The sequence below is a fragment of the Emydura macquarii genome, unplaced genomic scaffold (assembly GCF_026122565.2).
Source record: "Emydura macquarii macquarii isolate MOO-44397 ecotype Brisbane River unplaced genomic scaffold, CSIRO-AGI_Emac_v2 contig_1348, whole genome shotgun sequence".
NCBI classification, from domain to species: domain Eukaryota; kingdom Metazoa; phylum Chordata; order Testudines; family Chelidae; genus Emydura; species Emydura macquarii.
Genome location: NW_027131485.1, coordinates 18,181,527 through 18,735,075, shown reverse-complemented (window position 1 = coordinate 18,735,075; position 553,549 = coordinate 18,181,527). Strand labels below are relative to the sequence as shown.

The following is a 553,549-nucleotide window of genomic DNA, read 5'->3' as shown; positions in this document are numbered from 1 at the left end:
TGTGGGTTTTACCTTTAACTGTTTTAATCCTGAATGAACAGTTCTCCAACATGGGACTCAGCTGCAGGAGCATGGGGTTTTGCCTGTTATGTGTCTGAGTTAATGACTGTAGAAGAAAGAGAGCCTGGAACACTGGGCCTGGTCAGTACTGGGTTTACAATGGCATCAGGCCCACACTCAGCATGGGCACCAGCATCTGGACCGTGGCCCTGCCTTACTTTGCCTGCTCTCTGCTATTACCAGAGAAATTTCTTGTTTCTACTTTGTATTTCTGGTCTCTATTCTGAATAAGCAAAAGTCACTCCACCCTGAAATGAATGCTGCAGATCCTGAGCATTCTCAGTAAGAATTTAGGATTTCTATAAAAAACAAATACCCTGACACAGCGTGTATGTAGTACTTGGCAGAATCGCAGCTCTGAGGTAAATGACAACAGTGAACATGTGAAAAACATGCCAGGGCATAGAACTGACAGCCAATAGCACAGTACTACTGAGCATGAGCAGTAAGTGGAGAGGTGACAGAAAGGTCAGTTAGTTGAGCATCTACCCATACTAGTCACAACTTGTTTTAAAGGTCAGAGCTGTCCATCAGAATTCTGAGGTAATGGTCAAAACTGAGCATGTGCTAGTGAGGTATATAAAGAGAGGGCCACCATATAGTATAAAAGGGCCAGCTGCCAGCAACAGTTTCAGAGTCCTGCATCTGAGAAGGAGAGAAGCATGTAAAAGAGATGGGAAGCCAGCAAGAGAAGTTAGAAAAACAGCTGCAGAGAGAGAGAGAGAAGAAAACAAGTGGAGAGGAGCAGAGCTGACTGCCCAGGAACTGAACAACAGCAGCTGTGATTTTTAAAAGGAAAACGTCAATGGACTTACAGCATAAGCTTAATCTTTTAATTATAATTTAGTGTAAGTATGGTGTAGGATAGTATATAGGGTTAGTATCTGTGTTTTTAGAAATGTGCACCGTTCTGCTATTAATTGCAACATATCTATGTAAACTTTAATGCACTTTAAGATCTGCTATTAGCAATTTGTTGCAAACTGGCCACTTGCAACAAATGGTTTTGCTTAAAATAATGCTCTTGTAGTTTAAGTGTTCTTTAACTTGCAATAAGGGATTTGTGCCTCAAGGATTTTGTGTCTTGTTTAAGACTTTTAGATCATATTGTAGTAGGAATTATTAGTTACATCACTAAAAGAACACTTTGCTTTTGAAAGAATACTGACTATGTTAATTAATTATTTGGAAGGTTATATCCATGTCCTTTAGTGTTTCCTGAACAACCCTGGGAACTTTCCCCTTGGGAAGAACAGACTAAGGGGAAATAGGCAAGTACTATAGCAGTATCCCAAAATTAATTTTTTGGGATAGCACAGCCTACACCTTGAGACCCCACCCCTGCTTGGCCTCTTCCTCCTGAGACCCCGCCTGCTGCTCATTTCTTTCTGCCTCCTCCCCCACTTGCTCCTCTCTGCCCCCGACCTCTCCTCCTGCTCACTGCTCACTCCTATCTGCCCCTTCCCTCTCCCCTCCACCCTGCTGTGCTTGCCCCCAGCCCTACCTCACTCTGGGGAACGACCCCTCTTCTTGCTGTGCTCTTGCCCCCGGCCCCTGCCTCACTTCGGACTGACCACTGCCCCACTGTGCTTGCCCCTGGCTCCTGCCTTGCTCTGGGGACCGACCCAGGAAGCCCCCTGCTAGCCCAGTTCTGGGCTCCCCTTCACACCTGCAGCCCCCTACCAGCCCAGCCCTTTCATTTTATTTCCGCACTGCAGTCATTTACAGTAAGATGTGTGGTGTTACAGTGTCAGTGGCATATGTGCATATGCATGCACTGCAATCTAGTGCAGGCATAGGTGAGGTGCAGAGCGGGAGACTAATAACATAGAACGAATGAACAAGTCCAAGTGATAAAGAAAATAATGATGAAAAAACATTTAAATGGTGCTCAAAAACAGAACTGTGAAGGAAAAGTTGAAGATCAGAATGCAAAACTGCATCGCATAAGCAGTTACTTCATTAACAACATTATAGCGACTCCCAGTGATGATACCGATACTACTAGTAATTGATGATATTAGTATGTCGGCAGGTCCAGCCTACATTGATCATGGCTCTGAAGGACATGCTGTTTCTTCTGATGAAATCCTTTCACCAAATAATGAACACAGTGATAACCTGTTGCTGCAAAACACACCAGCATGGTTACCTTCCTCTCATGCTGCCCTGTGGACTGCTAACACTTTTACCCAACAATATTGCATACACACAGGCCCCGATGTCTGCTGAAATGATGATGGAAAATATGCAATGTCATCATGACAACATAAGGATTGAACAAGGTAATAACTTTTTATGCTTTTTTTAATACGACTTGAGTCATTTTATGAGATCAGCGTTTTCCAGCAGAGTTTGACTTAGCTATTAATTTTGTGAAACAATGGAAATAAACAGATTTTTATTGTATCTAAATGTAAAAATGTACATTCTAGGTTGCTTGCTACTACACTATGAGCTGCTTACTGTCTTGATGCCCCACAAGTGTGCCTATATTCATCATAAATATTGGAAAGTATGCATTAATATTAAAATGTTTATTTTAGGAAACTGTGATACAGCCTTCAATCAAGTGTTCCCAAATGGTGAAACTGTTGAAAAGCCCTGGCTCATATACTCACCATCAACTGGCTGTGTCTTCTGTTTTGTGTGCAAATTGTTTTCTCCAAACACATCTGCACTAGCCAAGAAAGGACTTGATTCATGGGATCACATTGACAGACTTGGTGACCATGGAAGTTCTAGTGAGCACTGACAAGCTCTCACCACTTATATAATGCATTTATTGAAGACTCAAACCTTTGATAAGCATATATCAGATGGATATATTAAAAAAATAAATTACTGGACAGAAGGGTTCACGAGAATCGTATCAGCAATAAAATCTCTGACAACATGAGGTCTGGCACCGAGAGGGACTAATGAAACCTTTGGCAGTCTTAATAATGGTAATTTCCTTGGCTGCCTAGAGTTCTTAGCAGAATAATTTCCTTGGCTGCCTAGAGTTCTTGGCCTGCCACAACTGACAAATATGAGAATGCTGGTCATGGCAAAACATCATATTTATCATCAACAATCTGTGAAGAGTTCAAACTCATGGTTAACAAGGTAAAGCAGGACATTGTGGATGAGCTAAAATTGGCTAAGTACTTTTCCTTCAGTTTTGATTCCATGCCAGATATTAGCCATACTGATCAGCTGACATTTACTGTGCACTCCATGCAGACTAACTGTGGAATGCTTCTTGAATTTTGTTCCAGTTACATCACATACAGATCTTCACCTGTTTAATGTTATCACCTGTTAATGTTATAATGTTTACCTGTTTAATGTTGACTGAGCCAATCCTTGCCACAGAGCACTGTAGCATACCTGTAGCTCCTATGGGGTGCTAGAGTTGTGTCTTGAGGACAATAAGCCTGGCTGAGTGCCTTTGTCATTGAGTCGTGCTGGTGATCCGTCTTTCTGGTAGTATTATTGAGGTCTGCTGAACTGATTATCTGCACAGGTCTGGAACAGCATATGGAGAGAGCATACATGTACCTAACTGACAACGATTATTTGAGATTTCGAATAACCGGTTCAGTTGGAATTATTTAATCAAAGCTACTGTCAATCAAACATTGTCCCCACCCCTGACCTCTCAGGCCCTGCCCACCTGTCAGACTGACTTCACCCCTTGACTCCGCAGACCCTTACCCACCTGTCAGGTCGCCCCACCCCTCAGGCACCACACACCTGCCAGGCTGACTCTGCCCCTTGGCACCTCAGGCCCCACCCACCTGTCACCATAAGATCTACCTCTGGGGTAGGTCCAGTGTCAAGATGGACACTTCCAGTGTCAAGATGGACACTACTGGAAGCAAGAGAGTGGCAAATGATCCCCTCTACGAACTTCTCCCACTGCTCTCTACCAAATCCAGGTGGGTTTCACCCCTGTAAGACCATCCCAAGAGCAGATTTGACCAATTGGGAGCAGTTCCGAGGCAGAGTGACCCATCCAGAAATGGGTTGCGTAACGCCTCTAAGAACCCCTCTCACTACCCTCCACTGGTCAGGGTGGGTTTCAACCCCATAGGACCTCCCTAAGAGTGGTTTTGACCAATTGGGGGCAGGTTCTGAGGCACAGTGACTGCCCGGAAGAGGGTCATGTGATCCCTCTGAGACCCCTTCCCACTGTCCTCTACCAATTGGAGCAGGTTTCAGACCCACAGGACTGCCCTGAGGGAGAATTTGACCAAATAGAGTATGTGCAGAGGCAGAGTGACCCACCCAGAAGTGGGCCATGTGACCCCTCTAAGAACTCCCCCCACTGCCCTCTTACAATTGGAGTGGCTTTCAGCCCTCTTAGGCCATCCCAGAAGGGAAAAGTCTACCAATCGGAATAGGTATAACAAGTAGGTCTAGGCTGGAACCCCCCCAATCTCTGAAGCTCATTGGTTGGCCAGCTCACAACACTACCCCTAGAAGTCTCAGCACCACACAGAAGAGGCCATCTCATTTCAAGAATGCACGTTTCAGAAATCGTGGAAATGCTGAGAGGAAACATGGATCCCTTCACCACCCCAGAGAAAGCGTTACATCAGCAACAGTTCCAAAGAGGAGAGAGTGGCCGAGAGGAGCCCTTTGGCCTAGCTGTTGATGGATATGCCGGAACCTAACCCAGTGGCCTCTGGGAGGGTTTCATTAATCCATGCTGTGAAAGGTAGTATCATTTGGTAGGATGTTCTGAGAAAAAAAGTTATTAATATATAGCCCAGCATGGCAGGAAAATGGCTCATTCAAGGACCCCAGGTGGAAAGGAGTGTTGATGTTTGGGTCTTGGAACCACCAGTCACCAATTTAATCAGGGCCTATGTCATCCTAACTAATGTTAAGAAACAATTGGTGATAAATCCCACCTACTCCCTCAAAAAGGTAATCATAGATCTGAGCTTAGCAAATATTTCAGCACTAGAACCCCACTATGAGTGGTTTGTCCAGTCAATATCTGAAGCCTGAAAAACTGAATAGTTCTGCACAAGGTCCTCAAATCTGGCAAGGGATGGGTAAGCCAATCTGATGTGCCGAGTTTGGGATGCCAACAAGAAAATCATTTGCTTGGTCTTGGCTGAGAGCCTTGAGCTTTCATTGGATCACAGCTCTGGTGCAACAAGGACTCTTTGTGGGTATGGGTGGGGACTCTTCTTTGTGGATTATGTGAAGGGCCTCTTTTTGAAGAAGGAATTTTAGGGGGAGATTGCAAAATATCAAGGCCACAGCCAGTCATTGGAATATTGATTATCATGCTTATAGCCACAAGCATCTGTAGGGCCTTTGTAGCAGCCTTAGCGCCTATAGAGGAGGGGATTGAGTGACCACCAGAATTGAGCATGACCCTGCTGCCATCCTGTTGAACTTTCTCTTAAAACTACTGAAGTATGCAGCTTTAAAAAACAGGAACTCTAGATATATTTGACTATTGGTATGTAGAAATACAGCTGAACAACGAATGGCTTGAAATTGCTTGCTTAACAATTTTTTTGATTGACATGTTATTGTAGTACAAGGATAAAAAGGTCTGAGTTGAGTGGACTCTTCTGTGAACCCATCTTAAGATTCCCAGCAGTAGACAGAAGGCTGGCCATTGGAAACCTGTCACTGACCACTCAAAGACCACTCCAGCCCTTGGGTAAATATAGATTTGGGGTACTCTAACCTGTTGCATATGTGCTGGAGACTAAATAAAATAAAAGCTTTAAGTGAAAGCATTCCTGTTTGTACCAATAGAGAAGGCTAAAAAGACCAAACATTGGACACCGTCTTGGTAAAAAATATTCTGATTAACTTTATTAATTACAATGTAAACTCACTCACTGCACATTCACACCACAAATATACTGCTCCAGGAGTCCGAAGATAGGATGGAGTCCCGATGGCCAGTTGGCGTCCGATCCAGTCTCGAGGCATGGGGAGCCGGCACTGCATGCTTCTTTCAAGTTGAAACTCTGGCTGGATGTCAGACTCCAAAATACAGGTGTTTTGGCTTATCCTTTATAGCACATTCCATTGCTCATTCATCCTGCTGTTTTATTCACCTTTTAAGGCCTTTCCTTCTCATCTTCCCCATCTTGTTGTTTTGCTCACCTTTTAAGGCCTTAGCCCTTCATCCACAATTTCCAGCAAAAAGTCCCGAGCAGACCGCCATCACCTTTCATCAGTTGTTTTCACACAAAGGAATGTCTTGGGCAGGCCATTAATTCCAGCTTCTCAAATCATCACCATCGAATATACGCACGCATTTCTTTCAAGTTCACCTCATACATACTGGGCCTCAATGGCCCATACCATATTATACTGGATATAAATATATATGTTTTTAGGTACTAATGACCATATTTCTTATGAATCCCAGCACTTACAGGTGTTTGAAATTAGAGGTCTTCATGCCATAGGAGGAGTAACACAAAGGGACAGATTTTGAAATGAAGGTATTGGGATGGAAGTCAAAGTCCGTTATGTGGCTGATATAATCCAGGACGTGTGACTTCTCTGGTTTGGATGCATGCAGAGAATGAGTGAAGGGGACCTAGTGAAGATAAGCATGGCAGGAGAGGGTGATAGGAAAGAGACTCAAGGAAAGCTGAGGAAGCTATGAATGAATTGCATAAAAAAAGAAGGTAAGCAGGTGGACCTCACTGCTGCTTCAGGCAGATGAATATAGCAGAAGCTTGCACTCAACTCAACCCCAGTTGATGGGATTGGGTGTGGTGGTGCGGGGGAAGAATAAGAAGAAAAAGAGTGACAGTGACTCTTGTTTGGGAGCAAGGCACTTTGAAATCCTCAAATGAAAACTGATATAAATACTGCTAACATGAACATCTTGGGTCAATGATTAAATTGTAAGGTGCCCAAACAATATTTTTCTCTCTAAGATCTTTTTGTCCTGTTATTAGGACAACAACAACCCAGAAGAATGACAGAGGAGCATTCTACAGTTATAATTTCCTGATTCTTTACCTAGTGGGTCTGGTGGTAAATCGAGAATTAGATTTATTTTTTGCAAAAAAGCTTATAGTACGCACACATTTTGTATCAGAAATTTGAGTATTTAAAAATGATGGGGGGAAAGCATGACTCAAGCATATGCCAGGTTCCATTGGGGGTAGCATCAATGAAAAGCTAGGGTAAATTTTAAGTATCATGTCTTCTTCCCCTGCTCAGAGTAGGCTTTCATGAAATTACACTTAAATGTTGATAGCTGCAGAAGGCTGTTGTTAACAATGCCAGGAAATTTGTGCCAAAAATAGTACGATAGACAGGGCTTAACTAGACATTTACTGGGTTCAGTGTAGCTTCATGTATTTTGCCAGAGAAATTTTAGGGAGCCAGAATATAGTTTCTTCTCCATATGCAATTCAGCTCTCAAACTCATGTTTTTAATTGCTGCTAGCCTCTGTTACTCCAAACAAAGAACATGCACTTCGTTTTGTAGGAGATTTGAGAGACTACTTATATCTCTGCTACAGCTGAGCTATCTTAGCAGACATTCCAGACTATTTTAAATGAGAAACTTGTTTTCAAGGCATTAATGCAACTTAGTCATTATCTCAGTTGTTTCATATGGTTTCCTTCTGGACCCTGAGGTGATCATTATTCATTCATAGTGATTTACTACACTTCCGATTTTTTCAACTTGCTTAATCACTTCAGTCTTCAGTTTTAAGACAACGCTGATTTTCCATTAAGGTGCCTGAAAAGCAGGGGCTTCCCCCTTGTTTTCCACAGTGAACATTTAGCAAAAAAGCATTCAACTTCTTTAGCACTTTGCCACCCCCTTAAAGATGGCCTACAAATGAAAAGTGTGGACTTTGTTTTTGCTTTTTAATGGTGTGTAATAGAGACCGAAAGCCAATAATCCCTTTTTATTCGTTTACTTCAAAAAATCAGATCCTGTAAGGCTTGAAAGAGTAGGATGACTGGATAACTAGAAAATTGTCTTGTAACAGTGAAGAGTGAAAGCTGAGCAATTGAGATGTGAAGGCATTTTTATCTAAACTGTTTTAAAATAATTTTTTTTAGCATTATTTAACTTCAATGAGTGTTAGGGCGCGCAAGATTATTGTAACGTGAGATCAAGTTAGCATGGCAAGAGCTAGGCTCTACACAGTGACAGCAGACTTTTTAGCAAGAGTTAGGCCTCTCAAGAACCAGACTTGTCTGGAAAGCCCCTAAGGGATAAGAGGAACCAGCCCCAGGTCTGGAAATACCCTTGAGATGAATATAGAAGTCAACTGACCTTAGAGTCAACAATAAATTAGCCGCTTTAGCAAAAAAGTATTAGGTTCAGCAATAAAATTAGTAAGTTCAGCAAGAAAAGTGATAGTTTTAGCAATAAACAACTAATGTCACCTTATTGCAAAAAGTCCCTAGCCATTAACCAATAGATTAATGAAAAATAAGATTAAGGCCCAATCCCTAAATGGATTGAGATGTACATCATCTTTTGCCCGGTAGAGCCCATTGTTCAGAACAAGGAATAAGTGGTATAAAAGGAACCCCCAGACACCACCCTATTGAGACTCTCCGTGGAGCCATTAAGGCGCTATTGGATGCCTCGGATAGTTCGGTTCCTTAGTCGCCACTCGCTTTGCAGGGCGAACAATGGGTCTCTTCGCCTTTGTATGGGTAAGCTCCCTCTTCCTCGCTTAAGGTGCTTACGGGGTCCTTCTGCTGTGGGACATAACCCTGAGCCTTTACAGCCGGTTATCGCTATACAGCTATGCAATTGTGGTAGTAGGCACCATTTGTGCTTTCTTAATAGCGTGGTCTGCTGTACTTTGGCTCTCTAGCAAATATTATTCTTCCCCTTTCTCTTGATGCTGCTAATAAGGTCTTGAGATTTAACACTAGTATCGCTTATGGGCCTGCAGGTGGTCATCGCGGTGGGTGTGCTTCTGGCAGGCCTGCTCCTTGCTCTTTTGATTGCTAAATGCTGTTGTTATTCAGATACTGTGACAGGGTCATACCGCATGGCTATGAAAGGGTACTGGAAGGCATGTATATTAGCCCCAGGCTCCATAAAGCCCTCTTCCCTGGGTAACCCAGCTGGGGCTAATTCAAGACAATTGGGCCAATTAGGCCACCTGGAGCCTATCAAAGAAGCTGCCCCAGCAGTTAAAAGCCTCCATTTCAGGCAGGCGAAGGAGGCTGAAAGGGAGTTAACAGCCAGAGGAGAGAAAGCAGAGCAAAGCAACGCAGAGCAAAGAGAAGCAAAGCGGAGCGGAGAGGAGCTGCCCTGCCCTGCCCTGCCCTGCCACAGCTACAGCTGCAGGGCTTGGGACTATCACCCGCTGCTGCTACCACACCACGACAGAGAGGCTCCAGCTGGGGAAGGCTGAACAACCCTTCACGCCGGTACCAGGGAGCAGGCTACAAACCAGGGGGGCCACGGACAGGTGGCCCAGGGAGGGTAGTCGGTCTCAGGGACTAAGCAGGGTGAGACCACTCCTCACAGGGTCCCTGGGTTGGGGGCCCAGGGCAGAGGGCGGGACCAGGTCCCCCCCTTCACTCCTCTCCCAGCCGCACCACTGGCGTAGCTGGTGAAGCGCAGGATCCACAGGGCGGAACAGGCGCACCCTGCCACAATACGAACAATAATTGTAATTGTGGGCACTTTCCTTTGGTCTAGAATGGACTGTCCGGTCCTTCTCATAGTAGTATGTGTACTTTTCGGGATCTTTGCTGCTTGGGTAATAGTGTTTTGGCTTTTGTGAGATATTTGTGCAGATTTGTAATCCTTCTGCTTCAATGAGGAAGTTGATTTGTAATGTTGTCTTAAGTCTTGCTTTAATAAAAACTGTGCTTGGATATTTGTCTGGTTGTTTTCTCCCACCACTGAGATCTCTAATACGAACACTCCGCCCTAGCGGAATACAATGGCTAACTAAAGTTTTTGGATAAACAAAGAAATGGTGACAGTTTTGACATCTTCACTCATCTTTTCACTTAGGGTGTTAGTTCTCACAGTGTCCTCCAGAAAAAACTAGGAAACACCTGATTTTTCCAAGATAACACCAGAAAAAATATGTGCAGGACTTCTTTATACAAAGCAACATAAGGGTACTGTAACACTGTGTGGCTGTCCCTTTCCATCTGTCTCAGCAGGAGACAGTGTTGAAAATGGGGAATTAGCTGTCTCAGGACCCTAGTCCTCAGGCAGGGCAGAGCAAGTAGCAGTTTATGGGCCAGGCAGGGCAGGGCATATAAGCAGTCTGTGGCCCCAAGCCCTCAGGCAGGGCAGAGCAAATAAGCAGTCTATAACCCCAGGCCAGGGTGAGCACCCAACACAGTCTAGGGCTCCCAGGCAGGGGTGAGCAAGCAGGCTTCCTGACCTACAGTGGGGGTAGGAGTCGCCCCCAGGTAGGGGGATGTGGGACTGTTTGACTACACCGCATCTCAGCCCAGGGCCCTAACTGTGGCAGAACCTCCCACCATTGGGTCAGTGGGGTCCCATCCGAAGCACGTTTACTGAGAATCAGATCACAACACAGTCAGACTATCATCTGCTTTCCCTGGGCTACTTCCTACTCTTCATCATAGGGTACCTGGCTTTCAGTGTCACCACTGGTCTTCTAGAGGTAGATGGGCTAGTGGCAGCCCCAACAGTTCCTCGGTGTCTCAGGTGGCAGGCAGCTCCGGTAGCTTCTCCTCATTCTTGATGCTGTAGCACTTGGGCTCCAGCAGTGGCAGGGAGACATCCTTCTCCTCTGGCAGCTCTAGCCCAACTGAGCTGTTGGGCTGTCCCTTTATACTTCCTATCCCGGACCTCTGTTTCTGTCAGGGAGGGCGTGGCTGTTCTGGTTCCACCCACCAAGAGACAGGGAGGGTCCATCTGTCCATCTCAGAGGGAGGCCACACCCCCTCACTACAGATACAAACCCAATTTTTTTCAAAAAAATGTCACAGGCCACCTCTAATTACTGCCCCACATCCTTGGTAGATTGTAGTTTGGATTCTAGTCACAGGTGCAGCCTTTTTCCTTCTAATATATTTGAATGTATCACTTTATTTTTACTGTTAAAGCAGCAAAGGTAAGTGACATTTATCTGCAATAGTGTTCCAATCTGCTTGGTTACTCATTCACAACTTAAGTTTGAGACAGTTTTAGTCCATATAAATGTATGCATTTATCTCTTACACCTTTACTTCCCTCCCTCCCTCATAAACAAATTGTCTGCACATCAAATGCTGCTTCTTAGCCTCCAGGCTGATTCTGTGAGCTATTTTTTCTTCTACTTTAAAGCTCAGGGTCACTGCTGTTACTGCCCAGATTCTGGAGCCAGGGATTAAAATCCACAGCATTATACATAGACTTAGAGCCTTATCAGGCACATACCAAAGTTAGGAGTTTTGTTACTATGAAGCCAGACCATCCAGTCCTACTTGCATTCTTTGAATTAATCTTGCTTTAAGCCAGTACAGAGTTGGTTAATTAGACAAGTCTAGGAAGTCTTTTAAATTTGTGTATAAAAAGGTGGCTCAAAAATATGTAAACAGCTGGTTAAATAAACATTGAGAAAATGTCAACATAGAAAGCACGGAGTATCAGGAGCAGTGAAGTCAGGCTCTAACAGATTTCTAGAAACATGAATAGACATTTAGAGGAAGAAAGATGTAATAAATTAAGTCTGTGAATTCCTACATTGATTTATAGAGAATAGGGCCCAACTTCATTACGGTATTTAGGCTCCTAACTTCCAACAGAAGTTAGGAGCCTAAAAATACTTTTGTAAAGCTGGGACTAGATCTTTGCTAGGAAGGGAAACTTGGAGGCTCTTTTTATAGGTTGGGAATCAATATTAGACTAGATCAGAGATAGATTGATATCTTAAGCTTACCAGAGAGTAAACTGCTGAGAGAGAGGGGGATATATAAAAACCAAAAACAACAGGAATTTTGCTTGCTGATTCTTAAGAACCAGGGACCAGACTCACCCTAAATTGGTATTAGAGATACTTATAACAAAATCAAAATATCTAAGCAAGCTGTACTTTTAACCATCTTATTACTAGACCTGCAGAACAAAGCATGTGCCTAATTACTAATGTAACAGCCAGCTTTGGCTATCAAAGCTAATATAAAATCATAAGTGAAGAAAGCGCTCAGCAGTTGTCATGAACACTCCCATGTGTTATTCACAGTATTCTGCCCATTAGGAACTAATAGAACATTTACCTTTAAATTATGCATTCTTTGCTCAGGTTCCCGGAGAACTTCATGCTCTAACTTAATACCAGTTTTATTCTTGACATTTTGCTATGACAACAGTGTAATGTGCCTGTATTGGAAACAGAAACTCTGTTACTTGTTTGGACTATACTACTACTATTTTTTGTTTTTGTTTTCCCCATCTCCTCTGTGATGTATTTCTTTTAATTAAAAGCCCATGTCAGTTATTCAAGTTACAACTTACAAAACTTGTTTCTCCCTCATCATCACAATTTTAGTTTATGTATATTATAACCTAATCAACTAATGCCACTTTTATAGTATATTTATGTTTTACATAATGCACAATTAACCTGTAGAACTCACTATTGTTGCAGGGTCGATTGAAGAAAGATTGAGCCAGATGGAATGATAAGGAGTGTTTATTCGGTTACAGCCTCTAGACCACTCATTCCCCTTCGATGTGAGCCCTGAATTAACTACTCTACAACTTTTTATCTAAAATAATATGTAAATACACACATTTTTACAATGCCCCATGAAATCCCTATTTGGTGATATAAATGGTTATAAAATAAATATTAATGGATATAGGAGGCATATAATTATACCCGCCCCTGTTTATTATTTACCACTTAACCTGCATGGCATATGCATTTTCGCTGTGAATTTGGCTATCTTGACAGCAGGAATGATCATAAATTTCCTTAATGAACCAACTGCAAGGGAAGAACAAGGGGGAGATATCCTGAACTTTCTCTAACAGGCATGCTGTCTGAGAAAGAAGAGATAACACACTTTTTACCACCTTCTTTTGTCCAGATGGTGAGGGGAGGAATAGAAGGGGGGACATGGCCTGCCCATATTATAACCCCGTTACCATGGTACCTATTGGTCAGGTCATTTTGCCCTGCTTCAGCGTTTACTCCCCCCCTCCAACTCCAAGGCTAGGAAGCTGCTGTGTGATCAGCGCATGATTATTGCTTGTGTAGTACATGGCCTTTTTAGCCCAAGCCAGGGGTCCCCGCTATGGACAATTCGTGCCAAAGCCTGGGCCCAATTCCCAGCCCCCCAGGAATTTGCTGACCTCCTTTGTCCCCGCACCCACAACTATAGGATATTGAAAAAATATCTTAGCTTAATTTTTTAAATGAATCTACATTTATGAGGGAGCTTTTCAGAAGCACCAAGGGGAAAGTCAGTAGGAGTTGTGTTATGGCAAGTGTCACAGCAAGGTACTTATTCAATCTTCAATTTTTTTTCATAGCATGTGAGCAAATGTTTAGTCTTGGGATGGCATACTATATATTAGTTTTTGGTTATGCAAGCTTCTTGGTAGAGGAAATTGTATGAGCAAGAGAAGAGTTTGCTTTCTATACTGATCTCTGATGGGAGTTTATTCTTGGGATAGTTGCTTCCTCGGAACTGCACCGTGGTGTTGGGTTGAGATTCCTAATGGCAGTGGCGTACCAAGGAAGGGGACCACGGGGGCCATGTCCCCGGGTGCCGGCCTGGAGGGGCGCCAGCCGGGCCTCGGAGGAGGAGCCAGCTCTGCTGTTGCAGGCAGCCAGGGGCCACTGGGCTCTAACGTCCCCAGCGGATGCACCAACCTCAGCACAGGCCTGCTGTCAGCTAAGGGCACCCACTGCAGGGGGAGCAAGCATCCTCCTGGCCCCTCCGCTCCCATGCTGGGTGCAACGAGGGAGCTGTGGGCCAGGCAGTGAAAGGTGGGGCTCTGGGGCAGAGCACATCATGCCGCTGCCCGCATCCCCGCTGCCAGGCGGCCCACGGGCATTTGCCCCTGTCACTCCTGCTTCCTGCCACACCCACAGCGGTGAAAACATATCAATCAATTGTCATATCCTGCGGTTCAGGTGGATCACAATGGAATTTTCCTATAAACTTTGCCCTTCCATCACTATTATATAGTATGCACCCAAATGACATATTTATTAATTCTCTTCCACTCACCATTAAGCTTTATGAATATCAAATGTATTATGTAACTTATACAATACACATGCGTGAACTTTAATTTGGAATAACTTGTTTGTTGTCTTTGCTAATTTCATGTTGTTATTCTCTTTTCTGGTTGATTTATTACCACTGATTGCATATTCTTGTGCATATTTTGGGTGGATCACTTTGACCTGTTTCTCTGCATAGGTTTTCATTTTGGGACCTTCCAGTCAGTTTCCACTTGCCTTTTCTCCTACTTGCATTTGGCAGAACATATTATAGGTATATTATTCCTCAATTTAAGCAAAAATCCCTGTCTGTCCTACACAACTATTATCAACAAGTTTACTTAATAACAAGGTCATTTAAGGCAGCATTTCATTGTCAAGTAAACTAGGCCAAAGCCAGCCTTTACTGTTTAAACATATACATGAGACATGGCTATTTTAGCAATCATCAGAATTTCCCACCTTAAAACTTTCAATTTATTGAGGGCTTCCTGTGTTGATTCAGGGAGATGGGTTATATAATTTAGCATCTGTGCTCCTGTCTGTTTCAATTGTCAATCTCCTAACATACATCAAATTTAGGGTCATGGCTGACTGTTAACCATTATGGGGTTAATAAATTTAGGTACAGGTATAATTTCATCATTTCCAATTACAGTTTCAAATTCAGGGGTAAAATGACACTTGGACTGATCAATTGAAAACTCTTTCCTTCCATAATTATATATTTTTTGTTGTGCATAGAAATGTAAAAGTTATGTTGAAACCTTATATTTAAATCTGTGTATCAGCAACAAAGTGGGGAAGTCTGTATAAAGAGCAACATTTGATTGACTGCCTAATAGCTTTTGTTAAAAAGCTATTTCTGAATATTCAAAATACTATTTATAATGTTTTATACTTTTACTATTTTTGTGTGTGTGCATTAAATCTTTGTTTACTAAGAAACCATAAGGTGTTCTCTCTTTGACTGGAAAATATTAACACCTTGATTCAGGGTTATACATACAGTAGCCCTGAGGTTTAACTCAGTGCAACGCTTCTGAAGACAGAACTCTAGCATGTGCTGCAGCAAAGAGGTAAGCTGAGATGAGGGGAGTGAAGTAGAGTTTAAACATATTATTGCCTAAGCCTCCCCATATTCTGTTACTTAATAGTACTATAAGTGGACTTCATTGTCACTGGCTATGTTTACACAGCAAAGAAAAACTTGTGGCTGGCCTGTGCCAGCCCACTCAGAGTCACGGGGCTGATTCTTTGCTGTGTAGACTTCCAGGCTCAGGCTGGATTCCGGGCTCTAGAACCCAAATCTACACAGAAATGAAACAGCCTCAGATCCCAAGCCTGAGTCAGCTGGCATGGGTCAGCCATGGGTTTTGCTTTGCTGTGTAGATATACCCACTGTGGCAGTAGCTGCATTTTTTTCTAATGTATTCTTAGCTTAAGTGAGTTAAGAACACATCATTGTTTCCTAGTTAAGACAAGACCAGTAAGTAAACCAAGTAAATTAAAGCTTGATTTTTTTGTAGCTCTCGTCTTGTAATGACAGTTTGGCATAGATGAATCAAATTTTCTTGTTTTACAGCAAATTCTTATTCCTTCTGGTGTGATTTTCCTGACACCGAGGGTTTCAGGCCAAGATTGGAAGCAGTTTGTCATATGTTTACAGATGAAATGTTTAACATTGCCTGGGTCTAGTTAATAAATGTAATAACTAGTTAGGTGTTTAGTCAATTCAGATTTCATTAGCCTTGGGAAATTTTAAGCATTTATTGCTATAAATCAGGATTTCTGCATGTAGATGAAGTACAGATGGAACAGGAATTGTATAATAGCTTTCTGCTGTTTCTAGATATATAGGAATTGTATAATAGCTCTCTGCTGTTTCTAGATATATAGGAATTGTATAATAGCTCTCTGCTGTTTCTAGATATATTTGGACAAAAAATGTTGGTGTCTCAAAAATGTCAGACCTCCATTCCACCTAATCCCTCCTCTATTTTCCCCTCCCTTTCACATCCCCTCTTTTCCCTATTCATGTATATCTTCTCCTATTTTAATACTGTTATCCTCACCCTAACATATTATGTCTATGTAGTATTGTTTAGTCTTGCAGCTTTGACAAACTGTAAATTGCATAATTCTACTGGAGATCCCAAGAAGTATGCAGTACTTGGAAAGATATACAAGCTGTAAGTCATTTCCCTTTTTGTACTTTTCAGAGTCTGCTTCTTTATGAAAATCAATAAAAAATTAAACACCCACAAAGTAAGCTTGTATATTTTTATGGTGCTAGAGCAAAGCTTGAAAACATGAACCTTAAAATCTCAAATTTATTACTTTATTTTAAAAATCAGGAGATTTTAAAACAAATCGTCATTTTTTGGTGTCTAATTAAAATTTTTTTTAAGATTTGGGATTGGTGATACTACAAACTATCTGTATGAACAGTTTGGAAAGCAGAATAGCCTGGAAGATAAATTATGGAAGTTCCAGACTGCTTTATTTTTGTATACCAGCAAAGGGTGAAATCCTATTGCCATCTTTTGCAAGAATCACCAAACATTGATCCCATAGGTTGCTGTTTCTTCTATTCACGCTTGTTGATCATCTTGTTTTAACGACTAACAGAGGACTTCCAAAAAAACATAAACAAAATGTGTTAAATGGTTTTTTTTACCATAAATGGTGCATGGTTTCATTCTTTTTAAGTTTAACCTACAATACAAAGCTCACAATTTTTCTAGTTTTCAGTACAGTGGGTAGGCTGAGTCTAAGTCTGACTGTGTTATTCTAGCAATTGTGCCAGGCACATAATTAATTTAAAATATTAAGCCCCCTATTTATCAGTTAGATAATGAAGAGCTTTCCCCAGGTTAGTCAGATTTTAAGTATATTTAAATAAAATATTGATTAATTATCAAAGCTGTATAAGTGTCAGATTTTATAGGCATAACATGGAATTTTACAGATCTATTCAGTTGAATTGCTGTTTGATGCAAGTACTTAAATCAGCTACAAGAAAAAGAGGGATATTACAGCTCAGCTACACATCTACTATATGTGTAGTGTCCAATTCCTTGTGTTCCATATGTACTTTATTTCTGAGACTGTATAAACTAATTGTTGTATGTAAAATCTTTTCTGCTGTTAGAATAGATGCAGATAGCTAGATCCCTCTAATGGCTCCATCATGTGGTGCAGTTGCTGCATTGCCTCAGTACATTAATTTTCTTTAATGCATATTTATTCCTGGTTTAACAAGCCATTTAGAGAAGCACAGGTTAAAATAAATGCCACTCCACAAAAAGTAAAATCATAAACTAATGTTTTCTCTCCAATATTGAAAAATGGACTAAGAAAGCACATTTGGGGGCTAAAGAAGTTGCTAACAGTCAAGGATAAACTAATATAATTGTCTATGGCTTGAAGGTAAAAAGACTAAACGAGAACTTTCCAACTTAGTACTGGTGAAAGCAATTAGCATACTGAATAAAATTAAAACAAAGGTTCATCTGAATGAATGAACGAATTGGTAACTAAGTCTTATATCCCAGCTTTGATACTGAAATCAGGAATACTCAATTTTAAAAAGTTAGATTACTGTGGGGGATGGGAGCAGTACAATAATAAATGATGATTGTTTAGTCTTTATTGTTTTGATCAGTAAAGGCCATTTAAAAGTGTGTTGCAAATAATAGTTTAATCTGGTTTAAGACTGTGTTTTTAAAATCCTGTCCCTAAAATAAGGTTTTCAGGGGTACATTGCTCCAGTGTCAGTCATGGTCCAAAAAACACCTTCAGGGCTAAATAAAATACTCTAAAAATCTAAGAAACTTGCTATTTCCCTATACCGTCAAGCAATAGAGAACTGAACAAAATAATCTTAAAAGTCCTTAAAGCAGAGAGTAAGAGGAGAACCTGTCCTCTAGAGTGGGGAGAAAATAGCATTCTACTAGCCCACAGTTCAGTACGATGAAAATGGCTTATCCGGGCTGGTCTAAAAAAATCTGTGAACATGATATGATGGATTAGTATAAATCTGTATCAATCAGCAAATTCCATTCCATTTTGTGAATACCATTTAGATTGTAACCTGCACTGTGCCATTCTCTTTTGCACAGTAGTCTCCATCTTGGGCTGGGACACAGAGGTGTTAGAAGAAATCCTTACACCTAGCAGAGGGGCTAACAATGGGGAAAGCCATCAGGTGTCCTTAGTCTTGATGGGCCTCCATTTAAATTGGATCAACCCTAGAACAATAGGCTGCCATCCAGATGTGACATCCTGTGTCTGAAAACAACACCCCAAAATCCCATATTCACCAATGTATGATTGTGTGGTATTATTTTAAAAGTCTTCATCTGCTAAACATTAATATCTTGTTGGATTGTGTGTGCTATCATTGTATGTGAAGTTATGAAATATTGCTGAACATGCTACTAGGACATGTTGCAAGGTGGGAAACTCCCACAAACAATCTTATCAGGCATAACAATGGAGTGGCCAGACAGTTTTAATTGCTATCTCTCATCCACTCAGGAATAGATTCCACTAACAGGAATTGTTTACAGTGAAGGCTTCACTGTAGGAAGCACATTTGCAATGGGCTTGATTGACCAATAAAGACAACCCCACAGGTCACAAGCCTGATTGTTCTAGCAAGCTGAAACAGACTATAAAAGCAGGAAGCATATTCAGCCCTTGGCAGTGGCACAGTGAGTGATTCCTGGCCCCCCACATTGCGGAGTGGGCCGGACTGTCGGCCAGAGAGCTGGAGGGGAGGAAGGGGAGCAGCAGAGACAGAGAGCTACGCAGCCCAGGAATTAGCCATAACCCTCCTCCCCAGCCCTGGGGTGAGCCTGGGGGCAGGACTCCCATTCCCAGGCATGCAGACCATTCCCCTCCCTGGCCTGGCCCAGCGGGACTGATCAGCTCAAAGTGTTCAGCAGGGCTGGGCCAGGAGGATGGAAGCAGGAAACCCCAGCATGGGCGGGCTGGTCCCCTACTCCTAGGAGCTGCAGTAAGCAGCATTCCCTTGCTCCCCACCAAGCCGCAGACCCTCACCTCCCCACACCACTGCGCAGCCTGCCCCCCCCACCCAACGCCATCTCCTGCCACCCCCACCAGCCCCCAGCTCTGTGCAGCCCTTCGTGGAGCCCCTCATGCCCCATGCCCTGCAGACAACCCGTGCATCACCCCCGCCGCGTGCCCCTGCAGTACCCAGCCCCCATCCCAGGCTCCCTGCCACCCCCCGTCCCAGACCTCACATGCATCCTGCACCCCACCCTGTCAGCTCTGGGCCACTCTCTCCCAGCTCCTGCAGGGGGAGCCCCATGGACTCACCCACGGAGCTGTAGCCCAGGATCACCACCTTCCTGTAGTGCACCAGCAGCATCCCGTGCGGAGTCTGCAGACAGCTTAACCTGGGTCGGGGACAAGTCGGTAGTGGTGTGCTCTTGACTAAGAGTCACGCTCCCTCGCCAGAGGCAGCATGCACATGGAGCGGCAGTGTCACGTGTGTGTGTTTGTTATGCTTGTGTGTCACTTTCGGTCACATGTCATGAGAAGCTAGGCGGACACCACTTTTTCTGGTCACACAGCCTGGGCGTCACTTCCGGTCACATGACAGCTGTGTGTCACTACTTCCGGCCAAAATGATCACGCGTGTTTTCTGCTAATTTGATTGGCAGTGCTACTTTTCTAAGTTCTGCATCTTGGTAACCCAAAGCGTTGTCTGTAAGACAAAAAGACTCTGAAAGGGGGATGGAGAGTCCCAGGCAAAGAAGGCTGCCTCTGCCCAGCCTGTGTTTAAGAAAGTGCTTGTACCAGCTAACAAAGGTGAGACATTGCTCATTAGAATTCTGTTAGTGTGTAGAACTGAGACTGCAATCTTATGTTTATTTATTTTTTTTGTAAACTACTTTTAATCTCTTTACACTTGCCATTTATAATCACTTAAAATCTATTTTTCTGTAGTTAATAAACTTGAGATAAACATTAAACGGTGTGTTTTTTGAATGAAGTGCATAAGAAATTTTAGCTCTAATAACAAAAGATCTGAAAAGAAAAAGAAAAAATCTGAAAGGTTCTTGAAGTCATGAGGACACAGGAGGGAGCAGTTTTTATGTACTGGTGTTTGTTATTTTTGCCTAGATCTGTTTATATATGGAAGAGTTTTTTAGGAACACATTCTTACTTTTGCAGTCAGGAAGTCTTTGAAATCATGTTTTAAAAAATATCCAGCCATTGTCCTTGACACTGTAATGAGCTGTGCTGATTTCATCTAGCTCTAGTACAGTCTGAATTCTTGGTAAGAAAACATCTGTTTGGTTCAGCTCCTTACTTTTCAAGGGAAGAAAGGAAGCTTTTAAAGCTCTGTACCACTTGAAAAATACAATGAACTGCTAAAATATAGTGCTTTGTCTCTTTAAATGACTCTTCCCCCATCAAATAGCTTGCCTAGAACTATTGCTAGTTAATTGCTAATAGCATAAACGCGGCTGGGAGGTCAGATAGGAAGCAAGGATCAATCTGATTTTCTCACTGTCATTGAGCAAGCTTCAAGAAGTGTTAGTAGCATGCTGTGATATCTGGCTCTGAAATACCCACTGGTCTTTTTCAAGTACACTCTCCATACTTGTTATAAAAAGGTATGCGGGGTATGTCTACAGTGATAAAAGAGCTGCTGCTGGCCTGGGTCAGCTGAATTGGGCTTGCAGGCTTGGGCTGCGGGGGTAAAAAATCACTGCGTAAGCATGTGGGCTTAGGCTGGAGCCTGAGCTCTGGAACCCTCCAGCCTAAATACCTTAATAGATTTGGGCATAGTCCCTGAAGAGCTTAAAGACAAAAGAACTCCGTCCTTCAATTTAGATGACAGCTCCATCCTGGGTCAGTTTTCCTTCCGCAGCTGGAAGAAAATGGCTCGGAGCCAAACATCATGATGGACTTTCATTTCAGGGCTGCGATTCGGCTGCTTCTGCTTCCTCTCCCTTGCTTGGTAGGTTCTTCTCTCCCACTGTCAGTGGTTGTGGAGGCAAAGGTATGGAGAGTAGGAAGGGTGGGTGAGATTCTGTGGCCTGTGATACGCTGGAGGTCAGACTAGATGATCACAGTGTTCTCCTCTGGCCTTGAGGTCTATGAGATGACTGCATGTCAGTATGTAAAGTTTTAGCAGAGTTGCTAGTTGCATTTAACAAAAATGTAATGATATTGCAAGGCCACCTTAATGGAAACACATAAGGAGCAGAATTAAAGCTTTTTTCCATTATTCCATGCTTGAATTATTTATTTGCATGTGGTTGATGCACAAGAACAATTTCAACATCCTATTTACTGGCTTCATGTCAATACCCAAAACTGGCACTGGATGTAAAGTAAAGATACAGGGTGCTGTAGGCAACTCTGCCCTCTAGGTAGAGTGAAATCTTTCTCATGGCTATAAACATTTGGGTTTGTAACAATCCCTACATCAGTAACTAAGGTTATTAACAGTAAGTTAACAATATTAGTTAACTAATAACTAACCACTGCTGGAAAGCAGAGTGTATACACATTCATCTCAATCTTGAGATTTTTTTCTGAGCACCTGCATCTCCCATTAATTAGCTGTTCAGTATCTCTCAATATTTGGCCTATATGCACGTACTCTAGAGCCAAATCCAGAAATATCTAGTTTTAAATAATTGTTTCTTCACATAAGCTCCCATCGATTTGAGTGGAAAGAATAAAATCTTGGCAATAATCACTTTACTGTGATTAGCTAATTGCATAGTTAGGGCTATATAAAGAAAAATAAGCTTAATTATTTCAGAGTATAAGGATCCAGATCTTATTAGGACTCTTTCATCTAACAAAGGCATACTAACTTTTCCCACATTACTTAGATAGTATATAAAGTATATAAAGGCTACTTTGAAGCACTGTACACTGATCTTGCTACCCCTAATTAAGTAGTATGAACTCACCCCAGAGTCTTTGACAACATTTTCTACCCTTTCCCCACCGTTTTGCTATGTCAGAGGCACTTGATTGTTGTATTGCAACCCAGAGATGGCTGCATTTCAGTACTATTGGATGTACACATAGTTGAAATGCTTGGGGTCCTTCAAGCTGAATGGTGCTCTAAAAAAGTCAACCTAAGTTATTTGATTTATCTTTCTCTACATTATCCCTCTAAAACTTAAAGGGATATTGGGTTTAATATTGTCAAAGTGGTGTAGGCTGCCTGGGAAATCACCGTAGGTTTCTATGCACAGTGTTATTTATACAGAGCCACGTGTGGACTTGTTGCTTTGTTACCAAATAAGCAGTGTAAACTTAGATAAAAAGAGCTTTGCATGTGCAAGAGCCCCTAGAATCCGTAACTGGAGCCTCATTACATTAAAAGGAAGCATTTGTCTTTTCTATCTTTATTCCAGTGATCACAATGCTAAGTTCTCAGAACTGAGAAAACATTGTAATTTACATTGCCATTTAATAAGGTGAATAGATTCTGTGCCATTATGTAGCCCATTGCAGCAAGCAGAAGATGGAGCAGAAGATGGAGCTGAGGGTCTGAACTGGGAGTCAAAAGTCAGGAAGAAGCTGGGGACTGAAGCAGGAGCAGGCACATGCACAGGCTGGGACTGGAACAAGGCTAGAGACAGCAGAGGGACAGCTGTAAGCTAGAGATGTGTTGAGCAGCCACTAGATTGCTGCTGCTACTGAGCATAAGTATCAGCTTGCTCACTCCTCCAGCCAATCAGGTGGCACGGTCAGACAGCTTCTATCAGGTCCAGCTGTGCTTGGTAGATTGCCAGGAGACTAGCTCTAATGTGGCTTAGTGCCTTGACATTTGGATATGATGCTGTAATGGTGGAATGAACCATCCAATGTGTACAGAAGGGTCCCATTCAGAGCACCTTCCACCTTCCAAGATGATAGTCGTGGATGTAACCCTTCAGAGATGGGGTGCCCACATGGATGAGTTAACAGTACATGCCCTATATTGGTTGCAATGCAAACTATTTGCACGCCCTATATAGTTGAAGCATGCTATGAACATCCAGACCTGCTATGGCCATCCAGACCAGGTATTCCAATTTTTGAGTCTCTTTTCATGACACCTTGGATTATTGAGCTCCTCCTCAGGTGTATGACATTTAATTGTGCCTTTTTGTGACCTGAATTGTGTCTTTCTTGAATCTGGCAGAACAGTTACCATTTTAGTTCAGTTCTTTTATTTTTATAAGCTGCTAATTTTTTCTTTTGCTATATTTTTCTTGCTTTCTGTAGTGAGAATGTCAAACATGTCCTGCTCAAGAGTTTAAAAAGGCCACATTACATTTGCTTTGTGGTATTCAATACTTCTTGTCAATCTCTGATAGGTACAGAGAGGCTTCAACTATATAGGGCATGCAAATGCAAACTGTCCAATTTACTAACCTGTACTAAAGCTAAGAAATGCAAGAGGAATGTCAGAGTAATAACAAAAACATCAACTATAACCATTTTTTTTGCTACTCATGCTTTTTCTGCAAAGTCCATAGTTCATGGGGGAGGGAGGGAAGAGGAATGAGGGCACTGTGCAATTCAACAAATACATAGATGCTCATTTTAATTGCCAAAATATTTAACATTTCAGATATTGGTACTTCAGAACATTTTTTTAGAATTCATTTACATTATCATACCCATTAGCTATTGTGGAGAACATCTAAAGCTAATGTAGTTAATGTAATAATGTAATGTAATAGTAATAACAATAATAAATAATAATAGTAATATAGTAATTATATTAATAACGTAATTGTCAGTTGAATTAATTAAACATAATATAATAATTAATTTTGATAAATATTAATTATAATTGTAACTATTATCATATAATTATATATAATATAATATATTATAATATATATTATATATTAATTATATAATAGCTATTATTCTAATAATTATAATTAATATAATTAAACATTGAATTATTAAACATATAGGGCCAGATTTTCACTGGTCTAAATTATTGTAGCTTTGTTCAAGTCAATATAACTATGCTGATTTTCTAAATAATTAAAAATGCGAAGCTTCGACAATATTCTGCTTATTGATGTTAAAGAGTTGGCTGATAGTGGCTTTGCAGACTCTGTAAGCTACTTAAATTTGCTAATGAATTATTAAAAACACATGGTAAAAAGTCAACAGTGAATCTGACAGTGATGTCTTTGAAACATTCTGTTCTCATTAGTTATGAATGACCCCCTAATCTCCCTCCCTCCTTCCAATCATGTCACTTCATTACCATGACCAGTTTCCATGGAGCTGAGTGTATGGTTCTTTCATTTGCTTAGAACAGCATTCTCTTCTCTAAGCCAGCAGCACCACAGGGTCTTTCAGAGGATCACTGCACCAAAGAAACTGGAGCGCTGCTGCTTCCTTTTGCTATCCGTCAGGAATCTCATGGCCACTGACTTAAGTCAGTGCTGGTATTATGTAACTTCCTCCTTAGAAGGTGTCAGGTTTGTCAGTCCTCCCATCACTACTGCGCCTTCCATTTCTTCTCTATTTTAAAAAAGCACACACACTTCATTATTGTTTCCAGTGCTTGGCCGCAGGCGGGGCAACGTGAACAAGGTGTTGTGCTATGTCCTCACACCCTATAGTTTACATATCCTGCTGAATGGCTCTAGCTTTCGGAGAATAATCAGTGGCTCAGAAAGATTTGGGCTGAGGCTCAATAGTCACTTTGTTTGCAATGCATATCACAGTGAGGTCTAACAGGCTCTCCATAACATTTTATGTGGGTTAACAGAAGTAGCACATTTTCAGTCATTAAGGAAGTTTTGGCTCTTTCATGCAGGTAAGATTCCTCTGCAGTGACAGCTAAAATAAAAAGGGTTGTCAATTAATATGAATTTACCACAGCCCTGTTTCAAAAATATTACTCAGCACAGAGTAACCTAGTTGTTTATGTAAATTATGCAGTTGTCTCAAGCAAAATCTTTAAATAACATTTCCTTGATTCTACTAGACAACATATGATACCGACATACATGAACTTTCCATATCACTTTCCATTTTCCTTATAGTAATGCAGTCTTTGATGTCTCACTTTCTTTTGGAGAAATGTTATGTGAATCTCATCTGAGCGACAGATTAAATTAAATTCCCTTCTTCTTCTTCTGATACCTTGGCCACTCAGGTGAATAGAGTGCAGAGTGTGCCCATTGTCCCGGCCACAGCATCTTCTTCCAGTGAAACAAAGATTAGAATCCAAAGCTATGTATGCATTAGTCATTGTGTTGCCAGAGCTTCAAATAACTTCATTGGTGCTTAGTCACATTGCCTAATGAAGTTTCATAACAATGTTATGGCTCAAACCACTTCTTTTAAATATATTTCTGATATGTATTTATACTAGTATTACAGTAACACAAAAATATGACAGAACCTATGCACGCTCCTAAGGCACAATACTTCTGTTACGGGGGCGTGTTGGCAATATTATGTATACCACTGCCCTTCTTTCTGCACCTGAGGCACAGACCAGAGTTCTGTCTTTTCATGACATTTCAAATCGTATTACACAGTTAAAGCTCAGGGCTACAGTACATAAACCCCCGATAAGTAGTTGCTAACTCTGTCAACTTCAGAGAGTATCACACAGTTTCTTAGAAAAACAAGCATACAGTGCACACAGAGAGCATCACAAATAGCATAAAACATTATGTGGAATACTATGCATAACTTTTAAACCAAAGCTATTACAATAAATCTACTGCTGTTCCTTATACAGACTTCCCTACTTTGTTGCTATTACATATATTTAAATATAAAGTTTCAACATAATATTTGCACTTCTATACTTTAGCACACACAAATACTCAGATCTTTCAAGATGATTTCTAAGTCTTTACAGCGTGATCATAATATATAACATGTCAGCTGGACTCTTCAGCGCTTGAGGTGAAGGGCAGCATCTCAGTACCATAAAACACTACAGAACCCTGCTACCAGACTAACAGTATGAGCAAATCCACAGCTAGCTGCTTCCTGCCCTTGAGTTAATAGTGGACTGGTCTTCTCAGTTGCTAGTGAAACAGAAATCTATAGCCTGTTATCTAGAATGATACAGGTATTGGAACCGAGCCTTCCCAGAGCATATACCTCTTGCATAGACCAGCTGCTGAATCCAAGGACTGTCTTTAACTCCTTTAAAACTCCCCTCCCTCATTGTGCTTAGCCCAGCTCTTGGAGGGTGAATGGGTGTAAAGCCAGATTGCCAAAAAACTCACTGTAACTGCCCCAACCGACTTCTGGATGTTTCTGGGCCCCACTAGAAGAGTTGCTCTGCCCTGCACTCTGCACATGTGCAGGGGCAGTTTCCCAACAAATCCATGACTCCTCTCCATTTCTTGGCTCCTTTTCTTTGGATCAAACAAAGTCAAATGGTGCAGTATCAAACATGTGGGTTACACTTGCATTTAAGAGTCTGTGACCCAGGCCACTTTAATCCAAAGAGGCTGAATGCTCCTTCATGTAACCTCACTACCACTAAAATCAGGGGCTATAGGGCAGGGAACTGTTTGTCAGGACTTTCTGATTGTATTCAAATCCTGCCAATTATATTGTTACAATAGGCATGCTTCTTAATCTTTCTGTGCCTCAGATTACCCACATGTAAATTAATGATTGGGAAATCTGGTCATTTGGCGTTTATAAACATCTAGATGTTTTTCCCTTTAAATTTTGTGTTTATGATCTTTTGCATTTCAGAAAGCATTTCCCTTAATTTAACCACTGTTTTTCCCAAGGTTGACTAACTAGAAAACTGTTATCTCAAAAACAAGGCCGGAATTTTTAAAGGAGCCAAAGAGAATTAAGTGCCTTGAATAGGATTTTCTTAAGCACCTAAGTTGTTTAAAAGCAAAAGTTTCAGTGTCACTTAGGCACTCAACACCCTTGGGTGTTGGGCTCTTAAATTCATTAGGGCCCTTTGAAAATCTCAGCTGTTGAACTTTATTGAGGTCCTACAGAAATTACTTTAAACTCAGAGAATTTAATAAAAAATGACTATCTTTCTATCACTTGGACTATTCCATAGAAGGCATATAATTTTCTACTATGTAGTGATTTTCTATTAAGGATTCTAGAATGAGTCAGGAAGGAGAGTGAGTATAAAATCACCATGTCTCCAACTGGTTAAACCAAATGTAAAAATCAGGTAAACCCACTGTACTTAGATCACACAAGAGCAAAAGATGAGAGAACTGGGGCTGATTCTATATATTATATAGAGATCTCTAGGGTGGCTTATGAAATCCTGGGAGAAAATACTTCAGTTGTCAACAACAGCTGTTTCTTGGGCCCTGAAAACAGTGCTACTGAGTAAACAAAAGTCATAACAAAACAAGTGGTCACATTGTTTATCACAAATGCTGTAATAATTGGTGAAACTAGGTTTTGAAAAGTAAACATGCTATCAACATTAAAATGTGGGCAATGTCAATTACTATATACATTCATCAATATTAGCAGGCATAATTAAAAGAAAATCAATATCAATTCTATTGCCGTCCCTTTTTTTCCGATGCTACCAGCTGAGCTAGTTGTAATCTATGCAAAACACACAGAGAAAAAATACATCACACATATGTACACTCTAAAGACAGGTAATATTCATTTTTACTTTGTTAAATTGCATGAATTGTGAAAGCTTGTGAAAATTATAAAAAATTGACAAGCTCGAATACAGCACTGTGCATATAAATTACACTTATTTTGTGGAGCATATGCACAGTATTTTACCAATTATTCTGATTCTGCATAGAGTCATAATGAGGCTGGCCTCATTAAACCTATGAAATTTAAAGTTAGTCTTAAAGCAGTCAGTTCTGAAATAGCTAAACAAAATCCTTTAGTGATATGATCATTGAGATGTTCAATGATATGTTCAATGCGATGGTATTCCCAGAAAACTTGTTTGCAGCATGACACACCCGCAGACCATTTTTACTCAGAAGGAACAGTTATGGACAACAGTCACTTTATAGGGTTGATCCAATTCTTTATTTTTAATGAATACCAACATACAGATTTCAGGAAATTAAGTCAATCAAATAAAATATTCTGTTTACAACTTGCATTCTGTAATGCCAAACAAAAAACAAATATCAGGACATAAATTCAGTTTTAATGTTCCTTGCAAGATGCATGGCAAATGTTTTATATCCAGGAGAGTATGTTTATGATTGAAAAATTAAAGTGTGACACTAAGGGAAATATATGATTGAGCTTGAAGCCCTTGCTAAATAAGGAGAAACTCATACATGCTCTGTATAAAAACACTTTGTGACAAATCCTGCAGTTTGCAGTATTGTTATAGCCATGTTGGTCCCAGGATATCAGAGAAGCATGGAGGATAAGGTAATATTTTGTATTGGACCAACCTCTGTTAGTGAAAGAGACAAGCTTTCGAGCTACACAGAGCTCTTCTTCAGGTCTCCTGTGTAGCTCAAAAACTTGTTTCTTTCACCAAAAGATGTTGGTCCAATAATAGATATGACCTCACCCACATTGGCTCTCTAAGATCCTTCAGTACTTATTGAGGGCTGTTTCACCTGTCATTGAAGACAATGGAAGTTTTGCTTTGACTTTTGTCTGAGTAAAGACTATAGGATTGGGACCATGTCTCCATAGTTGAGTGTGTTAATTCTTAAAGGAAGGCAAATCAAAGATTTACCAAAGACTGCTAGAACTGCAGAAAACTATTCACACATCTTACCTACAATGCAAAAAAAAAAAAAAGAAAAGATTTTCACTTCAGACCTTTTAGGTGTGACCCAGGTTTTGGACCTTCGGTCTTGTATGAAATAACAAGATCCAGAAAGTAAACTTGAGCACACAGTGTCTCACTTTGCATAAGAATTACCATGTGTAGTGCCACCATATGTAGCATATTAAAAAGACACCTAGGTTTGCCCAGAAACCAGTGAGTCATATTTTTGCCTCTTTCAGCATGGTTCAGTAACCTGGCATCCCTACGTAAAGCTCACATAGTAAAGGTAGGAAGCTAAGAGGCAGTAATAAGATAAATCACATTTCTCAGGACTAAAACTAGTTGCTCTATTAAAAATATAGCCCTAGACATTTAGGTACTTTAATATTGCCACTGGACTGTGGTTGCTTGGTTTTGACACATCATCACAAAAGAAACTAGGATCAGTTTCTCCAATCCTGAATATCCCCTTGCAACCTCTGTGCAGTCAAACCTCTGGAATAACCATAAAATAAAGCATGGAGACAGCCTTGTCTCTCTCTTCTTGTAACGGCCAACTGAGAGCAGAAAAGTATAGTCATTCACATGGTGCTGTCCATTGCCTGCACAATGAGACCAGGCATCATGTCTTAACTTGAGGTTGTTGCTGGGAAGCTACTGTGGATGGTTCAAACATAAATCAGGCAGAAGAAATGTGAACAACTAGGAAATATCCTGCTACTTGTGGAAGCTCCTTCCTAATCCCAGGCAGATGGGTGGATAGTTTGTGCCCTGAGACCTAACACTTCATACTTCTTATTATAAAAATCTATTTTTATTCTGCTAATGTGGTGTTGTCCCAAATGGGTGCATGGATCACCTTTCACTGGATGTAAAGTCAGATGTGCTCAAATAGCTCTAGTCCTACTGTCCTCTCGTGGCTGCAGCTGATAGATGCTAAAAGCTTCTACACGATACATAGATATAATTGTCTGCCATTAGTTATTTCTAATATTGTAATCTATGTGTATATAGCAGCTTTTATCAATATATCTACATTCTATATTGTCTATTGATATATTGTTGATTTACATCTCTAATCATTTCTAGTTTTTTTCCTTGCCCCATTAACTATTTTTATCCATAGGCAGATGTGTCTGTAATCTTCAACTGATATATACAACTTTGGCTGAGGTGACGAACACAAGCATCCTAAAGTCTGGAAATTCAGAACATTCTGTGTTGACCAACTGATGTCTATGGAAGACATATTTTAATGGTTTGCATGGTGCTTATGTGAAAAGATGTTTTATGCTGTTTATCTGCATACAGAAATGTGGATCCAGAGAAAATAGGGAAACACGTAGTTCAGATTTTCTGGGAAAAATGGAGTAATTAATTAAACCGGTCTTTGTAAAGGGTGTTACACTGTGCGGATTATGAATGACCATTTATAATATTACTGATACCAATATTGCAGAATTGCAGTAAATATCATATAGGATATGCCATGCAAGGTACCGATGGAAAAGTCATGATTCGCTAAAATTGATAAGCACGTTTATATCAGTTTTGTATTATGAGTTCTAAATATGTCTGGTATATTTGTATTTCAAACTTGTGCTGTGTTTCTGGGTGACACCCCAGACAGGATGGCAGCAGCACTAAGCCTGCTTAATGGCCCATCAAGGGAACTCAAAGCTACAGTTAATCCAGTGAAAGGATTATGTAAGAACACGCCTATGGACAGGGGACGCTGAGGCTTTTCCACACCATGTGCTGTGTGGCTGTGTTTGGGACAAAGGAAGTACAAACCTCATGACAGAAACTGTAAAAATGCAGCGGCACCATCTCCATTTGGTCTTTATTCCTTCTTCCTGGATCAACTATTCTACATCAGAAGTTGTGAAACAAAGGACTGAGACCCATCCAAGTACTGGATGTTCACCAGAGGAACTGCACAAGCCTGCAAACTCCACAATTCTTCTGAGAATCTGATATATTTGGACTTTGAAGTCATTTGTATGTATCTAGTTGCTTTGATCATTTAACATCTTTCTTATTTGTTTCTTTCCTTTTATAATAAATCTTTAGTTTTAGTTAGTAAAGGATTGGCTGGCAGCATGGTATTTTGGGTTTTTTTTTTTCAATTTATATTGCTCGGGTAATGTGGCTGACCCTTTGGGGATCAGGAGAACATTTTCGTAAAAGGAATAGAGTATAAATAACGTATCTCTTTACTGGACCTAGTAGTTAATTAGGAGCCAGAGACTAAAATGCAATAAACAGGGTTGTGTATTTCTTGTAGCTTCTTGAAAATCAGTGTGGGAAATCAAGAACACTGACTGGCTGGGGAATCTAACTTCAGTGTTACTCATCAGTTCTGGGAGAATCTGGTCTCCTTTTGCAGCCTACCCTGACCTTGGCATTTTCAGATGGGCTACCCTAGACACATATGGGTCCCAAAGAATTTTGTGTTCACATTTCATACCTGCACCTATTCTGTGGCACTTAGTGTAAGAAACACAAAACATTTTCTAAGCAGACTTTGAAACAGGTAGAGAAAGCAAGAAGCAAATACTAGCTGCATTCTTCCTTTAGATCTAACAGAGAAATAGGTAATGTCATAGGTTTTGATTAGACAATTACACATCTTTTTGAGCTAACAAGGGATATAATGTCACCCAGAGACAACAGAATTATTTCCTGTGATCAAAGTGACTTTTCATGAGCAGGAGGCAGGAATTTTTCAACTTACAGTAAATTGCACATTTCAAACATATCACTTACATGACCCAGTTTTGGATAAAAAAATAGACACGTACTTCCTTTTTGTAATCGGAAGTGTCCAGGAGAGGTCTGGTCTAAAGGCATAACGGAGGGCCAGGAACACTTGGATTTTTAATTTTGCCTCTGATCCTGATTCACAGTGGTCATGGGCAGGTGATAACTTCTCTGCTTCAATATATCCTGTCTGAAAAAGGGTATAGCTAAACTTGCTACTGTAGAGGTGCCGTGAAGATTGTGTGAACAGCAATATAAAAATGTTAAATATTATCACATGTAGCTGCAGTATATGAATTGCATGGCAAAACTGGACTTCAGAAGTGTTTCTGCTTTATTCAACTAGTTCTAATCTATTTCAGCTCTGATATGACTTGTTGCTATTGGTAGAGTTGTACACCTCGTCACTAGGATGTTTGCTTGCTATTTACAAATGTTTGTGAATCCTGATAGCGTACCAAACTAAGAGCATATCATCTTGTGAAGTTTCATCCTTCCAGTCAAGAAGCAGAAATATCATTATGGTGTAACGGTTCCCAAGAAAAGTCAGTGAACAATTTCTGAACAATCCATAGTAGGTAAATTATAAAACTGTTCATTTAGTATTTAAAAATGCCAGCTAAATGTGATTGTTTCTTGAAGGATCTGTTGGCTCTTGTAGGATTTGTTACCCAATTCCAAGCCCAAAATTGAGTTAACTTTTGGGTTGCCTTACTCATCTGACAATCTGTCCTGGATTTCAGTATTTCTTGGAAGTTATCATCTACTTGCACACTACAGTCTGTATGCTCCTGCATGGCAGGTGTATTTCAAAAGCTATTAAATTGATCTGCTATTGAAGGATAACCCTGATATGTCTGAATAATTCATCATGAGTAGGGTAATTTGATTGTAAACCAGATCTAGAGCTTTTTATTAAAAAAACAAATTAAAACTGGCCTTTCTGAGCAAGCTATTTAACAAGACCCGGTTAGTTTGGTCAGCTCTGCTGCCAAGCAGAAACTAATGAGTCAGCTTGTTCAAATGAAATGTGTCATGTGATCCTACCACTTAATATAATTTGATTTGAGCGTATAATAAACCCTTAACACTTGAGAGAGTAACAGCTGCAAGTTTGTTAAAGTGGGCACCACCTCCTATGGAGAGAGGGGGATACTTAAGGATGATCCCACAAAAACGCTGATAACAAATATCTCATTTTTTATATATTGAAATGTTAGAACAAAATTTATTGCAGGGTCCCAGTACATTTATTCATGTACCTGGTGCAAGCTCTGTAAAATGGGTAATATGAGAGGGTCTGGCCCAATGACTTCAATGCAGAAGAGGTAAAAATGGTCTCAAGGTAGCATGCTATGTTTCTAGGGGAATTGTGTAGCTTTGCCTTGTGGATTGAGAGCATGCAGTGTTGTTAGTTAGGGAAACAATAGTCTACAGCTGGCAGGCAGGAAGAATAGACCCATTCAAAGTCTTCTCAGTCAAGCTTCAGGCTTGCCTCAGTCCAAGGATTAAGGGATGAGATGCCCTAAGAATGTGCTTGGATTTCATTACCCGGTGTATGTCGGTATCTTGCCCGAATGTAAGTAAGCTGTGGATGAGGAACTCAGTAGCTGGAAACAAACTACCTTTCATCTGGAGTATAAGCAAGGGTTTCACTCATTCATCTGTGTGATCTCTGCTACTTCTAAGGCTTCTGTAACTGCAGTATTTAAGTGCCATACACAATTTAGAATTCAAGTTAGCCTCATTTGATCTTTTTTCACATTTCCTTTATTTTAATCCCTGTCCTTCTTTCTTATTCTTGACTACTATTCCTATCACAAGCTGATCAGGGAAAGTTGTTACTTCCAGAGGAAGTGTTTGGGGGTGGTGGTGGGAGTGGAGACTGTGATTAGGTGTGTACCACACACAGGCCCTGAAGGGGTTAATGTGGGCCTGAGGGGGCCAAGTAGGGTACCTGGATGCATCTGGAGGGAGAGCCAGGCCTAACTGAACAAGAAGCCCAGCTGGTCCAGAGTAGACTGAATTATAAAGCCAGGAAGTTTGCAGCAGAAGGGGGCTGTAGGGAGAATGTCTGCAATCATTCTCTAGGAGCACAGAGGCAGGGAAGGAGAAAGCCCAAGAGAGAGAATTAGCCCTAGAGGAAGGGTCAACCTCAGAGGAGTTTTGAGGAAAGAAAGTCTGAGAGGGCAAAGCACAAAGAAGCCCAAGGAAACCATAGCAAATGGTAGGACTGTACAGACTGTGGCTACTTATTATAGGGTCCCTGAGCTAGAACCCAATGTAGAGTTCTGGGTTCCCCTACCTACCACTGGGAATGGCACAGGAGAGCTGGAGATGCCACCCAGAAGGCTGGTCTGGAGAGACTTCCTTACCCTGGAAGGGGAGGACTATATAAAGACCTGGCCAGAATGCTGAGTCATGAAGAGGGAGCATGAAGAGAGAGAGAGGGGTCACAGCTTGAGTAACCCACGAAAGAGATCTCAGACCTGGTGAAAGCTGATCCCCAGAGCAGCCACAAGGAGGCACCACCTGCAGTGAGTGAACCCTGTCACAGGTACCTTGCATTTTGATCTGAAAACAGACCAGGCTAGAGCACATGGTGGTCTCTGGTAAGGAATTCCACAGCTGGGATCATCCTGCTGAGAGGATCTCTGACATTCTAAGCCTAGGCTTCTCCATCCCTATGGAGTGCAGCTCTCATGTTGAATTGGATGGTCTCAGATAGGTTAGAACATAGCTATTAAGGATCTGGTAAATTACAGCCAGAATATAGAATTCCCTCTTGAAATGAACAAGGGAGTCATTGGGAGGTGTGGTATCTTCTCATTGTGCTTTGCTTGAGATGGGTTCCTGGATGCTGCATAAGTTGCAGCTTGTATAGCACTTTATTCATTCCCAAATAGCAACCTGCACTAGACCAACCCGGCAGCAATTAAGCATGTGGTGAGGTCTCATGGCCATCTGGAGGCTGTAGAAGGCAGTTTTTGCCACTGGTGGAATCTCTTCCCAAGAGTAAGGGTAAGCCTAGCAGATCGTCTTGGGTTTCATGCTGCCTTGACCATTGGAGCTCATATGTCTTTAACAGAGATACGGTATAAGAGTAATGGCACGTGCCTTAGTATATACTTAGTCTTTTCCAAACACTATCAGTTTTTTTTCCCCCCTGGATTTAAGTTTGAGCCAGCAGCTCTTCATCCATTATTATTTCCTCTGGGCACTGGCTATGAAGGAGACATAAAGCTGAATAATTGCATACTGGTGACAGTATAGGTATGGAGCTGTGTCTTGTTTTCTGTCGAAAGCCAAGAGAAGGTTTGCCAATAGGACCTTATGTATGATATCCTGGATTGAAGCCATATTTTGAAGGATGCTGGTAGAGGACAGGTACTGCAAGAGTTCAATTGCCACTACTTCTTCAATGTCTCTGCATAGCAAAGGGAGATTAAAAATAGTGATAATTAGCAAGTTCATTGGCATTAAGTGTAAACTTTTCACTGCATCTTTTGGTAAGAGGCAAATATCAGAGGGAATTTTCATGTTTTGTATAGTTAAGAAAACAAATTTGCTTTACACTTTTTGTGATTTAGAGAAATGTTATGGACATCCAGACCAGGTATTCCAGTTTTTAAATCTCTTTTCATGACACCTTGGATTATTGAGCTCCTCCTCAGGTGTATGACATTTAATTGTGCCTTTTTGTGACCTGAATTGTATCTTTGTTGAATCTGTTAGAAACAATTACCATTTTAGTTCAGTTCTTTTATTTTTATTAGCTGCTAATTTTTTTTTCTTTGCTATATTTTTCTTGCTTTCTGTAATGAGAATGTCAAACATGTCCTGCTGAGGAATTTAAAAAGGCCACATTACACGTGCATTGCAGGATGCAGTACCTCTTGTCCATCTCTAATAGATATAAAGAGGCTTCAACTCAGTGGGATAACTGTCAGGTATTGTAAAGGTTTAAAAATTATTATTGATGTAACTAAGGATATTGGAGCCTTGTTTCTTTTTGTAGACATTACCTTCCCCAATTAAACTGACAGATTGAAGGTAACCTTTCTGGGAACTTGAGTGAACTGAGATCATTATCAATTGTGCTGAGTCAAAGCAGGCTCTGTAAATGAGTTTAGCACCCTTCTGGTAGGGATAATTACTGTCTGCTCTCCACGCAACATTTTCTGTTGAATGCTCTTTCACATACCTTACACTCACATTTATTGACATTAAATTATAAAGTTGTTTTTTTAATCCTAGGTATTTTCCCCATGAAACTACTACTCCGGGAAGTGCTGGAATTTCAGCCTGGGAGACTAGAGTTCAATCAAAAAAATCACCCTGATTTATGAGCATGAGTCAATTGAATATCACCTTTGAAAATCCCGCCTGAGTGCTGTGTACAGGTTCACACCTACCCTGCTTAATTAATCAACCTTCTTTGGCTGTTTGGGTTTCTTTGCTGAGTTGGGGCTAGATTGAAAGGCGAGTGTCTCCCTGTACGGCAAGAGACTGGAGGCTAAGGCATTGTTAAACTACTAAGTATTGTTTAAATCTAACATAGCTGACTAAATGCAAACCTTAGGAAAGAGGCCGAATTGGATAAGTAGCTACTACATATGAGTATATTGTCTGACTCTTTCCATCTACCTCAGAACAATAGAACACAGGCAGCAGAACTGGAAAGTCCTGCTCAATATGTTTCTATCCTTTCTTGGAAACACCACCTCTAAGGATGAGGGGTGAGGAGATAAATTAGTCTCCATATCCAGTCAAGCCTTGATCTTTGTACTGAGTGCACCAGGAAGGTAGCATTTGGCATCATTTGTGACGATGGTTTTTGCAGTGTGGACACCTATACACAGAGGTCTAAATCTGGGACCCACCAAATCCATGTACATTGGTCACTTAAGAGGCTACAAATAAGAATAATTCCACTGTAGCGAATACTGACGTCTGAATTGTAATGTAGGTTTGCACAGGTCAGCATAAAGTTGGATTTTCTGAAAAAGTAGTTATGTGGGTGGGACCTATTTGATAATCCAGGTGAGCCTAAAGCTCAGCTACAGCAAAGTAATTTTTTCCTATATTGTAAACTACCATAATCTATGATAGTCCTGACTTGTGCCTTCTGTAGGAATATTGGGCGCTGGAACAGACTGTTCTGTTTGATACCAGAAATAGTCCTTAGATACCGTGCCTCACTATCCTACATTTTCTGCTCTGGAAGAGGCTACATGCAGGGAGAAGAAAGGTAAAGAAGCTGCATTTTTGACTGAAACAAAGGTGTCCACTGCAGGGTTAGACAAATCTCATCCCTTCTGCTCCTAAAACACCTGCCTTGATTATTGAGGTCTGACTGTTAATAAAGCGAGGATGAAAGGTTGCTAGCAGTCTTATGCTCCGGTCACACAACTAGAGTTATGTCTCCTCCTCCAAATTGTATAGGACACTAGATTCAGTTGAAAGAGGTTCAGGGAAAAGGGCTTCAAAGAGCCCTAAATGTTGGGAAAAGGAGAGTCAGAATCAGTGTGGCATGCCTCCTTTCCTTTGCAACTTGCAGATGTCCCCCCTGAGAACACTGCAGGTGGTATTTGGGATGTGCTGGGGCTAGAGGGGCAGACGAGTAGCAGCCAAACTACATGGTCTGGAAATCCATCAGGTGTAGAGGAAGTGGAAATTTCAGAGGGAGTGAATTCTGCTAGTTCTGAAGCATCTTCAGTGCGGGCAGTTGTGGTAGATTAATCAATAGCAGCATGACTCATGAGTGAGCTCTCAGGGAGAAGGGCTCTAAGTAGCACATGGGAGTGTTAGCCGGGGTACTATCAACTCAAAGCTCTTGGTAACCTTACTCTGTGCAAGGTGGCATCAGGGCATTTACATACGTCCGCAACAGGTGAGAAAAAAACCCCAACCCTCAATTACCGAAGTTCGGTGTGGCTCTTGAGTGGTACAGCGGCAGCTTTCTGATTGGTCAGTCTTCCAGCTGCCGTTGGGGGACCCCAAAACTTTCCAAAAAAAGATCTCCAAAGAGTCCACACCTCTCCCTCTCTGTTTATCCTTGTTAGTAGACAATAACATCTCAAGAAAAAAACTTGTTGGGCAAACAGTTTCAAAAGCTAATCAAAAGGTTTCCTCACTTATTAGTCAGATGTGTTTATGTAGAATTTGCATGTCTTGAGGCCCGGACAAACCTCTCCCAGAGGGCCTGCATCAATAAGCTTCTTGCTTTTCTCCTAAAAAACAGATCCCAGCATGTCCACCAACAACTTCATGGGAGGAGGGGGTGCAGAGTCAGATAAGGTTGAGAAAAAAGCTCCCCTCCTCTCCTGGCTTAGTCATGCTAAAGCTGCACAGGTCTGCAGAAAGGCCTGCTGATTTTGGCTGCTGTTTAGCAACAAGTATGATGATCAATATTACTCTATCAAGTGATCCTTGGCCCTTTTACCGGTCTATCAAAATCTCCCTGTACAGGGGAGGCTACATGTCTGCAGAGGCCCAAGATCTGCAGGAATATAATTCCTTTTTAGGTATGTTCTCAAGTTACAGATATCTTAAGAATGTAGCTGTGCCTTATCCATGTGCCTTGAATCTCTGGTGTTTCCACCCCCTCCCCCAGCACTACATTCTGCAGAAAGGAAGATAGTTCATAAGTATTTCACATATCTTACTAACCGTTCTAGTTCTGTCTTGAGTTCTACATTTCTTACCTCTTGTTCCCATTCACTTGAAGCATGAAACATGCCAACATCTTCAAAAGTGACTTATGATTTTTGAGTTCTTCAATTTGTAGATGCCAATCCTGAGATATGACAAAGGGATCTGATTTTCAGAAAGTACTGATCACTCAATTTTTGAAAATCAGTCCCCTTTAATGTATCTCAAGTTAAGCAACCAAAATCACTACTCACTCATGAAAATCTTGGGCATTTCTGAAGGTGATGAACAATTATCTGGTATTTAACATACTGCAGAGTTCTAGCAACAGAGATAGCTGAAAAATCTAGAGCAAAGTAGTCTTCCAAAGCTATTAAATACTACTACTTTGATAGTAATTCGTTTGATCTTTTATTAGTATAATCTGTTTGTTTGAACAGTTCTTGTATAGAAGGCTACTGCTGAAGATTGGTTCAGCTAAATTAGTGGCATGGGTATTAAAATTCCTGTTGTGCTCATGGGCCAATGAGAAACTGAATGTCTGCCAAATTCTTTGGCACATCTTAGTTTCTCAGAATTAACATGAAGCAATTCCTTTACAGGTCATCTTTAATTTTGCGCACAAAGATTGAGACTAAAGATGACAGGACTGATGGAGATTAAATAGACTGAAGCTGACTTCATAGAACAAGTGAGAAAATCAGCCTTGATATGCACATCAGCAGGTATTTCCATATTCCGTCTAGTACGAAAGAATAAAGAGCCATCACCCATACTCCAATGCATTGCAAACAGATAGAGCCTCTACAATGTGGTTTGGGGAGTCAGAAAGGGAGGAGATGATTTTGTTATTCAAGTCATCCCTTCAATTCTTGTCCATTTCCCTTTCTGGGCAAAGATAGGAGTGGGCAGCTGGCATGTTTCATATTCTGTGCTCATTACATGAGCAAAGAGGTACATGCAGGTGAACATAACATGTTGAGGGCTCAGTTTCTGACAATTTTTCTTCCATGTGCCTGTCATGGATTATTTCTTACCTTGCTAGGAGTTTGCAAACATTGCCATATGCCCTGATGGCTCCAGATATTCTATTCAGTTTTAATACAAACCACACCTTCAGATAAAATGACCACTGCAGCTTTTGATGGCAGTGGTGCATTTGTCGCACACCTACCTGTCTGAACCTCCTCAGCCTTTCAGCAATACTGTATTTGTACTGGAGTTTTTCCCTTTCCATGCAGATCGTGATACTGCCTAAGCCAAACTAGTTTACCAGAGCATCAGCTGCAGAATATGTCCTATGCTCCCTTTCTGGCTTGCTGAATTGTCAAAAATTCTGTGAACTACATATTAACCACAAAATAGGCTTCCCCACACACAAATATTGTGAAGGAATCTAACCCCCAAAATCTGTGCAGTTGGGACCCTCTAAATGGAGAAATGAATTGGCTGTCATGGTATGCACTTAGGCCTCCAAGGAGTGTTCTCTGTGGGGCTGGGGAAAGGAAGGACTGGAGGATTAGGAGGCTGTGCACGTTGACTTGCTAGTGGATGCAACTGTATATTTATGCAATTAAAAGTGCATAATTTTGCAAGTGTGCCATGTTATCTTTCTCCTGATCATACTAAATAGGAAATGCATTCTTATAGCATCTGATCAGCTGTGATATATATATAAGTCCATTGCTTTAATTGTTTAAATTATAACTCATTTGGGTGGGACACTTTTCAATTTCTAATATGCAGTTTACAATTCTCTTAAGATGCAACCTTTTGAAAAAAGTCAGTCTACAGTTAGGTATTTAACCTTTGAAAATCCCTTGGCTCCAGTGTACAATAGCAGAGCGAAGCATGTAAAGTAAGATCAGGTTAGAGAGAGGCCCATCAAACAACACCCAGTAACTTTAGGTCAGCTTTCAGAGTAGGGTGCCTAAATACAAATCCCTATTTAGGCCCGTTGATTTTAGAGGGAGGTGGAGGTGCTCAGAACCTCTGAAAAATCAGGTTACTTAAATAGTTTTAGTCTGGCTTCAGGTGCAGAACTTAGAAAGCTAAATCTTACTCTAATCCATTTACTGAATTATATGGAGGTTTGTGTTTTTTAAAAAAAAGCTCATGGTTAAATTTATGAAGCTAGGTAGGGATAAAAATACATATTTTAAAATCTCTTTAGTGAAAACACAAGCCATGCTTCTCAACAAAGTTTTGGAAATGACAAAAGGTCTTATTCAGTTTGTTACTTTCGGGCGGGCGGAAGGGGGAATTTCTCTAAACTTTGTAAATTTCATCAATGCTCCAATGTTGGTCAAATGTTAAGTTTTGCTATCCTGAATTTTGGAAAGTAAAACTTTGAATTTGTTCCTGCTAAGAACACCACTATTAATATTCTGACTGTGAATAGGATGATGATATGCTACATAATGTGACCTCATCCATGATGTGAGTCATGCACCACAGCTACTGTGAATGCCAGCGTGCAAAGGAGGTCAGAATCATTCCCTTTTATCTTAAAACATTGCTTATTCAACTCTGAAACTGAGAAGAAAGTATTTGTTTGCAGGCTGGAAAACAGGCGTCAAATGGATTTAAAAATGCTAAAGAAACCATTAAAAATAAACTTTCCATTATGCAGTCACAGTTCAAAATAAGCATTATTAGAAAATTCTTTGTATAATTAGTAATGACGAGTAAGTGCTAATTGAAACAGCTTATTTGTATATTTGATACACAGCAGCTTTCCTCTTATTATTCACTAAGTATGTCTAACTACTAATTCAGTTGTTTCAGTCCAGATCATGGACATCTGAAACAATGTTGTATCACAAAAGTGCCATAACCAGCCCTTCTCCAAGACCTTTGTACCAGTACATTTTGAAGGATACAGCTTTGAAGTTCACTACATTGCAATAAATCAATGGGGCAGTGAGTAAAAAGATTTGATTCACAGTGGAGATGGAGATACCAGTTTGTGAATATTTATTTAATGGGCGAAGATGCAGCAAGTTGGCCTGGGGACAATAGTTTTTGTTCCTCTCAAGCTTATGATCAGAATGTTCATGATTGAGCCTGATCTCATTGATGTGAATGGTAAAACTCCCACTGACTTGAAGGGTGCTAGGATTTGACCTTCTGTGCTTACTGGTGCAGTGCAAATGTGGAATGTATTCATGGAATGTATTCTGATTAGTTTTAAATGTAGTTGGTTTTAGGGGTTTTAGTTGCATGTTTAATTTTGCATGTAATTTGGACTGAAGGTCTAGGCAAGGTCAGTGGCAACTTCATTTTGGAGGGTCTGTGACAGGATGGTTTTGAAGGCAGCTTCCTATGATACCTGATTGAATGGAAAAACAAGCTTGTTAAGTCTAAAAGTTTCGGCTTGGGTCAATTAATTCTATCTATAACCCTCATAGATGTAGCTGGTGCTTTACAGATATAAAATAAGAGTGGGCTTCTACCCAGGGGAGTTCATAATGTATGCATGTAAGTAGCAAGAGTAGAGAACATCAAGAAGGGTGGGATAATAGGGGGAATAAATGGTGTGATAAAAGAAATGGAGAGGAAAAAGCACTTAAAGAATTGAATGTGATGTGACTGCTATGGACTCAGGAAACTTGGGTGATGACTCTTTTGTGTTGTCATGCTGTTGTCTCTTTTATAACCCTTTTAATCCAATAAAACTAGTATGTGGGGAGTAGTAGACGTGGAGAAAGCCTGAGATACTGACAGAATGCTAGCTGTGAGGTCTCAGATGTGGAGAACTGGAAAAGTAGAGGGTGATGAGATTAGGGAGGATGGGGTGGAGCAGAGTGAACAGCAGAGACCCATTTGATTAGTATAGTACTGTTAGTATTGAGTATAGTATTGTTAGTGACCTTAGTGAGAGAGACTGTTAGTGGAGGGAAGGAGTAGAAAGTGAGACTTAAGGGATGAACAGTGGAACTAAAACTGCAGGAGTCAAGACAGCATGAGGATTCTATGTATTTGTGGTGTTTTGGGCCATATAGGATCCAGGGGGGAGTGGCTCCTGGGAAAGATAGGTCAAACTCGGAGAGGAAAGAAGTCAAGGGAGGAGTATTTTTAGAAGATCAGTTATTTCAGTATGCTGGTGTGCTCAAGGGAGGAGATAATAGAGGGAATGAAGTCAGGAAGCAGAAGGGGATTCATTCAAGGAGGGCTGGCTGCTGGGTTGGAGGTAGGGAGGGTTACCTCAAAACCAGACAGACGTGAAAGAGAGAGAGTGGCAGAGGGGAGGAAAAGAAGAGAATGATGGAAAGGGCTTCTGACAAGTTGTGTCAACTCTCTTCTCATTGAGCAATAGATCAAGGCTATGTTTTGCCTAGCTTCCTCTTGGGTTCTGTTTCTGGGCAATATGGCTGTGTGGAATTAAGCAGCTGGAAGTTTCTTCTTTCATCCTGTTGGTATTTAGAGTAGTGTAAATGTCTCCCTCAATTTTGGGTGTCTGTGTTCAAAGGCCTCTATGCTTTTCTTTTAAATTCATATATTTTTACAGTAAATGAGGATGAATACCAAGGCAAAACAGAAAAGTATAGCAGTGAAAGGCTGAAGTCTAATTCAACTGATTGGTAGAGAAGACTGTAGAAGCGACTGCTATTGGATTGTCTTGTGTACACATCACAGATCATTTTGGTATTTTGTGTTGGTAGGCTCAACAGAAATGACAGAGCATGGAACCTTATCCTCTCACCCATGAAGTTCATTCCTCTAAGTTGTTATTGAGAAGGTGTGGAAGAATCCACCACAGTGACTCCCCGTGCTTTAATACCTTTTGTAGGTAAACGACTATAATCTTCAAGGCTTTCAGCTGGGGCCCTTTCAGCAGCGCTAATCTGCTTTTCAAAAAAGAAAATAAAAAAGAACTTATTAATAGAGGAAGCTCATGCATATTTAGAACACTAAGTAACAACTTAGTAGTGATTTTTTTTTTTTGGTAGTCCCAGAAATAGAATCGGCTGCATGCATCAAACAGCACCACCAAACTAAAGGCAGTGAAAGACAAATTCCCCTAGAGAGTTGTTTAATTCAAGAGGAGAGTAGTTTTCATTCAAGTATCTCAGGTGTTAGCTAATCACATTAAGACTGCAATAGAAAAATACGCATCATCTTGGCAGTGGCAAAGTGCTATTGTTTTATTCTGTTTCATCCTCATCCATTATAAATGGGATGAAAATAAAAGAAAACAGAAGTTTCTGTTGTCACCAAGAAGCAGGTGTCCCTGCTCAGTTATTTATAGAGCAGGAGAATTCATATAATGGAAATGGAGTGTAAATGGCCAGTTACTCAGCTGTCCTATCTGCTGGGTATTTGATTATATGGAAACTGACCTTATCAGATGCCAGGAACTGGGGTTCTGAATGAGCCAGTCCATGGATGTTTTTTGTTTCTGCAGTTCCATATACCTCAGAAATTGGTTATATGTCAATGATTATGGCTCTGAAACCAGAAAAAGTAAACAATAAAATTGGCTGTTTTGTCATAGGAACTATTCTGATTCCTGTTCCAGCAAGAAGTTTGGCCAGTATTGCTCCTACATGGTCTGAAATACTACAGTCTAGGTCACTGCAGTTAAGTGATCGGCAGACATTGCTAGTAAATTGGGCCCTTAGTGAAGGGACAACAGTGCCCTATTGGAGTTCTGCCACTGATGTCAGTAAGTGTCAGGCTGTAACCATAAGCCTGCCAAGACTCTTCCCCAATCACATTAATCTGAATGTGTGTCTCAGAATAGTTGCTGTCACTGAAAAGAAGTTAGCATCTCTGAATTCCAGCTTGGAAATCTCCTGTTCCTTAAGATCTAGGTCAGAAGCTGATTCAAACATAATAATTTATAATAATGAAACTAGGGCAAAACAAATTCAGTTTTCCAAGTATACGGGGAAAAAACCCTATAAACAAAATAACCAGCACACCTTGAGTCAAGATAACAATGGCGGGGTGGCTACCCCGCACCTGCCAGGAAGGGTTTAAGAGGGCAGGGGAACAGTAGCCAATGGGAAGGGGTTGCGGGATAAGCAATCAGTGCCCAGGAGACCAGTCTACAAGGGAGTAGCAAGTAGAACAGGGGCAATCACTCCCAGGAGCTCAGGGAGGGAAGGCTGGCTGGCTGGCTGCCTTGCAGGCTACAGGAAGACAGTACCCTGGACAGAGCAGTGGCTGACTGCTGGGACTCTGTGTGAGTCGGAGGCCCTGATACAAGGGCAGAAGAGATACTGGGGCTGTGGGGAAATGGCTCAGGGAAGTCTGTTAAGAAGTTGGGGGAAGAGGCAGTACAAGGTCGCTGCACAGGGTCCATGGGCTGGGGCCTGGAGAAGTGGGTGGGCCCGGGTCCCTGCCCACCTCCCCCAGACTGCCAATGGAGTGGTGGTGGACTGCAGTGGCCACACTGTGGGTCCTGACAGTGGTGAGAAGGACTACCAGGGAACCCTGAAGAAGAATGGTGGAGCACAGGTTGCGGATGGGGTAGCTGCTTGGGCTAATTCCCAGACCACCAGCAGGAGGCGCCAGTCTGGCGGTGAATGCTGTGTGTCCATCGTAATAACAAATTGCTAATCTCCACAGAGTGGAGCTGTGCTGACCCCCTCAAACAACTTTCTTTGGTAACCATTGTTGAGTTCTTTATTGTTTAGTCTTTCACTTTCAACTTGTGTGGAACAGTGACATCTAGAAATATTACTGCAGCTTCTGAAGAGCAGAAATGAATTTAGTAAAGAGAAGCTGTCTGACTTCCTTTAATGCACAGTCAAATATGGTATAAATAGTGAAAGTCTGCTCATTAGATTCAGATTTCCCACAATTTCTGCATTTAAAAGCAGTTTAAAAGACTCCTTCATGCATAGTCTCTACAATAACATTACACAATGCTGCTTTCTATTCCTCTTCTTCATGGGCTTTATCGGGATTGTCAGAACTTGCAGTTCTCAGTATTACAAAGTCACTATCTAAGACACCAATTTTCTTTTTTTCTTTTGGGTATGACGAAATACCACTTTCATGGGTTTTCATACTACTGTAGTACTTGTTGGCAACTGCTGATTTCTAATGGTGTCTGCGCTCTGCTGTCATAGGTCCTGAACACACACTCTTGCTCATCCCTCTTAAGTTCTGTAAGGCATCAAAAACACTTCTCCCCTAAAAGATGATTAAAAAAGACACCATGATTGCTCTGTGATTGTAATAACATTCCTTCCCTTCCTTCGGTTCTTGTGGATTGGACCTCCTCAAACTTATTTGAACCAATTTTAAATTAGGGCTTTTCTTAGTATTTCTAATTTTTAATACATCGTGTGAGGCAGCACATCAAATGCATAGGGATGAGGTAGGCAGAATGCGGGCTTTAGAAATAAATTTCCATGAGAGAAACTAAGCCAGGAATATGATTATTTTGTTTTATTTTGTGCTAGGTATCTCAAAGGGCATATAAAAAAGCAGGTTCCTTCTCCTAAAGAACTCTCAGTGTAAAGATAGGCTTATTAAGCAAGGGCATTAATGAATTCCAATTAATTGAATTAAAAGGCGTGTTACATGTTGTTACAGTTTGTCTGCTATGTCTGTGTCCTTTCCCACCACCACCTCCTGCCCCATCATAACCTCTTTCAGGTGCAAAGAGAGTATTCCAGCTAAAATCCACACGTCGTTCTCGCTGCTGTTTTCCCTGACTTTGGGCCAAACAATGTCAAATGATGCAGTATTAAAGCATTCAGGTTACAGTTACATTATTTATTTTTCAAACATTACAGGCAGGTTAGAGAGATGGGATATAGCTGTATGTAGCCTTAAAAGGAAAGAAATATATGTCTCAACTTCTGAACTTCTTAAACGTTTAAGAGCAAACTATTTGTTCTAGTGTGTGCCAAAATCCTCTCTGGGTTCAGGGGAACAGTAACATTGGAAAGGAGCAATCTCAGTTCTGCAGTTGACGCGAGGGAACATCGAATCATCAGGCACTTCAATGATAGAAAAGAGAAGGTGTGCTCATAGAGGGTTCTGACTGTCCGCATCAACATTTTCACTGGATCGTATGGAAGCCATGTAATATACTTTGCTTGTGGATACTTCACACGCTCACATGCTGTGACTACCTGCTTGAGGTGGTCTGTAAATGCTTTTCCCTGCCCCAAACATTCAGAGTCTGGGTACAGGCCTGTAAAAAGGGATCAATCCCATACTAGATATGCTCAGGCTAATTTCTTTCCTTTTTGTCATGTGTTTTGACTGCCTGCAAAGAGTTAAATGTGCTATTCTTAGCACTGTTCGTTTGCTTGCTTATTTTGTTCCTTCCTCTGATGCAATGCAGAGCTTGAACTGCAGTGCAATGTCAGTTTATATCAGATTACACCAGTAATTACTCCTAAATCAATCCTTTCCTTGGTTAGATGCATTCTACCTAATCAGAGATGCACTAACTTCACAGAGCAGAGATCATGTCACAACAACACTGTAATTTGACATGGACAGTATTTGAATAGCTTCTCAAGCAGTTTCTGTGTAAGACATTTAAATGTTGCTCTATACTGTATATCCTCAGCCCAGTTCTGAATGTACTCCCCATGTAGGCGCATACTAAAATAACTCACTTATGCTGGACATTAAGTCAGGATATTGATTTAATGCAGAATAGGCATTGTATTACAAAACAATGTAGCTGCTTAAAATCATCTGTCCTGCTTGCTGCTCTGTCCAGCTGATACTATACTTGCAAATAGTAGAATAGATTTAATCAAGTAGTGGAATCTCCCATACAGTGACTGGACTTGTTGTATGGGATCATATGCCCTGAATGCTGCTGTAGCTGGGACATGAGTTAAGACCCTCTTGGTATTTTGGTATAGAGAACTGTAGGGGAATTTCACTCTGACACAATAGGGGTTGTGAGGAACTGTCTCATCAGGAAACTGTTTCTCACATATCTAATTCTCTATCGATTGGAAATAACTAAAAGGACCCCTCTGTGTAGCCCATCTGGTATTCAATCTTGAAATTTGGGTTAATCATAATTCCAGTGGTAAACATGCATAGCTTCTGTTTTCATCTTGTACATTTACACTTCATATAAAACCAAGAACCTTTCAGTGCTGGTAAAGCACACAAAGGCACCACACTCTGACTTACAGCACTAATTTCTTGATAAGTAATTGCCATCCAAGACACAGTTTGAAGTTGCTTTTAGTCCCCATGGATCATCTGAAGTTCTTTGACATTTCAGACCAGTGTTCTGCCCCTCATTAGGGAGTGGATTATTTCCTGTGTTTCTTTTCTCAGAGGGAGGTCAAACACCAGGGATGCTGTTCAGCTTGATAAGAGGAGTCCTAGTGGAATATTACAATTGAGCCAGAACTTTAACTATTCAGAAACCTTGTGACTGTTGCAGACTGTTCAAGGGATCTGACATTTCAAATGAAGCATTTTTATTCAGTGACCTATTTAATGTTAAACATATTTGATGTGGTTTCACATACATAGACTAATAATCTACAAAGGCAAAACACACACTATATGTTTAGTTATGTGCTTCTCTTAGATGAAGATGTTGAGGGATTCTTTACAGTTCTCTCCAGTCACTGGCATACATCTCTATGTGACACATGGTAGTACAAGTTTACTTAGACAAACCATGCTGTGTCATGTTTATGATATAGGTGTGTTCATGGAATCTTGATCTTGGGATAAGTGAGTAGCTTGTAGATCCAGCTTACTTATTGCTTAATTTTAAATGTTAAGTTTAGATTGCTGTGGACCACAGTCTTTATTTCTAGAAGGCTGGAAAACTCAAACTAATATGTTCACACTCTACATAGTCTAATTCAGGGCAAATGTCATTCCTATCTCCAGTGTCTTTCCCATGATTCTTTCTTCCGAAAAATAAATAAAGGAAACATTTTTACTGATTTGTTGCTTGATCTTCTTCCCAAACTGTTTTTAATACATTACCCCCAAACTTAATAGGGGGTTTAAACTCTTCATACTGTACTGTCATTTAGGGCTATGACTTAATGTTCCCTCCTTTAGTAATACACTAACTTCTTTGAGCTATATGCAAAGATAAAGGTCAAACTTTCCAAAGACTCTGAAGTGAACTTAAAGGATCCAAGCATATTGTTTCTATGATTACAGATGTGCCATTGTACCTGTGAAGATATTAAGCCCAGCATTGCTCCCATTAGAAATTCAATGGCACAGGATTTGGCTGTAATCAGCTTGTATGTTGTCTGCTGCCAGCCTCCTTGTAAAGTTGCACTAGGATATTTTCTAGGGGTCTGTTTTTGTGACCCATTATTTCATTTAGGACACCCATACCTGATCAATTTTGGGTTTGGTTGTTTTTTTTTGGTGTTTCCCCTTGATGTATATCTCAATCAGTAGGGATTGGGCCTTAACACTTAGTTGCTATTAGTTTATTGGTGGTTAGTTGGGGACTTTCTGGAATAAGGTGACGTTAGTTGTTTATTTCAAAGAGAACTTAGCAATAGCCTCACTTCCCTTTTATTATTACTAAAATAGGAACCTTTTAGCTTATCAAGCATTAACAAATGTCTGTGGTCGTCTCAAGATGCTCCAGACCCCAAGGCACTTCCTCCTCCGGCCTAAGGTTGGACAGAGGGCAGCGTCTGGGCTCTGCTCCTGAGAGGTCTTAACTCTTGCTTTTCTGGCTGCAGAAGCTTAGCATTACTTTCAGGGCCTTGCTCTTGTCAAGCTATACTGATTTCGCGTTACAAAGTTTTGCGCACCCTAACACTCCACCCCTTGGCAAGGCAAGGCACTAAATAACCGTTTCCTCCTCATCGGCCTCATGTTCAATGGTAACATAGGCAACTACGGGGGAGACAGCAGCAGAGGGAGGAGCTGGAGCATCATGGGGCATGCGAGCACATGACTCATACAGACTAGCATTTTCGGGATCACAGCGCAAGCGCTCATAATAGCCAGATTTCATAAATCTTTCAAGCATTTTGCTTAAGCGAAACACGCGCACCATAATGCCCCTCAGCTTGCACCACAGAACGAATGTGATTAATGCCAGGAAAAACAAAGCCACTACCAGTACAACAAGTGGATGCATTATGATGTTGAGGAAGTGTGTAGCCCCGGGGGACCACCCTGTGAAAATGTCCCACCAGTTATGTAGAGCAGCCTGCTTAATGTCATTGGTGACCTGTACCACATCCTGGGCATTGATGGACATTCTGACCGCAACACGGTGAGTAGCATTGGCTGCTTGGCGGAAGAGGCGGTGTGCTTCCTCTCCCATTTTCCTCAACAACGTGGCTCGCGGCAGAATGATGGCAGGGGGTAGATCCAGACTCGTATAGGTCTGAGAGGAATGAAGCAACAATGTAAGATCATAACGTTGGGATGTAGTGTAGTCAAAAAAGGCAGTGATATTTTGAGCGCAGCTGACGCATGGTCCCTGCACCACGGTGCCATCATCCCAGGACCCTAGGCCTGTTGTTACTACACAGGCACTGCTGGGCCCATCCTGATAAACTTCGGTGCCATTTAGCACATAGCGATGCCAGATGCATTCGCTTGCTATGGGGTGCAAACAGGGGTTGGCCTCCCTCCCTTGTAACAAACACACATAGCCCTCCTTCCAATGTTCACAAGTGTTAGGCTTAACAGTGTAATTGTCCTGATCTATCCAAGAATGGGGAATCTGTGGGATCCAAAGGCTTTTGGCGATAAGCCGGGGGAGGACTATCAATGGGCACCAGGTATGGGTCAAACGGGGTTCGGTGTATTTAAGGTGAGCAGAACAAATTATGCCATCCCACCAAAATGAGATGGGCTGAAGCCACATTTGGCTGAAAATATGTAACTCCCCTTTCCACATTGTTGCATTTAATTGTTGCCACTGAGTGTAAAACATGTGATATTGTTGATTAGCCTCCAGTTGGGCTAAGATACAAGCCGTACGGTTATTAACAATGGCCTGTTGGTGTAGAGTAAGATAGGTGTGCCATAAGGACAGATTAGTCCATTGCCAATTCTGCTCCCAAGTTTCAATGTTGCGGAGCATGGTATTTGCCAACAAGGGTCCCCATCGTGCCAATGTGGTGAGGGCTTGACCACTAGAAAGGCCAACAGTGGACAATTTGTTCCGTAGTACTTCAATATCCCATTCATTCAGGGCTCCCACACCTACAGCCGTTCCTGCCCCAATGGCAGCATCCCCCAAGCCCCGCCTGTGAAGGCGAGGTCGTGACAGGGGCCAGAGGTGTTGTACATGTGGCCAGCAGGCGGGGAACAGTTGGGATATGTTAACGAGAGACATGTCAAAGGTTATGTGCATGTCATGTATGTGCCAAGGTTGGATGGCTCTGGTGCACCGTGGCAATTGTCGACAGTACATAGTGTAGATAGTAGTATTTAAGTGACTAGTATTTGAGTAACTTATCTGGCCAGAAGCGACACGGCCATGTGCCAGCAAGGCCTGGCGAGCGATGAGAACAGAGGCTGCCCACACTCCAGCAGAGGCGGTGTTATTTTTCGCAAACCAACGGAAGGCAGGACGAGTGCCCATCCTAAGAGTATACTGCATTGCGAGGGTGCAACCCAGGCGTAGTGTTCCTGCAATAACAGAAAAGGGTTCCCATTTCCACCAAGGGGAATGCAGATAGGGGTTTTCCCCTGGGTCAAATCCAGAGTGATTAGCAATTAGGGAGCACCCATTTGGCACTGGACCAGTACGAGGAGACAGGCCCAGCGGGACAGGACCCAGGCGCTCCACGGCTTGCAAATCATTATCCAGGCAACAGGCCCGGCAACATTCATACAAGGTAAAGGGCTGATACATTGTCCATTTATACTTAATATTCTTTCCCCCATTCCATACCACCAGCCCTTGTTCCCTTGTTTGTTTATACTGAATACATGAAGTATTTATTTCCTGAGTAGGGATAAGACACAGTCCAGTATTGTTTGAATCAGGCATCCAATTATAACCGACTTGTGCATTAGAATCGTTTACTGTGCCCCGAAGGGTGTGGCAATTCAGTGCAGTGTCTGGGGTGACCATCCATCCCTCACGGCATGGGTTCCATTGCTCCCAGGTGGTCAGGGCATCTGGGTTCACGAAGATAATCTAGTATTTGGTACATAAACAGGGTTAATTGCCCCCCGGACCAAAACAAGTGACGTGTCACCAGGACCAACAGTCAGGATTTCTCCAGGCTCTGGTGACTTTCCTGGGGTGTGTAACCACACAGCCTTGCCTGTGCTGCCAAACCCTCCCGTGCCCCTGGCTGTAACTTCTGTTGGTGGGTTCGGTCTCAGTGGCCTGTGGGAAGGCAGCTTTCTTACAGATTAGCTGCGCAACCCTATCCCCAGGTTCAAACACAAGAAGGTTAGGCCCATGGTTGTGCAAAAGGACTTTGACCTCACCCTGGTAGTCTGGGTCAATCACTCCCCCCATTACCTGCCCTCCTTTACATGCAATGCTCGAGTGGGCTGCTATGCGTCCATACGTACCACGGGGGAGCTTCCAGCCCAAACCCAGGGGAATACAACCTTGTGTCCCAGGTGGGATTTCTGCACATTCTGGTGTTCTCAAGTCCAGTCCCACACTTTCTTCAGTTGCTCGTAGCGGTAAGAATGCCCTAGGAGTCAGTTTCCAGACTCAAATAGTCGTGGGGGTTGCAGTTACGGCTGTGTTTATCATTCTTTCATAAGGGCTGGCCCCACCCAGAGGGCGGGTGTTTAGACTCAACAGGGCTTGATCGAGGACTCTGGTCCAGCCCTGTAGGGAGCCTGTTGGGGTAAGTTTCGAATTTGCTCTTTCAGGAGCCCATTATACCATTCGATAAGTCCAGCAGCTTGCGGGTGATACGGTATGTGGGTGGTCCACTGAATGCCAGCATCCTTGGCCCATTGCTGTACCGACTGGCCAACGAAGTGCATCCCTTGGTCGCTTTGAATTTCCTCAGGGATGCCGTATGCCAACACCAGGCGATTCAGGCTCTCAAGGGTGGCAGCTTGATCGGCACGACCTGTGAGATAGGCTTTGTACAAGTCCAGAGTAAGTATCAACAGCCGTGAGGGCATACTGCTTGCGGTCCTCCCTTGGGAGAGGGCCGATGAAGTCAATCTGCCACACGGTTCCTGGGCTCTCCTCCCTTCGAAGGTGTCCTCGGGGCTTAGAGGTCAATTTCCGGTCCCTTATTTTCAGACATAAGGAACATTGCTCCCCTATTTCCTTTGCAGCGTCTCGCGTCAAAGGTATGCCCCTATCATGTGCCCACTGAAGGGTTGCGTCCACCCCTCGGTGTCCGGCAGTTTCATGGGCCCATCAACCCAGTGCTAAAACTTCTGGGCTTACGGGGCGAACAGCCGCCAGCCGATCTGCCTGTTGATTATAAAGAGATGCCAGTCCGATGTTTTGGTGGGCATCCACATGTCCGATGGCAATCTGCTTAGTGGAGGCTAGGGCCCACAGTTCTTCCCACAGGGTTTCTCCATCCCATAGGGGCCGGCCATGGATTTTCCACTCCTTGGCCCACCATGCCGGGCTCCACAATGTCAGTCCTTTAAATACTGCCCAGCTGTCAGTATAGATGTGAATGGTGGGTCCGGGATCTTCCCGGCACACCATAGCTACAGCACGTAGCTCTGCTAGTTGGCTGGACCCTCCGGCCCCCTCCTCCCACAGTACCGTTTCCTTTTCTGGTTGAAAGGCCACTGCCCGCCACTGACGTTCACCATTTACATATTTGGCCGATCCGTCAGTGAACCAGGCCCTACCTTGTTCCGGTTGCATCAGGGTTTCGAAAGGCGGTGCCTCTATGAACGGACTGGGTGTTGGGGAGGCCACGTCTTCGGGAACTTCCGCAGGAGGATCATCTACCTGGATTGCTCCGATGAGTGCTAGTTCAGTGGCAGCAGGTTCATCGCTTTTCAGGTTAGCTCGTTTCTGCAGGTACCACTTCCACTTTGTCAAGGTTGGTGTCTGGGCTATGCCAGTTTTGCTTAAGGAGCTCTCATCCCGTATCCACCCCCCAATTGGCAATGGGGGATGAACGGTGACGGGCTGAGGACCCGCGAGGCACTCAGTTGCCAATAGAGCGTGGTAAACCGTGGCAAGAGCCTGTTCCAGGGGGTTATAGTGGTCTGCCGCACCCTGGAGCTTTTTCGTCCAGAAGCCAATGGGGCGGCGCTTGCCATCGGCCTTTTGCCATAAACCCCAGGATGCAACCCCATCATGAACGAGAACATCCAGGTTGAAGGGGTGGGATGGGAGTGGAGGGGCCAACACGGCGTGCTGCCGAACGGCCTCCTTTGCCGCCATAAGGGCAGTTTGTTGGGGCGGGCCCCAGGTGAAGTCCGCCTTTTTCTTAACTATCTGGTAAGTGGGGTGGAGGAGCAAGCCCAAGTGGGGGATAAAGTGTCGTCAGTAGCTGAGGAGGCCGGTGAAAACTTGGGCTGCCTTTTTACTAGTGGGGACAGCAGCATTTTGAAAAACATCAATTACCCGGTCAGGAATAGTCTTAAAGGGACCACACCACTGAATGCCCAGAAACTTAACAGTCCGCGCTGGGCCCTGGACCTTTTCAGGGTTTACAGCCCAGCCCCGGTTCTTCATACCTTCCATAACCGTATGCAGGGCATCCTGCACAAGGGAGTCGTCCTCCGCAATCAGCAGGATATCATCGATGTAGTGGAACAGGCGAACCTGCTCCGGGAGCGCGATGCCTTGCAGATCCCGAGCAACTGCACCGTGACACAACGTAGGACTGTGGACATATCCTTGCGGTAAGGTTTGGAACGTGTACTGGCGCGAGTCCCAGGTAAATGCAAACTGGTCCTGGGAGTCCGGGTGGATGGGGACCAAAAAGAAAGCATTAGCCAGGTCAATTACAGCGTGCCACGAGCCTGCAGCACGGGTTATCCCCTCAATAAGGGTAACAATGTCAGGGACGGCAGCAGCCAGGGGGGGTGCATGCTTATTTAAGACCCGGTAATCAACAGTCATACGCCATGAGCCATCCGGTTTACGGACTGGCCAGACCGGACTATTGTACGGGCTCGCAGCAGGGCGAATTATACCAACATCGAGCAGGGCCTGCACCGTCTCGCCAATTTCAGCGTGTCCGCCTGGCAGTCGGTACTGAGGCGTCATGACGGGCAAAGGCGGGGGGGGAGGGATAACCAAGGGCTCCCACTTGGTGCAACCCCGAAGGATTGGTTTTACAGCCCGCACAGCGGACGAACGGCCAAATATGAAGACACCCCAAGCGGTGTGGATCGTGCGACCCAAGAGGATATCCATTCCAAGGATATATTCATGGATGGGGGTAATGAGAACCGTGGCGCTAAAGGGTGGCCCTCCGCTGATAGCCAACCGCAAAGTTACCATAGCAGCGGTTACGCGGGAGCCCCCATACCCATCCACATCCACTCTGGGGCCCTTGAACCGAGCAGGGTTACCGTGTAACAGGGTGACTTCTGCACCGGTATCCACTAAAGCCAGAACCCGCTGTATATTACCCCCTTCCCAAAAGATAGATAGTGGCACATACGGGCGTAGGTCCCCCATGGTGCAGGCCCGAATTTTAGGGGGAGAGGGGGACCCACCAAGCCTTCAGGGTATGGGGGTGGGGGTCTTCCATTTGGTTGCCCACTGATCGACAGGGGAAACCCCCCCCACTGGCTCTTTTGGTTATCACGTTGGGGGGGGGCAGAAGGCGATGGGGGCTTATGTGATTTCCCATTTTTCCATTGCAACGCTTTATAGCGTTCCAGGAGCTCTTCAGTAGGGATTCCATCTATTTGGTCCTTGGGGATGCCTGCCCTAATTAAAGCCCAGAACATTTTGGTACAACTCACCCGATGTGTGACCTTACCGCCGGGTGGACGCTCCACCTGGCAGGCTCCCTTTGTGGTGCCTCCCCAATCTCCTATCTGATCCATTTGTCCCAGCATTTTGGAGGCTTCCCACACATTTCTGCCGATAGACCCCCCCAGGGTGGCGAGCATAGCGCCCTTCATTTCCTGAGGGGCATTTTTAATCAATTTACTGTGCATCGAAGCGGTGAAAGTCTCTTCCTCTGGGGCGTGAAATCGTCCCACAAAGATAGCAGCCACCACTGCCGCGCACCAGAGCTGGTCCATGGCCTCAGCTATTGTTCGCCATGGCTTCGCATAACCCGTGTCTGCCTCCTCAAGCATCCCACTATAGCTGTAAGTCTCTTGGATCGCCGTTTGGATCCACGAGGTGAGGGGCAAGAACATCTGAGCAGGGCCACTTGTTAACAGAGCGCGCTTTAAGCCCTGTCGTACTCCCGGGTTATGAGTTAAGGTAACTAATTGGTTCAACTCATAAGGTGTTACATTAGTTTGGAGCGCCCCCGAATCAAAGAGACGAACCAGCCAGGGAACCAGCCCCTTCCCTAGGCGCTGTTTAGAATTTTTAACCAGATCTATGATATCAATGGTGGTGAAGGTTTTTTCCACTCTACTCTTAATTTGGGCATCACCACCCTGCCCATCAGGGACTGTAACCATTTTATCCATCATAACTGGCCGAGCACTTGCCTCAGGTCCTAAGACCTCAGGATTATATGGCGGGGGTTGGGGATGAATCATGGAAGATCCAGGGGTACTAGCATCATCATCGGAAGCCACTTCCCAATCTGATTCATTGGACGATGAGCCCTCCAAGTCCCCCTTCCAGGTCACCGGGTCCCAATCCCCCGCCCATACAACAACCCGTACTCGACATGATTTTACCGGTCTCCGGCCATTCCTGCGTCTCCTGGTGTTGACTAGCCGGACCGCCAGGGCTGCGCACTTGTCTTCAAACTCCGCGGCACGCATTGCCGCCGATTCCATGACTTCGCGAGTGATTACCTGCGCGTCTCTAGCAGCAGCAAGATCTCGTTCACATTTAGCACGAAGCGCCTGTTCCTCCCGCCCCTCATCGTCCAGGACTCGGAGCGCTGTCAGGAAGATCCATCCCACCTCCCCTGCAGCCTTCTGCTCCGACCGCCCTCTATCTGCTAGCTTGAGTTCAGTCAACGCCTTTACCAACCCAATGGGCGTAACCTTCTCCTGTAACTCGGGCCACGCTACCGGCGCCACCAGCCGGTTCAGTGTAGCCGCAACGGTGGACCACAACCCTGTGGGACTCCACCCCGGGATGTGGCTACTATCGGTTCCCTTATCCTTTTTCCCAAAAGAGAAATGCATTTTGTCAGGCTGTGCCCCTCCTGATTACACTGAGATCCTGTTCGTGATGCCAATTGGCCGAGTGGTTAAGGCCTTGGATTCGAAATCCAATGGGGTTTCCCCCCACAGGTTCGTATCCTGTTCGTGACGCCAATTGTAGTGTTTGGTATTTTTATCTCGGTGGCGGGATGGAGCACACTGACAAAATGATTTTGAAAGTACTTATTTATTACATGAGGTAGCATAAGAAAGACAGAAGCGGAAGCCCTTCACCATACAGGAACAGGAGCTCCAGCACAAGTCTCAAGGTGAAAAGTACAATGAAGATACAATCAACCACAACTACTTTACAAGAAGTAGCATTCTTGTGGTTGATTGTATCTTCATTGTACTTTTCACCTCGAGACTTGTGCTGGAGCTCCTGTTCCTGTATGGTGAAGGGCTTCAGCTTCTGTCTTTCTTACGCTACCTCATGTAATAAATAAGTACTTTCGAAATCATTTTGTCAGTGTGCTCCATCCCGCCACCGAGATAAAAATACCGAACACTACACCCCTCCTTTCAGAGATGGAGATGCAGTGCTCTCTTCAAAGAATGGTACAGACATGGTGTCTATAAAGATCAGTTAAATCAAACAAAGTCCTAATGAAACTAAAGATTACAGGAGAGAACAGCTTGAAGGGTTTTTAGAATACATAGAAATGACCATGCTAGTTCCATGGAGGTGTCATTACTTCAGAGACAAAGAAAAACATCAGGGCATTCAGTGATCTTGAGTAGCACTATAGGATGTATGTATGTCTGCTTATATTGCATGTAACGCATGCCTATAAAGAACCATTTTTAGAAGCTAAATCATGACTATAATGTCTAAATGGCTAAGGCAAATGTACATGACATTTCAGCAGTACCTGGATTCTCTGCTGACTGATCCATTGCACAACAGGGCTCTTCTGATCTTGTTGTGGGTGAAACCATACAATTTCCATCACTTTAAGAGGATCACAACCTGAGTGGCTTGTCTTGAGCTTCTGTTTTGTGTTGAGATCCTGAAAGGACTTCAGTCTGTGATCAAAACTGTACAGCAGTACCCAGGGGAAAGTGTTTTCTTTGAGTGCTTTCTTATTCAGCTGTGTACTAATTGTTTGTTTGTGTGTACTGCATTGTCATATAAACCTCTTTGTATGTGATGTAGTCCAAACTGACCCAGAGTCACTGAGAAATTTCAGGAGACAAGCTAATGTGGGAATATTTTACGTATCAAAGCAGCAGTTCCACAAAAATTCATGAGCTTTAATGACAAATCTTGTTTCATATAAACAAGCTGCTGAAATATAAATAGAGAACAGTCTATTACTGTCATTCCCTTTCATTTCTGACTCATTCAGGATTATACAAAAAGTCCCACATAGTCCACAGCTATTTTTACACTTAATTTCAGATTTTTACCCATATCTTCTAAATATGTATCACCCACACATTGTGAAAATTAAACTGGCTGGTTTCTGAAAGGCAAATTTATTTGCTTTTGTGGATAACTTTTGAGTCTTAAATAACTAAAAATTACTGTCAACTTCTCAACAGTGGACTTGGAGTACACTGCATTGGAGATGTGATACTGATTATATATATATATATATAATCTTGCTTCTGGCAGTAGCCATCCTGTTGTGTATGGGTTAGTGGCATCAGTGGATCTTAGAAAACCTTTCCACTGCTTCCCAAACTAATACATTCAGGGGGCAACCAGCTAATGAGAAGTGTGTGGATGAAGGCATAGTGGTTTCATCTTAAGATGTCAGTCTAAAGTTCCGTATCTGGGATAAAGACTGTTATAGTTACAAACAGCCAGTTTACATTGGGCACTTTCTTGTAGGTCAGATGGAAACTACATATCTTTGATGTAGTCCCTTTGTCTGAAACTATATAGAAGTCCTAAACTTGGAACTATATACTATGTTATGTACTGCATCTTTAGATAGGTCTGTTAAGTGACAAGGTTGTGAGGATTCAAGATGTAGGTTGTTAGTCAGAGACATACCTGGCCTATAGCGTTTGTTTTTGTCTCATGTAATCTAGAATAACTGACCTTGACTGAAACATCCATTCTGAAACTGTGATGTAAGAAAGGAAAACAAAGGTGTGAGGGTCAAACCAACTGAAAGTATAAACCATAGGCTCTGGTTTACATTAGGGATACTTCTAAAACACTTCCCCATTGCCAACACTGATCTAGCTATTTACAGTGTTACACACTAGGGATCCTAATGTTGCTAAAGCCTTTTTGTCGCTGCCACTTCCATTTTAAGCATCCTGCCATCTTACCCTTCTTAAGGCAAGTTTAACTGATCTTGCTGAAGTTCCAATGGCAGCGGGCTGCCCCTCTCTCAAGATTGCTACATCAGGGAGCTGAGGCAGAGTTAACGAAGGGAAATGTCCAGAAAACTTTCCTCATGTAGACCAGGTCAAAGGAACATAAGTGAGGAAAACTGAAGTTCTCAAATGGAACCAAAAGTCAGGTCCTATGCATAATTTGTTGGGCTGATGGTTGGAAGGTATGGGGAGGGGTTTGAAGGGAAGTGACAGCAAATTGGAAAGACTAACGGTACATCTACACTATGGACACTATACCAACATACCAACATCAGCATAGCTATGTTGGCATAGCCCCATAGTGTAGAAACAGCTACATGGACAAAAGGGGATTTTCTGTATGTGTAGGAACACCACCTCCCTGAACAAAGGCAGGTGCATCAAGGAAGACCTCTTCCATCAACACAACTGCATCTACAGTGAGGTTTATGTCAGTGAGGTTTATGTCAGTCAAATGTATGGCTTTGTTCAGACCCCTGATCAATGTAGCTATGCTGCTATAACTTTTTAGTGTAGACCAGATGTGATGCTCCATGTGGCATCTGGGCTGTGATCACCTTGTTGCTACCTGCTTTCTGTGTGAGGGAGTCGTGCCTGTGGTGGCTGGGTTTTAGCTCCCTAAACACAGCCAGCCTGTTAGCCACTCAAGCATGCTCCTCTGGGCTGTACCAGTCCTGCCTTTGCCCTACAGGCTGACAATAGATGCATCCCAACCAAAGTCCCTTCAAAATGTCCCCCTATTGTATCCATGCCATATTACTGGATACCCGCAGAAATCCCAGATCCTCTACTCCCAAAAAAGCAGAGTGCCCCAGTTTTCCCGTAGCCCATGACTTCTTTATCACACACAGCAATTAGATTTTCTTTTGTTTTACTACAATTGAACCTATTTAAGAAAGAATAGAGATTCAGATAGAAACAAGTGGTCACATACAAAAGAAATCATAAAAGGTGAACTAGGACCTACCTTTAGTGATGATTACCTTTCCTGCCTAATAAAGAAGTTTCTCACCCAAAAGTTCAGTCTCTTGCAGCGCTTACTAGTCTCAAGGAAGTAGACCCAGTCTTTCACCCAGTCTTTCACGGAACACCCCCACTCATCAAGGAACCTCCTCAGTGAATGGATGGAGCCCAGGCTCAAGGAAGCTGAGAGGTGGAAGGGTCTCAGGTCTTGGGCTGAAGCCTGAATCTGGAAGTCTATACAGCAATAAAACAGCCCAAGTCCCATGAGCCTGAGTCGGCTGGCACAGGCCAGTCAAAGGTGTCAATTTGCTGGGTAGACATACATTTCCTCTCACTCTAAGATCATAAGGGCATAATTTTCAATATAGTTACATTATTCCTTAAATATTACCCATATACACAGCTCTCAATGACTGTGAATATTGATAAGTTACAAACTTTCACTAGACACCTCATGTGCTACCCTTTATGGATAAACACCATGATAGCGGCGTTTTAGGTGTAGTGAATTTCTCAGGTTTGAAACAGGAGTTGCTTGCAAAGAACAGTGCCCTTTCTGGATTGGCACCAAAGGGCCTCTGTCACACCAGGCCTTAATTTTTTCATTGTATTTTTTTTTTTAAGACTGCAAGGTTAGTTTTGGGTGGTTTTGCTTAGGCAACACATTCTAGTAGCTCTAATTTAAAGATTAATCCAGCTCTCATTTTAAAAGATGGTGGTTTCCTAATGGGGATTGTGAGGAAGACCTTCCCCCAACTTCCTATAGTGGAATTTGTTTCTAGCAGACAATGGAAAAAAAACAAATGTCAATTTTATGTTAAAAGCTCATATGAGCTGAAGTGTTGCTGAGGGAGGGCTGAAAATCCCTCTAAAAGGTTTAATAGGGAACAAACTTTGATTTGTTTTTGAACCTAGAATGAACAGCACAATGAATGCCGTCTTTTACGTCCCCTTCCAAGGGTGAATGTCAGTAAGCAGAGGAGCTTATAGATTAGCAGACAGAAAAGCAATGCTGAAAATTCCTTGGATTTACACCAGAGTTTTAATAAAATAAAACTGTACCATAGACTGTGAAAGCAGTTGGAACAAGCAGATCAAATGTTCCTGCTGCAATACCTGCATAGGAGATGGACATAAGACCAGAATTTAGGCAGTGGCATACCGTGGGTCTCCGGCGCCCAGGGGCCATACTGACATTGGCGTCCCTTGCCCCCCCATTGGCAGCGCCCCACGGGGGGGGATCTGCGGGCCCATATCCCGCTTTCCCCCACGTTCCACTTCCCCCACTCCCCTCCCCCGTCATCGGCAGCGCCCCGTGTGGGGGGGATGTCTGTCGGCCTGTGTCCCACTCTCCCCATTGGTAATAGCAGCAGCGGCAGCGCCCTGCGGTGTGGGGGGGTCTACAGGCCCATGTCCCACTCTCCTCCTGCTGTGGGGGTGGCAGGGGCTGCCTGGTGGGGGCATGGGGCGTGATGGGCTCTGGTCCCCACGACAACTTCCTTGCACCTAGTGCAGGGGCAGAGGGGCCAGGAGGATGCTCTGGCTGCCTGGGTTAGGGAGTGTTAGGGCGCGCAAGACTTTGTAATGCAAAATCAGTATAGTTTGACAAGAGCAAGGCCCTGAAAGCAATGCTAAGCTTCTGCAGCCAGAAAAGCAAGAGTTAAGACCTCTCAGGAGCAGAACCCAGACGCTGCCCTTTGCCCGACCTTAGGCCAGAGGAGGAAGTGCCTTGGGGTCTGGAGCATCCTAAGACGACCACAGACATTTGTTAATGCTTAATAAGCTAAAAGGTTCCTATTTTAGTAATAATAAAGGGGAAGTAAGGCTATGTCTAAGTTCTTTTTGAAGTAAACAACTAACGTCACTTTGTTCCAGAAGGTCCCTAGCTAACTACCAATAAACTAATAGCAACTAAGTGTTAAGGTCCAATCCCTACTGGGATTGAGATATACGTCATGTATTACTGGGTAAGGCTTGCTGCAAGGTGAGGGGGAAAAGGGGTATATCAGTCCCCCGGAGCCTCCCCAAGGGGAGACTCTCCGTGAATCCGGGGAAGCGCTAGCGGATGCCTCGGTCAGGACGGTTCCCGTATGCCACCCGCTTATCAGAACGAAGTATGGGTCTCCTCGTTCTTGCAGTGGTAAGCATCCCTGCACACGTTTAAATAAGGCTAGCTCTCTTACATCGATGGGCCCCCAGGAGTATATTGCTGTAGGTATCCTCTTGGCAGGTCTCTTCCTTGCTTTATAGTTCACCTCTCTGTTCACTAATTGTTGCTGCTGTTGCAGTTGCTCAGCTCATGATAATAATAAGTCCTGTACCTATAAGTTGCTACTTTAGATCCTTGTGGTTAATTGTACTTTCATTGTACTTTTCACCTTAAGACTTGTGCCGGAGCTTCAGTTCCTGTATGGTAAAGGACTCCCGCTCCTGTCTTTCTTATGCTATCTCATGTAATAAATAAGCACTTTTGACATCCTTTTGCCAGTGTGCTCCATCCCGCCACCGAGATAAAAATACCGAACACTACAGGGGGCGGTTCCTCTGAGGAGGGCTTGGCCAGTGCCCCTCCCCAGGCCAGTGTCTAGAGGCATGGTCCCCTCTCCCATCGGCTTCTCCCTCCATACGCCACTGAATGTAGGTAGGTTTCAAAGGTTAATGACAAATATAGCTTCTGTACATCTAATTTAAATATTTAGGATAATACCTCAATACCAACTTTCTGAACCTACCCTAATTTCTTCTACAACCACTCATTGGATTCTTGTACCAGGTCAAGGCACCTCCAAAGGCTGTACTGCTCCATGCCCTGCAAGAGGGATGCCTAAAAGAAGAAAGTTGTAACTTCTCGGCTGTCTACTTTTAAAGCTGTAGCACGATTGTTTTAGCTAGACCAGCAGGAAATCTTTATGAGTCTTGCTGACGAAAAGTAAGACTTAGTGGATTGAAGTGAACCTAGAAAAGTACTCTTGTTTCTGTGTATAATGCTAATTACAACTATCTTGAGATTCATACGGTTGTTGATGGGAGTAAGTGTGGATACGAAATAGATAACCACAGTCTTCTGGATGTGAGTTACTTGCTGAAGCCAAAGGAAGCCACTGTTTAGCCCCCGGGCCAAATTCTCCTCAGCTAAAATGTGTCTCAGAGCAGTATTGTGTGGCAATTGAAGTGCTGGAAGCCTGCCATCTTCAGCCAGTGATTTAAAGCCGTAATATGGCCATAAAGATCTGAAGTGACAATATATAACATTTAGAAATGAGTCTGTGCGCTCCTTGGTTCCTCAATGCAGACTTCAAATGGGATTTAGTTATTCTGACCATTTTGTCCCTTCAGGGTGTAATCTGGAGATAAGGACTGGATTTTGGGGAGTGATGGAGAGGAAATAGCCTATTTTAGGCCTGTCACAGTATTGCGGAGAATACAGAAGATGGCAGTAATACTTCACGAATATAGATACATCTGTGTATGTTTACAGGATTTGTTATGATTACTAAGGGTTAACACAGGTATGGGTTACCTTGCACGTACAGGAAAGCGGACAAACATTCTGATAGTCACCCATTCACGGATACTTCATAGCTGTTGTTCTCTTCACTGTCTTCTAAATCTATGCCCCCTCTCTCCCCCCCCCCCCGAATAAACTTGTTTGACCAGATTCAAGAGATGAAGGGTGAAAAAGGACTTTTGGGGATGAATAAGGTATATACACTCCTTAGCAGGAGGAGAAATACCAAGGAGTGTGAGGAAGCAGTCCGAACGCCCAGTTCCCAGAAATGAATGTCTGGATAAGTTAGGCTCACTTAAATTTTAGCTGAAACAGATGTGCATGTAGACCGTTGTGTTTAAAAACACAACAAATTGTTGCTTTTATGCTTTGTTCCTACTGCTGAGATTAAACAATATTTTGTTTTGAGAAGGCTATGTTGTCACAGTATTCACACATTGGTCACAGCTCCCAGAGAGCAGTCTTTCAGGAGGCTGTATCCAGTCAGGCCCCACACCTGCTGTGTAGGCTCTGTTGGTATACAAGCTGCTGTAGTCTGGGAGCCCCATGTGAGTCGTGGGATTCCATGCTAGGCAGGACAGTAAAAGCAAGAGGCTGTCACCTGGAGAGGGGCACTCAGAGACTCGAGTAGGGTCAAAGACATTCGTAGCCCCTGAACTGTGAGAGGTATCCCCTTAAAAATAATAGAAGACAGGGTGAAAAATGGGTTTATGGGTATGAGTAAAGGATACATTTATTACATTTCTGTATGGCTTATTCTCAAACATGGTGCAGGAGTAGACAACAGAAAGCTATGAGACTCATAAAGCAGAACTGTAGTTCAAGTCCAAATGGGAATTTTGTATCTTCATCTCTCCCTAGGGGATCATGTCTTATCAACTTTTAGCACCAAGTTCTCTACTACAGTAGAGAAATGAGTTGGAAGCGGTGACCAAAACTACTTCTTGAGTTTAAATACCTTCTCCTAGCAAGAGGTGAAGTGATTCTGTGTTGATAAGAAGTTCTCATCCACTTTACTAAATTTTACTTTTCTGAATTAAAAAAGGTCTCTGATTCTCACCCAACAGAAACTTGCTTAATGAAGCACTCAGAAGCAGATGCAGTGTAGGCATTTTGGTGCTTCCCACTCAGTACAACACTCAGCCTTAGCCAACACATACCACCAATGAAGAATGTGTGAAAGGTCCTCAGGTCTTTTGTTTGCAGTCATAACGTTACTTAATGTAACTTATAAAAACAAAACTTCCATGGAAGATTCTAAAATTATTTATCCTAAACACTTGGGTCAATACAGCTGAAGGATATTAACATGACTCTCAAGAAATGTAGTAATTATCTATAAGATTGTAATAGTTCACATGGATTTAAGATGCCTAAGTTATTTGGGACTCTCCTCAAACCCCTTTGCTAAAATTCTTAAATCCATTAAGAATCTCCAATCCAGCTGAGCTATTACAATCTTATCAAATAATTAGCACAGTTCTTATGGAATGGACTTTATTGTAGCATAGCTATTACAGCCCTGTTCACCCACTATAACATTAAACAGTCTTTCCAGGCTCATGGATAAATATAATTATACATTTTAGAACTCTTTATTTACTCAGGATCAGAATGACTGACTTCTGGTTTCTTCAAGAACAGATCTTTGAAAAATATATTACATGCATCACCTCTACACAAACCCTTACCCAGAAAAACACTTGTGTGTCTACACTACACTGGCCACAGTGGTACAACTACAGTGCTACAGCTGTGCCACTGTTGTGCTGTAACATAGATGCTGCCTACATCAACAGAGAGAGTTTTTGCTGTCGCTGTAGGTAATCCACCTCCCCAAGATGTGGTAGCTAGGTTGATGGAAAAATTCTTCCCATGACCTAGCTACATTTATAGTGTGATTTAGACTAAGTATGTTCCACTGGGTGCAAAATATTTCAAAGCCCTGAGCGATGTAGTTAGGTCAACCAAAGCTTTAATGCCAATGTTAATATTATTATGGGTTGTGTTACACCCACCCGTTTCAATGAGGTTTAAGAGCTACTCTTCATTTAAGATAGCTGTAAAAAACAGTTAAACTCCAGCTAACTGAAACAATAGCATCCTCCACCCCAAACACAGGTCCCTGACCAAAACAAAAGCACATGCAAGGCAGGAGGGTAGGAGGGTATTGTTTTGTGAAGGTTTGTATCTGTGGGAGAGATCTGTGAAAGACCAGAGAAGGAAGCCACAACCACAGCACCACAGGTAATATGGCCCTGAGAAAAGGTCAACAGAACTTTTGGTTTGAACACTGGTTGAAAGGGGCTGTAAGAAAATAAATTGTCTCCTGCTGTGTTTCAGTAAACAGGGCTTTGCACATTCTTCTGTTTAGAACACAAGCCTGGCTTGTTTTTTATTAAACACACACCTGGCGCTACCATAAATTTCTCCTTCTAATGGAAAATCCTGCAGGACTCTGAAATTTGGTTAACCATTGAGGTCGACATTATTACTGACCCCAAATGTTGAAAAATCATGAGCCAAGCTCATCAAAAATCAAGACTGGCTTTAAAATAATGAGATCATGTAAAAATAATAGACTTGGTGTTTTTTTATTTGCGTTCTGCTTTTTGAGTCTTTAGGGTGGGTGCACATTTTGAAGCTTTCTCCACAGCCATGAAGACTAGAAACTTACTTTTTCTTAAAGAATGAAGGCTGAAATCATCACATATCCACTTGACTCCACAAGCAGGGGCTTTAAGGAAAACAACTATCATAAGACTCATGACAGAATCATGAGAGTTGGTAACACTGAGTCAAAAAGGGGTAACTGTATTTCTATGAATGGAGATGTAGCCCAGAGCAAATCTGCAACCACCTTAAAGATAGTTATCTAGAAAATTTCTCTTCTCTTCCACTAGGGGACCAGAGCAAACATTCTTCCCCTATTGGAACTTGTGTGGCCTTCATCACCATATTGGTATCTGAGCATCTCCTGAGACAGGTTGCAGCCAGCTCAGCTTTTCCTGACAAGTCCAACACACTATAGGGAAAGAGCCCCCAACTCCCAGCTGTTTTTACATGGCATGGAGGGGAGACCAAGAGGAAATGAGAGAGTGAGCACAACCAGCACTCACTTATCTTTTCTCCTCGCAACTAGGAGACAGCTGCCTGTTGTGCTGTGCAGAGCACACCCTTTCAAAATTAAAAATGCTATTAATATTTACAAATGGAGCAGTAGCTGTTAGTTATGGCTGCTGTTAAAAAATTAAACCAATTCATAAATGTCAGTGACTTCTGAAAGTTTCACATTTGATCTTATTGACTAAGTTCTGTGTAATGGAGTGTGGATTAGGTCCTAAATTAGTAAGTAAAAATGGCTAATACAAAACCCCCTCTGGATTCTGTGTATTGAGGAAAAATCTGGGTTGAGGCCAAACAAAGCCATGAGATTTGGGGGCATTTGTGCCACTCGTCCCTGTAATTATGAAATAGCTAAACACACTTCTTGTTTACAATTCCAAGGCAAAGGAGCTATCTTCTGCCAAGTAAGGATGCTGATTTCAACTGGGGATGGGACTGTGAGGAAACAGACCCTTGTGAATATACGAGGGTGTGTAATAGGATGGTGGCTGACACAATCTTTATTAGACTGCACTGTTGCAGTTCATACTCCTGTGTAAATTGAGCAGCTTTAATTAAAAAGTTCATTATGAAATTCTGGCTTGACCTAGAGTCAGATATGACTAATTTAGTGATTTCCCAGGGAAACAGATTTTCCCTAGGGTGTTAAATAAAGCAGCCCTGGAATAAAGCTAGAGATTAATTTGATGAGGAAATGATTACAACATGGGGCAGGGACAGTCACTGTAAACCTCAAATGACCCCCCCTTATAATGAGGGGGGGAGGGAGAGGGAAGCTCATAGAGGCCTGGGGAATGTCTGGTTGAACACAGTCCCTGGGGGTTCCCTGCTTGGGGGGTGTGTGGGGAGCACTGCAGCAGCTGCTGGGCAATCAGGGTTGTCGCTTCCTGTGTCAGGCAGCAGCCAGCTCACGTCCTCTGCAGAGCTGGGAGTAGCTCAAGGCCATCATTTCATGCGTGGCTTGGTAAATTGTGCAAGAAAGGACATTGCCAATGAATAGCTGAGCCAATTTTTAATAAGGGGACCATCTGTGACCAAATGTTTTAATAAGTCTGAAAACAAGTTTCCCCCCTTCTCTTTATTTCTTACAGTTCATTCCATGCATGTGTGTTGTCATCTGCCTCACAAAGAATAAACCGTCCACATGTAGGGTTCTGTGCTTCGTAGTTGAAATCAGTAGGCTCATGCATGATTTGGTTGGTGAAATGTGTTTTACATAGGGCTTGTTTCTGTGTGATGCTGAAGACTACCCATTCCCATTGACTTCAGGGCCAGGGGAGGGTGCTCAGCACTTCACAGTGTTGCAATATCAGCTAAACAAAATACGTTTTATACAATGGGTGCAGTTAAAAAGTTAATTCTGTTTTTTTTAGAGGTGTTACTGGTCTCTTCAGCATTTTCCATTTTAAGTACAGGGAATACTACTGGAACCAGTAATACTTTAAACACTGAAATGCGCTCTAAGAGTGCCCACTGTTTCTTAATCTAGCCCATGGTTTGCAATATCTCTTAACTGGTTTCAGTTTCAGAGAGCTGACAAATGCTGCAGCTTCTGAGTGTTGTGAGAATTGAGTTATTTGCCTTCTGAAATTCAGCTGAGATTTCTTGAATTATGGTTAAATTGTTACAATAATGGCTGACTCTGTTATCTGCTCTGAATATAGCATGGCAATATTTTTTTTTATATCTAATGCCTAGGGGGAAATGTTTCAGGCAACTTGGATATCATTACGCAAGTATGTTTTCTTTAAAAAAGTCAGAATTATACTTGATGCTAATATTGACATCCTTCCTGGGACGTCAGTGGGAATGGTCTGCCTTTATGTGAGAGCAGAATTTGGCCCTTCATAATTAAACAGCTCATCATCTGCAAAGTAGGTAGCTTTATGGATGGGTAAAGTGAAGCTAATTGAGAGAAAGTAAATTGTCTAAGTTCATTCTGTGAGTTATTAAGTTAGAAATAGACTCCTTGTCTCTCTGCTGGGAACCATTGGAGCACACACCCCTCAGGCCAGTTTTTTCAATATTTCTTGAACTCAATAATGGTGTCATTAGCTTCTGTTGACCAATGCTCCCCAAAACCACATAATGTTCCAGAAGAAACAATGAGTAGCATTTTCATATTGGTTTTGAAAGACTAAACATTAATATAAAACATCCCACAATGGTGGAAAATTTAAATCTTTTTGGAATTCTAGAATTTGTGGTCTTCTGGGAAAAATCCTTTTAATTCTTATGTTGTTCTTCTCAGACGTGTATAATTTTAAACTTCTTGAAGTTGTTTAACAATCTTTTTAGACAGGCTACCTGCTATGTACGTAGAGATCTCTTTAACAAGCTTATTTTTCAATGTATCCTCTGCCCGTCAAAAAGAAACCCTCTCTTTAAATACATAAAAACAAAATGTTGATAAATATCTACCTTAATCTATAAATCCATGGAATTCAGTGTTCATTAGAGGGATTATTGGAATAGCCATGCATTTTACATACACATGTTGCAACACCTAGGCCCTATAGGGTAAATTAAAGATGTTTCAGTGTTAATTGTGCTTTTCCTCCTCCTGCTGGGTAAGACTGTCCTCTTGAGATGTTTGCACCTAATTTCCTTAATTTTAAAGAAAATATCCATGAAAATGCATAGTGCATTTGAAAATGCATGTGATTATGCAGCTTTTACTCAGTTGAATAGACTGTGCTCACATGTAGTTTAATTGAAAAGAATGGGGCTACTCCTGTGAGTAAGGTCTATGTAAGTGCTTTCAGAATTAGGCTCTATATGCTTGGGTATTTCTTTTCAAATTTATTTCATTAAAATGTCAATGCAGATAACATGTACAGTGACTATTAACTCAGTAGACTAGAAAGGGCTTTTATAGAATCATTTGAGGAAAACAACTAAATATATATTTGTGATAAGAATACTGTAAACCTATCAATGTAGATACAGTATCTATATTTCAAAGATAAGGATCTTGGCTATTTTACAGTTCAGCTTTTCAAACTACCACAAGCAATTAGATCATACTATGCACTAAGTATTTGCCAAATATAACTAAGCTGTTTTTGATATTTAAACAGTAAACTTGTTTTATGCTATTGTTAGACCCAGCTTTTTTTAATGAATTACACCTGTGGCTTAAGATCTTGTATTCCTGGTTTCATCCACAGGTGACTTGCTTGGCTGAGTGATAACCCCTTGGAAAAGGATTTATAACTGCAATGACACAACCTTAACTACAGTAATATTACCAGGCATCGGTATGAATAATCTTTATAGTTGATAACTGCTTCAGGAATTGTACTGATACTTAAAACATCAAATATTTCTTAATAAATGGCAGGGTTATATTTAATTGCTTTCCTGGAAGGACAAAGCAATGCATATTTTGAAGTCCTCTCAGTATTTTAAGGCCTAAAGACCATAAGAAAAAGTATACAGCTACTGGAGGATTTTATCATGGAGATGGTCAAGGGCAATACAAGTGTTAGGCGTTAGTATTCTAGGTACTGATTTTTTTTATTCAGGTAATGGCAGGCAATGGTTTCAATGGTTGGCTGGTTTGTACTGCAGTAGAGCCCAGACATTCCAGCTGAAATCTGTTCCCCACTGTGCCAGGTGAGGTACAAATGCATGAATGGTCCCTGCTCTGTGGGCTTAACAGTCTACATGGACAAGACTGACAAAGGTTGGGAAAAAGGCATGCAACATTACAGTCAGTGGTAGTGGATTTTGATCCCACTTTTTAAAACTGTATCATGGCAGATGGAGTGGGGGAGGGGGAATTGTGGTGGCTGGGGTAGGGGAGTTCCTGGAGTGGGGTGCCCCTATACTGGTTTGGAGGACTGGAGGGGAAAGGGGGCACAAAATTGTCTTTCTCCAGGGTTCTACTGCTCAGTGAGGAGAGTCTCAATCTTTTAGCTTTTTAAGCTTTTGGCTTAATTCTGGGAGCTGCTCCTTCTCATTCCCCTGGGCACCACTGTCTCTGAATAACCCCCAGTGGGGGTCTGGAGAGATGATGGAGCAGGGCAGAGATTCCCAACTGGGCTGCCATTCCCTGCCACTGGTGCTGTGGATGTTGAGGGAGTTCTCAAGGCTGCTGTTTCTCTGCTCATGGGATTGTTATTTTACTCCCAGGAGTCCCAGGGGTCTGCTAGCTCTGGGGGCTGCCTTGATCTGTTCCAGGTCTGGTGGTGGGGAGACTATGAAGGGAGGCAGAAGGTACCTTTCAAATGAAAGAAACCACTGAAATAATTTTTAAAGGGTAAATACTGATAAATGTATTTACCATATTCAGGTATTGGTGGGTGTAAGTTCTTCTTTCAAACAGCTTCCCCCTCCACTCTAGTTTTTGAATAGAGGGGGAGGGGGAGCTGCAGAGAAAGGGTCCTGTCTCAGATTGCTGGAAAGCATTGCTGCTTGCAAGCTGTGTTACTACAGAATCAGTGCATGCAGCTCTGAACCTGACTGCAGCTCCCTGCCTTCTCTTATGTGCAGGACAGTGCAACCACTCTCCCGGCAGAAGGAGAGAGAGAGAGAGAGAACCTGCTTTGTGGAATGCACTGTAATTCTCTGTCACACTTTAAGGGTGCAATGCTGACACTCTCTCCTCCGGTTCCAAGAAGCAGGGAGGAATTCTGAGGCTGCTGCCCAGTAGAATTGCTGCAGCAGCCCTTACAATCGCACTTCTTTATTTTTAAAGAGATGAAGAGGCTGAATGTCTTTTGCCAAGGGTAAAAAGCAAATCTCAGTTGCGAGTGGCTTTGCTAAAACTTGATCACGGGGGGTTTTAAGCGATAAAGAGCTGCTGGGTTTATATTCACTGCGGTGGGAACAAACTGTAGGATGAAATCCAGGGATTAAAAGACCTATTTTCCACTTCGTTGTTTGCAAAGGAATCGACTGAAATGACTTTGAGGATCTTAAGCTTGGAAGTATGTGGCGGGAGAATGCAGTAAGTATTTCCCTTTCTGGCTAGCGCTGGTACATCGTGAGTAGCTGCTAATGGGCTCTTCGCTATTGAATGACACACATGTAAAATGTTGCAGTCTCTCTCTTGGCTTTAAATCCTCGGGTTTAGTTTGTAGCCTGCACTGATGAGGCTTGTTGTAAATGCTGCGTTTTTATTTGCCAAACATGCCATCTTCCTAAATTTACCTCTGGGTAAATGTACTTTAAAGAAGTATCTTAATTTTTTTCTAGAAATATTGAATGCAAAATCAAAGCAAACGGAGCTTTCTTGGGCTAATTTGCTATTCTGTATCTCACTGGGTTGTTTATGATGATCTAAGAAGCAGTCTGCTCCCTATCAAGATAAAAAAAGCCATTTCCCATACTGATTCAGCTGTCCCCCCCCCCCCCATTATGCTTGTTTTGAACCTGTCAAAAAAAAAACAAAAAAAAAAAACCACCAACCCCCAAAACTCCTGCCCTTGAGCTTGTGAATCAGGTTAGCATCTAGCTCTTCATTCCAGGTTGGCGGGCTCATCCCCTGCTAGCTCCAACCCATCCCCTCGCGTTGGAGGCAATAGCCTGTTGTTACTAGCCCAAAATATTTCCCCCACTTGCATGGGTGGGAGGGGGAAGGACTTCCAGGGAAGACTGGCTGCCCTGTCACTTCAGTGGGGGGCGATCTTCTTGCATCTGGTTTTACACACAGGGCAGAAACCCACCCCAACTTTGTCAGCCTGTCACTTTGTTCACTTGGCGGGTTTTCCTGCGCACGGCCGAGTCGGGAAGATCCGATCCCCCCTTGCACCGCCGCGTGACTAATGTTCTTCATCTGCCTCCTCTTCCCCCGCTCCCGTTAACTCTTCCCCTTCAGGCCCCTCTTGCATCTCCCCGTGCTCGGGTAGCTGCCTCCCGTGGGGGCGATGCGGACAGCGGGCTGCAGCGAGGAGCGGGAGTCTGGGAAGAGAGATGCCACCAGCCCCGGCCGCTCGGCGCTGAGGGTTACGAAATGCCCGATTTCGCAGCGCGCCCACTAGCAGCACCCACCTTCTCCGGCATCCTCGGTAGGTTGGGAAGTGTGTGTGGGGAGGCAGCGCGCAGCACGGCCAGCGAGCGGCGCTGCGCCCCTTTCGCTGGCCGCCCGCGTGTGAACGGAAAGGGGGATTCTGGCGCTACGTGCGAGGATCTACTTTGCTGGGGGGGGGGGGGGGTTAACCTCCCTTCCTGCGGGGCGGCAGGTGCCTACACATGGCATCGGTGCAGTGAATGCCTCCCAGCGCAGTCGGGTGTAGCCAGGAAAGGCCAGGGTGGGGAGAGAAGCTTCTCTCCCGGGTCTGCGAGAAGGTGAAGCAGTTTCACATCTGCAGGGGCTTGGGCGAATTTGTGAATAAACCTTTTCTTGGCTGCCTCTGGTGCGGCCGTCCCGCCACCGGGCAGCAGGGTAATAGCGCAGGGCAGCTGATCTGCAATTAGATGGGGGTCAGACCCCCGGAGGTGAAGCTACCGCGAGCTCCTGGTCTGGTTGATCAGCAGCAGGTGATGCTGACTGATACTGATGGATGTTGGAGACATTCTGGGGAACAGGGTGAGAAGGGAGAGTTGGGAAATGCAGCCCCCTGATTGGACAGCTCTGCTAGTGTGTTCTGCGTGACGCATCCCAGCAAGCCTGCCTGTGGGGGTAGCAGAGGGACACCCTTCCCGAGGCCAGCACAGGGGGCTGGAGGGAAATCCCTCGGGACAACGGGGCAAGAGGAGACAGTGCGCTTGACTGTCTCCCCATCTCCCTCTCTCTAGTTAGCTCTCAAAAGAGCCACAGCAAACCAATGCAGTGATGCTCATTTATTGAGCACACTGTCTCCTGGCACAAATGACAACTTGGTCTCCGAGATCCCCAGCTTAGAGATGCTAAAGTGAATGCAGGGAAGGGGGAGAAATAGGTTAGAATAATGTGGGTCTGAATCTGTTCCAGAAATGCAGTAGTTATGCACGAGCAGCAGCCAGCTGAGAGATTTAAAAATAAAATTACATTTCTGGGATCCTGCAAGACAGGTGGGAGGGGGGGGAGCTGGGCGTGGGCTGGTAGTGCCTTTCTGGGATAATTTTGTCATTTTGGGGAAAAGTGCATCCCTTTTAGTTTGTCACCAGATTTCAAAATAAAGAAAACAATTTTTCCCTTGCTAATTGGTTCATTCATTTAATTTTAAGTAGATCATAAACATTTCATGGTGCCTTTCCCCAAAACTTGTGCTGCATTTTTCTGGTTTGCTGTAGACCATGCATAACCCTGTCACTGGGGAGCTAATTTCATGGGCTAGTTAAAATGTTGTTAAATTAAGCCTATGGTGCACAGCCCATTGGAGGAAGCTAATAAGGATGCATTCTATGCAGATATTTTACATCAAAAGCCTGGTAGGGGACTACAGAGCATATTTTGCTCTTTTTTCTCATGCAATGCAATCACTTCTACAGGGGCTAAACCTGCCAAAGATGGGGAAAATTGGCTATGCTCTCCTGGTACTCCAAGCTCTTCTGGCGCAATTGGATCTTGTTCATGGAGCAGAGAAAAGTTATCCCATCCTCAACATTGCAGTGATTCTGGGGAGGACCAAGTCCATCACAGAGAGAGACATCCGAGCTCTCTGGAGCAGAGAAATGTCAGCAGACCTGGCCATTGATGCCAATGTGGTGACCCTTTTGGTGAACCAGACTGATCCTAAAAGCATTATAACACATGTATGTGACTTGATGTCAGGCACCAAGATCCATGGGGTAATTTTTGGAGATGATACTGATCAGGAGGCGATAGCTCAGATTTTGGATTTTATTTCATCTCAGACTTTTATTCCAATTCTGGGAATTCATGGTGGCTCTTCCATGATCATGGCAGATAAGGTAGGAAAAAAGTTTTTTTTATTATTTAAAGCTTTTGTTGCACCAGTGTAACTTCATTGTGCATACTAACTACAGTATATGTGCACTGCAAGCAGTTCAAAAGAGGATGCTTCTAACAGCCTATATTCTGATCTTTAAAAGTAAAATGATCGTGCAGCTTCCTATTGAATTACCATCCAATGTCCCAAAGGATTTTTTGGGGTCATGTCTGTAACTTGTGTTTGTTTCCATAAAGAATGTTTTTACTGAAAGTTTACTTACCACCAAACTGAATTCCGATCAGCCTAGGGATATTATGTACAGTTGATTATGACCCCGAAGATAGATGGCTTAGTTAAACTAATTATGACAGTAAAATGTTTTGTCCTGTTTTGCATCTCAAAAGAAAGATATAAAGTTATTGGCAGACACTAGAAGTAAGTGCCACACTAGAAAAGATCACATGTAATGCACATGCATGGATTTGATGAGGATAGTGGTAGTAGAGGACTTAGAGGTTCATAGGAGTACAGATATTCGGGTTAGACTTGATTTTCTTTCCCTCATTGATAGCTTAACATGGGTGACATCAGCCATATTAATGAACCACCATTAAGTAAAAATCAATGTTGCAGCAGTTTACTGAGAACCTGTGTTAATTAGACTCCCATGTGGTAAGCATGAAGCTACAGTCTGCAGGTAGTTTGTCTATGAACTCTTAAGATAATGCAAACTGATTTTTCCATATAACTCGTCCTCCAATTATGAATTAATAGAACAGTGACTAATATACCCAGTGCACCTTCCTTACTCAAGGTGGCAGAAGCATAGCAAATTCTTACTCTACAGGACACAGTCCTGCCTGGTGTTCAGTGTTCAAATTCCTAGGAGCTGAGGGTGCTCAGCCCCTTGCAGGATCAAGCCCTCTGCCACAACCAGTTCTGCTGTTGGTGCTTGTTGGCTGAATGACAGGGTAAGAAACAATCAGCTGATGCTGAAGAGCTTTTATACCAGCCCTGGTTGTCATTTTTATGTGAAGAGATGAGGATTATTCAACATTTTTGCTGAGTAGAGAGTCACTTATTAGCTTTTCAGCAAATAATATTTCAGCGCATCAGACCCTAAAACCATTTATCAGGGGCAGAAATATTACTAAGAAATGAGGTATGATTATCATTCAGCTGTAGACAGCTTTTTTGTAGCAATAAAACAAGGGAGGCAGGGGGGCTGTCCCATATTGGCTAGTAATTCACACAGATTCAGAGAAATGTTGAAAATTATTTAAAGTGGCCAAGATATACTACTTAAAAGTAAAGAACAGGAGAGATGGGATTCTTTATTACCTTTTTGAAGAAGGAATCGGGAATCATTCTTCACTTGGAAACAACGGCATTTCACTCTCTAATTGGTGGGACTAACACTGTTCTTTCAATCTCAGTATTTTGAATGACTTCTATCTTTACAACTGACGCTGTCGTATAATGGTTCAGTTAATAAATGTTTGAACTGTAGTAGAAATTTTATAGGAAGGCCCGATGTCCATGTTAATAACCACAAAGTTCATGATGATTGATGTTATTACCTTTAAATACTAAAGGGAGATATAATGATTAGGTCATGGGGACTATTACATTGAGAGTTATTAAACTATCCTTAGTTTAATAAAGATTTTGTAACCTTAATATACATATAGATAAGCTGAAGTTCTTACTCTAGTCAAAAAATTGCATCTGCCACAAATTATAAAAAACAAACAAACTAGAGATGGGGGTGAGAAAACTCAGTAGGTAATCTTGTCCATGCCTTCAGTGACTGCTCCAGGATCACTTACTTACATACACATATACATGTATATATGTAATATGCAGTCACCTAGAATGTAAAATAGTGATCTAAATTAATGTGTATTTCAGTAGATATTAATCCTATAATTAACATATTTGTATTTCTGTTTGACATCTATGTTTTAGTGGTTATTCCTACTTGACATTTAAAAAAGCTTGCTTTCAGGTGAAACATAATTTTCAAGAACTCCACTTGGGAGCAAAATAGTTGTGTCCCATTTTTTAAACAAATCAATAGAACCATCTTAAAGTACTTTACCACCCGAATAGAACCTTTGCACACAAATAACTATAAATTGCCTTCATCTTATTGGCTTTTGGCATATGCTTAATACGTTTCAAAGCTGGGCTTTGAACTTTGACAGTAATAAGATTGGTGTGTGTGGCTTTTTTAACTCTTTGGGAAGTAAATTCCTGTGTGGCACAGGTGAAATTCAATATACTGTCTTAAAGTTGGAGGAGGTGGAGTCTGTTGAAAAAGAATGGAAGGGATGGGAATGTGAAACCCACTTCCCAAACCAGTGCCAGGATTTGGGGTTGAAGACCACATTACTTAATGACTATTCCAGTTTATGGAGCTGAATTAGTGTCTGGAGTTTGTGTCTATTTGTCCTATGATACTGGAGATCACTGAGTCTGCATAAATGACACTTTCCTTGTCCCTTCTTCTACTCCACTACTGCTCTCTGCACTGGCCTCGGCTGAATCAGCATAAAATCCTTTCTGTCATGCAGAGAGTACCCCAATGTGTCTGTTCAGTTCCTGGATCCTAACTGTGTGTCCCTAATGCAGGACTTCAGTGCTGCAGAGAGCCTTATGCTAATCTTCTAAAGCTATGGGTGACTTTCACTTGCAGAGGTGCATAGATTCTTAGTTCTCAGGCATTTCAGCCAAGTTATTCAGTAAATCATAAAGGCACATGATGCTTCTTAAGTGCATCAATATGCATTAAACATGCCCTGAAAAGCATAACCTTTTGTTGTTTTGGTAACGATCTTGCAACCCCTAAGATATGAATGGGACAGCTTGAGTAAGGCTTGCAGGCTTGTGCCATACTTTATATTAGAGCTCACACTCACTCCTTTAACTTTCCCACTAGGTTTTGCTTCAGGTAGCTTTTGATACTGGATGCTTAGTGATCAGTGTGGATACCAGTGAGACACGGTATGCCCGATTTGCAGATCAATAAGGTTTAATGTGCAAGGTTTTCTATAGATATACTAGTTAAATACAAAGCCTAAAATTGACTACAATATATCATACTCCCTAAACCTGGAGAGCTAAGCAGTCACTCAGAATGCTGTATACAGGAACCGCTTTCTTCAGAGGCTCCGCCAGGGAGTCAGAAGATCCCCTCGTCCGACCAGCCGCACCTCCTGTGGAATCAGATGTTGATGAAGCACATTCCTTTTGTCTGAGTGATGACTTTTTATACCTCTATATACCCAACTTTCACCTAATTACCTATCACCTACATCGGGTTCTCACCCTTAACTATGTTCCATTCTCACCATGATAATTGAGATCGTCAAAACAACATCTGGTAATAGGAGGGATGGTTAAAAAAAATATGCCCCTTGGCAGTGGGAAAAATGTACCCCCAGACATTCAAGGATAACTTGTTATTCCTATCACCGCTATCTATGTGCAGCTGCAAGCATACGTTATGTATTTTGTCTTATGTGCCGTGATATGCAGAAACTGAGACATCTGCAAGGTTACTCAGTATTCCTATTTGTCTCTGCCAGTTGAAAGATGTCAGGCTGCTGAGGCCAGAATGGTCAAGCAAGCAATTTAAGCTATGCTAAGCCCCAAAACAGTGGTCAAGCAACTCAAATTGCAGTGGGCCTCCACCAATAGTCTGTCTAACATCAAGACCGATATGTGATTTTTGCAGTAGAGAGTCACTGGCCTTTGAGTTTCCTAGTTTGGTTGTCAGAATAGAAATGTCTATTATATGTACCACAATTACAATAACATGGCCATGTTGGGTTTAGTTTTTCAGAGTAATAAGAAGCTTTATGTACTAATTTCTTGGACAGTTTAAAAAAACCCACAAAACCTGTAAATTTATAAGAGCATTAATTAGCATTTGTCCTCCGTAAACTGTTTGTACTAATATATCTCTAAAAATCTCAATATAGATTTTTCTAGTCCTGCTGTCCATTAGAAAGTTTGTACGTCCATTATTAAAAGTTTCTAAGAGGCATTGCCTGAACTGGAATTACTGACAGTTCTAAAGCTATGTGGCACATGCCCATGGGGTTATCATTAGGAAGTGGTACTTGAAACAACTCTGGGAATGCTGACCTTAGGAGATTAACCCCACAAAAGAAAATTAAGCATTAATGTAAAATTATTGTCAGACTTTTTGAGAGATTTTTACACTGATAAATTACATTAATACACGGTAGATTTCTTTTCTTCTAGTTCTGTGAAGTCCGTTGTGCATTAGAACATCTAAAACCAGCTTGATAGTCCTTTTTTAATGAATATTCCCAATGTATTACTATTTGAGGAGTTGAAAATATTAATATAAAGTGAATTTATAAATATTTTCCATTACTTAGAGGTTTTTCAGGTGTTCTAATGGATTATTTGTCCTTGTATTTGCAAACATTTATATCATTTTAACACTTATCCATCACCAATATTTTATGATGGGTATATATTACTTATCTGTGTTCTTTTCTCAGTGAGATTAAAAACTAACATGTTGTGCAGCATTATACAAAATGTGGAAACAGAGGCAGAACGATACTTCAGTGTTTGACTAGTCCCAGAAAAATCAATTGAAATAGCCATGTGCAAAGGACTACTTGTGTGATTGGGGTCATAGTCTGAAGTATTTTCTTTATATCCCTATGCATAATATTAGCATTAAATGGTTCTAGTTATGCTGTAAGCTCCACATCTCACTGAAGTGAATAGTGGTGTCATGCAATTCCTGCTGCTGCTGTTTGGGTGGAGACAGTGCTCTGTAAGATTGAGTTAACTAAGACACGGCATATCATTTTATATTATTCTTGATGTATCTTCTCAATACAAAAAATAGACTTTTAAAAGCCAAAGCTTAGTATCTGTGGGACACAGTATGAGGCAGCAGAATGAGGAAGAAGACTGCAGGCCTGGGATCTGACTCTTACTCTCCTGTCTAACTAGAGAGAAACAAGGTGGGTGAGGTAATAGCTTTTTTTGGACCAAGTTCTGTTGGTGAAAGAGACAAGCTTTTGAGCTACACAGAGTTCTTCTTCAGGTCTGTGTAGCTTGAAAACTTGCCTCTCTCATAACAGAAGTTGGTCCAGTAAAATATATGATCTTACCCACCTTGTCTGTCTAATACCTTGGGACCAACATGGCTATAACAACACTGCATACATATCACCTGTCTAAAGGTAAGCTGGCTTTTTTTATAGGATTTGGCTGCATATTTCCAAGGATGATAACATTTTCCCAGAAGAAGCCCCTCTACCAATCACGCTGGATTGGGGTGGGGAAGGGAATGTTTACTTCTCCCAAAATATGGAGGTGCAAAGGATCGGCCAGAGTGCAGTAGAAGAGTGGCAGTGCAAGCTGAAGCATGCTGTCCTGCTAACATGTGGGAGTTGAAGGAGGCCACAAGTGGTTTAATTTTCTTGAATGGAGGGGAGAGTCAGCTTTCAGAAGTTTGTGACTAGCAGTCTGTGATCTCACGTTCCTCAGTAAGGATTATTTACATTCAGTATCACTTTTGAACACTCATTTGATTTTGTTGTAGCTATTTTAGGATTAAATTCATCTGGTCCTAGATTTACTTGGTCTGTATTGAAGCTACTACAGTATTGCCTAAGGATTGTGATCCTGCAAGCTTACTCATTTACATGAATGTGGAATTATGCCTAAATAAGGCCCCAATCTTTCAGTGTAGGAACAATGTAACTTCCATCTCTTAAAATGCCATTTACATTTACTTCAACCTGCCCTTTCTTATTGTGTTTTAAAATAGAAATTGGTAAGTACATCTGGTGATGTGTTCAGTCAAACTTTTAAAAAGTATTAACAAACTGGTTTGTGGTCACTGGTGCATATGGTCCAGAAGTACAAAGACACAACATTCACATGCATGCTATGCAACTCATTTAAATTTTAACTTGATGGAAACCCAGACTGCAAAACTAGAATGCAAAGGTTTGGCATTTAGTCTCTTGCCTGCAAACATTCCCAGTGATGTCTGTGAGAACTCTTTTTTTTCAAATACTTCTTGAAGGAAACCATGTTGGTTTTATATTTAATAACCTATAAAATAATAATAGGACTTCTATAGTGTACAAACACCCACTTTCAGCAATGACTTCATATCTGCAGAACATTCACTCTTAGAAACTTACACAGTGAGCTGAACAGAAGGGAGATCCATATTGTATCTGTCAAACGTTTTCAGTTTGCACTATTTCTCATCCATTAACTGCACTTGAGAGCATACTTACTTTAATTTGAACGGACAGTTTAATAGTTTGTTTTATTTTTGCTACCCAGCTGATGAAGTTTAATGAACAAGCAGCTTCACTTTATGAATTTCCTTTTTTGTTTTCTGATATGATTGTAATATTGGTGATGGCTATGGACTGGCTTGAGGGGAGTTCTGGAAATGACTGTCTTGTTGGAAGTACCAGGGAGGCTATCTTAAAGAAAATGAGAACCTTTTTAAGGGCCACATCTATTCCTATTTATATGTTACAAATCTAGGCGTTGAAATCTGTGATCATCTGGGCCCAGCTTTGTGTTGTCTTTTTTCCTGAAGCTACCAAGTTGGGTGAATTTTATCTGAAGGAGCCCAGCCTACTCAGTTTGGATTGTTTCCAAACCATCTGTCACACTATTGTTTTTATAAATCATTTGGTATATTTTCTCTCTTTCTTGAAAAACATCTTTGGCTATTTCAATTAGATTTCTTAGAGGGGAAAAATCTGTGCTTAAGATTTTGAGATGCAGAAATCTGATAGTCAGTTAGTACAAATTAAAATAATGATTTTTGTTGCAGAGCTCAAATTACACAAACCTCATCTCATATCTCAAATGTAGAGTGAGAGTCGTTCTAAATCTAATAGGGGAAAACCTGACTGGACATCTCATATCCTCAGATATGTGATACTACTTATCATATCACTGGGGCTTCCCACCAATTTCAGTAAGATAGATGTTTTGTTCTTCTCTCTTGTGTAAACTCTCACAAATCTGAGTTACCATGTGACTTTTCCTGTCCACCAATATGTGGGACTTGCGGTGGAGGACAGGATAGGGAGGGAAGTATTCAAGGGGACAGAGTGGGGAGTGAGGTAAAAGGGATAGAGAAAATTTAAAGTAAAATAGGAATAAACAACTTAGGGCAAAGCTACTCTGGTCTTCTGTCTAGATGCAAATTAGCTAGACAATGTTCAGCAGCTCTAATTTGTCTGGGGGTTTTAGCCCACCTGTCCCTTAAGCCTGGCCACAACTTTTCTCTATCTCTCACATATATATTGCAAGGGTCAAAGTGATTAAACAGAAGAAGCTTGGGTACCCATTGAGAACAAGCAGAAAAGGCAGGCACAGGAGGCTATCCCCAGTGTAAACAGCTGGATGGATAACTAAGGGGGGGAGGGAGTGACTAGCTAGGTGGGTTGAGAAGGAATGCATATGAGTGCTGACCAGCCTAACCACATACTTGAAACAAGTAATAAAAGCAAAATGTCTCCTTCTGAGGCCCTGACTACCATATTTGTCTGAATAGTGAGTGAACCTTACAACTTCACACACAGAGTGACGCAACCATTCATAAAAAATATAATTAACTGCTAACAACAAAACAAAACAATATCCTGCTGGTATTCAGCATATCCCAGACCATAAACTGGTCCTATATCTCCTTTGTGTTAATCAGTACATGAGAATGAAACATAATTCAATTCGGTGACTAATTCAGAGAGAGGAGAGCTTTTAACAAACTGACATTTGGAATATCACAAATTACAAATAAAAGCCCCTGAGCTATAGTGTGCAGAAATCTATCGTTCCTGTGAGAGTGCTGACTTACTGTCGCTTCATGGTTGCTGGGAGGCAGTGGGGGAGCAAAAGTGTATTGGAGGGTCATGGCTAGAGCCTGCAGAAAGGTGTTAATGTTTTTGTGAGCTTCAAAATCAGTATTGTTTTGCATATTTTGAAAGATTTTTATTTTAAATTTTTCACGAATTTGAATCAAAAGTTTTAGTTTCAGAAATTAGTTTTAATTTTGTTCTATCTCTACTTGTGCATGTCTCTTTTTGCCACTGGAAAAGGGAAGGGAAAATAAGTGCAGAAAATGGAATTTTTTTCTTTTTTCAAAGGAGCCTAAGGAAGTTGTTTGCTCTACTCCTGCTAAAATTATATGGCAATTAGGGGCCCCAAACTAAGCACCTATGAGAATTCTTTTGAGTCAACTTGTCACATTTGTAATCTTGTAAACTTTTTAACTTTAAACCTGAGGGGCCAAAGAGGGTGTGCCTATATAGCTGTGCTTATTCAGGAATCTGGCTTTGCTCCTCAGAATGGAGTGTACAGTAAATAAAGTCAATAGCTTAGTTGACTATAGAGGTATTTTACTCATACACCCAAATACAAACATCTTTTCAGACTAAGAGGGGCAGTTTCTCAGATTGCAATTGAAAAATGTATTAATTTGAGAGAGTGGTCGCTTATCAAGATGACATAGCATGGCTCCATTTGGGTCTGCCACCTCAATCTTTGGTCTTCCAAAAATTATGGGGGAAAAATCATTTTCAGCCCTAGTGTATTCTTTAATACATCATCGTAGATATTCTGTTAAAACACTACTCTGCTTAATAAGGCTACTTCAGTACCATTGATTCCTAGTTATGTTTCATCTGATTCACTGTGTTACAACATTTGTAATGGAGAGACAAAGTTGGTGGGGTAATATCTTTTATTGGATCAATTTCTGTTGGTGAGAGAGACAAAATTTTGAGCCACACAGAGCTTTCCCTCAGGTCTGGGAAAGGAACTCCCAACTTCCCAGCAAAATACAAGGTGGAATAGATTGTTTAGCATAAGTAGTTAACACATACTGAATGAGATCATTCAATGTAGAGTGGCCCTCTGCAGTCTTAGGGGGTTAGTGGGTTACAGATTGTCGTACTAAGACATCCAACATCTCTACTCAGTCCATGAATTCTGGTGTCTAACAGAGTAATACATTTTAAGCTCCTAGGCACATCTTTTAAAAGTGTTTTGCTGATTTCCTTTGAGGATGAGGACTGTTAGATCAGATACAGAGTGATCACTTTGCGAAACATGTTCACCTCAGGTGATAGGATGGTTTTTTCGTTTATCATTTTCCTTTGTGAGTTTATTCGAGAGCATAGTGATTATCTGGTTTCACCCACATAATTGTTATTGGGGCAGTTAGTGCAGTGGATGAGGTACAGCACGTGTTGTGAGAGGATGAGGTACAGCACACGTTGTGTGTATATATATTTATATCGTGTTTTCTAGAGTGTTTTCTCTAACTTCTGCTTCAAGACTTGATTCATTTTACTTTCATTTGCTAGTATAAAGTTTTTGCCATTTGCATAACTAGTTTGCTTCTTCACATGACTAGAATTAACAATAAGAATACTTTGATTTTGTGTCTAGTGGGAAGCCTGTGCATATGTAAAACCACTATGAAATCCAAAAGAGCAAGGATTTTATAGTCCCCTTCCAGCTCAACACAACTTACAATACAATTAGGACAGACAGTTATAATCAGATAAACAGAAAATAGAATTAAGGTAATCTGTTTTAAGTGCACACCATTCCTATAATGAGTTGCTTTTAGCAGTTGCAGAAAAATATAATTACCAAATTACATGTATTTTGTATGACACTAATTACGTGTTCTGGGTAAATTGTGTTGGCAGAAATATCTAAGCTGTATGATGCACTGTGGTGGAGTTTAGCCCCATCACCTGCAAGGTCAGGATAAATATCTAATCACTTATGCTTTGTACCTGGGAAGTGGTTGATTAACTGCCTCCGGGTCAGAGGAGATGGAGCTAGGTTGTCTAAAGAGCTGAAGGAGATCAGCTCAAACGGAAGATCCAGGAAAAAGGAGCTAGGGAGAGTTCCCTCTCTCTGTGAAGGGCTTGAAGAAAGGCCTGTTAGATTGGGACTGGCTGCTGTGGCCAGCCAGCAGAGCTGCAGGAGTAGGATTAACTCCTGTGGTGGGGCCCTAGAATGGAAAGGAGCACCAAGGTAGACTGTGTGAGGACCAGGGAATGAGGCAGAAGCCCTGGAGGGGTGAAGGACTTACTGTTAAGAATTGAGCCCAGGAGGCACAAATGACATTTTGGTTTGGTTTGGTTTCATGTTGAACTCTGGAAGGTGATGGAACTATTGTGTGATCTGGCTGGAGGGCTGAGCCACAAACGACCCAGGAAGACAGTACAAAGAAGGGATGGGCTGGGACTGACCATTGTGGCCAAAGAAGTGGCCACCAGAGAGAGTGTGAGAAACAGTCTCCTTGTATGCTGCATCTGGGTGCAAGGGGGTGCCTTAGAGATGAAGACGTGTTTACAGGCACCTAATTGGGAAGAGATGGGACTTGTACTTTCATCCTATGAAAACAGGTGTGAACAATATCCGAAACTATGAACAGTTTCCTTAAGGTGTATTAGGATGCTGGGTCTGACGCTGCCTGATGGTGACTGTCAATTTGTTGGATGGCCATCTTCATCTTTGGAGGAAAGAAACTAGCTTGCTATTTATCTGTTGCCTCTTAAGTCCCTGTACCTTACTTCCTCCACCTGTATTTTTACTAGTCAGAACAGTTATCTGCAAAATGGCTGAAAATTTACCAGAGCTGACCCTAGGCTTGTTCCCAGTTGAGGTTCCTATGGATGACTGAATAATGTTCCTGACTGTATATGAACCGTAACAGGTTTCAAACTGTGTAATAAGACATTGAACTGGTATGGGAGAGTGTGTGCTGAAAATGGAATAAAAATATTTCAACAGTAAAAGAGAAGAGTTCTGATTCAGAACATGTTTGACATTCGCTGACTCAGGAAATTAAAGCTGCCCCTGGGTGGTGATAGCAAATCAGTTTGGAAACTACCAGAAAGGAACCTTTAACTAAACTGAACTCAGCCTCAGTTAAATGGCCCATGGCTTGGCTGGCTGGCCTTGTAAGGGGAGTCAGCTCAGCATTGCCTGTGATGATGTAGCAGTTAACCCCCAACTGATCCTGATGTGGTGGCTTAATTACCATGAGTGAACCCAGCTGTGAAAGGGTCAGGAAGGACTATGTACAGAGAGAATTCAGTCAGGAGGAGGAGGTGACACAGGAGAGAGGTGAAGGGCTTGGTGAAGGCAGACTGGAAAGAGCCACAGGAAGTAGTTCTTGTGGGAGCCCTAGACAGGAGCTACAAAAAGTCGGGAGGTTGCTGGGAGAAGCTGCAGTGTTCAAGGGGAGGGGAGGCAAGGCAGTGAGAAAACCTGCTAGGAAGAATGGACTCCAGGGGAAAGACACTTGGAAGCAATGCTTAGCCGAAGGAATAAAGAACAGCTCTGCAGTCCCCGGGACCAGGGGTGACAAGCAGAGGGATGTCAGCATAGCCCACAATGGGCAGAAAGATTTTCTGTTTGGATGTTGGTGTGGATGATTTAGTTGCACTTTTGTTACCCCAGAGGGGATCTGAACTGGAATGAGCTGTCCTGGCTGAAGGGCTAGGTCACAGAAGACATAGCCGGAGACAGGCCATTGCAGGGCCAAAGACGCAATCGGCAGCAGGTGCTAGAGAGAGAGACCCCTGGAACACCAGGCTCTGATGCTGCAGGCACTACTATGGCAGTGAGTACAACTGCTTACACTGCCCTTCTGATCCACCCAGCTCCAGGTCCTCTTTTCCCCCAAACAGCTGTTTCTAAGACCTCTCTTTTGTTTCCCTCTTCATTCCACCTTTTCTACTCTGTACTTGGCCACCCTTTAGTCAGGTCCTGCTTCTTTAGTTTCACTAAACTGGCTTAGTCTTATTCTCCCCAGCCTTTTAAATCTGTCCCCAGGCCTAGACAACTCTGGAAGGGCTGTAAACAATTTCCAATGCATGACCTTATAGGAATGTATCTCATAGTGGGGAGGTGCCAGGAGTCTCTTAGCTACCTGACCATAGCACAAAGGCAGCAGCGGGGCTAAAATGAGAAGACCAGAATAGTTGGAGCAAATGAGAATGATTCTCTTGGATGGCAAGAACAGATGGAGTTGCACAGGTTTGAGTCAGAAGATACTTATATTTAGGGATAGAAGGTGGGAAGTTAAAATAAGTAAAAGATTACAATATACTCCGCAGAGAATTGAGATGGTGGCAAATCCCAAACAGGAATAACTGATGTCAAGAAATCATGTGGAAGTTTTACTATAGAAATAAACATATGAAAACTGAGACCCACAAATATATCTCAGAACAAAGCCTCCAGTGCTGAACCTTAGGCTTGGTCTACACTTACCTTGGCAATTTAACGGCAGTCTACAGGAGTTACGCAAAGAACTTGCGTAACTCCCGTCAACTTCTGTGCTTCTCTTCTGCGCACCATCTTCACTGTACTGCGCCACCTGAGGAGGTGGTTTTAGTACATCGACTTCTGAATCGACTGAGCAGGTCTTCAGTGATTGCTCAGTCGATCCAGATAAGTCGATTTGCTGCCATCAGTTTAAATATAGCCTTAGAGTACCTTCTGTCCATATCCCTGACCCTTAGGCTTTTGGGAATACTTCCTTGCTTTCTTCCCCAAGTAATACCTTCTGTCTCCTCTGGTCGCCTCTGAACACTTTGTAGTTTCATCTTCTTAAAGGAGCATTTCCCAGACACATTTTCTTTTGATTCCTTTAACTCTGTGAGATGAGGAGCTGTAACTAGGCCTGTGGCATTTGATTACTGTAAACTGCACCTTTCTAAGAGTATTGTAAGCTCCCATTACACTTCTCCCTGGTATTCTTTGTCATAGTCCCAGCTATTGCACTGTCTCAGGGCTCTTCTGAATCTTTTGAGACTTACCTTCATTATTTTTGGGAAGCGTTGACTAACTTGTGGCTTACTTGTTAGGACTGATCTATTCTTACTATGAAAATGGCTCCTTTTTATAGAAAGTTGAAAAGTTTTCCAACCTTTCTCCAATTTACAGGACTAAGATAATCGGTCTTTCGACCATACCTTTCCTTCTCTATTACAGTGTGCTGTGTATATTCATTTAAAATCATTTCCACTGATTGGCCTGTCTGGGGGTTGGTGTCAGTGGGGAGGGGGCTATTACTATTTCATCTAGGAGCTGTTGTTTGAATGTATTTTAAAGATGCCTTTTTTCTGGACAACTAAATTCTCAATTCATAGGGTAGCAATTTTGCTTGTTACATTGGTTTAACTTTCAACCTGCTATTAGGGCTTGGGAGGGTTTGAGAGCAGGAAAGAATGCTAAGTGAGACCCAGCATAGCAACTTTTCTTCTATCAGAGAGGCTGTCACGATTCCCTCTACAATCTCTCTCCTATGTCATGCATGAGAATCCAGGCTGAGTATCTGCCATTTCAGTGCTGCAGATGTTATCCCAGGCCAGACACTTACTGGCATTTATTAAATCAAATCCTTGTAATATGAGTAATCATAATCTTACCAGAGTTTATAGAAAAAGTATGAATCATGAACTAAATACATGTTAATGTTGGCAGTATGACCTTATGTTTTCTACCACATAGCAAGATGATATATGCACGTCTTCAGAGCATGGAGTGTAGGACGACTTCTTATTTCTTGTTGTAGGTTTAGTACATTTGTTTCAGGTGACAAGTACAGATTTGTGTGAATTTAATTTCTCACATTGAGTAAAGTCAGCAAGTGGGTTTGCAATGTCTGCTTAGTATGCTCATCTGGTAGTGTGGATGCCCTCTTTTTCTGTCATAACAATTTGCAGAACCTAAAAATAGCTCACAAACTCCTCCCTTTTATACCCAATCTTGAGATACAGACAACCCAATAAGGTGAAATTCTGATTACTCTGCTTCTTTGTAATTATCTAATAACACTTTGAAAGCCTGGGAATTACTGCAACATTTATAGTGACCAGACAGTAAGCAAAATGATACTGAATAGCTGACTTAGAGGTGGGCTATCCCTAATGAATTGGGGCAAGTAAAAATAAAATAAAAAATGAGGTTTCAAGAGTACTAGACAGTATCTTAGAGGGGGAAAAGTACGGGAGGGTGGTGTTCTTTCTCATGATGTGAAATTATGTTTTCATACTGTACGCTCCTCACAAAAACCAACCGCTTCAAAAGGTCTCTGAGTTGTTTCAAAATTTAGAATTTCGGGGAAGTGACATGTGGACTATTTATGCTGGAAACTGCTCCCACCTGAAGCCTGTGTACCTTTTACAAATCTCCTTTACTATGTGCTTGCTTATGCTGATGTTGTTTGGTTGTGCACAAAGCACATCAGAGTAACTCTAGGCCTGATTTTCCTCTTGTTTACACCATTGTGACTCCATTGACTTGTGTGGAGTTTTTCTTCATTTACACCCCTGTCAGTGATCAGAGCATCAGATCTTAAGGGTAGTTATATCATCCAATAATAAAATATCAAGGCCCAGTACTACAATCCATACTCAAGCAAAAGTCCTATTTATTTCAGTTGGCTTCAGGGTATGCCCTGCCTTAAAAGAGGGCAGAATTGTGTGGCGTGGAGAGAGGGAATCCTTGTTTTCCTTGTTACCTTGCACAGTAAGAAAGTGCAGGTGTGAAACACTCTGTGACATCCCAAAGGGAAACTAGCAATCCTCTCTCACTTTACAGCAAAGGCAGCTGCCGTTGTCAGTGTATAAACTGTGCTCCCCTCTATTTAATGTTCACAGTTGGCATCAAAGAAGGCAGAGGACCCCAAATAGTGATGAAATATTCATTCATTAAGTACCACGTAAAGGGTAAAACCCCTTTCACCTTGCTCACAAGAACTAGTCTCGTTGATTTCAGTGGGAATAAAGCAGGATTAGGTTTTGAGCAAGCAAATGTTAACTGATTTGCAATATAATCTTTTAATGTCTCTCAACTTTTTTCCTGAATACCTAAATCTAAAGAGGCAGCAGAATAACTTTTTGCTAGTATATCTGATAATGCACTCAGTTTGTGTTTCTAAAAGCAGAACGTTATTGATGCTGTAGAGACAGCTTTAGAGACCATGGCAGCTCTAGGATTCTGGGATAGAATGTGTGGTCTGAGTGCTAGCTATCAGAATAAGACCTAGAAGAGCAGTCCTTCTAGTTTAAGGAAATGCTCCAACATATTAGTAGCTCCTGTGCTACTGGGGTTACTGTTTTTTCAAGTGATTGCACAGAGTACTGGTTTTGTGTCATTAAAGATCTGGCACTTTTTATAAATTACTTGTGAGAACCGTGTTGTCCTGGCCAAACTTCAATTTCATTTTGTGATTAGATTTTGTCTTCTGACTATCCCTTGAAGTTTCAGTTGGATATTGGTCTTCATTATCTGTCATAAAATGCTGTATTGTTCAATAGCTCTTCTGTTCCATCCCAGAAGTGACTGCATTTCAGTGGCACTTAAAGTGTTCCCTTGTACACTTTGCAAAACCTTTTATCCAGAAGGATGTAAATACGCATTGGAATAATCAGTGACTACTTAGATTTTTATCATTGATGATTCTATATATGGCTAAGTACAGCAAATTGGTGATTTTCTATATCCAACAGACAAGTTTAACCAATCCTTTTTCATCTGCAAAGAGCCAAATCCCAAAATGACTTGACTTGCCTGAGTAAGGACTTCAAGATTTGGCCTAACCGCAGAAACATGGTTATGCAGTAAAGTTTGAAACCACTGGCTATCCTGGTGTCGAGGATAAAGATAAAGATCTGGCTCTGCCATTCTGGTCCTGTGAAGCTTACAGACTTGAAACTGATACATTTTCTCCCACTTCTGTTCCACCTCCAGAGGTGATTGCACACAGCATCATATGCTATGCAAGCACACAGATGTGGCATTTATAAGCTCAAGGGAAACTCGGTTGTTCTGAGTCTTGAGGTGATCACATATGATATTTCATCAAGAAAAGCAGACATGAACTGCATGCTGTATGCCAGTTGTCCAAGAAAGGTTTGTGTCAGCAAATTCAAGATACTTGTTATGATTATAAATATACATAGAAATATATAAAATCACAAATGTTTGTTGTGAGCACAAAAAACAAACGTAACAATAAGGGTGAAAATTATATAATATGTACATTTTTCAAGTCTGCTTTTCTAAAAGCAATATATTCATGTCATTTTGCGGTCTTATTAATAGATAAAATTATATGAAGAGAATTTATTCTTTTAAAGGAATGTTCTTGAGACCACAGAGAGTGTCAAAATGTCTGGGATTCTCTTCTCAGCTTTGTCATGAACTTAAGTTCAGCCTGAGGGTATGTCTACACTGACGGTGGCAAAGTCACCGCCGTCAGATCGACCTATCTGGATCGATTGAGCAGTCAGTGAAGACCCACTCAATCGGTGCAGAAGTTGACGCTGGTAAACCACCCCCTCAAGTGGCGTAGCGCTGCGTTGATGGGAACACGGTTCCCGTTGGCGCAGTGCAGTGAAGACGCAGAGCAGAAGGGAAGCACAACAGTCGACGGGAGTTACGCAAGCTATATAGCTTGCGTAACTCCCGTCGACTGCCAGCGACATTGCCAGGTAAGTGTACACCAGGACTCAGTTTCTTCAGCTATAGAATTTACTCACGAGGGCTAAGAGATCTGTCAGCAGAAATGGACTGCAGTAGAACCTCAGAGTTACTAATACCAGTGTTACAAAGTGACCGGTCAACCACATGCTTCATTTGAAACCGGAAGTACTCAATCAGGCAGCAGCAGAGATATGGGGGGGGACCACGGAGGGGGAGGCAAATACAGTACAATACTGTGTTCAAATGTAAACTACTAAAAAAAGGAAAAGTTTAAAAAAAATTGACAAGGTAAGGAAACTGTTTTTGTGCTTGTTTCATTTAAATTAAGACGGTTAAAAGCAGCATTTTTCTTTTGCATAGCAAAGTTGCAAAGCTGTATTAAGTCAATGTTCTGTCGTAAACTTTTGAAAGAACAACCATAACATTGTGTTCAGAATTAAGAACGTTTCAGAGTTATGAACAACCTCCATTCCTTAAGTGTTTGTAACTCTGAGATTCTATTGTACTTTAATTTTAAAAGAAACGCTTTTTTCTTCTGCCCTTGTCTGAGACCTTAACTTTTGGCTTAATTACCATAAGCAAATCTAACGTTGGCATGTTATTTAAATTGCACAAGTTTCTGGTTTTGACCAAGGATTAGGGACAAAACTGCTAAAATCTGGGCTAACTGGGCAGATAGGATTACGTATCTGTATTTTAATTTTTAAGCATGCACATTGTCTACTAACCATGGGTTGAAGATTGAGGGGTTTGTGAGAAGGTAATGAAGAATATTGAATCCACCAGGGAAAAATGCTCTCTAGTTTGAGATGAGTAATTATGAATAAAAACAAATTTAAAAAAAATGTGCTCACTTGCAGCAATGTGATAACTGGTGTTTTTATCCCCATCCCCTCCCCCCCCACTGAGAACATCTGTGGATTGAAGGAATAAGTTAATTTCCCAGTTCAGCAATTGTCTTCTAAAATGTCTGTTTTTACACTTTAAATGGTACACTGGGGGGGGAGGGGGAAATAATTTTTCATTTCTTACCCTGAGTTTGCTAGGACTGGGATCCAGGAAGCTCCAGTTTTTGTTTTCCTGACTCTACCACTGGTTGGCCATCTGGCTGTAAGTAAGTTTTTCAGCCCCCTGTGCTTCATTTCACATATTTTTAAAACCTGTGTAATGATGCCTGCTCCACAGGTGTGTTATAAAGTATAATTTTTAATTTGTAAAGAGCTTTGGGAGACCTCCCTCATCTCCAACCCCCTCCCCAACATACAAAGTATCCTTATTTTACTGTTCTCGCAGTCTCCCCATCATATAGGCCAAGACTGTGGTGTTTGTCTATCTGCTGTTAGCAGGTCACTAATGACCAAGTGTAGTGAATGGAGTGAAATGTAATGTAGGCTTTGGCAGATCTTGAGGGCAAGTGTGCTGAAGAGAATCCAAAAGTTTGGTTAGATCAGCGTTGGATTGGTAAAATACCCTGGGGTTCTTATGGGAGCAAAGTAGATTGTGTCTCAAGAACTGCAGAAAACCCATTCTGCTGGTAAGCCCCTAAAAAGTATGAGATTATTGCTTCCTAGAGAAGCATTAATTTTACATTTTAAATTAAGAGCATTTATAAGAGCTTGTGTTTTGGGTACTTTTACCCTTTTTGGAGTTTTAATTCTCTCCTCATACCTCAGGCAGACAGCTGAATCCTCAGGAGAGCAACTCGAAAGGCTTACATTCACTGCATAAAAAGGCAAAGCTCTTTGCAGTATGTCATTTCATTACATTAGGGGAAAAGTGAACCTGTTAAAACAATGTTTGCACTCTACCATTGAAAATAGTGATTGCAATATTCAGGAAACTGAGAGACACTTTGAGCTGTATGTGTATCTTTGATGTTAGCAGGACACAGTGTACATGTGTTAAGATTTTAAGCATCTGTTTTCTGCAAATTGGGACTTATGGTGTATATTCTTAAATGAAACAATCTAAGAAATGAAAAACAAAAGTCCTACCCCAAGCAGAGTTTTTACCTTCAAATGAAGAAGGAGCCAGAGGCTACATAAAAGTCTAGTAGGGATTTTGCTTATTGCTTTTGACGTCATGCGGAAAATGCTCAGACACTGCAGTGATGGGCAGTAGTATTGAACTCCTAAGATGTATGAGCTACTGGGGTCAAAATACATCTATGGTTTGGCCTGAAACATATGTTCTCCCACCTCTATAGTTGCTGGTTCAAATAATTCCTATCCAATGGCTATTTCATTGCCTGCACAACATGATTTTTGTGGTCTGTCTAGGTTGCAGGTGGGCACGACGTGACTTTACCTAGAACATCATGATTGATATAATTGACACTCTTGTTGCCAGTCTGGGTAGAGAAAACAGATAGAATAGACTTGGAGACAAACATTTAATGTTTTCATTTTTAGTTATTGTAAAGCACCCTGATATAATGGTGATGGCAATGCGTATGAGTGTGTGTGTATGAATATAGATATACCTTCTAGGTTAGGGTCAACCCACCTGGATATCCATCACTTTTCCTGTAGTTAAGCAGTTTGGGTGCTGCTTTCTCTGGAGTTTTGAAAGGCAAAAGCCATAGCATCCAGTTTACATAAGTACCCACTGCAGGATTATTTTCTTTGTAGCAGTCAGGCAAGTGGAAGTCAGCTACATCCTAGTAACATACTCACACCCTTCCAAATGACTCCTTTCTAGTTCCTGGCTGCTACCCAGTTGCTGCCCTTCTCACATAATTATTACACTGTCCTTCCAAAGAAATTCCATCCTAGAATTTCCAAATACTTTGCAAACCTTAATGCACGCCTGCTCTTTACTTTGGCAACATTAAAAAAAAAAACAAAAAAAACATCCATTGTCAAAAATGGTGACTCTTTGGATGAGTGAGGGGGAGCAGAATTTTGCAATTCTTGCTTACAAGGAGAAAATTTTTTTAAAATAACATGGCACAGAAGCCAGTGTTTGTGGGAACAAGGGATAGTCCAACAGTCTCCTTCAAACTCCCCGTGAGTCTTTGTAATTTCAGGTTTCAGAGCCTGCAGCAAATTCTAGTAATTGTCTTTTCCAGTGGGGTGAGGGAGTCTGCATTCTAATCCAGTAAAACTAGCCATGCCCCTGGAATGCAGTCCTTACCTTTCTGTTCCTTGCACTGATTCACTGCAGAGTTCTTTGGTCTGGCTCTCACTAATCCTATTTATAAACTTCCCCCTTCGCTGAGTTGCCATTGTGTCCACTCTTGGAGTGGTATGTCCTGCCAGGCTGCTTGCTCTCCGTGGAAATCACCCAAGTAACTTCAAAGGGCCAATGAGCACACATTTCTGGATGATTTTAGCCCATCCAGTAGAGTCACCGCACTTGGCTTGGCAAGTCTATAGGCACAGAACCCCCAAAACATTACCTACGTATTCTCTCCACTGTTTAGCTCATTTACACTAGAAAGGCTCTAATGCAAGCATGTGCGTTGCACCACTACACCTTACTCCAGGTCTTGCTGGGCAGAAACAGGTAAAGGGCTTTTATCTGTGGGGTAAACATGGAGAATTTGTTTCCATTTCTTTACTGGTGAACAATTCTCAGTTTAAAAAAAAAATAATAATAAGGAGGGAATCCATCTCAGAATCCCTAAGAAATCCTGTACAGGTTCAAACTGTGTAGACATATGTTGCTTGTACCTGAAAAGCATTGCGCCATATTGAGAACATGTGAGTAATTCCAGCAGGGTGTTGGCAGGGAGAAATATAACATTTTTCATTATGGTGCATTATTTGTTTGCAGCTTTACTCAGCAGTGATAAAAGGACTCAAAATGCTGTCCTTACAGAAATGGCATGTCTTCCCAAAATAGACTTTAAAAGAATGACCTAAATCTTTATTGCTAATTTATTGTGCTTGAGAGTCAAGTTGCAGGGATGCGTCGTTAATGAATACTCTGTACAGTCTTCAACTCGTGGATATCATCACCTATAAATAATTTTGTGCTTTAGAAATGGCTGAAGAGTGATTTGGATGAAATGATATTTCAAAGTGACCATGCCTCGTTCCCCTATTTCTTCCCTGGAGTGATTCAGGCTACTTCCAGAACTTCATTAATATTGGTATTAGCATAATCTATTTGGCTCTTCCAGATTTTTTTTTTCAGGGACCCACAGAAGCCAATTATTTTGTGTTAATTTTCTTACTAATGAAGTTATGAAGCTACATGGAAGGGAAGTTGCATGTAGATGTGGAGGACCAGGGGGAAAAAAACTTTTAAAGACCCCCCCCCATCTTAGATTATATGTTAAATGTTTTTTGTGAATTAGATTCACAGCATTTGATCATCTATTTAATGTTTAGACGCGAGGGAGATATTCAATTATAGAGCAGCTCCTTTAGGGGATGTGCCTGCTTGTATAGTGGCCCTAATATCCTTGCACTGGGAGGAGAGTAAGGAGGACAGATGGAATTTCCATAACAGGAAAAATAGCTCATTTTGAACAATGGAATCGATCCAGATATAGTACTATACGACGCATCCTATACATGTGCTCAGTGTATTTGTGTATAAGGCAGAAAGCAGGGTCTGAAGACAGAGTAGTTGTGACTTTCAGGACTGGATTTAGGGGCAGATGACTGTCTAGGCTGCCAAGCTTGGGGTGTGTGTGCCGGGCTCAGGGTGCTATTTTTGTTGTTCGTGACAAAAGGGAAAATCGACTGTTTGAAGTAAAATGTTTCAGGTAATCCATATGTGAATTCATTATTCACTAACCTCCGAGAATGTTCTGGACCTTGGTAGAATCTCATGGAACCTTCCAGACTTTGAAAACTACGTTTTCCTCGAACTACCTAGAATGTTGTCAGCCATGCTCTCGTGGGTATAAAAGGGGCAGGGCATCGTCAGTCAGTCAGAGAGATATAAGAACGAACTGAAGGGAACCCCTAGATATTTGCTTATATGTGGCACGAATAAATACAGATTTACAGATCCTAATATGCAAATGTATCCTCTTATATGACGGATAAATCATGCCTGCAGATTGTGCATCAAAGTTGTGAAATGGGCTAGAAATGCAATAAAAAATAAGATATTCAAAAGTTTAACAAATGGGGGAACGGGGTGTGGCACTGATGACTCTCCTCAGCTGGGGTGCCATTTGGTCTAGGGCTGACCCTGGTGACTTCTTTCTTCTCCAGCTACGAACTAGCTGTTGAACATTGTTTTAAGGACACTTCATAACCTATGTTGAATTAACACTGCATATGTCCAGTGGCTGTCCCTGATGCACTTGCAATTTTCCCCACCTCACATCAAAACTGGGGTAGGATAGAAGATGTGGAGTCACTAACTTCTGAAAGATTTTTCTACCTTACTTAGAGGGAAATGTGCTACAGAACGGTGCTGCTTACCAGCTCTGCCCCCACCCCCTGAGATTCATGGAACCCCATCTTTACATTCAAGTCCAGGCTGCCCTGTGAGCTTCTGGTGAGGAAAGGTCAAAGACTGTTTGTTGCATTAGTTTCACTCCTTCACCATTGAAACTGAAGTGTCAAGGGTCTTTCTGCTTCATGCTTTTCGCCCTCTGCACCATGTCTGCAACCTTACCCTGATTTTTCCTATAAGTAAAATGCTCGTCCCTGATGGTAATCATCTGTCTGTCTTGTGACACTGCAGGCCCCTAGTATCCTCTGATAGATAAAAACTTTTAGATTTGTATGTTTTTCTCCAGTTCATCTAACTGTATTTCTAATTTTGAGGCACTCCACATCCCTTTCACCTTTGTTTTCCCCACAACACTGCCCCCCTTTCATGCTACATCTGTCCCTCTCTGTGTTCTGAGACAGCCCCAGCATCAGACTCATGCAGAGCCTGATAATTTGTTTTAAAATGAAGTTGTCTTGCACATCCCTTTCCTCAAGGACAAGCAGCTGATCTAATCTGACGGGCGCAGCCAAAAGTCCTGGCTGCATCAACTGACTGGCCATGTCCAGCCTGAGGCTGAAAACAAGAAGTAGCCACCTACCTCAGTTCCCTCCTGCGTGCCTCTGAAAGTCATCTATGCCCCATGCCGTGTCTTGGGGAGAACTTGTGCAGAATTCACCCTGTGCTTTCCAAAGTGCTGTCTGAGTTGTGACTGGATGGAGAGCCAGAAGAATTATTTAGAACAGCAGCAAGCTGCGCAAGCAAATCATATATTCCTTGTCTCATTCAGAGGCATTCCCAAAGAAACGGAGGCAGACAGGCAGTTTTAATTTTTAGACAGTTGTAATTTTTAGCTGAAGGTTGAGCATGCTGGCCAAGTCAGAGCCCAATTTTCAAACTTGATGGTTGAAATTAAGACCCCTAATTACTCCTTTTGGGCATTTAGGTGCCCATACTGACACCCAGAGAACCGCTTAAATACCCACTTTAAGGACTTAAGAATATACGTTTGTGGTGTACTTAAATTTGGGCACTCAATTACACACTGTAGATCTCAAATTTTGAATATGGGTGATAGCTTTTCTCTTTATACTGCTACTAGGACAGAGCTGAATGTGTTTGTTGGTTCCCCTTTACTTTGGTAAAGGATGGAATGCTAGAATCAGAAGGACATCCTCAGCAGTTAGATTTGGGCAGTTGGAGAAGGAGGAAGGCAAAGTAGCAACAGCAGCAAGAATCCCTGTTTTGGGAAGGAGGAGGTAAAGAAAGAAGCAATGAGAAGGCAAATAGAAAATATGGTGAAGTGTAAAAGGAACGGTGTGAGGAAGACCGAAGGATGGGGTCGAGGAAGAAAAAACAAAAAAAAATCAGTAAGAAAGAAAAAAAGGTCCCTGAGGAAAGTTGTGACCTTCTAGTTATCCCCCACTGCTGCAAAGGTGTATGAATAATTCAAGATGCTAACTGGCCTGGTTCTTTCTTTAAAGAGACCCTTCCTCCTCTCCCCCCTCCCCCCCACCCCTTAAGTCATTTTCCTTGTATCTAAGATATAATTAGCTAGTTCTGGAAAGTGGTAAATGGGCTTGAGGGGCAGTAATACACTTTCACATTTCTCAAACAAGACAGAGGCCGCTGCATCTTTGTATTCAAATACCTTTATGGGGCAGGAGGTTGTAGAGCAGGGTACAGGAGAAGCCGCAGGCTAAGAAGCAGAATCAGAGGGAGGAGGAGGGAGCATGCATTGCACCCTGAAACAGTTCAGCCTTCTCCTAAGGCTCTTAGCTAAAGCAAACCACGTGGGCTGAAGCAATAATAAATGTGTACAAAATTACAAGTTATACAACACACCGCTGTTGACCTACATTGGGGTTTTGAAAAAGTTTGTGAAAAGTAGTAAAAATCTCTGCAACAGGGAGAATCCTGTAAGAGGTCAGTCATTGTCCAAAGCGAGTTGTGAAACTAGTATACTATTAAAACAAAATGCTCTTGAATTCAAGCATATGACTACTACATGCCTGTCTCTCCTATTACAGAGGCCTAGTACAGAAGCCTTTCTATTACACGTGCTAGTCAGTGTTAAGTGTCCTGGCCCGTCAAATAGAAGCTTAGTTGTTTATACTGGATGAACCTATGGGGAAATACTCAATTATGAAACAAATCAATATATATCACATACAAGAGTCTGTCAAGAAAAATGGGCAACAATTGACACATTCTTAAATACATAATTACATCTTCCATACACTTCTGTTCCTTGGAGTGAATGGTTAGTGTGTTGTAATCAGAAATCCAGCAACTTGGTTTTTCTGATAGTTTAATATTATGAAATATGCATTGTTTAATATAGTTCTGCTATGAAGCATGTTCACAAATGCATTATATATAAGTAATTTGTACTTTTCACTGTAAGTGCTTTTTCATCTAAAAGTGTCATATTTTAAATGGAAGGGAGAAGGTGAAAATGGATTGCACCCATATAAAGCACCGTTAAAAGCATTAGAAAAACTAGGGAAGTCTAGGGAACTAGACAGTGCCAACTAAGCCCAACAATCCCACCATATATGGCGTTTTACATGTACAGAGAAAATACTCTAATGCAGCATCTTTAAGTACTTTTTCCTGTGTATGTATGGCTGTAAGTATACCTGGTTTTCAAAAAATATAATCCCTGTCCATCTGAGTTTGAAACTACCTCTTCAGGTGCCTGAAGGGATTGCTGCCTTTCCTTTAGAATAAGGAATCATTAACTCATCGAAGGAGAGAGACATATCAAATTCCTCTGCTTGCTTAATCAGGATCCCCATCTTGGTGCTTACTCCTGTGGTCTTCTCAGCATAGTCCAAATACAGCTGTAATTCTTCCTGGGACATAAGAGGACTGTCTTTGACAGGACTCCAGCAAGCCAGTTTTGGTTCTACCTTGTTGCAAGGAGAAGGATTTCCAGTTGGCATGACAGTTTCAAACAAAATTTAAGTATGGTAGCAAAGCCTAACCAGTACTGCCTCTTAGCGCCAATGCAGAAAGTTCCCAGGGCTCACTGGCTAGCATGGAGGACATGTTAGCCCATCCATGTGTTCTTCAGAAACATTTAACTCAACAACTCTTGCCCGACCCACGCTTTATAGCTTGTTTCTTAATGAGCTGAAGACCCTTTCTTGACAAAACCTGACAGCTCCAGTGCAGTGATTTATCCCCTTCACACGCTACGTGAATACAAGGTACGTACATCATGTCATAGGGAAACAGTTTAGATGTGCAGACATCACTGATGAAGACACCATTTTAGGAATGATTCATGTTAGAAAAAAGCTAAAAGGAGAGATTTGGAAACTATCTCCTGCTAAGTGTGTGCAAGAAATCTGTTCAGAGGAAATATATAGAATGGGGAGACTCCTTTAAGATGTGGCATGAATGTGCTGCTCCTTCACTTTTGGTGTTTTAAAATTATTTTGCCTTTAAATGTTCCTTTTGTGTTTCTGTTAGCAGTTTTACAGCTTTTTCTTAGCCATACAATATGGAGAGCCACAGGGTGTCCTTTTCCATTAAGTTTCTCTGTGGAGGCTCTTTAAAGCAAGTGATGAAAATTTGGGCACTACTTCTGTGCAGATAACTTTACATCACACTCCAATCTATGTTTTGCTATTTGCCTCTCTCTTGACCTACTGCTAGCTAGCATAATGCTGCACCTGCGTAGGTCATTTTGGAAGGTGATTCCTGCTCATTCTCTCTTAGTCTGTTGCTATTGCTTTTCACAACATTAGGTTCCTCTACTGGTCTCGCATTTAAAGTCTATTCAACTCAAACTTAAGGATTTACATAAGGTCACACAAATGTTTATGTAGAAGCATGTGTTGTAGGATGCACCAGTGAGGGGAGGGGGCAAGGGCGGAGGGGGGGGAGAGAGAGAGTAGCTTCTGGAACTTCTGGGAGAAGGGACCAGAAAAGGCTGCCACAATCAAGTATTGCTGGAGATCATAGTCAGTCATAGTGAGGATCACCTGGAATCTGTGTGTTCTGGAGCAGAGTGCTAGAATGCAGAAACCATTAAAATCTGTTTCCATGCTGTCAAAAGATTCAAAGATAGAAGTCCTCTTTTCAAATAAATCAGTCATCCTAAATCAGTGATTTTAAGTCTCTCACTGAGAGCTTAACTAAATCTTGGAGTTAGCTATGTCTCCATGCTTATTTTACTTCTTCCAACACTGCTATCTAAAACCTCCCTCTGGTGAATTTTTTTTTTTTATTACTTTAGTTATTATGGTTCTCTTGAATTATATTCTGAAATCCTTGCTCTCTGCTTGCTCTCCAAATGCTACAGCCAGACAATTCACTTGCTCTAGGAAGTACTATTTGCTTATATGTATCTGAAACACTAAGTGATCATATTTATCAAAGATGCTTTAAAAATATATTGAATGCCTTAGAGTTCTGTTTAATTTCCAATGGGTTAATTTAAAAAATGGGGCACATTTTATAATGCATCTCATTTAAACTAATCAGGTAGTTCTACATTTATAATTTTATCTGAGTATCATCAATATTTGTAATTTAATATTGTTGGAAAGGGACACATTTTAAGGAACCTGTATGTTATTCAGAGGTCAACTAGTATTCATCAGGACCTTCTAAGATTTCCTGTGCCAATCAATGCATCAGTTTATACTTTTATTTTGCACTTGCAGTATATACTTGTACAATATATACTATATTATTGTATTAAAAGGTGTTTTATATTTAGCACTCCTGATTGTAAGAACTTTTTTTTTTTTTTAAATGACCGCTTGGTTTCTGGAGCAGGACCCTGAACCATCTTTTCTGCTCTCCGAAAATTCATGTAATGAATCAACTGGAATATATCTTACAACAACAATGTAATCTTCTCCTGGGTTTATTCTCCTAATCACTTGTGTGCTCACAAGTCCAGTATCTCAGTTGCATATGATAGCAGTGGGTCTGGTAGCAGTTAGTCTAGTGGTATTCCTGTTTCTAGGGATTTCTAACTTGGCTTTAACTGGCTCTGTGATGATACTTCTGTCACCACAGGTCCTTCCAGAATTGCTCCTCCCATGGAAAAATGTAGAATACATCTATTAGGGACATTTGATTGATTCAAGCTATTTTTACAACTGCTATGGTGGTAGCAGCTTTTTCTGCTACAGTCATGGCAGCCACTGGATGCACAGTAGGAAGCTGGGAAAGCTGTACTGCTGCTTCGAGCACAGTTGGCATGGTTTGCTGGCCTTATGTGATGCACACACCCTTATACCAGTTATTGGTCTCAGGGCGAAGGACCCCAGTGAGAGTGGGCCACTTTCTAATTTGTGAAAACTGGACACTGAGTGCCAGAACCTCCCCCTCCTCTGCTTTGCCTTTTCCCTCAAGGCCCCGCCCCCTGGTCATTTGCTGCTCTCTGCAGGTGTCCAGGTGTGGAGAGGTGACTGTGGCAGGACATTTGAGGGAGAGCTGTGCTCTGGGGGTGAGTGACTGGGACAGGACGGGGGAGGGAGAGCCGCACACAGGGCGTGTGGGGGGTGACTAGGGGCAGCACCCCAGGGTCTGGGCGCACAAGAGGCTGAGAAGGGGGCCCGTGTAGTGAGCCCACCCACCAGCCCTGCTCCTCAAATGCTGCACACTTCAGGATCCCTTCCCCCTCAGGTGCCAGCAACCTCTCTATGCCAGAGCCGGGCAGTTCCAAGTGGTCCTCCAGCAGCAGCTGCTCTTCCTGCTTCTTGCCCGCCCAGTGGGGGAACGGAAGCAGATTGCGGATGGTTACTCAGGTAACTGGACTTTTGGTGTCCATCCGATCAGGACACTGTCAGGTCCCCATTCCAACCGGACTTTTCAGAAAAACCCAGACACCTGGCACCTCTAACCCCAGTGTAGATATTCTTCTCTAGTGTTATATGGGGAAATGCCTGTATCTTTGTTTTGGGGATGGCTCCTAAAATAAGTGGGGGGACGGGGAGAGGCGGGATGAATCTCACATTCCTAGAGGTGAAGTTGGAATTCCCATTCCCATTGTGTTAGCAGGTGCCCCAGCTCCTGTTGCCCCTGTTGTGTATTAACACTTTATACCTCCTCATGGCCTACATCAGGAGGAAAGGGAATGTCTTGTGTGAGAGAGTATGGGTGACCGTACTAGGATTAGCAAAGCTCCCATTGCTGGCTGCCATGCACATGGGGGCTACGGAGACTGCAGTAGGAAGGGGTAATGATTATGACAGAGACTGTGATCATTGGCTTGTCAAACTTTGACAGACACGATGTGCCCACCACTATTAGTTGCACAGTAACAGCTGCAGTGCTCATGAGATACTGAACCTTTTACCCCCTCAGCCATTTCTCATATCCATCCCACATTCATTACCACCTGTAGCCTGCAATTCAGTGTTGTACAGTATTTGAAATCAGATGGTACTCTGTCAAGTGGGCAGATATCAGCACCACAATTGCCTCATGGTGAGAAACTCAGTGGAGGACAAGGACTGACTGAACCATGGAGACTGAATCACACTCATCTGTAATGTGGGTCCTTGCAGGTCAGCACTGAAGCACATTGGATTTCAGCCCCCATGGCTGTCATTGGCAAGATCATTAGTGTTTTGGTTTTTTATTTCTGTTTAAATTGGCTATACTTAGTGCCTGTGGAAGATGCCAGACTGGCAGCCCTGGAGATTGATGTCTTATAGGTGCTGCACAGCACCTCATTCTCAACTGGAGGGCAGCCCTCCAAAGGACAAGAGAGTTCAGAGGGTAGTAATTTTATCAAACTCTTGTTACTCATAAGCGCTTCTCAATGAACGTCCTTCTCTCGTGACTGAGTGTATGAATGCAGCCCCTGCAGCGTGTTTCTCTGCACTGTGGGGGCCGTGCACGTGTGGCTCTCATTTATGGAACACACTATAGTGGAATAAAGATAATGAATGCTGCCTAAACGTACAACAAGCAGGGGTCATCACCTAGAAGGAGTTAATTAGCTGGTCATACATTTTTGCACTGGTTGCTGGGATGCTTGCCAGTTTGGGTCATGGGTCTAAAACAAAATAAGGTCAGGTGTGTACATCCAAGAATGTAATTCATCAGAATCATCGCAGAGCTGCCTCCATAAGCCTAACAAATCCTGAGCCACACATGATACTTCATTAAAATTTTAATAATACTTCCTGCCACACAAAATGGAGAGCCATGCTACACAATTCCTCAAACCGCCAATCATCCTGTACTCCACAAATGCATTCATTCTTCCTCCTCCAGACTATCCATTCTTCCATCTAGTACCTTAGAGGCTCCGTGCTTCCAGGCTTCTTTCCCCGCTGCAGCAGTCACACCTTTCCTCAGTTCCACTCTGCCTACCCAGTGGAGCTGAGCAGCTTGTGGCTATTGCAGGAGGAACGAGAGCTATTATAAAAGAGGTTCTAACCTCACTCTAGTCTAAAAATCAATACTGTTGGGATGACTCAACCTAAGGCAATACTTTTGTTTTCAAACACTGCTCACATGAAATCCAAAATCATGTGTGCGTATGGCATACTTCCACAAAAACTCTTGTCTTTCATTAGAGGATCTCTTAAAAAAAAAAAAAAAAAAAAAAAAGTTTTTAATTAGTGGTTCAAATTACCTGCAGAGCCTATTGGCAATTATTTATGTATCTCAAGGGACCCCCTCTGCATTAATGTGGCACTTAAAATGATGGCAAAAGCTGCCAAAAGGTAAATGTTTACCATGAAGAGTAACTCTCATGATTAACTAGTGTAAATGGAATAGGGAGCATCAGGATTTGCCTATTGGAAATATGCTTTATGTTTCCAAGAAAGGCAAAGTAAATTCTCAATAAGATTTTGGATTTGCTTATGTTTGCAATCTACTGCAAAAGCTGAAGAATAAATCTTTGAGGGAGTAAACTTTTTGTAATTACTCAGTCAATACCTTAAATTTACTGGATACAGCACTTTCCATCTCTATAGGTCCTAAAAGGCTTTAAACAGTATATACCATGAACCACTTCATCCATTATTGAGGTACAGCCCTTTCACTGGCATGCAGTAGCTCTTTAAATGACCCGGCAACACTATGTTTTCCTGACAGGAAATGAAGAGTGTGGTATTCTGTAGTGGTGGAAGCTCTTCCAAAGCTCATATTGGACTTTGCTTTAAATTGTGAATCTAACTTTGTGCCCCCCTGACCCCCCAATACTCTGTAAAAGCCTTTAGCTTTAAATTTATGCCAAGAGACTCTTCTCCAGATTTGAAGTATTAAGACAAACAGTTTAAGATACAGGAAGACGTTTAACTCACAGCTTATATTCTAATGATTTTTTGCCACATTCTAGCAATTAGGTGAAAAACTTTAAAGGAGTTTGCTTTTAAAGACCTTTGAGAAATGGTGCACAGGATAAAATGAGCCATTATTCAATGCTAAATTAGGACTGTCAGAATGAAACTATAGAATCCAGCGAACACTTCACACTCGTCTGGAGCTCTGGTTCTGAAGAAATTTGCAAGGGTGCTGATAAGATGTATGAAAACCAGTTTTTCAACTCCAGTGGCTTTCCTCATGAAATGGATTATAATCTGCAAGGTGGAGAGAACCACTGGACAAAAGTAAGAAGCTGCCCCTAGAAAACCTGCATGTTTTTGTGGGATGTAACTTCATCTGGCCCCTGCTGTAGTGTTAGGCACCTTCAGGACTTAAAAGATCTACATGCTACATACGGAGCTGCTGGTTCTACAGCCCTAGCTCCCAGCTCTTCATCCCCTGGCTTTGCTGTTCTGCCAGCACTCTGGCCTATGAAGACTTAAAGGCTTGTGTGAAACACCGAGGACAGAAGCCAGGAGGGCCTTATGACATTCATGAAACCATCCCAGCTTCTCCTGGCTCCTTCAGTCATCCCATTCCTAAAGCTTTCCCAATGGCTTCTCCAGGACTAGGGTTTACCCCAACATTCCCTTAAATGTTAGTGTTGGTAACTTCATTGCAGTTTACAGGGATATGATCACCTTGAAATCTATCACCCGTGAGTCCCCTGCCAAGCTATGTGTGGCGTTGTAGCCATATTCTTTTTAAAAAACTGTCTCCCTGTTGCTATTGGAAATACTCACACGAACGGGGAAATATCAGTACCAGAAAACAATGTAACTTACGCAGGGTTGTCAAATGTATTAAGTAAATAGAATGAGGAATATAGTTTCTCTCATCTTTCAGAAGCAGTAATCTTCTTACATGTTACTTGTAACAATAGTAGGTAACTCTTTTGGACAGTGTGATAGCAACTTTAAACAATTGGTTTTTAATATTCTAAACTTGTCCCGTTTGGACCAGTCTAGCCACACAGAAGTAACCTCATTCTTCAAAGTGCCTTAAAGATGTGCATCTGTGGAAGTGTGATAAATGTGTTAGGCACTAAAGAATTCAGAACTAATGATCGTAAATAAATGTAATATAAGAAATCATGGTAGCTTGCATTGCTCCTTGGTAAAACTGCTGAGCCTCAACTTTGGTCTATATGATAATTGAATTGTGTATGTAGTACACACAAGTGGTTGTGTCTATCTTTGAGTGGTGAACTGTGGATTATATGTATTAATGTGGTTCTGGATGAATTAATTGGCTGATTGGTTAAAAATACGCAAGGGTTCTGATTTGAGAAATACTGTTCAAGTTAAAAGTTGATCTGACCCATTGTTAAAACTAGTAAGCTAACGGTCCCTCGACGCACTCAAAATCCTCACTAAAAATTCTATTATATTGGCAAACCCAGTTTGTTAGATTTTTAAATCTGAAATCTAACTGGCACGGTGGCAAATTCATATATTGTTTCCCTTTCATGCTTACCGGTTATCTTTTTAGTAAATTTTTTGTATGGAAATATATTTGAAATTGTAACAGGAAAATACAACAATCCTAACTGGAATTCGGCCAGGATGCTCAGTCTAACAACCATACTCTTTAGAGAAATGTCATGGGCTATTTAATGCCCACAAGTTGTTAGAGGTTTTACATCTCATCTGAAAGTTGATCCGCAACACTGCAGATCAGTCCTGACTGACACTCACCAAAATCACTAACATCACTTTCTGCAGTCTCTTGTCTGCTATCTCTTGTCTTTTTCTTCGTGGAATTATCAAGGTACTGAACAAGACCGATGTAAATTCGCTTGCAAAATTTGGCCAGCTAGTATCCTAAAATGGTATGCTGTGGACAAGTGCATTCATCTGGGTTGATGCTTTTTAGTGTTTTACTAAATAGTGTTCTGGAAATTAGTTAAATACAAAAATTGATTGGAATTGAAAAATAACTGCCCCTTTTGCATGATAAAACAAGTAATGGAAAAGTAAAAGACAGTGAATTTTTCAGAAAGGAGTAACAGGAAAAAATGTGAGCCTCCAAATTAATTCTCAGCTTAATTCTCAGAAAGGTTGCTCAAATTTGAATGAGATTACTGACATATGTTTAGGCAAACATAGAAATTGCATTGCAAGGAAATGTCTTATGTTTCCATTAGCTTGAGTCCTAGTTTTAAAATGATGTTTAATAAAAAATCATTAATTGGCACAAGCTACTGTATCTAAGCTTCATAAATCTTAACCTTTCCTTTTCAGACTGTTACCTTTAAAGCGTGAGTGCTAACATTTACAGAAGGAATAAAGAGAACCCCCTGTGCATGATATCAGTAAATAGACAAAGATCTATATGGGACTTGATAAATGCTCTAAATTAAAGATATGGAAATTCAGTGTAATGTTTCCACTGAAACTGGATAATGCTGACTTTCACTGAAGCTTCTTTTCATTGTTCTGCAGTGTTCTCTGCAGTACTGAATCGGCATAACTTCTCAGTAGTGTGCATTTTACCTTATACAGTACCATGAAGCAGCCTGCTGTGGAGACTAGTCATAGAGATCCAGGCTACAACTGTTGGAGGTTCTTTGGCTCATGCTACTTCTTCCTAGCTCCTCTACTCATCCCAAGTATTTATTTAGATTCACACACCTCAGTAGTAGAAATATGAGCGCCAGTTTTGTATAATTTTGGTTGATGCCCAGAAAGGGGGCAAGTCCCGTCCCACACACCTGCCTAGCAAGCCACTGGGGGGGGGGGAAGAAGGCGCCAGCCGGGCCCACATGGGAGGGGGGGGCGGCCGTCGCTCTGCTTGGGGCAGGGGCAGCCATTGTGCTACTTGGGGCGGGGCGGCTTCTGGCTAGGGTGCTGGGCCCATGTGGGATAGGAGCTGGGGGACGGGGTGGGGCCTGCTGTGTATCTTGGGGGAAGAGGGAAAGAACGGCCAGGCTCCCCTGAGTGCCGCTGCACTCGGCCCCTGCATGGCCAAGTGCCACTGGAAGCTCCGTAGCCGGCCCCCCCAGCAGCACAGAGATGTTGGTGGAGCCGGGCCCACGTGTCTGATTATTGGTGGAGCACGGGCACCATGGGCCCATATAACTCGCTACCTATGAGATAGGAGCACCCATCCAAAGCTCAGGGCACCCTTGACAATCTGTTAAAAAATAAACTAAAATATACACACCGGTCACCTACCCCACAATTGGGTACGCTGGCAATGACATAAACATAGCAAAATATAACTTAAATCCTGCACCAGTGCCCCATATCACTGCCTTGCAATATGCCTTTGAAGGTTAGCAGTGAACATGGAAGTCATTACTAATTATTTTATTTTTCAAAGCTTTTAAAAATGGATTTTTACAATGAGTTAGAAACTACTCAAAGCAGAAATTTTCAGGGAGGCATAGTGGCATAGCCACAATATTCTCCTACAACATTTTTATTCTACAGGCAATTAGAGATGTAGGTAGAAAACAGCTCTTGTATTGCCCACCATTATCTTTATGGTGGCCTTTTCTTTGGGGTATGTTTTCATCTGTTCTCTACTGAGTTTTCTAAAAGTGGATCTCAACTTGAGCCACAGAATTCCGATCTGGAACCAAACTCATTGAATTTTGGGAGTGTTCGGTTGCAGGGCTTTAGCGTGATCCTTTCTGATGGGATAGAGAGGTACCATGTAGACATGACAGAAAAGTGACAAAGAAGGGGAGCAATGAAGTGAATCAACTGAGCTTATTTTCAGCAACTGCTATGAAAAGATTTGCTTCAGGAAGATAAGGAGATGCTTAGGGGAAGGAAGCTGTTGCAGAGAGAAGGACTTGGGTCCCAAAGCCTTTGAGTATCTGACTATGACGAGGTCAGTATATTTGCCTTCAGATAACAGCTGGGGTGAGCCACTCTCTAATCTTTTCTTTTAGACAGGGCTTCCAATTCAGAGTTTTGAGGGTAAAGGGAACTAGATAGTGCTGGAAATCTGCATGGAGTTGTTAACTCAAGATCTTTATACTAGCCATATTGCTGATAAACATAGGTATGAAAAATGACTGATTTCTGTGTCGTCATCCCCCCTGCTGTATCACCATTTTCACAGCTGGAAGTGTTTCAAGTGAGACAGATACTGAATAAGCTGTAGCTTGTCCCTTACTGCTTGACAGATAAGGATTTGGCTACCATGACTTAGATTTATTTGGTCTGTCCTGGAAATCTTATACTGAAAGCCTATTTATAGCTTCCCAAAGCAGGTTGATATATTTTTAGTTATAACATACATACATTAAATCTATGATTCAGCAAAGCACTTAAGCACAGGTCTGCTCCAAATTATCTTTGTTACACTCACCAGCTTGAAATACCTGTTGAAATACTTACTGATCTGTGGTTGGCCAACCTGAGTTACATAACTGCTTCTAGGAGACCAGGGGATGAGAATCTTTCTACTTTCCAGCTCTCTGCCCAACTGAAAAGGCAAGCGGAAAGTTCAGACCAAGGAGGGAGGTTATGCCTGCCTCCAGTACTTAGAGAGGTGGTTAGAATTAGAGCTGGCTCAGAAGAGCTTCCTAGTGGAGAAACTCAATTACTGCAGGTTAGAAAAGGAAGGCTATAGCCTGGACCAACCCAGAGATTGGGGCATGAATTTTTCTCTTCAGTATATGATTCTTTCGGTTTTTTATACTGCAGTGGCTTCAAGAGGAAAAGCAAAATGGCTGTATGTAACCAGGAAAATTCCATTCTGGTTTACAGCTTTATTAGAAGCCTCCCACTCTCGTCTAATATTCATGTAGCTGTTCTTTATAGAGTTTCTTGTAATCCCATTGAGCCTTCAGTCACCAGCCTGGCCTTGCTACTCTTCCCTGCACATGGGTGTGTTGTCTAGGAGGTAGTTGCTGGAAGCAAGTAGTGCCTCTGTACTCTGTTTCAAGGACATAACCCATTTTCCTAAAGAAGTCCCATTCATATATTTTACATTTCCTAAGAGTGATACAATAGTCTATCTTCCAGCTTCACTTCAGTGTGCACTGTTTCCTTTGAAAGCTAAGTTCCAGGTTGAGTTCTTAAATCACATTTTCCAATACAAGTACAATGGTAAAATATATACCCCTGGTTTCTTAGCATAATCTGAAAATGTGCAGATAATAAATGCATTTTTTGTTGTACATCGTCCTTCCGTATGATACCAGTGGCATTGAATCATTTGTTGCATAACTGCATTAGAACAAGGTGCACTGATTTGATTCATTTCAAAATTTTTATTAGTGTTCCATGATTCCCATTGCAAAAACAAATACTTCATAACAATGTAAGAAAAAAGACTACAATGGATGAAATACTGCAGTTATTTCTATTTCAAGTGTAGGGAAATACCGTGGAAAACGAAGTGATTTTTTATTGATGGTCTCTGTAGCTTAAGTTTCTTTTCAGTGTGCCTGACATCTCAACATCTCGGGGGGGAATCTAATGATGTTACTTAAGCTTTTTTTTTTTTTTTTTTTTTTTTTAAGATTGTTGTGAAAAATGTTTGAGCTTTTAAAAGCAGCTATGCACCCAGTGTATTTCCTGGCTGCCTCAATTCGTGACTACTTGTAAAATGGGAATTTCTGAGATTGAAATACCGAAAACTTGAGTCCTGATTCGGACAGAATACTGCACGGATGAAAGGAGACTTTTAGCCTCTCAACTTGCAAATATATCTGTGGATGATTTTTCTTAAGTGCAAGTTTATTTGGGAAAACGTTGAAAATGCTGTTCATTTGTTTGGATGCTGATGGGGACAGTAGACTGCACATTATTAAAAAAGAACATGTGTGCTATTGTGAGATAAGTGTGACTCAAGTTTGAAAACTTTCCTGGTTCAGACCTCCCATTGCCACCTATACAAATATTTTCTTCTTATGTGTTTCAGGGCCAAAGTCCTTAATAATTGGTTTCAATAGGCATAAGGTATGAGCAAAAACTCCATCTGGCATGGTCTTTCCTATCTATATGTGGACTTCTCCCATTTCTATGCAGCGTTGTCTGCAAACTACCTGTCCCTTACTATTCAAAGAGGGTCGAAACGAGACTTTCCTGGCCAGCTAAGATGTCACATTTGTTTTCTGACAAGGAAATGCTTGTTCCACTTTTCAGGCAATGGCCTTACTTCTCATGACAAATATTGGTGCATCTCTGATTGGTTAAAAGCTCTTTCCATTTTGCTTCTGTTTTAAGCTACTGTGCCAGGATTTTTTTGGTTTTTGGTGTTGTTTTTAGCATGCCTGACTTGGTGTTGTAATGCATCTTTGTCCTTGCTCTACTAGAAGTTATAAATTGTAGATGGATTCATTTAGAGGTTAAATGAATGTTATTCAATTGTGTATCTACTTTTGGTCTGAAAACAAACAGGTTAAAGAATATTTAGATAAGGTAGATATATTCAAGTCAGTGGGTCCTGAGGAAATTCACCCTAGGATGCTAAAAGGAACTAACTGAAACACTCTTGGAACCATTAATGAGCATCTTTGAAAATTTCATGGAGGACTGATGTGAGATCCCAGAGGACTGGAGAAGGACAAACATAGTACATATCTCTAAAGGAGAAACAAAGGGGACCTGGGGAATCAAAGACCTGTCAGCCTAACTTTGATATCTAGAGAGATACTGGAACAAATTATTAAACTGTCAATTTGTAAGCACCTAGGAGATAATAGGAGTAATAAATAACATGGATTTATCAAGAACAAATCATGCCAAACCAATCTAATTTCTTTCTTTGACAGGGTTCTTGACCTAATGGATAAAGGGGAGACTGTAGATGTAATATGTTTTGATTTTAGTAAGGCTTTTGACACAGCCCCACAGGACCTTCTCAGAAGTAAACTAGGGAAATGTGGTCTGGAAGAAATTGTTGAAAGACTGTTGAAAGACTGTACTCAGAGTAGTTAGCAATGGTTCACTGTCAAACTGGAAGGACGTATCTAGTAGTCTCCTGCAGGGTCTGCACTGGGTCTGATACTGTTTAGTATTTTTGATAATGCCTTGGATAATGGAGTGGGGATTATGCTCATAAAACTTGCAGATGACCCCAAACTTGGAGGGGTTGCAAGCACTTTGGAGGACAGGATTAGAATTCAAAATTACCTTGACAAGTTGGAGAATTGGTCTGAAATCAACAAGATGAAATTGAGTAAAGATAAGTGCAAAGTACTATGCTTAGGAAGGAAAAATAAAACTCACAAATACACAATGGAGAATTATTGGCTAGGTAGTAGTATTTTAGAAAAGGATCTAGGGGTTATAGAGGATCAGAAATTATGTATGAGCCAACACTGCTGAAAAAAAGGCTAATATCATTCTGGGGTGTTAATAGGAGGAGAGTTGTTCTGTTCTACTTGGCATTGGTGAGGCCTCAGCTGGAGTACCGTGTCTAGTTTTGGGTGCCATATTTTAGGAAAGATGCCGACAAATTGGAGAGTGTCTAGATGAGAACAACAAAAATAAGTTTAGAAAATCTGACCTTTGAGAAAAAGTAAAAAATACTGGGTATGCTTAGTACTGAGAAAAGAAGACTGAGTGGGGACCTGATAACACTCTTCAAATATGTTAAGAACCATAATAAAAAGGGTGTTTGGTCAATAGTTCTTCATGTCCACTAAAAGCAAAATAAGAAGCAATGAGCTTAAGTTGCAGCAAGGGAGATTTAGGTTAGATATTAAGAAAAACTAATAGTTAAGTACCGGAATAGGTTAACAAGAGAAATTGTGAAATTAAAATTTAAACTTTCTGCCTCTTTTAACCTCTGAGAAACTCAAAACTGGAACTTGTTTACTATTTTTATCCTAAGAATACATTAGGTTGCTTTTGTAGATTTGTTTGGGAGTATTAAGCTACTGGTGTTGATTTCTTTCCCTGTATTTACCTCACAAGAGATAGTTACAGGGTTCCTGTGTAGGGGGGAAGAGATAAGTTTGTGTAAAGTTTAAACCTGAATCACGATGTTTAGTCTTCCTTCCATTGGTTGCACCTGTAATTCTCTCACAGTGATGGAGTATTGATCTGAAATTGTCCCAAATTATTGATCAATTAGTTCATTTTGTCTTATGTGTTTGGAAGTGGGGGAATGAGAATATGTGAAATTGATAAAGGTGTAGATTATAAAGAATAAACTATTAAATACTGACAAGTTTGCCTTGAGCCTTGAATAGGCTCTTTATATGTAGCATATAATCAATATAAATCTATACTGTATCAGGAAAAAAGGTTGAATAATTTGTTTTGGAGAGAAGTATAAAAACTCTGCTGGCTGTGTAAACACATTGGAAACAAAAATCATTCCAATTTTGGGTCTATCAGTCTTCAGACTAAGTCTTTAAAAATGAATATTAAGCAACTGTACACTAAATCAAAATGTGAATGTGCAGGATTACACACACTGCCATCATAACTGCCAATTCACTTTATTTCTAAATACCTAAAACAAAGACGTTAAAGAAAATACAGCAAAAGCAGGCAGAACGTGAATTTCCTCAACTCTGTTCAAAATGTAGTTGTTACTGCACTGAATGAAGCACTCGCTGCTGCTCTTTGCCCATTAGCTCTTCTGAAGAGCTGATTTTTAAGACTTTGTTTCCATTTTGTCTGACATAAAACTTTAATAGTAAGGCTGCTGCCGCTGATAGTGATGACATTTGTAGCAGTACTTTGCCTGTCCTGGATCAATTTTGCAAGTGCCAAACTTTGTAGAGCGTGTATTCTGTAGATGGTATAATTACTAAAATTATAGCTGCCATTAAATTTATCAACTATCTGAGTAATTGTGAGGATTGCTAAACATTGTTTTGAATCAGTAATCAGACAGTTCTAATGAAGAGATGGGTAACTATTCTGGAACTATACATTGTGTAATGGACTAAATCTGGATCCTTCAGAAAGCAGAATGTCTGTTGGTGTTCTTTCCCCTCATTTAGCACTTCATGAAAAACCGTTATTCGCTTCATACTTTATGGCTTACTGTGCTCTTTAAATGTGGTCTGCTATTTTACAGAGCTAAAACAACAGCTGATGTTTTTAAAAACTTAAGTAATTTTTGTTCCTGAACCCATAGCATATTGGTTTTTAGATTAGAAGGTTTGCCCTTCATTATATTGAGTTTAATAGATTTAGCGAGCAAATCATACTGAGTGTAACTGATGTGTTGGCAATGTAGGTAGAGTGTCTAGAATAAAAAGTGATTTTGCAAGGCATAGCAAGACCTTGATTGTGAGTGTTGAAAACCATGATTTCAGTACTGCTTTCAGGTTTTCAGATGCAAGACTGATTCTTTTTTCTTATGGAGGGATTAAAGAATGATTTCTTGGTACTGAATAAAAAGTCATGGATCTAGACAGAGAAAATGAGAGTTGTTAAAATTGCACAAGACTAGGTTTTAGGAGTCCCTTAGTTCTAATACTGGCTGTAGCATGCATTTATATATGGCCTTTAGCAAATCACTTAGTGTTGTCTCAATTTCCGCATCTGTAAAACAGAATATCATCTACTTCCTAAAAGGAATAATATATGCTTTAATGGATCAAATTCTTTTTTGTTATACCTGTGTAACCCCACTGAAGTAACAGATCAGTTTGGTTTAAGATTTGTAATGAAAATGAAAAACGTTCAGTGTTATTACCTTCTCTGCTTTTTCCATTTTTTAGACTTAACTTGATTCTTAAGAACTGCTATCTGCAACATTGAAACTTGGAATAGGTATAAAATATCCTTTCAAAATACATATGCATTCAAGTTCCAATGGTGCCATATTTTGCATGATGATAAACAGCAAACCATTTCTCACATTGTTTAAATTAAGGCCAGTTTGTCCCCTTTCACATGAAGGTATCAAAGGATTGGGTTTAATACATTGTGGAGTTTATTTGGTTGGTGGATATTGTGTTCAGAGTAGCAGAACTTTTGGTGATGCTGCAGTTTTCTTAATGAGTTTCTTTTGAAAGTCAGTCTTTAGGATGGCCAGGTTTTAGTGTTAGACATTCTAGATTAGAACTACGGCTTTAAAATCAGTATGGAAATGAATTGGGAATAAGTAGAAGTCTAAATCATCATTTTAGCTTAATACATGGACTTCTCTGTTATGTAGCTAGTCTTCTAGGTTAGACTGCCGTAAATCTCCTTACCTGGTAAAAAAGTGTAGTTGTCTAACCCAGAAATGAAAGAAGCTTGGATCACAGGAAAAATCATCATCTGATAGGGAAATGTCTCATCTCCTGGAGGAAGAAGGTATTCCTCACTTCCAGTAGTGATCTGTGGCCAGGAGTAGTGAAGAGTCTGGTACGCTATTGAAGCTGTGCTCTGACTTGATGAGTTGCATGGTGACAATCGATGATAATGTTTCTGTATTGGCAAGCTCCTAGAAGTGATGTGTCTTCCTTGGTTTAAACATGACCCATGTCCTGCTTGTTTTTTCTAGGAAATAGCACATCTTAGTGACAATGGAGATACATCGGTCAATAAGAACACGTACTGCGGATAATGCCAGCATTCTAATGACATCCATGGCTTCCCAGGGTCTTGTTGAGAAGGAATAGTGGGAGTACTAAACTAGACATGCCATCTAAGGCACTTGGGGGGAGTAAGAGCAGGTGCTCATCATATCCATACTACTGCTTTGTCCACACCTGGTAGATCAAATGTGTGAGTCAGCACTTCATCATTGGTCTCAAAGGCTGCACAGAGATCCAGCAGTAAAAAAAAAGGAAGTTTAAGTCCATAAGCAGATCATCCATTCATTGCCAGGTGGGCTCTGTGTGCCATATCCTCATGTGAAACTTGTTTGTGAAGAGACTAGGATATTGGCCGAGGCAAAGTGTTGCTGGAGAGTGTGTATCCTGTATCTGTTTTTTACAAGGAGATTGAGGACATGGCCTTGAGAGTTCAGTGGGTTTGAAACTGGAACCCCGAGTGACATCCCTGCCTGTTACAGGGGAAATGTTACAGGTAAACCCGAGGCAGAATCATGCAAAAGCAGTGAGTTTCCAGCTCAGTGAAGCAAGTTTCATCTCTTCCCCCTCAAGGGGAAATGTAGAACATTTCCCCATAATTCAGGTGTGTAAATTGTATCAGTCTTCCCTCTTTGCTGCCCCTAATTTACAGAACCAGCCTTTCAGAGGTTACATTTGTTCTGTGGTTAGGGCTGCATACATTACAAACAGCGTGTGTTTGTTCTGATTCATTTGGGTTTGTCTTCAACTTCAAATATGGAATTTAGATTGCAGTGCGCACATTTGCAGTTTCTTTCGCATATTGCAGTAGCTTGATTTTTAGAGTGCAAATGATTTTCTACACCTCTGAATATTGCAAGCCTTTGATTTCTAAGCCTTATGTTTAGGCTTTTGCATTGGCAAATCAAATGATTTCAGGTATTCGCATACTGTACAATCAAATAATACTAATATTTAAGTTTTGTAAAAAGAGCCTCCTGCAAGGTATAGAAAATATAGGTTTTGATCTAAGTTGAAACGACAGCATCATACTACACTTTATTCATTAGGTATTCTGAAGCAATTGCCTCTGACATCTAAACAGCAGAATAAATGTATTTTATCATATTATTGACAGACCTGCAGCTCTGTATCAATGAGCAACCCTGCAGTTTAGCTGCTAGCCTAATTTGCCCTTATACTAAGTCTCCTTTGGCCTGAGATTCAGGAACCATGAATTCTATGCATGTATAGCATTTGCCTTTCTCCTATATTGCTTTCATTAGACATAGTTTCATTATTTCAATGCTGCTGCATCATTAGCCATATATCACTCAGAGAGACATGCACATTTATTCTTAGGGTTTGCTGAATCAGTGAAATATTTCCTGTGTTCTGCCAGTTTTGTTTCAAGAGTAAGATCTTGCTATGAAACACCTGCAGCTAATTCAGGATTGATGCTAGGCAGTTTTCAATATAGGAGAGGTGATATAAAAGGATTTGTTTAGCTTAAGGTCTAGTCTGTTTATGTTTTCTGGTACTTGTGGAAAAAGTGACAAATTCATCAGAGGTAGCAATTGCCTTCCTTAGATCTGAATGTAAAGAAAGACCATGTATTTTTTTGTCATTTCAATATGGTTTATATTCACTTTTGATACAGTAGGGATGAAAAACTACTGCAGGTGTTTTTGTTTTGGCATTTGAGTTAGTTATTGAGTATTTTCAAGGGTGAAGTGATATCTTTGAAAGACAGCAAAACAAAGAGGACTGAAATACTGTGACTGCTTCATATCCATTGTCATAAAAGAAAATCATTCAACAGAATACAACATGAGCCAAGAAATTAATCCCCAGGGTCAAGGGTAAGGCAATGAATCTGCAATCTCTAGCTGTTCTTCCTTGAACCAAGAGTTTTTCCTTTTCTTGCCTTTCTTGGGTGAAGGTTTTCTTTGAACACAGTTTTAGATGCAGCAGGAACATTAATATAGTAGACATCAGACAAACTTTAAGTGAGAGACATGAGTTTCCAGGGTATGTTTTTTACAAAGACTTATTTTCAATCTGTAGTCATTATGCCATGTGAAAGTTTACTGAGGTTGAACACTTAATGCTGAATTGTTAGGCCTGATATCCTAAGCAAACAAGTTATAAGCTGTTACAGGGCTATTACAATCTACGGGAGTATGGCTTGTGAGCTCATTTGCAGCTGTATAAATCTGTGGTACTCTACTGAAATGATTAGGTGTTTTAAAACAGTGCTAACGGTCTGAAAATAACATACACATACAATCCCTTGGAGGATCACAGAACCACCAGTAATCTAGCAAAAATATCAAAGTCTTTATTCCAGTTTGCAGCAGGAGACACAGAAATTATTAAGTAAAAAACATTAGTGTAAAGGTATCTCCAGGATATCAGGGTGCATTAATAACTTATCTGAGTACGTTTTAAGCAATGATCTTACAAGTACTTAAAAAGTGCTCTGTGATGAAATTCATATTCTTCCAAATTAAACATTGTGACAGAATGTACCCCTGTCTCCACACTCTATACACTATTTTAATAATCTTTGTACAAAATATGTCTTGCAAGATAAAATTTGAAAACTCATGATTTGCTGGTCAATATTGTCCTGATAAAATATGCATTGCAACATTGTATGTGATGCTATAATATTCCACTATATGGTGATCTTAACACATATTCAAAACTGGCAATTGGCAAAGAGGTCTGTCTCAAACAAAGGAATGTGTGCTCTGCTTAATTTGCATTTAAGCAATAAACAGAGTCATGAGGCAGGAAGGGAAGTAAAGGAAGCTCAAACAGGTGAGATAAAAGCAGCAGGGACTATCCTTCCCGAAGACTTTTTTTTCTTCTGGTACCCAGCTGGATATGATTTTTCAAGTGGGGAACCGACACTATAGAAAGGAGGGACAAAGACACCACTGTTTCTTTCCCTGTCCATCTGATTCACATCATCTGAAGTGACAAAGGAAGCATTTGTTGGATTCTGGAAGAAAGGATCCTGACCTAAGATATCAGTCAGTAAGACTCCTGAAAGCATGTGGTGAGAAATCTTTGCTTTGAATTTAGCATAGTTTATTAAATTAGGCTCCAGTTGTGTTTTATCTTTATTTTTCTTGTAACCATTTCTGTCTATTACCTGTACTTACTTAAAATCTATATCTTTGTAGTTAATTAATTTGTTTTGTTGTTTTATCTAATCCAGTGTGTTTAAATTGAAGTGTGTGGCAACTTGTGTGCATATTATTTCTATTAAAGAGATAATGGACTTTATATAAACTTGCAATGTCCAGGCGAGGGCTAAGCAGTACAGGACATACATTTCTGGGGGAAAATCTAAGACTGGGAGTATATTGGGGTCACCCTGCAGTATAACCAAGGCTGGCAAGAGCCAGAGTATGACTGGCTGGCTACAGAACACACACAGACATAGCTGGGATGACTTGCATGCTGGATGCTGTTTGTGAGCAGTCTAGACTGGAGGCTACAGAAGCACGGCATTGTAAAGGACACCCCAGCTTCGAGGGGAGGGATGACATAGCTACTCATTAGTTTGGATGGTACCCTAGTACATCACAGATGTAATTTTGTATGAAAAAATATAGGTAACTTTAATGGTCAAATTCCATTCAGGTCAGCTAAGCCTTTCAGCCATCCATAGGGGTTAAATTGAGTAATTTGGTTATTTATTGTACATTCATTTATAGCTGGTTGAAAAATGGGATGAAACTTTACTGAAAAAATTGTCCCATGTTTTCACAGTAAAAAGTTCTAACTTATTTCTTACCAGCTCTACAGTCTCCGCTGTTGAGTCACCACTCAGGATTGCTTGTAGCCTCTTACTCATGGTGATTTGATTTTAGTGTTTGTCTATCACTGGTCCAACTACTGTCTGTCCTATGGCCTCTTCTCATTATGACCATCAGTCACACTGAGATGGGCTATTCTATTGGTCTTGTCTAGCCTGAACTGCTCTTATACCACCTTATATATTCTTGGATCTGCAAGAGATACACCATTGTGAAGTAAAGTGAAATTTCGACTTCCATAGTACAAATTTTGAATGGACTTTAGGATTAATATTAAATGTTGGTCACATTTGAAAGGCCAAAATAAATGTTCACTGTGTAGTCCTGGGAAAAATCAAAAAATACATTCAGTCCACAATTGTTGGAGTCATTGATGAATGTGAACTATATTTATTACATACCAAAAACTGCATTAAAAGAATATTAAGGTTGCAAAGTCAAGTACTCAGATATTAGAAAATGACAGAATGAAAACTACCGATGCAATCTAACTTTGCAATTCTTGTGCGCATGCTATATGTGCATGTCTCAGGCATAGCCAAGAATAAGGTGCATCTCTCCTGGTTCCCAGACCAGTGTCTTAAACATAAGAGAATATCCTTTCTCTTCTTGAAGCATTCTGCCTAATTCACTGTCCATCCCGTGTACTGAATGAGGCAGTGGTCCTGTAGAACAAATATGTGATCATGTCATTAAAGACTGTATGAAAAAGCCATGGAAAAGCTGGGACTAGAATGTATAGCCTCCTAGCTCAGCAAGCTTTTTCTTGGGCAGTTATTGCTTCATCAGTGTCCTGTCTGGAGCCATGGAGGGAATTCTGTGGTGCTGGGAGCATGCTTAGTGCGAGCTAGATGTTCGGTTTTTACAGAGCCTGTGATAATCTTTACAAGGCATGTGCTAATGGTGATTTTCAGAGGCTTAACTTGGCCAAATTTGGATGTATTTTCATGAGGTCACTTAAAACAAAAACAAAACAAACAAACAAAAAAAACCAGAAAAGCAAACAAACAAACAAAAAAACCAAAGCAACAAAACACCCACACACATTTCTGACCCCATAATTATTCTTCCTGCCAAATCTCAATTTTCTGCTGCAAGCTATGGCAATGCTAGAGGTTCTTAAAGGGCGAGTGAGAAATGTTTTTAGCGCAGGCAAAACTGTCTTTTTTTTTTCTTTTTTACCTCATTCTTCTAAATTGCTGAGTTTTTGCTGAAACATTAAAATAAATAAATACATGTAGCGTGGGGCAGAGAGCAAGAAGGAAATTTTTTTAGCACAAATGATTGAAATTTGGCAAAGTTATAAGAACCTTGAAAACGGATTTATAATGGAAAGTGTTAACCTGACTTTAAGTATAGACATTATTGCCAGCTCTGCCTATAATCTGCCTATAATCTGAATTTTTAACAAAACCTATTTGAAAGCATGTCTCCATATACAATAAAATAAATGAGAATTCAGGCACATAAATGACCAAAAGTTAAGAACTGGACTTAACTGGTGCTACTACTGATCTTGTGTGTGGATTTAATATTGTCTTTAAGTCAGATACTATCTCTTAAAATAAATCAGACTTACTTCAAACCCACTTCATGCAAATTGTTTGAGAAAGGAAAAACATTTCAACTAGGTCAACAGTAACCTTATGCAAGTCTGTTAGCTGCAGGTATGCTATATTTAAAGAAGTAAGGAGGCTGCAAAAGTTAACAGAAGGAGCCCACTTCAAAGAGAATGTATTTTGGGATTAAAGTTAAGAAAGGGGAAAATTCTATTTTCAGTAAAAGGAACCTTTTCTCTTAAAATGCAATACTGTATATAAAAAAGGCAAGTCGCTGAATATGTGCAGTCACTAATGACAGCATGCAAAGTGTTATGAAACAGGTATAGGTGAACCAGTTTGGGATGAACATAGATCCAGCACAAAGCAAGCTCCAAAGTGGGCAAAGTTTGTATAACTTCTCCTCCTCTTCCTTTTTTAACTTTCATTACTGAGTGTCTCTTCACTTCTGCTGGTAGTCCCCCAGAAATACAACAGACACAATGAGAGCCTCAGTTTCTGTGTACAGTACCCTCCTCATGCTGTTGAACTCCCCATTTTGGAGTGGTGGAGTCCCTGGCACCACCTGTTCTCCAGATAAGCAGAGCTGCAGCACAAGCCTTCTCCACATAGATGGACCTAATCTTTGAAGAAGTCCCTGCTTTCCATGGCTTAAGGAGGATGGACTCCCTGATGTTTCTGCATGGATAGCAAACTCTACTCCATCTGTTTCCCTAGTCCTAGGGGTAGGGGAGAGAAATCTTTACTCCAATCTGTTTTCCTCTCCTTTGGCTGCCTCTTGAGGGTTCCCACAAACAAGAGTGTGCTGGGTCAAAACTAATATAGTACAATCATATATACTGTGGTGGCAATAATAGAGTGGTGGTAATATATTTATATTATTAAATGGAGCACACCTGTAGTAGGCCAGCAGTAAAGAAAATTGGATCAAAGCCATCAAAATAGGGGAAGATTCTTTGGTGCTCCACACAGTTCATGGAATAAATGGAGCTGGAAAGTTACTTCTGTATTACCCCTTGCACAGTGAAAAGATAGGTAATATAGAAGAAATGACTTATTTTCTATCTAACTCTCTGTACTTGGGCAGGCATAGAGGACTAGGATTTTAATTATCATATTAGATATAATACAGAGTCTACTTTTGTCACCAACAGAAAAATATTGAGGGAATTTTGCAAATTGTGAGGGAAGTTGGCAAAAATAGAGCTCAAAATGGCCTCCCAATATGAGGAAACCCATAATTAACTGTCAAGAGCCTCAACATTAGCCATTATTCCAAAAAGTGCACAATTCACGTCAGAGAATTTAAGTCTGCTTTATAGCTGTAACAGCCTCTAAACTCTGGAGTTCACTCTGCCCTATTGGCTATAACTCTCCCTGTGTTCTTCATCTTATCTTTAACTGGTGCTTTCACAACCTGCCAAAGACAAAGGTCTTTCTTCACTATTAGGTAACAGTGAGCTCCAAAAGTATATAAAATAGGTGAGCTGAGGATCTCTCTGGGCATATGTATGATTACCAGGATATGGTAAGGTACATACATATCATTACCCAAAACACTTTACATATCAATTTTGCTTCATCTATAAACATTCTCCTGGAAATAAACTACTTAACCTTAAAGCTATTTTCATATGGAGTAATCTCTTCATAGATTTATGTAATTGTTCCATAAATGTTAGTCATTACGTTTAGTGATATTCTTTGAATATGCAGTCTGAAAGGAATACAATTGGTCATATGGGAAAATATTTATTTTTCTCAACATACTTTTCTTTGGTTCTCTTTTGCCCACCTTGTATTCTTTCCTTTCTTCTCACTAACCCAAAGAGACTTGTCTGTCTTCCAAAGAGCCATATGTTTGTTTTTTCTCTGGTTGGAAATATTTTTCTTTTCAGAACATATTAATCAATATTTAAGTTCTTGTATGGTGCCCATTGTGTCTTGGTTACTAGACTCATTTTCATACAGTTGACAGTGAAAGTGGCCATACAACTACCTTGTGATAGAGAAAATTCCAGTAGAAAGTAATCAATAGTTAACAAAAATCTGTAGCATCACCAGTTGCTGCTGGGGAGGGTGCAGACATGCTGTCCACCACACATAGATCTGGATCTGCCACAGATTCAAACATTCTGGTAACACAAACGAAAAATTTTACAAAAAACTTTCAATGTACATTCAGATCAAAACCAGAATATTATGTCCTAAAGGATACCCCTACCCCCAACTTCATAACAAAGGATCTTGTATCTTCAAGTAAATTGAAATTCCATCACCATGGGGTAGATTTGCATCAACAACTGAATGGAGACAATTCAGCTAAAGCACACTCTATCCTTTGGAACAAATTCCATAATTGAGACTTTGCAGTCACTATGGTGGAGGTATAATAAATTTTCTTTGTGTCCTGCTTAGACATGGCATCAGACTTCAAAAGGCATTTATCCAAAGCACACTTTTCTTATGAGGCTTATGCTCTATTGTTTTATATAGAAGTTGCTTAATTTCTGAAAGATCACCAATCAAATGATTGGCACCTGACTGTATCTTAAATAGTAGCCACACTGCTTAAAAGAGACTCAGAAGTATAAGAATATAAGGTCGCGCAGAACTGTAAATTGTCTTTTGAAGTTACCGAATTTCATATTCTTACCATTTGGTTTAAAATTATCTAAGGTTTCAGAGCATGCTTTTTAGCCATCTTCTTGGCTGGGTAGTGGGGGTTGGGTGCTCAGCACCTCTTCAGGTGTTAATGCTTGCCGCTAGTCACCCCTTGTGATTCTCTATGCCATTCTATGTTGATACATAGTGCACACTTTCAATTTATAAAAGATTAAAACATTCTGATGATACTTCTTAGAGAACAGGGCATAGCAATAAAACTTGCTCTCCAATGTGACGTATTGTTGTCTCTTGAGCAGCATATGTCAGTGTTCTGCTTGTCTGGGTTTGCTTCATGGCAACCTATATCTTTTGGCATACAGATTGTCACAGGCAGAGCTACAGCCATATTTTTTTAGCTTGGATCTAATTTATCTAATTTGTAGGTTCCCTGTGACTTACTCTTTCTCACCTACTCATGGGACATAGCAATACTATCACCATGTGAGAACAAACTGCTGCTTATTTGCAGCTTAATTACCCCAGGCATGTAATTGCAGCCATTATTAGTGAAGCCACCTGTATCTTCACATCCTCCCCAACAACATCCATTATTAGACAAATCAGAGAGAAATCCCACAGAGCCAAATCAAAAGGCTAGAATAGTAAAATAACCTTACAATCCCTTAAAATGGCCAAGTCAAGTTTTGGACTAAAGACTACTAATTCTAATATCTGCATGTTAATTTGGTGCAATTACATTGATTGATTTACAATAATTGCAAAGTGCTCTGAGTTTTTCTCACTGTGTAGAATAGTTCTACTGCTTGTTTAGTAGCAGTACTATTTATCTGTCATTACAATCTTCTACGGAGATGGTGATTTGAGTAAATGGACTTACAATCTTTCCATTACACCTATGTTTTACCAGCACACTCACGCATTTGACTAGTAAATGAACTTGCTAAGAATATCTAGCAATGTTCTAGGTGTTGCAGAAAATATCTTAAAATATTTAAAATAGTCTCCAAACAGATGTCTTTTTTTTTTTCAGTCCAAAATGACACTTGTAGTTATTGTGGAAAGCCAAAAGGAAAATTCAGCCTGCAATCCCCTTGGATGGCTGGTTCTCTTGGACCCAGTTTTGTAGTATCCACAAAGACAAAACACCCATTTAAACCATTTGGAATCTTGTCTGATGTTTATCTACTCAAAATGACTATTTAACAGCCTCTCTTTAACAACCGTTTTCACCACCTTTTCCAGATAAGGGATTCCACACACCCCTCCTTCCACATTACTGAAATGAATCCTAAACTAAATTTTAAACAATGACCTGTCTTGATCTTATTGAGCTCCTAATTCAGACTCAGATATAATAATCTACAGAGATTAGTTTAGAATCTTACATGCCAATTTGTAAATTGCTGAACTGATATCTCAGAAGATACTTACCAGGCAGTTTAAAAATAAATACATCATTTATTTATTTATTTAACACCCCCCTACACCAAGATCTAACTGAAATTCATTGATGTGAATTAATCAAATGTTTATAGAGCACTGATACAGCTCGGAAACATATGGCGGGTTTCTCATGTGCTCAGATATTCTGAGGTGGGGAGAGATGATTATTAATAATCATTGTGTTTATTACAATAGTGCTTGAGGGCTAACCAAGCATGGGGCCCCACTGTGCGAGGCATTGTGCAAACACAGAGTAGCAGATAGTGCCTGCCCTGAATAACTAACAATCTAAATAGATAAGATAGACAGAAGGTGAGGGAAGGGGTATAGCAACTAGCAGAGTGAACAATGTGATGGTAGCTAACAGTCATGTTAGTTCCATGGTTTTTTTGGGTGGGTTTAGTTAGGGGATAAGATAAATGGAAAGAGAAGTGAAGAGAGAGGGGCTGTTGAAGGAAAAGGGGAGAAGAGGGTAAGAAAGGCAGGTGTGGGTTGAAGCTGAGGTGAAGAGACAGGAGGTCTGGTGGGGAGAGGGCTGGAGCACACAGCCAATCAGCACAGGGCAGAGAACGTCCAGGCAAAACTGTAGGAAGTTCTCTGACTGGCCAGAGGTCCCAGCTTTGCCTGTTCTGCAGCTGTCCCTACAGGCTGGAGTCTCTGGCTTGTTTTTCCCTGCAGTTTTCCACCAATGCCATATGGTGGAGAGGAGGAGAGGAACCACCTGGGTCATATTGCCCCAGCTGTGGAGTTGTGCTCTTCCGCACAGTTATGGGTCTAGAGGTTGCTGGGGGGAGGGATGGTTCTAGCTGGGCCCCATTTTACCCCTTCCCCTCAGTGCAAGAGTCCCTGTAGCTACTCCTACTGGCTGGAGTCTGTCTGGTTCCCTCCTGAAGTTTTTCCCCAAGGCCACATGGAGGGAGATGGAGGAGGTATGATGGGGAGAGACACTTTCCGAATAGGGGTGTCTTTCCACCGCACAGTTCTTCAGGCCTGCATGTGGGCGCTAGCTGAAGGTTAAATCCTGGCACATCTCTGCACCTCCTCCCCCTTCCTTTGAGAAAAAAGCACAAAGTGAACCTGTTTGGGGCTTGTTCTACACTTACCCTGGCGATTTGGCGGCAGTCGACAGGAGTTACGCAAACTATGCAGAAAACTTGCGTAACTCCAGTTGACTGCTGTGCTTCTCTTCTGCGCGCCGTCTTCACTGCACTGTGCTGACGGGAACCACATTCCCGTAGACACAGCGCTATGCCACTTGCGGGGGTGGATTAATAGCGTTGACTTCTGGATCGACTGAGCAGGTCTTCACTGACCGCTCAGTTGATCCAGATAACTCGATCTGATGGCGGCGACTTTGCCGCCATCAGTGTAGACATAGCCTTAGATGCAGCAGCCTTAGAGGTAGCAAAATAGGCATGGATCCACACAACCTCCATGTCAGAGCATTCTGATCTGCAGGAGTTCCCTGCACCACTTCATGCAAGGTACTGGACAAAGGGATGGCGGAATAGCTGCTACGGTTGTTCACTGGCCATTCTCACCTGTCGATGGGAAGCGCAGTGGCTACTGCAGCCCTGAGCTTTTCTTAGTAGCTCTGCTGTTACTCTATGTCCTGGGGGAGAAAGTCTTTCTCTGAAGCCCCTGTTGCTTTTCCCAGAGTCCATCGTGCTTACTTGGGCTATGTGCAGCATACAGGCTTTCCCTCAGATTGCATTTGATCTCAAACTGGTCAAGTGCATACTATCTACACTATTATCAAGATCAAAGTTACCAGCCATTGTGTGTCAGATTTATAAAATAAGCAAGGAATGTAATGCTAAAGTAGCTTGTTTATCACTGGGAGTTGCATGCAGTACAGTGCTCCTTCTTACTGTTTACTCAGTTACAAATCTATGTAGTCATATATGAGCTGAGTGCTATTCAGATCTGACTAGATGAAGTTCACTCGCTTTGGAAAGGTCATTCTTCACCCCAGGAAAAGATGTAGCACTTAAAAGAAAATTAAGAAAATATCAAAATGCAGGCATATAAATTTACTTTGGATCAAGGCATTCATGATATTTTGAGCATTGCCTTGATGAAGGCTGTATTTAGCCGTTCTGTCGTTAACTCTTTCAGAGAATCTGTTAACTACAGTGTGTGATTTGGCACACAGAGGCAGTTGTGTACCATGGGTCTCTGGTGCCTGGGGGCCAATACTTACATTTGCGCCTCCTGTTGGTGGTAATGCCCCACGAGGGGGGAGGTGTGTCTGCTGGCCTGTTTCCCGCTCTCCACCACCTTCCCCCCTGTTGTGGGGGCAGCAGGTGCAGTGGGGAGTGGGAATGACGGGGGCAGATGCCCCGGGCTACTGGCGGGTGGGGAGGGGGCACAGCGTCACAGGTTCTGCCCTGGAGCCCTGCCTTTGGCTGCCTGGCCCCTGCGTGGCCAGGGTCCCTGCAGCTCCATCCTTGCGCCCAGCGTGGGGGCGGAGGGGCCGTCCCACTTGCTCCCCCCTGCAAGGACTAGAAGGAATTTGGATACTAGCACAGAGGGATAGCCATGAGCAGAATGACTCCCTTTGGGGTGTGCTGTGAGGGGAGAGTGTGATAAGCTGGATGGAAAGGATGATTTTGCACAGAGGGCTTGGGTGTGTGGCCTCTGAGGTTTGTCTCCCTGTTCTGTCCAACAATCCCCAAAATCTGTCTCCTTTTGAGGGGAATCCAGCAAAAATTTTAGATTGAAACTAAATGCCTGCTGAACTTTTATCCTCCCAATTGTTTTTCTCATGAAATGGTAGCATGTAGGAAATTATCTTGTCAAGAACAGTTACGAAGATATTAAATTTGTTACTGCCTGTATATTTTCTCTTTTTATAGACAGAGATGATCCCAAAAAGCAATGACTGACAAAGATGAATGTCTCATGAGGTTTAAGCATGGTTGTGGAACATTTTGTATTGTATTATGTAGTTTAACCAGAGCCAATGAACCAATAAAAATGTGATTCTTCTTTTAGCAGCATTGTCAGTGAGCAGAGACAGTGTTAATTATTCACTTTGGAGTATCCTTTCCTGTTTCTGTAATAGCATTAGCATGCACATTTCTTCCTGATGTGTGCGAGTTACTGTTAAGTAATGTGAATTTATTTATGTAGCTATACTGTCAATCAATGGAGGAATAAAGCTGAGCACAAAATGCCCAGATCAGATAGCTTTTTGCTTAAAATTGGGGAGTTATGTTTTATCAAAACTGGTAACTGCAGTTTGTATATATGAATTGAATTTCTGGTGCATGTAATTTGTAGGCCAGATGTTTCTAAATTACAAAATAGTGCAGTTCAGAATATGTGAATGTTTAGATATCTCTGATGCAACATTGCACTTGCTATGCATTTCTCTTGCTATCCTGAATCTTTTCTAAAGCTCAGGCTGAAAGCTGGGATTTATGATGAACTAAAGTATATCCTAAGGATTGTAAGACTAGTCCTAGAAACAAAAAGTACCTCATATAAAGTTAAATATGGATTATATTACTGTGCTGCTGGGATCCAGAGAAATCTGGATGAGACATCAGGATTTGGGGTTGGCCTCTGTAGCTCTAATGTACACTGACACACCTTTGCTGCTCAACGAGTGAGAGAAAAATTGTGCCATGCTATTGCAAAAGCATACACTTGAATGTCTGGGATCAGGATCTTATTAGGTGAGGTACTGTACTAAAACACTCACAGACCATCATCACTGCCCCAAGGTGCTTATCTAATCTAAGAAATAATAAACTGCTCTCCTTGCCTTTTAAAAATTGGTTTATGTTAGTGCATCTTGACCTGTGGTGGGAGATTGTCAGCTAGATATAGATACCACCACAGAGATACTTAAGAGCAACAGAAAGAGAGCGAAAGACAAACAGGACCTGAACCAATGGTTTACATTTTGTGGGGGGGAGAAGAGTGAATATTAATAGCTTAATTTAAAATATTCTTGTTCCTTTTCTGCTTCTGAATGGGACTGGAAGTGAAATTTAATACAACTCAAGACTGTTTTTGTCTCCTCACACCAAACAGCAGCAGGAAGTCACAAATCTCATGAGTTTGTCTTTGTAGGACCTTTCAGCTCAACTTCTCAGATGCTCCCTATTTTGGCATGTTTAGCCAACCCAATCTCAGAATAGTTTTATAGAAGTGCTATGCATGGATTAATACACCTATGTGCTAGAGATAATGGAGTATGTTTACTTGTGTGTGTAATTGGTCAGAAATACTATGTACTGCTTCCCTTGAGCTATTTTGGGATTTTAGTCCCAGCACACATAAGAACAATAATAATAATAATGAATGAATAATTAACTTATTAAATAAAAGTTTAGCCCTTAATTAAATAACATTTGAATTACCCAAACATCAATTATTTGTACTGTTCTTAAAACTCAGCTAGAAGTCCAACTAAACTAACCTAGATGGTTATTTCCCACAGTCATTCCCACACAAAAAAAAAATCAGGGTGGATTGATTTAAATCAAGGCAATTTAAATAATTGATTTAAATCACGATTTAAATCACCAAGAGAAAATCATTGATTTAAATCAAGTTTCCCACTGATACTTCTTCACATATTTCTTAAACAATGGTGCAAATCTGATCACTAAAGCATGTTAATTTACAACTCAATACAGTATTTTACAACATCTAGGAGGGTATACTTTGTGTAATTTTTTAGATAATTTGATTTTTATTAATTTAGGAAATACTACATTATACTCATTACCAGTGTCAAGCTGCAGATGCAGCAGCAGTACATTAGGAATGGTAAGAACTAAATCACACACAAACACAATAGCACTTCTATTTTATTAAGCTAAATCTTAAATGTTACATAAATGTTTCACATTTTCAATTGCAGCAGTCTCTTGAGTTGCTGGCTGACAGCTGTCCTTAAACTCTTTATTTTGTTTTAAATTTTCAAATTTTATTAACTCTAACAGACAAGTTATCACAACACTAAATGTATGCTGTCCTTAAAACTTCTACAACTAACTCTCATCTTCCCCACTCCCACTGTCATTTTTATTCATAGACTGAAACAGAAACACAAGTTTTCCTGCTTTTTTGACTCCCAGTTGATTTCTTAGCTTTGAGTGAATAATACCAAACGATGAAAATATTCTCTCTGCCTGCAGAGGAAACTACTGCTATGAAAAGTTGGCTTAGCAACTGAAGGAACTCTGTTTCATGGTGCCTGGATAATGATTTCCACCAATTCAGGGGAGTGACTTTGTTCAAAACATCATCAGTAAATATGTACTGTTTAAATGATTCCATTCCAGCCCTGCAATTTACTATGACTTGTCTAACTGAGGTGTGATTTTGAGATGCCCATGCTATGGCAACATCATCATCTTCAGAAATTAGGCATCTACCTTCATATCTGGGGTTGAGAAATGTTTGCAAGAAAATGAGGTGGAGTTAGTGCTTGATCCATTCACTTTTTTATTGCCTGCAGTTTAACTTTCTGGTGAAGTATTTCTTTCTTCAATGTCTCCTGAAGTGCCTTCCAAATTTCAACAGCATCAGCAATGTAGCAACAATTTCTCTGAAGTTTGTTTAAGGCTATAGGTATAGGCTTCAGTATACTGAGCATATCCTCTACATTCCTCTTTGATCCAATGTTAGATACTTTGGATGAGATACTCCCATCTATTTTATCACGGTTTTCTTCACAAAGTTTTAAGAGAATAGCCCAGTTCTTAATAAATTGTTCAAAACAATTAACCACAGAATTCCTGCTCTCTTCAGTGAAGCTGAATCAAAATGGTTGTTACGGAAGTATTTTGCGACTTCAAGAACATTTTCTTTTATTCTTGGAGAAGACGTACTTAAGTCTTTGGCTAACAGATGCATTAAATGGACACTGCAGCCATGTGTTATTAAGGAGTGTCCTTCCGTTTCTTCTTCTAAGTATCTTCTCATCTTTGCCACGTTTGCAGCATTGCCTGTGACAAAACTGCGCATGTGACAGTTGAATTTTTGTTCACAGTTTATTACAGCTTTCACTGCCACTTCTTTTAAATACTCTGTTATGTGGGCATTTCCTGATGTATCTATTGTTTCTGAAAGATATACAACCCCATCTTCTGTTGTCACACAGGCACATATTATTGGATCATTGTGTACATTGCTCCACCCATCAAGGCTTAAACTGGCAAATTTCCCCTCAGTATTTCTTGCACACTGTTCAAGTTCCTTCTCATAGACTATATCTAGCAACCTTCTACCAACGTCTGCTCTGCCAGGTGGAGGGTAGCCTGGTAGTAAGGACTCATGTCAATGTGAATTATTGTTAACAATGCAAAAAGGAGAATTTGTGGCATAAATGAACCGAGCAATCTTTTCATTTTTGGTGTCTTGTTGGTATTTGCTGGTCCTTAATTCAAACCCATCCAGGCTGGTGGTTTTACTGGATGATTGAAATCTTTTGCTTACTACTGATACTTTGTTGTCTGAAATACGTTTAGTTGCAGCATTACTGCTAAGAGTACCAACGGATGACTCTGAAGTTGTAGCAGATAGATAGTCACAGTCAAAATCTCTTATGCTTAAATGGAATCCTGAAACAAAATTCAAAAATGATTTTGAATAGTCGTTCTTCTCAGTTCTTCTCACGCTATTATTCAATTAATCATTTACACTTTTTTCAGCAAGGATGCAGATCTGATTCCAAATTACCAAAAAAGCTAAGACTGACTGCACTTAAAGTGCACTTAATTTTGGAGTAAGCCCCATATAACTCACTGACACTTCTGTTTTATGAGAAAACAAGTATACGATGGGGTTCCCTTGGGAAAGCTGAGTTATGCTGAAGTAAAATAGAGAATAGACTTATGGCATCACCATTATGGTATGTGGCCATGATGTTCCAAAATAAGGGGTGTGTATTATGTAATATAAAATAAGAAAATGACACCCAGCTGCTCTTACTACAGCTTTCTGTACCGTAAACTTGGGTGATAGATTCTAAACCTAGTTACCTAATTAAACAAGCCATAAGGATTAGCTAAGCTACATTTTTTTCTAGCAACATCCAACATAGCAAACAGCTTGGGAATTTACTTGTTAAATCACACTTATACTAAAAGAGAGAGTCTTGAAGAATGATGCATTGCAAAGTGATATCTGAAGTGATATCTTCAGACATATCCACATCTTCATCCACATCAGTTTCTCCCAATAAGCAGTTTTCATTATGATGTTTCATTCTTGCTTCTAGGCCCTGCATCTCCTTCCTGCACTGCTTACACTTGACATGTTTTCCTTTTTTACCCAGGGAAGGAATTTCTTCAAAATATTCCCAGATAGGGTCTCTCTTACGCCCAGAAGCCATGACAGTTTTCCTGTGGCAAAAGTATGGGGAAATATAGGAAGCTGTGTGTGTGTACTGAATAATGTCTTCCCTTTTTCTTTTCCAGTCCACTTCACTGTTCCTTTCTACTCTGCCTCTGTCCTTTGTCTCTCTGTCTTGCCTAACTCTTGCGTTGTTTGGCCCAGCTCCACCACCACATAAGTGCAGAACAACAACAATCCTATCCAGCCTCTGACTTTCTTTGCACATGTGCCTTTAGTCTGCTGAGAAACAGAAACTGAAACAGAAACTGAAAGCCCAGAACCTTCAAGAAGCATGAGCTGGTAGTTAGGCTGGACAGACTAGAGCCATTAATTCATTTTTATGAGACTGTAACTGTAGGTTTAGCATGTTTGTGATGAGATTTAATTGTAACTGTTATTTTTTAAACAAGAGAGAAATTTGGTATTTTACTGATTATTTAAAAAACAAAAAACAAAACTGATTTAAACAAAAAAAATCCGATTTTTTTTATTAAGAAAAAAAATCATTGATTTTATCCACCCTGAAAAAAATGCCTATTAATAGCTTTTAAACTGACTACTTAGTTATTCTGTTGTAATAAAAATTAGTCAATACTATGATTCTTTTAACTGTTTCTTCTGCTTCTTGCAGGCCATGCTCAGGGTTGCAGTGGGATGGGGTGGATGGACAGTGCAGTATTATTTAAATTATAAATATTCTTATTCCTTAGGATATTAATGAATCATTGAAAGGACAAGGCTGACAAATGTTCTCATCTTAAACTAATTGGGGAGAAAGGAAGGGTGGATTGATATACAGATGACCTGAGATTAATCAAATCAATAAATTAATAATCAAAGAAGTGTTCTACTTAACCTCCTTAATATCAAAGGATATTGTCTGTCACAGTTTAGGGCAGCTGCACCTGTATTTCTCCTATGGTCCCTCAAGGTCACCAACTCTTTGGTTTCTGGTTCCTCAGCTGTCACCTCTCTTGGGCAGAGATACACACCTCTCTTCTTCCTGACGTGGGTATTTCCAGGCTGGACAGTTCTCTGCCTTCACTGTGAATTACCCAGCAAGGCAGACTGTTTCAGCAGGCCTGCTTTGCCTTCCTTCCTCAGGGGCAATAAACAGTGTAATTGCCCACAGTTAAATTACTGCACAGTTATTTCTAAGCAAATATATTTAGTCTTAAAATAAAAGCATTAAAGAAAACATGAAAAACAATAAAAGGATGTACACATATGCTAATAAGCTTACCAGAATTCACCCCAACTCCAAAAAGCCCTCCGACAGGTGAGCAGTCCTTCAAAGCCCATTCAGGGGTTCTTCTGTGGTTACAAGTTCAGAATGGCTTTGGCTCAGAACGAACATGCTCATGAATCTGAAAGTCATTCCTTTACACAATCTGGGTCTTGATCTCGGAATAGAGATGGGTTTTCAAAAGGCTGGGTTTTTGCGTAACTGGGTGAGTTACATTAGTATATACCTCCCCCTAAACATTTTTTGGGAAACCCACTTAAATTTAAAAGTTCATATTGTTTCACACAGTTATTTGGAGAACACTTCCCAGGTTTACATGTCAGGTCTCATCTGTAGAGGTGATCATACAGTCCTGCAGTTATATATAAACGTTTGCAATTTAATACAATGAACTCCTAAAAAACTCAAACTTAATTCAAAAGAGTTTGTCCAGGAAACTGCAACATCTGTCACAACTTCCTACATCCCTTGTGAAGTACTATATGTTAAATGCTGTTGCTATTCTGGCTGCTTTCGCACTCCATGTAGTTATTAGTGGCATCATGGGATTATGCAGTTTGATTTCCTGAGCAGAATGCTCTCCAAACTGTGTAATCGGTTTAGTATTTTTCTATAGTGCTTATCACTGAGGTATCCAAGTAGCACACAAGTTCAAATAATGTTGAAATTATATCATGCTGTAAAAAACCATCTCTGTGCCTTGTAAAAAACTTTCACAATTACTAAGAATAAGCAACCAGATCACATAGTATAGCAGGGGCTAGCACTATCCCATGAATGAATGAATGATAACACAGAACAAATAAAATACCCTTAACAGACTTTGCTGTCTAAAATTCCAAATAATGTGGATTTCGGTAATAAGCAGCTCAACTTCCCTCTCAAACGTTCTCCTCCCCTAACTCTCATGAGATGAAGGACAGAATTAAAGTAACAGTATTTCTTCAGTTTTAATAATTGCTTGGCCACTGTAATTGTCAGCTCTTCACAGATTAGGAGAGGTTTCCCCAGCCATGCAGTAAACCTCGCTCATTTGTTATACCAGTTCCCCGCAAATCATGCAGGTGAACTGCCATGATAAAATTGAACACAATGAAATACTGTGACTCTCTGTATAAAACTCACTTCTGCTTTGGCCTACCAAAGCAAAAGCTGAACAAAGGGGTATCCTGAGACCAGTCTACATTTTCTTTAAACTATAATGCATGGGGATTTCAAGGCTGCACAGCTCTAACTTCTGTCTCTTATTCACAATCCTACTGGGATTGGGAGTACTACCATTAAAGCTCATTTGTTTCTATGGACATCTTCTGCCATTTCCTCAAGTATGTGAAACTGAAAACATTTCTAGTTGCAGGAGATCGTGCATTACAGATGTGACAGGCGTATGTTGTAAAATTTTCAGAAACGCCTAAGTCTCATTGTTTGCTAGGCTTCTGCATGTATTAGGTGCTCTTGAAAACTTTAACCATAGAGCTGTATTCAGGAAAAAATCTTCCCATTCGGCCTGATCTGCTTCTTCTTTCTGCAAAATTTTAACTGAGTCTGTTGTGAATGATGGAGGAGCTCCATGCAACCAGTTCATCAGTATTTTTAACCACACACAGATGATTATCAATTGCAAACAATATTTGTCTTTGACATATGTGGATTTGTATTATTAAAGGGATTCAACAATTTAGGATTGGTTAGTGTGGAGCTGTTAGCTTCTGGGTCATTGGTTTAAATCTTGAGCAGAACAATCTTGACCCAAATTCTGATGATTGTTTGGTAGCTTTTGTGAAATGACTTGATGTTCCTAGTGGAGGTGGGGAGAGTGAGTCTTGGTGAAAAGCTGACTGGGCCTTGGCATACTTTACTTTTACAAAATTTAAGAGTGGTCTGCATGTGCAAATATAAAGCAACAAATGGCACAAACGAAAAGTCCAGGAATTGGCTTTCCAGATGCCACTTTGTTAGAGATCCATACAAAGACCCAAATGCATGCCCTGTGCAAGTCAGTGCAGAATGCAGGCCAGCACTATACAGCTTTCATTGAAGCAAATGGCTAATATGTTTCTGACTCTTCTATTGAGAAATAGAATTGTTTGTTTCATTAGTCTTAGGTGTCTGCCCCACATGTTTGCTGCAACCTCCTTCATATGTGGTGTTTTTTTGTTTCTTGACCTTGAATAGGAACTGTGGTTCTGCTGTCATTATGAATAGTTTTGAGGAGGTGTGCACAACCTTTTCATCAGGGTATTTGACCACAGGCAGATGTCTCTTCAGTGCAAACAGTCTTGACCTCATCAGGTCTTTGCTCTTTTTGCAATCTGTTTTAAGGTAGTTTTTAGTTTGTTTTTTGGTAACACTTGCTGTTTCAAAATAGCAGTAGATCCAAATTAAACAATGCCTGTGAAGAACTTGCTGTATACAAATAGCATTATAAACCAATTAAGGATAGAGGTGGAGGGTGGGGTGGGGGACAATGTTTTCTTCCCCATCTTAACTATAGGTGACAGCTGTGAAGCCTATCTGATTTGCTGTAACTCAAATACCTATCAAGCCTTAGTGAAAAGATCTGTTGAAAAATAATTCTCCCCTTGAGTAGCATAAGGGACTCACCAAGAGGAAGGATTTGCCCAGGAGTCTGTGTTTGTAAAACATTTCTAGAGATGAAATCAATGAGAGGGCATAGCATTAGAAGCCGATTGCACTTTGCAATGACCATGAGGAACATTTTAGGGCTGTCACTGTCAAAAAAAAACCTCTGTAGCCATATCTGTTCCTGCTCATTACAGAAGGAAACAAGGGAGGAGGGGGAGGGAAGATCGTGGGCATAAATAGAATGTGGAGATTAATATATAGAAATCCTATAAAAACAGAAAACAAAAAGCCCTTAAAGTAAGTACTCATGTGTGAGGAATTCAGGGACTTAGCTGTGTACATTCAAGCAGGACTAGCCCTAAGCACTTCTGAACCTTCTGAGTGCAATGGGTCCCTTTTCAATTCTGAGGCCCCTCAATGGAAAGAGACCTTGGAATGGATGTAGTTTTCACAAATGTGCAGGGTACAGCTTGGAATACCACAAATGGCCTCCATCTGGTCCTACATTTGAATATGGTCTCAGATTGTTCCCATGTGATGTCATCTATTCCTGTGGGAATGACTACCTTCAATCAAGGACAAATGAAAATGTTGACCCTGGTAATGTTTGTAAGGCTCACATAAAAGTGAGAGAGAAGTGAAAAATGAACAGATATTGTGAATATCCTATGTAAAACATTAAATGAAACTTGAATATTTGAGAATTATTCTCCCAGCTTGGAGATTTGGTTTATAATGGGGGAAAAGGTAAATTTATTTGAAAAAAAATTATGGTGAAATTCAGTAAATGATGCCAATATTTGATCACCTCTAATCGGTTCTTCTATAGACTTCAGAAAAGAAAGCGCATCGGATTTTGAACATCATGGAGAGAGGTTGATTGCCTCTGATAAAAAGAGCTTATTACAGTATTAATTTAATGATTTTTTCAAATATATCCTGGCTATTTGAAAGATGACCTGAATCTCAAACCTTTTACCTGCATCCAAAATTGGTGGGAGGTTGGACCTATTCATTGTCTGAAATGTCTTAATTGGGCTTACTGGAGAGGAGTTGGTTTTCGGAGTGCAGATCAGGTGCAAAATGATTGGCATTATTTCATGATTTTGCAGTTTGTACCACTGTGGTAGTGACCACATAGGTAGTACAAATTCTAAATAAAACCCAAAGCCCAAAGAAAAAAATACCACAGGCGATTATATATCTTAGGCTTTTTTTTTTTTAATCAGACAGATGCCTTTCTGAAAGCAGCACAGCACTTTCCATTTAAAGACTAATTACACAATGATTAGCAATTAACTTTGCTAAATACTGATATCCATGCCCAGAAGCTTGACTTTTGGGATGGAATGGTGAATACCATTGGGAATAACATGAAAATGTGGCTCCCATTGGAAATGAAACAAGCAGGAAAGCTATGCAGTCTACTCTGGGACAAATCTGTTGGGCACCTCTCTAGATAATTAAGTGATAACCTGCAGGTCTGGCATTTAGAATTCAGAGAAACAGTAACTGTCAGGAGGTGAACAGTCCAGAAATCATCATTGCCAACATAAGCTTTCATGTAAAAGGTTAATTTGTAGGTATTAAATGTTTGATAGTTTTTTGTTTTTAGTACTGTAATCTTCCTACCATAGCGGTTAAAGACTAGTACAGAAACTAATGGGAAATCAGGATTTTTATTCACAACATGAAGTAGGTTTCTGTTGGATATTAAATGTCACAATCTAGCATGCCATACTTTATGATTCGATTATACAGCAGCTATTGCAAAACAGGTAGCTTTCTTTCAATCAATTTTTATCGCACACCCAGTGCCAGAACTAGTCTTGTCAAGACTTACTTTGTACAAACTTAAATTTTCTGCTACAAGTAATATTAAAAAATGGGGGAATTTTAAGTAGCTCATCATTTAAAACATGTGCTTCCCTGTTCTAGTAAATTTCACTGTAATAAAATGCAGGTTGCCTGGTACCTCCTGCATTAACGTTTTTTCATTTTCATGATGCTGATATTATATATTGTGAATATAACTGTGATTAAAATTCTGCTTTCCAATTATTTACTGTCCTGATCTTTGTCAGAAGACAGTGCTGTCAAAATGCACCATATGTAAGTTGACACATTACAGACACAATGAAACAGTAACTATTGTATAATTTCTGAGTTTCACAACATTTGTTGTGCTTCATTAAGCTGTATAATTGTGGCTTTGTTTTCTGTCTGGCACTCTGAAATCTTTAGGACTCTGCTGTCTGCAGAAACAGGGAGCCATTTGGTATTCAGTTCTATGCAATCTGATAGAGGAGAGGCATGGGGACTTCCTCACTGAGCTGTAAGTTTTGTTCATTTTTGTTGCAGTAGTGTTTGAATTGCAGATCAAAACTATTCTGATTGAAAGTATCTGCTCTAGAAGGATGAAAAAAAGCCACAACAGTTACCCAGTTGGTCATTACTGAAGTTATAAGAGCGCAAGGCATTCTCAATGCCTCCAGTTCCTCATTAATTGCCAGGAAATGTCCTTCCCATTGGTCATCATTGCTTAAAAAGTGCTAAATTCTAAAGTTAGGTTTGTAAATTAATCATGCTTTGCTGACTTGCCAACTTTGCTAAGGTTGAGTGCCCTTCTAGAATTCACTTGAGATTTTGAAATCAGAAATGCAATTCTGATGTTAAAAACTTGGCCAAAAATTGCCATGTCCCAATATAAGTCCTATAAATATTAAAGTAGACAGAAGTTTTAAAAGGAGAGCTTCTAAAAGGAATCAAAGGCATGCTTGGTTTTTTTACTATGTATATCTATGTAGTGATAGAAACAGCTCCAATGCTCAGAGTAAAACAAATCTGGGCTTTGACAGGGACTCTTAAAGAGATGCATAAAATATTGGACAAATATCTCCCCGTCTTGGTAAACTATGCATGGAGGACTACCCTCATTTTGAAGCAAGAATTGTACTGGAGTTAAACTTGCAGCCTATTCTCAGTCAAGGATTGCGTTTGCTGAGATATAGTCAAGTTCTGACTAACTGAAAAACTGTGGAGACAAAAATGCAGTAGAGTTACTGTATCAGAGGAACATGCAGTGACCATTTACATCCTTACCTATGTAAAGAAAGGTGCTGTCAGGTTTTTAATTTTCAACAAATTCATGTAATGGTGGAACTTCAGAGGTCTCTTAAAATTCAAATAAAAATTGTGGGTGAATTTTTATTAAGCAAGCAAAGGGAAAACCCCATAGCTTTTAATGAAAAGTGCATCTCATAACCTTGAAAGTTTTTTTTCCCTTATGACAGAAAGATAAGAGAATATAGTTATGTCTCAGAAAAAATAAATGATTAGACAGGCATGATCAGAGATGAGGAAGCATCTAAGGGACAACTTCACAAGACTTTGCTCAGTCAACCCTGTGATGAAGTGCAACCTTGTGGAAATAAAGACACCCGAGAGGCAAAGGAAAGACACGTTCCAAACTTCAGTCTCAAGTTTTTTCTGTAGGTGCAGCTTCAAACTAAAAGAATTAAACGTTACAGCAGATGTGATGTACAATTATTTCTAAACACACCAAGGCCTGATAAATAATGTACAGCAATATAACGGAATCAGGTATCTCCAGGTTATGAAAGCAAGCAAGGGCTGGTTATAAGTTTGACAATCTGAGCTTACATAAATCCTTACATACACATGGATCATTTTTACAAAGTAAAAGAATGAAAGTCTGTAAAGGTCACTTCCCTGCAGTAAATCTTACATACGTTGATGTGGCCATTTAATGTAGCATTATACGGAATTCTTGCTGACATTAAGGAAAACTGTGTCAAGGTTGAATGGCCCAAAATTTGTCTTACCTTAAAAGCATCACTTTACATAAAAAGGTGCTCTCCTGATGAGAGAAATCTGCCTGTGCCACAAAACAAGGACTGCGTTAACTTCTCAGCTTTTCAAATGGGAAAAAAACCCATTCATAACTAACCTAGAGAAAAAGGTTTGTTGAAATATAGGCATATGCATGACCTGCCAATGGTAAAGATGTGTTTTATTCTTCAGAGGAAATGAATGTGACAGTCATTGAATGCCTGGATGCAACCAATGGCTGCTGGTGCAGTCTTTCACTTGTACATTAGGTCATTTTAGCACAGATTCATTTTAACAAAAGTCATTAGAATGGGATGGCTGTTTATTAGCTTCTATAAAATCCGTGGGTTTGCTAAATTCCTAGTGGGCAATGATTATAACAGTAGTTTGCACATAAAGTGCCTTTCATGTGGAGTTCTGAAAGTGCTTTACAAAGGTGATTAAGTATTACCACCACTGAGGGAAAGAGAGGTTTGTTGGCTTGCCTCAGGTATCCCAGCAAGTAAGTGGTACAGACACAAACAAATTCTGATGCACTCTCCTACCAAACCCTTAGACCATGCTGCCTTCCCTAACAAGGTTCACAAGGGGAATAAATTGTACACGCTCATAGAAAAAAACCCTCTCAAATTCTGAAAGTAGGTACTACTGCAGTCTGATACAACTGTATACCTGGTCAGCACTGATAAAATCCTATATTTCTAAGCTTCTAGTTGATATCTCTAATGGCCTCATTAGTTTCAATTTTTACAAGGACTGTAGCAGTTGTGGCTTACTGCTTGATTAAGAAGAGATGACAAAGCAAAACGTTGTTCATTCAGGTCATGAAGTCCAGTGTACAGAAGTTAGGTAAAAACCGATGATTTGAGATGGAATCAGTCAAATTGAGAAGGTACTGAGGAGTCATTGTTGAGATAATGAACATCCATAGACATGTGGATTGATTACTGAACACTTGTCTTAATTTATATGCAAGAGTTCATGCTTGATTACTTCTTCTCAGGTGGGATGTTGGATGGTAGATTGTCACTGGTAGTGGAAAAGAAGAAGCATTGTAGAGTAGAAGACACTGGAATCTAGTTACAATGAGAATAATGTAAAGAAATAGAAAAAATGAGAAATGCAACTAAGTACAAGTATATGCAAAAGACCAAGAATGATATACTAGATTGTGCTTTGTAGTTATTTATTTTTATTGTGATAGTTCCTAGATGGGCGGCGGCCTGATTTGTTAAACATTGTATGCATACACAACAAAGGCTGCCCCAAAGCACTTACCAGCCAAGAAGTGCAGTAAATACAGCTAGTAAGTAGGTCTGGGTGAATAGAGAAAGCAAACTGAAGTGATCGAATTCAATTTTTGAATGTTCTTTGAGCTGTGTTTCTAACCCGTTGATAGACATGTTCTGTGCAATCACCTTTTACTAGCACAAATGCTTCTGGAAAGCAAATTATAAGTTTGCGAGTTCTAATTGTCACCAAAAGCTAAAAGGACAGAAATGGTACATATGATTTGTGACTAATAGCAACTAATCAGCTCAGCTCAAATTTGAAACAAGCTGGACAGCAAACAAAAATTTAATGAAGTATAAATCTGATAAAATTGATTTCAGACACTCCTGAGTATCAATTACATGGTTTTGTTAGGAAACAAAAATGCTGCTGACTGCAAGAAGCAGCTTCAGAAGAGGGGGAAAAAATCAGAGGTTTCCCTTTAAATGTAACACCTGACGTGTAGGCATAATGTCTATTCTGACGCTATGATGAAACTGTAATTTGATGTGTAAATTTCGACAAGCAAAATGTGTATGTGTATGAGCAAGTGAGGCTGAATGTAGTATACTGAACTTTCTTACCATTTCATGCTTGTAGTAAGTGACCCTTACAAACAAATATTAGTACAGACACCTCAACTTAATAATTCTCCCATTATTGTAATGTTTTAGAGTCCAGTTTTCAGTCTATTGTTTCCAAAGTTCTGCTCAGGTAATTGCTTCTAAATGTCTGCAGTTCACGCAAATCCAATGAACAAAGTAGTACCTCTGCACTCTAAAATTCTTTTGCTGAGTTTTTTCCCTCCAGCTTTGACAAGTGTTGAATGTGTGACCTAGTTAGCCTTTTCACTTCATCATGATTACACTTTGCACACTTGTTTGTCACTTTCTGCAGTCATGCTTGTCTCTCCTTTTTCATGAGAGAATGTCTATTTTCCTCTTATTTGCCAACAAATCTGTGTTAGATATGTTTGTATGATGGAAAAAGAAATCTTCAAATTAATGGGGTCACTTACTTCAGTGTGGAACTCTGCATTATTTAGTTTATTCATGGTACAAGATGATTCATTTATATATATATAAGATACAATGGGTGTGAGAGCCTTGAATGCTCCACAGAGGAAGCTACTGTTGAGTGTATCAGCTGCTGCTAAACTAACTCATTAAAGAAATAGAAGCCTGTAAGTTATACTTAATGTGCTAAATAGAAATAGTATTAACTGTTTGCTTTTCTATAAAAGTTGAAATCCAGTAACTAGTAACCCTAAAGATTAAAAATCAACTTGGTTATGAATAAAAGTAAGTTTTTATATTTGCAGGGCAGTAATTATCTGAGAGTTGTGTCCTTTTAAATTTGGTATGGTAAATGATAGCTACATGAATAATGTAATTTCTGTGAAGGGCTTGGCCAGAATGCTCACACTTGGGTGCTTAATGTCATAGACAAAGTCCATGTATAGAGGATCTAAACAAGTGGCCTAATTGACACAGGTATTGAGCATCCACAACTCTTAGAGGCCTGTGTTTTTGCGGATACGAATAAAAAACTGCCTATGAATAAGTCACTGTACTGTAATTATGGTATTTGTTTGGTCATTACTAAGCATTTATAGGAGACTTATATGGATACCATGTTGAATCTAGCAGTCCACTTGCATCTTCATTCAAATACCTCGCTAAATGAAATAGTCAGAATACTATCCAGGGAACTACAGCAGTTCTTCTGCACCTGGCATCCCTTATATACTGAGGGAATACAACACATCACATTCCTGATGCTCACCTCCTTATGCACTAATGCTTTATTAGCCATTTGTGCGTAGACTTTTTCTCCACAAGCAGACAGGAAGCTAGCAGTGTCATAGAATTCATGTGTTACTTGTCGGTGCTTAGATTCCTATAAAAATGAGCATTTTAATATTATTTTCTACAGTTGCGTCTACATATTGACCAATGGACTGCAATGTAGTGGGCCACTTAATGCTGCAATTACCTTTGGAGTTGGAAAAGATTCTGTAGTCATTAAATGCTAAGTTCATTTTAATTAAATTTCACAGTATCTGTTGTGCCTGGATACTGCAGTGATTTCTGTTATGAATAAAATACCTTGATCCTCTTTTCATTCCTTGCAGAGACAGCACAGTTTAACTTTTTTTTTTGAAAGCTCAGCAAAAATTATGTAATGTTCCTAACCAGCAAAATGTGAAGAGGACTGGCCAAGCAGGAATAGAATCTAATGAATCTTGTAAGATCTCGGATTGAAATGAACAGATGTTTTTCTTAGAGTCGGTTCCCTATAAGTACTCCACTTTCTTTGCCACACGCACCTTTGACTGGAGACTTTTGGCATCAGTGCCCGGTAAGTCCACACACATGCCTTAGCTATCCTCATGCCCCCTACCAAAGATATATAGGGCTGTAATGGACATACTGCCCCTCACTTCCTTCTTGATGTCCTGGCCAGAGACGGAGCATTCACAGCACTCACAGATACCTGTCTACTGGTTACTTTTTTTAATCGTTTTTTCTTTTCTTTTTATTATTTGTTTTTATTCTTTTATGTAGTTAGTATTTTATTTATTTTGGGGGCTCTTTTTTTTTGTTGACCAAGACTTTTGCCTCCTGCCTCCATCCCACATCTGCACACAGGTGTCCTTCCTATTCATGTTTTGGCGGCTTGCCTAAGTCCCCAGGCTTCAAACACTGCTGCTCTTGCCAGGAGTCCTTCCCAGTTAGTGACAATCACTTGTACTGTATGTACCCTCAAAGTGCAGCCACTTAGCAGGAGAGATAGGGAAATTAAACTTCGTCTCCTTGTGATAGAGCACTCCCTTAGTCTGGCTCCAAATACAGGCCCGGAGACAACCCCCCATTGTACAGTGGCCTCCAAGCAACCATAGTGTGGCTTCAGCCTCCAGGAGAATCACAAGTGATGCAGAAAAGACTTTCACCAAGAGGAGTAATAAATATTCTCAGAACGAGTATATGTCTTTAAAAAAAAAAACCCAACCTGCTGGAGATCCCGTTCGACTTAAAGGTTTCTGCGGAGGCTTCAAGTGGTTTTGGTTTCAAGAGCTCTAAATCAAAGTCTTCAAGCTCATCTCACTCACGCAGTACCCACTGATTTGGTACCAAAACCTTTGCTACCATCATAACATGACTGAGCTGGTAGATTCTCCAGAGAGTCTAAAGAAGTCAGTACTTCCTGCAGGATCTACTTTGACCAGCGGTCCAGCGGATATCAATGCCTCCCATACTTTCTTCAGTATTGGAAGCCTCCATGTCTGCAGCCCCCCAGGTTCCTGTACAACTGCACCGCTATCATAGGAGTTCAGGTTTTCTAGGGCTTTGGTGGTCTCCAATTAACCTGATTCTCCTTTATTGAGTTCTGATACTGCAAACTCTGCTATCTCTGGCACCTCGCCTGTTGCTGATACCACCTGATTCCCTGGCACCCAGGCATATGGAGACACAAACTATCACTCCTCCTTTGTCTGTTCTATCATTAGACAAAGAAGGTGACAGATTTTCAGACTCTGATTTCTGTTCAGGTTTCTGCTCACCTACCTTGACCACCCTCTCCTGAACCTGCTTCATTGAGGGATATTTCAAGGCGTGAATGACCTTAACTTGCACAGCACTCTCCATGATCTGATCAGTCCTGGGTTGCCTCCCCCTTTCCCTTCTGGTCCCCTCCCAATGGCCATATTGGGTGCCTTGGGATTTTTACCATCAACAGTTCTCCAAGGTGGCCAGTGCTTGCAGGGAAATCCAGGTTCAGCACTCTCCAATTCCCTCCGTTCTCCCACAGCAATTTTCACCTCAGGGAGAGATGTTTGAGGAGGAAGGAAGGAAACCTGATGAAAAGGCTACCCACAGATGAATATTTATCATCATCCTCAGAGGATATGTTATGACACCTCTGTATTGGAACACATCCCTGTATTCACACCGTACACATTATTGTAATAATCTTTGTTCAAAGTATGCCTTGCAAGGTATCATTTGAAAATTGATCATTTGCTGATGAGAATTGTCCTGATAAAATGTGTGGCAACACTGTTATTAACACCGACACAAACCCCACACCCCTGCCCAAACAGAAGTCGGCAAACAGGAAGGGAAAAGAAAGGAAGTTCAAACTGGTGAAAAAAAATCAGCAAGGAATATCCTTCCACATAGGTTCTATCTCTCCTGGTTCCCAGCTGGAAATGTTTTTCAAGAGAGGAACTGAAATTATACCAAGGAGGGACAAGAACCCAAAGGCATCTCCCTCTCTCTTCCTGCCAATTGCTTTCTCTGCACCTGGGAAGATAAAAGGAAATAGTCATTGGACTTTCAGGGAGCTTAGATCTTTTTGGGTGCAAAAGTTACTTGTCTGCCACCCTGCAATTCAGAATTACTAATTACCAGGTGATTCTGGCAAAATATAACTATTATATAGTTAACAATGTTAACAATATAACATTAACTATTTAAAATGTAATTCCTTTATTGAACACCTTGCACAAGAACAGAGAGAACAGTTTCGTGGCCTCCTCAGAGCTTCTTGCAAGGACAATTTTGCAAGCTTCTCTCTGCCACTGACACCACAGCCTGCTCCGTCTCCACAGCAGTAGTCACGCTTTGAACCTCATGGCTTCAGTTCTAAGGATTTCTTCATGAAGTTCAGAACACTGTAGAGGACCTCCTCTTTGATGGTCTTAAATTATTCAATGGATTCAGTGTTGACTCCATGCATTCACCTAAGGACTGTCAGATGACTCTCTTTATTCTCTGGGCATATATACACCTGCAAATAAGAGGAGATTTAGTCAATCTGAGTCAGCTCAGGGATCTCACCAGCCCAGCTTCTCACCTACCATTGGGTGCTGGAGCCATCTAAAAAGAAACCCGGAATGCAGAATGGAAAGTTCTCAATCACTGCACCTGGATAGATGCAGCAGCTATTATGTACAAAGTGTACATTTCAGTGCCTCAGATGAGGGTTACAAACACCCCCAAGATCCAGATTCATTGCTATACTACCCTGGCCCCTCCATCCTTCCATCTTTTGTGGATAATCTCTCCCATTTCTGCATCTGATGGGAGCAGCTTACCACCAATAGATGGGTGTTGGTGGTGGTAATGCTGGGTTACTCCATGCCTCCCTCCCACATCTCTTTTCAGGGATCATTTCATGACCCTCTCCTGAGACAAGAAATTCTCTCCCTATCCTGCCTAGGAGCCATGGAACCAGTTCCCACTCAGTACAGAGGAAGCAGATTTTATACCAACTACTTTTTATTTCCAAAAAGAAGGGCAAGTGGAAGCTGATTCTAGCTTTCAGGATACTGAACATCTTTATTAAGATACAGAAATTCAAGAAGGTATTATTCTATTCCTGGATCCAGTAAATTATTTTGCAATCCTCAACCTTCAAGATGTCTACCTTCATGTTGTGATACATCCTTCTCACAAGAGATTCTACACTTTGTTGTAGATGAGGGTCCCTATCATTGAATTCTCCCTTTTGGATTCTCTATTGCCCAGAGTATTTTAAAAGTTATGGCAGGTGTTGCTGCACAGCTTCATCAATGGGGAGTAATAGTCTTCCTCTATATTGATTATACTGGTTTCTAAACTATACTGGTTTCTAAAAGATTGAAAGAAGGTAAAGAAGGCTAAAGGGGCATTGCTATATCGAAGTTCAAACAGTGGTAAAAAAGGCTACATCTCTCTTCCCTTGTGACGCTAGGCCTGAAAAAGCCAAGGAACTTTACAAATTGAATGGCCCAAATCTGACCTTTCAAGATATATTATAGGAAAATGCAATGGTAGGTGAGGGTCATTCCTCATAAGTAGACTAGAGCTTTGATATGCAAGTGTATTGCTGGTAGTTATTTGATGTTGTTTACATGTCTCTTGTTAGAGGTTAGCAGTGAAGATAAACTGTTTTCCTGTCTATCACTGTTCTATTGATTAAGAGTTCAAAAGAAACATATGAATATTTAGATGGAACTTTGAATGTAACGATACTATTGTTTGCATTTATCTTTGAAGTTTAAGTAGTAAGTACCTGTAAATGGTTGTAAGTGTACAATTATCTTGTGCTAATGTACCGTATTTCCCCATGTATAAGATCTCCCATGTATAAGACGCACCTTAATTTTGGGGCCCGAAATTTGAAAATAAATGTATTACGGTACATCACCGGTAAGTACCACTGTATAAGACGCACCCAGTTTTTAGACCCCAAATTTTTCAAAAAAAGGTGCGTCTTATACATGGGGAAATACGGTAACTAGTTATCGGTGTGCACAGGACATAGGAGATGATACTTCAGAGTCCCAAGTTATCATCTATTAATTGTTCAATTCGCACCTGCTGTAAAGAAAATATCGGTCAGCCTGCATGGATCTATAAAAGATTCTAGTGGACTGATCCTTTTTATCTCAAATCTGACCAAGCTCCTCAGGGAAAGTTTGGATTGCAAAACTGAGATCCCAGCATCAGCCTGGAATCACCCTGCTAATTCTTATGGGAGAATTTGAACAAACTCTGACCATGGACTATTTAGTCTTCATTTCTCTGGACTGGATTTCTAACAAAAAAGTTCTAACCAAGGACTGATGACCTCCAAGCTGTTTGGGTAATTTCAGAGATTTTGCAGTTTAAGAACTTTGCAATTCAGTTATCATCTCTACTTTGAAACTGATCTAAGAGCTTTATTTTCATCTGTGGGCATATACTGACCTTTTAACCATTACTCTCTTTCCTTTTTTAAAATAAATGTTAGTTTAGTTAATAAGCATTGGGTTTAAGCATGTATTTGGGTAAGATCTGAACGATTGACCTGTTTGGTAATGTGTCCGATCCTTTGGGATTGGTAAAACTTTTTTATATATGATGGATAAAGATTTTCTGTAATCCCCATTATATTTGACTTGGCTGCCTGGGTGCTAGCCAAAGGGCTGGATAGTTTTAAGGGAACTGTGTTTTGTCTGCTGAATGACCAGTGTGGTCATCAGAACTTGTTTGTTGCTGGCTTGGTATATTTTATGGAAGAAAAACCACCAGTATTTAGGGCTTTGCCTGCCCCATTCTTTGCAGTTTGCCCTGTATAAGCTATCTCAGCATGGCTCTCCTGGAGGCCAACATCGCACCTACACTTGGCCTTCAGTTCAACCCTGCAAAGACCTCCCTCTTACCTCTACAGCAGATAGAGTTTATAAGGACCACTCTCAGTGCCATCGTATCTAGAGCTTATCTACCAAAGGACACATTTCTAACTCTGACACACTTAATCCCGTGAGTCCAAATGAGTCCACAGTCAGATTGTGCCTGCAGCAACTTGGACACATGGCAGTGTGTACTTTTGTCATGTTACACAGCCACTTAAATCTATGCTGTTTTCAAGTGTGGCTCAGGACAGTTTATAACTCCAACAGAGACAGTTGAAACAAACGACTCTATTCCCACCCATGAGCTAGTGTCCCTCAACTGGTGAAAGAATCCAGACAAGGAGTGTGTCACAGTAGCTTTGGAGGCATCCCTCTGGGATGAGGAGCTCATCTATAGGACTCACTATCCAGGACAATCCCAGATAGTCTGCCCTACATATCAACGTTCTGGAGCTCTGGGCTATGAGGTATGCTTGCCATCACTTCCTCCCCAGGTCAATTCATCTGCATAATGACAGACAACAGTGCCAGTATGAACTACATAAATTGACAAGGGCAGTGAGATCCCCTTCCCTCTGCTCAGAGGCAATCAGGTTATGGAATTGGTGCATAATCCACCAAATCCTTATCACAGCAGTTTATTTGCCTGGCCTCCAACACATGATTGCTGACAACTTCAGCAGACACTTCACTAAAGATCATGACTGGGAACTCAATAGATCCATACTCGGACAGATAATACTTATCTGGAATTTTCTGAACGTAGTCCTTGTCACCACCACTATCCACTGGAAATGTATGAAATTCTGCTCACGGGGATATCTCTGTTGCCATTTCCTACGGGTCACCTTTCTCCTACCTTGTTTGAGAAGTCTTCTATATGCCTTCCCTCCAATGCCACCAATCTTCAAGGTTCTAAACATTGTCAGACAGGACAAAGCCAGAATAATCTTGATCATACAAACATAGCTGAGACAAGTGTGATTTCCTTACTTCACCTCTCCTCCCAGCCAGCCATCAGTCTCCCACTGAGCCCAGGCTTCTCACTCAGGATATAGGGAACATTTGTCATCCCTACATGAGCATTGTGGCTCAGGGTTTGTTACCTGGATGGCTCTTGAGGTTAGGACTCTCCTTTTCCAGAGAGGTTTAACAAGTCATACTGAACGGTAGAAAGGGAGTCCATCAGGAAAATGTACCTTCAGAAATGGAAAACCTTTTACCATTGATGCACTCACTGTCCCTTATCGTTGAGGTTCCAGAATACCTTTTCACTCTGAAGCAAGGAAGTATCTCTGAGCCCCATGAAGGTGCACCTAGTGGCTGTCACAGGTTTCCATTCTCCTCTGGAAGGTTTATTGGTATTTGCTCACCCTGCAACTTCCAGATTCATCAAAGGGTTAATGAGCTGCTTCTAGAATGTCAGAGAGGCCATCCCAACTTGAAAATTGAATTTTGTTCTTAATTCTCATGAAACCGTCCTTTGAGCCTTTACCTACCTGCATCCTTTGAAACCTTTCCATGAAAACCACCTTTTTAATGGCAATTACCCCTGCTCAAACAGCTGATGAATAAGGGGCTTTGATGGTTTGTCCCTTCCCCTTACACTGTCTCCTTAAAAGACAAGGTATCCCTCTGACCTTAGTTCTTACCCAGAGTTCTCTCGGACTTTCATGTCAGTCAGACAGTTCGGTGGCCAGTTTTTCAACCCAAACCTCATTGGTCCAGGGAGGATCCTGCCCTTCCCACCTTTACATGTTAGGAGAGTGCTAGCACATTATTTGGACGGTACCAAACCATTTTGAGTTTCTTCTGAGACTATTTGTGTCTGTCATGGACAGAGTTAAAGGGATACCAGTGTCCACTTAGGAGACTTTCTAAGTGGGTTTCTTGCTGCATCCTCTCCTGCTATGCATCTGATAATGTGTGGTGCCCTCCTAGGGACATAAACTGTTCTGCCAGATCTCAGTCCACATTTGCTGCCCTACTGAAAGATGTTCATATTGCAGAACTCTGCAAAGCTGCCATATGGGCTTCAGGTCACACCTTCTTGAGACACTATGCTGTAGCACATGCTTCTAGAGCAGATGCTGCCTTAGGTTCTGCGGATGGTTCTAGAGTGGGTTCCGAAGCTCCCGCCTCCTTCAGAGTGGACTGCTTGGGAGTCACCTCAAGTGGGTCACCCATAGGGGCCTTACTCAAAGAAAGAGAGGTGCTTGCCTTATGCAGTAACTGGAGTTTCTTCAAGTGGTGTGCCCCTAAGGGTACTCCACTACCCGCCTTCCTTTCCTCAGCTCTGAACCAGCACTTGGTTCTTCACTTTTTGTATGGGCTAGCATGAGCTGGAAATGACTTTACACAAGAGGTATAGAAGGTAAGGGGTGTGAGTTAGCAAGCTTCCACTATGTAATAATTGCTACAGAAATGCCTATAGATAATGGGAACCCTCTGTCTGTCCTTTTAATCTGATTAAATGTCTTTCTGAGGCATCCTTGATCCTGCCTTCAGCTGAACAGTGTTGAACTCATTGGAACATATAAAATATAGCCATGGTTGCTCTGCAAGTGCTGGGAGAAGAATGTCTATTTGGCACATAGAATTCAGCAAAAACTCCGGATATACCCCATAGTATCTTGCAAACTGCTCATCCGCTTGCACTTGGATACTGGTTGTGGCAAGGCAGCCATAATGGCTACACTGCTAAGAGGGGTTTCAGTGCTTGTTCTGAGTGCATTGCCCCCAGTACTCCTAGAACTCCTGTGCCTGTTCCACCAGCAGAACGCCCCAGCCCCTGCTCTAGGCTGCCATACCTCTGCAGGACCCCCTCTCCTGCCAGGGCTCTTCTGGCTGTTGAAATCAGCAGAGCTTTTAGCTGACAGCATTATGGGATTTCATAGTACTTGCAGCTTTTAATGATGGAATTAAAGCGGTATATAAATGATTAACCAATGTGTTTATTCCTATATCAGTTCCTCTGCCTACCCAGTAATAGCTGTATTTAGCTTCAATAGCCACTTGCGCTTCACAGTATTGTCTGAACTGCATGTTTGGAAGAAAACCTGTTTTATAAGTTTGGTTGTGTTACCTTGTACATAAAGAACTCACAGGAGTCTAGCCCAACATCAGATCTCTCAACCAGAGTGCACAAAAATTCAGGATACATGGAGTTGAATCGTGTGTTTACCTGAGATTTAGCACTTAAAATGTGTGAACAAAAATACTTCTGTCTCCCATGAATGCTAATTGGAGTTACTTTTGTGCATCGAGGGGAGAACATGCTGCTTAATGCTAAATGGGGTTTATTTGGGCTGAAACATGTTCTCATTGTGCAAAACCAAGTGTTTCTATAAGAATTGAGTGACGTGTAAAACAAAGCAGAGATGTCATTGCAACCAAATCTTCTATGGTGAGATTCATCTGTATTAAAGGAAGGAAGCTAACTTGTAATATATGCATTTTAAAACAGCCTTTAAAATTAAATACATTATTTACTCTATTCTTTATAGCAAAATAGACCAGTATATTATTTTCAGACTCCTGTTCTTTTTCTTTTCATTCCTATATACATTTTAATCTTGATCATACTTTTCACATATTTTTCTTTTTGTTTGTTTTATATCATTCTGTTAAAGTTGTAATAAATATGACTTAGAAACATATAATTAAAATATTCCAGAGGGGATAAAGTTATTGTGAGATGGAAGATATTTATTTAAGAGATATCTTTTTGAGAAATATGAAGGAAAGGCTAAAATTTCCCTGAGCATGCATAAGGTTTTATTGTTTCAGTTGAGTTGGTCTGAAAATGTCTTCCTTTATTTTTATTCCCTATAGCTCATTAATGTGAGCTGTATCAGAGTACATGAAATGGAAATGTCTCAATGGAAAAATAATGTTGTATCAGAAAATGTATATTACAGATCTCAAAAGCTTCAACAAACTCAAGTTCTTATTATATGTTCCCCCAGCAATTCATTAAATTTATACACCGGGGCCAGTTTCTGTCCACTGTATATATGGACATCAGTAACATTGAAGTCATTGGAACTTTTACTTATTTTGCCACAGTTGAACTTTTTCTATTATCTTAGAGGAAAAATACCATATAGTGTGTGATTATAGGCACTGCTGCTAAATGAAACTGGGGAGTCATGCATTCAGTTCACAAGTATGTTTGTTGTCAGGCAACAAATGACCTTAAAGTTTCAATCCTGTTCCTTTTCATTTGTCATGTTATGGTGCAGTGCTCTGTAGATGGCAGCATTGGTGAAGCTTCATTCTATTTAGCCATCTAAAGTGATAAGCAGAAAAATAATTTTGCTTAAATCTTTACTTTCCAGCTTTTTATACAACTTAGAAAGTGGAATTACCATTTTGCTTACATAATAACATTTAAATTACTTCATAATCCAGTGATTTAGGGCTTATTTCAAAAACATTTTTTGGGCAATTTATAGCTTCCACTTCAGCTTGTTGTGGAGCAGGGGTTGGCAACCTTTCGGACGTGGCATGCCACGTCTTCTCCCCTTTCCCCTGCTGCCCCCTCCCACGTGCTGTGGGCCTGGCGCACTGGCCAGGAGCCGCTCCTGGCCCCAAGCAGCACCACACAGCAGCCGCTCCCCCTCCCAGCCCCGCTCCTCTCCCAGTGCTGGGCCCATGTGACGTCACATGGGAGAGGAGTGGGGCCAGGAGGGGAGAGCGGCCAGGCCACTGCATGGCGTTGCTTGGGGCCGGGAGCGATGCAGCTCCAGCCAGGGTGCCACTGGGCCCATGTGGGAGAGGGGCAGAGCCGGAAGGGGGGAACAGCCGCTGTGCGACACTGCTTTCGGCCAGGAGTGGTGTGGCTCCCACCAGGGTGCCGCGGGGCCCACGTGGGTGAGAGGCGGGACTGGAAGGGGGGAGTGGCAAGTGGCATTCAAAATCATTGCGCATACCACAGGTTGCTGACCCCTGTTGTAGGGTTTTATCTGAGAAACTATTTGGAAAGAAAATAATTAATAAGTTGCATTACTCATTGTGACCTAGGGATACATTGGCGGCAACTGACAGAGGCACAGGGATGCATAAGGGTTACAGGGATCCTTGGGGTCTGGTATCTACATACCAGTTCACCAAAGAGCAGTGGCAGTGTTAGACACTTGCAACCCATACAATCGCAGGGGGCCCTGAGGCAGCAAGAGGCCCCCTAACATGGTGACGCAATTCCTTGGACTCAGTAGTGGACTCAGAACTCACCCTACATGTGTGCAGGATGTAGCATGACCTCGCACGCATGGTGCATGCGAGGTTATGCTGTGCAGAGGATGCCATTTTGTACATCAAAATGACATCCTCCGTACAGGCAGGGGCCTGGGAATTGAGTTTTGCAGAAGGCCCTCAGGAGTCAAATGCCTCCACTGCCAAAGAGTCATGTAAGTTCTCTGCTGAAAACCTGTGTCACACCGGTCATCATAATCAATGCGAAGTGCACATATGGCTATTATGTAAGAAGTGTGTCTGTTTGTGTGTGTCTGTGTGTGTACACACACTGAAAATTGTGATTTTACCAATGTATATACGTTGAAAATTATGGTTTTAAGGTCTGTGAATTGGCGCTGGTCAACATAAGTGGATAAACAAGGTACTTTCAGGCAGAAGATGTTTGTCTATTGATCTGCCCACATGTAAAGTGAGGATTGTATAATTCACTGTGAACACCTATTTACAGTCTAAGCAAAATGCTGATCAAATGATTGCAAAGACTGCAGGGGGGACTTTAAACAGCCAAAAGCATTGGTGGTTATCCTGTTGGCAGGTAAAGACAGTGGATTTTTTTTGGATTATAACTGTAGGGACAGAGACAAATGCTGGATCTTTCCACTCAGGAGGCAAGAGGATGCTGGAAGGACTGTGGGTGAGTTTGTGCTCTGTATGACATGACTGTCTTGCTAGTTAGGTTCAAGCTCTAGTATGCGTATTATAATTGTATTTGATATGTAACCCATTGTTTCCAATATTTCTGCTTGCTATCATTTGAATCTCTGTTCTTAAAGTAAACTTAAACTTGCCTCCTCTACAAACTAATTTAAGTGCTGTGTGTTGAGTGGAGTTGTGTTCTCCCTATGGTGAAACTAGTAAGCTGTGGTGTACTTTCTTTGGGAACAGGACCTGGGAATGCTGAGCATCCAGTGGATCAGGCCTGGGCACTTCAGGGGGTTGGAGTGTGCCTATTGGTAACCTGTAAAGACAGAGAGGGGCCTGTGAAGGCCTGGAAGGCAGTGTTTGTGTTGCCAGTATCTGATGGTGCTGGGGTACTGACCCAAAGCAGGCACAGACATCCTGGGAAGCATTCCATTGATCACCTCATGTGGTTAGCTATAGTGCAAAAGGTTTTCCAGTTTAAATTTTTCATCTAGGTCAACTGCATACTGCATAATGGCATGCATAACTAATTCTTTCCTTACTAAAGCTGAATTCTCTTTCATAAGTAAAGTTTCAGCTTCAGATGAAGAGATGGAGGACGCTGAAATCATTCTGTAGCCTTAGACATTCAGTGTAGATTTTCCGGAACTCCAACTTCTGGCTGTGCAATCCTGTCATTATTAGCTATAGTGTTTTATGAAGATGCTAGGAAAGTAAGGGTGAAAGAAAAACAGCAGTGCTTGCTTAGAACACATTCATGAATATTTACTAAAATCTACATATACTAAATGTCATTATAATAAATTGCTCTTTCCTAACTTCATTATTTGATTATATATTATATTTGATCATATCCTTTTCTCCCACATGATAAGGGGGTGACTTATGATTCAGTTTTACCAGCCCTTGGAGTTTCTCCATGACAATAGGAGAATGAAATGACATACTATAACATTTAATATAAGATTACGTGCAGGTGGAAAAGCAGTCCATACTCTAATGGTTAAAGCACAGCTCTGGGAGTTGAGTAATGTTTGTTCTGATTCTGGCTCTGCCACGAAGTCCTGTATCGCTTTGGATAAGTTAGTTGGGTCCATGCTTTCAGAAGTGGCTTTTGATTTTGGTGCCTCTGGTTTTGAATGCTTGACTTGAGAAACCTAGACCCTGATATCCAGAAGTGCTGAGCACATGCCATTCCCAGTGACTTCAGCTAAAACTATTGGGTGGTCAGCATCTCTGAACATTCACGCGTCTGAAGGTATCTCAGGAAAATTTCATGCATTCACAATTAGAGACCACTTTTGAATATGGTCCTAAACTGCTCAATGCCTCTATTTCCTCACCACTGTTTTAAAAAAAAAAAAAAAAAAAAAAAAAAAAAAAGCTTACTCAGAGGGGTGATGATCAATTCACTAATATTCATAAACTGTTTTGTAATTCTCAGACAAAGATGCCATAGGAATGCAAGGTATTAATTGCCTTTAAACTAAAGCTTTAATATTTTTATCACTGATGAAAATGCTTAGAACATAAGCACCGACAAGACTACCTGAGTATGAAGTAGGGGCTTCCTCAGTTTACTGGCTTATTAAAATGTAAAACAGTCTGCCTGTATCTTCATTTGCCTATCTACATCTTCATCTTCAAGTGAAGCCTTTGTTGTATTAACTTAGAATAAGCATAAACATGTTTTGGCAAATGCTCATTCAATCAATGAGAGGAAAATACAGATATGAAAGCAAAATCAATATAGTAGCAGCTGCTGTCACAACACCATAAAACTGAGTGAATTACAATGTTGTACAGAGATTAAAAATAAAACATCTGCTAGTGTATAAACAAATTCCTATTATAGATGGCAGATATTAATGAAAACCATATTAATAATAAAGTAAGGACAGGAGGTGATTTTATCCTAATATTCTTATGGCTAGGTGGACTTACTGATAATTTTGAAGAAGCATTTAACACTTCACATAATTTGGCAAAAATCACTACATGTTAAGATAAGTTTGAGTCATTGAGCACAGCGTCTTCCAGTTCAAGGCCTAGATGGATACTTTATTCATTGCTCCATTTCTATCATCTGCAATAAATTCATATTATAGACTCTACTTAGTTCCTGCTTTTAGTATCTGCATTATGCAAACTACTAAAAAGCCACATGAATAAGGGAAGAACCCTTAAGTATAGATCAGGTGACACAAATGCACAATCCAAAAATAAATGTACTGTAGCCGCTGCTTACTGTGAAATTAACTTTTTATATTGGTATATTGAGTTCTGAAATGTTTTATTCATTCTCTCTCATTTTTGTTAGATTATTCTATTTATTTTAACTTACATTATGTTTTCTTGTTGGGAAAAGTACATATTTTGCTGTTGGTTGCATATTATTTGGAGCAGAGGATTTGTGCCCATGACCTTTTCCTAGGAGTGCTTCTCTCTAAGGGAGTTTTAATGCTTCTTAGGTGCTAGATTTGTCAGCTTAAAAATGATCTGTCAGGCTCTGCAGGCTGAAGTCCTCTGTTAATTTACAGAACAAATATGACAGAGACAGGACAAACTTTCCCACCCTGCCCATTAAATGTGCCAAAAGTCTGGCCTGGAAAGACCTCTTCTAGTGATCAATAAGGAAATACAGTCTCCAGGCCCCCTGGGTCTTTGGCCTGTTGGCTGAGACTGCTAGCAGGGCTACCAGTATGTGCTAATTCAGCAGGCAGGTTTCGTAAATTGCATACCTGGCTCTTGGAGTGGACTGAGACCACCAACTCTTTCCATATAAGTGTTAAAGTTTGATTGTACCAAGATGGTTCTAAACGTTTTTCCTTGCCCTTTACTTTGCTGCCTATCCCACTTGGCTCTTTAGAGGCGTGTTTTGTACCCCCCAAAAATGCAGTATAAGGGAAGGTATTTATAGGGAGAAACAGTAGAAGAAATCACCAGAAATCTAATGAAGCAATTAATTTAAAAAATGGCACTTACAACACATTTATTGAGCCAAAAGCCATTCTGTACTTTAGTTTCCCCATCAGTAAAAGGGGAATAATACCCACTTCTGCAAAGTGTCTAAGTGTGCAAGAGAAGGAGGAGAATGGTGCAGGAAATCAATGTTATCCATTTTAAAAAGTATGATACTGTCCCTGCAAAAATTTTAGTCTAAGAGAAATGTTAGCAGAGCTATAATAATTCAGGATGGGAGTTTTGAAAGGACTAATTGATTTTCAGTGTGGCTTGTGCTCCTAAGTCACTGAGGCCCCTTAAACTCCTACCTTCTGTTCCTGTGCCTACATTTTCAGTCACTACCCCTGAGGAATTGGTACTAGTGAAAATAGAAGCCCTCCCAGTGAGGGACATTTTGCCACATCTGTGGGAAAGGAGATGTCAAACTACGTGTTTCATGAATAGGTGTGGGGTAGCTCAGGTTCTGAAAACACCCACATTCTTTGAAGTGCCGCACTGAAATCCTTAAAGAAGAATGTTGTCAGGCAGAATGGAAACACTCCTGAAAAATAATGGAAGCATGTTATGTGTTAGGAATATCAGTCTTTGCAGATTCTGAGTACTAGCCTGAAACAGGCATGTTGCAGTTATCAGACAGAGGATTGCACATGTGCACAATGATAATTGGATTGCAAATATCCATTGTGCAAACTTCCCCACACTGCTTTGACAATGCACTTCAGTCTTCATTTGCTTTTCCACCATTGGTCCTTGCTGAAGCAGAGATTAAACATTTTGCCAAATGTACAGTGCAATAAAGACCATGATGAAGAAAAATCACCTCAGTTGTCAGGTAATCAGAACATGAACATAGGTCTTCAACTTAAAAAAAAGGATTAGTTCACTAACTTACTGCTCCATCTTCAAGAATCTGAAATAGCTATCAAGTGGAAACCAAGGCAATTAAATGGATTAGTATTTTTTGGTGATTGTCACTCTACTATTTATATTACTTGCACTGGCTGTCAATGGAGTACAATGTGAAATGTGGAAAATGCCTGGTATTCTATTAATATATGTCCTGATGTTTGTTGTATTATTTGTTACATGACCTCCAGGGGTTAATTCAGGCATGGTTGAATTTACATATAAATACTTTAAAGTGGACAAACATTTCTAATAGCTCTCTATTTATCAGTACATAAAAATAAAATGGAGGTGCCAATTTCTTTGAAGTTTTACTTCCCCCATTCTGGGATCAGCTGGCTGGCTGGTCCCTCCTTGGGAAGATCCCAGCTTGTAACTTTGAGGGGCCTTGAAATGGAAAACCAACCTCCCCACTCTCCCCCCTCAAAAAAAAAAAAAATCAAATTTAGGACTGATAAAAAGTCAGTCTCTGACGAACAGGAGGAGAGACAGGGACTGCTGGAGTTCAGACAGAGCACCCCCATATCCCTGAGGCCGGAATACTGGGTGTGAGACAAATACATGTAGACTGTTTATTATATTAAAAATCCCTTTCTTATGCTGCTTTCGTTCCTACTGCTGAGATTAAACAATACTTTGCTTTGAAAATTCCGGTTTGGGACACAGTATTCATTGCTGGTCACAAGCTCCCAGAGGGAAGAAGTGCAGGCACAGAGTCCAGCCAGACCTGCTGAACAATCACATTTGGTACACAGGATACAGTAGCCCTGAACCGGATCCGAGAGTGGAACAATTGTGAGATTCTATTCTTGGGAGGTAAAGGCTCAAGGTCTATAAAGCCTGGGAGAGTGCACTGAGGAAGAAGCTACAGAAAGGGGTGTGAGGTGCAGCTTGCCCTGAACTGTGACATACACATTATGATGGGAGATTTTTTGTCTAGAGTGCCATATAAAGAGCAAGCCTCCCCTGAAGTGGGAGAAGTGAAATGAAAGGGAAAAAGTGAAAACTATAATGAGAAGGAGAAGCGGGTGAAGGAAAGGCCTTTTTAATGAACACAATATATTTTCTCAGGTTTTCATACTCCTCCACAGCATCTGTCACTCAGCTTGACATCTCTCCCTTTCTGCTGAGCAAAAGTGACTGAGAGAACTCTGAAACTTGAAAAGAGAAGAAATCTGAGATGGCGCCAGTAAACACTACAGCAGAAACAATAGTTTTGCAGAGGTGCCTCTTACCCCTTCTCTGAACACATGATGAGAAAATAATAAAAGCAACTTCAGGAAAGCAATGGACTCTTGGCAGCCTCTGACACAACAGCATGTTCAGCAAGTCTGGTGTTGACCTAATTTGGTGACTGCAAAGCTAAATGCTAAAACAGGGACCTTAATTTATTATGAAAAGAAATGTTGACTCTGTGACTGGCTTTCACAGTTCTTACTATTTAGAATTGCACTTTGAAGGTTTAACACTGTGTAGTGTTAAAAGAGCAATTGTTTCCAGTCAAGGAGCCTACTTAGTATTCAGAGAATTTAGCAGCTGGTTTACTGCAAATAAATCTCAAAGCCCTCCCATATTGCTGTCTGCATAGATTTTACTTTAATTTTCTTCCTGGATGAAGTGTTAAGTATGAATGACCACAAGAGATGAATATTATGGTGGTAAATTGACTGATTTTGCACATGTGCCTTCTTGCCAATGAACAAACCAGACTGTGCCATGCCTCATGTTGCAAAATAATAGAGAGTACATCCTGAAATATTGAAGTATTGTGTTGCTTGAAAGCCAGTTTTAAGAAATTAAATCGAACCATCTCATGGCCAAAATGATACTTCATGTGATGGCAAATTGTGCAGTAGGACATACTTTCCCCCTGCAACACCCAGCAGAGCTGTATTGCGGAAAAGAGCTTCCCAGGAACCTGTGAGGTGTCTATTTCAATGCTGAAAAATTATTTCAAAACTTTTCAAGAGAACAATATAGGGGGCTTACCTATCTGGAAAATGAGATCTCTATCTGCTGCAGCCTTTAAAGGCCTCAGTTGCCTCTACCTGATTTGCTAAGTTCATCCAAGGGAGGAGGGACACTTTGCTATCTATAACTGCGAGAGTTCTGTGGCAACTTAAAGACTAACAAATTTATTTGGGCATAAGCTTTCATGGGCAGAAACCCACTTCGTCGGATGCATTGTTATCTATAATATTTGTAGGGCAGGGAACTGGGAGCACTTACTTCAGGAAAGTAGTCTTCTTGGTTCTGATTACATCCATGAGTGCCATTTATTTCTTCTGTTGGGATGGTACCCAGAGGAAGAGGGTGGAAGTATGCACAGTGACTCCAGTGGGGCATCAGGCAAAGAGTCTTCAGAGAGGAAGCTCTGGGGGCACTATTCCATTCCAGAGCAGGAGATAATACTTGAGCGAGTCCAGGAGGGGCTAAGAGACACTTTGAAAGCTAACTGAGGAGGAGCAAGAGCCATGGTACTGTGGTAGGCCCTGTTGGACAGATTTGAGGACGGGGCTGCAGGCCGACACCAGAAGATAGGAGACTGTGATAGGCCCTGTTGGATTAGAACTGAGCCCAGGGATGGCTGCAGAAAGAGACCTGTGAGGGTACTGTGATAGGCCCTGTTCGACTGTTTACCCCATAAGGGGTCTGTTCTGTGTGTTTGTTTCACATACGGACTGTGTGTGACTCTGCCAGAGGGCTGAGTCACTGAAAAGCAGCCAGAGAAGTTATCTGCCAGCAGAGGTCACCACAAGCAACACAGAGAACATGCAGGTGCAGCCATACGTGGCTGGTAGGGGTGCTCACGAGAGGTGACTGGGCCCCGTCACAGAATCTGTCACCATAAGCATTCTTAATATTTATAGAACTTAAGTGGTTAATTCTCTTTTATTTGATGGGGGAAATGTATCACATACATGAAAATAGGGTTTTATCACTTACATGAGAAGAGAATGCCTGAACGGCAGAGAAAAGGAAGAGACATTCTTCAGACATGATGGCTAGTAAAAAAAAAAAGAAAGAAAGAAAAGAAAAAACCCAAACAGTGGATATCTGGGGAGTCTTTTAGGAGAAGACCGAACTGTGATAGCAAAACACACCATGTCTTACAGGAGAACATTGCCCCTAGGCAGTCTTTCAGAAAGCAAGCATTTAGCAGACAAGGACAAGAGGGAACCAGCATAAAGAAGGTGATGACGCAGACATCACAGCTGTGAGAAATAAGCAACCAGCCAAAGATGCACAACCCGTCACTGGTCCCTTGGCTAGTGTTCGAGTGTACTTGCACATTCTGTCTGAACTCTGTTGCCTATTCCTTGGCTTTTCTGAGGTGGAGAAGCATAAGCAATATCTCCTTAATATCCAGTGACATCAGGTCATCTGTTCAGCAGATCAGCTGATACTTTCCATGCTTTTGTTAACAGTACTTCCTGACTGCCCTTGCCAACATGCTACACTTCCAGGGGAATAATGATATTGACAGCCAGACGCATGATGCTTCTTCTATGTATGGTTATTATAGCTCCCTTACTGCTTTCTCAATACAGTATAGGGCATAGGAAAAATGATCTTAATCCTTCATGTTTCCTTTGGTGAAATCATCTAGTAACCATGGGAGTGATAGCAAGGAAAAGATGCTTTGGTGTCAGAGCATTAATTACTATAGTTTTAGTACTCTACTAGTTTCTGATTCTTCCTCACCCTTTGGCTGGATAGTGGCATGCCTTAAGAGTTTCTGGAGGCTTCTAGACTCCATCATTATTTAACAGCATGTTAACGAGGGAGTGCGTCCTTTGCTGCAGTCTTTATGGCCATATTAAAGTAAAAGATTGTCTAACCAACACACAGCTTTGATTGATCTGATTGTTGCTTTGATCTAGTTCTCATTATTTGTACATAATACTGCAAAGTAACAAAGCGTGGCATGAAGCTTATTAAATGATATCCTGAAGTCAGGGAATCCGATTGTTTCTTAAGCATGTCATTATAGGATGTTTTGATTGAATGTAACTGTATTCATTCAGTCCCTTAATAAACTGAGCGATAACACTCCAGAAGGATCGGGGAATTGGGAGATGCATCAGATTGCGTGATCTCCATTTTGAAGCCATTTAGATTAGAGATGGTTCTGGACCAAAATCACTGGACAGATGATTACTGGACATCTGAACATTGTGGATGTTAAGATTTGGATCCAGGCCCAAACTGTGGCTTGACCTCCCTTTTAATAATAAAAGCATGTTATTGCAGGCATTGGTGATTTTATGTGCATACTGATATGATCGTGTGAATGAAATATCAGTGCAGTGCATGGTTTTGTCCCACGTGGCTTTTGACCACTCTCCAATTACTGCACAACTCTTTCTGGTATTGGGAGCTTGATAACTGCACACTTTGATGCCAGCATTAGTCTTCCACATGAGTATGTCCTGAAAGGAGTTCTACTACAAGCTAAGACTGCTGAATCACTTCCAATTAGAGCTGATTTGCTGATGCTGCTTGGTAAGCTGTTTAACACATATTATAGGTGAGAGACAAAAGAGATAGGGAATTGTGTATTCTTCTTTTGAGTGAGCAAGATAGTTGCAGTACTCAATAAACGTGCCCAGAGATCTGGTGTGATTGGGTCAAGATTGGTTTCATGCTGGCCCAGTCTATGCTTGTTGAACCTCTTGCCTGGTTAGGGCTGTGTGCCATAGCAGGTCGGCTCTGCTGATTGTAATCTGATGTTACAGCTCTAAACCAGATGGAAAGGAAGAAACTCCATGTAAAACCTGGTTTAAAAAAAAAAAAAAAAAGACATCAGCAAACATTGGGTATCTGTATTGCAGCTTACAAAATGTTGTCAATAATATGTCTACATCTCTGGCAGAAGGTCCCTATGAGCCCCATCATAGAGAAGTGACACTTCATCTGCCCACAGAATAATTTTTTTTAACAAGAATGTGGTCAGCAACCCTTCAATAAAATGGAAATGAAGTCTGAGTTCAAGTTGGAATGGTCACTCTTTGTAAACTGAGAAACTTTACAAAGAAGTCTCATGTGGCCTGTGGCTGGCTGACCATCTCAGTGCAAGCTTGATTTCTGACAATATCTTAAACTCCTTTTAGCTTCCCTGTAACTTAAATTTTGTCTACACTCCCCTCACAATATGCAAAGTAATTCCTCCCTCTGTAGATTTTAGAACAGATTCGGTTGAATCTCTGGTCCATGGCTTCCTGCATAAGACCAGGTGAACTCATCTGGTATTTGGCTACAGGCACTTCAACTGGCAAACTTGTTTCTCCTCTGCATTTTATGATCATTCCTTCTGATTTCAGTCAGCACAGACTCTCCCTTGGAGCCGCTATATCTCACTCCTGGGGGCTTCTGGACACCTGATTTGCCATCTCTCAGCGCTTTGACTTCACAGCCACGTCCTTTTTTTGGTGAGAAATTGAAAATAAAATTTCACATCTTAGTGCTGATGCATCAAAGACTTCATTTGGAGGCTGCCTGCATTGTTGATATCAATGAATCGTCATGTCAGGCACTTAGCAGCATTTGGCTTGTTTTCTTGGTACTATCTGTATTATTGACTCACCCAGTGCTCTCTCCTCAAGGTCCAGGTCCATGTTGTGAAACATTTTAGTGTTAGGGAAGAGCTCTGGCTGGCTTTTGGTACCAATTTCCTTTATTGCTTCAATGCATTGTACTCTCAGTGCAGTCTGGCCTCTTGCTCTAATTCCTTCCAAAGACTTTGGCCTGTCTGCAAAGTCTTACTGGGCTGCCACACTTGTGGTTTCCTTTCTCTCATTTGCCATTACCAGTATGGAGGAAGTAAGAGGATGTAGAGGTTTCAAGAAATGGCAAGAGTGTAAGTGTGTTTGGTGTTCCTTATACATGTATGTGGCTGCGATATGTGATATGTGCTATAAGGACCAAGTATGGAGGAGGTGCTTCATCTGTTCACAGTATGTCACTCCAATTAATGAGCGCTCTCAGAGAATGACTTAAGCTCTTCTGGTGTCCTCAGGGCATACCAATTAGTTTGACATGTGGACAGCAAAATATGTCTGGAAGCCTTTGCCTTCAAAAAAATAAACCTGTGTTGAACTCCCACTCTGTGCATCAAGACTCCACATGAGTGATTGCTCTGACTCAGGCCGGGGGCTGAAAAAGGATTGGCCCCACAGCATTACTTCAGCATCCACAAGGTATCCTGCTCACCAAAAAGCAGCGGTGCCCGTAGGTCATGTTAAGGTTTGGACACCACAAATATCTCCGTGCACCATTCCTGCATACTGTAAACTTTCCTTTAAGGTGAAGTGTTGCCTCTTAAGAGCTCTTCTTCTGACCAGAATCATACAGAAACTGACAATTCATACGGAGTGGCTGAGATGAGCATAAAGCACTTTTACAAGTGGTTCTCTTTCTCCATACTATGTCATTCCTTCCTGCTGGGTCAGATGAACAGAAGACTATGACAAAACAGATTACTAGTGAGTAATCTTCCCTCCATGTGTTCAGTTTCATGGACACACACTAAAACTCATAGTAGAAATCAGAGAGCACCTGAATTTTCCCTGGAAATAAACCATATGTAATAACTGTGGTAAAGTCAGGCCAGATGGCTACAAAAGGGTATAATATGTGTGATCCAGGAAGTGGGTGGGCACGTTCCCGCCCACTGCTAAAGGACTCTCCCCTTGGGGGGAGGAGTCACTGGACCCAGGACACAACTGATTGCGTGGGACAAAGAATAAAAAAAGGAGTGGGCGTGGGTGTCACAGGGTCAAATGGAGGGAACCAGAATGGGACACTGAGCAGAGAACCCCAGACAGCACCCACTGCTCCTGGAAGGTGTTAAGGGAGCTGGCGGATGCTGCCCAGAGGAACTCTGCTGGATGCGTGAGTGGACAGAGGAATGGAAGTAGGCCCCACAGTCGCAGAGCGCCCCCCCCCCCAGCCAACCTCCTCTTCCTGGTCTTGTAGATGGCCATTTTGGCCAGGGCTAGGAGGAGGTTGACGAGGAGGTCTGTGATTTTGTGGGGCCACGGATAGGATGGGGAGAAGTGCAGCCAGAACCTCAGCAGGAGGTTCTGGAGGAGCTGGAACAGGGGCTGCAGCCTGGTGCACTCAAGATAAATGTGCGCCAGGGTCTTCCTCACGCCGCAAAAGGGGCAGATATCAAGGTGAGGGGTGAACCACACCAAGAGCATGCCCGTGCTCATGGCTCCGTGAAGGAGCCGCCAACTGATGTACCCAGTGAGCCGTGGGGTCAAGGTGGAGTAAAGACTGGCCCACTGGGGATCCTCACCCTCTGCAGGTGGCAACAGGTCACGCCATTTGGTGTCAGGGCGGGATACGAGGGTGAGGAAGTGACGGGTGTGGAGCACGAGCATGTAGAGATGGTTCCTCGGAGCGGTCCGAAAGAGGACCGGCTGCAGGTCGTGCAGCTGGCTCGGTGCGTGAGGAGAGGGCGGCTGGGTGGGCTCGCAGGGCCAGGACCTGATGGAAAGCGCCAGAGAGCTGGGACTGAGGAGGGGTGGGGATTGCCCTCTCGCAAGACCCACTCGAGGTAGACCCGAGCAGCCGGGGGCAAGGCTGCCTTCATCTCCTGGAGTACGCACCGGGAGGTTCGAAGGCTGGAGAGCCCCATGCGCCGAGACCAGCCTCCAGGTCCGGAGGAGGTCCTGGTAGAAGACGGGCAGCTCGGAGAGGTCTCGTGGAAGACCTCTCGGATGGAGATAAAATAGCTGCCGGTCGTATCAGAGGCGGTGGAGGAAGGTGTGTGCCAAGTGGCTCCTTGCCAGACTACCTGCACTATAAAGGAGCCTCTGCAGAGCCTGGAGGCGGAAAGTGTGGACCTGGCTGTGGATACAGCATAGGCCCTGCCCTCCTTCCTCCAGGGGAAGACTCAGGATCCCTGCAGATAGGCTATCCCTACACCCAAGCCCCAGGAGGTCCCGGACTAGACAGAGATTATCGAAGATGTGCGGCCCAGGATGGTGTAGGTCTGGTCAGGATGGACCACATCCTGCAGCATGGACCCCAGCCGCAGTGAGAGGGCCTTGACCACGATTTTATAGTCCGTACCAAAGAGTGAGACAGGATGCCAGTTCTGAAGGTCGCGGAGGTCCCCCTTCTTGGGCAGCACAGCACACGGCTCGCCTGCACGAGAGGGGGAGTGCTCCACTGCCCTCAGAATTGGCCCAGATGGTGGCGAGGTCCGGGCCGAGGCCATCCCAGAATGCGCAGTAGAACTTCACGGTTAGCCCGTCTATGCTCGGGGATTTATTTGTGGGCATGAGACGGAGGACCCCCGAGAACTCGGCCAGAGTGAAAGGTAGCTTCAGCCAGTCCTGGTCGTTCACGCCAACCGTGGGAAGTTTGTTCCAGAGCACCTGGCAGGCAGTGGCTTCAGTAGGGTCTGGGGAGAAGAGGCTAGTGTGAAAGGCCCTGGCCCTTCCGCGCATCTCTGTCAGGTCCGTGAGGGGGGCGCTATTCTCCGCTAGAAGCTAGGTGACGTGCTTCCGGGCCCCCCTCCTTTTCTCCAGGACGTAGAAGAAGTGGGAGCCATGATCCATCTTCCAAAGGAGACGGATGCGGGATTGAATGAAGGCATCCTGAGCCCAAAGGTCTTTGAGGGCCCAGAGCTCCTCCCACTTCTCCCAGCACACTCCGCAGAGGGATGGATCCTCGGGGCTGGTGGCAAGATGCCTCTCCAGCACTAAGACCTCCCGCTCCAGCTGCTCTATCCCTGCATCCCACTGCCGGCTGGCCCCCCGAGTGTAGTCGCGGCAGAAGAGCCAGGTGTGCACCTTCCCCACATCCCACCAGGGAAAGACGCGCCTCTGCTCCCACCAGGCCAACCAGAACTCCTGGAAGGATGCCATGAAGCCCACGTCCTCCATCAGGATGTTGTTAAAGTGCCAGTAGGTCGGCCCTGGCCTCTCCGCAATGAAAGAGGCCGTCATGGTCACCAAGTGGTGATCCAAGAACAGAGCCGGCCGTACGCCGGAGGAGTGAGCCCGTGAGAGATGGCGGCGAGAAAGGTAGATGCTGTCCAACCGGGAGTGGCTCGACCGGTCTTCCCCCACTCAAACAAAGGTGAAGGTGATGACGTCGTCCAGGTGGTGGTCACGCCAGACGTCCACCAGGGAGTGATGGTTTACAATCCCCCCGAAGATGTCCGCGGTGGCCTGGCAGTCCTCAGTCCCCGTGCAGTCTTTTTCCTCGAGGGTGGTGTTAAAGTCCCTGCCCAGGACCAGGCATTCGCAAGGATCCAGGGTGCTGGAAAAACCGCACCTGCTCCGGGCCCGCATTCGGGACATAGACGTTGAGAAGATTCAACCCCAGCCACTCCATGCAGACCTGGAGGTGCAGCAGGCGGCCCGGCATGACCTCGGTGACCCCCAGTGCCTCGGGCTGCAGCTCAGGGGAGAACAGGGTGGCCAGTCCGCCCGCACAGGCCGAGAGATGACTAAGGAACACCCCACCCCCCCACTCCAGCTGCCAGCTGGCCTCAGCAGCTGGATCCGTATGGGTCTCCTGCAGGAACGCCACAGAGTACCCTCCCCACCCTCGAAGGAAGGAGAACACCTGGCTCCTGGAGAGACCCGCCGTACAGCCCCTGGTGTTTAAGGTTGCAAAGGTAACAGGCATTATGATGAGGGTTGGGTGGGATCCTCGTGGGCAGGAGCACTAGCGGTCCCTATTGGGCTCCGCAGCAATCCATGGCCGGTCCCGAAGGCCATCAGGGCATCACGGAAGCTGAGGACCCGCTGGTAGGCCACAGCATCCTGCCGCCCGGTCCCTTTCTCCTCCTTCATTTTGTCCCGTACAGCCCAGAGGACGTGGTGGAAGTCCAGGGCCGATATGTGAGCCCTAGGCTGCTAAAGGCCCTTTTCCCTGCAGGCTAAGGAGAGGTTACTGCAGGTCAGTTAGAGACACCTGGACCCAATTAAGGGCTACTCCAGGTGTACTTAAACCCTGCCTCCGCTAAAGGGTGGGGGAACAAAGGAGAAGGAGAGAAAGGAGCTGTCAGATAGTTTGTGGTGGCCAGAGGAGAGACTCCCCCAGACTAGGAGACAGTGCTTCTCTGCAGCCAGAGAAGCAGAGAGAGGCAAAACCCTGGCCCCAGCCTGCGGGAAGGACCAGTGTCGCTGACTCTCCAGGGCTTCACCACTACCTCTACAGCCCTGTGCAGGAGCCAGAGTAAGGTACTTCCCGGGGCCCTGGGATATACACCACCTGGAACTACCTGCCCTCCCATGAGGTTGAAGGGCACCCCTCAGGCCCGAATTAAGGCCGGCACCCCAAACACTCTGCTAATGAGGTGCCGAGGGGAAAGGACAACAGACTTGTCCAGGCTGGGTCAGAGTTACCACAGGCCCCGCTGCCAAAGGAGACTGTGGCTATACCACATGACATAATGAACACATAGCATTTGGCTACACAGAAATATATAGTTGAAATGTAGTTCATAAATATGAAAACAAAACTAAGTTATGTGTCACTAGAATTCCTGTTTCGTTCCTTGTAACTAGCAACAAAATGTATGCTACTGTAGTGGAACACGATGCTCTATCAGTATTTCTTTAATATGTAAACAGCCAAGAGTAGTAGCTAACTAACTAGGCATAGCACAGAGAAGACCATTAATGTAAAGATTCTATCTGTTAAGCTCAACTTTTTCAATTAGCTTTTATTTATGTATTAATTACAAAAGAATGATATAAATTTCAGCAAAACCCAAGAAATCCAAAACTATACTTCCAACAGCAATGTTAAGTTGGCCACTGAAAATCCTGTATACGTTTTATTTCAAAAAGTGATATATTGTGCTACAATTTAACTGAGGGGGAAAAAGAATTGAAAATACTATGACCAACATAGCTAAGTGAACAAAGGTGTCGGAACTTTAACTTTTTAATTGCCAAACTTCCTGTGCTTTTAACAATGCAAGTTGAATGTGACACTGTATTTTACATAAATTTTGCTAAGTTTTTAAGAGATGATATCTTGAATGTGACAAGCACGAAAGACGCCTCTGTGCTGCAGACAATGCAACCTGCAAAGTGCCTTAAATATTTGATGCCATGAGTGTTTAGTTGCTTCAGTGCAGCTGAAATCCTTACAGTGATCAGGGTTTTAAGGTACATAAAATCCTTAGAGGCATATGCGTCAGAGCCACCTCAAATCCTTCTGCTGACATAACCTTAAAATGTCTTAAATACTCATAACTGAATAAATGCATACACTGCCAGTGTATTAACTTTAAAAGTACCCAGTTTTGTCCCTAGATGCTGTGCAGTTTTAATTAATTTGTGGACCAATATCAGCTTTGGAAGACTCTTGTAACCTTTAAGGTTATCACCCATAATTACCCACCTAAGGAATGCGTCTGGGAGAAGTGGTGGGCTTGACAGTATGTCCTTTAAGCCAACAAACTTGGGCTCACCCCAAATTGCACATAAAGTGACAAATGTGCACTTATAGAAGAACTGAAATACAGTAAGTTCTGCTATGTGCATATTTAAAAACAAACAAACAAAAAAACGGCTTGCACCCCTGCACAAAACAGCAGAGCATCTCTTTAGAAGTATGATCAATTATTTTTATTCTCTTCATGCTTACTAGCCAATTTCCACTTATTTATATCTTTATTATCCAACATGTTTTTTCCATTTGCATAAGGATGTAGTAGAGGAATACTAACATGAACGGCTTCAAATTTCAACCATTTGACCTACTTACATGGAAAAATGTTGACAATATTTTTAGTAAATGAGGAAAAGCCGCTTTTATTTATTCCCCCCTCCCCCAATTGTAAGGATTTTGCTGACATTCTCAGAAAAACTTAACCCTAGGACAGAGTCAAAACATGGAAATACCATCCTTAAAAGGGATTTTTACTTTTAGAAAATTATGCATGAGAGTAAAAGGTGCTATTCTGGAAACTGGTTTACAATCTTAAACATTGTAGGTACTACCAGGGATTCAGTATAGTACTTTTATATACACACACATGAAGAAGTTACAGTGACTGATGATTTATTAATTAATATTGGTTTACATCTTCCCATAGGATTTGAGGAAGTTTGATCCAATATTATTCAAAGTGGCTGCTTTTTCTATCTGTTAGCACTTTTAAAGCCTTATCAAATGCAGACCATTGATTTGTAGTTGTAGTGTTCGTATGATATCTCGCTGGCGGGACGGAGCAAACGGACAAAATGATTCAAAATTAGCTTATTTATTAAATGAGGTAGTGGAAGAGAGAGGTCACCGGAAACCTTCTGCAATAGTACAACAGAAGTTCCAGCACAAGGCCCAATACGAGGAGTAAAATACAAGCACAGTCAATCATGAGAGCAAAAAGTAATTTATGATACATAGGAGTGGGCATTTTACCCCTGGGCAGCCTCATCTACATCGCAATAGTGCCACAAAATCTCTAGCACTATTGCCCATATCAAAAAGAGTATGAGAAAGCTATTATCCATGTAAAAGGTATAAAGTAACAATCAGCAGGTAGATATATGCATCTTACACCAGGGGAAAATGCCCACAATCATTATTGTTGTTGTTGTTATCGTTAGCTGAACAGCAGCAACACTTAGCAAACCACAAAGCAAAGAAAAAGCCCACCAAGATGACACCCACTGCGATATACTCCTGGGGGCCCATTAATCTAGAAGGAGTAGACCAAAAGGGCTTACAAGCACGTCTAGTCCTACCTAAGCGGGGAGGGAGGCGCTTACCAATGCAAGAACGAGGAGATCCATGTTTCGTTCTGATAAGCGAGTGGCGACCAGGGAATCGTCCTGCCCGAGGCATCCGCTAGTGCTTCCACGGATCCACAGAGTCTCCCGGGAGGAGGGGCTACCAGGCCTTCTTATACCTTTTTGCTATTGCTGGGGTAGGTGACGTATCTCTCAATCCCTACAGGGATTGGGCCTTATCTTATATTCCATTAGTCTATTGGTGGTTAATTAGGGACTTCTTGGAATAAGGTGACGTTAGTTGTTTACTTCAAAAAGGTTAGTCTTAATGCTGATACTGCTTAACTTTTATTGCTAAAACAGCGATTATTCCGCTGACCAAGCATCAGCAGATTTATATTTTCATCTCTGGGACTTTCCAGGCCTTATGGCACTTCCTCTTTTGGGCCGAGGCCTTTCAGAGGGCAGTTTCTGGGCCTGGCTCCTGAGAGGCCTAACTCTTGCTATACTTGCTTTCAAAGCTCATAATTGGCTTCAGGGCCTTGCTCTTATCAAGCTAAGCTGATTTCGCATGACAAAGTCTTGCGCACCCTAACAGTAGTGAATGTGATTTTCCATTGAATTAGATTTAAAACTTCTTTGTCATGAGGGAGCTATAAAAGAGTAAGTTTGTTAATCTTTGGTAGAGTCAGAGAGCTGATAAATGTAGAATGAAAAGGTCTATGAGATTGAATTTTTTTAAAAGCATTCAATATACAGTTGGGAACAATCTTGTATTGGCAACAGAACTGACAAAGTAATTTAACATACCTTGTTTGTTTCTAGATTTTATTTGTTTTTACTTGCATAGATGTGTGTCATCTCATATTTTGTATTTTAGAGTTTCAATTTTCCAGATATAATGGAACTAAATACAAATTAAAGTAACATATTCCATAAAGTTTAAATGAAAACTAGGGCTTCTCTTCACAGGACTATCCTGGTAATTACAAATGCTATAAATATAAAGATCTCAACAGTGATTTTCTGGATTATTTTGGGAAAGGGAAAGCATCACATAAAGGGAGCACATCTCACCACTCCATGGTAAGATGCTACTGGTAAGTGCTGACTTCAATATTTAACAAAAATGTTCATCTGGAGAAGCCCTGAAAAAATAAGTGGTTGGAATGGTCAATTGACAGCTGTGGTGACTTTCTCTGTGTAAATTTGGTGCTGAGATTTTTAGTCTGCATTTGATCTGTTGCTTTTTCTGTGATCGGATTGTCTATCTGTTCTGGTTTCATATTTTCATGCTGTATCCATAGCTATGCTCTGGATAACAAAACAGTAGATAGAATACTGATCACCACACTGATTTAGCTTTTAGATGTTCATCTCTTGTGGTTCCTTCTAACTCTATGGTTCTATGATTCTTTCTACTGTCACAGAAGTTTATCTTCTTGATGCTAACTAGTTATATCTGTATTATGAGGTGGTTTACTTGGCAAGACAGAATGAAATTCGTTTGGCGGTTGAAAGTAACCTCCATAATGCTGGTTGGAACATAACTGCTAAGTGTGATCAGAAAAAAAAATCAAGACAAAGCCCCATTACAGAGCAACAGAGTTATTAGATTGATTTTCTTCCATTGGTGTAACCCTATTTCCCCCTCAGCATTGTTATTTTATCATTGTTATGCTTTCCATGTTCCGAACTTTTCCTAAATAGCATTTCTTCTCTGAAGTCTTGGCCAGGGCTTGACAGGAAAAGTAACCTGTTTTGGGGGAAGGCGGGGGAGGGGAGAAGAAGGAAGGAAGAAAGTCCAAAACGGTTACAAATAGCTTATGTATTGACAAATGAGTGTGTGGTCTAATAGTTGGAGCAGGAAGTGAGGACGCAGGGGTTCCTTTTACATTTATGACACGGAATCTATCAGACCTTAGGCAAATCATTTAGCTTAATCTCTCTGTGCCTCAGGTTATAATGCCTGCCACCCCCATAGGAGTGTTATGAGGCATCATTAATTAATTCGTGTTCGTTCTGCACATTGAGATCCTCCCATGAAAGGAGTTATATAAGTGTACCGCATTGCTGCTCCTTTTCTTCCCTTTTATGTTGAAAATGTAATACAAAGCCATTTTATCAAATTAGTCTGAGCAGTGTCAGTTCTGTTCCATTAAAGTTGTTGAACATTTGGAAGCCTGCAGGTAAAATAGGTGTTTTAAGTAAATTTTGTAAAACTCATGCTGTGGCAGCAGCTGAATGTGCTGCATGCCTGATAGACCTGTGTTCAAGATGGACTCAGGAACTCCAAACCTCAGCTTAGCAGGGAAGCACGTATTACAGAAGGGTTGCTAACTCGTACCAGTGGCATATTTGGCACTGACTGCTTTAATGAAACACCCCTCACAGGGTGGAGCTCAGAATGGCAACAGCATATGGTTCTTTGGAGAGTAGTGTGTTGTGAACAATCTCCCCAGCTGTTTAGATGGTACCATAGCCAGGATGGCAGATAGAGGGTGGAGTATACAGTGGTATCTCGAAATAATAAAGAGAGGGAATAAGAGTCTTGTTTGTAGGATGTTGAGACTACTCATGTGTGGCAGGTAATGGATGAGTCTCAACAGAAACTAAGCAATCTTGGTATAATAGCTGGCATTGACTAAGAGAATGAGACAACAAATAGATAAGTAGATAAATGCACAGAGAATTTTAAATGGAATTCACCAGCACTGCTAAAGTGAGTAATATTTGCTGATTGAAGGTGGTGAGATCAAGTATTTAAAGTCAAGTATTTTTACACATATGTAGTTCTCAAGATTACTTACTATTATACATCAAACATGAGCAGAACCCAGAGACTGCCAGGTTATCAGTGTCCTATTTTGACTGCACCTTTGATGTAGCAGTGTAAATTCATTGATCTTTTGCCAGGTAGCATCATGATGAGCACATAAGATTGATGGACAAGATGTAAATTCATCTGAGACCTGGTCTACACTGCTGGCAAAATTTGGCGGCAGTCAACGGGAGTTACGCAAGCTACATAGAGCAGCTTGCATAACTCCTGTCGACTTCATAACTTCTCTTTAGCATGCTCTCTCCACTGTGCTGCGCCGATGGGAATTGCGTTCCGTTGACACAGTGCTATGCTTTTTGGAGAGGTGGTTTTAGGAATAGATCGACTTCCAGATCGATTGAGTGTGTCTTCACTGCCACTCAATTGAACCAGAAAAATCGATCTGACAGCAGCGAATTTGCCACCATCAGTGTGTACATAGTCTTTGTGTGAAGAGGATGAAGCAGATAAGAAATAAAATGAAAGATGGTCCACTCTGACAAGGTCATTATGCCAAAAAAATAAAGTCTACTGTTCACCTGTACATCTAACGAAGGCACAGTTGGCTTGAGTAGTGCGGATTTTGCTTTTTCAAAAGTATAAAAAGGGGGTTTACAAATAATTTGGGAAAAGAGAGAATCAAAAATGCGCTGTACATACTTTGAGGTTTGAGTATGTTTGGATATCATTTCCCCCACGCTATGTTGCTTTTATCAGTTTGCACATTCTCATTTCAGCAGGGCCCCAAAGGAGAGCTACTAGAAATATCCGGAGAATCTGTTCTCCAGATGGCTAGCTCAAGTCAGCATTTCTGGGTATATATTTCAAGCGGACTTACCCCTCCAAACCTCTTTCCTTCCCCCTTATTTAAAATACTTTCTGAAATTGCTGTACTGTCAAAGAATTGATGGAGGGACGTCTGTGATCAGTAATGCTGGAGTGTGAAGCTCTATTCCATTTGAATTCTTGTTCAGTCTTCATTCCTTATTTGTTTCCTGTTTGTTTTCATACTCTAATAAATAGTTTGTTTTTCATACTTTAATAAATAGTTCAGAAATCAGTGCCTGCTTAATTGCAGGCTGGATTGTTGCCATGACACAATCTCTTAAATATACCCAAGGCATTTTTTAATGCAGCAGTATTTGCAGATTTCTTTAATTAGCGCACACAACTAATTTTGTTGTGAAGAAATTGCCATTGATCTTCTTGGAGACAATTAAATCTTGTAATCAATGGAGAATGGCTCGCAGAGCTGTGATGCAAAAGCTGTGCGCAGTATTTTGTACCAAAGTGACTTGGTGAAATTAACCTTTTGGCCTATTTTCTTCACCAGATGGAGAAAATGCTATTTACTTCTCAGCTCAGTACTGCTATAAAAGAAAAACAGTAGCTGAAGGTGAAAAGTTGCTTTTCTTTCCAAAGCAGTAATGTATATATTCATTTTCAGAGAACGATACCACAAATAAGAACTGCAAATCAGCTCAAATCTGAGCATGAATCAAACACACCACTTTTAAGCTTATATAAAAACTGGATAAGCACCCCCTGTATTGTGCAAAAGTATGGGGGTCATGTTAAAGGAGAAAGATCCCAAAGGGTAGTGGGAGGAGGTTGAGAGCTGGTGAAGGACAAGATCAAAATTCAAATGAGTTTCCAAGGTTTAACTGAACTGCCAAATCCATTGAAAGGGTGATCAGAGCTAAATGCAACTTACCATAGCTATGCTCTTGATTTCAATGCTATTTAAGGGTTTAGCAGAACACTAGGAAAATAGCAGTTGCAGGCTGGATCAGATCAGAGGCCCATTTGGTCCAGTATCCGTCTCCAGCAGTGGCCAATATTAGGTGCAAGGAGGGACAAAAAAAGATTAGCAAAGTTGCCTTGCTCCCCTCACCTCCCAATATTTGTGCGGCAGAAAATAGCAAAGATGTCTTTTGGCACCTATGTGATCCATCAAAAGACCAGCTATTATTGCCTTCTATGAGTTAGTAACAATCAATCCTCCATTGAGGTAGTCCACAGAGGCGCGCAAATGGGAAGTGTGTTCACGGTGAACCTGCTGTTTTTACTGCCAAAAACATGAGCTGCTCTGGTGAAGAGAGTCATGGGCACCATCCGTAATTGCATAGTGTTTGTGCAGGTAGAATTTTCCTCTAATCACTTTTCCCTTCTTCCCCAGTGTGCAGTGGGTTTAGCAAGGAAAGAACAAATGAGGGAGTGTAACTCAGCATCACATAAATTACCAGCTTTACAGAAACACGGAATGTCAGCTAGTGATTGGCTCATTCTTCCTCTAATCTGCTTCCTTATATAAGATGAATAGTTTGCTAATTCATATAGTCTCAAATTCTGTAACCTTTTTCATGGGTGCAGAGCAATCTGCTTTTGCACTCTGCCCTTTTACTCTGATTCCACTCTTTAGGGGTTGTGAGGGAACCTGGATTCAACAGCCTGCAGAAAGGATGCACTGATTTTGGTTGTTGGGTTTACTGAGCAGGTGCTGGATGGAGTTGGTGGTCCATGATATACAGGAGGTCAGGCTAGATGATCTAGTGGTCCCTGATGGCATGTATTATTGATTAAACTCTATGATTGTATACCCTAAGTGGCTCAGAGCTCAGCTCCATAAGGCTGCTTGCATGGCCACATGCACTGACTTTTTGTGGCAGAGCCATTGGACTTGCCTAGCCACTTGGGCTGATTAGTTGAGAACAAATTTGTCCCTAGAGTGCAATATGAGTCTGGAAAAACTTTCCATTTGCAATGTAAGATCTTGAGTAGCTGAGGTTAAAATTTTTAGCAGTTTCCTTCTAAATATTCTTGCTCCATTTTTAGATTCCCAATTCAAGGACAATGAGTGAGCTAGTCTCTCGGGTTAGGCTGATGTGAAACTCTACAGAAAATTCTTGTGAATAAGGTTTCTTGCTCTTTATCTTAATAGCCAGTGAAGAAGAATGGAACCTTCTTTACTTGAATTAGGGACAGTTAGAGGAAAGTGCTTTTTAAAAAAAATTAAAAATTAGAACCATCCATGTTCAACGCAGGAATGGCTAATCCACCCTCACAATTGCCTCTTGGCTTTTGCCATTAAAGCACATGCCGGGAGTATGGACATGAGAAAATCTGGGTTCTATTTCTGGCTCTGCCTCCAGCACAATGGCCTTTAATGTGTCCTTTAACATGTCTGTACCTGTGGTTCCTTATCTGCAAAATAGGCATGATACTTTCCCACATCGTAGGGGTGTTGAGGCTTACTTCATTAGTGTGTGAAAGGTGCTTGTAGCAGTGCAGAGTGTTAGTATTTCTATGATCACCGTGACAAAACCATTCTGGGATTGGCTGAATTTCAGACTGGAGAAATTTTCATATCTGTTTGCAAAGCTGGCATTAAAATGAGTTAAGCCATTTGACTGGACCTTTGTAACCTTAAAAAAAGGCCTCTATGAATCTCACTACTATTTGTGCTAAAGATCCCTTGTTATCTGTTCCGATACAAGTTCCCTTTTCACCCCTGTTACATTCTCTGAAGAGTAAAGTTACTCATCTCTTAAATTACTTGTGGAGAATACCCAATACTGTAGTAATCTCAGCACAAACCCATGTTCACTATAAGGATACAATTTGTAAGGATTTGCAAGGATACAAATGCGTCCTGTTCCTCACAAGCACACTTTCACTTGCACTCATAGCTTATTGGCAGTACAGCTGTGGTTGTAGTGTGTGAATACTAGCTTTATATATTTGTTCCCTATTGCAAGTTTCCCTTGCCACAAACTTCATATGGTTTCTATGTGCTGTTATAGTGATCTCTACACATTTTTCCATTTATACAGTATATTTTACATGTAAGTGTAGAACATTAAAGAAACATGAGAGGAAATGACCTTGTGGTTAAAACACTGAACAGGGTTTCAGGAGATGACATTTAGTTTCAGTTCTGTGACATCTGAGTCAAGTCACTTAACCTTTCTGTGCCTCCTCTTCCCATCTTTAAAACGGGGATAACAATTTCTTTCTCCCTTTTTCCCTGTCCCTTACAGTCTGTTTTGTCCATTCAGATGGTAAACTCTTCAAGGCAAGGACTCTTTTATGTGTAGGCATTACACCCAGTACAACAGAGGCTTATCCTTATGCTACTCTAATAAAAACAATTAAAATAATTAGAAAAAATGAGTATTTGCTGGGTGGTTTGTCAAGAGGCAAACTGATACAGCTTTCAGGCAATGTTTTTAAAAAAAAAAAAGTTGATGCAGTTGCTCTCTAGCTTGTGGCTACTGATCAAACTTACCCCTATTTCCTCAATTTTATGTAGAAATTATATAAAAAAAAAATCCAGTCAAACATAGAACCTAACTATCAATCAGGAGGGAGAGCATATACATTACAGAAGAATATATGGCATTACACATAAAAAATTTAAAAAATAGGCAGAAGGCTGATAGAAGCAAAAATAATGTTTTTTATTATTAATTAAATACTAATATGACGCTTGATAACAGCAACATCTATTTAATGTAGGTATAGTCCAAAGCCACAACCATTCATATTGTGAGACACACAAAGATACAACAAGCCAAAGCATTAACAGAAGTCCACATTGCCTCACAAAGGTTTGAAATTCCTGTGCTGCTGTTCATTCAGCTTTACTATTTTTATTTTTTTTATTCTTATTAAATTATTTACTTAACTACAGAGTTTATAAGGTGACTCACTCTACGAGGGAGTGGCCTGTGTGGAGAAGGAATGCAGTGTCAATAAGAATTTCAGTGCTGCATGTAAAAGTACTTCACATCATTTTTTTCCTGGATGGCATGTGGCTAGAATTCTTCCCTTGTCATCTAAACATCACTTTTTCCATAAGGACTGCAATGGCTACCAGATTGGGGATAGCAGAGGTTTCTCAGTAGAACATGACTTGTCTGTCTAGTGTTTATCCCTACTACAGTTGGACCCAAATCCTGATTTAGGCTTCTAGTTGCTACCTCAACGTATACAGAACTGAGCATGCAACGCTTTATACTTTGGGTTAAGAAACAATTCAATCATATTATAGAAGCTCTGGTCATTCGGAACCTTCTGAGTTAGGCATAATGGCACGTTGTTTTCTTGACTTAGCTTTTTCAGTGTTCTTACCTTGGCAGAATGGATAAGGTGGATATGTGTTTTTATGCCCTTTCCCTGAGCGTATTTTCTTTCTCTTAATTGACATTCTCTGGAAGTCAGTGATAAGCAGTTTTAAGCAGAGTATGGTTAACATTATATCTGAGTTATGTGCTATTTGCTAGGGAATGAACTATGTTGGCAAGAAACATTGTCTGATACTGTGAGGATCCAAAGCAAAGAATTTATGGAGAAATCATATCCTGTGGTGTTGCTGTAATCTGTGAGAACAGCAAAATGATGGAGGCTTTTCCAAAGGTTTTTATCCACAGAATTTCATGTTTGAGATGATTATAATTAGTTATGGTCAGCGTTACATTTTTAGTAATTGCACAAAAGGCTAATAAACAATCATCTGTACAACTCAGTCTACAGGTTAATGGGGAAATTTAAAAAATTCTAATATTTGAGGGTATTCCCATGTCTCAAAATAACCTTGCAATATGCAGACTCATCCTGGAAAGGCAGAATTGTTCAATAAATTTGTTCTGTATTTGGAAAAAAGACAGATGATAAATTCATATGGCGATGAAATATTTTCCTTTTTGACAACTCAGGTGGATGTTAAATAGCAGCTACTAAATTTAAACATTTTAAAATCAGCAGATCTGCGTAACATGCATCCAAGAGTTTTAAAAGAGCTGGCAGAGTAGCTGTCTGGACCACTGTTGATTTTTCAATAAGTCTTGGAACACTGGAGAAGACCAGAGGATTGAAAGAAAGCTAAAGGTTAAATGAAATGACCTCAGTAATTATAGTGAAGTTAACCTGACATCAATCCTGGGCAAAATAATGAAATGGCTGATACAGGACTTGATTAGTAAAGAAACAAAAGAGGCTTTTATAATTAATGCCAATCAATGTGGATTTATGGAAAATAGATCATGTCAAATTAACTTGATATCATATTTTGATTAAATTACAAGTTTGGTTGATAAAAGTAATAGTATTGATGTAAGACACTTAGACTTGTACAGAGCATTTGACTTGTTGTCCCATACAACATTTTGATTAAAAAAATAGAATGATGTGAAATTAACATGGCATATGTTAAATGCATTAAAAGCTGGATAACTGATAGATCTCAAAATGTAACTGTAAATGGGGAATCATCATCAAGCTATTCAATATTTCCAAAGACCTGGAAGAAAACAAACTCATTACTGATAATGTTTGCAGATGACACAAAGATTGGGGGAGTGGTAAATAATGATGAGGACAGATCATTGATACAGAGCAATCCACATAGCTCTGTTAAGCTGGGTGCACACAAACAACGGGTGTTTAAATATGACCAAATTTAAAGTCATATATCTAGGAACAAAGAATGTAGGCCATACTTACAAGATAGGGGACTATACCCTGGGAAGCAGTGATTTTGAAAGACCTAAGGGTTATCATGGATAATCAGCTGAATATAAGCTGCATAAGTGCAATACCATGGCCAAAAGGACTAATGTGATCTTTGGATGTATAAATAAGGGACTCTCAAGTAGGAAGTTTATATTATCTTTGTGGTTTGCCACAAGTGTGACCGCTACCAGAATACTGTGTCTACTTCCGGTGTCCACAATTCAAGAAGGATGCCAATAAATTGGAGAGGGTCCAAAGAAGAACCTCAAGAATGATTGAAGGATTGGAAAACCTGCCTTCATGGTAGATTCCAAGTAGCTCTATCTATTTAGCTTATCAAAGAAAAGTTTAAGCGAAGGGATGACTTGATCAGTGTGTAACTACCTACACAGGGAGCAGACAAAGATAGAAAACAATCCAATGGTAGGAGGTTGAAGCTATACACTTTCAGACTAAAAATAAGGCACATCTTTTTAATAGTGAGGGTAAGTAACAATGGGAACAACATCACTAAGGTTGTAGTGTATTCTCCATCCCTGGAAATTTAAAAATCTAAATTGGATTTTTTTTCTTAAAGGTACGCTCTAGTACAAACAGGAATTAATTCAGGGAAGTCCTCTGGCCTGTTTTATACAGGAGGTGAGACTCGATGATCACAGTGGTCCCTTCCTGGCTTATTTATCATCTATGAATATTGTTGAAGCTAGACAAATTTAGACTAGAAATAAGACATTAAATGTTTAATGGTGAAATTTTTTTTAGACACTTAGGTGGGCCTATTGATGGGATTTAGGCTCCTAAATGCCTAAATCCTTTTTGAAAATGAGATTTAGGCTCCTAAATCAGTTAGGCATTGTGCTTTCCTTACATACCATATTTGGTCAGTATATATTCTGAACATTATCCATGTCAGTCCCCTATCATTTGGGCCTTTCCATTTCCTCCCCATTGCTTTTGACAAAAATGTGTCTGAGGAAGCACTTTTTGCAATTCTTTTGCACTAAGTTCTTTGTGTTTCAGTGGAGATTCAACAGTTAAAATGGAGTCCGCTTAGCTTGGCCCTTTTGCCTCTCCCACTCTGTTTAGCTTTATTGGGAATAATGTGCTGTACATTTATCCAGTGCTGGTAATGTCTGAGACACAAGTGAGTTTCCAGTTCCATTTTCCTTCTCAGTGCACTCTCCATTAGATCTATTGTGTTCTTCTCCTCCAGTGAATTTTCATTGTGCATTGAACCATTATTAATACAATTTTGCTTAACGTTCACTCGCTACATTTCTCTAACAATTGTGAAACTTATTTCTCATTCTTTGCTATATTGTGGACAGTGGAATGAAAAAAAATTGATTACTACATTTTGGAATAGAAGCCTTTTCCCCATTATATATGATAGCTAGCTGGAAGCTAGAGGGACTAGATTGTCAGAAGTGACTACCTTCTTTTTTGGGAGCCCAGCCTGGAGATATCTAGTTATCCTATATTGTAGGTCTTTAAAAGTTATCCAGTGGTTTTGGGACAGCTGGAAGAACGGTAACTGGTACTACCTTGCTGTGCTCTTCTGAGTGTTGATGCTGAGCATGCAGAGCTTGCCCATCAGAATAATAGCAGGATGATTGAATTTGCTCCATAACATTCATGGAGACTGAGTTTGTGTGGTGTGCAGCCTGTACTGAAACTGAAAGAAATCCATCTGCTTCATATTCTGTTCACACAGTGCCTTCGCAACGTGGCTCTTGTTCCAGGGTGATTGTGCTTGGAGATTCAGCGTTAACTGCTTTGGCCTTATCAGTATCTGTTAGCTCTTCAAGATTCTTTTCACCAGCTGGTGTCTTGATGGTTATAATACTCATTTAATGTCATGGTATAAGGAAATATTGTACTTCCCCAGGTACTAGGCTCTCTTACATCGTTGCATTTTTTTCAAGTTCACCAGTATCTACAGCAGTTTCTGGACATACATAGGGAAAGCCCATAGTTAAAATTTATTCAGTAATATTTTAAATCAACAGGGCCTAATCTTCCCAGCAGACTGTTTCATTTTGGTATTCAGATTATTAGCTGTTCATTTCCTTTGCAGAAACTGCGAGGAATAGTACTGAAGTGAAACTGTCGGGATTAATTAAACCAGATCTGTCTCAGCTCTAGGAATGGATGCATTGTGAGGTGTTCCCTTCAGAAACCTGGGATGTTTTTTCACCTCCAATTTTAATTCACTCAAGTACTGTAAGGATTGCTACAAACCTAAGCACTTATTATGTTTGGCTTTAAACTACTGTTTGTGAACTGACAAGCAAACCCAAATGGGAATTATGGGTTGGTGCCATAGTTTTTCATGTTAACTTGCACTAGTCTCATTTTAAACAAGCTGAAATAGTGAAGCAATATTTCACACAGTGTTTGGAGTTGGTACCATATTTTCAGCAGCTGCTGTTTCTTGGGTAAAAGTGGCTTTCTGACTGACTTTTTATGAATAAAGAAAAGTGGATGAAGATACACTCACAATAATTTGTAGACATTATCATTTCCTAACGAGGTATCGTTTATATCAAACCCTCATGCACATGGTGCTGTGCAGTGGAGAAAGCATGCTGCACAACTGGTAGGTCCCTCTTTAAGTGTAAAAGCACAATGGATGCCAAACAGGACGATGCTAATCTGCACCTGGATACTGAAGAGGAGTGTGACAGGGCATGGCCCACTCTCGTCTCTTTTCTTGCCACACACTGCTCAGAGATCTTCTTCCGGTCATACACCGTGTGCAATTTATTTACAGTGTTCTCCCACCATCCGTACAGACCTGTGCAGCTCCGTATTTACAATAGCATACACTCCTTAGTGCACGCAGCCAAGGAGGAGAGAGCAAGGAGGTACCATCCCCCGAGAGATCTCTCGTTGCTCTGACTCTCTCACCAACAGAAGTTGGTGCAATAAAAGATATTTCCTTCCCCACCTTGTTGATATATATATATATCTATATATATATATATATAGATATATATATAAAATTTGATGTGAGTGTGTGTGCTCGCTCTGCACTCCCCCACCCATGCCTTTTCTACTCTGGACTAATGGATTAACTACCCTTGTAGCTCTCCCCCCCATCTCCAATCTGTCAGTTAGGCACAACTTTGCTCCTCAGGTTTACCCTGGGGTGATTTAATTGGTGATCCCGTGATCAGAGCTCTGGCACAGCTGTTGTTGCCCAGTGCTCCATCACAGGATGGCAGAAGCCTGTGCAAGGACATGGACTGTAGAATACAGACCCACAAGAGCTCTGCAACTATGTCATTCTTCCTCCTGTAGCCATTGAATCTGCACAAGCTTTAAGGGCTACCCAAATCTACGGGATGGGGCCGTATTTGTGGAGCAGGTTTGGATCCAATTCTGTGGCTGGGGAAAGTGGGAGATTGAATTTGAGCTTCACTAATTCACAAAAATTCATTATTCACACTGGGTCCCTAGTCATCAGTGCACAAGATCTACTATACCTTATTGTGCAAAATTTTAATCTTCATCTGTTACTGGATTCACTTTAATGTTCTTGTCCTCCTGGCTAATTATCAAAGGTGTGTTCTCCCATGAAGATTATATTGTAATGCCCATTTCACACCTGGTCCTGCCAAAATGATGTCCTAATGCTGAACGGTGATGACTTTTTTTCTTGGCAAGGACTTATCAGAAGATAAGGGTTGAGAAGGAGTCAATGTCTTTTAAATATATATTCACGTGTTAGAAAGATGGACATTGCAAATAAAAGGGTTTTTTTAAATCAGAATTATGCCACTGTAAAAGCACCTCTTTAAAGAATACTTTAGACCAACAAATGCTACATTGCCTAATTTATCATGTTGAGTTTAATGCAAGCTAACAATTTGAAACCTATATGAAGAAAAAAGGCAAAATGTATAAGATGCAGAGTCAGCAAACATTTAGAACCCAAGTCACAGTAAATCAGAGGTGCGATGCTGCTTCTCCTTACTGGCAGGCCATGAAGAACCAGCTAGGAGATTTTGGCAGAAGCAGTCTTTTTGGGCTTCGAAAGCTGGAAATATGTTGCCTTGAGTCTTCTCTTTCTGCCAGTGAAAAGAAATAGGACTCAGCCCTGTAGCTGATTTGCTGTGAATTAAACTTTCTGATTTCTGCGGAGTGAGCAGAATTTTGCTGTTACCTGCTGTAGCCTCTGGCTGCAGCTGCAGTTGCCATCATCTAGAAGTGTGAGATTTTCTTGTTTATTTATGCTGTCAGTAGTACGCATTAGTAATCCCCCGTGTGTCTCTGAAGTCTGTGCCTTGCCATTGCTTTCTCATAATGTCAGAATGAGCTAGGGTATGAAATGTCTGATTATGAAAAAAAACCCACTATTTTATTTTTATATCTATAGAAAATATACGTCCTTAGAAGCTATGTTGAAATTCAGCATTAATTAAAGTGAAATAAATGGGGACAAGATGACTCTGCATTTAATGGGGTTATTTAGATACTGTTCTGCCTGCAATGCTGCTCCTAGGCATTCTTGCACCTTTCTCCCCACTTTCTCCTCTCCCACATTATCTACTGCTCAGGCTGGAGACCATGCTGCATGATGGGAGTCCTGGGCAGCAGACTGTAGAAGTCAGGTTTTCTCCTCACTGATATACTGTATTTATCATGATGGGTGGGGTAAAGAAATACACTGTTGTTGCAGTGCAGAAGCTGGCTTGCTTCTGTGTGTCTTCTACAAGCTCCTGTGCTCTCTGGTGACAATGTACTTGGCTGGGAGGAGTAGAAAGTTTATTATCTGAAGCCTGTTCTTCTGTTAATACTCCGGGGAATGGGGAAGAGATAGGGAAAGCTTTGGGCTATTGCCTGGCAACTTCTGTCATTTCCGTAAAAGTCACTTTATCTGGCTGCAAAGAGGATATTTTTCTGTGGGGGCTATTCTACTGTCCGCCTGGATAAATTATTTACTGGCTACTTGGCCGCTAATCTGCATTTCCCCTCTTCCCTAATGATTCTTTGCACATCCCCAAAATGTGTACGACCAGCTCTGCCTGCCAATGGCACAATTCATACGTCTCATGTAATGCACACAACTTGCTGCACATTGAAATGGGAATGTCACCTAGCAGATATCTGTAGTGCTCTGGTGTCACATTATTCTGGAATGTTGCATATGGAAATTACTGTTTTATTAGCAGCAACTCCAAGGGAAAACATGATTTCAGTAAAACATGCTATTTTCAATTTGCTGTGCAATTGAATATTTTCTTTACAATATGGTATGCTAATAGCTTTTTTTAATTTACCATTTTATGATTATTGACATGTCATGCATTTTCTTTGTTTGAAAAGAAACTTGCCATTGATTTTTTTTTTTTTTTTAAATTGAGCAAAAGGATTTTAAAAAATTTGAGAGAGGATTTACTGTAGTTTCTTGGACAGACTCAAGTTTTAATCCTAATAAATATCTTTTCTAAAGGACTCAAGTGTCATTTGCAGCATCTTCTACATTATCATTTTTGGGCACATCCTTTTTCCTTTGCATTGCTCTTTGTAATGATAATGACTTACATTTAGAGTGTGTCTTCCATCCCACATCATTTTACAAACTGATTTGCAAATTGCATTTTATAATTGTATGTCTAAATTAATTGCTTATCTCATTGCTGACATTGTGCCATCTGTGGACTACAACTCAGCAACTATAGTGCCTAGAACTAAGGTTAGGTGCCCTTTCATAATTTACAAATTTCATAATAAGAAAACAAACTTAATTTTAGGCTTAATTTAAGGCAGGATGACATGATGTCCTAATATTAGTGTGCCAGGCCCTTACTCTTCGAATTCAAATTGCTTATCAAGGTTTATTTCTTATTCAGGGTCCATTCATCCTAGTCTATGTCAAAAGCCTTCTCCACCTTGTTGTTTAAAGGGGATGGTGGTGGTAGTAATTAACTGAACTTCAGGGAAAAAATGTTCTGAACGCTCTTTTCCTATGGTTGTTCTAGTGTCGCTTATCTTCCTTGTATTTTAGAATGCCAACTCATAGGGCAGGGACTTTCTCTATCAGCCTCGTATGGATCTGAACATACTGTTGTTGTTTAAGGATTATGAAACAATAGAGTTAAAATCTTCTAGCATGCTGATAGCAGTAGAACTGGTGGTATTCTGCTTCATAAAGAAGGTGAGTAGGGAACATCAGCAATTTTCACCCCAACCTATTCCATAGTAGTCCTAAAGTGTGAGGGTTGGTCAGTGGATGCAGATGGTCAGTGGACCCATGACGCCATCCTTGTTTCTGCAGGAGCTATGTAGCCTGCTGCAAAGAAGCTGTGCCCTGCCTTTGACGTCATTCCAACCCTCTACTAAAACATTTCTCTCCTGTGAATGGCTCATGTGCTTAGTCTGTGCCCTTGAGAGCAGGAAGTGAATGCTATTTTATTTGTTTAAAAGTGCAGGGAGTTTTGAGGCAAACTAAATAATTACATCACAATAAAATACAAAAGTTTTAGACTTTGGGAAGAGGGGCAACTTCAGCTAAAATGCAAATTCCTTGTTCTTATTACATCCATTTCTCTCTGTGACAAGTCTGACTTGGACCCAAGTTGACAATGTTGATGACTCGTTAGGGTGTACAAAGTGAACTAATACCATTTCAATTTCTTCTGGACATGTGCCCCATCACAAAAATTGCATTTGCACATCATCGACTGACTAACCATGTGGTTTTATAAGTCTTGTGCTTTCCCACCCTGTAATTCACATATTGTTACACTCATTGTCCCATCTAAAATTGAAAGCTCTTTGTGGCAGGTATAACTCTATTTTGTTTTGTAAAGCATCTACTATACTTGGGTATGGTGTAAACAAAGGGTAATAGAGGGTATTAACTGGCCTCCCTGGTGGGAATGACTAAATGGTCTGTAAAGCTGAAATTACCTGTTACTCGAAGGGGAGTTTTCCAGAGCAAGGTGTAGGGCAGGGGTTCTCAAACTTTTTATTTTTTCTGAGACCCCCTCTGAAAATATTTCAGGCTGTGACGACCTCCCCCAGGCCATGCCATGCCACCCTTACTTCTGCACTGCTGCTGGGGGTGACGCTGCCTTCAGAGCACCCAGCCAGCAGCCACTGCTCTCCAGCCACCCATCTCTGTAGGACTCTGGCTGTCAGCCATGCACGGGGCTGACAGTTGCAGCCACAGCGTGTGCAGGGGCTGACAGCTTGCAATCTCCTCCACTTCCCCCTGTGACCGCTTGAGGGTCCTGACCCCCAGTTTGAGAACCCCTGGTGTAGGGTTATTGGGGCTGGCCTTACTGTATCTCCTTTTTATGTGGAGACAAAGAACTCCAGGCTCTGGAGTTGCCACCTGGCTTCTTTCATAAACACTTAAAAAAAAATAGCTGTGGGACTCATCTTAAATCCATGGAATTTATGTGCTTTAATTCCCCAAGGAGCCAGATGTGTTCCATGGGATATATATTTAACATACACTTCTACATTTAGCATATTTTTGTTGAATCTACTGAAATAATGAATGTACAGGTTGCTAGATCACAGTACTCTTTATCTCTGAGGAATGCTGAGGCTTAATTACTATGGCATAGAGCATTTTGTGATGCATAGATGGTAGATGCTACCATGGGTGTTGAGAAGAAACCAAGTACAAGTGTGATATTTTACTAGTCCTTGTATTCTAAAATGCCACTGAATTCATAGGGGATATATTGCCCTGCAGCATGGATTCCACGGAATAACTTAATTCCTGTAAGACACCCTCCTTCCTACAGGAGAGGAGGGATTTTTAATGCCCTAGCAAAGTAAAATGTAAAGGCTAGTTCCATCAGAGGGATTTTATTCTCCTTGAGAATGTTATCTCTGCGGATCCCCCTGGTGAGATTGCTTGTCCTGCCTGTGGTAGCAGAACTTGTTTGTTTAGATTCTGGAGAATGATAACTCAGCATGAAAGAGGTGCAATTATGCCATACCACCATGTACCAGCCCAGTCCAAGCCCTGATGGTTCCAGTTATGCCTGGCTGAAATGGCCTTTATAAATTTCATGGGTCCAAAGATAATGGAACCTTCTCAAGTTTGGGCTAGGGAGTTTTAGGAGACCTGCTTTTTCTGCTTTCTCAGACCAACAAAAATGTGCATCCAAAAGAGGACCCAGAGGGATAAAACATTGAATCCAGTAGGTATCTTTCTGTGTCTAATATTTTCCAGGGATCATTTTTAATCATGGTTGCCCAACACAGGATTTTATTTTTCTAGGCTAGCCCTCATGCATTTGGATATTGCTGTCATTGGTCTGTCATCATCCAACCTTTATTCCTTCTGACTCCTTTTACCAGCCAGCATCCCACACATGTTCTTTGATGTTCGCAGGGACCAGTGGACCAAATTGGAAGGAAAGCACAGTCTTCAGTGGCAGGGCACTCTGTGTGATGTGCAGAGGCAATACCTTTGGAGAACAAAAGGCTACTTGGTTTAAATGACCTTTCTTTTAACTTTTCCAGTTCAATGAATAGGTGGTATTCTAAATCATTAGCCTTTGAAGTGCAGGACAATAATAATACATGTTCTGGGTCCTGATTATCTTGGAGGTAAACTTTTGTCCTCTCACAGATCTTGTTGAGCTCACCCTGTTGGACACTCACCAGCCTACTGAGGGGGAGCCAATTGCTGAATCTTACATGCCTTTAGCTTGCTGGAGCTGGGCAGATTATGTCCATGGGTTTGGGCCTGTAGGCACCCACTCCATGTGTAGATCTTATGTTTGACACCTCTCTTGGCAGTGGGGATTCCATGGTCCAATTGCCTAGCCCCTAAAACTCATGCTTTCTCCCGCAAGCCTCCCCAGCAGCTCTTGCTTGTTTCCCAGAATCCCACCAAAGTTGTGATCTTTCCAGTTTCCAGTTTACCTATTCAAGCATACACGATAGTGAAAGCAGATAGACACTCTGACAGGCTTTGGGCAGGATTCAAAAACACCATTGCTCTTTACTTAGCACAAGAAATAAAGATCTATAGAAAATAATAAACACACCTATATGTATTTCCCTACCTCAGGTTTCTCACCACTCTGGAGAATATTTTGGTCATGGGAAGAGTCCTCTGGGGAATCCAGGATCCTGCCTCTGCAGTTCATGACTTCTCTTCCAAATCATGGAGTCTTTCCAGATTTACTAGCTTTCTCTGACCTTGATTGGTTCCTCAGTTAAACCAGATCCCCTGCTATGAAAGCCTGCCTCTCTCTTCTTGTCTCCTCCTCAACGTTTCCTGTGTCTCCAAAGACTTTCCCCTTTGCTCCTCCTGTGAGTCCTTTTTAAGCATCTACTTTGTCATCTTTTTCCTGTAAGGAAATTTTCTTCTCTCCGCTTTCTTCTCCCTGCGTTCAAGATGGAGGAAGTAGCTTCAGCCACTCTCCTTAGCATACTCATTATTCGGTCAAGTGCAGCTGTTAAGGTTAATAACTCTCCATTGTCCCTGGACTGGACTTATTCTGCAGCCCATATGAGCAGCTGGTGGATTCCCCACAGAGGCATTGCCTGACACAACAATTGTATAAACCACTTCATAACATCAAACAGAATTCATAAATTGCACAGGTAGATTCCCCAAATCATCACATGCCCCTTGCTTACCTCTCAGCATTGGAGATCAGTGGAAGCATTCCAGTAAGCTTTCTTGAGACTTAAAACTTTGGAGGTTAGTGCAAAGTTAGGTTTTTTACACTGGCATGTACTTGACCCTGAAATAGGGTAATCAGATAGCATGTGTGAAAAATTGGGACAGGGAATGGTGCCTATATAAGAAAAAGTCCTGAATATCGGGACTGTCCCTGTAAAATCGAGACATCTGGTCACCCTAGCTTGAAACACACTCAACTTTTGCATTCACTCTTTGTTTTGCTGATATTGAGTGTGGTTCTGGACCCATTTTTTTTTTTTTTTATTTAAGCCTTGCTGGAGTAAGGGTTTGTATGAGAGAAACTTTGCCTAATTGACTGGCTGGGGATTGGTTTTTTGGCAAGTAACCTCTGTTTGATGATTACTTTAATCTGTTTGTTGCAGTTTGTTTCATTGAGTATTTTTAAAGGAATTGTAAATGGTACAAGACTTCTTCTTCAAATGGAACTGGTAACGATTTTGTTTAAATAGAAACATTAATTATCAGTAGTCCTGGATTGTGCTATTTATATATGTACGTGCCAGATTTTTATAAACATTAAGTACAAAAATATATTTTTATATTTTTAATACTTTTAATGTTAATTATTTAGAATGGCAATTTGTGAACTAAAAAATGAGAGAGTTCTCTATTCTTGGTGCTGTTCGTGACATTGCCTTAAAGACCAAATAAATTCTAATACTGCTCTATAAAATTCCAACAACACAGTTTTTAATAGCTATTGTAGGTCTAGTATTAAAAGTTCATTACCGAAAATGCCCCCATAGTTCTCCAATACAATTCATCTCCTTTTTTCATATGGGTTTTCATATAGCTATATACTTGAAAAATGCTAACTCCAGCACTTACTCCTGTTCTGTTTTTATTTGGATTAGGCTAATATCACATTAAATTCTGGCACCACCGAGCAGGAGTGTAGTGTTTTGTAGAATTATAGATAAATTTGTAGCTGTCTCTTGGAATTCTTACATTGATTTCCCAGCTCTTTTTTTCAAACCTTTCTGAATTAATTTATAGTGATAGAACTGACAGTTAATTATTTTTTGGTAATGATTATGGGAGAGGTTTCAAAAGCACAAAGTGGTGTCTTGCTGTCCTTTGTGCTTTTGAAAAAATCTACCCCTAAGTGTTAAATGTTTTCAGCTAATTAGAGGTATGTATATATGAATGAACATGTACATGTATATGTATTGTGTATAGATAGTGTGCAGATGTGTGTACTGAACTGGACTATTGTAGGCAGTAATCTGCCTGTAACAGCCAGGAAAGTTTATAGATCTCTGGATCCAAATAGCAAGATGTATGTGTTACATTTTTCACTGTGATTTTGGGCCAATAAGAGAATGGTTTATAGTAACAGCTATCCAAATCTGGAAATGTGGCACATCAAGAACTGTTAAGATGAATTTTATGTAAATGGGGAGATTAATTACTATGATGTTAACTAAAGATGCCTCAGTGTTTTCACTCCAAAAGAGAGAGTTCACTTTCAGGAAAGAATAAAACGTTTTTATTGCCTTATACTGCATATAATGCAAAACGGCATGGGACTAAACAAAGGGAATGATCCTTCACCTAGATGCTGTTGCAAGCAGGTGGAATTGCAGAGAGATTTCTTAGTGAGAGATTCCATTCTTGTTGCTTATCTGGTGTGCATGCGAATGTTTGAGAGATTGTGGCTTCATGGTATCCACTGTAAAAACCTTTGAACTCATATTGCATTAAAATATTTTGGAAAGAACTGTGGATTGGTGCGTGTAAAGCAGGTATGAGTTATACAGAAACAGCAACTCTATGCAATGGAGCTTTTCCGTCTCTAGTTTTGAACATTTCATTAATACTAAATTTGAAAAATCTAAGCTTTCAGAGCAATTTGTAAAAATAGTCTCTACATTCATTGCCTTCTAGTAGATTGTCCCCTTCTTTGGTCAGAGCTTGCAGGAGAAGTCTCAAAAGGGAACTGAAAGTCATGCTATCTGTATTCAGTCTTGCATTTCCTTAATGTGAGAGAACCAGCAATATAAAAGGACCTTCTTTCCCTTGGAAAGGGAAACTGTATATCTGATTTCAAGGCTTGAAAGGGGCAAGCACCTGAGCTCCATGTCTGCAGCAGGAAGGATGTGTGTGCTGGGGTAACCTAAATATCCGCTTCACCTCCCTCAACTTCTCTTTTTATTTGAAAAACATTTAAGTTAGTGATGTTCCCCAAAGAACCATCTCACTAACAAATCCTACTGGGACTGGCTCTGTACAGAGGATGTGACAATGGTAGGCAGGCTTTGATTACTTTTGGGGTAGAAGGTGTGCATCTGTGTGACAGCCATTATGCATATGCAACTTGAATTAAAATATCTGGTTAACAAGGAGTCAATATTTTAGTGGTGCAGGGAGGGGAATGACATGGGATTACTGAAAACTAATTGGGAGTTTTCTTTGTTTCACACTTGATAGATGACGACAATTTGGCAAGATTGGGACATGTTGGTCTAGACAGACTAATCTAATAGAATTCTGCTGACAAGAGAGCCTTATATCTAATTGCAACAAATAATACCTTTTAGGGGCAGCTACTACCATGATCAATATAATCTAATCAGTGTCATTCTTTTCTTCAGTTAAGAATAATAGGACGTTGGAAAGTTCTGTTTGCTAAACAACTTGCTTCTACTTGGCAATTCCACTTTGGATATTTGTTTTTATTTTACAAAAAACAAATACCCATTCGTGCCTCTGCTATTACTAAATTAGCATTAACCATTTTTTGAGTGCAATATTTGCTGCTGACCAAGTGAAACCACTGATTTATTATGCACTGTTGGCCACATCATGGGTCCTGTGAGAAGCCCTAGTAAATGGAATTGAAACAGCGATGGAGGGTGAATTTCAATGGTGAGCAGGGGAAGTTAATTTTTTTCTGTTATGGGCCACAGAGCAACAGCTCTCTCTCTGCGTTTGTTACTACAGCCTCATCAAGAGGAAGATGACTTGATGGCATGGGATGGAGTGAAAGGTGGAAAGGTAAGACATGGTGAGGCCAGGAAGGAGGATGTTGCAGTAGGTGGTCTTGTGATAAAAGTACTACACGAGGAATGAAGCTGAATTCAATTCTGGCTCTGCCATAAACTTCCTGTGTAATACACAAGTCACTCACTCATTCTGTGCCTCAGTTTCTCTTTGTTAACATTGGGATACTGTTGCTTCACATGGGAGTTTCGGATAAACTTGTTAAGATCTGTGAAGCACTCAAATGCTATAGTGATTCATTGCCTACATATAAAATAAATGTAAGTGTTCAAACATTCCAAAAACCTCCACGAGGACTCAGCCGTGACCAGGGGAAATATTGTCATAGAAGCTCAGCTGGCTGCCATTTGTTTGAAATGAGGGATTGAGCCAGGTAACATGGATCACTCAGGAGCTATGACTCTCTCCCATTTCTAATGGAAATGATTCATTTAAAAGGGTAGCTATTTAATTTCCTCTGCATTATTGGGTGGGGTAGGAGGGGGAAACCACAGTGATTTCTATCCATAGCCTTTTTTAATGAAAATGCATTTTAAGAAAATGCATTCCAAAAATGAGCAAAATGTGAGAAATTATTCTGCCATACCATTAATGTAAAAGTAATTTTCCTGATAAAATTTAATTTCAAGTAGCTCGTTCCTCTCTCTCAGAAGCATTGTGCCATGCAATTTCTAATGGGGTCCCTCACAGATCTAGAAATTAACAAGTCATTTAGATTAAAGTCTTGAAGAAGAGGCTTGTATAATTTGTCACAAATTAAAGAGATGGTTTCTTGTTTGCATTCTATTATCAGAAGTGGATGCTTTACAGTGGCAGGTTTTCCATTGGCTCACTACCTGAAATGCTGTGAGCCTTTAATTAAAATCTAAGTTTCAGGATGAATCTCAAACTCCTTACCTAAAACTGAAGTCAATGGGGCGTAATTAATCCCCAATACTGAAACAACACAGGTAACAAGGTTTTTGAAGTTTGACCCCTTGAGGGAAATAGCAGAGACTGGTTTGACCTGGTTGAAGAGGCCTAAGAAGAAAAAGGACTTGAAATTGTATAAAATATTAGCTCTGACCTGGGGAGGGGGTCATTCATTCTCAATCAAAGAACTGACAGGCATGAGTCTGTGACCAGATACCAAATTTATGAGTCTGAACCATTTTACACCTGCCAGGGTCTCCAGGTGGCAGGATGGATTACGGCAAGCAAGGCATGCATATAAGGTGTTTGTTATTTTTAAGCTCTGTTTTCACTGAATGTTTTTGTTCTGAATAAATGGTACTTTGCTTTATGCAACATAGCTAGTCACTAAATAACCCTTTTATTGCCCCAGAGAGCAGAACCGCAGGGGCTGAACTGAAGTCAGATGTACTTGAGGTGATCACAATGAATTGCAGCAGTCTACAGCCTTGGACTACGGTATGGAGAGAGCAAATTGTGGGATTCTGCCCTGAGAAAAGTGATGGCTAGAGGCCTGAGATCTAAGTGCAGTGCCCCCAAGGAGTCCATGAAGGTGTCAGAGTTGCATTTTACATGAGGACTCTAATGCATCACACAGGAAACAATATGTGTTTACCAGCGTGTGACAGGGTGTCCACCCCACACCAAAGGGTTCAAAAGGGTTAAGGAAGCTGAGAAAGGGTCAAATATTGTGATAGATCACACATGAGAGGTTTAGGCTGAAGAAGTAACCCCTGATTGGAGGATGAAGTTCAGCTGAGCAGGTGTGAGCTGGGCTAGTATAAAGCCAGGGAACTGGCAACAGCAAGGGGCTGCAGGAAAGTAATCTGCAATCACTTCCTGGATGTAAGGAGGTATGTTTGAGGCTATGTAGTTCAGTAGTCTACAGTTACTCTCTGAGAGGAGGGAGTCTGAGCTGGTACACCAAGGGGATGGGGCAAGAAGCTGTAGGAAGGATTCCAGGGAGAGCACAAGGGTCTGAGGGAAAGCATGGTTGTTAGATATAGGGTCCCAGGACTGAAGCCCAGAGTAGAGGCCAGGCTTGGGTTCCCCTATTAGCCACTGAGGAAGTGGTATCATTGGGGCAGTGAATGAGAAGACGCCTGAGACCATTTGAAAGGAAGGACTTTGATACACGGGAAGGGGAAGACTATAGTGACCTGGCCAGAAGGCCAGGCCACAAAGGCAGAGCATCCTGAGTTGCAGGGAGCAAAAGAGAGACAGCCGGGCATACAGGGAGCAGCAGAAAGCGGCGTTAGACCTGGAAACAGCTGATCCCCAGAGTGGCCAGAAAGAGGCCCCATCTCTAGTGAGTTAGCACCCTGTGAGAGAGTTAACAAGAGAGGGAGTGATCTGTAACTTTGTTCAATAAATAATTCCGAGGATTATTTATAGCAATACCCAGCCAAGAATTCAAGGCTTACTTTGGTTAATCTAATGTATTTGATCTAACCTAGCCCTTCTAGACACTCGTAATATTCCAGCTATCATTTATAGAAGAGTGTGGCTTTGAGATTGTCCATTACCCATACCCTCAAATACTATTTTTTTTTCATAAGAACTTGACCTTCTAGGTCATTTTTCCTCTTGCTAAAGAGTTTAGGCAGGTGATTAACTCTGACTAAAAGATCATATCGTGGTAGAGTGATGGTGATCCACTGATCATGGAGGTAAAAGCTCTTAGTATTTTAGAGAAACCTGATCCAAAGCCCATGATGATTCACTGAATTCAACTCGAGTCTTTGGATCCAAAAAGTCTGATTAGGAAATCTCCTTTTTAGGTGCTTTGTAGATAAGAGAAACACAATCTTCGAGACTGATGAAGACTTCGGTTCCTTAAACACAACCAGAGGAAGAAAAACTCTAGATGCTTATACGTGTATTGTATGCTTGAGCTGCATTACGCATTATGTAATTTGCTATTCTCTTCTGTAGTATTTCATTAATCTGCTTCTGTGCATGTGTAGTAAATCTAGGTTGAAATTCTATCAGTACATAGAGTATTACTGACATGAGAGACAGGGATTAAAGCAATGAAGAAGAACTGTAGCCTGAAGAGACTTTCAGCCCATCCACCTTCATTAACTTTAAATAGGCTTAGCAAATCTGAGGTGCAAGCGGCAAGGAAACTTGGAAAGCAGTGAGTTAAATGGGTAGGAATTTGTGGGGAGAAGCAGATTTTGGGTCCCTATTAAAAAAGGGAAAATATCAAATTTGAGGTTATCTGAGTTCCAGAAAGCAAATGTGAAATGCTTTGTCACTAATAGTTAACTTTATTAAAAGTCTTCCAACTTCAGTCTAGCTCAGGGTTCTAATTTCAGCACTTTAATTGGGTGCAGTGGTAAACTATAGGTGATGTAAAACCTTAAGACTAATGTAGCATATGAACTAGAAATAACTATTTCTCTCTTCCCTCTCGCCCCCAATTGTAACTGAAATAGCTTCAGATGTAACATTTTAATAAAGACAGTTGGATAATACCAATAAAGTCTGACATCCAGGCTTTTAATGACTAAAGAGGTAATCACCCTTGGCTTTGCCTTCGGCCCTCAGTTCCTCCAATCAGTCATCCGCTGTTTAGTAAGGCATCATTTACTATGAGGGATTCAGTAATGCATGATGAATCCTTTGCTGCTGATGAATGTATAGAAGAACTCAAACATTCATTCAAGAACAGAAGAAAATGCTTCCATTGGAATTTTTTAGTTTCTGGATGGAGCCAAAAATCTTGTATAATCTGGTTTGGGAGGGGATGTGCTGATTATAGAGACACAGTAAGCAAGAGGGAATTGTACAAGAGAAGTTTGGGAGAAGATGGGGTGGAGATGAACTATATTATGTACATTTGGGAGGGTGGAGAAGAACTTGATCAAACATTTTAATAGCAAATCTCCACCTGCTTACATCTCCTGCATTTGACTGTGCACATATTCCCCTTGCTTCTTGAATTCAGTGCAAAAGTAACTGAATAGTGTCTATAAAATTGACTTAATTAATTACACTGCCATCACTAGTGCTTTGGAAGATTGTAGTCCTCTTGTGAGCTCTTAATAGCGATGCTAGTGCTTTTGGTATTTTTATTTGCCAGTGGTAAATGCAGTTCTCATTAGCCTCTCCCCTCCCCCCATACCATTTTACTTTAAATGTGCATATATTAAAATCCCCTGGCACATGGTACGCAAGTCTACGCTGGCCAAAAGTTCCCGTCGCCACTGTTCAATTCAATTAGAAAACTCAGTGAAAGAAAGGTGTGTCCTCCTCCTGGTGCTATAGTGTTTCTGGTGTTGCCTCTTTGAAACATGCTATGAGAATGCTTTTTACAAGAAAAGAAAACAGTGAAAAATGTATTAAACAAAAATGCAAAACTGAAGTGAAAAGTTCATTTATGCAATGTGTAACGTACATTTAAATAGTTCCAAGCAGTAGTCCCTTAATCCCACAGTTTAACATCAAGAAGGAAAAGTATGAATCCACTATTATAAATTCATATGGGAGCAGGTGTCACTTTGAAATTTAAAGTACTGAATAAGAAAGGCTGTTTTATTTGGATGCTTGGGCTGGTATAATTTCTGCTCTATGCTTATCAATGCATACAATTAGAAATGTCCAAGAGATTATAATCACAGGCCAATGTTTATTGGTAAGTGAACAATTTTGAACTGCAACCTAAATCCTGAATTAAACCAAAGGCTACATGTCTTTTTAAAATTTTGAATCCATTTGGAGACATACATAAATTTGTCTTTTATTGGTGAAATCTAAATAGGTCAGATAAAATCTCATGAATTAGAAGGTTTTCCATCTCCCAGAGGAGGTATGGGAATGTGTGCACAGATGTCCTTTAGCATATATGACTTAAATACAACATCCATCAGGTTTCTTCAAAGAGGATCAGATCTGAGACTTCTGGTTGCAAAATATGTCCGAAGATAGGAGGCTTTAGGGGAAAGGGTCAGGGATGTCAGGTGTCCTATTGAGGGTTGGGGAAGTCAATGTCCTTGATGGAGTTTGGTGGGGAAGTTCTGGGTCAGGTGTAGAAAAAGGATCTTGTTTTTTTAGAACCAAATGTTTTAAGGGTCCACTTGTATTAATTTAGATGGAATATATGGACTAAAGGTGGTAACATAACCCAGTCATTGTTCAGCGTTAAAGTCTTAGTCTACTTAGTACCTTGGGAAACAAACTACAAAATTCATCCCAAAGGTAAGAACTTTACTGATGTCAACATACTAAAGGAAAAGAATCAAAATGAGGTAAAGAGCATTGAAACTGTAACTGATCGTTTATGCCAAATAACGTCCCTTTTGGGAGATGGTGAATATTGGTTAAAGTCTTATGTTCAGTCATACAATCCTTCTTGGTGAGAAAGAAAGGGTTAATTCTGTGGTTCAATTCTGCATCAGGAATGATAGTCACTTTCCTGCGTTAGACCAGACAGACAGACCGTATGGAGAGAAGATACAGCATAGTAAAGATGCGGAAAACACTGATTTTGTTGTTCTCAGAATACAGGTTGGCTCTCTCCCCATGACAGCTGTTGCTACCTAAGTCTCTTCCCTTTTTTTTTTTTTATAATCCATCCTCTCATTATTTTGTCCATCAATTAGGCCTAATTTCTGACACATCAATTTTGGTTCATTGACTTCTGCTCCTCTTGTTTACATCATAATCTCAATATAGTCTTTGAGTGTTACCACTAGCCCCTTTCAGATTAAATTTATTCCATTTTTCTGTCTCCTTCTCACATCTTTTCTTAAACCATTTTATATTACTAATCATTGTGACAATTCATGAACCTTTACCTTTTCATTAGCTAGGTTAACAATTAAAGCAGACTGGCTAGGCCTCAAGTATTATAACAGTTCTCAATACTAGCTGGTTTGTTTTATATAATTTGTGAATAAAAGTTAAATTTCATGCAAATAAATGAGAACTGATTTTGTTCCATGTAAAACTTGAAGTAAAAATTCTAAAGATTTAATAATGGATCTGTCAGGTTGGTACCAGGCTGGAGCACATTCCAAAGACATTTGAGAATGTCTGCATGATCCTAGGAAGGTAAAATACTTGTTCTTGAACTGTGTTAATCACTGAATCACCAAATGTGCTAATTCTGCTGCTTACCATCTCCACCATTGCTGTAGTAAGCTCCTTAAAACACAACTCAGTGGACAGTTTCACCCTGTGCAGCCCTGTATTGTGGCAGGGACCCCAAAGTAGCGGAGTGTCTAGGGGTTTCTAATAACTGTTCTTATAAGAGGAGGCAAAGACCCAAGTTCTGTCCCCACAGACTGTTTAAGGAGTTTAGCTGGGGCTTGACAGGATGGAATCTTCCTTCCCCGTACTGCAGAGTGGCATGGAGCTGCTAAAATAGCCTCCATGTTTCCCTTCTTTAAATATGTGGAGGGAATGACCAGTAGATCCACACAGAGGTAAATCCACCAAATGCACCCAGGACTGGCCAGCCTCACTTCTAAGTCCCTGCAGTGCAGTACTCTACTCTCTATGCAGCCGGGCTGTGTAGAATTATGTATTTCCTGGGCAAGCTCCCTAGAGTATCATCCCCTTTCCAAATGCTACAGGAACATGTGTTTTGCTACAGAAAAGTCCTCTAGTGCCACAGAGCAGAGGAGGGATTGCTCCTAAGAGTTGTCACTTTGGTTGTATGAGATTTAAAAATAAAACCATTTTATTGTAAAGAGCATGACTATTTAAGCATTAGTGCAATTGCTAGCTAAGGGCTCTTTCCAGTTGCCTCTATCAAGAAGGTATAGCTAATAAAGAACACTAAAGCAAAAGTGCAATAATTACCAACATCACTTACAGAAACTAACATTTAAATGAGACATTCCATAGTTAATTTTAAATTAGTAATATGAGGAACCTATCGCATTTTGGGTGCTAATTGCACAATGGTACTTCACTTACCCTAGGTAATTTGTATTGCTGTTTTAAATTTTTTCTACTAATCTAGGATCTGCTGGAATGAAAGAAAACAAAGGGCCATGTTTTGGTGATGAGCATATTCTATGTAGCAAAATATTTATGCTAAGATCCCGACAGACAGACCAAATATCTGTCTTTGTGCACTGAAAACCACATGACATTCAGATGTGTAGGCTTTTCTGATGTATGGAAAGTTATTCATCTCAGAGGGGGAATACTTTATCCCTACATGTAATCTTCAGGGTTCCTTTGTATGTTACCTTGTTCATGGACCAGAGTCACTTTTAACCAAACCTTGGCTAGCCCGCGTCCCTTCTTTCAATGCTGCATGTATTCTCAGAGAAGTGAAAGTGTCTTCATGCCACAATTTCTGCTTGGCAAACTTATTCTGTTTTTCTTGTGCATACAAACAGACCACTTGCTGGAATTTGGCCAAAAATGTAAATATGGATAGAAGTCTGTTAATGAAATAGACACAGTAGAGGCAATTAAGAGAATAAAAACTGCATACTGTGTCTCTACCTTCAGTGCTACCCTTCAGCTGGGACACAATTAAGTAAGCCATCTCAGTTAAGTTTTTTTTTTTTTTTTTTTAAAGGCAGCTTTTGAAGAATTTTAAATGCAATTTGTCTGATCTCTCTAAATTGGACTCCTAATAAATAATATACATTTTAGTTTTAAAATAGCTTAAGGCTCTCTATAGCTATGGTAGCATAGGGACAGGCTGTCATGGACTACTCTAGGGTAGTAGAGGGGAATAAGCAGCATGTGTTGTGGTGTTCTGTCCCACTGTCTGTTCTGTGCAGTGGGCACACCAGTAATATAGTTACTTCTTGAAGCTTTTGGCTCTTGGGTGCTTCTACACTAACCCCGAGTGGCCACCTGTGGTCCCAGTGACATCAGTGGGAGCAGAAGCAGCCTATCTCTGGCTGATCTGATCTCTGCCCATTTAAATATTGGTCATTTCACTGAGATTTCCAATAAAGCTGATAGATAGTTCAAGTTGTGGTGATGAACGCTTTTCCGCTGAGAAAAAACACTGATCTAAGTCCATTAACTTTTCTTTTAAAAAAGAATTTAAATATCTCCTAAAGAGCCCAGAATGATGGCAGCAGTTTCATGTTAGGGAATATTAGAAGCACTGACAAAATAGGAGTGGCAAAGGCATAAGAATTTTTAAAGATGAGATTATTTTCTTTTCTAATTGGGTTTAATAAATTGACCTATGTCACATTCATGCTGATGACAGCCTTAGAAAACAGTCACCTGGAAGAGGATCTGCGTGGCAGCCAATACCATTTTGATGGTAACTCTCTGCAATGCTGCTCTGACACCTGTTCCTTTAAAAGAAGCAATAACTTGACGACTTTCCACACTCACCTGTTCTGTTACACAAATAACAAATAATTAAATGAAGCTGAGTCATACATCTCAGTAAACTGGGTATTCCTCTTTCAGTGCAGAAGGGAATGGGTCTGCTCATGGGGACATCATCTCACCAACTGCATTAACTTTAAGCTGGCTCCAGTCAGTATTGGCTCTTAAGGAATGTGGAATCCTCCTTTTTGAGAGATAGAAAGAGGGTTCCTTTAGGCAGCTCTGTTGCCACTGGATGAAAGGGAGGCTGTGTAATGGTCATATAGGGCATAGGCCTGGAGATTCATAGTTTCTAGAAGCTAAATCCCCTACTCATTCTGTGTGGGTGGGAAGGGGAGAGGAGGTAGGCAGACAGAACATCCCTTCCTCCCCCCAACAGAGCGAGCTAGTGAAAACTATCCTGGGAGGTCAATCTGACTGTGTTCTTCCCATGAGTTTTCCATTGGTGAAGCCCTCTCACTTAGTGTCATTTCAACGCATTGTTTTCAGTTTCTCTCCCTTTTGAATAGTGTATCACATGACAGTGAACCTTAATTCAAAATTCAGGGCCACATCTTTCAAGGATGTATATGAAAAGATGAAACAGGGAAATATTACAGCATAAAAGTTATCATCGATGTGAAATGCCTGGCGGAAGCCTCCCAGAGATGAGATTTGTCTGGCAATGGATGAACAGCCTTAACTTACTCTACAGTCTTTCCTGCTAATCAGCTGTAGTGAGAGAAATTAAATTAGGGGCACCTATATATGAGGGTGCCTGTTAGATTGCCACAAGTGCCACATTTTGATGCCACGAATCAATTCATTTAATATTTCCTGGGGTTTCTTCCAGTGACAGGTGAGACATCTTTCCCTTCACTGTCTATGATCAATTTTCTGTTGCTAGTTTCAGATAGACTTTGCTTTCGGAACTGAGCATTTTCACTGGAACACTTTTTGTGGAGAACCTATCATCCCAGAAACTGTGAGTAAATATTAGTGTCCCTGCTGATCTTAACTGATGGAGCTGGCCCTTTCAAGTGGTGATGAATCACTCACTCATGCCATTTAAAGTGGATTCCATGTTGTAAATTCCAGGCTCAACAACCAGTCCTGTTAATCATTGCTTGGTCCCAGGAGGTACCACTGTGCCCATAACTCCCATTAGAATAAATGGGGGTTAGGGTACCCTGCATCTTGCAAAGTCAGGTGCTTTGTCTATTAAAGATCACAGCAGGTCCTCAGTAAAAAATGATGACATTTTCAAAGGAGCCTAAGAATTAGGTGCCCAAATCTCATTGACCTTCAATTCCCTTAACAAAAGTCAGTTACTATACATGTTTCAGATTTGTTGGTCAAATTTGTTTCAGATAATCTGATACTCAGATAATTGGTTTACTGCTAATATAGAACCATAAATAAAACTAGTGCTACAGAATACTGACGGTCCATGCACTTATAAAATAAATGCTCCTTCTGCCTCAATGTATTAACATTGTGTTATGAAGATGCAAACTCATCCATAAACTATGAACACCCTATTCTGAAAGTAGTAAACCACTCTCCATGCCGATAGCTTATTTTAATATACCTCTGTGGTGTATTGTAATTATACCTACGCTTCTAATGGTTAAGTAAAAGGAGTGGGATTTGTTTGGCTTTTTGGGAAATGGTTGTAGTCAAAGTATTCTAAACAGTTGAGAACTGTGATTGTCTTTTTAAAAATAGTGAACACAAGAATGACTCTCCTGAGTCAGATGCTGGTCCGTTTTGCCCAATATCTTCTCTCTGGCAGTGGTTTGTACCAGAGCTTCAGGGATAGTATGCAAGCAGAGCAGTTGTGGAATGATCCACCCCTGTCTTCCACTCCTGCCTTCTGGTAGTCAGAAGTTTAGGCATAAGCATAAGCATGGGGTTTTGTTCCTAACAATCTTGGCTAATAAACATTGATGGATCTATCCTCCATGAATTTATCCAGTTCTTTTTTTAATCCAGTTATACTTTGGGCCATCTCTACATCCCATGGCAATGAGTTTCACAGATTACTTTTGCACTGTGTGAAAAAATACTTTATTTTGTTAGTATTAATCTGCTGCCTATTTATTTTATCAGGTGACCCCTGGGTTTTGTATTGCTAAAGGGTAAATAATACTTCTCTAGTCACTTTTTCCACACCATTCCACTTACAATAAGATGAAACAGTTGAAATATTACAGCATAAAGTTATCATGGATGTGAAATGCCTAGCAAAAGTGACTGAGGTAACTGCATGAAAAGTCCCAGAGGTGACTGGATGATTTCATGACCAATACAAAAATATACAATATGTAGTTATGTACATTAATACAAGGGCAATTGCCTCATATTTCAGGATAGAATGACATCATACAGGGTCAGGATAGAAAGACTTCATGGCCCTTGGGACTGCATTGAATATTTGGCTTATTATGAGAAGTTGTTTTTGGTTTTCTTTTTAGCTTTTGTCCACTATTGGAAACAAAGTATTGAATTTGCTAGGCCATAAATCCAATCCAGTATAACATTTATAATCCTCCCTGGAACTTTTCATTAAACCATGTAAGTAAAGAAATAACAAATGTGATGGAAAACTATTGTGATCTAGACTTTGCAGTTTGAGTTCATCTCCAGCTACCCATCATTGTTTTTATGTCATGTATTCATCCTATATATTGCAGGTGAATTTATATTTTTCTAAGTTTTGCTAAAAATAAGAACCACACCTGGTGTATATTTTATTTTTCCTCAACTAAAGAATAGTAACTTGATAAGACAGATACAGTTCATAGCAGAAAAATCCTTGTTATCCATATAAAGCTCTAAATAACTTGAATATATGTAAGGAAGAGATGTTTCTGCCCAGAGTATTATTTGCCCAAAGGGTATAATGCCTGAAAGCTCTCTTGAAGTATGACAACACTATTCTCAGAAGTATTGCCTGTGCAAGGTGATGCATTCTGAAATGAGACGCCAACATTGAAACATTGATTTGTCAAGGAAAAGGTGTGGGACTCCATGGGTGGATTCAGTAGATACGAGCAGTGCATATTTTTTATCTGTGTATCTCAACATTATAATTATCTTACCTACCATCCATTACATACCGTAGCCTAAAATGTTTATGTCCTTAACTAGGTCTGATCTTGGCGCTTACAACATTTCAGAATTGTCGCTATGTATCTGCATCTATCTGAATTTTATCTCCTCAGCTTCCCAAGTGAGTTTGTCGCATCTCATGAGGAAACTTTAGTTCAGGGTAATGGAAAGTTTATTGTACATAACAAAGGCTTCATTCCACTTTCCAACCATGTAAAACAAAGCTTTTCTTCAGGAAGTTCGTATTTTGGGCTATGATGAATCAAGGTTCCACAATGGGTACTAGTATAAAACTTCTAACTTTACTGTTCTTCAGCATACTGGTTACATTCATATAATCAGATTTTACTCGATGAAACATTATCAGACTCTCTTGCCTTGAGCTAGTTTGAGGTGCAAAATTTGATGTACTTCTGGGAAATGTGTAGAAGCTATTTGCACCTGAAGTTTCTTTTGAGGGGATAGAGTTGACCCGCCCTTATTATATACACCAGGGTGATCAACACCCACTGTCAGACTGAGAGGCTGATCATTCACTTGGAGAAAACAGACGGTTTTCAAAGCTGCTGGTTAAATGTTAGAGTAGTAATTTTTTTTAAAAGTTGCATGCTGCTTTATTTTTAGTGGAAGTTTTGATTAAACCTACTTAGTCATCTGTATAAAAGGCATGCACAGATTGAGAAACCTTGGTTAATGGTTTTTCTTTCATCCTCCACAAAAGTTATGAGAGAGATTTTGGAATTCAACTCAGGCAAAATGTTTTCAAATGGGAAGCTGATGCCAGCAGCATTTGTTTTTATAGAAATTCAATTCCTGAAATGCATATTTTTATTAGTATGTATAGTACACTTCTGCAAAACTTACCTGAAGGAATACTTTTGGACCTGATTCTGTTTCCACTAAGGTCAGTTGCAGAGGGTGTTTACTTGGAGAGCAAAATCAGGCCTTTGATTGTAGCATACTTGTGTGTGAACGTGGTAATTGGCTAAGCGTTTTTGACCGTGCTTACAGAGATTACAAACAGTCAAGTTCAGCTCCTGTTTCTATTAGAGCCTGTATATAATTCTTCACAAATAGATTCTCTAATTCAAATCTTTTTATTTTTAATTCTCTGACATGGTAATGAATATATGAAACATCCTTTCTGTAACTTCAGCTAATGTCTGAGCTGTAAATCAATAGCTTGATGTTGGATAGAATTTTCTTTCCAAATTCATACCTTACTAGGGAAAAGAGAGGATGGATGCTTTATATGATCTGTTTATTCTCAGTGTCAAATATTTGATCCAGATGACTAAATATGACCACCGCACCCATACTGAGATACTGATAACAGTCTACTTTTAAGGTCCTTTTATAAATGCGACGTTCATTTCCAGCTGTTATGTGGCCTGGAGTGCGGAGAGCTGAGTGAGAGCTCTCTGACACTGCATACAAATGAAAAGGACATTTGTTTAACCAAGATTGTTAGCAGAATTGTGCTGGTTTTCTTGACACAAATGTGTGGGTTTTTTTCCCTTGTTTAATTGATCTTGGTAGCTCTATGCCAAAACAATAGGCGAGACACTGAACATCCCTTTAGTTATACATGTGTTCATCAACTAAGAGCACTTTTGCGTGTGCCAAGCAGTGTTCTGCTGGGCTGTTTAATGAAGTGCAGTGGTGACAGTGGCTGAACTGCTTTGCAGCCCTCAGTTAGAGAGCACCCATTTACACTAGACTGTAGCAGCTGCACCTGCACAGATTCTTCATATGGAACAGCTTTTGTGTTCTAAAAGATAAGCTGTTGTGAAAGGCGCACAGAATTGGCTTGCAAGGTGTATTTATTTTATCCTGTTGGTTTTTTGTTTTTGTTTACCTTCTTGTGGATGGGTGAGACTCTAGCTTCCCTAATAGTAGAGCTTCATTTTCTGATTTGTTTTTGTGAGTAAGAGGGTACGAACATTAGTCCCCCTTCTAATTTTCTGTAATAGAGAATATTTCAGTAATCAATATTTCTTAACGATTTGTTTGCTTTTTCTGACTGCTCTGCAATGAACAGATGGTGTCAGTGGACAATCTTTAATGACACCTAGCTCTCTTTCCTGAGACGTATGTTAACTTAAAACCATCAACACTTATGAGTAGTTCAAACTGTTCCTTTCAATGTACCTCACAATCATCTGCTTTAAGCTTCAAATGCCATTGTGTTTAGCTGCCTAGCTTTGTTACTCCTGAAGTACCTCAAAATCCTTTTGAGATTTGACTAATTTAAATACTTTTGTCATCTGCAGGTTTGAATACCTCACTTTTAATCCCTTTTCCAATTTATGAATAGATGTATTAAATAGCACAGGTCTAGTACAGCTCTTGGGGCACATTGCTGTTAACCTCCTTCCATGCTGAAAATTGGCCACATAGTCCCTGTACTTTGTTTTCTATCTTTTTAAGTAGTTTCTAATCCATAACAATGCTTTCACTCTCACCCTGTGGTCTGCTTAATAAGCATCTTGTGAGAGACTTTATTTAGAGGAATTTTTAAAATCCAAATAAACTAAATGTACCATTCTTTTCTTATGTGGTATATTGTTGACTGTGTTAAAGAATTCTATAGTCTGTGTTAGTGGGAGGTCAATCTAAAGATCATAATGGTCACTTTTGGCTTTAACATCTGCGAATATGAATTCTAATAGATTCTCACTTTAATTTCCTGCAGACGGCTGACAATGGCAGTATATTATCTTTTCCTGGAGCAGGTTCATAGCAGCAGCTGTCTCAGTTTTTGAACAAAGATTAATTTTCCTTATTGATCTCCAATCATTTGTAATAACTGTTTGAAAAGTTATCAGTGAAAGGAAACAATGTACAAAATTTTAATTGTGTCCTAAATGAACTCCAAAGATTGTTGAGCTGTTGACCATATTGCTTGAAGTAGAGAAGAAGCTGCTGCAAAGGGATTGATATACTTGTCTCATTTTCATAGAATCATGGAAATGTAGGGCTGGAAAGGACAAGGGGAACATCAAGTGCAGCACCTTGCGCTGAATCAGGACCAAGCGAACCTAGACCATCCCTGACAGGTGTTTGCCTAATCTTAAAAACCTAAAATGATGAGGATTCCAGAACCTCCCTCGGAAGCTTGTTCCAGAGTTTAACTACCCTTATAATAAGAAAGTTTTTTCTAATCTCTAAACTAAATCTTCCTTGCTGCAGATTAAGTCCATTATTTCTTGTCCTCTCTCCAATGGACATGGTGAACAATTGACCGTGATCCTCTTTATAACAGCCCTTAATATATTTGAAGATAGGGGCATGTATTTTCTTAAGACTAAACATGCCCAGTTTTTTTTAATCTTTCCTCAGAGGTTAGGTTTTCTAAACTTTTTTTTTTTTTTTTTGTCATTTTTGTTGTTTTCCTCTGGACTTCTCAAGTTTGGCTAAACCCTTCCTAAAGCGTGGTGCCCAGAACTGGACACAGTACTCCAGCTGAGGTATCATCGGTGCTGAGTAGAGTGGGATAATATATACTGGGTCTTATATAGAACACTCCTGTTAATACACCCCAGAATATTAGCCTTTTTCGCTGCTGCATCGCATTGTTGTCTCATATTCAATTTGTGGTCTACTATAACCCCCAGATACTTTTCAGCACAACTACCACCTAGCCAGCTATTCCCCATTTTGTAGTTGTATATTTGGTTTTTCCTTCCTAAGTGAAGTGCTTTGTACTTGTCTATACTAAATTTCAATCTTGCTGATTGCAGACCAATTCTCCAATTTGTCAAGGTCATTTTGAATTCTAATTCTGTCCACCAAAGAGCTTGCAACCCCTCCTGGCTTGGTGTCCTCCACAAATGTTATAAGCATACTCTCCATTCCATTGTCCAAGTCACTAATGAAAATATTGAAGAGTTCCAGGCCCAGGACTGACCCAGCTCCCTCTTATTACTTGGAGTTGCCTTCATTCAGCAATGGGAGATGGGATGCCACAGTAGACTTTAATCCTCCTAAAATGTAGGGTGCACTCAGTTTTCCAAGTCATTTTTCTTGGACCTGCAAGGATCAGTTGACTGGTCCCTTTCCCTCAACTTATATTTTCATGGTCCTTCCTCCTCAAGGTACTGAGACAGTCCACAGGTCCAACTTTCTCCTAATCTCAGGTAAGGATTTTCACAGGGGCAGCCTGGTCTCTTCCAATCAACCTGCAGCATTGGGAGTGGAAAATTATCCTGTAGAAGGATGGAGTCTGTGAGTAACACCCCTGTCATCACTGCCCAAGCCCATCGTTGCTGGATCACCATGTGTCTGACATGAGTCTGGCTGAGTCTCTCACCAGGTTCAGTCACAGGCTACGTACATACTGATGTTCTCTTAGTCATCTTTCATTTTTGTTCTTGAAAGTATTTTTCACTTAGCCTTTTCAATTGAACAGAAATTCTGACTTGGACTCAACAATTTCCAGTGTATGAGCAATCACTAAATGTTGAGCGTGAAAACCCAGAAGGTGTGCATCAATTAAAATAACATTATCATGCTCAGAGGCCAAAACTAATTTCTCTCCTTGAGTTCTTTTACATTGTTTCAAGGTGGTGACATGTCTTACAAACTTTTACACATTAGATTCTATATTCCTTTATTTGAAGAACATAAAGGAGCAGAGAAAAGTGAATTCTACAGTGTGCAACAGCGACTCTTCCCACTTGTTCATACTGTGTTTATTATTTACTTGATTTTTTGCTATCTATAAAACTAATGACAAAAATTAGTTCTAACTTCAGACATGAATCAGAATAGCAGGGAGGCTCAAGCTGAATATGTGCTGTAAATGTAACTTTACAAAATTCCTTTATTGTTAATTAGCTAAATACTTGAAAAGAACCCATGTTATGAGAATGCTAGCCTCCCTTACAGACTCAATAAATATAACAAATTCTGCAAACTCCTACTGGAAGTTTTGCCTATAAAAGAACTAGAATTTTACCCAAAGACGTTTCTGACTGAGCTATTACTGATGCTGAGGCTCTCACAAAAATGCCAAACCTTTGTTCAGCAATTTTCTATTTTTGAGCAGAACATGCTTGATTAAGCTGTAGCATGATTTTTAAAATTCTGATTCTCTGGTCTTTACTTCTTGAAGTAATATCAGGAGATGTGGCATATATTTGTAAGGCACGGGACAATCCGACCCCTTTCCAGCCTCAGATTGAAGTTTGCTTTCCCCAGTGCAAAATTTTAAAACAGCAAAAGTAAATCATGATATAGTTCTGACACTAACTAAAGTAACACTTCCCTTATATTTGAAATAAATGGGGGAAATGGGACAAAGTCAAGTTCATTCTACAAGCTACAATATCTGCTCGCTGTTAACACTTCTGTAATATTATTTTCCTGCTTTTGATATTAAACTCATCAATTTAAGCTCATGAGAACCCTTTTCTGATTTTCAGTTGTCCATTCTCTATGAAAATTTGAAATAGTCTGTTGAAAATCTTTACCACTAGAGATAAATTGGTGCAGTTTCTTGTAAGATTTTTCCTATAGGATAGGGAGGGGAGAGAAATAGTTAGCAAATATCTTGGTTATATCCATAATCTCATAATGCACTTCATAAGTAAGTAGAATTGATGTTCTTGATTGGTGCTTACATCTCGTATCTTGAGTAACAATTTGGTTTCTAACCCGTTGTGATAGAATGGTCTCGTTTTCTAACAACCAGCTTAGTTTGTCCAGCAAGGGATAGATTAATTTGTTCTTGTGACAGTCACTGTCTTATTCTAATTTTGATACAAAGATGGAAAGTATCCATTGCAGATTGCAAATAAATATTTACATTATTTACCTGACTAAAGAATACACACTGAAATCAGTGGAGCAATGACCATTTTGCCAGCTGTGATGCTTTTCAATTTTTAACGAAAACGCAAATTAACATTTTAAAGTGTTTATGAGCCTGATCCTCCCCTTTGGGGAGTTTTGCATTTTTATGGACTATTGGATTGAGCCTACAGTTTCCCAGCATCACCAAAATTATAACTTTTGTCAAACAAATCCTGTGTATGTAGTGTTGTTGAATATTTTCCATATATGCACATACATATTTTTTGTAGTTTCCGTTGAATTTTTAAAGGTGTCGGTCTGTAACTTTCCATCTTGCTGCTATTCTTATCTGTAAGTTTCCAGTTGTTCTTAACTGTGCAATTTAGGGCCTGCTCCTGCTTCCATTTTAAATTAGTGGCAAAAATAATTCAGAGCACATGTGGCCAGACCCTTAGCTGGTATAAAACAACATATCACCAGTGAAGTCGATGGAATTATGTTGATTTATAGCGCTGAGGATCTGGCCCACAACATTAATGTGCTCCCACTGAATGCTCTGCTGCAAAATTCTGTCTTATGCACGTGATCGTTGTTTTAATCAGCTGGGCCATTGGATGGTATTGCAAATTGCTTCTTGAAATATCTGTGGACAAGATTTCTAGTCAAGTCATGTTCAAAATTGGTTAAAAGTCCGTTTCAATAAATCCTGCAATACGTAGGCAAACTTTAGAAAGTTTAATATGTTGCCAAAACTCCATTAAATGCTAATGTATCTTTTCTAAATAAGTGATTTCAGAGACATCATACTTTATGAAGGAGAAAGCTTCATTTCAATAATTTCGCTCATCTTGCCAGATTCCTTTACTTACGTTGCTATCCAATGACCATGGAAGGGAATGTGATGGTTGCAGCTCTAGGTCAGGCCGTAATTCTATATGTGCACATTAGAAAGGGACACATTTGTAAGTATCCCTATGCTGTGTTGTGACTGATAGTCTGTTCATGTAAGACTCCTTGCTCTTTGGAGTTCCCTGGTGTCTATGCAGCCAATGGCCCCTGCACAGAGCCTTCACTTGGAGGAGCAATTCCATTATACTCATAGTCATGAGTGGTACATAGAACTGGAACGTAGTGAAAGGATGTGATAGATTTCTTCTTCAAGTCTATTTACATATTCTAAGTGCTATTATTTATCTCTTTTACTTGTGCATTAGTAGTTCCTTTTGCCATTGCATCTGAGCACAACACAGATAAAAGAAAATATCAGTCACAGTTCAGAAATCTGAAAAGCAAAAAAGCAAAGAGCATGCATGAGATTTAACTACTGGGTTGGTAGTATTTCTCCAAATAGTCAATAACTTGGTTATTTACTTGGTATTGGAAAACTAATGTAAAATTAGATTAATGGTAAGTTTTTGGATTTTTTTATTCCTTTTGGTAAAGTAATATGAAATGCTGACTCTGAGCATATTTTCAATGTGCTCAGTTTGTATGTAGCTGTGAGTATCCCTGAAAGGAAGACTTCTTTATATTTATAGTTGGAGTCACTGGGGAATTTCTACCATAAATGTTTAGCAGTAAAATATCCCATGTTTATTTCTATCCCAACTATGCCTCATAGTGTCCTTAATTCATCTCACCAGATTTTACCCAAATCTATTGGAAGCCTGGCACTGGCAGTCACAATAACTTGTTTGACATGACAATACCTGCCAAAGCAGATGATTTAATAAGCACCAGTGATGCACACATTGCTGTTCTAGTTGGTGCTTTTCATAGTTTGACCCCATGGTAGGATTTGTATTGGGGTTAAGCTCTAGAAAATACTTCTGTTGGGTTCTTAAGGCTCCAAAAGTAATAACATTGCTTGCTCCTTAACAATCAAAAAGAGACTCAAACACCTATGCAGAGGATTCTCTGCATGGAACCGGTATAGTTCAGTGGACAGAGTACAGAACTGGGCATTAAGAGACCTGAGTTTCAATTATGGTCCTAACACCAACTGGCTGCATGATTTTAGTCAAATGTATCTGCTTCAATATCTGCTTCAGTTTCCCCATCTGTAAAATAGAGATATTAGTTCTTAGCTGAATGCATAAAGCACTTTGAGATGAAAAGTGCTATATGTGTGTATTAATAATAAAGTCCTCAGAGGAATTAGAAGAATGGCTGACACTTTTCTAAAGATAGTGTTAGAAGCCTTGAAAAGCCGATGCTTGTAATTCTTTAAAAAGTCAGATATATATTTAAACATGACAGTCTATGCACAACATTAGTGTCTGGAAATGAAATAAACATGTCCTGTTGTCACCACTGGGGATAAAAAATAAAATAAATTATATAACTGGTGGAATAATCTAGTAACTTTAATCTGTATAAATTTAGCATATAAAATCCAAATAGAAATTTAGAAAATGATTTGCAACCTGGTCCAATTATGGAATATTGGAAGGCTATAAAGAATTTATAATAAAGTACACACAAGTATTGTGGTTAAGTGGATGGCTACCATTTTTGTTAGATATCATAAACACAATAGACAGACATGAAGAAAATAGAATGGGCTATGTCAAATGTTGTATCTGAGACTAAAAACCTAAGCAAGATAAACTCAAGGAAAAAGTGCCTGGTTTCAAATTATGGATGCAGTTGTGTCCACCAGGACAACTTTCATAGATGTAAATTATAGAATGCAAGACCATTCTTCAAATTCACTTCCATTTATCTAATCTCATGAGGGCTGGAACATCGTGCTAGACACTCCTAGATTATCATTATTATAAATCAGTAGTCATTATTTTTTAACTAGACATAATACTATTCTAATTTGAGATGAGCTGAATGATCTGAATATAATTTGCTGAGTAGTGAATGCAGAATATGTGAGTACAAATGGGTCTGATTTTTAGAGGTGCTGACAGCTTCCATTGAAATAAACTAGATTTGTGGTAGCTCAGCAACTCTGTGAATCAGGACTATGTATACAGTGTTGTTTTATACATATACTACCTATGCAATAAAGCTGCTTCCCTTTTGCTTAAGAATCCATGCAAATTTAGCTAGACTATACTGTTTAACAATAAGATTTGATTAATCTATATCAATATGGTGGAGTTTATTCATTCGAATATTGTATGTGGTTCATCTGTAAATACTAGTTGGACTTTTACTTCCTTTACCTTTAAGTGCTTTGAGAGATTTCCCAGCTGCTCATGTCATTTTTCCTAAAGATTTAATCAGCCATCGCAATTACTGGCAGTTGGTGTTACTGACTACAAGAAACAGCAAAATCTGCCTGGTCATGTTATGTGTAAAATGTAAAAAGGGTCTTTGAACTTCGCACACTCACTGAAAGTTAAATAGCTAACCATGATGGGCCTTAAAAGGACAGAAGACGTAGACACTCTCTCTTTTTGCATATCAGTCCAATTATAGTAACCTTTCATTATCTTTTGCATATTCTAGGATGTAATGTCCACATTCTTCCAGTTTGGGGCTTCTATCCAGCAGGAAGCCATTGTCATGCTGAAAATGATGCAGGATTATGACTGGCATGTCTTTTCCCTGGTGACCAGCACCTTTCCTGGATACCGGGACTTCATAAGTTTCATCAAGACCACAGTGGAAAATAGTTTTGTGGGCTGGGACATGCAGAATGTGATCACACTTGATACTGCCATTGGGGATGCCAAGACCCAGATTCAGTTGAAGAAAATTCATTCATCTGTTATCCTGCTTTATTGTTCCAAGGATGAAGCTGTTTACATTCTGGATGAAGCCCGTTCCCTAGGCCTTACAGGCTATGATTTCTTCTGGATAGTTCCCAGCTTGGTTAGTGGCAACACAGAAATCACTCCCAAGGAATTTCCTTCAGGGCTAATTTCAGCATCCTATGATGAATGGGACTATAGTTTAGAAGCTCGGGTGCGGGACGGTCTTGGGATTATCAGCACAGCTGCATCAGCCATGTTAGAAAAGTACTCCTTCATTCCAGAAGCAAAAACCAGCTGCTATGGACAACTAGAGAAGAATGAACGACCATCTCACACGCTACACAAGTAAGATGTTCTACTTTTTCCTACCCTGTACGTGGTTTTGGTGATTTTTATTTTCCGGATTAATACCAGTATATTTCCCTGTAGCAAAATAATGCTTTTCATTAATCCCTTCAACCTCTTTATAAAAGATTGATTGTATGTCAGAGATCTCCACGGGAATCTACAGAAAGGACTGATGTGTTGTTACTTGTACCATTCTACCTATGGAACTGATGCCATGTAACTTGCAGTAGACCGCTACCATCTCTTTGTATCTCGTACTTTCAGAAATTTGGTTTCCGCATAGTGGATTGGTGGGCATGGGGTATTTTAATTAAATACCTATTGTGTCTTTAATCATTTCTCAAAAAATGTAATGTAGTGGTAAAATTATCAAATTACTATGCAAGCCGTGACCAAGTCTGTATGATTCCCATTAACTCCTGGAGGAATCTACTTAGCTACTATTTTGCACATCTTTTTTTCTCTCCATTAAAATGGCAACGCAGGAAATTAAAGAAGTCCAGGATTATCTGGGCAACTAACAGACAAGAAGAGAAGTCTGTTATTATTGTATTTTTTTGCTACCTCTGCTTGTAAGTATTTTGCCTTGCAAACATATGTAAAAAGTCATCAACATTAATTCAAGTTGATGTGAAAGTAGACTCACAATATTGTGCCAGTCTTCAAATGGGAACAGTTTTAGTTTCAATGAAACACAAGTGGTATTTGCTTCTTTAGCATTGTGCTATGGGCATTGGGATGCTTGAGTAAATGTAAGTCAAAGTCCTGATCACTTGTGAGGGGACCTTTAATAACCATACTTAATTGCATTCTGCCTTCCTAAATCCTCTCATATGTGTTTAATTGCATAGCATAGTCTTCAATACCTGCACTTACATGATTATGTAATGAATGATGCTGTGATGAGTACCAAGATATATTTGTGCAGGTATGCTACAAGTATGCTTGGGAATTGTCCAGTCAGGGAAGGGTGAGAACGTCATGCGATTTAAGTGACTAATCACGCAGCATAAATAATCAAAGTAGTGGTTATGGGAAGGAATTTAAGCACTTTGAAGGTTCAAGTATGTTTGTATAAACTATTCATTGAATAATTTCCAAGTAACCAAAGCAAAATAATAATAATGGAAGCCTGAATAACTCATAAACAGAGAAAGGAGCCAGGTTCTAGTTCTTTTCACCTTTTCAAAATACTGGAGAAAGTGGAAAAATACCTGTATAGGAATTCCTAAATACAATAACACATGCAAAATTGTGGCTGTTGTTTTCTTTTGCTGGTAATAAATGTGACTTATAGGTGTAGTATACAGAAGTACTTAATTTTGAGAGAAAAATCAATGCATTCTTATATTTTAAAAAGAATTAAGACAGATCCAGGTAATACATTTACCCACAACTCAGATCTCTCTCTCCTCCCCCCCTCTTTTACTTGCTGGTCTACCATATTGCTTTTCCTTTTCCAGAGTTACAACCCCTTACACACAGTAACTTTAGAAATGACAAATCAGCACCAAAAATGATATATATACGGTACTGGAAATCCTCTTAAAATATACTGTGTGCATAGTACCTAATGGAGTGTTGATCAGTATAAGGCTCATTGCCTGTAGGATCTATAATTTGGCTGCTGCTCAATATCACAGTACTTACACATCATAATATATGCGTCCACCGTAGCCAATAAAGTGGTATGTTTCCAGCACTGGTATGTGTGGATTCAGTTCACAACTTCTTTTAACTATAACAGGAATTTGGTCCCTGCTCTAATCTGTTACGCACTGTTGAAAATTGGCTTCTAAATATCTAACTAGAAATAGGTAGTAATTGATCCATCACAATCTTTGTTCCCAAGGCTTGCATAAAATGACTTCGTCAAGCACCTAATGCAGGTCTGACTTCTTAACATTTACATTTGATACTTTGGCTTTTCTAAAATAGATTCTGGAGACAGCAGTATGCCTTTATGGAAACTTTAAAATTAGCTCAGTCATATAATTTGATATCAGCCTTATCATGCCAGAATGATTAATGATCTGTTACTTCATCAATGCATGGGCAAGATATAAGATATAAATAGGCAGAGAGATGAAGCAACTAGCCTAGGGTCACACACCAGGTCAGTGGAAAAGCTGGGACTAGAACCTGATTCCCCATCTAGTACCCTAGGCATCAAATTGTTTCCTTTTAGAGAGCTGGTCGGATCCAGTCACTGTTGGTAAACACAATGTACCAAATTCATTCCTGGTATACTTCCACTGACATCAAAATGGAGTTGAATTCCTCTGATGTCAATGTAGTTGAATTCCTCTGATGTCAATGTAGTTGCACCAGGGGCAAATTTGGCCCAGTGTTCCTGGAAAACTAAATTATTCTGTTACTCAGTATTTGGAAAAATTGTTTGACTGCTGCTGGGCTAGATTCTTTTTTTTTTTAATGAACTCTCAGTTCAAAGTGGGTTGTTATACTGCATGTTTACTTAATTATTTCCTTATGGCAGTTCCATATCTGGGCCACAGGGAGCATATTTGTTTGACATAAGTAAAACTCTCTTCCTCCACCTACGAGCTGTGGGTTTTGTTTTGTTTTGTCTTTTTTATACCTCTCCCCATCACTTTCAGCTCAGGAACTACACAGGACCTGAGCCACAAATCAAATTCAACCCTCCCTTGACCATTGAGTCAGGCGACTTGCTATTTTAGATTGTATGAACTCAGGTCTTTCGGACACTTCTTTCTCTGTGTTACTCAGGACAAGCAGGGTGCATCTGTAAACCTCCAGTTGTGGTTAACAGCTTTTCTTTGTCCATTTTTATTTACTGTGGTCGCTTGCTATAGCATGTGTAGCATAGAGCTCTGCCTTGTCTTGTCTGTGAATCAGAAAACATATGCCAGTCCAATAATGGAAAGTCACTCATTTCAAATTAATATAGCACTGGGTGAACAGTTCAGCAAGGAACAGAGACCTAATGCTAGTAAGTCCGGAGTATCCTGATCCAAAGCAGTGGATGTATTGTGCCTGCGTGCTGTATATAGAGGGTTAATTCTAAACAGTGTCATGAATAGTTAGAGCAAGACCGAGGGGAATAGTAGCAACATTTATAAAGCAAATCTTTTTTTAAACAAAAAATTGCATATATTTGTCCTTTTATGGTAGAAAGTGGAAGAGACCTTAAAGATGTTTAAAACTCCAGTCGCCTAAAGGCTGACCCTTGTCAATGAGTGAATTTATCAGAAATGGGGAAATTTCCTTTTCTGGGACTTCTAAGGACCCTATCAGATGGTCAACATAAAAACATGCTGGAGTTCAACTTCTAAAACATCTATAGCAGGTTGACCGAATTAGCATGACTTTCTAACACTATTTTCATTGTCAACTGCTTTTAACTTTGATTGCAGAATCAGTGCTGTTTTAGATAGAGAATGTAGTTACATTTGCAGGGAACGGGGAAGTGGGGTTGAGAAAAGGACACCGAGTTGTGCTTTCATATACAGTAGAACCTCAGAGTTACAAACACCAGAGTTACAAATTGACCGGTCAACCACACACCTCATTTGGAACTGGAAGTATGCAATCATACAGCAGCAGAGACAAAAAGAAAAAAAAAGAAAGCAAATACAGTTACCGTACTGTGTTAAATGTAAACTAGTAAAAATAAAGGGAAAGTTTTAAATAAAAATATTTGACAAGGTAAGGAAACTGGTTTTTTTCCCCCTTTAAATTAAGATGATTAAAAGCAGCATTTTTCTTCTGTATTAAGTTAATGTTCAGCTGTAAACTTTTGAAAGAACAATGATGTTTTGTTCAGCTTTATGAGCATTTCAGAGTTACAAATGACCTCCATTCCCAAGGTCTCCATAACTCTGAGGTTCTACTTTAGTAGCTTTATATAGTGTGGGGTATGTATATGAAGAATATGCATGCATATTTATATTAAAAACTGGTATGTAAAATTATGGCATCTAGGGATAGCCACTTCTCCCGTCAAAATGGCTCACCTTGGTGCTGCTGCCATCCATGCAGAAGTTGTATTCTTCTGGAGTACTCAGTTCATATTTACTGTATAATGCCAGAATCGATGTATACAAATACTTAGCCCTCCCATAGTGCTTTGCAAACATTAACTCTCTTAGTACCATGGTGAAGCACATAAGTTGAATGTGCTTCACTTTTTCCATCAGTCAGATGGAGGTAACCAATTTACTTGACTTGCCCAAGGCTACACAGTGAGTCAGTGACAGAGCTGGGATTAGAAATCAGGGCTTTCAGGCCTCAGGTAGCAAATTATTTTCTATTTCTATTTTAAACTAAAAAAATTAGTGAAAGCAACATTAAAGGCCTGATTTAAACAATTCATATTAATGAATGTTCTTGGTGGGGGAAGGCTAAAATTATTGTAAGTATCTGAAAGGCTTAAGGTCCACTACCTCGTGCCTAGCTGCTCTGTATTGAATGTTTCATCAGAACATGTAATATAGCTTGCAAACTCTGAATCTGAGAACTCACTGGGAAGTACTGTGGCTTGAAAAATACCCCTATATGAGGTAATACCTGATGCTAAATGAACATGAACTCAGGAAAACAGGAAAAAGAGGCTTTTAGACCCTCGTTATTATCATCACAGTCAAATTCAGCTTGAAACCTAACATTGTATTCTAAGCCCACTTCATTATACATAGCTTGCTATGAATGAAGCTAGGTAACATTTTACACACTACTTTTTGCATCTAGATGATGATTGTAAGCTCCAGACTTTTTAAAAGAAAATCTGTTTTGTAGTGAAATCTGTTACAAAGCAAAAACTCTCTGTTTTTCACCCCTTGACTCCTGTGAGAAATACACTGGCTGAAGGCATTTTATCTCTTTTGAGCACACACCGTCTGTCTCCTGCCTTTGCTGCAACCGTAAGATGCTGTTATTTGCTTTTTAGACATGGGGGAAAATGCTGGTTTGCTTGAATTTATTTGGATAAGTTGATCAATGTCCTTTTCTAATACATGTGGGAAGAAATTGGCTTTCCCTTAGAGTGCGTCACTATATAGTAAAGATTTAAAGGAAAATTCAGAGTGACTAATTTAAACATATATATTTTTCAAGTTAATATATAGCTTCAGATCTAGAGACTTACGTTGGGTAGCATAAGATTGAGGAACATAGGTAACAACCTGCAGTTGAGAAAAACAGAATGGCTCATCTGTTGATATGCTCCCTCCTCACTTGCATTACTCCCATAATCTCCCATACCATTACACACAATGGTCACTAACATAACAATATAGTTAGAGCTAGCAGTGGATTAACACAAATGTCTGAACAAAGAAACACCTTCTCCCAAAAGGTCCTGCTGATCACCATGAGAAATTCTGCCCTCCCATGAAATAAAAGAAGTGTACATATGTTTTTTATACATTCCATTGGAGTGTTTCTAGTAGAGGAAAAATGTATTAAGTTATTGGAACAAAAATCAGGGGAAACTTTTTTGCAAAACATTATCCATTTTTCAACCAGCTCTGACCTGTACCTTGATTGGCACTACATAATTGCTGTTCTTTGCCCTCATTCTTGAATGGCAAAGAGGTTTGAAAGTGCATCTATGGATGCACTTGTGGAGGCTAGTGCAAAGCCTAGTATACAAGTGGTCATTCATAGACTCATAGAATATTAGGGTTGGAAGAGACCTCAGGAGGTCTAGTCCCAGCCTTTGCTCAAAGCAGGACCAGCCCCAACTAAATCATCCCAGCCAGGGCTTTATCAAGCCGGGCCTTAAAAATGTCTAAGCATGGAGATTCTGTCACCTCCCTAGGTAACCCATTCCACCCTGCTTCACCACCCGCCTAGTGAAAAAGTTTTTCCTAATATTCAACCTAGACCTCCCCCACTGCAACTTGAGGCCATTGCTCCTAGTTCTGTAAACTGTCATCACTGAGAACAGCCTAGCTCCCTTCTCTCTGGAACCTCATTCAGGTAGTTGAAGGCCACTATCAAATCCCCCCTCACTCTTTTCTTCTGCAGACTGGACAAGCCTAGTTCCCTCAGCCTCATCTCATAAATCATGTGCTCCAGGCCCCGTAATCATTTTTGTTGCCCTCCGCTGGACTCTCTCCAGTTTCATTCTTGTACTCTACCTCATCCAGCTTCAATGCAGAGCTCAGATGATTCAGAGGGCATTGTTCTGGAGAAAAACATTGCTTAGAAATACAGTACCTGATCTTAAATAACCTTAGGGAAACAAGGTGGGTGAGGTAATATCTTTTAGTGGACCACATTCTGTTGGGGAGCTTTCAAGCCACGCAGAGCACTTCCTGAAACCTTGCTACAAACCCTTGTCATGCAAGTAGCCCTCACTGCAGTAAGTAATCCAGTTGAAGTCAATAGTAAGATTAGGCACGTATGTTGTGAACCATTTTGAATTAACTTTGAGGCCTTATTAAACAAACCAACAAAACACTGACAAATATCTGTTTTCCTGTTTTGATTAATTCAGTTTATACAATGTGGCTTACAAAAACAAACAAACCTACAATCTTCTTTGGAAATTTGATCTCACATGGAAGGTAGCCTTTCACATGATTCTCTTCCCATCTTCCTTCCTGATTTCACTCTCATCCGTGATGTATTGATGTTGCCAGCCTGCATCCTATATGTGAAAGCAATGCATTCCTTACATTGGAAAAGGTTTTTATATAACAAGCCCTGGTATTAATTCATTAGGTTCAGCACTGTGATTCCAGCTTCTAGCAATGCCAGATTAGTTTCTCTTTTTTTTTTCTTTTTGAATTTGAGTCAATTCTAGTTTTACATGGACACAATGGTTTGATGAATAATCTAACAAGTCTATATGATGCTTGCATATGGCGACAGATCTCTTGACAGCCAGTTTACTGGGGATTTGTTCATTTCATAAAGCTCTGTCAAAAAATTGAGGTAAACAAATTTACAGTTTTAAAATTGCACAGTTTACTATATGATTGAGACTGTTTTATTACTTAACAGATTATGTATGAAGCAAAATGTTTTTGTCACTAGTAGCACATTTGTTGTGCTGTCCTAAATCAAATGGAAAAGTAAAAGCATATTTGGATATACATTTATTTGCTGTTAATACAAGAAATAAACCCACTCCCTTTTCTCCTGATAAATCATAGAATTTCTTGCTAATGCTGTTTAATTCATTATATAGGTGGACAGCATACTTGATATTTTCTGTTTAGCATCTTATTTTTGGCAAGCTTAGGCCAATCCTGAACAAGCTGCCATTTTTGATTGCTATAATTAGCCCTTTTTTTTGAATGACAATTGCTCATGGACATTCTTTCCTATCACTTATGCTTAACCATTCCATTAAATTTTATAAGGCACCATTCATCACCATGCCTCAGAGTGGATTTTTTAAAAAGAAGAATCCAGATAAGGGTGATTTAGCCAAATGGCAAGTGGAACGTCTACTCTTCTGCAGTGATGGTTAGTTAATTAAAAGCATGAATGAGGATATGAGCCTGAAGGTGTGATAGAAGATGACGAAATCTGGCCTCTGGCAGATCTTTAAGGACAGTAAGTTGCAATAGATGGAGGCACTGAAATGAGTCAATTAACCAATCTGATAGGCGAATCATTGTGTGGCGAGTGTAGCTCACTACTGAAGAGCCTATTTTAAACAGTAAAAACTATATTCACATCTTTTATTAATGCACACTCTGTAGTTGCCCACAGTGCTCTCTGAAGAGTTGTGTTAATCAACTGGAACTGAACTGGTGAAACTCTTGTCATGTTCCACCAGCTAAACAGGAGTTGCACATGACAACGCTCATCCAGTTACCAGCCCTCCAGACAGTGGTGTGTCATGGATGGTGGCTGGCTAGTAAAGAGGCAGTATATTTTTATAAATACTCAAAATGTAAACACTTTTCTGTGCCAAATTAGGTCAACGTAGATCTCAGAATATGAAAGAGTCACAACAAAATGTTTTTTTAGGAATTTAAAAGTACGTCATTTCCACTGAGGAATTGCCACATTTTCTGACTTAAATATGGGCCTCTTTCCCCCCACAATTTGGCACAAATGGGCCCAAAGCTGGCATTGAAATGCAAAGTTTAAAAATTGGAGCATTCTTGCTTTTTGATATTAAAAAAATAGCTTTTCCGTGAAATCTGATTAAATATGTTAGGAGATGTAAAGTTATCCTAAATGACTAAAACTTAATGTAAAAATGTTCACTATTTTTTGTAAAGCATGAATTATGAATAATAATATTGGCTGACTACAACCTATAGAGTTTCACAAGATTGCGACTGTTAGCAGCAAATATCTCCAAAGGCCCGTGATGGGACACAAGATGGTGAGGCTCTGAGTTACTATAGAAAATTCTTTCCCAAGTGTCTGACTACTGGGACTTGCCCACATGCTCAGGATCTAACTGATAGCCATGTTTGGCATTGGAAGGAATTTTCCCCTGGGTCAGATTGCTAGAGACCCTGTGGGTTTTTCACCTTCCTCTGCAGCATGGGGCATGGTCACTTGCAGGTTTAAACTAGTGTAAATGGTGGGATTCTCTGTAACTTGAAGTCTTTAAACCATGATTTGAGGACATCAGTAACTCAGTCAGAGGTTAGGGGTGTATTACAGGAGTGGGTGAGTGAGGTTCTGTGGCTTGCAATGTGCAGGAGTCAGACTTGATGATCATGATGATGGTCCCTTCTGACCTTAAAATCTGAGTCTATGAGTTATGGTGTGGAATATTGCTAACCTGTAATGACAGATATTGCAGGCTAGAATGTTGAACCATCCTTTTCCAGTTTTGTCTGGTTTCCATCAACTTTTTTTTTATCCTTTCCTATTCCTTGCTTCTAATTTGGTACAATCTTGGGCAAAATGACTTCTCCAGAGCTGATGCAACTAACACTTTAAGGAGCAGCTGGCAGGAGGCGTAGATAGTTGGCATGCCACTCCTTTTTCACAGCCACTGAGCACATTGTTCCCAAAATGTATTCATCCTGTGCTGGCTCCAGGCCTGGAATTCTACAACTCCCTCAGAACCAGGATATCACAGAGGAGATGTACCCAGGACATAGGGGAACACTTCCTGTTTACCACTGTGACTGCGAAGGATTTGAAATTAGAAAGAACAGAGAAATGTCAATATTGTAAGATCTTAAAAACATAAAACTTCCAGAGTATGCAGTTGGGTGTAGTTAAGGGCTACGCTCTGAAAATGCATCAGAGTTTTAAAAAGATCAGTAACAAACATGCTAAATACAAAAGGGAAATTAAAAGTGAATGAGTCAGGTCATTGGAGTTTTAAATGATATTCAGTGCAGTCTATATAGTATGCCATATGCAGTTCCCTGAGTTTCACTAGCTTACTTTTAATTGCTTATTTCAGAGGTCTCTCTGGTAATATATATTTCTGATGTACCTTTTGATAAGTATTTCTAGAATTACAAAGATCTCACATTAAACCACAGTAAGCAAGCTCAGTAATTCATGGATTCAGTGAAATGAAGAAACAAAGATAAAAAGTGGGAGTGGATCCAAGTTTTATAAGCTTCAGGACTGGGTTCATGCCAAGCCAAAACAGGCTGTCTTTCTTGATTATTAAAGTGGCTGATTCATAGTAGTTGGAGGAAACTGAAATATTGGCAAACGTGTTTCCTGTAAAAGATGTGATCTGATCTGAAATCTAGAAATTCCTTCTTTTCCAAGAAAAATGGTTTTGATGAAATCATTATTTCTTTGAGCCTCCTCTTTCTAGTTTTCTCTGCGTTACCTGCAGTCATCTTGGAATTGCAATGCTAGGTAGTGAGAGAGGCAGCAGATGAAAAATGATGGTCCCAGATGATGATTTATTGAGTTTATCAGTTTTGTTGGCTGAAAGATGAGGCCAGGAAATGTGTGACTGAAGTTCAGATAATAAGGGATCCTAAGAACTCCTCTCTTTGAACTATCAGAACATGTATTGTATTTCCTAGATCTGATGTCCATTGAATTCTGTTTGTGTTCACATTTAGTTTAGCAGTGATATATCTTGTATTATTAATAACTTTCACCTCTGGCCTGTTAAACTATTTTTTCCCAGGCCAATTATTTATTTTGGAGTTAGATGTTACATGAGCTTGAGAAGTCATATTCATATTATGCTCTAATAATTACTCTGGGATTCAGCTCTGTTCCTGAGCAGAATGGGATCAGTGTTACTGCTTTAAAGCATCTCAGTCTGTTAAAATTAATGTTAAAAAGAAGGCAATACAATGGTCCAAATGTCAGTTTCAGAGCAACTGGAAACCAAACAGAACTAGAAATTGTTGGATTAGATTGTAACCCTCTTCCTCACTGTGACCTCTCATTCTCATACTCTCATTTCATATATAAGGCAGAAATGAAATTACATTACGGTTCTTGTCATGGATTCATGGCACTGTGTATTCTTTTGGCGAGGATGACAAGCCTTATCTGTTATTAACTTAACTGGCCACTAGATGTCCCTGTTGATTTTCTGAACAACAGCTGAAAGCAAATTTCTCTTGTAATTACAACAGAAAGACTCTTAAAGACAGAAGTTTTGAAATTCATAGTTAAGGCTAGCAGGCACCATTTACACAAGGCTCACTGTTGAGAGAGATGAGATGCTTTCCACCTTCCTAAGGAATGAAGTATGCTATCATTTCAATCCTGAAAGCAAAAATCACACCTTAGTCTCCTAAACTTACTTATTAAAGGCATTTTCAATGGTATCTAGGATTCATTCACACTAAAATGTATATTAATTCAAAAATATTGGAGGAGCCAATAAATATATATAACACGAATCCACTCCTGTTGCTATAAAAAATCAATGGCAAAATGAATCCTACTAACTTCAACAGAACCAGGATCCAGCTCAGTGCTACTTTTTAATAGATGCTTAATTAAAAGACTGAGGACTTGTCCTTATGGTACAGTAATGCACACCAGTGAGGTGAGAATTCTATAGCACACCAGTGTGTTGTGCACTAACGGGCCCGTGTAGACCCTACTGGTGCACACTAAAAGTTACCTAGTGCATGTTCAGAGAGTGTAACCTTATTCAGCTGAAAATGGAGGGTGAATTTAGGAAAGAAGAATGAAACTACTCAAATTGTGACTCGGGGGCTAATTTCTTTTGAAAAGTGTCCTAGGGTCCATAGCGATCTCCCAAGTGGTCAGGACATTGTTTTACATTTCATCTGAAAGACAGATGGCACATCCTGGAGCAGAGTGGTGGTGTGATTCTGTGGGACTTGACAGAACACCACCCACTATTGAACCAACACTTCCCTTTTGGTGGTCTCCCATCCAAGTGCCGACCGGGCCAACTCTGCACATCGCTGGATATTTGGTATCATTACAGTCCAAGGTAGCTGGACCTGCAGATTGTAATAGCTCAGACTCTTGCCAGCATGTGTGCTTTCAGCAGCAGCAGCAGCAGTAAAAACTGCTATTTCTCACCTCCTTTCCTGAACCTACCAACCTGTAATGTAGGTAGGTTGTAGTGTGCCTATTTTTGCACTACCTTGAATTTAGGCTAGTGCCCTGTGTTTTTTACTGTGTTGCATAAAGCTGGTCTCCTGTTGTCTGACTGTAAAGAGTTTTTTCTATAAATAACTTTCCTGGGGTTTCTGGGTTTGTGCTCTTCAAACATTCCTTATATGTGGTGCCCAACAGGTTTAATTTTATTCTCTTCCCTTTTGAAGTGTCTCTCCCAATGCTTTGGGTATAATGTTTGGCCAGTTGGGGATGAAATATTCAAAAACTTGAAAAATACTGAAGTGTCAAAAACCACCTCTTTTAACAGTGAGGTGAGTTCTACCTTGTAAGAATACCACCTTCAGTGAGGGGCTCCTGGACAGATCAACCTCTTGTGCAGTAATCGACTCAGAGCTTTCCTGAGAAGCCAGTTCTGATGCTTTCATCAGGAAGAAAGCAGTGTGAGCGCCACTGCTTGTATTGTGTATCTTCTGTGGGTAAACACAAGACTTCAGTCTCCAGGGTTGTAAATTTAGTATCTTTCACAAACACTAATTTCACTTAAATATAATAAGAAAAGGTCAAATCTAACCAAGACATAATGGTTTGTGTTCGTAGCTCCCTAAGGCAAAGTCAGTGTCTAAATGTTCATTTGTGGTGGGATTTTCCCAAGTGTCTGAGTGAGGAGCCCAAGGCTTATTTGCTTTCAGTGAGACCCGTGGTCCTGTGTTACTCACACACTTTGGAAAATCCCATCCATGGCCTTTGCTCAAGAAGTATCTCGTGATTTAGACAATCCTGCTTACCGTTTCCAGGCCTTTACCCTGAACTTTGTTGGCAAGGTTGATGTGGTGGCTGTGGTGATGAATGTTTGGCAATATCTGGAATCATCAAATCTTCTCATTCCGTATCAGTCTCAGGTTCAGGCCTGCATCTGCTTTAAAAATTGTGCTAGCCATATTGTACGACCACCTTGAGATGGACAAAGATCAGTTCAGGCTGATAATTCTAGATCTGTGAGCTTCCTTGAAGTTTAATACATTGTCTACAGATTCTGGCATGGGTAAATGGGATCACTCTTTTTATACTCTTGAGGGATCCCAGAGTGGTGGTGGGTGTGTACATATAGAAAGTTCTCAGGGCAGATGAACAGTTTCATAGGATAATATTTTAGTCATGCCTGCTCAACACACATGTGAAGCTGCTGGAGGAGCTAAAGTGGTGGTTTAGGTTGCAGTGCCATCAGGATGCTGATAACGTGTAGTTTAAATGTCTTTTGTTGAATTCAGACGTTGCAGCATGTCTGCTTTCCAGTTGTTTGGCCTACATAAGAACCTGGAGGATAGCACGTACCTGGTTTCGGTCCTGATGAGTTTAGAAATTATGTAGATGGCTGGAGGAAGCATTAATAAAGTTTGATGTGATGGGAATGGTGCCTGCCCTTTTGGAGTCCGGGTGACTCTTATTCATCTGTAACTAATGTGGCTATAGAGAACATCTCTCTCACTTGTGGAACTTGCTAAAATAACTCTGGTCATTGTGTTTTCCAGGAGAGATTCTTGTAATGCATAGCACCTGGTGACCCTTTGGATCACTACCGGAGAAAGCAGCAGCTGGTTGCTTGGGGAAGCATGGGTATCAGGAATACATTGCACCAATATTCTATTGACTTCTAGAATTCCCTATGCTAATATTGTTCTTTTAGGTCCTAGCAACGTGCAGCGTTGCTCTCCCATCAGTTCACTCACATTTTTACCTGAAACATGCAGGGGGTGTATTTATACTCTAGTCTGTTACATGAGGAGTGTACTTTTTTTTTTTATTCAACATTTGTTATATACATTTTATATTGCTCAAAGTTGTACAAGTGCCCAGAAGAAGAGTTGGAACATGCTTAAAAATTAAAAATAAACAAAATATAGCATCAGACAGATGGGGTGAGCTAAGGGACTACAACCAGACACACTAAGGGTATGTCTATACTGGAGCTGAAGATATAATTTCAAGCTCAGGCAGACATACCTTCGCTAGCCCTGACCAAGTTAGCATGCTAAAAATAGTGGCATAGTCAGAGGGTGCTAGCTGGTCCCACCACTCACGCAGCTAAGTATGTACTTAGGGTTTAAGACTGGATTGTGCTCAGGGCAGCTAGCCAGTCCCATTGCCTATGCAGGTGGATATGACACCTACAGCTCCAGGACAGACATATCTAAAATATCAGTGAAAGATCCATCAGGAGGATGACTGAGAAATAGGAGAATGAGCTCCCCATGGGAGGGTTGCTACCTAACTTTCATTCTTAAATTTTAGAAAGACAGCATTTGTTCCAGCTAAGGCAATGGCTAAATTCCACAGGTGAGGTTTGCTGCTGCGCCTCTTAGGCCTTGTCTTCACTGGGGAGGCAAAGGTGTGTTCTTAATTTGTGTTAGCTAACTCAAGGTCAAACCCTAGTGAAGGCAAGGCAGGTGGTGGCTTTCACACGAATTAGTAGGTGCTTGACCTCTTGTGAAAAGTACCATGTGACACTCCCCAGGGGTACTCAAGGCTGTGAGGTATATCGCCACCACCTGCCCTTAGTGTGAAGCAGTCTTGTCTATGCCGTCCGTGAGTCAGCTCCCTGAAACCAACAGCCTTTGCCCCACAAGCACTGACTTCCAGGTCTATGGAGACCACGCTTTCTCTGTGCAGGCTAGTGCTAAGTACACCCCAACCCCCAAGATCTTGAAGTGCTGTTGGCAGTATCCAGCTCTTGTCACTAGACAAGCTGTCCCGAAAGAGACCATGTACGCACAGATTAACTGGTACAGCACGGGATCAGGTCTTTCAGAACATAGCTCTGTAATCTCTTTACAGTGAAAACAAAGACCTTTATTAAAAAAGATTAAGATTTAAGAGATAGTGAGCAAGGATAATAAGAACAGATTAAATGTAAATCAAAAGGTATAACATGCTTCTTAGAGTCTAAACTTAATTTTAACAGGCTATTATTCTTGTCTAAAGAAATTTTTTACCTGAAGCACTCTCCCAGTGTCACTAGCCCACATGGTCAGGATGCAATATTCATGAATGCAAAAAGTGCTGTCCTTTTTGCTTCCTTAGTGAAGGATAAAAGATGTGCCATAAAGGGGGAAGTCAATAGATTTCCCTAAAGCCATTGTGTTTGTCCCCAGAGTCAGTAACCCTCGCCCCATCTCCCCAGGGTTTATTCTCTGGTGCCCGTTGACTTCACATGTCTGTTCTTTATTAGCATTCAGTACAAACTGGTGATAGGGTGCCCATTGTGAAATAATACAATGCTTAATTTACATGTCGGTTAGTAGATGGACAAATACTCCTGGTCTGAGAGAGAACCTGTCTCCACTGATGACTCATACATTGATGCAGATTTATAAGAACATAAAAATGGTCAGACCAGCCCAAACCAATGGTCCATCTAGCTCCGAATCCTCTCTTCTGACTGTGGCCAGTGCCAGTGGCTTCAGAGGAAATGAACAGGACAGGGCAATTATCCCTGTCTTTCAGTCCCAGTTCTGGCAGTCAGAGGCTTAGGGACATACAGGACATGAGGGTTGTATCCTTGGCTATCATGACTAATAGCCATGGTGCCACCTGTCCTTCATGAATTTATCTTGTTCTTTTTAGAACCCAGTTATAATTTGGCCTTTACAAAATCCCCTGGCAATGCGTTCTACAGGTTGACTGTGCCTTGTATGAAGAAATACTTACTTTTGCTTATTTTTAAACCTACTGCCTGTTAATTTCATTGGGTTACCTTGGTTCTTGTGTTATGTGAAGGAGCAAATAACACTTCCTTATTTACTTTTGCCACACCATTCATGATTTTATAGACCTCTATCATGTCGACCCTTAGTTGTCACCTTTTCTAAGTTAAACAATCCCAGGCTTTTTATGACAGGTACTATTCCTATTAATGCATAGGAGTGTAATATGCTTGCTCTCTGTGTGTGGTTTGGACATTGATTTTATAGAAGGAATTTGGAGAAATGGTCCCTTAATAATTTTTAATCAATGAGACCTAGATGAATAATACTGCACCCAGGTATGTTACTACCCAGGAGAGGGGCTAACATCAAATGACAATGCTACAGAATGAAACTGAGCAGTTGTATGTTGTTGTTTATTAAAAATATTAAGTCTTAGTCCCATTATTCAGCATCTAGAAGCTTATCAAAAAGGGGGCAATGTATGGTTGAGCATTCTTTGAATGGATTAAGGCATAGCTCGGATGGTAACCTGTAAGGCATGTTATGAAAATATATTATAATAGATTTGTTACAAATGCAGATATTTCTAACTACCACCCCAAGGCACACATCACTGGAGAATTCATACTGATTCAGGTGGGGTGATAATCCTTCGCACAGGTTGTGCTGTGGGAGTAGAGTGCATCTCCAAACTCAGGGCCAGATTGTTGTTTGTTTGCATTATGATAGGGTCCAAAGGCTCCAGTCAAAGATGTTAGCTGCTGTCCAAACACTCAGGAAGGTATGGTACCTGCACCAAAGATCTTACAATTTCAGTTGAATGCGTCAAGACCTAACAAAGGAGTCTAACGAACAATAGGAGAGGAAGGTAGGAGAAGGATGTCTGCCCTTGACGCCCATGTAGGTAGAAGCACCAGATGAACTGTGTAAGAGTGGCTTGTCTATGTAGCCTCTTTCCAGGTCCAAACCAGCAAAGAAAACCATCTGGCACAATTGAGTCTTTCCTTCCGCATGAGATATGCTGTGTGGGAGAAGAGTTTGCTGGACACCTTAGGCATACCCTGTCTTAATCTTGCTGTTTTTACTCAGCAGAACCACTCAATTTCTACTGTTGTTGGGGATCTGCACACCTAAGAATGGAAAACAAGGATTTTACTTGTATCGAAGTTTTAACTGAGGGCTTAACAATCAGGATTGCTGTACATTATCTCTTCACTAGAGGTTTGTAATGTATGTACTTGGTGCTTCAAAAGGGCTAGTTTCCCAAAGCAGAGGAAAACTGAGCAAAATTGACTAGTTAGAAACATTTAGATAAAAAGTGTGAATAAAAATAGGGAGCTCTTTAAGAAGAGTTTATTAGATGGCTAGAAAGCTATGATTCCACAATGAAGAAAGAGGGACCACTTTGTCTAAAAGTCCTTCCTGATTCAGTTATAAAGTGAAGACATTAATTAAAAATAAAAAGCAATATATAACAAATGAAGAAAGAGGCACAAGGTAGGTAGCAGTCAATATAAATAAGATGTTACAAATGCAGAGAACTGATATGGGAAGCTAAAGACATGAGAGAAAAATCCATGTCTGGTAGGGCTAAGGAAAAGGACGAGTTTAAGCACATTAGGAAAAAATAGTTCCAGAGGGGTATCCGTGTTAGTCTGCATACAGCAAAAACAACGAGAGTTCTGTGGCACTTTAAAGACTAACAAATTTAATATTTAGGAAAAAAGAAATCCTAGGAATGGCTGTAGGCCCATTATTAGATGGAGATAGTAAAATATAAATGATGGTGCAGAAAAGGCAGAAGTGGTCAATAAATTACTCTTCTGTATTTGGAAAGAAGCATATGAGAATGATAAAGTATTTTCCACTCCTTTAGTACCTAAGGAAGATGTTAGACAACATCTACTTGTGCTAAACACTTTTAAATCAACCAGCCCAGATAACTTGAACCCAACAGTCCTAAAAGAGTTGGCTGAGGAGGTCTCTGGCCTGTGGATGTTCAGCTTTAATAAATCTTGGAATAATGGGAAAAATTTGAAGACTGCTAAGAGGCTAAGGTTGAGCCAGTGCTCAAAAAGAGCAAGCAAGATGACATAGGTAACTAGGCTGGTTAACCTGACATCAATTCAGGCAAAATGGAAAAGTTGATGTGGGAGTCAATTGATTAAGAATTAATGAACAGGGATATAACAAATACCAGTCAACATGGTTTCGCAGAAAACAGGTCTTGTGAAATAAACCTGATCTCATTCTTCAATAAGACTGCAAGTTTGATTGATAAAGGTAATGCTTAAGACTTTTATAAGGTATTTTGCTTAGTACTGTACAACATTCTGATAAAGAAATTAGTACTATGATCTCAAGAGAGTATGTGTTAAATGGATTAAAAATTGGCTAACTGACAGATGTCAAAAAGTAGTTGTCCGTGGGGAATAATCACTGAATGGGGGTGTTTCTAGAGGGGGATCACAGAGATTGGTACTACGCCTGATGGTATTCAACATATTCATTAAAGATCTGGAAGTAAATATAAATATAAAGTAAATATAAAATCACTGCTCATAAAATATATGGAAGACACAAAGATTGGTAGATTGGTAAATGATGATGACAGGGCTGTCATGCAGAGTTATCTGGATTGCTTGGGAACCTCGGCCCAAGGAAACAAAATGTGTTTTAATACAGACAAATGCAAAGTCATACATCTAGGAACAAGGAATGCAGGACACACCTGCAGAATGGGCAACTGCATCACGAAAAGCAATGACACTGAAAAGAATTTAGGGGTTATAGCAGACAAGCAACTCAACTTGAGTTCCCAGTGCGATGTTGTGGCAAAAAGAGCTAGTGAGATTCTTGGATATATAAACGAGAGTAGAGAGTAAGGAGGTGATTTTACCTCTGTGTACAGCATTGGTGAGACCAACACTGGAATGCTGCACACAGTTCTGGTGTCATCATTTAAAAAGAAGGTTGAAAAATTGGCGCGTGAGCAGAAAAGAGCCATAAAAATGATTTCAGGGTTGGAGAAAATTCCTTATGGCGCAAGACTTAAAAAACTCCTTTTGTTTAGCTTATCAAAAAGAAGATTGATAGGTCATATGAATTATTGTATAAAAACCTTCCTGGGGAGATAATCCTGGTACTGAAGGGCTCTTTACTCTAGCAGGGAAGACACAGCAAGAGCCAGTGGCTGGGGCTGAAACCAGACAATTCAAATTAGAAAGCAGGCACAAATTTTTAACCATTGGAATAAACTACCAGGGGAAGTGGTGGATTCTGTCCAATTTTTGATGTTATCAGACCAAGGCTGGATGCCTTTTTGGAAGTTATGCTGTAGCCAAACACAGGTTATTGGGCACAATACAGTGGTAACTGTGTGAAACTTAAATGGCCTGTGAGGCAGTCAGGCAGGGAGTCAGATTGGATGATCTAATGGTCCTTTCTGGCTTTAAAGTCTATGAATAATCAATTCCTCTGTGAAAAGCATAGTAGTGATGAGCTGGGATCCTAGAAATCTGTTTGCTGTGGAAAAATGTGGAATTTGCGTTTTAACAAAGAATTTTTAGTTTTCACATTTTGTGAAAAAATAAAAACATGTTAACTATTAACTAAATTTTACTGAAAGTACCAGTCTCGCATATTCAATGCATGCAACCTCCCCCTCTTGTGGTTGATTTTTGAATGAGTGTTACATTTACATACCTAAACATACTCCAATAAACTGCTTCCAGAGTGTAGAAGTTACTCAACAGTGTACAGAAATTCATGTTTTAATACATCTCAAATTTCACTTCAGCTTCCAACCATGAGTAATTAAAGTTATGAATAGAGTCCAAAAACTTTAAATATCACCTCGAAAGACCGTGTCACAGAGTTTGGCCAGGATAAATTTCACATGGATGGTAATGTGCTGTTCTGTGCTGTATGCAGCAAGGCTGTAGATTACCTTCTAAGCCAAACAATTGTAGAACACATGGAAAGCGCTAAATGTAAACTGAATGAAAAGAAACAAAAACAAGAGGCTGAAACAGCAGGGCAATCGACAACAGTAAAGAGACAGTGCACTGTGACTGGATTATTCCAGCATTTTATAGCTGTAACTATATCAATAAGACATTGTGCTCAACTGATACTTATATATATTGTGGCTAGGGAAACTAACATTCAGTGTTTTGTTTTAATTGTCAAAAAATGTGGATTTTTAGGGGCTCTTTTATCAGAGAATTTTGGGTTTTTTTAAATTGTGGAAAACTAGGATCCCTGATCATAAGAATATTCCATATAATACAAGCTTTCAGCAAATGTTACTGAGGTGAGACTAACGTACCACTGTGAAAGTAGTGTTCTTTAGAGAAAGACTTGCAGGTTGAGGCAAGATGGCGAAGTACAAGCCTGCATACAAAATGAAATTTGCTGTCCCAGTAATTCTTTATATTCACTTTGCTATAACTGAAGATATTTGATTTTGAATAATCAATCTCTTAAGGCATCTGCTCTTCCTAATTCTCACATTTGCATATATTTGTTTTTATGTGTAAATATTACTTCAGTTTGTGTCCAGTGGAAAGGATCATGTCATAAGTTTAGTCTCCTGACATTCCTGCAGCATTGAGCAGAGGGGAAGATAGTATTTGCAATATGCAATTTAACAACAAAAATTATGCTGAATTAGCCAAGAAAAAATGAAAAATATGTGAAAGCTAAATGAATTCTAGTTTACTTAGTTCTGTTGGAAAGTCTCCCTTAGTTTTAAATTTCCTTTTACTGCTAAAGAAAACTACATATTTGGTCTCAGAACTGGCATATTGGTAGTAATCTGTAAGGATTCAGTTTCCTTCAGAGAGGGCAAATGTCCTTCACTTTGATGGGCAGGGGGGTGGGGGCGGAAGTAGCCCTGAAAATGGAGGTGATCGGACAGGAAATAACATTTGAACAAAGACAGATCACTGTCATTGGGTAAAAGGAGAATGTCTGCAGGAACCTTTTCATCTTTAGTCTCACCAATGGGTCTCTGGCCCAAGGATCTTAAGTCTAAGTTAGACACAACACAGTCAGTGAAGGATGACATTAAACAGAAGAGAGTAAGTGGGAGGAGAGGGGTTACCATAGTGAAAGACTTTGTGACAGACTTACTGTTACCCATTTTGATGGTTCCTTGTTGGTGGGAGCAGGGATTTGTTGTTTCAATTAATATACTGAAAAGTAAGGCGAGTCAAGACAGAAGGCAAAGTGGTGAGCAATAGAAGTCTAACCAAAGGAAGCTTGTTAGGCAGGCTGAGAACAAATAAGGTTGCATGGTAGCAGAGCAAGCAGATATCAGTTCCAGAGGCTTCAAGATAATGTTATTAATGAGGAAGCTGAGGCAGTGGAAATAGCCCATTCAAGGTACTGGCACGTAAAAGGAATGGAGATGCAGCTGAAGGACTAGGAGGAAGGAAGGTCTTTAAACGGGATGTGGTAGTCTGCTTGCTTGTAGAGGGAAGAGTTGAGAATGAAGGAGAGGGAGAGGATACTGGAAAGAGAAAATAGGAGGTGGGGTAAGTTATAGTTATCTGCCCAGGCCTAATGTTAAAGCTCCACCCAGACCCGAACCTGATCCAAGCATAGCTGACTTTGAACCCAACCTGAGAGTGTTGAGTCCTTTTTCAGATTCAACACTCCTCCCAGAATCTGTATCAGTGCCACTGCTGCCTTGTCCTGGGGGCTCATCCTGGCGAGGGCTTTCTGTTCCTTGTGCCTGCAGTCCATCTCTGATCATCTCCTGCCTGTGGGGTTATGGTGTCAATGGCTGCATGCCCCATTCCTGCCAGCCACCACCACCTCACTATGACTTAGGACACCCGCTCTGCAGCGCACACAGCACAACAACGGGGCGGTGGCCAGCAGGAGCAGGGCACGAAGCCGCTGGTGGAAGTGAACAGAGCCGACCCAATCCAAGCCCAAGACTTGATCTGACCCAACCTCAACCCCATCGGGTTCAGGTCAGGTTGCAAGGCTGTAGTAAGGTATAATATTAAGTTGCGTTAAAAAGTTTGTTACCATGATCTCATATTCCAGCTAGCATATAGCATAAAGGTGGCAAGGCACTTCTCTATAGTATTCTTCTTTTTGTTGCTGTAATTAGAGATAAAATGGGTGTCTCACATTTTTTGCATATTTCATTGTAAGCAGTATCAGTATAGATGGAGCATATAGTTCCTCTTCAGTAACAGGTTTCCTTAAACCACAATGAAGTTACAGCTAAGGATTCAAAATATAGATGTATGAGCCAGTGTTAAATGTAGAATCAAATTAACAGATTGTTTCTTGGCCTAAACAACATCTAATAACAAAGCTGCACAAACTTCTTTGTATTACGTTGAACTGGACTGTTTTAATCTACACTCCTACTGTGTAGTAAGAGGACACATCAAAATTCACAGATCATTTTATTCCTCACCTACTTCCAAGCAAATCATGATAAATTGATGGAAAGCAAATCCAATAACTAGGGGGGAAATAACAAAGTCTATCTCTGAAGTACAAGTCATGTGTACATAATACTTTGCTTTCTTTTCTCTTCAAGGAATGCCCCAAAGCCCCCAGCTCCTCAATGCTGCAGACCTAAGATTTTCACAGCAGTAATGGGATTTAATGCACGTATGTCATCAGTATTGTTCTGATGATTGAATTAGCTTGCTCATTAACTGTTGGACAGCTCATTCATTTTTCATTGACATTTTTTTTTCCTACTAGGTTTATGATGAATGTGACTTGGGAAGGTAAAGATTTGTCCTTCACAGAAGATGGCTACCAGGCACACCCACGGCTGGTGGTGATGGTGCTAAACAAGGACCGGGAGTGGGAGAAGGTGAGCATTTGTCTATATGTTAATGTACTGAACAGCATAAAGAGAGAATTTCAGTGCAGTTCCCTCTCCCATGAAACACTTCTTAATTCCTAGTTTGTTGATGTGAATACACAGCTATTCTGACTGTAAGTGTAGGCAATGCCCCAAAGTAGATTGGGGACATGGTATGTGTTTAATTTCAACAGAATATATATTCCATGTACACAGCCTAATTTATCCAGTTCCAGATGTGCATGGTACTTCCTGAAGGTATGGGAAGGATGATTTTGTGGCTTGAATACGAAACTGGGAGTCCGGTCTTATGGGTTCTACTCCTGGTTTTGTTCTGGATATCTTGAGTGACCTTAAGTAGGTCACTTATGCATTGGTTTTCCCTTTTGTAAAAGAGGGATAACAATACTTGCCTAATAGGAACACTGAATCTTAATTCATTAGGGTTTTTAAGTCATTGAATGTAACGCTTCTGTAAGTGCACAGTATTTTCATGTTGGATATTAGAGCTGGCTGATGGATGACCATTCCATTTCTGAGATTTTGAACAACAACTTCTGAGGTTTTGCAATTTGTTCTTGTTTTGCATTGGAATGATGACAAAACCTTTCACACATTTTTGAGAAATACAATTGTCTCAAAACATAAACATCTGATTATTTTTGGATCAAAAAGGTCAGATTTTCAAGTCAGTGGTGTCTGTCTGTCTGTCTGGTCAGAAGTGACTAGAGAAGCCACCAAGGACCTCAGAAACCTTCCTGTCAAAAACTTGTCAAAATCAGTACATCTCTGCAAAACATTTGAGTTTTGATGAAACAGCGTATTTAAACAAAAATATATTTTGTCTAAAATGTTTCAGCCAGCTCTAATAATGGGGTTGGTACAACTATAGCCTGATGGTACTCCTGTTTAATGAAGAACTAGTCGCTGAAAGCCCGTGTTCAGTCTCCCTCATACAATCAATTAAATTACTGCATGCAAATTAGTTCTAAAGTCAGGGCAGTGATCTGAATTACCTCTATTATTGCTGTGGTCTTGGACTCTTGGCATGGCATAGACACATGCCTTGCAGTTGCTCAGGTGTAATTTGCAACGTCAAAATGGCTGAGAACTTAAAAATTGGACAGTAGCAGACCGCGAAACCCAGTGATGATTCAACTTGGTGCTATTCTAAAGAAAGAGAGCTCTTAACCATGCTTGTAGCTGTTCCTATTATTTCACAATCACTCAACAGACATTTTATGCTTCAGAATGACAGAGTGACACTCCTGAAATCTTATCATATAGATAACACCCATGGCAATTGATAGGATGTAAATATTTTTAAAGTGGCGTTTAGTGTTTAAAATTTAGCATCTAGGGCCAAATTCTTCTATCATATATCCACCATCTACTTCCATTAACATTAGAAATGGGTCCTTATTGTATAATAATATTGCATGTTTTAGTTTTCTACCCATATAAGATGCTATTTCACAAACACTTTTTCAGTCCAGGCCTCTTTATTTTCTCATATCCTAACTGACTTTTTAAATTCTATCCTATAAAATAGGCCCCAGTGATACTTGTTTCCCAGCATTCAAAACCTTAACATATCTTAAACAACCTAAAAGTGGGGCATTAAAATTCCCTATGTTCAGTTCAGATAAGAAAATAGTCTTTTGTGACCTACATTGGCAAATATACTCCATTATGATGATCTGCTCTCTCTATGTGGGCAGTATTACCATTGATATAGATGACATGAATCTGTGAGTTGTCATCACTACTAGTTCTATATGCATTGGGAAAGCAGAATATTGGTCAAGATATGCCATGTGGATCAGAGGAGATTATTTGTAGGCTGCTCTACAATTTCTTCCGAGTTCACTGATTAAATGGAGCTCACACTTGAGGAGTGAGTGAGCTCCAAAGAGCTTGCCCCACAACCTTTCCTAAATTTGGATGGGTTTGAAAATCCAAACACAATCCAGAAACCCCTCAGCATTTTTATTAATTTGAATAATTTCATGTTTAAAAAGTATTTTGAATGATAATTAAAATGTCATGTCCTGATTCTCCTCCTCCCAAAAATAATAATAATAATAATAATCTGCCTGGGAGTAAAGTTTTATAAATGGTCAATATTTGTTGCAAAATATTTTTTATTAAAACACATAGTGTTAAATTCCTTTTGAGAATTAATCTCAATCCTTTCAAAGTCTGGCTGGAGGTTCTGAATCTTGACTGCATCTAGAATGCCTTTAATTATACTGAAGGCTAAGCTCCTATTGGTGCACAAGTGATACACAACTCTCCTTAGAGTTTATGCCATAAACCTGCATGCCCAAGAAACATATTCCACGGAACAAAATGCACTGTAGCTAGTAAGTAATGCTGGTTACTTTATGATATATGCTCACATGCTTTATGATACATGCACATACATGCTTTATGATCACAATGCATTGATCAGGAACATAAATAAACATACTGTGAGACTGATCCTGCAAATCTTCACTCTTGCAGTATTCCCATTGAAAGGGCATGTACTGAGGGCCAGATTCTGTCAACCTTATGCACACACTTGAAAAGAATGGGACTATTAATCAAGTAAGGAACTATTCATTATGCATTCCAATGCCATAACCTGGAACTGGGAAAACACTTGCTGTCTCAGGGTCTAGGAAAAATATGCAGAGACATGACCTCTGTATTTTAAATTCTTAATGCTTGATCCTGCACTACTTGGGAAACCAAAGCTCCTGTTGTAATCCATGAAGTCCCATGACATCCAAGTGTAGGGAACACACATAATGTAGGATTGGAGCTCCAGTTTGCCAGACTATTATGCCCTAAAATAAATGTTGCTGAATCATTTTCCGAGCTGAATTTGTACAATCAAGAAAGAGTTACTCAATAAACGTGATAGCTAAGGTTAACATTTTGTCATAGATATTTTTAGTAAAAGTCAGGGACGGATCACGGGCAATAAACAAAAATTCACGGACCTGTGACCTGTCCCTGACTTTTACTAAAAATAATGGTGACAAAATGGGCTGACTGGAATGATGAGAGCCTGAGCCCCTCTGGAGCAGAAGGCTCAGTACCTGCTGCTGCTTCAGCTGACAGCTCTTGGACCCCCTGCTTACCCGCGGCTCAGAGCTGCAGAGCTGTGGGTGGGAGCTCCGGGTCTGCAGGGCCTCCTCCCCCGAATTGTGGGATCAGTTGCTCAGAGCTGCAAGGAGCCCCGCAGTGGCTGGGGATCTGCAGGGGCCCCCTGCTCCCTGCAGCAGCGGCAAGCTATGGGGTCCATCCATGGCAGCTTGAATGAGAATTCTTAGTCTGTCAAGACTAAATTAATCCTGTCCACAGGAGAGTAGTGTGGTGAATTTCAGCTTGGAGGCATGGAAAGGTGTGAGCCTAACAGTTTTTGCAAATCTTTTGATCATCTCTGCTGTACCTACTGCAACCATAAACCCTCTTTGGCAGTCTGGGAGCAGACACTGCATGCAAATATGATTCCCCTTGGTCTTTAAAAAAAAAAAAAAAAAAAGGGGGGGGGGGAGGGTAGGCGGGGAGAAATCAGTGACCATCAGGCTGGGAACCGGGTGGAGATGGGGGAGGTAGCCAAGCATTTTGCTGGTGCCTCCTTGTGGAAGATATCCAGTGGATGTCCTCTGGATGGAAGGGATATGGCTATGAGATAAATTGGATTGGATCAGAAAAGAATTGGAAGGAAAGAACCCCTTATGGGGACTGAGTAAGGGGGGGTTGTACATCTTGTCAGCGGGAAGCTGACCCCTGTCCGTTTCCTTGTCTTCTTAAAGGAGCTGAGGAAAGGGACTTGGGGCTCCTATGTCTGGATCGGCGGGGAGCTGACTTCCTCTTCCTGCACAGTGCAATTTGTTGCTCGTTATTCCCCGATATTATAAGTGAATAAAGTTGAGGCCTAACTAAACCACATCTATGGCCACCTGTTTTTCTTCTGGAATGGACAGACAATGCACCATGTGTTTTCTAGGTTTCCCTTCATGTACCATACACCTCAGTTGCTTCCTTCACTAGCAGGAACAAACTGAGTGTGGACCATTAGATCTGTACAAAGCCATTCACGTTCCTCTAATGTTTCCCCTTTTCTTGCTCTATTAGGATTTTGACAGATAACCTGACTCCTACGTTATTAGACCTAAAGCCTACATCTTCCTTTTGTTGGCTTGCTGATGGGCACAATTTTACTTCAATTTATAGTGTTTTAATAGGTTGTATCACAGATCTTTTTCAGTGGGATTTTATACGTTTTATTCTTAGCTCTTTAAAAAAAAAAAAATCAAATCCTAGTATCTAATTATATGGGATACTCATGTAAAATACTGATAATACAACAGTTCACTAGTCCTTGTAGTATAACTAAAGTACATACAAATTTCAGTGTGTAGTTACTGTATAATATGAGTAATGAAGAGTAATTGCTTCTGTTTAATGTGAAGGGCTTTTATCTAGTTTTCTCCTGAAGGTACAAGATTTAATATGAAAATTCTGATTCAGTTTCCCTTTGCTCATAGTATAATAATCTGTTTTTATTTGATTATAACTTCCATAAAATGTCTTTTTTGGGTCTAAAAATACCCATGCTTGGTGTTAGCTGCAAGGTTGAAATATGCAGAAAATCCATTCAGCCGTAGCTGAGTTGTTACAAGCTGAAAAAGGATACATGTTCTCACGATTTAAAAAAAACACAACACTTTCCCCGTACAAATAACGCAGACATATAAACTTTGAAATTTAAACTTAGTGTATAAATAGTGTTAGTTGGGACATGGGGGGGAAGTGGAAGGTCCATAAAAAAGTTTGAACGAATAATAGTTATGAGACTGAAAATCACTTTTGGTAATGTTCAGTAAGCGTCCAGCAAGATGCTATGATAGATGCTAAAGAAGCTTCACAAGTATGTATTCTCCTTGCCATTCTTGCTGGGCATGGGAACTGTTGTCCTCAGGCAATTTACATGAAGGAGTGTGTAATGTGTGTGTGTTTCATTGAAACAGTCTTCCTGGATAGAATTGCAACAGTAAGCAACACCACCCCATCTCTAATACAGTGTGATGTACTGTTGCTCTGTTAAACTAGCCTTGCAGAAAATGCTCAATAGCTAAACAGTAGCATCTGCATCCCCATTATGTTCAGTTCACTTCAATGAGGTATCACCCATTCCCACTCTATTGACCTCATTGAGATGTGAACTTCAAAGACTTTCGGGGCCATTTAAATACAAACATTTTAAGCATGGGTAAATGTATCCTCTGTTTTTTAAAAGCCAAGGACATTAAATGCAGAGAACATACCAATCTAATGTTAAAGTATAGTAAAAATAAATAAAAAAATAGCAAATGCAAAATTAAATTCCTAGAGAAAAATTAATTCAGCTACTTTGCATATCCTATACTAAACTTTGCTTTGCATATATTTTATGGTGAACATTTAATAGCATAAACAGGAACATATTACATTTTATGTGCGTAATATACTCTTATTTAAGGTTAGCACAGGATAAAAATATTTTTTGTTCTTTACTACTACTTTGTGATATGTAAAGACAAATACATAGCCTGCTTTGTCAAAAAAAAAATTTCCCTGCTTGCTATTTTACCTTTATAAAATTAGCAATGTTGTCCTCAAATCCTTCTCTTTCTGTTATAGATTGCAATTGAAATGTGTTCCAAAAGGGAATGTGCCTGTCTGAACTGTAATGGGAGCAGATGTAGCTATTCATCTCAGTCTGTCATATTTTTGTTACATAAGGACTATGAATAATAGTCTTGTAATTTAGCAGGCATATTATATACTGAATTATACTAATGCAAATTATTGCAGTGATGCTTTTGTGTTGGTTTGCGGCCCTGTCATACTGCATTTTGTTGTATAGTATCCACTCTTCCACGTATAATCTTTGTCAGATATTTATTTTTAATATACTGTTCCTTTGTTTACTTATGTTCTATTGTCCTGAAAAGATATAAGTACCATAAATATAATCTGATAGTTCATAGTACCTCACATAGGTCGCAGAAACCTTTGAATGGGATCCTATTGTTTAAAAAATGCTTTATTCCCTCCACAACATCAAACTATCCATTTCAATGATAATACTGACTTTCTACAAGTTGCACCTTGGCATCAGTGATTATTCCTCTCAGAATTTGTTTGGTGTATGTGGCATATGTTTTTCTTTATTTTCAATGCAATTATTCCAGTCTGCAGCAAGGATAATATTACTTGTGACAGTGCTTTGATTTATCTATTTTCTGTAACATACAGTAATGAGATATTCTCTGTGTTGTTTTATAGAGTTTTTAGTTGTTTTTGTCTAAATATGTTATGCAGAAAGATAAGCAATTTATCATCACCTACATTAACCATTACCAGTTGCAGTCCACAGAAAAATGTACATATACAAAAGATGTTATCAGAAAATATTTCTTCTAGTCAATTCACTGGATACTCTGTTAAAGACTGAATGAGATGAGGGTCTTATAACTAGTATTACTATCTGACATCAAACAAGCTCCTGCATTCTCAGCCGTGTTGTGTATTTTTTCCTGTATCCTGGAGAGATTAAACCAAAACCAAAGGAAAACTTCCCAAATCCAGGTGAAGATGCAAGACATGGCTGAAAGACTGGAGGAGTTTGCAAGAAGTATATTTGTATGTGAGCCTACAAACGTATACTGTGTGCATGTATTACGGAAGCATTGGTCGCAGTTTCATAGTTAACACTGTGTTGAGTTTTATACTTAAAACAAAGATTCAAAACTTTTGTATACAAAAGTGTGTGTGTGTGTGTTTAGATTTATGGCACTTTTTGCCATCATTCTTCATAAATTAAACTTTAATCTTCAGGGGCTGAAAAGTATTTTTGACCACAGAGAATTCCATAAAGAATTGCCCTTTTTCGAAATGTCTGCCATCTCCCATTGCTCTCAATCAGGGAAAATTCCTATGAGGGAAAAATCTGTTAAAACGAGAAAAACTTGCACCTGCTGTGCTTTTAAAAAAAAAACCCAACAAAAAACAAAACAGAAAAACCCTGCTAAATCTAATCTGAGATAACAAAATACCTTTTATAATCAGATGATTATTTAATGATGTCACTAGAGTTATGGTTGCTTGGATGCATTAACTGCATTTTCCTACCAAATCCAAATGTTTGGATTTCCTTTAAGGTTAGCTTTATTTCTGAATTTATAAAGTGTCTATAATGTTTGTTTTGGGAAAATACAGCATCCCTGTACTGTGTATTACCCTAAATTACATATATATACTCAATTCCATGTTAATGCAGTGACTAGCTATACACACATATGGTCCCAATCAGTATAATGTCTGCCCCCAGTAATCTTACTCTCACTTGTAATTTCTCTGTTGACTTTAATTGGATTCTTAGCAATCTTTAAACAAGCAGAAAGCTCTCTTTCCAGACACACACTTCTATGCCCTTTGTTCTCTAATCAAACAATTCTCCTTTCTATAGATCTATATGGTGCTGACAGTAACTACGTGTAGCTAATTGGATTTAGGGATGGAGCATAAATCAAATTTTTCAGACCTATCTCTGAACTATTCAGGAGCTCCATCTTCCAGGTAACATAAGGCAGAGTTCCAAATGGTCATTCTCTAGTGCATTTACTGCTCAATTAAGAGGATGTCACTCTAAAAAATGACATTACCACAATGGGAAAAGAGATTATAAAAGGAATATTAGAGAAAAAATTCTTGATTTTCCCCATGTTGAACACTAGCCCAGAGGTGCTTGGGTTGTGAGACTCCCTTAGCACCACCTGGAACACATGAGATTTTGATTACTTGTGGCCCTTACATTGGGAACTGGAAATATAATTGGCCAATGAAAAGAAAAGAGACTCAATGGGAATAGTTTATTTTTTAAAGCAATGTATTATTGAAATAAAGATGACTGGAGAAGTGAAAGTATTTTTGTTTGCTGGCACAGCAGGTTTACTTTAGCTGGGACTGCTTGGGACTTTATACACACCTTTGTCTCCTCATTTATAGTGCCTTCAATGTCTCCCTTAGTGGCTTCTCCTTCCACTTTCTGCTCACTGGGAATATCTACACTGGGTATTTCCTCGGTCTGATTCTGTTCAATATCTTTGTAATTGATTTAGATAATGGCAAAGAGAATACACTTGTAAAGATTGTGGATTATACCAAGCTGGGATGGGTTTCAAGTGCTTTGTATTATAGGATTAAAATTCAAAGTGATCTGGACAAATGGTCTGAAGTAAAAAGGATGAAATTCAGTAAAGACAAATGCAAAGTACTCCACTTAGAAAGGAACAATCCGTTGCACACGTACAAAATGGGTACAGAGTCAACTGTGTAACACTGTTGCAAAAACAAACATTCTGGGATGTATCAGCAGGAGTGTTGTAAGCAAGACACAAGAAGTAATGCTTCCACACTGCTCTGCATGGATAAGACCTTCACTGGAGTGTTGTGTCCAGTTCCGGGCACCAGGCTTCAGGAAAGATGTGGACAAAGTGGAGAAAATCCAGAGGAGAGCAACAAAAATTATCAAAGTTCTAGAAAACCTGATGTACGAGGAAAAAATGAGAGAATTAATTTTTCCAAGTCTGGAGAAGAGAAGACTGAGGTGGGGACACACCTTTTCAAGTACGTAAAAGGTTGTTACAAGGAGGAGGGTGAAAAACTGTTTTTGTTAACCTCTGAGGCTAGGACAAGAAGCAATGGGTTTAAATTGCAGCAAAGGTGGTTTAGGTTGGATATTATTAGGAAAAACTTCCTAAGTGTCAGGATAATTAAGCATGGGAACAAATTGCGTAGGGAGGCTGTGGAATCTCCGTCATTGGAGGTTTTTAAAGAACAGGTCAGGCAAACACCTGTCAGGAATGGTCTAGTTATTACTTACTCCTGCTTTGAGTACACTGGAATGGAGTATGATCTATTAAGGTCCCTTCCAGTCCGACACATCTATGATTTTCTGATAACTTCACTTTCCCTGTTAATTGTGTAGCCTACATTGTAACTTTTTGCGGGCAGGAACCTTGTTGTCTTATGTCTGAGGCACTCTGTGCACCTGCTATCTAAGTAACTGCTATCTAAGTAACAAATGTTAATTTTATATCCCTGGCATTTACCATCAGGTTTATTAACTGAACAGGAGCACTCACATTTTTTGAGTCTGCCCAGGCTTCCAATTCATACTGGGCATACTCCGGCACAGGCCTTCTTGTAGTAACACCATGGCAATTCATTTGCATCGTCACCGAATGGGAAAAGAGGATTTGGCTTATTTGTTATTACAGACATTTGTATTACATTAGTGCCTAGAGGCCCACAGCCCAAGACTGGGAGCTTGCTGTGCAAGTCACAGCACAAACACATGAGACAATCTCTGTCCTGACGAGCTTACAGTCTAAATAGACAAGACAAACAAAGCATGAGAGGAGACAGAGAGAGACGAAGTGATGTACCGAAAATCATCTGGCAGGTCAGTAGCAGAGCCAGGGACAGAACTTAGGTCTCCTGACTCTCAGTGCCAGCCCCTGTCTTATTGACTGACATCATTGCCTCTGTAAACAAAACGTTCATTGAAAATAATGTAAAGTTTACAAGCTGTGGGTTGTCTAGAAAAGACATTTGATTTATGCACGGTTACAAAAGACAGATAATGATTTTAAGTCAACTTTACTTGCAATTAATTCATTGTTAGTTTAGTTGTGTCTTCTGTTAAAATCCTGACAGTGCTTTTAATCTGCTCTCTAATTTAACAAAGGAGGAAGAGAAGCAGACACACAGTAAGACACACAGTAAGCCCACAATCAGTAATAATCTGTATACCACATACTGCAGATTTTTGTTCATTCTAACCTGCTGCTGTTAAATCTTGTCACCTGCATTGTGATGCTCCAACACCACTTTGGTTTGATACATGTCATCTTTCATAACCTTCATTAGGAGCACTGAAGAGTGATCATATTAGATCTTCTATTCCAGTGGGGGTAAAATAAGCAAATGCAGCACCAAACCCTGTAGTTCTTATTCAGTCTTCACTCATGCCAGAATAAGGAACTGAGTAAGGATTGCAGGATTTAACGCATATACGCTAATTATTACACTGCTGAATGTTAGGATTAATTCATTATAGTAATAACTCTCAGCGCATAACCATTCATCTTCAAAGCATTGTAATAATGTGAATTCATGCACATTTTTTTAGTAGTATCTCCCCTTATATGGGGTCTTATCACTTCTGTTCAATGTATATATGAATTTATCAGGTGGGATGGTAAGGAGATGTGAGATATGGTGCCTTTAGCATGCTTGTTAGAAAATGGATAATTTTCAATGGTTATTGAAATGGTTAGAAAATGGCTAACTAAAGAAAATGCCATGCACTTCCTGGATATAACCAGAAAGGACATGTCACCAGCAGTGAGTGCATCAGAAAGTGCAAATTGCATCCAACTACATTATAGGTGGACTTAAAGGGATTAAATTTTTATTGGTAACTATAAGTAACTGTCAATTTCATGACACACATTTTGACGAAAAATATTTCCATCAATGATAATCAACATTTACATACAGGCAAAATAAGAAAAATGCTGCTTTGAGAACTTTTTAGAGTTCGATTTAGGGATATTTCTTTGTATATTTTGACATGTGTTTCTGGTAATTTATGTTTTAACAGTTATAAAACTTTAACTTTTTTAATCTCTCTCTCTGTCATTAAGTAAGTGTCTATCTCCCATTATTTCCCACAACCATGAAAATGTTGGATAAAAATAAAAAAAGCTTAAACCCCATAATTTTGTATAACTGTTAACATTTAAACCAATAAAAATAAAGGCTTAAAATAAACATTGATGTTATTATTGAAATTATAAAATAATAAAAATAGAATTCTGCCAAGCCTAATTATAGCCTTTATACCTTACAAATTACATTCCATTACAGCACAGCTTTCTGAACAAACCTTTAGAATAGACTTGTGCAAACTGTTCCATAGATTCCCATACCTTCCTTCCCACACATATCTGTAATGAATGCTTTACTTGTTCTGCATTGTATTATCATTGTGCAGTTGCTGACAAGAGGCAATGGGCATTTTAGGGTTGTAAAATGTCCCATTCACTTGTAACGTTTCACTCTTCTCTGTTATACAAGCTCCCTCTTTTTTGCTTACATGTTTCAAACTCATCAGGACCTGATGTAGTTGTCTATACTCTTCAATTTTAAATTCTAATTATGTGTATTGTGATGCCACCAAGATCCTTAGGGAAACAAAATAAATAGCAGGACTGCAACTTAACAATCTGTTTATGGCAACAAATAGCAATGCCTGCTATTTCTGATTAGTACTTCCATCTATGTGTTTGACAATATTTTGTATATCCTACATCTTGGCAGTCATTATGGCTCATTCATTCCCAGCAGGATGTACAGAGGCAGAGAACGAACGGTACTGAACCTACAGATTTGTATTAAGGCTTCAGAATGTTGGATCTTATATTGGAATACCTTTTTCTATTCCTTTTAAGAATTAGTGGTGAGAATTTTCCTCTTGATGGTGATAACCAAAAATGTCTATGATTTCCTTATTAGTAAATGATATCAAAAGCTTACTGACAGCTGAAGTGCTACTTGTTAGACAGGCTCAGACCCACTGGGTCCTCACATATCTCAGTTGTCTATTGTGCTTGGAGGCCAGCATGGTTAAGAGTGAATGGCCAAAGCTGAAATAGCTGGGGTGGAGAATGGATAAAAGAGAGAGCTATAGAGCAGTTGAGAGTGAAGAATACAGAAAGTCTAAGACTAAAGTCACGTGTCGTGAACCAGAGATACACGAAGAACAATTCAGCTGGACTCCTTCCTGTAGTGCACAGTCTGATTAGTAGAGACAATCCCCTCTTGTTCCTGTAATTGATCAGAGTGATGAAGAGATTGAACTAAACCAAAGTCCAGGAGCTGAGCTGCACAGCTTCCTCCTCTTCCTGTAATGAATTGAATCAAAGCCTTGTTGCAGTGCTTCTTACTGTAGGACCAAATTTCTGTTGTGATGTTTTGTGCTTCTGAATCCAATCTGTGCATCCCAGGTCTACTCTAATGTCAAATTTGTCATTCGACAAATGCCTCTGCAATAGGTTGGCTCTAGGCTCACCTTCAGGGGCTTTTGATTGTAAACCTATGTGTTCCTGCCACATGGAATGTGTTTTCCTGGCAAGGAAGTAAATCCTGTCACAATTCAGCAGAAATCCAGGCTGCGAGAAGCACAGGCAGACCAGCCTAGGACAGCCAACCACAAATCCTCTCACGCTGTTCGAAAGAGAAATGAGGCTGAAACTATTGTCAGGCCCTAATCTCTCCTGGCCTCAAATGTGGAAAGGGGAGTGAAAAATGTCCCTGCTAGCCCCTCGCTTCTCCCTCTGTGGCCTTGAGAGGAGATAGTCTCTGAAAGTGGTAGACTAGAAACATCCCACATGCTTTGCTCTCCTTGTCTGTTGAGTGAGGAATAAAAGAACCCTTTATTAGGCACGAGGGAGAAGCATTGAAGGATTAGAGGCAATCTGGCAGAGGAAGCAGCACCAGCATATACGTTTGTGTTCATGAGGCTTGATTCTAGAATTCCTTCTTAGCGGGTGTTACAGCAGATCGCCTCCATTGCATTTCAGATTGCTGAGAATGCAGCATCTGATTTACTCGTTGGTTAGGAGTTATGTGTGCGAAATTATTCAATCACATTTTCTTTCCTACAATTGCTCCCTTTCATATGTTAAAAAAGGGCCATTTTAAAACCAACTTCTAAAGAAATCTCCAGCAAAATCATATATCACCCTCGGAACTGAGCCCAAAGTACTACACTGATATTTATGCTTAAGCTTATAAAATGCAAAACTGAGTGTATCTTGATATTTTATCATACAATACAAAACCCTTATTCATCCACCAATACTGATTAGTATTTTGCATTGTATAATGTCCTGATAGATTTTATATCTTCACTGTGCAGTTTATTATATAGAGCCCTTCTCCTGGTTAGATGTTTAACTCAGATAATTCTTGGAGCATATTTTCTTTCAATTTAAATTCTAATAGTGCTCATTAGAGTGCTGGAATTGGTCTGTGCACAGAGAGAATCCTTTATAGCACCTTAGTGATTTGTTTTCTTCCTAAAAGGTCCTTTTGCAAATGTATGCTAATCAAGAACAACCATCCTATAACAAATACACTGGTAATACATGTCCTTTCCCATGTTTTAGGTTGATAGCTCAAATGCGTATTTTCATCAGAATATGTTGTGTTTGCATACAAACTGCACTCTATAAAATGTCAGATTTCCCACTGCATTGAAATAGTTCTAGTTAAGCTACATTTTAAACCAGCAGAACATGTTTCTTGACCCAATATTTTTCCAGAGGTCCTTGATGGAAGACTACTACCAATCAGTTCCCAGTGTACACCTGTCTCCCTCAAGCACTGCACTCCTACTGCTAAACTATTGAAAAGCTTTTAAGTTAATTCATTAATGGCAGAGAGAGATCATCCCATGCTTTTGAGGTTCTACATCCAAATGTATACATAGCAAATGTAGTTTAGCTTTTAGATAATATAAATTAAAATAATGAAATGCTGCATCAGAATATGCAGTCAGTGTTGTGTATCTTTGTCAGTGATACCCATATATACCAACTGAATGGGGGGAGGGTCGGGGGCGGGGTGCGGAGCGGAGTTTGTTTAAAAGACTAACCCAATCCAGCTCAATAGTAGATTTTAAGACTTGATTGGAAGGTGAAGTTTCAGACTCGTTTTAAATCAGTGGGTTTCATATAGTTAAAATCAGGCATAATCAGACATTGAGAATGGTTGTACAAAAAATCAAGTCTGTGTGTTATCATCACATTGAATTGCAAATCATTAGATGCAATTGCATACAAATTGCCCAACGTTGGCAAAATATTTCCTTATATAGTAAATGCTCAACTGTTTAGTTATCTACTACTCAAGAAGTGTTTGTTCAATGTTTGTAAAGTACTGAACTCTCTCAGATGAAACATTTTAAGTACAAAGGGTTATCAATAATAATAATTAATCTGTGCTTAGTATGTCAGTCCAACACAATGAGCTTTCCCCAATAAAAGTTTAAAATTAGTCAAAGATATGGCTTAAAATATGAACACTGTTTTTTCTCAATGGGATGATTCTCTCAAAACAGTTACAATGTTCTTATTTGAATCCAAATTAGAGCACATTATTCATCTCTATAATAAAACAAACAGTGGTCTCTGAACAAAGATGCTTTTCTACATTTTCATATATACTTTGAGAGAGGTTTTTCAAACAAGAAAAGGCCCTGGCACCAGACCTTGAAAACATCTTTTGCAAATTTCAGCTAAAGTGGAATGCATCCAAGCTGGGGAGCGCTAGCTACTTTGTAGAAGATAAGATCCAATACAAACTCAACCTTAACACCAAACTCACAATGACTACTCATGGTTCACAACATATTCAGTTTTCAAATATAATTGTAGTGGGTAAAATTTTATAAGCATCCAAGTGATTTCGGAGTCTAAGTTTCATTGAAAGTCCCAATGGGATTTAAGCGCTTTTGAAAAATGTATCCAGTGTGTCTTGCTTGTTATACCTAACCCCATAGTTGCTATCAATAAGGTTAATATGATTAAATGTTTATGCTAAAGTCCAAATTAAATTGGCTTAATCACATTCATTAGGATAATCCATCAGTTCCTGTTACCAACTCTGCCAAGCCTTGGGTAATATAGTAGAAGCAGCAGCAGAGTTGTAATTTAATTACTGGGCATTTATTTCTGTTTCTGAAGTCTGAAACCTTCTGAGCCTGTATCAAAACAGCAAAAATCTTGTCAGTTTCAGGAGATTTCTATTTTTTTAAAGCCTGCTAATGGACAGAACCAGAGTCTGCATTGCCAGACCTATTACTATTACCTATTACTGCTTGCAGCCTTAAAAGATTAATCGGCAAGCCACTGAAAATAAAACTTATTGTCAGCTATTTGGACCAAAATGAGAGCTCTTCCATTGTGCAAATTCAAACCTATCTTTGCAATAACCTTTAGAGAAGGGATAAAATTAAAGACATATTCATCAAGGGCCAAAGTCTTGTCTCTTTAAAGTCAATGGCAAAATTCTCATGGGAAAGTTTTACTTTACAGGATTTGGACTGAAAAAAGGAGACATTCTTAAAATGATTTAGTGCATTATTAAAACAATGGTATTTCATGTCCTGTAATGTTATTGCTGCATGTACCAATCTATTCTTAAAAGGCTTCCAATATTTTCCCAAAATCTCTGGTTTCATCTTCACATTAGTTCGTGCATGAAAATGTTAGGAACAAAACTCAAAACCCCCCATTAAACTCTCTTTTTGGTTTTGACTACAAACTTGGCAGTTTTGAATGAGTTTCCATGGAAGATTTGTTTTGAGCACACTCAAAGTACAACTGGATACAAATGCACAAGAATCAAATATGAAGTAAGTATTTTCTTATGAATCCTGGACAAAGAGAAACTGGAGTTCTACACAATTTTACTGATTATTAGAATGGTAACTAATTGTGCCATTGTATTCTAAATTACAGGATTACTAGCATTCCTAAACTGCCTGCAGTATTTTCCTGCAATTTACTGACTACACCAGGTCTTTTTTTATCAGTTCTGTGAAAAAAAATCCGGTAAAATAATATGTATACTAGATATAACACTGAATTGTGAGTATAATCATTTAGTTGTGATTAAGTGTCACTAGACTGACCTTTCCCAAAAATCCCAATTGTAACAGTCTATATTTAATTATTGACATTTCCCTTATGCAATAAGATAACCAAAATGATTAGCTAATACCTTTCTGGACACAATTCTGTTGAACTAGAAGCTATTGAAAGAATGATTGTCTTGGTTATAAACTGAGTTGGGTGTAACCTACAAAGTCAAGATTTGGATATTTTAAAATATCAGGCTATGTGGTCTAGTGCATAGTTTCTCAACCTGGGATACACGTACCCCTGGGGTACGCGAGACATGGGCAAGGGGTATCTGGGGAAAAACAGAGTGGAGGGGAGGTGGGTGGCAGCTGCCAACTTCTGGGGAAGCCGGACAGCAGCAGCCCACTTCCTGCCCAGTCACAGCTCCCAGTTGGGAGGTGGGTGGTAGCCGCCAGCTTCTGGGGGAAGCGGGCAGCAGCCCCCCGCTTCTCACCTGGTCACAGCTTCCAGCTGGGAGATGGGCAGCAGCCCTCTGCTTCCTGCCGGGTCCCAGCTCCCAGGTTGGAGCCCGGTAGCAGCGTCCTGCGTCTCATGAGCTGGGCTCGCAGCTGGGTGGCAGCCACCCACGCCCTGGCTCCGAGCCAAGGGACAGCCTCCAGTGTCCCAGCTTGAAGACGGGCAGCAGCCACCTGTCCACATCCCTTGTTCCCAGCCAGTGCAAAAGCCTCCTCTGCCTCAGCTTGGATTGGGTGGCAGTCGCCCACCTCCTGGGCTGGCAGCCAGGTGGCAGCCCCCCTCCCCTGCTCAAAGCCCAGTGCCCAGAAAACTTGTCAATTTCACTGCTCTAGCTGAACAGTGAAATTGACAACTTTGACAGCCCCAGATTTTACCAGTTACCCTCTTTTCCTGTCTCTCTCTCTCACCCCTTCCTCCTCTCAAATATATGTCAAAACATTTGGCGCAGCGCTTTATATTCCCCAGCATTGGCATGCTGCTCAAAGACTCCTAGATTTTGCCAACTTCCCCTCTAGTCCAGTTACATACCTGAGTTGTGCACCCCTGGTGTAAAGGTGGTACCCTACCCACACTACATCTGACATCTGTCATATCACGGCCTTGTATACTCAGCCCTTCTTCCAACATAGGGCTCACATTAGTCTGTAAATATAAAATCCCATGGAAAATTGGGTGTTGGGGTACTTATTAAAATTTTCAGAAGTTAGGGGTTACTTGCTACTTAAAAGGTTGAGAAACACTGGTCTAGTGGTATGAGCAAAATAATGAAAGCCAGGAACTCTCCAATTATAAGCCATCTGTGATGCTAACTAGTCCTAGTTTTGACTTTGCTAAATCACTTCTGGGAAAACACTTACATGCTTGAAGTTAAGTATATGCTTAAATTCTTTGCTGGATGTAGGAGCCTTAACTTCCCTGCCTCAGTCTGTAAAATGGGAATATTTATTTACTACAGAAGAATATGGTGAAGAATGAATGTTTGAAGATTTAAAATAGTATTTAAAATTCTCATGAGTACTATCATTCAGATTCTTATTAGCAATATTATAATTCAACTTAACATACAAAAATGCAAACCAAAAAAACTTGGTGTTAATTTTAATATAAAATCCTTCCTATATTTTAACTAAATACTTTAATTCTGTAAAAACTAAACAATATGCATGGCCAAATGAAAATAAATTAATTAAAAAAAAAAATGAATTTGAAATTGAGTTGTGAATGATTTACCTAAGTTTTTAAAGAAAACACACAATTTGTATTGTTCTGCGATCATACTGCTTAGAAATCGAAACATCAAATGAAGATGGAAGTTGTTCACTCATATGTCTAGCATCTGTGACAGAGCAAATCAAGCGTCTGTGCAAACCATTTCTTAATTAGAACTAGCAAAATCCAGTCCAAACATTCCTCAGACAAGAAGGGCAACCTGCAGGCATTTTCTAATTAACATCGCACATCATCTGCCATTCTCAAGTCACCAGCAAGATTTCTTCAGCACTTTTCTACCACTTCTCTCATCATTAGTTTGAAGTCTTTGCCTTCTGCTCTATTGTCCCCTCATGTTTCTCTACAGCATAGACTTACAGTGGCTCATTTCCCCAAATGACAGAGATGCAGCAGAATAATAGGAAGAAGCAGTGGCTTTGCAAACAAGAAGCCATTTAAAATTATGCAGAGTGCTGTCTCCTCACATAGTTACGTCTACTGATTTGACTGGGCAGGTGCTGCTCACTGCCATACTCATGAGTAGGTAAATGCAACAGAATCCCTGCCACATCATATTTCCATTTTCTTACTGGTTTGAATAGATAGGTGGTAGGGCACATATTGTCACTCTCCACAATTTGAAACTCTGATTATTTTTATTCAGTGTTTGCCCATTATTTAATTGAAGTATTAATCCTGTTGGAACTCTTCCAGTACCAGCTAGCAGAGTTCATAAAAAGGCTTCACCATGGACAAAAACATACATAATCTCTGTGTGCTAACACACACAAGCACGGACACTGTTGCAAATGGGATTACAGACTGTAACTGGGCAGACCATCCCTTTTTGAAATGCAGCTATATCATACAAAGCTACAACAGGATTATTTTCATGCACATTAAATTGTTTTTCTTCCAGTGGCCTGAATTCATGAAAATAATATGGATATAGGTTGTATTTTGTCAAATTTCAGTCTGGAACATTCAAAGTAGGATGCAGAAGTCAGGCTCCCAACTCCCATTGATTTAGAACTGGGCACCTACCTCTTTTAGGCTCATTTGAAAATTTTAGCCTTCGTGTATAAATGTCAGCCTTTCTTATACCTACTTTCAAAGTTCAACATTATTTATCTGAGTCCCTGTGCATCCCAGGAAGGCAGAAGCACATAAACTGAATAGAAATTAGGCTGGGATGTGTTTAAGTGCTGCCGTACCTGGGAACAGATGTAAGCACGTGGGCACGTGTGTTGCCTTAAATTATAAACTCTTTGAAGGTAAGCAATGTCTTTTATATCTTTGTATTTGTACAGCACTTGGCACAGTGGGCCCCTGGTGGGACCTCTGGACATGACTACAATAAAATTTAATAGTAGGTGGGTTGTGTGATTCTAAAAAATGTATGGCTTGAAAAGCTGGAAAAACAAATGTTTCTAAGAGCAGTATTAACTTCTACTGCACACTCTGACCCCCATCAGCAAAGTAACAGAATGACACGGCGGCACAGATCAGCCAATAATTCTGCTCATGTTGGGAATGGGTCTGGGAGCGGTGTGGGGGCCAGCACATTTACCTGTGACTGTCTGGAGATCTATGGGAAGCCTCTTGAATTTTCTGAAGATCCTCTTCATGCAGGATTTTCAGGCCAGGTGCTTGATTCTCCTCTCTCTTCCACTGGAGCCAGTCAGGAGGAGCTTCACTTAAGTCACTGGTGTAAAGCTAGGATGACAACAGGCCAGTTCGCCAAAAGAGGCATCCCAGTAGTTTCTTGTGGGACTGAATGTTGTGGGTTTTATATTGGACATCTGCAGTGTCTTTAGTTGGGGAAGCTGAATGTAAGATTGAATTTGTGTGATTCATACAAAACTGGTACTTCAGTAGCTATCAGACTGTGATCTTTATCCCTCAAATTGTCAGTTCTCAGTTCATATTGAAATTCAACCCTCATTGTTCCTTGAACTATTAGTTACATTTTTAAAGATGACAAAACAGCTATAGCATTTATTCTTTTAATGTCTAAAAATGTAGAAATGCCCCCAAACCCTACTTCGCTTTCCCGAATCTGGCCTGACAGATTGCACTATTAATTCCAACCTGGTTTTTAGAGAAACAAATATTTGCCAGATACATGATTGTTATAAATGGGTTTCACTAAATTATTCAGGGATTGGGGAAAAATTCCTAGGATGCATAGTAAGTGGCTTGATAGCTTATTTGTATTCTTTATCATCACAGGGCTCAGGTAAAACGTGCAATTAGATTTGCAGATACAAAGCAGTTAAATAGACTGAAGAGGGAATGCTATAAAAAGAGTCCACAAAAGTAATATGTAGAAATATTTGCTGTTTGGACAGCAGAAAGAGTTGAGCAGAGACAGATATTGAGCCTGATTTTAATCTCTATTGTTCCATTTTAAATCAGGGCTTAACCCCACTGAAGTCAATGAAGTGACATTGGTGTAAAACTAATGTAAGATTGATCAGGACTGGGGCCATTATTTTAAGAATCAGTGTAATTTAAAAAAATGGAATGAGGACAAATTTTTAAATCAAAATTTGAATTTAAAATTTGGTCCAAGTCTTCAGAAAGGCCAGAAATGATAGACTACATTATTTACTGTAAAGTCAGAGGATTTGCTTGCTTGTTAAGCTTTTAAGGTTATTGCACTTATAAGTAAAACAAGTTAGAATAAATTATTTGTAATGAGATGTAAAACATGCACAACTGGAATTCTTGTTTGCTAAATATGACATTGTCTGGTACATTTTTACAGGTCATAGAAAAAAGTGAAATGCTTAGTGCTTCACTTCAGTCAGCTCTAAACAATGATTTAATAATGACTCTGCACTTTTGAGAACAGTAAGAACATAAGAATGGCCATGCTGGATCAGACCAATGGTCCATCTAGCCCAGTACCCTGTCTCTGACAGTGACCAGTGCCAGATGCTTCAGAGGGAATGAACAGAACAGGACAATTTCCAGTGATCATCTGCCATTTTGTTGACCAGTCACTCAGTTTAGTGATATCCCTTTGTAACTCTTCACAGTCAACTTTGGACTTAACTATCTTGAGTAATTATGTATTGTCTGTAAATTTTACCACTACACTGTCCCCCTTTTTCCAGGTCATTTATGAATATGTTGAAAAGCGCAGGTCAAGTACAAGTTGAGGAACCCTGTTATTTATCTCTCTCCACTGTGAAAACTGACCATTTGTTCCTACTCTTGTTTCCTATCTTTTAACCAGTTACTGATCCATGAGAGGGCCTTCCCTCTTATCCCTGTCTGCTTACTTTACTTAAGAGCCTGTTGTCAGGGACCCTTTCAAAGGCTTTCTGAAAGTCCAAATACACTATATCCACTGGGTCATGCTTGTCTGCATGCCTGTTGACTCCTTCAAAAAATTCTAATAGATTAATGAGGCATGATTTCCCTTTTTAAAAGCTGTTGACTCTTCCTCAATGTTATTGTGTTCATCCATGTGTCTGATAATTCTGTTTTTTACTACAGTTTCATCCAATTTGCCTGGTACTGAAGACTTACTGGTTTGTAATTGTCAGGATTGTGGCTCTGTAGCCTTTGTAAAAAATAAGCATTATGTTAGCAGTCATCTGATACAGAAACTAATTTAAGAGCTAGGTTACATATGAGAATTAGTAATGCTGCAATTTCATTTTAGTTTCTTCAGAACGCTTGGGTGAATGCCATCTCGTCCTGGTGACTTATTTCTGTTTGATTTATCAGTTTGTTCCAAAACTGCCTCTTCTGTTACCTCAATCAGTTGACAGTTCCCTTGTCACCTAAAAAAAATGTTTCAGATGGGGGATCTCCCTCACATTGTCTGCAGTAAAGACCGATGCAAAGAATTCAGTTAGCTTTTCTGCAATGGCCTTATCTTCCTTGAATGCTCCTTTAGCACCTCAAGTCATGCAGGGGCCCCACTGCCTGTTTAGCAGGCTTCCTGCTTCTGATGTATTTAAAAAATGCTGTTAGTTTTTGTGTTCTTAGCTAGTTTCTCTTCAAATTTTTTCTTGGTCTTCATTATTATACTTTTATACTTCACTTGCCAGAATTTGTACTCCTTTCTATTTTCCTCACTAGGATTTGACTTCCAATTTTTAAAGGATTCCTTCTTGCTTATTTGCTCCTCTTAACTCTGTTGTTTAACCATGGTGGCATTTTATTGGTCCTCTTAATGTTTCTTTTTGTGTATAGGGGGGTGCATTTATTTTTCAGTCTCTGTTATGGTGTTTTTAAATAGTCTGCATGCAGCTTGCAGGCATTTCACCCATGTGACTGTTCCTTTTAACTACCATTTAACTAGTGTCCTCATTTTTATGTAGTTTCCCTTTTTAAAATTAAATGCTACTGGATGGGTTTCTTTGACATTTTTCTCCTTACAAGGATGTTCAATTTAATTACATATTGTGGTTGCTATTACCGAGAAGGTCAGTTATATTCACCTATTATACAAAAATAACATTCTGATGAATTGATAATCACTCCACACTTGTAATACCTAGAAAATGCTACTGCAAAGATTTCCAGATTGAAGCCTATTGGCTGGTTGTGAAGTCCCATTAATACAATTCTCTATTGTATTAGTGTTAATTTGTTACCTAGAAGGTGGCATTCTTAATAAAAATGTGGCTTATGCCAAGCTTTGAGATGTGTATATTGCTGGAGAAGGGCTAAAGGAGAGAGGTGGCGGTAGATATTATTTTGTTTCAGAGAGTTATGCCAATAGCACTCATATAAAATTGGTAGACATAAATTTTCCTCCTACATAATAAACTCTTCGTGGCAGGAATCATTGCAGGTGTTTTAAATAGCACAATTGGTGGCTCTTGTTGCTGCTGTAGCATAAATATAAAATATTACTTTCAAGATTTTGACAATGTTATAGCCAAGGGTTAAATAATAACAATCAGTGTTGTCACTGAGTCTAGCAGACCTTTACCTAAATTTTTCCTCTTAAAATTATATATCCTCAGTTGACTTGACCCTACTAGTTTCTCTCTCTTAGTGTGTCAGCTGAATATTTCTCAACCAATTGTGATAGAAAAATGTTAAGACTACTTTCTTTCCAATGTAGTTTGTTGAAACTATGTACCAGTGCCCTAAAAGTTACATCTCAAACAGCGACAGCCTCAAACAAGCAGATGTCAGCAGTGTGTGTGTCTTCATGTTTCAGGTGGGAAAATGGGAGAACAAGACTCTGAGCCTGAGGTATTCTGTATGGCCAAGATTTAGTTCTTTCGCAGACAGTGACCCTGATGATAACCACTTGAGTATTGTTACCCTGGAGGAGGCCCCCTTTGTCATCGTTGAGGATATGGATCCTTTGACAGAAACTTGTGTAAAAAACACTGTGCCATGCCGTAAATTTGTCAAAATTAAGTAAGTACAAACTTTTCTTGGGCAATATCTTTGTTTTCAAATACACCTTACCTCTAGCTTCTTATTTTTCTTCCTATCAGTTCTCTCCCTTATTTCTTTTATCTTGTATTTTAAAAAATATATTTCAATTTTCTCTCCTATCTTTTCTTCTGCATTTCTTTGTTTTGTCCCACTATTCCTGTCTATGTATGAGTTTTCCTTTTATGATTTGGACTGTTACACACTTTAGCTTCTGATTAATGTTATGTAAACCATCTTAAATCAATGTCTGGATAATAAATTCACAGTAAATTCTCAATCATGAAGACTTAGTCATTTGAGTCATAAGGAAATAGATTGCACTACTGGGAAAAGGTTATAATTTAACATGAGCTTTCAAAACTGATTTAAAAATGTCCAGCCATGTGGAAATTTTACTTATTTGATGAATCCTCTGAAAGTGGTAGGTACTTAAAAGATGTATTTTTGTATCATATTGTGTAAGAGAAAGCTCTGTGACACAGAATGCAGGGTGTCCTACTCATCAGAGAAGGGTTCCCAGGCTCGTTTCCTATCTCTGCCTGTGATTTGCTCTGCAATATTGGGCTGGTCACCAAAGGCTGAACCAGTGCCTGTAGAAGTCAGTAGGAAAAAAACTCATTGATTTCAATAGGTGTTGAATCAGTCCCTTAACCATGCTGTGCCTGTGTACACAGCTTCAAAATGAGTGTAATAATAGTATTTACCTATCTCTCTGGGAAGTTCTTCGATTTAATCAATGTTTGTAAGACTACTGTGAAATAATGGGATAAATGGTGCTATACAAGGATCTGATCCACAGCCCGCTGAAATCAATGAAAGTCTCTTGATTGACTTCATTAGGCCTTTGATCAGGCTCTAAATAGTTGTTGTTGTTGTTCTATTCCTACAAAACCCTTAACGTTACCATGGTGTCATGGAGTCCACTCACAACTAGGACAGCACATTCTGGCCACTCTGGCGATTAGCTACTTCCAGGTCCAGGGCCCCCTTCTGCTGCTCGTTGCACACTCACTCTACTGCTGCTCCCTCTCTGTCTCTGTCATTCCAGATGCTGCTTCTTTGTGACTTAGCGCTCCAGTCAGGTCACTATGCGTGTTTCCCCCTTCCGGGGGTGTCAATTTTTTCCTTGCTAGCAGTCGCTGGCAATCTTCCTATTCACTGTCTCATGGTGCCACTTCCTCAGTGGCTGGCAGGGGAACCTGGGCCCACCCTCTACTCTGGATTCCAGATCAGTGACTCTCTAGTCTGCAGCTAAGGTCTGTTTCCTGCTGGATCTTAATGCCTTTTCCTTCAGCCCTTTCCTTAACTTCTAGCTCCCCTGACCCCCAGGTTTGCCAGCTTCACAACTCCCTGCTGCCAGGGGGTAGACTACTTGCCTCTGTAGCCCCTCCCAGACACACCTCCCTTCTCTCAGGGAATGACTGCAGACTACTTCCCTGCAGCCCCCTCTACTATCAGCTTCCTGGTTTTATAAACCCAGCCCAGTTCCTTCCTCCTCAACTGGATTCCCTCATTCAGTCAGGGGATTAGTTAAGCCACTGATTGCCCTCAGCTGTGTCCTCTCTGGTTAACTAACTTCCTTCTTAGTTTACATTAACCCTTTCAGGGCAAGTGGGTGGTGAATATCCCATCAAAGATGGCCTATCAGAACACTCACATTTTTGCTGAAAACTGCTATAGTTGCAAAATGTGCATTGAAGTAAAATGTAAGAGCAAAATTCTCCTCTTGAGTCCACATGGCTGATCTGAGTTTTGCTGTTCTGCTTCTTCTACATGCACAGAACTCTACTTGATGTCAGTGGAAATTTTGTCTACTTCTAGGGAGCAAAATACGGGGGCCAAAGAGCTGCCCTTTGAACCTGCAAGGAGATTTTTCTCCTCAGTTTCAGATTAAAACTGACTGTATTGATTTAATAAAACTCTCATGTGGGAGAATTATATTATATATTATATTATAGTTATATAACTGCTAGATGCCAAGAAGCCACTTGTTTGTGTCTCTCTCTCCTGTTGGAGCTATTCCACTTTTGTATAAATAATTAAATATTTATTGAGTTAGGGAGAGAGGCTGACTCTGTAACCCTGTGGTTAAAGCATGCGGTGACTTGAACCTGGTCTCTCACCTCCCAGGTGAGTGCCCTCACCAGCAGGCTATTCTGGCATCTCTCGCTCTCTTTCACACATAGAGACAGAGCTCCTGGATGTGAGAAACCTTCCCAATGAAATTTTCATTGAAAGTAATGCATTTCCATGAAAACTTTTGGTTTTGATTAACTGACATTTTCTGAGGAAAAAAAGATTAATTGAAAAATTCCCAACCAGCTCTACTTGAGACCATATAACCCCTCACATGGAAAGACCACATATTCCAGTGGATAGGATAATGGAATGGGAGTTATGAGGCCTAAATTATATTGCAGGGTCCGCTATTGAACTTCTTTATAACCTTGGAAAAGCGACTTCAGTTCTGTATTTCAATTTTCCCATCTGTTTGGGGTAACGATACTTGCATCCCTTTTTGTAGTGTGAAATTAATGTGTGAAAAGCTCTCTATAAAAAATAGGTTTGATTTATTATTATTATTGTTTGAAATGAGCCTTGTACTAGATACATGCTTTTAATGTACATAACATTTGTTTGTAAGACTCACTTTAACCCCACTGAGTCATTTAAATATAAGAATTAAAGAAGCAACACATTGGAAGGCAGAATTTTACCACACTGTCTATATGTCTCACTTTTGTATTCCCCTCTCTCCCCTTTCCACATGTCTACTGATAAATACAGTGAACTTTGCTGGCATGTAGCTTCTTCTGTTTTTCGTAACTGAACTGGTTGGTTCTTTCTCTCATGTTAACAGCAACTCAACTAATGAAGGAACTAACATAAAGAAATGTTGCAAGGGATTCTGCATTGACATCCTCAAGAAGTTATCTAGAACTGTGAAGTTCACATATGACCTATATCTGGTGACCAATGGGAAGCATGGCAAAAAGGTCAATAATGTATGGAATGGAATGATTGGTGAAGTAAGTTCTGTTAGGTAAAAGAACTCTTAAGTAAAAACTTGGCAACAAGTGTTTTTGAATTCATTTGGAGAAATATGGCATACCATGTGTGGGTAACATTGTTGGTTTCCTCTTTTCCCGTCCCTTCTCTTTCTGGATCAGGTGGTCTATCAGAGAGCAGTTATGGCTGTGGGTTCTCTTACAATTAATGAAGAACGTTCAGAAGTGGTTGACTTCTCGGTGCCATTTGTTGAGACTGGAATAAGTGTCATGGTGTCAAGGAGCAATGGCACTGTTTCTCCATCTGCTTTTCTAGGTATGTTTATTTTTTCTTTCTCCAGATCAGTTTAATTGAATTTCCAAAGACTTGGACAGCTTTCGCTATTCATTAACCTCTATGGTGTACCTGAGTTTTCTGCGAAACACTTTTGTCAATTTTTGAATTGTGTTAGAAAGCTTGGACAGCAGACTTATCTATTAATGTGAGTGAGGTGCAGGGCCGGATTAAGGTTATGATGGGCCTAAGGCTAATGGGAGGGAAGGGCCTAAGTATGAATTACATATTGCAAAAAAAATTATGAAGTCATCTAACATTTATTTACATACATATTTACATATTATTTCCGTAAAATTAACAAGTTTACTCTACTCTCACTACACTCAATTCTTCAAACAAACAATTTTTTCCCCTAGTTTTAGTGTCAAAAAATGATGTAATCGTAATTAAAAAACCTGATGATTTCAATCTCACTGCTCAAAAGGGACAAAGTACTAAGATGCTTTTGAGTCATGGTGGATCAGGGAACATTTTTGACCCTTCTTAGAAGAGAGAAGGGAACGTTCTTCGCTCAGTTAGCAATCATTAGTGACAAAGACAGCCGTAAGTCAGTTTCAACATTTGGGAAACATTCTATCATATTGGATTCAGTGATAATTAGGTACATCCCAATAGATTTGCTTTCATCCTCTTTTCTCTTTATATCTGAGATTCAACAAATTGAAGAAATTATTTAGTAAAATCTACAGGGAGATCATCTGAGTACTTCTGACACAGATGTTTGATACTTTAATTGATTTTGGAACTTGAAATGTTAGGCAAAAAATTTGTCAGTACACTAAATATTTTTGTAATCCTTGATCTGTTGTTTTAATGAACTGTTCAGTTTGTCGATGATTGTGATGAAGTTGCATTGTCACATGTCTTCTGTCTTTTGCAGCATTTGGCTGACTTATACTCATGGTTAGAGAGTCCCGGCAGCCCCCTGAATTTCATGTTCATCAGAACTATCTCTCATTTGTTGAAGAACAGTTCCAAGACTCTTTATTAGGTTTACAGCAGTGGAAAAGTCAATTTGAGCCCTTTGCAAGCTTAGACTGCACCTGCTAAATGGCTGAAGTGTGTCATTCTAGACCTCACACAAAATATTAGTTTCCAAAATGCACATTGCATTACTGAGGATCTTCACATCTTTTCCGGTTGCTAATTTTTGAGATTCATCATCCTTGATGCTCTCTAGTGCTTCAAGGATGTTGGGGTATTCCAGAACAGTTGCTTTCACAGCTTCAGCGCTGGCACTCCACCATGATGCTGAGAGTGATTTGGGCACTGGGCATCCCTTTGGTAGTGAATTTCTAGGAATCATCCAATGACTGGTTGATGCAGAGAAAAAAATTGTAAAATTCTTGGACAAATCCAAAAAAGTAACTGCTTCAACACAACAATCCATGGAAGACTGGCCAAAATTTGGGTATTAATTCTACCACTAACTTTCTTTCGGGCATGGTAGTTGCTAACTGACAGTGCATGCTGCACACTTATTCCATAATTGGTAATGTATGCAATATTCTTCCAATCACTGAAGCCTTTGCAGAATATTCCCCACTTTATGGTATCAGAAAACAGGTGGTAATAAAAACAGTACATTTTCTTCTTAGAAGGCAAGTAGATGAGCCATTCTTGCTTGCCAGTCTGTTTGTTAGGCCTCACATATTCAAATATTGATTTGGTCAGATAACGATTCTGATTGGTGTACTGTTGCTTTGTCAATGAAAAGTCAGCATCTAGATTCTGGCATTTCTTGTGGGCCCTTCTCAGTCCAAAATACAGTGAGATCCTGAGATGTCATGTTCCATTTGCCTGAATCATTGGAGAAGGATATTTTTATATGATTATCACTGAGAAAGTCTTCAGAGGAGTGGGATGAGACTGCATGAAACTAGAGAAGTTATAGGAAGCTGCAGGTGCATCAGGTTCATTGAGCTGGTATTCGCCTGGACTGCCTCACCACCAGAGTAGGAGGAAAAATGTTGGTGTGTGTGTGTGTGTGTGTGTGTGTGTACACACTTTTCAGAACTACATCTTGTCTTTGCTGTCTTTCTTGGCCTCCTTCAATTTCTGCCATCCTCCTTTCTTTGACATGGTTTCTGTTGTCCATTGTAGGCCTACTGTTGTACAAAGTTCAGTACTGCTTGGACCCACAAACACTTAAATAACCCACAAAGACAAAATCACAACCACCATAAATTGAATTCACAGTCTTGATGAAATAATTGGTACATGGTAATATTTAATGAGACAAAAAAATATCATCACGCAGCTGTTATTTCAATATGGAATGGAGGGCCTAAAGTAGGGCCTAAAAATAGGAGGGCCTATCACTATCGCCTTATTAACCTATGGGCTAATCCAGACCTGGTGAGGTGCACAGCACAGCACCGAGGGGGGATTGGCTATTTCAGATGCAGTAGTTGGGAATCAGTTTATTAACTTTAGCATCAATAATTTTCCAAAAATATTTTGCTGTAAAGAACTCTCTCTTTAAAATTATGCTCTGGCTACACAATATTTAACACCTATTTATGCCATAAGAAACTGCCCTATCTCTAATCAACACTGAGTTCACAAAATATAAGAGAAAAATCATAGAACCATAGAGTTGGAAGGGACCTCAGGAGGTTGTCTAATCCAACCCCCTGCTCAAAGCAGGACTAACCAGGACTAACCTCAGCTAAATAATCCCAGCCAGGGCTTTGTCAAGCTGCAGTTTAAAAACCTCCAAAGATGGAGATTCCACCACCTCCCTAGGTAACCCATTCCAGTGCTTCACCACCCTCCTAGTGAAAAACTTTTTCCTAATGTCCAACCTAGACCTCTCCCACTGCAATTTGAGACCGTTGCTCCTTGTTCTGTCATCTGCCACCACCGAGAACAGCCTAGCTCCATCCTCCCTGGAACCCTCTTTCTGGTAGTTAAAGGCTGCTATCAAATCTCCCCTCATTCTTCTCTTCTGCAGGCTAAACAAGCCTAGTTCCCTCAGCCTCTCCTCATAAGTCTTGTGCTCCAGCCCCCTAATCATTTTTGCTGCCCTCCGCTGGACTCTCTCTAACTTCTTCACATCCTTTTTGTAGTGGGGGGCCCAAAACCGGACACAATACTCCAAATGCAGCCTCACCAATGCCGAATAGAGGGGAATAATCACTTCCCGCGATCTGCTGGCAATGCTCCTAGTAATGCAGCCCAGTATGCTATTAGCCTTCTTGACAACCAGGGCACACTGCTGACTCATATCCAGCTTCTTATCCACTGTTACCCCCAGGTCCTTTTCTGCAGAATCTCCTGAAGCGAATGAAAAAAAAAAAGAAATAATGTACAGTGAGAGTAGATCCTAGTTGACAACAGAGGCATGTGACTTGAAATCCTCAAAATTATTTTGCATTAACTGAGTAACATACAGAACCCGTGATACCATCTTAGTTAACTTCTGAATCAGTTTTCCATGTTTGCTTTTGGATGTTGCAAGGAAATGAAGAATGGAAACATTGGAGGAGAGGAAAGGGCAGAATAGGAAGGTGTTCAGACTTTGGGATAAAAGTCTTCTATTTTCTTTCTTCTCCCTCTATCTTGTTGGACATTTCTTTCTTCCTCTTATACCTTTGCCATTTATTTTTCCTCTCTCCTCCTCCTCTTCACCTTCTTTCCTCATTGTCTCCATTTATCAATTGGGCTGAACTTAACTGTAGCTGAAGAGAGCTAGAGTTGTCTCCTTTCACAGTTGGTCAGAGGAGACCACTAGTAAATGCTATGAGGTATTCCCCACCCCGCTTCTTGGGCAGAGAGTATGCTTTTTGAAATATTTTACGTTCTTATCTCATGGGTTCCCCTCACGCTGCAGAGTTCACATGTTGCAGTGCTTCTTTCTGAGATGGAACTAGAGGAAAATGATATCAATATCAATGACATTAGAAAGATTTAAGGAAAAGTATACAAAACTGAAATTTCCTAGGTAACTTAAAGTAAAAGTTCAATATCTACAGATCACTTTAGTCAGCACAGTGATGATGCAATTAATGTGGTGCTTTATAATTTACACAGGAGCATTATATTATTGAGAATAGCTCTCATGGTTTCCAGTGAAGTTGCATCTTGCTATGACAAAGTACCATGTAGTATTGTGTGATAATGGAATATGTAGTTCACCCGAGTGTGGGTGGTCTGCCCCAGATCCTATACACTACGCAAACCCTTGTGCAACTTTGCACTGGAGTGAATTTCACCCTCAGTAAATAAATAGTATTAATCTATTGGTACATTGAAAGGCCCTGACTTCTCATTGATTATATAAAACACTGTACTTCTAGCCATCTGATTACGGCCATTATCAATTCACACACAGCAACAGTTCCGGCTGCAATGGAAATAGTGACGCATCTGTGGGGTTGAAGAGTAGTGTTCATGTAGTGTCTCTGCTATATGTGGATGAGTTAATCATACAAGACTTGTATCAGGATTATCAATGAGCTACAGAGCTCTTTTCTGTCACCTGTTCAATAAACATGCCAAATCACAAAGATGAAGAAATGGCTAATAAATACTTTAGATTTGAACACTGTGAGTGAATGACCAAAATAACCCCCCAATTCCACCAATTAGCCAAGACAGGTTTTTTTTTTTTAAATTGTCCATGTACAATAAAATGGATTAACCAAATTACAAAAGAAGAGAATGTTGTGGATTCATATGTTTTATTTCAATAAATCACTAAGCTGTCCAAATCTGCCCCTCAACTCATTTCCTTCAGTACTAAAACTGCAGTAATTACATGTGGAAAATACCATTTGAAAAATGAATGCTTTGGAAGAGTTTCCTTGAGCATATTGCAAGTGGCTACATTTTTACTCTGCTTGCCTTTTGAAAACCTGTTAGCAAGATTCAAAACAGAGAGTGCTTTTACACTTTTTGAAGCAATATAGTTATTACATATCTGAAGTACATTTCTCTGTATTGGTTTCATTGAACACGTATAGAATTTTGAAGAGATAAAATGGACGCTTTTTAGTAAAGCTTTGTATCATAACACTATTATGATTCAACTGTCACTGAAGTCAAATTGGCTGTGCAGTATGAACAGGTGTGAAAAGTAGTAAAACTGTATTTAAAGTAGTGTTTAAAGAAGGTTTCTTTAGCAAAGTAATCTGATAACGGAGAACATATGGTGAACAGATTTTTTGAGTAACAATGGGTTATTCATACACAGTAATAGAACAAGTTTAAATTTTCATAATATAAAATTTATATAAAACAAAAGAAAATTTCATAACATATTTGCAGTTCTCCCCCCTCCTCTCCACTTTGTTGGTTGAAGTCTACATAGTAACTTTTCTGCCCATTAAATGTTTGATCAGTTTGGCTGCCTATGTTTCAACTTTTTTAAGGGCTTGATCCAATGTCTGTTGAAGTAAATGCAAAGATGCCTTTGGCAGTGCAATTTTTACTAATCAAAGGTGGCCAAAACTCAATATAATAATTTTACATTAAAATTTAAGATGAGGCTTTTTGCTTCACAAATCACACTTAGATGTTTGTTATTCTTCTATTGCTGTATCCACATAAAGATTGAGCATAATGTTGTCAATGACAATTTTCCTGCAATAACCCCATATTCTTTTCTTGATCAGTACTGCATTACTGTTCTATTTATTGTCAGTTCTCTCCAGTTTTGTTTATTACCTTCAGACTTAAAATCAACTTGTGTACGTTGAATTATATTCTTCTTTCACTGGCCTAGTCAACTAAAAGATCTAAATCACCAAGGATCTGATTGCATTGTTCCTCACTATTTGCGATGTTGTGTTTCCACATTCAGTGTCCTTTACAAATTGTAGTTCACATCTCATCCAAGACACTTACATACTTTATCAATGGTCATACAAACTAAATCATACAAGACATTTTTGAAAATCTACACTGATTGCACTTTAAAAGTTCCTGTTTAGAACATTTCTACATTTTTGAAAGAGAGTTGCTAGATTTAAAACTTCACACATGAGAACCAGCACTATCCTTCCTAATGGAAAGCTCTCTTTGCAAGCATGGCTACTGTGGGTAAGTTATATCCACCACTATATTTCTTTCTGGTTTTATCATTGATAAAATTCAAGTTAGTTACTTCCCTTTCAATAATCCATGTTCTTCTTTCCAATCAAATTATGCATTTAATGGTATCATTTAAACACACAGATTTTTTTCTAATATATTTTTCTACCAGCCTGTAACTTTTGCTGATGCCGCTTTATTATTAACTGCTCACCTGGGGGGCAGGTTGATCTGTATGCCCTCTCCCCTGCTATCCTTCGCACACCACATGGCTGGGTTGGACCCATTTTAACGTAACTATACATGATGTGAAGATCCACTTTGTTATTTATTCTATATTTGTTGTTCAATGCTACATTTTGCTCTTTTTAGTTTGCTTCTGTTTTTTTTGTTAGTCCTTCACCTCATTGCCAGGCTGATTATATTATTTAAGAGCTTTCTGCTTTAAATATTGTTTATAGCTGCATTGTCCTGTTCTGCCCTTTGCCTTAGTTCTGTTTGAAATAGTTTAATTTGAGGTGTAGTGTTGCTGGCAGTCTTGGATGTTTTCTGTAATATTTATTTCTGATCAGAAACATTTTGAGATGTTCCCGTACCTCTAAGAGAACTTTTCTAATATTGTGCTACATCTCCTCTGATCAGTATTTCAAATTGTATCTTAACTAGGTTCTCCCAAATTAAAACTTATTCAGCATATGCCTTTTTTTCCCTTAAAGAGACATCTAAAATTATCTCTGGGTTTTCAATATTCTTTCATCTTTAAAATCACATCTTAAACCCTTTTAATTTTTATATGGCTCTTACTCTAATTCATGTGCAAATAAGTAACACAAGGTTTATTACTAACAAAATCTGGGTTTCTTAAAAGGCCATTCCTTATGCCTGTCTACTTCCAAACTGACCTGGAAGTCTCCTGTATCCCTTAAAAAACTCTTGTGGTTTTGCTTACTTGCTACACTGTGCCAGCAAAAATATTCTCATTAAAGATGGGTCTGAATCATCTTATTTAAATAAATAAATCTTGAGCCATCACTCCCTCTTTAAAAATTTATTTCAAAACATGTAATTCGGTTTTAGTAAAATTATTGCTACACTTGCTAAGAAGTTAGCCAAGAACTATTACTACTTACTTAAGAAACTTGTTCCAGAGATTAAAAATGTAACTTGTGAAAGAACATCTTTGCATGTGGTGGAAACACCTAGAGACCCCTGATCAATGAAAGAAGAGAAGAAAAAAAATAGAAAGCTCTCTTTCATTTTCATTGGTCACATGCTCTTACAGGAGGCATCTGTATGAATTTGTCCTGTCCTGTCTTATCTCTACAGCAAGCTGCTTAAATCTCCTGATGTGTCACAGGCACAAAAATTAATATAGATTCACTGTATTACTCTCAACAGAGTTGAATGTAGTCTTCATATTTGTAATAATTATGGGTATAAACTGGTTCTCCAGCAGTAAATCCTTCCCTTTTCTGAGCATGATAACAGTTCTCCTTAAAACTTCAAAGTTGTCTGTAAAGTCAGATATTTATCTTTTTTCCCTGCCACATTGGCTTAGCTAAAATAAGTGGGGGAGAGAGAGTAAGTTAGATATATATTTCAACCCTGATTTAGCTGAATCGGGATCATAATGGTTATGTTTATATAGGCACATATACATGGATATATTTAAAAAAAATTACATGATACTTATATCAAATAAGCAGTGGATACATGATAAATCTTTGCTGATCAGTGTGAGCATAGGTTTTGCCCAGTGAAATAGGGAAATGCAGCCTTCATTCTTGAATTGCAACTCATACTTAAGATGAATTATTATTTTTAATTGTATTTAGCCTATTTAGAAGCAGCAATCAAGGACAGGTTGCAAGTTCTCCCTCTTTCTTTCAGTATTCCAGTCAAACTGACCTCTTGTTACATATCATTAGATAGCTAGTGTTTCGGTGTTAAAAGCTAATTTACAAAGAATTGCTAGACATCAGAATTCTTGTTGTGCTGTGACTGGTTTAATGAACTGTGTTTCTGTTTCTCTTGTCTGTTTTGCTGCAGAGCCTTTTAGTGCTTCTGTCTGGGTGATGATGTTTGTGATGCTTCTCATTGTGTCCGCCATGGCTGTCTTTATATTTGAGTACTTTAGTCCTGTAGGATATAACAGGAACTTAGCAGGAGGGAAAGGTAAGCTTTACATTTTACAAAATCAAGGACTATGCAAAATTACACACTTCCCTCCCCTCGTTCCTCTCAAAACAAAAAACATAATTAAAGCAATATTAATAGCTATACAACTAGATTTACTTTTAATTAAAATGTTTTCTCTGCTTGAGAGCTTGTGTTGTCATATTTCACATTATACATTGCAATAAAAAAGTTGGTGAATGCGATTTTCTATAGTATTGCTCAGCAAAGTAATGTGGTGGTCATGATTCTGTTGTAGGCCCAGAATATTGGTATGGAAAATATTGGAATAATTAATAAATTTGTATCTTAGCATATATGAGTCAAACTCCCATTGACTCCTGGGAATTCAAACTCACTGATCTAAACCAATGTGGTTTTCTGGGTAACTTTTTAAAAAATGTGGTGATTAAACAGGATCTAATACACCCATTGTAAAAAAAGATTGGGTTGCCCTTGCAATAAACTCAGCTCTGACAGGGGAAACTTGAAGGTGTTCTTTACAGTGTAGTGTGCATAGCTGTATATAGAGCTTGTGCCCTTATTTCCAGAAATTTTTGATTATTTCAAAATATAACATTATATCAGATTATTATAGGGAATTTACCTTTCTCAATTAAATAGTAGCATTTTTGTCCCAAGAATCAATATTTCTTATAAACATTTATATTATATTGTGCATCTAATATTGTTATTTTACTTTCAGTTTAATAGGTTAATTTCTTAAAACTCTACATCACACACACTTTATTTTATAATAAAACATCTTTCAACTCGGGGAATACCACGGGGACTATTATATGCTGATAGTATATTCTAGCCTATGTCTTAGGTCTGTCAGGGTGCCCAGATACTATGAAGATGGATACTCAGATAGTGATTTAAGGAAGTAGGTAGATTACCCACTTCTTTGGTAGGTTCTAAATATCCCTAACTTTTAGGAACACACTACAGTTTTTCCTTAGGATTTTTCTCAAAAGATTTTAGGATGTATTTTCTGAAGAGGTTCCCTATGAAAACCACAGGTAAAAGAAGCAATTTAGGGGCAATCTCTCCACCTAGTCACATTTCCCTATGTTCTTGATGTCCAGTAGCCTTCATAGTTTCACCTTTATAAAATATTAACAAACCCTAATAGATTTAATAGTTTTCATCGATCTCAATATATGAAGTGTTATGTATAAAGTGTTTACATGACTTTTGAAAATAAGGCATATAAAATTAAACAGATGCCCCTATGTAATTATCTAAAAATCTTGGAGCCTTCTCAGTAGTATACATTACAGGTTTCTAATAATGCTAAATACCATAGCTTATGAAAGCCAAATGATTTAATGTAGCATTTTTTGGGTATTAATCGAACAGAGAAGTAGCACGAGCTATAGGCCAGATCCTTCCATCTTAACTGAACTTATGCCAGTACTCCCATTGATTCCAACCACATGAGTCTTAGAATCTTGCGGATATTTGTGTATGGTAATCCTACTCACAGGAGCAAGGATTGCAGGATCAGGCCCCATAGTAGTTCAGCTTCCAGTGTCAAAAAGAACAACAACAACAAAACTAAACAGAACTGCAGCTTTTATACCATGCTGTGACCTGCTAGTGCCTTGGGTAGCTCACATGAAAATAGCAAGGGCAGGGCAGGCTGTAAAAAGGAGAGCAGATTCTCCCAAACTGATGGCTGACACTGCAGTTAGATTCATCAACCAGTCACAAACAGTGCTCCTGATCCACCACACTGGTTATCAAGAAGCTAAAAACAAGAAGTTACACAGCCCCCTTTATTGCATTTCAGTGTCTGGCCCCCAATCAGCAACTAGGTCCAGAAAAGAGAGAAGTTATTTAAACTCTATTCTCTTTACCAAAAAGGTTTCTCCTGACCCCAAAGGGTCAGCCACAGTACCAGATCAATATACATTTGGATCTTACCCAAAATACCACGCTGCCAGCCAATCCTTTAGTAACTAAAACTAAATATTTATTATAAAGGGAAAGAAACAAATGAGAAGAGAGATGTTAAATGGTCAAAGCAATCAGATACATACAATGATACAAATGACTTCAAAGTCCATATATATCAGATTCTCAGCAGAATTGTGGAGTTTGCAGGCTTGTGCAGTTCCTCTGGTGAACAACCAGTACATGGATGGGTTTCAGTCCTTTGTTTCACAGGTTCAGTTGTAGATGAGTTAATCCAGACATAGGAAGCAGTAATGAAGACAAGATGGAGATGGTGCAGCTGCGTATGAGGCTTGTACTTCCTTTGTCCCAAACACAGCCACACTGCACCTGGCATGGAAAAAAGCCTCGGAGTCCCCTATCCATAGGCATATTCCTACATGTCCTGGTGACTCATTAGTGGCGGCCCCTGGATTCATGAATCTTTCACTGGATTCATTGTACATTTGAGTTCCCTTGATGGGCCATTAAGCAGGGTTAGTGCTGCTGCCACCCTGTCTGGGGTATCACCCAGAAACACAGCACAAGTTTCAAATACAAATATACCGGACATAGTTAGAACTCCCAATACAAAACTGATACATACAATATTAAACAATATTACTATACTTAGGTACTATTGGAAAGGTTATAATTTGCTAACACAGCATACTTTGTAAGATTCATTGTAATTTTGCAATATTGATATCAATAATATTATAAATGATCACTTATATTCCAGACAGTGTCACACCAGCTTACTTGGCTTTTCTTTAATGACTTATGCTTTTTTTTATCTCCACTGCTTGTAAAGTAAATGTTATCCATACTATCAGCTCAATCTTTAATGGCCTTGAAAGGTGCTTTCATAAACCAGAAGTCTGTTCCATTACATTTATCTATTGCACAATATTCTCATAGTGCAACCACAGTCAGGGAAGCAGATAATCTTTTCAAAAGTCATTTTGTTTGAATGTAACATCAAAAATTAACTTTTTAGTTATGGAAGAGTTCTGTTCAAAAGAGAGTAAAAATTAAGTGTATACCCAGTTTGTGAGTAGGAATTTATTGCTTTAGAATGTTTCTTTTACATCCTATCTGTTTTCCTTTCAATATTTCTGCATACTGTTTATGTATAAAAATGTTGATAGTGAACTTTGCATTAAACAGAAATAAATTATTGTAAATCAGGCTAAAAAATAGCAAGTCAAGCAAGTACTATTAATTCTAGTATTGGTTGGGAATTTTTGGATGATTTTTTTTTTTTTTTTGCATTGGAAACTCCAAATTGACTAAAACTGAAACTGTTTGCAGGAAAGGTCAGTTTTAGCCAATTTCCAGTTTAAAAAAAAAAAAGAGAGAAAAACAAGTTTTTTGAAATTGTAGTGATGTCCCATGTAGTAGTTTTTGAAACAATGTTTGATTTTTTGGGGCAGGGGGAGGGGTCAAAACATTTCGTTAATACATTTAAGTTGATTTATAAAAAAAAAAAATTTTGAAATCAAAATGAAGCATTTTGATTGACCTTCTCTGAATTTTTTTTTAAGTTTTGGTTTGCAAAAATTTTTGAGATTCTGACTTTTTGGGAAAATGTTTCTACATTTCAAGACTTCTTTCAGGACAGGAAACAGTTTCCTACCCAGTTCTAATTTAATCTATTTTTCTAGCAGCCTATTGACACAAGGCTGTACAAATAAATGCATTTTAAATGGATAATATCCTTGCTTACCCACTTCTCTTGCTATTTGACCATAGGGATTCCATGTGGGCCATTTTTTCCTGCATCTTTGATCTGAAGTGTGAATTCAAATCTAATCAAACACATGACTAGTTGGGTCAGATTCTTCCCTCTAATACTCCTCTAATCAAAGTCAGTGGGAACTAACTATGTGCATTTTGAGGAGAGAAGGTATCTGTTGGCCCTGATTCAGTAAGGTATGTGAGTAGTTCCTTTGTAGCCAATGGGACTATTCATGTTTAAAGTTAAATACATGCTTAAAAACCTCTCTGAATATGGACCTTAATGAATATTCGGAATGGAAACTTACTTAAATGTGACCAAACTATTCATCTCAGAATTTAATTTTCTGAATATAAATAATTAAGTGGGAAAGACTTTGCATTAAACTAGGCAGTAGAGTTTATAATGTCATAAAGCATCATTAAAATAGAGCAGAAATGACAAAGACTTAAATAATATAACAGAAATATTTTTGTTTACTTATAAAACACTCACCCCAATGTACTGTATTTTAAATTTCGATTGCCATATTAGACTAACAATACGGTAAGTGCTGTGGCATAAGTTTATGTAAGAGAAATATCCCCTTCCTTTGCATTTCATCCAAACCCAAACTTAGAGTGCATACTTTCAATTTGCATTTTAAAATTGATTGTGGATAAACTCTACCTTGAAAAATGTTGGAATAATATGCTTACAAATATAGAAATAACTGCAATTATAGTATTGAGTACAGTTGTTAAAGGACTGAAATTATTCCATCAGGAATATGAGTTCATATTAAAAGGAGTTTTAATAATCTATTTATGAGTATTTTATTAATATATTTTGTATTTTAACCCATTTGAACTGCAGTCAAGTAGAACTAAATTTACTGTGCTTTTCACATTACAGCTCCACATGGACCATCCTTCACCATTGGAAAAGCAGTGTGGTTGCTTTGGGGCCTGGTGTTCAACAACTCTGTGCCTGTTCAAAACCCAAAAGGAACGACCAGTAAAATTATGGTGTCAGTTTGGGCCTTCTTTGCTGTCATTTTCCTGGCTAGCTACACTGCCAACCTGGCTGCATTTATGATTCAAGAGGAATTTGTTGACCAGGTGACTGGACTAAGTGATAAAAAGGTAGGTGTTCAAGCTCTGAAAAGAGACACAATCTTCAGTTTTCCATTCATTGTACTCAGCTAATTACACATATGGTAGAAGTCCCTATCAAGATACAAACTTGCAACCACTGCTTTTAATGAAACTATGTTGCTTTATATTAAACTTATTTTTTAGTTTAAAGTATTTAAATATTAAACTTATTTTTAGTTAAAAACCCAATGAAAACATAGGAATCTATTTTTGTAGAGTCTTTATGTTCTTTTCTGAAGGAAAAATAATATAGTGAACTGAAGTCATATAAAACTAAGCTATGTGATTCGCTGAACTCCCGTTCTTTGAGTAGATGCAGCCTATATTCCATGTAGGTGTGCATGTGCCCAGCACATCAGAGCCAGAGAATTTTGCCTAGCAATACCTGTAGGGGCAGTACTCTTGCCCTGTGGTGCTAGGTTTTCCCTGGCTATATAAGGGCAACACTACCTCAACCCCCTTTAGTTTCTTCTCACCACCTGTGGCTAGAGTCAGAGTTGTGTGTGGTGTTTTCACCTCACGTTTTTGGTCTCAGTTTTCTCAGAGTATTTTCTCTAGATAGTACCTTAGGTTTAATTTCTCTAGATAGTACCTTAGGTTTAGTTTAACTACAGTAGTTGGCTCCCCTGAGTGATACCCTCACTAGGGTTCAAGCATTGTCAATCATTAATGGGGCCCATCTCCAATAGTGATCTCCACACGAAGTCTTGTGTCTCTGTGAGGGACACATTAAGGAACAGTGCTCCCTCTGTAAATCATTCAAAGAGTGGACTCAAGTAGTGAGAGACTTATGGCTGAAGCAGCACCTTCTGGAGTAGGCCGTGACATCTGCTTCGGCACCAAGGCCCTCAGATGACATCAGTCGCCTTTGTAACTGGGAAGTGCTGCTGCTCTACATTCAAATACCACTGTTTCTCCCAAAAGGAGGAGGAGTCATTCTCCCTCCTCTGGGGCAGCAAGGAAGAAGTCCCATTAGACTACTTTGGACTGCTCCAGGCCTTGGGGAGTCTCTTCCTCATCTTCAAAGTGGAGTGCTGACCAGTACTATATTCATTCTGGGATGTGAGATGGAACTGGTCCATCTAACCTCTCCCTAGTGGTGTACCAAGACCAGTGCGATCCCTTACTGTCGACTGCAGTTCCAGCCATCGGACATCCGTTGAGTCCACTACCGATGACATTATCACCAGCAACGACTGTCTCCATGCCAGTGGTGTATCTGGTGGCTTCAGACCTGCTTTGCCTCTCAGTCCTTGCCTCTCCACTACTTTAAGGGTTTGATGCCATAATTTCTATTGCTGTGTCCTCCATTGTGCCCTTGGCACCTTCTGGCCATCTTGCAGAGCTGCTGGATTTGTTGGCATAACAGCTTGCGCCTCCCATGTCAGAGTCTGAGGAATTGAGGCCAAAGCCATGCCTGGCACCGAAGGCCTCCTTGATGCTAGTCCACCCTTCAGCACCATCATTACCCTGGAAGTGGATCTCGCCATCATGCTCGGTACTATCACTGGCCTCTGTGTTTGCACCTCCTCTGGCACTGGGTGGGTGTGTGTCTTGCTCAGTACTATTGGTGCCACTTCCCTATTCCTATTCAGGACCTGTGCCATACCTGTGTTGGGCTTTGGATGAGTCTGACTGTTGCTCCCCCATTGTCACCGGAGAATCTCTGGGTCTCCTCAAGATCCAGGTCGGGATCATTCTCCCCTCCATCGTTGCCTGGTAGGCATCAGAGACCATCCTCGGATCACCATTGGATACCGAGATTGGCATCGCTTCTGCTTTTGGGACAGGGGCTCTTGGTCCAGTGCCTACTGGTCACCAATGCCATATCCATTTGCCCAGTGGCCTCCTTGGAATGTTCCTTGGTCTTTGAGCTCCCATTCTTTGACTCACTCCCGAGCAATGTCACAAGTCTCATTGGTGACTCCCATTCTTGAACCACTGCAGCTACAAGTAACTCTTGAGCCCATTCCCTCTGAGCCTCCAGGGTTATCCCAACTGAGTCCTGTGGTTTAAGAACGGGATCTGTCATTGATACAGCAAATTGCTTCTTCATCCTCTCCAAATAACTGGGCTCCTCCTTTCCCTCAATGCGTGAGGACTGTAGACATATCAGGACCTCCTTGGGTTGTGGCTGCTATTTTAGGCATCCAGGCTGAATTTCTGCAGAAGAATAAGCTGCTGGATATTCTCCAACCATCAGATCCAGGGAGAATAGCCCTCCCAAGAAATGAGGCTCTCTTGGAGCCTGCAAAGGCCCTCTGGAATACTCCCACTTCATTGCCTCCGAGGCCAAAGCATATAGAGCAGCAGTATGTTGTCCCCATAAAGAATGGAGGGTTTCTCCTCCCACCCAGCCCCTAACTCCCCTGTGGTAACTGCAGCAAAGGACAGGGCACAGCAGGAAAGGTATAAATCTACACCTTAGGACAAAAAGTCCAAAAGGATGGACTTGATGGGGAGGAAGATTTATACCTTCTGTTCCCTGCAGATGCACATTGTGAGCCAACAGGCATTGCTCTCTAAATACAATTCTGTTAATTGAGTGGCCATGAATGAGCCTCTGGACAAGTTGCCAGAAACCTCCAGAGAAGAGTTTAAGACATTCATTGCAGGAAGGGGCATATATCTCAGAAACGAAGGACCTCTGGGTCTAGAATTAGCCAGCTGCTTGTCCTCCCCTGTCATCCAGCAAAACCCCTTTTTGAATTTGTGTCCAGTGCAGCCATCCAGTGGTGACCTCCACCTCCATTCACCCTGTTCGGGGACAGGCTGGCTTGTTTTTACATTGTTTGGGACTCTCTTGCTATGGACAGCTGGGTCCTAAGCACTGTCAGATTAGGTTATGCCATACAGTTCCTCTTCATCTCTCTCTCCACCCTCTGCCCCATCCCTCTTCAGAGAGCCCTCTCATGAGACACCATCTCTTACACTGATTCATATGCTGGTGTTTTCGGGGTGATGTGGAGGAGGTTCCCTGAATCTTTGGGACAGGGTTTCTACTCTCAATATTTTCTGGTTTCCAAACCCAAAGGCGGAAAGAGACCTCTCCTCAACCTCAACAAATACAGATGGTCACCCTAGCAACTATCCTCCCCATGTTAAATCACAATGACTGGTTTGCTGCCCTGGACTTTCGGGATACTTATTTCCCTGTAGCAATTCTGCTGAGCAACAGGAAGTTTCTCTTATTTATTGTGGTGGGCCAGGACTCTCAGTACACCGTGCTCCCCTTTGGTCTGCCTTCCGCTCCCCAGGTTTTTACCAAATGCATGATTGTAGGGACAATGTACCTCAGGAAGAGGGGCATCCATATCTTCCCATACCTGGATGACGGGTTACAGAGTGGCAAGTCCAGAGAAGAAGTTCTCTCACGTTCAGTTCATGCTACGCTTACTCAATCATCTAGCTCTCATTCTAAACAACGAGAAGTCAACACTGGTTCCAACTCATATAATCAAGTTCACTGGGACTTCATTACAAGTTCGAGAGTGTTTCTGACTGACAGATTCCATCCAATCTGGCATCTGTCTAGAACTGCAGTCTCAGCCACAGACCAAGTATGCCTGAAGGTGCTAAGCCATATGGCTGCATGCACACTTTGCTAGGCTGTGCCTTCATTCTTTCCAATATGACTGAAGTCAGTTTATCATCCAGGTAGTCATCCCTTGGGCAGACTGGTTTGACTTCCTCTGCCTTATGGGTGCTGGATGGTTCAGGGCAATGACCTGGATTCTTGTCACTGATGCCTCCTTATTAGGTTGGGAGCATATCTGGGGACACCAAAAGTTCAATGCTTGTGGTCAGAACAGGAAGTATTTCGGCATATCAATATCCTGGAGCTTTGTGTCTTCTGCAATGCCTGTCAGGCCTTTTGAGATTACATCCTGTACTCAGCAGTGGACATCCTTACTGATAATACCACCACAAGGTATTATGTGAACAGACGGGGGGGGCACACTCCATGTGCTGTGTCAAGAGGCATTTAGGCTCTGGTAGTTGTGCGTAAGCATAACATTAACCCAACGGGCAATCATTTACCTGGAATCCAGAATCACCCGGCAGATGACCTCAGCAGAAATTTCTCCTGGAATCACAAGTGGTTTCTGAAGCCCAGCATCTTGTAGTCTATCTTTGCATTTTGGGGCATTCCAACGTTCAACCTGTTCACCACAACAGACACGAAGAAGTGCCAGCTGTTTTGCTTCTGAAGGGGTCTCAGTCCAGGCTCCCTCTCTGATACTGTTCACCTGGACTGGCAATTGACACTTCTGTATGCTTTTCCTCCAATTCTGATCATCTGCAGATCATTCTCAAACTGAAATTAAATCATACCAAGTTCATTCTTGTTGCTCCAGTGTGGCCAAAACAATGCTGGTTCTCAGACCTCCTCATATTTTTGCATCAGCCTCCCATATCCCTTCCTCTTCATCCTGACCTCCTGACTCACCATCATGATCAAGTTCTGCATCCAGCACTTAGCTTCTTGCATCTCATAGCGTGGATGCTGCATAGTTAGATGAGGAGGAGGAACAATGTTTTGAGTCCATCCGGCAAGTCTATTTGACCAAATGGTTTTCAATGTGGTCATTATCCCAGGGAGTTCAGCTGAAGATGGCTTATATCCAGGACACCTTGAAGTATCTGTTACCCTTCCAGTCTTCTGGTCTTTTACTTTGTTAGTTGAGCGTGCACCTGGCAGTGATTTTGAATTTCATGCACCCATCCATGGGAACTCAGTGTTTTCAAATTCCATGGCAGTGAGGTTCTTGAAAGAGTCATTCATCTCCACCTGCCGGTGAAAGAACTGATTCCTTTGTAGGACCTTAGTATCGTCTTAGCAGCTCTTGCGGGGCCTCCGTTCAACTCTCTTGCAACTTCTTTCTCTCTTTTGTATCAGAAAACCACTTTCCTTGTGGGATAACATCTGCAAGAAGGGTGTCTGAGTTGCATGCTTTGATGGCAGAGCCTCCTTATGTGCAATTTTCCAAAGACAAAGTAACCCTGCAGTCACACTCTAAGTTTTTATCTAAAGTGATTTCTCAATTTCACTTGAATCAAGTGATAAATCTACCTGTGTTCTTCCCTAAGCTGCATTTACTCCCACATGAACAACCTTTTCACACACTGGCTGTCAGGCAATGTTTAGCTTTTTACCTGATTAGGACTAAACCTTTCCGTTCTTCATCTCATCCGTTTGTTTCCTGTGCATATCAAATGAAGGGACAAGCAGTCTCTTCACAGACGATAATGTCCTGTTCCATGACAGCATACAAAGTAACTCAGACTGCACCTCCTCAAAGGGTGTGAGTTCATTCCATGAGGGCCCAGGCAATGTCGATGGCATTTCTAATTGATGTTCCTATATTGGACATTTGCTACTTGGTCTTTTGTACATATATTTACAAATTGTTATGCTATTACTACTGCATCCAGATCCGATACAAACATTGAGAAGACAATCTTGCAATCCTTGTTTAAAGAGGCTCCGAGCCACATCTCCTGCAAGTCACTTATGTGGAATACATGGCTGCTTCTACTCAAAGTAGAGAAAACGGTTACTTACCTGTATTGTGACTGTCGTTCCTCGAGACGTGATGCAGACGTGTATTCCACAATCCATCCTCCATCCCCTCTGCACTGGAGGCTGCACTCTTGACGTTCAGTGAAAAGGAACTGAGGAGGGTTGGAGTGACGTTGCCCTTATATACCCAAGGGAGGTACTATAGCCACAGGGCACAAATGTCACCCCACCGGTCCTTCTAGGCAAAATTCTCGAGTTTCTGTTCGCTGAATGCATGCCCACCAAATGGAATATAGGTCTGCATCACATCTCGAAGAACAACAGTTATAATACTGGTAGGACTGGTAAGTAACCATTTTTTCCCTTTTGGATAAAACACATGCTTCTGTACAGATTTAGAAGGATGAAAAATTTCACCATGAACATGTGCAATGTGTTGTTAAATGTAAAATATTTAAAGAGGATTTCTAAGGATAGTACCAACAGTGTAATTAACTTACAAAAGCATTACCAAAAGTCAGTGATGGGAATGGGGAAAAAGAAATTATTTTAAATAAAATGCATAAAAATGTCTCCATCAAGTATTTGTTATGTTTTTCTTCCTAAAAATGGAAAGAGTGAGTGGGTGATATTTGGCAGATGCGTTTTGTGATATCACTCTGTAGTTGATGTAAAAATCTTCATAAATATGACAGGCAGACTTTATCCCACTGTGTTCATGCAAGCAGCTTTTCCTAGTACAGTACCTTTTGATCACATGTTAAATTTTGAGCAGTACGGAGTGCCTTCTCATTTTACTCTTACTGAAATCTTCCATTAACTGGCAAATATTACCAGTAGCTATATATTGCATACTAGGATTAAAACTTGACCAAGCAAACTGTCATCTATTGCTGTGCACAGATATTTTAAACTTAATACTGTTAAGGTTCACAGGTAAATAGTTAGATTATAAGACAATACACCAGGAAATTCCAACTTGAGGGTAAAACCCTATTCCTAATGTACTTTGTTCAGTTCTTGTGAGGTGTATATATTACGGTCTGTATTGAATAGGGGGTGAAATCTATGTGTGATTTACAATGCGGTTCCACTGGTAGATTCTGCTGTACTACAATGCATTGAAGTGGGGTGCCTATCTGTTTGGACTCAATTGTTTACAAATAAAAAAAATAGACGTTGAGAAATGTTTTTAAATAGAGAAAAATATTGCATTTACTGTGTCCTGGACATGGAATTGTATCCAAATACTTGGATTATAAGGGTTGAGTACATGAGGTTATTCTAAAACCACTATTCAAGGGAACATACCGGCTGAAATAGCTGTATTTGATATCCAGCCCCTGAATGATCCCCAGAATTTTCAGAGACACAAAGTGTTAATTGTAATCATTGTACGTGACCATAGGAAAGACTGAAACAGAATGAGCAGGACTAATTTTGTTTTCATAAAGTCATGGTGTCTCAAAATCTTTTGGAAGAATGTAAAGAAGTTCCTTAAAGATACCTTTATTTTAAATAATATAGATCATTAAAAGTGAGACAGATGAATGAGATTTTACAATTGAGGGGAAAAAAGTGGAACTGAAAAAAGCCGCTCCCTCCATCCCACCCTACTGTGGTGCAACCTGGAACTGAAAGTGTAGAAAGAGCTTAGATTCAAAGTTATGGCCAATATATAGGCAATAGATAATATTGTACAGCTAGTGATTTCAGTACATCTGTGATTTTCTATATGGCTTTTGTCACTCCCTTCCCTCCGCAGATAAATAAGTTTTGAGTCAGAAAATTCCAGTAACTCCTTTCCATATTGCTACTAAAAACCTACCCAATTTATTTTACAGTCCCTTAGATTCCCTTCTACCTAACCAGCAGATATTAAGTAAAAGAGGATCCACATTTTTTCAGTGGATTTGTTAAAGTAACTGGAAGGCCTGAAAAATAAAGGTTTGTTTCAAGATGTTCTTTAGATACACACATTTCCCTCCCCCTCTCTCTCCTCCACCTCGCCTTCTGATCTGTTCTCAGACTTAAACATTTAGTGTTTAAAAATAGTAAACTTGAGTTATGGGGGCAATAAGCCTAACCATATTAATTTCTCATATTTTTTCTCTCTGGTCATTTGGCACTCATTGCTAAGATTACCTAATGCTTGTCATACAATAGCCCAGGAATTATTAGTGGTTTTCTCTGGAGAATTCAGACCCTCAGCAAGATTAGATGTGGGGGTGGGGAGGAGTGAAGTGGGAGAGGGGAAGAATCAACCAACCAACCAACCCTAGAACTCAGTTCAGTTGGACACAGCATATGAGCTAAAGAAAAAAACTAGTCATTTTAAAGCCTCATTAAAGAGATGCTCTACAGTTCTGTATTTTTAAGGAGCTGGACTTCTGAATCAATACTTTTTTTTCTTGTTTCCTCTGGTCACAATTGAAAAGTTTAAGTCCTTTGTCAATATTGTCACTGCAATGAAGTGATCGCAGTCAGGCACTGGGTTTGTTATTGTCAGCTCCCTCGGTGATGTATTTATAGAGGAGAGCAGAAGTCAAGAGAAACCCATCCTTCTTCTGAGCAGTTGTCCTTGACTCTCAATATTCAATAGCTTCCCATCCAAGGAATGTGTTATTGCTCCCTCCTCCTCCTGCTCCTCCTCTTTCTTTTGTTAAATATATGGTGACAGGTGATTTACCCCGGTCCTCGGCTTTGTGACTCCCTTCTCTCTAGCAATCTTGCTAATGAGTCACTGAATTCCATATGATCCTTCTCACACCAGAAGTACCCACACAGCATGTACTGGAAGTGGGTGTTCAGAAACTTCTTCACAATGCTTGAGGAGGTTAGAAGAAAAGAGGAAATTATGTTTTGACATCCTTTTTTATTTAAAAGGATTTTTAAAACGTCGTGTTTATATAAAAAGTACACTAAGTAAGTGCAAAAGGTTTGGCATTCAGAACAGCTGTTACTTATTATATCATAAGGTGCCTTTTTAAAGAAACCTGGGGAAGATTATTGAACAGTAGTAGAAAATTATAGATATTTTTACTAACAGGCACCTTAAAGGGTTCTAGCATGTGCTCCTCTCCATGGCTGGCTGGCTCCATTAGTTTGTGAGCACACTGCCTTTTGTGGTGGCTAGTTCTGTATGAAACTTGTGCTCAGGGGAGCCCAAGGACTAATTAGAATGGGCCCTTGCACAACGTGGGGAGAAGGGGAGCCCAGACTTCTGCAGGTCATGCAATATCTTTTATAAGATGTAGCAAAGACTACTCTCCCATCCCCAAGTGTAAGTCTCCCAGTGTGCTGTAGCCTTGGCCAGAAATACCACCACTAGGTTGGTTGGATCAGAACAAGTAGGTAGTCATAGTCATAAGCCCACTTCCTTTGAACACTAGCTTTGTGTGGATGTGGTGGAATAGCCCCCACTCCTCTAGTGCATCTGTACAGGTGTGGGCATAATTTAGCCCCATGTATTTAAGAGATGACATTATACTGTTTGTTTAAAAGTTTTCTTTTTACAATCCAAAATAATGACCTGCACTATGTAGTTACTCATGAATTTCATGTCTGGTTCATGCCAACTTCTCTGTTATGTACAGAGCACCTAGTACAGCAGGGCCCCAAACCTGTTCAGGGTGTCGGGGCCCTACTGTAATATTAAACATTGAAAAATAATAACTTTAAAATTTCCAAGACTTTAAGAGCCATTAAATGCTCTAGACACAGTAAGAGATCTATGGAGTAGAGAGATGGTGATAGCTAGATTACCTTTATTATAGGTAGGCTTGGCAGAATTTGATTTTCTTTTTATAATTTCAGTGGATAATATCAGTGCTTATTTGTAATAATTTTTTTCAATTTTTATTGATTTAAATTTCATAGATGTGGGAAATTATGGGGGCCAGTCAATAATTATTTAATGGTGGTTGACATTAAGATTAAAAAAATTAAAGCTTTATAAACAATTAAAACACAAATTGTTAGTATCACATGTCAAAATATACAAAGTAAATATTCTTAAATCAACAAATCCTATCTGTTTTTACTGTTCAATCACTAGTCCATTTGCAACAAGCCTAAATCAAAAGTCTGAGTCACTGGATTTTTGGCCATGAAGTCTTACTTTGCCTATCTGTAAATTTCGATTATTATCTTTTCCTGTTTACAGAGCATACACAGACCATCATTTCTAAAAAAATTTAACTCCTTTAAGAATTTGCTCATGGCGAGCAATACTTGGTTGAACATTTTGTGCCAATAAAAGTCAAACCTATGGATTCTTCTTGAACTATTCACTCCTTTTGAGTTTTCAATATTAGCATTTCAGTATTTGATTTGATTGGTCTCCTAAGTCACATGTTATTTGTTCTGTTCTTTGATTGAATTATCTGTACTTTACAAGCCACTTCTTCCCTAATAAATGTTTTGGAATTTAATTTTGGCTTTCAGCCTGAGATTCACGTCCTGTAAACATTCCTGTAAAGACAGCTTTGCTCATAAGAATCTTCATGAAAAGTAAGAAGTGGGGTGAAAACAGTCAGAGCAAAACTCCTTGAGAAGTCACCAAGGCATTCAACATTTTTTTTCACTTTTTATCCAACTCTGCTTCTCGTACATTAGTTCCATGAATAGAACTTGCAAAAACTATTCATCAAATTTGAATTTTCAAAGAACTTTCAATCACTCCAACAACAGCAAACATTTTTTTGAAATTTTGAAAATTTTTGACGAGCTGTATTAAGAAATTAAAGCAGACATTGGAAATAATTAGAAACCAGGCTTAGTACTTGAGGAATTAGTCATATTAATTTTAAGACAGCACTAATTATAAGTCAAACCAATATAGGGCCTAATTCTCCCCTCAGAATTTGACTTCCACTGACATATAAAAGTTGTGGGCACATATCAGGGACCAGAATTTGGCTCAATTCTTCTTACAAAATGCAGAAAGGAGAGAGCAAGAAATCAGTCACAAAACGTATGACTAAAGTGTAAATGTCTGATTTTCTGATAAGCCTGAATCAACTGGCACAGATAAGATGGGGTAATAATCTTTTAAACAGGAAAGCAGTATGAATGTGCAAATAGAGACATACAGGCAGAAGCATATTACAGCAAAATTAAACCGAAGTAAAGTTAGTTTCATTCTACTTTGTCATATGCTTCATTAAAATGAAGTATTTAATTGCAGTGTCATCACATGAAAAATATATTGCAATAAAGAAACCATTTTGAGTCTAAAAACAAGGTTTGACAGAAGTGAAAATGTTCTTATAGCAAATATCTCTGGGCAAGCCTATTTGCAGCCTATCTCATACCTTGGCATTGGAGACTGGGAATTCTTGCTGTACCGAGAGGAAAATTGATGAAGGCAAACACTACCTCTGAGGCCCAAAGGAAGCAACTGCTGTATAAATGAATATTGGCTGACTCTTGCACTATAGGATAGATGAATTGGGACTGTAGCCTTTACAATAATAACCCATAGAGCATTTTACCATTGAAACTGTGGAGAGAGAATCATAGATAATGTCTTTTCCCACAATTAATTGCTTTTAGTCATATTAAATTGAAGCTCCTCATTGGTCAACAGTTACTTCAGTTTAGGGGCAATTTTAACAAAACATTTTAATTAGCTTTCAATTCTGGTTACACTTCCTTACAATGTTATCCAAATGGTGACTCAGTCTGAAACCCAAAAGCCCAATGGGCTACTGCTAATCCCATAGAAAAACTGAAACACTCACAGTGCGATACCCTGTCCCTTCTGCCTTTCCTAGCTCCTAACTCTATCAAGAGTCTTTTTTAAAAAAAACTTCTAGCTGCCAGTAAGCCAACTACCCCATGCTCATCAATCAATTATTTTGGTCTTTAAGGCATAGGTGGTGTCTAGCCTCAGGTATGCACTATCCCAGCAGGAATTGTCAGAGGCATTGTTCAGGGAGAGCAAGGCAGCTGCTGCTGTATGTTTGAAAGGGTGTGAAATGAGCTTCCGTCCACATGAAGGCAGCTGCACTGGTTCAAACCAATTTCCCACCCTTTGACCCTGCCCTCTCCCTGTAGATGGGCAAGCATACTGCAGATGCTAGTCTGATGCAGTCCTTGTGGTCCATTGAGCCAGAGGCCAAGGAAAGGGAAAGCTCCTGTATCCTATGCTGTCTCTTGTGCACTAGTGTTGACCAAGAAAAAATCTCACCTAAAACTTCCAGAAAATAAGAGAATGTGGATGGGAGAGACCTTAATTTTGAGGATTGTATTTTCAGTGTTGCTGGCAATTGCATATTACCTGTCCATCCCCACTACATTGCTTGCTCTTCATTTTAGTTTTTGGTTTTCAACAGGGGGGACGAGTAGTTGGGGGGAGCATCTTCCTGGTTCCAGTGTCTCAAACCTCCTCATCTCTGGTCAGCTCAGCTGCTATCACAAGACTCCCTGCAGGTTGGGAGGGAGCAATAGTGGAAGGTCAGAAATGTGCTGATGTCATGAACATGTGGGCATGAACTTTTTCATACAGCTACGCAAGTAACAAGAGGGGCTTTTGCAGGAGGTGTCAGTCCAGCAAAAAAACAGGTTGACCTTGAAGCAGGCGATGTGCAGCTTTTAGCTGGACAAAACTCAGGCCTTCTATGCAAATTATTTAACCGTCTGATAGAGTTGTCTCACCTAGGCCATGCATCTACATGTCTCTTTTGAGTGTTTCTTTCCTTTTCTCTAGTTTCAAAGGCCCTATGATTATTCACCCCCTTTTCGATTTGGAACCGTTCCAAATGGGAGCACAGAGAGAAATATCAGAAACAACTACCCAGATATGCACCTCTATATGACAAAGTATAACCAGAAAGGTGTTGAGGATGCCTTGGTCAGCTTGAAAACTGGGTAAGCATTTTTTCATTTGCTTTAATGAATGCTGCAGGCTTTACAGAACCTGAGAAATATCGATCCACACTTACAATGATAAATGACTGTCAGACACCAGGCCTTGGTTTTGGCTGTACGCTTCTCCTTCTCGGAGACCGACTTTGTAACCACAGGGGAGAAAAAGCTGTCTGCGCATAATGTGTGTGCCATTTTAATCATGTTGGAGGCTGTGATACCAAACGTGCATGAGATTCAAAATGTGGAATTAAAATTTCTCAAATTGAGAAGAAAACCAGTACAAATAAATGTGAAAACCCAAACTGTAACACAGTGCTAATATGCCGAACACTGAAGAAGCATGATTTGTGACCTGGTCCCTACTCTCTCACTCCCCACAGCAGGGTTTGTTCGCTTATAGAAACTCATTCTCCCCGTTCCCCCCATGCCTTTCTGGAACTAGCCTTGTAAGCTTGGCAAAATCAAGCAGATGCAGCCCTAAAGTGGCCATTTTACAAGCTGCAACCTCCCCCTCTTCTATACCTTTTAAATATTCCCTCTCTTACTGCTTATCACATGACATTGCGTGTTCTCACAGACACAAACCATTTGTTCTTCATAAAATCTATTGGGATGGGATGGACCTCAAATGTCACCTAATTCATCTGCCTGCATTGCAACAGCATCAATTCCCTTATTTGTTAAGTATCTTAACTTAGATGTGAATACTGTATACTGCCTTCCTCTCTTTGAACAAGTCTATGCCTCTTGAATGAAAGGTTGATCTCCATCCATATGCCCCCCTAGGGATGTGTCTCACTGATTGCATATCACATACTAGTGCATATTGCTACAGTACCAACTTCTGAGCAACACAACATTAGTTGTGATCACCCATAAGTTTATAAAAGATTATTGTCAGAATTTAATGTTTTCTTACTTAAACCTGATTAAAACAATCAAAATTAAGTATAATAGAGGATGGAGGTTGTTCACTTCTATTAATGATTCAATTCCAAATGTATTGATCAAATGAGAGGCTCAAGTTAATCAAAGATTGAAATAAGCGGAGGCAGAATATCTCCACCAGTGGCAATCTCACTTAACATCTTACTCTAATGCAGTGGTTCTCAACCAGGGGTATGCATATCGCTGGGGGGGGGGGTACGCAAAGGTCTTCCAGGGGTTACATCAATTCATCTAGATATTTACCTAATTTTAAAACAGGCTACATAAAAAGCACTAGTGAAGTCAGTGCAAACTAAAATTTCATACGGACAATGACTTGTGTATACTGCTCTATATACTATATACTGAAATATAAGTTCAGTATTTATATTTCAATTGGTTTATTTCATAATTATACGATAGTGAGAAAGTAAGCAATTTTTCAGTAATAGTGTGCTCTGACGCTTTTGTATTTTCATGTCTGATTTTGTAAGCAAGTATTTTTTAAGTGAGGTGAAACTTGGGGTATGTAAGACAAATCAGACTCCTGAAAGGGGTACAGTAGTCTGGGAAGGTTGAGAGCCACGTCTCTAGCAGGAAAAATTAGCTTCCGTACTAACTTTAAATATTTGTAAGAAAAGTTATGCATTACTGTTTTAACCTGTTATTTTGTTTTGGCCTCATTGTCCAGTGGGAATAACTGGTGCCTATCAATTTAATATAAATCTCCTTTGTGTACTGATAGACTGTTGTGTGATGTCTCGTCTTATGTCCAGATGCTGAGGTCTCTCTTAGCCTTTACTTGTACTCTAGGTCCTGTCCTATAGACATTTATCATTTTATATTGCTCTCTTCTCACTGTTGCCAATTTGTCAATGTCTTTTTAAAATGCTGGGTGTCCAAAACTGAAGGCACCACTGCATCTCATGCCTAGCCAGTGCAAGTTCTATGTTTATTAGTCAGTGTGTGGTGTTAATCATGATCAGAAAGTTGAGCCTTACTGCTTGCGGCATGAAACTTCTTGAAGGTAGCTATGCTCAGTAAAAGTCTTTACTTTGGCTAAAGACTGTGTATTTGGGTTTTTGTGTGTGCTTGTGTTTCGTATATATTGATGCAGTGTGATTTTTACTCCAGCCACTCGCACTGTAAAAGACTCCCAGAAGTTGCTGTGAAACTCAAATAAAACGCCACTCAGATGTGGGAGTGTGAAGGAAGGAGGTTGGCTGACTGCAGGGGAATTCTGAATCGCCACTAAAACTCAAAACTGGTTCCTGTTTCATCAGCTCCTCCTCCCTCCCTACAAGATTTAGTCCTTTTGACAGCATGAACTATTCATTTTCATAGACTTTTCCCACTGGAGCTTCTTTTCTTCCTCTAAGTGATTTCTCAACTTGGACATCCCCAGATGTCTACCCTGCCTCCCCTGACTGACACTTCTGCAGCAGATGGTGCAAATAACCTGCCATGTACAGTATTTTCCAGATCAATATAAGACAACTGTTACATACAGCTGAGTGCTTAGTGTTTTGTCTCACCGCATCTGAGAAAGGATTAAAAGGCAAGTAAAAGTACACCATCAGTTGCTGAATTTTCAAACTACAATAGTCTCACTTTTTCTTTGATTATATCCTAGCATCTATCACACCAGATGGAATATAACACCGCCGTCAGAAGGGCTTGGATATTATTTCCCTTTAGACTTTGCAGAGCAAAGCTGCAGAGGGTCCAAATCTTTGCTGTGATAGTGGACCCCCACTCTGTTACTGCAGAACACTGTATTGCAGCCCAGACAGCACTTCAGTGGCTTCCTTTTATGTTCTTGAGTTATAATTATGTCACTTGTGCCCCTCTAGTCAGGAGGTTCTCTGTTACCACATCTCTGATGTTACATACAGAAGGCTCAATCTCCGTGCATTGTCTTGCCCCTTTGACTCTATTCCCTCTTGTTTCCTGGCTTCTGTTGCTTCCCATCTTAACTCCTCTTTTGGTTCATGTTTATTAAATAAAATGTCAAAACAAACACTAAAATGTATAGTTACAATAGCTGTACAGTACACTAATACAAAAAGAAAACATCCAAACTTCCCATATCCTAGACTATCTGTTCTGAGAACTAAAAGGTCAATTTGACTGCTGTTTTGCTGAGATCATCTGTTTTTTCCCAGCCATTACTAGCTCTAGCCTTTTCTGCAACTGCTCCGTCTCTTTGTACCCCTTTGTCTGCCAATTTCTTTAGCATGTGGTCTCTTCTCATGGGCTTCATGCCCTCTTTATTGTTTTAATTCCTGTGCAGTCCAGCTTCAGTCCTCTCTACTGCACAGAAACCACTGCCATTCAGGTCAACAGTGATCACCTCCTGGACAAGTTCATCGGCCCATTTCTTCATACTCGTTCTCTACAATCTATCACCTTCATCACGCTCCTTTTCAGCTTTTCTTCTTTACCCTGACATTGTGGATTGTGTCCTTGTGTGATGGCCAACACACCAGGGGCCTCCAGAGCTAAAAGCATTAGCTTCTTGAAGATGTAATGTTCAATCTCTTTCCTGTCCCTATACTTATACAGTACTGTCAGTGTATAATTTAGATGGTAAGCTCCTTGGGGCAGGAGCCTGGTCTCTCTTTGTACAGTTATGAGTACTTAGTATTCAATAAGTATCTAACAATAATGGTGAGGTATTTTGATCCACTAGAAATCAAACTAGAAAAAGATCTCTGGTGAGATATGTGTTTGGTTTTTTTTCAGACTCTGAAGCTTCACTTTGGCTTTGAATAAGCACCAGCTTTTGGTATGCTTTTCTGACCTGAACCTCCAAATCATTTGAGCTTTGACCGTTGCTATTAGAAAGACCATTAAAGCAGTTTTGTTTTGGTTGTTGTTTTGGTACTGCCATTTCTGGTGAGGGTAGGGAGTCAATTTCCTCGTGCAACAACTGTCCCTCCCTCTCTATGACAGCTGACCCTATCCTATTAGCTATTTGGGTACTGTCTGTGGGTACATAGATATTTGAATGAAGATGTGGGATTTTTTTTTCAGTTTCTGTTTTCTGTCTTTGGGCATGCAAAATGGCTCTACCACTTCCATGGGTATAAAGAACAATGAGGTAGTTCAGTAGGAAATTATTAACTCTAGGCACTATGACTGACTTTCATTATCATCATGACATGATCTAGAATACTTGTTGGGACATTAGTTGTCATGGATGTCTGTTGTACCTGCATGCGGAGTGAGATGCCATGATGAAACATATGCTAGCCTATGGGACCCTGCCCTCCCACAACATGCACTGTGTGTTTATCTTCTCAGCAGGTATGCCAAACCGTGAGATTTTCCTTACCCTTATTTCTCATGGCTTAAGGTAGCTGAAAGTTCATCTTTCCTTTAGATACACTGGCAATTGGAAGTGACAACATGGGTGATTGCAGGAGAAATGCAATCTCACTTTATCTTAGAAGATAACATGTCACTGCTGTAATCTGTCTCACTGGAATGCTCTGCTTTAAAGCAGCATACTGTGACAGGGTCAGGCCAGATGGCTACAGGAGAATGGTCCTATTGGGTTCTGGGTGCTACAGGTAAATAGTGGAAGACAGGTCTATCAGCCCCAGGATCAGCAGGTTCCTTTTCCCTTGGTAACTGAACAGGGGTTACTTCCACTTAATTAGGGCACCTGGAGCCAATCAAGGACCTGCCTGGAGCCTGTTAAAAGCCTCACCTCCAGCCAGACAGGTGTGAAGGATAGGAATTGTGGGAATGTGGCAAGCAACTGGAGGGCTGAGCGTTGCAGAGGCTGACAAGAATCCCACAGGCAGAGGGGCTGAGGAGAAACCCTGCCTGAGTAGGGCTGAGGGCCTTTCCAGACATGGAGGTCTGGGGGAAAAGACCCTGCCAGAGGGGTGACTGAACTGTGCCTTTGCTTGCTGCTGCTGCTGCTGCTGCCGCCCTGCGGGGAGGGGCTATCAGAGACTGAGAGACTCCCCAAACAAGGAGGCTGGGAAAGGCCCTGCTCCAGCGGGGTGTGGACAGTGAGCTGAGGGGCTGTGCAGAGGTAGCCCAGGAAAGCTAGTAGCATTCTTGAAACCAACAGCATGAGGCTGTTACTTGTAGGGTTCTTGGGTTGGGACCTGGAATAGAGAGGGGGACTGGGTGCCCCCCACTGGCCATTTGCTGGAGTGGCCAAAGCCCCAGTGAAGAGGCAAGGGCCCAACAGGCTCACAGATGGGACTGGAAGCCAAAGGGGAACAGCCATTTTGGGGAACAGAGTTATTAACCTCAACCACCTCTAGAAGGGGAGCTTTTTGCCTGGGGTGCCATTTGATATAGAGCCAGCCTTGACTGTAGTGCTCACTCATAGGGTGGAGGATCAGATTTAGGACTGAGGTTCAACGTGAGGTCTGATTTACATAGAAAAATGTTCACTATCTCTATAAGGGCTACTATAATTACTGTGCATACCACCCGGAACTTGCTTAGAATAATTTTCACAGCATGGACAAGTAGCATGCTTACAAGCCCCAAATAAACCAAGTAATTAAATGCTGGATCTGAAGAGACTACATTTCACCCCAGATGTCATCCAACTTACTCAATACAAAATGAAAAAATGAGTAGAAATTCAATATATTTGCCACTGGAGATATATAGGGTATAAGTCTATCCTTGCTTACATGGGTGCAAATAACTTGATTTACCTCAATGGAGACACATCTGTATAAAGCTGGTATAATATCAGAGTGAGGCCTAAGGCCACAGGAATGGAATGGAATGGAATGGTGTTTGCAGGAAAGTAGCAGTTCTCTGGGGACAGGCTCTGGGCAGTAACTGTTCAGAAAGATCTTGGGAGAAATGACCGCTAAAGCGCACTGGAGAATAAGGACTCAGAAAACTGAATTTAAAGAGACCTAAGTTGGTGGCTTCTCCCTATATTTTGATGCTGTAAGATTCACAATAGTTACTTAAAATTTTGCTGTTGTATACTTCAGGATTATGACTTCTTATGTACTTCACTCATGAGAACACTATTACTGTAATTGGGAATTTCCCTTTGTGTCACCACAGTCCAAAAGTCAAATTGGTTTTTCTTTTCATCCACTTTGCTTTGTGCTATTCATTAGCTATTGGAATCCAAAAGAAATATTTTTTAATTATCTATCTCATATACTGAATGGTAGTTGTGTCCTATGCCCCACATGAACTGGGATGTGTAGGACGGTCACTATGGAATGTCTGATTATGTTGGGTTTTTTTAGCCTCCCACCCATTTCCCTGGGTAAGCATGAAACTGGAACCTCCTTACTCTGAAGGATATGGTACAAAGTGGCAAACTGTATCAAGAGCTGTGAAAAAGCTAGTCAATACAGTGGAAAAATGTGTGCAAGTTTCAGTTAAACAGCGAAAATGCACTCTTAAGGTTTAGAGCAATTTGAGATGTGTAGGCTGGCAGAATGACCCAGCAGAAGTCCCGTTCCAGTCAGCCAAGTATTTTCTTCAAAGGATAATGCTTACAACAAAAAAGTATAAAGTAAGTTATGAGTAGAATGTGAACAGAAAACTCCCTAACCTGGAGTTCAGCTTAGTCTCATGCCACTACTCACCGCTGCTCAGTGTATATTATTATATTATTATTCACTATAATATTATTATATTACTACATGGCAGTAGTAATATACTACTATTTTTAGCCTGCTAGCTTGATGAGATGTGTTGATGTAGCCAGACTGTCTCCTGATCAGCTACTTCTATAGCTCTTCCTCCAAGTGCATGTTTAAGGGGAAAGCATTGCAAGTCCTTGTTAAGCCTCCTTTCTGCATATTAGGAGGTTTCCTGTACTGCCTGAAGTCTCCTATGCTCCCAGTTGCCCAATTTCAGGAACCCTCTTGCGATGGCACTTTCAAAGGCTGGAATTGACTCTCTCATTTGTGCTGTCTCCACACTATCTCTATTCAGGTTTGTCATGTGGTTGAAGAGCTTGAGGAAGGACAGTAGTGCAAATGGAGTGTCAATCAGCTGGCCTGATAGCTTCTGCACAGGAACGGAACCCTGCTATTGCTGTAGTGTGTGCATGTGTCTATAGGTATCAAACAGTGAGCTCCATGAGTTGCAGTGATCGAGGGGGTCAATGCTGTGTTTAACCAATCTCAATCTTTAGGGGCATCTGTATCATTAGAGTACCTATTGATTTGAAATCCCTCGAACAGCAAATAAGCTGCCACTTGAGTTATGCTTGCAACTTGTGTTCTAATTTTGTTGGCTTTATGCTTTTTAGGAGAAGGGGTAAGTAAAGAGGAGGTATCTCTTTGCAAACAAAACGAATTAGAAACAGGCAATCTTTTTTAGTTCTGTGGTATTTGTTACTACAATTAGTTTTTGAATGAGCATGTAGCCATTTCCCTATGCACGTCTCTCCTGTGCATCAATGAGAAGTGATGGGAAAATGATAGATGGGGTGGCAACTTGGAGATTAGGAGCAGCATGAGAGATGTGTTTATTTTTCTGAATGAGACCTTTGTCCCAGCATGTCTACACCTGTATTTCAATAAGGTTTTTTTTATTGTTAATGGCTTAAACCAGAAGTCTTAGTTAGGGAAGTCTGTTCTTATCATAGAAATCAATTAGAATACATCTCTCACACACAAACACGCTTACTAATTGAGCATCTTGTTTTTCTTTGTTTCCTTATTTTTCTCATGTACTTTGCATTACACGTGGGTGTTGCTTGAAGGATGGTGGCTCACAGTGTCTCTTATTTTACAGAAAAGGATGGTTTCTTCAGCTGATAGATCAGAACTGCAGCAGGCCCATTTAAGTGAGAGCTTTATTTCAGTTTGACTGGATTAAGTTGTCAATATATTTTATTTTTTGTAGGCTACAGTTACAGGAGTCCTTTGTACATAAGGGGACTATTTATTCATAGAATATAATCAGCTACCCCCACACCAACATGTAAATCCATCTGTTTTTATTTGCAATAATTGATGTGACTAAATATCCAGGTGGCAGCTGTTGAACAGCTAGGCTGATGCAGAGGCTTGCATAGGAGGGAAGCTTCTTCTATTTAATGATGCAATGTTTGTCAATTTGCACACATCCAGTTTAATGGCCTAGTCTGTAACTGTTAACAGACTAAGGATCAGTTTGAAAATGTTGTAATTTTAGCTCCTTTGCAATGTGAGACCCTTGTCAGGTACCATATTAAACACAATTTATGACTATACTTTAAAAATCTCTGAACTAGATGCTCTCAGTCTACAGACGTGTTTTGAGTTAGTAGTGTGCTTCAACAGTGTCACTTGAATATTTGTTTACTTAAACATTTGTACTGACAGATCAATTGTTTTGTAATGATGCCAAATAGAAAACTGTGATAACAGCCAACAGAGAACAAACTGAGAGGAAATGCCTTAAAAGAGATGTTTCCCCATGTGAAAACAGAACACGGTGTCAAAATATTGATCCAAAATCAAATAATGTTTAACGTAAATAGGCCTGGGCAAAACTCCAGAGCTCTTGAAGGTTCAAATAATCCCTAAAAATCCTTGTCTTTGGCTTTTTGTTGTATTTTTGAAATGGGTCCAGTTCACAGCTTTGCAGACTCCAGTTATCCACTAACAGATGCAGAATGGCCACAAGCAGTGCTGGCTCCCTCTCCAATGTGTTTTAACCATTACCAAAAGGGTAACATCTCTGACAGGGAAAGCATAGTTAAGTGTGTGTGTGAGTTTTGAGAGACAGAGTGATAGAGACCTTGAAGGGCTAGAGAGCGCAAGGAGTAGGGATGTGAGATTCTTTGCTTTAGATTTTGACATTTTTGAGGCCTCAATTTTTCTGATTGCCTTTCATGGCCTGCCTGTTGGTTGAGAAACCCTGCCCTGGGCCATCCAATCCCTCTAACTTGCATTTTGCCAAATTTGTTTTAATTTTGTATATTTCTTACATTCCTGCAAGCCTTCAAATAATAGTGTTCTAATCTCATCCAAAACCAGAGATCCCTCCAGAGAGTGACTGGTTTTCCCCGAAAGATACATGCCCTGTGACTCTGTTCTTCTCACTTCCTCTCTGTACCTCAGCACTACTAAACTTACTCCTTTGTGTCTTTTAAAGTGTCAAAATACAATTTTTGAAGAGTAAAGAAGCAACCTAAAATAAATGAATTTTTAAATGGTTGAATCCTTGCCCCATTCATATTTTTAAATGTCATTAAAAGTATAGCACATGAATAGGTATTTGAGGTCCTTAACACATTGAAAAATCTTAAGTTCCAAAGTGCCATATTAGGAGCACTCCTGAAAGTCACAGAAAGCCTTTGGAATGCTCAATATTCAATCAATTTTCAAATCCACTTTTTGTTACCTGATACTCCGGATCATAACACACCATGTGGAAGAGTGAACAGTTTGCTATTTCCACTTAAATTTTAAACATCTGCAGGCTGGGATATATCTACTATTATAGTGGGTCAAGCAGGAGAAAAATATAGGGATCAGTCCTGCATCCACAGGGAGATGGTTGGAGTGCCAAAACAGGCCTTTTTCATCTCTAGCTTCCATGATTCTATTAATTTGGAGGTGTTTGTTTTTCTGCATTGTTGCATTACAGAGTTGTTGTATGTTTGTAGATTTCAAGATTTGTATAAGCTTAGAGTTAAACTATTGTACTTCAAGCACAAACCAATCCACTGGAAGTTCTGCCTTCTCTATTTTCCAGAGTGATGGGCATTTCAGATAAAATGGTGAGGCAGGGGACGAAGGAGGAGTGGTCCACTTCTCTCATTCATGATCTTTACAAGTAGTTGTCTGAGACGTGGGAAATCCTTGTCAGATTTTTGGTCAGTCTGAAAGAAATTCAATCACCGTAGTCTTTTACCTTGCACCAAATATTACCAGCCACCTGGTTATTGTAAGAAAGCACAGAAATCACTGTGCAGTGAAACAACTAGCACACACTGTATTGTGACTTTGTAGAAGGGGCACAGTATCCCCCTGAGCATCCCCTTGAGGGTGAGTATGGCTTTGAGTGGCTGGCCTCAGTTAATGAGGTAACAAGTAGGTACCTTAAACACCCCACTCAAGGAGAAGTCAAACACACTACTTTACAGCAGAGTATTTCCTTTGGGTAAAGCCTCCTGAAAGGAGCACTTGTACAAGAGTTTAAAGGCTCCTACCTCAGAGCCCAACTAAAACTGAAGTCCCAGAACAAAAGTCTCTTGGTTCCAACAGTAGTTCCTTCTGCTGTAAGGCATTAGGCTTCTTTTGATACCTAGGAATATCTGCAGTCTTTCTCCTGCCTGTTCAGGGTCTCCTCTCAGGCCACCTTCATGGAGAGCTTTTGCCTAGTTCAGGCTCCCACAGAGGACCTCTCCTCTGGAGCTTCCTTTCTCAGGAGCTTTTTATAACTGAGCTCTTCTAAGGCTCTTATTGGGCCCTGGTGCTCCTTGCTTAATTAACTGTCTTCCAGTTACTTAGACAGTTAACTGTACCCAGGTGGACCTGGGTTGGTTCTCTTCATTGGAGCCTGTCACAGGCAGGTTGGATATCTGGCTCCCTTAAAGGGCCAGCTCTGTGACACGCTCCTAGAAGTAACCGTAAAATGCCTTAAGATACTTGAGAACCTTTTAAGTTGCAGGTTATACTTCACCTTATATAGCTCTCTGGTGCATACCCTAAAACCCGAAAGGAGGAACTTGCAGGGAAATTGCAGCACATCATTTCTTCAGAGCTTTAGAACATTAGTACAGAGAGATTTTTGTGAGTCTGCATACCAAAGTGAGTGCACCTAGTGATCTTCCTTTTAGGAGCTGATAGGTAGTTGGCACATCAAATGATTGACAGTCAATGTTTTATAGGAAAATGGGCAAGAAACATAAAGGATCCCATGGGATTTACCTCATTAGCCTCTGGGTGTCTTTAATCCTTACAAATGCAGCTGCCAGCCCATTTATTTGGCAATATATCATAGAGTTTCAGAAACTAAACATCCATTTCTGCAGTTTATATCTGTAAAGCAGAATCAAAATTTCAGTAGAAATGTGAGATGGGGATAAGCAAACTAATTCAGATAAAATGGCTGATTTGAACTGTAACTTACAACTCAAATAGATTCTGGACTGGAGGTTGTCTGAAGTTCAAAAATGTTCTGATTTTTTTTTCATTAAGCATATATATTCATTTTCATTTTTATGCCTGTTTATTATCTGGTTCTTGGTTGAACTGGAAGAAGACATTCTGAAAAAATCTGTCCCTGTAGTGTTCATGATTTGAAGAACCAGAAAGGTTGATCTCTCAAAATATTGTCAGTCCAGGAAAGCAGATCTAAGAACTGTGGCTATTCTAGTTAAGTCTACCCACTTTGGGGGTACTTGCTTGACCTGCACTAGACCTTTTAAGGTTTTACCAGCGATTGACAGGATATTGTATTGGGGAGAAATTTCTTCTCTTGGACAGCTCTGGAGAAACACCCAAGATATTTCTAACTCAAGATGCTCTAAGCAAAGGTCCCAGTCACCTTAAAGATGCTTTGCCTTCTTAGGATGCTCACTTACCCCAAAGCTGTGCCTATTTAGTTTGACAAAAATTAAATAATTGTAAAATCCAAATACATTTTCTTTAAAAGATCTGAAGGGGTACATATGAGCAATGATTTTACCAGTGTCATTCTGTACAAATACTCCATTGAGCAGATCAGCCCACTCAATATTTTTTCTTCTGGTTCGCTGAATTCAGTCAACTCCCACAGTCAATAACTTAATTTAGTTTGGTTTTGTATGGCTGTGGTACTTCCATTTCAATTTGCATTCTTGTAACGGAATTTTGAACCTCATTTCACATTAATGAATGCAATTCAGTGAATGCAATTATTTTCACTTGATGTATGGTTTTATTCACACAAATTGGGCACTGGGAGGAAAGTTATTGAATGAGTGAGGGGTTGGAAGAGTATTATCCATAATCTTACTGTTCCAGTAGGAAGCTTTATTCAGAGGTCTGTTTGTTAAAATACCAGTTCTCAAATAGGCCTAAAGGTTTGTACCTGAACTGAGCCTAATTTTCCTCCTTTTTACTATTATAGAATCATAAAATCATAGAAGATTATGGTTGGAAGGGACCTGCAGGAGCCAGGGCTTTGTCATTTTCCAGTGCTTCATAGTGAAAAAGTTCACAGTGAAAAAGTTTTTCCTAATATCCAGCCTAGACCATCCCCAATATAACTGGAGACCATTCTCCTTGTTCTTTCATCAGCTATCACTGAGAATAGCCTAGCTCCATCCTCCCTGGAACCTCCTTTCAGGGGGTTAAAGGCCTATCAAATCCCCCCCCCCCCCATTCTTCTCTTCTGCTCAAATCATTTTTGTTGCCCTCTGCTGGACTCTTTTCAATTTGTCCACATCCCTTTTCTAGTGGGCTGGCCCAAAACTGGACCAACCCCAACAAAATCATCCCAGCCAGGGCTTTGTCAAGCCACACCTTAAAAACCTCCAAGGATGGAGATTCCACCACCTCCCTAGGTAACCCATTCCAGTGCTTCATAGTGATGAGTTTTGTCTGTTTCCCAGTGGGCAGGTATCCATATCCGTTTTTTTTTTTCTTTTTCAATTGGACATAAAATAAAGGGACTGGCACTAATTGGCAGGCCCTGCAGAGAGGCTGTAGTAGACTAAGGGCATATCTACAATACTAAATGAAATTAACCTAGCTTACATCAGCCTTCAGCCGCCACAGTAATTACAGCACTTGTGCATGTCTATACTTTGCTCCTTGTGTCAGCAGTGTGCGTCCTCACCAGGAGGGCTTGCACCGAGTGAACTATCAGTGTGGGGCATTGTAGGATGGCTTCTGAAAGCCGCCAACAGTCAATGTAAGCAATACACTGTCTACCTTAACACTGTGTCAACCTAACTATACTGGCATTGACTCTATGCCGCTTGTGGAGGCGGCGTTAAGTCAGTGTAGCGCGCAAATTATGTCGGTGGGTGTGAAATTTTAGTGTAGACACTTATGAAGTTAGGTCGAGGTAAGCTACCTTGCATCAACCTAACTCTGTAGTATAGACCCGGACTAAGCATTGAATGGTGCTGGAGACTGAGTTATCTTCTCAGCTTTAAAAATATGACCTCTGGGTCAGGTTTTAAAGGCACATATGTGAGATTGCTTGGCTCATCTTCTGCTCCTGATGCTTGTAGTACCTATTCTATGGATAAATGGAAGATTCATTCTTCAGGATTGTCAGTCCAGTATCTTTTATGAGTAATATATTTATACACATAAAATGTCAACAAAAGAAACCCCAGAAAGAACTTCTTGAGATGGCTCAAATGTATTTTCATATTTCATCCAGCCTTGAGCAGATTCCAGTAGATTCTCTAAAATAAAATAAAATCAAATAAAAAAATCCCACTTGAAGAGTTGCTGTAAAAGTGACAGCTGTTCTGGCTATTGTTGAATTTATTTTAAAAGGCAAAGAATTTGGATAGAATGGGTGTATGATATCTGTAGAGTTCATGTAGGAATTATGCAGTCATCTAAAATGACTTAGTCACAGAATCATGCTAATGATGCAAAGTCAAAAGAGCAAGAGCATTCTTATACAACTTTGTAAAAATGATAGTGGTTTAAAGAATCACTAACTTGCTTTGATCTTTGTAGTAAGTCAATAACCCTAGTCAATAGCCAATTAACTATGCCACAGAAATCTCTGCATCACATGATGTATATGTTAAGGCACATGACTTATTGGTTTTAAACATTGTAATTCCTTTGTAGTGGAGTCATTCTGTCAGTCACTTAAAGCAAATCTTGAGGAATTAGAGTAACATTTGGTCATTTCAGGAATAACCTAGGCAAACTTCCAAAACAAAAAGGATTTGTGATTTCATTAACTAATCTGCACAAGTCATTGAAATGTGTCCAATTAACTACCTTCCATGCTAATAATGACTAATTAGCCTTAATTGTATAATTTGCCTTTGACTATATTGCACAAAACCGAGAAAGAGACACACATGAGAACTTAATGAGAGCTAAGAAAGAAACTGCTGATCCAAGTGAGGAAGCAAGTGTTCATAGACTACGTAGCTGTTTTCAGAGATAATACTGTTCATTAAGACTGATCTAGTTGCACACTTTGCATATTAGGTGTATTCTGCTTTTGTGCTTGTGGAACTCTAATATGCATTAATAGTAATAATACACTAGAAAGAGTGTAGAAATAAGAATGAGGGACTCTGGATCTGAAGTTAATGTTCTGTGTATGACAAATGAACACTTCACTTATTGGTACCCATTTAGCAAGGAATTCCTTTTTAGAACAGATGTGGGGTGTGTGCGTCTGGAGCTAGGGCACTAGTTGAAAAGGAGAAAGTAACTTTAGTCATCCACCAATCCCTTTGATCTGCAAAGGAACCCGAATATTATTTGTTCATGAAACTTCATCATTTGACAGAAAGGAAGAATATGAATAACTATGGCCACATTAAATCGTCTCTTTCATTTTATGAACATCATGATGTTCTTCATATTTAGACAAAGCAGTAATTGAAGGAAGTCTGTTTCTCATTTGTCAGTTTACTGCTCCATGTCCTCAGAACCACTGAGCAGAAACCACTTGGCCTTTTTAAGTTATTTGCACAGTAAGGACAGGAAAACTCAAGAAATATGTAAATAGTCAATTATGCTAATTAACATTTTCCTCTGAAATGTATTGCTCCTTTTGAGGTTTAAACCATGACCAATGAAGGGCTATTTCTCCCACCCTCAGATACATTCCTTCCACATCCTATGATTTCAGTGGTAGTAGCATGTCCATATTTAAGGCCAGAATTTGGGTTTCACCTGAAGTACCCCTTCATGGTTTTCCTGCCCAACTCCAATGGCATACCCTGGGTCTCCGGCACCTGGGGACCAAGCCTGCATTTGGGGCACCCCCCAGCGCAGGGCAGGAGGGGTCCCCAGCTCCCACAAGGCGGCGCCACCCCCCAGCTGCCCTGGGGAGAGGGGATCTGTGCCTGTGGGAGGGGAGGGAGAAACATGCTGCTTACCTCCTCCTGCACGAGGCGGTGAAGCCCGGCCGCAGTTACCCACTGTGTGGCGCCAGTCCGCTCCCCCCCTGCACTTACCCGGCACGCGGTGCCAGGCTTTTCCACTATAGCCCTGGCGCAGGCTTGGACGGGGCGGCCTCACTCTCCGGCCTGGGGGGTGTGTGTACAGGGCTGGCCCTTCACGACACACAGCGTGACGGTGGGGGTATGCTCAGGAGGCTGGAGCGAGGCCCTCCAAAGCGCGGGGCCTGGGGCGGTTGCCCTGATCCTCTTGCATATCCTCTGCGATACTCTGAAGTACCCCCAGGGGTACATGTACCCCCAGTTGAAAACCTCTCCAATAGCACTATATTTCCTTAGTGATGTGAGTGCTACCACTGTAGTTCTTTCAGGAGATGATGTGGATAAAAGTCACATGATAAAAGCTGGGTGGACTGAGCTAAGAACTATATTTCTGCCTAAAATGCTATGTGTTTTATTACCAGTTGTCTCTAGACAATAGTGTGAATGTGCACCATTGCAATATGTGCCAGCCAGGACCCATGAATTAAAATGTGGTTAGCTCCTGGGTTTGTCTGATGTATTGTCTATCTGGATAACTGACATTTTAAAATTGTAGGCTTCTCAGCAGAGCATCAAAGGCTATTAAATTATAGAATAAAATAGGGTCAGATCTTCAGCTTCAATGGAGGTATGCCGCTTTACACCAGCTGAAAATTTCACCGACGAAGTTTTAGGAAGGAGTGGGGGAAGAAATCCATATTTAGACTGGTTAACCTTAGCCTTGACTTTATGCCCTTAATTATTGCCTGCAACACCTTGAGTTTCTCAAGCTCTGAAACTGAGCTTCTCCTTCTTCACTAAGGGTATGTTAAGGGTATGAATTTGCCGCCATCAGATAAATCCACCCCCGCAAAAAGAGTAACGCTGCATTGATGGGAACATATTTCCTATTGGCACAGCATAGTGGAGATGGCATGCAGAACGGACTTTATGAAGTCAACATAGAATAGCTTGCGTACTAGCTGTTGACTGCTGTCAAATTTGCTGGTACGTGTAGACCAGGCCTCAGTTCTCTGTACAATGGCTCCGGCTGTGACAGTTGAGCTGAGGACCATTCTTGAAGTGCATCTGAAGCAATACAGAGGAAGCATTGGGAGCAGCTTCACTTTTTATAGTAGCAGGAGACTAAGGACAATAACTCACTCTATTCAGGTATTTCTCTGAAGTTTGACTGACTTTACATGGACTTAATATGGCTTTTCACGAACGCCTAATTTTGGCATTCACCTTTGCCTACATCCTAATCACTTCGGCAGTTTTAGGCAACGTCAAGGTCACACACTGATTAGCCTTAGTTTTTCTGGAAATGGCAGGCCTGACTTTCACCTAAACACCTGCTTTTTTTAATGGTACCCAAAACTTACCATTGATTTTTACCTCTGAAAATCAGGTGCTAAATATTTATTGTGAGTACTGGATTCCATCATACATTTAAGTAAGTTGTTTATTTTGTTCCTAAACTATCTTTTATAAAGAAACTTAAACTGTAAATCCTGTCAGTGAGATCTTATTTGGTAGCAAGGTTATAGATTGCTACAGATTAAGATGAAAGAGGTGATAAAAACCTCTGTGTAGAATTATGTGCTGTTGGTTTAATATGGATCAGCTTTCTCTTAAGGCAAAGTGTTGGTCCGGAATCTGCACCGCAGATTTTTTTTCTTCAATGTGGATCTTTGCTACTTACCCTGCATTCAAATCCATGCGTGGCATGCTTATTGGCATAGGGAGTTTTTTTGTGGTGTATTAAATAGAGAGATGAAACCAGATTTTGTCCAGAGTTTTATGTGCATAAACAGGCACAACTCCATTCACGTAAGTGAAGTTACCAATTTATACCATTCGCGAATTGAGGCCAAGTAATTCATCAAAGGGCAAATTCACTACTTAAAACGTAATTGAAATCAATGACAGTCTGCCAGTTTATACCATTAGCAAACAATTTCACAAACATTTCTGAAGACGTTTTATATTTCACAGGCTTAAAAAATGGACCAATTTTCTGGTTTTGGCAATATTTTTACTGAATTGGTATCTATTTTTGTAGAAAATGTTGTTCACTGACAGAATATCCAGGATTTTGAAAGTATTTTGATAACACTTTTATTAAAATATTAATGATTTATTTTACAGAAATTTTCACACAACATGGACAATTTTTTGCAAAAACTTCCATTTTTGACATGTAATTTTTGACAAATTTTAATGTGAAATACATTGACCAACCCTCTCACAATAAAATGTGAAGAAATATAACAGCTTTGTGTAATGTACTCAATATTAGATAGTGAAAATAGAGAGACAGTGGTGTGTAGTGGCTATAGCAGAAGCGTGAGAATTAAGACTCCGGTGATTCCTGGGAGTGCCATTAACTCCCAATGATTTTAGGCAAGTCACTTAATGTTTCTGTGCTTCAATTTATCCACTTGGTATTTCTCTGTAGACATGTAACTCAAAAAGTCTCACCAATTTGTTTCAATGTTTTCATCCTCCAGAGAAAAAATGGCAATTTTCAGGCTGATTTTTGCAGCCAAAATTATTGAAAATCTCAAAAGATGGCTTATTATGGTTCCTAGAGTCAAGAATTGTCTGTCATATCTTTCTTCCCCATTTTTTTGTTTATTCTGAAGCATACTGCAATTTTATTGTAAATCCTGGCACGTTCTATGCAGAATGCCACTATAGAAAGGCTATGAATGTTGCCTGTTGAGAGCTGTCACAACACTCATGCTTGAACAACGCTGTCTCCAAGTCATGTACTAAATATAATTGTTTGAGACTGAAATGTTTGGCATAATGGTATTATCTAAATTGCCTCCTGGGGCTTTTTGGTGATATGCTTTTGCAGCTTTTGTCCCCAAGGAATCATTTAATTTTTCTTCAAATACTTCTGGCATCAATTCAACAAATAGCTGCTTGTTGTGATAATAGCTGAGTCCAATTCACAACAAATATACAGTATGAGTGCATAACACTGGGTTTATTCAGCTAGCTGCTGTACAGACAGCAGCTGTTTGCTAATACTTCTCAGATTTTTCAGTTTTCACATCCAAAAAAACGTGTACTGCATATGCCCAAAATACTCAGAAGCAAGAATCTATCTGCTTTTGTATCTAGGTTCTTATGTAGGGGCCCATCAGTGTTGTACTTCAAGTGTCAGTGTGACCAATTGAGTCCTTTTTCTCAACAAATTTAAATTAAAAAAGCACTGTTTTGTTACCTATTTACTATTTATAAACATTACTTCTGGGGTAGGGAAGGAGGATTTGAATGCACAGAGTTAATTAAGGTGAATAATGCTTTGAAATTCTGTAATACCTTTCACTTGAAGGTTTCAAAGCACTTTGTTAACAATAACCCTTATAATCATCTCTATGAGACAAGTAAGTGTTATTAGAGGGGGAGCTGATAGTGACCCTATATTAAAGTTGGCTAACACTTTTCATTAGAAGAAACTCTCATTTTTTAAAAGCTCTGAAACCTCATTTGGTTTCAGAAAACCTTTGAAATTTGTGAAGGAAAAAGCCTTTTGGCTTGAAGTCTTTGTCCCGTGAAATTCAGTGCTGCTAAATTATAAACTGTTAAAAAAATAAAATAAAAAAAGAGAACATCTTTTCTACTGGTTGCGTTCCTCAGGGAAATGTAGTCAGCATGCCAGATAACTGAACATGAGCAGTCTGAACACCCAGGCCCAGGCTGCCACAAAAACAGCAGCAATCGACAGCCCTGGGGACACCTTTGTGCAGCCCAAGCAGCTGTAGTAGCAGTGAGGAGTGTAAAGTCTGTGAGCGCTGGCACGTGGCCCAGCTTCCAGCTCTGGCAGGCACTCCCCCAACTCTTAGAGTGAGGGGAAGGGCACTGAAGAGACAGAGGCATAGTGGGGCAGGCTTCATCAGCCAACCCCAGGATCCAGCACATGAACCCTCTGAGATAACATCCTTTTTCCTGCTGCTAGCTTTGTAGAATTCCATTCTTCAGTGCTGAAATCTCAGTCTTTGAATCTTGTTGATAATGCCTGAAGGGGGCTGTTAGAGCTCTACATAGCAACATTTGTTTTTACCTTTTTCCTTTTAAAAAAAACTTTAGAAAGTTACATACAAAAAACCTGAGATAAAAGAACATTTAGGTTAAAAAGTCAGGCAGTCAAAAGCTAGGAAATGTCACATTTGTGGTTGCCCAAGCAGCTTTAATTCTGTCCCTTTGTGTATATGTATTATGATATAGTCTCTAGCGACATGATAACATACTAAAGACACAAGGTGGATGAGATAATATCCTTTATTGGAGCAACTTCTGCTGGTGAAAGAGAGAAGCTTTTGAGCTACACAGAGCTCTTTTTCAGGTCACGGTCTGATCATATATTGTCTTTTCCACAAGACCCCTGCTTCAGTCAGTGCACAGGTTGGACACATACAGGAGCAGAATTAAGATTGCACAGGTCATCATAAATCTGGCACTTCCTGACTTTTGAGCGCTCATATTTGCAACCTAAATAATTTCTTTTAGCAAGTTTTCTTATGTAACTATACCCATTTTACAGATGTGGAAACTGAGACACAACTTGATTTTTCCCAATGTCACCCGTAAATCATTGGCAGAGTTAGGGATTGGGACCCAGAAGTCCTGACTCCCAAATGTTCTCTAACCATTCATGGTCTTTTTTTAGATGCATATTCTCTTCCACTCTGTCAACTGATTGACTGTCCTTCAAGATGGCCTCCTCTTCCATGTTTGTGCACACTCTTGCTCTATCTATTTCCCCCCCATTACCTCTAATTCTATCCTGACTGCACTTCTTATAGGCTACTTCCCTTCCCTTTATATACTTAGTCTCTGATGAGATTTTCTTTGTTGCGTAACTCAAAGACAATGTGGTTAAATCATGTGGATACTGATGTTAATTTTTTAAGGAAATGGGTCAAAAGATTTGAAATTTTCTACAGCATGTTCTTCCAGTCTATGCTACAGACACAAATAATGAGGCTGGGGGATATATATAAATGAAATATTTTGATATCCTTTTTTAAATGGAACTTTTATGTAGCTTCATCTGATAAGCTGTATTACTTCTGTTGTCTCACAAAGGGCTTAATTTCCACCTTCATTCTTTGGTGCAATTTATTTTTGGAAAGAGAAAGAAGGATAAGGAGGTGTCAAAGGTGGGCTTAGGCAAATTTTCAACCTCATTAAATGTTTTAAATAGAGCTCATTGTTCATTTTACTTCTATTCTAAATTATTTATTGGCATTTCCATTCCACTTTAAGCTTATTTTTAATATTGAGATATTGATTGGTCATTTTGAATCCCAAAGATAATGTGTTGGCCTTTGACATTATTACAATTGTTTACTAGTTTGGTTAATCATGTTCTTTGTATATTTTTAACTGTGTCCCTTAAAACAGAGGTGCAAAACTGCCTCCTACTTTTCCCCTCACTAAAAATAAATGGCTTTTTGTTAATGTAGGACTTACAGCACAGCAACTTGTCACTGATAATATCAAAGAATCCATATGACATTCAACAAGGTCCTGACATCAAGGGTGAAAGAAGCCAGACAATTGTTGTCCCTAGTGATTTGGTTTGTAAAATGTTGTCTTTTATTTCAGGAAGTTGGATGCTTTCATCTATGATGCAGCAGTGCTGAATTACAAGGCTGGAAGAGATGAGGGCTGCAAACTTGTAACAATAGGCAGCGGATACATCTTTGCCACTACAGGCTATGGAATAGCTCTCCAGAAAGGGTCACCTTGGAAGAGACAGATTGACCTGGCACTCCTTCAGTTTGTTGGTGATGGTAGGGCCAAACCTTTCCTTCACTTCTATTTTGAGTGCACAGATAATTATTTTACTTTGTTGCTCTGAATCTTACTGTTCAAAAAAGAATGATTTTAAAAATTCTTTCTAGTTGTTGAGATGGGTGGTTTACATCCCAGCTTAACCCAGTGATTCCCTTCAACTTAGTCTAAACACCTCATTCTCCTCATTCTCATATCATTGGGCCATATTTTCTATCAAAGGCTACTTCCACATATCACACTCCACACAAATATGCGAAATCCACTGATTTTGATGCTAGAGACTATGTCTGGAAGGCTAAATCAGTGAATGGCATCCAGGCTATAAAATGTTCATGAACAGTTGTCAGTATCAGGGTTTTCACAGTATCATAGCTCTTACTAAAAAAATCTGAATGGACTTAGCAAACATTCAAGAATTGAGCCTCACAGTATCCCACTGAAGTACAATAAGAATTTGTGTACGCCCATTGTACAGACAGGCACAAAGGACCTGATTCAAAGCTCACTGAATTCAAAGGTAAGATGCCCATTTACTTCAATGGACTCTGGATCAAGTCAAAGGTGGTGAAATACATTGCCTAGTAACTTGAGCCAGTAACAGAGCAGGGAATAGAATCCTGAGATGTAATTTACATACTAGTTGCAAAAATAACATTAGGTGCCTCATATATGAAATAAAAATATGGTCCTCTGCAAAGGAGCTGTTAATTTACATTGGTCCATATTGCAATACCTCACTAAGCGTATTTATTAACTTCCATATATAATAATATTTTTCTTAATATGTTTTCTTTTAAAAAAACATGCCTTGTAGCTGCTGTCTCTGTTCTATGTGAGAAGGAAGACTTGGGCACAAAATGATGCCTGTGCTGTATTTACGGCTATTTTCTATCTGTGCACATCCCCAGGGCTGGATTTACATCTTATGTGCCCCTAGGCATAGAATCTTTAGGGTCCCCCGCCTACAGCTGACCTTCATGTTTTCGGCGCAGTGGGGAAGAGGGGAGGCGGTGGCGGCGGGGGAGAGAAGAGCTGGCCGGATCAGCTCTGAAGGCGGTGGGGTGGATGGTGAAGGAGATGAGCTGGGGCAACCGGCTCAGCCAGCTCCGGGTGGGGGGAATATGCTCACCCCAGGGCTCCGGCTTCTGGCCTGGCTAGGGGCAGGACCTCAGGGGAAAGAAGAGGAGCAGGGAGGTGGGGACCTGGGAGAGAAGAGGAAGAGCGAGGGCTGCAGGGGGACAGGCGGGGGCAGAGTTCAGATACTCCTGAAGGGCCTTACAATTGCCTGGGGGTCCTGCAGTAATCAGCCACTGTTTAGGTGCCCCTAGGCACATGCCTAGTGTGCCTAATTGGAAATCTGGTGGTGCACACAGCTGTTGTTTTTGCCTACATTAAGTGCTTGATCTCAAAAAAATGCCTTTTTAAATTATTTTGATTTCATTCTATGCTTTTTCTTCATCTTTTTTATTCAGACATTGAGTAATTCTCTTGTTTATTTGATCATCTCCCAGACTACTCTTCGCTTTTCTCCATATATCCTGTATGTAAACAGCCATCATTTTATTGAAGAAGTCAATGCAAAACATGTGATGGTGAAGGCTAATGAAGACTTTAATAGTTGACAATTAGCAATGTCTATTAAGGGGATAAATTGCTTTTCTGAATCTTGCTAAATCTGTCAAATTTTGTACGCTTGGAATGACTATGGTAGGAGCAAAGGGCATTTACAAGGAACATTACTGAACAATGCTGACTCTGAGTTTAAAGTGCTTGTTTTCCTGAAGTTTACTCAACAGTGACAGATTTAAATGAAGATTTCTCTCTCTCTCTCTCTCATATGAATATACTTATTTGAAAGGTGAATCAATTACACCTGTGCAAAGTGGGTGTAAATCAAAAGGGTTTCATTTAAGCTCCCCCTGTATTGGGGTCAATGACTACATGGAGTGCAAGGCACTGGAGAATCAGATCCCAAAATGATTGGCTTAAAAGAACAGCCAGTTCTGTGTCCTTCCTGATCAAGAATAGAAGACAAGTAGCTGCTTCTCCTGATTAGACACCTCCCTCCCAATACACTTTTCTTCCACCCCCTCCCACCCTTTAATGACTGGTCCTTAACAGACAAGAGTGGATCATTCTCTTCTTTAGGTTGTGAAGCATATGGGGCTAGCAGAATCTCTTCCCCAGAGTGAAAAGTTTAAGCCTTCCACTGAATGTATGATGTGCAATATCTCAATAAATATACAGATGTTATGAAAATTCCTGCACTTTGAATGGCTAATAATGGCCCCATCCAGTCAGGGTACAGAAATGCTATGTGGTTACGTTGAGTTAATTGCTCAGTCACTCATGCAGATTTCTCACTCTCCAGCCACATTGGCAGGGATGGCATAATTGAGAAACAAGGATATCTAATAGGTAAAATAAATACTTTTCAGTATAACTGAAGGACAGTGTTAGTGGAATAGAACAGTGTCACAGGGATAGTGGTCCTCACTTCAGAAATATCCAGGCAAAATCAAGACATGAATTTTCAAACTAGGGGACATCGAAAGTATGAATATTCCAGTACATTGATTTAATTTCATTATACAAAATGGCTGAAATAGATGTAATCATCTTGTTTGATTAAATTTTGTCTGCAATAGAGTGACAAATGGGAGTTAGCCCACAGTGGGTTTTTGCCTTTCAGACTTTGCTGAGCAGTAAATACAGCATCTGAAGAGGCTCTCAGAGGAAAGATATGGAAAGTGAGCGATTTGCTGTTGTCACCTGCACCTGGATGTGCTATGTTTGTCTTCCTCCCACAGGATAGAGGCGACTTCATCTCTACAAAGTGCAGGCTGGTTTCCATATTGGAAGAAAAGGTTAAAGGACTAGAGACCCAAGTATCAACCCTGCATTTCATTAAAGAAAACGAAGTCTTTCTCGATTGAAGACATGATTTGCTACTGCAAGCACAGTGTGAGGAAAATTCAGAGAAGGCAGTGCAGGGTAAACTGAAGAACGGGGAAGAAAATTGGCAGCATGTGACCTCCCGAAGAAAGAGACCTTACATGCCCACCATGCAGATAGAGGTAAGGAATCATTTTCAGGCTTTCTGCACAGGTACTACAGCAGAGAACGATTTGGAAGACTCATCTGAGGGAATGGATCAGAAGGAGACCCTGTTGATCAGAAGGCAAGGGATGCATTGTCCTAGGGATGGGGGTTCCATGACCACCACTCCCAAGAGGAAGAGAAGGGTGACGGTGGTCGGGGACTCCCTCCTAAGGGGGACGGAGTCATCCATCTGCCGTCCGGACTGGGAAACTAGACAAGTGTGCTGCTTGCCTGGAGCTAGGATTCAGGATATGACGGAAAAACTGCCAAGACTCATCAAGTCCTCAGACCGATACCCCTTCCTACTTCTCCACGTGGGCACCAATGACACTGCCAAGAACGATCTTGAGCGGATCACTGCGGACTATGTGGCTGTGGGAAGAAGGATAAAGGAGTTTGAAGCACAAGTGGTGTTCTCATCCATCCTCCCTGTTGAAGGAAAAGGCCCAGGTAGGAACCGTCGCATTGCGGAAGTAAATGCGTGGTTATGCAGGTGGTGTCGGAGAGAGGGCTTTGGATTCTTCGATCATGGGATGTTGTTCCAGGAAGAAGGATTACTAGGAAGAGACAGGATTCACCTAACGAAGAGAGGGAAGAGTATCTTTGCAGACAGGCTGGCTAACCTAGTGAGGAGGGCTTTAAACTAGGTTCGATGGGGGACGGTGACCTAAGCCCGAAGGAAAGTGGGGAAGTGGGACACCACAAAGAAGCAGAAGGAGGAGGATGCAGCAGGGGAGGCCTCCTGATTCATACTGAGAAAGTAGGACAATCGGCTAGTTATCTCAGTGCTATACACAAATGCAAGAAGCCTGGGAAACAAGCAGGAGGAACTGGAAGTCCTGGCACAGTCAAGAAACGATGACATGATTGAAATAACTGAAACTTGGTGGAGTAACTCACACAACTGGAGCACTGTCATGAATGGGTATAAACTGTTCAGGAAGGACAGGCAGGGGTAAAAGGGTGGAGGAGTTGCACCGTATGTAAGAGAGCTCTATGATTGCTCTGAGCTCCAGTATGAAACTGGATATAAGCTAGTTTAGAGTCTCTGGGTTAAGCTTAGAAGCAAGAACAATAAGGGTGATATCGTGGTGGGTGTCTGTTACAGACCACCAGACCAGGAGGATGAGGTAGATGAGGCTTTCTTTACTCAACTGGGGAAAGTTTCCAGTTCACAGGACCTGATTCTCATGGGGGACTTCAATCATCCTGACATCTGCTGGAAGAGCAATACAGCAGAGCACAAACAATCCAGGAAGTTTTTGGATAGTGTTGCAGACAACTTCCTAGTGCAAGTGCTGGAGCAACCAACTAGGGGCCGTGCTTCTCTTGACCTGCTGCTCACAAACAGGGAAGATTTGGTAGGGGAAGTAGAAGTGAGTGGCAACCTAGGCAGCAGTGACCATGAGATGGTCGAGTTCAGGATCCTGACAAAAGGAAGAAAGGAGAACAGCAAGATACAGACCATGGACTTCAGAAGAGCGACTTTGACTCCCTCAGGGAGCTAATGGGCAGGATCCCCTGGGAGGCTAATATGAGGGGGAAAGGAATCCAAGAGAGCTGGCTGTATTTTACAGAAACCTTATTGAGGGCACAGGAACAAACCATCCCGGTGTGCAGAAAGAATAGCAAATATGGTAGGCGTCCAGCTTGGCTTAACAAAGAAGTCTTTGGTGAACTTAAACACACAAAAGAAGCTTACAAGAAGTGGAAGCTTGGTCAGATGACTAGGGAGGATTATAAAAATACTGCTTGAACATGCAGGAATGAAATCAGGAAGGCCAAAGCACAATTGGAGTTGCAGCTAGCAAAGGATGTGAAGGGGAATAAGAAGGGTTTCTACAGGTATGTTACGAACAAGAGGAAGATTAGGGAAAGTGTGGGCCCCTTACAGAATGAGGGAGGCAACCTAGTGAAAGAGGATGTGGAGAAAGCTGAGGCACTCAATGCCTTTTTTGCCTCTGTCTTCACAGACAAGGCCAGCTCCCAGACTACTGCACTGGGTGGCACAGAATGGGAAGGAGGTGAACATCCCACAATGCTGAAGGAACTGGTCCAAGACTATTTAGAAAGATTGGACATACACAAGTCTATGGGGCTAAATGCAATGCACCCGAGGGTGCTGAGGGAGTTGGCTGATGTGATTTCAGAGCCATTGGCTATTATCTTTGAAAGCTCGTGGCAACTGGGGGAGGTCCCTGATGACTGGAAAAAAGCAAATATAGTGCCCATCTTCAAGAAAAGGAGGAAAGAGGATCCAGGGAACTACAGACCGGTCAGCCTCACCTCAATCCCTGGAAAAATCATGGAGCAGGTCCTCAAGGAATCCATTTTAAGGCACTTGGAAGAGAGGAAGGTGATCAGGAACAGTCAACATGGATTCACCAAGGGAAAGTCATGCCTGACCAACTTGATTGCTTTCTATAAAGAGGTGACTGGCTCTGTGGATGTGGGGAAAGCGGTGGATGTGATATACCTTGACTTTAGCAAAGCTTTTGATACGGTCTCTCACAGTATTCTTATCAGCAAGTTAAAGAAGTATGGGTTGGATGAATGGACTATAAAATAGATAGAGAACTGACTAGAGCATAGGGCTCAACGAGTAGTGATCAATGGCTCCAGGTCTAGCTGGCAGCTGGTCACAAGCGGAGTGCCCCAGGGGTCGGTCCTGGGGCCGGTTTTGTTCAACATCTTAATTAATGATCTAGAGGATAGGGTAGATTGCATCCTCAGCAAGTTTGCTGATGACACTAAGCAAGGGGGAATGGTAGATACCCTGGAAGGTAGGGATAGGATACAGAAGGACCTAAACAAACTGGAGGATTGGGACAAAAGAAACCTGATGAGGTTCAACAAGGACAAGTGCAGAGTCCTGCACTTTGGATGGAAGAATCCCATACACAGCTACAGACTGGGGATCGATAAGCTAGGAAGCAGTTCTGCAGAAAAGGACCTGGGGGTTACAGTGGATAAGAAACTGGATATGAGTCAGCAGTGTGCCCTGGTTGTCAAGAAGGCTAATAGCATATTGGGCTGCATTAGTAGGAGCATTGCCAGCAGATCACGGGAAGTGATTATTCCCCTTTATTCGGCATTGGTGAGGCCGCATTTGGAGTATTGTGTCCAGTTTTGGGTCCCCCACTACAAAAAAAAGGGATGTGGACAAGTTGGAGAGAGTCCAGTGGAGGACAACAAAATGATCAGGGGGCTGGAGCCCAAGACTTATGAGGAGAGGCTGAGGGAACGAGGCTTGTTTAGTCTGCAGAAGAGAAGAATGAGGGGAGATTTGATAGCAGCCTTTAACTACTTGAAAGGGGGTTCCAGGGAGGATGGAGCTAGGCTGTTCTCAGTGGTGGCAGATGACAGAACAAGGAGCAACAGTCTGAAGTTGCAGTGGGGGAGGTCTAGGTTGGACATTAGGAAAAGGTTTTTCACTAGGAGGGTGGTGAAGCACTAGAATGGGTTACCTAGGGAGGTGGTGGAATCACCATCTTTAGAGGTTTTTAAGCTGAGGCTTGACAAAGCCCTGGCTGGGATGATATAGCTGAGGTTGGTCCTGCTTTGAGCAGGGGGTTGGACTAGATGACCTCCTGAGGTCCCATCCAATTCTATGATTCTATGATAGTTACTCGTGGCACCATTACTGATCCGTTCGTTTCAGGGTGGCCTAGAATAGAAACATTATTTACTTGTGCCAGTTAGTGAGCAAATAAGCCATAAAACCCCAGTATAAAACAAAACTGCATCCTCGATTTTTATGAATTAGCTAGATTCTAACTGGTTACAATATGTTTATTTTCATTTTTTTCTTTATTCAGTGTATAATGGCCAACTGTTCTAATATTGCTTAGATGTTATAGTATTATCCCCATTTTATAGATGGGGAAAATGAGGCATAGTGGTTAAATTATTTGCTCAACGTCACAGAGAGAATCATTGTCACATTCAGGATAAGAATATAGGGTTCCCGTGTCTCACAATATGGGGTTAATACTATTGGACACTGCCCTGGTCCAATGTAATGTTGTTCTCTGATAATATCTCTTCATAGACTAAAATCTAAATTAGCGTGAATTATGAATTACAAAATGTACATTTCTCAACTCTGAGATCTTTTACCTTTTTTACTTGTCATCTTCCTATGTAACAGAATAATTTGTTTTGCTAGCAATTCAGTTTTTCTGTTGAAAATTAGTAACTAGGTTATGTGCACTTTCCGAAAAATAGAGAAAAAACTAACAAAGATGTTGAAAATGTTTAGGCAAACTCCTTTCTCCAAACACTGAAAATGTTATTGCATTTATATTTATCACTTTGTCTACTATTTTTATAAAAAGAGAATTTCCTGAAATCTAAAATAGGAGTGTGATGAGAGACAATTTGTGTGTGTGTGTGCGCGCGTGCGTTTTGGAGGGGGGGGGAGAGAGCTGGAGTTAATGGTTAGACATGACAATCCCTTTGATACAGTAAGATGACTAACTGTGATCATGACAGGTACCATATATGCTGATGTGGATGGGGCAAAATAAGTAGGATTTTTCTGTAGCTTCTTTTCTTTCACCTGTGGATTGGTTTAGATTGTGAATACTTATGTCCGTAACCTTGGTTTTTATTAGTTTAAAATAAAAGAAACAATTAAAAAAGCTTTAAAACTTTTTAGAAATGTCTTGAATATGATTAATTTTCTACATTTCAGCATAAAATAGACCCTGGTATAAATGGTTCTTGGCTGAACACGTCACTGATGTCTTTAGTACACATTGTTTGCCCATACAGCACTTAGAAACTAAGCACAAGTTTCATAAATAAACCATGGAGAATATGAACGTATTTGCAAAATTGTTTTATTGTTATGTAGTGTAAAAGGATTCCTGGGCCACTCAGGGTTTCTGAAATGTGCATTTTCTGTTCTGAAGAACCCCCCTAAATTTGTAAAACTCCCTAAAGAATTGTGTGGTCACAACTTAAGTAGGGTGGTTTGCAACACAGAGCTAGAAGGAAAGAGTTCCATAAATACCCACTTCCTGCAATAGGAGGACATCATTTACATTATATACAGCACTCACTCCTAAAATATGTTACCTGACCAGGGCTCCAGAATCAGTTGAACCATCCACTCTACCAAAGATAATTTCTGCTGTGCTCGAGAGGAATAATTCTTCCTGTCTCCAAGTTTAGAGATAAGAAAATATATAATCTTAAGAAAAGGAAAATTGAGAGTTAATATTAAGAATAAATCCCTGGGTGAAATTTGTGGTATTGGATTATGGCATGTTAAAAATAAAATGGAACAGAGCACTAGAAAATGTAATGTAGGGAACAACTCAACTGCACTAGCAATGAGATAAGTCATTTAGCCTGGTAGATATATTCCAGCTCTAATTTCAGTGGTTCTATTCAATAATACCTTTAAGTGGGACTTTGTGTTACTCAGTTTTGAAGAATCAGAAGTGATGGACCCAGAGTCCGGAGAGGCAGATCATACCAATATTTCACTGAACATCTTTGCTAATTTATCAAATGAAACAAAAAAGTAAATATTTGTTGGGGGTCTTAAAATAATCTTTACTGGAAAGCTTCATCAGGTTCTGAATCTGATTCCTTGAGTAAATACACAAACTATTGATTGCATAAATACAGTACTTCACTGACTTCTGTAAGATTGGTTCTTTAAAATGAGGTCTATGAAAGAGCAAAGTGCCTGGTAGTAGCTAATTATTATTCATTATCAACAATAAACTATTTATCTCTTGTTATTGAGGAATGTCAATGAATAATTATAAATCTAATGAGTGTAAGAAGCATAAGAAAAAATTCTTAATGAGTTGTACACACATAACCTTTTGATCTGAATACTTTATTAATGAAAAAGCCTTTTGGATAGTATTAGCCAGACATTTGAATAGGAGTGAGTCTCTGTATCATGTACATGCATATATGAACATAACTAGCATACGTAATACATGATTTTGCATGCTTCTCTGATTTATCCTTAACAATTAGCTGAATTCCTGCAGTGTATTTTGTGTGTGTAGTTTTTAAAGCCCAGAGGTTGCCAGTGACTTTAATTTTCTGTTATGATCCCCTATTCTGATTGCCTTAAAACTTACATGGTGTGCTGTGCTTGCCTTGTATCTTTACCTTGCTTTGTCAACACTGAACATGAAAATCTAGCATGGAGCTTCTTTCAATGTCTTCCAATTCACACAGATTTGTTCTGTGACCACCTGAATTATTTTGAGTCCCCCTTTTGTTAATAGAAACAGCTTTCATGACATTGAAAAAGAGCTGATGCTTCCCTGGTTACTAGGGCAGGTACAGGAAGGATGTGGATTTGTGCTTGTGGCTTGAGACCTGGACTGGATAAGCTGTGTTAATTACATGGGGATCATTCTGATTGTAGGATGGGTTCCACTGCAAAGACTAGTCATACTGCCAAGAATCATGTACTCTGGGAGCTCCTCTCTGAAGTATGAGTAGTAAGAAGGAAGTAAGACACTAGATCTCCAATTCCTTATCAGGACAGGGAATTGGTCAAGGCAGCTGGGTGACTGGAAAGAGTTGGGAGAATTAAGTTGGATTAAGAGATGAGAGTACCTACTTTGTTGAGGAGGGTGGATGGTGGTTGTCTCAAATGTTTTATCACTTAGGTTGCCCATACATCTATGGCTACCTCTGTTTCTGGAAACAGAAGATGAATATTCATTTGTTAGGAACCACATAAATTGTTATGGACCATTAGATCTTTTCTTAATATACTTAGGTTAATATTTGTGTTTTTCTATTTGTTAGACACAATGAATGAAGCATGCTTAACAATAGCAGATGCCCATTTTTTTTTCTCAGTAGCCTCATTATCTATGCACAGACTCCAGCCTGATGATTAACATCACAGTTTTATTTAAAATAATGGACTATTTCAAGGTAGTGCCCTAAAATGGAATGCAATTTGGTGCACAAAAGGGGCTCATTGTATTCACCAGAGAGCATGTTTATACTAATCTGATGCCCAGAAATAAAATGTCCCTTAACCCTAGTAGTGCTACATTTATAAGCAATAGAAGTATTGGTATGCCTTTCTATGCTGCTGTTCACTATCAAGGAGCTCCATTGTTCTGGCCACTGGTAGGATTCTATTCACCTAATAGCAGGGATCTGATTACACAACATCCACTTTGATTTCCCTTCCAAAATAGTTAACTTTACAGAGATCAGTAGGGGCAGTCTAACCCACCTAATAGTCAGCCCACTGCCCTTGCAACAGTCAAGGAGAGCGGGACAAATAGCTGATTTTTTTCAGTTCATTGGCAGTTCTGAAAAAACAAAAATCAAATCAGTTTGGGTTGAGCTGAACATGCAATTTCTCAGAATTGTTGATGAATCAAAAAAGTCAGAAAAAATTCATTTGGAGTCAAATTAAACATTTTGTTTTGACTCAGATGAAGTTTCATTTTGATTTTGGGCATTTTTAACAAAACAAAGGAAATGAAGGGCTCGATTCATGAAACGGAGTAAGGGGATGTGGGACTGGTGCCTCCCTGTACCCTTTGGCTAGGGTGTTCCCTGGGGATGTGGGAGACCTGGGTTTGAATCCCCTCTCTGGGATTCAGTGACTTGCATCCAGATCTCACCAACAGGCTATTGGGTGTTTCTCAGTCTCTCTTATTTAAGCTCTTCTGCTTTGTGTTAAATGCTTGAATACCATTGGGTCACAGAAAGTGAGACAGACTTTGTAGTGAGGCACTCAACTGCATTCAAGTCCCAACTGAGATCAGGGATTTGAACTTGGGTCTCCCATATCACTGCGATAACCACTGTGCTATTGGGTGTATGTGCTTGGAGCAAAGGCACATTTAGAGCTGATAGAAGCCTTTTGTGATTAAGATTATAGCTCAGCACGTGTACGAAAATTCAGAGTAATCATGTTTCTGTGGACAACAAAAGATAAAGTACCTATAAAGGTAGAAAAGACTAGTCTGAGTTAGCACTAAACTTGTACTGATAGGGATGTAGAATTGATATGAAAATGAGAAACTAATACATATATGTGAGAAAAGATAACCAACGTTATAAACAGCCAGCCTAATGAAGGGAAGCTGAAGCTGTGAATTGTCCTTTACTGAAGGTGACTGTGTAGTGAGACCACCTTGACCCTACTTGTGAGTAACTGATCATGCTTGTTACTGTTTTGCCTTAATAAAGATTTGGTAGGCCCATCTGCTGAGTGGTGAATTTCTCTCCAATAGGGGGCACAATCTCCTCCTCTGTTTTGTGAATGACACATAAATCTCCTTGCGAATCTAGCCTAAAAAATTGAAATGAACTTTTTCAGAGTATGATTTTTTTTTTCTTTTTTTTTTGTTTAGACCAAAACAACTAGCAGAAATTGACACAAATTCGTGAATTGTTTTGGTCACCACAATCTGCATTTTTTCAGTGGAAAAAAGGTCTGCTGAAAAATTTGCCCAGCTGTATTCTCAGATTGTTCTTTGGTATTATTTTTTGTTCTAATCAGTTAGCCTAAGCTGCCCACAACTATATTTATATGCATAGACTGCATAACTCATTATATTTTTGGTTGCTGGATTGCAAAATCGTGTAAGCACGTATCTACCACTAGCCTCCAATATTTTCAACTTCCTCTCTAGGCCCTGTGAAGACCCAGGCATCTGAAAACAAATCTACCCTCCTTCTGCTCCAGTTTTGACTATGTTTTTCCACTGGTGACAAAACATTAATTTTAGAAAACCATGCTGCAAAGTAGTTCAAAGTTCACAGCATAATTTCTAAAACAACGAGAGTCTTGTAGCACATTAAAGACTAACACATTTCTGTGGGCATAAGCTTTTGTGGGCTGCAACCCACTTCGTCAGATGCAGCCCACAAAAGCTATGCCTGCAGAAATGTGTTAGTCTTTAAGATGCTACAGGACTCTCGTTTTTGCTGTATACAGACTAACACGGCTACCCCTCTGGAACTTTTCAGCATAGTTTCTGAATCCTTTTATGGTTCCAGGGGTAAGGCTGTGAGTAGAATCAGTGCCTGCTGGTACATTTGTGCGTAGGCATTTCCTTGGATTAGGGACAAATGAGTAGAGGGGCACAGAGGTTAGGGAAGATAGAATGATGGGTAACATGAGGATGGTGTAAAAAGAAGGAGCAGAGAGCCATCGGACAAGTGGGGATAGGAACAATAGGAGTGAAAAGAGAAGAGCAGAAATTGACAAGACTTGGCGAAGTTGGAAGGCAGTGAAAAAGAGGCAGGCAGGCAATGGCAGAAGATAGAGAGCATCAGTAGAGAAGGAATTGGAGAAGAGGATTAGTGGCTGGGCATAAGATGAGTGTGGGAAGCAGATTGGAGGACCACTAGCTGGGCTGCCTAGGTAAAACCTCAGCTGTATGCCAGGCATTTGAGGACAGGGAGGAGCCTACTGTGCTAGCTAGTGTTAAGAAAGGGTTAAGTGAGTGTCTGGGAAGAGGCCTCCTGGAGAGCAGCTGTCCTTTAAAGATTGGCTGACCTGGTAGTGTTAAGGGTTTGACCTTTAGAGCTGTAGCCTTTGGAACAAACTAGTGGGAGGAAACATTTTGTAGCTCAGATTTCCACAGACAGGCATTACCCTGCTAATAAAACCTTCCAGATTTTGGTTAATTTTTATGGTCTTTAGAGTAGTTTTATATATTGACTTAGAATCTCAGTGAGTGGGTGGGTGTGTGTTTCCCACCCCTATGGGTGAAAATGCAACTGTGGAAAAAAGATTTCTCCTTAAATCTCTGGGAGAAAAGCCCTAACCTGACCCCTGTTTCTTCCTTTTTGGAGGTACGTATTTGCATAAGTCTTTCAAACTGCTGTGTCAATAATAATACATTGTGACTCATGCTATACATTAAAGATATGTATAAAGAAAAATATGTACTGTGATTAAAAGTACATATTTACAGAGTGTGCTGCTTATGCAGAACACATCTGTGTTCCCAGTGATTTTCTGTTTATATATTTAGTGTCCTCCTTAAGCAGTGGGTGGAACAAATGTGACCGGAGAGTTTGAGTGAATATGTGGGGGCGTGTGCGTAGCTGAACAGGAGTGAGTGAGAATGTAATGTTGGAAATCATGCTTAGCTGTTCTGGTTTTATTCATCCTTGAATAACAGGGACATGCAGACTCTAGTCATTAGCTCACAATAAGTTCATAGCTATTACTCACTCCTTTTGTTCTTTTCAGATTTTTAACAAGCCAACAGTAATCCGTAAATGACATATCATATATGCCATTATATGATTTTCAGGGTCCTGGGGAAAGAGACTTAGAATTCTTAAATTCAGTAGTTGCAAACTGTGTGTGTGTGTGTGTGTGTGTGTGTTTGTACATAGTGTATTGCATACAACATATTGTACCCTCTGTGTAACTAAGCTAAGTTGATACTTATGGGTTCTAATAACCAAACATTCAAACAGGGCCAGATTCTGCCTCCCCTTACTCAGGATGTAAGCAGGCCCTTATTCCGTAAGTAGTTTAATTGATTTCAGTGGAACTACTCACCGAGTAAGCAGCTAACTGGAGCAATGCAGCAGAATCTTCCCCTAAATTTTGTTAATTGTGTATAGTTTGTACAATACATGCAAACAGATGAGTCATATGTGCAGATGTGGGCATAGGTCTGAATGCCTGTTGACAGTGATACCTAGTTAGAGGTTTCTGACTGAAATAGAAACATATTTTATCTGTATACACTGTTGTTGTAGCCATGTTAGTCCCAAGATATTAGAGACACATTACATCTTTTACTGGATCAGCTTCCATGGGTGAGAGAGACAAACTTTCAAGCTACACGGAGCTCTTTTTCAGGACCGGAAGTTACTAAATACACACCTTCATGTCCTGAAGAAGAGCTTTGTGTAAGCTCAGAAACTTCTCTCTCTCTCACTAAAAGAAGTTGGTCCAAATAAAGATATTACCTCACCCACTTCGTGTCTCTAATATTTTACCTGTTCATCCTAGCAACATAAATTAGTTTGTGCAGGTTTTCGTTCATGTATTATCCTGGAACCTCAAGCAGAAGTCACAGATTGAACAGTTGCTGAAAGTGTTGAGAATCTTTAGATTATTCTTAGTAGCCCGTTTCTGTTTCTAGCTTCTCTTGCCCTATGACCTCCTTCTTCAGGGAGGATTGGCCCTGCCTTTAGATGGCCCTGAGGATGTGTTAGATCCAAAGATTCTGCCAAGTTGAACTGATAAAACAGAACGCTAAAATATTTAAATTATATTCTGCCCTAATTTACATCTTCTGCAATCTCATTAATATCAAGGATTTATACGGCAGAACAGAAGTGAAACTGAGGTTGTGGAATTGAATGTTTTCAATGAGGAAAGCCTGGACTTCTTTGTGTGTTTGCTGCAAAAGGTGTGGGTGGGAAGCCAGAGAAATTCTCAATCTCATAAAACACTGAGAATGGAAGGAAATCAGTGGGAACCGGCATCAACTGTTCATTCCTTTTGCAAATGTTAGTGAATAACCCCCCTCACTGCTATCATGTTGTTTGCTCAGCATTCTTCTTCACCACCTCACTGAAGATTCATGGCAAAGCAAGAGGTTACTACTTGTTGGGTTTTTTTAAGTTGCAAACCAGGCTGTTCTGGCAGGTGGTACGTTTGAAAGTACAAGAGAGCCAGCAGTGCTACAGAGAAATAAGGCAAGATTTAGAATAAGATCAGGGTTCACCACAATGGGTTCTGTTTTGATGACTTATAGGTTGACTGCAATTTGCCTCTTTCTAGTCTCTGAAACTTGCCCCTTCTAGGTGCCAAGGAGTTGGTAGCCCTGTGGAAACTCACACAAATTGTGCAGACCCAACAAGAGCATGGGAGATAGAGGATTCGTTTTCACCAATTTTGTTTCTCCAGGCAACAATCCATCTTGCAGTGGCAGGGTTTTTGGTAGAGGATTGGCCCTCCACTCTACTGCCAACTTTTTTTTTCATGGTAGGTCTGCTGCAGTGTAACCAGTATGCTTGCATTGCAGCATTTAGTGGTGTAAATAAGGGATGAAATAGTGAGGAGGACACACAGTTCTTGGGTTTTGTTTTGGGGAATTCTATGCCTGTAGACTTGCTGGACCAGTTGAGGTGAGTTTTCTAGATGGGCTAGAATCATCCAGAAATTGGGTGGGCACTAGTTGTGCACATTAGCTGTTTGAAGCAACTTGGGTGATTTCTATTGTGGGCAAGCAACTTTGCAAGACACACCTAGAATCACTCTTTGAGAATGAAACCAATGGGAAATGAAGGGGGAAGTTTATAAATAGGAGGCATGGGGGTCTGACTGATTGGACTCAGTGGTGAAGTAGTGCAAGGACTAGAAGGGTCTCTGTAGGAACTATGTTCGATAGACTTTGCTAGTTTTGTTGGATTAGACTGTAGGCTCTCTCACCCCTCTGGGGAAGATGACTAGTACTACTGCAGACTTAATAAACTGCAGACTGTTATTGCAAAGAGTCAAGGTGCATTTGAAGGAAACTGTGCAGGTGGGCACCCGCAGCTGGCCCATGCCAGCTGACTAGGATTTGCAGAGCTCAGGCTGCGGGACTGTTTCATGGCTGTGTAGAACTCTGGGCTTGGACTGGAGCCTGAGCTCTAGGACCATGCGAGGTGGGAGGGTCCCAGAGCTCAAGTCTACACAGCAAAGAAACAGCCCCAGCCTGAGCCCTGCAAACCCAAGTCAGTGGGCTCGTGCTATCCACAGATGTCTAATTGCTATGTAGACGTAACCTATGGGGCTTTCCCTACTGTAAGGAGCTGGCATGCCCTGCAGAAGTTTTGGGCACCTTTCCACAGAGATGGAGAAGGGTAAATCCCCCAAGAGCAGAGCCCCCAGGGAAGTATGGTTATATTTTGGTTATAAGTATGGTTATATTTTGCTTTTGATCTTGTGGTAGTAACAAGCACTAAAACTTGGGGAAAACCCCCTGAAAGTATTGTCTGTAAACAAGAGGTGTTATTGACAATATTCTCAATTGTTTCAAGGGTTATAAATAAACTGTTCTGAGTAAACTCTCTCTGTGCATGTGTGTGTGTATTTAGTAACTGTTGTGACACTTTTATCACATTTATTCTGTATAATACATATAGATATCCATAACAAAGTCCTGAAAAGACTACTCTCTGTTCTGTACCACATAGAGAGTTAATCTCAGGTACAAAAAAAGGAAAGAATCATTACACCTAACATAAGTACAGTGTCTTCCCCACGCCCATTACACAGTCACTACCAATGACTTGTGTAGAGGTATTCAATATCGTCCTTTTGTAGCACTTAGATGATCACAAGTGTTTCATGAACTGTGCAGTGGGTGATGACATGAGGACTTCTCGCTTGTAAAACTAAACTGGCTCTTTATTAAGAGAATTATTTACAGAGGTGCTGTAACTGTGACTATCTTTCAAACTGTATGCATGAGGACTAACATCCTGTGCCTATCCCAAACTCTTCCTTCCTGCACTCTGTGCTCCTCTTTCTGAGTTCCATGCAGGTTGCTACAGGAGTTTGCTTGCTCATAGTTTAAATTTAATCTCTCCTCCTCACTCTAGAAAGTGATAATCAGTTCTGGAATGTCTCGGTACTTGAGTCAGCTCTCACAGATCAGGGCTGCAGAACCTTCCATTAGATTTGTCTTTTCTTGGTTTGTTTTAGGACTTCAGATTGTTTTTGGAATTCGGTTTTCTTTTAAATTGTGTTAATACTTCAAATCTGCATCTCATCTGCAGATAACCGGGAATATGAGAGCTTGTGGTCCTCCAAAAGATGGAAAGCAGTCATTTGTGAACAGCAGATCAAATGTTAAAATGGGGATAAAACTGACTTCCTGTCTCTCTCTATTTGAATCGAGGGTAATGATATGGATTAAAATTAAAGAATGAAAATGTTCCTGGGGACATGTGTAGAATACTTTGTTATGGGACCATATTGGCTGGAAGCAGAAACATTGTGCTGCCTGTGGCAACCACTCAAAGACCTGAGATCCTCTTGTGAGTTAATTCAGTCTCTTTTCTCCACTATTTTTCTTTCCTGGCTTAATTTAATCCTGTGGTGGCCCACAGGAGGCACTTTAAGGATAGACCCCAGCTGGGCTCCTGATACAAATTTGTTGTTACAGTGTGTCTGAACTCAAGAAGGGAGGATACACTCAGACTCAACTTTCAGCATCTACCGCCTCTGTCCTGGTTCTGGAATTCTTCAGAACCAAATAGGCAACCCCTTCATTTAGCACCTCCATCACCAAATGAAGGCATTCCTCAATCTGGAGTTTCCCTGGATACAAGAAGTAATGCAACTTCATGCTCTGCAAAAGCTACATTTGATTGCTGTGTCCAGTGGAGTAGTGAGAACTGAAGCTAAATCTGAAGTTTTGAGTAGAGCTGTGCAAATAACTGATTTTTTTTTAATTTCAACCAAAAAAAAAAAATTGTTTTGGGTCAACCTGAAAATGAAACTTGTGAATTGAAAATTCAAAAAGGAGATTAATTTCGGATCAAATGAAACAGTTCATTTAGATTTCAAGTGCTTTAAAAAAATTTAAAATAAAATTGAAGGAATTTTTTTAAAGGAAAAATTGCTTTTGAAACAAAAAATGAAATTCACAAAATGTTTTGGTGTTGTTGAATGGTTGAAAATGTTTCAGATGAAAAATTTTGCTCAGCTCTCATGATGAAAAATTGATAATTTCCATAAGAACAGCCATACTGGGTCTGACCAAGGGTCCATCTAGCCCAGTATCCTGTCTTCTGACAGTGGCCAATGCCAATTTAAATGTTGGATTGACACTGAATTGGGTCAATTTGCTGTTGATTGGTTTCAGAAAAAGTGGAAGGAGATTATCCTTATACAAGTCTCAAAATTCTATTTGAATCCAGTCTTGAGAATTTTGGCTCTCCACTGAAAATGTTGAAGATTCCATCTTATTTCCAACAGGCAGCAAGAAAGTGAGCAAGTTCCTGATAGACATTGTTCATGCTAGTACATTCTCTCTTGAGATTGTTTAGGATAAATGAGTCAGGGCTCCATAGCCCTCATTCAGTGCTCACTTAACTATACAAAATGTTGCATTCAAGGAACGGTCACAACAATGCAGCCTTATAGCCTCTCAATCATTGCCAAAAAGTACTTGTAAACCCAGAGCATTTTCATTGTTCATAGGCAAAAGGTAATTTTCAAATAGCACATATCAGTCAGTGCTTTTTTCCCCTGCTGATTTTCAGTTTTGTACCCCATCTAGCCATTTCACCACCAGTCTTTAAACAAAATCAGTTTGTTGAAAAAAAAATCACCTTTGGTCTTAGACTAAGTCAGGAAAATTTCAGCAAGTAAAGGTAGAGATTCCATTTGAGCAGTTCTATCCCTTTTTCTTGCTTGGTTACCTTTTACCATATCTTTGGAAAATGTGGTTTTATTAGTCTTTTTTGTCTTCTATATTTCTTTGATCATTTGCTTCTCTAGTTTCCCATGATGTTGTTATACACATTGGGAATGGACCAATTAGGGGTTGTGAGATACAGAGCTAGAATTTGGGATTCAGGGTTTGGGTTAGAATTTCTGGTTTAGGTTTGAGGTCACACTCTGGGGTACAGTTATACTAAAATCTTTGCTTGTTTTCATAAGATTTTGGTCCCAAATTTCACAAGATCTGTTCTCATGAGCTTTTCTGTCAGCTTGGTCTGCATCCAAATGCACTTTGCAAAGCAAGCCCTTCCTTACCAGTTCAGGTCTGAGCCAAACCCAAAATCTTGATGGCAGGAGTTTGAATCCAACCGCTTTAGTGAAATCTGTGGAGGGAATTCAGTTGTCAGTTTTAGTTTCCAGCCAATATCTAATATTCTGTGGTGAAAAATCTTAAATAAAAGGTTTTACAAAGATTAAATGATCTACTGTAGAGATCTTTGGCCAAAATTTTACTACTGATTAGGTAAGTGTGTTGGGCTGTCATTTTTTTCAACCTAGGATATACTTAATGTGATTCAGAATACACATCCTTGTTCTCCAGAAAACAGCCCAATGACTGGAATTTGTCTAGTGCTTACCCCAAAGCAGCTCTGCTGTGCTGGAGAATACCTGATGGTGCTTCAAAAAGAAATTGCCTTCAGTTTTTGGTAATTAAAACTAGTGGGACAACTATAAAATGTTTTAGCTGAGCACTGTGCTAGTTTAACTAATGGAAGCTTAATAGCCTTTATGAAAGATGACTAAAATGAACATGTCTAGTTGTCAGGAAAATAAAACTACTTGACTGTCTTACTCTGGTCCATTTTCAGACTCTTATTGGGTCTTGGCTGAAATTAGACTGCAAGGGCTTTAGAGCAAGAATAGGGTTTGCCTATAGCATTTGTTTGTATGGAACCTTTCACAGTGGAGTGCTGATCCTGATTTGAGCCTTTGAGTGCTACCACAATACAAATAATAATAAAAGTGAAACACTTCACAAAGACCATTTTATACAATCACAATTGTTTCTGATTTCCTTCTGGTTAATCCCTGGTTAATCACTCCCTCTCTTACCTCACTGTGTTTTGCACACCTTTATTTCTTACTGCTGGGTATTTTGATGGCTTCATGACATGGGCTTCTCCTCTAATGAGTTAATTCCATCAGCTGTTCATTTCCTCTGATAACTGTGCCTGTAAGCTCCTTTCCTCACTTTGTTTGCCCCTTTCCTCCACTTTCCTAATCCAACTCTGAGCTGTATCAGCTTTCCTACCATGGATTGTTACTACTCTCTGCAGCAAGTGATTTGGTTGTACACAGGCACATGTTGCACTTTCAGAGAAAAAGAGGCATTAAAACCCTAGCCACCATTATGGACTGCTGTACATCAATGCATGGACGTGACAGGAGGATTCCTGGATATCCTCTCCTGACATAGTCATTCAGTAGCTGTGGAGTAAGGGAAAAAAATAGGAGCAGGGCTCCCTACAGATAACAGGAGTGGGGCGGGGGGAACAAAGACAAGTCAAGGCACCAAGGATTCTACCTTTTTTCCTCCCCTCCCTCTCTCGTATCATTGAATTTTTCAGCAAGGGAAGTACTCCAACATCAATAAATCAGCCTAACTTTCCTCTCTCGGAATGGAATATTATGACCATTTTGGAATCTAATTTTGCACAAATGATTAGCAATGAAAGTTTTAAGGACTTGCTTTTTGGTCTCTGCCCAGATGGAATTCAAATGCTTGGGCTTGCTTATTTCAACTCTGTTTTTAACTAGGCAGCAGTTTGGGCTGTTAATGAGGAACTGTTTTAATTAAGGCTGAGGAAAGCACCATATATTTACAAAAAAGTTGTAACTTTTTGTGTTGAAAAAAGAAATAATTGATGTTATTTCTCCTGTACATTGATGTAACTGAGATCACAATCTAGCTCTTTGGACCTTATTCTGACTTCAGTGAGAGCAGCAGATGCTCAGCACCTGTGGGGTTTGGGCCTTGAAAACAATATCTGCTTGCACTATTGTCTGTGCTGTGGATGAGTCAGGTTTCTATAAATACAGAAGTGTAGAAATTAGCATACCACCTACTGCAGTCACTTTACATTTATTTGCAATTTTTACCAAATGGACCTGCTGAGAGTTTGCTAAAGTTGAAAAAAATATTGCTGTTATCCCTTTTATAAATGATCTATTTCATTTTCCAGTCCTGTTTTTTCATCACATCCTTTGGTACTGAAACTTTTACTAGTCAATAAGCCTTTTAATCCTATTCACATATGGTGTATGAAGAATAAATCAATAGCAGTCTGGCAATTCCTGCTGGCCAGTTTCTGATATTAAAAGAAAAAGCCTTAAAAAATTGAATTCTAAATTATAAGTAACTTGAGACCAATCAGCAGACTGTGGTTCAGACTCTAACTGCACTCATGCCAGGTTCTACAGATGCCTGTTTTTTATATACATTGAACTTACTTCCACAGATTTCCACAGTTCTCCTGATGTTATGCCATCAGCTTTAACCCACTAACCAGATCTATGTACACGTGAACACTAATCAGATCTATGCACATGTATATAGTCTATTAGTCCTTTATCTCTAGCTACATACATATGTCAAGACTATACATTACCCTGGGGGTCATCTTTCCCTAGCCACTTCCACCTCAGGGTATAGGCTACTTGAAGGACCTGAAAAAGTCAGTATATTTATTCTGAACCAAAAGTAAGACCATCCCCAAACTTCAATGTTTTGAATTCAAACTCACCTAGTTTTGGCAATAGCTCCTGTCTTTATAATGATCTAATCGAAACCCCCAAATCCAAAGTTTGGGGTATTTTAAAATACATAAATTATAAATGATCATAAAGGGTAAAACATGAAATGACATGTGTCCTTTCAGTGCCTTGCACAGATGAAAGTAATAGTCATAAACTGTACTATAAATGGTGATGAGATATAGTTGTCAATGAATATAAATTGTATAGGTTCAGACACATAATAACTTTACTATAATTTGAACGTAATTGAATAACAAATTGTAAATGTTTATATATACCAAATAAACTTATTTGAACATATCAAACAAACCACACACATCCAAATAATATGAACCTAATATATATATTAAAAAACCTTGACTTGTACCAGTCTAATCTATACACAGTCTAACAATGTCCTCTCAGTTGTATGTCAACCTAATGTTTATAAACTCCCAAAACAAGTATGCAACATAGTTTCAAAATGAGGTAAATTGTTGTGGCGTGTATATATTAGGTGTATGTTGAAAGCGATTGAATCCTTAACAAGGTATAAGGAGAGGTTTATTACAACAGCTTGCTTGCATGACTGTAAAACATGTCGTTCCTTGTAGGTTGCTAGGGCACTGTCATATATCTCAGTTTAAAAAAGCATGCATTGTTTCTGGGCTGTCATTTTTCAAAAGGTTATTGGTTTATCACTAGTTACTTTAAGTGTATTTGCCGAAGGAAAGGAAATGCAAAATACACAGTAATAAAAAAGAGTTAAATTCTCCATGAAATTTGCTGTGAATTGTGAAAGAGCACAGTGCCAAACGAAGCTGACATATTTGACGGTATTGGGAGATGTGATTTTACTGAGGAAAGCAATGCTGGTTAATTGTCAGAACTTCTGATGGTTACACGGATACAAGAAATATTGCACTTTTTTTCGACTTTCATTTTTCTTTTCTCAAGTCTTTGCCTGTTTCATTGGTAGACCTTAGGGAGGACTATAAATGGAGGGAAAACCAACATCTCATTGAAGGTCTAAATGTTATTGGAATACAAACCAAAGAATAGAATTCCAAATGTTTTAACATAAGGAAATGCATACAAGGACCCTGAGCACAGGCAATAATTATACAATTATGATTAATGAAGGTTAGTGTTTATTGTCCCAGATTAACATGACATTTAATTAGAATTTAATTAGGAATTAGAATTGTTTTTCCTGGTAGTGTCTCAAAGAGTAAGTAATTTTCATGAGTATACGCTATTGTTCATGCATGGAGGTTGAATCTCTGCTTTAAGTGTAAAACTCAATTCAGTCTTAACAAAGGGAATGTTTACACTGCAATCATTAGCTAGCTTGCTCGGGTGCTGGAACAGAGAAGCCGCTGCAGCACAGGCTGTGCAAGCCCTCCAGAACCCAGGGTAATTACTCAGGTGGGTAGCCTGTGCTGAAACCCATGCTGCTGCAGCTTCACTGCTCTGGTACCTGAGTTAACTAGATCATTGCTAACTCAGATACATCTACGCGAGCTGTCATCACCCTCCGCGATCGCAGTGTAGAGATACCCTAAGAAGCCTCAACTGGCTCCTCTCTCTTAGGAGCTTGTAAAATGTTCATCACTGAAGTATGTAGGAAACCTTTCTCTTCTGTCCTGGTGTTTCCTTCCCACTTACCTCTACTCTAGCCCTCATAGACCAGTTATTGTGGTCATCAGCTTGCCTCCCTGCCTGCCCTTGGGCTCTTAATCCACTGCATATATCTCTCTCAGAGAATTCCCTCTTATTGAAGGAAAGGTAAAAGACTTAGCATCAAAATGCATTTTGCATATAATGCTTCAGTAGAGGAACACTAAGGATGTTTCAAGAGTAGTCGCATTGTACAATATAAAAATCTTTCCAGAAGCAATTTCATTAATTCTCCTGTGTGTTTACAGACAAAACTAAACAAAATGTGGGGGTAAAAAAGGGATAAAAGCAATTTCTGCTGTTCAGGGAATGTAAAGAATGAGTTTACAGAGAAACAGACCTGCAATAAATGGTTCGCCAAGGTTTCAGACTCTGAGCAATGCTATACGGTCATTGCCCTTTGTGCTGCAAGCTTATCCTCTCCTTAAAAGCCAGGAATTATGTGTTAGGTGTATAATCAGTCAGCTTTGATCTGAAAGCTAATGCTGACCTGCCACTGGCATGCTGATGGGAAATTCAGTGCAGGCCATACCGGACAAGTAGCAGAGCTGATGAAAAGAAAGGGAAAGGAGATCCTGAATTATATCTGGATCTAATACTGAGCTTGACTATTCTTTTGTAATGGTCCATGTGGTGATTACATATGAGAGAAGAAGAAAAGAAAATGGGAGGTGGTGAGCATGAATTGCTCCAAAAAGGCTTTTTAAGTGATTTTTTTCTCACCAAATGTGTAATAGTCAAGAGAGAAAGAACTAAGGAGATAGTGATGGGACAATTGAATGCTATAAGTACATGCACAAAGTACAACATAATTTTTAAATTTTATATATTATTGTAAAAGCTCCATTCAGAGTTCTAGACCCTATAACCCTTCTTTTATTTGGATGAGTATACTTAATTTTGTGTATTTCAAATAACAAATAACTCGTCCAACGAATTTAGACTGTACTGTACCAGCTTTCTGCATATTGTGATGATGATAATCATGAGGAACTCAAAGATCTGTAAACTACAGATATTCAGCCTAAGAACACCTACCTATGAGAGATGGTATATCTGTTTTGCTGGGTATGACTGAGTAAAATGAATCGCTCAACATCTCGTGGCAAGATTGTGGCAGATTCAGTCAGCAATAGAAGCCAGGAAGCCTGCATTCCAGTCCTGTTTCTGCCCACTAGATTACATTTCTAGTGTTCTTCCACTAGATACAGACACTGCGAAGAGACAGAACACGTGAATATCACCATAGATATCTATTTTTAAAACTCTACTTATTTGAACTAATGACAATGGAAGTTAAAAATATCGAGAAATAAAACAGGATAGGGAGATCCTGTCCATATTTCCATAGAAAGAGAGATACTATATGAAACACAAAAAGTCTGTTTTTGAAGACTGTGCCATATTCAGATGTATCTCTCCTCTTCTTGAACATCCTAGATAGGAAGGGCTAATCAAGCCTAGCTAGTTTATGAAATCTAATGAAGTCACAACCTGAAGTCTATTAAAGTAATGTAGTCCTAAATTAGCAGATTATAATAGAGCCACTTTATAAATGAGATATTAAAGGGTGCTGTATTTTTAAAGATGGAATTACTCTGTCCTGGATTTTCATTTTTGAGTATACTATGAATGATGGTTTTCAAATCCTAACTGTATGATTTCTTGTTTTCTCCAGGAGAGATGGAAGAATTGGAAACACTGTGGTTGACTGGTATTTGTCATAATGAGAAGAATGAAGTTATGAGCAGCCAGCTGGATATTGACAACATGGCAGGCGTATTTTACATGCTTGCAGCAGCCATGGCACTCAGCCTAATAACTTTCGTCTGGGAACATTTGTTTTACTGGAAACTCAGATTCTGCTTCACTGGGGTCTGCACAGATAGGCCAGGATTGTTGTTCTCAATCAGCAGGGTTAGTATAACTTTCATTAACTCCTTTTGTACAGCAGTTAATATAATTACTCCTTTCTTAAAATCACTAATCAACACCCTGTGAGGCAAGCATATTTTCTTTCATTTTATACCTGAAATGTTTTTAAAACTGTGATAAGATGTTCCACTGGGCTTCTATTATAGATGCATTTCATGGGCACTCCTAGGGATTTTTTTGTTTGTTCTTCATTTGATCACTCTGACTGCAAACTGTCTGGTGAACTAGCACATGCCAGAACAGTCAATAAGCAAATACAGAAATCACAGGCTATTGATTCTTTGTTAGGGAAAGGTTTAATGGAGAAATACAAGATTTACTCATTAACAAGAACTGGACTAATCATTGGAATGTGGCAATGAAAAAAACCCTGCATTAATCAGATGATAAATATTAACTCTTAGTACTGTTCATAGAACATGTGGCGTTTTAAGACCATCAAATAATAAAGAAGGTATTTCTCACGTACATTTTCCTGATTAATTAAATGGCTTAAAAAACCCAGATTAAAGACACAAAAATGCCATTTATATATATAATTAGAGATAAGGTAACTTTTTAAAGATAATTCAACTAATTAAAAAGTGGATTTTTACATCCAAATAAATGATTGTAGAAGAAAAAAAACAGGAAATATGTTTAGTCTTACCATTTTTGACAAAGGAGGAATATTTTAATGCACCAAACATTAATTAACTGATGGACTCTGCAATTTTTTAATATAGACAAAGTGAATAGAAAATCATAGTAATATGCCTAATTGCCCAAAACCCTAGAGTAAATCCAAACTCTATTGGCTCTGCAGCTAAAAGGAGTAGCATAGAGTAAATGTTATATCGTTTTCTGTTGGCTAGGTATTTTGCTCTGTAATACACTACATGGAAAGCTTACATTTGTGGCCTCTGAATCTTAGCATCAAACTCAATGGTGTGGGCATTTTAAATGTTTGTTTTGCTTGTTTTGAGACTTGGACACATTCAGATCTATGCTGACATTCAGAAGGAGTTTGGGAATGTGGCCCTTATGAATTTAAAGTTATGTTTTGTTATGGCTGCATCTAACTTTTGAACAAGAAAAAAACACCTTTATATATTTTTCTTGTTTGCAATGTTTATATGGAATTGCAAAACTGTGAGATGTAACCTTTAATTTTTGTGCTTCTTTGTAGACCTATTTTACAGACAGCTGCAAATAAAAGCTGTTATTTTCACTGAATGCTATCCTGGAGCAGATACTTACCAAGTTGGCTTATGTATAAGTTTGAGTTTCCAAAACAACCCCATCTTTAAAAAATGCACCATCCCCAATCACTTCTCCTTTTTCAGATTGGCTTCTTTACTTTTTCAAGTGAGATACACTGCATATCTCTCTACCCTCCTCCCCCCACTCACTTTACCCACCCTCCACTGCTGGCATCCTAGCTGGGCAAATCAGAGTTGGGGTTTGTAGTTTGAAGATGTATCCAAACTGAATTCTATGGAGAATATTTTGTGTGGAGAAAATCATACTCAGTTGTGTTGAATTTCATGAATTTTTACACCATTTGGTAAATTTTGTTGCAATTTTGCAGTTTTGATTAAATGTTAATTTGCTGCTCTTTGTTTAATAAATGTAATTTTTTTTTTCGGTATGGTGGGGGAATAGGTGTTTGGTAAAGGGAAATAAGCGGTTTGTGTACAGTGCAAAACAATGTTATGCTTCTGACATCTTCCTAGCAAATTTATCCTGCAACACTTTAGAGTTACTCTAATATGATTACAGAATTAAATAACCAAGGGGGGGGGGGGGAGAAAGAGAGATCTGATAAGTAGGCAAAAGAGAAGAGAGAGGTTTTCAGTTAGATTTGTAATGAGTTGCAGAGCTGATGAGGCAGAAACAGAGAAAAGCTGTTTCAGATGACGGTAGTTGCAGAGGTTAAGACTCTTGCTGCCACAGCGTTGAGGGTTTTTTGGTGGGGAGGTGGAAGAGAAGCCAATGCTGGTGTGTTAATAAAGCATTGATTTTAATGGATCCTGAATGAACAGGAGGCAGTGGAATATTTAGAAGATGATGAGGATGCCGTAGTTATTTTTTTGTATGTGGGAGAGAGCAGGCAGAAGCATCCTACACATACTGGTGCACAAAGATATGGAGCATTGTGAGGCTGTGGAGAAGAATATGCAATAATCAAGGTGAAGAGCAGATAAAGTCTTGGAAGGCCATTGTTTGCTTTGCTCTAAATCAGTGTTTCCCAAATTGTGCCTCATGGACCACTGATGGTTTGACAAGAGATTACAATGGTCACATGGTGCTGACTCTCCTTCTTTCGTTTGCATTAAAACTGCTGAAAATATTTTATTCTTCCACATAAGCTTTTGCTCCTTTGCCTAGAGGATATTATGTGGTTGGGAATGGGTGGGGAGGTGGTTCAGATGATTGTCTCATGGGCCATCTCCTCTTTCCTTTGCGCAGTCTTTTAATTTGTGATCCAACCTGTGAAAAGATTTGAAAAACTGTGCTCCAGACAATCAGTTTGATCCTATGGTTTTATCACTAAAGCATCTAGATATGCCTTAGACAAACTTAGATTTACCTTCTGTTGTGAGCCCATCCAATCTTTTTTGAAAGACCTTATAGAGTAACCATAATTGAAAGAAATGTAATTAACAAATACAAAAATGACACCAACTTTAAAGCTGAGATTCATACAAATATGAGTAGCTAAAAAAGAAAGTTCTCCTTTACTTTGCAACACCTAGGTACTTTAAAAGGGATACGGCACATTTAATCGTCAGTTGTATTTACTTGGTGTTATAGGTTTGTTATGGCTATAGTGTTCCATTTATGTCATCTGCGTGTGAGAGAAAGGTTTTTGATGTGACAAAGCAATAATTTGTTTTTTTTGCGGGGGGACTCCAGTGATTTCATTTGCTTCATGAAACTATTGCATTAATAATATTTTGTGAACATCTTTAGAATCCAAAGGGACTCCGAGCCAGTCATAATTTTCTTAGTCTGCATTGTCTGCAAAGAGTTACTGATGTTCATTCAGGGTTTTCTTATCCTGGTTAATGCAAAAGCTTTCCAGGAAGCCTACTGCTATCTGTCCTGTTCATTTCAATATTTTGTGTAATGTTCAGAAAACAGGCTTACAACATTCCCTTGAAATGTTCGTGTAATTCTATAACAAAGGTATTTCATTTTTGCAACCAAAAAGGTGCTCTGTTTTACAGCATATTGTAAATCTGCCAGTTATTTTCCCTTATTTATATTTGAAATTCTTCAGACTATTTTGAAAAAGCTACTCTTTTCACAGGCAAATTCACAGATAATACATCCTAAGGAGAGCTTAACATTCCTGCTACAGATGGGTGAACAGATTTAAATTCAGATAAGAACTGACTTCAAATTTCACTCCAAAACACCAACCAAATCCAATTTAAAAAGGTTAATTTAACATTTTAGAACATTTTATTTTTCATGTTTGCAGTACACTACACTCATTCTGACGGGGACAGGAAACAATAGAGCAGAAATACCATGTGGGCAGACTTTTTCCATTTGACTGGAAGTGGGAAAATGGTATAATTTTCACACAAAAAAAAAAAAAAAAAGCCTATCCTTGTTCAATTTCTAGTCTAGTTTTGCAGACCAAACAGGTATGGGTAGTTCAGATAAGCATCCAGTCTCTGGGTCCTCACTAAATCTCTGTGATTTTCCCATTGCTGTTCTATGTACGTTGTTATGGCTAAATTCTGTTGCTGTAGCTCACTTTTTGCTCAGGCAAAACACTCACTGCAGTCATGACAGTTTTGTTCCAGTAAGGATTGAGCAAATAAAAAATTACTGAGTGACCTGGGACATCCCATTAACTTCTCTGGGATCTCTGACCAATGACTAAGGAGTTTAGATTTCATAAGTCCGTCTAACAATATCATCCATACGTCCTAACGTTTTACATAACTTCTAGAACTTCTCTTGGGTTTCATATTTAAACTAAGTCACACCCAAAATCCTTTATTGGCCTAATTATTTGGCATCAGCTTTTTAGTTCAGTTTGGCAGATGTCAGCAGTCTGACTGTGAGGCCTTCTTCATAAACTAGGGCATTCCATTTCTTTTGCATAGCTAACATACTGAAACAGGATTAAACAAAAATGTGGACGTTTTTTAAACTAGCAAGAATACTGGGAAAAAACAGCTAATATGCATTGTGTGCATTGTAATGATGCTAAGTTCATAATTACTCCCTTTGCTGATAATTAGCAGCAAATTAAAAAATAACAGTATAAAGGTATCATACATAAAAATGCATTTATATTGTGTTTTCATTCAGTTTTGGTTGCTTAGAAAAGGCAGTTCTTTACTGAATTTAATTTACAGGAATGTTTTATTGAATTTAGTGTTTCAGTTGTCTGTGGACATCAGAAATGAAAATTTATCTTTGTTATTGTTAGAATTGTCGAGATCTTGTAGGTATAACACTTATAATACCAAGTGGTGCCCTTCTACCCATGAGTATGGCACCTCTTTACCTAGCTGTCACACCAATTACCCAGCAGGACCTTAAGAACAGTATTCAAGAAGACTAAGAAATCTTTGTTGTTTTCACCAGGGAAGCCATGGACCCCAGCGTTCAGACTCAGTGCTGATGTTGCACTATGTATTAGCCCTTTGTAAACTGACTGTTGTGAAGGACCTGTTTCTGACATACTAACATTGAGTAATATCCTACTATATGAGTAGTTCAATTGATTTCAATAGGATCACTCATGGAGTCAAGTACTGTTCAGTGTTTGTGAGGGAGGCATCAGGCTAAAGAGGTTGACCCAATAAATACTAATGATTTTCCTAAGAGCTTGAATCGTAAGGAGTTGCTGTGGCAAGGAGGAGGATGCTAGAAAAAGAGAGAAGTCAGGATTTATGATGGGCTCAAGTCCTTGCTTGACCTGCCTCCACTGACCTGCCAGGAAACCTTCTTGACTTGCCCATCAGATTGGGAGCAGGTGGCTTACACATGGCTGGAGACAGAGAACTATTTTTTTATCCAATGCTATATATGATGATAGTATATCTTTCTTCTTTTTAATGTCTAAGGCCTATGGTGCCAAAGACTGATACAGTTTAGGGGGAAATGTTTTGTTTTGTTTTATTTTAGCAATGCTTTTCTTTTACTGTTACATAGACCAAATCAAGAAATATTTAGCGTCACGGTCTTTTGAATGATTCTAGAAATATGTTGCAGGAAGAGGGCATGCACTTCTGCTCTTTGTGCTCATTAAATAAGCGATGTCCAATTTAATTGTATTGCTAATAATAAAAAATGGAAAATTTCAGTATTTAAAGTTTCCAGTTGGTGATATAATTTGTTTTATGTTACTCTTATTACAGGGTATTTATAGCTGTATTCATGGAGTGCACATTGAGGAAAAAAAGAAATCGCCTGACTTTACTTTGACCAGCTCCCAAACCAACATGTTAAAACTACTGAGAACAGCCAAAAATATGACCAATATTAATCCATCAAGAATTAATTCCCCCAAAAGAACAGGTGATTTTATTCACAGGGGTTCACTAATTATGGACATGGTCATGGATAAAGGGAATTTGATATTCTCTGACAACAGGTCCTTTCAGACAAAGGACAACCTTTTTGGTGACAATATGAGTGAACTGCAAACATTTGTCAGCAACCGACACAAAGACAATCTCAACAACTATGTTTTCCAAGGTCAGCATCCTCTCACACTAAATGAATCAAATCCAAATACGGTGGAGGTTGCTGTTACAGCAGAAGCAAAAGTAAACTCCAGACCCAGGCAGCTTTGGAAGAAATCTGTGGAATCTTTACGTCAAGAATCTGTTCGTCAGAGCCAAGGTTCACAGAGAGAAAATGGTTCAGAAGAAAATAGACAACATTCTGTGAAGAGCCAGAGATACCTTCCTGAAGAGATTGTTCATTCAGATGTATCAGAGACCTCAAGCCGAGCCACTTGCCACATGGAACCTGAAAACAATAACAAACACCACAAAACCAAGGACAATTTTAAAAAAAGATCAGTGGTGTCAAAATACCCAAAGAACTGTAGTGAAGTGGAGCTGACATATCTGAAAACCATACAGAGCACTCCTCGGGATAAAATTTACACGATTGATGCTGACAAGCAGCCAGGCCTCCATCTGAACTCACCCCAGTATGTTGAAAATATTGTCCTTCCAGAGACTATTGAATTTCCTGCTGTTTACCAAGATCACAATGACAACTACAGGAAAGAGGAACATGGTAGCAGGACTCCTTTGCATAATGAAGACAGTCTTCCAAATAATGACCAGTACAAACTTTATTCAAAGCACTATAGCTTAAAAGATAAAAATGCTTCTCTAGTTGAGGTGAATGATAGACACAGACAGAATTCTACCCATTGCAGAAGCTGTCTTTCCAATCTGCCCAGTTACACAGGCCATTATTCAAGCAGATCTCCCTATAAATGTGATGCTTGCTTGCGGATGGGGAACCTATATGATATTGATGAAGATCAAATATTGCAGGAAGCAGCCAACTCAGAGCATCCTGAAGAAACGTATGAACATGACTGGGTCCAGAATAATACAGACCAGTACCAGAGAAAGAATAAGCTGAGGATCAGCAGGCAACACTCTTTTGACAACATCCTCGATAAGTCCAGGGAAATAGATATTGGAAGACCTGCTCGTAGCATAAGCTTGAAAGATAAGGAGAGGTTTCTAGAAGGCACCCCATATGCAAACACATTTCATGCCCCCCCAAGCAAACTGTTGAGCAACAAAACCTCATTTGTATCTCAAACTCTGGAGGACAGTAAGCGGAGCAAATCCCTATATCTTGATCACACTGCAGATAACCCTTTTCTGCACTCCTATCGTGATGACCAGCACTTAAGCTTTGGGCGAAGTCCTGCTGATCTTTACAAACAATCATTAGCATCAAAAGCAAGAAATGATAACTATTCAAGGTCGTCCATAAAGTCCACAGCATCATACTGTTCCAGAGATGGCCGGGTCCATACTGATATGTACCTTTCAGAGCATGTTATGCCTTATGTTGCAAATAAGAATAGTGTCTACTCAACTCCAAGAGTTTTAAATTCCTGCAGCAATAGACGTGTGTATAAGAAAATGCCTAGTATTGAATCAGATGTTTAAATTTTCCATTAATACTTTATCTATAGGGAAACATAGTTGCCACCATCTTAGAGGCAAAGAGTGTATTCTTAAACAGTATTGTGCTTAATGATGATGTGTAGAACCCTCGGTACTTGAATAGGTAAAATAATATGACATAAATGTAAACATCTTCTTAGATGTATCCAGGGCTAGTTGAAAATGGGAGGAAGCCATTTATATAAATGGAGATTTAATTGAGTAGCCCCAAAATATGTTGGCAACTATGCTATTTTGTGTTTTGATTATTTTACTATTTCAGTTATACTAAATTCTGTTACTGAGCATCACTCAATATATTTCTCTCATCAGAAATGTTTAATGGTTTTATAATATTGGATAAGCAATATTGTATGCATGTTAAGTTTGACAGATGAAAAAAGTTGAATGTGTTTGCACAGTGACAAAAGACAGGCTTGTAAAAGAGGGTTAGACTTTCAACTATATTTTAGCTTCATATTTGTTTTTAAACACAGTCAAAATAATTTAAAAGAAAAAACTCAGGGCCCTAAAATGGAATAAAAAACTGTTAGCACAAAAATGTTATGCTCATTCTAATTGCATAAAAATAAATTTGGAAAATATAGGCCCAAACTGTTATGTATCAAAACGAAGACACATGGATATTGGTTAATGCTGGTGTACAAATGCTTTCATTATATTTCACAAGCACTTACAGTTACAAACTCAGTTACTAGAAAATTCTGCAGTTTTATTGCGCAGTCCAAAATACAGCTGCATAACCTAGAATATATATTTTTAGATATCAATATATGGAGCTTAAATCTGTGATGCTATGGACCTCATTATTTATCTTGAAGCCTAATATGTATGTAAGTTTGCATTTGCCCCTTAATGGTCATTACTCAGGGCTGTATAGTATCTCTTTTATCCCTTCATTACAGAACAAAATAATCACGAAAACACCGGTAGCTCATTGTTCACAATGCAGTAGTGGTGACATCTAATTAATTGTATGTTAATATTATTACAGTTGTTAATATTGTATCAGACACCAACATATGTTTAATGTAATCAATAAGGAATGCAATACCATTTTTGCATATACTGTATTATGAAAGATTAACACCTTTTTAATGACTTCTTCCTTCTAGAATATCTTGTATATTTGTTGAACATCAGGCTAGTTTTTTTAAACCTTTTCATAAGGGTTTAATGTATGCACACGTAGTAATGTAATTATAGAGAAACTAAGGGACAATATCTTTATCATCACTCATGAGGCATATGTTAAATAACCCATTGTTGGTGCAAAGCCATTCACAAGATATGGATGCATTCTTCCACAACATTTGTTTCTGGGTTTACCAGATGATTTCACATATATACTGTACCTCATTAAGCAATCTGCAATACAGAAATATATACCACGTTTTAACAAGGAGGAAAATCTATACCCAGAGTAAAGTGTAAAATGGAAAACATTCAACAGGCTGTGCTCACCTTTTCCCTGAACTGTGCTGAGAGCTATTCCATTCACTGTGCTGGGGACAGATAATTTAAATTATATGAATGCAAAGAGTTCATTGAAGAGTTGGCTGGATTGGAGGGTTTTAGTGGAAACCAGTGGAATTTAGTGGAGAAAGTACTATCCTATTGGATTGGAAAATGTAATCAATTGCTGGGCAAAAATAACCTTAGCCTTTTTTCAACCCAAGTGTCCATAGCTCTCCCCTCAGCTCTGACTCTCTGAAAAAGCAGTATCATGTTTATATCAGATAAACTGTAGTATATACATGAAATAAGTACAATATACCAACGGTTGTCATGAATTGTAATAGCATACTTCACAGGAGAGAAAATATAGACAATATGCTTGTGCTCTACAAATTTACAAAGTGTATTCAGCACAGAAGGCCAAAACTAGGGATGAGACATAAGATAGTCATGATTATAACTGCTTGAATTATTTCTTGAAAACAATATATTAACTAGGTTTGAGCTTAATTTCAGCTAATGAATTGTCCACAATAAGCTCATGATTTTTACAGATTTTTTCATGGCGGGGAGAGTGATATTTCAAAGGTTTCAAAGGGAATTGGGAGTCAACCCTCATTGGAATTCAGTGGGAATTGGGGGCCTATCTCCCTTCAGCACTTTACAAAATCTCAGTTGAGACTTAGTCCCCAATATGTTTATAAAATCTATTGCTCCTCTGATAATTCTATGTTCAAAATTTGGTCTCTGTCCTTGACCCTGAGTCTCATGGTATGGTTTCCATTCCCTGATTAGATGACCTAAATGTTATGAACAGGAGGTATATGCCAGCCAGAATCACTGTGGTGTTGAATTTCTCAGAGAAATGCTGAGAGGCGCTCTTGTCTTGAGGAGAAACCTAATATGAACTAAGCAGGGCTAGGAAATTATAGAGCACTATCCTCTAGCTATTGTCCACTTTGCTGTTGTGGTGCTTGACAGGCTCAGCTGTTTCCTTGTTCTCCATTATTCCTTGATGAAGGTGGTAAGGCTAATCACCCTCTTCCCTGTCTCCAATTTCTTGATGCCTTGCCGGTAACTATATGGCTGCAGGATAGGTATGTGCTTGGACCACAAGGAGAAAAGTTCTGCAGGGTGGTTGTCCCCAGAAACTGATCCCTCCCAGCTTAGTATCTTAGCACACTGCAGGCACCTTACTCCATATTCTAGGACTGGAACATGTTACATGTCCCTGGGCAAGGATCCATTCTGCTCTTTCAGCATTATCCATCCTACTGCTGTTCAGCGTGAACGGTCACTTAGGGTTTTTTCAAACTGCTGGTCTTGTTTTTCACTTTTCTTGGGGCCTCCAAACATGCAATCTCAGAGCACATAGGTGGCTAAGTGAGTACTTCTTTCAGAACACTCTGTTCTTCCTCAACAGTCATATGGACAAAAACTGGATGAACTTACGTTTGTGGGAAGATGAACAAACCAAGGGTATGAACACAATTATATTGAACCACAAATTGGTTTAGCAAATATATCTGTGGCAAATTTATTTCCATTGTTTGTCCAATGCTAGTCATGATCTAAACACCTAGATTATTTTGAACCAGCAGAGTAACTCTTATTTAAATCAAACCAATTTGCCATTCCTACCTGTGACATGGAATTTACTGGGAATTTTAGCACAAGATGAATCATGAAACTTTGCAAAGATTCCATCTTGATCATATGATTTGCAGTAAATCTTTCAAAATCTGATAATTCTAAATTTGCTGTGTCATCTGCTTCTGTATATAGACACACAATCTTTGCCTATTGTATATATACATTAAAGCTGTGCTAAAAATGGTTGATTTTTTCCCCACTTGCTAGATTTTCTAGGTAACTGTGGTAATCCAAATGTAAATATCCTGAAACCAGGTGGACTTGTACTTCTGTGAAATGTACAAGCAGATTAGCGCTAAAGATATATACTGTGGTGTGTGCTTTTTTGGAGATGGGTGGAATTTTGGAGATTGTTGCAGTTCAGACAGTATTCATCTTAGTCACTACATAGATGCAATGTAAATGTGCAGCACAAAGAAACCAAATTTAAGAAGCAGCAGGAAGGCTGAGTAATACAGTATCACATTTGTTCACATGGGAATGAACAATGATGTCTTAATGGGAGGAACCACAGAAACTGCAGGGTGGGTTAAGAATCTGAGTGTATTTGCCATCCTGATCTTGTGGCGTACAACGTGACTAAATGGAGATAAAATGTAAAGGCCGATCTACAGGGACAAAGTTGGAGTGGATACTGATAGCTATGTATAAAGAAAAGCAATTTAAAAAGCTGAGGAAAAGCTTTCGGCCATAGACCCAAAAGCCACAGTATGTGATGCTGAGCCATAGAACCCTGGGGGAATGTCTGGATTTTGTCTGCCCATGGTACTTTCACATTGTTGATACCTTTGCACTAAGTGTCAAATTAAGATCAAGGATTTCTTTGTCTCCTTCCTCTGTCTTGGAAAGGGAAAGGGAGAATTCATACATAAGTGACCACCATCTCTGTACTTATATGGGTAGTGCCTGTGACTTGTTATACTACTTCAATTACCACTGCAGCATTTTGCTGCTCAGTGTTGTCACCAAAGAGTTGATCCAACTCCCAGTGAGGTTAATGGAAGGATTCCCCTTGGCTCCACTGGGAGCTGGTTCAGACTCTAAATCTCTGACAATTGTTGTCATTGGTGCCTAAGTTCTTAGTATGTTTCTGTAGCATTACAGAGCTGAGGTACAGAGAGGTGAAAACCTGACATATTTCCTTCTTGTTCCTTTCCTGTTTTTACAAAGACATTTTAGAGCTTTCTTTGTGGTTTTGCCCCTCCCCTTTTCCCCAGTATGTTTTTCCTTCATTCTTTTTTAAAATTGTTTTTCCCCTCTAATTACATTTCTTATACCACAGTCTCCACACTTGCTATATTTTGCAATCACCCACTAATTGCCACTTTCACAATAAAAAGGGAAAAACATGGTATTTAAACAGTGGGGGGGGGGGGGAGGGGAGGGGAGAAAAAAGAAAAGCGGATGTTTTTCCTACTTTTAGCAAATTTCATTTAATATTTTTCCAATTTTCTCTCTGACTTCACTGTCTCCCTAGTCAAAAATCTCAGATATGAGTAGGTGCTCTGGGGTGAAATTGAACCCAGTCACTCCTAGCAAACTGTGCTCCAGCATAAACTCATAGTTCTTCTTTTCTTTTCTACATGTCAGCATAACCTTTCAGCTGCACTTGTATGAGAGCACAATAAGGTTTAAAGAAATCTTCCTAGTGAAAAGTAACTTTTATCCACATGGTTTTGAAGGTGGCAAATAGTCAGATTCTGCTAGTTTCATTGTAGGTAACTATCATTTCTAGAGTATGTGATAGCATAAGTTAGGGCTAGATTCTAATACCTTACCTTCCTGGTGGGCACCCTGTTTTCCTGGTGGCCATACATGGTGTAAAGATACAATTCAGTGTAAAGTAAGGATATCAGAATCTGTCCATTGTAGCATAACTTAATATCTACATCATTACTGTACTACAATATGTGCTTCTTAAAGAACAATGTAGGGGAAGATATGGAATTATTCAATGTGCTTTTATCCCTAAGTCAATCAATAGATCTGGAATTCCTGGTTTGAACCGTAGCAGAGACCAAAGGATTAAAAGTCAAGCTAAGACTTTGGAAGAATTAATAGATGAAACCTTTTGTTGTTTGATTCACAATGATTTCATTAAGAAATATCATAAATACATTGACCATTATGGAAAAGTCCTCTGTTGCTTAATATAGATTAACTGCTCTACGTACTTCATGGACAATATCAAGTACTGATCATCAGTATGTGTTCTGTTCCACCTGAGAAGAAATGTGCACCTTGCCATGAGGTTCTCTCCATCCTTAGGATTCCCATGTTAGTCCTTAGGATCCTTGTGAGAGATGGCGCACCAGAATGGGTAATGTACATTACAATTTAAACTAATTACAATAGAATTAAAACAGTAAATCAGTCTTGGTGTAGGAAGTATTTCCTGCAATTGGATGTAAATAGGTGTCTTTTTTGACTAAGCATCCCCTCTAGTGTAACTTTTGCAAATACTGTACTATCCTTTCCTATCCTATCCTTTGAACAATGCTTGAAATTACTTCTGAAAGAATTGTCACTTTAACATTGTAGAGTATGAACCATTTTCCTAATCAATCTACACTGTACTGTGTTAGTATTTAATTATATTAGCAAAATATTAGTATTTATTGTCACTAATAGGAAATAAATATTAATCATAAATGCACACATAGATTTGTGAATATAAACACAACTGCCTACATCCATCTGATACAACACAGAAAGGCCCCGCCTGCTTCCATCAAAGCCAGTTGCAATGTTTCCATTGGCTTCAACAGGGGCAGCACTTGGACCAACATGCTTATGACATAATTTTGATAATTTACATGAGTGTTCAATCTGAAATAAACATACTGTAAAGTTACTGTTAATGGTTAGCTTTCATTGGGGTGTTAACAGAGTACCAATTCTTCTTCATTATAATGCAATAAGAACAATGTTTGTGAGCTTAAGAGATGGAGATTTATAGTCATTGGGGTCTATTCCCCCACTGAAATGTGGGGAGAATTGTAGAACTCGCCACTTTTAACACGGCTGGGGAACAGACTACGCTGTTTGTAAATAAGATCTCCCATTATTTCACACATCAACTGTCAGATACACTTTGCATTTTTTTCCCCATAACCTGTCCTATGGACAGGTTATCTTCTGTACAACCATGCGCTCTTCCAGAATCATCCTGCATCTTTTAAAGTTAGGATTATAAATGTGCAGGTTCCTCCAAAGCAGTGAAAATGCACTTATTTGTTCTTGCATGTTCATGAGCTCTTTTTGTTACATCTCATAAATAGCATATACCATATACTGTACAGTCAATGGTTTAAATGGTTTTAAAATTATTGTTAGTCTAAAGAGCTGTCAGGTTCCACTACAGATCACTTAATAATGATCTTACCATATAATCATATTTATAATTTAAGAACCAAAAATATTAAGGTGACCACCGAGTTACCTCTTTGCTTATTAGATATTTTTTGTTCTGTTTTGAAAGATATTTGAATTCTCCGCTTTAGTTCTTTTGATTAATTTTTGTACTTGTATTTAAAACAAGGCTAAATAGATGTAAAATATAATCATGCTGCAACTTTGTTATACAAGACCTTCATTAATAGACTAAACATTACATGTAGTATATATATTTAAAAAGAGATGTTTCTGTTTCTCCGCAACTTAAAAAGTAGTGGTGATAACTAGTTATACTCTTAGATATTTTTGTCCTTTCCCTTTTGTATTAGTATTTGTTTTTACTAATATAGTGCAGAAGTGCATTTCTATATGCACGTTATAAATTTGTGAAAATAAATACCAATAAATATAATATTGTGATACTAATACAGTGCAATGTAAAGTTACAAGTAAGATTATATTTTGTTAGGGAAACATTAAAGGTTCCCTCATTTCTCATAAATGGTACTAAGCTTTAATGTGGGCAAATGGTTATATTTACATTGACATGAAATTCTCATGGGGAGAGTCATGTTTTGTATTTATGCTGCTATCAGGAATAGTGCTATGTTTTCCCTAGCAAATGCATAATGAAAATAAATAATCTTTAATCTAAATAGTGTATATGGCAGTACATCATAAACATGGAAAAGTATTTTTTTACAGCTATTTATCAAAATAGGACACCACCATCATTTTTGGATTCTTTTGTTAGAAATCATTTGCTAATCAATCTATTGATGCTGAAACCGAAAAACAACTTGCAGTATTTCTTGGGGAGGGGGATTCTGTTTCTGAGTTGCATTGTCCAGACTCAGGTACAGAATCTTAGTTATGCAACTTACATTATGAGTTCTGCAGCTAAAGGCCCACACACCATGAAAGGCTCTTGCATGTGTATTCCAATAGCAGTGTTATCAGGTGGTTATATGAAAGGTTTCTTGGAAGGATAGTATCTGTGAAGTGTATTTACCCCAAACACTATCTATAAAAGATCAAAAGGGTCTTAAGAGACTTTGTCAGGGATATATCATGCGGAAGTCAAAGTGTACATTATGTTTAGAACTGGAGAAAGGAAACAATTGTATGATTTGAAATTATGTGTATTGTCAGGTATCCTGTGATTAGGATATTGGTAATCATAGTGAGAGTTTTTGGAGCACACAGAAGTTATTGAGCTGGATGATTCAAGTGCTGTTGAGTTTACAGTGCTAGCCCATCACTAACAAAATGGGGGTGGGAAAAGATGAGTTACACAGTAAAAAGGGGTTAAGGAATAAAATTAAATAGGTAAAGATCGATTTTATGGAAAAGGAAATCCTATCATCTTGATATGCACAAGTGTATCAATGGTAACAGGAACAAAAAATGTAATTTTCCTGTATATTGCTACTATTGGATGCATTATTAAATTATATGAGCCTGATATTCTAATTACCAAATACCATAAGAATCTGTTTTTTAAAAATCAAATATGCTAATCTAAATATATACACAGTATATACACACGTGTGCCATAGACATGCCAACATGATGATGTATGAGCAATCTCCCGAAAGAAGTGTTGTACTACTAGAAGCATTTCCAGATATGTTTTATTTTTAAATGACTGCATTCTTACCATTCAAAACCAGCCCTCTTATTAATAATGCCATAAGTACTGACACACATTTATCATATTAATTTATTTATATTGTGGTAGAGCCTAGAGGTCCCAATAAGGATCTGGATTCCATTGTTGTAGGGTCTGTAAAAACACATAGGAAGAGACAGTCCCTGTCTGAAAGAGCTGATAAACTAATAACATATTGTTCTTTAGTAATGAATGGGAAAATTAGTTAGACAAAAATGAAAGTAGATTTTGCTCATGCTGATTTAATCGTGAAGCCAAATCTTCAGCTGGTATGTCAGCACAGCTATGTTGACTTCAAGGGAGTTATGATTTACCCCAACTGAGGGTGAAGCCCCTATAGTTTGATATACTAAGGCAATTATTAAACAAAATTATTAAAAAATAGGCATCTAATAAATGTCATCACTGCCTGCTAGTACGTCATCGACTTAGACTGGGCAGTGGTTATTTGGTCAGAGTGCCACCTTGTGAATGGGAGAGACAAGGCAGGTGAGGTAGTATCCTGAATGAGCTAGCTCCTGAAGGGTCAAAACCTTCACTGACTACAATTAATATTTTGTCTGAGCAAGGACTGACAGAGGGCAGAAGTATTTGGTTCTGTCTCTAAAGTTACACCATTTTAACCAAAAATTATTACGGAAAATATCCAGTTCTCAGCATGCTTTTTCATTAAGCTTCCACAACTCTGCTTTTTGAAAGGTCATTTGAGGCATTCCTGAGTTATTTTTTTTTCAAATGGGAGCTTTAATTCTTTCTATTAACCTTTCCCCCTTCAATCTTAATGGGGAAAAATCCTTAGGATGAAATTTTGCTTACAGCTGAGTGCATGCATCTTTCATTGAAGGACAACTTCAGGTTCTTTGTCTAAAATTAAAACAATCTCTGATTAATTTACTTTTATCTGGCCCAGCCCTGGAATCCTTACTCAGGCAATATCCAATTGACTTGCATAGGAATGTTTGAGACAGTAATGCTGGATCAGATCCATTTTTCTCAGTTATTCATAGATATGATTTAAAAAACAAATGATGTGTGGTAGAAGAATGGAAGTTGCATTATGTGAAATTGTACAATTTTTAATAAGAGTTGTTTACAATTGTAGTTTACATTAGCTCTCTTATGTGCACTTTTGGATGGAATTTATAAGCTTTTAAACTAATATCTTATTCATTCCACAACCAGCATTTTGCACTGGAAAAGACAATCTGATCTGTACATTTGTGCGCACACACACACACACACACACACACACACACACACACACACTTTTGTGTCTGCCCTATTATCATTAGCATGTGCAAACAGGATTTGTGTGTGTCAGGAAGATGTCTACCTGATTTGCATGCTTCACTCCGGTTTGGATGCACAAATTGACGTGTAGCTTTCAAGTGCTGCCATGGGCCCATAATTTGCGAGTTAATAACATTAATTTTAATACATCATATTTAAATTCATTCCACAATAAACCTGAAGGGCATTTAATGTCTTTTCATTGATTTGACCTTTTCCAGTTTAATGATTTTGATTGACTTAAATGACTTTGTGCTACCAGGATCAAGAAGAGTTGAAAACATAATTGTTTAAGATAAAAAAATCAGTTAAAATTTTTAAAATATTTTTCTCTAATTACTTGAATATACATTTTATATGTAGCCCCAATTACCTTCAAGTACAAAAATTGTTTTTGAAGAAAAAATCTCTTCTATGACTAGAATCCTATAGTAAAATGTATAGACAGATCTCAAGAGCACAGATTAGTATTTTTAGCCTGGGCATAAACTATGTAGAATACGCTAAAGTTTGACCCATAGTTGAAAATTAATATTGGCTTGTGACTCATAATTTTGAGTCCAGATTATTTTCATTTGTTAGTATCCTCAGAAAATATGAATTCACAGTGGTAACTGTGTTCTTAAAGGAGACTAGATGTTTATACCTACTGAAAGGTATTCCCAGTGACACAGAAAAAAATATCTGGAGCTATTACACAAAGTGGTAATGTTCATGCCAGTAATAGAAATATGTGTTCCATCAGTAACATTTTACCAGAAATCTTGGAACTCTTCTATTCCATACCCAGGAAATTAAAAAGTCTACCAGTTCTGATATTTACTAGTACAATTTGCTGCAGTATAGTGAGAGTAATATTTCAAGTCAAAGTGTAAATCATAAATTGCAAACTGCTAGGAAAGAATGGTAATGGCTTGATGATCTCTTAATGCCTGGGGAAGTAAATCAAAATATTAGATTAGAAATAAAAGCTTATTCATCAAATGGGATAAAGGATAAATAATTCATTTGTAAGTGAGATTAGAGTTTGGTGGTATAATTAATAGTCTGATGGGAATGGAAAAATAGAATGAATAAAAAATAGCTTTAAGATTCTCATTATAAGTCTATTTTTATCAGCTAGGATTGATTTTAACAAACTCAAACAAGGGTTTTAATACAGACACACACACACACACACCCTTTGTACACAGCTGTCCATTCTCTCCCTTCCTCTCCCCCTCAACCCCGTCATGTCTTTAAAACCCTGGTTGGTAGTTTGGTTTTACCTAATAGCACACATTGCAATCCAAAGGAGTTGTGAACTCTATAATTTTCATTTCCTTTGTTATAGATTCTGTCTCCCAGCAAGTTACCCCCAATATATTTTAACCCAGTGCATGACTAAGTGCTAATATTGTATAAATATTTTCAGACATATCTAAAAAAAATGTTTGCTTCAAACTTTTTATGATAGAAAAATATATAATTACTATGGTTGTCTTATAAATTGTATTGTGTTCTTCATTTTTGTTAAACATGTAGAAATACATTAAGTGAATGAGGGACATGAATGTCTGGGTGAATTCAAATGTGTATAACTATTGAGGAAAACACACGTGCCAAGTATAACATGATGTAAAAAATGTAAATACATGAAAACTTCATTTTTCTAATAAAGATAATTTCTGCCAATTGATATGAAAATGAAAAACAGTCATTGTTTTTGTCTATGCTCCTTATTAAATGGTACAAGGTTTAGGATTGTCTACAAATTTAAGATTACCTGTGGGTTTTTTTACTCAGTTGTTAATTTGATTTGAAAGGTGGTAACAACCACGTAGTTTGAATCATCTTTTGTGGTTACAAATTATCAAAAATTGAAGAAGCCTGGAGCTAGACAGTATATCCTCCTTTTTACCACTTTAATGAGGAAGGCACATGAAAAGGACAGAGCCAATTAGCTCATGAAAAATCCATTCTGCATGAGGAGGCCTGGCTTTTATGATGCTCCTCAATAGGAAAAGAGTTAGGAACTACATTAAGTAGGGTTTATAATATGTTGCTGGATTCTCATGCATTCTGAACTATGACAGACAAAAAGACAAAGTTCCTATCCAGACAAAGAGGCTCTTTCAGGCAGTTGTGAAGTCCTCTTCCAGTTCAAAGGAAGAAGGGCTATCTTGCCAGTAGAGAGAGGCAAAATTTTTCAGACAAATAGTCTATTTACCATTTTGGTTTGACCCAAAAATATCACATATTTGACACGAATGTACTGAATAGTTTTGTACAGGGGGGAAAAAAGGTCCAAAGAAAAAAAATTGGACTAGATTCACAAAATAGCCAGAGGAAGTAGCAGCAGCAGCCAATTTATAACTTTTAGCCTGGAGATTATTTGAACCCAGGTTTCCCTCTTTCCCAGGTGAGAGTCCTAGCACCAGGCTGTCCTCGGGTGGGTTTCTTTGTCTTTCCTTTTGAAGCTGTCCCACTTTGTAAAATTACGTTTTCATTGGAGCAGGAACTTGAATTTTGGTCTCCCAACCCCAAGTGAGTGACCCAACTACCAGGCTACATCAGTCTTACTCACTCTGGTCTAATGACTTTTCAAGTATTTTATACAAAGTGGTACAGCGTCAACAGGGGAACAGGAGAGGGCCTCACCTCATACTAGCCAATAGCCTGGTGGTTAGGGCCCTCACCTAGGAGAGGGAAGAGCCCATTCAAATTTCTGTTCTAGAGTAGGATTTGAACCTGGGTATTTCACATCTCAGTGCCTTAATCACTGGGTTAAAAGTGATAAAAGTTGTAAGATGGGTAGCAACACCCCTGACCCCCACCCCACTTTGCGAATCAAGCCCTTTAAAAATGCCTGGAAACAAAATATTTTGGTCAAATGATATGTCTCTTTTAATCTGAAACGGACTTTTTTCATTCACTGATATTTTTTTGGATTTCTTTTGGGTCAAATCCAAGTTTTGGGATTTTTTTCCATCCATTTTTCAGAACTGCTAGTGACCTGAAAAATCAGTTGTTCTCCCAGTGACATAATACTTGAGAAGAATTTTAGAAGGATGGAATGTATGGCGCTTTGTCTAGATGACAGTAATATTTGAGGTCTGGGAAGGGGAAGACAGGAAGGGTAAGGAAAGAAGATAGGTCTTATTTTTGTGTGATTATATACGCTTCAGTTTACCTGCTCAATATTATTCTGGCTGACTACACAGAGTTACATCAAAGGAGGCTGCTGCAGGAAGCTGAAAGAAAATGAAACAAGAACAGAGATAAGATATCACCAGGGAAAATGCCCAGGGTCCTGAGAGAAACAATGTCATTGGAAAATCCCTACCAGTCTGTTACCAGAAGGGTTACAGGCCTATTTTCCAGGGGTAGAGACTAAGATCAAAAGAACAATAAGCCATTAAAAAAAAAAAGGGAGAGAGAGAGAGAAGTGGGCAGCTGCTTCTTGGAGTGAGACCCTGATACAGCCAGAACATACAGAAAGCAGAGACTCTGCAGGATGTGCCTGAGACAAGCTTTGAGAGATGTGATGAGCTGCAGGCAAGCCCCTGACACGAGAGCTTGTTGTGAGTTTAACCCTTTCTCCCTTCTTGCAGTGTTGGGCAAATGGACAACACATTTCCACTCTGCAGGAAGCACGTAGAGGCCTGTCACTTGGAAGGAGTGCCCACAGGAGACACTGGGAGAGTGATGACATGTACAGCTCACCCTAGAGCCATCACAGGGGTCGTGAGATTTAACGGTTCATCATACTCCACCCCAGCCAAGCAACACACAAGAGGTTTGGGGAAGGAGCCTCCCCTATGTCCTGTCAAGGACAAGCGCAAATGGGCAGAGAGCTCCCTCCCCATAATAACAATGGATTTTGGAGAATGAAAAGTTGCAGAGGACTTTCTTTATGATGGGGATGGGCAAGCTCCCAATTAAGCTGTAGCTGTAGGCTCTGCAGGATGGCAGAAGCCGGCTTTGCATACCTGGAATCTGTTGTCTTGTATGGGCTTTCATCCTGAAGTGATGGGTATGCAAATGATCAAAGGGCTGAATTTAAATGAAGGACTTAAGCCTAGAACAACTTTGTGCTAAGAGCACAGTTGCAGCAGCAGAAGCAATTTGCATGTGTCGGAATCTTACTTTGGTACTTATTAACCTGCACAGGTGTTGCAGAATCTGGAGCTTATCGATTTAACATTACAATTATAGATGAACTGAAAGAAAGCAGGAGGTGGAGATGGAGGAGCCAGGAAAATGATCGTGGTGGTGGTGTTTTGTATGGATTTGGAAGGGGCGTGTGGGGGAAATGTGATGACAGAAAGGATGGAGAGGAGGAGGAGGTGACGGTGGTCCATATGCTAGATGAGGGCCTAGAATGACTGTTTTAGTTGTCAGGATAGAGAGCAATATATGGATCTGGGAAACATTCTGGAGGAAGAAATGGCAGGATTTGGCTGAACAGGGCAAAGGAGAGGGTTTCAGTGAATGATGGTGTTGTGGGAACAGTGACACAGATGTCAGCAAAAGAGTCAGAGAGCAAAAGGATAAAGAAATAGAAATGGTGATAAAGCTGTGACAGAATGAGATTATCCAAAGCTCAGCTGTAATGTGAGGAGTGGAGGAAGCCAGGGATGGAGTGCTTTAGAATCCCCATAGCTCTATATCCTCCTGGCCTCTGGTGTAACATGCAGCCCCAGAAGAGAAGTGTTGTGGCTAAGGCAAACCCAAATGAATCCCTGTTTTCTGGACTAGCACTCTGGAGCCTTGGCTAGCCAGGAGTAATTTAGAGCAGATCTGAGGCTGCTGTACCTTAACAGTGATGTCCCTGTCACTAGTTGCTCTAGGTTTGCAGTGGGGTTGTTGACACATGTAAAAGTAAAGGAATAAAGCATCAGGAGGACCCTTTTTGTTTTACTAAGCAAAATTTGACGGAGCAGCTCATACTGGCACTCTCCTTCTTTCTCTAACATTGTCTTTTTTCGTTCAGTTGCTGTTGCTGCTCAAAGAAAAAGAAACTGCTGTTTTAAGGCCTCTGCTGGCTCAGCTGCATCTTGAAGCAAACTAGTAGTCCAATGGGTATTGTCAGGATCCTTTTCATAGCAAAAAAAGAAAGCCCAGTCACCGCTTACGCTGCTGGAGTACTGACACAAAAAGTCATCAGATGCTACATGCTCCTCTAGGTCTTGGAGCTTTGCAAGCTAATCCTGCCTGCCAAGAAGAACAAAATGTCAAACAGGCTGCTACACTGCTTTGGTGTTTTTTTGCTTGGCAAATTGAGGGGAACCAGGGAGTGAGTGAAGGGCCTTTTACTGGGTAATGAAGTAGAGGTCAGAAGAACAGAAGAAGCAAGCCACTATCTGCATTCCTATATGCCAAATGATGTCACATCAAACCACTGCAGGGGAAACAAAATCCCACAACCAAAACATTGCAAACCTACAAAAGATGAATGTTAAGAGTTGGAAGAGATGGTCATAGCTTGTTTGATTACTTTCATATTAAGTCTATTGCTTATGTGAACTTTTTCCTGCCTTCTTTATTTTTTGTTAGTTTTCTGACATTTGTGCTCGTGATGCTTTAGTATAATGAATATTCTGCCCACTGTGTTTGACACAGGAGCATCGAAACAGATCCTTCTTAGGCCTTGCCTGCATTGGGAAGGTGCATTATGTTAGAAAACACGTTAATGTAAACAGGGACAAGTCACTTAAAAACATATTGGCTTTGTAATGGTTAAACAAGGACAAAATTAAGTTTGATTTCATGTCAGTTAAAATGTTCTGTCTCTCTCTCAACCCTGTTTCTTCACCATGGTCTCTGAGTATCTCATCCTATATCATACATCTCATCCTGGACTGTATACTTTAGAAGCGCCTTTGTGTTGCTAATATAACCTTAAATTAAGCTTAAGCTGACGGGTTTTACAATTTGATTTACCTTCCACCATTTACTCCATGTTTTTGCTTTCTGCCCTTCACATGGCTAGAAAAACTAAACTGGTGAGTTTCGTGTTCTGTTTATAAGCAATTTAATGTTCTGGTTCTTTTTTGAGGATTTGTCCACATGGATCCCACTCTAAATGTGTGCCTGACCAGCAGTGTCCGTTGGGGCGCCACATGCTCCCTGCAGGTCCTCACACCTGCTCGTCTCCCTCAGCAAAGGCATGAAAACTGAAACAGCCCCGCTGTCACTTAGTTCATTCTTACTGCCTGGGGCAGTGAGCTGGGGCAAAACTGTCCCACTGCTTTCCTGAAGCTTCTAGTGTACTTGAGAGTTTCTTAGGGTAACTCAGTTTATTGTAGTTCTATTGTCCCTCCCCCACCTCAAAATAAAATCCCTTGGCACTGGGGCTTCTCTAATGGTTGAGCCTAGGTCTTAAGGTTTCCACACTTGCTCTGCCTGTGAGACAGTTATACTACTACAGGATGGGCATACTAAAAGCATCTTCTGTCTAGGGAAACTCCTGTTCCAGACAGATATACTATTTGTGAATCTTTCCCCAAGCACACGCAAAGAGCTTGTGGTGCTCATCAAACTATTTTGATGAAGAAATCTATAAGGAGCATGCCTGACTTATGTCTCTCCTCATAAACCATCTGCTGTACCCCTGAACTCAGTCTCTGTCAGTGCATTCGCTACTTAAAGATGCTGCCCCAGGACCTAAGAGTTCTTCAGCCAGCCAGAGATCTTGTGTCTATGAAGTGATCTAAGTCCTCCCAGCAGTTCCCCTTAGATCAATCAGTTACTTATGTTGCCTAAGGGAGAAAAGAGAGAGATCTTTGGACACCACTCAGCACCAATAATTATCTTTTGACTTCTCCAAGCCACCTATGGTACCAGTAGTTACGGAATTTGCAGTACTATACTCCAACAGAATACCTGAATCTATGAAGCATCTGCTTCGGTACAAGTCCACTTGGTACCATCCTCAATTGTACCATCTTCTTCAATACAAAGTTCCTCTACTCTGGCTGCATTTACATTGCCTGTTGACCTGGTGATTACTCCAGAACTGGAGTCCTCACTTAGAACACTTCTCCATTATCAGTGGTATCTAAATCTCTTGTGGTACCAACACCCACGGTATTGATTATAAAGATATTGCTGCATCCATCTTCCTAAGCACATCAATCTCCATCTTTTAGAGTTGGCTCTGGATCTCCTCAACCTATCTCAGCCCTCAGATATCTGCACCTCCTTTGGGGGATTTCTACTCCTCATTAGCATGTTCTTCATGGGACAACAGAAGTCCTTCACTTGGGGTGTCTTTTCATCCTCCAAAATAAATCCCTGGGAAAGATGTTGGTAGAAGCTCTTCTCACCAAGGAAAGCATGCTTCAGAGAGATCACAAGCTTCTTGGAGTCCCTCTCTGTGGTATTATATACCCTTATGGGATACAATCCTGGTCCTATTGTTCTGTCTGGAACTCTCAAAACACTTTCTCTGTTCCTTGTTCTTCAAGACCCAGACTTAGGAACAGGTTTTTTCCTTCTAAGGTGTTACCCCCACCACAACAGGGTCTCCTTTTAAGAATTAAGTCATGACCCTCACAGTGGTAAGGAATTTCTCGCAGAAGAATATAAAAATCAGCCTGTTTCACTATTTCATCTTCATCACCAGATGAAGCAGTTCCACCCTTTTTGCCTTCGATGATTGATGACTTGAAGACCTTTCAGGACCTTGTAACCTTAATTCAGTCTCCTTGCATGTAGGCATTATGACAATCTTAAATTATATAATCACATTATTTTTCCCACAGGGACTCTGCCTCATTAAGTGCACTGAATGGCTGGCGCTCACTTCGTAAACAGCTATCCAATATTTTGTTTTCTTTGCATAATTCAGCATATTTACTGCACACTATTGAGGCCCTACTCTAAAGACAGAATTATTAATTTTCTCATGAGCTTTTCTGTGACACTTGTCACTATAGTATTGGAGTGCTTCACAAATATTGCTGAATTATTTTCACAACACTGCTGTGAGATGAGAGAGTGGTATTATCCCTATTTTGCAGTTGGAGACCTGAAGCACATAGCGATTAAGGTCAAAAGTATCCACTAATTTTGGGTGTCCAACCTGAAACACCTAGGACCTGATTCTTCAGCGTACTGAGCATTATACAGCACTTTATATGTTCAAAGCACAGCTCCCACTGATTTCAGTTGCAGATGTGAGCAGTCAGCACTTCTGCAGATCAGACCCCAGGGTAACAAGTTGGGCGCCCAGAAAATGGGGAACACGCAATTAGTGATTGTGCATGAAAAGTTTGATTTAAGTGACTAACTTGACTAGTATAACACAGGAATTCTATGGCAGCGGCAGAGAGAGAATCCAGTTCTCCAGGGCAGGATTCAACTGTCTTAGCCATCAGACCATTCTTTCTTTTCCTGCAGTCCCTTGCCTCATGCACTACACAGACATGGTGGGTGAGGTAATATCTTTTATTGGACCAGCTTCTGTTGGTTAGAGACAAAGCTTTCGACATCTTCCAACTTCTGCTATACATGAAGCAATGGTCTTACAGACAAGTCTTCTTTACTACATAGCCCTGAATTCATCCCCAAAGTAGATCCAGCCTGTGCACTGAATGAAGCAAGGGCATTGTGGGAAAAATAGGATGTGATCATGTTTTTTTAGAACTATATCATCATGCATACACACAAGGGGGCCAAATTTAGGTTGCACAGGAATGGTGAAATTCAGGGATCTTGGGTTCCATTCCATGTTCTGGAGGGAAGTGTGCCCTCTACTGGTCACACTCTTTTGCCCATTCCCCCAAGCATGGCCCCTTCAGCCCATCCCACTCCTGTCTCTTCCCCACCCATGGTTTCTCATCCTAGGCCCAGTTTTTTGCCCTGCAAATTCTAGTCTCATCCCTCTAGACTCTACTTCGCAGTCCCCACAGCCACGTCTAGTCCTAGTTTTCTTGCTCACCCAGTCCCTATTTCCTCTGGCATCTCATCCAATCTTTATCTCTCCCCTACACTGGCTTTCCGTTGTGGTCCTCTCCCCACTCACATTCCCTGTCTCCACTGAATACTAGTCCCAATCTTCCTCCCTGGTCTCCTTGTCCAGTTTTAGTGCCCTCCCACCACACCTAGTCAAGTTCTTCCCCTGCGTTCTAGCTCCTCATCAGCTCTGTCTCCTGTCCCTCCTCACATCCTTACCCCCATCCCACTGGTTCTCAGATCCAGTCTCTGTGCCTAGCCAGTCTCTCCTCCCATCCAATCTCATCTACTGGCTCCTAGACCTCTGATTTCCAGTCTCTGTCCCTTCAAGCAGCCATTTCCAGCCTCCACTCCTCAGGCTTCTTATCTCAGTTCCAGTGTCTTTTCCCAGTGAGCCTTAGTCTCACCCCTCCAGATTCTCAGTCTCTTTGCCCAGCCATTCCCAGTTCCCCACCTTCCACTCTCCAGCTTCTTCCCGCAGTCTCCTTGCCTACCCAGTCCATTCTATCCCCCTTCCTGGCACCTCATCCAATCTCTCTCTCTCCCCTACCCTGGCCTCTGAACCTCCACTCTCCAGAACAAACACTGCTGGGGCAGAGCAGATTTAGGGCATTGAAGCTGTAAATAAAAGGTTTTTGAAGCTAAAATAAGCCCAAATACATTTATAATTATCAGATGACTGCCTTTCTACAGACTTCCTATCAGAGGATCTCAAAGCATTCATGGCCAGATTTTAAGTGCCCATCACCCAAAACTGAGGCAGGTCTTCAGAAGAGCTCAACACCCAGAAATGCCCATTGTGATATTTAGGGCCAATTTGTCAGGGGTCAGTCCTGGGGCCGGTTTTGTTCAACATCTTTATTAATGATCTGGAGGATGGGGTAGATTGCACCCTCAGCAAGTTTGCGGACGACACTAAGCTGGGGGGGGGTGGTAGATACCCTGCAAGGTAGGGATAGGATACAGAGTGACCTAAACAAACTGGAGGATTGGGCCAAAAGAAATCTAATGAGGTTCAACAAAGAAAAGTGCAGAGTCCTCCACTTAGGAAGAAAGAATCCCATGCACAGCTATAGACTGGGGACCGACGAGCTGGGCAGCAGCTCTGCAGAAAAGGACCTGGGGGTAACAGTGGATAAAAAGCTGGATATGAGTCAGCAGTGTGCCCTGGTTGGCAAGAAGGCCAATGGCATATTGGGCTGCATTAGGAGGGGCATTGCTAGCAGGTCACGGGAAGTGATTATTCCCCTCTATTCGGCATTGGTGAGGCCGCATTTAGAATATTGTGTCCAGTTTTGGGCCCCCCAATACAAAAAGGATGTGGACAAGTTGGAGAGAGTCCAGCGGAGGGCAACAAAAATGATTAGGGGGCTGGAGCACAGGACTTATGAGGAGAGGCTGAGGGAACTGGGCTTGTTTAGTCTGCAAAAGAGAAGAGTGAGGGGGGATTTGATAGCGGCCTTTAACTACCTGAAAGGGGGTTCTAGGGAGGATGGGGCTAGGCTGTTCTCGGTGGTGGCAGATGACAGAACAAGGAGCAACGGTCTCAAGTTGCAGGGAGGGAGGTCTAGGTTGGACATTAGGAAAAAGTTTTTTACTAGGAGGGTGGTGAAGCACTGGAATGGGTTACCTAGGGAGGTGGTGGAATCTCCGTCCTTAGAGGTTTTTAAGCTGCGGCTTGACAAAGCCCTGGTTGGGATGATATAGCTGAGGTTAGTCCTGCTTTGAGCAGGGGGTTGGACTAGATGACCTCCTGAGGTCCCTTCCAACTCTAATATTCTATGATTCTATGATTCTATGATTCCAAACGTACAAAGCTCTTGAAAATCTAGCTGCTTATTTTGGTGCCTAAATGGGTGGTGAGCTCTTTTGGAATTCACCCTGCTAGGTGGGATGTTAATGGCCCAGGAACTGATTCTCCATTGCTTTGCATCCTATGAGTCAAATATACCTGTGCAAAGAGAGTACAACATATCAGTGGGTCAGAGTGGCAGCAGTTTATACCTACTTTGCAATGCAGTGGGAATCTGATTCCAGGACTGTGGACAGAAAATATATATATTAAAAAGACTTTGAGAGCCTAAGGGCTGGGTCCTTCCTTAAGTGACTAGTCCCACTGGCTTCACTGAAGTTGAGGATGTTTTGAACCTCAGAGGAATGGATCATTTTATGAATGAATCCCTCCGATCCCCACATTCTAACAGGAATGGTAATGGTTAATTTTTCACTGCAGTGGAGTTTATCTCTGCTCAGAGGAAAAACAAAAAGCCTCAGAGTGGTAGGTTTGCTTCCCATAAAAAAATAAATAGTATTATCAGTTTGGAAGAAATTTAGAGAAAAGATTCTGCAGCTAAATAAGCACAGTGCTGGCCTTATTTTCCTCTTCAATCCAGCAAGTGAAATATTGCATGTTGTATAATTCTGCTGGTAGCTGAACTTCCTCTGTATTCTGCTATTGCTACTACATTTATAAAGAAGCACCATTTGTCTGTGCTTTGGGAAAAAAAGACAAGTGGGAATTAGGATGTTTACACTAACTTTGTTTTTTATTTGGGAGCTAAGCTGCTGCTATATTTATTTGTGCTTTGTGAATGTTTCACCAACTACACTAAATGTTCATTTCACAGTAACATTTTTGTCAATGTGTTTGCTTTATATCCAAGTAGCTTTGCAAACATTTTGCTCATAAAACTCCAGCCTGGAAGACAGAAAGACAGCCTTAATATTGCACCCCGTGTGTTAGTTCATCGCCAAAGACCCAATCTATGGTGTTTGGCCAAGGTTTTCAGAAATGACTAGTGTTTTTCAGTGCCCAACCTCAGACCTCTTATTTAGTGGCCTCATGTTCAGAAAGTTTAAAGCACCCGCCGTTTGAACATCTTGGCCCATAATGCTAATGTTTAACTAAACATGCTGCATCTGTTACTCAGCTCACCGTGTCAGCAGTCTTCTTATAACTTGCAGTGGTTTAAAGGGAATATATAAATAGAAATCAAGGAGTGTTTGCAATGTGAAATAAGTGCAGGACTTGCTGCTCCCATCCTGCCACCCCATCTGTACCTTAACTAGAATATCTTCTCTTTCAATCCATTTAGGGCTGTTTAGAAACAAAGGAATGGGAGTAGTCTTTGGGAGCTGTCTGTGGAACAAACTTCCTGAGGAGATCAGAAAATACAGAGTCTGACCATCGTTAGAAAATAGTGCAAAACTTTCCTCTTCAAAAAGATCTTCCTGCCATAAGAATGACTCAGAACACTGCCATCCTTCTACCCAATAAACCCCAACCAACAAAAAAGGAATTTAAAATCTAAAAAACAAAAAGCAAAATCCCAACCCAAAGCAGATTTTACCTCCCACAAAAAGTGACAGAGGGTCCATGAAGCGCAGCAAAGGCCTCACTATTGTTATTGATTTTATGTAGGAGGTTCTTTGATACCATGGGGATGGGTGGATGTACAAGTTCCTAAAAGAAAGACAATTGCCATACCAGGTCAGGTAAGTGGTCCAGTTAACCTAGTGTGCTGTCTTTGACAATGTCCAGTACCAGATGCTTCAGAAGAAGGTGCAAGATTCCTTGAAATGGACAATTATGAAATAACCTGCCAATACAGGAAAATTCTTTCCAACCTCAGGCAGTTAATGGTTGTATGTGGCTCTATGCATAATTTTATTTTTCTCCTATATGACTGTTGATATTGCCGTTATTCATATAAATGCCCAGTGCTGTTTTGAATCCTGCTAAGTACTGGACTCAATGATACCATCACGCAGCAGTGCTTTCCCTATACATTAATGTTGTGCTGTTTTCTCAGTGCCAGTTGCATTGGATGCTCCTTTGTTTTAGCATCCTGAGAGGAGAGGATAAGAAGTATATCCTGGTATATCTTTTCCCTGTGTTCTCCATCATTATTGTATACCTCAATTATCTCCCCTCTCACTCATCTCCACTCTCACCTTAACAGCCCTAGTCTTTTCACTCTCTTCATACAGAAGTCTCTCCATGCTGCTAATCATTTTGGTTGCCCATTTTTGGACCTCTTCTATTTTTGTTAGGACTTCTAGAGTGCATACCAAATGATTTCTAAAATAGCATTACAATCTCAAGGTTGTTTTCTATTTTTGTCTGTACACATGCTAAGATTTTGTTTACTATGCATTGAGAAGATGATTTCATTAAGCCGCTTACAGTGCCACCCCAGTCTTTTTCCTGAGAGGTTCCAGTTAATTCAGAACCCAGCAATGTTTGAGTAGTTTAAACTATTCTTCCCAATGTACATTACTTGGCATTTCTCAAGACAGAATTTAATCTACTATTGAGCTGCCCAGTGGTCTCAGTTTGTTGGGTCATTCTCAATTCCTTTGCAATTTCATCTAGCTTCATATACCTAAATAATTTTGTGCAATCTGCAAATTATGGCTCGGATTTCCATGGTTTTAAGATGGTTGATAAAATCATACTTCTTTACTTAACCAACCATTTTGTTGCTTTACAGACCTTGTTTTAGTTGTCAAACACAGAATAGGCTTCTTAGGTATTCTCTGCTGTGGCAGCCATGCAGTAGGTTTGTACTGGGATACAAATAATCTAAAGTCTGTTGTGCACTGGATTTTCCCAGACAATAGGGCTCTAAATAATTACTTTACAAATAGGTATACATGCTAGTATTGTGGCTCATTTGCTGGACTGTGTCAAGTCACATTCACCGTCAACAGGAGGTTGATTCTCCATTATGGTGCATCAGTTTCGTGCCAGAGTAAATCCATTAAAATCACTGGAGTTATGCATTGGAGAATGAAACTCCAGCAATGTAGGGGCTTCGCTATATAGTGATTTAGTGGGTGGCAAATTGGAGTGTGAATCTACTGCACATCAGCCTGTGTGGACCCTATTACCACATCTTAAAGTCTCGTAGTGCACTTTGACGTACTGTTGTTTGTGCAGAATTGAGCTTTTCGTGCATGGTAGCATGATCCATACAGCCAGCTTGCCACACAATAATTCTCCATATAGATATTCTAGGTTGCCAAGAAAAGCATTGAAGATTATTATCTTGTGACAATGGCCTCCATGTCCATTAATTCTTTGCTATCACGCTCTGAAACCATCTCATATGTGGCTCATAGGGATTACTTGAAGGATACATCATATATCCCTCACTTTTGATGGTATAGATCAGTCCTTTAGTGAAGAAATTGAGTCAATACTAATAAAAACCTGGCCCTAGTCACTCATGGTATTTCTGCAATTTTATTTCAGGGGCTGAGAACAGCATGTGGGTGTGTATGAAATCATGTATACCAGAATGCTGTACCATATGTACTGCAATACTAGGTAAAAAAAATCCCATATTTTATGGGTCAAATTTTATTCTCATTTACCTATGTACAATGCTATTGAATTTACTGGAAATTAACTGTGGGGTGATTCTGCTCTGCTATACCAGTGTTAATCCAGAATCACTTCTGGCCTTAAATTAATTTATTGGGAGGCGTTGCCTGCATGTAAATTAGAACAGCTTCTGTCCCCAGTGTTCCTAGTTTATCCTAAAGGCCAAATTCTGCCCATTGGCTCCATTGCATGGATGTAATTGCGGTAGAACTTGTTCTGAAATGCTTAATTTCTTTACCCCACATCACAGAATTTGAGTCAGACTGGAAATACTGCCCTGGACTGCTGAGAGTTGAATTAGACCCATTCATTGCAATATCTTTCTGTATGTTGTTCTAAAGCAATAAATGTACAGTATATCCTTTCCTTAGTGTATTTACAGAACTCCCACAGATACCATACGTAATCATGTCAAAACAGCAAATCCCCTTCTACGGATTCCAGTAGCAACTCTCACGGCCTGATTTTTCTTCAGAGCAAACCCAGCTTCTGTGGAAGTCAGTGGGAGCTGCAGGTGCTTAGACCCTATGAATATCAAATATCAATAATGCTTAGAGGTTCCCAGATTTAGCTAGCTGCTCTCTGATTAATAAGATGGCGTAAATATCAAATCAATTATCTGAATGTATATGCAAACCAGTCATAGATATATATGTCAGAGCTCAGCCATATGCTGAATGTGCTATTTTTTCTTTTTCACACTATGGCAGTTGAGCCATGATGCCAGAAAATCTTGTGCTTTACAAAATCAATCGGTCTGATTGCAATAGGGGAGCTGGGGGAGGCATGGTCTAGTGGATAAAGCACTGAACTGGGAGTGAGGGGATTGGATTTTAATCCTGGCCCTGCCACTAACTTGCTGTGTGACCTCAGGCAAATCCCTTCACGTCTGTTTGCCTTCCAGCTCTGTCTTGTCTATTTAGAATGTGAGCTCTTTGTGGCAAGGACTGCCTCTTGCTATATGATTGCACAACATCGAGCACAACGGGGTCCTGATCCTGGTTGAGGACTCTAGGCACTACAGTAATACAAATAATAATGCTAAGATACAATTTTGATGCATTATTCACTTCTTTAAGGTCCCCAGCATGGTTGGCTACTTTCACTATTGCATGATTCAAACTGGGGTTATGAAGATGAAAACATAATTGACTAAACTGAACAAGTGCCTCCATAAGCCATCAACATCCAAGATGAAATATGATGATGAAAATTAAACCTCCAAATCTGTCTGAATCTATAACTATCAACAAGACAAATTTTGAAGACTTGATAGGATCAAAATTATGTTATTCTATATACCTGACAAGTTCTATTCAGAGTGTGAGCATACAGTGGGAAGCTATCCTTCACTTAAAAAATAGAATTGAAACTACTAACAAAGCATGTAATTCACCAGCAGTTTGTCCTCCGATGTACTGTAGGTTTGGCCTGTGTTCTGCAAAGAAATTCCATTTTCTATTAACCTTGTACAAGTTACATTGTTAAATCATTTTTATTTAAAGACTTTTCACACATGACTTTTTTCAATGGATCATGCCTGCAGAAATTTATATGCATTCGAGCCTCATGAACTTGCCAAAGTGTCCTCAGGGGTCCATGAATAGAAAAGGGTTTCCTTTTCTGGCTTCATTTTTCATTGGTTTTTCAGGATGGTTGACTGTGCATGAGGCAGAGCAGCTGTACTGAATATTATCACACAGTCCTCCTTACAGGAGGCACAGGAAAAGCCTATGGCGGGAACAGCTTTGTTTCCCCTTAAGGGTTTCAGCATAAGAAGAATGATCATAAAAGAGTCCTTAATGAGAAGAGTGAAGTATAACAAGAGTGATCAAAATATTTTTTTAATGAGATGGGTTATAAAAAGTACCATAATAATGATTTCAAAGATTGAGTCCAAAGAATAGCTCCATTTTCAAAAAAATGGTCTTTCAGCAGGAATTACAACTTAATTAAGGCACTGAATTTTTAATGGTTAACCAGTTACACTGAAGACCTTTTTCTAGAAATTAGACAGCACCAGTCCTTTTTAAAAATAACAAATTTTATTTACCTAAGGTTGTACAGACTCTGTGCCATAGAAATCAGATATCTTCATGGAGGTGGGTGGGTAAATTGGAAGAGTGTAGAAGGAAGAGTGTCATTGGATAATCTGGAACATTAACACAAGCTGTCCATTATCTTGATGTTTTATAGGAAAACAAACCTCAGTGCAGAAGTGTTGGGTTCATGGATACTAAGGCAGCAAAAGAAGAATAAATAGTTAGTATGTTTTACCCAATATTGTTTCACTGGGAAAGGAAGAGGAGGAACTGGAAATGCAGTCTGGCGTATGACAGTGAACAAAGATGGAAAAGATGCAAAATAATTGCTACCAGTTTAGAGCCTCAACATGCAATTCTTACTCAGGCAAAACTGCCATTGAAATTTTGTTTGAATGAACATAAGAACATCAAAACGGTCATCCTGGGTCAGACCAATGGTCCCCCTAGCCCAGTATTCGGTCTTCTGACAGTGGCCAATGCCAGATGCTTCAGAGGGGGTGAACAGAATATGGGAAACATTGAGTGATCCATCCCCTGTTGTCCACTCCCAAATTTTAACAAACAGAGGCTAGGGACACTCAGAGCATGGAACTGCATTCTCGATCATACTGGCTAATAGCCATTGATGGACCGATCCTCCATTAATTTATCTAGTGTTTTTTTTAACCCACTTATAGTTTTGGTCTTCACAACTTCCCTTGGCAATGAGTTTCACAGGTGGACTGTGCATTTTGTGAAGAAGTACTTCCTTTTAATTTATTTGGGTAACTCCTGGTTCTTGTGTATGTGAAGGAGTAAATAACACTTCCTTATTCACTTTCGCCACACCAGTGAAGACTTTATATACACCTCTATCATATCCCCTCTTAGTCATCTCTTTTCCAAGCTGAAAAGTCCCAGTCTTTTTAATCTTTTCTCATACGCAAGCTGTTCCATTTCCCTAATCATTTTTGTTGTCCTTCTCCATACATTTTCCAATTCTAATATATCTTAAGAATCAAGCCTATAAGATATATTCCTGACAGGCCAAAACCCCTCTTTTCATTGGTAACTTTTTCAGTATCTTGAATAAAGATATTTTATTCTGAATGTGGGATATGATACAGCATGTTATATAAGAACCGTGTGTGTGTGTGTTACATCAGGTTCTGTTCATTGTGGCATATAATGCAGTATAATTGGATGCATCTTGATGCCTTTGGCATAACATCATCTAATTTAATAATGCTGCCAGTGTTTAAGATTTTTCTATGAAATGGATCAAACCCACTGGTTTTGAGTGAAGCATTTTTAACCAGTTTCCCATTCTTCAACGTATCAGTATAAGTATTGTACTTCCCACTATAGTAATATAAATCCAACAAAGATTTTGGGGAATTGTTTGAATACCTGTATTTATTTATATTTTGACAGTTGCCAAGGGTGAAATAAAATTGCTAGTTTGTAGTTCTATTACCTCCATGCAGCTAGTTGAGTGCAACCTAATGCATTAAAAAAAATTCTCCTCAAATTACCCAGCCCAATAAAGTTAGCCCAAATAAAAGAGTAAGGAGTCAGTAGTTACTTTAACGCATGGCAATTTACTCACAATTATAGAGATATTTGTTAACACAAGCACTTCCTTGAACTGTAAGAAATTTGGCTTTTACCAGGGTTATTAACCTTTTTTTTATTGTCGTTCTTTTAGAATGAAAAAAAGAAAGAAAACAAATAATATAATTCTTGGTCCAGAGGTTTCAGACTGTAAGGTACCATGACAGGTTCGGGGGTTGAGGTAATATTGTAATGAGATAGCAGTAGTGTGATATATACAATTGTTAGCCAATATATAGGCATAATACATATACCATCAAGAGGTATTTAGTGATATATAAAAATAGTTTTTGGGAAGTTATATTAACTGCATGTATTATGCTTTTCCCACAGTTTCATTCACCCATATCAGGTATCCCAAGAAACTTTGCAAAGCTGACATCAGCTTTGGCATTAGAAAACAGGAAGTCTCTCAAAAACAAGATACATGAATGGTGTGTCCTAGCCCAGGTTAAGATGTACCTCTGTGCTCAGCTGATTTGGAATGTCATATCCAAAACAAAGCTAAGAAAAGGGTACACCATGGTAAAGAAAAAACAAGTAAAAGCTGATTGGTGAATGTTAGTTTTGGATGATGTATAAAGTACTTTCTGACTTGTAAAAAAGGGTCCTATATGAACAAGTGGCCTTGGGAGGTGCATTTTGTAAGCATGCTTTCTGTATAAAGACAACTGCCCTTTGTGAGAAACAAAGGATTGTTATTGTATTAACTCTTTCCTTTTCTGTATTGTAATGCTTTGTTTTAGTTAATAAACTTGACTAAGATAGGTCACTTGGTCTCTTTAATAGTGTTAATATTGAATATATGAGTATAGTCAGCCAATCGCCCATACATTTGAAGCAATACAATGGTCCTGGATATTAACTATGTTGTCTTCAAACATTGCAAGTCTCCCCCAAAATGTTAGAAGATGCTATCACTGCCCCTCAGATTTGTATTTCCTGTATGTTAAAGTCCTGAGGCCAAATTCTGCTCTTATTTACCTTCATGCAACAATGTAGTGGTGTAAGTCACGGGTGACTGTATGTTACAGGTCCTCCACTGCACTTGATGTGCAGAAGAAATGAGTCTATTACAGCCACAAGTAGCAAAATCTAACTCTTTAGGTCAAGCTGTAGCAGCTCATGTTTTTCGTTCTGGAGACTTCCAGTTCAATCCCGATGTGTTGGCCAAGATGACACCCAGCACAATTGCATGTACTGGTAAAGAGAGAGGCAGCTGAGAATTAGATATTTGTTACCTGAAGTTCTGTGACTGTTCAGCCAATTATAGTTCTTCCTGCCATCTTTGATGCTTTTTATATCCTTGCATATTTATAAATGTAGTAGTCCATATGAAGGTTTATTTGTTGAGATGTGTATTAAAAATTAAGAAGTTTCACAGCAATTGCAAATACAATAGTTAAGCTTTAAACAATGTGAGGAAAAGGCTGCCCTTTTGTTTATTTTGATTTTTTTAAAAATGAATATAATTCTTGTGAAATATGTACAATTAATAGCATTGGAGACTAAAGTCTTCTATTTAGTCATAGTGCTGTGGTATGCCATAAGCTGTGGACGTGCAAACTACTGTTAACTTTTATGTGCAGATAGTGGGCAAGAATGCTGAGTGTGGACAAAGCCAAAAATAGGAACTTTAATTTGAATAAAGTATACATATTTCAAATGCAGCGATGTGCAGTTGTTGTTGACGCCTCTTATTTATGTGCCAGATTGAACGACTTTGAAACCATGTTTTCCCCAAGATGGTTGTCTTATCTGTCCAGTAGATATCATGTCTAGCAGATATTTTATGGTTCTTATTTTTCTCCACAGTATTACTTTCTGAATAAAGGACAGCCTCAAAGGAATTTACAATAGCCAGCTTTCTTCTCATGGTATATGTCAGCCTCAGAGGCTCAGCCAATACGATTTGTACAATACAGTAAGAATGCTCTTAAAGCCTTATATTTTAGCATGTGATGCTTGCTATTCTGCTTTAGTCTGGGAAACTTGATGATAAACTCACAGGTAGGAAAAGCTATTGAGATCATTGACTGGTTATAATGAAACTCTGATGATTCAGTACCTTGAATGACTAAAACTAAATTGAACTGATAACATCAGTTTTGCAGCACCTATGTTTTGTCTCAGCTCTTAATAATTTTCATAGCAATTTTCCATTACAATTCTGTACAGCTCACATTTTCCTCCATTGTTCTTTGGAGTTATGGAAGCGCTGTGCTTTCATAAATAATGTCTTTTCTTTCTTTCATTTGTACTCTCTGAAGGATGTCAGATTTGATATACTTTTCATAAATATAGAAAATCTTCTGCTCCATTATTTTGGATAAGTACAGCATAAGCCCATTTAACTACATGCGAGTTAACAGAAAATCCTGCTTAACCAAAGTACCTTTTATTTTGTCTGCTGGGACATGGGGAGGGGATGTTTTCCAAAGCTGTCCAGCTGGCTGGGTCTGCAAAGCCATTCAGCTGGAATACCCTTACTCTCCTCTAAGTAGTGGGACTTGGAATACAGCTGTTTCAAACCTGGCTGGCCGACAGAATGACAAGTATTAGTGGGAGCAGCTGGTAGAGTTTGGGTTTAGTGAAAAAGCGATAGAGAGAAAGCAGTCAGGAAGAGAAATGAAGCATCGAGAATCTGAATAGGGAACCAAGTGGTAGCTCTTGGGGCCAACTGTGAGGCTGCATGAGAAGCCAGCAGATTAGGGTTTAGGAGAAACAAAGCCTGGATTGTGTGCAATGGGTTCTGGAAACAACAGGGTGGCATATGGTTTAGGTAAGTGCGAAGAGTAACATCAGCATGAGATGAGGGTGCCTGCGTAAGTTTGTGTGATTCAGCATTTGAACTCTTTCCCTTCAACTTCCTGTGTGCAAGCAGACAGCACCACTTGTGTGTTCTGAGTGGGCCCGGCAGTCTGCTCAAGCACATAAAATTGCAGGATCAGGACCTTAGTTACAGTCAAAGATCTTAACAGATGTATTATATGAAAAGGGAGCTATCTGAACTGATGGTCCATGGAATGGAGCAACTGAGGGCACTAAGGAAGCATCTGCCACAATGTGAAAATATCTGGCTCTGGAGTCAGCAAGAAGGATCCTGGGAGGTTCAGTCAATTCTAGCAAAATGTAACTGAATAAGATTCTGTTTATGACTCAATTTAGAATAGAAATGTTTTGCCCTTCTATGGTGTCCTCCCTTTAGGATATCAAAATCCTTTCTGTCCATTTTATCTATCTAAGAATGTACACTGCACCCATCAGTGGAGTATCTCCGTACTAACAGGGGGTTCACAAACATGTATTTAGTTTGGCAACACCCCTGTGAGGCATGTATATCTTATGATCTCTCCCTCCTCCCCTGTGCCTCTGATTTCCTATCTAGAAAACTGGGTTAAGGGAAAGTCCTGAGGCCACACATCAAGACCATGGCAGAGCTGGATACTGTGAAAAGGGGCATAACAGGGTTATGGGTACAAAACTAGTTGAAGGAGTAACTCTTGTGACATAGTACATGTCTGCTTCAAATCTATTTAAAACATAGTGCTGATTTTAGATCCACCAGCTTTGAAATTTAAAACATTAAATAACTTTTTAAGGAAAGATATTTAACTCTGCACAGCACTGAAGGACTGGGGAATAATAAATGAAATCATTATTTATTTTATTCGTTGCTCATGTGTTTTGAACCTATTATGGTAGGGGATGTTTCTATAGATCTCAATTTAGACATCTATGATAGGATTTTCAAAGTGACCTGAATGGGCTTGACACCCAAATCCCACTAAAAGTCAATAACAGTGTTGTGTAGTGTACTAAAAGTCCCTTTAATTGCACTTCAGAGTAAGTGGAATTTCACTGTATTCAAGGGCACTAGTTGTAGATTCCTCTGTACAGTTTATAGAAAAAACACTGGCTTAATCATTTTTATTAGACACTTTCACTAAACAGGAAAATAATGTCAGTGATGGAGCAGGAATGCACTAGCATCCCAGGGGGTGGTCCTGCAACAGACAGAAGCCACAGTAACTCCATGAACACAATAAACATCTCCCAGCAGATTACTTTTAAGATTCACCCTGAGTGAGAATTGAGCGTACAGCTGAATATCCATATAATAGGTCCTAATTCCATTCTCTTTTGTGGGTTCCACTCTACAAAAGAGATTCTTCAACAACATTGTTGAGGAAAAAATAGTAGACAAAGAAGGTTATTAGATCCTGATTAAATACCTTGGGTATAATAAATCCGATGTCCATCAAATGACAATGAAGTAGAGAATAGCAGCAAGTACAAATGTTCTATTTTTAGAGCCCTGCATGGATACAAAAATTGTATCCACATCTGATCCACAGTCTGCAAAAATGACCATGGATATCTGCATCCATGGACATTAAGCAGATATCTGTGGATTTGCAGGGCTCTACCTATTTTTTCTCAGCCTCAAAGGCATTGCTCTATTTCACAGACTATGGGAGCAGGTGATTATCCAGGCAACCTTGGGAAGATGTCCTGCACAATTTATGGCTGCCATGATGTGTTAGATTGTGATGTACTTAGACTTTTCACTGTCTATCAGAATATAAGATGAAGAATGACTTGCTTGTTTTGGCAGGATTCCCCTGTTTACTCAAAAACAAATGGAGCTGTGTGAACTATTAGATTCCAAGTGGGAATACTCAAAATGTGCCCTCTTTAGAATTCACGGTGCTAACTGCATGATAATATTCCCTTTGGAAGTGTGTGAGAGTCGGTGAAGGTTTCATTAGTGTCATGAGTGGATGTTGTTTGAACTATCAGGATGATTTCTTCTCATTTATTGATAGCCCCAATAGTATTGTTGACTGTAACAGACGAGATCCCTGCTCCAAAGAAAGAAGGCTCTAACTTGTAATCTACTGAATATTCCAAATAAAACAAAAAAATTCTGTTGAGCTGGCTGTGCCTCAATCCTCAAAACACTTGCTACACCAGGCATTGTGTTTTTAACTACACTGTTCTTAGTGTTAAGCGCTATGGCCCTGAGAAAGGACACCACTTAACCGGGTACTTAAATCCCATTGAAGTCAATGGGACTTAAAACTTACTTAAATGTTTTTTTTTCCTTAACTGGGACTAATAACCTGCAGTATATTTTTAAAGTATTCTCTTAGAATCATTACTTTGTTGGGGTTTGACCCAGGGCTCAAGTCACATGGTATATCCCCTCCTGCCCCCCCCCCCCCAGCCATTCCTTTGCTGGGGGTGTCTAAATATCAGGTGCTCAAGTCAAACAAAGAAACCCAAAACCAAAAACTTGTTTACTTAGTGAGGGAGAGTGTATTTTTCTCCATGCCAGTCAAAAACATTCTAGTCTTCTATTTTTCTGGTATTTGAGATGTAATTAATCCTCACATTTATCGTATCACTTGACAAGAGGAAGGTCCTGTGAGACTCTGTGGTGCAGTGACAAGGGGCCAGTTGTCTGCTGTGAAAAGACCGGGAGAACCCCAGAAGGACCAGGTAAGTATTATTCAGAAAAATCTCACTATTTTTATGATTACAAAGGGGGAGGGAAAACATGTGTTTTTTTCCCCAAATACAAAGTTTATATAAATCCCACCCACAGGACGGGAGGGGTGTTTTCCAACTAGCTAGACACCTGTACCAGAGCAATAGCTGCAGCAACATGGTGCATGCCAAATTGTTGCTGCCGCTACTGCATTTTCTTTTCATTCTCCAGTCTCATTGTTATCACTGATGTGGCTGTAGTCTGCAACAGCACAAGGAGAGGAGTGGAGTGACAAGCTCGTATTCAGTTGTGTAACTAGCTGGTTGAGTTGTACAGAAGTAATGCTAAAGAATCAGCAGGGAAATTCTGCTCAGGGGTAAGGCGGGGAGCATTACTCCTGCTGTATAAACTGCTGCTGCAGCTGCTGTGCATGTGCGGTTGTGCATGTACCGTCGCATCTACATGCTGCTTTTTGGATCCTGCAGCTGCTATCTGTGTTTCAGGCAGAGTGAAGCAGCCTTGTGTTCTCTCTGCCTTACCTAAGTAACATTCTCTCCCTGCAGCCCTCTTGTGCGGTACTAACCTGGTAAAGATGAGAGGCAACTTGATTGACATTGTCATTGGGTGACTTGTGTGTGGGAAAGATGATTCAGTTCAGTTGCAACAGGCATGTGAGCCAGTTTGTCAGATCACTGGCATTATGTGAGAATGCCCACTGACTCAGCTCCGGGGGAGGACACGTTGGCCAGGAGAAAGGGGCCTCAGCACAGCTGTAGCACATCACTTTATCATATAAGTTGATGCACATGCTGCTAGAGGTGAAAGAACAGCAGTTTACCAGATCCCTTAACTTTGTCCCTGGACAGTTTAGCTTAATGTACTGCGTGCAATCCAACCACTACAACATCTGAAAGCTTGCAGCATGACACTGTGAGTGAATGTGGCACTTTGCATGCTTTGATGTGAATAATAGTTCAATCTCCTGAATGGCCCAAAGTGAAATGGCAAAACTTTTAACACAACAAATGTCACAGCTCTGCAACCAGTGTACAGTAGCATATTCTAAACTAACCTTACCTAGAGAAATCTAAAATATTAACATGGCACAGTAAACAAGCATAGTGTGCAGACTAATCCTGGTGCATAGACAACCATTTTTTTTGGGGGGGAGGGGGGAATTCATAGTAATAATAGCCATTGAATATCACTTTTAAACTAATTATAGTAGGGGCAGCCCCTGATAACTCAAATTATTGCCTTGAACCCAAGGAGGGTTTGGTCTTCTGATGGTTTTGGCTGCTTGAAGTCCTTTTCTTTCCCACTGATTAGCAGCTGGCTCACAGTAGCCAGGGACCAGCTGAATATCTCTCCTGCGGCAACAAATCTCTAATCTTCTAACCCCCTGGTTTTTTTCTGTGACTGCAGATGTGTTAATGGGCCACTCTATCTTGACTGGTCCCTTACAATATGTGCTAACTACTTACGCTAAACAATTTGTACTGCCTTGCATTTTGCTGTGATGCTGGGAGTTCCTTGCCCAGACCTGAGGAAGAGCTCCATGTGGCTTGAAAGCTTCTCTCTTTCACCATCAGAAGCTGATCCAATAAGAGATATTACTTCACTCACCTTGTGTCTCTAATTTCCAGGGGCTGGCATGGCTACAACTACATTGCATAGTCTCAAATACATTTATCACAAGGTGGCTGGTGTTCTTTTTTTTCTGATTCGTCCTATATGTTGGTAGAAGGAGCATGAGACATTGAGCCCTTTGTCCTGATAAAGGTAGCTCACCAGTGGGATGTATTGACTAGTTGTAAAATGCATGTATGTCTACTGGGGACCCATAGTACTGGTTTTACTTTCCCTGATTTAATGTTACTTTATTTTAAAACTGAAGTAAACAAGTATTTAAGATCAAAACACTGTTTTAGGGATGAAGATCAGAACTGGAGCTACCCTTCTCCATTCCTTGTGTGCTGGAATATAATCTCTCTTTTTTTCTAAGACATCATTCCATAGGATTTTTTCTCTCTACATTTATGGAGACTTTGAGTCTTGATCTTCCACTACATGTAAGTGAAATTCATGAGTGATTTTTTTTTTTAAATTAAAAGCAGTGTCTTGGCTAATTTTGGATTTAAAATAAATCCTAAAGACAAAGAAGCCAAATGTTGTATCTCATAAATTTGTTCGGTTATATAGTAAAGCTGGAAAACCTTATTAAAATAAAGAGAAAATAAATGTGCCTCTGCTGTACTCGAGGTGCACTGTCCATTAGTGTTCTTCTGCTCCAGTACCCTGAACCACTGTCTTTATTTAGATCAGAGGTAATTTTTTTCTGCTTGCACATAACGTTTGAGTTGTAATTGACAGCACTGATGAAAGGAAAAACTGTTCCCATCATGTACTGTAAGAAGTTCTTGGCAACTACTTTTTCCAATTTCACATTGAGGTTTTTCTATGGCAAGAGTCTTTTCAGGTTTGAAAGGGTGCATCTCATTAGCGCTTGTCTGTAGATACATATTTCAGTGCCTTGCCAAAGTAGTCATGGCAAAGTGAAATGCAGTGTGTATTACATTATGCAATAACTTAATGTTACATTGGTAAAATACAGCTGTAGATTGTAGTCCTGTATTTTAATGCATTTGTGAAGGACTGTTTATTAGTGAGCCTGAAAGAAACTCTCTGTTTGAAAAAAATGGACAGTTTATCAATCTGCAACCAAATTTCACCACTACTGAGATGCTTTTTTAGGGTTCATCTGAAGAGAAATCCCTTTACAAATTATGCTCCCAGGAAGAAAGCAAACCCAAACACCACCTCCACAACAAAAACCACAACAACAGAAACAGAAGTGCTACTAGGATTTTCAGCTCAGTGGCTGAAAGTGAACTCTCCTGCTCTCCGTAGGATTCACTGCTCATGGAAGGTTTTGTTTTGTTTTGTATCTGTCTCCTAGGTCCCAGTTCACAGCTGGAATTAGGATGTGTAACAGACAAGAAAGGCTAGGCAAGGGTTGAAGGGCCCTTTAGCACTTAAAGGTACATCATAAATATCAGGAAAATCAAAATCCTCAATTCCTGGTTTGCTGTGTTATATTTTTACCTATTTTTTACTTTTTAAATGCCTATTTTTTCCATTTGATAGTGTAAAAAAAAAACCTTTTGAAAAGATGGCTATTTCACTGAAATATTATGGTACATTTCCAAGAAGGACTATCTGTGGCCTTGGAAGTGACTAAGCACCTTACCTGAGAGACTAATTTGCTTTGCCTGGTAGCTGATATTGTCATACATTACTCGGATAGAGGCTTACCCCCTCCAGTTTAAGCTGGCTACAATGCAATAATTTAATTACTTTCTGGAAGAGTGAATTTCTTATTATTGTTTGGAGTTCTAGTCAGGGAGGATTCAGCTTTTTATAAAGACAGTGGCATGAAAAAACTCCTCTTCTAATTGCTGGTAAAACAGCGATATATTTATTTAACCAAAAAAGCAAAACATTTTTCCTCTAATCTGTTTGACATCAAAACGAAATGCACTTTTCATTAGTGAAAACATTCATTTTGCTGTAAAAGGGGCAACATTTAACAGTGGACAAATTCATGGAAAAAAACAATTTTTCTAAGGCTAGAATTGATTTTTTTCCCCCCAACACCCACACACACCTACACACTATTCATTGAGAGAGAGAGAGTGAGTGAAATGTCACCCTTGATTGAATTCATAAATTCTTGTGAAAATTTTCCAAGTGAAAATGGATAGTTTTGTCCAGCTCGTTTCATCAGAGCCCCTTCACCTAAGCGAGGCTTTTAGTTGCTTTTTTTTTTTTTTAAACCTTTTTGCAAAAGCTAAAGTGTGATATGTGAAAACTGATGTAAAAAAGAGAGCAGGCCCACACAAATGGGTAAGAAAGTTAGATATTACTTCATCCAAAATTTGGGAAAGTTCAACTCAATAAGTAAGATCTGACCTATCTCTGTAGTAGGCCCAAAGGAAGATGCTGAATCCAAATCCCACTCCAAACTTGTGAAAAGTTTGACTTTGGATATAGATCTGGTCTATCCTGTCCTAATCTACTGATGTATTTATATCATGGAGGCTGGATTAAATTAATCTGAGACTCTAGGCACACCATGACATGAGTTCCTGCAACAAAAAGAGCCTCCTAAACATGGACAGTATAAATGGATACGTCTGCCTGAATCTGCAGACAGATAGCTTCAGTGCTTCTGCTCAGAGTTTTGCTGAGCTATCACAGCGAGTAAAACAGATAGAGTCATGAGAGTTTTTCATTGAGGTGCTAAATCCAGAAAGGGAGTGTAGAGGAGCACATCTGCTCCTCCAATAAAAAGAGGAGAATTCCCCATTGTATCTCTGACATGGGGGAGCACAGCGTAGGGAGCTTTTTATGCTAGTGAAATGTGCGAATGACTACTGGGTACCACATTATGGCAGTGGGACATGCTATACCTTTGCAAAACAGAACTGCTGACAGTTGGCATGACCTCATTATCTTCCAGGGTTGATGCTGTGTTTGGTGCACAACAGCTCTGTGACAATACCTACAGTTCTTAATGATCTTTTGTCTGTTTTAGTCTCCTGCTTAACTTAAATTTATAGCAATGCATGTGTTGGAAAAGCAGTACCAATTAAAGATGATGGGCCAAATTTGCCCTCCGTTGACTTCTTCAGTGGAAGTTGCCTTGCTGTAACTGAGGATGGAATGTTACCCATCTAAGAGACAATGCGTAGTTTAAACCAGATTTATTTTTAAATTAGAACATCCCACATCAGAATGCTTGTCTATATAGGGAAATTTTACTGGCAGAACAATATCAGTATAATTATCTCACTTTGAAAGCAGTATAAGCTAAAAAAACGCTCTTATGACAGAATAGGAGCATCCACTCTGAGTTGTGCCAGCATAACTATGGTGGTATAACTATGCCAGTATAATCTACTGGTCAATTTTCCAATGTAGATAAGCTCAGAGATATTGGCCCAATTCAATTCTTTTTCTAGATGCCTCAAACATGTATGTTGCACCAATTTCAGTGCCCTTAGGATTTGTAATCATTATCCTTATTAAAAAGATTGTTTCAAACATGCATGAATACCATTTAATTGCTAATCGAAGTATCCATTACATTTATTCCCCAAAATAAATAACTCATCACCCCCCTTTGTTTATTTGCATCAAAAATAATTATCCATTGTTATTCAGTTACTAATCATCTAATCTAAATCTTTTCCGAGGTTGTGACAACTTTTAAGGGGGAAAATAAGGGAGTCATTTTTAAAATAGAATCACTTACTTTGCTCAGTCACAAACGCTCTCTCAAATTATGCTAAATTACGTGAGATAATGTAACACATCTGATTCAACAGGTGATAAATTATACATGGCAGGATTGCATTTTATTAGTTGAATATTGCTGATTGCATGATGGCATAACTGTCTTCCTTTCCATTGCACATCCCACATTTGTTCTTTTCCTCACATTTTAGTTGTGCACCAGAGCATTGCTCAATTTGCAAGCTGCCCTGCAGGGATTCTCCTTAGCAATTTATAAAATGGTATGGCTTGATTTTCAGAGGTTATAGGCTCACACAACTTCAGCTAACGTCACTCCTTTGTCTCCCACTTCCCTGCAGTATGCCGCCTCCCTGACCCATAGGGATCATCTCTAGGGACTCATTGATTATTCTGTTTGCCATTCATTTACAGAGCAAATTTGCTGCAATTGCCAATTAGCGCAGTTGGATTTTGTGATGTGGACCTGCCTCCTGTGAAGTGGACAGAGGCTATATAGATGTTTGAGCAAGCACTTTGTGTTGTGGTTACACTTGAACTCTCTCTGTATGTGCTGATTCTTCCTCTGATGTAGCCAGGTAGGAAAGAATTTCAGAATCCATGAAGATTAGGGGAAAAGTGAATAATGTATTTCCTGACAGCCCCTCTGAGTAGCACAGATGGATTTGCTCTGCTAAATCACTATATTCATATTTTCCACTCTTTTTTTAAATTTATTTTTTATATTGGTCTACTAATAAGTCATTTATATAAAAAACCTGCTGTCTTTATGCAAATTGGAGTTGATATTGCCTCCCCCCGCCATAAAATTTCTTTAATCCAACAGTACATTCAAATTATATTCATATACTATTAAGGAACCTGTGAAAGATGTCCAGTGAATCAGAAGGCTGGAAACCAGGGTTCAGAGCTCTCTAGGCTTTGTTCATTAAAGCCAGCAAGTTTCCCAGCACATCTGAGTTCTATGTGACTCAAACTTCTAAGAATTATTCTGAATGGGCTGCCCCATCATTCTCATCAGAGCACACCAGTGCTGAATGTCATCCAAACACATCCCTCCTTGGGGTTTCAATTTACTGAACACATCATAACTTTGGCCTAAGCATTCTCCGTGAGCTTGGCTGATGCTAGTTTTCTCTTCAGTACCAATTCTGTCCCAATTCCATATATGCCCAAAGAACACCCCTACCCTCTTCATATCCCAGTTAGACCTAAGTGGACCCACCTGCTAGAAAGGCTTGGAAATAATTATCTTGAATCTTGATGCAGGGTTTTAGCTTTTACTGTGCAGTCTGGGGGCAGGACATTACCTCATCCCTGAAAAATCCTTACCAGGCGCAAACCCTCTGAAAAAGCTATTAAAAGAGAGAGTGGCCAGTTGGTGCCCCTTGCATGCCTTGGGGCAATGTATATTGCATTGGGGGGAAAAGGCATCCCTAGGGAGCCAGGAAGGATAGTGGAGAATGTGATGGCTGCTGGACTGGGGGCAGATGTCTGTAGAAAAGATAGGGGGTTGGGGCCCTACGGACATGCAAAAAACATCAGACTGGGTCCATTCATGGACATGGTCCTATGTCTATTGACTGATCTAGAACCTGAACATATTATAGTACTGAGCTCGGTACAGAGAGGACTTGTATAGAGTTTTAAGCATTAACGGTGACATTTTTTTTCTGGGGTTTCATAAGGCACTTTACAACTGACACACCTGAAAAGTAGCAGTTAAATATTACACAATTTCTGTATGTGGCAATGTAGAAATGTGACTCCTAGGCTGGCACTTCCCCTCATGGCTGGCCATGGCATAGCAAGGTCTCCTCAGGCCCACCGACAGCAATTCCAGGCCCAAGGGCAGACCAATCCTATCCCACCCACAGTCCACCCCCCGCTCCACCCCAGACTCCCCAATCCCCGCTTGGTCTCCCTCCTCTCTTCCACACTCCCTCTTCCCCCAGGTGGCGAGCCACAGTTGGGGGAGGCTGAGTGGGGAGGAGGAAAGAAGGGATGCAAGCAGTGAGCGACGGTGGGGAGGCTGAGCGGGGAGTGGAGGGAAGGAGCAACGTGGCTAGCAGCGAGCTGCAGGGTCGGGTGGGGCCTGCGGTCTGGAGTGGAGCACGGGTGGAGTGTGGGCAAAGCCATGGGCAGAAGAGGCCCAGGCCCTTTTAAATGGCCGGGACCCTGGGCAATTACTCCCTTTGCACCCCCGTTGGTGGGCCTGGGTCTCCTCCTCTGGCATCACTGGCTGACAGCTGTTCCGGCCCTGCAGTGGTCTGCTTCTTCTAGTGACTCTGCATCCTTTGGCCAGATCACATTCAGTCCCACCTCTTCCAGGGTAAAAGTTCCACAGCACAATAGTCTTTTGACTTTATATCAGGTCTTCAGCCCAAATCTGGGCTTAGTGCTCCTTGTAGCCCTTATGTCGGGGGGATTTCATACTCCCTTCCTCGGCGGTCAGCAGAGGCTCCCAGTCCCTCCAAAATCTAGCCCAAACTTGGCTTCTCTGTTATGCAATGATTATATAACTAGGGCTAGAAGATAATATGGAAAATCTTTCATAGATATGTGCCATAATTTTTTTTCACATCTAAAATTTTGCATTTTCATGCCATTTCTTGACATTTTTAATTTGACCAGGGCAATATGAACAGTCATAACGTGTTTCTTACTGCTGAAAACAATTTTGCTTAAAAATCTTCCCATTTTTAATACAAAAACGTGGGATTGTTGCTAAAATTGAACCGCTTGCAAATTAAAAATGAAATGTGTAAATAGTAAAATATTGATCATTTCAAATGTTCTGGTGACTTTCATGCACAGCATGCTATAACTTTGTCTTTATGACACTGTAGTCTAATGCTAATATAAAGTATTATGGTCTGCGAATTTCAAGTGGTACTGAAAGATGACCTGGAAAGGGCAAGCCATTGTTTGAATGCACATACTTCAATACTTGCCAACAATTGCAGGAAAAATTAGTGAAAAGGCAAAAGGCTTTCTGGTCCATTTGGCACATGTGCATCTTCCTTTTAATATTAGATAAAAATATATTTTGAAAATTTTACTTATGAATAGCATTGACCCCCCAGGAACTGTAATTGTTCATTTGTTTCCCTTAGTGATCTGCAGTTAGGCTGCTTGGGGGTTTTTACACCATGAAAGCTACTGTGAGCCATGGCTCATGTTTTTAACATGCCATCCCCAAAGTTATGTTAATAATCTGCAATACTGAGTCAATCAATAGCGATTATCAATATGTACATTCTAAGACTAATGTCAAAAAATCTGCCCCAGCTAACATTTCAATATCAGCAAGGAAGCCATTTTAATTTCTTTTAAACTGCAGAGCCATTTCAGTCTCCATGACACATAGCTGTCATGTAAAAATTTAATTTTGAAATATCAACTTAATTTTGAGTTCAAGCTATTCAAAGAATCACTCAGAACTGGCAAGCTTCTCCAATGTCTCTTCTTACAGTCTAAATTGATATAACATTGAATGTTTCTTTGAAAAAGCCCCCAGACTGATATAATGTTTGTTCACTATCTGAAATAAACTTATTACTAAGTCATATATGAAGACCTGGAAGATGGTAACTGTAATGGAAACACTAACTATTCCTCTATGGTACATTGAGCTGCAATGGGAGCCATGGATGCTGAGATCTGGTAGAATTTGTCCTCTATTGCTATTATAAATTTATTGTATTTTAGGAAGAGAAGATTTCTTCTAAATAGCACTTGTTTCTGGCAAATTAAATTCAGCTGAGTAGGTTTCCTGGCGCTGTCACTTCTTGCATTACTGCTGCAATTTACATTAACAGCAGAATTGCCAGATACCACACCTGTGCCCTGCGTAAATTGCTTTTGAACTGTGAATTTTGTATATGCGCCAAATCCTTGGTGCAACTGAGAATAACTGATTTCAGTGAAGACTGATCCTCTGCCCAATGACAAAGGAGTCCAGGAAATGACAATTACCAGTACTCTTACCAGTACTCCTGTGTGTGTCACATCTTCATTACAATGAATACCTGCCACTCCTACTGAATTCAGTGGGAGTTACAGACATTCAATAACTCTCTGTATCTTGTTTTAAACACAAACTAATCCCCTGAGGTGATCTAATCCAGTTTTCTAAATGTCTGTGCTTCGGGGCACTTTTCCATGGAAATATTAAGGGTATTTATCAAGGTTTTTTTTATTATCCTTTCAAGAATGTGTAACATTCAATCCTTAAAGTTAGGTCTAGGTTTCAGTTCTGAAGGAAAGAATGCATTTCCCCTTTGTCCTGTTATTAGCTTATTACAGCAAGGCAGGCTATGCAGCATCCAGTGTCATAAAATTTAAATAATTAGTATAATAATTTCTTCCCAAATATGACAGCATAATTTCAGTATTTTCTGGACCGTTTGTCTGGCACTAAATGGTAAATAAGGACTATTAATATATGTTCAGAGATTTCCCCAGGGCTAATACGATCAAGATTGAAGATTTTCAATACTTGACAAAACAATGAATGCAAAATGACTTCAAATTGATTTTAGCTTTTAATATTTGCTGTTTTTCAGGCTTCCTTAGTATAATGTATGTGAAGACACTGCAATCCTACAGTTCATGACTTCACTCCTATAAAGGGCATGTTCAAATGAAGAGTGAGTAGATATTGGGAAATAATATTCACCAACATTCACAGGTGACCATGGTCATGATCCTCTTGTGTTTACTTTTTGCAAATGTTAAAACTCCTGTGCTTTGCTAGTGCGAATACTCATGGATTGGGTTCAGCCACGGTGATTAGGAATAGAGCATGCACACAAAGTCCTGCCAAAAGAGGAGAGAATCTGTTAAATCCACTCTGGCATAGGACCACTAGTTGGAAGACAGAAGACTCAGAACTAACTGGAAGGTACCAAAATATTTACAGAAAGAGATGGCAGAAGCTCTCTCTGTGTGTGCGTGTATGTGTGTGTATGCACACGAGAGAGAATTGAAGAATATGATGGGTTGTTGGTAAATACCGTTTGTTTAAAACCCAAGAATCTTCTCTTTAAAAGGAGCAAACAAAACAGCCATGTCATCTAGAGCAACACTTATTCAACTGTAAAGAGATCATGTTATAACAGCCATTTACCACAGAAGCTTTTTACAGTTTATCACAACATTAAATATCATTCTCCTTTTCTCCCTCTCTCTGTCATCTAATGATTTGTTTTTATTTCCCACTTAATTTTTTCCAGTCTATCAGAGGTTTAAGTGCTATGCTTTTTCCATAACAATGGGCTTTTTAGAAAGAAATAAGAAGCTGAAATATTTTTTCCCTGTAAAGGACTTTTTGTTCCCCATTATACATTTTACTGTTTAAACAAGAGACCAAACTAAATGAAATAATGGCAGCTTGGAGTCTAGTGGGACTTTATCACCAGTTACAATGATAATGAGAAATCTCCTTTAACCAGAAATCTCCCAATATGTTTTACAAACCCTTGTATCTCGAGGAATGCTTTCACCCACCACTGACACTGTGCAGTAAAAACATGGCAACTACTGAACAAGGCAAAGTAATGTCACAGGTTATGACTGGAAATCATGTGACTTAATAACACCTAGCTCTTACACAGTGCTTTCCATTCATAAATTTTAAAGGGCTTTACAAAGGAGAAAAGTATCATTATCTAGGTCCATTTTTACAGATGGAATAACTGAGGTGCAGGTAGGTGACTTAACTCGCAGAAGGTCAGACACTAGCATAGTATTAGAGCGAGGCATAGATTTTAAGGCCAAAAAGAATCACCATGATCATCTAGTCTGACCTCCTGGATCACACATTTTAGAGAGACATCTAGTCTTCATTTAAAGACCTCAGGTGTTGGCAAATCCACTGTGTCGCTAGTTATGTTGTTCCAATGGTTAATTACCCTCACTATTACAAGTTTGTGTTTTATTTCTAGTGTGAATTTGTCTAGCTTCAGCTTCCATTTATTGGATCACATTATGTCTTTTTCTGCTAGATTAGAGAGCTATCTACTGTCATAAATCACTTCCCCATGTAAGTACTTGTACACCATGATTGAGTCACCTCTTAATTTTCCCTTGGATAAACTAAATACACAGAGATTCTTAAGCTTCTCACTACAAGACGTGTTTTTCAGACATCAAATCAATTTTGCATCTCTTTACAGGACCTGTTACAATTTTTCAACATTCTTTTTGGAGTGTGGACACCAGATATGGAAACGGTATTCCAGTAATGGCCTCACTAATGCTGTATACTGATGTCACTCCACCTCCTACGGTATGCCTACTTCACATTCCACTGTTCTTGCATCCAAGTGTCATGTGCACCCTATTAGCATCACCTGGGGAGCTTGCCATTACTCCTAAATCTTTTTAATATTACTCTCTTCCAGAATACCATCTCCCATCTTGCAAGTGTCATATATATTCTTTGTTCCTAAATGTTTAATCTTGCATTTCATTGTATTAAAAGCCAGGTCATTCAAATGAGCCCACTTATCAAGCAATCCATATCAGTCTTATATAACTGACCCATAATCATCATTATTTACCACTGCACTAATTTTTATCATTGCAAATTTTACAATTTTATATTATTTTCCAGATCACAAATAGAGATACTGAATAGTACTGTGCCAAGAACAGATCCCTGTGGGACTCTACTGGAAACACACCCATAGGATGATGACTCTCCATTTATGATTACTTTTTAAGATCTATTAGTTAACTGGTTTTAAATCCATTTGGTATAGGAATGTCATAAGAGATTAAGTCAAATACCTTAGGAAGGTCAAAAGTGTATAGTCTCAACACAAGTTAACCTTTATCAGCCAGACTTCTGATATATTTTTGAAGAGATCATGTTTGCTTGACAAGACCTATTTTGTATAAGCCATGTTGACTGATGTTAATTATTCTACTATCTTTAAATCATTACTGATTTCATCCCATATCAGCCTTTAAATGATTTTTCCCTAGATCAATATCAAGTTAACCAGCCTATAGTTGCCTGCATCATCCTGCTTACCCCTTTTAAATACTGGCACATTAGCTTTTCTTCAGTCCTCCGAAACTTCCTTAGTATTCCCCAGTTTTAAAAAAAAATCAGTATTAGTGGTTCAGAGAGCTCCTTGGCCTATTCTTTTAGCACTTCTGCATGCAAATGTTTAACTTTAAAATAGTTCATCACTGTAAGATACGACCAGTTTGCTTCCAAATACTTACTTATTGAATACTTTTGCCTTTTCAGCATTGATAGATAATTTTACCATACTTAGTTAGTATTAGATGTATACCAACGTTAGAACTTAGTTTGTTCCTAATATATTTAAAGAATTCTTTCTTATTGTCCTTAATCCTATTGGCCATAGATTTTTCATTGATATCTTTAGATTTCCTTATCAACTGTCTGCATTTCTTAACTGCCGATTTGTACTCACTGCTATCAACTTCCTCATTTTTTCATTTGTTATATATGTATATTTATTTTAATTGCTACTATCGCTTCTCTTAACCAAGATTTTTTTATTCAAAGAAGCTTTTATAAAGGATTGTGAAACAGAACCCAAGATTCCTAAGTCTGAGTCCAGTGTCCTATCCAGTGGCTTCTCATATCCCCACATATTCTTATGGAGGCAGAATGTAATAACCTGAGTTAAAATTTGAACAAGACATTTGCATCCCTTGCTATCATTAAAAAGGTGTGATGATAGAATATGCAGTAACCACATTTGGTCAGGACCTTATTTTTATGTATTCCTCGAAAGGCAGCACCTCCACCAGTAATGTTTTCTCATCTTCTTCTAAAGCACCAGATAGGGCTAACGGGCAGTAATAGGATACATAAGACTTGAAATACCAATTATCTTATCAAGTATTTCAAATACTTAGGTAGGGTATAGCCCTGTATTATTATTTTTGAAAAACCAGGGTAGATACTGTATCCCATACAATCTTCATTCATAATCATACTCCTAGAGTTTTGTTATTATGTTCAGTTGTAAAGATCTGGTTTTAACCCTATCAATAATCTAGAGGCATGAGATCATCAGGATGTCTTTTGGAAAATTTCAAGCGGTTTTCCATTTTGGCCTGATGGTGAGCCATGTGATGATGCAGAATTTCTTTTCCAATATCAGTCATATACAGTCACAGCCATGCAAGGGGCTGCGCAGCTATTTCTTAGTAAAAATATGGATTAACAAACCATATCAAGAACTTTTACATGACAAATATTTGAAAAAATGCCTAGGAAAAAAAATTGATGTGGTCTTATTGATACTTAAATGGCTTTCCTTTGTCTTGGATAGCCCTCGGATAGGCATATGAAATTCTACTATGGAAAAGAAGTAATAAGACGTGACCTTGATATATGAGTTACTTTCACTTTACACTTCTTTTTTAGTGTAAAGAGCACAAAACAAAAAACAAAATACCTTTAGCAAATGATATACCATAATGCTTTAAAGAAGGGGTTTGGTTTTGTTTGTTTGTTTTTACTTTCCAGACTTTTTTTAAATAGTCATCTGGGAAGCATAACCAAGATGAAGTTTTGCTTTCTCAGTAAGACGTCTTTCTATTTCTTAGGCTATTAAAAGGCACTAGTATAAATGATTTGCCCAGTGGGATTCACAGCATCTGCTCTTTGTTGCTGTAGCACAAAAATAAAAATAAAACAAAAAACAATCAAGTTGGTCGTTGAAGCATGGCTATTTCTTATAGGCTTGTAGCATCATTCATTTTCTGAGATGCAGGTATACAGGGCCAGATGCTCAGCTGATGTAAATCAGCATATCTCCATTGACTTGCACTAGCAGAAGATCTGGCTCATAGATATGAGAATCTGGCCATGTGTGTATCTAATAGCTATATATGTGTATAGATTGTTACACTCAGAATGTGACACAAGCACTTGAGATAACTTCATTCAGACAAAAAATACATATTTCCAAACTTTATCTCTCTCTTGAGCTCAGATACAGATCTAAAGTTTCCACACACGTGTATCTCTGCAGGGTGAGTTTGTGGCAACAATCTATAGTAGAAGAGAGGAAATAAAGAATAGAAAGAAAACTTGCTAGAGAAATAAGACTCGAATAAAAAGTCTGCCTGCCAGTTATGTTTGTTCATAGCATATTTATTTAAGTAAACCCAGCAGGGCATATTAGAATAGTTCTGAAAGAAAGTTGATAGGGTAGACTGGCTTTTATAAATCTTACAACTATTTTATCCATGTTTTTGCATAGTAAAAACACAGTTTGCTACCATGGATCCTGAAAAAATACAGAATTAGTTAAACATCTTTTTAAAGATGTTGAATTAATTGAATTACGCAATGCAGTATTTGGACAATAAGTCTGTTGGGAAAACAAAAATCTACAGCTCTTACACCTACTGTCTCTTTCCAGCAGGCATTTCTTGGTCTCCAAAAAAAGTAGGAATGTACATATTTCCCAAGGAAATGTCTTTGTAAACCAGATTTTGTTTATCTAAGAAAACTGAATTCAAATCATACGTCTCCATTGTGAACTAAGAGAGGTAGAAATGGACTATATTCACACATAAGCCGGTACCATCTCACTGGGATCAACAGGAGCTCCAGGGCTGACCTTGGCTGCACTTGGCAGTTGAAACAGGAAAATGTTCATCATTATGATGATATAGAAGCATGCTTCCTCTCTGCCCCACAGAGGCTGGACTAGAAACAAACAATAAAACAGGAAGCAAGTATTTTTCTCTGTGTATACCTCCAGTTATTCTTGAGCTTTACACTGTAATGTTAGCAGACAGCTAATGCAAAAAGTGCTCTTTCCTAACAGCCAGGTTTACTTTTCATTTTGTAAAAAAATATTATTTTGTAACTTACAGTAAAATGTCACCATTCCTCAAGGCTAATTTAAAAGCCTCACTTCCAGCCGTTGTCTTCCTTTCCTCTGAGACATATGTCATATAATGGATCATGTCCCAGCAGGTATTAATAATTCCCCTGAAATTATAAAGCAATTTATGCTGCCTATGGTGGCAACCTTATACAGAATCTTGGGAATAGTGGTTAGTAGGCTGGTGGGCTTTATGGTGATCTTCAGGGGGAAAGTATCCTCCCCTAGAATGTCCCAGATCTAAACAGGGGAAATATTGGGCACACATCTATTTTTTTTTAATCTTCCTTTGGCATCCCACACATTTGTGATAAGGTGCTGGAGGAGGAATTAAGTAATTCTATAAACATGCTTCTTTTGTTGTCCAGGAGTTTTTCTTGATTGTGAAGTCTTATTTCATCTGAGCCTCCCTTGAAATTAGTTTATATAATCTATATGTTTTTCACTTAGTTTTGCCCTAAGTATGAACGATACTAAATTTAAATCAATACATTGTATTACTCAGTAATCCAAAGTGGATTTTAAGGTCCATAATATTCTTGCAGCTACAACAGGGAGTACAGGCCATATCCAACACCCACTAAAATCACTTGAAAGACTGCCATTGATTTCAATGGCCATTGGATGGTCATTGGACTTTGGTCACTTAATCAGAAATGTATAGCCTTTTTGAATACCTTAGAGAAGATGCATATTTGTGTGCTTGGGCATTCCAATCCTCTTTCCCCCACAATGAGAAATTAGGTTGCTATAAATCCTAAAAATGTTTTAAAAAATTCCCTACAGGTTACAGTGATAGAAATAAGTATTACCCCTTCAGAAATGTTGTTGATGAATGACAGAATGGACACCACCAATCACAGGACAATACTCCATAGCCCTTCTTCCTCAAAGTTCATTTTGTCATGTGCAGATGTATGCAGCTCCTTCTATAAAATTCCAGTTGGCATTTATTGAACATTCACACAGAAAGAACTTTGCTTACTAGAACATTGTTCCAGTTGCATTGAATTTCTGATCAGAATGGCAATCTGTAAAGCAGACCGTGCATGAAACATTAAAAGTTAGATTGAGACACAAACGTAGGTCTGTGTTTAAAAAAAAAAGTTAAAGTGTAACATTAAATATTTTTTTGACTAGCGTCTAGGTAGCAGGTGCAGCAAGGGATACTTCCAGCAGCTCCACAACACACATGCACGCACTTGCACACACATCCCTAACCTGCCAAGATATAGAGGCAATTTGGACACCCAATTTCCATTAAAAGTAATGGGAAGTAGGCATCCAAATCCTGTACCCCACTTTGAATATCTCAGTTGTAATGCCCACAGTCACCTCCACGTGGGTGATGCACCTATTGCCCCCTGTGACGGGGTGTACAGGCCCTGCTCTAGACAAGAAGGGGTTACCCCATATTCTGGACAGAGGAAGTCACAACCCCTCACCACTACTGGGCATGCTCCAACTGGAGCCTTAGTATAAAGGGGAGCAGCCCAGCTCAGTTGGGGCTGACCACTGAAGAGAGAGGACGCATATTGCAAGCTCTTTCCATTAGGCCGTGCAATCTCCCGGAAGAGGGCAGACATAGTGACTCTGACCATGAGATCATACTACCCTGAGGGTAATTGTGGTTGTTCAAACGCAGTCGTAGGGCTACAGCACCCCTCCTCAATCCCTAAAGGGTGATGGGATGTAGAAGCCTCGCGACACCCCCACACTAATGCAAATTAGAGCCACAAGAGTCTTACCTAAGTCCAGCATGTATTGCTACATTCATCATTTGCAGTAGTCCTGGTGATTATTAATCATTATTTAATTGCAAGTGAATACACCATTGGAACTCTAGATGGATATTGAAGCCAGGAACTTAGAATGAGTCAGCAGCTACGTTTAATATGGATCAAGGCTTAGATTAGTGTCTGAAGTGTCTTTCAAGTTGGCTCCTGGTAAAACAAAGTAGCACTGGAAAAAATTACATGTAGTTCAGCTAACTGCTGCAGTATCGGCCCCTCCCACCCAGGTAATGCAAAGTAGTTTTTCCAGGAACGAGCCACAGCTCGGAGTGCTTCATGTCACCTTTAGGACTGGAGGTACCCCACTTTGCTTGGGTCTATTTTGTCCTTGGTCTCTTCGCTAACAAGGATGCTAATTAGTTAGAAACAAACCAGCAACAGCAATAAACAAAACACTTAACACTGTACTGAGACTTTGAATTTATTTTAGATGCACAAACAAACATCTTACTGTTATAATGACATATTTGGTCAGCAGATCTACTTGTAGATAGTTGAGTACTTACATGCTGGAGTCTTCAGGTGTGTGTTTCTATACTATTAGACAGCATCAAGAAGAGTTAGTAATATTCCTTTAAGTATTTTTGTTTCTGGTGAGAATTAAATTTATCAACAAAGAATAAGCTGTTGAGACTTCAAAAACAAAAAACAAAACGAACAAACAAAAAAGAACAGCCAAAAAAATTCTCACTTAACTTTGACAGAAAATGTCTGCACGAAACTGATACATTAATTGAGTCTGACAATCTCCATTTAATTGTGACTCATTGCAAAGGATAGTTTGTCAACACTTCAGTTGGATTATTTTTTAAGCGAATATAAAATAAGTAATAAGCAGCACTTTTAACTTTTTCTTTTTAAGTCTCTCAGTTTTGAAAGCTTTGAAAGTGTTTGCTTTGATTTTTCTTTAACCCGTGATTTTGGCCCTACAACTTCTAACTCTCAGAGTAATCAATCAGCTGTGGTCTTTTAAAGGTTACAGATTTAACAATTATTACAAACTCATTACAGATTTAAACGTGTGTAAAATACAGTCATCCATTCTTTGCCACACAATTTCATTACAGTACATCAACAACATTAAGGCAGGCTACTAGCAGGAAAAAAAGCCCCCCAATAATTACCCCTCAAGCTTGGTGTAGCTCAGCTGATGCCACTGGAGTTAAACCAGAGATCAATTTCACTCCTTATGAGTAGGCCTGTCCAGCAGAATCACAAAGTAAGTCACTTTGCACATGACTCCACATAATAGGAAACCTATGGGGTCTGGGAGGAGAGGGGGGAGCAGTGCTGCAGAGGTACGTAAGCTCCCTTTGGAGGTACGAAGAGAGGAAATAGTCTATTATTGTTATTCATTTGTATTACAGTAGGGCCTCCTTGTGCTACACTGTGCAAACACATAGTGAGAGAAAGTCCCTGCTGTGAACACCTAATAGTGCCATATTCACTGGATCTCATACACATCTAGAGGGTTTGTGTGTGTGTGTTGACAATAGCTTTCCATCTTAAATATTTTAATTCACTTTTACTGCCCTAGTGACTAGGTGCCAAATTAGCAATAAGCTGTGTTATAGCTTTGTTAATCACCTCAGGCTTTAGAAGTTCCTTATTCATATTGGTGAACCAGAAGGTCCTAAACCGATTATGATGTTCTGCCCATCACTTTATTCAGTAGTCCTAATAGTTTACAGTGAACTCCTGAAAAATGAGCAAGTTGGCTTTTATTAAAGTAAAATTTGCAGCATTTGGTTTTTGGTAAGGCTCTTTACCTACAAGAGCACAGAAAGGTAACTCACATGCAAGTTTCAGTTCAGCGAAATATATATTGTCAACCTTTTAAACTTGAAAGTAGGGATCTGTCCGATTTTATATTATAGATGTCACTTCCGGCATTACTCCCAGAACTCTATAAAGATTTAAATGTTTAGAATTGTTCTCTCCACTGACACACACATATATAAAAAGCAAATGATCTGTACTGCTGTAAAAATTAAATGCAGCTTTAATACTTGCATGAAAATAGTGTTCAACAGAAGTGTAAGTATGGACATTTGCTTTTTATGTGCATTATTTAGGGCCAAATCTACAAGTCCTTATTTATTGGAGTGGTCCTGAAAAAGCTGACTTAAGTGGATATTACCATGAGTAATGGTTGTTCATGAGCATATGGTTATTAAGGCTGGACTTTAATGCCTAAACTCAGGTTAAGATGGGTCTTAAATTCTAAGATTCTTATAGTTGAGTATGAACAGATATTTTTTATATAATGCAGGAAAGCACTTGAGGATGGCAATGGCATTTTTAAAAAAAGTATTTGTGTATGCATTATCAATATCTCCCATGATGTAGGGCAGTGCTATTATCCCCATTTTACAGAAGAGGAATTTAGGCACAGACAAGCTAAGTGACTTGCATAAAGTCACAAGGGAAATCTATGGCTAAGCAGGAAATTGAACTGCTGTATCTCAACTCCCGGGCTGGTACTTTAACCACTGGACCATTCTTCCCTTGCCGTACTTTTGACGATTAATGCTGTAGTTATTTCTATTCTATTAACGCATAATGTTTCCTTACCTTTGCTTTTGTAGCAATTGCCTGTATTCATCTGAAATGGATCATCTAGATATCTTTTTTTATTAAGCTAATTCAACCATTGCATTACTTAAAAAGATATCATTAATCATTATGTTCCCATTCTTGGCTCTTATTGAAACCACAGCTAATTAAGTTTACAAATCAACACAGCACAGTTTGATTCAGATAAATGACCTTAGAAGCGGGTTTGTATTGATAAAAATCTCTGAACCAATATAATGTTGGCTTCATTAGCTTGTGATAAAATCTAGCTAGTAATCTTCAGCTATAGATTGGTTGTAAATGCTTTCATGCAGTGTAAGCCAACTTGCTGAAACTACCTCAGCAAATTATAAGTTTAGAGAAAGTCACCAGTTCCTCTAGATGGTTTCAAAGTGGGCACCACTGAAATCAGGGAACAGGACTGGATCCAAAGCGGGTATATGTTAAACTATCCAAAACCATTAGATACAGGTATTTCTCTTTTTTCTCCAAAGGAAAAGGATGATGAGTGTCTTAAAATGTCTCTTTCACATGACCTGTAGCTCAATAGGTACAGTATTGTAATTTGTGCAGTATATTGACTAAATCACAAAACGACGCATGGGAGAAATTTGGCTGCAATGTCACATGTGATTGATTGCCCGTGGCCCTTCCTCCCCCTCCTGACTATTTAAATAGGAAGGAGGCAAGGAACAGAAAGTTAGTGCACTGCAGCCCAGCAGCCAGATAAACTAAGTGGCTGATGCAGTAACTGAGATTAGAGGATGGGACAGAGTGCAGTCAGAACCTTGGGTCTTCTCCTGTATGTTATCTCCCAGATTACTGGTTGCAGAACAAAACCTAAGGTGTTGCATCATGATTCAGGCACGGTCCTTGTATAAGAGTACTTTTATACCCAATCATGAGAAATGTACCATTTGGCAAGATCATTTGGTATGAATTAATTAATTCAACATCACATATGACATATCTGGTCATTTAACAGCCTAATTTATGAATTTGTTATCAGCAAGAGAGAGATCCAAATGCATCTCCCAGTTCGACCATCTACCTAATGCCTTTGAAATAGTCTGCTAGTGAAGATAATCACTGGAATAGCATCCCAAAACCAAAAAGCATCTGCATTTTCAGTTCATGCATATGTGCTAGCAATTAACTACAAACCAGCCAGTTGACTTTTTGACTGGCTCACAGAAACAGACTGGTTACTTGTTTGCTATGTGAATATTTCCTTTGCTGAACGCTGGTGGTGCTATTGTTATGTATGGAAAAGCAATTCCCAACAGGTTTTTGATTCCATTGGAATCCATTGCAAGTAACACTCAAGAATGTGGCTCTCTCATTGGTGCAACAAAAGCAATTTGATCAGGCAGGATGTGGTGCTTTCATACTATTTAGGGTACTAAGCTACTGAGTCGCCTCATCGTCCCACTGAAATTGATGGGCAATTGGAGGATCTCACCACCTTGCTGGAGAAGCATAGGTGAGCAGCAGTTAATGTAACGAGTGCATTAACACCTCACTAGGCACTCAATGCTATGAAGTGCTGTGCACATCATGACTCTGTTGGGAGTTGAGAATACTCACTTCAGCACCTTGCAGGCACAAGCCATAAAGGTTAGACCCTAAGGAGTATTGAACTGGGATTCATTACCTCCAACTGGGGGTTGATTGGGAATGGCAGGTGCTCAGCCCTTCTTAGGAGTTGGTCCTATATAAAACTACTTTTGAAATAACCATCTGAGATGTACCAGCTGCTCCTGAATGTTTCAGGAATGAACCCTTCTCTTGTTTCATAGGTTCAATTAGCTGCTGCTTTATGTCTCCTGACACTTAACTAAGCCTCTCACATACAAATGAACAATTTCCATAATTTTCTCAGGGATTCCAATCCCCAACACACACACACACATCTATAGCTGCAGGCAACACTAATTCTTTAGTCATTGTCGGAGCATTTCTTGTAATTGGCAATACAATATTTCAAGAAGAAAAGAAGCTCATGGGATCTGTTCCAGGAAAATAAGTCCATATACCAATGTTTTCCTTGATTGGCTCAGTTTATGTATTTATTTTTTTACCCTAATGTTCTATTGTGTATATACTTTTAAGCTGTTTTGACACAGCTTGGGTACCGTGGGTCGGATCCAAACACCATTTAAAAGAATCCTGTTGACTTCAATGGACTTTGGATGCAGCATTATACGCTTTCTGCACATTCACTATGTTTGCTCATTTCCCTCCTTTTCCTTAGTTTGAAAAAGTCATTAATATTCATTCTCTACCTCTCTGTCTGTTGCATCAGGACCCAGATCAACAAAGCACAGGCTTAAGTCCATTCCTTATTCAACACAGCATTTAAGCCCTTTGACTGATATATTCAAAGATTTCTAAAGGATCTGGACACCCAATTACTCTTAAAATCCTAGTATTAAAATCAATGGGAATTGAGCATCCAGATCCTTTAGACAGTTTTGAAAATGCAATCCTAGAAGTTTACCTTTAAGTTTGTAAGTGCTTTGCTGAATGGTAATAGTAGAATTCTTGAAAAAAATTTGATGGTGTTTCTCTGAAAGAGTAAAAAGCTTCTGGTTGTATCAGAAATTAAGGGCAGCTGAAATATTTATTTTTTTCCCTGATCATTACTTTTCTTAAAGTTAAACAAGTAAAACAGGGTCAATAAATGATGGGTATGTTTTAGTTTCTTAAGAAATAGTTTAATTTTAGATTTTTGGGGGATTCCAAGGATCTGAATGCTTCTTTTATAGAGGATTGTTTTCTGTACTGCTATTGCTTGAAAGAGCACCAGGAACAGCATAGGGTGTACCATGGGCTGCAGGGGGAAGAGCACCTCCACTATTGAAAGCATATGGCACACTAGCTGCATGATCTTCCAAAAAGAGAGAAAAAAATATCCAGGAGGGGCAGAGTATGAGGACAGCCTGCAAACCATCCTCTCAAAATTTCTGGTAGTCAGAGCACAGGAGAAGCTTACTTACCCTCTGCATGAAATGGATGGAAAGTTGGTGAAGAGACAAGAGTGCTTCAGGCTGACTAGCAGCAAGTGAAGCTGGCCCTGAGTCCTGCTCTTCCTGCCTAGTTTGCCTGAGAGCTATGTCCAAGTGACCCTTTGCTAAGCCAGTGGCAGAGGAACCCATCTGTGCTTCCATTTTCCCCTACCCAGTCCTTCGCACATGCTTCAATGGGTGGAGGGTAATAAGCTCTGATTTCTGAAACACGCTGTGGATAGACAGATCATTAATGGAACCACTAGTTAGGCTAATGTGATACATTTCACACCAGTTATTAAGTACCAACTCTGAAACCCAGCACAGGTGGTTCATTGAGGTCAAAGAGAACATAGACAACAATGCAAACAAACCAACTCTAACTAACAAAGGAGAAGTATTCACTTTATAAAGTGTGGGTAGAATTTGGACAAAAACCCATTCACCTTCTGAAATTATAGGCCAAATCATGGTTGAAGTAGTACCTTAAGTGGAAAGGCCTTGTCTCATTCAGGCACATCTTCGACTATTTATAGTATTTAATTTTTAGGGCATTACACGATTTAATAGTTTAACAGAGATGAACCTGTTGTTGCGGTCAGCTCCATATCATGCATGCTGTGGACCATTACTGTGTTATGGCACTATTACTCATAGTCCTACTAGTTCTTTATGTTAACATGTGAGCTACTTTTCAGTCTTGGAAGAAATGCAGTGGTGGTGATATTCTGATGCAGTTTCTTTGGGGGAAATGTGACAAGCAGCAAGCTCTCTGCCTTAGTTTCTCTAATTAGGGTACATTTTTGAAGCAGAGTTTCCCCCTGAGAACAAGCCATCGGTGGCTGCACTGAGATTTCTGAAAGAGAGGTTTGCCTATATGCTGTTTATGATCATCTCTGTTCCATGACTGGTGTATATATGTAAATATATCTAGTTACGTATGCTATGCTTCAAAGTTAAAGCCTTAAAGGTGACATTTCTCAGATTTGGACAAAAGCCTAAATATAAACCAAATGTTCAATGGCTTTTCCACTACTCTTAACATCTGGGCAGTAAATGCCTAACCCTTATTGTAACATCTAAACTTACCTATTCCGTTCTCACTCAAATTCAGAATATTTCCCTCTCCTCCTTCCTCCCCCCTTCCAATAATGTGTTTGCTTTTAGAAAAAAACACTTATATTGTGTTCTTTGTTAGGAATTCTATTGAAAATGTTACCAGGTGAAAATAGGCTTGTTTCTTAATTATGCTGGCATTTATTGCAATATTTGAGCAAAAAGGTGTTGTTCTCAGTTATGTTATTCAGAAATATGTATTCTTACCATAGCTAGATTATGCAAATAAAAAGTAAGATTGATCAAACACAAACCACTAGAAATGTGAGGGCTAGAATAAGGCCAAACTTATTTTACAGGTATACAGAAACTAATGGAATCACTAAATGCACATACAGACATACTTTTCTTTTCATGAATACTATTATTTTCATTGTTACATTTCATAGCTCCATTCTCCAGCTTTTGATTAGGAAAACACACACTATTTATTTAAATTTATTCACTGAGCTCATCCCAGGCTCTAGGCATTTTAAAGAACTTTTATTAAATAATGTTAATATTAAAATAGGTTTCTCAATTAGACCTACTCCCTTAGAACACACATACTGAAACACAGACCTCTTATAAGACTTTGACGTGAAGTAAAGATTGTATCAGCTCAATAATCTTTCTTCCAAGTACAAGTAATCTATTCTTTATCCCTCAAGGGTGCATAAATCACAATAAAATTGGAGCGAGTAGAATAATATTCCTGAACAGTTTGTCTGATGTGTTTTCCAATCAATTGTCAAATACATTATTTATAAGTGAATTTCAAAGTCTCATGCATGAGTAATTTGAACACTGATTTTTACATTTGCATCTGTGTCCTATGTATTTGTATACTCACTTAATCAGGGATCAAAACAACACCATAAGACTTATCAGACCAATCACATAATTAGCCAGCACAGTTTGATTAATATCAAGAATGGAATATTCTGAGAACAGGTCATAATCTATGGAATTAAACAAATAAATAAAACCACACACTGTTAGTATCAAATTTGATGGAACTGCAAACTGTTGATATTCCGCTTAGGTGGCAGAGGCTATATTTGTTGGATAAATTATTCTCTCAGCAATAGTTTTCAGCATGGCAGAAAGAGTATAATTCAGTAGGCATAGGTAGAACATACATACACTTATAAAGGACAACTGCTAACACATCAAAAGAGCATGTTTAAGCATATTAATTACTCCTAAGGCCCATTTCACAATAGTTAACAGGCTGGGTCTGTTGTGCTGCTTTATGTTCAGTCACATACAAGAGCCATGCTATAGCAGTGTGATCTGTTTTATCACTTAGCTGACCTGGACCTCAATAGCAGGCTAAACATGGGATTGTCAAACAATAGTTGTTATAAACTGGCATGGGTTTGGAAGTAGAAGAGCTAGCATTTAGTTCAGATTTTGTCTCATCCCTGTCTCCATCAGTTTTACTGTAAATCTAGAACTGAGGAAGTCCAGGAAATCCAGCACTCAGGAACTGTTTGTACTAGGGATGGGTCTAAAGTGTGACATTGAATCTGTATGTTCTTGCAGCTGGAGAAACTTTGGATCCAGTTCTGAACTGTATGGCTCAGACTAGTACAGCTGGTTGGAAAAAAAACGTGACAGAACCATTTTTCTTCAAAATCAAAATGCTTTGTGAAGTCATGTCAATTTCATTTTGGAGACAAACTGGAAAAGAATTCTGACAATGGTGAAATGTCCCACTTCAATATTTTCAGAATGAAACGGTTCACTTTTTTGTTTTGAAGCAACTTTTTGTTTTAAATTTTCTTTAGTATATCATAATATACAATAAAGTCAAAACTGAAACAAAGTGAATTGATCTGAGCAAATTTGTGGGGACAATTTTCATTCATGGAAAATTCAGAAATTTTTAAGTTTAGTTCCAAATCGGAATGAAAACAAATTTCAAAATCTTGAAATTGTTTGTGTGATGGAATTTCCATCATCCACACAACTCTACAGGCTACTCTAATTTGTAGAATAGTTAAACAAAATATAAATCCTTTGACTCTCAAGCCAGCCATACTTTGGTAGTTAATGATCAGCTTGTCTGTCCTACAGAAACAATTATCAACCCATTTTGATGCAGTTAGACAGGTACTCTAGATCCAGTTTTGATCAAGATTAGATATCCTATTGGGGTCAAATTTTTAACTGTGCCTAAATGAAATAGGAACCTACATCCTATTTTCAATAGTGATTTAGGAGTTTTAGCACCTAAAGCCCATTGACTTCACCCAGTTCAAATTATTGGTGCATTTAAGTTAATAATACTTAGAACTTTATATGACAAATTAGTCCCAGACTTACTTTCTTTGACTTCATTGACATCATAGAGAGTGTAATTCAGGGTAGAATTTAGTCTAAGATTCTCAGATATGCATTATACAAATATTAAGTAATTAATTCTCCTTATGCCTGTGAAATAGTGAAATAAAAATGGATAAAATGTAGAACACAGAAGTTAAGTGACTTACCCAAGGCCACACAGTATACTTGATGCTAGAGTTAGTATTAGAACTCAAGAGTTCTGGGGTCAACCTATTTGACTGCGCTTCTCCTCTATCGACAGATTTTTAGTGCATTTGTTATATCACACTGTCTTGCATTAGCTGATAATACTATCATTAATCCAGGCATCACAGAGCTTTCTTTAAGCTTTACAAGACTTCTGTGAGCTATGATGATGTCTATTTTATAAATGGGCTAACCTGAAATAGAGAGAGGCTGAGACTTGTCTAAGGTCCCTCAAGTCAGTGGCAGAGCTGGGTAATAGTACTTTTGTGTCCTTGCTCCCAACAATCTTGTCTAACCCCTAAACTAAAGTTTTATTCTAGACGTCTCTCTATCCTTGACAAACAGTGGGCATTTTTACTGTTTTACTTGATATCCCAGGGGGCGCTCTTGGCTATAGTCTTTTTTATTACTTATGTGTTCCCACTGGATTCTCTCATTAGGTAGTAATGCTAGGTGACATTCCATGGCATACAGACAGAGAAATTAGGTAAAACAAATACTCTTGTGGGAAGGTTGCAACAAAATATTATTTGTAGGCTTGGGAAGACTACATTTTTAATCTGTAAATATCAGTAAATGTCTATTTCTCTGTACACACAGACAAAAATATTTCCATCAATGATCACTGACATTTACAGTTTGGCAAAGTAAGAAAAGTTCTGCTTGAGAATTTATTAGTTTGCTTTAAGGAGATTACTCTGTCTATTTTGACATTGTGATGTTACAGTTTCTGTTTTAATGGTTATCAAGCTTTAACTTTTTGAATCTTACAAACCACTGTCATTAAATAATTATTGTCTGACCCCCCCCCCCCATTGCCTGACACAATCCATCCAATTTCCTGAAACTGTGAAAATTTATACTGATAAAAATTGGAAAAAAAATGCTTAACAATTAGCATCAAGATTATCCATCAAGATTATAAACAAATCAAAATCAAATTCTGACAAGCCTATTTATTTGTTAGAATTCAGGAACCATAAGAACCCCAAAAGAGAGAGAGACAAAGCAGTCTGCTCCCTAAAACACAGAGGCACCACTCACCTCATCTTATTATAGACTGTCTATCTGCTGACTTACTCTGCTCATGGGGTTTGCTACAGAGCCCTTTGCCTGCAAGCAGGACCAGGGACCACCCTCCTCCCCCCACTCTTAAAGTGATAGCTTGCAATACCAAAACAGTCTTCATAGTCTTCACCACACTGGGCTTTCATTACTATACCTTTAGTGGAATATATGTTTTTGAGATCCTGGAATTGCAACCTCTGACTGAAATTTGGTCTTGGATGGCCTTTTAATTGGCTATGCTTGAATACAACCTAGACTGGACAACTGCTGACAATTGCCTATCTTTTGGCTTAAATCTTTAATAGTTGAGACTCTTAGAAATCTCAGGGTCATCATGGATTCCAGACTTCACACAGAAAAACAGGGAAAAAAATTCTTGAGACCTTTCTCTTGGTCACGCACATATAGTAGCATTCTGATCCTCTTATCCATGCCTAATTCACAAGCAGCTCATATTACTGTAATGCTCTTAATACTGGTTATCCTGCTGCTACATGACCCCTTCTATAGACTCACACTTATAACATGGGAAGGGAGGGTGCATCTGTCTGCCTTCTCACAGTGTCATGGAGGATAAATTGGTGAGCCACATTGATTTGATTGTTGGGGCGTGGGGGTGAGTTGGAGGTTGCATTGGAATCATCTACATTAATTAGCTGATTTTAAAATTATGCCTTTAAAGATGAGAATGAGTGAAGTAGGGTAGATGCAATTACAAACTTCTGATGAAATTCTAGCCCATGTGGTCATTTTTATAGATAAGGCAGAGGGGTGCACAAGGAGTTTATTAAATTGAACACAGGTTTTGGACTCTTCTTCCTGTGAAATGGCCCATACTTTGGTTGCTTCTGCAGTAATTCTCAGCCATGTTGTTAGGGCGTGCAAGATTATTGTAATGCGGGGTCAGCATAGCTTGGCGAGAGCTAGGCCCTAGACAATAGCAGCAGGCTTTTTAGCAAGAGTTAGGCCTCTCAAGAACCAGACTTGTCTGGAAAGCCCCTAAGATAAGAGGAACCAGCCCTAAGTCTGGAAATACCCTTGAGACGAATATAGAAGTCAAACGACCTTAAAGTCAGCAAGAAATTAGCCGCTTTAGCAAAAAAATATTAGGTTCAGCAATAAAATTAGTAAGTTCAGCAAGAAAAGTGATAGCTTTAGTGATAAACAACTAACATCACCTTATTGCAAAGAGCCCCTAACTAACAACCAATAGATTAATAAAAAACAAGATTAAGGCCCAATCCCCAAGTGGATTGAGATATACGTCAGTTCTTGCCTGGCAGAGCCCATTGTTGGGAGCAGGGAATAAGGGGTATAAAAGGGACCCCCCGGACACCGCCCTGAGAGACTCTCCATGGATCTAGTAAGGTGCTATCATATGCCTCGGACAGATTGGTTCCCTGATTGCCACTCACTTCACAAGGCGAATAATGGGTCTCCTCGCCTTCGTATGGTTAAGCGCCCTCTTCCCCGCTTAGGATGCCTAAGGGATCCTTCTCCTATGAGATGCAACCCTGAGCTCTTGTGATCCATTATTGCTATACAGCTAGGGTCTCATGCAATCTTAGTAGCAGATACCATTTGTGCTTTCTTAATAGCATGGTCTGCTGTACTCTGGCTCGCTAGCAAATACTATTCTTCTTCTTCCTTCTCTCGACATTGCTAATAAGTGTTTAAACGTCAATACCAATATTGCTTATGGGCCTGCAGGTGGTCATTGCGGTGGGTGTGCTTCTGGCAGGTCTACTTCTCTCTCTCGTGATTGCTAAATGTTGTTGTTGCTCAAATAAGAATAATAATTGTACTCGTGGGCACTTCCCTTTAGTCTAGAATGGAGTGTCCGGTCTTTCTCATAGCGGGTTGTGTACTTTTCGGGGTCTTTGCTGCTTGGGTAATAGTGCTTTGGCTCCTATGTGATATTTGTGCAGATTCGTAATCCTTCTGTTTCAATGAGGAAGTTAATCTTTAATACAAACACTCCGCCCTAGTGGAATACACATGTAAAACTTCCTCCCTCAGTCTCTTCAAGCCTGTGGACCATATTTTGCTGATAGGTGGATGCCTATGGGCCACTTCACTTTACTTCAGTGGGAACCATCTATTTATATCAGAGAGGACAACTAGCCTCTAAATATATAAACGCCTGTTCTGCACACAGTTTGTTTTACTGATGTTATTCTAAGGTGTCACAATATACTTCTGTGCTAAGGGCTAGTCTTCTCTTAATACTTACAGTTGTGCTGCTGTAAGAGCGCTTGTGTAGCCACAGTCTGTCGACAGGAGAGAGCCCTTGTGCCAAAATAATAAAACCACCTAAACGAGCAGGGATAGCTACATTGGTGGGAAAGCATCTCCCACTGACATAAGGCTATCAACACAAGTGCTTATGCCAGCAAAATGCTCAGGGGGTGTTTTTTCACAGCCCAGAGCGACAAAAGTTTTGATGGCATAAGTACTAGTGTAGACAAGACCTAAGTCCTTAACAAGGCAGGACATAGAATGTAAAGAAAAAATATATCTCCTGCTTTGCACAGTTTCCAAACCATAGCAAGAAATGTCTATAGAAAAATTCCCTTAGTTAAAGTCAGGTCCCCTTGAGTCAGAAATAAAGACACCTCCTCACATCCAGACACATGCTATTAAGGAAAAAGCTTTGACTCTATAAAAGAATATCACTACCTTTCAAAATCCCCTTGATCCAAAGAGATCATCTAAGGTTTCTTTAAGCTCTAAAATAACTAATATTATAGGACAGCTGTTTTTTGCCATATGGATCATAATAAAGTAGATTCCATGCAACGTACGATCTGACTTGAGTATCTTTTTAACAGGCTCTTTTACTCATGTGTTATTATCTAGGCTACTGCCCAGACACTTTGTGTAGGGCTGGGGGAGAATGAGGCCACATTTTTGGTACTGGTGTTTATGTAGAGGGATAGTCATATGCTAGAAACATATTTAAAACTACTGAGTGCCTTGTTCAAAAGGGGGAGACCACGATGGAGAGCTGTGGCTTGTGGACCTTCTCTGGGAGACTGGCAGAACCATTCGAGGAGGTAAAAGACTGGGTTGGGCAAGAAAAGCTGATTGAAATGGGAGTGAGAGACTGCGAGAGATGACGGGGCCTTGTAACATAATGGGAATTTTCTCTCCTATTGGGTAAATGGTTGGATATTTGGGAAATCTTATCCAAAGAGGGCTCAGGGCAAATCAAGGTTGGGATGAGCTCTATACAAAGAGCCCTGACTAGTAAGTTAAGGGGAAGCTACTGTAAGCAAGTGCGCGGTTCAGTGTTATAGTGATAAAGATCTGTTCAGCTTCCCAAGTGAGTGGTTCTGTGCCTAGTCCTCTTTCCCATTCAAGGCGCACCATTCACACTTCCTATTTCTCCTCTTCCCATGATTATAGCCCATGGGCCAAATTCCAGTAGATGGAGCCTGGATTAAGTGAGTGCAACTCCCATATTAGTCTGCTGGGATAAATTCAGAAATGTCATAGACATTGGCCATAAAATGAGTCTGAATGTTCACTGATCTGACATTGGATGAGTGTGACAAGTGAGCAATTTACATGCAGGGAAGAAGGACAGATGTATATGTGTGGTCTCCTGCTAATTACTTAATTTGGACAAAAAGGAAATTAAATTTTTGAGTCATGTCCTCTGCATTTGAGTGTTCATCCTTTGACACCAATTTTTTGCATATTACCAGACTTCTGCTGCTGTGATATCCAAGCTGGGTTTTTTGTTTTTTTTTGAATGATTTTCTTTTTCATCCTCAGACACATTTAAACACATCTTCATCATTTGTTAATTATCTTACAAATTCATGCCTATTGAGCTATTGATACACTTAAGAACCTACAGCATGCAGTGATTTCCTTTCAAGTGGATTATTGTAATAGCTTTCTTGATGGCCTTCCTTTGTCTACTCCCTCCAAGTCTAAACTGTAATCAGTTCAGAATCATACAGCCCATTTGGTTCCTTTGTTCCAATTTTCTCCATCTAGCTCTGTTGCTTAAGTGGCATAATTGGTTACCACTTTTGTTAAGAATTCAACTTAATGTTTTAATTCTTGCATTCATTTTGCTGTGTCGTCTGCTTGTTAGACCAAGATAAAGTATTCATTTAGTTTTTGGACCACACTTAGATTACCCATAATCTTCTCCCCTTCTATATTGCCCAGCGGCTCAACCTCATCCTTCCTTATTCTGTTTTTATTTATATAACTAAAAATGTATTATTATTTGTTTTAATTTCCTTGCCAAGAGATAGTTCAGGTTGGCTTTTAGCAATTCTTATATCATTCCTACAGTTTCTATCCTCCAAGATGTAAATATTTTTTGCTGATCAAGCCATTTTTTCCATTCTCTGTAGGCTCTCTGCTTACTCCTAATAACTTTTTTGAGGTCCAGCTGGATCTGGGATCTTTCCCTACAAGTTTTTCCAAGTTTAGGAAGAAATTCTTAAGCCTCCTCCACATTTAAGTCCTTGAGCTTTCCAGTCCAGTTGGATTCTTCAACTAATTCCTTTGATTTCCCAAAGTCTGTCCTTTTGACATAAAAAAACATAGTTGATTATCTGGTTTCGATTATGCTTCTATCTAATTTAAATTGAATCAACTCCAGATAATTAGATCCAAGGTAATTTACTATGGCCAGTTCTTCTATGATATTCTCACTACTTACCAAAACCAATAAAAAATTGCATCACCTCTTGTTGATTCAGTGATTATCTGATAAACAAACCTGTCATCTACCACAAGCAGGAATAACTGGACCCTACCAGTGTTATAGCATTTATCTTCCAGTCTATAACCTGGAAGTTATGACACAATTTTGACCCAGTAGTATTTATCTTTTTAATAATATTGAAGAGATCTCTATCCAAACCCTGGGTATCTATAGCAGTTCCTTAACACTATCCCAGTAGAATCCCTTTTATGATTCTTCCCTAAGTGATTTTTGATCCAAACAAATTCCATTTTGTCGATACTATCACTTATTTCTTTATGGTTATGACATCATTGATATGCAATGCTACGCCTCCACCTTTACCTTTATTCCTATCCTTCCTAAACAGCACATATCTGTCAATACATGTATTCTAGTCATGAATGCTATTCCACCATGTTTTCTATAATCCCTATCATATCTGATTTGACCTCTTGTACCAGTAGTTCCAATTCCTCCATTTTATTGCCCAGACTCTTTTTGCATTTATGTACAAGCATTTTAGTTCTTTCCCTCAGACTTCACCCAGTTTTCTAGACAGATCAGGGGTAGTCCTTTGACTAACTTTAACTTCTACCAACTGTAGGAGAGTAAAGAGTTAAAAGCTGGACAAATGGTCAGGCCTAAGTCACAGGGAATGGGGTCATGGCACGGGCAAACCTTGTTTCTGTTAATTGGTATGAATTCTGGTTAGAGTCTGTTCTCTCTCTTCTTTTCCTCCCTTACTGGCCATCTGCGCAGGGGATGAGACTATCGCCACTCCTGCATAAGGCCTTTGGAGGGAAGAAAGAATTATCTTCCTCCTCCGCCCTCCCCCCAGGCATGCCTTTACTTCAAAGAACGTTAGGGTAAAATTAAAAGGTTTTGAGGTGATGTGCCTGCTCTCTGTATGGTAATCCTGTAAACAACAAACGGGGCGGGTATAATTGTATTCATTATGTAGTTGTTAATATTCATTTTATAGGTGTCAGTGTAACCAAATAAGGGTCTATAGGGAGTTGCTGGAAATGTATACGTTTACATACTGTTATGGATAAAAGAATTGTAAAGTAACCCCCTCATTGCTCACTTGCGGCGTCGAGGTGGAATGAGCAGGCAATAAAGGGTCCCGTCTCCCCAATCTGCCCCTAGGACAGCCTGTTTGGTTATTTCTAACACCGGTGATATACCAATCAATATTTGCAAGTTGCAAGGCTTTCAACTCCAGTCATTTAGCCTCATTCTGCAATGATTTAAGCATGTGCTTAACTTTATGCACTGTTTAGAGTTAGGCCCTAAGGTCTGTCTTGGGATTCCTGAATTTTTTTGGTCTGCAGTATATACTAACAGAAATTAGTATTCTTTTGGGTAACACATGGTAAAATACTGACATCAAAATTGTTTGTGAAATGCAAATATTAATAAAGAATGACTTATGATCCTGGTTGTCTGAAAGTGACACACTGTACAATAGAACATGTTGTTTGGAGTGCACTGAAAATTTAAAGTAACAGTGTTTTTTTCCTATCACGTTGATGAGAGTATATTACGCTTTCCCACATTGCTTGAAATAATATTCAGGTGGTTTAACCATCTCTCCTAGAGAGGTAATGACATGAAAATGGTTTTGTTCATATCTGTTGCACACCAAATGGCAACATGATTGCTTTCTCTGCCTGATCTTGCTTCACAACTACAACGATAATTTAGGCCACATTGTTGTGTCTGAGTTGCAATTGAACAAGTACACAAGGTTCAGCGTTTGGCAACTTGGGGAATATACAAAGTATGCTACATAATTAAGATGAAGAGCTCCCATTTTCATTGGAAAATGCTGATTTGTCTAAACCAAAACTGTTTGCAGGAAAGGGTCAGTTTTGACAAATTTCTCATTTAGAAAAAATTTGGAAAATACTTTAGAAATATCCGATTCTGATGTATTTGAAATTAAAAGTTCTGGTTTTTTCAATTTGAAACAACTTTTTTATTTGAAATTTAAGGTAATTATAATTTAAAAAATTAAAAGATCAAAATCAAAGCAAAACTGACCCAAATGGAAATTTTTTCAAATTATTGCTTCACAAAATTATATAATATGTTTATTTTTCTTCCTAATTTGGTATTGGCTTGGGATGGACAAACCATTTCCTACCCAGCTGTACATTTAAACACCAAAATATTCTCTGAAAATTGGTGTGAACCCTTGACAAGTATTTAATCCTTATACTTGGGTGATCTGTTGTCAACATGTGAACACAGCTCCGAAAATGTAATATTTAAGGAAAAATGTTAATGGCTGATAAGTGTAGAAGTTGACCAATAGTGCTTGTGGGTGTAAAATGCTGAAGAGAAGCTAAGGAGTGTAAGAGGAGCATTCAGTGTGAGATTTTTAAAAGGTGCTCAGGATTATTTTAACACTGCTCCCATTGATTTAAAAGGGAGCAGAGCTAGGCCCAGGCTGAATGCCCTTGAAAATACCACCCTCAGATGACATAATACAGTAGATAGTAACCAAAGAGCCAAGTAGGACAGTGATTCACTTCTATTGTATGATAAAAGTGAAGATGAAAATATTATTTTAAAAGCTTTTTTCTTGTGAGGTTTGAATGCTCTTCGATATCATTTCCTATGTCCTTCTAGCAATGTTTTAGCAGTTGTGAGGGAAAGATGGATATTTGTTTGAAGTGAGTTTGAAACGTGAACTGTTGTTTGAAAACAGGTGCGTAGTTAAATAAATAATTATTTGTGAGAATGGCCACTGTGGAAAAGGAGTTAAGAGATTCCCTTCAGAAAAGGGTAGTGGGGTGCAAACCCCACACTGGAACAGAGAGGGTTAACACGAGCATGAGATCTCAATTAACCCACCTGCTGGCACCTGGAAGGATACTAAGTAGCTCAGTTAGCAGGTCCACCTGGAAAGGAGTCAAGTTTTCTTTAAAAGACTGAGAAATGTCAGTTAGGGAGAGACTCAGGAGAGAGGAGGTTGGGAGTGCCTGCTTTCTGAGAACAGCCTGAGAGTTGTCAGGAGAGACCAAAACTGGGAGAAGCCACAGGAAGGGAGTTAGTTCCTGCAGTGGTCTCAAAATAGAGACAAAGCTCCAGAAAGGCAGCCCTGGGCTGTCGATGTCCAGCTGAGGAGCAGTGTATCAGGGAAGACTTGTGAAAGACTGACGCTTAAGCCTGGGAAGGGCAGAAGTGTTTAAAGTTAATATGTTTTGGATTTGTTGCAGAATGCCGGTGGGGATCCTGTGAACCACAGCCCTGAAGGAAGCTGTAAGGGGGCATGTCCGGTGGTGAGTCCCTCCCTACAAAAATCTCACAAAATTAATTTAATAGGGACAAAACGAACAAGGTTTAGTACAGATTATTTAATGTATAGGATAGGGTATAGAATATTAGATTTACATTTAATTGAGATTATTTGTAGGTTTTTTAAAACTTCCTATAGAATTATTTTGATGAAATATAATTCTCTATTAAATTCTATAGGAAGATCCACAAAGACCTACAGAAAGGCCACAATTTTCTGTTAAATTCTATAAGACATTTTCTGTAAAGCTTGAACATAGTGTCAATAAAGGTTATCAGTGTCATTTGGTTACAAGAGACTTAGGCTAACATTGCATTTTTCCAGGCTGTGATTGACTGAAATCCATTTTTTGTTACATAAATGTATGATATTCTTGATAGAATTGACCTTCGTTATGCTAAATCCTTGTGTTGTTTCACCTTAAAGTTTGGTGCAAGAGCTTGTAGAGAAGATGAACTTATTAAACTTCTTTTGTCCTTGTATGGCATTTATATCTAGTTTATGAATCCTTTGCTAAATCTAGATTAATTCTGAGAAAAAAAGGCATTTCAAGGCAATCAAAGGCCTATTGGCATCTATTGAAATAAAGAGGGACCTAATTATTTTCCAATGGGCTTACTGTAATAAATTATACAATTGATTGAAACAATCACTTCTTTGCCTCTGTGTTTTAAAGAGGCTTCGGCCTGATACACGATCTTCAGATGGACTTTGTTTAGCTGGGAAGAAATCTGATTGTTGGGAAGCTTTGAAAGCTTTTTAAGGAGAAAAATGAGTTTGGGGGAGGGATGGCAAACCTATATCCATATTTTTTTTTGTGTGGGGAGGGGCAATTAAACCATGGGTGCGACTCCTAAGGTCGCCTCAAAACTCAAAGTATGAAGGAAACTCTCAAGCTTATTGGCCATTAAATAACCAAATGTGTAATCTGAATCAGTGATTTTTATTTGCTTAAATCTGGCATCTTTATTTATAGCACTTTATATCACTTTGGGTGCATCTGCAGTGCTCTAGGGAGCCATCATACACTTCTGTGTCTTTGAGACTTGTGGGATGGCTAGTTTATTAATCTACTGCAGAATCATGGAAAAGTAGGGCTGGAAGAGACCTTGAGAGGTCATTTACTTCATCACTCATGGTGAGGAAGGACCAGGTAAACCTAGACCAGTTCTGATAGGTGTTTGCCTAGTCTGTTCTTAAAAACCTCCAATATGGGGCTTCCACAACCTTCCTTCATACTTAACATACTTAACTCTCCTTATTGTTAGAAAGCATTTCCTAATATCTAACATACATCTCTCTTGCTGAAGATTAAGGCAATTACTTTTCATACCTTCAGTGGACAAAGAGAACAATTGATCGCCATTCTGTATATAACAGCCCTCAACATATTTAAAAACTTTTTCTCAAGACTAAACATGCCCAGTTTTTTAACCTTTCCTCAAAGGTCAGGATTTCTAAACTTTTCATAATTTTTGTAGCTCTCCTCTAGACTCTCTCCAATTTGTCCACATCTTTCTTGTGCCCAAAACTGAACACAATACTCCACCTAAGGTCTCAGCAGTGCCAAGTAGAGTGGGACAATTACCTCCCATGTCTTACATACAACACTCCTTTTAATGCACTCCAGAATGATATTAGACTTTTTCTCATCTGCATCAGATTGTTGACTTATTCAATTTGTGCTCCACTATGATCCCCAGATCCTTTTCAGAAGTACTACCACTTAGCCAGTTATTCCTCATTTTGTATTTATGCATTTGATTTTTCCCTTCCTAAGTGTAATATTTTGCACTTGTCTTTATTGAATTTCATCTTGTTCATTTCAGAACAATTCTCCAATTTATCAAGGTCTTCTTGAATTTCTAATTCTGCCCTTCAAAGTGCTTGCAATCCCTCCCAAATGTTATAAGCATACTCTCCATTCCATTATCCAAATAATTAATGAAAATTGGGTATGACTATTGCCAGATCCAAAATGGACCCCTGCAGGATCCCTTCAGAGACATCCTCCCAGTTTCACAACAAACCATTAATAACTACTTTTTGAGTATCGTTTTTCAACCAGTTGTGCACCCGCCTGATAGTAGGTTCATCTAGACCACATTTCCCTAGTTTGTTTATGAGAATGTCACATAGGACTGTCAAAAGCCTTACTAAAATAAAGATGTTTACTGCTTTCCCCATCCATTAGGCCAGTAACCCCGACTGAAAAGGAAATTAGTTGGTTTGGCATGATTTGTTCTTGACAAATTTTGTTGGTTATTTCTTATCACCTTATGATCATTGAGATGCTTTTGATTGATAAATTTGTTCCAGTATCTTTCCAGGTATCAAAGTTAGGCTGACTGGACTATAATTCCCTGGGTCTTCTTTATTCCCCTTTTTAAAGATAGCTACTATATTTGCCCTTCTCTAGTCCTCCGGGACCTCACCCATGGTCCATGAGTTCTTGAAGACCATCACTAATGGATCTGAGCTTGCTTCAGTTAATTCCTTAAGGAGTTCTAAGAGTAAATTTTGTCAAGGTCTACTAATTTGGCTACATCTAATTTATCTAAATATTCTTTGACCCGTTCTTTTGCTTTTCTGGCTTGTGTTCCTTCCTCCTTGTTAACATTATTATTGTTAGCAAACATTAACGTGGTGATGGTGTGCTCAGTGCTGTATAAAGTGAAGGCAGGATATGTCCCAAAGAATTTAGAGTCTAAAAGACAAACAGAGCAGAAGACATATTGATAAGCCCTGGAAGAGGAATAACCTAGAGAAATATACCTGTAATGATTTTGTATGTGTACATGAGGTGCGTATGTATTTCAAGGTTATTCTCCATGTTATTCCTCAGTCTTTAGCTACATATATTTTAGTGATATGATGTTCTGTTACTGCTCAGATGATCCTCACGCTTGATTTCCATAGGCTACAGCCTGTTAGGTAATTTGGAGGACACATCACTCAAGTTCCATCATTATTCATTGAGCCTATATCCATGGTCTCTTTTTACTATGTACAAAATATAAGACTATTTATTTGCAATAATATGGGTTTATGATGAGTTAGGATTTGGTTTAGAAATTTTCTGTTTGGAGAAGAGGATCCTATGGTTTGGTTTCCTTACTCAAATTGAAAATACATCTGTCCAGATGGTTTGGTGTTCATACGCACAGCCTGGAGGCCATAGAGACTATGGAAGTGTGTCAGGGGTATGTTACCGCTCCTCTATTCCTCCACACCAGTTGTGAATGGAAATTTCACACCATGATTCTAATGAAGATCCTTTTTTATTTGATTTAAGGTTGACTTGAAGCTACCATGTATTAGAAGCATTAAAGGAGGCAAACATGCTCTATACATAGAGATCCAAATTTAAAACCTGACTTTTTCGATCAGAAAGCTACCATTTTGATCAAAGTCTATTTCATGAAAACTTTTGAAAGGCTTGGTTTTCATTCTGATGTGTAACAGAAACAAATTTTTGAAACTTTGAAGATCTTTTCAAAAGAGAATTCTCATTCTCTGGCCAGCTCTAGTGATGATAGTTTAAGATCTATAAATCTTTAGCCTTGAGTTTGTATATGAGGCCATATAACCACATGGTATGAGACCAAGGGCTTCTGCAGTAATGTTGAAAGTAAAGGTATAGTGCAACCTAATTTGCAATTTGATCACAAATAGAAACAAAGAAGATGTTAGAAAAACAAACCCTTGATCTTTTCTTGAATAGCAATTATGAGGTATTTAGCATAGGATAGCAGTTCTGGAAAATATTTTTATTTCATCTGAGGCAATCTGAGCACCCATGAGATTTATTTAATAGATGGTTATTTATTCTCAGTTCTCGCACTTCTGTAAGAATTGAATATAAAAATAACACATTTAATTTGGCTTCTGGGCAACATGCAAAGTCACTTATCATAAGTATAGAGGAATCTATTTTGATTCTCAGGGAAAGAAGGTAATGTGTGGGAGAAAGACAAATGTACAATTAATAACATGGGCAACATAAACAATTCAGACTGCTGTAAGAGTCAGAGCAGATTCTTATAAAGACTGACTCTGAACTTCTACAGAACACTGGCAAATATCTGAGAAACAGAGGCCTTTGTCAATTATAGCTTCCCTGTGTTAGAATTACTGCTGATAGGGCTTATAATGTAAGTGATTCCCGAAAGCTATAGCCCACCCAATCTTTTTATAACATCTTGGCTTCCACTGGGGATATGGGCCTCTGGAAACATACCTTTATCTCTTTTAATAAAGCAAATATGTTTTCCTAATTAACATGGTCCAGGAGTAAGTTTCTGCTGCAATATCATTTGTTTTAAAATGACATGAGCTATCACCCTTCCCAGTGCTATACTGAGCCTTTCAAGACATCCCCTCTATTAGATTTCACTTAAGCATAAAAGTCAGACATCAGGATGGATGTATTGGGTGAATGCCCTAGAGCCCTGATCTTGCACCATGGAAATCAGTGAGAGTTTCATCACCAACTTCAATAAGCAAAGAATCCCAGCCCCAGATTTCATCTCTTTGAAACCGAGGTTCAAATCCAGTATGATCAAGAGGTGATCAGTAAAACTGACTTTGTAGTTTCAAGCTACACCCTCAGTGATATGTTTCCCCCATATAGCAAAACTACTCCATTACTTGGCATAGCTGGAAGCATCTTCTCCAGAGATGTTCAGATCAGCTATAATAATGATGTTGCAAAATGCAGACTCAGCTGCATATGCTGCAGAGCATCTGCCGACATTCTGCTTGGTCTACCCAGTACCTTAGTGTGTGCAAGTCACAAGTGTGGTTCCTGCCCTCAGGGTTAAGGAATCTACCCACCTCGCATGGGAGGCATGATATCTCACAGGGAGCTGTGTGGAAGTGGGGCTGTTTCTCTCGTCCCTTACCCTAATGCAGCTACCAGCTCTGCAGTGGAGGAAATAAACTGTGCCCCGTGAAAAGGGGTGCAGCAGCAGATCTCTGTCTCTGCATGCTCGTTTTTCTTTTCCTCAGGAGGAAGAGTGATTTCCTTTGAGAACTGTACTGTCCCATCTCAGCACCGTGCCTTACAGACACCACGGACCGTGAATTAAAGGCAGCAGTCAATTGGTTTGCTATGACAGGAGTCGAGGATGGTGTCAGTTTTCCGTCCCTTTCATAGACATTTCAGTGGCGGCCATTCAAATGGACAAGAGGAGGAAAAGGGCAAATAAGTGTAAAAACTACCAATGAAGCATCTCAGAGTGAGAGCAAGGGACCAAGAGCAGCCTCCCTGCCCCCCTCCCCAACTATACACAGCTGTTGGAATGGCAATGGAGAGACAGGTACAGAAATAGCAGCAGCACACTGCTCTCAGCTACTCGGCACCCAAGCCAGCTGTTAGCGTCCCATTAAGTCAAGGTTATATCATCCCGTCTCACCCCTTCTAAATCAGCCACAGTGGAAGCCCGGGTGCTGCTGCCGCTGCTGCTATTGACGACATTACTAATTTATTTGTTAAACAGAGTTCAGACTGGGGAATAGGGGATTTATCTTTTGGCTGCTGTAATCACAACATCCATCGACTGTTTCCTTGCCTTTGGCTATGGCCGTGTTTCTAATTTTAGTTCATTTGGACCCCTTAGTTCAATTTTTTGTTTCACACTAATTATTTGCTGCAACTTAGAGACACAGCAAACAAGTACTGTTGGCATGTTTAAGCTTGCACTGTTTATATTTCCCAGCTCTTATTTTACGCACTACAGCGTGTGTGCCTTACAGAGCATTGAAAGCACAAAGTATACCAAAAAACGACAACTAAAAACAGAGCTGCTGACAGCCTTTAGGCACCAGTATAGGCTTCCTGTACAGCTATACCTTCTATTATACCATGCTGTGATATCAGCTAGTTTCTTCTAGCAGACTCCATTACATCCTTCAGGCTAATCCTATCACCTCTTTTTATCCAGCACCCTCCATTCTCTACATTCCAACCCACGAAAAAGTCACAACAGCAACTAATCACCAGCAAACTGTGTGTGTGTGTGTGTCCCCACAGGAACAGGGTTAACAAATTTAACTCCTAACCCAACAGAAGCCTGGTTCTTCACTGTCCTGCACCTTGTGTAGCTAGTGGCACCAATGCACAGTCTGTGCAAAATGTAGCCCACAGAGTAAGGGAGAGATGAACTTTGATTTGGATTTTATTCTGTATACATGTTGCACAAGTGCAAATTGACTATGTGAGGAATCTGGCCTCAACACTGTGCAGTAAAGAAGCAACATCATTAGTTCAGCCTGTCAAGAGAACAGCATAAATATCAGCAGGCCTGATGCCCCGTCTAGAAGGGGGCAGAGGTAGTTGTTGTGTAGTGTCACATGACTAGAGCTGGGCAAAGACAATAAGTATATTTTGGGAAGATATTTTAAAACACTAACTTTTCCTTGCAACTTTTGGATTTTGAGAAAAATTGTGAAACAAAACTAAATTTAATTTGTTTTTTTTAACTTCTCCCTTCCCCAACATTTTCACTCACTTTTACTCTTTTTCCCCACTGGAAAAAGGAGGAAAGATTGGAAAGTGAGAGAGAGAAAATTTTTGGTTGGGTCAAAAAAGGCATTTTCCATTGAAACCTAGTTTTAATGGATGTATTTTGATTGGGTGATTATTTTTACATCCATGCCACAGTTCTTGACCTTGGTTCTCTTTACATGAGAGCTAAGTCATCTTTTTGCATTGTGTCTCGTTCATACAGTGCTTTACTTGAAAATACCTCTACTATAACATCAAGAGAGCAGACACTACTTTTTGTATTTCTTTAGGTGCTATTAATCACACACCTTCAAGCTGTTTTTGTAACTTTGATATTCATGTAGCTGCTGGCCATCTTCTGTTTTTTAATTCCAGTGTCCTTCAGCAATGCATAGATCTTAGAGAAAGCGAGATGTTATGTTTTTCCTTGAGCTGGTTGCATCATTCTTTAATGTTTTGCCTTACTTTTAGTCATGCTATAAACTGATGGAAAGATCCCAGGCAGTACTGCCAGAGATTAAAGGACATTTAAATATGCTTTTCCTGTTCCTGTTGAATGGTTGACCTTTGCATCCCATCATACTGCACATAATAATCTCTGTAAATACTTTATATGGGCCTCATCACTGTGTTGTCAGTGCATATATTAATTAATATATCCTCTCTACACCATTGCGTTTTAGAATTGAAGTACAGAGAGATTGTGTCAGCCCAAGATCACAGAAAGTCTGTGACAGAGCCAGGAAATGAATGTGGATCTCCTTAGTCTCAGATCAGAGCCTTAACCACAAGTCCTTCCTTCTTTCCACATGCATGCAATTTACTTATATATCTTCACCACATAGTCAGACTTTAAGGCCAGAAGGGATCACCAGATCATCTGACCTTGTGTCTATCATAGGCCGCCACCACAACCCAGGTGCATGCTAACCCCAGGAACTGCAATTCAACCAATTGCAGCCTGCAGAATACATTGGGATACATATATTGTGCTATTTTAGCATTTCATAACATTTTGCACATGGGGTTGAATTTTTACCAAAAAAGTCATATTTCACCAAAACTATTTTCCAAAGTAGTAAACTGAGACTTCCTCACCAACAGAGCACTCAATCTATTTTGAATTTAAAAGCTTAGTTGCGAAATATAGTCCGACATTGGGACTGTTTGCTGTTCCTTGCTCAAGAGCATGCTGTGAGCTGCAAGAAAGCAAAGGAGTGTAGGCATTGAATTCTCACACAACTGCCATTGCAAGGGATTAATGCATTCAAACATTTGCTTTGAAGTTTGACTCTACCTCAGGAGAAATATTTCCTTTATTATTAGTTTGGCTGCTGTAGGAGGCAAAATAGATACAATCACATCTTGCTTCTAAAAGGACTATCTAGATCATCTCTTGCTTCCTACTCTGGGATTGCCATATGCAAAGTTTTCCCTGTTGCTTTTGTGAGTGCATCCATAGTAGTTAGAATTTTGGTTCATTCTTGGAGCATAAGCATTAGAGCTTCTTAACAGAGATTAATACTCTGGTGGGCAAACGGGTCCCTGCTGAATCACTGAGAAGAGCATGAGTATTTGCAATCAGTTTTGCTTATTAGGGTCCCAATTCAGCAAGGTACTGAAGCATGTACCGGTAGATGGTATAAGGCATATGCTTCAGTACCTTGCTGAACTGAGGCCTAGTAATGGCCTGGAAAATAAGCCCTAAAACATGGCTGCTGTTGCAAATGAACTAAATTGCGTATTGCACATGCTTAAAAATCAGAGTGTTAAGTTGGTGCAAACAAACATCTGAAATCTTGAATAGCATGTACACCTCCAAACAGGGCTTGTCATATACTTAACTCTGAGGTTTGCATGTGCATATCCTTTTATCTTCAATTGAAAATATCAGTCTGTATGCCAAATTTTGAGTACATATTGAAAGGTGAAGCTGAGGTCCTTTTGGAAACTTCCACATTACCATGCTCAGTCCATGCAATTAATTATACTGGCATTATCTCAGTGGGTAGTCAGAACATGTGACATCTTGTAGAACCATGTCTTTACCAGATGCTCGGTTCTTAGGCATTGATGGGATGTCACAGTGTGTAGTTATGTAAAGCACTACTAAAGGCAAGACTACAAAACCCAAATCTTTACCATTTCCTAGGCAGACACATAATTCTAATGTTTTTTCTATTTGTCACCAAAGCAAAAAAAAACACACAAACAAATACAAACAACTAATCCCTTAAAGCATATTAGTTGCATTTAGTAGAACTACATTTTGCTACTGAAGATATTTCTTAATTACTGGCATATATAATCAAAATTATTCTTAGTATTTAAAGTTGGCTGTACTTATTCATAGCTTTCTGAACTCATTAGAATCCCAAGACCTTCTATTTCTTCTCAAAGACTGAATGTTCCTGATCACTGATTAGTATTTCTTTTAAAGTGAACTACTGTAGGATCTAAATTTAGAAAGGAATTCTGAACGTGGACAGTTTTTGCATAGCTTACAGATGAATAACTCATGAATCATTCCATGACAGATTTAGATGACTGATATATTTTTTGAAATGAGCAGTATATACATCTTTGTCAAACTTCAGTCTTAGTTGGAAATAGATTCAAGACCTCTCCAGTGCCACATGTGATACAGTTTGGGTTCTTGTGCAATTAAAATGAGTTTGAGATGTTAGTGATATTGCACTGATTGTAAAATTATGAACTGGAAAAGGGATAAGTGAAAGGAGGGATGAGAAATGTATCTGATTTACAAACATGCTTATCTGTAAGTGCATTAAACCTGTTAGGATTTGTATCATTCTACAGTATGCTTGGGAGGGATGCCATAGCATTGGGTAGCCAGCACTGTGATTTCAAGGACGTTCTAGGGTATTTCATCAGTATGGAAGAGGTGGCAGGGTGTTTGCTTTGATGGGCCATACTGAAAACACGATTGTTACTGAGGTTATTCACTGCTTCTGGTGCTTCTATAGGTGATTCTGCTGATCACACATACAATAATTCACTTAGCCAACTGGGCAATGTTGACATGGTATGGATGATTTCTTGTGTCTGTCAGGAATCATTTTATATCTCGGATCATGAAATTTGACCCCAAAACCCCCCAAACTGATCAGTCTAATTAATTTTACCTGGTCTGATGAAAACAGGTAGACACGAAATGAAACTTTACAACCAGTAGAAGGAAGTACTTTCCTACATAGTGTTTTCTCAAATTCTGGAATTCATTAATCCATAAACTCATATAGACAAATATTGTGGCTGAATTTAAGAGTTGGAGAGTTTATGTTCTCTAATGAAAGTTTTAATTATGCAAGTTTAAGGATGATAAAGGTAATCAAATCTCATGCGTAAGGTTATAAACGTATTGCCTACAAACAGTTTGTCATTGCCTGTCTTCTCCCTACCCCAGGCTCTACCTGTCTGGCAATGGTGCTTTTTTCCCCATCTTCTTCCTAAGTACCTGGTGTTGGCCATTGCTGGAAGCTGTATACCTGACTACATTACTCAATGGTCTAAACTGGAATGGTAAATCATATCTCATTCCACATCCTGACTTGGGTTCTAACAATGTATAAACCTTGTTAGGTTCATACAAGTGCACAACAATGCTGAGAGATGCTAACACACATTTTACAAGGCCAGCAAAATTATAATAATTTGACTAATTTAGTAATAAATAATAAATAAATAAATAATCTTATTGTGGATTATTTTAATTGCTAGTTTGCTACATGTCTGCTTAGACTGAAAAGACAGAAGCAGCTGGTAGTGTTTGAAAATATACACAGCTATAGAAATATCAGGTAATTTATGCAACTCTAAAAAAAACATGTATGCCTACGAAATCTTAGGAATGGTAAACGATTGCATACAGCCTAGAATTCTCACTTTATTTGTAACAGTAAGCTGCTACATGATTTATATAAACGTGTTAGAAGCATTTTTTAATTATCTTGGCTAGACTCATGCTGTAGAGGAAAAATGACAACAATGTTCTTTTTTTTTTACAGAAGGAAAGAGTGTGGAAAATTCAGAATTAGGGAAACCTAAATACAAACAATAAGCCTATTCCTGGCTATAAATAAGTGACCTGACAAAATGCTAATTTAAGGCTAGCAATGAAATAATACATGGTGCAAGTGACAGAAATTATAGAAACTGAGGTGAAAACAGCTCATTTGGCACACTGTTGCTTTATGTATTTAGCTTTTATTCTTATAGCTGTGAGAAAAAAATCTGAACCCCAGTGTGAGGGGGAGAGAACTCTCTTACTAATAGTCCTTGCAATGTCTCCATGTTGCTAAAATTGATCACCAGTGCCAGTTGAAATGAAGCCATGGGGGAAAAAGTTATCTGGCTGCTACAAATGGTGCCAAAGTGTTACCTTTCTAATGCCCTTGATAGAGACCTACAAATTTTTCTTCTAAAAATGCAATTGGCTATGAATTTTCTTCCTTGCAATTATCAAAAGCAAAGCAGGAACTTTTAGATACCATAGCACACTCTACTGCAAATTTGAAAGACAGATAGGGCCAGTTTGTGGTTTCAATTACACCAGAATAAACACAGTGAAAGGTTAATGCACAAAATTTTGATTTCCTGTCATGTAACTGAAGCTAGAATCTGACCCACATGCAGGATTTAACAAAATCAGAATTTGGCCCTTAGAAACACATCCTATTGTCTCTTGCCCACTAATGTCTGCTATTGACACCCTGTTTATCCATTTCTCCCCAAACCAGGATGTGAATCATGCTGAAACGTTCTGGATTTCTGTTCCGCCACTTGTTTGGGTGATCTGAAATGACATTCCAGTACTATCACTTACTGGCAGTAGCAGATGTGAATTCTGGCACCTCCTTTTCTTTAGGACTGGAGCACTGCCCAAAACAATTTTTGCAATTTTGTCTACATCAGATGGGAGCTGGTCTGCAGAGCCACTACTCTCAAATCTTCTACTACTCAAATCCCCTCTTATAACTTGCTTCCTCTGACAAGCCTTAAAGAAAATAGCTAACAAACGTGTATTTATTGCAACTAAGCGCACTCTACCATGCTGAGCACCAAGCTTCAGTGGGTAAATGTATTAGCTTATTTATATAACCCCAGACAGTATTTCATAGTGTTTTGCTACCTCCTCATTAGATCGTGTCCGATATTAGGTCCCATTCTATAGTAGAGTTAATAGGGCTCCATACATGTACATGAGCTTGTGCTGGTGCGGCAGTCACCATCTTCGCTGACAGTGAGGACTGAACTGGGAACTGCCAGAGCAACTGCCACGATTCTCTACAGCTTCAGATAAAGATCCAGGCTCTGTAGCTGCAGCTGTAACCCATTCCACCTCTGTAAGTCAGACACACATCAGACACTGATCAGTGAGTTACAATGGCATTTAAAGGTGCAGGATCAGAGATGGAGTATGTAAGCTCCTTGGGGGCAGAGATCCAATCTTTTTTGTGCTGAGGGCCACCTACCATACTTTTTTGATGCTGTAAGAATTAATTAAAAAACCCCAGAAGATCATCCTGAGATTGAAAAGGATTTGCTTAAAGCAAGGTACTATAATTTCAATTGATGCTACATTGTTGAATTTAGGACTAACCAAAGTTGCTTCATGTGTAAAGTCTGACTGTAGGCAGGGCACCCTAGGAAGTTGCAGTTACAACAGGTAGCTCAAAAAGAACACTAGTGCGTGTAGGCTTTGAATTTATATTAAAGCACCTGGATGATTGGAAATAGTTTCTTTAACAGCAATTTTTGTATCTTGTCACTTACAATGAAGGTTTCTTATAGACTGCAACCTTATTTAATTGGGACATACATAACTCCACTGTATAATTGGGTCATTGAGAACTATCTTTCTGGTGGTCTGTAATTAATCACTTTAATACAAGAAAGAGAAGGTTATATTGTCATGAGGAAGAACTACATCTATAGTTGCCCCTGCATGTTAAAATGTATTGTGTTGGATCTTTAAAATGCAAACATTTCAACAGTAAGGAAAGTCATTCCAATCACTTCAATGGGATTTGGATAAGGCTATTCCAATCATGTGAATCAGAAATAACTGCACTGAGATCAGAGAAGTCATACTGGTGAACATGTGAAGTAAATCAGTCTATTCTACCCCTTGTTTACACCACTGTAACTTCTTTGATCTCAGTGGACTTATTTTTGACTCATACAATTGGAAGGGCCTAATCCAAAATCCATGGACTAGTGTGAAAATTTACCTGTGGATTATTAGAGAATAAATCAGTGACTCTTTAAACTCTTGAATACTCCAGAAATGTTTTCTTGGGTGATAATATTTTAGCCTAGGTAGTGTTCCACTATCAGGAGTAAAATTCCAAAATCAGAGGAATTATCGTGTAAAAATTAGAGCTGGTCAAAATGAAAAATTACCCTTCCTTGAAATTGGAATTTGTGGAAAAGTTCTATTGTCTTGCTACGCTGAAGGAGGACTGGAGACACTGGATGTGGTTTAATTAGGCAGCAGCTTTATTCCTAAATAACTGGTAGTACTGGGCAGAGAAAAGTGTACAATGCAGGTAACTTCATAATCACTTACCTATCTCAAGGGGGAGGGAGGGAGTTGCTGTCAATCCTTCCCCTTTACCCATCCTGGGCTCCAGCCAACCCACTGCCGAGACATTGATACACCTCCCTCCAAGTATGGGAGCGGGGGCTGGATGCCTGCTGTACTAATCATACAAATCCCAAGACCCCCATTTCTGCTCCTTTAAAGAATATTTCCTTTAAATCCTTTACCAATCCACATTATCTGATCAATGTACATCTTCCCTCTGGAGAACCTGCATTGGATATCTGCCCCATGCCTGCATAATGAGTTGTCACATCATAGCATAAACCCTGTTTCATGTCTGTCTCAAACAGCCATGGGGAAGGTGGAAAAAACAAAACAAAACCAAACATCTCGCTTTGGCCCATTTGGCAGTGAGGGGAAAAATTCCTTCCTGGTCCCTGTGCATGAGAAAGGAGCAACTAGTGTAATGTCCATAGCAAATCATGACAAACCTGGTATTTAATTACTCCCATGGGTAGGAAGATGGGCGCTGCTCTGTCTGGTCCAGTAAAAGAGGGATTTTCCTGCACTGATGTGGATGTAAATAGTCTCCCCTCTCTTCTGGTCACCTGGGGGTGGGGGGATTGATGGATCAACATCCCCATGCTGTCCTAGTCTGAAGCTGTGGCAGCAGTGAATCATTCTGTGGTTATCTAGCCCTCAAAGGGGCAACACTCCTTTTCCTACAAGCCAGACAGAGGCCCCCACCACTTAATGTGTGGTGAGATCATTTTGCAAAATAAAGAGATTCTTTGTTCATTGTTTATTTTTTTCTGGTTTACCTCCCCTTTTCTTCCTCTCCACTTTCTTCCCCACTTTCTTCATTCTCTTCCCCACTCTCCCTTTTCCATGGCAAAATGGAAAAAAGACAATGAGGGGAGAAAGACAGAGAGAGCACGGCTGAGCACTCTGAATTTTTTAAAAAAGTGAACTCATTCCTTTTCAAAACACGTGGAGCAAAAATAACTCAGATTTTTGATGAAACTCTTCTAAAAATGAGATTTTTAATGAATTCAGTGGGCCAAATCCTCAGCTGGTGTGAATTGTAATAAGTGCCGTCAGTGAAGCTATGGCAGTTTACATGAGCCAAGGATCTGGCCCTCTATTTTATTCCAGCCAATACTGAGGATCGAGCTTTTGTCTTTCACACAAACAGGGCTTAGGGCCCCATCCAGCTCCCCTTGAGCTCAGTGCAAGTCTTTCCATCGACTTCAGTAGGAGTGAGATCAGAGCCTTAGGGAGCATCTCTGTCCCCTTGCTTTGACAGTCAGAAAACGCAGCCTGAATTTGCCCTTCAGTCTGTAAGGCCTTGTGCTCCAGGAGGAGGGTAAATACAGTTCAAAGCTAGAACAACAAAAGTCCTGTAGCACTTTAGAGACTAACAAATTTAATTTCTGTAGGCAGAAAAGTGCTACAGGACTCTCGTTGTTTTTGCTGTATACAGACTAACACGGCTACCCCTCTGGAACTTTTCAAAGCTAGAGTGGATCAGACTTGGGAAGCTACAGGAAAATGAAACAAACAAATGTATTGACAGGCTATCTTTGGGTAATTACTGTATGTAATTGCACAGTAGCCCTTTCCTGAAAACTGTACTCTGCATACTGAAGATCTAATTAACAAATATTGTAACAGACTAGATTTGGGCCATTTTTCTTATTACTAATTCTCCACTGCCTATGATGATGTGTAGTTATTACTTTGCCTGTCTAAGGAGTCTTGTTTATTGGAGCTCAGGGTGGTGGGCTAGAGGAATTGTTTTTTAAACACAGCCCGAGGATATGGTTGAGTTTTGGGCCATGTTGTCCTGATGTAATTTTGTTTTTAATCCTTTTTTTTTTTTTTTTTTTTTAAACTTAAGGTGCTTGGACTTTTGCACCTGACCAAACAAATAAAATGTGTTTCGCGCACAACAACTTTAAAAAGAGTTCTTTCATTTCCAATGGAAGCTTTCTTAAAACACAAACTGGAAATGCTTTTCAACAACCAGGTCATCTAATGCAAAGTTACATAGTGAGCGAGTGGTGCAAGAAGCTAGACGCTATTTGTCTGGTCAAAAGAATCAGCAGTCATTTCCAAGCATGACATCTTGAGAACCGCGAGGGAAGGAAAGGAGTACTATATGGTTTTGGAAGACAGGGGATTTGTGCCATTCTTTGTGGTGTGTGGGAAGCATTTTTTCCCTAGCCCTTGTGGCAACATCAGCTAGTATTCAGCAACCACCAAGCCAAACTCCCGCAGCAGGAGACCTTATGGGGCCTGCAAAACAATAGTGGTGGAGAATGATGGTTGACAGCCTGCATGGGATATATGAAGGTGTGTCCACTTTATCAGGTGTTTGTAGCATCCTGAGCTATGAGCCAGTCAGTCTACCCTCATAGGTGAAAGTAATCTTAGAACTAAGTGTGGCTCTGAGGCAAATCTTGATAGAGTGAAACCATGTGACTTGGTTCAGTAGCATATTGGCATTTCTTTCATTAAGGGCAGGGCTGCTGTAGAGTGCACTTGGTCCTGGGTATACTAACCATGATACGAAACATGTAAGGAGTACTGTAGCTGCACATAAATTGATTCAAACAGGATTTAGTGATTTATAGCATCAGATGTAACAGCATGTTGCAAGGTAACATGCTATGATGTGATTTAAACAACAACTCAGTGCGATGGCTGAAATGTCGAGAAGGGAAGTACATCTTTTCTGGTCAGCCAATATTAATTTAGATGCCTGCTGTCCCATATAATTTTTTTAAAGAATCAAAGTAGGGGGAAGCTTACAAGAGATATATCTATAATTTCTGAACACAGAATGACCATGTTATAGATAATGGCCATAAGTTTATTTTTGGCTATCCAGATGTCTCATTTTTATATACTCTGGCTATTTGTGCATAAATGTAGCTAGCGGCCAGACTGCATAATTCAAGAATCCTGCTTCAGTACTTCTGTAAACAGATAAACATATGGGTACACAATTGTCAAATTTCAGAAGAGTAGTAGCAGGCCAATAATTGGTGCATAAATATGCAAACTGCCCTCAGAAACAACTTCTTCTATAAGGAACCTCCCCGGGATATGTGACCTTTTGTGTTTTAGGATGACTACAGGACTTAAATCTTCAAGATAAGCCATCCCTCAGCAAACACTGGAGGGTTGTTAAAGGACAATTGCAGACTCATTGGCTTGAAGGACTCTGGATTGATCTGTTGATCCTACCAGACTGGTATGGGCCAGAAGGGCCAAAACTGGGAATACATATTAGAGGAACTCTGGGAGTTTAAAAAAAGGGCCTCTCTCTCTCTCAAGACGGGGGAGTTCTGTGGAGGAATCAGGCTGAGACGCAGCCAGCTCTGTGCGTGCACGCGTGTGTGTGTGTGTGTGTGTGTGTGTGTGTGTGAAGGCATTAGTCCTGTTTAGATTACAATCAGGGAATGATAAACCTTTAAGATGCATATGTGTAGACTGTTAACATAATTTTTTCTGTATCGACTTGTTCCTAGTGTTACATGCACACCACTTTGGTTTTAAGAAGGCTCTGGTGACTGTATACCACTGGTCGCAGACACTTGAAGGATGCCAGAACTCAGTCCAACCCGCTAAGTAAGCGTGATCAATACACAGGGCACTGGAGCCCAAGGCCAGGTCTAGGACTGGAGAACTGCAGAACTCCACCCCAGGAGATATAAAGGCATGAGGCTGGCAGCTGAAGGGAGGCACTCAGACTAAAGAAGGGAACCCTGCCCCCATGGCCTGCAACCATGACACATCCTTCCACAGCTCTGGACGCTTCATAAAAGTTATAAGCTCTAACATGTTGAGAATTCAGTGAGCTGTACCTGCTACTATAGAGGCTGCAGAATGGCTGGGCAGCTGCTCCAAGCTCTGGTTCCTGACTGTGAGGTTAGGACTTCCTCCTTCCCACCTCTACTCCCCCTTACAGGTGCAGACCCCACAACATAGCCTGTTCACCCAGACTTTGCACAGGGGACAAGAATTTGGCTCTGTTTATTCTGGAGAGACAGAGGGGTTCAGGCAAAGATAACTGTTTCTGAAGGGTCACTCACAACTGCTCCTAAGCTGTATCCCTGACTCTCGATTTGTAACACTCTCCATGGCCCTTGTGGCAGGAAGTCACAAGAGTCCTTGCCCCTGGTGTTCTTCTTCCAATCACCCAACCCCCACCCACTTGTATTGCATGGAGCTTTGGAGAAAGTTTTGATCGTGTCCCCAGCTAACTGTGGAGATTCTCTCTTCAGTAAAGGGGCCGCTTTCTTCTGTTGCCATGAGGAAACGCTCAGGGGTGACCCATTCAGACGGCCTAGCAAAGTATGAGGCTTATTCCCAGTGGCCCCCCTAAATCTCCCCTCCTAAAATAATTCCATGTTTAAATGCACTTTCAATGAGCTATTTCTCACCTTTCTTGCCAAGTGAGGGTAAGGAGGAGGGAAATGTAAGAAACTGTTACCAAAGGAAGTCAATTTCTCATCTAACCAATATATATTAATGCTGAAACCAATGGGAGCCATCAGAACATTGGAAGACAGTTCAGGATAGGACAGGTGTTCCACAGGATCCACCTCAATGTAGTCCTTCTCCATCACTAGTCTTCTGCTGTCCTGAATACAAGCAGAGAGATCTCTAACAAGAAAGGTAGCATAATCACTGGGAGAACAATCAGATTCTTTTGGTATCAGTCTTAAGGTCATTGGCATTTAATATGCATGTAGAATATAATTAATAATGGACAGTCAGCTGTGCAGAATAGGCTTTTCTAAGTTAGCCACTGCAGAATTCTCACATTTAGTAAATTAAAGTATCTTCCATTGCAGACATAGTGTTGCGCCTATATTATTAGATAATATTAAAAGAACAGATGCTGCTGGTGATACCATTGGAAAGAAAGTCACAGAATAGCACTCTGCCAGTGCAGTGTGTAGGTTCCCAGAAAAGGAGCATTAATGGAATGTGTCCCACACTCTTAACACCTGCATGTACCTAAATGTTTTCTAGTGACTCCCTCCTCAAGTTTGAGCTTGAGAAAATTCCATGACTGTTACAGAAAACAATGGAGTACATATGGACGATTTTATTCTAGCAGACCAAGGTTTTGTCGGGGCACATTACATGTGGTTTTTTTAATTAGCAGTTGACTTTCCAACAGCCTCCCAGAATTAGAGAAAGGCCTGAACCAAAACCCTAGATCAAGATCTCACTGAACTTTCATAATAGTCTGAACAAAAAAAAAAAAAAAAAATCTCAGCTCCAAATATCCCCAAATTCAGTTTGAAATTTGTATCTGGATCTGAATCTGAACTATTTGAGGTCAGAGTTGGTCCATTATAGAGTGAGATTTGAGCTGTGAATCTGAATCCTGAAGTAGATCTAGATCCTGTGGTGCTGGTGCTGGGGTGCTTCCACCACCCTAGCTTGTAGTGTAATAACAAACAACAAATACATGGTTTCCATCGTCATCACCCCCACTATAAAAATTGTTCCAGCATCCCTGTCCAGATCTGGATGTTTGGATTGCGTCCATTTTTACATAATATGGAAAAGATTTTGTGTGACCTTGTTCAGACTCTGTTGTATTAATTTAGATGGAATAAATTGGCTCCACGAGTCAAAGGTGTTAACATGACCCTGTCACAGTCCAGCATTAAACACTTTAAACAAGGTTCAGAGTTTGGTAAACAGCCTACTTAGTACCATTGCAAACACCACTACAAATCATTTTTAATGATATATTAAAGATACAGAAAAAGGAAAAACAGTTAAAGCATTTGAAATATGAAGTATTGAGTAAGGTTTTCTTTTTAATAACATCCCTTGTTCCCTTTAGCTGGAGACAGTTTTGAGTTCTCTTCTTTCTATTTGACAGTCTTTTAGATAGTCATAAGTGCCCTTTTTGGGAAAAGAAAAGTTAATTGAAGTGGGCTGGAGCTGTTGTTAAACTCTGAACCTGTTTCCTAGGGCAGCTCTACACTTAAAGAGCAGCAGCAGCACAGCTACAGCACTTTTGTGAAGGTGCTACTATGCCGCTTCTCAGTGGAGTTAATCCACCAATGCGAGAGACAGTAGCTATGTTGACGAAAGAAACCCTTTCATCAACAAAAACAACGAGAGTCCTGTAGCACCTTAAAGACTAACAAATTTCTGCGGGCATAACCTTTTGTGGGCTGCATCTGACAAAGTGAGTTGCAGCCCATGAAAGCTTATGCCCGCAGAAATTTGTTAATCTTTAAGGTGCTACAGGACTCTCGTTGTTTTTGCTGTACACAGACTAACACAGCTACCCCTCTGGAACCTTTCATCAACAAAGCACTGTCTCCATTGGGAGTTAGGTTGGTATAACTGTGTTGCTCAGGGATGTGGATTTTTCACACCTCTGAGTTACGTAGTTATACCGATGTAAGTTTATAGTGTAGACCTGGTCCTAGAAGATGTAGAAGTTAAACACAGAAGAGGAAAAAGCAAAGAACAGCGAATCTAGAAAATGCAGCTCCTGTCTCTAGTGTGGACTCTTACTTGCAACCTTGCTGCTGGAAATCACAGGCATGGCGCACAGTCTCATTAGCCACTCCAAGACCTAGCAACTTGTACCAGCACTGAGTTATTTAGGGCACTGCTTTTACTTGCCTTCTTCTGGTCACAGCCTTACAGCAGTGTTGTAAGCAGTGTTGGCTGGCTAAGCCAGAATCTTGTTACACAAAAGGAAAAAGGAGAGGGGGAAGAAAAATAAATAAGGTGCGTATTGTGTGGCTGGTACACCGTCACCATTTGGGGTGCTTGTGTTACAGCCCCATAGCAGGGTCCACCTGACCACCCTTAACCTCCAGGCATAGTACGGCCTAACAGTCAGGGTCAATATGGCTGCCTTCCCTTCAGCAGGACTGCATGGCCTAGTGTCCAGAGGGTAGTTGGCCATCACCCAGAGGTGGATGGCAGCCAGGGTGGGGGCACCCAGGCCCTGCCTACTCCACCAGGTCCCAGCCCAGACCCTGTCAGAGATGATTGTATCTGCCATGAGATCAGCTGGGATCCATCTGCAACACGCTGACCCATTTCTACAACCAGATGAATATCTAATGCCCTGGCTACTTCCTACCCTGTCTTCCAGTGCGATGGTCCATGTGTCTCCTGGGTCTCTGGAGTCATTGATTGGCAAAGCTCCTGGCAACTCCATCCCTTCTTGGGCCTCCACTGGCAGCCGGGTATCCGCCTGCAGCTCAGCATGTCCAGCCTCTGTGGGCTGCAGCTGCAACAACTCCCCAGAGGGACCCTGTCATACATATTCTTCCTCTTCAGCAGCCTGGCCCAACTGAGCTAGGCCGCTCTCTTTTATATGCTGAGCATGGCCTGCCGGGGCAGAGAGGCGTGGCCTCCTCTGTCCACAGTATGCTGTTAATCCCATCAGGGCCAGTGTGGGGTAGATATACCCCATCACCCACACTCCCCACTCAAGCTAGAACCCAGTGGGGGCTCTTCTCCTCTGTCCTCCCCTTCCACCTGCAGAGTGCTATTCAAATGGATATTTAAATGCAGTTCTGCACTATTCATCCAGTTCCAGGCCTGTGACACTTCACTACAGCTTTATTTTTCTTTTCAAACCTTTGCAGCCACCTACTGTTGAGGCCAAATTGCTCCTCAAACTACACATTCTAGGCCCCATATTAATAACAACTATAATGTTTATTAAACTCTCAGAAGGCAGATTAGAGGAAAGCCACAGAGCTTCTGTTCTCCATCTAAACACTTGGCAATGACTTATGGAAAGACCTAGATCACTATAGGCATGCTCAGCATCTTTAACATCTGCTTTAGCATAAACCCTCCCATGCTAACATTACAGCATCTCATTTGTATAGCTATTCCCATTCTAAAAACTTGAATTCCCTCCTCACTGCCAACAACTCTTAGACTTTCTCTACTGGCCATCAGTTGACATCATTGAGATTTCACACATTGGTTCACTATTATTCCTTTAGACAGGGCTGTCTCCCCCCTGTTGACTTAGTGGTGGGCTTCATCTGGGAATAGATAGAATACTTTCACCAGGAAGCACGTAGAGGAGAGTCAGATCCATTTAGGATAAATTAGCTAGATCTGTTTTTAATCTGACAAAAAATGATTTGTTTGAAAAACAGCCTTTTTTTCAAAATCAGAAATTTGTGGAAAAAATTGACATTTAAAAAAAAAAGCTTCCTCATTTTCAGCAAGATTAGAGAAGTTATTTCTTTCCCCTTTCTCATGCCTCTTTCTTAGGGACAAAATGGAAATAAAAAAGAAAAGAGCGGGGGGAGAAGGGAGAGGAAGGGGGGAAATTACACTGCAATTTCAAACTCTTAATGTATTCAAGAAGAGTCCTCTCTTCACTTTGTTCCTTTCATATATTCTGGAGGTCAGAGCTAACATGGTGAGTATGCCAAGATAAGTTCTCAGGGGATTTGAGTTCATAGTTAGACCATTCCTCACTGTCAAGCTGATGATTATTTGCTGCCAGAAGCGTATCCAGGTATTACTTGTGTAGAACAGAAGAAAACTAACCAGTTTGATATACTGTGGATGAGGGAGAATGGGGATGTTTTGCCTCAATATGATATTACTTTGCCTTTCCTATGCATAAAAATAACAAAAATACTGTGAAATGTGCTTTAGAAATCAGCTACAATTACTAAGTTAGAAGTTCTCATTGTTTTTAGACATTGCTTACTCCAGCAAGAGGCTTGATATTTCTATCATTAAGCTGTGGCTTGGAAGATGAAATAGACAAAGATATCTGAACTGGGAAATCATATTATTCTTATTTGTATTGCAATAGAAGCTAGGAGTTCCTGTCCTGGACCAGGACCCCATTGTGCTAGGTGTGTTGTGATGGGTGCATTTGGCCCTTCGACACCCCCCTGCTGGAGGCCCTGCAGACCTACCATAATCCTGCCCTAGGACAGGAGCAGAGAAGGTGGGTCCTCCAGGCCTGCCTAGAGAGGTTGCACAGAAGCAGCCAATCAAGATCCAGCAGGCTCAGATAAAAGGAGTTGCAGGGCCTGAGCAGGTTGGTTCCTGGCTGGCACCTGAGAGGTAAAGAAGGGGGCTCGGCTCGGCTCGGCTCGGCTCGGCTCGGCTCGGCTCGGCTCGGCTCATGGGAGTTTGATGGGCTGCATTTACTGGCTAAGGGACAGAGAGGACCTGAGAACTGCAACCCAAAGGTAATGGGTGAAAGGAAAGGGACCAGGTGGGGAGAAACCCAGGGAAACCAGAAGCAACCAATCAAAGGGAGTATGTGTCTTCTGTTTATAGATCCCTGAGTTGGGACCTGGAATAGTGGTTGGGTCTGGTATCCCCCAACAGCCACTGTCAAAGTGGCCTAAACTGTGAGAGGGGGGCAAGGCTCCTTTAGAATTAGAATAGGATTAAAATGGGCTGAGAAGGGGCTGAAGATGCTGATGAGGACCAACTGAGTATGAATCTCTTTGCTATGCTGGAAAGGGTTCATCCATTTTGACTATGTGTTGTGACCAGAGGGCTGAGCCACTGAAGACCTGCCTAGTGGGGTTGGCAACCTACAGGGGGTACCTGGGAATGTGGAGCAGGAGTAAAGATAAGAATAAAGGGGTAGAGGCAGGATAGGAATGGAGAACTCTTCCTCTGGGGAAAAATTGAATTGCTTGTCATGCGGGAGGGGTGATCTTCAGCTGTTCCCAGTCAGCTCACATTTATGTACCTAGGTAACAGTCCGGTTTTCAAATATACTCAGTCCCCAGAAGTTCCAGTTCTAACACTTATGCCCAGATTGTTCATTGTTGATCAGTCCTAATGTGGTGTGCTGTTTTGAAAGTCTGTCCCTCTGCCCTTACTGGAAAGGAATGTACTGTTCAGATACATCCATTCTCTATTCCGTATTAGTTTCTGTGTGCCCTATTTCCTAAGGATTTTTTCCTGTAGGTGAAAAAGGGCAGGGGAAATCCCCTCAGGACTGGTTCACTAATTATTTTTGTCACCAAGGGACTGTGATAAGGTGACCCTACATACAGCATCTTTCTACAGCAGACAATGGCATTACAAATGCACCTACATCAGTTTCTCCTCAGTCCAGCCATAAAGAGTAGTCTCTCTCACTGTCCAGTACAAAGTCCCACTTATGGGCATAATTTGTTCATGTACGCATTCAATAACCCGTAGAACCCTCATGGTAAAGCCATTCTCTCAATTCCCACAATAAAACATATCCAAGGCCATCAATTTTCTATTTCCTTCTCCAGAGACATCACTTCAAGGTCACCCAACCGTGAGTTCACCAGCACTCAGTTCCTGGTTTCTTGCTGCCTTTGTTCCAGGGCCCCACTTTCCTGATCATCTATCTGAGAGTGATCAGACTCATGACTCTTCTATCCAAACACAATCCCTCAACACAGCCCTGTTCGGCCTCCCAGCACTGGCTGTCCTGCTCAGGAAGGTCAGCAGGCCAGTTCCTGCACTGGTCTATAGCCAATTCCTCCCTGTGCCTAGGGAAGGCCTGCAGACTTTTCCATTTCCTGCAGTATCCCTGCCTTGGCCAGACTGCTCTCACCTGCCCTTTCCTTACTTCTCTACTTTACACAGTCATGAAACTCAAAACAAATCCTTCTGTCTTCTCTCAAGTCCAGGTGTTCTTTTTTAAGCCTAATTGGGAGGCAGGCAACAAGTTGTGGGCAGGGCCCAAGCATATTTTTTTTGAGCCCAGTACAAACTTGTAACACAGGTCCCTTCCCCCACACATACCACAATCCCTCATCCCATACATACAATCTCATGAGCCATGAAATTTTTTTCCTCATGGTAATGGGGGTTGCAGCCTGGGCTGGGCCCCCCAGGGCCTCTGGGCCCTGGTAAAGTGTACCCTTCCCCCCACACCCATGTGGGGGTCCTGGTCACAGGTGCATGGGACTCTGCTTCCTCTTATAGAGCCAATGCCACCATCTGACAAGCGCAAAAAAGAGAGAGGCTTTAGTAATCAGGAAGAGCAGTGAGAGGCAGGATTAGATTCTGATCACCAGACTCTGTAGTGATAGCCTGAGTGATAGCCAGACAGCTTGAAATGTACATCAGGAGACAATGAGGTCTTGGTGAGTAGCACAGTGCCAGCAATAGAGCTAATCTGTCAGGCCCTAGATAACACCATCAATGTCAACTTCTCACTGAATTTTTCTCACTCAGATGTCTCCCCTGAGGGCCAACACCTCTCCTCGTCACAATGCTGATCACTGTGGAGCAGAGGTGATGGGAAGAAACTTGGTCTGTGAGCTTAAGACAACATTTAAATTTGGTCATAAAAATCCTTCAGTCAGAGGGAGAGGGAATGAGTTTGGCGATGGTGAATGAAGCTCAGTAAGAAATTGCCAGTAATATTAATATCTCCCAGACGACAACTAACATGTCCTGCTGCAAGGTATTCTGGTGCAACCAGAACCAATTTAATCACCTCTTTGGTTTCCCAAATCTACAGTCAAATGCTGAACATCATCCTCTCTTCATTGGACACCTCCGTTTCTTTCCAATCTCTCCCACCCACTTGCTCCCTTTTTCTCCATTGTCCCCCACAATCTTTTATCCTTCTGCTGTTTCTTGCCACCCACAATCTCATCCCTCTGCTTAAGGCTGGAAAAGAAAACTACACCTTCTGCACCATTGCTATCTCCCTCTATTGCACACATGATTTACCCTGCTTTCCCTTTTCCCCTGTGGGTGATATGAGTGGGGACTGTCTCATTCTACCTCTGCATCTGACAAAGTGAGCGGAGTCTCACGAAAGCTTATGCTTACAATAATTAAATTTGTTAGTCTTTAAAGTGCCACAGAACTCTTGTTGTTTTTATGCGTGGTGATGGTGACCTACAGAGAGGCAGATAGAGGGAGCCCAAATCTTCTGATAGCAATAAGCAGCAGGCAGAGAGAAACGATGAGGATCTTGGCAGTTCTGTGTGCAGAGGACAGATATGCTCTGCTGGCTCTGGAGTCAGCAGTTTGCATGTAAGCAGCCACTTAAGATCAGTGGGAGAGAGGCAAATGTAGCACAGTCTGGGGGTGTGATCAGACCTCCCACATGTCTGAGACTTGTCTAAATGTGTGGTGTCCCATGAAATGCAGAACACTGGGAATGTATGTCAGTGTTTTGTTAATGGGGGTGTGATGGAGATGGGCAGAATCAGGGGCGAAAAGCCATCTCTGGCCAGAGTTATGAGAGGTATCCTATGAGGGGAATGATCTATCCTAGACAAAGACATTTCTCCAACCTATCTTTAATATGAACACTGGTAAAAAGAATAAATGAACTGCAAATTATTAGTGTAACCTGGAAAAGATTCATCGGTGTATTTCATTGACCCTTTATCCACACATTATTTCAGTGAAAGGATAAAACAGGAAATAAGCAAATCCATGGTAGGTGATTTAGAGAAATTTACATATGGGAAAGACTTGATTTGATAACTCATTCAGTCTAATAATGATAAGAAATGCCATGCTTACATTACATAAAGTAAAATGCATTTTGTAGCAACAGATCTCTACATCCAAATTTAGTAGTGAGGCTCTGAGAGATGCTTCCCTTGCATCACACAAGACATTTTCACAATCATATTTTCACTCATGCATGGGAGTTTTTATTTGTCTGCACACACTCAGGCTGACTGTTGCATAAAACTTTCACGTTACTATTTGCAAGGAGGATTTTTAAGTGAGTCACTCACTTATAATCAAGATTATTTTTTTAAAAGCTTTCCTAAAATAATAAGAAAATTGATGTAAGTCAGAATTTTTAAAATGCCAAAAGAGGTTTTAATAGGGTTTTAGCTGCTTCCAGGTTGCTGTGTGTCTTACAAAATTCACATGACTAAAATTTTCATGGGGGGATGTTTTCATCACTTTTATGCCCATGTACACTCTCAGAAAGATGACTTACATGGGATTCACATGGGGTACTGAGGCTACATCTCTCACTGCTCAGTCTAGTATCTTAAGTACAAGTCCATCCTTTCTCTCATAGACTATCACTATTGTTCTTTTTCTAACAGGAAAAGCTCAGTTACTATGTTTGTAATCAGTGTTCTAGAATATAAAGAATAGTGGGAGGGTGTAAGTAGAAACTTCAGCTAGGCTAGGTTTATTTGTTTCTGTTACCATGCTAGTTATGTCTCAAGACTGGCACCTGCAAGCCAAATATGGCAGCAGACATTTTGGGGTAAGTTCTGCTTTCATTTTCATGCTGTGTAACTCAGCTTTGACTTAAATTCATATGGTATATTTTCTAGTTGGGAAAACCGCTTTCCAGAGCTGCAGGTGTTGCATCAGTGAGGAGTGAAGGGGGGAGAGGCATAAGAAAATCTTGAGAAATACCTCAACACATTATTCATATTTTTCCACTCTGTCTTAATCCCTTCCCTTGAAAATTACCAGCAAAAATTAATCCTGCCAAAGTCAGCTTTAACGTGTACTTCAGTTATAGACTTCCAATGGTGCCTATCTTCAATAGGTAATGTCCCTATTAAAAACTAAACATTGTACAGGGCATTACAGTATCATCATGATGACCACCTATGGACAGATGTGTGGTCTTCTACAGTAGGCTAGTCGACGGCTCCCCAGCACGGAAGATAGTGCAACCTTATGCGCATACACTGTTAACTTGTGAGGTTAGCAAAGGGAGAAGAGAAGGGGAAATCTGGAGGAGTCCAGCTAGCCCCTCCCATCCCTGCCCCCTGCACCTCTAGAGAGGGAACCTCATGGTGAGGATTCTGCAGAGTTAAGGAAAATGCTGAAGATCTGGAATTAGTCCTCCCCCTATTTGTAGGTACAGCTTCTGTTCCACACACAAATACAGAGGATCCAATCCTTCAAATACTTAAGCATGTGTAACGAGAGTTCTGTGGCATCTTAAAGACTACCAAATTTATTTCGGCATAAGCTTTCATGGGCAGAAACCCACTTCGTCAGATGCATCATATATAACTGTACACACACGTGTAACTGTATTTCAGTCGGACTACTCACATGAGTAAAGTTATGCACATCCTTAAGTGTTTGGGCCCAGATTTGCTCATTTGAAATGCTTGACTTACATTCACTCTGAGCACACTTGTCACTGTCAGAATCAAAACTTGCTCTTAGATCTTTCATGTGGCTCTCACACTTCACCTGCCCTTTTTCATTATTGCCAGTGTATTTTTCCCAGGAAGTACCCAGAGATAGATCACTGCTCAACTACATTACACGGCTCTCTTATGCAAAAAGATGAGGCATCAAGCAACAGTGACAACAGGAGCTCACATGGGGCAGCCTTAAACCTGGAGCTCAAAAATAGCTCAAATTTTAAACTAAACACAAGGATTACAGAATTCTACGATTGAGCAGAATATGTAGAATGACTGACATGATCCAAAGACCTTTTTGGTTTCCAGCAAACACAGGCTTAACTATCTGCTTAGCCCTCATACAGAGCAGAGTAATGAGGCCAGGACTCAGGGCTCTAAGAGGTAGCAGAGGAAACAGAATAAACAGCTACTTGGAAGGGTGAAAGCCTTCGAGAGAGGAGAGAGCTTCACATCCAGTTGTCAAAAGGCACATTTATACCCCGACCTGCCTTGCGTCCATTTTTCTTCTCTCATGTCTGACTCGTCCTATCTTTCTGACTGACAGCCAGAATTTGTTAGTATTTACTAAAACAAAATTGTGTCCAGTTTTGTTCCTCAGTTTTATTAAATAGAAAACTGATTACTACAATTAAGCACATTTCATAGTAAGCACATTTGCTTTGTTCAACCACAGGGGATGTAGCTTTGAGGTCGATTTTACTTGGCTAGTAATTGCAGTTTGTGAGTTTGTAAGGAGGAAGAATGATGTTGTGATTAAGGTGCTGGAGTAAGCCTCAGATTTAGGTACAATTCCTGCCACAAGACTACCTGTCTGATCTTAGAAAAGTCCAGGAATATCTTTGTGCCTCTGTTCATAACAATGGGGGGTGGTAATACTTCCCAACTTCACAAGCATGTTATGAAAATACATTTATTTATTTTTTGTGAGTTTCTCAGTTACCACAATGTTACAAGGCATATACATGTCTAAATAACTGAGATCCTGCCTTTTTAACTACGAGTTTGGATTAGTACAATGCTCTCTACGCAAGGCCACACTAGAACACTACAGTTAATTTTGTATTAGCCACAGGGAATATTAGACTCACCCATCCTTTGCCTCCTGCAGTGACTTACTATTGATGTTTTGTTGCATTTTGATGTGTGTTTAGTTTGTAAAGTCCTAGCAGACTTGGGTCCTCGCTATCTGAAGGGCTGTCTCTTTGCCTCTGAGCTGCCATAGTAGCTGAGTCCTCTGTTGCTCAAGGTGACAAATTCCATCAAAGATCATGTTTCTAAAAGGAGATTCACTACCAGTAATATAAATGGAGGTAATGTGATGAAATAGGAACAAGACAGTGAAGGCTGTTGGCCAGTGCTGGTGAAGCAGTTGGAATTTTCAGTTAGATGTAGACTGGGATGGTTCCAAGAGTAATAATATTTGAGCACTCTAGATGTACTTTGTCCGTTCCTCAGTACAATTTACTGATGATGGATTGTATTTACAGAAATTAAGAATTTTAAGAATGTGCATAAAAGACAGGAAGTAGAATCTAAGTAATATTATTGGCTAGATCTATTTTTAATGTCTTAAATGCTTATCGTTTTACCTGTTGGGTTATATTAAAAACCAGGAATGAGTTTGAAGAGATACTCCCGTAACTAGACTGAGAAGATATTTATATAATTATGGTCTAACTGCAGTGCCTTTCCAGGCAATTCATGACCCATTAGGAAGAGTCATAATGAGTCTTAAATGATAAGGGGTCACTAGTCTTCCAGAAATCCCGCACCGTGAGGTAGTTATGTTGCATTAGTTACTGCAGTCATAAGCTAAGATTGGAAAATCACAGCTCTCTTAGATGGAGTCCTTGGGACCTACAGTACTAATGTTACAGTTATTCTCGATGGCAAGAGCATACAAGCTGAGATTCTACTGACAATGAAGGTATGGCAATGCTTGAATTGCATCAATCAGATGAGAGAGGCATTGTGGAGAACTGGGGTCTTTCAATGAATTAGAACCATATATTGAAATAAGAGGGGAAAGAAGTCATGGGATCTCCATTAGAGAACATTGTTTGCCTTCCCCCATATGCCATGGGAATGCCAAGAGTTCCACTCCAAAATTAATGAATTCCCCAGAATCCACTGGTTTATCCCAAAGGAGCCAGAAAATCTGGGTTCCTCAGTGCCAGCTTTGGGACCCTCATACCTCATCTGTTTGTCAGCCAGTGTAGCTCCCTTGGTGCCATGCTGTTGGGCTTCTCTATCCTGCTACTGCCACTGGTTCCTTTAGGAGGAGTCTCCCTGCTCCAAAGGGGTCACTGAAAAGTTCGTATATCTCCCAGGTACATTAAATCTCCATTTCCAGGAAGCTGTGCATGTCCCCTCCCCATCCATGGATCCCTGACCTCTAACCAGGAATCTCAAGGTCCAGGCTGGAGTGAGAGGAAGATGCCACAGGGCCAACTCATACCACACAAGAAAGAGGGAGCCTCAGCAGCCCTAATAGTGACCAGACAGTCACACTCATTGGGCCTAATAGCCTGAAAATCCCTAAGCATGTTGAAAACCCAGAGTTTAATTTGTAGAATAATTTTATAGACGCTCTGGGGCTTTTTGCATGGTTTGTACATTGTTATGGGGTGTGTGTGTGTGTGTGTGTGTGTGTGTGTGTGTGTGTATGCATTTCCCATATAAAAGTAATGCAAATCCATATTTGACCTCAGATGATTAGATTTCTCGAGCCCTGGTTGGCGGTCCGATCATGAGGGGAACCCTGTTTATATCTTTTATCTTTGTTTCTGCTGGAATCAGAACTTTAATGTTTTTCCACTAACAAAGGGGCAAACTGTTTCTTCAAGTTAAGCGTTTCAAACCTGAGGCCTTGGATGCTCATATTTCTTGCTTCACTTCAATGTTGTCTTCAGCTTTTTATTTGATTCTTCATGCAGGGAAGGTGAAATATTTTGAGAAGTTCTGAGTACCCTGGCAATCTTCCCATTTTCACTTTCCCATCATGCCACTCTCAGTTGCCCCCTGTGTCTCGGGTAGCCTGGCTTCAGCTGAAGATTGTATGGATGGGGATCCTTTCCAGAGTCCATCAGTGCCCTTTGAATCAGCCACCATTGAAGCTGGCTTGTCAAAGCACCAAGCTGCTTCTGTCCTCATCCAGGAGCTGCTGTGGTGTTTGCTGCCCCTACAGCACTCCCATGCCCTTCCAGTCTGGGGGCAAGGCACTGAAATCCTTATAGAGTATATAATTAGTTTCAAACGCATTACATCATCCTCAACATTGCAACATCAATCAAACAATCATAAACACCTCTCCCCTGAAAAGTGAACAGATGCCATGAAGATGGATGGATAGACAGTGCCATAGCAGCCATGCACTCAAAGCTATCTGCTGGGGGAAATCATCATGGGTTACCAGGTTGGTGATGCCTATGGCAACATAAATCCTGGTACAACACTGACAGACATTCTGCTTTTAAAAGGTTACATCTGAAATGATGTTTACAAACCAGTAATTGCTTCATATCAAATGCCTTCCCATGGTTGCAGGGAGAAACAGCAGCTGAAACCCTTATTAGACCTTACAAAATAAATAAATCTGCCTTTAAATGTTCCTATTGAGAGATTCTCACATAAGCAAGATCTGATTGAGCTGTGTCAGATGGACAAGGACTGATTAGTGATTAGATTTCTGCTGATGAAAGAACTGTGAAAGGGGAAACTATTCAACTCTGAACTAACAACGCTTATGAGATGGATCCTTGATCTCTCTGCTGTGCCAGCAGAGTGCAAAACAGTAGGTATTAAAGTGCAAAGTAATTGGTGGGAGAGGTCATTTTAAGCAGAGGTATAATAATTATTGCATCCCACACGACTCAGAATATACTTTTATTTCTTTATTGTCTTCCCCCCCTGCCCTCCAAAAAATCATAGATGAAGTAATGCGGGTGATTGTCTGCAGCAAGAAAATGTATGAGTGGGTAAAGCGCCAGATACCTGATAAGCAAGAGAGTATTGAGGCATTACACTAATCAGCCTGTGATATCAAGGAATAATACTGGATTTCTTCTTGTTTTCATTCTTTGCTATAGATAATGGCAGGGTATTTTTTTCAGCATGAAACTAATGGTGATGACATGATATCCCAAAAAGCTATTAAGATCAAATGAGCTGATTAATCAGCATCCTGTGTACTTACTGTAAAATAGTTGACTCAAAACAGATTTTCTTTAAAAAAAAAAAAAAAAAAATTCATTTTACCTCTTTTCAGTATAAATATGTTGCCATAAAAGAATGTTAGAAAAACAGTTAATGAACTAAACACTTCCTGTTTAAAGAGGCTTAATTGGTTTGCAAAAGAGAAACAAACAATTTGTGCAGCATATTTGTGTGCACACATAAAACTGGACCTTTATAATAAACAAAGAAAAAGGATTTGGGACAGGTTTATATATTTGTAGTTACATACTGTACACAAAATAGGAAATATTCAATGACTTCTTGGTTATTTTTAAATTTAATTATTTACTGGAATCCAGCTGTTAACCATTTGTTTATTTTTAATTTTTGGAAGCACAAATCCTCTTAAATATGCACATCATAACAATACAATGCATCCCCTGACTGAAGTGTAGGTGAAAAGAATCTTACCTGTTCTGTACAATATTTTAAACATGTTTAGAAAACTTAAGCACTGTTTATTGTACTGCTAATCTTCTTGTGATTTGTTCCAATATACTAACTGATTTGAATATTAACATAATGTTAATTGTATGAATAGCATTATGAATATAAAATGATATTCCTTGCCTGTTTCAGCTAACCATCATTTTGCTTTCTCAGACAGAGCATTCTATATCTTATAATGTGAGATATTAAATCACAGAGTCAGAGACTAGATAAGCTGAGACATTTACACAATATTTATAATATCTAACAAACCCCAGCAGGTGAGGTTTAGTGTGGATCAACAGCAAGTGGCTTCTACCAAGTCCAGTAATACTGGAATATTGATCTAACTGTAGGGTGGAACTGAGATCAGGCATCAAATGCATTCCCACATATTTGACTAATTGGGCTAGATATCCTGTGAAAATCTGTGTACAATGTGCATGTTAACATTTATTCAGAGGCAATATTTCTGATTTGTCCTGGTTGATTAGCTAACCTGTTATGTGAGAGAGATTGAAAGAAAGAGAAGGACTTGAAAGTTGGCTGGAGCTGAGGGAAACAGGAATAAATCATCTGGGACCTCATCCAAGGTCAACAGAAAGATTTGCAACAACTTCAGTGAGTTGGGACCTTCGGGCACACCCCTCGGGAGGTACTGAGCTCCTTCATTGCCCATTGATTTCAGTAAGAATGGAGTGAGCTCATAGGAATGGACCCTTAACTCGAAGGTCTCTGCAATAAAAGTGAAGAACCTTAATAGCTGGATCATACTGAATAGCAGTGGGCAAAGGTTCACCAGTACAAAGGAGTGTTTAGGCAATGATAACTTTCCCGTTGAGGAAAGGATGGTTGATGAAAGGGTGCCATTAACTGACACTTGATGATGGGTTCTTGTTCTGTAGTGATGTTAAATGTAAAATTTAGCATCAGATTCAAACCATCTTAATAAGGGACATAGAAAGTCCAGACCACTTTGTCAAATGCTTTCTTAGGATCTAAAGAGCGTGCTTCCTCAGTAGTTTGTTGCTTGTTTGCAAAAGGCGAATGTTGCAGAAGATTAACCAAATGGTTAAGTCCTCCTTGACTCTGGGGTATGTTATGTTGGAAAACTTTTCCCAATATCTTTGACAGAATTTAGAACCTATATTAATTAGGGAAATTAGCCTTAGATTGCTATCATACTCTGCATCCTTGCCTGATTTTTTCTAATGAGACTATCAGTCTCCATAAAAAGCTTATGGAGGTTTACTATATATCAGTACATCATATTGGATTTTCAATTTAGAGGTTAAATTGGAGGGGGGAATCTGTAAAAGCTCCATAAAATTCAGCTTGGAAACCATCTGAACTTGGAACTGTTTGACGCTTCTTTAATGGCTATTTTATTCCTTTTTATATTAATAGGCAGTTCAAGGTCATCTTGGAGAGAATTGGCTGTAGTTGCTGTAAAAAGAGCATTCAGGGAACAAAAGGAAGTGTTGCTGGAGGTACTTTGTGTTTACCTTGGTGTAACGGGGGGAAAAAAGCATTTGTGCTATAAAGCTTAACATTAACTGAAGTGCAGATTTTCAAAGTCAGAAGCCTAGGGCTGTATTCAAAACCACATGCACAATTAATCTAATTGTATATTTTAGGTACTTGTATGGCCCCATTGCCCCCATGTGAGGTAGGGACAGAGCCATTATCCCCATTGTACAGATGAGGAATCGAGGCACAGAGAGGCTAAGTAACTTCCCTACACTCATGTAGGAAGCCTGTGGAAGAGCAGGGACTCAAACCAAGGTCTCCCAACTCAGTATACTAACCACTGGACCATCTATGTGCACCTATTTACTAGCTGCATATTTTTCTAGCTGGCCATTTGCACATTCAACTACCCAGTTTGTGACTAAATTTAATTACAGATGCAAATTAGGTGTGAAATACTATGGGTGGATTAGCTTCTTTCTCTGAAAAATCTCATGCTATTTGTCTGAAAAACCTCATAACTGTTTTACTCATCCAGTTTCTGCAACTGCTAATAAGGTACAGACTGGCCATTTATATTTTGAGGACACTCAAGGAATCAGTCCTACAAGATGCTGGAGTCCATAGGAGTGGAAGATGGTTATCATATTGCAGGGTCAAGCCCTATGAAATGGAATGAGATTAAGCTCTTTGAGGCAGTGCAATGGGGTGAACTCACCACCCACCAATTACCCCAGGGATCCTGTAGATGGAAGGCATTTGCTCCATACCTTTCCCTGGGCCACTTCCCTGTGGTCCCAGCACCCTCTTTGCCCTTGTCTTGGGGGCCCCATCTGCAAGACTCTGCCACCAGCCAGGAGCTGGGTTTAGCTCTCCTGGTCCCTGCCTGCAGCATTGCTCTACCCAGGGGGCTAGCTGGTAGGCAGCCTGCACTCCCTGGAGCTTGAGGAGAGAGGAAATGCCTGTGCTCTGCCCTGCTGCTCTTCTTATATGGGTCTGCCTTGCCCTGATTGGCTGCTCCTCACAATTCCCTTCCTTTTGGCTGCTTTTTGCGTAGCCTTGCCAGGGCCGTATGTACCACTTAGTGGCCAGTGTGGTGCTGATGCTCCATCGCAGGCAGAGACCATCCTTTTGTCTTGTTTTTACATCACCTGGCACAATAGTTCCTAGGTGTTACACAATACAAATAACACTAGCTTCTTTCACATGCCGTCAAAAGTTATCTTTATCACTGATGACCTGTTATCAATTCAGACCAGTGACTTAGAACTGCAAGATCTTCATAGCCCACTTCCAACTCCCTGATAGATCTGGGACAAAACCCTTTTATCTTATTCAAGGTGAACCTTATTCTCAAGATCCATGACCTAGTTCTCTGTCTGGCCAAAGGCACTACTTTGGGTACTAATTGGGAACACTGACAGTGAGGAGAGAGAATTATAAAGCTATGCACCCAGAAAATTCACCATTTCAACTTGTAATGAGTTCATCTTGCAACTCTTTGCAACACTGTTTCACAGCTTTCGATTTCCATTTAATGTTTTTTAACTCTAATATGTTTTATATGCTAAGGGCTGCTGTGTTGTACCTATAGTGGACTAACCTGAAGCTAAACCTGCCCTTTGTTTTATATTGAACCAGTGTTGCTTTGGTCTAATTACATCACATAGCAAACAAATATATTGTTCCCTTTTATATATCTCAGCTGTTTTGATAGTGATCACATCTGTTGCTTAAGAATGGCCAGATAATAGCCATCAAGTCTGTCCCTATGATAAATTTCATGCTGCCTTTACATTAACAAAAGCCTTCAACCCTTATAAGAGTTTCCTCTGAAGCACAATATTTTTATGCCCCACCATTTAGCTGACTACTGTGGCTATAGTCCAATCTACCTATATATCTAGACTTGAGGTGTGTAAAAATCATATCACTCTGCATCCTTCAAAGGTAATTTGTGTCAACCAGGTTGCCCTTATCTTCATTTCAGTAAGATGGTGACTTTTTATTTTAATGAGAGCCATGTAGCTAAAAGGCTACTCACCACCTTGAGACCATAGAAGTTCTGTGCTTAGATCACAATGTGCCACACCCAATCAAAATGCCTAAAGCATTCCTTTTCTGAAACCATGAGGGGTGGTGACAATCTCCTGCTGAATATTCCTCCCTTAAGAAGAATTGCCATAGTGAGGCCGCAAATACGAGGCACTGATAGTTTCCCTCTTTCTCTGTTGTGCGCATTGAGAGAAAAACAGAAGCATGATACAAGTAGAGGCAGACTGAGAATGGGGGAGAAAGCTAACGGGCTATGTGAATAACTATATGCATTGTAAGAGGCCAGGTGGAGTTTGTAGTGAAGGGACATGTAAACCATCCTCCTGAATCTAGGATTATTTTCTGGATTATTTCAATTACTGGAAATTAACACCTCAAAAAGCATAACTTCACTATAATAACTACTGTATTAAAGTGGAACCAAGTTAAGACATATCATGTGTCACAAAATGAGTTAATGTAACCCTTAATCCAATACTCAATAAATTACTTTTCTGTAGGCCTAATTCAATTTCCAGTATTGGGCCTGGTCCCTCAACCTCAGATGCCCTCGGGGAAGGCAATTACTTATTTCCTTTGCTTCTGGAGATGCTTCCTTCCTCAGAACACATTCAGAGTTGGAAAGGAGTCACTTCTTCCCAAAAGATAGACTAGGGATTCCCCGCTGACATCTATCTGATGTGTGGATATTCAAGAAGTGGCTATAAAACTCCCATTTTCCGCACATGCCAATGATGTATGAAAGTGATATGCATGCAGCATTTTGTTAACTCATCATTAGGTAATCCATTGTAGCTCCCTATATTTTCTTTGCTTAGTTTTCCACATAATACCTCTGAATATTAGTTGCACCCCAAAACATGTAGTCACTGCTGAAATTTTAAGTCCATCATCTTTATTCAGCCCATGGGACGTGCAGCTTTCTGGGAAGTGCAGCCTGCTGGAATTGTCTATCACTGTAATTGATGTCCGGGGAGAATGGAGATATCTCTTCCCCTTGACTAAAGGTTTGGAGGTATTGTGAGGAGATATTAGTTCAAGGGTGCTGGTCAGTCACTGGAAAGGTGGATTTTATGAAGAGTCAGAAAAGGCCTTATGTAACCATTCCTGAGGGAGAAGCTTCTATCTTGGAATAAGGAGCTGCTTCTATGGAGTATCCTCTGAGTAGGAATCATGGCAGATGTGGGCTGACTTTAGCACATGCAAGTTACTTCTGGAATGATATCAAAGTGATATTGAAAGCTTCAGCTTCTAAGTGTGTGCTTTGTTCTTTAGCTAACACTTTTGGAAATCCTAGTTGAAAATTTTCTGCTGGTTCTAGCTGGCAGCTGTAGTGGATCTGTTTGATTTCCAGAACTACTGAACTTGTGATGGGGTTTACAGACACCACACTAAACCAAAGGAATACAATAAATAGAGAAATACAATGTGGAAAATCAGACTCACAGATTAAGGCCAGTAGGGGCCCTTACAATCACCTAATCTGACCTCTTGCAGAACAAGATCTGTATAATTTCACCTAGTAATTCCTTCACCAAGCCCATAACTTCTCATTGAGCTAGAGCATATCTTCTTGAAAGACATTCAGTTTGATTTAGAGATTTCAAGTGATGGGAAATCCCCCACATCACTCAGTAAATTGTTCCAGTGGTTAATTACCCTCATAGTTTAAAATGTGCACCTTATTTCTAGTCTGTCTAGTTTCAGCTTCCAGCCCTTGGATCTCTTCATGCCTTTATATACAAGATTAAAAAGTGCCTCCTACCATCATCAGGCACATATAAATCATGATCAAGTCACATCTTAACCTTCAGTTTGTAGGTTACACTGTAAGGATAGGCTTGGTGGGACTAATGTCTGAGACAGATTTAACAGCCTTTCTTCCATTTTACTTGGCATGGAATTGTGTTATAGGAGTTCTAGTTTCAGGAGATTACAAATTCACATTCTGTCCCATTGCATTCTCTCTCTCCTGTTAGGCGTGTGGCAGCTATGTTCTAACTGCTATGTACATTCTCCTCCAGGCCAGAGCTCTCGCGTTTCCGTTCCACACGTCTGTCTCCTTTTTTTTTTTGTCAACAATAATGTTTCCAATTGCATCAGCGTGGCTGCCCAGTGCGCAGGAATATATTTATTCTGAAATTGTCAAAGGAGGGCAATTTTGAACATTTCCATATATTCCTCTGTCCTTTCCAGTTACCAGTGGATAAAGACACTCTCACTGTATACTGAAATGTGTTTTAGAGCAGTGTACAATTATATGGATTTGTCTCTTAGGTGGCACACAGCAAGGCATAGCATATTTTTACTATGTTTGTTATGCTCTCATACACTTGAAATGTATCTCTTTATGATGGAAGAATGAAGCTGAGCTGGTGGTTCTTCATCTCTGTATATTATCCCCATTGATTGGACTATTCATGAAGAATTATTCAGCTTTCAACAGGATTGCGGTGTCTGCAGCCCAGCCATCAATATAGCTCAGCATTTTAATGGCTCCCGTCAGCTTTTCATATTAAGTTTTTGTTCCATGTTGGAACGTTTGTGTTAGAATGCAATATTTCAATATGTTTAAAACAGGACTAAGCGGGCTATGACTTAGAATGCTTTTGAGGGAATCATTTTTCATGTGGAACAATGAAAAGGCTGATTTTTAGATATGGCAACTATTTCTGCATGGGGCAGTTCTGTGACTGCAAAGACCCGTGCCCGCATTGTTACACCTCCACCATCTCTGTTTGAGTTCATAATGGGCGCCATTATTTGTGCTTTAAAAACTGAAAGCTGGGACGCCGTCTGGCTGAAAATTAAGCTTGAGTACACAAAAGGTTACTTGTAAACTCTATCTGGTGTATTCTATTGTAGATATTGATGATGAAGGATTTTAATTTTGTTCTGTATGTATACATAGAGCAGCTACACAGGCTTCTGCTCCATGGCTAGGTGCTGTGATAATACAAATGATTAGACATGTGGAATGAACCAATAACCAACAAGAAACTGAAGGCTGGCTTCTGCCATAGGATTTGCTATAGCAGATTAGGCCACAGGTCTATCAAAGCCAGCCTGGCAGTGGCCAATACCTGATGCTTCATGGTGGGTGAAGTTCACCTTTCATTTAAACAAGTGAATAACAATATATGAAAAAAAATCTTCTGTGTCCAAGGTGGATTTAACCCTTTAATCCTTTTTTTTGTTTCATGACCATTGACACAGGCAACTTCTACAAAAGATAGGTTTTCATGAATGCTTATCTGCTCCCAGCTTATAGCCAAGGTCCTTCTTCAATCAAATGTGACACTGTGACTATTTGTCTGTATATCAATTTCTTGTCAATGTTACCAAAGCCTGCTGATGGACCAATAAACAGCACAGATAACTTAGTGCTGAATCAGAATGTAAGGTAACAATAAATGTCAGTATTTCATTGACAAGGACAAGCAGGCAAATGATGAAGACATAATGGATGCATTTAAATGGCAGGCTATAACTTTATTTATTATACTTTAAGGAGGGGAGAGGCCCATCCCCACTCCTCACGTACCAGGCATTTAATTGGTTCCACTGTGAGTGTGATGATGTGCTCTCACCTCCCGTGAGTGCCTCCTGTTGACCAGGTGCAATCCTGCACATTTTTCCTTTTTCTGATGCCCCTTATAGGTTGTTGTCTTCATCAGGTGGGTCTTCCATGGCTCAGCCCTCCGGCTAAGCCACATCATCAACATTGATGAATGAACCCCACCCAGGGTAACAAAGTTCAACATATGCTCTGCCCTTACAAGGGTCTTCAGCACTGTCTCTGAGCCCTTTAAATCTAATCCCTTTCTCAGACCTTTAGTGGTAAGTCCAACTGGAACGGTCAGACTTTCCTCACTAGGGCCTTCAGCACTATCCTTCACTTGAGCTTTTCAACAGAGCCTTGTCCCCTTCTTGGACTTCGGCTACTGCAGAAGTGGCCTGAGGGTGGACCCTGGCTTGCCTACTATTCCAGGTCCCAACACAGGGACCCTGTAAATAGCAGCCAGATACTGCTTCCCTGAATAGTTGCTGCTGCTGCCACTGCCTTCCCTGGATTGTTTCCCAACTTGGTCCCATCACCTTCAGGTTACAGTCCTTGGGTTCTCTCCATCCATTCTCTGTTTGCACAGGGTCTCTCCCAGGCCTTGTCTGTGGAATTTTGCCGTCTTCCTGCCCTTCCTCACCCTTTCTGGTCTGAGCCAGGAACTGGCCAGCGCAAGCTCTGTAGTGGGTGCTGGAAATGACCCTGTTGTACCATCCACAGCAGCCCCACATGTGCCTTGCCTCCCTCCCCTGTGAGCAATGGGGGTGAGGGAGGAAGGCAGCAGCCTAAGAGTCAGTCCTAGCAGTGGGTTTGAGGAGCCAGATGGTCTTACAGCAGCAGCAGCCCCATGTGTCCCTTTCCCCATCTCCTGGAGCAGGAAGTCCCTGCAATTTCCCCTGTGTTGGTTTTTTTGTGACTCTGGAAGTAAACTGTATCAAGCCTCACTCCCTGCAGGGCTCCTGCTTCTCGAGCAGGCTGTGCCTCCTGGATGGGGAACCAAGATATGGCCCCTCTGGGTGTAATAAAGACCCTCTGCTGGTGTACACCCCCAAAAGCAGTGAGGGGATTCCCAGAGCACCTACCTTCCCTGCTGCATCTCCTGGGTGCAGAAGCCACCTTGATTCTTCTTTGTTGTGGCATCTGCAAGCTGGGAACTGAAAATAATCCATGTGATCGTTCTGTTCCCATGCGTCTTCCATCATTGCCTAGATTTTCTTGCTCCAGACATGGCTGAATAACAGCTGTCTCCTTGCAGCTAACCGGAGAGTAAGAGGCTTTTGAAAAGCCTGGGTTTCTTTTAAATAGGCCAGGGGCAGGGGATGGTGGACATACAGCAGCCAGTCAGCTGACCCCATTACCCTTTGCCCAGCCAATGGCCAAGAGAACTGAATAGGGAAGACATGAGAAGGGCAGCTCTCCTCCCCCCCATGCATATGTCTTGGGCTTCTATCCTTCCTTGCTGTCCAAAGATCCTCCCCCGCTAAGAGAGCATTTCCATACCCAGGTGTGAAACCAGACTGGTAGTGACTCCAGAACTGTTCAATATTCTCTCAACAACTTCCCTTAGAAAAGTGTGAGACACTGGAGAAGATGTTAATATCCAAGGACAGTTTCTTAAGAAAGAATTGAACCATGGGCTATTTAAGGGTAGTTTGCAATTTATCCTCCATAAGGGATTTGTTACCAGCTGTGCCAAAATATCACTATTGTGTTTAATTAACAATGTAGGATGTGCATCTACTAATCTTTTCTTCTGCAGCTGCGAATCCTATAGCTAAGTGCTTGTAATGAATCTGGAATGGGATTGTCAAAAGCATGTAAGTTGGACAATCAGAGTTAGGTACTTAACTCCCTTAAGTCAGTTTGACAGTTCCACCTCTGCTCACTAATGTGAGTGTGGCCTCGAGGGTGAATTCATATATTCTGCAAATGGCATTATTGAGCTTGCCTTGCAAGGGTAATCGGACAGTCTAAAAGATAAGGAAGAATCTCATCTCACCTGTAGAGGAGAATCATTTCCAGTTGGCTTCACTAATTTCTTCAACCCTATTCTAAGCAGATGCAGGTTTCACTGACTTCCAAGACCATTTTGTCCACTTGTGCCAGCATTAAGGCTGAGTGAAAAATTGAATTTCTGTACCATGAGAAATTCCAGCATGTCAGCATTTGTTTTCATCTCATAATTGGGACAAAAAGTTGGTATATCACATGTATGAGAATGAAAAAATTGATTTAGAAATGGCAAAACATTTTGTTTTGAAAGAGTTTAACATTAAACTGCATTGCTCTATTGTGGTGCATTGCCTCATGGGAGTTGTAGTTTGGGAGTCTAATGTTGTCATTCTCCCATATGGCTAGGCTCTCTGGCTGGACTATATAACCCAGGATGTACTCAGAGTAATGTGGTGCCCATGATGCATCACACAGCTTGATGAGATTGGAGTCTGTGTTACATCATAAAACATCTAGTCTGACTAGGGAGCCCCGCCCATAGGAGAGGAAGGGGGTCCAAGCTGCAGCTCTCATGAGGCAATGCAATTTAATATTAAACTGATTTAAAACAAAATATTTAATTTAGATCTTACTGATTAAAAAAAACCTGAAATTTTCCCACAGAAAATTTCAATTTTGTGGAAACTCCATTTTCTGTCAAAAGTCATTCTGATGGCTCTAGCCAGTTTTGCCCCTATGTCTTACCTGCCATCATAGCAATGAAAGGAGATAGACCAAGCTCATCCCATTCTACAGTCAGTGCAAATGCCATAGCAGAAGCTGATTTTGGGGCAGACCCTGCAAAGGGCTAAGCATCTTCATCCTTAATGGTTTGTAAGGCCATCTTGACAAAGCCCTGGCAGGGTTGATTTAGTTGGGGTTGGTCCTGCTTTGAGCAGGGAGTTGGACATCTTGACCTCCTGAGATCCCTTCCATCCCTAATTTTCTGTGATTTTATGAGGTGCTGAAGTCCATTGGAGTTATAGGCTCTCAGTATTTGTTAAAATGTACTAGGAGTCCTGTGCTCCTGTGGTGAGAACCTCTGGGGGAGGAAGACCAAAGATTGGACCAGCAGTTATAAAAGATTCTATTTATCTTGCACTGAAATAGGAGCTAAATCATTTGTGCCATTAACATGAACTTAACAAGAGTTTCTATCAGGGTCATGTCACTGTGAAACTTTGGCTGATTTTTTGAAGTTCTGGAAAATCCCTTTGAGTGAAGCTCTAAGAATTTGAAAGAAGGAGTCTTAGCTGTAGGATATTATTAGCTACAGGGCTGTTGGGTGATTGAAGAATTTGGGCATGGAATGCGCTGAGGGAAGGGCTAAAAGGAATATGAAGAGGAAAGAAAATTGAGTAAGAATGGTAATGGCTTCATTTAGCTCATGCACATACAAGCAGAAGCTCATTGCCACTCATCTTTTGAAATGTACTAGTAGCACTGTGATGCATAACTGCAGGCACATCTGAATTTGAAGAGTGATCTGGAAATTGTTTCTCCATCCCATATTTGTATTTTTATTACATGTTGCCAATTTTGTTTCTCTCTCTCTTTCCCCAGAAATCCACCAAAGGCCATTTTGCAAAACTCTATTCCAGGAATCCCCTTCACAAAAGAGATTATTACAATGTTTTTCTTCTTGCTTTTAAGAAATAAGAAAGAGAACACAGGGCAACTTCAGCTTCTTGAGCATCATTTGTTAGTGAATGTATAGATTGTAATATGCAAAAATATTAAAAGACTTTAGAAAAAGATGAAATCTATATGTAAAAAGATTGATTCTACTTAAGACTGTACTGCAATACAATAGTGGAAGCCATGAAGTTGCGTATATTTTTGGTTATAAATTCCAACTTTAAAACACTAAATATAAATGAATTTCTAACATATTACATTATCTCATTAGTCCAGATAGCAAACAAGCTGTTAATGAGCAAATAAGATGTTTGTTTATAACCCAGATAGAATTTTGTCACATATTGTTATGCATTTCCTTGAAAAATCAAGAAAGTATTGTTAACATCTTTGATTAGCTTGGTAGCATCCTTGGCCAAAGGAAGATTTCTGTGCCAACACAAATTTGATTTTGGAAAGTTTGTTCAGCTGAGGACAAAAGGAAGAACAGTTAACCCAGATATGCATTATTAACACACACTTCTTACACTTTAACAAATGAAATTCTGAGTTCAGCACAATTCAGGCAAGAAAGACTCACTTTAAAGTAACCTTTCTTAAGGCTTTCAAATTTAACTGGACTATAATCTATTACATATAGAGCGGAGTTAATCTCACTTAAGTCATTTTCGGGCAAACATTATCTTATAACTTTCAAAACTTAAGGTTTCTAATCAAACCACAGATTTATGTGACCTAGAGGAGGCAATACATCTTGCTAAACGCAGAGAATCTGCAGAGAACCGTGAAGTCCCTGAACTCACCTGCTGTGTGGGAAGGGGATAATTATATATCAATATTGTAATTGGCAGTACCAGTTGTGTTCAGTAGAAAGAATTTTTGGTTAATGCATAGTCTTTTACTGCTGCCTAATTATGCATTAACATATTGTAAATCTACTCATGTAAATCATTATTTTGTCTATGCATTTTGGTAATTCAAATAATAGCAGGGTTATATTTAGAAGGGAAAAGAATCCTTTCAGAGCATGGCAGGCTTCTCCAGGGAAAGATGCTGCCCAAAAAATCTTAACAGAAAGGTTTAGAGGCTGAAAGACAGTAGAGGATTTTAATAACAGCAAGTAAAATGATCAACTTTCACATACAAAGGAAGGAATGTTCTCGCACAACCCCAAATTCAATCAAAGGCGTTATTACAGTAGAACCTCAGAGTTATGAACACCTTGGGAACGGATGTTGTTCGTAACTCTGAACAAAATGTTATGGTTCTTTCAAAAGTTTACAACTGAACATTGATTAATATAGGTTTGAAACTTCACTATGCAGAAGAAGAATGTTCCTTTTAACCATCTTAAATGAAACAAGCACAATTTCCTTAGCTTGTCAAATCTTTATTAAAACTTACTTTAGTAGTTTGTTTAGCACAATACTGTGCGAAACACAGTATTTGTGGGGTGTGGGTTTTTTTTTTAAATCTCTGCTGCTGCTGCCTGATTGTGTGGTTTCGATTCCAAATGAGGTGTGTGGTCAACTAGTCAGTTCGTAACTCTGGCGTTTGTACCTCTGAAGTTCTGTTGTATTTCCATTTGGCCTTTTTATGCTTATGGAAAGGAAAAATATGGGCATAACCCAGAAACATATTTCTGTGATTAAATCACTTTTTTAACTTGTAAAAATTATCTGCCATTTCATGGGAATTTGATATTGAGCTAAGCATGTGGATAACTATCCTTTCTAAATAAATACAGATCTTCCTGTAGCAAATTTAATGTGGAGCAAATAGTGGCCAGAGTGGCATGTCCAGGCAGGGGCATGAGGAGAATGGCTCCCCACCGAAATCCCTATTAATGCCTTAAGCAGCCATTCCAAACCTCTGGGTTCAGGAGTAATTGAGTGTTATGCACCTGTTACTCCTCTCCTCTTGAGCAGTGGACAGAGGGAGACATGGAGAATGGGCATAACTGATTCCATCTCCCCAATGTGCTGGCCAGCACAGTTCAGATGGTGTGTGGGGAAAGGAATCTGCTGCAGGATGGCCTGTATGACATTAATACCCCCTTAGAGCTAGGCAGAAGCAGAGAAAGCAATAGTGACTCAGAAAGGTATAATTCTTTCCCTGTGCTGTTAGCGGATTTACTTGCCCCCAGGGGCTAGCTGCAAAGCGTCAGACTAGCCCATGCTAATTAATCCCTACTCCAGAAGGATTTGTCAATGTTTAGTTTAGTTATGATAATGTGTAACAGACGCTACTTACATTGACATGGCTCTTCAAAGGGGACTTTCATACTAGAGTAATCTATATTACATATTGGTTTGGAGGGATTCAATTTTTATCTGTAAATATCGGTAAATGTCAATTTCACCATAGGCACACAAACCAATGAAACAATATTTCCATCAATGATAATTGAAATTTACAGATGGGAAGAGTAAGAAAAACACTGCTTGAGAACTTCTTAGAGTTCAATCTCAGGATATTTATTTTGTATATTTTGACATGATGACAATTTGTGTTTTAACAATTATAAAAATTTAACTTTTTGAATCTCAACATCTACTGTCACTGAATAATTGTCTGACTTCTCCCTGTTGTCTAATCTCTATAATTTGTGCAACTGTAATATTTTAAATAGCTAAAGTTTTTAAAAGCCATAAAAACCATAATCTTGTGCAAATTTATAGAGATAAAAATGAGGGGAAGGGAAAAATGCTTAAAAATAAACTTTGCTATTCTCCATTGAAATTATATATAAAAACATCTAATTATGCCAAGCCCAGACATATAGAATGCTATGCAATACATAATACTGTTTTCAGTTTTATACCCATTTTTCCATTTATCCAAGATTTTTGTGTTCCTAATAAGGGACTTTTCTCTCTCAATCTCCTCCTCTTTAATGTTGCAGTAAAGTCATAATGCTGGGTTTGTGACATAATTATTTTCAGGCAACAGATTGTTAAAGCCTAACAAAGGAAGATATTTTAATTTCATTGTAAAATCAGACAGGAGAAATTAGCTGGGGAAGAAAATACCAGTAAATCACATCTTTTTCAAGGACAATTATTTCTAAGAATATCCTGGATATGCAGAAAACTGTTGATCAAGCAGACTGAGTTTTGAGTAAACATCTTTTCCAGCTTTGTACCAGTGTAATATAGCCTCTTTAAGAAAGCCAGCTTTTCTTCCTTGCACATGCAGATAGGTTCTGCTATGTTCTGTGGCACTAAAGGACTCAGTTGGTACTTTAATCCATTCAGCATTACACATTAGCACCTTACTTTGAAACTAATTGGACTTTTTGCAATGCACTTTTAAAACCAGCATTCAAAGTTACAATTGTTTTTTGAGGGGAGAGAGATTCTTTGTCAGTGCCTAGCTTTTTGCAAACCCTTAACAGTTTGTATAGTCAGTGACACTATTATTTTTAGCATCTACAGACAGTTAGGATTTACGAATAGGTAAACCATGGCTCATCTCAAATTAGATTTAATAGCAGTAGAGCTTCTGGTGATTTGCATTGATTTCACATGTAAATCCATTTCTTTTTTTGAGATTACATTTTAAAACACTGGTAGAGTGAGATTTCCTGCATTGCCCTCAGTCTGCTTATCACAGTTGCAGATCTGCATTAAGATAATGACTATAATCAAATCTCATGCTTCAGGGCTTCAGCTGGTTGCCTACAGGTCCAAGAAGGTTTTTTCTTCCAGTGCACAACTGGTTACCTTTATCCTGTGATCACCAATACGCCCAGGTCCTTCTCTTCCTCTGTCACTTCCAACTGATGCATCCCCAGTTTATAGCAGAAGTTCTTGTTGTTAGTCCCTAAGTGCATGACCTTGCACTTTCCTCTATTAAATTTCAACCTATTTCTATTACTCCAGTTTACAAGGTCATCCAGATCTTGTTGTATTATATCCCAGTTTCTGTATTAGCAATACCTCCCACCTTTGTATTATCCACAAACTCTGAGCACACTCCTACTTTTTGTGCCAAGATCAGTAATAAAAAGGTTAAATAAGATTGGTCCCAAGACTGATCCCCGAGGAACTCCACCTCCTTCCAGCCTGACAGTTCACCTTTCAGTATGACCTGTTGTAGTCTCCCCTTTAACCAGTTCCTTATCCATCTTCCAACTTTCATATTAATCCCCATTTTTTCCAATTTAACTAATAATTCCCCATGTGGAATTGTATCAAATGCCTTACTGAAATCTAGGTAAATTAGATCCACTGCATTCCCTTTTGCCTGCTTTGTTGACTAGGAATGGATTTAATCACATATTTAAGTGCTTCACCAAGTTGGAGCCAGGGTGAACACTGTCAACATATATGGCAGATGTTTCAAAGATAGCATGCAAGCAGCTTTATAAAGAAATAGACCTCTTTCCTTCACTATATTGCTATTCAGAGGTCAGCCCATTTAAGTCCCAACAAACTATGCTTACACTTTCTAGCTGAGGTATGGAGAAGACAAAAGTTTACATTTAGTGGTCACCATGAACAAGTCAACATTTGCCAGCTGTTATTACATAGTGTGCCCTTTCTAGTGAGGTGTTCAACTCCTGGAGGGGTCCATACTTCCCCCCACTCTCAATGGGTGCTAAGGGCCAATAGCACTTGAGAGGATTGGACCTAGAGGTATTAGACATGCAGCAGGAAATTCCTTCAGTAAGTTTGGGAAAATACTATGGTATCGCATATCATTGTTGGGAAAGTTTTCTTCTGATAGTGACTGTTGTGTTTGTGTTCCTCTCTCCAGCTGTGCCATACACATTCAAGTGTGTGCTTCCTCTTCACAGTAAATGTATATAATATTTTTTTCACATGCTGTGATTGGCTTGTCTGTTGCCCCTTTAACTGGCTGCCTATTCATAGTAAGAACAGTCAATGTTTAGTGAGCACTACAAATATATTTAGTTTTTGACTCAATTTGTCTAATTCATACCACTGCCATTTTCTGCCCTAGGCCTTAATGCTGCATTCCTCACTGCTATTGGTCCTCACACAACCAAATTACTTGACCTTTATGGATTCTTCGGTCATCTGATGCAATGCAAACTGTCCTGTCGGTAGCCAGCAGTGCTTGTGAACTCTAACATTTTAGCATTAGGAAGGGGGAATTGCAGGTACTCACTGGTGGAACTGCCCATTTGGATTCATAGAATCGTAGAATATTAGAGTTGGAAGGGACCTCAAGAGGTCATCTAGTCCAACCCCCTGCTCAAAGCAGGGCCAACCTCAGCTATATCATCCCAGCCAGGGCTTTGTCAAGCCTCAGCTTAAAAACCTCTAAAGATAGAGATTCCACCACCTCCCTAGGTAACCCATTCCAGTGCTTCACCACCCTCCTAGTGAAAAATTTTTTCCTAATGTCCAACCTAGACCTCCCCAACTGCAACTTGAGACTGTTGCTCCTTGTTCTGTCATCTGCCACCACCGAGAACAGCCTAGCCCCATCCTCCCTGGAACCCCCTTTCAAGTAGTTAAAGGCTGCTATCCAATCCCCCCTCATTCTTCTCTTTTACAGACTAAACAAGCCCAGTTTCCTTAGCCTCTCCTCATAAGTCCTGTGCTCCAGCCCCCTAATCATTTTTGTTGTCCTTCGCTTTACTCTCTCCAACTTGTCTACATCCTTTTTGTAGTGGGGGGCCCAAAACTGGACACAATACTCTAAATGTGGCCTTACCAATGCCGAATAAAGGGGAATAATCACTTCCCGTGATCTGCTGGCAATGCTCCTAGTAATGCAGCCCAATATGCTATTAGCCTTCTTGACAACCAGGGCACACTGCTGACTCATATCCAGCTTTTTATCCACTGTTACCCCCAGGTCCTTTTCTGCAGAACTGCTGCCTAGCTCGTAGGTCCCCAGTCTATAGCTGTGCATGGGATTCTTCTGTCCTAAGTGGAGGACTCTGCACTTTTCTTTGTTGAACCTCATTAGATTGCTTTTGGCCCAATCCTCCAGTTTGTTTAGGTCCTTCTGTATCCTACCCTGGAAGGTAGGGATATCTACCACTCCCCTTTGCTTAGAGTCATCTGCAAACTTGCTGAGGGTGCAATCTACCCCATCCTCCAGATCATTAATGAAGATGTTGAACAAAACCGGCCCCAGGACCTATGCCTGGGGCACTCCGTTTGTGACCGGCTGCCAGCTAGACATGGAGCCATTGATCACTACTCGTTGAGCCCTATGCTCTAGCCAGTTCTCTATCCATTTTATAGTTCATTCATGCAACCCATACTTCTTTAACTTGCTGATAAGAATACTGTGAGAGACCGTATCAAAAGCTTTGCTAGAGTCAGGATATATCACGTCCACCGCTTTTCCCACATCCACAAAGCCAGTCACTTCTTCATAGAAAGCAATTAGATTGGTCAGGCATGACTTGCCCTTGGTGAATCCATGTCTGACTATTCCTGATCACCTTCCTCTCTTCCAAGTGCCTTAAAATTGATTCCTTGAGGACCTGCTCTATGATTTTTCCAGGGATTGAAGTGAGGCTGACCCATCTGTAGTTCCCTGGATCCTCTTTCCTCCCTTTGTTGAAGATGGGCACTATAATTGCTTTTTTCCAGTCATCAGGGACCTCCCCCAATTGCCATGAGCTTTCAAAGATGATAGCTAATGGCTCTAAAATCACATCAGCCAACTCCTTCAGCACCCTCGGGTGCATTGCATTTGGCCCCATGGACTTGTGTATGTCCAATCTTTCTAAATAGTATTAAACCTGTTCCTTCAGCACTGCGGGATGTTCACCTCCTTCACATTCTGTGCTGCCCAGTGCAGTAGTCTGGGAGAATCATAGGACTAGAGGAGAAAAGGTCTTCTAGTCAGTCTCCTGAATTCAGGTCTAAGAATTCTCTAGACCATCCCTGAGAAGTGATTGTCTAATCTACTCTTAAAATCTGCTCCACTTCCCTAGACAATTGATTCCAGTGCTTAACTACTCTGACAGTTATGAAGTTTTTCACATATACCCAAACTTTGAGAGAACTATCTAAATAGCAACATTTCCTCTTTCTTAGTCTCTAACTTGAAGCTCCTTCTTACCTAACTGGGTTACTAAAAAAGGTTTAGCATCTAAGATTGTGATTAGTGCTCTTGTGAAAGAAAAGGAAAGTGAAGAGGATTTAAAATTTAATGATGGTATACAAAAAAACCCAAAAAACCCTTTCAGAATGTTGTGGAGAATTAAATTCTGTATTAAAATTGCTTATTTTTTAGCTTTATCAGTTAATTCATCCGCAGATAAAGACTCTAAATTGATTATTATTGGATTTCTGTAATGTTTGCCATTGATTACATTTGTTGGTAAATCAGAAAATTATCCAGTTAGAGAGTTGGCACTATTTCTCTGTGTGTGTAAATGGTGACTCTTTTTAATGGTGACCACTGTAGTGATAATGTTACTCCCCTGAACTTGTATAGAATTTTATGTCAAATGCTGTATAAACACTGTTTAAATGTGGGTGACAATGAACCCAATTGATATATGAGGAAACTGAGGATTCAGGCGTTATGGTGACTTATCCAAAAATCGCAGTTAGCTAATGACAGAGTGAGAAATAGATCACAAGTCAAGAGATTTGGATTCTAACACTAGATATTGCTGCCTACATTATAGTATACAGTGGAGAAAAGTAAACATGTCTTAACATTATGGTAATATTGTTTAGGAGTTTTTTAAGCAGGTTTGATCTCACTCTAATATTGTATAACCGTGCTCCAAAAATCAGAAAATAAAAATGTAACAAAAAAGTTGCTGAGAATTGGTGGGAGTGAAGATATTCATATTCTAATTAATATATAGACAGGTAAACAAAAACTTGATTACATAAATGTCGCATCTACTTCGTCCCTGCCAAATGCGGGGAAGTAATATCTTCAATTGGACCAACTTCTGTTGGTGGAAGATCATTAATGAAGATGTTGAACAAAACCCGCCCCAGGACCAACCCCTGGGGCACTCCGCTTGTGACCGGTTGCCAGCTAGACATGGAGCCATTGATCACTACTCGTTGAGCCCTATGCTCTAGCCCATTCTCTATCCATTTTATAGTCCATTCATCCAACCCATACTTCTTTAACTTGCTGATAAGAATACTGTGAGAGACAGTATCAAAAGCTTTGCTAAAGTCAAGGTATATCACATCTACTGCCTTCCCTACATCCACAGAGCCAGTCACCTCATCATAGAAAGCAATCAGGTTGGTCAGGCATGACTTTCCCTTGGTGAATCCATGTTGACTATTCCTGATCACCTTCCTCTCTTCCAAGTGCCTTAAAATGGATTCCTTAAGGACCTGCTCCATGATTTTTCCAGGGATTGAAGGGAGGCTGACCGGTCTGTAGTTCCCTGGATCCTCTTTCCTCCCTTTTTTGAAGATGGGCACTATATTTACTTTTTTCCAGTCCTCATGGACCTCCCCCAGTTGCCACAAGCTTTCAAAGATAATAGCCAATGGCTCTGAAATCACATCAGCCAACTCCCTCAGCACTCTCGGGTGCATTGCATCCGGCCCCATGGACTTGTGTATGTCCAATCCTTCTAAATAGTCTTGGACCTGTTCCTTCAGCAGTGCGGGATGTTCGCCACCTTCCCATTCTGTGCCACCCAGTGAAGCAATCTGGGAGCTGATCTTGTCTGTGAAGACAGAGGCAAAAAAGGCATTGAGTACCTCAGCTTTCTCCACATCCTCTGTCACTAGGTTGCCTCCCTCATTCTCTAAGGGGGCCCACACTTTCCCTAATCTTCCTCTTGTTGTCAACATACCTGTAGAAACCCTTCTTGTTCCCCTTCATGTCCCTTGCTAGCTGCAACTCCAATTGTGCTTTGGCCTTCCTGATTTCATTCCTGCATGTTCGAGCAGTATTTTTATAATCCTCCCTAGTCATCTGACCAAGCTTCCACTTCTTGTAAGCTTCTTTTGTGTGTTTAAGTTCACCAAAGACTTCTTTGTTAAGCCAAGCTGGACGCCTACCATATTTGCTATTCTTTCTGCACATCGGGATGGTTTGCTCCTGTGCCCTCAATAAGGTTTCTTTAAAATACAGCCAGCTCTCTTGGATTCCTTTCCCCCTCATATTAGCCTCCCAGGGAATACTGCCCATCAGTTCCAGGAGGGAGTCAAAGTCCACTTCTCTGAAGTCCATGGTCCATATCCTGCTGTTCTCTTTTCTTCCTTTTGTCAGGATCCTGAACTCGACCACCTCATGGTCACTGCTGCCTAGGTTGCCACCCACTTCTACTTCCCCTACCAAATCTTCCCTGTTTGTAAGCAGCAGGTCAAGAGAAGCACGGCCCCTAGTTGGTTGCTCCAGCACTTGCACCAGGAAATTGTCTGCGACACTATCCAAAAACTTCCTGGATTGTTTGTGCTCTGCTGTATTGCTCTTCCAGCAGATGTCAGGATGATTGAAGTCCCCCATGAGAATCAGGTCCTGTGAACTGGAAACTTTCCCCAGTTGAGTAAAGAAAGCCTCATCTACCTCATCCTCCTGGTCTGGTGGACACCCACCACGACATCACCCTTATTGTTCTTGCTTCTAAGCTTAACACAGAGACACTCAGCTGGCTTATCTCCAGTTTCATACTGGAGCTCAGAGTAATCATAGTGCTCTCTTACATACAGTGCAACTCCTCCACCCTTTCGCCCCTGCCTGTCCTTCCTGAACAGTTTATACCCATCCATGACAGTGCTCCAGTCGTGTGAGTTACTCAACCAACTCTCAGTTATTCCAATCATTTCATCGTTTCTTGACTGTACCAGGACTTCCAGTTCCTCCTGCTTGTTTCCCAGGCTTCTTGCATTTGTGTACAGGCACTTGAGATAAGTAGCCGACTGGCCTTCTTTCACAGTATGAATCGGGAGGCCTCCCCTGCTGCACCCTCCTCCTTCTGCTTCCTTGTGGTGTTCCTCTTCCCCACTTTCCTTCGGGCTTAGTTCTCCGTCCCCCGTCAAACCTAGTTTAAAGCCCTCCTCACTAGGTTAGCCAGCCTGTCTGCGAAGATACCCTTTCCTCTCTTCATTAGGTGAATCCCGTCTCTTCCTAGTAATCCTTCTTCCTGAAACAACATCTCATGATCGAAGAATCCAAAGCCCTCTCTCCGACACCACCTGCGTAACCACGCATTTACTTCCGCAATGCGATGGTCTCTACCGGGGCCTTTTCTCTGAACAGGGAGGATGGATGAGAACACTACTTGCACTTCAAACTCCTTTATCTCTTTTCCTAGAGCCACATAGTCTGCAGTGATCCACTCAAGATCGTTCTTGGCAGTGTCATTGGTGCCCACGTGGAGAAGTAGGAAGGGGTATCGGTCTGAGGCCTTGATGAGTCTTGGCAGTTTTTCCATCATATCCTGAATTCTAGCTCCAGGCAAGCAGCACACTTGTCTAGTTTCCCAGTCCAGACGGCAGATGGATGACTCCGTCCTCCTTAGGAGGGAGTCCCCGATCACCATCACCCTTCTGTTCCTCTTGGGAGTGGTGGTCATGGAACCACCGTCCCTAGGACAATGCATCCCTTACCTTCTGATCAAACGGGTCTCCTTCTGATCCATTCCCTTCAATGGGTCCTCCAAATTGTTCTCCGCCGTAGTACTTGTGCAGAGAGGATGAAAACGATTCTTTATTTCTATCTGCATGGTGGGCATATAGGTTCTTTCTTCAGGAGGTCACATGCTGCCAATTTTCTTCCCCGTTCTTCAGTTTACCCTGCACTGCCTTCTCTGAATCTTCCTTACACTGTGTCTGTGCCCCATCGAGAGAGACTTTGTTTTCTTTAATGCAACGCAGGGTTGATATTTGGGCCTCTACTCCGTTAACTTTCTCTTCCAATAAGGAAACCAGTCTGCACTTGGTACAGATGAAGTCATCTCTATCCTGTGGGAGGAAGACACACATAGCACATCCAGTGCAGGTGACAACAACAGATTGCTCACTCTCCATATCTTTCCTCTGAGAGCCTCTTCAGAGACTGTATTTCCTGCTCAGCAATGTCTGAAAGGCAAAAATCCACTGTAGGCTCTCTCCTCAGGTGAACTCCCTTCTTCTGTTCACCGCTCATCTATTCGCAACTGGCTGCTTTTTATAAGGCTGGGGCAGTTGCCCCGCCCCTGCAATTAACCCCTCACAGCCCACCTGGATCAAAGCACTCCCAATCAATCAATCAGACACACCCTCAACTGCCAAACGGTCCCTGTAACTGCACCAGTCACAAGCACACACCCACAGATTAGAGAGCGCTTTGAACAAAGGTGGAGGTGTTTAGCATCCTGGACAAATTCCAAAAGGAGTTTTTCACTTGGATATTCCTTCCCTTCCTTCCATGTTTCATGGCATGGCTGCATTTACTTATTGGTAAAGTGATCTCTGGGCATGGCTTGTAAATAATTAAGTGATGCATTTTGGGATCCTTTGATATGAAGGGTGCTGTCTGAGAAGAAAGTTGAGCATGGGACTATGAAGAAAGAGTTCAAGGTACTTTATGTGGGTCCTCCAACAGTCTTGCCATGTGGTCTTGGGTACATCACTTAATCCTTATTCTTCCATCTTTTGAAAGGGAGTGATGTTATTTTAACTCACAGCAGCATTTGTTTTGGGCCCTGAAATGAAAAGCTCTGCAGATATGCAAGGTCTGTTGTTCTTACTGAATGTAAAATGATTTTAAAAACAACTGTGCTGGTGCACAGGCTGGCTGGTCCTTTAAGGCTCAGGCTTGCCTGCCACATACCAGCTAGCCCCCAGCTGATAGGGATAGGGCAACTTAATGATGATTAGTGACCCCAGCTGTGAAATGGCTGGGAAACATTATACAAACAGAGTGAAGAATCCAGTTAAGCTCCTGTCAGGGGAGAGACTGCAAAGAAGGCAGGGCTTTCTTGTAGGTAGGAGAACTCACAGGAAGAAGGGTCATGCTCCTGCGTGGGGGAGCCCTCAGCTAGGGCCCTACAAGGGATGTTGGGGGATGTGGCCAGAGTTTCTGGGAAAGAGCAGTGAGGGAAAATCAGATTTGTGGAAGCAGATTAGGTTCCTGTGAGGAAGGCCCTGAGGTAGGGTCACTAAAAGCACTTCAGGGGGTGGAAGATTTATTAGTTCATCAGTGAAGGGAGAACCCAGAGTCTGAGGACTGAAGGGAGGCCTTGGTAAGCACATACTGTGGGGGAGCAGCGTAAGGGGACTTAGAACTAGCAAGTGGCCCAAGCAAACAGCAGCATGTCTGAAGAAGCAGCTCTAGCTGCCTAATACATGGCCCCTGGGCCAGAACCCAGAGTAGACAGTGGGCCTGGTTCCCCTATCAGCTCCTGAAGAAGGGGCATGCAAACCCAATTGCAGGAGCAGGTTAGGCTCCTGGAGGGAAGGCCTGAAGTAGGGGCAGTGAGAACACTTCAGAGGAGTCAGAGTTAGAAGAATTATTATTTAGATGTTTAGCTTAGACTTTCAGCTGGACCCTGTGTTACCCCAGAAGGAGACTGAACTTTGTGACTTTGCCAAAGAGCCAAGCCCCAGAAGACCTGGTGAGAGGCAGATGGCTAGCAGGAGGTGCCGGAGATGAGGGCCCTATGCAGAATCATGTCCTGATGCAAAGGGGTGCTATGGGTGGTGATTATATTACCTTACAGTTGTCAAAGCGTGGTAATCTGCTCTGTGGGCTTCTGCTCCTATAACAATCAATGCAACTACATCCCTTAAATGTCAGTACAATAGACTTATTTCTACTTGCTTATTTACTTGCCTCACAGGTGACTATTTGGAGACACAAGTGACTCTGAACAGAAGAGCACTTTCTTCCCACAGGTTGGGGTGGATGTTCTGACACCTGCAGAACATCCACCTGCTGGGAATGCTGGTTGCCATCTGTTTCTTTCTGTCACTTAAGAGACTCCATATTTCCAGGGATTACATGATAAGTGACAGAAACACTGATTCCCTGGCACCATCATTTCTACGATGTCTGCTTTGTGAAGGCACTGAACTGAGAACTGATCCCAGAGGAGGGAGGGAACAAGAGGGTCAGAACATGCACGAGAATACTGGGGTCTCAGCGGGTGTGCACTGGAGAATAAATTATACCAGCATGTCCCTCCTGCTCAGTATCAGCCAGCAGATGTATCATGGCTGTGACTGTAATGGGTTTCATTTGACTTCAGGTATAATCTAGGGATTTATGTCTACAGTCACAAAAAAAAGTAATGTTCTACAGTATTTTTTTACATGGTTTGCTGCTATTGCAATTCTTACCTCAAATGCTGAAAGCAACACAATGCCTTTAGGAAAAAAACAACATTCTGATGTTCCTCCAGTACCTCTACTGTATGTGTTCTGATGACATTGCTTCCCTTATCAGTCCTGGACACATGCTAAAAGAAATGAGCAGAAAGGTTCCTTTGGTAGAGCTGGTGTTCATGCAATTTTAATAAAATGAAAGTGTAATCTCCGTATCTCCCAAATGTCCCTGTAACCTCAATGTCTTTAGTCAATGTTCTGTTTACTGACAGTTCAGTTATCAGGTATAATGAGTCAGCCTGATGCTTTTTATGATTGTTACTGGCCTACTTTCTACATCTTTCAGGTGAAAGTTGTGTGTTATTTAAATGGGGGAAATGCTGCCTATAGTCACCTGGTGACATCTATAGCAGGAATGTTATACTCCTCTTTCCCCTCTTCAAGTTACAACCAATAGTTACAAGCAATTTGTAAACTTCACTTATAATCCTATTTACCAGCATTGCAGGAATGTCAGCTGTGAGCTCATGCTCAAAAATAATGTTATCTTCTGTATCACTGTTGTTTTGGGTGAACCTCAGAGCAGTTTGGTGGCTGTGTGTGTTTTGGAGGAAAAACAGCAACATTCTGATGTTTCACCGACTTCAGAGGGCTTTGGAGGGTTCTAAATCTAGACTAATTCTGGACTTGTTGTGGTATAACTGGGGTCAGAACTTGGCTATTTGAATGTGAAAAGTTGGGCTGGAGATCCCAAGAGAATTCTGGTACTACTTATTCTGGTTGGACTGGAAATAGTGCAGAATGTTATTTGGGATCTTATCTGTCTGTTACAGTGTTTCCCAAAATGTGGGGTATGAAGGCATAGCTGGGATGAGATGTATACATTAAAAGGCCTGTAATGCCACAAGGAATTGTTGAAAGATGATGTGATGACTTTTTATGCTCATGACAGGGAGGAACATATAAGCCTGGGAAAGTCTGGGGAATGCTATTGGGAATAGCACCCATCACTGTAATAGCTAAATACCTCAGCTGGCACTATGAAGAGTAAAATAAAAATATGCTCTGTTTCTATACACTGTCTCTGGCTATTTATTTTCTGGGCTTGATCCTGCATTTTGATATGTGGGAATTTATATCCACATAGTTTGGAACATCAGATTTTACAAGGCTCCGTGTTAATGCTTGTGCATCAAAAGGCATGTCTCTGCCCTTACTGTAAGATTTGACAGTAGCAGAATGAATTCCTTATACGATATGCAAACACATTAAGGGGAGAGACGTTTTGTTTTTATAGCCCAGCTCTGCAAGTTCATATTGAGCTTTACCGAAGAGAAGATAATGGTGGTAAGTGAACCTTTCTATTGAATTGTTATAATGTTGCCAATATAAATGTCAATTTTTGGTATCAGGGCTTCTCTTTAAGAAAGGGACAGTCAAAGAGAGCTGTTGAAAGAGAGCATGGGCAGCTACAGCCCATTTGTATAAAATCTGCATCTAGTTTTAGTATAAAGCCTCAAAGCAGGTCTTTCTCTGCCATCATTGGATCTGTTAAGTCAGCCTTCCTGATGCAGATAAATGACTTTCTTGCGCTAGTTACAAGGATGTCTGACAAAATCTGTTGTAGCTTATTTTGACAGAACATTCAGACTAGTATTTTCTCTGGCTTTTATTTCTTTTAACTTTCTAGATTTCCTACTCTTTCCTTAAATTCCAGTTTCTTTTTTTTTACTAGCACAGTCATCTCTCTAGTCATGCAGATCAATCTTTTCCTTTTTTTTTTCTGTCAGAGCTGGAAACACTTTTGGAAAGTGCTGAGCACAGTAATTTGTTTCTGGTAAGAAGTCAGCGCTTGGATGTTTGTCGCTTACTGACATGTTGATGAATATCCATTTGTAAAACGTCCAAGTACAGTTTTGAAGAATGTATAATTTAGTAAGGAGCGGAGAGAGCTGTTGAATCACCATGTAAAGCTGAAGAAGGCCTGAATCTTTTACCATGATCATGTTTGTCAAGTATTTTCTGATACCATACTGGCATCACTTTGCTGCATTTATGAATTCTTAGTACTAAGAGGTTTGAGGGTTGGTTTTCTTTTTTTAAGACTTGATGTATTTGCTTTGGCTAAATCCTAAAGCATCTTCTCAGTCCTGGACACCAGTGGGAGTTGTGCAGAACAGAGAGGCAAATCGTACCCTTTCCTCCCTAGACCTGAACTGTGACTCCACTATGTGACAGAGGCGAGGCAGAGTTCGAATAGTCCATGCAGGAGATGGGTGTACCCACTGTGTGTTACTGAGTCCCACTCCAGAGATGGACCTATCTATCCCTGTGGAAGTGGTGCTTTTGGATAAAACACAGAATGAAGTATAAATTCACTGGTCATTGAGCCATCTCTACATTGAGCCATCTGTAGAGATGCAGGAGCAACCAGAGTTGCTTTGCCTCAGGACTGCAGTAGGGGTGTGCAGTCATCTGAGGGCATAGGCAGGATTGCCTGACATTTGTCTAGTCCCCATTTTCCATTGCTCTTCCCCAAGAACAGAATGCCTTTGAGAGTTAGGAGGACAGTTGATGTTTATTCTCCGCTCTTCTTACTCTTCCTAGTTGCCTTATCCCTGATCACCTTCCCTGCTCTCAACCTGCAATGTTTGTGACAACTCCTTTTATACTTATGAGATTGGCTCCTGTCATTGTCTTCATTTGCTGAGTCTGGGTGCCTGCTTCGCCTGCTGCAGACTGGAAGCTGGCCTGCGGTTTAGAAAGAAATGTAGCCTCCTGCCTTGGCTTTTGTTCTGCAAATGGAACATTTCACAGTTTTCACATTGGCTAATGTGTTTTTCCTCTAATCCAAATGGGTCATCTCTTTAAAGAAATTTCTTCACTTGGCACCCAGCAGTGGCTGGAGATAACTTAAAATGTCCTTTTGGAACCTCCCCCTCCTGTTACTCCAAGCAAGGCAAATCACCAGGCCTGTCTCACGGCAGCCCCCTGATAATCAGCTAGAGCTCACAAACCTGCAGCCCTTCACCCATTCTCCCCACACAGCTTCCAGGAAAGAGACCCTTATAGCCTTCTCTTCAGCCATGCCTCACAGCATCTCTGGAATCCATCAGAGCTTCTGAAACCTGGTTGGAATCATTCCCTGCAGCACCTTAATACTAGTGCTGGACACATTAAAAATGCCTGGATGGAAACTGTGACACATGCCATGAAGCTGAATGGAGCCCAGCTACTCAATTCTGTTTGTACATAGTCTCATTTTTTCAGATCATAGTCATTAAAATGACAGTGAGATTCACCCCCTACACTTAAATATTTAATTCCTAGAAAGAATCCCCTTTGTAAAACTTTCAGTAAAGTTCAGAGCCCCTAAGGAAAGTGGATGCCCTTTTTATTTTAACCTGAATCGATCTCAAATCTTTTCTTCCCTATTTCAAAAGATAGAGAGAATTTCAGAGCATTAAGCTCTATGGGCCAAATATTACTGACTTACACTCTGTGTGCAATGCCTTTTGAGGTTGATTGGGGAGGCATGGGGCATAAATCCAGGCAGAGTTTCACCCTTTTATCTTTACATCTATTCCCTCCCAAGCTCCCTCTTTTTCTCAGATGCTGGAAGATGCATCATACAGCAAACCTGGCTGCAGCTAGCATCCCACTCTAAGAAGCCTTATTTAAAGCGCAAATCACAGATAATCTAATAATTTTTTCTTTCCTATAAAAGTGCACAACAGCAGCTCAGGCCATCACTGCTGATTAAAATATATCTCAAAATTCTGCTGATCAGCATGACCTTCTGGCAATAAGACAAGTTCTGTTCTTAACCCCTCCTCTTATTTTGGCAAGGCTGCTTTGTGCTGAGCATCAGCTCAGGGAAATGGCTAATTTTATTAAGCCTCCAACTATTTGGATCTTAAGAGGATCGTTTTTCATAAAGGTTTCAAGAGTATAGTAATACAGGCAGCTCTCCAATTCCTTCTGTAAATAATGAACAATCATTCAATAGCTTTTGCCATTTAGGGGGTATTACCTTAGCTCAAGGAAATAGGCAATGTCTTTTCCATGTAACATTAGTTGTACTTAGCCTGAGTAATGGCAAATGAGGCCTATCTGGAGATGTCTTCACTGCACAGTTAACATGGTCCTTTACCCAGATTTTAATTCAAGCACCCCTCTACCATCCACACACTCACACAAACAACCCCCCATCTCCTAACCTGGAGGTGAAGGTGCTTTATTTATTTTATTCAGCTGAGCAGGGTAAAAATTAAATCTGAGCCCCACTTCAATTTGGGCTGGAAACTGCCCACTTTGCAGTGAGGATGCAGGTGAAATCACTTGAGCTGCTAATCCCCCCATGCCCTTTCCACAATTCCCCCTGAAGGACAGACAAATTCTCCTGGAATTGACAAAACTGACTGGGAAAGAATCCTAAAGCATCTCAGTACAAAGAACCATGGGCTATGTTCTTGGGGAAGGGCAGAAACAGTGAGGACACTAATGTGGGTTGGACTTTGCTGTTGGGCTACTCACACCCAGGCATGGCTAATAACCTGGGTAATCAGCACCTACATCCAACTGTGTAGAGAAAACATAACCCCCAACAGTTCATGATACTGGGGGTATGTCACAGATTAAATTTTGCTGAACAGGCAAGTTCAAAATACCTAATTCATTGAACAATTCCCCACTCTTGGAGAAGAACGTGGTTAGGGACAGAATTGACTGAAGCCCTGAGTGTTTTGTCTCATGTCTGCAATACAGAGTGCCCCACCTCCTGTTAGAAACAAATGCAGTTCGAAGTACTCTTTAATCCTCTCACTACGCAGTACTTGACTGATAGGAGCAGCCAGTGAAGCAGCATTATCAGTCCAAGAATCCACTGCTACCAAAGCTTCCAATCCTGTTTCAAGGTGAAGATTCCCAGTCAGGGGAGGGAAGGTTGGTGGGAATTTATCCCCACTCATTTGAAACAAACACAATAGGACCTTTCCTCAAGGTTCTGAGAGTTCTCTCCTTTATACTAAGTCTGTGGCAGTGGATGCAGGCTGAGCCAATGCCAGTACAGCTTTGGCCAGGCATTTTAAGGCAACTTCTCTGCCTTATATTTGTGGCTGCAATTATTTGAGGCTGTCAGTGACCAAGTATCCATCGTACAGTGGGGATATCCAGCCATTTCATCTGTGACGTTCCCCAGGAGAATAATGAATGTTCCTACTAGGTTAGCGGCTTGTGTGAGGATGAATGAAAGCTGGGAGTCCACATATGTGGGGATTTCACCATGTTATTACACTCTGGGTCATGAAGCAACCAACCTAGCCCCCAAGGTGCCTTGAAAGCAGTTGACAGGATGCCATAAAGAAGTTTGTGGAGTCCCATTGCACCAGTAAAGTGCAGTTGGCACCCATGTTGTGTTCTGAAGGGGAGCATGAGAATAAGGATGGTTGGTGGGGAGTAGGGGAAATGGGATTTCCCATCACCCATGAAGAAGGCTCTAGATTTGATGGGCGTAGCAGGCCTGAAGGCCTAACTGAGCTGCCCAAGGGGAGCAGAGGTGGGGGGGGGGGGGAAGGTTAGAGAGAGGGGAGAGTCTCAAGATGTGAAGTGAAAGAGCCTGAGGGGTTTGGATAACATGGATAATCCGTGGTAAATATCCAAGCTTTTGGGGGCTTAGTCAAAATGCACTGACTTTCAGAAGCTTTTTAAGTTAAACCTTTGCTGCTGAATTGTCAGCTGAAGAGAGAGGAAACTGCCTTTACACAAGGAGAAAAAGGCTGTAAATTAATATCTAGCCTTCATTTTAATCCATCCTAGGACAACAGACTGAACAATATCACGGTGAAGGGTCACAGTAAGGAGCTGCTGTACAAATCTGAGAGTAAACATGTTTATGGTTCTGCAGAGATAAAGGAGTCCACAACCATAAAGGGCTTAGGGCACCCTGATGTCAATTTCTCTTACAGTTCCTCAGAATGATGGGTTGCAGAAAGAATCCTCAGCCTTCTCAAAGTGCTCCAGGATGGCAGAATCTTTTTACAAATGCAGAAGAAAAAATTGTTCCTGGCAGTTGATAACTTACATTTAATCTAGGATCTACTAACAGCGAGAGGACAGTGCTAGATACTATAGCCCCACTGTGATGACAAATGGCTTGTCTGTGTCCTTTTAGAAAGGTGGTATCTTCAGGAAACAAGCTTGCAAAATAAGTGAACTGAAACTTAAGGCAGGGATGCTAGATATTGCCATTCTGTATTTTGAGCTTTATCACTGATATTAACTGAAAACTGAAACTCAAGAAAGTTTCTTTAATTTGTTCAGCTCTTACACTGCATTGTTGCTCCATTCTGTATCATGGTAGCAAGAGAGAAGAAAGAAAATAGTTTGGTTTAAAATTCTAGGGGCAGCCTGGAGACAATTTACTTGCCAGATCTATGTTCCTTGGAAGGAGGCATCAAATTTCTCTTTGATTCCAACTATTTCAAGGTGGAAAGAGACAGAAGCATTTGAATGAAATTATCACAGAATAGCGGAAAGGCTGACAGTACAGTTGATGTCAGAAAAGATGGAAGATGAAGGGAGAGAGAGAGATCTCTGGAGGTTTTATCTTGAAGCTTATTCTCATTTTCTCTGCAGATTATTATGGCAGGCAGGACAGCTGTGCTGAGTGCATGAATTTAATTTAAAAAAAAAAAAAACACCCCCCCCCCCCCCCCCGTATGACCCTATAAGAACCTAAGGTCAACTGTTTCCAAACCTGAGTGCCACAGTTAGATGGTTGAAAGAGAAATCCCAACCCCATTGAAGTCAATGTCAAAATGCTCAAATAACTCAAATAGGGCCAGTTTTTCACCCCTAAATCCTACTGAAACACCTAAATGATTGACCAGATCTTCAGTGGGCAGACGTAAACCTAGTTCCATTGAAGTTAATGCAGGACATGTCCCTGAATGTTTACCCATAATCTAACACTGTGGACTACAGGCAGTGTAAAATAGAATTTCACTGCCAGTATAAATCACTCGATGGCTGGGCTGATTAAACTGTTTTTATCCTTCCAGGAGAATATTAAAAATTTGTCTTCTGTCACCAGCTCTCATGGTTTTTTTGCCCATGATTGAATCATGCAACATAATAAATCTCTCATTAGTAATTGCTATATGATTTGACAGCTGTTTCACATCTTTTCTAGTCACCTGCAGAGCATGCACACTTTTTCAAAAGATGGCCTAAAGCTTTGGGATGAACTCCATGGTCAACAGCTTTGATCTTGCCCAATGGGACTTACTACAATAAGGGTAAAGTGGGGTTGGGCAGAAGACAGTTTCCTCTGGAGCAAAGCAGAGATTGTGAAATGAACTCCCCAGGAACTAAGGACCACCACAAACTTCACAACCTTCTGTTCCAATGCAATGTGCATTCCTTTGACCTTGCTTTCTCCACTGTAAACTTGTGTGTGTGTGTGTGTGTGTGTGTGGTGAAAGAACACAAATGGACAATTGTTAGTCACATTGCTTAATGCACTTCTCGAAGGTGCTCAGATACTGTCATGACAACTTCCCCATTTCCTATATAAGAGAAATGTTGTAGAACAGTTGCTTGATATCCTGTAGTCCTGGCAAGTTGGAAAGTTTAAATTGGGGCTGGGGAGAAAATGTTTTATTTAGCTGGTTAATTTTGACACTTTTGCTTGTGTTGCTGCCTGTATTACCATATCAAAGAATCGCTTGCCACACTGCTTGTGAGAAGTCAACAGACATTTATGTAGAAGGTCTTGTAAGGTTTTCTATTAATTGTTCACAATGGGTAGTGTACAAGTGTGACTTCAGGGGCATATTTCCTTTGAATGTCATGTTCATGAAGACAAAGTGTTGAATAATTTACTTGATCCCCAACTAATTAAAGCAAGAAAACATCAGGAATAGAAAGCTATTGTATTAGTTGTTCTTTTGTGCTACAAATTAGTATGACAACCACTTACAAAGTTTACTCTGCAAACTATTGTGCTTCTTAATGTTACTATTTTGAGACAGTACCCCTCAACTTTTACGGTATATCCATTTTACAAGACTTTGGTTCATACCACTGCACACCAGATGGAAATACTCAAGTGAATGCCCATTTTGGGTTAAGTAAATTGGAAGATTAATTTTGAGTTTTTTTACTTTTCAGTTGAGTATTTTGCATAGCTCAAATTTATTAACAACAATGTAACAACATTAGTAACAGTTTAAAAATAATCATAGATTGAACTTCCATGTTAAGGAATTTTAAAAGTCAATGATAGCTCTCAATATATTGTAGTAAAATAAATAACCCTGCCTGTTCAAGTTAAGGAACTAAAGAAAATAGAAAAGTAAGGACTGTCTTGTGGTTAATGTACTGAACTGGGATGCAGGAGATCTGGATTCATTTCCTGTTTCAGCCAAAGTTATCTTGTATGATTTTAGGCAAATCACTTAGTTTCTCTGTGCCTCAGTTCCCCATCTGTAGAATGGAAATAATACTTCCTTTGTCTCTTCACACAGGAAGATCACCATGCCCAGGACTGTCTCTTACTATGTATGTACAATGCCTAACCCAATAGGCTTGACATATTACTAGAATTCAAATAAATAATAAGGCTGAACCCACTCTAATCAGAAAACCTCACCTCAATTAAGATCATTTCTGTCTTAGTTAAAATACTGATAATGGTCCCAAATCAAGAAAGCACCACTATGACAGGGTGCTCCACTCACCGTTTGGATGATGCCTCCTCCTGGTCATTCTGGGGAATAGCTTGCCAGGTCCATGTCCTTTCAGCTGCCAATTTCCTTCCTTTATAGCCCCAACCCAGTTTGTTCTTTCTCAGCTGGTCTCCCTCCCTCACTCAAACAGGGGATTACTTGGCCACCTGATTCCTCTCAGTTGTAGCCTGTTGGGTAAATTAGCCCCCGTCTCAGTCTGCATTAACCCTTTCAGGGCAACTGTGGGGTGAACACCCCATCACAACACCTCTTCAGGAAAATGCTCAGGGATATGCTTAACTTTGTAGCATGTTGGAATTTAATAACAATGGGAGATGTCAAAATAACTGTCTCAAATGAAATTTATTCAAAGATTATTAGACAAAGATTAATGCAACACTGCACCGAAAGAAATTATATTTTACCACCTTTTGTGAAAGGTGAAGAGACGGCACACACCTTCCTTACTCTGTAATTGGTGGCATGTTGGTAATGTTCATTCCCAATCCAACTCCTCAAGCCTCTGTTCTTTTATAGACCAAACAAATTCCTTTGTGGGGAGGGAGAAGTTACTTTCCCACAATCGATCCCACCATGGGTTCTGTTTTCAATATTGTAATGGAGATGTAATTACTGATGGAATTTATTTTATGGTGTCCATTTATTTGATTGATAAACTAAAAGGATTTCTATTGCAGTTATTATTATTATTAACACCTGTTGCAACCGCGTGGCCACTAACACAATGTCTAGGCAGCTGGCTAATTAGTGACATTTGAAGTGGTACTGAGCTGGGTGCCGCTCCCATTTATTTGACTATACAATGTAGAGTGTATAAATAACACACACACACTGTGGTACTCCTATATTATATGGAATGAACAGCAAAAGGAACAACTTGTGTCTACTGTGCTTTCTTAAATTTGCTAATAGATGTGTATAGAATTTTCTCAACACTTGTACTCTATATGGCTGAAACCCCATTGTTGTTTTTTCATTCCCCTTGTGAAGCTTTCAAGCCAACCTCCAAAAATTAAGTGTTTATAGCAGAAATGCTATAGAAAGCAAACTACAGTAATGCATGCAGCATTTCCATTACAGTATTTTATTCCACTTTCTATTGTTTACAGCAGTGACTCTCAGCATTTCCAGACTACTGTACCTCTTTACGAGTCTGATTTGTCTTGCATACCTCCAAGTTTCACCTCACTTAAAAATTGCTTGCTTACAAAATCAGACATAAAAATACAAAAGTGGCACAGCACACTACTGAAAAATTGCTTAGTTTCTAATTTTTACAATATAATTATAAAATCAATTGGAATATAAATATTGTGCTTACATTTCAATGTATAGTAAACAGAGCAATGTAAACAAGCAATTGTCTGTATGAAATTTTAGTTTGTACTGACTTTTGCTAGTGCTTTTTATATACCCTGTTATAAAACTAGGCAAATATCTAGATGAGTTGATGTATCCCCTGGAAGACTTCTTTGTACCCCCAGGGGTACGTGTACCCCTAGTTGAGAACCACTGGTTTTTATAATCTTTGTGATAAAAATGAAGCATCTGATTTTTCCAAATTCTAGTGAGTTTTATGCAATACATCATTGCAGTGCATTCTGATGGCATTTTGGGTGTGTTTTGCTTTCTGAATGGACCTTCAAGAAACAATCCAGGACGTTAAAATTACCATTTGAAGAGTATAAATAACAGTCTATGCCATTTAAGAAGAAAATCTGTTTCTTTATTTGTAATTAAATCAATAACATTTTAGAGCTGAGATGCACAGGCTTAGTGAGCTTTTTATTACATTTGAATTACAGCATGCATAGACAGTCAGGATGCAGTATGCTGTTGCAATCAGGGTCCAGTACATAGGCCATGGGACTGGGACTCTTGAAACCCAGATTTTATTCCCAGCTCTGCCACTGACCTGCTGTGAACTCGCGCGAGTGACTTCACCTCTCTGGGTGTCCATTTCCCTTTTCAGGTTATCTGGGTTGTAAACTCTTGGGATTAGCAGTTGTCTCTTGCTACGTGTTTGTATAGTGCTTAGCACAATGATACCTTGATCTTCTTTGGGTCCTCCAGGTACAACTGTAATACAAATAAAATCTGTGCTCCCTCTTACTATATGTTGCACTATTAAGATATTGCTAGATTAGTCATCTCACAATGTGCTGGAGAACTTTCAGAAATGATGTCACTGAAATAGAAATTATTGCTGCACTCAGCTCTTCATGAAAAGGTTACTTTTCAAAATAATTTGGGGAAAGAGGCCACTACTTATATGTCCAGAATACTACCTCTTGCAACATTCAGCAACAGGAGCAGCAAAGTCCTGATGTACTACTTCTGCAGGTAAGGAACTCCGTAGCTATGAAGTACCACCAAAGTCATTGCTAATAAAACAGTAGTCAACTGTCCCTGGTATGCATGTATACATGTACCGTTCAATTTATATATACTGTGGGTGTAATATATTTGGGAAGTTGCTCAAACAAAAACCTTGGGATAGTGACACGATCTTAATGCAGGTCACTTGGCAGAAAATCCAAATATGGAAGCAAACCAGTCAATAGTTATTTTTTTCTTAAACCTCCTTCCCATGCTCATCTCCTCCATTCCTCACCATTCATTGTTTGCTGCTTCCATCTGCTATATGGTGTTAAGATTGACTGACTGTTCTGCCCTCTCTGTTTAGAGTTCTTCTTAACGTTTCTCTTGGGTGCCCTTGTATCCTCACACCAGTTGGTTTGCACTTGACAGTTTCATGGGGGAGTCTGTGTGTTGGTATCTGAAGGATATGCCCCAAACATGTTCAGTACTTCCTTCTGATTCTAGTGGAAACGAGCTTCTGGTTGGTAATTTCTTGGATCTCTTCATTGGTGATGAAGTCTTTCCAACCAATGCCCAGAATCTTTTGTTGGCGCTTATTTTTGAAGGTGTCTAGTTTTCTGTCTAACACTGATAGATCTCTAGTTCTCACAGCTATATGGTAGTGCTGAGATTGTTTGAATTGAAAATCCTGTTTTGTTCTAGTGCTGTCTATCTTTGATTTTCATAGGTGGTTGAGCTCAGTGAATGTTGTGAATGACTTTCCCATCCTTGATGCCATTCCTTCTTGAGGTCTCTGTTGGCCAATGTGGTGCTGAACTATTATACTTTCTTGAAATTTTTGCATTCAAATCTGATGTTACTGCTTGACATCTGTATTTCAAGGTTGTTTGTTTTTGCGTAACTAATTTGAACCCTGCTTGGCCTGCTGTTTTGCCAGGTTGTTTCTTTGTGTGTGTGTGAAATTTTTGGGGGTGTCAGTAGCGCAATATCAGCAAAGCCTGGGTCTTCTATCCATGCTATACCTGTGTGTGTTGCTGATTCACTTCTTCATTACTCAGGGCTGGTTCACACTTACCGTGCGATTTCGGCGGCGGTCGACTGGAGTTACGCAAACTACGAAGAGTAGTTTGCGTAACTGATGTCGACTGCTCTGCTTCCCTTCTGCGCGCTGTTCACACTGCTACGCTACTTGAGAGGGTGGACTTACTCAGTCGACTTCCTGATCAATTTGAGCGGATCTCACTGACTGCTCAATCGATCCAGAAAGATCAATCTGGTGGCAGCGATTTTGCCGCCGTCAGTATAAACGTAGCCTCAGTCTGACAATGCCAAACAGCAGAGATAAAATGCAGCCCTGTTTCATGCTGTCTATGTTGAACCACTCTGTCTGATTTGTTCACCCTTAGAGTAATTTGCGTCTCTGTACATGGCCTTGATGTTAATGACTTTAGCTGGGATTCTGTAAGGCTAATATTCCACAATGTACATCTGTGCAGGCTGTCAAATGCCTTTTGAAAATCAATAAAATTCACGTTGAGGGGAGCCTGCCATTCTATACATTCTTCTATGATGGACCTTAGTATGAATTTGATTTACATTTGATGAACATGACTTACATAGGATCTCTTGAGCCTGAATCCACCTGTTGTCTAAGCTTTGTATCCACTGAGCCTTTCATCCTGTGTAGTGTCACACAACAGAAAGCAGTGTAACTCCTCTCGTTTCAGTTAGTAAGATTATGCTGTTGAGGGATTCTGACAATGATTCCATGTTCCCACTGGTCAGAAGGGGTCTCTTTCCCAAACTTCATTGAGAAGCTCTGTCAGTTTTGTTAGGGTGATGGCATCAAGTGCTTTTAGCATTTCTGCTGTGATTTGATCATCTGCTGCCACTTGTTTTTCAGCTTCTTGATTGCAGCCTGTACTTCTCAGATCTCTGTTGGACCAATGTTAATGTCATATTGATCAAATTTTCATGTTCCATCAAAATCTGGTGCTCAAATGGGAGGGTTGATTCTTGCTTTGAAATGCTCCGCCAATCTGGCTTTTTGTTGTACCTCAGTTGTAAGGATTTTTCTATATTTGCATTTTATTGGTCCGTTTCCTGTTTTTGAAATTTCCACACATAGCTTTATTGGTAAATGACTCTAGTTTCCTATCATAACAGCAGCTTCTATCATCTAAGCTGGTAGGTCTTCAATTTATCAGTTTCCTTCCTTGCTTTTCATGGCTTTGTCTGCTTTCTTGTACTCCTCCTTTGCTTTTTCCAATATTTTGTAAGTTGTAGTATTCAGGTCTCGTCGTCTTTTTAATACTTTCTTTCCTTAATGAGAAGACATGTCTCTTAGCTTAGCCAATTCTTGCTCCATCTATACTGGTGTCCGACTATGACTGCTGCAGCTTGAATTATATTCTGTGAGTGCTGCCCTTTTTTCTTCAGGTCGAGTCTGTCTTCCTCTGTCTCTGGCAGTGCCTCAAATCTGTTCCTTAGTTCAAGTTGCAATTTCTTGCAGTACTCTTGATTTCAGTTTATTCTGTTAACTTTGTTTATCACTTTCTGCTTAAAACTGGTCTTAATTTTAGTGTCAGTTTAGCAGTGCAAAGATTGTGGTAGCTTCTGACATCTGCTCCTTGATATGCCCTTATGTCTTGGACAGATGATCTGAATATTGAACTAAAGCAGATGTGAGTGATCTGGGTTTTTTTATTTTGCCATCTGCTAAATTCACGTTTCTTTGTGTGTCTTTGTGAGGGAACAGGGTGCTTATAAGAGTTAGATCAGACCACACACACGATTCAATGAGTCTCTCACCATTTTGATTGATAATTCCCAACTCATGGTTCCATAGTGTTCTCTCCACTGCTTGGTTGCCACATTGTACTTTAGCATTAAATTCACATGTTATGGGGAGCACCTTCCTGGAGTGCCTTCCTGCTGCAGGCTGCAATATGACAGGTGCCTCTGCCTCAGTTTCTCTCCATCACACTCCCTAGAAATAGTCCACAGCATCTTCCCATGTATAAATATAGCCCTTCTGGGGTTCATGTATTATAAAAGTTCCATGCACATATATCATTACAAAGCTGTGACACTTTGGGGGTTCACCCAGACTAGGAAGATGTTGTGTCACCACCTGCCCTTTAACGCTGGGTGGGTCTGTTCTTTGCAGCTTTAGCTCAGAGCCCTGCCACCAACCACCTGCTTCCAGCACAATGACCTCACCCTGGCTTCCACCAGCCTGGTTACTCCTTGTAAGGTGACACCAACAGCCCCTCGAGTCCAAAGTCTCCCCTAACTGTCTTTGGCAGTACTCAGCCCTTCTCCCTGTAGCATTCACAAAACCTTATCAAGTTTGTTGCTCCTTTAAAGAGACCATACACAGCACCAACCTGTTAGTATGGCTGAGGATTTTTATTCCTCAGTTTGAAACACTACACCGAGATGGTTGTGTAATAAAACAAGATTAAATGTATTAATAAAGAGCAGATGTTTAAGTGACACTGAGTATAAGGAATTGAGATAGACATGGTTAGAAACAAACACAGGTAAAAATTTGCTTCTAAGACTGAAACTTAACAAAGCAGTGAGTAGTGGTACACTGAACTGGTCAGGCCAACTGAGCCTCTCTGAAAGATACTGGGGATCCCCTTTGCCCTCTGGCAGTGGGGTATGCTCAAGGTCCCACAATCAGTTGCGATTTTCCCCAGCATAGTCCAGACATGACATGCAACTACAGACTCCATGTCCCTCACTATATTCCAGCTCTCCGATACAGTCCTCTTCTTTCCTTATACTAGGAGAGCCTCCCCAGCCCTTCCAACTGGAAAGTAACCCTGCTCTTCCCAGTGGGATCCCCCAGAGCACATCTGCTGGGAGCATCCTGAACAAGAGCTCTGCATAAGCTTGAAAGCTTGTCTCTCTCATTAACAGAAGCTGGTCCAATAAAAGATGTTACCTCACCGACCTTGTCTCGCTAATATCCTGGGACTGACACTGCATAAGTCATGTTTTGGTATGCTGTCAATCATACTTCGGAGGTAATTGTAGAACTCCTCTGCATCTTCCTTGCTATGTCCCTCAGCTGAAGCATATCTTTGTAAGGTTGACATCTTTAGGAATCTGGCTTGGAAACTGGCGTATATGACATTGGCCGATAGGTTTCTTGATGATTGACTTTTTTCTACAGAATCTAAGTGTTTGTCGTTACTACTACCTGAATAAATGAAATGCTTCTTCTCTTGGGTGAAGTGCTGCTTTTCCACACCTCACAGTCTGCTCTCACTGATGGCTAGAATTTAAACTCAGTAGTCGTCCATCTCCCTGATGATCTGTGACATCTTTGATGCTTGAAACGTTCTCACATTCCAATAACCAGCTTTGATGCTGGCAGTAAGCAAATGCTTCAAACTGCTTGGGATCCTGGCATTATCCCCACCTGCTATCTCTTCATGTAGTTGCCAGTCCCAAGATGGGGTAAAGTGGCGAGGGTGGAGTGCCGTGATAACTGTCTAGTTTCATTTAAATAAAAAATCCCAACTGATTATAGAAACGGAGCCAGGCAGAGAACACTGCTGACCCCTTGTGCTGCATGAAAGCCTCTCATGAAAATCAATGGGACAGCTCAACAAATATCTGCTTTCAAAACAATTTTCAACCCCAAAGAATACTTCCCTACATGATTCCAATGTAATGCTGTCTTTAGATGCCTGGAAATACTTTTTGGTTTAGTGGTCTAACTCTGCTCCCATTACCTTTAAGTGCCATCAATGACCGAAGACGCCAATGGGAGCAGAGAGTCCAGTTCTGAGTGCTTTTGAAATTCCCACCATTGAACTTATGTTCCTAATATAAAACAAGAAAAGCAGGACAATTTAAAGCACCAGTGCTGGGAGAAATGAGTGCTCAATTTTTTAAATTTCTTCAGTTCAAATAGATCCAGGGCTGAGCAGTATGAATTAGAGAGGACAGACACAGTGGCAGCTTTAACAAAGAATTGCCTAGCTGCAGTAGAAACCAAGACTAGCTTTGTCATATTTAAGTACAACTTGATTTTTCAAATTTTCTTTTAAACATCATAAAACAAAGTTTAGGGGAACATTATAAAAATACACTTGAGATTAAAACAGATGCTGCTTAACGTGGCAGTGTATTAAAGTTTGCAGTAACCTCTTTTAGATTATGCCCTGGGGTGCCATGTGTCAGTATCCTGGAGAAGTAACTGCAAATGTTGATTCATTGACATATTAGATTTAAATCTGTGCTCTCTGGCTGGGATTAGAGATATTGAATCAGAAGGATTTTGATCAGTTTCACCAGCACTAAACTGACATGAGTTTATAAAACTTGGATTTAGATTTTTAATCTGTTCTGAGTCAGCACTGTCTGGCATTTATTTATTTATTTCATATTGAAGTAGACGAATGCTATATTTTGTTAGGTGAGCACACAGTTTAACATGGGTATAATACAGAGGAAAGAAGTGTTTATTATAAGACTAAATATCTGCTACAATATTCAGCATGGATAAATAAGCATGACTTTTCATTTGAGCCTATTTTTGTACTAATGCTTTCACCCTGAAGTCTAAACATATGCAAACACTAATTGATTTAAATTCTTTTCTTAATGACTCTGTAAGGACCTTTTTAACTTTGTCTATACCGATAGATGAATACTTTAGGGTTCAGCCTGACCTCAAAAAATGCATCCTGATATTGAACTTGCTAAATGCATAGTGATGTAATTCCTGCATAACAGAAGCTTGAGTTCTCTGTTTGAACTTTCTAAAAGGAGAGTGAGATCCAAAAACTCCGAGCAAGTATTTCTGATCTCATCTCCATGCTGGTGATTTGTATAAACCTGATAGTGAATGCAGGATTTTCCAGACTCCCAACAGTTGTGGGCACACAGGCCTGAGATTTTCCAAAGTGTCTTAAGAGCACCAAGTAAAATTTTCAAAAGTGCCTGGCTGATTTAGGACCCTATGTCCTATTGACTTGCAATGAGACTGACGCTTCTAAATCTCTCTTGAAAATGGGACTTAGCGTTTTCAAGGCCTAAGTGACTTGGATGCCTAAGTGGAAAAATGCCTAAATAGCTTTAAAAATATGGGCCCAACTAACTTTTGAAAATGGGAATGATGCATTTTTGAAAATTTTACTCACCAATTGCATTGATTTGTGCTCCTAAATCACATAGGCATTAGAAAATCCCAACCAGTAATGTTAATGACAATCTTCTGGCCAAACTAAAGAAGATAGATGGTGGTATCCTGTTGAATCTGAACTACAGTGTGCAATAATATGAATGTATTTGCTATTTTTCCTATGGTCATTGTGCAGTGTCAGAGCCTGCTAAATAAAAGCCAGATTCTGAGACCTCTACTCATATGGAGTGATACCTTAGACTCCAATCCTGCAACTATTTGTGCATGGGCAGATGGCTGTGCCCATGTGGGCCTCCACTGACTGCAGCACCAGCAAGCTATTGTGAAAAGCTACACACATGCAAACTATTTGCAATGCACAACAGTACATTGTATTGGTCCTACAAAATCCAGGAACAGTGCTGCTTATCCTTGTGCACCATCTATTGGCACTTTATTGATTAATTATTTGAATCAATACAGACATCACTTTTATAGAGCTTTCTTATCACAGCTTTCAGTTACTATTCTTGGAAGTCAGAGGACTGGGGTCTTTGCCCACACTGAAATCAATGGGCTAAGGTACTATTCACTGTGTGATAAGGTGTGGTGTTAGAACCTGACCCCACATTAAAAATTTACATTGTAAAAACACTGGGTCCAAATCTTTGCTCAGTTATACCAATGCAAATCAGGAGTGCCTTCTTTTAAGTAAAGAGAATTACAACCGTGTTGGTGAAAGGAAAATCAGATCCACTCTGCTTACTTTTGGATCAGGTTTCATTCTTGTTAAATGTTTTCAGTGGACATTTTGTGGCTTTATATACTTTTAAAACTGTCTAACTATATTAGCACGAGTTAGATCACTGCTTTTATTCTACGTAGGCTGACTTTAATGGTGTGTTTTAGAGTAATAGACTCAGTCTTTAAGGCCATCATGATCATCCAGTCTGACCTCCTGCACTTCATAGGTCATGGAACTGCCCCACTCCTTGAAGTTGGCCCACAGTCTCTGGCTGAGCCATGGAAGTCCTCAAATCTTAACCCAAAGACTTCCAGTAACAGAATACATGATTTTACTCTATGCCATTGTAGGCAATCTCATCATATCATCCCCTCCATAAACGTATCAAGCTCAGTTTTAAAACAAGTTAGGTTTTTTGCCCCCGCTACTCCCCTTGGAAGGCTGTTCCAAAACTTCACTCTTCTTATGGTTAGAAATCTTCATCTAATTTCAAGCATAAACTTATTGATGGCCATCCATTTGTTCTTGTGCCATCATTGGCCCTTACTGTGAATAACACTTCTCTCTTTCATTTTCTTAGTGCCATGTGTTCCTCTTTGTACTAAAAGGTAGCAGAAAGAACTAAGATCTGTAAACCAGTTACTACAAGATGTGGCTAATATGTATCATGCTATCCAGACAAGTAGTTAAAATGTTTGTGTTAAACCTAGCAGTGGGAATGCTTAGTAATTTGCACTGGAGAAATATACTCCCACTCTCACCCAAGAACATTTGTTGAATACTTCATTAAAGAAGATACTTGTTGAAAAAATCTATAGGGGGTGGGGTAAAACCAGAAATGTAATTAACTCTCCCAAGTCCTTTGCAGTTTGAGATAAAGACCCTGTCCCATTTCCTTCTCCACACACACACACACACACACACACACACACACACACACACACACACACACACACACACACAATTTGATTCCGATCCCTGTGTGCTTAGGCACCCTTTACATTTTGTGTGGATTCTTGCCAGTAGCAAGTTAACATTGCTCAGATGAGGTTGCTAAAGCAATGAAGTTCCATCTGGGTGTATGAGGGCAGGCTTCAGTTCCTGGAGGATTTATGTCCTGTTCAGCACATTACCCATGCTTTTGCAGGTGGAAAAAACAAATTGTGTAGCTTGTAGCGGAAAGCCATTGGTCTTTGTGATGAAAATGTATGAGTGCTGGGATAATTTGGGGTTGAAGTGCAGTGTACTGTGGTCAGCACTCGGTGCATTTTGAGACCGTGGATCTAAATCACCTCCGGGGGTGGGTGTGTGTATGGGCAGGTGGGGGGAAGTGGATGGGGCTAAGGTGTGGGTGAAAATTCTTTTACTGTTCCCTTTCCAGGCTTTTATTCCACAATTACCTTCTCCTTTGATTAGATGTTTGAGGAGGCTGCAGACTTTGGAAGCCTGCCCCCTTCCAACTTTACACCGATCTGCTGAACCCCTTTCAACATCCTGCACAGCCCCCTTCTTTCCCACAGAAGCAGAGCACCTTTGTTTGGGTCCTTCTACCCCTGCACCATAGCGAACTTTGGCAGGGGGGCAAGGAGATGATATTCAAAGCTGTATTACTATACACGGAATTCTAAGACCAGGGCAGGGGATTATGCCCAGGAGATACAGTGCCTCTGCTCCACCCCTTCCCTCTCCAAGCTCTGCCTCCTCCTGAAATCCATGTAGCTCCAGCAGAAGTAGAGAAACACCGGAGAAGAGGGACTGATACCATGGAGGCAGCATTCCTGTCTTCCACATACAGATTCTTTTGTCCAGAGGTTTTAACCTTTTTTTATTTGCAGACCCTTAAAAAATTTTGAATGACAGTGTGGACCCCTTTGGAAATCTTAGACATGGTGGTGGACCTCTAGGGGTCCATGGACCACAGGTGAAAACCACTGATCTAGTCCATCTCTAATATGCACAGATCTGCAGTTAGTCTATCACCAAAGTACTAAAAACAGCAATAATGCTTATCATCCATACACCTCTGCAAAAGTGGATACACAGTGTCAGTCCTATTCAAGCACAGCCCTAGCCATTTTATTGTCCAGGCAAAAAACAAATAAACAAAAAATAAAACAAACTCCCACCCCGGAGCAGTTGAGTAAAAACAAACTAACAATAAAATCAAGCCAATCAGCAGAAGATGGGGAATAAAAGGCCAACCAATCAGAGCAGAGCGAAAAACCAAAACAAATAAAAAATGAGCAGCACAGCACCTGCTGAAAGTTGAAGCCCAGGGCCACCATCCTGCTTGCCTGCCCCGACCATCAGCTCTGCCTTTATTTCGTAAGTGGGGAGACTGAGGGACTCTCACAAAGTCATGGAGTCAGGAACAGAGCCCGGGTTCTCCACAGCCTCAACAACATCATTCCCCTTGGTTTTGAAAGCGCAGACTAGAAAATAAATACTTTTATCTTCATCTCGTCTTTGACAGAGCTCAGTGCTTCACCCAATAGCACCAATGTTTGGTATAAAGCTGTCATTTTTTCCACTAAAATTCTAATGACTTCTCAGCAACAAGAGGGGGTGTGTTGTTATTCCCCACCCTACATTGCAGTAGGCTACAAATCCATAGATGCTTACGTGTTGGTAAGGGTACATGAGTAGTGGAGGAAGAATCAGTCTCTACTGGTATCTATGTACAGATGCCAAGTTAATGTGCTGTGCAGGCACACTATAGTGCGATGTGGTTATAGCTTTGGGCTGTTGTATAATGTCACGTATTTGATTAAATAATCTGTCATCTTGGTGTTTGGGGAGAATTAATTTAGTAGCTATTCTAGACTCTCATTTTTTCCCCTTTGACTCTCACTAAGAATCTCCTTGCCTTTTGAAAGCGTCTGTCATAGATCCTGCAGAATGAAATACATCTGTGGCTATTGCTTGGTTACCTACAAGATATTATTCAGTTGCACATTTGTTTTCAAGTGTAAATGAACTGAATGCTTAGGGGAAAGGAGCTGTGCAGACAGTTCTAGGGCTCTCTGTTAGGAACAGCAATGCCAGTTTCTAGCTGCTGCTTTGTAATGGGCATGATCTTGCTCCCATTAAAGTCAGACAGAAATTGCTATGGACTTCAACACGTGACATATACGAGATTAGCAAGATTTTCAAAAGTGACTAGTGAATTTTTGAGTGTCTCATCTTTTTGGATGCCCAAATTTGAGAGACCTCCACATGGTCTGATTTTCCAAAAGTTGTAAGGACCTATCCTCCTCAAATGAGGGCCTGTTAAGGGGTTTCAAGTTTGGCACTCAAACCGCTAATCACTTTTGAAAATCTTTGCTAATGTGCCAAGATCCTGTTCTGTTCAGACTACAGTGTAGTTAATTTCTCTGCCCATTCAGGCAGAGGTATCTCTGTCGAGACTGTCAGCACAGGTGCTGGTTTCGATGGGGCCAAAAGTTGTCTTGATGTGTTTAATTCTGACTAGTCTGGATAAGATAGAAATGATAATCTGTTTGGGAGTGCATTGTGTGCACTGGCTATTCATAGGTAGGACAGTTCCCAGTTCTAGGTAGGCCCAAGGTCAGAGAGAGGACAAGAGTAGTGTTGCCATCCCTTGCAATTTTATCACCAGTCTTCCGACTTTTTTTTCTTAAAGGCTGGCACGGGAAAGCTCACTTAAAAAAATCCCAAAAAATCCCTCATGGTTGTAGAGAAAAGCTTGAAAATGTGAAGTAAGTGCACCTTTAAAAGCTCAGAAACCGGCAGACCAATAAAATGAACCAACATTTATTATTTAAACAAACAGAAACATAATTTTTAAGTCAATCTCATGATGGGGTTTGTTTGTTTTTTTTGGGGGGGGGGGGGGGGAACGTGAGATAGGGGGCCTAACTCATTTTTTTTGTATGGCAATATTGGGAAACCCATTACACATACAGGACCCAATGTGGTGTTGCTGTTTTGCTATACTTTTTAAAGGACCATTCTGCTAGTTGTTGTCACTGGAGACAAGAATGCAGAGGAGGGACCCTACTTGGGGATCCTTCACTCACAGTAGCAAAAGTCATCAGAGCAACTGAGGTGTCCTAAGACCAAGGAAGGTGGAGAAAAAGTAACAAACTTTCAGAGATCCAAGAAGAATATAAGCATACAGAAAAACTGTCTCGCTTTGTTTGGTCTTTGGCGGGGGGTGCAGGGGTGAAAACAAGGGGAACTAAAAAATTATCAAGCTTCAAGGAAGGCTAGGAACTGTAGTCCATCGTGGAAGGCAATTAGGTCTTCAAGTCTTTTCATAACATAACACTCATTCTACAAAGCATATTAACCCTCATCTACTCAAAGAAATGTTCCTTAAAAAACTCTTCTGCACCACCTGATGATACTGCCTCATTCTGATCACTCGTGAAACCCTATGTGTATTGTTTTATTTGCTTAGGTTGTAAACTCCTTGACCTTTTGTTTCTAACTACTTCTGTGCCACACTGTGCATGCTGTGAGGCCTCATCAAATAATAATAGTAGATCACATAAAAATGTGGAAACATGTCAGTGCACTTAATGAAGGAGTTGCTCACTTTCTGAAATCTCTTCTTTCTCTGTCCCAAACTCACAATGCACACGTCACAGTCAGACAAAAATCACACAGCTAAGGCAGCTAGAATAGGGGGAAAGTGTGCTAGTGCAGTGCAAGAATCCTGCTGTATAGCTGCCAAATTAATGCTAACCCTGGATAATCTAGTGAGAGGGAGAGATGTTTTATTTATTATATTAGCTAGCTGAACTGGAAAGGTGTACATGCTGGTGGAGAGAGAAAGCGCTTCTGGCTTTTTTCCAGGGGAATCTCTGAGTCCCTGTCTCTTCCAAAAGATTCTTTTGCTTTTTACCTCGCATCATCCTAAATTCTGTCTAGCTTTGAAGCTCACCATTATTTACTTGGATAGAGAGGTTATTGCCGAGTGAAAGGAGGAATTATTAGCCTCACAGGACTGCATACGTCTTCTCTTTAGTACTCCCAGCCCTTGCCCTTCAGAAAGCAAGACACCACATAGAGATAAACAAGGGGACATTTCAAAATATTATAGGTAAAGGACTTACTTTCTCTGAATCTACTGTATCTAATCATGATTAAATTTAAAAAGCTGGGTGGACAGATGTCATAGCCCATAGGGAACCCAGGACTGAGCAGAACAAAAGATTTGTGTTTACCCCTTGTTGTGACACTAATGAACCAAAGTTACACAATTCAAAGGACAGAGTGGCCCTCAACTCACTTGGCTGTTTCTTGCTGTCTAAAGATAAGGACAGGCTGTTAGTCTCAGCTGTGATTTATCTGATGTCTGCCAGTTCATGCTAAAAGCCAAGTGTCATTTAAATGCTGTGTTTTAGCAGAAAACATAAACACAGGCCTTGAAACTATCGTTAATTGTGCTGGATTCTGAGGTAGACTTCGCTCTATAGAAGTAACATTCCATTTTATGTCTTTGGATGACTTCATTTTTCCCCTTCTTACGTTTGTTGCATGGTGAATTGGTCTAGCATCCCTTGTCTGCCTACTCAGTAAAATAAATTACTGCCTGCAAGGCAGGATACCCAGAAAGCGAATTGTATAATAGTACTGATAGAGGGAGGTCATGTGAGCCACATGGTATAGACCGACGTTCAAGAAGGCTGTGTTGAAAACAAAAATTCAGATTTTTTGTAATTGTCTGTCTCTCTCCATATTAAGATGTGCTCTGGTACTGACCCTTGGTGTGTGAAAGAGTGAAAAAGTACAATTTCTATAGCTACATTTACCCACTGTGGCTAAGGGTTCTGATTTATGATGAAAGAAAGAATCACATTTCATTTTCAAGGCCTGGATTGGTCTGGCTTTGAGCAGGGGTTTGGACTATGTGACCTTCTGAGATCCCTTCCAACACTAATCTGCTATGAGACTATGATAGGGCTGGTGCAGGTGATTGATACTATGATTTTCTGATTTTTGCCAGGCATGTTCCAGTTAATATGGACATAAATGGCTAAAGAAAGTTCTATCAATATACACAAATTAAATAATCCAAAAGGAGAATAGCATAGTAAATAACTATAGCAGATTGCATGCAACAGAGCAACTGAGATATTATGGTAAATAGAACAACGTTTCAGGCTGTAGGTTTATTCCTCAATACTCCAGTTTTAACATACGGTAAAACAAATGCATGGAGATTTTCTAATACGCACCTTGTTGTGACTGAGGCAGGCTACTATAGCCCTTTCCCCTTTGTGACCAATTTTCTCATGTGCATTTACCTAGGAAAACTCACCTCAGAAAAATCTTACTGTTTTTCATTGTGAATTAAGTTCACGCAATTGTAAACCTGAGGTGGTTTGTCAGATGTCACGTATGAGCTGAATACTTCTTGCATTCTGTTGTGTCTAGTCCTTTGCTCTAGAGGACTGATCTCTCTACTTTTCTTATAGCCTTAAGTTAGTTTGAAGCTGTATGAGTCCTGCATGAGATTTTCTTTTTTGTGGTAGGGGCCCTGGGCAGCTAAAAGTGGCCTCTTCGCCACTCATGGCAGCTCCATACCAAGGGGGGAGGAGGGGGGGAGCATGAACAGGTTCAGGAGAGTGGTTTGTCTCAAAACTCAGAAGTATGCTTCTTCATTTTGACAGCTGCCTGTAAGGCTGATGAAAGGGGTAGGATAATGAATGGAATTGGAGAAAGAGACAGGTTTCAGGAGGGATCTAGTTCAGTGTGGCTCCAGGAGGCTCAAGAATGGAAGTGGAGGCCTGACTGTTAGATCTCAAATTTTCAAGCCCCAGCATGCGACATGACCTTTGTGCATGCTCAGAAAAAGTCTCTTTCCTACAAGTCTGCCTGCCTACTGCAGACCCCAAGATGGGCTATGAGTGAATGAGGAAGACTGCATGGAGTTTTTGTTTTTGTTTAAGGAGCCCTGGAGAAGGGGAAACAGGAGACTGGGTTCTGCAGAAGCAGCCCTAGTCACAAGGGGGCTGCTTGGATGGCAACCACTGTGTTACACATACCCTATTCAAACCTTACCAGACCCACTGTAAAACTAACTCTGCTTTCCTTGTAGGTCACATTTGTACCCTGTTTCAGTTTCATTACCAGATTAGATAACAATGACATTAAGTTGAAACACACAGATATAGTCTATTACATTTACAGCTTTTCAGTGTAAACCAAGAACAGACCGAGCTGAGAAAAATCAGTAAGCTGAGACAAGACACACTTTCCCCTGATGTTTGGGTGTCTTCAAACTTTCAATGAAAATCAACTTAAAACTCTGTCTGGAACTTACTGTTTCATAACAGTTTACGTTCAGTCATTGACTTTAGTGAAGGCATCCTGTGCTGGATTTAGATCTCACTTACTCTGGTTTAACATCAGTGAAACTCCATTGTTGTCTGTGCAGTTAGTCCTGATTTATAGTAGTATTGATCAGATCAGAATCTGGGCCCATTTTTTCCATAGAATGTAGTGCCTGTAATATTCTCACTGAGCCAAATCCTGAAAGCCAAGCTCATTTCTTACTCTGGGTCAGATCCTCATTTGATATAATTTAGCAGAGTTCTGTTGACTTCTATAGGATTTAAGCACCTGCTTAAAGCTAAGAATGTACTAACACACTTTCCTCACTTTCCTTAAGAGGAGGTTTCTGCAGAAAGTTTCAGCATTAACTTGGACCAAGATACCCTTCTTATGCGGGAGAATGGGTCTTAGACCTGCCAAATATGCACAGCAATTCATGAAGACAACCTACTGTATAGATATTTTTGAAAACATATAAAATATATGTGCAATATGTCACCTTTCCCAGGCTCAGTGCCAGCATGTTGAGTTCTTCTAGGTTTGTGTTCTCCCCATGATAACCCAAACCGGGGCAGCAAGAAAAGAGAGATAATGAATGAAGGACTTTACTAGATGCCTTTGGTAGTGGCTGATGTGTGCCAAAAATCCTTTTCCCATTGAAAATCTAGCAAAATAGATGTTTTCAAACTGTTTCAAATATGAACAGTGCATTTGATGTCTCCTACTGCTTCTGTTGAACCTGAGCTGTATGAAAGCACCTTAATTTGATTAGATAATCACTAGGATCGTTACCTGAACCTGAGAAGCCATGATTTCTTTATGCAGAATTAAAGATTAGAACACCCAGGGTTTTCTTCAAAATGAGGTATTTGCAAAGTAATGTTCTTCTCTGTGCTACATCCGATGGCACTTATCACTAGGCAGTTTGAGAAATCTTTTAAAACAAGTACTTCCCCCTTGCCATTACTGAAAATTACAGTCTTTACCCCAGCTTGTAGTAAATACTGTCTATTACCTTCTGTAATCTAAAGAGGATGTGGACAAAAAATAATTGACACCATTATTTCACCAGTATACATTGCAGAGGCACTATATATCTTAAAACACAGCTGAAACTCCAACTTAGATAGGAGGAAAAAATGCCTTAATTCTATCCAACCCAGCTAAATTTTGAAGAACCACCTTTATGATATCACCTGAGATGGTTTAAAAAATGCCAGTTTTTGGTGAGAAATTCTAACAAATATTTTTTTTCTTCTGCCCCCACCCCCAATTTCCTGAAAACATTTTGTGATGGGGGTGGTTTGTTTTTTGGTTTACCCCTTCTCCCTCCCAACCCTCCTCCCCCCCAAAAAAAATCAGTTTTCATGTGTTCATTGATAAACGTGAAAATGTTGACCAAAATGAAAATTTTCTGCAAAAATATTCGCAAAAAGATGTTTTCATTTGAAAAATGCTTTCTAGCTAAAAAGTGCTGACCAGCATCTCTTATTTAAAAACAAATCTCAATTATTGTGAAGTTGGATGTTCGAGTGGAATAAATACAGCCTTATATATTCTGAACTTTCTCTGAGACACCACAGGCTATATACAGCTGTGATTATGTTCTTGACTGTAAAAATTACAGTAACACTAAGCTAAACCAGACACCAAAGTGAAAATACTAATTTAAAGTGAATAGTGAGTATCTAATGTAATAGGCTTTCATAATAAGATATAATTATATGTCTCTTTATGTACACAATCTTCTTGCTTTCATAATATGCATTATTATGCATCTGTAAACAATGAATTTTAATGAATGAATGCTAATTCTTATAGATCAAAACAAGCTTACTGAAAGTTTAGTTCTGGGTTTTAAGCAGAACTTGTTGACATTAATAAGTGATGCATATTTTAGTTAATGTTCCTTGTGTTGCTAAACTTTACAGTGTTACATTATTGTCGTGCCACCTGGTGCCTCGTTAATTATATGCCTCAGTACTATAGGGTAACACTGAACTCTAGGGATGATTCATATCCTGTCTATCTCAGTGATGTGGAGTTTGGAAAAATATGTTGAATATCATTGATGTTTGTAGGGTGTTTCCTCAACACCCTACAATTTGGAGCTGACAGGGAGATAGTAATGCACCAAGAGCTGGCAGACGTTCTGCCAGCGCTGCTTATTCCCATCAACCCCCTCCCCTTCTTCCCCGCCCCCGCCTCAGTACTGCAGACCTAGGCCTCTGAGTTATCTTTCCCTCTAAGCCACCTTGAAGGATGTGGGGTATATATGCAAAGATTCCTCTTCCCTGAAAGTTTGAGGCTAAAAAAATCTCGGTGTAAATGAATGTGACCACTCACGCATTCCTGAAATGGTGGGCGTTCCGGTACTTCTGGGAATGGCGTGGGCCCATGAGGTATAGGAGAAGCAATTTTTAAGAGCATGTTTCTCTGCCCCCACCAGTGAGGGGTGGAGCGACACGCTCTTCAGGAAGGGGACCCCCATCCAATACCGAACAAAATGATGTCTGGTTTTGTCTGAGTACCAAGGGGGGAGAAACCCTAGAAAAGCAGAATTGTCCAGTTTAATACCAGGTGAGTGTCCTGCCTACTGTGAACTATGGCACCTCTACGTCAATGGGGCTGCATCCATTTATACCAAAAGAAAATGTGGCTCTTTATGGATGAGAGTAAAAATAACTTTGCTCCCATTTCCTAAAGGTTACAGCAGTGGGAGTTTGTGGGCAGCTTCACCAACCAGGGAATGGAAATAAAACTCCATGTCTCAATGCTTTTAAATCCCTTTCCTCAGAGCTTGTTCATTAAATAATGGGATGAAAACAGTAGGCAACAATTCCGCAGAGGTTTCCTCCCCTTCAGCCAGCTGGGAGGGCAGAAAACGCAGACTTAGTCTTAGACCCAGCTTCCCCTTCCTTACATACTCAGTCACGTGGCTGGTCTGGGACAATCTGTGATGATCTGGGGGAGCTACGTATAGCCTATGAATTCTCTTTGATGGGGGCTCTTTATGTATGTATATATGTGTCAGACTGCTGACCTCATTTTGACTGTGGGGTTTGTTTATCTTCTCTATTGCATTTTTCCCGTCCATGTTAGACTGGAATTCCAAGGAGTAGTGGCACAGGTCTAGCAATAGAGGGTGATTAAATCTTGATGGTCCTCCATTCTAATAGACAATAGGCTGGTTCCTACCCAGGAGAAATGGTTACTCAGGCAAGGTCTGCACATACAGATTATGTAGACCTACCTACATCCCTCAGGGCTGTGAAAAATTCCATGTCCTCTGCGATGTAATTAGGTTGACCTAATCCCTGCTGTAGACACAGCTGAGTCGACAGCATAGTTCTTCCATAGACTTAGCTACCACCTCTCAAGGGGGTGGATTTACAACACCACCAGAAAAAAACCCTTCCCTTGCTGTAGTAAGTGTCTACACTATAGTGCTGTAGTTTGTGTTGCTGTAGTACTTACATTGTAGACAAAGCCTCAGGGGAGGGGTCATCTGAACAAAATCACCTTATAGGTGGTCTGTGGCTACCTGTTGAGGCTGATCAGAAGGTCTCACGCCAGAGGAGACTGGAAGGTTTTAAAAGGGCAGGAGTGGCTTTTCTCTGGCTCTTTGGCCATTTTCACCAGCTCAAGATGATGGAAGCTGCTGCAGGAGACTGAGGTGGGGGGAATGAACCCCGCCTATCTGAACACAGATCCTTCCTCAAGGGAAGGGTGAGCTAGAGTGAGGGGCATTGCATTCAGGGGCGGTGTGTGTTTTCTAAGTGAGCTGTACTCTCCTGTGCTTTATCTCTTCAGTAAAAAGTAATTGGGTTAGAAATTTTTGCTAAGCCTGTATCTATTTACTTTCCCTGTTGTATGACCCTGAAGAGGTGAACTGTAAACCAGAAGGCGTGCACCTTTAGTGGGATTCTGAGGGACATACAAGAGCTGCTGGGGAGGCTTGGGGAAGGCAACACTTATTTCTGGGCCTAGGCAATTGGATCACGGGGTCTTCATTGCCAAGAGGCGGGAGTTAGACATGAGGTCTGCACCTGGAGTGCATGCCTACAGGTTCAAAGCCAGGAACAGCACCTAGAACTCTGCCCAGACTCAGCAAGCAAAGGGAACATGGGATTTAGCACTGGATCCCCCCTCAACAGTCTGAGTGTGCAGCAAGAGAAACTCTGCAAGATCTGTGATGCTAACAGAGACCTATTAACAGGCTGCAGGACATTTACCTTGTCACAGAGCAATAACCCAATTGACTTGATTCCCCTTCCCTGGAACATTGATGAGCGTGAGTGAAGATCTCTTACGACAGGAAACTATTCCCATATTGCGTTTTCTTAAAACTTCTCTATTGTCCCATGAACAGCTCAGTTTGCAGTAGTCCTATAGAGAAAGTCCTGCAAAAATGAATTTAGTGCAATAAAGAGATGGGCCTTTGCCTCCTCTCTCTCTTTTCTCTAATATTTATTGTTGGATACAGAGATTTTTCCTATTGCCATTGAAGTTGGTGGGAATTCTGCCACTATCAAAACAAACAGAATTGGCCCAAATGCGTCCATGTTTTAGTTAAGATGAAACTATAGTGAGATCCACCTCTTGGCGCAAAGAATGCTATAGAATATATTATACAGGGACATTTATACTGCAAGCCCAAACTTGGATATTAATAGTCTTCAGATGGTCCCATGGTATTCGTATAGTCGGGAAGTTTTATTCCGTGTCTTCAGGAGCTTTGTGGCTGTACGACTAGCTTGTCACTTTTAGGACGTTGATTTGCATTTAGAAACCTGCTTATCAAATGCAAAACTGGTCTTAGTCATTGTAAATGCAATCTAGGCCAGTTCCCAATGGGCATCATCACACAACCAAAAACACTTGGCAGAGCTGGGTACAGGCAGCCGCCTGTATTCAGGGCAATGTGCACAACAAATAATGGAGAGAGAAATACTTTTGTGTCACTCATAGAAAGTCTTTCCAAGTCAGGGTTGCAGTGCTCTGGGATGGCACCATGAGAGGATGCACTCAGAGGCCTCCTTTAGCTTGACAGTCAACAAAATGCTGTAGCCTGACCTGTAATTCATACTGTGTTTCAAAGAAGAGATTATACATCTGAAAAATTCAAGAAAATGATTCCAGTGTTCCAACTATGCAACAGAGAAATTCAGCTCCTTAATCTTGGCTTGTGGTAAGGCTCCTTATGAGTTAGTGTTACCCATCTCGTGCTCCCAGAGTTAATTCACAAGGGTATTCGAAAGAGTGCAATAAAATATCGCTACAGTCACAAGGTCCATTTGTGATTTCAGCAAGTTTAAATATTTAGGGCTAGTTGGCCAGCAACAAGTTGCTATCCTGCTCTCCCCCACCCAGAGCAAGGGGGGAAACAGAAGGAATTGTATTGTATCATATCGCAGAGGGACATTTCTAAGCCGTAATAACTCTCGGGGCTGCTACTGGGGTAGCTTGGATCCCATCACTTTTTCAAGGCAGTGTCTAATGGTGAGTCTAGGTCTTAACTTGGAGTATACTTTATCTTAAGTGCAATTTCATTCACATTACCTCCATCTGTAAGGAGGGTACACATGTATAGGATGGGATTGTGAAAGCTGCCTAAGGGCTTGAATACCCTAGTATTAACTTTAATGGGAGTCAGGTATCTAAATCTCTTAAGTGGCTTGCCAGTCTCTGCTTAAGTATCTTCTCTTTACACATTTGAATATTATTCCTATTAACAGACCTTTAATAAGACTCCTTAAGCTAATATTTTGCCACCACTGGGCTAAGATTCATTGTCTGAAGGATGCCTGGAAGTGAATCAACTTTCCAAGCACAATTTATTTAGAGAGAACCACTTAATAAATACATTCAAACAAAAACAAGACGTACATTTTCAAACAGCATCTGACCTGAAAGTAGTTATTTTTTAAAATGGAGTGTCTGGTGTTGGATTCTCTCATTGCTTCCACAGATAAGTCAGTATTAGCTGAATACTCAAGTTGTTGGTTTATTTGTTTTGATGACTTCTCACGTGGGAAGCGATTCCAATCCTGGATTTGCAAATGTGGTTGCGTGTCTTGCAAGTGCAGTCGTTGAGGGGAGGGTTTGAGGCGTTGGCCTTCCGACATGTTCTCTTCTCCTGCAAAGACCTCATACGCTACTCCTCAAAAATGAACACAGCCTCATGGCACAGACCTCTCCATCTGGGTCTGTCCAGTACAACGAGCTGTCTTGCGTTCTTTGAGGTTGGCCTTCAAGATGTCTTTGTATCTAGGGATAGGTTGACCCTTAGAGCGGGTTCTTGTGCTCAGTTGGCTGTGAAACACTGCTTTTGGCATATGGGAAACGTCCATGCAGACCACATGCTAACTCAGCGAAGCTGAACCCTGATGTGCATACTCTTGATACCAGCACGTACTCCCAAATGTGTTTTGGTTTTTGATGTTAAGGGAAATGTTCTGATGTTGAATTCCGGCAGTGAGGTGTGAATGAGAATGGGTGAAATGAAAACCTCCTGGATAGAGCATGAAGGAAGTAAAGACCACTGTTAAGCAGCTACACGCTTGTAACATGCAGCTCTGATGCATCCAGAAAAACCTAAGTTTCTCAGATAGAAACACTGAGATCTTATTAGTGGACCACGGATTTCAGATCTGCATTCTTTTTCATAATTTTTTCTCTGTTCTTTACCTCTTATAAGTTCAGGAAGTCTACTAGCTCGGTGTTCTTCTGTAGACCTAATTCTCCACTTCACTGCATCCAAAAATAAAACAGCCAAGGCTTTCAAAAAATGATTTCACAGTCAAAAGTCCCTTCAAGGAACATCAGAGAACTGCTTCAAAAAGTTTATAAATTGCCTTTCTCCTAGCTGTAGACTAGCTGAAATGAGAAGTCTTAGAAGCAGAGGTAAGAAGACAGATTAGATAGATGCTTCTGTCATTTCATAAACTACACCTAGTTACTCCTGAAGATCTGTTTAAATGGGTAATGTAAACGTACTGACCTGGCAGAGATAGACAGCATCATGATAGGAGATATCTGGAATCGTATTCGGAGCTGGGGTAAGGTCATGTAACTCCAGTAAATTGGTGTAACTCTATTAAAGTCAAACAAGCTACACTGATTTACACCGGCTGAGGATCTGCCCCTTGAACTTTTTCTAATTGATGCAGCTAAATGCTATCCCCTTCAGTGATGCTGAGAAAGCAACTTCCTAGAAGAAGAGGGAATGTCTTTTAGTATGTTTTTCTGTGTCTGGAGAACAGCTTTAACAAAAGTCATTTCCAAAGTGACAGAATGCAATCTGCAAGAAACTGGTATAAACAGAAATGTTAAATGTTTGGGGTTAAACTAGAGCTACCCAATAGTCACTTTTCTTCATGCAACTCATTCTCTATCTAGGCAAAGGGGAAAACTAGAGGTGGTGGATGCCATCTTGTTTCCCCAAAAGATTTTTGTGTGTCTGTAAACTGAAGTAGTTAATACCACCCTTTACTTAATGTTGATGAGTAGCATATGTGCCTGTGGCCAGTTCCCCATCTAGTGCACATTGATGTGACTCTAACTGATTGACTTACACTAGCTTAGAGCAAAGTGGGTGAGGACCAGGACTCCTAAAATATACCCTTTCCAGATGGTCATTCTCAGCATAATGCGTTAACAACACCGGCACCACCGATTCTGGACCATTTGAAAATAGCACTCAGCCCCCTTATCTTCAGGTGGCATGATGTCTACCATTTTGAAGTATTTCTAAAGGTAAACACTGGTGGTGGGTTTTTAGTACCCACACATCTCTAATAACAATGACAAAGCAAATATCCACACACCCATGGCCTCTTTCCAAGGCAGATTTTCTGTCAACATTTGTGTATCTGTTATATAATGTAACAACAAAACAGTAATCATGCAAATATAAATATATAATGACTATGTAATTAATGTCTGCCAAACACTTTGGAGACAAAAGCACTATGTAAATCCAAATTTAGGATAATCCAGCTCTCCACTTCCTGTTTGGAAGAAGGGTGGGAAATGAGTTTATAGCATCACAAAGGGCAGATGAGTGGAATTCCAGAGCTGAGAATGTTCATTCCCATAAGGAATCTAGCATGAGGAGATAGCTGGGATAGCATTTTAATGGAATAAAAATAGTTTTATTAGGGCTTTATCCAAAGTCCATTGAAGCTAACGTGTGTCGGATGCAATATGTAGAATGCACATTTTAGGTGTTTGCTTGTCTGGCAAGGCAAGAGAACAGCCAGATAAATGGCTGGGTCAGCAATCCAATCAGGTAAACAACTAACGTTAGTGCTAAGCCGAACAGTGTTTATATACTATATTGTGAATAACTTTGTAACAATGTATTTAAACTGAGCACGTGAATGTGGGGGGTGCACTTGCATTTAACCCTACGCTGTGCCCTGTTAGGGTGAACTGATCACTCACCGAAGCAGAAAATAAATGACATACTACTTCAGCTCAAGGGTCTGTTTGAAAACAGTGGGTTTTGGCTCAGGATCTGGACAGACACACACAAAAAATCTATAGGTGAAATCTTGGCTCTACTGAAGTCAGTGGCAAAACTTTCCTTGGTGTAATTCAGACATGTCGTAAATGTGCTGTACGCACTTCAGCACAATTAATAGTTTCCAAACAGGGAAGGCTCAAGGCTAGACTAATATCGAAGTTAAACTCTCTCAGTAAGTGATGGTAGATCATTAAAGACAAGACTGAGCTTATGGGAGATAGCATGTTCCAAAGGAAAGGGCAGTGGATAGGGACCCAGGAGATCATTCTGTTCCCGGAACTGACCCTGACCTAAGGCCAGACGCTTAGCTCTTCTAGCACCTTACACTTTATTTGTCCACTGTACAATAGAGATACAAATTTGAACTTAAGGAGATTTATGGCTTATAAGCACTGAATAGTGTTGCTGTTATGGATAGGGACTATGAGGAAATTTCTTCTGCAACAATGTGCTAGCACAAGCACAGTCTGATTAAACAAACAAAAAGGCCTTCCGCTTTCATTGCTCTCCGTCTTCTAAGGTAAAATTTTCAAAAGCATCTACAATAGAACCTCAGTTACAAACACCTCAGGAATGGAAGTTGTTCGTAACTCTGAAATGTTCATAACTCCGAACAAAACATTGATTGTTCTTTCAAAAGTTTACAACTGAACATTGACTTAATACAGCTTTGAAACTTTTACTGTGCCAAAGAAAAATGCTGCTTTTAACCACCTTATAAATGAAACAAGCACTAAAACAGGTTCCTTACCTTGTCAAATCTGTTTTCTAAAACTTTCCCTTTATTTTTAGTAGTTTACATTTAACACAGCACTGTATTGTATTTGCTTTTTATTTTTTGGTGTCTGCTGCTGTCGGATTGTGTCTTTCCGATTCCAGATGAGGCGTGTGGTTGACCAGTCAGTTTGTAACTCTGGCATTCATAACTCTGAGGTTCCACTGTACCTGATTTGAGCCTAAATTCCCTTGACTTTCAATGAGTTTAAGGCTTCTAAATCATAAGCACTTTTCAAAATGTTGTCCCTGGTCTTCTCTCACCAGCTGAGAAATTATTGAAACATTTTATAAAAGAAGAAGAAAAACCTTAAAAACAAATTAAAAACAAACAAAAAAGCAAAGTTTATTTCAGATGCCATCCTTTTCTCACACCTCTCCACCTTTGTTCAGTTTGTGGCTGGAAAGCTTTGAGCTTTTTGGCAGCCTAAATGCTCCGATATGAGAGAGACAGAAACACGTCACACACCTGCAAGTGGCCTCCTCTGGGAAAAATGAGACATGTTTATATGGCAGTTTGAGTAATGCCTGTTCTATACATAAACCAAGGGGTCTGGTGATTCGGCATCTCTGAGTTACACTTGGCACAGGACCCAAAGTCAGAGAGTGTAGCAAAGGGGGTGTATGCTCTCACTGTACTTGTAGGGGCCAGCTCAATCCCGGGTGTAAATGAGAATAGGTGGTTCTAATCTTCTCTGGCCAGTAACAGTCTGCAAGTGGTTGCTCATACCAGCTGGGGGTGCTGGAGAGAAGTAGCACTTTGCACATCCCTCCTCATTCCAGCATCATCTCTGTCACTTGGGGGTTGCCTCATGCCAGGGAATTCTCGCCTCCTTACTCAGGGAACTTTATTTCCTCTGCCAAATCATCAAAAATGGGTCATGTTGAGGATCTGGCTGTAACTTTACTTTTAAAAAAAGAACAAATGAGTGCAGGATTTTGAACCAGGCACGTGACACAATGAGCCAATTAGCAGATTAAAAAACAAACCAACCCCAGACTCTCACATGGATTTCTACTTAAACTTATCAATGCTTTGTTTGCTGTGAGCTGCTTTAGAGGAATCAGAACTGATTATGTCCTTGGCTTCTCTGACTTTCCTTACACTAAGGCAGAAATGTATTATGAAATACTGTAATGTATCCTGAAAGGTAGGAACCTAACAAACTTCTATGTGTACATTCAGAAATATATTTTAAAGCTATTCTTTTGCTATAAATGTTGTTTATAAGAAAGCACAACAAAAATGGAATATTTGGATGCAGAAAGACAAGTTTTTGTATTAACCATCAACAGAAACAGTTCTTAATTTACCATAAAAGGAAACTTTTATGGTAGGCATTGAAATTCCATATTTTTGGGATGTGATGCTCTGAATAATTAAACCACATACACTCACAAACACCTGCATTCAAATATAGTAAGAGTTGGATATAGATTACAATAGCAATAAAATTTAGATTTAAAGCTGATTATCCACCCACTTCATTTTGTACTTTGGACCTCAGTCTGTGTGAGGGAACTGGCAACTTTTCTGGTGCACCCATTTATCCCCACAACTCCTTGGAAGCTCTTTTGTATTTCCAAAGGGCTCTTTTGGGTGGAAGCACACACAGTCCCTATTCCCTGATTGTCACATCCACGAGGAAGTCATGCACATAAAAGCCAGTTTTGTGTAGAGACTTAACACAGGAAATAAGATCAAATAACATACCTTGTTCCTCTGTCGCTAGAGAGTATCCTCTCTCAAACATGTGACAAGCTTCTTGAAGAGCTGCTTAAACCCTCATGGGGAGAGGCTTCACTACACATTCAGGAGACTCAGTTCTCCCACAGGCGGGGGATGAAAAGCTCCCATTGACATTTCCTGTAGGAGGAGGGAGTAAGGTGGATAATTGCAGGGTATCTAGTAGGAAAGGATTTAGCCCAGCCTCCTAGGTTAGTATGTGTATTACAATAGCACATGGAGGCCCCAACTAAGTTTGAGGCTAAATTATTGTTCTTATTTATCATAGTAGTGGTTAGGAGCCTCTGCTGAGCTCTGGGCTCCTTGGTGCACTGGACACATGGTAAGAGAGCGTCCCCACCCCAAGAACCTCAACATTCTTAAATAGAAGAAAGGGACAAAGGGCGGGTCAGGTAAAAATGCATGTTAGAACCTTTCCTCCATTTAAAAAAAAATCCCACTCTTAGAAGAGGGCCCAATGAGACACACTCAAGATCAGGAGGCCTTTGCCTGGGCCTGCAGAAATTGATGGAAGTTTGTATCTGGCCTAGAGAGAAAGAGATGGCATGATCTAAGACCTCTGTAATTTCTCTCAATGTCTGCATGTTAGACTGAATCTAATATGACGGGAAAGCATTACTTTGATTTCTCTTGGCCCTGTTTTATTGGTTATCAGTGACTATCTGAACATATCAAACTACTGGGGGTTTGATTTTGCCATCTTTCAAAGGGAATTTTGTCTGTGTGCACAGCAGGTTCAAACCTTTGGTATTTAAAAGATACTCTCTTGTTTGGTCTGCAGGCTCCGAAGTAAAGACTGGCTGAGTCTGGCTTCAAAGGGTGTAATCGTGTGTATGAAATGCTTAGGGTTTTAGAACATATAAAGCTACTACTCCTTCCTGAACCAGGGGAGGCATAGATCATCCAGAGAGTATGCACTAAGTACTCGGTGGGCTAGTCGCATAGAGTACAGATGAAATGTGAAAGGCTGGACTGATGGGTTTGTGAGAATGAGGCAGTTACAGACACACAACTCCAGGAGTCCACACAAACTAAAAATGGCCCAAACAGTGACAGCTCAGATAGTGTATATATTTACAGGAGAGAGTGTTTCCAATGATTCTGGCATGGGACATGGTGTCAGGAGACCTCAATTCTATTTCCAGTCCTGTCACTGATTCACTGTTTGGCCAACTCACACACTTTGTTCCTCAGTTTCCACATGTGTAATACAAGTATAAAATTACTACCTCACAGGTGTGTGGTGAATCTCAATAACATGCTTATGAAGCACAGTGAGTGCCTCAGATAAAAGGCACTGTATCAAAGGAATTTTTCCAATGAGTTCTAAATGAGGAACAGTATTCCACAGAGAAAACTGTGTAACACTATATTTACCACTGGATGCCTGGCAAAGCACAGACTGCTTATGTGTTATTTTCAGAATATTTTGTCAGCTCATTTTGGAAAACTAATAACTTCATAAATGTAATTCTTAGCTTTCTAGCTTTGTGGTAAAAAATCAGCAACACACCGTTTTGTGTCTCTCTTGAGGTTCTGCTCAGCTCTGTGGTTTCCTAGTATAATCTAAATATTGTAGCTAGTAAATCTGTTTCCCTATTCATTTAGAACTTGGTAAATTAGGATGCCAGGGCACATTGCACACATTCTCCACACTCCTCTCTCTCTCAAACTGTCTTCAGAGAGCGCACTCCAGAGCTATGATAATCATACAGATGCCAGCCACTGAACTGTGGTTTTTTTTGCTATTCAGTTTTGTAAGCATGACTGGCAGTCAATTTAATAAATTCACCAAGGTGCCAGTTAGATGTTAAAGCTAAAATCTAACAAACTAGGTATGCCAGTTTGATAAATGTTATAACCAATAATGGACTAGAATTTAATTAGGATAACATCTTTTTGAGTCCAGGAAGTGGTAGCATAATAATTTTAAAGCTAGGTTCTTTTCAAGTCGACTTTTACCTTGGACAGTGTTTCTCAACTGAGGACACTTGGTACTCCTAACCAATCAACAGTATACTAGTTCACCAAGAACTACATAAATAGATAATCAACAGTTCAGAGCAAATGTTTAGCTACCAAAAAAAAAAAAAAAAAAAAATCCTAGGCATATACCACGAATATAGTCTTGAAAGCAATTGTCCTAAATGGTATTGCGGTTAAGCAGTTTTTTATTTGTACAAAGTGGAACAGCATCAACAAGACAAATAGAGAAAGTCTTACCCCTGAATACCGTGTAGGCTGGTGATTAGGACACTGTCCCATTGCATCTCAAGTCCATCTATATGTTTTCCTTGAGTTGTTTGCAGATCTTTCTAAAGAACAGGCTGCTTCATAGCTCCAGCCTTCTGGGGGTGAGGGACAAACTTTAGCCTTATGATTGGATCTTCTTTTGCCTCAACATCTTTTTGTTAGGTTAGAATGTTGTTCTTTTGTCCCAGACCTTCTTAGAATCCCACAGCTTCACTATGGGCTAGACTGAGAGGCATGTGGGGTACCCACATAGGGAAATAAGGAAGACTAGGCTCCCCTGCATACATACGCTTACTCTGAGTGAGCTACTTGGACCTTAGATCAAGGTGTGCAGGATTAATGGGCACTGTGCACCTGAAGTAGATGGATGGGAGGAGAGAGGAAAAGCCCGGGCTCTGCTCCCCACTGTAGGACGTGGAAGAATATTGTGACATGAGGGCAACATAAGTGGCAATGGCTAGGCCTGAATTAGCATAAATAATAATGGCTAGGCCCAAAATGACCCAGCCATGAACCCAAGAGATAGCAGAAGTATGCTAACCGAAGAACCAGTTTGAACCAGCTAAAAATCAGCTAAGGCAGTAAACAAGTAACCGTAGCTTATAGTGGATTGGTTTTTAGAAAATTACCAATAGTAAGGAGAATAACAAGTGTCAGTACCCAATCCCCAAGTGGATTGAGAAGTAACCAATAAGCATATTGCTAGGATAAGGGAGAGGGTTATATTAGGACCAGGGGTGACGCCCTGCCACAAGGCTCTCCGCAGACCTATGGAGGATCCAGAGGATGCTGCATGGCAGGTTTGCTCCCTGGTGCAACTCGCTTATAGGGAGGTAAATGGGCTTCCCCTCCCTTATTGTCGTAAGTGCCTGATCTGTAATTCTAACAGCTTGAGTGTTGTAATAACAGCTTGAATAAACTAACTGTGTGGGCACTTCCTTGTCAGGCTGCTCTTTCCTCGCTACCAAGATTTCAGACCACGATCCCTCCTTCTTGGCGGAACACATACACAATGCACTGACCAGCATAGTGGAGCTAATGCACCAAGGTAATCATTTATTGCTGGCATAGTCAGGGAAGGAATTGTAGCTCCTCAAAGACTTTGATTTTCCTTGACTCTTACATGGAGGGTACAGACGAGTAGGGAAAGGCTTTTTGCACCCTTACTACCAGCACGCATGTGCGAAGGCCAGTAACTAATTGGCCCCAACTCATTATTATTTAATAGGCATTAACTGGGTTGCATACTTTTCTAGGAACTCTTCCTGCTCCCCCCAAAACAATGCAAACTAAGCTCCCCTTCATATTCATTATAGAATCCTGTGCTAAAAGCTGTACTTTATGATGAGTTGTTGGTCTGCCAGCAGAGGTCTCAAGTCATCTAATGATTTGGCAGTGTCTTCTTTGGGACAATCAACACAATGTTAATACAAAAACATTACATAAGATATTGTACCAAGCTGGCAACATGTCCTTGGTGCAGTATTTGTGACACTTGTAGAGCGCTTTGATATGAGAGGCACTGTACAAAGGTAAAATGTGATTAAATATGGTCATAAACATGTCAAGTCACATCAAATCACAGTACTTAAGTTAAAAATTCTGGCAAGAATGGGATTGTTAAAGCAGTTTTAAATTGTAAGAATATTTTGGCGTTAGAGTGTGTGTTTATTTAAAAAGAGTGATTTTGGTGGTTTCAGATACACTGATAAACCTTTCCCCTTACAAACCTGCATTAAAAAGGACTGACAGATTTTGCTCCATGGTCAAGTGGTTAAACATTGAAAACAAACTTCTATACGCATGCAGTTATGGCTACGGTGACATAAAATGAACAATCTAAAATCGCATGTTGCATTTCTGTGACCTCTAAGCATGCCTCTTTCCACCGAAAAAGAAGATGTGCTTGGTTTAGATGCTGCTACAGTACTTCTCATAAGACTTTAATCCACACCACGATGCTCATCATGCATTACAATGATATTTGAATAGCCCCTTTCACATTGTGGTATTTCCACAGAGTGGCTACAATGTCAGTGGAAGTATTTATATTTAGGAATGTCTGAATCATAATGACTTGGTGACTCATTGTATCTGAAGGACCCAGAAGCTTGGTACAGTATCAGTGAAAATATCTTATATAATGTTTTTGTATTAACATTGTGTTTATGCTCCCAAATGCCGAATCATTAGAACTATCTTGTATAGTCTAATCATTAGAAGTATCTTGTATAATACAGAATATTAACTAATGTAGGGATACAGAGGGAAAATGGTATTGACTGGTTAAATCCACGTAAGTTTTCCAAGACTTGTTGATCTGATTTAATTTCAAATTAAGGGGGTTGTTTTACCTCTTATGGGATCTCTGTGATTTCATTACTTTTATTTTAAATATTGTTTTTCTCATATTTATCATATAGCAAATGAAAATGAAAAATCCAGGCTTGCTATGGAGTATCTTTCCCTACAGCTAAGGGGTTAAAATCTGGGTGCCTAAAGTTAGGCTTCTAACTCAAGGTTTAGGCACTGAAATAAGTTACCTCATTTCCAAAAGTGCTGAGCTCCTAAGGGGTCTGTGAAAATAAAGGGTGAGGGATTTTCTGCCCCCAAAAAAGACAGGATTGGGGAAGCTTCATGGACTATATGAAACACACTTTAAACTCAGGTTGTTCTTTGAAGGCACAGAATTCTTTATTACTTCAGAGAGTACAAACATGCCTGTAATGCAGAACAGAGAAAGACTTGGGGTCCGGAGTAAACAGGGGTCAGTGACCCCAGACAGCAAGGATAGGGAGTGTCTAGAAATTACAGCCTCTGTGGAACTTAATGGGGGTGTTCATAAAGCTCAACCACTGTGAAAACTTCAGTTATCAATATGAGATGGTAGCATTCACTTGTGTGAAAGTCTTACACATGTAACCTCTCTGCATGGTGCAGAGCCTTGCTCCTTGGGAGCTGCTTGCCTAACAAGCAATAGCCAAGGGGGGATGGCTCAAGGCGAAAGTGGGCTGGGGAGGGGCCACTGGACCAGTACTGCTAAGGGGCCAGATGCAGTGGGGTTGGAGAGTTAATGTAGGTAGAGCTAGTTCAGAGTCAGCAGTGAATCCATCTTTACAAAAGTAGAATCCATAGGCTCCAAGCAGATCTCAGGGGAACTGCAGATTCAGAGGAGAAATGTTGACCCTTTTGAAGGCAATGGGAATTTTAATATTGACTTCAGTGGGCCTGGTTTTCACCTGAGTGGAACACCCTGCACTGTGTGTGTGAGCGTGTTTGTCATGGTTATTTTTAGTAAAAGTCACAGACAGGTCACAGGCAATAAACAAAAATTCATGGAAGCCTATGACCTGTTTGTGACTTTTACTAAAAACAATGGGAAGGTGGAAGCTAACAGAGGTTGACTGAAGTCTGGGGGGTGGGGGGAAGATGAAAGCCTGAGCTTTGCTATGGTTGGGGGGGGGGGGAATCCAGCACCCATCACTGGTGTGGCTCAGAGCTCAGGGCCCCCACTGCAGCCCCGGTGGCTCAGTTTGGGACCCCCGTGGCCCGCAGTGGCTTGGAGCTCTGGATTCCATCACTGCTTGCAGCGGCTCAGAGCTCTGGGTCTTCCTGCTGCCTATGGCGGCTGAGAGCTGCAGGGCCCTGGCTGTCCAAGGTGGCTGAGAGTTACAGGTCCTGCTGCTGCCCACGGCAGCTGGGAGTCCCAGGTCCCCCATTGGCTGCTGCCCCAGGGCTGAAATGGAAAATGTCATGGAGGTCTCTGAAAGTAATGAAATCTGTAACTTCCATGACGTTCATGACATAATCTTATCCTTAGTTATAAGGGACACATCCTGGTGACAAAACAATCTAGCAAAAACTCTGTGAGGATATTCCCTCTCTCCTGCTTCCCCCCACAAGACACAGACCTGTGGGTTTCTCTACAAAATGGGATAATTTAGTGTCAGATATCATTCATGAACAAACTCCACTGACTTAGGAAATGTATATCTTTCCCTTGGAAAACAAAACCTACTTTGGCAGAATAGTGCAGCATCTCCTCCAGTCTTGTAAATTCTACCGAAGAATTTACTTGTTTAATTTTTCCGAAAATATACGTGATTTCACAGGTGTATGTGTTCATGAATAGTCATTAAATTAACCTCTACCTGCAGTCACTTTTAAAAGAGAGGCTGCATAATATAAATTTCTGGCCATGTTCCTGAGAGGATATTTTCATAGGACAACCATAGCAGAGGACATTAAATGTGAAGTTAGGTGAATGTAAAGAGATCTTATAAAACTGCAAACTGAGAACCATATCTGGGTAGATAGACTTGGGAACAAGGATATAATTTTTGCCTATAGCAAAAGTGAAGTGTGAAGCTAAATCCTAAGGTGGCAAGATGATAGAAAAATATTCAAAATATGAATGTTATCATGGAGACATACAGAAGGCATAAGATAAGTAGCAAAAAATGAGATGGTTGGTATACATCCTGTTACTGTTTTTGACATGAGCTGTGAGCCAAAAATTCCCAGGTTTTTTGGGTTGTTCCAGGTAGGGAGAGAAATTGATGGAGTCAAGTGTTTCTTCGATATGTTCCTGCTTATTTATAAAGAATATGCAAAGTCCTGTTTCCTTGAACATAGCAGGAATCAAACAAGCGGGGCTCTCTGTCTCTCTCTCGACTTTCTCAGGGACACCCATGCCTCCAGGGCTTATTCAGGCTGTCCTTGGCTTTCTGCTTTTTCTTTGTATCCTTCTGTCTCTCTTGCACACGTACCTCTACTCAAAATGATACACAGCAGAGCTCCTTACCCCACACAGTTAATATTCCTGAGCTGCCTCACATATGCATTTATTTTGGATGGTGACGTGCCTGTGTTTTGGTCTGAGGCCTCTGTTTCAGCTACCTGGTTCCATAAATGAGTTTAATGGATTCTTACGACTATTTTAAATGAAGGGTGACAGTTACACTCTCTAGTTTCAAAAAGATTTAACCCAGCTCATAACAATTTGTTTGTTTGTATTACAGTATTGCCGAGAGTGTCTAATGGGAGTCAAGGCCCTGTTGTGCTAGATGCTGTGCATACACTGAGGAATATGTGGAGAATTTATAACCTAAAGAGACAAATGTCCTCAAGAACATCAACTGATGTGTGCCAATTGGAGAAACACCAGAATTCAGAGCTTCTTAAATGTCTCATTAGATTACCTGCTTTGCTGTGCTGAAGACTTTTGCAAATGTACAAAATAACCCCTGACCAGATCTATTGGAAACAGGAACATTCATTTGAGATGCAAGAAAGAAGTACCTGGAAAAGATTTATCACTTACAGACCTCCTTCCATCCTATAGCAGCCAATGTTCTGTCAAAGGTACTAAGATGAAGGAAGACTCACAATCAGACTGACCATCTTTTTGGCAGTTCAACAAGGAGAAACTCATTAGTCCTGCAATACTAGCCACTTTTCACTCCTTTTTATGGCACATGTGATCTGAACAGAGCTAGTCAGAAAACAGGCTTTCTTCTATTCAACGTTCAGATGGGGAAATATTTTTTTGTCTAATTTTTCCACTGAAAAATTAGACTTATGGGTGAAAAACTGAAAACAGAAATAATTCAACCCAACCTTGAAACATTTCAATTTGCAAATGTTGCTGTGGAGCCTTGCAATATTTGAAGTCCAGGAACCTCTTGTTTCCATTCCTCTCCATGGGCTCGTTTGTCAGACGGTGTCTCCGATGATACATTACAGTGCCCCATCGTGGAGAGGGGGTGGCGCTCTTGGGGCTCAATTCAGCAAAACAGTACAGAGTATAATGTTTACCTTATTGAGTTACTGCCACTGAGTTCATGGACAGACCTGCATCCAAACACTCACGTCCATATCCCCAAAGGCATTTGAGCACTGAACTCCTGTTGATTTCAGCAGAAATTAGAGGTCTAAGTAACTCTGAGGATCAGTGCCACAGTGCTCCCACAAATGAATGGGCTTACTGTGTAGTCCCCCCTCCCACTTTGCGTAGTGTTTACACTACACTTGGCAATATATGCTCGCTAGGTCAAGGCATTAAGTTGTACTAAAATGGAGCTTATCAAAAGCAGATTAGAATTTTTTATTTTTTTAAAAAAAAGGAAAATACAAATTTCAAACAATATGTGGTAATCTTTCAAATACACTGCATTTGGTACCTCTATAGTAAGAATCATTCCAAGCTAGAAAAGATATCAGGCTCACATTACAATTAATATTCAACATCGGTCTGGTAAATATGTTACAAGATCTCCACACTGGAGAGACTATTAGTGGAAGACGATTTTTCTGAGCACAACTAATACAGAACCAGAAAAGAGGGCTAAATTTTAGTCTTAGTAAAACACAACCAAATCCATCAACATCCATGGTGTTGGCTGTGTGTCACTGAGAGCTGTATTTGATCTATTTTCCTCATTATCAATACATTGCTGGAGAGTCAGTCAGATGACTGAGAACCATTTTCCTGTTTGTGGATGTGCCCCAAATAAACACATTTCTGGAGCAAAATGGAGTGAATAACAGTATTTTAATGGTGGGGTTCCTTCTATAGACAGCCCACATAGTACTTACCCTATTCTGCAGTTGGCTAAAGAAAAGAAAAGAAATCAGACACATGTTTAGAATAATGATGATATGATTGTCTGCTAATTAATGTTTTGTTACATTATGGTCTCAAAAACAAGCTTCATTAGTTAACTTGTGGACTGTGAAAGTGAGAGAAACCAGAGAAATGGTGATGAGACTTTATGAGGAAAGTTGGACTAAAATGAACCAGTAAGCAAACAGCCCCATAACAAAATCTGCTAGTAGTTAACCCTCTCAGCCTCTTGAGAGCTGGGTGAAATATTCAGTGGAAAACTAGATTCTCAAATTGTGCCCATGTTTGAGTGATTGAAGCTCCTGCTCACAGCATAGTATTGCAGTAAAGTTTGGTGGGATTTCCATCCCCCTCATGGATGTCTGAGATTATTAAGGTAGTTCTATGTGGTGCATTTAGAATTTCAAACATCAAGCTATCACTGGTCACATGGTATTTCTTTTGGTTCCCTGACTGACTGATTCTATACTTTGGTGTTCAGGAGAGTCATTATAGTTCATTTTGACTTCTTATATCAATTGGAGTGTCTGAGTATTGTGTGAACCCACTAGGGGAAAAAAAACCTGTTAATTTTCCAGGTATCTCTGCCTTGGGTTTTCCCTTCCAACCATTCTCAAGGTACTCTTATGTGACATATCTTTGCCCTCAAAGCTGGCAGCAACACTGCTGCTAGAGTACTGTGGCATCAATAGATATTGTAAAGACAGATGATCCTTGTTGGGGACTTGAAAGAATTGAAAGAAAATTCTGCAAGTTACAAGCAGACGACAGGATGGTGAATTGCCTTCCCAGAGCCAAGACACAAGTCATCAACTTTAAGACTGGATAGGCCTTTCAATTTGACAGAAAAGGATCTATTGGTAATGGGTCATATCTGCACTAACGACACTGTATAGTAGATCTCACACATAGTAAATGACTTCAAAGAACTAGGAAGAGTGCTGAAGAAGGAGAAGAATGTCCAAGTGATCTTCCCTGAGATCTTTCCTCTCCCATGAACAACAGAAGGCAGGAGATTCTGGAAATGAACCGCTGGCTAGGCAAGTGGTATAGGGTGAAGGGTTTTGGTTTTGTGGAGCATAGGTCTGCCTTCTATGGGAGGAGGGACTGTATAGTTTGGATGGTCTCCACCTCAGTAGAAGGGGGACCAATTTTCTTGAGGACGGGCTGGTTAGAGTAGTCAGGTGAGTATCAAACTTGCAACACCGTCAGAAGGATAGGCTGCGTTGAAGTTACTGTGCTTTGAAACAAAAGTGGTGGCCCATGCTGACAATCTTACAGATGGATATAGTGGTTTGGCATATTAAATATAAAGGTTTTGCGTTTAAATGAGGTGACATAATAAAAAGAAAATCCTTTCTTTAGTTTGGGTTAAAAGCTTGGTTTTCGCTGTTGACTTTGCGACATTTCTTCCCACTCACACTCATTTTTTGCTCCATTTCCATCACTAAAGAAAAAATGAGAAGCATCCAGGGCCGGCCTTAGTGAAAATAATGCCCTGGGCAAACTTGTATTTTGGTTCCCTTTCTTTGAGTTCAGCCCTGGGTGGCGGGCCTCAGGCTACGAGCCCCAGGCAGTGAATTTAATTATAAACATCTTTTTTTAAGGTGAACAAGAAGCCTTGGTGGGCCACATTTGGATTGGCCATGGGCTGCCTATTGTATATCACTGCTATATAGCTTCTTATGTCACCTTCATTGCCATAGTATCTGAGCAATGATCTTCATTGCCATAGTATCTGAGCAACACTTGGAATAAAGGCACTTATTCCACTGAAACCCTCATGACCACATCCATGGTATGAATAGCAATATGTGCAGCAACATAGCAAATTTCTGCTTACCCACTCACTGAGGGCAATTGACTATATTTTGACTAGCGAAAAAAGTATCACCGGGGTTCTCAGTGTTGTCATCATCATGCTAGTAAATGGTAGATAAGTAGAGTTTTTGTCTGGGCTGGGAGATTTTTTGATAACTTTGTAAGGCTGATGATGCAAAATGCTTGTGTGTGTGTATATTTTGAAACCTATACGTTAACTCATTTCATCTGATCTCCACTTCGAAGTTCATTAGAATTAGAAAACATGCTATTCCAAACCCTTGCCATGGAGAAGCAGCTTGTTCTTGAATATATACTCTCATGGTTTTTTATTCCGGACTCATGATTCTTGAATTTTAAGATTCAGCACTGTTGACATACCGTTTGAAATAACATAACATTATGTATATTTGTATTTAAATGAAAACCTCAACTAAGCATGATCTCTGGGGTTGTAACTTGGAGTCGTAAACTGTCAGTACTGTTGACATTGTCTTTACTCTACACTGGCCAATCAATTCTGACGTTAATTTAGTTTTTATGCTGTAAGGTAACTTCCTTATGTGTGTTGAGTAATGAAAAGATAAAATTTACTGTTTGCATGTGATGAATGCTTCCCAGCAGCAGATGTTAGCTGTAATAAGGAGAGGCAGGGTATGGTGAGAGTGGTGATGTAAAAAATATTATCAAAGGGTATAACTGTCAAATCCAATAATTTGAGGATATAAAAATTAAAGCATACAGGTATGTATAATAGGATTTAATGCAACTAGTAACTCAGATTTAATTAATCTACTTGATTGATGCCTAGTCACCCTTTTCAACATGTTGAGCCACGTTTATCCCTGGTGTAAATTCAGTGAAGTTAATGGCCCATTTTGTCTAAATTAATTAACTAATTAAAGAAAACCACCACTTCATAACAAAACATACTAGGCCATTTGCTGGCCTCAGTAGTCATGGCTCCACTGAGGTCAACAAAACAACATCAGTTTACATCTCCTGAGGATGGGCCAACTATTTTTAAAGCCTGATAGTTCGACAGCATCAGTGTTAGTCATTTGACACCATATTATCTGTGTTGTAGTTTCTAGACAGGACTGTGCTATTGCAATCAAATTAACCAATGAGAAGTGGTCACATATTTATAGCTGATCTCTCAGAGCCTGGGAGTGAGAATGGATTTAAGTGATGCTATCCTCTATTCTCAAATGATATTTGTAACAGACTGAGCTATCAAAATTATGATGCTGCTTCTCCTACTCTCTGAATGACTGTGTCCATTATAGTGATGCTTGTTGAGTGGATATCCCCCTGTAAAAGCAGAGATAACATTGTGTGTTTCCTGCCCTCCTCTGACTGGAATAACTAAATATAAAATATATATTTGTGCAAAAGAATTGTATGGTTGTTTAGAGAGTTAATGATCAATTGCGACTGTATCATATCTCATGATTTTAGAAAAAGTCAATATTTGGTGTCTTTCTTAAAGCCTCAGCTTCTGGAGAAAAATAATTCTGAGTCTCTCAGCTTTTATCTTATCAAAAATGTTTCTGGCATTCGTGTTTACAGAGAAAAGCTTGAAAATACAACTGAGTGCACTCCAAAGCCAGAAGGAAAATCAAAAGAACCCCACATGTTTTTAATCCCATGACATAATCTCATGGCTTTTTGATTCCTGACTCACGATTCTTGAATGTTTGAGATTGTCAGTACTGTTGACATACTGCATGAAAGAACATAACATTTTATATATTTGTACTTAAGTGAAAATCTCAACTAAGCACTAGCTGTGGATTCATAAATTGCCACTCAATAATAGGCCCCGATTCTGCAATTCTTACTCACACTGAGAAATACTTATTCAGGTGAGTAGTCACATGGAGCTAAAGGCTCAGTCACAAACAAGGAAAAAATCTCAAGCAAGTAGGAAAATGACCCTGAGCAAATTAACTCATTAGAAAGTGTGGTATTTCCTGAGAGTATAACAGAGCAAAGTGTTAGTCAGCAGGGACGGCCCTAGACCAAATAGCACCCCAGACCAGGAACATCTTTGGCACCCCCCCCCCATTTTGTAAACTTTTGAATACCTTATTTTTTATTGCATTTGTAGCCCATTTCACAACTCTGATGCACGATTTGCATGCATGATTCTTCACTCTCATATATTACAATACATTTGCACGTTAGGATCTGTAAATCTGTAGTTATTCATGCCAGATATAAGCAAAAAAAAAAAAAAAGCTTTCCTCTAAGCTTATAGAAACTTCTTTAATTTGAAGAATAACTGCAATGTACTAACATGAAGAAAGTGAACCGCGCCCCCAAACTGGGCGGCCCAGTATTAAATTGTGTTACAGTAAGTAGCAGCCTTAGAATATTAACCCTCATCCTTTAGTTCAAAAGATCGCCTTTCTCACCTTTGCCCTCATGAACTGAAGCACAGCATCAGAGAGATCCAAAGACTAGAACATTTTACTTCAAACATTCTATTTTCTCTTTTGTCACTAACAACAAAAGCAGCACTCCAAGCCCAGCATCCCAAGCGGTTATCCCCTGTCCCTAAATCCAACCCTGTTAGTCAGCCAGTACTGTGCTGGAACTGTGAGGTTGAGGTGTCATTGTCTTCAGTGGGGCTTGGATCAAACTCTGTGTGCATATCTATTGCAAACTGTGCAACACCTTATCCTATGCAAACCTGTTGATAAGCACATCTCAAAATCATGAAGGTTTGGTTTAATTTGGGTGAATGTCCAGATGTTCATGTGCTTATCAACATTTGTTCAAAGACTAGTTGGCCTCTAGGAACAAACTGGAAATCTCACAAGGAACAAAAGTTTTTTTCTGGAAAATGTTTTATAATTCCTGACTCTGGCTAATTCCACCAGATTAGCTTCTTCCAAAGTAGATTGGTACTTTCATTACTAGGCAAAAACTACAAAGTGCAGAGATGGGCTAAAATGAAATAACATCCCCCATCCCAAAATCCAAGCTTTTTCAAACTTCAGAAAAGGTGGAGTTTAATTTTGGGTGAAACTTTAGGTTGTTTCTTATATTATCCTACTTGGTTGCCCTCTCCCTTTATAGGGCATAGGCAAAGGTAACAAGACAAAATAAAATCTCCGTGGAACTATTTTGTGAGTAGGAAGGATGAGATTTAGGTTTAACTTTACACTTTTGTAGTATTCACACTCAGTTGGATGTCTGGCATTGGCTTTTTTGGAAAGTAGTGAAGTAAGTTGTATGTAGAGATCAGGAGGTTCCTCCAATATTTGAAGATACTCAATTCTCTGCAGGTACTTTTGTTTAAACACCATTTACGTTTGTGTTGTCTCTCATAGCACATCTAACAAACTACCTATGTGCTTAACATTTTTTAGACTGTGTCAAGTAATGTCATCCAGCAGGTAGAGTCCTGGGCTAAGAGACCTGGGTTCTATTCTGAGCGCTGCCACGGATCTGCAGGAAGCCACTTCCCCTCTTAGTGCTCTGTTTTTTCTCTCCTGCTCTTTGTCTGTTTAAATCGTCAGCTCTTTGGTGTAGGGACTGTAGATTTATTATGTGTTTGTACAGTGCCTAGCCCAACGTTGCCCAGATCTTGGTTGGGGATTCTATACATTACTATTCTATAAATAAGAATAATAATTAACAATCCACTACTTGTTCGCAAACTGTAAGGATAAGGGAGTTATTAAAAACTGGAAGTAAGTGAGAAACAGGCACTGTAGAAGTAAACATTTCTATTCCTGAGAAATTAACATAAGTTAAAAACATTTTTCCATCAAGATTTCATAGGTTATTATCTATTTTGCCAGATGACAATAAAATTATGGCTGCAAAAAAAAGCAGAATTTTTAATATCTCAAAAAAGTCTCTAAATTAGAGATATATACATTTACATGGAACTTGGTTATTTCCTCTTGTCATGGTCTGGTGAGCTTCATAGCCTGATATTTCTTCCAAAATATTTAAATTACTGCCAGCAATAGCCCAGCATTGCTGTGAATAAAAATTACCATTAGTCTCTGGCTAGCTTTTTTTTTTTCTTTTTTTTTGGTCAATAAACCCTGAAAGAAAAGACAGTGAAAGAAAATGATTATAAATGAAGAAAAATAAAAAGGGGTTGTTCCCAAAGAATTCTCAGTCATTATGCATGGAAAAGGAGTAACAGAAACTGAAAGTATGCAGCCTGGCTGAGAGCTTTCTCTGCTTAACTGCTCATTATTCTGTAATTGTTTACCCTGATTAATGTGGCTGTAAGTAGTGTGGAAAGTTACAAATCCATACAGAATAAGTATGTTGTGCAAGCAAATTACCTACACTTCTGAAGCCATCCACAGTTGTGAGGTATAAAAAAAATATATATTTATTGGCAAATTCTATTTTAGAAATGTTTCTTTTCCAGGCTGATTACTGGAACACTAGCTACCCAGGGCAAATTTACTCATAGGGGCCCTGACCCAACGACTACTGCAGTCAAGGGAAAGAATTGGTGTCAGTGGGCTTTGGGTTAGACATGAAATTGTTTAATTTCACATATTCTTTATTTACTTAACAAAAAACTAAGGCTTGATTCTGCAAAGTGGTCAGGACTTAAACACGTGTTTAACTTTGTCAGTCAGCCATTTGTTTGCTTCAGTAGGACAAGTCACATGCTTAAGTGTTTTTTCTGGGACAAGACTAGGGGTCAGCACCTTGTAGGATTGAACCTTAAACTATTACTATTGCCCCCAAAATAACTCCATTGGGTGCAGATGAGTTACCTCTGTTCCATTGCCTCTAATCTAGCCTAAGGCCTGCACTAACTACTGTAAGTCTTAGGCTTCCCCAGAAGAGCATTGTGTTTGGCTACCGCAGGAGCATCCATGAAGTGCTGTGCTTTGACTCATTCAGGTTTTGCACTGTCAGATAACAAAGAGATGTGAAGCTAAGACTGTAATTCAGTCCTGCCCAAAGTCTGTCTATTGTATAGGTTTTCTTTTGTAAAAAAAGAAAGAATCAACAGTTTTGATGAAGACATTTGGATTGGGGGGGGGGGGGGGGAAGTGATGAGCAATAGAGTAGCCAATGCAAACTGAAAATTGTTTGTTTTACACATTAGGAGAGGTCCATAAGTAAATGTGAATTTTAAGGCTTTAAAGCACCAGCTGCAAGTCTGTGAAGAAAATAAAAATGTCATTTGGCTTCTGGGACAGGCCCCAAATAAGATTGTTTGGTTCACGCACAAACTATCAAGCAGAGAGAGTATGTATTCAAGCTGGCCCTAATATCTGATAAAGAGAAAGCAAGGTATTTTAAAAACATTTTATATTTTGCTGGTCCAGATTCAGCTCATTTACACTGCTGTAAATCCAGAGGAACTCAAATGTCATCAGCACCTGACTCACTGTGAAAAAGCTTTGCGCTACTGAACTTTTATATTTTTGGGGAGGGATGAGGTGAGGAATTCACAAAAGCTTTTGCATGGAATTTCAGAGCTCTTGCCTGCATGTTACTCATTCAGCAAAAAGGCCCCAAAGCAAGACACATTTGAAATCAGAATAAAATGTTTCCATACTGTTGTTTAGTCTATTTTTAAATAGCCCAAATATAAAAGGGATTGTCTATCTGAAAGAGAAGACTTCAGACAAGAAATATCTAATGAAAGGGCAGACAGGCACAGAGAAGACAACTAAAGCCAATTTCTGAGTTTTCAGACAAGAGAATCAGCCCAGTGGCTTTCCCTATTCCAGGGCTAAAGTATGAAAAATTGCTCCAAAAGCATGTTACAGGGTAAAAGTCTATATGCAAAAGAATCTTTTTTCTAAATGATAAATGTGAAGTAATATACACTGGAAAACATAAACTCATAGACTCTAAGGTCAGAAGGGACCAATATGATCATATAGTCTGACCTCCTGCACAATGTAGGCCACAGAACCTCACCCATCCACTCCTGTAATAGTCCCCTGACCTATGACTGAGTTATTAAAGTCCTCAAATCATAGTTTAAAGACTTCAAGGTACAGAGAATCCACCCCCAAATGAGCCGTGCCCCATGCTACAGAGGAAGGCAACAACCGCCCAGAGCCTTTGCCAATCTGCCCTGGGGGAAAATTCCTTCCCGACTCCAACTATGGCTATCAGTTAAACCCTGAGCATGTGGACAAGACTCGCCATCCAGACACCAAAGAAAGAATTCTCTGTAATAATTCAGAACCCACCCCATCTAACATCCCTTAACAGGCCAGTGGCATATCTACCGCCAAAAGTCAAAGATCAGTCGATTTCTAAATTAGGCTGTCCCATCATACCATCCCCTCCATAAATTTATCAAACTCAGTCTTGAATCCAGCTAGGTTTTTTGCCCTCACTGCACCCCTTGAAAGAATATTCCAGAACTTCACTCCTCTGATGGTTAGAAACCTGCATCTAATTTCAAGTCTAAACTTCCTGATGGCCAGTTTATATCCATTAGTTCTTGTGTCCACAACGCGGCTGAACTTAAATAGTTCCTCTCCCTCTCTGGTATTTATCCCTCAGATGTGTTTACAGAGAGCAATCAGATCTCCCCTCAACCTTCTTTTGGTTAGACTAAACAAGTCAAGCTCTTTGAGTCTCGTCCCATAAGGCAAGTTTTCCATTCCATGGCTCATCCTAGTAGCCCTTCTCTGCACCTGTTCCAGTTTGAATTAATCTTTCTTAAACATGGGGGACCAGAACTACATTCCCTTTGTCTAAAAAATCTCTTATCTTCTCAAAAAAGGAGATCAGATTGGTCTGGCACGATCTACCTTCTGTAAAGCCATGTTGTATTTTATCCCAATTACCGTTTCTCAATGTCCTTAACTATTTTTTTTTTCAAAATTTTTTCCAAGACCTTGCATACTACTGAGGTCAAGCTAACAGGCCTGTAGTTACCCAGATCACCTTTTTCCCCTTTCTTAAAAATAGAAGTTGTGTTAGCAATTCTCCAGTCATACAGTACATCCCCTGAGTTTACAGATTCATTAAAAATCCTTGCTAATGGTCTTGCAATTTCATGTGCTAGTTCCTTTAATATTTTTGGATGGAGATTCTGTTCCCTCCTCCCTTTGCTCTCTTCCCCTTCCCCCGATTTAGTCCCATTAAGCGGTTCAGATTTGGATTCTATCTCGGATGTCGTAATTTCTACCTCCATATCCTCATTCCCATTAGCTACCCTACCACTATCCCCAAGCTCATCATTAGCCTCATTAAAAATGGAGGCAAAGTATTTGTTTAGATATTTGGCCATGCCTAGATTATCCTTACCTCCACCCCATCCCCAGGGCTTAATAGTTCCACTTCTTTGTTTTCTTCCTGTTTATATGGCTATAGAACCTTTTACTATTGGTTTTAATTCCCTTTGCAAGGTCCAACTCTCCTTGGCTTTTGGCCTTTCTTACTTTATCTCCTTCTAGGCTTTCTGTTTTCTCTTATCGCCTGTCTGAGAGGCTTAGTCATCCAATTTGGTCTACAACTCTTGCCTATGAATTTTTCCCCCTTCCTTGGGATGCAGGCTTCAGATAGTTCCTGCAACTTTGACTTGAAGTAATTCCAAGCCTCTTCCACCTTTAGATCCATGAGTTCGTTGGACCACTTCACTTCCCCAACTAAGTCCCTTAATTTTTTAAAATTAGCCCTTTTGAAGTCAAAGATTCTAGTCACAGATCTATTTTTGTTTATCCTTCCATTTAGTTTGAACTGAATTAGCTCATGTTCACTCGAACCAAGGTTGTACCCAAAACCAGCTCTTTGAGGTCCTCACTACTCATCAATACCAAATCTAAAATGGCATTCCCCCTTGTTGGTTCAGTAACTATTTGGTGAAGTAATCAGACAACTGTCACATCCAGGAAAATCTGGGCCCTATTATTACTAATAGCACTTGTCCTCCTGTCTATATCTGGGAAGTTAAAGTCTCCCATAATCACACAGTTTCCACTAGTATTTACTTCATTTAAAGCTTTAAAGAGGTCTCTAGCCATGTCCTAATCAGATGCTGGTGGTCTGTAGCACACCCCAAACACTATCCCAAGGGCAACTCTAGTAATTTTCTTCCCCACTGTGATTTTCACTCAGACCGTCTTATCAATTCCATCACTTCTAATTTCTTTACAGTCTACCTCATCATTGATATATAGTGCTACTCCACCACCTTTGCCTTTATATCTGTCTTTCCTAAACAGCACATACCCTTCAATACTTGTACACCAGTCATGACTACTATTCCATCATGTTTCTGTTATCCCTATAATATCTGGTTTCACTTCCTTTACCACTAGCTCTAGTTCCTCCATTTTGTTACTCAGGCTCCTCGCATTGGTATACAAACATCTTAATTTTTGCTGTTTGGCTACACTCACTTTCTTTACCTGATTTGGCACAGGCATTCTACTGCCAATATTGCCTATTAGACTGGTACCTACACTACCCTTCTGCTACCATTTTGCTCTACACTACCATTCTACTCCCCACTTCTGTGTCTTTTCTTACTTCATTTTCCTCCCTCTCAATGCTAAAATCCGGTGTGGAGATTACCTGGGCATCTCCCAACCATCTCCCCCAGCTCCCTAGTTTAAAGCGCTCTTAATCAGTTGTGCCAGCCTCCATCCTAGAAGTGCATTTCCCTCCTTAATCAGGTGAAGTCCATCCCAAGAGAACAGTCCTATGTCCATGAATGCCTCCCAGTGTCCATACATCCCAAAGCCCTCCTTGTAGCACCACTGCCTGAGCCATCTGTTGATCATCAGAATCTTGTCACGCCTCTGTTGTCCTCCTCTAGGGACAGGGAGAATCTCACTGAAGATCACCCGAGCCTCGATTTCCTTAAGAGTCTTCCCCAGCCTGGCATAGTCTCCTTTGTTACGTTCCAATGAGAATCTAGCTATATCATTTGTACCCAACTATACATACAAAATGGTGGGATCTAAATTAGCTATGACTACTCAAGATAGAGATCTGGGAGTAATTGCTAACAGTGCTCTGAAAACATCTGCTCCATCTGTAGTGGCAGTCAAAAAAATCTAATAATGTTAGGAACCATAGAGGGGAAGGGATAGATAATAAAAAAAAATCATAATTCCACTATATAAATTCATGCTATATACACACTTTGAATACTGCATACAGTTCTGGTTATCCCATCACAAAAAAGCTATATTAGAATTGGAAAAGATTTAGAGAAGGGCAATGAAAATGATAAAGGGTATGGAACAGCTTCTATCTGAGGAGAGATTAAAAAGACTGGAACTTTTCAGCTTGGAAAATTGACAACTAAGGGGGGGATATGATAGAGGTCTGTAAAATCATGAATGCTGTGGAGGAAGTGAATAAGGAAGTGTTGTCTACTCCATCACATAACAGAAGAGCAGGGCGGTCACCCAATGAAAGTAATAGGCAGCTTGTTTAAAACAAACAAAAGAAAGTAGTTCTGCGCACAACACACAGTGATGCAATGAAGGGCCAAAACTATAACAGGGTTAAAAAAAGAACACATTCATGGAAGTTAGATCCATCAACGGTGATTGGCCAAGATGGTCAGGGATGCAGTGTCATGCTTTGGGTTCCCTATCCTCTTACTATCAGAAGCTGGGAGTGGATGACAGGGGATGGATCACTTGATAATTGGCTGTTCTGTTCATTCCCTCAGAAGCACCCGGCATTGGCCACTGTCGGGAGACAGGACACTGGGCTTGGTGGACCATTGGTCTGACTCAGTATGGCCATTCTTATGTTCTAATGATGCTGGAAGTATGGACTCAGGGTGTAATCACAAAAATCGCATGGCATTGGGCCACTGACAATCTAGATTGAAAAATGAATGGGTAGCACAGAACTCCTTGAAAACAAGGTATTTTCCTTCTGAGCAGTTTTTCTATATTAACTTTTTTTTAAAGCTAATGAGCTCACATGACAGAGGGAATGATTGCTCAGGCACTGAAATACAAATAATAATAATAAAGTGTGTTAATAAAGTGTCTGTCCTCTGTCTTCTTGAACCAATGAAAGCAGGTGTTAGGTAGGGACCTAACAGAAGATTTTATTTTTTGTGTGCCGTTCATTCCCATTTTGCGAAGGTGTATTGTTACCATTTGGAGATTTTCTTTATGTGGGAAGATAAGATCATTCATTTTGAAAGCCAGAATGACTTTTAGATTTGGGATGCAATAGTCAATAGAAACCATTACAATTTGAGCCTTTAAAAAAAAATCCATTCAAAAGCAGGAACACAAATTAAGTATACCTCTTCCCAACTGAAACGGCTATACGGTTCAAAGACTTACTAATGCATTTCAGTAATCCATGTGGCTTTTGTAATGCTTATGCATGTGTTACTAGCAAATGGAAAATTTAGGAAAGCAGCTGTATGCTTCAGTGATAAAACTGTCTGGGAACTCCACAGGAAGTTGTTTGCATTGGACAATTACTATTCATGGGAATTCTGAGAAAAATATTGCGTCTAAACTTTATCAGTAAGCTGAAAACTGAATTGAAAATTTTATCTGATTAATTTTGACTCATTTTCTGCTTGCAGAATTTCCATGAGCAGGTCACAAATGAATTTGTGAATCAAATTCAGACAACAAATATCTGTTCTATTTAATCCATCTACTTTAAAAAATTGAAACATTTAAACATTAAACATTTAAAATTCAGACTATAAGGCCAGATATTCACCTGGCATAAATCACCTGGTTCCATTGACCTCATGCTAATTTATGCCAGCAGAGCATCTGGTCTGAAGAGATTTGCCTGGTTGTTGTTGGTCATAAATAGAACTGTTAACTAATTACAGTTTATTTTCCTTGATCAAGTGTGATATTGCTTCTAGTGGAAATTGTTGCATGTGAAAATTTCATATTGTCTGTGGAAATAATCAGAGATAGAACAGCAAAGTTTTCTTTCCTCACACACTGCTGTCAGCGAAATTTGATCAGTTGCATAGTCACAGCAGCAAATCTCACAGGAAGGGTGGACATGACCAAAGCAAATTCACTTGCTTGTATATTTGAACAAGTAAAGTTTTCAAAAATGTCTTTTAAAGTTTTAATATTGCATTGGCAGGATCCCAAATTGGCCAAGTCATCTTAATCCAAAAAAAAAAAAAAAAAAAAAAAAAAAAAAAAAAGGGAAATTTGAGACGGGAGTATGGGGGAAGGAGGGATATTTGATTTGAGTGGCTTTTGTTGAGTAAAGAGTGTAGTAACAGACTTGTCTTTGCTAAAATATTATCTCTCTTGGATTGAAGAAGCAGAATAGGAGGATGTGAAATTAAGTAATCTGGGAGAGAGGATTGAAACCTCATCCAAAGCCCATAGGGAAAAATAGTCTTTTAGTTGACTTCTGTAGGTACTGGATCACACCATGAAGGAACTGTGATGTGTTATAACTGCACACTGTAACTTAACGTTCTTAGTAACATTATTTAGAAGTGTGCTAGGTGATGTACAAAGTTGCTGCTCTATGGTGTTTAAAATCCAAATAGAACCCCACCTGTTATTATGGAGGCACTGTTTCTGGCTCTGAATGGAGTTTTATACTTGAAGCCTGGATTTATAGAGCCTTTAACACTTTTTGCCTGGAATATTTATAGGAATGATGCACAAGATTGACATTCTGCATTCCTCTTATGTCATCTGTAAACAAAAAACCCCATTTCCCGAAGTAGCTCCTTGCGTGAATTCATGGTGGCCACAGAGTTAGACCTAGTCACTCTGTTATATGCATCAAATTATTTACTTGACATCTTTCACAATATTTTTTGGCCTCGGTTACTGTATTATTTGCTTTCTATCACTCTCTCCTCCTCCTTCCCATATATTCAAGTAATTTATAGAGCTGGATAAGTAACAACTGAATATTTCATGAATGTTGCGAAGTTTTTCAAGTAAAATATTTCTAAATTCCTTGTTTTCATTGTTTCTCTTGCTCTAATTAGAAAAAGTGGCAGAAAGATGTGTGATCCAAGGGGCAAGCAAAAAATTGTGTCTTCTTACAGAGAGAGATCATTGCAACCCCCTCTCCCAAAATGATTTCTTATTGTACTTTATTTCTTGTAACAGTAATTGAAAGCTAGGCTGGGGAAGACATTATATGCACATATCATGTAATGCTTTTATTTGTACTGATTTTTTTTCCCTGTTGTATAGTGTAAAACTTCTCCAATAGCTGTAGATGAGCAATATTTCTCAGAGACCGAGTGACATCAGTCTAAGATTGATGATGATATATTAAGGGACACAATGTCTTTCCTAAGACCAGGAAAGACTGAGCATATTGTACTGTGCACCACTAGGAAGCTATATCCAACATTCAGAAGACATCAAGCTGCATGAGGTGGGCATCTGAGAGTCACCATGCACTGGAATCTGCCCCAAACCTATAATTAGAAGAGATGAGGGATGTCAATGACAAGAGGGGGTGAGATAGGCGCATGCCGTGTTCTGGCTGATACTCAGCTGGTGGAGCGGTCACTACAGGACCACTCCAGTGTGCAGAACGAGGCTGCTCTAAAACTCCTCAGAAGCCATGTCCCAACAAGCCTACGTTTGGAGAAATGTACAGAGGGACACAGTTAAAGTTCTAGGCCCATATTTTGAGAGTCTTTTTGCCACGTAACTCACACTGAGCTCGATAGGATTAGGTACCTACATACCTTCAGAAATCTGGGCCCTAGCTCACTGTGTTGAGAGGTGCTGCTCACAGTGTCTAAGGGCTGTTTGCAGTCCTTATCTTTTCACATGTTAATTCACTGTCACAGTAGGATGGAGGCAGTGGGGAATTTGAGAGAAATAAATAAGAATAGCAAGGTGGCAGCTAGTGGCAGGACTGGGCTCACTGAATTGCGCTGACGTAACATTGGAGTATTACAGTGATGAATCGGGCCCTCTATTTTTATAATCAAAGGAGAAGACCTCATGTTTGCTGTGCTTCAGTGGGCATTCATCTACAAAAAATGACACCCAGCTGAGCCAGTCTAAAAAGCTCAGCTTGCTGGCAACTGTAATACTGGTGCCTCTAAATGTAGAATGTTACCACTGAATGCTTGCAGGCTTTTATAGGCAATCATGTGTTTAAGTAACATCATAATAAAAGTGACTAAGAACTTGAAGTATCCATTTATAATGTACTGTGATAAATAGAGTCATATGACTAGTGAATAACAGGACTATTTGCGAACTGGTAGGCAACCTTTTCTTTTAACTCTGCAGAAAGTTATTGATGGTTACGTCTGCTTCTTCTATTCAACTTGAGAGGTACCATATGTGGGAAAGGATGATGGGCTGTGGCGTGGCCGTACTCTAGATAATAGAGTCACACTAGTCAGAACAGTAGCAATGGAATACGCTCACTGAGTGGCTCATAAGATCTTTGCAATCCTCTCCCTGGCTTTGTGTACTATCTGCTGCTGTAACACCACTGGTTTCAATAGAACTAGGCCATTAGAGAATTTGGCCCTATGAATTTTTTCCTTCAAATTTCCCACCCTTGCAACCACTGTTCAGTTCAATCAGAGGTAGCAATGAAGACAGTTCTACCTATAGTGCTGGCAATCAGCAGCATTTTTATCACTTTGTTGTCTAGAACGGCTCTGAGCCGGGTGAGAAAACCCACCAGCTAAAAAATTGGTAGTTGCTCTGCCCCTTTTCTACATTAGAGCTCTCACTGACATTACCACCAGAGGAGCTGAAGCATTGGTAGCTGCATTGGGTAATAAGGCTTGTCTGCTTTAATGAAATTTGCACTGTTGTGCATCAGTGAAGTCACACTGGAGAAAGCCCTAAATGCAGATGCACTGGATCAGCACAAAGTGGGGTTTACATAGTCACAGCTTAATTCAGTTAGTAACCATGCACATTAGGGCTTGAGGATTGTGTAACTTTATTGTTGCAGTGAATTTCCTTAATGTAGATAAGCCCTTAGGGAAAACAGATTATTGTACCCATACCCACTGACTCTCCCTTGGCTTCCGGAAGCAACCATTCCAAACAAAAGGTTCTCACTGGAAATCTATACATTGAAAAGTTGGTTGTAATTGAGGTTGTAATTTTTTTTCTCTAATAAGTGGTGCAGCAGATTACATGCTAAAGATTTGGGGGGATTGACTTTGTAAAGTATTAAGTCACTGCACAACTCCCGTAACTTTGACATTCTTCTGCATTATATTACATAATCCTGGGTACTGAACGCAATGGCTCTGCTTCCTATTAGAATCTGAATGTATTTAGCATGCAGAATGGCACCACTAGTAATCGGAATAAGCAGCTAAAGAAAATGAACCATAGAAGAATTTACATTTTCTGATAATTTAGTTTGCCCTAACTGAATTAGCATTTAAGAAGAATTTATATTGTGATAATCTATGCAGTAGTTAATTTCAATGCTTTATTGCCCTGGCAATGAAAATCCTGGCAAATTAATTTCTATAATGCTTGGGAAATGTTTCAAATGTTCTCCTTCATATTTAATGAACTTTGAAAATGTATATTAGGATATTAAGAGCTACATAGCCATGTCAACATGTAACTGGTGGACCCAGTACAGACTTGGCTACTGATACAGCAACAACAACTTTTTGTGTCCTTTTAAAAGGAAGTCTACAAAGAGGGTAACTGCATTTTGTCAATGATGCTATAATTTAACTGACACGTGTCTCTTTTCTGGACAAATACTATCCATTTTGGTTTTTTAAATGATCTTCAATTCTACTTGAGACTGGTGTTCACAACAAAACTATTTAATCTTGATGTGACAAATGTTTTTATACTTACATGATAGCCTCCAGCTTTACAAGTGGCCTATGACCACACCTCAAATTTTGGAATTGGTTGTGGGAACAGAAAGAACTCCATGTGGACATTAGGGAATAACAAAATCTATTCTCTGATGGGCCCATTCCTAAGTACAGGCCCAGAGAAGCCCTTGCACTGTGCTGCTACGTGTGTATCTGCCCCATTACTAGTGAGATGGAATAGATCCTCCAGAGCAGCGGTTCTCAACCTTTTTTTTCCTGAGTACCACTCGGGTCAGTGGTACTTGACCTGAATGTACCTGACCCGAGTACCACTCGGGGAAAAAAAAGGGGGGGGGGGACTTTCGGCGGTGGCGGGGTTACAAGGGGGGGAACAATGCCCTCCGCCAAAACCCTGCCGCCGTTTGCCCCTTTTCAGCAGCAGGGTTTCGCGGGGGTGGGCGGGACTTTCGGTGGTGGCGGGGTTTCGCGATGGCGGGGGGGGGGGGGGGGGGGGGGGGAGCTTTCGGCGGCGCGGTACGGCTCGCGTACCGCCACCCAACCTTCTTTGAAGTACGCGTACCACTGGTTGAGAACCACTGCCCAGAGGGAAGGGAAGTGAAAGGAGGATTAGGAAGGGTAAAAGGCAGGGGAGGGAGAAAATAGTGTTGGGATGAGATGGTGGGGGTGGGGTGGGTAGTGGAGGGAGCTTTTCTCAGGTTCTTATTCTATCTCTACGAATGAAATCCATTCCACCAATACTTGAACTGTTTTTTCTGCCTATGCTAAGGTACTGCATTTCCAGACTTTTATGGCTATTTAAAAACATGACGTTATCAGATGTAAAAAGGGGGGCTACAGTGTTTTCCCCAACATCACACTGAATGATTCATGATAGACAATTAAGAATCCACATGCTAAGGTTTCTAAATAGGATTGCTGTCAGAGGAAGATATTAAAAAGAACCCAAACCTTAATTCCAGGCTTCTAATTAATATATGTTTTATTTATGCATATAAATCCTGAATTATTAACAGGGGCATAAATAAATAATGAAAACTGATCTGCATACTATTATCTTAACACTGAGATAGGTTAGAGAGTCCTTTGACCAAAGGCTCTGTAGACTAAACAAAACAACTGAAAGCAAGTAATTTAGGTCTAGAATTAGCTGCTTAGTTATTACATATCAGCACTGACTGAGCAAGTTTTGCTCGCAATTTGAAAGAAAAAATTCAGTGTTGCCAACTCTCATGATTTTATCATGAATCTTGAGATATGTAGTGTTTTCCTGAAAGGCCCAGATCACATCTCTGAAGTTACATGAATGCAACAAAACTTAGCCCTCATGGCTGTGGAGATAACCTTGAAATTGTGAATCTGAATCCTTCAAGAGGGGAAAGCAAATCACAAGAACTCAGAATATATTAGTTTACAAGTAATAGGATTTTAAAAGTAATCACATGATCTTTTAAGGACCTCATTCATGATTTTTGGGTCCTGGTGTAAGACTGACACTTGGGGGAAAGAGGGCTGACATTAATAGCACTGTTAGCATTGCTTTGTTTATGTACATAGAGCATAACAGGTATTTCCAGATCAAGATGAATTTTATCTTATTGTAAGGTAAAAATAGGGAGAGGAGAACAAAAGTATTAGAAGGTGGGAGGATAAGCACTGGCCTAACTCTGCTCCCGCTGAAGTCAATTTTTTACTATTATGGTAATGGTAGTTTTACCATCGACTTCAATGGGAATAGAGTTAGACCATTGCTAAGTGGTTTTGAAAATCCCTCCCCCCACCTTAACCTTCCATGGGCCCAATCTCGAAGTTAATGGATGGTGAAGGTGCACCAAGCTACACAGGTTTGGGATCCCAGGGGTAAGCACTGTGTCTCTCTCTTCTGCAACAAACTGCCACAGCTCTGAGAACAAAATGACCTTGGCTTCTGTGCATGGTCAGAGCACGGAGAAGTTTAAAGGGGCAGCACATGGAAAACAAAAGGCATCTGCTTTGTAGCTATATACACAATCTTCACATAAGACACAAGGAAAAGGTAAAATGACCATGATATCTTACTACTAAACACTTCTAATGGTCTAATGTTTTCCTTTCGCTGCTCCAACTCCAGCTGACTTCTAGTTCATGCAACCTCTTCTCTTTGTTGGCAGCATCCATTCTGGCTCAGATCAATCCATATGGCTGTTCTCCTTTGTCCAGATGTCCATGCTCTTGGATGTAATCCCAGCTTCTGCATTTTTAGCCGAAAGATAAATTCTTTTGTCTACTAAAAGCTGTTATCTCTGTTGGCCTTTCTAGTTTCTAGATACTTATTTCTCACTGTTCTCCAATCTTGAGTATGATTAATTTTTAAAAAAGTAGTAAACCAAATTCATTTTAAAATTATTTTAGACATTGAATTTATACTAATACAAATGTTCATTTTTAAGCTTGTTGTATCCTTGAGAGAGTGATTTTGTGGTTTTTTTTTTTTTGTTTTTAAAAGACATTGGTGGTTTAGTGGATAGAGCAATAGCCAGTCTCCTGAGCCACACACTACAATGAAAAAGCTCTTTAGTGCTGTATCACGTATCAAGTACATCCAAGAAGCACATGCCTTCACTATAGTGCAATGGCCTTTTTATTCAAGGATGCTAGAGATCTGCAGCCTCACCCGCTCAGAGCAATGTATGTCTGGGACAATTAATTAGTCTACTGAAGTGTGCTTGTGGTGGTGTCTCAGGGTTAGATACATATTTCTTTGGTGAGAGGCCCATGGATCCCATTGTGAAAACTTCCAGATGTTGCTTCATAACATACCTCTAATGGTCAACTGCTCTTTGTCAATAAAGTGACAGAATTGGTCCAAATTTCCTCTGCATCCCTAAAGCAGAAAGAAGCATGAGGTTATGAATCAGGGACAATATTTTTGGTAGGCACCCAAAAATAGGGACAAATGTTATCTACGTAGGGTCTGATTTATTTATTTGAGATGCGCCCGTTGACTTCCATGGGAGTGGAGCGCTCGGTCTGTGAAAATCAGATCCCATATTTCTAAAGCTTGTCTCCCCAAAACCTGACACACATAACTAGAGACCGCTTCTGAAAATCTGGGCCTAAGTCATTCTTTTCTTTCTCCTTAGCTAGAGAATAAAAGTGACAGTGTCAAGCTGTATGGATCTCAATTTCTATGACACAGCCTGTTGTTCACGCATGCAGAGAGTCTATTTCAAACTATTGAGAATGTGCATGGGTGCTTCCATCCATCTTCTCTTTCAGTGGCTTCCCCATGAGGTTGATTCAGGGATAAAACATGGAGCATGCCTGGCCTGTGACTCTACTGCCCCTTCTTCCTCTCTCTCCCCAGGGATTGATTCTGTTGGTCTCTTTAGAGGGTTGGGGAAACTGGGGAACAGTGTTGTGGTTGTGGCTGACCTTTTATAGCCACATGAATAGGGGGCAACTGCTTCATGTAGCTCACATGGCCATGGCCACACTCATTTTCCTTTTCTCTCCTTGACCCACACCCAAACTATTCGGTTGTATTTCCCATCCCACTCTTCCTTGAAGCGTAGCTGATTTCAGTGTTGGCCTGTCTGTCTCTCTCTAGTTGAGGAAAGGTCATAAAAAGCAGAAGGCACATACCTAGCTCATTGGCTGCTCTACTCTAACTACCACATCCAAGGGAATTCACTGTTAACTTCAAACTAGACATTTTACATGACCAATAGAGAGAATGATTGATTGATTTTATTTTTTTTTAGCAATATTGGGCATCCAAAAGAAGAGGTTAAAGATGAGCAATCTATTCCAGGTAAATGCACTCTGAAGAGGGTTAACTTCTTATCTTTTTCAAGAGATTAAGAATTCTATATACACCCCTTTTGGGGATCAGGAACCCTTCCACATCAAAGCTCCCATACGCGGGACTTTGAAACATAGGTATCTTGCCCAATTAACCTTAAATCTGTTCTATTTAATTTTATCATTTAAATAGCCAACCATTTTATAACATGGCTGTTATTCTAGAGATCACATCTTCCTTAATATTTGATTGAGGTGCTGCTTGGAAGAAGTGCTGAGCTGACTGAACTGTGTGTTTTTGATTGTAGTTTTAAATAGCTAGCAGAGTGCTCAGAGCTTGCAAATAGGCACTTTGAATAAAAAAAAAAAAATTTTTTTTTTTAATTTTTTTTTTTAAATTCAAGATGGTGAAATCCTGGCCCCATTGAAGGTGAAGGGAGTTTTGCCATTGACTTCAATGGGCCAAGGATTTGTCCTTTGATTTAAGGGTGTCAAACTGTCCACATTAGCTGCAAAATCATGTTACATAGCAAGTTTTCAAAACCACCTATTGTTCTAGGCTAAACAGGCCTACTTCATTAGCAGTCGCTCCTTGACTTTTCTTCTTTTCCCTTTAGAAATGGATTAAAAAAATAAAAATAAAAATAGGGATATTAAAGATTCAGTCCTTCCTTGAAGTAAATCTTTTGAATTAAAAAAAAATCTAATAATCTGATGCACTGCACATATTCTTTTGAATAAAAGCCAAATGTCTTTATTCACTTAATGTCATCCATTCTTGAAAGAGCCCTTTGTGCTGCTCCTTATGAGGCAGTAGTAATCACTTATGGAGTGACTGTACAGGCAAATTTGTCAGTAGCTGCTTCTTAATAGGGTTGGTTGAGTCAAATTATTAATTTGCCAATAGTACAAGGATAGGTCATAGTGGGCAGGCTTTCACAATGTTCAGTTGCCCGTTCCTCTGACTGCTGCTGTCAGCAGAAGACAGTAACTAGGAGTCCTGATCAGTGTTCTTAGGGTTAGCTTGTCTTGCCCGGCTAACAGATCAAGCATGCTCTCGGATTTGCACCCTGCCATGGAGATACACTGCTGCCACTGTCCCATTAAATAACGTGCTGTTGTGCAAAATTAAGCACTTGGGACTTTTTCAAGGGGAAAAGGCAGTATGCTGCATTTATTGACAAAAACTAAAGTAATAACTAATTTAAACCTATACACACACACACACACATACACGCGCCCAAATGCACCAGAAAGCGTTCTATAGTTATATATAGCTACCAGTCCTGATCGTGGCTTGAGATCGTAGCTTGGGTCTGTTGCTGGAGTTCATGGCTCGTGGCAACTACCTGGCCAGGGAAGCTGGGCACGAGGAGAGCAGGGTCTTTGTCGTGCGCGCACCGACGCTCTTCTTTAGATGATGTGTAGAATGCTATTTTTCCCCCAAAACCTTGAAATCTCACCCAGTCTTGTATAGGTTTTTCAGTTTTGCTGTGTCACGTCACTTCTCTGTGACCGTTGATTGCTGGTACAATAGCAGACGTGACTTTCAGCTCATTCTTTGATGTCTTTGATTAAGTTTGTTCTTTTTGTTTTCTGGGGTGGATTCTTCTTTGCTTTTTAGGGATGTGTTCACACTCTTTAGCCTAGGGTGGACCTCACACGTCGTCAGGACAAATTGGCAGTTTGGGTCTGACTCACATGCACATACACCCTCCATTCACACCTTGTTCAGATAACTATCTTATTCATCTAAAGGTTTAGAAAGGGTTTGACACAAGATGGAGTACATTGGGTCAAAATGGGGTTTTACATTCACAATATGGAGTATGACTGAGAGAAGTTCAAATGTTACAGACAAAATTGTGAGATGGTGATTATACATTCTGGGGACATGATTTCAATAATAACCATATAGAGGTTGACACAAATAAGGGTATGAATTAAAAGCTATGAATTAATCTACAGGATTGCAATTACAATTTTATTCCCTTGGTGGCTCACAAATGTGCTGGGATACTAACAACTGCCAATCTCCAGCAAGAATTCTTGAAGGTCTTTGTATTTGAAGGTGAGGGGATTTTGATGCTATTCAGACTTCCTAATACAACATGTGATACAAGGCCTCAAACATGCAGAATGGAAAAGGAGTAGGCTAGTTGGCCACCCTTGAAGGGGTGGGCTAGCCATGCTCTGGGACCATCACACTGTCCCTTCTTGTCGCCATTTCATGTTGATAGCTGGAGACAATCCAGTTGGTCATGGAGTCTAGAAACTCTAACTAAGGCAGTTGTGATTCTCAGTGCTGCTTCAGCTAGTTCTGTTACCTATTCTTCTTCTCTTTATGAAAATAAAGGTCATGCTGGAACTGGGCATCCAGTTATAGTGAGAGGACACTAGAAATGCAGACAGACACAAGCAAGCCAACAGCTCCCACCCAGTCCCAAAGTTTTTTGAGGGAAAGTGTGAGGGGCATGGGAGGTGTTAAAATCACAATCTGAATCCACTTATATAATGGATGTGAATCTGGTTTCCTTTGTGCATAAGGTCAACATTCCCATACCCATATTGTTAAACTGCATGATATGTATTGAGGTATGTATGGCACATTTTCCAGCACTTATTGCATTTATTTTTATTTCAAAAGCTAAGGACCCCTCAATACTGTCACTTATACTTTTTAAAGTTGACAATTCTAGGTACTTTATACAAACTAAACCAAGAAGTTTGTGCATGCTTATTCCATGATACCAATAGATCTTATGATGTCCTCACATGCACACATCCATGTAAGAGAGCAGCTAATATATGCCTTATAGAAAATAAAAGCGGGGAAAGTCAACAACGCTGCTCCTTATGCATGAGCAGGAGTTCACTGTAAACATCTGCAAATGACTACATTGGCCTCCTTCAGATCCTCCTTTAAAACTCATCTCTGCTGTGCAAAACACTTGACTGCAGCTGGTGTGCTGATCATAATTAGCTCATTATCACACTCTGCTCCTCCTACCTGGTTGTTGTACCTACATTGTCTCTTGTCACATAGATGGTCAGGTCATTGGAACAGGGAACCATCTTTTTGTTATTTGTGCATACAAAGCCTAGCTAAATGAAGTCCTAATCTTGGATTGGTGGGGTATAGACCCTGTCACAATAGAGAGAAATGATGAACACATCTATGTCTTTGTGGTTCTGGCCAATCCCTAGTGCCGAGTTTCCGAGTGTCTTCCATTTTGGGGTGGAGGAAAAAAGCTTAAGAAAACATAGCCAAAGACTCCATTCTGGTGCGGTTCAAGAAACAGGAGAGGGTTTGTGGGGTGTTGGGATAGCTCTCCAAACCAGTTCATGCATCTCTGTAATCTCACTTACCATAATTTTCAGGTTTGCATTACCAAGTGCTATTTATTTGTCAGTATTAAATTGTGCAAAATCACCCGAATGACATGCTGGGAACAGGACACTACAAAGGATGCAGCAGCCATATTTTAAGATATCTGGGGCAACTTAATCCATCCCTACACATTAAATGACAGGAATGAAATTAGAGAGAATTCATCCGTCATGCAGACAAATCAGTAGGCACTGCACAATATAATAGAAGAGGTGAAGGTAAAAGAAAAGAAGGGAGGTGTGCATGAGTCACCTCTGATTTATTTTCATTGGGATCCTTTTTTCTTGGATCTTCTGGGTCACTTGTTCACAATTAACTGAGAGAAAATATTTTTTCAAACTTTAAATGATAGGAATAAGTCATAAAAGGGTTTTGTTTTGACCCTGAAAAATAAACTAAGGATAGTGTAAATGTTGTCTGTGTTCCATCTGGTGGCCACTGCTTTATACATCTGTTAATACTCATCTAGCAGTTGCTGCTGCTGCTTCTCTATTTCAAGTTGTTGCTAAATGATGGGGATAGTTCTTCAGCCTTGTCAACTGCTTTAGATTTGCAGAGATGTATCTTCCCATCTTTGATCTCTTCCCCTCCCTCCCTTCTCCTGCCAATCTGTTATTCCCAGGGAACATCTTTTGGGTAACTGTATAAAGAAACATGCTAAAGAAAGAAACAAATTGATTTTCATATCCTATTGTAAGGATTTACTTGCAAAATCTGCTACTTGTTGCATTGATGCAAAAAAGTAGGAGAGGGGATCCTACAAGACTGACATAACATTATAAAGGTTGAAAAGAGAGGAGAGGCATCAGCCACGTGCAAATAATACCTTAAGTAACTTTTGTTAGCTGTTTCAATTCATGTTTTACTAAAGATTTAGCAGTTGGTTTGAGTAAGCACTCAAAATATCAATATTCAGCACAGGCTTATTCTAAACATACGTAGCTCAGGTGTCTCCACAGCTGGGCTTTCTTGTGTGCTGTCTGGTAATTCCAGGCTAGTCAGAAATGGTGTGAGAATAGCTTGTTTGGCACCAATTTGCTATTTCTGCTTCTCTTCATCCCATGAATCAGAAAGGGCAGAGAAGTTAAAAATAATGAAACTAGATGAAATAAATAACTCATTCAGACCTAAGGTAACATTGTTCTTCAGATATTGCAGACTTGGTCCTTGAAGTCAGTGGGAGGTCTGAGTGATCAGCGCAATTAATTGTGAGACTGTCAGGGCCTCATACTTGAATGTGCTCCCCCAAGAGTACATTCACCTTGCAGAGCCTGGTTCAACACTAGTTTATGCTTCAATTTGACTGCATTGATTTCGGTGGGATTATTCCTATTTTACATCAATGTCAGAGAAGAATTAGGCCCCTGACCTTTGTTTTTCATAATTTACTCGCTGTCTAAGATCCCAGCCTCCTCAGTAATTATTAATGGAAATGCTAAAGCCCTCTTATTTCTTTTTCCTACTCCTGCTGAGTCCACCACCTGGTGTTAATACAGGTCAGTGTGTGATGTTGTTATAGCATTGCAAGTGCTTTCTTTCAGCACTCAGTTGCCTGCTGTGGTGCTAATCAATCTTTAGCCTGTTGGGGCTCGGGGACCCATTTCAGGAAAATCAAAGAATGTTTGCCTTTGACATTTAATGAGTTGTAACAGTCAAACCCTGAAACAGAGCTAATAGTTGATTTTTCCATAGAAATATGTTCTGCAACACATGAGCCTACTGGGCAATTTAAGACAAGGAAAAGGCTATTTGGTCCGTCGACCTGGATGCTATGTTTTGGATGAGCTCCGCCACAGTTTTTTGCTTCTTCCCCATACTCTGATTTTATTCTGTCTGCTTCAAGGGACTTATATAGGAAAGGGAAGTATGATGGGGTGCCCGCCCCACACAAAGCCTGGCCAGGTTAAAAAGGGCTAATTTAACTTTATAGGCTATACCTGAAGGAGAACAACTATAAAAAATAATTTTAGAAATCCTGATTTTACAGGATTTCTATCCTGATTTCAAAACTAACCTATTCCTGAATAATTCACCACCCCTAAATCGAGATAGAAGGAAAAAGAATAGCTCTCATATTTATTTTACGATTAACTCAATATTTTCAAATAAATTATATGAGAAATAATATTTAACCAGCTTTATCCATGAATGATCCAGTCTGATAGCCTGTTATTTCAGAGATTTGTGAATTTATATGTTGAAGAAAGAGGCTTCTTTACCAAGACTACATAATATACTTGTTTCCCATGGAATTGTTCTAGTAGTCTATCATATGGCTGTCACCATGGTATCTGTTCACATACTAATTATTGTGTCATCCTTACTCACATGGAGCTGTATCTTACAAGTCCTGTAGACCCATTGTTCCCAGTGGGACTTCTCACAGAATAATTTACTAGTGGAAGTGAGTAAGAATGGGAGAGTCCAATCCAGTGTTTACAACCCAACCTGTATTTTTAAAGTAAATTTTAGTGCTGATGGAAGGGGCACTATGAACAGAACTTTCTCTCTCTCTACAGAACAGACACAACACGGACAGTAGTAAAGGCAGCTTCCGCACGTTTTCCCTACCTCTGGGCCTCAAACTTCTCCAAGAAGGAAGCCTTGTTTGAGTGATTCCAAACTCTTTAATTCGGTCATTTAGCTCTTATTTCCCTTCCAAGAATGAAGCTAAACAATCTGTGAGATTAAAAATGCATATAAGTACTGCAGATGTTACTGCAAAAGAGACACTTTCATTTTACAAATTGTGGCCACCTGATGCGCAAGGTCAAGCCAGCTTGAGGACTGGAGGCTACCAGGGCCAAATTACACCTTTAGTCACAGCACTAAGTAAACGGTGGTGCATAAACTGCACCATCCCAGGAGTAGCCGTGGGAGCTATTGTGCCTCAGACACCCCACAGGCTCAGTCCCAATTCCACCTCCTCGTGCTCCTTGCTCCAGGGACTGCTGGCTGAGAGCAGCAGCAAATTAGGACACCTTCTAAGCTTGATCAGCCATGCTGGCAGTTGTGCAAGGGAACAGAGCCAGGGCTCACACAAAGTCCAGGAAGCCTGCACTGGTTTAAGAGGTATTCTTTCTCCACTGTACAGGTGTGTGAGCCAAATCACAATCTAGCCTTACATTATATACCCTCTGAGATTAGACACAGGAACCTCTTAAATGGTTTCACTGCAGTTGTCCCACTGATGCTCCAGACTCCCAGGTAAGCATAATTTAGGAGTACTACACAGCAGCAGCCCCATGAAAAAATTACCTTGGAATGATTAAGTGAAAGGTTAGGACTGCTGAGTGCTTTAATCAATAATATATGAGTGAGATGAACAGTATACTGTACTTTGCAGGGCAGAATCAATAATACATTTTCATGCTCAACTTTTTAATCCTCAAAACAACTACATCAAAAAATCTCATGCTCGAATGCCCCTAAAAGCCCAAAATAAAAAAGGTTCCCTATTCCCTTTAGTACGGTTTAATGAAAGAAATAATGTATTTGTTTATCAAATGATGGTACAAATCTAGTATACATCTACTGAAAATATTAAATGCAAAAATTAGGGTGAAGTTGTGAATTTAAATGCCCAACTCTGGAAATGGACATGTTAAGGTTCTCACTGTAATATTAACTTTCATTGCATATATGCAATTTATTTCGGCATCAGTTAATCTAAGTGTATGAATTTCAGTAAAAGTGCACTCCTGAGTTTTATTCTTATTTATTTGTATTGTTGTAGTGCCAGTCATGGACCAAGACTCCATTGTACTTGATGCTGTACAAACATGGAACAAAAAGGTGGTCCCTGCCCCATAATCTAAGGCTGTAAATAGTACTTTAAGTTTATACATAAATCATTCACTCTACTTCTCACTCTGGAAACGGAAATATTTCAGCAATAAGTAATACAATGGTGAAACATTATGTAGAATTTACTGTGATACCTGTAAAAAATTTATATGCCACGTTTTTTGGCTATGCTGAAATTATTCAGCAAACTCTAGGTAGCAGTTTTCTTTAAAATATCAGAGTACTGGCCATAAAAACACACAACTAATTTTAATATAAGCTGACCAAATTTCTATTTTAGGCTCAAAGTCATCAATTCTTCCTAGCTGAACCATATTGCTTTATGTTTGCAATACTGTGGATCCCTCTGGACTCCTGTTACTGTTTTACTTTGTCACCAGTTATGTGATCTATGCTTGCACCAACTCCATCTTTATTACCTTGTAACTCATTAAACCAACAAGTAAGAACAGATGCAAAATGCTGAAGCTCTTTCCTACTCTGGGAAAAGTTACTATCACTTGTAAGATTTCTTTTCCCCCTCTCCCCCACGCCACTGAATACGTGTGTCCACCTCTGGAAATTGCAAGCACCTGGATATGCTCTCACATCTGGTCAAATGCTTTTGAACCAAAGACTGGGAAACAAAAACAAATGGGGAGATGCCAATGAGTAGCTCCTCTGATTTTTTGCCTCCCTGTAAACAAAGCATTGGTTTTACTACTATGCTCTTCTAACCTATGGCTCACCTAACCTATGCAAAACTCCCACTGACTTCAATGAGGGCAAGATTTCACTCTTATGGTTTACTCCTTCAGCAGCAGAATTGGTATTCACAAACAGTATGTGTAATGAGTTGGAGGCGATGGGAATGAATGCTAATCCTTCTATAATGACTTAATTTAACTTCTTCTGTATTCAACAAGGATGAAAATGGAAGCAGTCTGGGCTAAAAACTGTGCAGTCAGCACCATTGTCCAAAAAACACAACCAGCAACACTAGAATCCCTCAGTTATGTCTCTGACTACGGACAATAGCAGACTGGTCAGGATTTTGGTTGGGCTTGGGTCCAAACTTTCATGTAGAAACTTGGATCCAACTCCAATACTCAGTGGACACTAACACATTTCACACAGACTACTGGAAAGCCATCGGACAGTAACAACCAGCCTGGGCAGGACTTACCTAATGATGAAAAGTTCCAGAGGGGTAGCCGTATTAGTCTGTATACAGCAAAAACAACGAGAATCCTGTAGCACCTTAAAGACTAACAAATTTCTGTGGGCATAAGCTTTCGTGGGCTGAAACCCATTTCATCAGATGCATGAAGTGGAAATCACATATGAGAGGTGTATATGTACATCCAAGGGTAAGAAACATAACAATGGGGACGGCAAGTGCTAACAAAGTCAGTTCAGTTAGGGTAGATGAGGCCTATTCACAACCGTTGATTAGAAGGTGAGAATGTGTAAACAGTGACAATTACTTCTTGTAATGAGAGAACCATTCCAAGTCCCTATTCAGACCAAGTCTGATTGTGTCAAGTTTGGGTCTGAATAGGGACTGAGTCTGAATAGGGACTTGGAATGGGTCTCTCATTACAAGAAATAATTGTCACTGTTCACACATTCTCACCTTCTAATCAATGGTTGTGAATAGGCCTCATCTTCCCTAACTGAACTGACTTTGTTAGCACTTGCCATCCCCATTGTTATGTTTCTTACCCTTGGACGTACATATACACCTCTCATATGTGATTTCCACTTCATGCATCTGACGAAGTGGGTTTCAGCCCACGAAAGCTTATGCCCGCAGAAATTTGTTGGTCTTTAAGGTGCTATATGACTCTCGTTGTTTTTGCTTACGATGAAAGGCTGTATCTCATTACCTATCTACAGAGCTGCCTCATCATCCATATGCAAAAGCATTTGGATGGTCACTTACACTATGTTGCTGTGCAACTAAAAGTACAGGGGGGAAAAACATGAAAAAATGGGAAATATACCCCTATCCCAATGTTGTGAAATGGAAAAATTTTCAACTTCTCATCAGATCATTTCACAATTCTTAAAACAGCTCTAATGTCACTGGAATAGACTTTCAAAGGACACATGACACTTTTGAAAACTGACTCTTCAATATGTCACAGGTTAATTATCCCCTGAAATTGAGATTCCATTTTCTATTCTCTAACAACCATTGCAAGTAGTTTATTTCCTGTGCCAATTCTCTTTGCCAATTAGCATCCCAATCTTGTCTGGTGCTGCATGAAATGTTATACCTTACTGAAGCCAATAGGAGTTGAGGATACTCTGCATCTTGCAAGATGAGAACTGACGTTAGCAATAATTCATTCCAAAGATAATCATTGCCATGTGGGTGGCTACTCGTGTGAATCTTTCTCCTACTGCTTTTCTTCTCTGTGGGATAACACTACTCATTCGCCACCAGCATTGTTGTAACATCCCCTAAAATCTGAAGGATCTCCCTTCACTGGCTGCTCAAGAGGTTGTACAATGTATTTTAAAATATTACAGTACCAACCAGCCACAAAATTCACAAAGCAAATTAGAGGATTTAGTCGCTCTCAATTTTGAAGCCAGTTGTAACATATACAGAAATTACACCAAAAATCTGTCAGGTTGAATGAAAGCGCAATAAAAACCATGCTACCGTAGAGAGCACATCACATGACCACCCTGCCTCCACTTTAGTTTACAGTTTTAGAGCTCAGTTTTCTTAGCTTAGTTCCCATCTTCCTGTGCATTCTTCTCTTCCCCATCCTAGCTGTTTTCCTGACCTTGCAGGTTATTTGCATGGGTTTTTTTTAAATCTCCTTTTTGAAAATGAATAAGCCGACAACATGGCTTTTCTTTTATGCATTTCTAGAGCTAATCCCCACAGTGATTATTGCAGAATTAGTCACTCACCCATCTGTAGGATGGCCCCCACATTGACTTTAAACAGATGCATGCTGCAGTTATTGTGCACCAACAAATTTATCCTGGACTGAATGACAGTTGTAGGTGTCATCCAAAAAAGCTAACTTTTTTGAGTCATTTTTGTTCAGTCATTATAGTGTTAGTTAAAATGCTTCTCAAGAGCACAATTGCTTGATTGCTGGTTACTGCAGATTTAGAAGAATTAGAGCTGTTTGAATGGTGGATCATCTGTGATGATTCAGCAAATATTCCTCCTTTGTTCTTTTGCAGCACCCCCACAAGAGAACTTTTCCTACTGTGCCCATAGAGAGGCAACCTATTTTATTTCTTTTAACCATCTCCAAATGTTAATCTCCTGAGACCTCCTGCGGTTGGGGGAGACCTTTTGTTAGTTGTAACCCACTCGCGCTCTCTTGTATGTTTTTATGAAACTAGGGACTGCTGAAAGTCAGATGACTTCACTAACTTCTGACTTGTCTTTTTCAATCTTGGCCTCATTTTCTTTAAACAAAAAAGCTAGAGATTTCACAGTTGAACATCATTGCTTTAAATGCTAGGGAAAGCTGAGAGTCTGGCATTATTCAACTCAAACTTTCTAGTTCTCCAACAAGGATGCTGGGGTTTGATGTTTGACTGCATGAGAACTAATTATCTTTCTTCTAATAAAGGGATGCAGAGTCCAACATCAAAGTTTAAAGGTGGCTGGTGGTACCATTTCCAATGGTAGGAATGTTTATTTCTGCTTATTTTACTTATGTTGCAGTTTTCTTCAGTGCATATGGATTTCTTCACCTAGGTCCCAATTCAGCAAAGCATGTGCTGAAAATTCAAGCATACACTCTGGGGCTTTGTTGAACTAGGTCCTTGAGCATCCTGTATTGTCTGTTTTCTTGGATTTACACAGACAGTCAAATACTCTTATTTTTGCTTTTCAGTCTTTAAAAATGAGTTGAAGCAAAACCCATCCCATCTGCACTCTAAAGCCGAATGGAGAAGAAAGGCAGGACTTCCCAAAGACATGGTTCCTGGGAACAGCCATTTCTGCAGAGCATCTTGGGACTTGTGGGCTAGTGGCTATGTAGAGCAGTGGTTCTCCACCTTTCCAAACTACTGTACCCATTTCAGGTGTTTGATTTGTCTTGCGTATGCCAAGTTTCACCTCACTTAAAAACTATTTGCTTACAAAATCAGCCATAAAAATACAGACGTGTCACAGCAGTCTGTTACTGAAAAATTGCTTACTTTCTCATTTTTACCATATAATTATAAAATAAAGCAATTGGTATATAAATATTGTACTCACATTTCAGTGTGTAGTATATAGAGTAGTATAAACAAGTCACTGTCCGTGTGAAATTTTAGTTTGTACTGACTTCGCTAGTGCTTTTTATGTAGCTTGTTGTAAAAGTAGGCAAATATCTAGATGAGTTGAAATACCCATTGGAAGACCTCTGTGGTTGAGAACCACTGATGTAGAGCACCATCAGGATTTATGGTGTTAAGTGTATAATGTGCAGAAATATGGATCTCTGGCTGCCTGCAGAGGCTCTTTCTCCTTCTCCACTCCCTGCATGGCTCACACACGTGCCATGCTATTGGCTGGCATCCTACAAACCTTGCATCAAAACCTATGGTGCTTTCTTTTCAGTCTTAGAGGAGTGTGGAGACAGGGCTAACCTTGGATGTGCTCTCCAGATCAAGAACCAAGAACTTGTTCTTCCATTGCTCACCTCTGTTTTTGTAGAGAGAGAAAAGACTTTGTTCTCCACTTCCAACGATCTAATGCCATTCACTAGCACTAATTGAGAGTTAGAAAAGGACAGAGCTACAGCTTCAGGATACCCTAGCAACTCAGAAATTTTACTTGCAAACTAATTTACTTTGGATCTGCTTCTCTCTCACATATTGGATAGTGAGCCAAATGATTGGGGGGAGGGGGTGTAAAACAGGATCATCCCAGTCTACAGTACTTTTGCATCTGCTGCTTAAATATGACTGGGGAGAGTATGCCACCCTCTGATATTCAGCTATTTCTATAATAGGTTTCAAGGTATTTGTAATGTTTCCAGCCCTTCTGCTCCTGGGCTCTCTCGTCCCCAAATAAATTAGCAATCCTGAAGGCAGCAGCATTTGCTTTTTGCCACTGACGGTGCAGGCTCCTTCCACCAATACTGATGCAGTACTGCAGAGGGCAGGCAGGCACAGAAAGCACAGACAGCACTGACTGGCAGCCCAGATATGGATTATAATACTCTATGGACTTTGCGGGCCAGATTAAAGACTTGGAAGGATCAGTCTGGCTCATGTGTTATATTTTTGACATTCTTGTCACAGAAGAGTATTAAGAGTTGTAAGAAGGACTAATATGAGCTTATATTTTACAAATGGTGTTGTAACTGCTTTATTAGAGTGGGATTCAAAATAGTCTTGCTATTCTTATTGGGGGGAGGGGCTCCTCAAAGCAAGACTGATCAAATACAAGTCTCTTAAGTCTTGGTCGTTAGAATGAGTGTCACCTCCATTTCCCCCAGTTAAAATCATTCCAATACCCTCTTGTTCTCTGCACACATATTTTCAAGTTGAAGTAAATTCTTCAAATTGCAGCTATGTTACAAACAGTGTCAATGAGTCCTGGGCAGGCAGGAAAGCTAATGGAACAATCTCATCTTAACGAAAGCTGTTTAACAGATAACGTGTTTTTATCGCATAAATGAATGTTGGCCGGTACTGGAGACTGTGTGTGTGTAATAATACTTAGCTCCTCTAAAGTGCTTTCCACCCATACAACTCAAAGGGTTTCACAAAGGAGTGTAAGTATTATTCTCCTCAGTATGCAATGTGGAAACTGAGGCAGATTGTCAAAATGAGAGGTCCAAGATCATACAGTTAGATCTTACAGTTAGACTGACCTGGTTCTATTTCAGGCACCTATTAGGTCCCATTACCACCGTAGTTGAGCATCTCAGAAACTTTAATGCATTTATCCTGATACCACCCTGCTGAGATAGAGCGGTGCTTATTAACTGCATTTTACAGATGGAAAGCAGAGAGACTAAGGCCCAGTCATTCAAAGGTATTTAGGCACCTAACTCACATTGATTTCAGCTGTGGCAAAGAGCCACAGTGATTTGCCCAGGGCCACAGAGGAAACCTGGTAAAGCAGGGAATTGAACCAAGATCTCTCAAGGTCATTTGATTCTCAATCCACGCCCCTAGCCACTAGACCTCACTGCCTAACAGAGAACACACACTACTTGATGGACAATACTGTCCTAAGCAGAACTCCCTCTGAGGGTATGTCTACGCTGATGGCAGCAAAGTCACCGCCGTCAAATCGACCTATCTGGATCAACTGAGCAGTCAGTCGATGCAGTAAAATCACCACCTCAAGGGGCGTAGCGCTGCACTGACAGGAACGTGGTTCCCATTGGCGTAGTGCAATGAAGACGCCATGCAGAAGAGAAGCACAGCAGTCGACGGGAGCTACGCAAGCTTCTCTGCATAGCCTGCATAACTCCCGTCAACTGCTGCCAAATTGCCCGGTAAGTGTAGACCAGGGCTGAGTTATCTGAAACTCCAGCCTATCCGAATGCTCACTGCCTGTTCTCAGTTCCCAGGATCCAATCAGTACATTCACATGAGTATTATAGTCAATGATTTTGTCATTATTATTAATCTTGCAGAAGATGTATAATTTAATAAACAGAGTTAAATCTGAATGATGAGTACATTTCTCTGAAAAAAACAACTTATGTGATAAATCTCATGCAGGCTTTGGGGCTTTCATCCTTGTAATACAGTCTGTGGATCTGATGTGGAACAGCTGACACCCTGGTGACCCCATATGAAAAAAGGAGTTCTTGTGGACGAAGCAGATATCAAAAGCAACATGCTGGCATATTGATGTTTCAGGGCTTCAGAAAGCCACAATTGCAGCTTTAGTTCATTTCAAGACAGAATTTCAGGGTGGGCATGAACAGATTCTGATAGCCTTATTCACATGGGGTGGGGATGGGAGGGAATCGTGATCACATTAAAGTTAGTGTGAATTTCACCACTGACTTTAATGGGGGTCAGGATTTCACCCACTGATAAGTATTGTCCTCTACAAACAGTTCCATTTGTTTCAGTAGAAATCCTTATGAAAGAAGGTGCTACCCAATGTGATTAAGGGTAATAGAATCTGACCCTGTTCATCTAATATGAATAAATAACAACCCTACCAAAAATCATGTACCAAACCGTACAGGTGCTAATCATCACCTCAGTCATTTTTCTGGCACATGGCTTTGCTTAACCTATCCCTACTCTATCTTTTGGTGTATTTGTAGATTGCAAGTTTTTGGGCGCAAAGGCCTGTCCTTTTCTGTCTATAAAGCACTGAGCACACTTTGGAGCATTCCAGAAATAACTCCAGGACCTGCAGCTTAGAGGATATCTATAAGCATTTTCCCTTTATTGCTGCTGCAGTGCTAGCAAAACTAGGCGTAGATTGATGGGATCTGCAAGCAGCTTCATGTTCTCATTCGTGGACTTGTGACTCTCAGATGTGACACATAATACCTGTGACTTAACAAATGAGGTGATGTCATGCCTGAAATCAGTTATATGTATTTTAAGTCTTGCAGTGTTGTAATGCTGTATCCATGTACTAAATCCCAAGGCACTGGAATGGGATTCAGGATGTCTGGAAATTAAAACCAGCTACCCAGATGTGACCTTTGAAAGACACATACAGCCAGATTTTTCAAAAGAGCTCAGCACCCAGTAGCTTCCTTTGTGAAAATCTGCACCCAGCAGTCCTGTTGAGAATCTGGTTATTTTATTTTGGTGCATGGATTTCACCTTGTGAATGCTGCGCACTTTTGGAAATTGAGCCCTTCGTCCCTGTGTGTCTCATTTGTCTTCCTCCCCCTACCGCCCCACCAATTGACTCTTATTTCTTTACAGGGGAAGATTCCAGGGGTGAGGATTGTCCCTCATTATGCACATGTGCTGTGTCTAGTACAATAGGGCCCGCATCTTAGAGTTGAGGGCTCTAGGTGCTACTGCAATACTGAATCATAATAGTGTAGATCCCTGTGTAAAGATATTGCCATACTGTAGAGGGAGTTGAAATAAAACCTCAGACATTGAGGTGGCTTTCTTACGCTAAATGCTGTTGAAATTCATCACATACGCTTGAGGAAAAAATAGTAAATTAATGATTTATTTTAAATTAAAATTGCTCACAGTAGCAAATTAAGTGTGTGGGAGAGAAAATGATTCAAATAAGACTTCAGCACATTTGTTTTGCATATTTGCTAATTGAGACAAGTGCTGTTAAACTATTCACACCTCGGCAGTGCTTATCCACAACAAAGGAAATGAACATAATATTTAAAATAGTTATTAGGCATGTGGCAGCAATCTCTGCCTTCTACAGAGTTTTCATTCTATTGTGGGTCCTCCCCCCCCACACTCCTTATTGTTATATCTAAAGATTTTCTGTAATTAGAACAGCTCTAAAGGAATACCAAGGATGCTTAGATCTATTAGTTTATGTAGTAGACATTTGAAAGAACTGCAGTGTTCGCATTTATTTATTCAGTACTAGAGTGCCGTATTTTCTATTTTCTTTATTCTAATTGAAACTTGACATGGGAGAGGGGGAAGGGATGAGTTATGTAAGTATGCCCACATACTATGTCCTTTTTTTCACTTCCTTCAGTACCTAAAATAGTTAATTTTTTTCCTATGTATCAAAGATAGTGTCCACATTCCCCTCTTTCAATTAATCCTCTAAACTCTGTTTTGGACAAGCATCCTTCAATAATCAGCTCACTGTTTTAATTAAGTTTCTTTGAGAAATAATCACCTGTGATTTTTTTTCATAGTTACTTAATTTAGGCCCTGATTCTGCTGGCACTTATGCATGTGATTAACTTTAAGCACATGAGTCGTTGACTTTGATTGGATTGTGTTTTATTTAATTTTAAAGCTTAAAATATAAACCAAGCCAAAGAGAGAATTCATTCTTCAATAGTCAAACTTTGTAAAAGTTTTATGAATAGAGCTGGTTGGAAAGTAATTTTCTTTTCCTTATAAAATGTAGACAAAAACTAAATTGTTCTTATAAAAAATTCCATTTATTATTGAAACCCACAAAACCGGAGATTCTGGACCCAAAGCTTTTCCATTTTGGGGGGGGGCGGGGGCGAGGGAGGTTTGGGTTTTGTAGCAAATAGTCAGTTACCTGACATATTAAATTTTTAACCAGAAAACTGAAATTTGCTGTGCAAATCAGACACATTTTGCAAAAATGTTCAATCCAATTTTCTGCTGAAAAACAGTTTTTACATAAACATTTTCAACCAGCCCCACCTATTAAACTTCTCATTCAAAACTAAAAGATTTCAACTGTGAATGAATATAACTTTTTCATAAACAGATCCATTTCAGAAAGACAAGAAAGCAATGTATAGAAGAGTAATATAGGCCTGATCCAAAATCCACTGAAATCAGTGGAAAGACGCCCATTGGTTTCAGTGGGCTTTGGATCAGGCCCTGGATGAGGGTCATTCTGTCTATATTTGCTTATTCTTTATTTGTCGATTAAACACTAGTTTGTCTGAATGAAAATTGAACTTTCCAAAAATAAATTGGAAAAGTGCATGGAAAAATGTTTGTGTTCATTGCAGTTAATTAAGATGTGTTAACTGCAAATATAGCTGACTTTTTCAGTTTTCATTTTCAAAGATTTTTTTTAAATTTAATGGAGCTGGAATTTAAATTAAAAAATAGAGAAGAATCAGAGACTTTCAGTTAGAGGGTCTTTAAAATGATTACTTCTTTTCAGCAGTCTCCATTGTTATGTTTGACATTTCAGTGTTAGCTCTTTGCAATGAGGATACTCCTGTACAATAAGTACCAGAGATGCCTTTTTCTGTCTTACAATTGTACTTTAAAAAAGCTTGTCATGCTCATAATCTCCTTGCACCAAAAATACCTTTGATCTTTGATAAGTTGCTGCTGAAATATACTTGATATTAATATATTTTTTGTGTGTCAATCTTGTCTAGAATTTCCTTGAGCATTGCTTTCAGGGCACAGTTTTCTGTGCAGTTTACAGGGCATATAGGAGACAGAAAGGATAGCCAAACTTTTTCCCACGTGAAATGATTAAAATACAATGGCTTACATTTTAAAAGCACTATACAGCCATTAACTAATGAATCTCCATGAGACCCTGTGGAAGTGCAAATTTACAGAAGTATTTTCTCCTCCTTATAGATAGGTTATGGCTCATATTTTCAGTGTTTATAGTTTATAGGTTAACTTTGATAAGACTTAAGCACATGTTGAACTTTAAGCAAGTGTGTTCTTGAGCCAGTGCCTTAACTAGTTAAAATAGCCACTTTATAAATAGAAAAGCGACCTCCAGGAGGTGTGATTGTCCTGAAATAAGATTTCTGGTAGGATTTCTTTCACCTAATGCTTCAGAACACACATGAAATGTAGGCAATTACTTTGTAGCTTGTAAGCCTTGTTGAGGGTTATTCCCTCAAATAATAATAGGCAGTTTGTGTCATTGGCATGATAAACAATACCCATCTTAGTAAGCGAAGAGATTAACACTACCTGACAGTAAATGCAAGATCTACAAAAAGGAACAGAATGTTCAGTAATTCCTCCGAGCTTCATTTTATCTCTAAACATAAATTTTGTTGCCAATGGAACTCTATATAAGAGTTAATTAGGGAACTTCACAAGCAGTCAAAACTCATGTATGTCATTATAAATTTATCATTGCTGAAAAGACCTATTTCTGCTGTCAAACATCCTGCTTATCTGACAGCCTACACAATGAATATGGAATAAATAACCTTCTGATATAAAGCCCCCCGGAAAAATGTTTAAGAAACTTATTTAAAAATACCTCCAAACACTTTATTTACTATTTATAAAGCACTTTTGCTTATGCAGCCAATTTAATGTTCAGCCAATTATAGTATTCAATTAACTGCAACTGTGATCACTCAGTTCAGGCAATCAAGGGACACTTTTTTTCAGAAATATGTCATCATGTTCAATACTGTGTTCCATGAACTGCTCCCTGGACCACTGCAGAAAATGTTTGTCACATCTCAGTCTCAGAGTGCTGGAATAAAACACAATTTTGGGTGGTCTAAAAAGAAGCCATTGCAATGGAAGAGGTTACATGAAATCCTATTGGATTTATAGAGGTTCAAACTTTCCAGCATTCCTGTCTACCTTTTGTTTGGATTCTGCTAATTTCAAATAACTGAACTAGGCTCGGATTCTGTAAAGCATTTAGACACCAGCTTCCACTGAAATCAAGGGGATTTATGTGCCTAAATGCCTTTGAGGCTTTGGGCCATAGCTCATGTCTATTTGTATAAAGTGATTAGCTTGTGCCAAGCACCACAAATACAAGGTATGTTTAAAAAGTTCAGTGTGATCAAGAACAGATTATTTGAGGCTGAAGTTAACTATGCTATATGGCTAAATTGTTCTGGTCCTTTCACTGTTCCTTAATTTCCCCTCTCTGAAGTATAGATCTAAGGGATAGCTGTACATACTTGGAAGTTTTCCATATTCACTCTTTTTGTAATGAGGAATATTTGGCAGAGTCACAATGACACCCTGCTGCCTTAGAAATGCTTTCTCACAGTAACCTCTTTTGTCAGTAATGTTACTTACTTGCTATGGATGGAGAAACCTCTTTCTTTCCTACTCACTGTATTAGGTACCCTGTGTAGATAAGACACAGTCACAGATGGCAAGACAATGAAATCGTTGTGGACAGCATAGTGCTATCAACATAGGCATCCTTATGAGCTCCCAGAAAGTGCCCTAGACAATCTTGGCCACTGTCTAAAATGACAAATAAATAGAATGAAAGTATTATAGTGTGAGCTGCTAACACTGTTCAGACCAAAATCATATATTTCATAACCACTCCCCCACATTTTCAAGAGTTTATATGTTAACTGAACTAGATACAAAAATCACTCTGGACAGACTCAGCCAGGAATATCATCTATTCTTCCTTTCATTTTGAAAACAAAATGCTCTTGGACTGATTCAAGTTACAAGAGAAAGGCACAGGGGAGGGGAGAGAGATTAAAAATAGTTTTGGTGTCAGACGCTTAGTCAGATTCATATGACTTTAAAATGGCTTTAATTTTTGCATTCCAATCCAGCAGGTAGTTTGTGCTGGGTGTAGAGGAGTGTGATAGAGCTATTATTATTCATCTACATCAAAGCTGCATAGATAGTTTATTGAGAATAGAAGGCTATGTCTGGATAGAAATTGCTTTAATAAAAAATCCAGTATTCTAATGTGTGGCATTGTGGGTCAAAGTTAAAGTGTTGGCCTCTAGGCAAACTGGGTCTGCAAACAGTAATTAAGAGTTGTTATTTGCTAAGCACTGACAGTGTATTCAGTGCTTTACAAGATACAAAGAAAGACACAGATCCTGCTCCACAGAGTAGCACATGCTTAAATATAATACCACTGAGCTCTTTTATATAGCACTTTTCATCAGCAGGTCTCAATGTGCTTTACAAAGAAGGTCAGCATCATCACCCCCATCTTACAGATGGAGAAACCTACAACAAAGAGGCAAAGTGGTTTGCCTAAGGTCAGCCAGCAGCAGAGCGAGGCATAGAACCCAGGCCTCTCAAGCCCCAGCTAGCACGCTATCCAGCATGCCACACTGCCTTCTCTTAAAATCAAGCACATGAAGAGTTTAAGGCAATAGTGAAGATGGGAGAAAGAGGCCAGGACTCACAAAGAGAGCTGATGAGCTCAGTTTTAACCGTGTTGCTGCTTCTGGGTCCTCTAGTGTGATATGTCAGAAAATCAGTCACAGAAGGAAGCCTGGATGGAAGTAGACAGGGCAGAAGCAGAGAGGTAGTTTTCTGAATCGTCAGCAGAGAGACACGCTGAAGCCATGTGTACAAAGGAGTTGACAAGGGGCAGGGTATAGGGTGAGTGTAGGACAGAGCCCTAAAGCTCAATGACAGATTGGAGGACTAGTGGAGGATCTATCAAGGAGATAATCATTGAGCAATTGAAGAGTAGTGAGGAGAACCAGTGTAGTTCAGGGCCACAGGAGCATAGTTCATAGACTTGCAGTCAAGGAGAGGGGAGTGAATGCCTGCACTCAAGTTTATAAAAGATCAAGGAAAATGGAAAAACAAAGCCCTTATATTTGGCCAAAAGGGACGTAACTGGAGGTTGATATAAAAAGTTTCAGTGGAATAAAGGGGGAGGTTATAGTTACATCAAACATGTCCTATGTGTTTCTTATCTATTGCAGTTTATATTTGGCAGGTTGATTCCTGGCCTTTGGTTTGTGGGCACTACAAGCAATCAGAAAATTAGGAGGAGAAGTATTGACATTTGCATCCGCTATTTAATTGTGGGTACAACTTTTGCAAAGGAGATGCCATACTTGGATCTTGACATGGATATCTGTGGATTATCCAATTGTCTAGGTAGATTAAACCTTGCAAAGACTCCAACAGGATGTGACTGAATCCATCCCAGGCAGAAATTCTGAGAAATGACATAAGACCCAGCCAGAATTTTGAAAGGACTGACCTGCTGGCTGACAGTTCTGTTATGTGGATGTGGGGAAAGTGGGGGACATGATATACCTTGATTTTAACAAAACTTTTGATACGGTCTCCCACAATATTCTTATTAGCAAGTTAAAGAAGTATGGGTTGGCTAGATCATCAGGCCTGGAGTGACAAAGCCCTGGCTGGAATGATTTAGTTGGTGTTGGTCCTGTGTTGAACAGGGGGTTGGACTAGATGACTTCCTGAGATCCCTTCCAACCCTAATATTCTGGGATTCTATGATTGTGAATCTTGAAGTAATTTTGGATCCAGAGTTCCTTGTATCCAATCACAGAGTATTCCTGCCTATACAAGAACCCGGAAGGGTTTCTTTTTTACCTGAAAATTATTGCCCTAAAATGCATGTTTCTTTCAATGAATGAGGATTTATCCATGACTTTCTTATACACAAATTGCATTACTGGGCTTCTATTTATGCTGGCTTGCATGCTGCTATTATCCATCCAATACAGCAGCTTCTTAAACAGATTATAGTAGTAGATAAAATTTCTCCTGAACAGCATTCTGTTCACTGACAGTGTAGAAATCCACCTAATTAATGTTATCACATGTGTGTTCATCTTAAAGGCTACCGTACATTCTTAGCTGGATGAACCTTTCACCTTGTAAATACCCGTTAGGCTTTCAAAATGATGTAGTTTGTTCTTTTTGTGCCAAAGTCCAGAATTGCTCTGTTGGTGATCAGTCATTTTCATCATGACCCCGTGGATTAACATTCTAAATCCGTTCACAGCTAAATCTCTCTCTGATAAGAAGCCCTGCAAATAGGATTTAGTGGCATCAAAGCAAGACCTCTGCTAAAGATACCCAAGAACCATTACATTCAGTATGTTACGAATGCTTTCCATTTATTTTAATGTGGGTGTAAAACGTTTCTGTGGTCCAAGCTTTCTGGCATGATACGAATCAGTTATTTTTGCACCAATAAAGGCAACTTCTCAGCCCCTCCTTGCCCATACGTACAATGGGAGGAACTGCCCCCCATGATATGGTTAGCCTGCGCAAGAAAGTAAAGAGCAAGTGGCATCCACTTTCTCCCTATCCCAGTCACATAAGGCAGCTCATGAGTGAGCCCTTGGAATTAAAATAATTCCCTCTTTCCTTGATAACTCTCTCTCCTGTCAATAAATTTCCTCTCACAGCTTCCAGGCTTTACTATCTCCCTCAGTAATTCCTTCCTCCTCCTTAACTCTATTCTTTAAGTATTTAATATGGCTTCTCCCTCTCCTCCTCTTTGATGCTGTCACTTACAATATTTTTCACTCTGACCCACTGTTCTCTCTACTCTTCCTCTGTCTCCTGTTCAGTATGGCTTTCTCTTCTATCGTGCATTTTAATTGCTCTTCCTTGCTATTCTTGGCATTTGTATGTGTATATTGCTTGATGGCACTTAACTACACATCTTCCCCAAGGATGTATCCGTGAACACGATCTATTTCTTCTTTGTCCTTCTCCCGCACTTTTTACCAGTCACTTTCATCCAACAGCTTTTCAAAGTGTATTTAGATGAACTTGGAGGGTTTTTTTTTAAAATATAGACAGATATCTATATAATGATAACTGTGTTGTGTAATACAACTTTAAAAATGTAAAATCAGGATAACAATATTTACTGAATTTAAAGGAATACAATGAGGCTTAATAAATGTTTGTAAAGGACTTCAGTATCGATTTGACTGAAAAGAATTAAGGCTCTTAATTGGCAAGCCACTTATGATAGGTCTGAAGCATGTCTTTAGTACCTTTGCTGAATCAGGGCCTCTAAGTGCAAAGAACTAATACACGAATTGTTGCTTTTGAAGTTCCTACACTACAGATGATATTTTCCATGCATCCGTCTGTTTTATCTATAGTACCCATCACTCTATTATGTAAGGCCCAGTTCAAAATAATGCTTCTTCGGGACAGCACTTAAACATGTGCTTTACTTTAAGCAAATGACTCCATTCCATTGAAGTCCAAAAGATTCAAGCACATGGTAAAGGGCTGTCCTGAATAAGGGTGGACTTAAGAATGTGCTTTCCTGGAGCAGGGTGTATAACCAATCCATATGCAATCTTCAGTATATTTTAGTAAAGACTGACATTTTTTTTTAAGGAAAATTCTCCGGAGTGTTCATTTTACAAGATCTAAGAACACGCTGAAATTATACAAGTTCTGTAGTCCTTTAAAAGAGAGAGAGGCAAATCTCTGCATATGGACAATATCAAGACTTTAAATGGCACTTTCCAGTGTTGTCTTGTAATGTTTCCACCCAAGTTGTAACATTTGTGTAACTATTTGAGTGACACACTATACAACCCATTAAATTAATTTTTTTTTGCAAAGAGGAGATTGCTGCATCTCATAACTACTGCTATGGAAAGGTTATTGAAAAAAACCAATCCTACTACACACAGATCCTCCTGCAGCCTGTTAAAATAAAAATATGATAGTTACAGGAAGTGCCATGCCAGCTGTCAGAATTCCAAATTCCAAAGCCCTTACAGACTGGCATTACAAAATATGCCTTTACCCCTTCAATCCCCAATGTGGCATAAAAGCCTGGAGAGGTTTAGCATCAAGTAAGCCTTGAGTGGCCTGTTTTGCTAGTGCTTATAGGTGGCATGTTGAGTTACTGACATATCTTGGGGTAGAGAAGACACAGGCAGTAAAAGTTGTGGTATAAAATGGGAATGGGCC

At 40.2% G+C, this 553,549-nt stretch overlaps 1 protein-coding gene and 1 long non-coding RNA gene across 2 annotated transcripts; both read left to right on the top strand.

Moving 5' to 3' along the window:
• The first annotated feature begins 71,492 nt into the window (after positions 1–71,492).
• Positions 71,493–341,539, top strand: GRIN2A (glutamate ionotropic receptor NMDA type subunit 2A). Its single transcript, XM_067551295.1, has 13 exons — positions 71,493–71,510; positions 73,976–74,398; positions 213,201–213,793; positions 235,735–235,849; positions 258,515–258,720; positions 261,602–261,770; positions 261,912–262,065; positions 270,172–270,297; positions 274,874–275,103; positions 287,352–287,512; positions 308,136–308,323; positions 333,014–333,252; positions 338,640–341,539. The coding sequence occupies exons 1-13, from the start codon at positions 71,493–71,495 to the stop codon at positions 340,428–340,430; spliced, it is 4,413 nt and encodes a 1,470-aa protein (XP_067407396.1). The 3' UTR covers positions 340,431–341,539.
• An 89,357-nt stretch (positions 341,540–430,896) lies between these two features.
• LOC137155338 (uncharacterized) lies at positions 430,897–451,414 on the top strand. Its single transcript, XR_010920430.1, has 3 exons — positions 430,897–431,002; positions 441,995–442,077; positions 451,230–451,414. It is a non-coding gene; the product is annotated as an uncharacterized lncRNA (long non-coding RNA).
• Positions 451,415–553,549: the final 102,135 nt, after the last annotated feature.

Coding starts and splice junctions, on each gene's coding strand:
- GRIN2A (XM_067551295.1), top strand. Junction 213,794..235,734: donor CCATCTCACACGCTACACAA/GTAAGATGTTCT, acceptor TTTTCCTACTAG/GTTTATGATGAATGTGACTT. Junction 258,721..261,601: donor CGTAAATTTGTCAAAATTAA/GTAAGTACAAAC, acceptor TCATGTTAACAG/CAACTCAACTAATGAAGGAA.